Source organism: Vipera berus (genome assembly GCF_964194415.1).
Source record: "Vipera berus genome assembly, chromosome: 2".
Classification (NCBI taxonomy): domain Eukaryota; kingdom Metazoa; phylum Chordata; class Lepidosauria; order Squamata; family Viperidae; genus Vipera; species Vipera berus.
In genome coordinates, this window is record NC_138203.1 from 252,961,492 (window position 1) to 253,538,207 (window position 576,716).

The 576,716-nt window shown below is 39.1% G+C and overlaps 1 protein-coding gene across 1 annotated transcript; it reads right to left on the minus strand.

Moving 5' to 3' along the window:
* Positions 1–51,028: 51,028 nt before the first annotated feature.
* Positions 51,029–473,112, minus strand: TAFA1 (TAFA chemokine like family member 1; the record flags this gene model as incomplete). The annotated part of the gene is made up of 4 exons (XM_081319076.1): positions 51,029–51,058; positions 51,161–51,285; positions 95,088–95,228; positions 472,995–473,112. The coding sequence occupies 4 exons, from the start codon at positions 473,110–473,112 to the stop codon at positions 51,029–51,031; spliced, it is 414 nt and encodes a 137-aa protein (XP_081175202.1).
* Between the last annotated feature and the right edge of the window lie 103,604 nt (positions 473,113–576,716).

Sequence of the window (576,716 nt, forward strand, 5' to 3'; positions counted from 1 at the left end):
CGAATCCCGGGCATATCTGTGTAGCAGTATGAAGTTCTTGAGCTCCGGGAAGAATATAAAACAGTTGTTTATTGTTAAAATAGTAAAAACAATAAAACAACCATTTACAAACGTAAAATAACCTAGCTTTTGCTGGTCCACTGCCAGCGTCATCAGCGTAAATGCTAAGGGGTGGGGAGTTTGTTTATAAACCTTGTTGACTCTGTGCCCTGCCCATTGATCATGTAATAGGGCCGCCCGTCCTAACTAACCATAAATATCCTAGCTGTCCCACATGACAACTCCATCATTATCCTACCAGCTGACAAGGGCAGGGCCACGGTCGTTATGAGCAAGACCCAGTACAACCACAAGGCCCAATCCCTACTCAGTGATGCCAGTGCATACAAGGTATTAACAAAAGACCCAACAATGTCCATAAAGAACCAGCTCAACAAAGTTATAGATAGACTCAAAAGACAGGGGAGAATTAGCAAAGAGGGCCTGAGGGCCATACGGCCAAAAGACCTGGCACTGGCGAGGTTCTACGGCCTGCTGAAAATACATAAAGAAGGGGTCCCATTAAGACCCATTGTGGCATTCAGCGGCATGCCGATGTTTGGCTTGGCCAGATGGCTAAGCCAACAGATGCAATATTTGGTGGAGGGAATTACGACCATTGTGAAATCGTCATAAGAGTTCTTACAAAGACTTAAGTCGGTAAAAATGCAGGATGATGAAACCATGATATCATTCAATGTGACATCGTTGTTTACATCCATCCCACAAGAGCTAGCTATTTCAACAATAAAAGATCTATTATTGCTAGAGGGACTATGGAACCAGGGCTCACTCAGGATAGAAGATGTCATCCAACTACTGTGCCTATGTCTCAGAATGCATTTTGTATTCCAGGGCACAATTTATGAACAAATCAAGGGCACGCCAAAGGGGTTCCCCATTTCTGGGGTCATTGCAGAGGCGGTCCTACAGTGCCTGGAATCCAAGGTGATGTCCGACTACCACCCCACGTTTTGGGCTAGGTATGTTGATGACATGTTCGCCATCATCAAACGAATGGATAAGGCTGTCTTTATTGTTTTAATGTATTTTAACTTACTGTTGTAAGCTTTTGGGCACCCTGTTTAATCTCTTTTAATTTTTGTATTCTTGTACTTTTATATGTTTGCCCTGTTCACCGCCCTGAGTCCTTCGGGAGAAGGGCGGTATACAAATAAAATTATTATTATTATTATTATTATTATTATTATTATTATTATTATTATTATTATTATTATTATTATTATTATTATTATTATTATTATTATTATTTATTATTATTATTACATGATCAATGGGCAGGGCACTGAGTCAACAAGGTTTATAAACAAACTCCCCACCCCCTAGCATTTTCCCTGATGGCACTGGCAGTGGACCAGCGAAAGCTAGGTTGTTTTAGGTTTGTAAATAGTTGTTTTTATTGTTTTTACTATTTTAATAATATATCTATATCTATATCTATATCATCTATCTTTATATCTTTATATCTCTATCTATCTATCTATCTATCTATCTATCTATCTATCTATCTATCTATCGAGATATAGAGATAGAGATATAGAGATAGAGATGATAGATAGATAGATAGATAGATAGATAGATAGATAGATAGATAGATAGATAGATAGATAGATAGATAGATAGATAGATAGATAGATAACCTTTATTGTCATTTTTTACTGTGGGCACAACAGCACACATTAAAAATGAAATTTAGTTGCTTGCTCTCAAAGTATACACATACATAACACACATTGTTAAATATTTAAAATGTAGCCTCTGAGCTAAAAATGGTTGTTTGCCATTTTTGTTTTGCCCTATTTGAAGGTATGAAATAAAGGCCTTCAAAATGATGCTCGGATGTCAGGATATGTCTATTCAGACAGAGACCCCAATCACACAGACAATGTTTTTCAAAGGGATACTTTATGGATGCAAAAGTTGGACTTTGAAGAAGCAAGATAAGAAGTGTATTGATGCTTTTGAACTTTGGTGCCAGAGAGAATTCTACAGCATGTCAGGAATATCCAAGACAATAACCAAATTGATCATACAACAAATCAATCCAGAGTTCTTCCTTGAGGGACAAGTGACCAGGCTCAAAATATCATATTTTGAACATATTTTGCAAAGACTTAGCTTTGTTGAGAAGCTGAGAGGGGTGAATGAAAAGAGAAGATGATGACAAGCACCAAGATGGATTACTTGATTGATTTGATTATTCCACTACAGGGAGAGAGAAAGGTCCAGGAACTCTATAAATATGAAAGAGTTGAAACCAGCTTGATAACACAAACAAGCAGCCAATGTATTTTAGGAGTCTTGAGTCCTTACCATGAAGTTACAATTGACAGACTGGACAGGACAACATGCCACCTGATCATAGTAAAGCGAGATTAAACATAAAAGGTAAAAGTAAAGGTTCCCCCGCACATGCGTGCTAGTTGTTCCCAACTCTAGGGGCCGGTGCTCATCTCTGTTTCAAAGCCGAAGAGCCAGCGCTTGTCCGAGGACATCTCCGTGGTCATGTGGCCGGCATGACTAGACACCAAAGGCGCACGGAACGCTGTTACCTTCCCACCGTAGTGGTCCCTATTTTTCTACTTGCATTTTTACGTGCTTTCTCACTGCTAGGTTGGCAGAAGCTGGGAGGAGTAACAGGCGCTCACTCTGTTATGCGGCACTCGGGATTCGACCCGCCAAACTGCTGACCTTCTGATTGACAAGCTCAGCATCCTAACCCACTGAGCCACCATGTCCCTTATGAGATTCAACGTACTTCTATTGAAATGGTAAGAAATAAATCTAAAAGTCCATCTAGACATATAAATTAGCTTTGTTGTTTGGGTTTCTGGCTCTGGGGATTTATTTCCTCTTTTCTTAACCCCCCCCCCACATCTGTGACTACTTTAACTTGGTGATGAGCTATATCATACCATGTTAGACTACAGTGCCACAGACCCAGAGGAAATCGCTGACACTTGTTTTGCAATCCCAGAAATTGTGAAGTTAAACAGTGAAATACATTTGATTGTTAAAGGAAGCTTTCTTCTGGACCTCCCAAATTGTGGCATCCATTCTTTCCCCCCCCTAGCTCTTTAATGCATATGTGGAGAAAGCAAATTATAGTGCTGAGAAAAGATGCTTTCCTACCTATTCACTCTATTGTATGAAAGAGTGAGCCAGAGTAGCACAAATCCTAAATAATTTATAAAGAGCTGCTGTGGGATGATAGTTAAGGGGTCGTCAGCATTTTCACAACTCCTAGATTTGCAAGGTACTTTACCATTTCAGGAACTACAAAATGTAATATGAGAAATGACATTTTGTTATACAGTATATTTTTAAAGTATTACATACTTACACATATTGTTTTCCACAAAGACTCGAGGTTTTCTCCAGTTTAATTCTCACAGCCAAGCTGAGAAATACAGACCTAAAAGGATCAGGTGACTGTAAGATACAATAAGGATTTGAATGCATGTTCATATACAACTATAAGTCCAAACTATTTTGACTGCTTCCATAGCAGGAAGATAGAATCGTAGCATCACTACAATTAAAAGAGAAGTTTTTCCATGGACCGGAGATGCTGCCTGCATCTTGTGGATGGGGCTTTGCTTGTTTGTGCAGACCGGTTGCTGGCATGCCGCGGCCCGGTACTGGTCCACGGACTGAGGGTTGGGGACCCCTGGACTAGAGTGTTGTTTTTTTTAAGCATTGTCAGGACGACTTGTGAGGTTTACAGTGATAACCGTCCCACAACTAGCATTCAGTGGGGCAAGTAGTATTTACAACATTTACCACAACAACAACTGGGTGATTTGGGGCCAGTGATCCGCTCTCAGCCCAATGCATCTCACAAGGTTGTTGATGTTTGGAAAATAGGAGGAGGAAGGAGTATAATGTAAGTTCATTGCCCTGAGTTGCTTATAAAGTAATAAAGGTGAGTTCAAAAATATATAACCTAAATAATAACAAACATTTTGCAATGTGAACTATTTTCCCTTTAGTTTACAGCAACTCAGTTGAATTTCTCCTTTAAAATAACCTCCCGATGCTTAGGCCTTTCCGCACTTGCATTTACCTGTGGCATAAACTTGCACCGGCAATGCATGTTGGGGGCCATGACCTCACAAGACTGCCTTTCTCTCATTTCTTAAGCCCTCCATGAATCAGTTTAAAAATCATCTTGAGCTTTTCCAGTGCTAAAGTAGCAATTTCCCTTGGAAGCAGATTGCAGTTTTGCTATTTCTGCAATCTGTTATGATTAATTGACTATTTGATCAGTGATGCAGTCTGGTGACCCTGCAGAGAGTGAAATCAGCCTGGCATTTATTGGCCACTTTAGGCTGCTCTTGGCATCCCTGTGGTCTTTTAGCACAATCTGTTTCTTTAAAACTGAATTTCCCCCCAGTGCCCACCAAGTTTCTGGCTCTGAGTTTGGATCAGCCTGAACAGCAGCCGACCAGGAGAATGTATGATGAAGTGGAAGAGAAGGAGCTGGCTCTCTCTCAGTTGATTCCTGATGTCCTTCCCATAATCTCTGCAGCTTCCAGTCCCTGCAGAGAGTCCAAATGGATGCTGTGCTCAACAGACCTGTCTGTGTGTGTGAGAGAGATCTCAGAAGGGCTACTCTCTGCCTATCTGGATCACAACAAAAGTCATCAATCAAGGTGGCCAATGCTGTCCCAGGCCTGAATTTCTAAAGCAGCTGAGAATGACGGTATCTGAATTGGAGGCCTCGGTTTCCTATTAGCTGGCTTGTTAAGAAATTGGTGTTGATTGTCATCGTAACTGACACGTTTAGGGATGTTTGGGGTAAGCAGGAGTTGATAAACGATGAGTTTCCTTACGCTTGACAGCTTTTGGATTTATACTGTTCACAACAGCTGTTTTTACAAGATCTCCTGCCCTTCTGGGTGGTCCGAGAATAAAACAAGCATCCCTAAATTTGGAAGGAGCCTACTTGCCAGATGTATGGTAATAGCAGCTGGGATTCTTCAGGCTTACCTTCACTTATACTTCTGTGCTATTTAGAAATTTGCTTAAAATGTTTTAAACCATTTTTTTCTCCAGGAAAAATTAGGCTTCTTGCTGCTTTCATTAGAATTAAGATTCCAGCCCATTTAGAAACACACTCGGGCAAAAAATAGCTGATAAACAAATGGCTCTCAAGAGCTTTTTCTGAATATCTGCTGGGCTTGATGAACTTCACTTAGGATTGTATTCCAGTGGAGGTATAGAGTATTCTGACTTGGAGCATGTAAGACTAGTGGAGGCTCCTTTGCTGTACTTCTACACTGCAACTCCACCCCACCCCACCCCACCCCTCCCCTTTTTTTTATCCTGAGTGATCTCTCAGCAGCATTCAATAGCATGGATCATGGTACACTTTCAGTCCTCTTTGATGGCTGTGGTGGTCAGATGCACAGTTCTTAAGCAGTGCACTCCTTCATGATCAGGGTTGGTGGGAGAAAAAAAAGCGTATAGGCACTTCAATAAAAAGCATCTCAGAGCTCTGTCCTCTCCCCTTTACTCTTTAATATCTCCATGTCACTTCTGGGAACAGTCCTCTACTGGTTTGGGCTGAGTTACCATCCCGATGTTGATGGTTGCTAATTCTTTCTCTGGGGATGTGGGAGGGGATGTGGTAAATATGTGATGCCTGGAGGCGTGAAGAAATTGAATGGGATCAACCAAATTTAGATTTCATAGAACAGAACAGAACAGAACAGAACAGAACAGAACAGAACAGAACAGAATAGAATAGAATAACAGAGTTGGAAGGGACCTTGGAGGTCTTCTAGTCCAATCCCCTGCTCAGGCAGGAAAACCTATACCATTTCAGACAAATGGTTGTCCAAGAAGAGATTGGACAACCATTTGTCTGAAATGGTATAGGGTTTCCTGCTTGAGCAGGGGGTTGGATTAGAAGATCTCCAAGGTCCCTTCCAACTCTGTTTAAATTTAAACCATACAATTAGTTCAGAGCCTCTTAGTATAAAAACTCTTTAACTAACACACACAGACACAGACACACACACACACACACACACACACACACAGACATGTGAGAAGGGGTGAGGAAGGGAGAGAGCAAGAGCTGGAGAGACAGAAAAGAAAGACACAAGAGAAGCAGATAGAGAAATCTGAAGAGAAATCAGAAAATATATTCAAGCATACACAAAGCAAGTATAAATTTGTGTATATAAAGATAAAAAATCAAATGCACATGCAACCAGGTACAACCATCAACTTTAAAATAAAAAGAAATCTTGCATGCATCCCAATTTTGCTCTAAAGTCTTCTAGAGATACTGTAAATCTTGTCAATCCAAATTCAATGGACGTGTTCTAAATATTGTAAATTTTGGAAAATCCCATTGTCATAAAGTGTGATAATGCAATAGAGCTGTTATTAGTTCTTATAAAGGAATTTTTCACAGAACACAGTGAATCTAATTGCTGATACTTTGTCAACTATCTTATTTTCTGCACAATGAATGTAATGGTTTTCTCAGAATGATGAAATAGGAATTGCAGTGTTGAAATGCTAATTCTATCCTCTATGTCAACCATCCCATTTGGCACATTCAACAAAATAAACTCACAGTTGATAGTTCACGAACTGAGTTCAGTTCTTTTGTTTTGGGAAAAGCAAAACTTGACTTTGGTGGATAATGTCTCACCAGCAACAGAAGGCTCTTGTGCATTCCATAGCCTCCCCCGCCCCTAGGAATTCACCATCCCTCATTCCTCACTGTTTGGCAAACTGCAAGCAAAAGGACATGCAGGCAACTATGGAGTCGAATCAGGTTTGACCCTCTAATTATATGGGTGTGAAGTCACAACACTTGTACAAAAGGGGGGAATGTGTGCATTGTAAGGTCACAGTAGTTATTTATTTTATTTTATTTATTTATTTATTACATTTGTTTGCCACCCACCTTGCTGCAAGATGAGTTGATGTTCCATTTTGTCAATTGTTCCCTTATTCCAGGCATGTCAAACTCGCGACGTCATGTGACGTTGCACAACGTATGGCAACTTTTTTCCCATTGCCAGCAATGGGGTGGGTGCAGTTTTGGCATGAGGCATCCAGCCCACAGGCCGGCAGTTTCACATGCCTGCCTTGTTCCCTTTCCCCTCCTCCACACCTGATGTACCTGATTCTATAACAGATGTTGGGAATATTTTACAATTGAAGACAACTTCATTTTGTCCTCTTTGTGGATATTGATCCTTCTTTTAAGGTCAGACCTTTTCTATCTTGGCTCTGTCGGTATCCAATTTGGTCCTCCTTCCACCAAATCCACTGGATGATTCTTTAGTTGGTGAAATGGGTCAGCCTTTCTATGCCAATTGAGCCTCCTGATCCTATGCACTCCATCAGCTGCCCTCCTTGTGACCTATCTGAAGTGTGATTCCAGAGGTGCTGAATGCTATACGGAGGAAAGGCTCAATCTATAAAATGGGCAACACATAAATTCAAATAAATAAAATAAACAAACAAATAAATACATTCATACATACAGTAAATAAATATATAAAATCCATAACTTACATTACTCCATTCAAAATTACAATGGCACTGAAAAATGTGACTTATGACCATTTTGCAGCATCCCCATGATCATGTACTCAAAATTCAGATGCTTGGCAACTGGCTCATACTTATGACCGTTGCTGTGTCCCAGGCTCATATGACCACCTTTTGTGACCTTCTGACAAGCAAAGTCCAAAGGGTAAACCAGATTCACTTAACAACCAAGTTACTAACTTATTAACTTCAGTGACTCACTTAACAACTGTGGCAAGAAAGGTTGTAAAATGGGGCAAAACTCACTTAGTAAATGTCTCATCTAACAACAGAAATTTTGGGCTCAGTTGTGGTCATAAGCCAAGGATGACCTGTAAGTGGCTTTTGTTTTCTCTCTTTACCTTTCAACCTTTTACTAGTTCTCTCTGCCTTAATATATTGTTCTTTATACTGCCCCTTACTAGGCTAAGCATTTTTTTCTTTGTTTCTCCCCCCAGCTAAGAATTACCTTTAGACTATACTGCTACTTCTCATCTTTTCTATATTTGTCTATCTGCATCTGCCTTGTCAAGAACCTTTCATTCATAAGTCCATGACTTTTTATTCTTTTCCCAAACTCTGAAGTTCATGGGGGCTATGGGGGGTGAACTATTACCCCCCGTAGATAGGGCTCGCAACTTGGGAGTCCTCCTAGATTCACGGCTCACCTTGGAAGACCATATAGGAGCTGTGACTAGGGGGGCCTTCGCCCAGGTTCGCCTGGTGCGCCAGTTGCGGCCCTATCTCAGCCGGGATGATTTGTGCACGGTCACTCATGCGCTCGTGTCCTCTCGTCTGGACTACTGCAACGCTCTCTACATGGGGCTGCCCTTGAGGACCACCCGGAAGCTCCAACTGGTACAGAATGCAGCCGCGAGAGTTGTGTTGGGAGTCTCCCGATACTCCCACGTTACACCTCTGCTCCGTGAGCTGCATTGGTTGCCAGTTGTCTTCCGGGTGAGATTCAAGGTACTGGTAACGGTGTTTAAAGCCCTCCATGGCATGGGGCCGGAGTACCTTAGGGAACATCTGCTGCCGGCATCAAGCTCCCTGCGCCCTGTGCGTTCCCACAGAGAGGGCCTCCTCAGGGTGCCACCGATCAGAGAATGTCGATTGGTGGCCCCCAGGGGGAGATCCTTCTCTGTGGGCGCCCCGGAGCTGTGGAATCAGCTACCGGTAGAGCTCCGGATGGCGCCCGATCTTCGCTCCTTTCGTCGCGATCTCAAGACGTTTCTGTTTGTTCAAGCCGGCCTAGCCTGATGGGGATTGGTGGGTTTTTTTTTTATTTTTGGTGTCTTAATTTTAACTTGGTGTTTAGAATTTTATTCCAATTGTTTTAACTCGGGCAATCATTTAATCTCTTTTTAATGTTTGTATTTAGTATTTTATTCTGCCCTGTGAACCGCCCTGAGTCCTCAGGGAGAAGGGCGGTATACAAATATTATTAAATTAAATTAAATTAAATTAAATTAAATTTCTTCCCTCTTTATCGTTCTCTCCCTCCACCAAGATCCTCAATTTTGAATTTTTTGCAGGCTTCATTCTGTCTGCCAAGGCACTCCTATCTCTTCTCTTGATCTTTACTTTGATTTATTCCATTTACCTTTAACACCACCAGAAATGTATTTCCTCTGCTTTTGAAATTTTCCAGCTACAGACTTGTGTAATTGTAACCTAACGCCCAACTAAGTTGCTTGGGTTAGCAAACCTGTCACTTTATAACAGACTTAGTTATTTTCCATCTCTATTGTAACTTTCAGGTTTATATTTGATTGATTGACATTCTGTATTTTCTCCAGGAGTTCCTAAATTGCTGGAAAAGCAATTCTATGCATTTTGATGTTGCCAAATTTTGATCTGGCAATGTGAGGTCTGCAGTAAAAGAGTCATGAGCCACCTGCAGCTCATGGGTTGTTCACTTCAGCTCAAGATGATATAACTGAAAAAAGTTAATAAATTATGATATTTTGGTTAAGTGAAAGGGCTTGGAGGATATAGTTGGATATACAGCTTTACCGATTTTAAAAAAGAGAAAACAAAATATAAATATAGGAAATTCAGCAAAATCTCTATGATCATTCGATCATTGCTGGGGTTAATTTTTTACTGGGTGTCTTTTCCACAGCCCAAAAACAGATACAAAAGGAAGTTACCTTAATAGATATAGTTTTATACATACATACATACATACATACATACATACATACATACATATTGCTCAAAAAAATAAAGGGAACACTTAAACAACACAATGTACAATGTACTGTATTTAATAGTAGGATGTCTTATTTTCTGTTCCTTTTATTTTTTTGAGCAATATATATATATATGTATATGTATGTGTGTATATATATATATATGTATATGTATGTATGTATGTATGTGTATGTGTGTGTGTATATATATGAATAATTTACATATATATATATATATATATATATATATATATATATATATATATATATATATATATATATAAATTATTCATATATACACACACACATACAGTATATATAAAATCTCTGAACCAATCTCTGTCTCTCTCTGTCTCTCTATCTGTCTGTCTGTCTCTCTATCTGTCTCTGAATCTCTCTCTCTCTCTCTCTCCCTCCCCCCCTCTCTTGTTCTCTCTCTCTTTCCTCCCTTTGGTGAGAGGAAGCTTTGATACTCTATTTCTTTGGAGGAGAAAAAAAGCCCTGATATATTCTTTTCATCATGAGAAAAGGGGTTTTGTTGTTTGTTTTAATCCCTATTGGCATTGTTGGTAATGAGATAGGGAATTTCTTCTGATGGAAAAATGCCTCTTTGATCAAAGGTTTCTGCTTATGACAAAGCCACGCAGATCAAACAAGGTAACATAAATTCATAAAAAAACAAATTTGTTTAGACATTTTGTATGAAGGCAGAGAAGGAATGACAAGATGATGAAATCTAGCTAGTTTAGAACTTGCCTTTTATTTTAACCCTGTTGCTTCTTCTTTGTATTCTTCATGTCACATTTGCAATTTTAAAAAAAACAACAACATACTGATCTACTGGCAGGGTTTGCAAACTAACGAAGAGAGTGAAACTATCTTTTTTTTTGTCCTAACAGATTTTTCTGATTCAAACACACATAAAATATGCAGAGATAATATATGCAAAATAGAAGCTGCGATTGCCAGTTGATTTCATTCATGAATATCTCATCACTAAGTGAACAAAAAAATCATGGCTAGCCACTCACTGGTGACCAAACAGTGGGTACAGCTGCTATTATTACAGCTTATTGATATTTTGTAGGGTTTAAAGCTTGAACATTTAAAGATTTTTCTCTAAAAGATGCTTGCTAAATTATCATTAAGGAAAACAAATCACAGGATAGGTCAGAAAAAGAGCATAACATAAAACAGTACAAACTCTGAACCCCCAAACAACTGAAAAATACCTCTTCTCCAGGATATGTTCTAGTTGTTCATGCTTATCATCTGCAATCCTGAGATAAAATATTGTGTTGTAAAGTTTAAAAAAAGCTTCAGTTTATGCTTCTGCCTAAACCATCCTGTTTTTTTTAAAAAAAAACTTTCTTCCTTGTCTTAAATATAGAAGTGATTCCCATTTCTGTAGTTTTGGTTAACTTTTTTTTTTCAATGATGCAAGGTTTAGGAGGAATTGCTTATTTGTTGACATAAGAAAGCTTGGAACTGGTGGGGCAGCACATTTAGATTTGCCGTCAATGGTAAGGCTAATGTGAGCTGGGCCATATTGGGTTCAACAAATTTTGAAATCTCTAGCAAATTGGATACCGGTAGTTCTTTATGTCATAGAGCTCTGTTAATTCAATAGGGGTTTTTGACCCAATGACAGTTTCCCCCCATGAGTTGTATTGCTGTTATTTAAAGTACTGGCAATTTTCCATCTACCCTCTTCATTATTACAAGTTTGATTAGGCTGATTGAATACCAGATGGAATGCTTCATACATTTGATAGGGCACCAGCTTCTCTTTTCCAAGTTCTTTCTTTCTTTTTTTTTACAATGACTGGGAAATTTGGATGCAGCATTGGGATAGTTGGGATGAAGCAGAGATTAGTAGGTAATAACACTGCAGAGGAAGAGCAGTGCAGAGAGGGGGTGAGAGAGCTCCATCTGCCTGATCTTCCCTTAACCCAGCACTAAAGAAGAGAATAGCTGGGTGTGCTAGCTAGAACTCACTAAGCTTGTCAAGATGCTTCAGATTCTTCCTCTATTGCTTTTCTGTTTTCAAACTGTAAGTTGCCCAGAGTCATTCTGAAATCAAGTGGCTTCCAAATCCAATTACACACACATACACCCATGCTTTGCAGAAAAAGATATAGGAAAATTGCAGACTTGAAAGGTTTGGTCAGAGGAAGCTTCAAAGAACAGAATAAGGGAGATCCTAGCATAATGTGTGAACCCAGCCAGAGAATGCTGTTGAGACACAGGGAGTTTTTGTATAAATTCAGTTCAGGAATTGCCTTCAGCCTTCAAACAATGAGCAAGGAATGTAAGATTCTTTTAAAAATGTGGGGGATTCTTGACTGCTATTATAAAGCAAAAAATAATTCTGGGGAAGGAGGGACAAATCTGGATAACAAAAGTAAATATATTCATTTGTAACTGAGTATAGAAATATACTACTTCAGTAAAAAAGAATACTTTTTAATCATAATTGTGCAGGACAACATGTTGAGGGTATTATGTTATTTTGAAACATTGTATGCACTGAATTTAAATTACATTTAAAGTCAAAGGGGATAAACCATAAACTGAATGGTTGCAGGAACTGGGTATGTCTAGTCCAAGGGTCTTCAAACTGGGTGCCTGGTTGAGGAATTCTCGGAGTTGAAGTCCACAAGTCATAAAAGGGCCAAGTTTGAAGATCCCTGGTCTAGTCTGATGAAGAGAAGGACTAGGAGTGACTTGATAGCAGTCTTCCAAGGATTTGAGGGGCTGTCACAGAGAAGAGGGGGTCGGCCTATTCTCCAAAGCACCTGAGGGCAGGACCAGAAGTAACAGGTGAAAGATCATTAAAGAGAGAGCCAACCTAGAACTAAGGAGAAATTTCTTGTCAGAAGAAGTAATCAGTGGAATACCTTACCTTTGGTAGTTGTGAGTCATCCATCACTAGAGATTTTCCTGAAGAGACTGGAAAGCCATTTGTCTGGAATGGTATATGGTCTCTTGCTTGAGCAAGGGGTTGAACTAAAAACTTCCAAGGTCCCTTCAAACTCTATTATACTGAAACATTTATTGTATTTAAACAAAATTATTTCAAACCTAGCTTGGGTTCTGGTCCCACCAAACTTTTAGGAGCACGACCTTTGATTGTTTCTGCTGCATCCCACCAGGACCAATAAGGTGAACATTCTCCAAATCCCTTCCATTCAATACAGTAATGGCCTGTTGTGGAACTCAAGAGATGATGCTTTTGAGGCATCTGTCCTTTGGAATATCATATCCTCATAGATCCAGGTGATCTTGTCCCTGGTGTCCTTTCACAATGCATTAAAGATCTGATTATTTCTTTAGGCTCTTGAGGTGGAGGGAGATTTAGGCGAGCTTGGTTGGTTAGATGGATCTATGATGATAGTTGTAATTTCTTTTTTAATTCATTGTATTTTTTTGTTTTCTGGTTTTAACTTATTGACTGCTCAAAGTTGCCCTGGAGAAATGGGAAATCGTTATTTATTGTTTAAGTAAATAAAGTCATTTGAAGCATGTTGTAGTTGCAGTCACCTGTTGAGATGGTGGCTGTGCCCTTTCCCTTTTTCTAGTGCCATTCAGTATCACATTACTCAAGCTTGTGAGCCAGGTCATTTTGTTAATACTTTACTGAAAAATCTTATAAATACCAAACTTATTCTCAAACCAATCAAGCATGTTAGCTCATTAGCAAGCATGATGCTACCTGAAGGTTGCATTTAAGATAACAGGATCTGAGAATAGCTGACAGCCAGACATATATAGCATCTTAGGTCATACTCGCCACCAGGGAGATTTCAGTGACCTCAAGAATTAGAATATTCAGCATTGCAATTTTTTCAATCTGCTCTTTTTAATCATTAGGCTTAATCCTCTGCTCAAAGTAGTCAGAAGCAACTCTAGACTATTTGAGGTTCTCAAGAACTCTGCTGAAGGCAGCTGGCAAACCAGGTGACAATATGATTATCACTGGGGAGGGGTTTTTTTTGGGGGGGGAAGGGAGTCAGGGAACAGAACAGAAGGCTCCAGTTAGAAAACTGAAATCCAGTCACTAACAAATACCATAAAAATTTGTAGTACAAATATAGCAGTGTGATTTGGCCTAGAGAAAAAAGCTATAGTAGCAATAAATCGGGGAGAAATCACAAACAGTAATGGAATTGAAATGCCGAATGGCCAAACCATCAGGATCCGTCAGGATGAAGCCTACAAATATAACTGGACATTTTACAGTTGGCTAACATCAAGAATATAAAATAAAAAATGTGATTACTAAAGAACAAGCCCCAAACAAGCATTTATGCAAGTTAACAATTGGAATTTACTGAATGTACAGGAAACAAAACATGAATATCAAAATAATATAATAAAAGCAAGAACAGAATGCTGGCAATGAAAAGCACTGCATGGCCAATTTTTTACAAAAGGTTGAGGGGAAAGTGGATAAAGATAAAACCTGGCAGTGCCTTACAATTGGAAGATTAAAAAAAATATATTGAAGGTTTGATTTTGGCTGTTCAAGAGCAATGCCAGAACTGAAAAATCATTGAATTATTTGAAGTGTAGATTGTGAAAAGAGGCAGAAGAAACAGTTGATCAAATACTCAGCTCGTGCAAAAAAGTTTGCACAAACTGATTATAAGCAACATCATGTCACTAAAATGATTCACTGGAACATCTGTAAAATTTATCATGTGCTAGTAAAAAAAATGGTGAGAACATATAGTTCAAAAAGTAGTCAAAATTAAAATATTGTGGGATTTCTGAATACAACCTGATAAAAATATTGGCTCACAACATACCAGATTTAACTGCGGTTGAAAGGAAGAAAGTGTGGATAATTAATGTGGCAATAACAAAAGTTAGTAAAATAGAAGACCAAGAACTAGAGAAGATCACAGAGTATCAATATCTGAAAATTGAAGTAGAAAGGTTTGACAGAAACCAGCTAGCTGGTCCCATTGGTTATCAGCACACTGGGTTTCATACAAAAATAATCTTGAATGGCACTTAGAAAATCTGTGCATGGATAAAATTTCCATCACTCAGTTGCAGAAGGCCTGATGGAGCCACACATATATTAGAATTTTGACAGATTTGAACATTGGGTGCTATCTAACAAAATGAAATTCAATGGTAAGGTTCTACATTTAAGCCAGAAAAACCAAATGTACAGATACAGTATAGGTGGTACCTCCTCTATAGTAGTAACTGTGAGAAGGATCTTGGAGTCCTAGCGAATAATCACTTAAATATGAAGTAGCAGTGTGCTGCAGTTGCCAAAAAAGCCAACACAGTGCTAGGCTGCATTAACAGAGGGATAGAATCAAGATCACATGAAGTACTGAATGCAGGACAAGGAGCAACGGATGGAAACTATTGAAAGACAAACTAATTTGTCTGAAATGGTATAGGGTTTCCTGCCTGAGCAGGGGTTGGACTAGAAGACCTCTAAGGTGCCTTCCAATTCTATTCTATTCTATTCTATTCTATTCTATTCTATTCTATTCTATTCTATTCTATTCTATTCTATTCTATTCTATTCTATTCTATTCTATTCTATTCTATTCTATTCTATTCTATTCTATTCTATTCTATTCCTAGCTGATACATTATGAGATCCTACGTTCTTGAGAAGCTCTTGGTGCATACAGTATGAAGACTAACACCAGCTAAAGAACTAGCAGCTGTGATTTCACAATGTAATGTTATGTATGTAGTAATAATAATACTGTAACTTCTAGATAGGACTTGAAAGAGCTAGATTACTTCATCGATCATCTGGTATCTTTCAAACCACAAAGCTCTGTCAATACATGAAAAGAAAAAAGTAAATCCAACCGGGCAATTTGTCTACGTGAGCTTTATTAAAGTAAGCATGGCCATAGATCTTTGTTATCCCTAATAACTTGAGACCAAGGGATGTTTTGTTTTGCTTTGCTTTGAAATGAAAAACATTGCCCCTTCAAACAAGTTCATTGTTTATCTGAACGTTTCCCAACACACTTGAGCTGGCAGGGTCTGTGGATAGCAGCTAGACAGGCATGGCTGAAATCCTTTCATAGCTCAACACAAATCTGGGTATCTTTTTTCAAGTGCTATAAATAAAAAGAAGAGTTAAGGCCCCCAACAAAAATAAATAGAGCAAGTAAATGCTCAGATTGAAAGAAATCTGCCAATTACATTTTTCCAGACATAAAATCATGTTCTGTGGTTTCACTATTATTTTGCCTCTAGATTAATTCTCTGTTGAAACTCCTAGTCCTATTAAACCAAAGTACGAAAAAGAGAAAAAAAATCTGCTGAAATAAACTTCAAAATAATTTTAAAATCTCTATAAGGTTGTATTATCTCTTTACAATTTTAATTTGGCATTACAATTTTGGATTTTTAAGATGTGAACTTTAATAGCGTTAGTGCTTTGGAGATGTATTTGGAAGCAAATCCTATAACTAAAGTATTAAAGTATTCTATCTGTTGTCAGACAGAATCTGAATAGAGGCTATTATAATGGTTTGAAACCAAGTATGCCAATTCTCTAACACAAGGATGAGCAACCTGGGCCCATTAGAGGTTGTGAAACTAAGCCAAATCAATGCTAAAGGACAATGAGAGTTTCAGTTAAACTATTACAAGCAAATCTTTCAGCCCCTGTAGACTTTCAGCTGCTGTTTGATTTCCATTCAGGAGAACTAATTCCTTCTTCTATGATCTTTCCCATGTAAAATTACGGTAAGCAGCCAGCTCCAGTTTGAGGCTTTGTAGAGATTCCCAAGATGACAACATTAATTTTGAGGGAAAATCTCCACTTTTGGATAGTGCAATTTCCCCCCACTTCTTTCTATATAATATTAAAATACTGCTATATTCTGCCTTTCTGGTGCATGTGTGCCATTCAACAACAATGAACAAAATATAGATTTCAGACCTTTCGAAATAAAAAGCAAAACACAATCATAGTGAGGAAATGATCTAATGAAAAAGCAGCAGAACTAGCAAGTAACATCTTTATGGAAAATGTACATGGCCTATGGATTGTAAGCTTTTCTGGACTTATTAGCAAAAATCCACTGATGTAGATACTACCTGGTTCTCAAGGCAGGGAGTTCCATTGCTGGAGACTATGAGAAAATGATTTTTCTTGTTCATACCTCATAAAGTAAGAAAACCAGACCAGCAAAGAACACGGTGGCTGGATCCATCAAAGCTAACACCAACCAGAAGCAATGCAAGATTGGAAGATGTAGAGAGACCTGTCCAAGAGTTGGACATGACTGAATGGTTAACATTGTCATCATCATTATCATCGCTGCATAAAATAGGTACATTAAGAATTTATTTTTAATGCCGCTTCTCAAACATTCAAAGAACAAATGGGCAATATTCAGGAGTAATCCAGTATATGTATATGTACATGTACATGTACATGTACATGTATATGTATATGTATATGTATATGTATATGTATATGTATATGTATATGTATATGTATATGTATATGTATATGTCTAAAAAGCAGAGACATCACCCTGCCAACAAAAGTGCGTATAGTCAAGGCTATGGTCTTCCCAGTTGCAATGTATGGCTGTGAAAGTTGGACCATAAGAAAGGCTGAGTGCCAAAGAATTGAGGCCTTTGAACTATGGTGCTGGAGAAGACTCCCACGAGTCCCTTGGACTTCAAGGCGATCAAACCGGTCAGTCCTAGAGGAGATCAACCCTGACTGCTCTTTAGAAGGCCAGATCCTGAAGTTGAAACTCAAATACTTTGGCCACCTAAGAAGAACCTAATGCTGGGAAAGACTGGGGGCAAGAGAAGAAGGGGACGACAGAGAATAAGGTGGCTGGATGGAGTCACTGAAGCAGTAGGCGTGAGCCTAAATGGACTCCAGAAGATGGTAGAGGACAGGAAGGCCTGGAGGAACATTGTCCATGGGGTCGCAATGGGTTGGACACGACTTCGCAACTAACAACAAAATATGTATATGTATATTCTTAATAATTTTAAAAATATGAATCCCAGGCATATTTACTTAAAGTATAAAATCTTTGAACACCGGGATGGATAAAAAACAGTCGTTTATTTCTAAAGCGAAAGCTTAGATTAGGTAGATACGCTTTAAACGGTTACTTTTTATTGCTTATTATGATCTTTTAGCAATAAACGTCTGGTTTTTTTTATCTATCCCGGTGTTCGAAGATTTTATACTTTAAGTATATGTATATGTATATGTATATGTATATGTGTATGTGTATGTGTATGTGTATGTGTATGTGTATGTGTATGTGTATGTGTATGTGTATGTGTATGTACATGTGTATGTGTATACAAGAACCTTGGTGGAGCAGTGGGCTAATGCCTCCTTAAGTAACACCAGCTGCCTGCAATTAGTGCAGGTTCGCATCCCACCAGGCACAAGGTTGACTCAGCCTTCCATCCTTCCGAGGTAGGTAAAATGAGGACCCAGATTGTTGGGGGCAATTAAGCTGACTTTGTAATAATGCCGCTTGGGGTGTGTGTGAAAGCCCTAATAAGCAGGCATATACATAGAATGAAGGCTACTGCTAAGCTTGTAAGCCGCCCTGAGTCTTCGGAGAAGGGCAGGAAGCAGGATTCCTGAAGATTCTGCTTGGCTTCCAGTGATCATAAGCAAAAGCTATTTTTAGATCAAGGTGGGAAAGTTAGGATTTTAGAGGACAGGACTGCTATATATAGGGATTCCTGTGCTGTGGTTCAATTGGTTTCTGTCTTCTGAAAAGTAAGAAACTATCTTATGAGAGCCAAGTTCCATTTGGAAGTATTCCCACGTAAAATTTGACCTTGGCCATGAGATGGCATTGTCGCACTTATCTTTCCAAGTAGTTAGAAGTTATAATTGATGGTACATTTTTGTATTCAGAGGGGAAAAAAAATTACAGTATCACTCTCAGTCTGTGGCCTTTTAACATTTTCAGCTCGCCAGATGTTCCACCTCTATTTAAATAGTTCTTGATAGTTTCAAAGTAAAATAATGTTAAACCATAAAGAGATTGGGGTCACAGTATGAAGAAATACAGGGAAGTGACGGATGAAAAAATATGCAACTCACACCAACAGCACATAGGATTGTTAATCTGTATGTGTTATGTATACAATTTCATTTTGTAGATGGTTCTGCAAGCCCTCCCACCCCTTCCTGATTGTCCCCTGATAAAATTCCAGAAACACATTGAGTCCTTCACTTTCTGCTTGTAGGAATTCTTGAAAGAGGAAATATTGTCAAAGACAATATTTTGAAGACGGTTGCATCTGCGTAGGAGACTGAAGTCATAGAAACACGGACATAATATAATTGTTGGGAAGGTATATGACAGATCTCATCAGTGACAGAATTCTGACTTGTGTGGTTCAGGAAGAGAAAGTTTTTTATTTATTTATTTATTTATTTATTTATTTATTTATTTATTTATTTATTTATTTATTTATTTATTTATTTTATTTTATTTTTAATCCCATTTATATCCCGCCCTTCTCGGAAGACTCAGGGTGGCTTACAATCTAAAGCACAATGTGCTTAGCAATAGCCTTCATTCTATGTATATACCTGCTTATTAGGGCTTTCGGGGGGCCCCAAGTGGCATTTTTACAAAGTCAGCTTATTGCCCCCAACAATCTTGGTCCTCATTTTACCTACCTCGGAAGGATGGAAGGCTGAGTCAACCTTGAGCCTGGTGGGATGCGAACCTGCACTAATTGCAGGCAGCTGGTGTTACTTAAGGAGGCATTAGCCCACTGCTCCACCAAGGCTCCATCAAGTTGTGTGCTGTTGCCTCCACCCTATGGGATATTCTCCTCCCAGAGGAGAGATGGGACCCTACATTCCTAGCCTTCCAGGAAAGCAAGAAAACATGGCTCTGGAGTCTTGCTTGGGGCCCACAGAGGAGCCTGCAGCCATGGGGACCAGTTAGTGTTGGATGAACTTTTTTTTCTTATTCCAATATATATATATTTAACCTAGGATTCCTCCTCTTTGTTCTGATGGAAAAAATGGGAATTTGAGGGAGTCTGAGAGCTGAATGTTTTAGAAAAGCAGGAGAGATCAACTACTGTATATACTTTCATCTTTTTTCAGACCTTAACTCCCACCTGCACACCTGAGAGGTCAAGCAATGTCTGAAGCCTACAAAACACAATTTTTCTAAACTGGGAATGTGGTTCATGCAGATGAGCAATAATCTTCCGGACAGACAGACAGACAGACAGACAGAGAGACAGCCAGTCAGTCAAACATACACACACGATTAACCAACATTGAGTCAGTCTTTTTCTTCTCTCTTTCCTTCTCCCCTTCCTTTTAAGTAAAATTTCCTATGTACAGAGCCTTGGTGGAGCAGTGGGCTGATGCCTCCTTAAGTAACACCAGCTGCCTGCAATTTGTGCAGGTTCACATCCCACCAGGCTCAAGGTTGACTCAGCCTTCCATCCTTCCGAGGTAGGTAAAATGAGGACCCAGATTGTTGGGGGCAATTAAGCTGACTTTGTAATAATGCCGCTTGGGGTGTGTGTGTGAAAGCGCTAATAAGCAGGCATATACATAGAATGAAGGCTACTGCTAAGCTTGTAAGCCGCCCTGAGTCTTCGGAGAAGGGCGGGATATAAATGGAATTAAAATAAAAAATAAAATAAATATTCCAAGGTCAGCAAAATGGTGATATTTAGTGAGTATTTGACTATTTTCTGGCATTTGAAATATCCTTCTACCTTGCACATGGTCTAAATGTTTCCTTACCAGAGTATAAACTGTGAATTAAATCACAATATGATGGGGAGGGAAATGCAGTTTGTAGCAATTCCAAATATGGGAAATCTTCAGTGGTGCATAAAATTATTCAGTCAGCTGTGGAAAACTTCAGAACAACTCAAGCCTTCAAATTTTTCCTTACCAATCCAACCTCCCCCCACACCCATCCAAAATACCAAAGAAACAAGCAGCCATAGCTAAGCATTTCACCTTGGACATAGGTTTACAGAAATAACAAGACAAGTCAATTAATGTAATACTCTGTTGCTTCAGGATAAAACATGTAAAGGAAAAAACCAACATGATGCTGTTTACTGTATGAAATCAAGCAACCATGAAACCAAGGAAACAAAAGTTGATGGTTTCTCTCACTCCTAAAGAAAGAATAATTTCAGTCTATCTATCCATCTATTTCCCAAAAACATAGCTGCCAACACAGGACTTCATTAAAGTCTTTAAAATACTGTATTGTAGGGCTGTGTAAATCCTTTGAAAAAGGTGCTTTGAAACAGAAAAGACTGCATGCAAAGGATCTTTTTTTTTAAAATTGTTAAAACAGTCATATCTTTTCCTTGGCATGTGCACATATTTCAAATGCTCCTCCTAGAATTGTGTGCGCATGCACATGGGCACATGCACATGCACAACCACTATGTTTTGCTTTTCCCAGCAAAAAAGTTATTGTAAATCGTGATATTACCTTTTGACATTACTTCAGTAAAGTAGGCATCACTTTCCCCCCCTAGACTGTTACACTTTGATCTGTTACTCAGTCTTTTAATGGATGAAACTATGAAGTTTGCTGATTATAGAACGGAGACTTTTGAGACCTTTTTTTTTGCTGACCAATTCTCATATATCATTCACAAACTGCAAGTATCACAGTCATTTGATTATGTGGAAAACCTCTCATAGCCTAATAGAGGAGTCTTTGCATATGGAGGTAGAATTCATCCCAATTCAAAGTATGAGCGTATTCTAAATATTGGTTTTTGTGTTCACATACAGAATCCAGGAATCATTACGATGGGTGAGGGCATCCATTGGATATGATATGATCAAGATCTGTTTCTTGTGTTGCATTGTCTGGCATGAATAACACTTGGAAGAGTAAATATATCAGCCTCCAATGGCCTTTCATTTCCTAGTCATGAATGGATTACTACAATGCTGAGGCTGCTCTTGAAGACCATTCAAAACCTATAAGTCATCCAAAATGCAGCAGTACAGATACAGATAGCAACAAGTACACCCAGGGATGCCTATGTGATGCCACTGCTCCATGAGCTGCACTGATTCCCATTTGGCTTGCCTGTGCAATTCAACAGGCCACCTACTTTCTGCCCATCCTTTATGATTGGGCAGAATAGAAGTGCTCCAAGTCTCTTTATTTTTTTAAAAAATGTTATCTAGCAGGATCTAGGAAGCATTCTGTCTTTGTCACAGTGCCTGCATTCTGGAAGAGTATCCTCTCAAAGGTCTGTATTGCTCCCACCCTGGTGCTCAGCAAATCTCCCAGATGATTAGGAGACTGGAGGCTAAAACATATGAAAAATGGCTGCAGGAATTGGGTTCATCTAATTTAATGAAAAAAAGGGCTGGGGTGACATGATCTCTAAGGATCTGCCACAAAGAAGAGGTCAACCTATTAACTGAAGCACCTAAAAGTAGAACAAAAAGCAATATTTGGAAAGTAATCAAGGAGAGAACCGACTTAGAACTAAGGAGAAAGTTCCTGACAGTTACAACAATTAATCAGTGGAATGACTTGCCTTCAGAAGTTGTGGGTGCTTCCTCACTGGAGGTTTTTAAGAAGAGATTGGACAGCCATTTGTCAGAAATTGCAGAGGGTCTCCTGCTTGAATAGGAGGTTTGGCTAGGAGACTTCCAAGTTCTCTTCTAACTCTGTTATTTTGTTATTCTCTTATTCTCCAAGTCTTTGGGGTAAGATGGATGTGGACCTTGTATTTTCCTCCAGTTTCTATTATCTAAATTCTTTTATTACTCTTTCTTACTTTTAAAGTTGTAAGCCATCCACAATCTTGTGAAATTTAAAGTTACTCTAAAATGTAACGTAAAAGCATTTGTCAATTAGGAGGTATCAGAAGCATGCTGATGGATATATATCAATTTCTTTTCCAAAATATTCTCTGATTGCAAAGACCAGAACTTTTTATGGATTATTTTATTTTCTCAAGTACTGAAGGTCAACATTCTGAGGACTGCCTTCACATGGCTATTAATGTTTTGTTTTGTACAATACATTGAATCATGAACTAATCAAATGGGTTGAGATCAGATAACATGGTAAGCTGCAAGAAACATAGCCACAACACTAACTAAACACGGGAACTCATGCCAACAAACTTACTGGATCTGTATTGGATCAGGCTATGCTTACAATCCTATTCATGCCTAATCCACTGGAATCACCTTTTTCTGAGTTCAAGGGGCTTATTTTCAATTATGAGAATATAGAATTGCAAATGTATTCTGTGCAGAAGAAGAATATTTCAGAAGAAAACAAGGCAGTCACTTCAGTTAAAACTGCTTTTGATTTAGACTCTGTTGAGATTTTGTTACCCTTTGTGGCTTTTAACAGTTCCCAGTTTGAATGCAGCATTACTTCTACAATTGGGAGACATAAGAGGTCCCAATTTGTATAACGTCCAGGCCAACTAAAGGTTTTATCCCACCTAAAATGGATGGAATCAAGTAGACATGTGAATGCTGAAATTTGAAATTTGAAGAGAGATATACTACTTTTAATGAACTATACCAAAGTCTTAGCCTGATAGCCTTAGCCTTATATAAGGCTAATGAATCCTTTAAGGTATTTTTGCTAGTAAAATTTGCACTGAACTTAAAAATGGTATCTATATGAGCTCTGTTCTGGGGGATCTGAACCACTCTGAAAGCCTGATGAGGGCAAGATATAGGGAATAGATTGCTGAACATCAGGTTAAATCAAATAATTGCCTATTCTGCTATTTAAGAGGGAGAGAAAAGGAAAGTGCTTATATGGGTCCAATAGAGCTGAACAACCTGATTCCCTGTAGCTTTGGAAATAACTCTAAAGTTTCTATAAAAATGATCAGATTGTAATTTTTAATGTCCTCTCAAAGGGAGACCATTTAAAACCTGGAGTATAATTAATAAATGCAGTTAATATAATTTTAACATCCATTGGATTTAGTTTTTGTTGTGGTCCAATTAGCTTTGGACTACTTAAGACAGAACACAACTGTCACTTGCCCCAAAGGTTTGTACTTCTGTATTGGATACTAGCAGTTGTTTTGGAGAAACAGACTCCTGTGCAGGGGAAGCCTGCCAGTGGCTTGAAGGCTTATCTGCAGGAAACTTTGATAAAGGAGGCATTTGCTAAAAGTGGGGAAGGGAAGCAGAGGGGTTTTGCAGGAAGGTTCGTATCTCATCTGGCTAGGGCACAAATTTCAATGTGCTCTGAGAAAGGCAGATAGCAGATTCTGAGACCCTTCTTTTGAAACAATATTAACCAAGGGTATGTAAGTAAACAGGCAGGAGATTAGCACAGCACATCCATGAACACCAAACAACAGCCAGGAGACATGATGAAAACTCCTTAATTTCACAATACAACAGATTCAACTACAGTTACAACTGGGAAAAGTTGAGCATCCTTGACCTAAGAACAATACAAAAAATGCCAGAGAAATCCTGGAAGTCTGGCACTTAGATAATTCAGCCATCAACAGGCACATAGAGATAAACAATAGCTACATACCATTCAAAACAGACAATTCAAAAGCCAAAAAACACCTCCTCACCAGCATTCAACACCCAGATGAGCAGAGATTAATGCCAAGATTAACATCAGACTGACATAGCCCAGTCAAGGAACTACCAAGTCAGACAAACAATCAAATATTAAGCAGCAGCCTAATCAACAGTATTGATTAACCACCAAGAACACTCCCACCAACAGTGACAGGGCAAGCCACTAGTATATAAACTGAGAGCAAAACTCACTCCCTTCTAGCACTAATGCTGTTACCTGGTTGGGTAATGAAATGTCTACAAGAAAACAATCAAGTTCAGAGCGTCTATGGAGATTCTCAGTCATACAGGTCATAGTTATCCCAAAGACGCTTTTTCAGGAGGCAAGCTGCCAAACCTGGATTGAACACATACAGAATAACAGAATTGGAAGGGACCTTGGAGGTCTTCTAGTCCAACCCCCTGCTCAGGCAGGAAACCCTATACCATTTCAGACAAATGGCAGTCCAGTGTCTTCTTAAAAACTTAAAAACTTCCAGTGTTGGAGCATTCACCGCTTCTGGAGGCAGGTTGTTCCACTGGTTAATTGTTCTAACAGTGAGGAAGTTTCTCCTTAGTTCTAGGTTGTTTCTCTCCTTGACTAGTTTCCATCCATTGCTTCTTGTCCTGCCTTCAGGCGCTTTGGAGAATAGCTTGACTCCCTCTTCTTTGTGGCAGCCCCTGAGATATTGGAACACTGCTATCATGTCACCCCTCACCCTTCTCTTCATTAAACTACACATACCCAATTCCATCAACCATTCCCTATATGTTTTAGCCTCCAGTCCCCTAATCATCTTTGTTGCTCTTCTCTGTACTCTTTCTAGAGTCTCAATATCTTTTTTACCTTGTGGTGACCAAAACTGGATGCAGTATTCCAAGTGTGGCCTTACCAAGGCATTGTAAAATAGTATTAAAACTTCACACGATCTTGATTCTCTCCCTCTGTTAATGCAGCCTAACACTGTGTTGGTTTTTTTGGCAACTGCAGCACACTGCTGCCTCATATTTAAGTGATTGTCCACCAGGACTCTGAGATCCCTCTCACAATTACTACTATTGAGCAAGTTACCACCTATACTATACCTGTGCATTTGGTTTTTCTTGCCTAAGTGTAGAACCTTACTTTTTTCACCATTGAATTTCATTTTGTTAGATAGCGCCCAGTGTTCAAGTATGTTCAGATCCTCCTTGCCAAAATGCAAACAGACTTCCAGGGGACAGCACAGAGTAAGGTTTCTGCATGAGAGCCAGTCTGATTTAGTGGTTAGATCAAGCTAACCACTAGATCAAACCAGGCTAGAAAATACGAGACCATGAGTTCAAGTCCTGCCTCAGCCATGAAAGCCAGCTGGATGACCTTAAGCCTGACACTCTCAACCAAACTCACCTCACAGAATTGTTGTTTTAGGGAAAATAGGAGGAGGAAGGTGTGTTGGATATGTTCATGCCTTGAGTTATTTGTAAAAATAATAAAGGCAGGAAACAAACAAATATATTAATCTCCTTTTTGCCATCTAGTGGCCATCTGGGGGTTTTGAAATCCAGCTCTGGTAGCCCTTATGCAATATTAACATATTAGAGGAGAATGGAGAACAAGAGTATGGAATGAGTTAGTAAAACTGCTGGTTCAAGCAGCAACCAGAAAAGGATTAATTTGATTCATGGTTTAATAAAGAGATACCTAATTTGGATTTCTGGAAATTATGCATTCAAATATGGGCTTGATAAATCAAAATGTATTCATAAATTTGTATATCGGCGGGGGAAAAATGCACATTAGAGAAAAATGGAGCGGGGATAATGTTAGACTGGGAAAAACAAGGCATGGAGATGCATATATTGTGAAAATGTGCATTGCAATGGTGTGAATTTCTTTTTTAAAAAAAAGTGAACAAAAAGCAACTTAGTCCTGTAAGGGTAAGATGTTGGAGAGAAGATGAACTTTTCAGATTCATTCTCTTTATATCTTGGGTTCTTTGTTGAGATGTTTGTCGTTTTCTCAAGCTCTACTTCTGTCATGCCAATATCAGAAGCTTATAGTCAGCTACTCTCTCTCTCTCTCTCCCATCACAGTCAACTTCCACTATCAAATAATAATAATAATAATAATAATAATAATAATAATAATAATAATAATAATAATAATAATAATAATAATAATAATAATAATAATAATAAAAGTTGGAAGGGACCTTGGAGGTCATCTAGTCCAACCCCCTGCTCAGGCAGGAAACCCTATACCATTTCAGACAAATGGCTGTCCAGTCTTTGGAGCATTCACCACTTCTGGAGGCAGGTTGTTCCACTGGTTAGTTGTTCTAACTGTCAGGAAGTTTCTCCTTAGTTCTAGGTTGCTTCTCTCCTTGACTAGTTTCCATCCGTTGCTTCTTGTCCTGCCTTCAGGTGCTTTGAAAAAAGATTAAAGAAGATTACAAAGCCTCACCCCGCCCTCCCTTTCCCCTTCTCTGTTTTTGCCTGGATGCTCTTTTCCTTGACTGCAAGTGAACAGATATGGGTAGGGAACAACAGGAAATGAAAGCTGGACTCCAAACGTTGAAGACTTCTCTGCTCTAATAGACTTTGGCAGATGAACGGTGATGAATTCCGCCTTGCTCCAGGTGAAAATTTGCTTTGTTTCTTCTCATTTAGCTTCTTTCCATGGGGGAAATATATATATATAGAAAAGAGAGGAAAGAGAAGCTGAGAGAAGGTGGTGTCAGCAGTGGCAGGGATGAAAACAATGATGACAGCAAAACACAAATAGGGAAAATTCTGTTCTGGACTCCACAGGACCAAAACCATTATCTTGAATACACGTGGGATTTTGCAAAGTATTTGTTGATGAAATAAAAACTAAGTAAGACATCCGTATGATGGTGCCCCTGAAAATGTGGAGTAATATATAACAGCAGGATAGCATTGGAAACCATATGTGAAGATGAAACAAGATACGTTCAGAGAAGTAGATACGTATAGCTGTGGGTTTTTAAAAATTGATTGTATTCTAATGATTGACAATAATGTATTTCAATATTTATTTTATTTATTTATTTTAATTCCATTTATATCCCGCCCTTCTCCGAAGACTCAGGGCGGCTTACAAGCTTAGCAGTAGCCTTCATTCTATGTATATGCCTGCTTATTAGCGCTTTCACACCCCCCCCAAGCGGCATATGGTAATAATATGAAGCGGGATCAAATTGGGTGTGTCTAGTCTAGTGAAAAGAAGGACTAGGGGTGACCTCCTCCTCCTCCCCAGCTTTTCACACTATCTCAGTTCTGCTGAAAGAGCTAGCTTTGTCAGTGTAGAAGTTAGAGCACCGGAGTTTCTAACAAGCCCAGTGAACACCAGCTTCAGAAGCCATCAGGGTGTGTGAGGCAACAGAGAGAAAGAACAAATAAATAAATGACATAAAAGCAACTCTCTCTATGGCTCTTTGAGGCACACATGCTTGGGCTGCCAAACTTTTTAGCTCCACTGCGGAGTGGCTTAGTCTTTGAGTGCCTGAAGGCTGAGCTGAATAAAGCATTAAATGAAAAGGAAGCTGCTTGAATGGAGAACTGAAAGGCACCAGGGCTCACATGCTCATCTTAAATGCCTTTGAAGATATTTCCCTCCAAACCCTTTCTGAGAAGAAGCATTGGAAGAATGGTAAAAATGTCTGATTCTAACTGTCCACACACTTCTAGCCTCCCAGAAATTTTTCCACCGAAAAGAGGGGCTGAATTAATTAAGTTCATGTCTTGCATACTCTCCACGCCACCAGTGAAGTTGATGAAGACTCACATAATTTAATAAGAAGCTGAAGGGCACCAAGAAGTGATAGGTGTTCAAATCCAGCTATGTTATTATCCCCCTGCTGGAAGACTTAAGGAGTTCAGTTTGCGTAAATTTTCATTAGGACTGATGACTAGAGACGTCTTTGCCCAGATTTGTCTTTTGTGCCAGTTGCACTCCTTCCTTGCTCATGGTTACCCTTGCTTTATCACTTCCCATTTGGATTATTGCAAACTACTGTGTATGGGGTTGCTTCAAAAATGACTTGGAACTTACAACTGATCCAGAATGCAGCAGTGTGCACAGTGATGGGTACCGTTGAATTCACTCATGTTACACTCCTGTTGCATAAGCTGCACTGGCTCCCAGTTTCCTTCTAGTTGCAATTGAAGATGTTGGTTATAACCTTGAAAACCAATACACATAGCATGGGACAGGTTATATTCAGGGTTGCCATTGCCTAAAGATATCAGCCCATCCTACCAGATAAGGTGGGCATGCTGCTAGTTCCTTCCCTTAAATGATGTTGTTTTATGAGACCTATGAAATATGCCTTTTCTGTGTCAGCCCCTGCCCTATGAATAGAATAGAAAAGAACAGAACAGAACAGAATAGAGCTGAAAGGTACCTTGGAGGTCTTCTAGTCCAGCCCCCTGCTCAAGCAGAGAGCCTATACCATTTCAGACAAGTGACTGTCTAGTCTCTTCTTAAAAACCTCCAGTGATGGAGAGCCCACAATTTCTGAAGGCAAGCTGTTCCACTAGTTAATTGTCCTCACTGTTAGGAAGTTTTTCCTTAATTCCAGGTTGCTTCTCTCTTTGGTCAGTTTCGAACCATTGTTTTTTGTCCTGCCTCTGGTGCTTTGTAGAATATTTTGACCCCCCTCTTCTTTGTGGCAGCCCTTCAAATACTGGAATACTGCTATCATGTCTCCCTATTTCTTCTTTTCTTTAGACTAGCCATACCCAAGTCCTGCAGTTCTTCATATGTTTTAGTCTCCAGGCCTTGGATCATTCTAATTGCTCTTCTCTGAAATTTTTTCCCCCAAAGTCTCAACGTCTTTTTTGTAGAATGGTGACCAAAATTGGTTGCAGTATTCGAGGTGTGGTCTTGCTAGGGTTTTATATAGCGGTACTAATACTTCGTGTGATCTTGATTCTATGCCTCTGTTTATACAACCCAGGATTGTATTAGCTTTTTTGGCTGCTGATGCACACTGCTGGCTCATATTCAAGTGAATCATCCAGTAGGACTCCAAGGTCCCTCTCACAGTTACTGTTTTTGAGCCAGGTCTCGCCCAATCTGTACTTATACCTTTGATTTTTCCTGTCTAAATATAAAACTTTGCTTTTCTCCATATTAAAATTCATTTTGTTGGATAAGGCCCATTGTTCAAGTTTGTTGAGATCTTTTTGGATCCTGAGCTTGTCTTCTGGAGTTTAGTATCACCTGCAAATTTTATGAGTTCCCCTTCTATTTCCTCATCTAAGTCATTTATGAAGTTATTAAAAAGTACTCTGCCTAAGATGGAGCCTTACTGCTACTACTACCCTACTGCTTATTTCTCTCTATGTGGATGTGGTACCATTGAGGACTACTTGCTGAGTATGGTTTGTCAGCAAGCTACAGATCCATCTGGTGGTGATGTTGTCTATTCCACCTTTTTCTAGCTTACCAAGGAGTAGGTTGTGGTCTACTTTGTCAAATGCCTTATTGAAGTCTAAGTATACTATGTCCACATCGATTCACTGGTCTATTAATTTAGTCACTTTATCAAAGAATGAAATAAGATTGGTTTGGTATGACCTGTTTTTAACAAATCCATGGTGGTTGCTAGTTATAACTTTGTTTGTTTCTACTTGTTCGCAGATCTGTTTTTTTATTACCTTTTCCAGGTATTGATGTTAGACTGATTGGTCTGTAGTTTCCTGCGTCTTTTTTTTTTTTGCTTTCTTGAAAATGGGAACCACATCAGCCCTTTTCTAATCCCCAGGTACTTCCCCAGTGCTCCAGGATTTTTGAAAGATTTGGTGCAATGGTTCTAAGATAACATCTGCCGGCTCCTTCAGAACTCTGGGATTAATCTGTTGAATCCCGTTAATTTATATTTGTCAAGGTCGGATAGGTGTTCTCTTACCATTTTCTTGCTTATTTTAATTTTTGTTTCTAGTTTGTCTTTTGCAGTAGATTTTTTGGTATGTTGGGCTATAATTTCTTTTTGTGTGAAGACTGATACAAAGAATGAATTAAGCAGCTCTGCTTTCTCCCTACTGCCTGTTACTTCCTTGCCATCTTCTCTCTTTAGTGGACATACAGTTTCCTTGACTTTTTTCTTGTTATTAATATGTTGAAAGAAACTTTTTTTTATTGTCCTTGATTTCTGTTGCAAGTCTTTGTTCATTCTGAGCCTCTGCTTTCCTGACTTCATCTTTGCATGTTCTGGCTGTCTGCTGTTCTTGAATTTCTTGTTTTTCTTTTTCAGTGGTATTACGCTGGCTGGGCTTTTATGATCATATTTTTCAGAGTTTCCCATGCTTCTTGGGTTGTTTTCCCCTTTAGGATTTTCATCCATGGAATCTTTCCTAGGTTATCTCTGAGTTTGCTAAACTCAGCCCTTTATAAGTCTAAAACACTGGTTGGATTATTTTCTATTGCTTGTGTTTGCATTATATTGAATTCCAGTATGACGCGGTCACTTTCACCCAAGGTTCTGACAACTTCAACTCCCTCTATCACTTCTTTATTAGTAAGAATTAAGTCCAGAATAGCTTTACTTCTAGTTCTCTCCTCCACCATTTGGACGATAACGTTGTTGGCTAGGTTGGTTAAGAATCTGTTTGATTTCCTGCTCATTGCAGAATTTGTCTCCCTGTTGATATCTGGATAGTTGAAGTCTCCCATTATTACCGTGGAATGCTTCCTACATATGTTTGTTAACTGGTTGGCAAAGAGTTCATCTTTTTCTTCTGATTGCTTGGGTGACCTGTAATATACACCTATGACAATGTCACTTTTTTTCCTTTTAAATTGACCCATATACATTCTAGAGGGGTTTTATCTTTGATCACGTGCATTTCTGTAGATATGTAGTGTTCTCTTACATATAGTGCAACTATGGAGCACCCTTTCTCTGAACTTCAGCAGGCTTCCCTCTGTCCTTTTCACCTTCTGAAAAGCTCTAAAGACCTGGCTCCCCAACCACCACCAAAGAAGTGTTGGGATAGGGTAAGATTGATGAGAGACCAAGACAGTGAACCCATGACAACCAGGACAAAAAATAGTTTTGATTTAATTTACTTTTGACAAGTATAATTAAATACAGGTTACAGAAATGATATAGAGTAATATTTCATTGCACCAGATGGCAGTAGCTTGCTGACCTCTTGAAAAAGCTAGCTAGGCTTAGATCTTGGATAGGGTACCATCAACCTGTTAACTAAATTGGAAAATTTAAAGCAAATCTGGGAAGAAGGCAATGACAAGACACTTCAGTATTGCCACCAAGAGGTCAAGATACCTAAAGAGGGACAAGATCTTTAACAAAAACTATAGGCCAATAGCTTTGTTGAATAATAACTACAAGTTGTTCGTAACACTTCTAGCTGATCATTTTGCAAGGATTTGTTTATGAGGATCAATGTGGTGTTTTTTTTAACCTAAAAGACAGTTAAAGGATGCTGTTAAAAATGTGCTGGACATTTTGAAATATTTGAAGCACCATAATGAAAAAATGTAGAAAAGACCTATAACAATTTGTCTTGGGCTTTCTTGTTCACGGTTTTGGAAGATAAGAATTTTGGAGAGAACTTTATAAAATGGGTAAGATTGATTTACACTTCACAGAAAACACAAATGATTGTTAATAGAGATCTAACAAAACCCTGAGAGATACAGAAAAGAACAAGATCCAATGTCTATTGTCTCCTCTGTTACTTAATTTGATTCTTGAAATATTGAATAGAGATATGAGAGGAGATGAGAGAACTGTGGGAGTAAAGATTAACAAGGAAACTTGTACATTAATGGCTTTTGCTGATGACATGGTGCTGGTTCTGGAAGATCCTTTAAAGGGAATTGAAACATTAATGGGCAAATTAAAAATTTTTGGTGTGTTAGTAGGTTTTAAGATTAATAAGCAGAAGACAAAGATGCTGACAAAATATATGAAAATAGAAGATGAAACAGACTTGAATAAAATATTAAAATATTTTAAGATATTTAAGGTAAAATATGTAGTGTCACTGTGAAAAATATAACTGCATGTTATTTCAAAATAACAATATTAAGACATGGAATGAAGTTAAAAAAAGACTTGCTAAGAGAAACTACAACTGTCATCGCTGGAGAGAATTTCCAAGATAAAAATGAATGTCTTGCCTAGAATGATATTTTTGTTTCAGACAATACTGGTTTTGACAACTGATGCACTTTATAAACACTCGAAAAAGGATATATCTAAATTTGTGTGGCGGGGGAAAAAACCCACAAGTTAAACATAAGGTGTTACAAGATGAAAAAGAGAGGGGGATTGGGTTTACCTGCTTTAAAATTGAATTATGCAGCTTGTTGTTTAATCTGGATGGACAGTGGGTGATACTGAGAAATAGAAAGCTCTTGGAGTTTTGAGGACACAACCTGAGGTTTGGGTGGCATGACTTTTTCTGGTATAAGAAAGTTGCGGTTAATGTGGATTTTAAAAATCATTATGTTAGACCAGGTTGTGCCTGAAAACACCTTTGTGACTCTCTGCACGAGACACATTTTATAGATGAGAAAAAAAACAGAAAAACACAAATGGCTAACTTATCTTGAGATACTAGAATTTTGTTAAGGGTAATGCCAAATAAAATCAAAAGAAGAACTAGTGGCAGAAGCATAGAATTGTCAATGGTTCTCTTATTTACAATTACTAGAAAGATTTAAGCTAGCCAAAAGAATTAATCGTTTTGGCCATAGTAAGACTAAGTTTGGAACAGAACTGTATGCAAATAATGAACATATAATTGCTAAAATGTATCAACTTTTATTGAAATTAGAAATGGAAAAAGGACAAAATGGAAAAGAATGCGTGATAAAATGGGCTAAAAATTTGGTTATAATGTACAAATGGAACAATGGGAACGAATGTGATTGAAAGGGATTGAACTTTACATTATGATATAATTTTAAAGCACTTTTTAAATAAAATGATCTACTATTGGTATATGATACCAGAACAATTATTTAAAATGTAAAAAGGCATTTCAAATTTATGTTAGAAATATTGAAGAATGAAGGGACACTTTATCACGTTTGATGGATATGGAAGAAAATTCAAATACACAAATTGCTTCAGAGAATTTTTAAGATTAATATAAAATTGAGGCCTGAGTTTTTTCTTTTGGGATTGATAAGGAGACAGTTGGAAAAAAAAATCTTGGAACTTTGTTTTTGTACACGAAAACTATAGCAAGATTATTGTATGTGCACAGATGGAAAGATTTAGTACTACCCACAATGGAAGATAAAAATGGTTGATAAAAATGATGAAACTTGGTGATGGCTCAACTGGGTTTTTTGATTAGAGAAAAGATAATAGGTTTATTGATGATTGAAAACTCCTTACGGATTTTTTTTGCATAAAACAACAGGACACTTCACTACTGTCACCAAGAAAACAAGATGGTCATAGCCATGTAATCACAAACAGCTGACCTTCGGTTGAGGAAGCTGTTGTGTTGATTTTTTTGTTTTTTCTCCAGAAAGCCACCCCAAGTTGTTTTATATTAGACAACCTGAAGTTTGAATTTTATACTTCTGGGTTAAACAGCAACAACAAAATCATACACGCATGTGCTGGGAGAAAAAGAGATTTAGAACACCTATTTCAATGCCCATCTGGTGTGGCTTTTAAAGGAAATTTAAATCAGTGCTAAAGTGCAGTGATGCATGAAAGAATGACATGACCTTGAAAAGATCTGATTCGTCCCAATTTGCAGTGAATGCACATCCTTCTGAGCCAAGGTGTTCTCATTCCAAATATTCCACAAATACGGAGAGGATGGGCGAGAAGTTGGTTTAAGTGCTTCTTCCAAAAAGATTAATTGACCCAATTCTCTCTTCTGAAGCCTAATAGAGCTGAGAATAGATTTGGAGAGTTCCTTTGGAACTTGAGGAATTGCCTCTCTGAACCCCCTGCTCAAAGCCCCTCTGTGGCTCACAACAGACGTATCCCACACGTGATATAATATGCATGTTCTGATGACATAGGAAAACCCTTGAAGCATGTATGTCAAGCCTTCAAGAAGACATTTTGGTTTTGGAAGAGTCCAGTCTCTTGAAATTATCTCTTCAGTGGTCTTTTGTAGCTGTTCTGACTTTAGTTTGCTGGTCCTTCTCTCAAAGATAAAATAAATCCTTCAGCCTGGCATTTATTTCATTTTGCTTTGAATTAGAGTTGATATTTCTAAGCCAAATGAAGTTGGAGCACAATAGAAGGCTTACCTGCTTTTCCTTGAGCCTTTTACACATTTTATGTGGATAATTATGCTCTGCAACGATTATTGCTATATGCAAATTGGATACACAATGTTTTCAACCATGTATAAATTGCAGACATACAAGTCAGAGAGTCAGGATTTGTGACAAATCCAGATGTTGTGCCTGTCATTAGATTTGTAGCAGTCTGTAATTAAAGAATCAAGTCATTTTTGCTTTGCGATCACGGTCTTCCCTAGAAACAAATCTTCTAAGCCAATGTTTGCCTCTTATATTTAAGACTTCATTGGGCTACTTTTTCTATAATTATTCCAACCTTCTCTTGGATAGGAAGACTGTCTGTGGGTGTTTGTGTGTCTGGGTGTGAAAGAGAGCATAAAGATGGAACAAAAGTGGAGAATGATTAAATTGTAATGTTTGTAAACTCTTCTTATTCCTATAACTCCCAACAGCCCTGTCTAGCATGAATGATAAATGCTGAAATTATAATCAGCATAATCAGCCAGCTGGATAGAGCTAGACAAAACTAAACAGAACCTTTAGCCTTAGAATTTTGAAGCCAACTTAAATCCAAATTTTATTCACAGCTACTGTATTAATGGGCATCCTTAACTCCTTATCTAAGCGTGCAGTATCTTTGTTCAGAATAATCCCTATCAAAATGAAATTCAAGTAGGTTTGCAGGTTTGCCTAATAATACATTAGATATCAATTTAACAATGACTGCACATGATTGCTGATCTTTCTAGAGAGCAAACACAAGGTGGTTGTAAAAGGGAGGTCATTTCCTACCTATCAGACGTCCTCATTCAGTCCAATTTCCATTAGAAAAGAATTAGATTTGCTTGATATGTTGCAAAAACTAAACCATCCGAAGTCAGATTCTTACTGGATAGCATCAGAAGTTTGCTGGTTTGAAATTGTTCATTTTTCTCTTTTTCATACAATTGTTGGGTCAGTGGCAAGACATTGGTTTTCCATTTAATACATTATTGAATAAAAGTTAATATGATAGTTGCCCTTTCAATGTTCATGCTCTCTTTCTAAATTATATCAAATGAAGCTCGGTGTAATGCCTTGTTTTATAACTGAATCCTAGCTGAGTTATAAATTTATGTGCATAGCAGCTCCATGTATGTAGATTGTGGGTAGTATGTGGTATGTGGGTAGTATGTACAGAGTGTTCATAGTATTTAATTGGGTATTCTTCATATGTCACGAAAGAAAATCTACTAAAACAATGACGGACATTTTCCTGGATTCAGAGCATGTTCACCAGTAATAACCTTTTTTCACTTTGCATGCAGGATTGATATTTCAATCTGTCCCCAGTCTTATCTGCTTGACCTTCTGCACATTTAGCATTTACAGAAAGAAATAGTGGAATATTCCCAAAGTCATTTATGTCCTATGAAAGTTAAAGGGGATGGACTGGATTTTTACTTCATATATTCATTTAATTATGGCAATATTGCAGTGCATGCAAAGGGGCACTGTTGTTAAATCTAGAGGAACCCAGCCTAAATTGATGAATGTCTTAGAACAGAATAACTTTGATTTAATTTCACAGAAAGTACAGGTATATTTTAGCATTTTAACAGCTTCTCTTCCTTGCTCCTAGTTTGATCTTTATCTTCAGGAGAAAATCTCATGAATCCCATTTTAAGTGAATTTAAATAGCATGACTTCGAGATGATCCTCGATGTTTATCTCTTCTTCTTTCTTTCTTGTCTGAAAGGTTATATATAGGCTTGCCTGGGTTGGAAGGTTTCTACTCCTGACTTTTGGGAACTGTGCCCAATCAAATTTGATTAAGTTGGGAAATTAATTCAGCCATGTTACTGTTGTTGGTGGAGAAACAGCCTGATTTATCTGAACCCACTTAACATATTTTTTTTGGTCCGATCTTATATGCTCTAAGATCAATTATTGTAAATTTAGGCCATCATTCAAAAGAAATATGGCAGAGGTAAAGGGTTGTAGAAAATATACCAAACAGTCCATCTGCATTTAAAAGACAAAGGCCACTCTTTTGAAGACAACAAAGTTGTTCTGTACCAGCCTGCTACCGGCCTTGCAGAAAAGGCAACCCCTTTACAGACGGCAAGAGGCTGGAATACGTCTGGCAAATTTATTACAAAAACAAACAAAACATGACCAAGATACCGGAGCTTTGAAACACTATCTGAGCGGTTGCTTTCAGCAAACCAGCCCTCCCCACACAAGTCCTTTATAAAGAGTTCAGGGCGTGGCTTCTCTATCCCTCCTTCCGAGAAGCCCCATTGCCTTCCTCTGTTTACTCCTACTTGACTGCCTCCTGCTTCGGGTGTCCTTGAACAGGGCCAGCTGTGGGTCATCTTCATCCACGCTGTCAGGCTCACACAGCTGGGTCTCCACCAGGTGAGAGGGGCCTGGCTGGGGGCTCTGCGGAGCCTCAAAGCCATCATCAGCAAGTTCTTCAACACCCCCCTCCTCCCCCTCATCTGAGTCATCCGACCCAACTGCTGAACCCACAGGCTGACCCTGAATCACAACAAAAGTCCACATTTTGGACAGAGAGGACTGCTGGTTTGAAAGAGGGGTGAAAGAGGCCATTTATGTCAAAGCTGAACAGCCCTTCTCTCAACAGGGGGGAAGGGATACAACATCATCTATCTCCAGCCTACAACACAGTCCTTTCAGCAGTTCTAAGAACTCCACACACATTGGCACTACTCAGGACACAGGACACTACCCCGAGAACACAGATAAACCTCCAGGTGGCCTCAAGGACTCTCTCAAAGAATGCAAATGACCAGCTGTCTGCAAGGAATATAAAGCCTTTCATTCCCCACCATCCAGTCAAGAGCTGAAGAAGCTTCTTGGATGAGAAGCAAAATGTCTTCAAAGAAAAACAAGAAAGTCCAGTTGCCTCCTGAAAAAGCACCTTTGGATTTCTCAATTAAGGCATGACTGTAGGAAATACGAATGCTTCCTCTCATGTAGCCATGTTGTCGTTTTGCAGACTATGCAAGCTCCTCCCCTTCTATTTTGCCCTATGAAAAAATGTTCAAATGTTATATGCATCTTAAAGACTCAGAAGCTGTTTTCATCCAAATGGGACATTTACTTCCAACCTTTTCCTTGAAAAGTCACTTCCCAGCTTCCCAATTTCCATCCAAACATAGTATGGAGATTTGGAATGAGAATTGTTAAAGGGAGAAAACAAGAGTGAAGGCTAGGTACTTTCTCTTCAGACCAGGACCCAAACCTCTCTTCTGAACTATGATTTTAAAAAGCCCTTTGAACTTGATGGGGCCCATCTCCAGTTTTCTAAATCATCCTTTTTGTAATAATTCCTTCTCAACTTAAATTTCTCTGGAGCTAGTTGTACCAGTGGATATGGCAGCGCCAGTTTCCATAAGATTATTCTTTCTACATTATTCATAAGATATAGATAGTCCTTGACTTATGACCACAATTGAGCCCAATGTTTCTGTTGCTAAGCAAGACAGTTGTTAAGTCAATTTTGCCCCATTTATGACCTTTCTAGCCATAGTTGTTAAGTGAATCACTGCAGTTGTTAAGTTAGTAACGTGGTTGTTAAGTGGATCAGGCTTCCCCATTGACTTTGCTTGTCAGAAGGTCAAAAGAAGGTGATCACATGATCCCAGGACCCTGCAACCATCATAAATATGAGTCAGGGGCCAAGCACCTGAATTTGGTCATGTGACCATGGGGAAGCTGCAACAGTTGTGTGTGAAAAACGGTCATAAGTCACTTTTTTCAGTACCATTAGAACTTCACACGGTCACTAAACAAACTTTTGTAGGTCAAAGACTATCTACCGTATATTGAGATTCATCTTAACCATACTAAACCATACTAAAGTATGGTTAAGTATGGTTAACATACTCCATATACTTGGAGTAAGTGTAATGCTATTCAGATTAATAGAAGCAATACCATGGATCTGTTTACGGAAAGTAAGGGAACAATTCCAGCCGTATTTTAAAATCCATTATTACTGTGCATGTAACTTTGCTTTTAACTTTTCAAAAGTGCTGATAATTAAACCCATTGCTTTTCATTCATGTAATATTGAAGTACCGGTAGGGCTTTTCTATTAATGTTTCTATCGTTATGACTGAAAAAGTCAAAGTTCCTTTCGCTACAGGGGTAGCTATATAAATTTGTTTAATAAAATAAAAAAGAAATAAAATAAAACAGTAAGGAGGAACCCATGACAGTGCAAAATCTGCGTTTTTCCTAAAACGCTATAAAATGATTCTCATGAGCAAGCAACAGAAAGCCATAAAAGTTAGCAAACGGTTTTTCTTTTCTTTTTTTTTTTTACTAGGCTTGTCTATATCAACTATACAAAGTCTGTAGACAATTGTCTGTACAGGGCCTTTTTCTTCTTAAATAAATGAACCTGCAGTTTACGAAAAGTTGTCCAATGAGTTTTAGAGTGCAGGTTGGGTGTGTTTAATTACTAAGAGTCTCTTTTCTCTTCTCTCAGGGACGGTTCTTGTCCCTGAAAAGTGTTCTCAGAAGAGGTTAGAACCAGCATTATGTATCAATTAAGTATAAAGTATGGTTAATGTAAGCAAAGTCAGCATGCAAATGTTGCACGAAGAGAGAGAGGGGGGGGAAAGGAAAAAAGACTGCAGAACACAGGAAAACAAAAAACAAAAATGGAATTCCCTTCAACATCCAGCTGACACAATCATCCTTGCAATGAAAAGGAAGCAGCATTCCAATTATTTGGTCAGTGTTCGCCCTTATTCGTGTTGTCTTTTCACCATCTTCCTCCAAAGCTCTGATCTCTTTGCAATTAATTAAAGCAAAAATTAAGCAGTTGCAGCAAAGTTCTGGTTCTGCTCAGCTTCTCAATGAGTTAGGGTTTATTTCAAAATATTTTATATATTTATATATTTGTAAATGATACAAATAGAAATGGTCAATCCACACGTACGAGACCATGGTTCATCTTTCAGAATCACAAAATTTGCTTCTGTTGAACTGCTTGCCAATGTCTTCTCTCTCTCTCTCTCTTTCTTTCTCCCCCTTCTTCTTTTTCTTCTTCTTTTTTTTGCTGTCCGCTCTGGACCATTATTTGTCTAGGGTGTTTTGGCTCTACACAAGCAAAGCCATTGCAGTTTCCTCCGGTACAGAGTTAAAAGTGCAAATGAAAAACAAAAGAAAAAAAAACATTTGGCTTGTAAAAGCTGGAGATGGTTTAAGGTTCAAATATTTCTGCCTTCTATCTGTCAGGGAGTTCCTTTGTAGGCTGCTGCCAGAAGAATTTTCGTTAGGTCCTTGGGTGAATCTGCAATAACAAACCAAAAGAGAAAGGATTATGCTAAGCCCCTTGAAAATCACCTTGATTCTTCATTTTGGTGGATGGAGGCAGACCTTCCCCAAAGCTGCATAGGCAAGGTAAAAGTAGCCAAGACAGTGTGCTCAAAATCAGACCAGAGACAAGTGGAAAATTAGGGGGACAAAAAAAATAAAAATAAAAATACAAGGATTTCTCTCACTATCCCAAGAGAGAAATCCTTGTATTCCTCCCCTGCCCCTAGTCTGATTCACATGGAGAAAAGCTGAGAGGGACTGGTGACCTCTTTGCAGGACCATTCAGCCTTAAGGTGCTGTTCCTCTATGGCAGGGCTTTTCAACTTTTTCACCCATTGTTCCAGTTTTAGGATATGGCAACATCCGAGTACCACCTAGCAAAGTGTCAAAAATGTGACCAAAGAAAAAGAGGAAAAAATGATGAAGTACAGGTAGTCCTCAACTTACAACAGTTCGCTTAGTGAGTGTTCGAAGTTACAATGGCACTGAAAAAAGTGCCCCCCAAGCCACAGCCGACCAAGAGCCCTGCCTTCCTGCCCGGCGTTGCTCTTCCTCCTGTCCGAGGTTTTCATTGTTGTGAGTATTTCTGTTGAGAATTGGCAGCGGGGGTGGGGTGGGGTGGGTATTTGGTTTTATTCCCCCCCCATCTGCTGGGTGGTTGCTCACTTCACATGACCCTGGGACACTGTGACCATCATAAATATGAATCAGTTGCCAAGCATCTGAATGTAAATCACAAGACCCTGGAGATGCTGCAACATTCCAGCTCATCGGCATTTCTTCTGGGCTCAGCAGAAGCGCCGGGATCAGCACTGAGCTCCAGCTGGAGCCTGGCACTGATCCTGGTGCTTCTGCTGAGCCCTGATAACTCCAGCCATCTCTCGCTCAGGCTTGTGCATTGCTGCCACCAGTTTAGCTCATTCCCCTCCCCCCGCTACTTTTCTAGGATGGTCACGTACCACCTGCTAGGTGCTAATGTACCACAGGTGGTACCCGTACCACTGGTTGAAAAGCCCTGCTCTATGGCCATTTCTTTGTTGCCTGCTGGAGATAACACCTGCCAGTCAAAATTTTCTTTGTGGCTGCTGTTGGAATACCAACCTGTAGAAGACATTCTTCCTCTGCCGTCTCCTGCCCTGCCTTTGTTTCTGCACACAGGGACCACCCTTTGAACTTCCTTTGCTTTCAGAACATAAACTATCCATTCAGGTCCCTGAAATTCTGTTTGCATGAATGAGGCAACAACACTCAGCAGCCTTCAACCTTTGTGGCAGATTGGACTAAGATTTGGCCAAGCTAGAAGAGTTCGATTTCAGGGAATACATCATTTTTTTTAGGGTGCCTTTAAAAATAATTCTAGTGAGCCTTTCAGTTTGCAATTTTCTAAAACCACCTCGGGGAAATAATACTCTGAAAATAGCCAGAATGGTTCTTTGTAAGGGAAAAAAAAGAGTTGCACATCATTATATGTGTCAGTACCCACTCTTGCACCTTGTCATGCTGAAATCAACAAAGGTAGTCAGTCATTTAAGAGAGAGAGAGAGAGAGAAAGAAAGCTAACATTTGTACAAAAGGTCAGGAACATTTTTAGAGTAGCAGGAATTCATGAGCTTTGTCAGTGAGGCCTGTTAGCACTTTCACAGAGATTTTAATTGAGTTGAGAAAAATGGCAGCAAATCGTAGACAGGTTAGGCAGCTTCCTCCCTCCCTCTCATATGAGAAGCTGGCAAGTTTCTCAGGGGCTGCCACAGAGAAGAGGGAGTCAAGCTATTCTCCAAAGCACCTGAAGGCAGGACAAGAAGCAATGGATGGAAACTAATCAAGGAGACAAGCAACCTAGAACTAAGGAGAAACTTCCTGACAGTTAGAACAATTAACCAATGGAACAACCTGCTTCCAGAAGCAGTGAATGCTCCAACACTGGAAGTTTTTAAGAAAAGACTGGACAGCCATTTGTCTGAAATGGTATAGGGCCGTGGTGGCAAACCTATTTTTTTTAATTCCATTTATATCCCGCCCTTCTCCGAAGACTCAGGGCGGCTTACAAACTTAGCAGTAGCCTTCATTCTATGTATATGCCTGCTTATTAGGGCTTTCACACACACACCCCAAGCGGCATTATTACAAAGTCAGCTTAATTGCCCCCAACAATCTGGGTCCTCATTTTACCTACCTCGGAAGGATGGAAGGCTGAGTCAACCTTGAGCCTGGTGGGATGCGAACCTGCACTAATTGCAGGCAGCTGGTGTTAGTTAAGGAGGCATCAGCCCACTGCTCCACCAAGGCTGGAGCATGTGTGCCACAGGTGGCACACAGAGCCCTCTCTGTGGGCACACATACCCTCGCTCCAGTCCTGGGACTTCAGCTGGGTTTTATAAAACCATTTCGCTTTAGGCTTCCGCCACCATGTGCAAAAAAAAAAAAGGTTCAATCAATCAATCAGTTTCAACTTCTCACGGGGAAAAAAAAATCTTGCAAAGTTGGAATTGATTGATTGAACTTTTTAGTCCCACCCAGTCTGCTGTTACCACCGCAGCCATGCCCACCCAATGGGTCACATCCATCCAATGGGCCACGCCCACCCAGCACCCAATGATACATAACTGGGTCTTGAGTTGCAATTTGGGCACTTGGTCTCTAAAGGGTTCACCATTACTGGTATAGGGTTTCCTGCCTGAGCAGGGGGTTGGACTAGAAGACCTCCACAGTCCCTTCCAACTGTATTATTATTATTATTATTATTATTATTATTATTATTATTATTATTATTATTATTATTACTACTACTACTACCATTATTATTATTATTATCATTATTTTTATCATCATCATGTCCTATCAGTAAGATTTTGAATGACTGATTGGTCAGTTTATGTATTTATTATCTATTCCTTCTGACTCCCAATGATTCTGCTTTGCTGGATTTTCCCAGAATATCTCAAAAATGTGGCCCTATTGCCAGTTCCTAGCAATATTTTAATTTCATCATTATATATATGCTTTGAAAAAGCATGGATATTGTAGTATTATAATGCAATCATTAACAACATTTTATCATAGCCTGGCAAAAAAATTGCCAGCCACCTGAAAAGATCATAATTCCTTGTTTTGTTTAACTCTGTTTTATGACTTTATGCAAATTTCATCCATTTTTGATGAAAAATGGCAGCCACAAGATGAGTTTACAAAGCAGTTTCAGTTGGTGGTGTTTTGCAGTAAAAAAACCACACCCAAAAATGGCCTTGTGGCATCTGAAGACTAACAATGTAATTATCAGATATGTTTGGTGGATCACAATCCAATTTATCAGAGGCATAGACTATAGTCCTGGGAATGGAACATATATATGCAAAGAGAGAATGCAAACAAGAAAGAGAACGTGAGAGAGAGAAGAGAGAGCCCATAGCTCTTGCTGGAGAGAGGGGAATGGAAAAGGAATGGCAAACAGACAATTGCTTTAGAAGCAATCAAACATAAGCCTGTATTCTGCTGTCATAAAAATTTGTATTGAATATCTTCTTAACTTACATACTCTAATAAGAAATCTTGGATAAATAAGCCTGACTTATTTTTCTTCTGTTAATCAGTGGGACAACGAACGTACATTTCATTTGTCTCAAAGGTGCTTCCCCCCCCTTTTTCTTCAAAAGGCAACTGGACTGTTTTTTTCCTTTGAGGAGGAAGAAGAAAACATTTCACTTCCCATCCAAGAAGCTTCATCGGTTCTGATGGCAGGGAGATGGAAGGATAGTTACTGACAGTTGAGACTGAATGGTAGGGGGATGGGAGGATAGCTTCTGATAGGATGGTGGGGGTGGGTGGGGGTTAGAAGGGTTGCATTTCTTTGCAGTCATCTGGTCATTAGCACTCTCTGGGGTTTGTTGAGGCCACTTGTAGGTTTATCTGTGCCCTCAGGGTCAACTGAATCAGGGCGCAATTGGTTGTGGGGTTTTCTTGGAACAGCTGCAAAGGCTGCATTGTAAAGTGGAGATAGGCGGTGTCTTGTTCCTCCCCCTCTGTTGAGAAAGGGTTTCAGTTCTACAAACACAGATGGATTCTTTTACCCCTCTTTTAAACCAACGGTCCTCTCTATCCAAAATATGGACTCTCCATCCAAAATGTGGACTTTATAAAATGTAGAGTTTACAGCACAACCCTTGCAGCTCTCACAACCAATTGCCCCCTGATTCAGGTGAACCTGAGGGCACAGATGAACCTCCAAGTAACCTCAACAGTTCTCCAAGAATGCTAATAAACAGATGACTGCAAAGAAATACAATTCTTCCATAACCCCACCACCACCACCACCATCCTATCCTGCAAATGATGATGATAACTTTATTGTCACTTTGAATGTACACCAATCGGCATACATCAAAATGAAATTTCGTTGCATACAGCTCTCAAAGGGTCACCACCTCCGATATATACTCCTTGTTCGGGGCCCGCTCAAATTTCACATTGTCCATTTTAGTCTCTAGGGAGTGAACGATGGCAAACAGGACAGATGGAAATGGGGCTCCATGTGGATTAGCCCTCAAGTTAGCTTGTATTCTGACAACCTCGCCTTCTTTCCTTTTTCTGATCCTGACTCTTCCACCCTTTCCTTAAAGAGGCCTTGCTTCTTTTCGCCCCTGGAGCACGCTGCTGCCGCCACCACCAACTCCTCCAAAAGCCTCTCTCTCTTCCTCTGGGCCTGCCGACAGCCTCATCCAGTTCCTTCACCCCATAATCTCCAGGTCCTCTCCTCCTCCGCCTCCTCAAAAAGCTATCCTTCCATCGCCCTACCATTCAGTCTGAACTGTCAGTATCTGTCCTTCCATCGCCCTGCCATCTGAAGTAATGAAGCTTTTTGGATGACAAGTGAAAAAAAATTTTCTTCTTCCTCAAAGAAAAAAACAACAACAACCCAGTCCAGTTGCCTTTTGAATTAAAAAAGCACCTTTGAGACAACTATGGCCTGGATGATTGGGAATCTCCACAGATTACATTTCATTTAATTTCACTTCACCAGCAAAACTCTTTCTCATTCCCCAAATGCATCCATTGCCTCTTTGCCCAGTATCTTTCCCACTATGTTCATGAATCATTTGCTGCTACGCCCAATGTATACGCAGCTACATTTACAGTATTAAATGTGAACTCTAAAGCTTCCTCTTTCCACTATGTATTCTAGATGGACAGTGATTCATATTCATATGTTATTTATCAGCAAAGGTGTAGATTTATACGTATGTTGTCTATAACATGTTTAAATGTGTGTTATGTATGTGTATACTTTTGAGAGCAAGCAGCCAAATTTCATGTGCCCACAGTAAAAAATGACAATAAAAGTTAAAAGATTATTCACGTCAGTCCTGGATATTAAATAAAATTTGGGGGATTGGTCAGGTAGATGGATCTGACAGCATCACCACCACCACTTCAATTCTTATTATGATCTGTAGCAGCATTGATGGCTCCCCAAAGGAGTTTTTTATTCCTCTGAAATGCTCTCTTTTCCCAGGAGGTTCTTTTTTTTTAAATCCCATTTATATCCTGCCCTTCTCTGAAGACTCAGGGCGGCTTACAATCTAAGAAGCACAAATCAATGTGCTTAGCAGTAGCCTTCATTCTACAGTATGTATATGCCTGCTTATTAGGGCTTTCGCCCCCCCCCCAAGCGGCATTATTACAAAGTCAGCTTATTGCCCCCAACAATCTGGGTCCTCATTTTACCTACCTCGGAAGGATGGAAGGCTGAGTCAACCTTGAGCCTGGTGGGACTCGAACCTGCACTAATTGCAGGCAGCTGGTGTTACTTAAGGAGGCATTAGCCCACTGCTCCACCAAGGCTCCAAGGTTCCTTAGAAATACATTCTGTTTGAAGAAGGCACACATCTTGCTGATTTTTGAACAAGTTCAAAGTATAAGGATTTGTCTACCACTTTTCAATGTCAAGTAGGTTCCTATTCTAGGCCAGTCAAGCATTGCCTTCTCTACTGTCTTCATGTGTCCTTCTTGCTAAGTTCCTATCCCATTTACAGTATATAGACTGGGATAAACGGGGGAAGGATGAGGAAGAATACCCTTCCACATTATCCCAATTTTTCTCCCTTCCGTGGTTTTGAGCTGGCTTTTCCCCTTCTCATCCTCTACCCTAAATGTGTTTTTTATTTGTCTTTTAGATTTGTACACTCTGAGTTGAAAGAAGTTTTTATATGGGGCTTTCCTTTCATTTTATTTTCTCAGCCATAACCTATAAATTAGGCTGGACTGAGAGACAGTGGTGCTCCAATAGTCAACCAATAAGCCTCCATGACTGAGAATGAATCTGAGCCTTAGTCTCTCCAGTCTTAGTCCAACACTAGCTGCATGATGGAGAAGCCCACTCTGCACCAAGAAAACAAACACCTTTTCTACCTAAGAGATCAATCCTTTTACTTCACTCATCAGGTGTAGACTGAAATAAGATTTCAACCACTGGCAATAATTTCACAAATCAAGATGAAACAGATCAATGAAGTCAATATTGCTTAACACTCAGCATGCCTTAGCTGTGATTGTTATGTATTGGTGCTTGCTTAATCACCATGCCATTTTTCATTGTGTGCTTAACCGAGTGCCATGTCATTTAATTGTGGACCAATTGTCTCCTGTGTGCAGGTCTTTCTTTTCTTCGTTAATGGTCCTCCTAGAAGTGAAAATGGATTCACTTTGTTTGGTAAGCCAGTTTGGAGACTTGGAAAATATCTGAGGAAAAGTCAGAGGAGGAGAAAACATGGCCATTTTCATTAGAGGGTTTCATGCCTGTCTTGTTTTCTTAAGATAGCCCCTTTCCCAGGCAGCAGATCACTTGCTGTGCAGAGCTATAGAAGAAAACACCACAGATATTGGAGGAGGGGAGATTGATGGTTAAACGGCACATGAACAGAGGCAGAAAAGCATTTTTTTTTCATTTGAGTTTGCTCCTTTTAAGCATAAAAGCCTGAACTTTAACACCAGACTCTTGTAGTACACCTTGTTCTCCTGAAATGCTCAAAGTCACTGAAGGGATGTTTTGTACTCATTCAGCTTTTGATGGCAAAAGTGAGCTCTAAATAGCTCGTCTTTTGTCAGAAGGAAATAAAATAGGTCAACAAGTGACTCAAAGCTGGTGTTGGAATAGGGTTTCTATTGCCCAGAATATTTTCTTTGTTAACTTCTGATTTTTGTTAATTTCAGTAAATGAAATAGAGTGTTTAGCTTGACTCAAGAGGCCCAGGGACATCAAAGAAGATTGCCAAATAGGCTAGCAGCTATTAAAACAATGCTTCATTTTTATTAGGAAATAATTAAGGGTGATTTCAAGGTAGCAGGAGGAAATATTGGAGAAAGGAAAGCATTAAATGTTTCCTTGGGGATATATAGAATGCCAATCCAGTGTAAAGGTATCATTTCAGTTTTCCAATGGGGAGTGTTATGTATGGGGATAATAAAATATAAGCAGCAGTTCATTGTGACCACCAGGTGGTGCTGTGCTGTAACAGGATTGGCTGGTAAGCGCTCGGCGGGAAAACCCAAATAAGGGATTGGCTGCCAGTGCACCTGGCCAGGTATATAAGGGGGTACAGGTAACACCTTTGTTCACTTCAGTACTACCACCAATAAAGAGCTGCCATGCTGAGTCCTTTGTCTGTTGTCTGACCATGCGGCCAAGAACCCACTACACAATAGGGAGGAGGAAAACAGACAGCAGGGGTTTCCTCCTTTTATTCCACTGCCGCAGGAATGAACTTTTTTTAAAGTGAGGGCTGCCGTTGGCCTTGAAGTAGAATGTAGGAGACTTTACTCCCAGGTAACATGCACAGTTTGGGCAAAGAAGTGGCTGGGAGAAGGTCATAAATGATATTTGATTTAATGTTAATGTAATTAAATGAAATTGAAGTAGTATAATCAGCTTCCTGTGTATTCAATAGTTTCTCCCTTCTGTCACATTAAAAAGTGCAATTCAGGAGCAATATTTGGAAGGACTCTAGGGTAAGGATTGCAGTTTGCACTTCCCTGTTTTAAATAAATGGAGGTGCACATATGCCAAGCAGGATGTAGGGGCAATCTGGCGTGGTTTCTCTTTTCTTCTAATGAAAGAACCCCCCAAATTAAAATGGCAACTGCATGCTGTAACAGTGATTACCATGCCCCACTGAGAAATTGTACAGAGGTTGGGAAAATGACGGGAGAGAAGACATAAACAATGAAAAGACTGCAGGTTATCTCAGTGGCAGTTTATCTCTTAAGCGACATCCCAGCCCCGTAGCAAAAAAACAGAAAAACAAAAACAAAAACCACTGGGAAGAAGCATTTCAAATCACTCAAGAGCTTTGCCTGAATGAACTCATGAGGGTTGGAAATTCCTCTTGCCCTTTCTAAGACTAGCATTAAAAAGATCTTCCCGAAGTCAAGGTAGTTCTTGCTTCCTTGATGCTGTCTAATTTTGTGGGGGCTGAATAGCCTCCCCTTTCAGGATGCAGTTTGCCAGGTTTTTAAAAATCACTTTCAAAATAGTCTCTGACCCAAACTGCACGCGGGCAATATACATTTTTTATTTTGCTCTTCTTCCTAAAGAAAGCCTAGAATGGTTGTTCAATAAACCATCTTCAATAAAAGAAGTAAGCAAAGCAAGGTAAAGGGGGCATAATTTCAGGCCCGGGGCTGGTTGTGGCTTCTGCAAGCCTGAATAGAGCTCCTGACCTCCCAAAGGTGAACTGAGTTTGTAAGGTAACTGAAGAGAAATTATTACATGTATGGTTGAAGATTAACTGTAATAGCTATGTTTAACTAGTAAAGGTAAAGGTTCTCCCACACATGCGTGCTAGTTGTTTCCAACTCTAGGGGCCGGTGCTCATCTCCGTTTCAAAGCCGAAGAGCCAGCGCTTGTCCAAGGACATCTCCGTGGTCATGTGGCTGGCATGACTAGATGCCAAAGGCGCACGGAACGCTGTTACCTTCCCACCATAGTGGTCCCTATTTTTCTACTTGCATTTTTACGTGCTTTTGAACTGCTAGGTTGGCAGAAGCTGGGACGAGTAACAGGCGCTCACTCTGTTACATGGCACTCGGGATTCGACCTGCCAAACTGCCGACCTTCTGATCGACAAGCTCAGCATCCTAACCCACTGAGCCACCACGTCCCTTATGTATTTAACTACTTGTACTGAATTAAAATGTAAATGAAATCAGATAAAGTGCTTCACCAATTCCTCTGGTGCTACTCCCTTGTTTTCCCTAGTCTTGCCTATACCAGGAAGTACAATCCCTCACCATAATACTCAGTGCCATCTGAGGCTCCAAGTCATTTCTGAATGTATCCTATAGCATGTCTTTCAAAAGATACATGTTGTGTTGACTCAACCATTATATACCCTGACTGAGAGGCTCCTCCTTAAGTTCACCCATTAAGTTATCCTCACAAAAGCTACACCTTCTGCAATATATTCAAGCAACCAATAAAAACATAGACATGCATAGCTTACTTTAAACAAAGTTATGGAAACAAAGTCCTGCCAAAAAAGATTAAAAAAAAGAAAGATACAGGACATGGTGGGGTAGAAGTGATACTCTATTTTGAAACATTTAGGTAGATATCTCGGGAATTTAATTAAAACAAAATCCAATAATCCATACACAGTAGAATAAGCCATATATTTGAATATTAACAAAGCTTCTGAATGCCTAAAAAAGAAATTGAGATGTTAGGTATTAATCCACAGCTAGTGAGAAGCAGAAAATATGCAAAGAGAATGAAAGGAACCTTATATATAGATTACTATAGGCAACACGGATGGACTGAAAATGTATATATGAAAAATGTCCTTCTGAATTGCTACAATCAGTCCTCTAAAAGCGATATGATTCTTCATGTTTAAATAGTGAGTTGCATTGGAAAGAAGGTGAAGAAAGTCTATGTTATGTGGACATACCATGTCTACTTAAAAAATGGTTTACCAAGTCTAATCTAGATGTTCTAATTCTGAGACTCAAGACCTCTGACATGAGGGAAAGGACCATAATTTTAAGACATAATCAGTCACATTTTTATATTCATACATTTCTCCTTCTATTGAGACACCTATTGTTCAGATTGTTTGCTGAAATTTTCTGAACAAAGCCAAAGCCACACTAGCACAGAACACATAGAAAAATGGTCTTGTTCTCATATCTTGCTTAACTGGGTCAAGAATGGATTAATATGTCAAAAGAATTCTGTAACCATAACTCTTACTCTAGTATCTAACTCGGAGGAGTATACTTTTCATTCCAAACAACATGCTATATTGTGAAAACTGATAATAATTAACTGCCCTTTCCCAGTTCCAAGATAATAATAAAGCCCTAGAGTTGCACTAGGAAAATTGAACTCTTTTTAGGTTTTGCTTTAAAAAATATATGGGTGGGACTGGAAGTGACAGTCTGTCAGTTTCTTTTGCAGTTGTTGAGAGATCTTAGAAATGGCTTCAGCATGTCTGAACCACTGATGATCATGTATAGCTGGCAAACAGGGCAAGTTATGGTCCTGTGAGAGGATGACTCTATAGGTCCTACCATGCAAAAAGAACCAATGAATTATTCTTCTTCTTTAGCAAATAGAGAATAACATGGGTTTTAATTCCATTTCTGAAAGTGTTCCAAATCAGGCCACTTTGGATCTTATCCAACATTATGTTGCACCCAAATTCATGATGGAGTTAAAGCTCCCCAACATGTTTTCACAGTACTGATTTCTATCTCTGACTAAGCATGGTACATTTGACAAAGCCAGAAAGGAAAATGATCTCATATAAAAGCAGGGGAAGAATGAACACACATGGTAGCCGCTTCCATTTTGCACCAATATTATTGCAACCAATTAAACATATTTTGCTAGGAGAGTGGTGTGGTGGCCTCACAATCAGGAGGTTGTGAATTTGATTCTAGGTAGCGGCAGATATTTGTCTCTCTCTCTCTCTGGGCACAAAGAGAAAATATTTGCTGTGAACTCCTTGTAGGCGTCAGGAAGGGCATCCAGCCAGTAAATGTTCAGATCCATTCAGTCACCCCAACTCCACCCTGATGAAAGGGATTTCAGGGTCATTAAAAGAAAAAAAAAGTATTTTGCTATGTGAACCTACAGTGTTGTAACATCCAGTGATAAGGAAAACATCAACTTACTCTGGTGGTCTTGACTTTATTGCCAGTTGCACACATCCATCCTGAATTGTCAGGTAACGTCTTGCATTCCTCACCCTCTAGGCAGGGCTCCATCTCACACCACCATTTCCCAATGACTATTGACGCTGAAAGAGAATGGACAAAGTGTTTGTGAATGAACCTTGCTGCCTCCCATGAGTTCACTTCATCAAGAAGAGGCTTTCCAAATGAACAGAGCTCATTCAGTCCTGCATCAAATCCACATCCTTTAGTGAGGACTGAGTGCCGGCCTGGAATGCTGCAATAGATGATAGGTCATCAGTTCACTAATGGGATAAAAAAGAATGTGTAAATGAGAACCTCATAAGAGCCACAGGGTGGAAAAGGAACATAATCCACTCTGAGTGAAAAAGTAGGGACATGATAGCTCTTCGATCAAGCAGTGCAATTCAGTTCAGAGGACACCATGCATATGGATCACAGGCTTTATAAACAGATTTATGTTTAGTTTGTGTACCCTGCTGCTGTGAGAAACATCCTGTACATTGTGAAAAATATCTCCCCCAGGCTCCCATCAATTCAGGAAATTTTTTTTTATTCAGGTGAACATCCCTTGCAAGCATTCTAAAAGCATCCAAGGAGCTTTTGCAAAGTGGAAAGGTTGTCTGCTGAGGGTGCTATAATTCTTGGTGAAGAGGTAAAATGAACCCATGTGAGATGACCTCATAGCAGGAGATAAACATAGGTGACTCCTTGGATCCTTTGATATCTACCTTGATTGCACAAATAACACCTCCCAAGCTACTGGGTGCTTTGATACACTAACCAGTGTTACAGGAGACATGCATTGTAAGAAAAAAAATGGTTGAAAATTGTATTATTTTATTTCAGTGCTGGCATTCTGGTATTACCATTTGCAATTCTGAGAGCAATCGAAATACGATACTGTGGTATGAAAACTATGATACAATTTACAGCTTCTTTTGGGAACTAGATTCATTCTTTGCCAGTAATTCTTTGCTAGTATATTTTTATCAAATGAAAGGGGATGGTGTTGTATTATTTTACAAGAAATACATCAACAAGAAATTGTTTCAAAATAGTTTGTATAGGGGAAGGTATAGTGGCCTAAATCTATACAAGGGTTATTTAACTCCAGATAAAGAAATCCTGGTTCTTTATGCATTTAGTTGATATACTGATGCCTAATGGATTCTTCTGTAGAGGTTCCTGCATATTCTGCTCCTCCCAATGCAAGGACAACATCCTTCAATGAAGTCTTGATGTCATCTTCAACCTCTGTGTAGCAAACCATGCAAACAGCTTCTACCCTGCACTCCACTTTTTTTCTGGTTCCATGTCAAAAGTACTGTTTTTCAACTTTGGCTGGCAGGAGTGGCGTTGCTCAGACTGTCTGCTATGCAGCAACTCATTAAAGGCAAGGCCTCTGCTTCAGCAGGCTAACATTTATCCACTGACTATACAGATCCTGGTTCTCAATGGCCCTTCCTTTGCAATTAGTGCATCACAGGGCAACAATCTTTGAATCAATGTAGAATAAGCTAATTTACAGAATGCATCCCCAGGCCTCTTACTGACAAATATAAAGGTGATTGGGGGGGAACTACACATTCAACCCCCTTCCTCTTTCCTTTCCCAAAGATCACTCTCCCCCCCCCCAATGCTCTTGAACTGGAACCTGTCCAAGATTCTTGGGCTTCTTGAAGCTTTTTTAAAGGAACATACAAATGGGACTGGGAGATTGTGATTGCATTCAATCTGTCAGACTGTTTAGGATAAAAATGACAAGTACTTGCCAGGATTACTTTTATAATTTAAGAAATAGAAACTGTAAAAACTGGAATGGACTAGTGAAAATCTCATTTTGAATAAGCAACTCTTAGACTGACCATGAAGTTGGATTGGATGACCTCCAAGTTACTTTCCAATTGAATGCTTCTATGATTGCTGGATGCTGTTTGCTCATGAAAAAAGAAAGCAATTGGAACTTGCTTTCCCAAATGGGGGTGGGAAGGATAAAGAAACAGAGAAATCTACTAACTGGAGGTCATGTAACTGCTATCAAGGAAGAGGACCTGGTCAGCATTATTGTCAAATCTTGAAAATCATACAGTTATTCTTTAAACTGGCCTCAGTTCAGCTGATATCAGCATGGAAGACAAGCAGTTTAAAGCTGATTAAAGAATAATTGTTTTTTAAAAAATGATCACCTGTTTTCTACAGAGGTATTAATGTGATTGATTGCCAAGAGAATTAGCCTGCAATAGGTCCAGGTGCATGTGTGTGTGTGTGTGTGTGTGTGTGTGTGTGTGTGTGTGTATGGTCATGTGGCCAGCATGACTAGACGCCAAAGGGCCATGGAACTCTGTTACCTTCCCACCGTAGTGGTCCCTATTTTTCTACTTGCATTTTTACGTGCTTTCGAACTGCTAGGTTGGCAGAAGCTGGGACGAGTAACAGGTGCTCACTCTGTTACGTGGCACTCGGGATTCGACCCGCCAAACTGCCAATATTAGTATATTGTCCCTTAAGCATATATATATGCTTAAGGTCAGCACTTTGGTGGGTCGAATCCTGAGTGCCGTGTAACAGAGTGAGCACCTGTTACTCGTCCCAGCTTCTGCCAACCTAGCAGTTCGAAAACACGTAAAAATGCAAGTAGAAAAATAGGGACCACTACGGTGGGAAGGTAACAGCTGGCCATATGACCACGGAGATGTTCTCGGACAAGTGCTTGTTCTTCGGCTTTGAAATGGAGATGAGCACCAGCCCCTAGAGTTGGAAACATGCGGGGGAACCTTTACCTTTTTATATTGTATATTGATTCAAAAATGGTTATGCACCATTCCAACCAACTGAAGATTAGAAAGTATCAAACAGACATGAGGATAATATTATATATGTATATAATCTAGGACCCGTGGCTCCTGTGGGACTGAAATTTGGCAAAGTTTTGGATGCCTCGGTACCATCACACCTTCCAACTGCATTTCCCAGAAACTCATAGGTTACATATCTCTTTCTCACCTCCCTCTGGCCTCTGGGCCTAAGTGGCTGGTAGCAAAGCCTCACAGTTGAGCAACTATTGGAATCTGAAATCTCTTAATGGTGGTACCCAGTGAGGAAAGAACAAAGGAGCAACTTGGATGCCTGTTGTCAAGGTAGAAGTGGCTGGGCGGTTGCCAGCGGTTGATAGGTTAGCCCCCTTTTTCCCTGGAGGGAAGGGCTCCTTGAGGGCAGACTGGAATAGGGAGAGGGATGCAGTTTGCCTCATCTGTGATATCTTTGTTACCCTTCCCTTCCCCCAAACCAAGCATCAGCATCAGTTCCATGGGTCAGCTGAGGCGGAAGCTTCACCAGGATCTCCTGAGGGACATGAGGGGAAAGGAAATGGTGGAAGTCTGTATTATATGTGGAAAGAAATCAGGCTCCCACAGAAATAGTGAGAACCCCTAGTTTTATTGTACTTGCCATGTTTTATTTTTTTAATGTTTTATTGATTTTTATTGTAATTTCTTTGTTGGATTGTTGTGAGCCAGCAGGAGTCATTGAGAGTCAGGTGATATCATTATTGAATTACTGTTAAGTTGTTTACAATGATTTTGGCTGAGGGGATTGAAAATAACTTTGCAAAAATTTATTAATGAAGATCAATGTGAGTTTCACCTAAAAGACAGTTAAGGGATAATATTAAAATGTGGTGGACATTTTGCAATATTTGGAACAACATAATGAAAAGCAAGCTGCATTGATTTTCTTGGACACAGAGAAGGCCTTTGACAATTTCATCTGAGCTTTCCTGTTCAAGATCTTGGAAGGATTTTGGGGATAATGTTATAAAATGGGTAAGATTGAATTACACACTTTCTGATTTACAGAAAGCACAAATAATTGTTAATTAAGAAGTAACAAAAACTATCAGCATTTGGTGCTGGTTTTGGATGCTCCATTAATGGGAACAGAATAGAAAATTCTATTCTATATTAATAGAAATATTAAAAGAATTTTATATGGTAGCAGATTTTAAAATTAATAATCAGAACATGAAGATGTTAACAAAATATGAAAATAGATGTTCAAATAGAAGTGATGGAGAAAACTGGTTTTAAAAGTGAGAAGAAATGATATTTGGGGTATTGCTGTGACAAATATGAATTGTGCACTATTTCAAAGAATTTCTGTTAAGATATGAAATGAAATTAAAAATTAAAAATAAAATGGGAGACACTACAATGGTCATTGCTGGGGAGAATTTCTGGGATAAAGATGAATGTTCTCCTTCGTATGATCTTTTTGTTGCACACAATACCTGTTTTAATAACAAATGCACCATTTAAACACTGGCTAAAAGTTAATATTTAATTATGGCAAGGGAGCCAGAAGTTAAATATACAATGTAACAGAATACAAAGCAAAGAAAAAGAATGGGTTTACCTGATCGGACATTATATTTTGCAGCTTGACTTGGATGAAACAATGGGTATTGCTAAGAAATAAAAGACTTTTAGAATTACGAAGACATAACCTGAGACTTAAGTGGAATGGATATGTATTGTATGATAAACTCAAGGTTAATATACAGTAATTTTCAGAAATCTTTATGTTAGATGTGCCATAGTGAGAATATGGAATTGATATAAACCCAGGCTGTGCTCAAAAACACTTCTATGGTTGTCAGCAAAAGAGATATTTTATACATAGAAATAATAGGAAAAGATAAGTGGTTTACGTATCATGAGATATTAAAAGTTGTTCAAGGAGAATTTAAAATAAAATGAAGAAAACAACTGATGACAGAGGACACACTCCTGCTTCATCTTTCTTGAATGAGACAGAACTATGGATGGCTAAAGTCTGTACAATATTTTCTTCATGTTCACTGTATGCTTATAAGGGAAGGTAAATAAATAGCTTTATTTTTTATCATTTAAATGGATTCAGTGGACAACTCCACTGTATTGTTTGCTCTACATTCCAAACCCTCATGCCCTGCTTCTCTCCTACACACATGCACAAAACCACTTGCTTCCTCTTGATAATTGGAAAGAAGTTACACAGGGAGATCACTCAAAAACAACTGACTGAATAGGAAATCATCTCCCACTGGTGAATCATGAAATGTCCATCCTGGATTATTAAGGAGCAATGGAATATTCAGATGCTGTAACAACATTTTACTAAACCACATCACATGTAATATACTAATCGGAAAAGAATATGTTTAATGGAAATGGTGGAGAATTGTGTCTCTTCAAATCAGCTCCAAGCATGATGATGGAAGTTGAGGTCCAACTTTAACACATTTGAATACTGGCTGGCTCGGCCCAGAAATGCATGTATGACTGTGTGCGCAGCACCTCTTAAGAATGTTCACAAATAATATAACTTCAAAAGGAAGAAAAAAGAAAATCCTCTGCAGAGTTTTCTTGTTATTTATGATAGCTGTACCTGAATGGAACCAAATCCTATTATAGGTGAACTTGATTAAAACAGCAAACAAATGGTCAGGCATCTCATAAAACCTGCAGCTGGCACCTCACCTTTAACATAAACATCCCCTTGTGACAAGCAAAGGATACATTATAAATGCAGGCACATCAGCCCAGAAGACATCTTTAATAGAAATCTGAACAGGGCTACAGGTTATTCCTACAAATTAGATGGATAGGATAAATGTCAATTATACCGACAGAAGAAAAAAACCAAAACAAACTTGTGGATGACAATGCCTGCAGGCTTGCAGTCTAATCCAATTTTTCAGCATCGAGGATGCCTGAGGTCGGATATCTTCTGCATCGCAGGAACAGGGCTTATAGCTTTGCTAGGCAGAGGAAACTTGAGAAGATGTTTTCCAAGAAAATACAGGGGCATTGTGATTAGATTTGCAACTGTTTTGAAGTAAACAGCTGGTTTCTAGAAATAATGCCATATCTGAAAGTAGCTTCAAAAAGAAAGTGCCTCTAACAGAAGGATTTCGGATAAGTCCTTGTTATCAACGGTTTGTTCAAACAGGCTTGAAAAACTGACAGTCTTTAAATAAAAAAGAAAGTCAGACTTTTTCGAAACTGGTTATTTGTACCAATGTCTTAGTGTTAACTCTACAATGAGCCTGGCTGCAGCCATTTCCCCACCCCCTCATTCTAGGTTGCCACATAGAACGGAGGGAGGGGGGATTATTTCGTTAGTCAAAATAAATGTCTGTCCCATGGGAACCAAGGTCATCTACTGCTCCAGCAAGCAGGGACTGGGTGTTGTATAAGAAAGCCCACCAAATGAATATATTGGGGAACATAATTGATTGCATAGTTTTGAGGGTGGGACATTATACTTTGTAACTGGGTAATTTTTAATTGGAAATTCAGATTTGGTTTCACTTTTAACCATGCTGATACTTTGTAACCAATGAACATGTTCTTTGAGGAATTTCCAAGCCTTGGAGTTCTGTTTTATTTGTCTCTGTCAGTTGGAACCATGACACTTAGGACACATGTTACTTCTCCACCAAAAATACTGACTTGAGAACTAGTAACTGAATAATAATAATAATAATAATAATAATAATAATAATAATAATAATAATAATAATAATAATAATAATAATAATAATAATAAGTTGGAAGGGACCTTGGAGGTCATCTAGTCCAACCCCCTGCTCAGGCAGGAAACCCTATACCATTTCAGGCAAATGGCTGTCCAGTCTCTTCTTAAAAACTTCCAGTGTTGGAGCATTCACAGCTTCTGGAGGCAGGTTGTTCCACTGGTTAATTGTTCTAACTGTCAGGAAGTTGCTCCTTAGTTCTAGGTTGCTTCTCTCCTTGACTAGTTTCCATCCCTTGCTTCTTGTCCTGCTTTCACATGCCTTGGAGAATAGCTTGACTCCCTCTTCTTTGTGGCAGCCCCTGAGATATTGGAACACTGCTATCATGTCACCCCTCACTCTTCTCTTCATTAAACTAGACATACCCAATTCCAGCAACCGTTCCCTATATGTTTTAGCCTCCAGTCCCCTAATCATCTTTGTTACTCTTCTTTGTACCCTTTCTAGAGTCTCGACATCTTTTTTACATCGTGGTGACCAAAACTGGATGCAGTATTCCAGGTGTGGCCTTACCAAAGCATTGTAAAGTGGTATTAGTACTTCACTTGATCCTGATTCTATCCCTCTTTTATTGCAGCCTAGCACTGTGTTGACTTTTTTGGCAGCTGCAGCACACTGCTGTCTCATATTGAAGTGATTGTCTACTAGGACTCAGAGATCCCTCTCACAGTTACTAATATTGAGCAAGGTACCACCTATACTGATATCGATATCCTATTAAGCACCTGGTGTCTAGACAATATTTCAGACTTAGATTGATATTTGGGTGTGGATTTATCTTCATGTGGATCCATAGACTTCATCCTGTTGGATATGGAGTGAGTAAAATATTTCACAGCTTTATTTTCCCCAGAATCTTACCATGCATCCTAAAAGTTCATTCTATAGGATAGGAGAAATATGAACAATGCATGTGGAACTTTCAGAAAGAATAAATATGAGAAAATGATTTCTCCCAGTCTTCTCCCATTTATGGTAGGGCAACTCTTATGTCCAATCCATTCATAACAGAATATTTGAAATAAAATACCTGAGTCATATTGCCATTTATCATGAATATACTGATCTGAGCTTTCATCAACAAATATTTCATCCCCTAAAACTGGTGTGATCTTCAGCTTACTTCCCATTCATAACACTGCTTTCAGTCCAGATTTTAAAATGATATGCAGGGCAGCTGATTCGGTGAGAATTCCTCCTACATATATGCCAATTATATGCAATGATACAGATTATTCAAGTAAGATAACCTATTAATTTTATTTTTTAAATTGAAAATAGAGGACACAGAGAATTTGAAAGACAGGAGATCAATAGGTTTTTTTTTTTCCTGCCAATGAAGGATAGGTGAAAATCCACCTAAAATTTTAAACTACCAGATTTTGACTGCAAAAATCCAGAATGGGTAGTGGTGGAAAAAAACACAACTTTTTTATATTACTTGTTACCATCTAGTAGTAATCCAGGCTTATGCAGTCCATCAGAGATACTAATAGCGCCTTCAATCCTTCTCCATGGTCTTTCATTCCAATCCATCTCACTCACATTTATTATTTCTAAAGGATTTATGCCACTCAAGTTTAGTAGATGGTAGCATCTGTTTGACTAATATTTGGATGAGGAAGGACCTGGGAATTCTAGGATTTTAGACTAGACCGGGAAGATAAAATGCTTCCTAGAAAAAGGCAAGTTCCATAAAACTGCCAAGAAAACTGCATTTATGCAGTAATTAGGAGTTGACATGTGGGTATCTTTACATATAATTCCCCCATGGCATTACCTCTTCAAAATTGTGTTACATTTGACATTTTTCTAAAATCTTTAAAGTAGCTTGTTAATATTAAAAGGTCATCGTAATCTAATTTTTATTTACCTAATTGGGAATTGCTATAACCTCTGAAAGTTATTTTTTCATGAGGCAACTAGACATTCTTGTTTGTCTTTGAAGACGTTTCACTTCTCATCCAAGAAGCTTCTTCAGCTCTGACTGTATGGTGGAGAATTGAAAGATTTATACTCGTTACAGATAGCTGGTCATCATAACCTCCTTTTCTATTGCTATTTTTTCCTTTTTACTAAGAATTTATTTGTCTAGAAATTTAAAAAAATGGCTTAACTATCAATTATCCTTCAAGGAACTGTGTGAAGGCGACCTCTATGGAATGAAACCTTATGCTGGATTCTTTAACCATTTTCAAAAACTGTACATTGTAGCAATAGCAGTAGCACAATAGTTTTGGTCACCACAAGGTAAAAAAGATGTTGAGACTCTAGAAAGAATGCAGAGAAGAGCAACAAAAATGATCAGGGGACTGGAGGCTAAACCATATAATTGCTGGAATCGGGTATGTCTAGTTTAATGAAAAGAAGGACCAAGGGTGACATGATAGCAGTGGTCCAATATCTCAGGGGCTCCCACAAAGAAGAGGGAGTCAAGCTGTTCCCCAAAGCACCTGAAGGCAGGACAAAAAGCAACAGATGGAAAGAGAGAAGCAACTTAGAATTAAGGAGAAACTTCCTGACAGTTAGAACAATTAACCAGTGGAACAACCTGCCTCCAGACGTTGTGAATGCTCCAACACTGGAAGTTTTTAAGAAGAGACTGGACAGCCATTGGTCTGAAATGGTGTAGGGTTTCCTGCCTGAGCAGGGGGTTGGACTAGATGACTTCCAAGGTCCCTTCCGACTTTATTCTTATTATTTAGATTTATATATCAGTTCATAGTTCTCTACATCCCTCTTTGTGGTTCACAGAGTCAACATATTGCCCCCCCCCAACAATCTGGGTCCTCATTTTACTAATCATAGAAAGTGGAAGGCTGAGTAAACATTGAGCCAGTCAGGATTGAACTCCAGGCTGTGGGCAGAGTTAGCCTGCAATACTGCCTTTTAACCACTGCACCACAACTGCTCCAGAGCCATAGTGAGACTGTGCAAAAATTTCTAAAACAGTTCCAGAATGTACTGTTTAAAATAGTATTTTTGCTCTTCTTATTTAAGATGTCCTGTTACATCATTCTGTGTAACAATATACAAAGCATTACTGCTGGTCTCCTATTTCTAGCCATTAAAAAAAAAGGGAGGCTAGTAGATGAACCGCTTGAAATATTAGTACAGAAAAAATTGCAAACCAGTTGTAGTATTTGGTGCAGTGCATTCCATTTTAATCTAATCCCCACTACCGAAGGGCAAAATAAATGCCATTTCAAGAGAGAACACATTTTAGCTGCTAAAAATGAGAAAGGAGTTTGTTAGCCTAATGAAAAGCTATCCATTTTGTCTTCTTCATTCAATAAATTGTGAGTTATTTTCTAAATGGATTAGATTAAAGAAAAATCTAAACTCCCTGGGACTGATTTTCGTCACTGATGGAGACTTTATATGAGGAAAATAATAATAATAAAAAAGCATAGGAATGGGTAAAGCTTTTTGGAAGGCAGATTCTGGTCTATAAAAATTGGATGTTTAGAACGTTTATAACCCAGTCACTTATTTCTTTACTCTCCTCTCTAAATTTAATCAAAATTGAATAAGGGCATATAATGTGTTCTTATGACATACAGGTATACCTTCCTTGTTTTATAACAATGTCATGGTGGGCAGAGTACTGGGAACTTGGAGATTCATGAAGAAAGTATAAATAGTATAATATAGCAACTGAAATACTATGCATTTCGCAGACAGAAATAATTTGCTCTGGGAGTTGTAAAGTTGGAATCTGACAGCCTAGAAAAAAAAAGGAAAATAAAAGATTTGGTGGAGAAAAAAGCTGCATTAAAGAAACTGTAGATAATTCGCACATATAGAACAGAAAAATTGGAAGTTGGAAGGGACCTTGGAGGTCTTCTAGTACAACCCCCTGCTCAACCAGGAGACTGTATACCATTTCAGATAAATGGTCATCCAGTCTCTTTTTGAAATCATCCAGTGATGGAACATCCACAGCTTCTGGAGGCAAGCTGTTCCATTGGTTGCTCTCACCATTAGGAAATATCTCCTTAGTTCTAGGTTGCTTCTCTCCTTTAGTTTCCATCCATTTCCATCCATTGTATATGCAGCTTCATCTTATGGCTTTAACACCAACTCCTGATGATGATGCTTGGACAAAGCATGTTAGGTTTGCATCCAGAAAGGAAATACATACCTCAGAGGGAAGTTATAGGACATGTTCTCTGAAGCAAACATGGAGTGCAAATGAAGGCTGGTTTAGATTGACTCTCAGGATTAAATCTGAGCCCTCCATAATTAGAATGATATGCCAATATGTGACTTGAGCAAAGGCGTATTTTTAGCAGATGTCGGTATTGGACATCATTGTGACAATCCTCAGTTTTCCCAGGGGTGCTGCAAGAACCTTTCTTTTCAGATGAATTGTAACAATCTATAATAGCCGTTTACAGCTGTCCTTTGCACCCTTGAGCAGACTTTAAACAAATCTTTGCCATCTCTTTTATTTTCATGGTTACTGCATCTTTTCTGAGGTCATTTTTCCTTGGGACTTGATTTCTTTAAATTGTTTTATACTTCTTCAGGTCTGTGTGTCTATTTTCCTTAAATAGTTATGTTTTTTCTTTGTTGAACTTATAATTTGAAATTCTACTCTTTCATACCACCACCTGTTTAATTATCCATTTATATCATTAACCCTTATACTAGTCTACTTATTAAAGTATGAAACAAATTTACAGTAAAATTGCAACCATTGTAGAGTTACATCAGAACAGAGCAGATGTTTTTATAATAGGCTGACTATTAGAAAGAGGGGAAAACCTGTGAAGCTACGTTTATAGAAAGGGATATAAAGTATTGGTAAACTTTGGGGCATTTTCATTTCAAATAGTGACCTCATTTTGAGATCTATGATGTTATTGTTGGAGTTAGAATGCTCTAATATGTAATATTTGGAAAAGGAAGAGAAAGTTTTCAGAATGGAATGGGTGATCAGTGGATGAAAAACCACACACCAGTCAAGATTGGTTTTCAATGAAAATATAAGCATTGTAATCTGTTGCTCAAGATACTCCCTTATGTCTACTGACTTTTGATGTTAACAATTATGTATGAGAAATCACCATGCTGAAAAACAGAACAGCAACCACTAGCATCACATTTATTTCCAAAAGTCCCTCTGGGCCACAAAATTCCTATCACCGCCATCATTTTGTGATGTACATACAACTAGAATTAAACTTTCCAAATGTGTCCATAGCCCAAAAGGATTGCTCAAGCTCAACTCCCTAGATTATTATTATTATTATTTTTTAAAAATCTATGCATGTTATAAATGCATTTCCAGCCATGCTGATATGTAGATAAGAAAATAGTGTTCTTGATGTCATCCCAAAGGTGCTTTTTTAGGAGGCAACTGGACTTTGTTTTTCTTTGAAGACATTTTGTTTCTCATCCAAGAAGCTTCTTCTGCTCTGACTGGATGGTGGGGAATGGAAGGATGTATATTCCTTGCAGACAGCTGGCAATTTGCATTCTTTTAGAGAGTCGCTGAGGCCACCTGGAGGTTTATCTGTGTCCTCAGGGTCACCGTAGTAGTGCAAATGGTGGAGGCATTAGTGTGGAGGCTTCTTGGCTGCAGGATGCTTTCTGTGTCCCTTCACTGTTGAAGACAATGGATGGAAACCAACCAAAGAGAGAAGCAACCTAGAACTAAGGAGAAACTTCCTGACAGTTAGAACAACTAACCAGTGGAACAACCTGCCTCCAGAAGCTGTGAATGCTCCAACACAGGAAGTTTTAAAGAAGAGACTGAACAGCCAATTGTCTGAAATGGTTTTCTGCCTGAGAAGGGGGTTGGACTAGAAGACCCCCCAAGGTTCCTTCCAGCTCTGTTCTGATTGATTGATTGATTGAAATGGTTACAGAATATTGAAAGTGTCTAAATGGGTTACTTTCTACTTACTTGTTATAATTAGGGCAATAATGGGATTAGTTGGGAGAGGACAGGAGGGGTAGACAGATGGTGATGGCATAGAGAAAAAGCAATGAAGAGAAGAAGTAGTACAGCTTCAGCTACTTAATTCATGGTCAATCCAGACCTAAAGTACCGTAGATAAAAGTGTAGAATTGGCCAAAACACCATGTTTTTAAATGGCCAAATACTTCTGGGAACCATTTATAGCAGTGGTGTCAAACTGCCGGCCCAGGGGCTGGTTGCATCATAGCGAAACTGCGTCCACCCCATTGCCGGCAATGGCAAAAAAGTCGTGATATGTCGTGACACATCATGTGACATTGCAAGTTTGACACCCCTGATTTATAGTATACATTGGCATTAACACCTTGAAGCATTGATGTAATGAAGATGACCATCTGGATCAGCATTTAGATTCTAAATGCTGATCCAGATGGTCATCTTCATTACATCAATGCTTCTAAATTTTAGAAGAACATTCAATAGAGCTACCAGATCTGGGCTGCAATATACAGATGGCCACTAGATGGCAGCAAATCACTAGAGTTTTCAAAGTCTATTTACTGCCATTTAATGGTTATCCCCAGTTTTACAATCTGCCAGCATTAGAATATTGAAACTGGTTTGTTATTCATTTTTAATACAGACAACTGTTTAATTCAAATGACTGTTTTGTATATAATACTTGATGTGTTTAAAGAAAAGGAGGTAATGCCAGAGGTAACTTTGACTGCCAGACTGACTGTGACCCTAATGGTGCCTCAATACCTGGAAATTATTTCCAAGAATGATAATCTGAGCACAATGAAAGGCATTAAGTCTTGGAGGCTTCTTTAGAAGATGCCCAGAAAGATTCAGTTTCATCCAATGTCAGGATTGTCCCTTTAAAATGCATAAATAACTTTAATTAGTATACAGGAGTAGAGCTAGTGACTTGTATGGAAAATTAAAATCCAGAAAGAAGAGAGGATGCAGCTAGCTGGATAGCAAAGTTACTATGAGGAAAATCAAATCTTTGGCAGTTGTTTATCTGAAAGTCTTAGGAACTTTTACAAAGAACAAGCAAACCACAAACTCTGCATCGTGCCTTACAATGTCCCACTATTTCTACCAGATGCACATCCATAGATGCAAAGTGGTACATTGCATTATGGGAACGCAATGCACAGAGTGGATATCCATCATTCAAAATCACATTCGGATGATGCATGGCACATTTAAACCAGCTGCCTTCGACAAGTAGTGATCTTTTATTTCATTCAGTAATAAAGCACAATTTTAATAGACGTTGGTCTGCCTAGCCCTAGGTAAAGCTGCTAATATTTTTTCCGGTCATCTGTGACTTTAATTAGAAGCTTCCTATGAGAAATTCAGCCTTGTGAATTGCTTATTTTTGAAAATGGGTAGGAAATGGGTGATTAATTTACTCTTGTTCTTTCATGCTTGGGCATCACTAGGGAATTCCACATCTCTGGGAGGAGGAGGAGGAGGAGGAGGAGGAGGAAGAGGAGGAGGAGGAGGAGGAGGAGGAGGAGGAGGAGGAGGAGGAGGAGGAGGAGGAGGGCGTCTCACAAGTTGGCAATGGTAAATCTTTTGTTTAGTGTCATGAATAAAATTGGATAGATGTGCTCATTTAATTGCCTGGGTCTAGCCTGACTCAAGAGGGACCTTATCTTTACTTTATTTCTTAAATAGTCTTTCTTAAAGAATATCCACACTTGTGATTTACAGCATCATCCAATCATCCCTATGGTGATATAAAACCTGCCCAAATTAGTGATCTATTACTACAGGGATGGCTAGATGACAGTATAAATCACTAGCATGGATTAGCCTTTTAATTGGCTGGGTGTCAGATTCTCTTTGAGGAAGGAGGAAAGGCTGTAATTTATTTTTTTCTCTTTATTTTACAGAATTGTGATATACAGTATTCTTATTTACATCACCCAATCTAACTGACAATCATTTTAAAGTAAATGATAAAAATGTGAAGAATGGTTGCAGGAACTGGGAATGTCTAGTCTAACAAAAGAAGGACGAGGGGTGACATGATAACACTCTACCAATATTTGAGGGGCTACCACAGGGAAGGGGAGGTCAACTTTTTTTCCAAACCACCAAAAGCCAAGACAAGAAGTAATGGATGCAAACAGGGATATAACCTCAAACTGGCAAGAGGGAAGTTCAAAAGTAATACTAGAAAGTATTTCTTTGCAGAAGGAACAGTGGAAGCTTGGAACCAACTTCTAGTGGAGTTAGTAGGTCATAATAGTAAAGTTGGAAGGGACCTTGGAGGTTATCCAGTCCAACCCCCTGTTCAGGCAGGAAACCCTATACCATTCCAGACATTTCAGTCTCTTCTTAAAAACTTCCAGTGTTGGAGCATTCACAGCTTCTGGAGGCAGGTTGTTCCACTGGTTAATTGTTCTAACTGTCAGGAAGTTTCTCCTTAGTTCTAGGTTGCTTCTCTCCTTGATTAGTTTCCATCCATTGCTTCTTGTCCTGCCTTTGGGCATTTTGGAGAATAGCTTGACTCCCTCTTCTTTGTGGCAGCCCCTGAGATATAGGAGCACTGCTATCATGTCACCCCTAGTCCTTCTCTTCATTAAACTAGACATACCCAATTCCAGCAGCTGTTCCTTATATGTTTTAGCCTCCAGTCCCTTAATCATCTTTTTTGCTCTTCTCTGTACTCTTTCCAGAGTCTCAACATCTTTTTTATATCGTGGTGACCAAAACTGGATGCAGTATTCCAAGTGTAGCCTTACCAAGGCATTGTAAAGTGGTATTAACACTTCATGTGATCTTGATTCTGTCCCTCTTTTAATGCAGCCTAGAACTGTGTTGGCTTTTTTGGCAGCTGCAGCACACTGCTGGCTCATATTTAAGTGATTGTCCACTAGGACTCCAAGATCCCTCTCAGTCAGTCATCACTAACTGAGTTTGAACATGTTTTGGATAAACACATGTCTGTCATCCAACATAAATTAATTAAATAAATAAAACAATTGATAGTTAAAAATAATAAATAAATCAAAGAGAAAACAAAAGCAAACAAAAAACTCATAGGTCAGACTCGATGGACCTCTGGGTCTTTTTCTGCCATCAGTTTTTCTATGTTTTTAATTTATCACAGAGATATCCAACCTAGCATCAAGGAGATGTTTCCTGACAGTGAGATCAATTAATCAGTGAAACAGCTTGCCTTCAGAAGTTGTGGGTGCTCCCTCACTGGAGGTTTTTAAGAAGAGATTGGACAGCGTAGACAGATGACCTACAATATACCTTCAGTATGTTTGGAGCTAGTCACCAAGCACCAGTCATGTCTGCCAATACCTCAGAAATTTCTGTGGAGAATTTCATAAATGGTAACTGAGTAACTGGAGGAGTTGCTCAGGACCACTGATTGTATTTCTGATTTCAGCATGGACCAGCATGGATAGCTGTTTGACCATATGCCTTTTCCAACCTCATATTCCCTGTCAAAAAGCAGGCTATATGCCAGCCTGTGAGACATCAAGATGAGTTAAGATCACAAACTGCATATCAATCTTCAGCTTTATTAGTTAAAAGGATTGCAAGTATTGTAGAAGGTTGCCTTAAGGGGGCTGGGACTGCCTAGAATAAACAATACCAGGAGTTGGAATAGTGCAGCTCCCCCAAAATAGCCCCTTCCAGAAATAGAAGCCTTAAGCTTCTAGCACCCCTACTAACTCATCATACTGACTGAGATGGTAGGAGTAGCCAGGAATGCTAAGGATAGGCTGAAGTTCTGGATGACAGCAGACTAAATTTACTGGACTCATGATACATCTGCGTCTGTACTACCTATTAACTTTATCTCTTTATATCTCTATGTATTGCTGCCACTGGGGGAGAGGTGGAGTTTTATGGGCTTTTATGCTGTTGATTTTTAAGGTAACCCAGAGTCACCTTTGTGTGAATTGGGTGGGTATATAAATTAGTTTAATCACTATCTCATTTTTTTAAGAGGTTGCCCATTGTATGTTTAATTCATGCTGACATTCTACCTACATTAATTCTTTAATCTCAGAGACCCCAGATTCTGTGGCATTTGTCAAAACTTTGACTGGATGTGATTGGCTTCAAATATGGCCTTTCCCTCCTTATGCTTCCTTTCCTTATGCTGACTACAGCACTTCAGTATTAGTAGCTGTCCATGAACTTTCTTCAGCCTCAGCTCTCTTTTTAGAAAGCAGCCTGCAGTTTATGGCAGAAGCATTTCTGCACTTCATTCTAAATCTGCATTGAATGCAAATTGATGGATGTAGTTATGCGGCCTTGAAAATGACTCAGCTAATGAAGATTTCAACACTGGATGCAACAGTTACTAATACCATGGATGTAAGAATTGATTAGGTTTTTCTCTAAAAAGCAGAGATCAATAGCAGCTGGCTTTTCATATAACTTGATATAGCCAGTGCAACAATTAGGACAATACTCAGGTTAGGAGATTAATTGGCAAAAATCTCATTTATTTCTTTTGGGATCTAATATATTAATAGATCAATTTAAGAAGTTTGGTTTTATAATCTACATGAAATATATAAAATATTTACAATTATATATACCATCCTGAATCTCAAAATATATGGAAATATATTAAATTCTATAGACAAGATGGCTATGGATGTGGGTTAAAGTTCCATTAATGCAGTGGAATAAGAATAACGTTATTAAATGAATATTATTTTTAAACTGATTTATAGAGAGGCGTTCTGATGTTAATTCAAATAGATATTTTATTCAGATCAATAGATTGAGGACATTTGTACGGGAAGGTAGTCTTTCAAAAATATATCTGGACATTAATTTTGTCATCTATATTTTCTATGGGAAAATTGTGGAATTTGATCTTTTTAAAATAAATTCCAGTGAGCATGAGAAATAGCTAATATTATGGCCCAGCCCCAGGTGGTCAAGGCAAGGCAGGTCTGTAGAGAGTTCTTTACTTCTCTTAATAATTGTTCCAGCCAATGGCCCTCCAATAAACTGGTAGGGCTCCAACCCCCATGCTACCTTGAAGGCAGCCACTCTCAGTCCCCCAAATAACAGCCCCTCCAGTACCAAGAAAGCCCACAGAGTAGAGCAGGCTCATAGGGCAAAGTCCAGGGTTCCAAATCCAATCCACCAGGCAGGGTCTAGGCACAAGACAAGGCCCGTCCTAAGGACAACAAACAGGTCTCAGAAAAGAAGCAGTTCCAAAGCCCCAGTGAAGTGAAGGCCAAACATAGGCCACAAGAGAAGGGCGAAGTCCAAAAACAAAACGCAAAGAGCAATCTTCCAAATGAGGCAAGGTGAACAGCAACAGGATGAATAAAAACTGGGGGAGTGTAATCCAAAGCAAACAATTGTTCCTGGCAAAGACTAACTCCCCACGGCTTCTCCTTAAGTTACTCTCCTCCAGATGTTTCTTGTGAGGAGGGGTTGGGTGACCCCCTCCCGAGTAGCCTTGCAAGCCCTTGTCTGGGCTTACCTATGGTCCACTCTCCTTGCCTTCAGATCAGTGGAGTATGCAGCTGTTCGTCATCAGAGGAGATTGGCTGCCTATCAGCACCACTCCTGGTCAGCAGCCAATCGTCCCCTGTGACTGTGCAGGCAGGCAGCTCTCCTTCTGGTCAACCACCTGGCCCAATGCCTGAGGGGCCCAGGACAGCATCGGCCTCAGCCCCAGGTGTGCTTTATCTGTCAGACAGTCCCAGCTCCTCCTCCTCCTCCTCCTCCTCCTCCTCCTCCTCTTTCCTCTTCTTCTTTTTCCTCTTCCTCTTCCTCTTCTTTTTCCTCCTTCTCCTCTTCCTCCTCCTCCTCCTCACTGGCCTCTGAGGGGGCTATGACAGCTAAGATAATTATGCTGAAAGACTAGAAAAGTACTATCTTGAATATGAAGGATTGGATTTGAGAAATGTATATCATTTTTTTAAAGAAAACCCTATTTTCCTGCAAATCAAAATGATGCAGTATGTTTCCTTTGGCATAGATTTCATAATATTTTGCAGGAATGTATAAATTTGTTGAAGGTAATTTGCTGTCTATCTGTTCATCTATTATCTTGAAGGAATCTCAGGAAAATAGAATCTGCTATGCCATATCAGCTATATCCTGGTAAGCAGACACACAGAATGATCTTCTAGTCCAATCCCCTGCTCAAGGCAGGAGCCTTATAACATCCCAGACAAATGGCTGCCCAGTCTATTGTTGAAAACCTCCAGTGATGTAGGACCCATAACCTCAGGAGACAAGCTATTCCATTGATTAATTGTTCTCATAGTCAGAAAATTTCTCCTTACTTCTAGATTGGATCTCTCTTTAATAAACTTCCATCCATTACTTCTTGTCCTGCCCTCTGGTACCTTAGAGAATTAGTCAACCTCCTCTTCTTTGTGACAGCCCCTCAAGCATTGGAAGATAGTTTCCATGTCCCCTCTAATCCTCTCTTTGATTGGCTAGACATGTCTAGCTCCCTCAGCCATCCATCCAACGATTTAGCCTCCACACCCTTTATCATCTTTGTTGCTCTTCTGCATACTTTCCAGAGCCTCAACATCTTTTTTTTGTATTGTGTTGACCAGAACTGGATGCAGTATTCCAAATGTGGTGTCACCAGTGTAGTATAAATCAACACTACCACTTCTCATTGTCTTGACACTATCCCTCTCTTTATGCAGCCTAGTACTGCATTGGCTTTTTTGGCAATGCAAAGCACATGAGGGGGAAGGGCAGTTGTAATTTGCATTTAGACCTTTCTTCTTTAGTTACTGTCTAATAAGAGCAATTATCCCCTCCATCTCATTTAGGGGATACAACTCCATTATTATCTACCAGGAAGTTCTTTTCCCTTTTCTCATTTACTATGTGGGGTTTTCATTCATGTTTTAGCTGTGTACAGCTATGCCTATGAGAATTCCTCTCTCTTTTTCCATTCCATACCAAATAATTAACTTTGAAAAAAAGTGAAGATGTGATTGCCAATCATTTAATTGAGATGCCATAAGATCCTAAATTTTGCTCAGTGTAATGAGGGAAACACTGCTGAAAAAGCAAAGTAACTCAAAGGCCAGACACTCCCACACATTTCTGTCAATAAAATCTGCTCTGCTTTCTTGATCTTGTTACAGAATCTCATAACACTGAGTGACCTCCATGTAGTAGTTCAACGAACCAGTCAGTCCTTAATAACTGTACAGCTTTTCAACCCTTTTAACTCTTACCTAGCTAGTGTAGTAGGAAGCTGACACCATACATCTTAATTTACTCAAGTGTCTGATTACAACAAAAATAAGAAAATGGAGCATAGGAGTAAAAGATCTGATGAGATTTTATTTGGGACTGAACAGAAAACAACTTGTCCCTCTTTTTAAAGCTGATTATTAAATTTGTATTCCTCCTTTACCTCTAACAAAGGTTCAGTGTTTCTGGTCTGGTCTACTTAGGAAGGCTTGACACTGGATGAGTAAATGAGGTAAATATATGGACGTTAGCCATTAAAGGTGGATAATTTGCTGCAATCAGAAAGTAAGGAAAGTAAGAGACTTAGAAGATATTTCCAAGTAAAATGTTAAATTTCTGAATTTGAAATGTCTAATATTAAATAAAGCCTAATATGTATACATATGCACATGTATTTATACATTTCTATGGTGTATAATGATGATAATTTTATTTCCTGTGTCAAGTTGAGAATAGACAGACCTTTCCACCCTTCCAAATGCATCTCACAATGCAAGATAAACCTAAACTTTTGTCATATCAACTTTAACTAATATAAAAGATAGGATGTATTAATTTATGATGACTGCCTTTTGCATGAACCTTTCAATTATTTATATTGTAATTTAAATGATTAATGAAGCCGTTTCTAATAAACAGTTTATATTCATCGAAATACTATAAGCTGCAAGGGGTGTGTGTGAAGAAATATTTGATGCTGGGGATAGCTCTCATGAATAAAATATAAGCTACTGGGGTCAAAGTTTATACGACCTTCTCCCAAGTTATGAGGGATTTTTTTCTCCAGGTAATTGTAATCTGCAGTACACAGTATGTATCAGAAAGAGCTATTTTTGTTTGAAATAGGAAATTTGATAGATAACCAGTGGTGGGATTCAGCTGGTTTGCACCAGTTCGGGAGAACTGGTAGCTAAATTTTGCTGCATTTGGAGAACCGGCTGTCTTCCAAAAGTCCAGTCTAGGCCTCAGGTCTGGAGGTGGCTTTCCAAGCCTAGAACAGCCCACCAGAAGTGTGTGATACCACTTCCCGAAATCTGTTCTAGGCCACGGAGGCCCAGGCCTGCATCGAACAAGGGAACCGGTTGTTCAGGTATTTGAATTCCACCACTGTATATAACTCAAAGAATAAGATGGATCTATGTTTTGCCTTCAACCACCACAGCTCAAGCTCTGCTGTTAATTAACTTATAATGGAGCCAATATTTAAAATAAGAGATTGAATCTTTTCCACTACAGATAGTCTTCAACCTACATCCACAACTGATCCCAAAATTTCTGTTGCTAACCAAGACAGTTGTTATGTGAGTTCTGCCCAATTTTATGACCTTTTTTGCCACAGTTGTTAAGTGAACCACTGCAGTTAAGTTAGTAACACGGTTGTTAAGTGAATCTGCCTTCCCATTAACTTTGCTTCTCAGAAGGTCGCAAAAGGGGATCACGTGACTCTGAAACTGTCGTTAATATGAACCAGTTTGCTGAGTGGTCGAATTCTGATCACGTGACCATGGGGATGCTGCAATGGTCATGTGAAAAATGGCCACAAGTTGCTTTTTTCAGTGCTGTTTTAGTGACTTCAGACAGACACTAAATGAATGGTTGTAAGTAAAGGACTATCTGTATTACAATGTACTTCAAAGGATTCTAACCACTGCTAGACCTGTGCACTGGAAACAATACAACTCCATCATAAATGCTAAAATAGCCTTGGTTGTTAGAAGTTGGGTGTCCATTAAGACAATTTTGCACACATCTAATACATTGCAGACACTTGTTTTCAGAACCATGTCTGCCTATGGAATTAGCCTATGTACACACATTTTGATATTACTGCATGTGGCTTTTAATTTAGTTGATTTGGGATAGTGGCATATGTTAATCTCAAAATTGGCTGGTGATTTTTCTTCTCCTCCCTCCTTTCACATTTGAACCATAGCCTCAGGAAACTGGGATTTATGCTAACTGTTGATAATTTCCATTAATATTAATTGGATCATTATAGTTACATTTTCCAAGCAAATTACCATAGTTTGAAATTATAGGTGAAAGTCCATTTCCTTATGTTTCTATTTTATTTTTAAGAGGTAATTGTTTCTGTACTCCCTCCCTGCTACGATTTTAAATTCCCTATCTTTTGTCTCACACTTTTCTTTAAATTGAAAATGCTATAGCATTACATGCAAAAAAGAATCAGTCTCAGAAAGGAAAGAAGAACCAAATATAGATTAAAAAGCTGCCTCTCCAAAAGATTTTGAAATATGAGGAGGCTGGCTCTGCATCTAAGATTAAGGGCAGATATGTGCAGGAGATAAGTTCACATTTTACCACAGGAAAATGGATTTTTTTTTTTACTACATGGGCTGTTCCAAATTCAGAAATATTTTTATTCCCTAAAGCTACAATAAAGATACATATTACCTTCTCATTTTGAAAAAGAGAAAAAATAATGAGGAAGAGAAAGAGTAAGTGCAGTTAGATACTTTTTATGTCAAAAGGCCACCCCACCAAGATCTGTGCCAAACCATGATGAGAACAAAATGATAATATCCATGTGGCGATGCCTCTATATTAATGCCACCATTACATACTTGTGCCGCAATGCATTTGTCTGAAACAAAGGTATAAATCGCAGCACGTTGGCAGTGCAACAGGTTAGTAACCATGACAGAATGTGACGTTGCCTTTATGCCACTTGAGTTCACGGCTTTGTGAGAATAACCAACAAGCAAAAATAAACATAAGGGAGAACATTAAGGGTACTGTTTACTAATTCACATTTTCACCAACATTTTAGTTTATTTATTTATTTTATTTTATTTTAATCCCATTTATATCCCGCCCTTCTCCGAAGACTCAGGGCGGCTTACAATTTAAAGCACAAATCAATGTGCTTAGCAATAGCCTTCATTCTATGTATATGCCTACTTATTAGGGCTTTTGCCCCCCCCCCAAGCGGCATTATTACAAAGTCAGATTATTGCCCCCCAACAATCTGGGTCCTCATTTTACCTACCTCGGAAGGATGGAAGGCTGAGTCAACCTTGAGCCTGGTGGGATGCGAACCTGCACTAATTGCAGGCAGCTGGTGTTACTTAAGGAGGCATTAGCCCACTGCTCCACCAAGGCTCTACCTTTAATATAACTTTATTGATAATGTACCGGTAATTATATTTATTTTCCTGACTTTTGCAGGTGATATTTACAGGCTATTACATTAGAAACTTTTGTCACTTCTAAACTCTAAACCTTTGGATCACACTTGTGGGTTGAGGACATGAAATGAAGAAGGGTAGAAATAATTAATTCATTCCTCTGGCAGATACCATTGTAGTAGTGAATGAACGTAAGTGGATATTGCTCTGAGTTTTAATTGGAAGCTGGCCTTAGATAAATCAAAATAGACAAATGGTTGATAATAAATAGAAATATAATTGTATTGGATCCAGACTTAGCGATGGTTAGACTCAAATAAATGGGCTAAGGTAGCTGATTAAGTTCTGTTGATTTTAATGGATTTACTCTAAACATGATTAAGCCTACTTTCAATTTAAGAACTCCTATAGCATGATAATTAATCTCCATTTATGAAAGGCTATGTCTTAATTTTATATTTAATTTTCAAGGCAGTAATCCTAAAGATAATTAAATAGCAGGAATTAAGGATGGTCATTATATTATATCACCATGTCACCTTTATAAAGATTCTATTAAAATACACCTGCTGCAAATACTTCACTTATTTTTTTCCCTTAGTAGTTTCGCTCTACATTCAAAAGCTGGTAACAATTTCAATAAAAGGCAAACAATTCCAGTGAAATGAAGGAAGGAAAAAAAAAGATACTTGAAGCTGCTCCTCACATTTGATGCTTAAGATTAAGGCTACTCCTGATTTCTTTTTAATTCAAATTATTTAAGCCTTGGTGTACAGAACTTGCTGATAGCATGAAATATTATTACAGAGCACAATTTAACTAGGAAATATTTAGTATAGGACAACTATGCTCATGAATAATTGCCTTTATTTTAAACAGGATGTCTGTAAGAGATGTTTATAATGAAGTGATATCTCAATTTATTTATTTGTTTGTTTGTTTGTTTGTTTAGATTTATATACCGCCCTTTTCCCAAGGGACTCAGGGTGGTTTACAGGGCAAATTAAAACAGTGCAATGTACAAATTAAAATAAAATTAAATTAATAGCCCCCAAAGAGTTTAAAATTTAAAATTTAAAACCTTAAAATCCCTCAGTCCAGGCTGGCTAACTCAAATTCCTTTAAGCTCCTGTGAAAAATCTTTTGCCTGGAACATTCCTCAATAGGAAAATAAATGATTTTAAGTTTAGCTCAGAGGTGATAAAAATATCTCACTATTTACTTTATTAATCAAATTCTATATTTAAAATTAATTTGTATTCCCCACCCCCTGCATTTCATCTTTTCTGATTCTCGGAGACTGTCTGGAAAAATCCCTGCAGTTTCCTTGGGAAGGTTTTTCAGTAGTGGCTTGTCCTGCTTTCTTCCTAGAGTGGAGAGAAAGTGACTGGTTCATGGCCAGGTTGGGATTGAAACTCATGGCTATCCGGTTTCTGGCCTGATGCCAAACTGACCCTCAATTAACATCATTTTACGTTAAAATTATTTGTTAATAGTATGCAATAAACTGCAATGTAATGTAAAATATGGCAAATAAGTATTAATTACAGAATTTGATTAGTGATATAGATAATGAGTTTCCCCAAGAACCAAATAAGCCCTTCACCAACCTACCCAATGAAGCAAATCAAGCCAAACCAACGCTACTACAGTGCCACTTTCAAGCACCACAGTGTACCTCCAGCCTTGGTGAATAGTGCAAAATGTAGCCAACCAAGGAAAATATAGGCTACTCTTCCTAAAATCATGTCTCCTCTGGCAAACCCAGATCCAACAAGCTCCCAGGACACCTGCCTCCACCCACCGACATTCTCTTAGACCAGGGGTCTTCAAACTCAGCCCTTTTATGATTCATGGACTTCAACTCCCAGAATTCGTCAGCCAGCGTACCTTTTAACTGAGATTGATGGTGATATAATTTAAATTATTTGTTAATTAACAATTCACTGGGATTGTTTCCAAAAGAGATTGTGACTGTGTTGTTGTCCTTAATCAACTATATAGTTGTAAGCAGTGGTGGGATTCAGCCAGTTCACACCACTTTGGCAGAACTGGTAGCTAATTTTTTGTTGCCCAGGCCCAGAATAGACTTGCAGAAGTGGTATCCACACAGAGAACCGGTTCTTCACATATTTGAATCCCACCACTGGTTGTAAGTAAGATTCAGACTGAGATAGACAACTTGTGACAGATGTTACTGAAGACTGTTTCCAAACAGTTGCTAGTATGGAAGTCGTATCTGGGGAAAAATGGAATGTATCTGGAGTATTCCAAGTTGCCTAGCCTCCATTCTGCCTTCATTATTGTTAATTCTTCCATCAAAAATTAATAATCTTTAAAGTAATAACTAATCAATGGAAAACATAGTTCTATAACTGTCTACTAGTTTTTAATATTTAATGCTCAGAACCATATCATCTGGAAATCTCAAAATAGATTCCCCCCCAAAAAAAGCTGCCCCAGGAAAGCAAATTGTAGGAAGATGGTATTCATAAGATCAGTCCAGTATTTCTCGAGGTGTAGACTGAACTATTAGCATTTTCCACAAATACGTCTCATGAATCTACAAATTTCCCAACCCTTCCTTCCTACCTGACACATAGGTATGTGTTCTATTTTACAAACCAAAGTCTCCTGTTTGGAAAAGTTAGAAAACATTGTCTAGGAAAGGCTATCTGGTGACAGAGCTCAGTTTTAATGACTCCCCCATTCAAAATCATTTTAAAAATAAAGGATAAACAAACAAACCAACCAGTCAAGGAGAGAAACAACCTAGAACTAAGGAAAAATTTCCTGACAACAAGCACAATTAACCAGTGGAACGGTTGCCTTAAGAAATTGTGGGTCCTCTAACTCTGGAGGTTAGGGTTACGGTTAAGCCACTTTCCACCACTGATTGTACTTACATTTAAATTAGATCCATTATTTTCAAAGTTGCCTTAAGACTAAAAAAAATAAATAGCCCAGTAGATTTCACACAAATCTGCTTTCTTTTATGGTGTCATGTAAGTGGCCACTCCAGTTAGTGGATATACCGGTATGATTGCATCTGAGAAGAGGGGCAGGCACTTCTGCAGTACAAGCTTGATGAGTTTCATTGTTTCTGAGATTATAAGCATAAAAACTAAAAATAAAGACAATAAAAGTTATTCAAGTCCACAAATTACTACATCTCCCCTTTGGCCTCAGGGGGTGAACACCTTTTATGATTAATCAAGATGAGAATCAAAGTGAGCCTTCTGATCAACTGCTTAGGTGGTCATACTTGAGCTGCAAATTATTTGCATGAATTACTGTAGAAGATAAAATAGTATTTTTCTATTTTGCTTCAGAAAGCAGATGCTTGCTAAATAACTTTTTTCTTAAGAACCTATTGATTATAGCCAATAGCAATTAAAAGTAGAAGAGAATTTAATGGTGTTAAGAAAATTTAATGATGTTCGGTTCCTGTTCATTTACTGGATGTCCTAATCAATTCATGTTCTAGGTAACAGTCTATTTCAGTGAGTTTTAGTTTCTCCCAAACTGCTTACTCTGAAAATATAACATCAGTAATAATTATTATGGACTGTGAAATAAATAAAAAAGGATTAAAAACTGAATAGCCCAATGGGGTGACAGACGCAATAGCTTATTGCAAAACATTTTTATTTAGCTTTACACCATGATAGATTTGTGCATTGATGAGACATACTGTCTCATCAGTATCAGTATCATTGGCTACTGTGAGAAGTAAAATATTGGACTTATATATTCATGTTAATTAATCCCATATTGATGTAGATCCAACTTCTTGCACCCTTCCCACTTTTTCCTATTGACTCTAGGACAGTTACATTAGAATTCTGCTGGTAGGGGATGCTTGTTTGCATGCAGATAATCCTGCAGGAATGGGCATGAGAGCTGGTCTGATGTAGTGGTGAAAGTGCTGGCCTAGAAACAGGAGACTGAATCCTAGTCCCACTTTAGGCATGAAATCCAGCTAGGTGACTTTGTGTGAGTGTCATGCTTTCTCAGTCCAGCTTACCAATTGTTGCGGTGGGAAAAGTAGGAGGCAGGAATATGCCACCTTGAGTGGTGGAGAAGCCCTTGCTAATCATCCCAGATCTTGCCAACCTAAACCAAAAAGTGAGAAATCGAGATATTTTATAACAGGTAAACAGTGAGTCTAATGGAGCCAGAAATGGCAGACAGTCTGGATTCAAACAAGGGACGTGGTGGCTCAGTGGGTTAGGACGCTGAGCTTGTCGATCAGAAGGTCGGCAGTTTGGCGGGTCGAATCCCGAGTGCCACATAACAGAGTGAGCGCCTGTTACTCGTCCCAGCTTCTGCCAACCTAGCAGTTCGAAAGCACGTAAAAATGCAAGTAGAAAAATAGGGACCACTACGGTGGGAAGGTAACAGCGTTCCGTGCGCCTTTGGCATCTAGTCATGACCATGGAGAGGTCCTTGGACAAGCACTGACTCTTCGGCTTTGAAACAGAGATGAGCACCAGCCCCTAGAGTTGGAAACGACTAGCACGCATGTGTGGAGGTACCTTTACCTTTACCTGGATTCAAACAACATGTTTAACCATAGAAAAACTCCTGACTATTTTATGGAGCTGTGAAGACTAAGAAAAAGTTGGTGGCATGTAGGTCAACAAGAATCAACTCAGTGTGTTTTGCACTCTTTCAATTGGCCACATTGGCTAAGAATGATGTAAGTGGTAGTTTTAAAGTCTCTGGTAGGTGCCAGTTGGGAAGGCTACAGTCTTTTGCCCTTATTATTTAGTTTTTTTAAAAATGGCTTTTGTGGGCATAAGCATGCTAGCATTTTTTCTTTAAAATTAGGGCTTTTAAAAACAACATTTTATTGACATTAGGTTGGAAAAAGTCATCTAAAGTAATACACTTACAAGTAGTACTTAAACAATATAAATCTAATGCAGTTAAAATGAATGCATACCCTATACTGTATATATATCTCAAGCACAAAAATGATGAACATAAAAGTACCTTGGGCATTTCCTAAACATCACCAAAATTACCAGCTGTACTGTCTTCTGTCCCATCTAATAGCTTTCGGCAATTACAGCAAATGATCAAGATTTGAAAACTCATTAATTCTTTGAAGTGGGCAACATCTCGCTCTTTCCTAATGCATGTACTAAGAACTGCATATATTGCTGCATATTTAAAATCTCAACAATATCTTCTTACTTTTGGATTGGAGTTTTCACTAAGACTCTGGCTTAAACCAAATCCCTTGAGATTGATTTGAAACACTACAGTGGGTTATGCATGTAAATTAGCTGGGAAGAGTTCACTGGCTTATCTGGAAAACCTTAGTAGAATTTAGGAAATTCAGTTCTAACAATCATTAACTTTTCATAAGAGACAAATCAAAGTTGCTTTGTAGATATACCACCTGATCTGGAAACCTTCCCTTATTCTCAGATATAGGGAAATAGAATGTGGTACTTTTTGATTAGACAGAAATCCACTGCAGATATAAGAATCTACTATTTATAGAGGAGGAGGAGGAGGAGGAGGAGGAGGAGGAGGAGGAGGAGGAGGAGGAGGAGGAAGAAGAAGAAGAAGAAGAAGAAGAAGAAGAAGAAGAAGAAGGAGGAGGAGGAGGAGGAGGAGGAGGAGGAGGAGGAGGAGGAGGAGGAGGAGGAGGAAGGAGGAGGAGGAGGAGGAAGAAGAAGAAGAAGAAGAAGAAGAAGAAGAAGAAGAAGAAGAAGAAGAAGAAGAAGAAGAAGAAGAAGAAGAAGAAGAAGAAGAAGAAGTTATTGTGAGCTATTGAGAGAAAATCTGGGACAACTGAAGACCAAAACATTTGAAAATTCTAGCAACAGCAATAGCTTTGCTTAAAAATATATGCTTTTTTAGTTAAATTGTCATGAATCAATGCCATGGTCTTTCATTATAGATCAACTGCACAACCTGCATATTTCTTGGCTTCCTACATTGAAATTAATCTTTAGCCAAACTAGTTCTATTGGACATGTGGTAGACAATGAGGAAGAGTCATGAGTAAAGGAAAGATGTGCTTTGGAAAACAAAACCAGCATTAAAACTCTTGTCGTATCTCTCAAAAGTTAAAGGTCTTAGTGATGGTTTTTAAGTCCTTACATGGCATGGGTCCAGAATACCTCGGGGACCACCTGCTGCCGGCGTCGACTCCCCTCCGCCCCATGCGTTCTCACAGAGAGGGCCTCCTCAGGGTGCCTCCAGTCAGAGAATGTCGACTGGTGGCCCCCAGGGGGAGGGCCTTCTCTGTGGGCGCTCCGGCTTTGTGGAATCAGCTGCCGGTTGAGCTCCGGATGGCACCGGATCTCCACTCCTTCCGGCGCGGGTTAAAGACCCATTTATTTGAACAAGCTGGCCTGGCCTGATGGGGAATTACTTAGGGTTTTAATATTTATATATATATTTTATTGTTTTTATTGTGGGCAATAATTTAATTCTTTTTTAACTTTTGTACTTTTGTAGTTTTAAGATATGCCCTGTTCACCGCCCTGAGTCCTTCGGGAGAAGGGCGGTATAAAAATTTAATTAAATAAAATAAATAAAATAAACTAAGAAATAGCATCACATTTTAGCACAGAATTATTTTAAATACTCATTAGTGGAATAATATTACTTCTTGTTTAAGACCATTTTTTTTACAGCTAATGATTCAGAAATGAAGGCACAGACCCCATTGCATGCTTTTCAACATTTTTTTCAGGCATTCAAACATACTATTCTTATCGTTTTATTTTCAGATTAGTTCCTGCTTATATTATGCTCCCTTTAAAAGGACTTTGCTGCAAAATAAATATGCACATAGCTGGATGGTGTGGTTGCAATCTTATGCATGCTTATTTGGAGTTAGAGTAAGGCCCTGAAGATGAGATTGCACATTGCCACATGTAATTATTTATTATGCTTTCTTTCCTGTTCTTCCAGATGATTCATTGTGGACTATGATATAATTTTGCCTTTTCATAGGAACAGTTCTGTGAAGCATGCTAAAGAGCAGTCAGGAGGAAAAAAAATCAGTGAGGGCCCAGAAGGGGCAGGAAGCATTTCTAGGTGGCTATGCTGTCTCTTAAATTTTTGTAGCAGACAAATAAACTAATTGTTTCATATTTTTTGTAAGAAATTCATGAATGGAGATGGGAAGATGCAACCTTCTTATCTGAAGGGGACAGCTGTTCCTGGTTTCTTTGCTTTGGAGCCCCCGCCCCATTAGCAGCTGATTAGCCAAGAACCATAATTAAAAAGGACTTTTTTATATGTGTATCAGACTGAATTTTGCAAATACTACCCTATCCTTGCCTTAGATCAAAATATGAATCAGCAACATACTATGCTATATAATTGATTCAGTACCCGATCTGTTTTAAGGGGGGGGGGAATATTCACTCTGTTTTTGAAAAAAAATAATAATAAAAGAATTTGAGTTCTCTATTGTACTTTTTCCTTTCTTCCAAATGACGGCGTGTCAGTATAATCCCAGCTCTCCAGTGTTCAGCTGAATATGTTTTTACCAGCTGTGAATTCATCCCAAAGCTTCATGCATTTGCTTGAAATAATTTTGCTTCCAACAGAGCTTTGTTGAGTTGTGTTTGTACCCTGTCAGATCTGAATAAATTTCTGACAATACCGTAGAATGGCATAAAAGTGTGTTTTGTTTAAGTACCAACTATGGTCTCGGAGCTGTGCAGAACAAGCATCTGTGGGATCTCTAAGCAGATGCATAAATGATTAGATTAGGTCTCTACTCTAGAAAACGATACCCTGAAAATTTCTGATTTCATGTCCTTTAAAAGAGCAAATGTGAATCTCATATGACTGCAAAAGACAATATCGAAATTCCCTAGGGTTGTTTGCATCTTGATTAATGCTTAGAGCATGCTGGAGCTCTTGAAAAGTGTTGGAAGTGCAACTTCTAACCTTTTAATACTGTAGGGTCCTTGGTGCTGTCTGAGCTTGGTTGCTTTCTTGCAGATGTTTCTTTATTCAACTAGGAAACATCATTACTGATAATATTACCTAGTTGGGTAATGAAATGTCTGCAAGAAAATAACTAAACTCAGAGAACATCAAGGACCCCACAGTTCAACCTCAGGTACAAATACAGATAGTTCTTGTCTTACAACCATTTTTAGCCACCGTTCAAATTTATAATGACACGGAAAAAAGCGACTTACAACCAGTTCTCAGATTTATGACTGACATATCATCTCCACAATCACATGATCAAAATTTGGGCACTTGACAACTGGTATGTATTTAGTGTCCCTATTTAGTGTATTTAGATATCCCTATTTGCACCCTCCCAGCCAATTTTCAACAAGCAAAGTCAAGGGGAGATACTGGATTACACTTAATGAGGGTCTGATTCACTTAACAACTGCAGTGATTCACTTAACAAACATGGTAAAAAAGATTATAAAATCAGGCACCTAACAACTGCCTTGCTTAGCAATGGAAATTCTGATCTAAATTATGGTCATTGGTCAAGGACTATCAGTATTCCCTTCTATTGGTATTTTAATATTGGCTGAAGAATACCAGGTCTGGCAAAGCTTTTGAGACTACAAGACTATCTGAGAGTCTGGAGGGCACAGAGTATGCTCTCTTTTCTAGTCTGACCTCTACTCTATGAAGAAAATTACTGGGCGATCCTTGCCAGTCACTATCTCACAAGCTAATCTGCCTGACACAGCTGTGTGAAGCATAGCACAAGAATCACTGGAGCAAAAGGAGCCATATTTAAGATTCTTTGAAAGGAGGTGATCTAAACACAGTAATATATTTGATGTATAGTTTGGTTAAAACCATCTGAAGTCAGCGAGCCTATTTATCTATTTACAATCTATTTACAAGTAACAAGTAACACCTTCAGCAATTCAGATCGACCTTTCTTTTCTTTCTCTGTGTAACCCTTCATTTCTTTTCTACCAACCTGCATGTAGCATCATCAATGATAATGGGAAACTCAGGAGAACTGCTGAAGTCATTAGTGATTCTATTGACTCATTCCACACCCTTAAGTAGAGGTTATGTTTTGGATTTTTATACATTGAACCCTGGGCAAACAAGATTATATTCTAATAAGAGTTATGAGAGAGGCATTGTCAGGGGTGAGGCAAGTGATGTTACAGCATCACAACACAAACTTTGGTATGTAACTTCAGGGTGCAAGCAGGGCTTGTCTTGTGATACCAGGACTCACTTTTCTAATTTTGGCTAATTTTGTGTATAGCAAAAAACTTGTGGAGGCAGTCCACTTGCTGAATCGCTCGATGCAGATGACACTGGATAGATACACAAATTTCAGCTGGAGCCGTGAAGTCTCTCATCCTCTATATAGTAGTCTTTTTAAAAATAGTAATATTTTTAACATAACAATTAAAAAGATACAAAAAATAATAGAAAATAAAAGAGAGAAAAGAATACAAAGAAAAAATAGAAAATGCAAGAAAGAAAAAAATATAGGAAGTAAAAGAAAAAAGAAAAAGAATAAGAATATAGTGAAGAAAAAGAATTTTAATAACTTAGCACCTTCTCCTAAAATATGAGAAATTATTTCTTCTTTCTATAGCTCATCTGTTATCTGTAAACAAACCCTTCAAACTTATCATTCCATCTTGATCAGCAAAAGTCCTTTAAGAATTATCAGAGATAATAATATATCAATTTAACCTTGAGAAATAAACCGATTTTATGTTCCTTCTTTTTACTTTTAACAAACTTAATCTTTAACCGAGAAATGTCCTAGGAGTTTCTTTTCATTTTTTTCTTTGTCCCTTCTGACAAAATTCTTAAAAACTATAACAAGCCTCTTTTATAAATTCAGTGTAGGAAAATGATCCTGATCACTATTTTAGTTTGTTACTTGCATATCCCTTTTAAATATTTAAGACATCAGCTGTTTTCATTTGTGAATCCAGTGTAGTATCCTTTTCCATATCATTCTTGGAGCCTGGCATTTTAAAATCCATTTTCTATGTTGCTGGTAAAAATTGTTCCATAATATCTTTTACATACAGACTATCTAGAATGTCAGACACTTGTAAAATTAACTTTGGGTCTGTTATTCACAAATATCCCTTAATATATCCAATGTTAAAGCAGTTTGCTCCATTCTGTATTAGTAAGTCAAATTTAAGTATTCTTCTTTAATTGTAATCTTTAGTTCCTTCAAATTCCCTCTAGTGTCCAAATCCCATTTTATCATGTTTTCCCCCCAAAGAATTCAAACAGAATTTTCCCACAGGGAGCATTCTCATAATTAATTTCAAACTTATTTCAAATTCATTTGGGTGCTTAGTCTGTAACTTTCCAAAATCATAATCTAATTGCTGTTTATTTCATTCCCCCATAAAGACTGCGGTTTGGGTGAAGATGGCATTCCCTCAATTTCCAGAGCACTATACCCACCTCAGACTGGTGTCCTCATGAGAAGCAACTGTCAGGAGCACTTGGGGGCAATCCCAAGTCTCCTCACCCAGATCTTCATTCTGCTGTGGTAGTTAAAGGTAAAGGTTCCCCCGCACATGCGTGCTAGTCGTTTCCAACTCTAGGGGCCGGTGCTCATCTCCGTTTCAAAGCTGAAGAGCCAGCGCTTGTCCGAGGACATCTCCATGGTCATGTGGCCGGCATGACTAGCCGCCAAAGGCGCACGGAACGCTGTTACCTTCCCACCGTAGTGGTCCCTATTTTTCTACTTGCATTTTTACTTGCTTTCGAACTGCTAGGTTGGCAGAAGCTGGGACGAGTAACAGGCGCTCACTCTGCTACCCGGCACTCGGGATTCGACCCACCAAACTGCCGACCTTCTGATCGACAAGCTCAGCGTCCTAACCCACTGAGCCACCGCTTCCCTATTTGTGGTAGTTAACTGTCCTCTTAATGAAGTCATCTTCTGTTCACTATTTATTCCCTGGAAATCTGTATACATTAGTCTATGTGGAGAAAGAACTTGAGGGGACTAAAACTGTTCTTCTTTGACCAGATGTCTAACAATATTATTTTTAGAGCATTGATTCTGTCAAACTGAGTGTAGAAAAAATGTTCAATCTTACTGAAGAGGTAAAAAACCACAATAAAACTCCAAAAAGAAACCTAAACATCTAAATGTGTGATAAGGCTGCATCAATTATGTTAATCCCAAGTATTCCATAACCTCTTAAATTTTAAATTTTACATTCCTGACTTTTGGAAGCTATTTAAGTGAATGAAATTTGGCTAACTCATTAGAATTATAGTTGACTGAACAGTGATAATCTGTAAATCTTTCTCTTTTCCTTTTATCTTTTTATTCATTTGCATTATTGTTATTTTAAGTATTTTTTTACCCAACCCTCCAGCCAAAGAGGTTATGTGAATGGCTTACTAAAATCAGCAATAATATCTCAGACGAACGATAGCTCAAAAATAATAATGAAAAGGATGGGGGAAATAAACAGAACACCCCAAGCCAACTCAAGAATGTTTCTCATTATAATGTTCTTATTGTGATGAACTCTTTTGAAAAGAAAGAATTCCCAAACCACTGGTCTTTCTATAGGTCTAAGAGTCCCCATGTTCTGAAAACTCGTCTATTACCTTCTGTTGCCATTTACACAATTCACAATTATTCAGAGCTCAGATTATGATTGTGTGTGCCTCTTTGTGCACTCCTCACTTGACACTTTGTTTTTCTACTAAGGATATATTTATTGATGAGGAAATATTGTTATTGCATTCTCTCTTCTGGAATGACTTACAGCTAGTTGCCTTTGCAATGTTCAGTGTTTTCATTGAGTGGTTCTAGTAATTTATTGCATTAACTTCAGAGTTGTGTTAAACTTTAACCTCTCTGAGACCTGGCTGGATTTCATTCTCTGGAACTGTTCTCTTAGCACCAAGTCCTTTGGCTCAGACCAATCTTTGACTTTTTCTTTATTACCTTGGATTTCTCTCTGAAAGATTTTCTTGCCATTTGGAATTCTTTCTCTGCCAGCCCTTCAGACCGAAATTTCCAGTGGGGAGAACTTCAGTAGGCATCAGAGATAAGTTAGTGAAATATTTGATGGCACAATATATAGCCAGCTTCATTTGCTTTGATTTTGTATGGCTTTAAAAACTAGTCTGCAGCTGGATCACCAGAATGAATGGAACTGAAGTGCAATACTCACTAGTCATCACAATCCCTTTTTCATCAGAAAGGAAATGGAAAAACAATGGCTTCAAAAAGTCAACTTGATAGGGAGTATCAGGCTAAGGATGAGGTCAAGAAGTTATATAGTGAAAGTCTGGAACTTCCTATTGTGTACTGTAGCTTTGTATTCAAAGGTATCGTGGATTCAGTGTCATCTCTGGCCCATATGTTGGACCAGAAAAATGTAGAAAAGAAGAAACTTTCCCATTTAATCCACTTACTGTGCCATGGATGGTACAAAGATCAGGAAAACACCAAAAGCTGCAGTATAGTTAAATAAGTATTTGCATATGGATGAAAAGCAAGAGTGGGGGCAAGCATGGAGAGATAAGGGAATCCTACTCTCCACCCAGTAAAAACATTTGGGATTTACAGGGAAGGGGGGAAACAACTGAGAAGGGTTGAAGCTGCATTTCAAGGAAGCAAGTTGGTTGTGGGAAAAGACTGCCAGACTAAGGATCATTCTCCGTATGAGATCAGAAACCTTAGTAATGCTGCTCATGGGAGGATTCTCATATGGAAGTTCTTTCCCCTTTTGCTGAATTTGAATTAAGTTCTTTTGATGGGTAGCTTGAACGCTGCTTCATATGGTCCATTGCCCTTTTTTGACCCCTTTTCACATAATTATGAAAGAGCTTCAAAGCAGGTATTTTTAATCACAGAATTTACAAAAGCCAAAAATCTTAGGCCAAAGAATTCTGCCCTTTGAAACTGCTCAATTAAGCTTACTCAGGATGGTCGATAATGAGAGCAACATCTGTAGGTTCACTGATTCTGCAATTCACTCTTGAACCAAGCAAACAATCAGTCCAAATATATTTGAATTTAATGCGCCCTTGGGCAGGATCCAAGCCAAGTACTTACTTTCTTTATAAGCACACCTTTCAGATGCAGCATTTCTCAAATGAAGATAATATGCAAAAATGTCCATGGAAGTTATTTATTTATTTATTTATTTATTTATTTAATAATATTTGTATACCGCCCTTCTCCCTGAGGACTCAGGGCGGTTCACAGGGCAGAATAAAATACTAAATACAAACGTTAAAAAGAGATTAAATAGTTGCCCATATTAAAACAGTTAAAATAGAATTCTAAAACACCAAGTTAAAAACTAAACCACCAAAAATAAAAAACCCCACCAATCCCCATCAGGCTAGGCCGGCTTGTACAAACAGAAAGGTCTTGAGATCGCGACGAAAGGAGCGAAGATCGGGCGCCATCCGGAGCTCTACCGGTAGCTGGTTCCACAGCTCCGGAGCGCCCACAGAGAAGGATCTCCCCCTGGGGGCCACCAATCGACATTCTCTGATCGGTGGCACCCTGAGGAGACCCTCTCTGTGGGAACGCACAGGGCGCAGGGAGCTTGATGCCGGCAGCAGATGTTCCCTAAGGTACTCCGGCCCCATGCCATGGAGTGCTTTGAACACCGTTACCAGTACCTTGAATCTCACCCGGAAGACAACTGGCAACCAATGCAGCTCACGGAGCAGCGGTGTAACGTGGGAGTATCGGGAGACTCCCAACACAACTCTCGCGGCTGCATTCTGTACCAGTTGGAGCTTCCGGGTGGTCCTCAAGGGCAGCCCCATGTAGAGAGCGTTGCAGTAGTCCAGACGAGAGGACACGAGCGCATGAGTGACCGTGCACAAATCATCCCGGCTAAGATAGGGCCGCAACTGGCGCACCAGGCGAACCTGGGCGAAGGCCCCCCTAGTCACAGCTCCTACATGGTCTTCCAAGGTGAGCCGTGAATCTAGGAGGACTCCCAAGTTGCGAGCCCTATCTACGGAGGGTAATAGTTCACCCCCCATAGCCAGAGGTGGAATATCCGAATAAACCCGGGATGAAGGTATGCAAAGCCACTCAGTCTTGTCGGGGTTGAGTTGAAGTCTGTTCCTCCCCATCCAGACCCGAACCGCCTCCAGGCACCGGGACATCACGTTGAGGGCATCACTGGGGTGGTTTGGGGTCGAAAGGAAAAGTTGGGTATCATCAGCGTACTGATGATACCCAACTCCAAAGCCACGAATGATCTCACCCAGCGGTTTCATGTAGATGTTGAACAGGAGAGGCGAGAGGACCGACCCCTGAGGAACTCCACAAATGAGAGACCTCGCGGTCGACCTCTGCCCTCCTGCCAACACCGACTGCGAACGTCCCTGGAGATAGGAGGAGAACCACTGTAAAACTGTGCCTCCCACTCCCAGTCCCCTGAGACGCCGCAGCAAGATACCATGATCGATGGTATCGAAAGCCGCCGAGAGGTCTAATAGGACTAGAACAGAGGAATATCCCCTGTCCCGAGCCCTCCAGAGATCATTCACCAGCGCGACCAATGCCGTCTCCGTGCTGTGCCCGGGCCTGAAACCCGATTGGTATGGGTCTAGATAATCCGCTTCATCCAGGACCAGAGGGAGCTGATGCGCCACCACACTCTCAACAACCTTCGCAAGAAAGCGAAGGTTGGAGACAGGACGAAAGTTGTTTAATACAGCTGGGTCCAAGGCAGGCTTCTTGAGGAGAGGCCTCACCACCGCCTCTTTCAAGACGGCGGGGAAGCTACCCTCACTCAGAGAAGCCGATATAACTGCCTGGAACCAGCTGCGTGTCCTCTCCCGGGCTGCATAGACCAGCCAGGAAGGGCACGGGTCCAATAAGCATGTGGTGGTGCTCAGCCTCCCCATGATCCTGTCCACTTCCTCTGGAGTCACAGAATCAAACTCCTCCCAGGTGATATCGACAAGACCGCCCGTGTCCTGATCGTCAGACTCTGCCCAGTCAGAGTCCAGACCGGTCCGAATCCGAGCGATTTTGTCCGACAGATGTTGGTTAAACTCCTCGGCACGACCCTGCAAGGGATCCTCCCTCACCTCCTGATTTAGGAGGGAGCGAGTCACCCTAAACAGGGCGGCCGGGCGATTATCTGCGGACGCGATAAGGGTGGCGAAGTGGTTAGACCTCGCCTCCCTTATCGCAGCGAGATAAGACCTAATGTGGGCTCTTAGTCGCAATCGGTCGGATTCGGATCGGCTGGACCTCCAACCGCTCTCTAGGCCCCGTCTCCGACGCTTCATCTCCCGGAGCTCCGCAGAGAACCATGGAGCTCGACGAGATCTGCACCGGGTCAGGGGCCACAGGGGTACAACTCGGTCAAGAGCCTCAGTGGCCGTCCTTTCCCAGGCTTCCACTAAGGCGTCTGCCGAGCTGTGAGCAAGGGAGGCAGGTGGGGACCCCAGCGCTGCCTGGAACCTCTGGGGATCCATTAAGCGTCTGGGGCGGTACCATTTAATTGGTTCCACACACCCACGGCGGGGGGTGGCAAAACGGAAGACCAGCCGCAGGAGATGATGATCGGTCCATGACAGGGGCATAATAATTGGAGAGCCCCCACCAAGATCATCTAACCACCGTCCAGATAAGAAAACTAGGTCAAGGGTGTGGCCTCCCTCATGAGTCGGTCCCGAAATTACTTGCGTCAGGTCCATGGCCGTCATGGAAGCCATGAACAGCCGAGCCAACTCAGATGATCCTCCCAGCGATGGTAGATTGAAGTCCCCCAAAACTATAAGTTTGGGGAACTCAACCACCAGCCCAGAGAGGACATCGAGCAGCTCAGGCAGGGCTGCTGCTGCGTGACTAGGCGAAAGGTACACCAGCAGCAAGCCCAACTGCGCACCAGGGCCGCATCTCAGAAAGAGAGACTCACACCCGACTATCTGAGGAACGGTGGCCTCCCGCGGACACAAGGTCTCCCTCATAACAACAGCCACACCCCCACCCCTACCCTGAGCCCGAGGCCGGTGCAGCACCCGGAAACCTGGTGGGCAAAGGTCGACCAGAGGAATCCCGCCCTCTGGGCCCAACCAAGTCTCCGTGATGCAAGCCAGGTCCGCCTGCTCACCCTCGACCAGGTCACGAACGAGAGGAGCCTTATTAGAGACAGACCTGGCATTCAAATACACCAGCCGGAGCTCAGGGGGCTGCACACCCTCACTCCCGGGACCTTGGGGTAGAGGCAGAGGGTCGGAGTGCCTCACCGCTTGTAAGCAGCGGAGAGGCCTTCCCTGAGATTGATACGGCCCTCTGCTCCTACATCTGCTGCCATTCCCTGATGTCGTGGGAATAGGTAGCCCCACGACCAGCCCTGGAGCCCCGGAGGTGACCGACCCCCGCTCCTCCCCTCTGCGATCTACATCGGCCCTAGCCAGAACAGCGGTAGTTGGATAGCCCCCCTTATCCAAACAACCAAAAGAACCCTCCCGCCTCCCTAACCCCCTAAAAAATTTTGACAGAAAAATAATCAGGGGCCTCTTATTAGGTCTACGTCGAAGGCCCCTACCCGTGCCCAGCCAACTCTCAGGGTCCCAATAAATGGGCCCTTCCTCGAAGTTATAATCGGCTGGCAAGGCGGGTCACACCCAGGAGGGGGGAGCACCCCTGAGGGCGCACAAGTCCGTGGAAGAATATTTAAAGGAAGTTATACGTGATCAAATACATAATACCAAGAATTCTGAGCAAATAGACAGATGTTGAATATTGCTGTATGAGTACACTCATTTTCCTTCTGCATCTCCCTGTCTGAAGGTATTAAATAGATCTGAGTGTGGAATGATGCACTTTGTGTCTCTTCTTGCACCTCTCTGAACAAATGAAATCATCAGAATTCCTTGAAACAGTGAAAAAAGAAGGCACAAAATCTCCTGTCCAGTTTCCAGAGATGTATTAGAAAGAAAGGCTCTATTTTTTTTCCTGGAGTGAAAAAATAATTTACACAGCCAGCTCGTTATTTCTACAGATACTGCATTAACAACAAGGAACCCTGAGATTTCTCCTTAGGTAGGCTGGAACACACCTAGAGGGAGGAGAAGCTGACTCATTAGATTTAAAATAACATTTTCCTTTCTTTCTGTAGAAATAAGAATTGATTGAAAGTACTTTTAAGGGGTTGAGAGAGAACTGCTCTCTGATAGCATCTAAGGTACATATTAGATAAATAGAAAACTATTGGCTTTTTGATTGTGAGCAATTTCCCTTAGATTCAAATGCTGATATTGAGGAGTTATGTATATAATACAAATTATTTATCAAGGACTGGCTCAGAGGCTACCAGAACCAAGTGCATGTCCTTTCATTAACTCTAAATTTCGCATTATTGAACTCTAGATAGGATATATTTAGGTGAAATTCTTCTGTTTCTTGTATTAAAGGTAAAGGTAAAGGTTCCCCCGCACATGCGTGCTAGTCGTTTCCGACTCTAGGGGCCGGTGCTCATCTCCGTTTCAAAGCCGAAGAGCCAGCGCTTGTCCAAGGACGTCTCCGTGGTCATGTGGCCGGCATGACTAGACTCCAAAGGCGCACAGAACGCTGTTACCTTCCCACCGTAGTGGTCCCTATTTTTCTACTTGCATTTTTACGTGCTTTCGAACTACTAGGTTGGCAGAAGCTGGGACGAGTAACAGGCGCTCACTCTGCTACGCGGCACTCGGGATTCGACCCGCCAAACTGCTGACCTTCTGGTCGACAAGCTCAGCATCCTAACCATAACAACCAGTTTATTTGGAGATGGGGGCCAAGTACACACCATTGGAACCGTTTTGATACCTTAATCTTCTGAGAAAGGATTCAGTTGCTTCACCCCATTTAGCTCTTCCAACTGTCTTCTAAAACCAGGGAAGAAAGGCTTCTACATGGCATTCTGCATACAGTACATGTTACATGTTGTGCTTACCGGGAGGGTTGGATTACAGAGGTTGCATTTGGGGAAAATGATGGTCTAGAAAATCTTCACGCTATTGGTTTGCTTCATATCAGTATTCCTTTACATGCTGAGAATTCCATGAAATTCAAAAACTAGGCAAGATTTCCACATTAAACTGGTTTGTGATCAATTGACCACTGAGCAAATGTATTATGCATATATCTAATATAATAAATTGGATATTTAAGAACTACAGCAACTAGAATATCTTCCAGTTAACAATAATTGTTTATATGGTGACCTCCCTGAAAATATTTCATCTCTCTCTTTCTCTCTCTTATCTATCTTTGGCTTAAATCTTATATGAGACCACCATCTCATCTCAGAAAATGTCAGCAACCTTACATTTAATGTCTTGTGAAAGAACAGTGAAGTCTTGACATTGGTGATCTGATCTCGAGACCATTTTTAATTCTACATAATTTGCATGGCACCTAAGAATGACAGAAATGATGCATTACTGATCCTTAGTATACTCTCATAAAAAGACCTGGAAATCCTTTTCTTTTATTTTCTGTATGCTATTAATTTAATTATTAATCTACTAGTATATCTGTTTTAGGGACGCGGTGGCTCAGTGGGTTAGGACGCTGAGCTTGTCGATCAGAAGGTCGGCAGTTTGGCGGGTCAAATCCCGAGTGCCGCGTAACAGAATGAGTGCCTGTTACTCGTCCCAGCTTCTGCCAACCTAGCAGTTCGAAAGCACGTAAAAATGCAAGTAGAAAAATAGGGACCACTACGGTGGGAAGGTAACAGCGTTCCGTGCACCTTTGGCGTCTAGTCATGCCGGCCACATGACCACGGAGACGTCCTCGGACAAGCGCTGGCTCTTCGGCTTTGAAACGGAGATGAGCACCGGCCCCTAGAATCGGAAACAACTAGCATGCATATGCGGGGGAACCTTTACCTTTTTACCTTTATATCTGTTTTGGCAATTAGAATGAATCATATAAAAAGGTAGGCACACTTTAAAAACTCAAAATAATTAATTTTCATAATTTTGGAGTCTCTAACAATATTTATCAAGCTGATAAAGGAAATACAGTGTGCATATGTTTGTATGTGTTTAAAAAAAATAAGTCGAGAATCATTGTGGGATAGAGTTCAGCTGTACTGTGAGTTGTAAGATACTTAATTTTGTCAGCTGGAATAAATAATAAAGGTCTCATTCAGTGATTCTGAATTAATATCCAAGTTTTGTACAAAGACACATAATTATTATAAATAGCTATATGATCATGGTCTTGCTCTGTTATGAATTGACTTTATGTGCAAAAAAGAGATAACAGAAAGACTGAAATTAGAGAAAAGAAAACATAGCATGGTCTACTACTGTTTTTGGAGTATTTATACTATATTATAAGGTCAGATAAAATTTGCTGGTGACTAAAAAGAGATCTCATCCACTGCGGCTATTTCAGGTATTAATCTATCAAGATAAATTAAACAAAGGGCAACATAAAGGGACCTTTTTGAAATTAAAAAGCAATATCCATATGCAAACCACATATCCTGTCTTCAGTTTTTTGCAAGTTGCATCACAATTTAAATCCTATGATTGCTTCTGAGTTGTAGTTAAACCTAAAGTAGGATTAATAAAGGAGAATATTTGTAATTCAGGTCTGAAATGAGGGGTCCTTGGTGCTCTCCGAGCTTAGTTGCTTTCTTGCAGAGCTTTCATTATCCAAATTAGGTAACATCATCAGTCCTAATCGACATTAGCTTACTTAGTTATCTAGTTTGAGTTATGAAACATCTGTAAGAAAATAACCAAGTTCAGAGAGCACCAAGGACCTCTCAAGTGGGACTAATTCTATTAGGCTGAATGAGAAACTCACTCCTGGAAGGGAGCAGCAGTTATTTATTGGACAACAGAACTCTATGTCTTTTATAACTTGTTTTTCTACTCATGATAATGTTGCACTTTTACAGCACTCTAGATGTTCCCTACTTAGACCTTCTCAAACACTGAAAAAGGTCTGGGCATTTCAGTTTCCTTAATACTAAAAGCTGACATCATGCCAGACAAATCCTTTTGCATTCTTTGACAAAGTGACAAAATTAGAGGATCAGTGAAATGCCGTGGACATAGTTTACTTGAACTTCAATAGGGCATTTGATAAAGTAGATCACAAGTACCTACAGCCTACTGCCTGATAAAATAGAAAAATGTGGGTTAGACAGATGGATTCATAACTGGCTGAGCAACCACATGGTCCTTAATGGAACTACATCTACATGGAGGGAAGTATGCAGTGGGGTACCCCAAAGCTCTGTCTTATATTCTTTAATGTCTTCAATGATTTAGATGAGGGGATAGAAGGGAAAATCTTTTTCATTTTACTAATATTTCAATTGGAGTAACTATCCCCTCTGCAAGAATAAGAAAGAATTGTAAAAAGTGGTACCTCTTTAGGTAAAAACAGCCTGAGTTTCATACACTATAATAATCTCTCTGTGCACATGATATGCAAGTTTACACAATCTATTTTATACTGTGGTCTGTACCAAAACTTAAATATATAAGTGTAATGTGCAAAGATAAGGAGAAAGGACTATTGCAGTAAAATGCTATGCAGAGAAGTAGATTGTGCTATGGTAGCCAGAAAAAAAAGGAATATAATGGCTTTTTGAACAGTAATGAACAGGCTAATGCAAATTTTATGGCATTCCTGTCTTTGACTCATACAGTTTTTAGATCTCTTAGAAAAAAGGGGTGGTTTTTTTTGTTCCCCTTGATTGCTTTTAAAATTAAATCTTACAGTGAAAGAAATGGCAGTGTTTTGAATCTGTCTGATTTCTATTTGCAAAGTTCTTTTATTTCTTCTCCATAGCAACTTCATATTTTCAGAAATCTTTGTATTTTGTATTTGCTGTTAAGTTTTAAAATTCAGACTGTTTGACAGTTTTAACTAAATTCATTTTGTTCATTTCCAATTCTGCATGGAAGCCTTAAGTAACAGCAATATTAAAATGCCGATACAGGTCTCTTGATTTCAAACTTCTTTGCATTTATAAAATTTTACCCATATTCATATGACATTCAGTACAAGCTACTTGCCGTCAACACATGATGGTCTGTTCCGTGTTGTCCCAGCCACTTTCCCTGGTAGACAGGAACACTTTACCGTCTGTGATCTCTCCTCAATTCGATTCTTATTACAACATCTGTGTGCTGCTATAACTTCACATGTTCCTCCTTCTGAAAACAAAGGAAAAACAAAATTGCTATGATTGCTCTGGGTAGCAAAGCAATTATTTAAATATTTTGTATTTGGGTGGAGTTAAAAGACAGGATTTCAAAAATGTAACCTGTGCATACAGCAATGGCAATAGCACTTAGACTTATATACTGCTTCACAGTGCTTTACAACGATTTCATTTTACCGATCTTGGAAGGATAGAAGGATGAATCAAATGTGAGCTGGTGAGATTCAAATTGCTGGCAGTCAGCAGAATTAGCCTGCAATACTGCATTCTAACCACTGCAGCACCACAGCTCATATTATACAATACAGTGCAATAAACTCAAACTTTTATGTGTTTAATCAAAAAATCTGGAAAGAGATGCAAAGAGAGTGAAAAAAAATAATAATTTTACTTCTTCCTCCAATCTTTGAAGTAACTCTGCAGTGGTAAATATACAGGTGATTTCTATATTTGCAACCTAGATATGCGCTGACTCTTCATTTAATATCCAGGAAGATCACTGTTTTATTTTTTTTAAATATAAACCCGGGGTTTCTGCCCATTCCAAAGGCAAATTGTGGTCATATATCATATGATCCTAACCCTTTCCAAAAGGAGAGGAACCTGAATTTGAGATACATCCCCACCACTGCAAAAGAAGTGAAGGTAAGAAAAAACATACATACTTCTGTGCCATTCCCAAAACTCTCCACCTTGTCAATTTGAGTTGCCGTGACATCAGAAACAAGTCCAAGAGTGTCCCCCCCACCATATGAATATGTAGATATGTAAATAAATCTACCAGAAGTTACATTGCAAAAAAATTACCAGATGAAAGCAAATTCTGTTATCTGAAGACATAAATACTAGTTGAAAATAATTGCCAGTAAATTAATTAATGGAGTGGCCCTGAATATCAGCAACATATTTTCTGAGATCCTGCTCCTGAAGAACTGGAGATGAATGGGAAATTGGGTCATAGAGTCCAGCTGATAATCTAGCTGGTATTCTGGCTCTCCTGCTGCTCATTGAAATTTCTTACAGTCTCCTGGTTTTGATTTTTGGACAGCTGGTAGAGCTCCCTACAACGTTTTGGTGGTAAGGAATTTCACTCTCTATTTCTTGAGGTCTGGGTCTTGTAAGGCCCTGGAGTTCATTGCCTACAGACAACCATGACCTAATCTCAGATAATCTGCAGCCCAAAACATATAGGTGGTCTTATGTTAGATCTTGGCTATGTCTCAAAGATGTTACATGGATTTCTAGCACCTCCTTGCTGTAGTCATATCCAATTTAAGATAACATGGACTACTGCCTTGGGGACTTCATGGAGTGAATGAATCCATTCAGATGATCTGCCTTAAGCCTCTAATGGGGCTGGGATGATTTCTGGGGAGTGTTTGAGGCCATAATTTTAATGCAGTCAATCTTTAATATTTCATAGGTAATAAGAATTCTTGTCTGAAATCCTGGACATACAATGGCCATCAGTGTAGATAGGATTGAATTACATGAACTAGACGGACAGCTTTGATATTATAGCATTTTCACATTCCTTAGGTTTACAAATCAAGGCAAAGCCTTGCCATATCATAGGTTAGATCAGGGATCTCCAGCTTTCTCAACTATACCATTTGTGGACTTCAACTCCCAGAATTCCTCAGCCAGCCATGTGGTTGAGTAATTCTAGGAATTGAAGTCCACAAGTCATAAAGTTGCCAGGGTTGGGGATCCCTGGGTTAGATGTACAGGTAGTCCTCAACATATGACCTCAATTCAGCCCAAAATTTCTGTTGCTGAGGGAGACATTTGTTAAGTGAGTTTTGTCCCATTTTACAACCTTTCTTGCCACAGTTGCTAAGCGAATCATTGCATTTGTCAAGTAACACAGTTGTTAAGTGAATCAGGCTTCCCCATTGACTTTGATTGTCAGAAGGTCAAAAAAGGGAATCATGTGATGCCAGGACACTGCAACCGTCATAAATGTGAGTCAGTTCCCAAGCATCTGAGTTTAGATCACTTGACTGTAGGCATGCTGCAACAGTCATAAGTGTGAAAAATGGTCATAAGTCACTTTTTTCAGAGCCACTGTAACTTTGAACAGTCAGTAAATGAACTGTTGTTAAGTCAAGGACTATCTGTGCTCAAACATGGCAGGAGACTGACAGATGTGGTATGGCTAGGTTACAATCTGTATTGCAGATGAGAATGAAACTACATACCACAGTATACAAAAGTTTTATACTTCCAGTGTTTTAGGCAAATACCCTTCCTCCATAATTAATGATTAGCTTGTCTGCACTTGGTGCCTTAAAACTGTGAGATTGTTGCTTGTTTACATAATGGTCATCTCCAGCCTGAGAACCACAATTCCCACCTTACCCCCTTGCAAGTATGCAGAACTACAGTACAAGAAAAACTGGCATGAATTGGTTATTCAAGCAGCCATCAGGTAAAGAAAACGCTTGGTCAAAATGTCCTATCTGCTGACAGAAACCCAAGACTTTGAGCACTAAGTGCTGAAGTCCAAAACGCACATGTAATACTTAAATGCACAGCTTTAAAAGCAAATCCTGTAACCTGATGCCAAAATGAGCTGTACAAACATAATGTTGCAAAATGAAAAACTGAGCAAAATTGATGGATCTACCAATTCCTTCCTGTACTGGATATATTTCAAACTATGCAGATGATCAATATCTCTTTGGAAATATCATAGCAATTAAGCGATATCAGAATCTCTCTTGCAACTCCTTAATGTCACCTGCGTCACAATGACCTTATTAGTGATGGGGGTTGGTTTCCATTTTGATGTATTGTTCTTGTGATAAGCTGGCCTTTGAAAAAGAAGGTGGAACAAGCCCAGCCACTTTAAATGTCACATCCTAGAACTGCTTGCTAAGAGTCAACCCTTAATGTTTGCAGAAAGCTTGATGTAATTTTAAATATTCAAACCTTCAGCTTTCAGGGCTGAGTCGATCAAAGCTGGTTAATGTCTGTTAAGGTAAAAGACTTTAGGTCATGCTCTCAGGGGGTTCAATATTGATGAGTTTGCAAACTGAAAACAAGATAGACCATGAGGTTAATATTTAATTCTTCTCATCAAGAACAGTTTCCTATATGGCACAGAAACAGCTTTAGTTGTCTCTGACCCAAGTCTTTCTGGGAGCTTTATCAAAGCCCATGGCATTCTACTCCACTTAAATCTCTCATAGCAGAAATGCAATGTGAAAGAATTAACATCTCCTAAATTCCCAAGCTTTGAATTTTACAGAAAAATTGTACATAAGGCCTATTCATCCATTCCCATCCATTAACATTAAAAGAGAGTTAATTGTTATTGTTAGTATCAGACCCTTCAAGGTATCAAGCACCATAATCTTCTCTAAGATCATCTGCAATTAGACCTCTTCACTGTTGTTTTGCTGTTGCTCTCTTTTTGATGATATGCAGATAGGGAAAAGGGGGTGCAATGGCTCCGTGGTTTAGAGGCTGAGCTTGTCAGTTGGAAAACTGACAGCCTGGGTTTGAAATTCGAGCACTGTGCAATGGGGGGAGTTCCTGTTACTCACCCCAGCTCCTGCCAACCTAGCAGTTCTAAAGCATGCAAATGTGAGTATATAAATAGGTACCACTTTGGCAGGAAGGTTACTGCATTCCATATTTTCATGCTGGTCACATAATGATGGAAATGTCTCTCAGACAACAGAGGCTCCCTTGGCTGAGAACTGCAGATTAGCACCATCCCCATGAGTTAGGGTGGTCAGGGGAAACCTGGACAAGGGAAACTTTAAACTTTTAAATAGGGATAACTTGTTGTTGTTCAGTTGCTGAGTCATGTCTGCCTCTTCATGACCCCGTGGACCACAGCACATGAGGCCTTCCTGTCAGTGGTGGGATTCAAATATGTGAACAACCAGTTGTCTGTGTGGATGCCGCTTCCGCAAGTCCATTCTGGGCCTGGGCAACAAAAAATTAGCTACTGGTTCTGCTGAACTGGTGCAAACTGGCTGAATCCCACCACTGCCTCCTGTTCTCCACAGTCTCCCAGTGTTTTCCCAAATTCATGCTCATTGCATCAATGACACTATCTAACCATCTTATCCTCTGCAGTCCCCTTCTCCTTTTCCATTCAACCCTTCCAAACATCAGGGTCTTTTCCAATAAGTCCTCTCTTCTCATTTGGTGGCCAAAGTATTTGAGCTTCAGCTTCAGTATCTGTCCTTCCAAAGAACAGTCAGGGTTGATTTCCTTTCGGATTGACTGCGCTGATCTCCTTGCAGTCCAAGGGACTCCCAAGAGAATTCTCCAACATCACAATTTGAAAGCATCAATTCTTTGGCGCTCCACCTTCCTTAAGGTCCAATTCTCACAGCCATACATTACTATTGGAAAAACCATAGCTTTAACAATACAGACCTTTGCTGGCAAAATGATGTCTCTGCTTTTTAATATGGTGTCTAGATTTGCCATTGCTTTCCTCCCAAGGAGTAAACATCTTAATTTCATGGCTGCAGTTGTCATCTGCAGCAATCTTGGTGCTTAAGAAAAATAAAATCTGTCACTGCTTTCGTTTTTCCCCCTTCTGTTTGCGAGGAGCCCTTCAAAGCTGGAAGGCAAAACTAAGGAAACCAAATATTTTCATTCAACTTTGTTTCTAGGAATTTTTATATGCCTTAACAGGTGCTGTTTTTCTATACATGTTGTACAATATGTACACTTATTCGTATTTTAGTTATTTCATAGTTTCATTGTCAAATGTTTGAAATGTTGTCATTTGTTTGCAAATTGTTAACTATAACACACTTTAGGAGCTTCTGGGAAGCAGGACGTGAAATATCATTCAGAATGGTTATATAAATACATAAAGAAAAATCAACAGTCCAGCTCTACTATTTGCTAATTAGAGCTCTTGGAATAGAAAAATGCCCTAGCAGAGCAGATATTCTTTTCTCTCAACCTTGGCAGCCTATGAAACTATTCCGGCCTTCTGGTGACTTATTTACATAAAAGATATGCATAGTACTCATATTGGTATAATTACAACATTCCTGATTGTGTATTAGGAGTCTTTTGGATCTTACTGCTGATGCTGCATCCTGTTAACTTGGGATGGTCATGTCAAATCTTTTCCCTTTCCCCTTGATCATCTAATTTTTATTTTTATTTTAAATCAATTTTTATTTTTATTTGTAAGCTGAGTGCCTAGCTTGCTTTCTGACAGATGTTTTGTTGAGACAATTTGTGAAACCTGAGATAACTTCATGGCTTTCCTCTCCTAGTAAAATATTCTGTGCTCTATAATAGAATCCTGTGTCATCTTTACATGCCGGAATCAAGTGCCCAAGGCTGAGATCTTTAGAAAGCCTGGCTAATAGATTCTGGAACACTTGTGTGACCTGTTTTACAGAGAATAACTCTATATTTGAAGTGATGTCTAATCCAGTTAACAAAAAAGGAACCTAAGAAGAGAACTGGATCATAAAATTGCTTCTTTTAATAGAATAACAGAATAATAGAGTTGGAAGGGACTTTGGAGGCCTTCTAGTCCAACCCCTACTCAAGCAGGTGACCCTGTACCATTTCAGACAAATGGCTGTCCAATCTCTTCTTTAAAAACTCCAGTGATGGAGCACCTACAATTACTGAAGGCAAGCCATTCCACTGATTAATTGTTCTAACTGTGATGAAATTTCTCCTTATTTCTAGGTTGCTTCTCTCCTTGATTAGTTTCCATCCATTGCTTTTTCTCCTGCCTTCAGGTGCTTTGGAGAATAGGTAGACCTCCTCTCCTTTGTGGCAGCCACTTAGATACTGGAATACTGCTATCATATTGTTTCATTAATCCAGGCATAAACAGTTTTTTAAAATTGCTGTATTATACAAAATGAATGGGAAATATAAGATACGTGTTAAATATATAAACATATGTGTGTGTATAAACTTACACACTATGCACACATATTTTCTGCTTCAGAGTGTGTATATACATAGATGTATAAAAACATATATAAACTTTAAATATATACAAAGACACATACCCACACAGAGAGAGCTTTTAACCATCTCATTAACACTTGACCATATGGAATAATACTGATCAGTCTTTTCACTTCAGCAATAAACAAGCCAGTTTGTAAGTGGATTGTAATCAATTCGAGGTTGTAAATCCAGAATTGTGTGGATCATAACAAACTCTGGCAAGTCCTTAAAGAGATGGGCATACCAGACCATCTTATTTGTCTCTTGAGAAATCTATATGCGGGCCAAGAAGCAACAGTGAGAACTGGACACGGAACCACTGATTGGTTCAAAATTGGGAAAGGAGTCCGGCAAGGCTGTATACTGTCGCCTTGCCTATTTAACTTATATGCAGAGCACATCATGAGAAAGGCAGGGCTAGATGAATCAAAAGTTGGAATTAAGATTGCCGGAAGAAACATCAACAACCTAAGATATGCAGATGATACCACTCTAATGGCAGAAAGTGAAGAAGAACTAAAGAGCCTCTTGTTGCGGGTGAAGAAGGAGAGTGCAAAACTTGGGTTGAAACTAAACATTAAGAAAACCAAGATCATGGCATCCGGCCCTCTCAATTCCTGGCAAATAGATGGGGAAGAAATGGAGGTAGTGACAGATTTTATTTTCCTGGGCTCCAAGATCACTGCAGATGGGGACTGTAGCCAAGAAATTAAAAGACGCTTGCTCCTGGGGAGGAAAGCCATGGTAAATCTAGACAGCACACTAAAAAGCAGAGACACCACCCTGTCAACAAAAGTGCGTATAGTCAAGGCTATGGTCTTCCCAGTTGCAATGTATGGCAGTGAAAGCTGGACCATAAGAAAGGCTGAGCGCCAAAGAATTGAAGCCTTTGAACTATGGTGCTGGAGAAGACTCCTGCGAGTTCCTTGGACTGCAAGGCGATCAAACCGGTCAGTCCTAGAGGAGATCAACCCTGACTGCTCTTTAGAAGGCCAGATCCTGAAGCTAAAACTCAAATACTTTGGCCACCTAATGAGAAGGAAGGACTCACTGGAGAAGAGCCTAATGCTGGGAAAGATTGAGGGCAAGAGAAGAAGGGGACGACAGAGAATGAGGTGGCTGGATGGAGTCATTGAAGCAGTAGGCGTGAGCTTAGATGGACTCCAGAAGATGGTAGAGGACAGGAAGGCCTGGAGGAACATTGTCCATAGGGTCGCGATGGGTCGGACACGACTTCGCAACTAACAACAACAACAACAAATCCAGAATGGCATCATTTTTCTATCATAGAAGAATAATATTTTTTTCTGTGCCCCATGTCTGGTTAATCCATAGTCCTTTGTGTGGTGATAAATTCTAATTGTTTGGCAAACAATTCACACTCACATCCACATCTTTGCAATATATTACTCTTCTCAAAACTATTAAGGACAGTTAATACAAATAGGACAATGGGAAGTCTTTATCAAATGAGCATAATTTTCCCCAGAACAATAAAATTTGGAGCAAAAATTAAAATAAAACATTTTGTATACAGATCTATATTTGAAGTGCTGTCTGATTCAGTTAAAAAACCAAGAAACACAAATGAAAATGTGAGAAATGTTGAATTAGCCTCAGGTATAGTAAAGTTGTTACATAATCTTTATTTATTTATGTATTTGTTAAAGAGAATTTATAACTCTGAGCCACTAATATAGTCCTTCAAATGTCCATCTTAATTCTCTGCTTTAATTGCCTATAAAAATACTGTGGGTTTTCAATAGTCCAAGTCATATTTCAACACCAATAGTAATTTAAGAGTTTTTAATACTGCTAATGCATCTAGACCAAATCTAAAATGAAAAATTCTTTTAATCCAATATATATCTATATCTTTATCTTTATCTTTATCTTTATCTTTATCTTTATCTATATCTATATCTATATCTATATCTATATCTATATCTATATCTATATCTATAACTATATCTATATCTATATCTATATCTATATCTATCTATATCTAATCTATATCTAATCTATATCTATATCTATATCTATATCTATATCTATATCTATATCTATATCTATATCTATATCTATATCTATATCTATATCTATATCTATATCTATATCTATATCTATATCTATCTATATCTATATCTATATCTATATCATCTATATCTATATCTATATCTATATCTATATCATCTATATCTATATCTATGTATCTATATCTATCTATCTATCTATCTATCTATCTATCTATCTATCTATCTATCTATCTATCTATCTATCTACTGTATCTATCTATCTATCTATAACCATCATTCTACAATTTTAGACAATCAAGATTCTTCTTGCAAAAGTTCAATTGGTTTAAAGTACAATTAGTAATAAAGCTCAATGTTATAATTCTATCCCAACGTCATGTAGGTGTGCCATGTGGTCTTTAATGTTGGGCATACAATTGATATTTATTACCTACTTGTAGTATTTATAAACCAACTTGACAAGGACTCTAGGAGGCTTATTATTTTAAACATAAAATCCATAAAACTATCTATAACTATACACATGAAGAAACAGCATAAATTCTGGTATCCTTTTAAAAAAACATACCATAATTGACTAACATTAATAAAAATAATTAAAATCTGTGGGAAAAAGCTCCGTGCTGACCACCTTCTTGAATGTCGTAGAGAATTGTGCAGTCTGGTTCTCCAGAGATGTGCCGGATAAAGTAAAAAGGATCATGCTGCTCCCATGGGATTGTTTATTTATTTATTTATTTTTGAAATTTCTAGGCTGCTTCAAACTGTCATGAATTTGGACAGCTCACAAAACAATACAACAGAAATGCACAAAGCCTAAAAAATGACCCAAGTCTGGAAAATCAACAACCACTCCAAAATACTCATCCAAAGGGTCCATCATCCAGTCTAATCTATGCCTGGGGAATGAGTTTAATGGGTCCTTTATGTAGGGACAGAGGTGCAGGAACATGGGATTTTGGATCCTAAAATCATCTCTGTATAAAAATAGATTGCGTTTACCTCCAGGTTCTGTAATGCCCAAATTGCTCTTAAATATCTTATATGATGGCTCAGGGGTTCCAATATTAGACTAAATATAAGAGATAGATGACATCCTTGACACATCTTGAAAAATGAGGCCATAATTCCATCTCTTGTCCCAAAGGTGATTTTTCAAAAGGCAACTGAACTTTGTCTTAGAAGCAAAATATCTTCAAGGAAAAACAAAATCCACTTGCCTTTTGAAAAAGCACCTTTGGGACAACCATGACTTGGATGACGGAGAATCTCCATAGACAATTCCCTCCTCTTTCCCTGACTGAGGTTTCAGTGCTTGAAACACTGAATTTTAATACAAAAGAAGTTAGCTACATCTTGTTCCAAAGGTTTCTTCTGGGACTAGTGAGACACCCCCCCCCCCAATTTCAGGATACTGAATTTAGAAATTGACAGTTGTATAATATTATCCAGGGTTTGTTGCCCTTTCATAAAACCAGATTGCACAGGAGACATAAAATGTCTTCCAGTGTTAAATTTTGGTGTCAACATTTAACAATGAATCTTTAACATCTTTTAAAAATCAGTAATATAAAATTCCTTGTAGGAAGTTGGAAAAATTTGTTCAAAAGAGCAGTAGGTTTATAATCAATATACAGTATTTATTATATCACTCAATAGGATGACCACTGGGACTTGAAGCTTTCCCTATTCTCATAGATTTAATAGAATCTATTATTTCCTGGAAAAATTACATGCAGCTACAGTAACAAACATAGTCTTGGGTAGTCCTTGGAAAAGTAACATTACTTTTAAAATGATTCTGAGTGATCTTTCTGAGTGATCTTTGACTCATTATCATGAGTTTAAAATAAAAAATTGAAAAGTGCTGATTAGATCATAAAGGAGAATAATTGTTTATGAAATAATAATAATTTATGAAATGAGGGGTCTTTGTTGCTCTCTGAACTTGGTAGTTTTCTTGCAGATGTTTCATTACCCAAACTAGGAATCATCATCAGTGTACAAATATCTGCAAGAAAACAACCAAACTCAGAAAGCATCAAGGGCCCCTCAGATCACAATCTGTCTGTCTGTCTCTACTGAACATATTTGAATTATCTTTTAAAAAATGATTCTTTCTCCTAGCTCTGGGTTAGACTGACATCATTTGCGTGCATTGTTCTGTTCCTCTCTGTTATGTTCAGTTTTATACTATGTTTTTTCTTGGTTTGTCAATGTCACATTAGTTTTAATTGTATGTTCCCCAGAATCTTAGGCCGAGTGAGTCAACATTTATAAACCTAAATTTCAAATAATAAATAAATAAATAAATAAATAATCCTGGGCATCTTTGGTAGTAGACTTTGTTGCTGCTATTTCAGGTGATATAGGCTTATAACTGACCTAATATCCACTTTCCCCCAAATCTTTGCTGGAGAGAGAACAAGATTATTTCCATCCATTTTGTTTGTTTTGCTAATAGGCTTTACTGAATGGTTTGCACTTCTTAACTATTTGTGAAAACAAATCTGGGAACACTATTTTCTTCAATACATTCTGTTCTGGCCATTCTCCTTGCTATAATTAATGCAGGACATTATCCCTATTCTACATTTTAAAATCTTACAGCAATAAGGTTGAGTTTCTATAGTGAATGGAAACAAACCCATGTGATAAACAGTTTCAATTTCCAACTTGTATTTGAGCCGCAGTTTAAGAAATGAAATAAAAATCTCACATTTAAATTTCTCTGTAAAGACTGATATAATAGATCCTGCCCAGCACGGTAAAGAATATTGAAATGATATTGTTTAAATAGATCACTCCATCTTCAAAAAGGATTTTTTTCTTTTTTCTTTTATTCTTACCCTGTACACCGCCCTGAGTCCTCCGGGAGAAGGGCGGTATAGAAATATTAATAAATTAAATTAAAATTAAAACTGTTCCAGTATTGGTAACATATTGTCCTTTAGAATTTTCAAGCCAGGTAATTCTGTGTCATGTGAATTAATCTCTAAGCTTCTAAATTCCATTGTTGATTTCTCTGTTCCACTAGAAAATCAAGTCTTTGCTTCACAACCCTTCTGCCCATCACATAATATTTCTTCCACTATAGTTTTTATCTGTATGAATTCAGCTGTTCTATGATTCTGTAAAAATGAGGAAGAGCGATCTACATAACTTTATTTTGCTGTAACTTTCACTGTAACTTTCTCTTGTGGATTAAAAAGAATAGTGTTCAGCTTTTCTTTGGCTCCCAGAAGCTTTGATGAGGACAGGGATATCGCTTCTCCATGTTTTCTGCCTTCAGACCCTCATACCATAATTTATCATCCCAGAGCAGTAATTTAAATGAAGAAGGACAAAGGGAGCTTTTTGCATATAAATTGAGCAATGGGACTATCAAAAGATGAGAAAATTGCCCCTTAACTTGCTAAAGTATTGAGTTTGTATGTTCAGCATCTTGCTAAATTAATGATAAATTAATTTTAAGCAGAAGGTCAACAGAATGAATTGGACATCAAGTCATGTACACCCTGGATACATTTTCATTAGTATATACTGTACAAATCAGTGTATGCTCATTTTGTCTGCTGTTCTTGTGATGGATTTTTTGGAACAAGGCATATTTCTCAGGCTGAAGACAATAGCAAATCCAGAAATTAATACTGGAAGGAGCAGAAGTCAAATTTATTTTTCTAATCACCAGGTGATTCTCGGTTGTATAAACAGAGGCATAGAGTCAAGATCACGAGAAGTATTAGTACTGCTTTATAAAACCCTAGTGAGACCACACCTGGAATACTGCAACCAATTTTGGTCACCATAATACAAAAAAGATGTTGAGACTTTGGAAAAAGTTCAGAAGAGAACAACTAAGATGATCAAAGGCCCGGAGACTAAAACATATGAAAAATGGCTGCAGGACTTGGGTTTGGCTAGTCTAAAGAAAAGAAGTAATGGGGGCGACGTGACAGCAGTGTTCCAGTATTTGAGGGGCTGTCACAAAGAAGAGGGGGTCAAATTATTCTCCAAAGCACCAGTGGGCAGGACAAGAAACAATGGTTGGAAACTGATGAAAGAGAAAAGCAACCTGAAATTAAGGAGAAACTTCCTGGCAGTGAGGACAATTAACCAGTGGAACAGCTTGCCTCCAGAAATCGTGGGTGCTCCATCACTGGAGGTTTTTAAGAAGAGACTAGACAGTCTCTTGTCTGAGATGGTATAGCTTCCCTGCTTGAGCAGTGGACTGGAGAAGATCTCTAAGGTCCCTTCCAGTTCTCCTATTCTGTTCTGTTCTATTAATGCAGCTGTTATTATTTTGAGAAATAGAAAATGATAGGTTTGGGCAGTGCTTTTTTTCTAAAAAAAAAGGTGCCGGAACTCTCATCTTGTTAATCTTTTATCTCTCATCTGGCAATTTTTTGAGATTTGAGCCAAGTTTAATTCATAATTGCCTTTAGTTTTTTCAACTGTTTTTGGCTTAGATAAAGTATTCCATCTTTCAGGCATTCACCAAATAAACTAGAATTTGTTGTGAGCATCTCCTTAAATACAAACAGCTCATAAGCTGGACCTACCTATATTAGCAACCACATTATTGATGGCTTGTACATACCATTTTAAAGATATGATCACATTGGTTCATGTGAATGAGATCCTCCCATAACCCAAAATGCATGCTATTAATTCATCCCTGCCAAAATAGTTATTTTCATCAGACTTAGTTCATAATGAACTTAGAACACTAAGTTCTGTTTTATCCAATTTATCATAAAGACAGCATAGGGGTGAAAAATTGTGGGATAGCTCCCCCATGTTTATATACTGCAGGTGGGTATGGTAAAGATGGAATATTTTTTTTGTCTACTCAGTAAATGATGTGTTGCACTTTAATAGAGGAGACAACTTTTGCATATATAGTATGACATATATTGAGTTCCTTTTGGAAGGACTAGCAGTGGGAGATAATACAAGTGCATATGCTTCAACATATATGTGTTTAATTGATGGAGTCATGTTACTGACAAGTTAATGAATTGCAAAGAAATTGTTATTAATACATAAGTTAAACATTTTGTTTCTATTTCTTTACAACTGCTGATCAAGATGGCCTGGCTATGTTCAAATTATACACACAAGAGAACAGGCTTAGGGGAGGGGGATAGTGTTACAATTCAATCTATTTATGAATATGTCCATAATTGTCCAGTGTATTTTAACAATGATTCTTGGGGAATTAATGACAGAAAGAAAATGGATTGAAAAAAATAGATGCAAAAGTAACATTAGATAAATATGAGAAAATATCTGACGACGAGGCAGGTGCGCACATGTTTTCTGTGCTTTGGTGTCAAGCTCTCCATGCTGCAGCACAGTATGAAGAGCGTGGCTGACACAGGTGAGCACAAGGCAGGAGTGCACACGGACTCCGCTTTTACGGCTGCTCCCCACCTCCCACTCCTGGTCCCCTCTTACTTACAACTAGGAGATGGTGTAGTTGGGCAGCAGGGAGGGGTGCAAAGTTCCTGCCAACTCGCCTTCATTGCAGACAACTTGAATGTGCAATGGTTGCTGGCCGGGTCTTTTGGCGCACTCAGCAGCAATTCCAATTGGCTTTTGAAAGCCAATAGAGGGAGTAGCACAGCTTGTGCAAAAGTTGAAAAAATCCATCAAAAAAAGGTGCCGGAACTCCGTTCTGAGCGTTCTATGAGAAAAAAAGGCCTGGGTTTGGGTGAAATGGAAGATTTTGGCATTCAACTTTATTTCAAGTGGCTGTAAGTTATTATGTCAGTAATCAACTGCTCAGCTTCAAGCCAGTAAGTATGAAGAAAATGTCAGTCAAAAGGAGGCAGAAATCTGTTTTGGCCTGGATGTATAAAGTCAGTCAAAAATCTTTTTAGTCTCTCAGCTATTATTGAAGTGAAGATTTTGTAGTCCACATTTAATAGTGATATCAGTCTATAGTTTTTTTATCTGGGTCAAATCGGAGTCCTCTTTTGGTATCAAATTACATGTATTTGGGAGTTTTGCCTTCAATAAAAGTTTGTTACATACATCTTTCAATGGTAAACTTAATGTATCGTGTAAGCATTTATAAAACTCTCCTGGGAGTCCATCATTTTTTTGTCTTTTTATTGCCTGTGTCAGTTCCATTATTGTTATTTTTTCATTTAACATTTAAATTCATTTAATTTCTGGAACTTTTGGCAAATTATTTTCTTCCATATATTGAGTCATTTTCTCCCATGTAATTTCTTTCTTAACATACAGTTTCTCATAGTATTCTTTAATTATCTTCTTTATTGCTTTATTTTTAAATTGTAAACAGCCTTTTTCATCTACCAAATTTTTTATCAGTTTTTTTCTCTTTCTGTTTTTTTAAGTTTATAGGCTAACCATCTTCCTGGTTTATTTGCATTTTCAAAAAAGTTTTGCTCTGCCCTTTTAATTTGCTATGCCAATTTTTCTGATTCTATTAAATTTAATTTATGTTTTATTATTTCCATTTGTCTTTTCAATATTTTCTTTTGTGGGTTTATTTGTAATTCAAATTCTAATTTTTAAAATTCTTCTCTTAACAACTGACATTGTTGTCTCTTTTCTTTGTTTCTTTTCACCATGTATATTATCCCTACGCCTTGAAAATATGCTTTGGCTGTATCCCATACATTTTGTAATGTTGTATCTTCTTTTTTATTTTCTTTTGTTGGTAATTCTATACATTCTCACCATGTTGAGTTGCAGAGAGAGATCTGCCAGGTTTGAACCTAATAAAGTAAACAGTGTTTGAACCAAGTTTGAACTTAGTAAAGACAACAGTATGTAGTCTGGCAAACTCAGCTTTGGTTAAGCGTTGTGTATGAGTGGGCTGTATTTAATTGGATAATTGCCCCTTCAGCAGCCTGTGGCTTCATTTCAGTTCAATCCCACATAAATTCTGATGATTTTTTCCTCTTGAAGCAGAAAACAAAGCCAGGTAGAAAGATTGCACTGATTATAATCCAAATAAATTCTAAAGGAGCTCTAGTGGTCCTCGGGAATGTATTTTAACAGCATTTTTCACAGAGGAGGGAAATGCTCAGGAATTTGAAACAAAGTTTGGCTTTCCAATAAGTAGAAGGCCAAATATTTATGGTGATGTATGTAATTATAAACTGCTAGGTTGTTGGACATGTTTGGGTTCTTTTTAATTCATTTTCAGTGCCACCAGACTTAATATGTTCATATTTTTTTCCTTTTAAACAGTGAAGGAATATGGGGCTTTTTAATAAAAAAAGAATAGTCACAATGGCTCAGATGAAAGGCAAAATTGAAGAGTTATAAATGTATATTCTAGTTTGTAGACTTCTAAAAATGGATTATTGATTCAAGTGTTTTGCAACTTCTACAAAAACATTATTGTCCCTGTCATAATGCCTATTAAGGGACTTGTATAAAATGTGCATTATTAACCTCATACATTGTAACCACACCAAAAATTTGAACTCTTGTTAAGAAAGATGGTAGGTTATCACTAAGCATTTTATAGTCTGTAAAACAATTCAGCTCCTGGCTGTGTATATCTTGAAAATTCTCCCTTGGCATGGAGAATAGGGGATGCTAGCGCTTAGTAAAAGCTATTTTTGAAAAGTGGGGGATCCCCTCGTTCAACACATGGGAATTTTAGGTACTTATAACATCTCTGATTGCTGCAACTACTGCATTTTACAACATTGAAATGTGTTTAAATATTAGTAGCTCAAGTTGATAGTTGGGCTGTCGGTTTGATCTCCGAGTATGGCGATTTGCTTGGCGATGGATATGGCCCAGCAACAATAACTAGCCAATCAAACAGCCTGAAACTGGACCATGACTCAGCAACATCTGGAGAAACAACATCCTAACCAATTTACACCACACATAAATGTATTTAAAGGCCAGTGGTCTGACAGATGAGCACAATTCAAAGCGCACTGAAGATGTCCCCTCGAATGGAGATGAAACATTTGCAACCAAATTTCCAAGTTCAGAGAACAAACCAACAGCCCAGTTTTACAGTATGGCGAGAATATTTATCTGGATAGGTGAAAAATCTGCCAGAAGGTTTAGATTTAGATTTAGAAGCTAGCATCTAGATAAGGTGGAAAACAGATGGCCTGTTTTAAAGTAGTCAGCCAAAGCTATGTGCTAACAACGGAGGGGTACAATTCCTGATCAAATATTTCAGTGTAAGACATTCAGGACCAAGTATTATATTGAGAAGCTAATTGCTATTTTCGTACTATTATTCGGGATAAAATCATCATGAATCCAGAGGAGAAAAATGCAGCATCTTAAAAGTATGTGTGTGGGGGTGGGTGGGTGGGTTGCAAGCACCCTCTTTCTTGCCCATTATCAATGCAGTGCTTTTCTAATGAAGGATGTGGGCTGCCCCAAAGGAGGCAGGAGACTTTATTTCCCCACAGTGTCTGCAAAGGCAACAGATGTCTTTAGCATCCATTAGGTTACAATTCTCCCACAGAGGAAGATAATAAGATAATCTGGGAACAATCACCTGCCACCTAGTCCTAATTTATATTAATACATTTATGACTTAGGTTGAAATTTTATGGTCCCTAAGGCAGCATTTTAGAGACAAGACGCCAGCCTGGAAGAGGAAAGTTATCCCACATTGGCATCTGCAGCTAACAATAAGAAAGTGGCAGCATGCCCATGATGGCATCATCATGCAGCTACCACAATCATACTTGCATTCTGACCTCTGACACAACACACATTTTCTCTGTGGATGACCTTTGAAGGAAGATAAATGGAGACATCGCTGGAGTTGGACAAATGATGAAGATTTCAGTCTCCCAACGTTCATGGACAAGCAGACAAGGCTTGTCTTCTCACATATTCCCCCCATTCCCAAATAACTGAATGCCTATTCTTTGAATTATACCATCTTTCCTCCAAATCACATTTCTTAAAATGTTAACAGAATAAAACACTCTAAGGTTTTCATACTCATGAATGTAACACTGTAGGAAGAAATATTTCTTGAAAATTTAACTGAGAGTTGGAACACTTGAAAATAACATTTATATCCCTATTGTAAAGCCATTTTACCAAGCCATGACACAAATAGAAATATTTCTTGGAAGAAATCAGCAGGGGTTTATTAAGAATTAAGCCACAGTAAAGCAAGCTAATCTCCTCTTGGATTGAATAATAAATTTAGTTTTTCTTTTTGCAGACACTGACAAACATGTCTAAAGAAGAGCAACCAAGATGCCAGGCTGATAAGGGGACTTGAAATATAAACCTATGAAGAACAGTTGGAAGTGTTGGTTTTATAGTAGTATAGGTGGCATAGTCATCTATTCCCAGCTTGATGATATGGCCAAAATAATATAATAATGCATTTTGCTGTTCAATCTCTACCTTAAGCTCTATCTCTGAATTGTGCCACTGCAGGAGAGTACACAAGGGATAGAATTTGCATCCTGACTTACGTTTCATCAGTTGTCCTTCTTGTCCCTCTTGTCTATGATTGGGTAAGATAACAACAACAGCAACAGCAACAACAACAACAACAGCAACAACAATAATGTTGGAAGGGACCTTGGAGGTCATCTAGTCATACATTTCAGACAAATGGATGTCCAGTCTCTTTTTAAAAACTTCCAGTGTTGGAGCATTCACAGCTTCTGGAGGCAGGTTATTCCACTGATTAATTGTTCTAATGGTCAGGAAGTTTCTCCTTAGTTCTAGGTTGCTTCTCTCTTTGGTTAGTTTCCATTTGTTGCTTCTTGTCCTACCTTCAGGTGTTTTGGAGAACAGCTTGACTCCCTCTTCTATGTGGCAGGCCCTTAGATATTGGAACACTGCTATCATGTCCCCCCTCATCCTTCTCTTCATTAAAATAGACATACCTAATTCCAGAAACTGTTCCTTATATGTTTTAGCCTCCAGTCCCCTTATCCTGGAGAAGATAGGAGACATGATGGCTGCCTTCAAGTATCCAAATGGTTGTCTTCTGGAAGATGGAGCAGAATTGTCCAGTGTTGTCCCAGAAGACAAGACAAGAAACAATGGGTTTAAATGACAACATGGTAGAGTTTGGCTGAACCTCAGGAAAAAATAATTGTTTCAATTGTTTCCGAAGGAGTTGGAGAGTCATGCTAGATGGATTTAGATGATCTATTTAGGGTTCTATTCAAGCCTTATATTCTATTATTGTAGGTGAAATATTTTATTCCCAATTGGAACTTTCTATGTGTAGCAATAACATAAAGCAGAGGTCTTCAAACTTGGTCCTTTTATGACTTGTGAACTTCAACTCCCAGAATTCCTCAGCCAATGTCATTGAAAGTTTGTCTTCACATGCCTAGGGGAAGCCAAAAGCTACTTCGTTATCACATCCATCTCTCTCTAACTGGTTTGGAAGTAATAATAGTATAATAGTAGAGTATATTTTATAGTTCAGAATTATAATATCCAGAACCAAATGTTAACAGTAAGCAAATGCTGTTACATTTTATTTTAAAGACCTGATTTGATGACATGCTGTGGAAATCATTAACTATGACTAAGGTAGGTAAAACTACAGTCTTTTTTTTAAAGCAATTTAATCGTATTTGATTCTGCTGTGTTACACAGAGCTTCCTGCGGCAATCAGAGAAGTTGTTTATCAAAATGATGAACAAGTTTTCATTTTGCTTCCCTGAATGCATGAATATGATCTGAAGTCTAAGGCCATCAAGAATTCACTTATTCTGGCCACCAGGCACACATTAAGCTATTCAGGGCCATCTGTGCTTGTAAAAAAAAATCAGCTTAATCGACCTTCCTAGAGTATGCTGGCCATAAAAAATGCACGTATGTGAATGAGCATATCCGTTGTAGCTGAACATTGTGGATGTTTCTTAGGTGCATAAATAAAAGCTGGCAAATGTTATATGTGGCTATGTATGTGTGTATGCATATATCTATATAGATCTTGTATACCAATGCTGATTTTGTGTGCTTTAGTTCAGAAACTGGAGAATTACCTGTACATAGACATCATTTAACAAAAGGGAACTTTCCCTCCACTTAGTAGTCCTATGATTTTGGAGGAGAAAAAAAAAACCTGAGCTCAGCTCAGAAAAAACAAAACAAAACAGGCTGTTGGCAAAGATGAAACTAATTGCTTTCTGATGGGCAAAATTCTTTCTGTTGGTTGCTGGATTTTTTTTTGCGAGCAATCTTATGGACTATATAGTTCTCCTTGGATGTGAAAGAAATGAGCAAACCATTTTTGAATTCCTATAATGAAGTCAATGACTAGGAAGGGATATTTGGTAAGAGTGGTTGGCTCAATGAAGTCTTCAACCGATATTGGAATCCAAGTGGCAAATAAGGAAAAAAGGACAGAGTAACATTGTGCTGTTCCTCATTGTCTGGCCTCCCATTCCTCTCAACATTATGGACCTCTATGAAAATATCTCTTAGGAAGGGAATTTAGCATTACTATTTATTGGGATTTAAGAGTGATTGAGGGCCAGAGGAGACATGATTCAGCACAATCACAGTCCAACTCAGCTCTAGCCATTTTGGTGGCCTAATCTAAGAAACCACACAAAACAGATTGATTTTGGAGGCCAGTCAAGAGGCAAGTAGGGGGGAAACCATGGTTATTTGCTCATTTTTAACAATCTAGTCTTGTTTCTTAAATGGTTTAAATATGAAGCCTATAAACAAGAGTGGACAGGCTACACCTGAAAGTGTATATTTCATAAGCACTTCCTAAAATGTCAATGAAGAAAATTCTACATTATTCTGAGGATATAATCCACACTGGGGATATGTTTGTGGGGTCCTTGGTGCTCTCTGAGCTTGATTGTTTTCTTGCAGATATTTCAGTAGCAAACTAGGCAACATCATTAGTGTTAGTAGGGAGTGATGTTTGCTCTCATTTTATATACTGGCGGCCTACCTTGTCAGTGTTAGGGTATGTTTGCTGATAGGTGAATTATCTTTCTGTAATACTGTCTGTGCTTTGAGATCTCCACCATCTCAAATCAATGCCTTCTATTTTTTCCCTTTCCAATGTGAAGAATGGACTTTGGAGGGAGGCAATCACTGCCTTCTAATCACTTTCTATATAGCTATCTTTTAAGAACACAGAATTACTCTGTAAGTTAGATTTTTACTACTTGTTTGTAGAGGACAGCTGGGCAGAGATTCTCCTACATCAGGGGTCCCCAATCCCTGGTCCGTGGACCAGTACCAGGCTGCGGCAGGCCAGCAACCAGTCTGCACAAACGAGGAAAGCCCCATCCACAGGATGCAGCAGCACACAAAACCACACCCCCTCCAGTCACTGGTGCCCCAAAAGTTGGGGACCTCTATTCTACATGCAACCTGAATGCCATCTATTTCTCACTAATATAGGAACTTCAGAAATCCGGGAATCATTCGGAGAGAAAAGAATTGACCTGCCTTTATAAAATTAATCTTGGCTGTTCACTGCTGCTCTAGCCAAGTTGAACTGTGGACTAATCTAAAAATCACAAGCAAAGGCATTTAAAATCTGGCTTATTTTTTTTTTAAAGGAAGAGTCCAACTTCATTGAATCAGCCACAGGGGGAATGCAAGCTTTTAATAATTTCTTTGGCTGCCAATTTCCTACTGCAACTCTCCTCCCCTCACCTCCAAAAACAGCTGTTCTCTCCATCTGTTTCATGGATACATAATGCTTAAAAACATATCTGGTTAGAAAGCTTCAGGTGGAATAGGTGATGAGCAAGAGATGCAGTTGAAACTAATGTGCCAATATGGTGTAGTGGTTAGGGTGATGGATTAAGGCTTGGGAGATTCAGAAGAAGATCCAAGTCCTTTTCACACGAAATACTGCCAAACTAGGTGTCTTCAATGCTGTATCTGAGCAGTTCATTTATCCCACTAAACACTTTTCTTATTAAATTCCATCCTAGGCATTTCTCATCACTCTTCTAGCTTGTCTAGATATCTTTCTACTTTCTTTTTCTCCAAAACATTTTTCTCCAAAACATTTATCATTTGCAAACTGATAAAGAATCCCCAAATCCCTATCCAATTCATTGATAAAAATGTTGGGGGGAATGGAAGGAAGGGAAGATGGAAAAGAGAAGAGAAATAGAAACCAAAGGTTTGTAATGATTAAATATCTTAAAAATCCTAAATGCAAAGAAGCCGTGTCTCTCTCTGTCTCTGTCCAATGCCATTTCACACATCAGCATTACCACAAAAATAATACATAAATAAATATACAACCCTCGTATACACAAAGTATAGTGCATGATTGAATGTAAAGTACAGGTGTATTTCTTAGAAAATAGCTGAGATAAAAGTGGTGCCAGGCAAATTTGATAGACATGTAGGCAGGCAGGCAGGCAGGCAGACAGACAGACAGAAAAATAGGTAAAGCTATGGCGGTCTTTCCAAATAAGATCATATTCTTCTGATCCATGGTCTGCCAGTATTTTAATTCTATCTGGTTTCTGCACCAGGCTGTAGAATGAACTAATTATACAGTAAATTGCACATTAAATTAGGGTGAAATCATACCCTAAATTGATTTGTACACTACATTAAAAATTCTATAACTTCACTATTACCAAGTTTTTCATACTATGAGGAATCTTAGATTCTTTTCTATCATTCCTTTGAGCTGGTAGGGAAATCTGGCTTTAACTCTGGAATAGTCATCCATCCTGTTAGGTGGAAAGATGATATACTGACTGGACAAGAAGCTTATTATTAGCTCCTTAGACATTTTTAGCAGTTTATGAGACATCGCCATTGTCTCTACAAAATATTAGTGATCTGAAGTCAATGATCAAACATGAGAATAATAGACAATGCTTTATCCTGTCAGAGATATATTCTTGTATTTGTTTGCATTACTGATATTCACTGATCTTGTGTCCTTTTATGAACATGATAGAACAACACTGGAGACATGAACAAAATGGTTAAAGCAGGGCAGAAACATCCAATCATCAGATGGCAAAATAGCGAGACTGCTGTTCATCTAATTGCCTGAGGAAGCTTGCTAGCTTGCTAGCTTGATAGACAGATAGATGATAGATAGATAGATGATAGATAGATAGATAGATAGATGATAGATAGATAGATAGATAGATAGATAGATAGATAGATAGATAGAGACAGAGATATGACATAATAAGATATGTCTATTTCTTTGTGATGCATTTCTAATTTCTTTATTCATTCTCGTAATATGACCAAAGCACCTCATCATATTGTTTTTGTATTGGTTACTAATTTTAATATTCATTCTGTATTCATTCAGCATCCTTTTATTCTTGAATCTATTTCAACTTGTTTCTGCCACATACATTTCAGACGTTTATTATTTATTTATTTTGAAAATTTATAATGCCTCTTACTCGCTCACAGGCGGCTCAAGTTGGCTTACAGGAAATTAAAAACACAATATAACAGAAATAAAAATAAAAAATAATAAAAATAAAAAATAACAACCCCCCACTCCCCAGTGGTAGGTTATTCCAACTGCATTCAGCTTAGTTTTACCTTTATCCTGAGATATTCATCTTTTACTTCCGTACAATAAAATGAACAGAAGCAAGCTCTTATACCCAGTCAGTTTTATGTTTTTGGCAAGCATTCACTCCTGCAACAGATTAAGTACTACCCTTTATCACTCTATCAACATTTTCATATTACATTTCTCCATCTATTTCTACATTTTTAGGAAATATTCTACCAGGGGATATACTTTCATCTAATTCTTCTAGTTTTCTACCATTTATGTATCACTTGGAATTCTTATTCATGCCATTTTTCTTGTCAAATACAACTCCCTTGGTCTTAAGGTACATTAGTTTCAGACTCATCTCCTTCTTGCATCTATTGATCCAGCATTTGCTGAAAATCATTTGCCAGCAACACAATATTGTTTGCATGCAACAGGAGCCACATGTTTAGATCCCCAACCAATATTCCTCCATTACCAAGTCCCTGATGTACTTTTCTTTTGATGGCAGAGAAGAATGCAATCTGTAACAGATTTCCATGTTCTGATGTCTTACTTCTAGTCCTCGTGGTATTGCACTTCACCATGCTGGCTTGCTTCTGCTGACTAAAAAAAATTGACAGCAGTTCACAACTGTAACATAAACTATTTATTCCTGAAAGTTGGGGACGTGGGGTGTGTGTGTGCAGAGGCTTAACGATGCTGGATGTGCTGAACAATTGCCAGCACTTGGGTGGTTCAAGTCCAGGTCCGCAGAACGGGATGAGCTCCAGTCTCTTGGCTCTAGCTCCTGCCCACCTAGCAGTTCAGAAGCATTGTTTGCGAGTAGATAGATAGGTACCACCATATTGGTGATGGAAAAATGTTGACTGCATTCTGTACAGGGAGCTGGAACTGGTGCTGGATTTGCTCAGATGTGATTGGCAGAGGATCGTTGGAGGAAAGCCCTGGATGAGCTGAGTTCCTCTGAGAATGCTGTAGGCCAGCTGGTGTGAGGCTAGTTTGCCTCCTTGAGGTGCATGGGTGAAATAAATGAACTAGTGACTGTCACCTGCCAGGGCTTCTACTGTGTGCACAACATTTCAGCCTCTCTGACCTTGTATGCCATACACCAATAAATAAATAAATCTAAAAGTCATTAAGGTGATACATAAATGCCCTGCCTTAATGCCACTCCATTAAAACCATTGCTCAAGGGTACTTCCCAAGTTGGCCCAAGAGGAGCCAGAGGCAATGAGGCAAGTCAGTGGTCATTTGAAGTCCCTACCAAAAGAGGCTCAACTAGACACTAGGCCTTGCCCAGTGATGATGAAGTCTTTCTTAGGAGAGGTCAGTTTTGCTATGCCAGTCCTCTCAGCTTCCTCCACAATTCAGTGGCCAAAGGCCTGACCTTCTGGCTTTTGTGCTTAAGGCAGGATTAGAACTCATGGTCTTCTGGTTTCTAGGCCCATGCCTTTAACCACTACATCACACTGGTGCTCGGTGGAAGAATAAGGGCTTCGTTTTTATAATTTCTGAAAGTTTTTATTCTAAAGTTGGTGGGGGATGCATTCAGCATTGGTTCAATAGATACAATATAAGGTCTTTGGGTGGACATTTGGGGCTATGTTGCCCCCCCCCATCCATACAATATTCATCTTGGAATAGCTGCACCTGTTTTTACGTTTTCCCATTAGAGTCTATTGTAAAAATTGAATTTATGAATCAAATCTCAACTTTTGAAGCAGCTCAGATCACATTTTGTTTTGCCCTTGAAATTCAAAGCACCAACTCCAGTCAAATTAAGCTTTCTTTGTATGTTGACGTTTCAGTTCAAATAAAATTCAAGACTAATTTACACCAACCTAGAAAAAGATTTTCTGTTTTCCTACCATCAGATAACACTGCACTTTATAGAAAAAGTGGTTTGCTCTGTAATCTGGAATGGCTTTTGTGTGTGGTTATTACAGCAATACATATTTATTTTGTTATTAGCAAAATTGTGTGCAGTTGTTGGATGAACAAAGGATGAGATATTTCATCTTTCAAGAAATTCTGCATAATGCTGCTGCTTAGATGTCTTTTTCTAAGGATCATTAACTTTGCCAATGGAAAATTATTTTCTCAGTCATAACGTGGAATGATTGGTATGGTCTTTTCTATAATGATAAAACTATTTCACTACAGTAGGTATTCTGAGAAAAAAAATCAGTGTACCGTGGGGATATAAATGGAAACACAGAAAACATATATAAAAAACAAACTTTGGCAAGGAATGTTCACAGGAATCTCATATATGTACATACAAACTAACAATTTGCTCCTGGCAAGAAATGGAGGGTGCTACAAATGAGAGCTATAAGAACAACATAATCATCTGTGGAATTGGTTCTCCTGGTTTAAATGTGAAACTAGAGTATGTTCCATTTTATTCAGCTTAACTGTTCTTTGCTGATTTGGGCTACAGGAGATACGTGTAATATTTTTCCAGCCAGGAGCTATATTCGAAAATAATAACATAAGGAAGAGGCCAAAAATATTACCAAGATGGAAATGTTTTTGTTCTCTGTTCTACGGAAGTGTGTTAAGACTGTGGATTTATATTTGAGGGGTCCTTGGTACTCTCTGAGTTTGGTTGTTTTCTTGCAGATGTTTCATTAACAAAACTAGATAACATCATCAGTGCTAGTGAGCACTGCACCAGCACTGATGATGTTACCTAGTTTGGGTAATGAAACGTTTCCAAGAAAACAAGCAAGCTCAGAGAATACCAAGGATCCTTCATGTCAACCCTGAGCTACAAATATTCTCCATGATTAGGACTTATATTTACTTGTTATTTAAAATCAAACAGGTCACTGGATTTATTGGATATCATTTTACAAATATCTGAAGGGGTGTCAGAGGTAAGAAGACCACATTCAGAGGCTTCCATAGGAGGTCAAGCCAGATAGCCTGATGAAAACAGTTGATGTATTACTCCAATGCAGGGGTCTTCAAACTTGGCCCTTTTATAACTTGTGGACTTCAACCCCCAAAATTCCTCAGCCTGTCTGCCTGATCACTGCAGATGGGGACTTTAGCCAAGAAATTAAAAGACGCTTGCTCCTGGGGAGGAAAGCCATGGCAAATCTAGACAGCACACTAAAAAGCAGAGACATCACCCTGTCAACAAAAGTGCATATAGTCAAGGCTATGGTCTTCCCAGCTGCAATGTATGGCAGTGAAAGTTGGACCATATAAAAGGCTGAGTGCCAAAGAATTGAGGCCTTTGAACTCTGGTGCTGGAGAAGACTCCTGCGAGTCCCTTGGACTGCAAGGCGATCAAACCGGTCAGTCCTAGAGGAGATCAACCCTGACTGCTCTTTAGAAGGCCAGATCCTGAAGCTAAAACTCAAATACTTTGGCCACCTAATGAGAAGGAAGGACTCACTGGAGAAGAGCCTAATGCTGGGAAAGATTGAGGGCAAGAGAAGAAGGGGACGACAAAGAATGAGGTAGCTGGATAGAGTCACTGAAGCAGTAGGCGTGAGCTTAAATGGACTCCAGAAGATGGTAGAGGACAGGGAGACCTGGAGGAATGTTGTCTATAGGGTCGCAATGGGTCGGACATGACTTTGCAGCTAACAACAACAAATGCCTGACTGAGGAATTCTCCAATGCAAGCCCTAACTCAGAGGTCCCCAACCTTGTCCACTTTATGACTTGTGGACTTCAACTCCCAGAATTCCTCAGTCAGCCATTCCCTGCCTCTTTTGTATATCCATTATGGCATTGCATACTTGTCCAAAACAGGTAGAGATTCTGGTGTAATGGTATGACCCTGCTCATTTTGATCAAGGAACCAGAATTGCAGACATTCATGGGCATATCTTCTTTTTTTTGCCCTTGATGGCAAGAGCATTTCTGTCAAGAATAGTTCAAGTTGGAACCAATTTCTAAGAAAGATGTTGAGCTCCTCTTCACTAAATATATTTAAATCGAGGCTAGACGACCATCTGTCAAATGTGCTTCATTTAGGATTAAATTTAAATTTACGGTAAATTAACGTTGAACTACAGGGTGGATTAAACATCATATGATCTATTCTGATCCTCTCCCACTTCCATCTTTTCTATCCTATTGTGTCCATCCTGGGACAAAGAATTATTCAGGGTCAGCATAGCATAGGGTATAGGCAGCTCATTCAAAATTAAAGGTAAAAGGTAAAGGTTCCCCCGCACACAAGTGCTAGTCGTTTCCAACTCTAGGGGCCGGTGCTCATCTCCGTTTCAAAGCTGAAGAGCCAGCGCTTGTCCGAGGACGTCTCCGTGGTCATGTGGCCGGCATGACTAGATGCCAAAGGCACACGGAACGCTGTTACCTTCCCACCATAGTAGGTAGAATCCCGAATGCCGCATAACAGAGTGAGCGCCTGTTACTCGTCCCAGCTTCTGCCAACCTAGCAGTTCGAAAGCACGTAAAAATGCAAGTAGAAAAATAGGGACCACTACGGTGGGAAGGTAACAGGTAACATTCAAAATTAGCTTCTCCCAAATAATTGTCTTTCTCTGTTTGAATTAGGGAATTTGAATTATAACTCCCCTCAAGCTCTGGAGAACATTTCATCATCATATTGTCTGTTCACATTGTAGACTATCATATCAGACACAGTATCTGGGGAAAGATTAGAGTCTTGACAGTTAGAACAATTAATCAGTGGAACAACCTGCCTCCAGAAGTTGTGAATGGTCCAACACTGGAAGTTTTTAAGAAGAGATTGGACAACCATTTGTCTGAAATAATATGGGGTTTACTGCCTGAGCAGGGGGTTGGACTAGAAGACCTTCCAACTCTGTTATTCTGTACAGATAGTCCTCGACTTACAACAGTTTGTTTAGTGGCCATTCGAAGTCACAGTGGCACTGAAAAACATGACTTCTGAGCAGGGGGTTGGACTAGAAGACCTCAAAGGTACCTTCCAATATTTATTATTATTATCTTGGATATCTGTATTATATTACTTTGCTACTCATTGTGAATGCTTATTTCTTAACTTTTTAATGCCTTGACCTGTTTTAATAGTCACATTTTTTTACAGAATAGAAGAACATCCATAAAGAGAGTTGAGGCTGTTTTATGGCCCCCAATATCCCTACAAATGCTGGCCATCTCCAACAAGGCCTAAAGCTCTTTGTGTTGCAAGACAAGGCCTAGAGGGAGCCTCTGCTCATATTCACTGTTTAAAAGTGCTCTATATTTAGAAACTCTAAAAAGGCAAAGGCAATAGACATATGATGGTGTCTAGTTCTTTTATATCCTTATACAGTCAATAAAAACTCATATATAGGCAATGAGTTGGAGCTACTAGAGGATGGATGATCCAGCTTCTCTGGATGCTTTCTGATGCCCACTACCAGGGATGCTGGAGCTCTGCCAATTTTATGAGTAAAAATAACTAATGAAAAGTAGTAACATTTCTGAACTTGTTAATAGAGGTACGTTACTTTATCTTTTTGGATCAAGAGTTATGGATGGTCTCTGAATGGCATGCTTGATGGCTGCCCTTGAAAAAGTAGATGGAATGAGATAAAGAAATGGGTGAAGGAATGGGTGGTAGGACAACAATGGGTTTGATCTGATTTAGTTTAAGATATGGAGAGCAAGGGGGAGAGAAAAAAAGAGAAAGAATAAAGCCATCAGATATAAACAATAAAAACAACCTAGTCCATAAATAATGTACAATGATAGTGAGGCTCCTGTATTAGCGATACTGAAGACAGCCTAATATATGAAGTTACTTACAGCACCACAGTTAACATTAATCTTCAAGAGAATGTTATTAAATAGAAATAAGAAAAAGTGGATTCAGAGTTGGCACTGAATGTCCTCGGCAAATGCATCAAAGACAAATGAGAGGATAGAATCAATAGGGTACCTTGATAAGCACAATATGATGGGTCAGTAATTTTGCTTTGTGGCTTAATGACATATGGAACTGGTTAACAGATTTTAAATGAAGGCATTTATAACAGGTTACAAGGTAAGCAAATATAAAACATAAATAGATATGCACAAAACAGCATGGAAATAAGTATATAACTTCTTTTTTTGCTAGAGTTATAGAAGCACAAAAAGTGGAAATTGCTATTTCAAGTCCATATCCAAGTTGCAATATCTATGTATATTCTGCTCCATAATTACACTTCATTTCGGTATTTATCTAGATGTTGTTGATTTCAGCCCAGCAAAATCCCTAAGCAAAATGAGAGGTCCTAAATGCTTATTTATAAAGTAGCCTATTAAAATAAAAATGCTTATATGGGTCTTACAGAAATGGCATCTAGATTAATGAATACTTAGCTTTGGGAAAAGAAAACATGAGAAGTCATTTATATGGGTTTGCTGGATTTTACTGGAGCATCCAACACTGGAGGTTTTTAAGAAGAGACTGGACAGCCATTTGCCTGAAATGGTATAAGGTTTCCTGCCTGAGCAGGGGGTTGGACTAGATGACCTCCAAGGTCCCTTCCAACTTTCTTCTTCTTCTTCTTCTTCTTCTTCTTCTTCTTCTTCTTCTTCTTCTTCTTCTTCTTCTTCTTCTTCTTCTTCTTCTTCTTCTTCTTCTTCTTCTTCTTCTTCTTCTTCTTCTTCTCCTTTTGCTTGTCCTTCTTTCTGAGAAAAATAGTCAATGCAACATAAAAGGAAGGAAGGAAGGAAGGAGGAAAGAAGGAAGGAAGGAAGGAAGGAAGGAAGGAAGGAAGGAAGGAAGGAAGGAAGGAAGGAAGGAAGGGAGCCAAGCTATTCTCCAAAGCACCTGAAAGCAGGACAAGAAGCAACGGATGGAAACTAGTCAAGGAGAGAAGCAACCTAGAACTAAGGAGAAACTTCCTGACAGTTAGAACAATTAACCAGTGGAACAACCTGCCTCCAGAAGCTGTGAATGCTCCAACACTGGAAGTTTTCAAGGAGACACTAGACAGCCGTTTGTCTGAAATGGTGTAGGGTTTCCTGCCTGAGCAGGGTTTTGGACTAGATGACCTCCAAGGTCCCTTCCAACTTCTTCTTCTTCTTCTTCTTCTTCTTCTTCTTCTTCTTCTTCTTCTTCTTCTTCTTCTTCTTCTTCTTCTTCTTCTTCTTCTTCTTCTTCTTCTTCTTCTTCTTCTTCTTCTTCTTATTATTATTATTATTATTATTATTATTATTATTATTATTATTATTATGGAAGGAAGGAGGGAGGGAGGGAGGGAGGGAGGGAGGGAGGAAGGAAGGAAGGAAGGAAGAAAGGAAGGAAGAAAGGAAGGAAGAAAGGTAGGAATGATGAAAGCAGGCAGGCAGGCAGGCAGGCAGGAAGGAAGGAAGGAGTGAGTAAGTAAGTAAGTCTGGCAGTGTTGAAGCTTGCTAAATGAATCATCCAGCAGACACTTTTGAGGAGACATACAGACTGAAGACAACACTCTAGTCTAGTAGTTACTTTAATTTTTCCTCACTAACATATAATTTACAATTTTTCACTCTATTTTCCCTTGCAAATGCATCAGCTCTGGTTACTGATGCATTAATTCTATTTTTTTTTCTATAGCTGCACATCTCAACTGGGCAGAGTCATAAAAACACAATGCAATCAAAATGTTTTAAATAGTACAAATTAAGATATATATGCTCTCCAGGTAAGCTATTGCCATAGACCCATAACACGTTCCACTTGCCGGACAGAACTGTATGGGGAGAAATGACTGGGGGAGAAAATAGAACTGGTAACCTCTAGTGGACCAGTCCCAAAGCCTATAAAAATGACATCCACCACCATGAAATGCACCCAGAAGCACACTGACAGCCAACACAGCTCACACAGCTGGATTAGGCATAGGGTTAATGTTACCTCTTAAAGCTTCCAATTGCTCTTCAAGACCAGCCCCACGCAGAGCTTGTAATACTCCAGACTAGAGAACTCAGATTGTGCATTGGATCCATCTGATGCTGTGCCACCTCAACTAGGGCCAATGGTGGAAAAACATCCCCAGAAGGTCCAAATACTCTAAACCATTCTGTCTTACTTGGGTTGAGTAGAAGATCACTGCACCCCATTATAGCCTAAAGTCATTGGACTGGCCATCCACGATATCACTCACGCGGCTCAAGGTGGAGACGTAAACCTGAATTTCATCAGCATACTGGTAATCCTTAATGTAAGATTATAATGGAGCCTGCCCATTATGGTCAGAAGCCATGACAAATGTAAAACAGGTCCCCCACATGACAATCTCATTTTATGTCTTTTTTTGCATGGTCATTAAGTGAATTCCATGGTCATAAAGCAATTGATATGGTTGTTAAGTGGTTACCACAGTCATTAAATGAACACATTGTTTGCTATGAGGCAGTTTTTTGTGAAAGCTGGAAGTAAATGCCAGTTTTCTGCAAAGCACACTCATGTGCCTGTGGGATGCTGGGAATGTAGTTTGGTTGGTGAACACCAGAAATGTGGTCACATGACCACAAGGAGAGACAACTGTTGGAACCAGGTTGTAACTACCTTTTTTTGGGGGGGGGGGGCTCTGTTGTAAGTTGAGCACTTTCTCACCCCAGACCTCACCCAGTGGTCTTGTATAGAGGTTAAACAGGAGAGAAGAGAGATTCAGTGCCTTGGGCATGACACAAAGTAGGGATTGTGGGCTTGTTCTTGCTCTTCCTATCAACACTGTCTGTAACCAAACCTGGCAGAAGGACAAGAACCAATGCGACACAGTTGCCACCCATCCCCAACTCCCAACACCAGTCCACATGTTTAATGAAGTCAAGGGTAACTGAAAGGTCAAGAACAGCAAGGATACTTGCGCTACCTCATCTCACATAATGAGATGAAAAATAGGCCAGTTGCTGAATGCCAAAAACATGGGGGTGTGACTATGAGGACAGGGGGGCAGCTGTTGAACTCCAGAAAAGATCCTAAGTATCTTTTGGGAGATTGTTTGCAATTTTGAATGGTTGCTAAGTGACCGATTGTAAGTTGTGAACTACCTATAAATAATTCAAGGTGGTGAACCTACCTAATACTCCTTCCTTCTCTTGTTTTCCTGACAACAACAACTCTGTGTGGTGGTTTAGGAGGAGAGAGAATGACTGGCCTCAGGTCACCCAGCTAGCTTTCATACCTAAGGTTGAACCAGAACCCACAGCCTCTTGGTTTGTAGCCTGGCGCTTTCACTAATAGACCAAACTCTACTGGAGACTCCTTACTTAGCTGCCTTCACTCATTTCCAATACACACACACACACACACACACACACACACAGAGCTGGCTTTATAAGCAGACTTTCGAACCCTCTGGTTTTTTTTTTTTACTCTGCTGACATTGGCAGGGGACCGATGAAAACTTAGCAAATAAACAGTTGTTTTTTACATTTATCCTGAAGGCCGATAATTTTTCTATTGCCAATATGAATATACCCGGGATTCATATTCCTCAGCCAGGCATGCTGGCTGAGGAATTCTGGGAGTTGAAGTCCACAAGTCATAAAAGGGCCTAGTTTGAAGACCCCTGGTGTACACAGTATATACTATTTTTTGTACACCCTCAGTTTTTGCAGCAGTCGTTCTAATATGTTCATTTTTCCCCCTCATCCCCCCCCCCCTTGGTATCCCTCCCCAGCCTCCAGCTCTTTCTGCCACTGGTGTTGTTCCTTCTTTGTTCTATTTTGTGAAAAGGAAGTCTTTAAAATAAACCTGTGCTGGACATTGTAGATGTTTTAAATATGGGGAACTGCTCATCTTTGTGAAATGCAGCTGTTTTCAATGGTTGCTCCTCTCCTGTGGAGTAGCTTGTTCTCTTATATTCAGACCACCATCTATCTCTCTGATGAGTTTCTGCAAAACTGTGAAAACCTCTCTAAGAGACAGGCATTTGGAGACTGTTAAATTTGGATCTATTCCTGGTAGTTGGCACCATGATGATTTGTACTGAGAGGGTTTTTTTTGTCTTGCTGTTTTTAATCTTTTAAAAGTTGTGTGCCACTCAGAGCATAGAAATGGTAGAAACAAACACATTTTTATGCTTTGATGTTTGAGTACATGCAAAACATAGTCATTTATTTTTTCCTTTGATGTTCCATATGATAGTGCCTTATTTCAATATTATTTGTGCTTATTCGAACATCTAAGTTACAGGAGCTGCTGAGGGAAGCATAACTCAAAATATATTCATTGGTTTCCTAGCTGTTTTGTCCCATCTGAGCTGAGGATGTGTTTTTCCCAACTGCCTGCAAGTTTTCTTAAAGAACCTAGCCTTGAATTCCATTCTTTTCAGACAGATTAGATGATAACTTTAGAGAAGCACACCAGGCTTTCAAAAATGTTTAATGGCAATTGCTAAAGAGATACTCATCTTTGCACTTTGTAGGAACCTATTTACTCTGACCCTGAAAATTTGATCCAACCACTTTGGCAGTTATAGGCAGGCATTTGTATGCACATTTGTTTGCTTTTCTGTTTAATTTGTGTTTATGGTCTTATTAGAAAGCATAACAGAAGCACTATATATATAGTCCCTAGAAAATGCAACTGGAATTGTTTGCATTTGAATTAATTTGCTGCCCTGCCTCAGAGCTATATCTACCGAGTGAACACTTAATGTTGAACATTAATTATTCAAACAAAATAAATGGTGCAAAGCCTGTTGTTTTCATTAGTTTGTTCTCCCTAGATTAAGTCTTGTTTGCGTTGGTGGTTTTCCATAGGAAATAAATTACTAAAGAGGCTATTTGGTAAAAGTGATGCTTAAGATGACGTAAAGTGTTCAGGGATCAATGCCATGAGCAAACCAACTCCCAGCTGCTATTGTTCACACTATCCCATGCTATAAATATTGCTCTAATTGCAGCTCTGAGTTATTTCAGATGTTCTGAGTATTGCCATGATAGAGCAATAATCATAGCTTTCTAAGACTTCCTGTCTAGGAATCTAGCACATCGATGCCATCTTATCTACTGAGTCCTTTATAATGTTTCTTTATTGTAGAATTGACTAGCAAATTAATTGGCACCAGCAACAGCACTTAGCAATAGCACTTAAACTTATATATGGCTCCAGAGTGCTTTACAGCAGGGATCCCCAATCGGGAACCAGGAACTAGCCCCATGCATGCATGCATAAGATCCATGCAGAATGTGAAACCACACACCCCTAGTCCATGAAAAAACTGCCATCCACAGAACTGTTCCCTGATGCTGAAAAGGCATTCATTCAGCGGTGGGATTCAGCCAGTTTGCACCACTTTGGCAGAACCGGTAGCTAATTTTTTGTTGCCCAGGCCCAGAATGGACTTCCAGGAGCAGCATCCCCACAGAGAACTGGTTGTTCACATATTTGAATCCCACCACTGCATTCATTGGTGTTCGATCCTGGTGGGGCTCAAAGTTGATTCAGCCTTCTTTCCTTTCGAGGTCGGTAAAATAAGGACACAGATTGTTGGGTGCAATATGCAAATAATGCTTTCATTGTAAATCAGCCAAAGAGTGTTACAAAGGCTTATGGGATGGCATATAAGTCTTAATGTTAAATGCTATTGCTAAATGCTTCTAGTTTCATTCAGCAACACTGAGCCTGTGTCAACATTTGCTGCAGTAGCTCTTTTGAAAACTTTATTATATTACTGCTGCTTGGAAGATTTACAAATAGAATCTTTGCCCCAGCAATAGTTCAAAAAGACTTGCTGTTCAGAGCCATTGTCAGAAGATCGTGCATTATATTGGAAGTGGCAGAGTGTGAATAGTTGACATGGGGCTTTCTGTGGAGGAAGCTTTATACACAGCACGCCTTTTTTGCTGAATACCATCTATGCCTATAAGGCATTGTATGCCAGTAAGGGATATGTCAATGCCTTTTGCAACACCGCTTGAGTTCCGATGCCAATCATTGAAGGGAAAATGGAAAAAAGCTAAAATGTTTTTTCCCTGTCAAGGCCTCCCTACTCCCTCCGCATCAAGCTAGGACATGCCAAATGTCAATCTTTTACATGCAATAATGTAGGTGGAAAATATATGGATGCTTGCATAGGTATTCGACCCTTTCTCAAACATTTTCCTCCTGAGTCCAATTATTTAACTAAAACAGCTATGTCTGGATGGACAGTGTAGTATTTATGCCAGAGAAGGACAGGATGGAATAAATTCTTCAGATTTTGGCCCATAGCATAGCAGATTTCAGAACTGGAAATGAATGCAGTCAGCAGGATAGAGAAAGGGGTCTCTGGGTGGACTGCAGAGTGAATAGGTGTGTGGGTGGAGGCAACAATCACAAATGCTATCCAACTCCAGGAGTGAATAAGTGGGCAGGGGAGGGGTAATGGACGTATCATGAAATCTATAAGCTCTATCTATTTCTTCAAAATTTCTCCCAGGAACAGCCAAATTAGCCAATTTGGTCCAAACTAGAAAGCAGGAGACCATGAACTCAAGCCATGAACTCAAGAGAGGCAAGGCTTAGCCATGAAAACCAGATGGGTGACTGTTATCTATTAAGTACTATTATTAATGTGTTATGAAACTAACGTACCTCCAACTGTTTTGGAGGGAAACTTCAAGAATTCAGGTTTGGGTAGGAGCAAGCTAACATTGCGATTGGTTGATGCCCTGGAGGCGGAAAGTATAAATTGCAGGCATTTGCCGTTCTTTTCTCAGTTCTGTTCTGACTTAATAAACACTGTTGTACCATGCCGGTATGGTCACTGCCTACAAAACCCACTACACAATAGGTGACTTTGGACCAGTCACTCTCTCTCAGTCCAACCTTCCTCACAGGATTGTTGTTGTGGGAAAATAGGAGGAGGAAAGTGCATTGGTTATGTTTGCCGCCTTGAGTTTGTACAAATAATAAAGTTGGGATACAAATGAAATAAATAATAAATTATGCTGTCTGACCTTCTAATGGTCCTGGGTAATGGAGCTATCACATAAGCTTAAGGAGCTCATTATTTCTAGCCCTTAGCTGTTCTAACTCTGTGTGCTCTTTAGGCTGTGAATTCTTCACTCCCAAACTTAACATTTGACGTACAAGCTCCTTTCCTGTTAAAAATACACACACAAGAAAACTTACAGTTTAAAGAACATAACCACCAATCCAACTTCAAAAATATTAAATGTGCAGGGGGAAATAAGGAAATTAAAACTTGAAAAACTTGAGTTTGGGGTTTCCTCCCTGCCTCCGGGAAGTTTAAGTTGCTATAGGAACAGTACTTTCAGTGGAAGATAGTTACTGTCTCAAGAATCCTAATTTACTCGCATAGTTACACAAAGTGTTGAATATCATTGTCCAAGGTTCTGTCTGCTCTGTTGACCATGAAACCCTACTGGTCTTCCTCTTCTCTCTAAAACTATGGGTGGATTGAATTTTTTTTCTACATTAATTTCACCCTCCATAAATTCATTGAGTACCAGTGGGAGTTATTACACAAAAAAGACCATTTATAATAGCATATTAACAATAGCAAAAAAAATCCCTAACACAATTTATAATGCTAAGATTAAAAAAAAATCTTCACATTTCCCCCCCAAAATTATAGGGCCATTCTTTGGTAAAGATGACTAGCTCATAACTCAATGCAGGAAAGATCTTCTTGTGTAAAACAGAAATTCTGCACTCAATGCACAAAACAGAGGTTCTTAATTGTCAGACTATCCTCCACTTTACTAATCCACCCACCCTAGAGGGAATGACAGTAGGTCTAATCCCATTTGAAGACAAGGACAACAGCTTTACTTTCTTGGAGCAAACTTTTCTCTCTGCTTTCTTCTGATACCTGAGAATGAAAATTCTGATGGGTTCAGCATTTTGTTGCCTATGATAACAATTCTTTGGGAATTCACTTTTTGTCGGGAACAAGACAGTATCTCATATCTTAGTAATAGCCTTTCAAGTGTAAAAAAATAATGAAAGAATTCATCTGCAGATAAACACTTTCAAAAAGATAACTCTTTTCCATGCCTATGTGAAATTCTTACAACACTTAATAAAACCAGAGTGAAAATCCTCATTCTTGTATCTTATAATGGACAAAAAGATTAAACAGAGAACACTTACTCTCCCTCCCAATTTTGGAAGACACTGAGACAGCAATATCAACAGCAATAGCACTTAGACTTATATACCATTTCACGGTACTTTTACAGCCCTCTCTAAGAGGTTTACAGAGTCAGGATATTGCCCCCATCAGTCTGGGTCCTCATTTTGCCAACTTTGGAAGGATGGAAGCCTGAGTCAACCTGGAGCTGGTCAGAATTGAACTGTTGGCAGTGAGCAGAGTTAGCCTGTAATACAGTAACTACTGTGCCACCATGGCTCTTATAATGATGCATAGTGCATATAGAAACTTAAAACAAATGTTCTGCATTCAGTTTCAAGAAAGGAAACACAAGAAACTGCACAAATCATCAACTTCAATGGAGGAGTTTCAAATATGCAGCCATGCTAACCAAGATTCAGACTGCAGTAATTCAGTGTTGAAGTTGGCCAACATAGTCCATGTGAAGGAATAGGCAGTCTGAAATATTTATGTGCTGTTTATGTGATGTTGCTGGTTCTAACCTTATTGCTTACTACATCAGGGTTTGAAAATGAAACATGACATTATTTGTTGGCAAAAGTCTCATTGTTCCTTACATTGGATAAAGTGGCCAAGTCCTATGGAATTGGAAAATAGTAATAATAATAAAGGACCCCTAGTCTTCAACGTAGTCCAAAACCAGCAGAGACACTTCAATTTTCTAGAACACTTTCTTTCTCATATCAAAATGTCCATCATAAAGCAGAGGAAGGACAGACTCATTATGCTGTGAAGTCAGAGCTGGAATGTATCTCTATAAACTTGCCATCAGTGCAAGAATATTTGTACCATATTATACAGTTACCATCTGAATGGTAAGCCTGTCCTCTTTCAGAGACCAACAAGAATCATCAGGAGATGAAGCATAATTACTCTGCCATGAACTCTTCTATGGACTTTTCAAAACAATTATGCCAATTTATATCCAGATATAAATCCCCAGCATTTCTGAACATGTACATTGCCTAGGTTTGACATATCATTCACAGAGCAATTACAAGGATATCTTTTATATTACTCTAGTGGTGTGCACTTGGTATGCCAATTAATCTGAGCTGGAAGATTTTAAAGTCAAGTTTTGCATTAAAGGGAGTCTAATATATTATATTATATATTATATATTATATTATATATTATAATATATATTAGGGACGCGGTGGCTCAGTGGGTTAGGATGCTGAGCTTGTCAATCAGATGGTCGGCAGTTTGGCGGGTCGAATCCCGAGTGCCGCATAACAGAGTGAGCGCCTGTTACTCGTCCCAGCTTCTGCCAACCTAGCAGTTCGAAAGCATGTAAAAATGCAAGTAGAAAAATAGAGACCACTATGGTGGGAAGGTAATAGTGTTCCGTGCACCTTTGGCATCTAGTCATGCTGGCCACATGACGACGGAGACATCCTTGGACAAGCGTTGGCTCTTCAGCTTTGAAACAGAGATGAGCACTGGCCCCTAGAGTTGGAAACGACTAGTACGCATGTGCGGGGGAACCTTTACATTTACATTTACCTAATATATTATGTCTACTGAGTGTACTTTCCATGTTTGTAAACTAATGTCTCTTAATTTAGTGGTTTCCAGATATTTTAGTGGTAGCACAAATCCGTGGCCATTAGCCATGCTGAATGTGGCTTACAGAAATTCTACTTCAAAACATTGGAGAGCTCAGAACTAAGAAGGGTGCAGTGAAGAAATAAATGATTTTAAAAGAAACCTGTTAGTTCTTTTTCTTGTGGTCTCCACCTCTGTTCTGCTTCTGCCTTGACCACCATAGATTGCTCATAGGGGAATATTATGGAGAATGACCATGTGGTTCAGAGCCATATGCTCTGAATCAAGGTGTTTGAGGATTTTAGATAATCCGTACTGCAGAGTGAGACCATCTTCCAGACTGATGAATGGGTTAGAGCATGGGTGTCAAACTTGCCGCATTACGTGACGTGTTGTGATGTATCACATTTTTTTTTCCACATTGCTGGAGCTGGGATGGGTGCGGCCTCTGCATGATGCAACCACTTTGACACCCCTGGGTTAGACCTACAGTAATTTCTCTTCTTATTTCACACATTCCTAAATATAACCATCCGGCTCTCAATTCAGATTAATATGTATGTGTATCTTCCAGTCAGGTTTGACCTCTGGCAGCTACATGGGACAAGACCATCTAGTTTTCCTGGCAATGGTTTCCAAAGTGGTTTTCCAGAGCCTCCTTACTAGTTCTCAGAGAAATCAACTGATTCTTACTTAAAAAATTGGGAGGGTGGCATTTGACAAAGGCTACTTTAAGCCCCTTCTACAATTCACAGCATTGCGTCATTCACCAGTTGCCAGTCCTTCTACATTAGTGTCAATCAGCCTAGCTACTATCTTTACAGATGACAGACTTTTACTCCTTATTGGCAAAATGATGAAATGGATGCTATTACGCATGTTAAAAAAACAACAGCAACCCAAAGGATGGCATTATATTGCTATTTCTCATGCATGTCGAATTTCTTAATTTAAAAGCGCTAGAGTATATTGCAGAAAGTCCTACAAACAGTAACCATGGTTAATAAATAGCTGTTTTCATTAGAACATAATAAAACTTTCTTTCCTCTGCCCTTGCACATTGTTGTCAACATGCTAATGTACTGCAGAATACAATAATTTCCTATTCAGCATCAAAATGTTGGAATTTCCATATAAATCAAGCTCTTTTAACATCTTTGTGTCTTAGCATGATGCCAAGCTGTGAATTTAAATAGTGGCATGTCTCATATTTATTTGTATAGACTGTATTTAAGTGACTAACTACACAATATTAACAATATAAATTTGACAATTTTCAGCCTACCAAGTGAGCTGTTGTGATAAATATTGTATTAAGTGACAACCCTGCTGAGCAGCTAATGAGTTCATTGTGCCCTTTTCTTTTCTATCCATAGACCCTGCTTTGACTATCAGTATTTATAGGGTGATAGCTGAAGCTGTTGACAGAAGTGTGTGCTGGCAGTGACAGGACAAAGACTAATGGCTGGGATGTGTCACTGATTACATTAAGAACAAAGTGACAAAAACTAAAGTCAGCTCCTGCAGCTGAGATGCCATTTTCTGCCATCTGAGGGGCATCCTTCCAGCTTTTATGGAGGGCATTTATAAGAGTGCCTAACCACAATTCAGATACTCTAACTCTTACCTAGCCAAATGTATGTCAGGCAAGGCAAAATATGGGCAAGGAACTCTATATATTTTGTATGGCTGCTTCTCATGTATTTAATAATCTCTTCCCTTCTTGCATATTAAAAATTAGAATTAGGCAGTATACCTTACTCAGAACTTTGGAGATCTCATTGGTGCTTCATATTCTTCAGTCACGGTGTAAGTGAATAAAAATTAAAAGAAAACTTCACTGCTGACACTTGCATCTTGTATGTGTGAATGTATGCAAAATATGCTAGTAATGCAAATTGTATGGGCTGGCACACACAGGCTTAGAAAGGGTAGACCTCTCTAAATTTATAATTTTCTGTTCTGTGCTTTTCTGTTTATGGCTTGATCTAAATATCTAGCAAAATAAGAACGTAGAAGTAAAATGGAATTGTCTTACATGAAATTGGATTGGAAAATTATCTTGTCTCTGTGTTACTAGCTTTCTAAGTTTCCAAATGGAAATCTTTCCCTCCTTGGAGATGCCAGAAATTGAATCTAGAACATTTTTTCGCATGATTCACGATCTCCACTTCATAAGCCTTATCATTTGTCCTAATATTTACTATACATTACCTTTCTTATAACTGTACAGCTGAGTCACCTCCTCAGATCAGACTTAGAAAAGAATCTTTGTAGAGATCTTAATTGACTGAAATTGAGATGGCAGAACAGGCAGCTTAGCTGATGAGGATGAAGAATATATTTTAAAATTATTAGCTGCATTAAAAATTCACTATATTAACAACAACAAAGCATAGAAGGACAAGCACTCAAATGTCCTGTATTGTCCAATCATTAAAAAAGTGAGGCTCCTGTCTGTAGCCTGGTGTTACTATTATGTTATTCAGAATATAAGGATCGCACATGATAAATAAAATTTACAACCTTAATTTTAGTTTCTAGTTTTTAGAGGTCATCTGATTTTCTCCTGGGCTGTTTTTTTTTAAATCCCACCTGTCATCTTGCTGAATAGTTCTTGCTAAGGATAGACCTGTTCTTGACAATGTTACAGCTCCCAGCATCTATCTCTCCTGCTGTTGCCTTCAGTAAATTTCCTCTAAACAAGCCATTGTTTGTCTGGCTGAAGACAGTTTTCTGCTTGGATGGCTTAACAGGGCAGCCAAGCATTGATTTATGGTGTGTAAAGGAGGCTCTGTTCACATCTGAGAAGGCTAGAGAATACTTTTTACTGTCTCTTGGAAAGCCAGAATTAGAGAAAGGACAAATCCTAAATCTTGGCTGTTCGTGATCCTTTCATGCCATCATCTTTCTCCCTATTGCATTTGGGAACTATGAAGCTAGGTTTTCAGTTTGGATAAATTAAGGCTGATGGGATAAATAGAGACAAATGGGCCTTTACATTCCCTGGCACCTGATCTCACATGCTTAGCAGACTCAGACATCTGATTAGGTTCATCAGCCAAGAGTTTGAAGATGTATCACAAAGGTACTACAAAGGAGCTGAGCCCCAATGCAGGAAACCACAGTGATTCATCTATGTCTCCTGTTTCTTTAGCCTCAGGATACACTTGAAGACTCCTTTAATTCTTCCCCTAGTAACTGTAATGACACATTTCCTTGCCAGAAGTATGGAAATTATTTGCTATTGCTTTCTTAAAGATTTTTTTTCAACTTTCCAGGCTGGTGAGCACCCTGGGATATCCCAATGGATTCCCATCAAATGACTAACCAGTTTTGGGGATCAGCCAGTGTCAGCTAGTGTACAGGTACAGTATTATAATGATGATGATGATGTTGGAAGGTACCTTGGAGGTCATCTAGTCCAACCCCCTGCTCAGGAAACACTACCATTTCAGACAAATGGCTGTCCAATCTCTTCTTAAAAACCTCTAGTGTTGGAGCATTCAGTATAGGTGGTACCTGGCTCAATAGTAGCAAATGTGAGAGGGATCTTGGAGTCCTAGTGGACAATCACTTAAATATGAGCCAGCAGTGTGCTGCAGCTGCCAAAAAAGCCAACAGAGTGCTAGGCTGCATTAACAGAGGGATAGAATCAAGATCACGTGAAGTGTTAATACCAGTTTACAATGCCTTGATAAGGCCATACTTGGAATGCTGCATCCAGTTTTGGTCACCACAAGGTAAAAAAGATATTGAGACTCTAGAAAGAGTACAGAGAAGAGCAACAAAGATGATTAGGGGACTGGAAGCTAAAACATATAAAGAACTGTTGCTGGAATTGGGTATGTCTCATTTAATGAATAGAAGGTCTAGGGGTGACATGGTAGCAGTGTTCCAATATCTCAGGGGCTGCCACAAAGAAGAGGTAGTCAAGCTATTCTCCAAAGCACCTGAAGGCAGGACAAGAAGCAATGGATGGAAACTAATCAAAGAGAGAAGCAACCTAGAACTAAGGAGAAATTTCCTGACAGTTAGAACAATTTATTAGTGGAACAACCTGCCTCCAGAGGTTGTGAATGCTCCAACACTGGAGGTTTTTAAGAAGAGACTGGAAAACCATTTTTCTGAAATGATATAGGGTTTCCTGCCTGAACAGGGGTTTGGACTAGAAGACCTCCGAGGTCCCTTCCAACTCTTCCAAGGTCATCTCTTCCTCCTCTTCCTCTTCCTCCTCCTCCTCCTCCTCCTTTTCTTCTTTATCATCATCATCATCATTATTGATCATCACACAGTCAGCCAGATGTCCAGACTGGATTTGGCATTTTTTGTCTACCTATCGAGTCCTTACCAAGGACCTGGGATAGGCAGATGTGGATGTTTGATGGTATTATAGATATCATCGCAGGATGGAAGCAGTTCCTAGTAAGGCCACCTTTTGCAATTGACTAATGGCGAATTTGTCAATGCCAATGGTGTTCAAGTTATTTTGGGATTGCACCCAAGGCGCCTATTACTATTGGTACTACCCTTGCTTGCCTTTGCCACAGTCTTTCTATTTCTGTTTGTAGGTCTTTGTATTTTATTATCTTCTCCAGTTCTTTCTCATCTATTCTGCTGTCTCCAGGCACTGCCACCTCCACTATCCAAACTTTTTTGTCTTTCTTATTGACAATTGTTAAGTCCGGGGTGTTATGTTGCAGGTGCTTGTCTGTTTGAATTCTGAAGTCCCAGAGCAGTTTAACTTTATCATTTTCTATGATTTTTTCTATTTTATGATCCCACCAGTTCTTGCTTACAGGCAAATGATATTTCTTGCAGAACCTCCGATGCACCATTGTTGCTACTTTGTCATGCTGCTGCTTGTAGTCAGTCTGTGCGATCTTCTTGCAGCAGCTTACCAGGTAGTCCACTGTTTCTTCAGCTTCTTTGCATAGGCGGCACTTACTGTCTGTTGCTGTCTTCTCAATTTTGACTATTATTATTATTATTATTATTATTATTATTATTATTATTATTATTATTATTATTATTATTATTATTATTATTATTATTATTATTATTATTATTCACTTTGTAGTGCTGCAATATAAAAAGAGTCCAGCTCTCTGTTTCTCATAGTGGGAAGCCAGATACTTAGAGTTCCCTGAGAGCAGAAAAAGCAGATGCAGCGGAGACTCTGAAACCATTATTAAGAACATTTTCTTCAGAGATGGCTTCTAATGAGCCCACCACCTATAGAATCATAGAATTGGAGAGTTGGAGAAGACTAGAAGATTTATCCAACTGCAAAGTGCAAAGTAAACTAATTAAACCACCCTGAGAGGTGACTGTCCAGGTTCTTCTTTAAAATTTCCAGAGATGGAAAACCCCCAACCTCCACAGGTTGACTGTTCCATGTGACTACTGTTCCTATTGCAAAGAAAAAAGTAAAAAAATAATTGTTGTGTTGTGGTGAAATCTGCCTTGCAATTTCTTAAAGTTTTATTTGCCTAATAGGAAGACTTTCTACTGTGGGTGTTATTTTCTGTTATAGATCTTTCTCTTTCTGAACCTTTGCTGGCTGTACAGAGCACCCAGTCTGAAAAGGTCAGATGGGTGAAGTTCTCACCTCATATTTCCTGTTTCCTGCCCTGGGCAGGGGATTGGACTAGTAGACCTCCAAGATCCCTTTTAGCTCTGTAGATTTTGACTTCTCTGATTCTATGCCTTAAAATTTAGTTGAAGCTTAGGTAGCCAGCAAGGTGGAAGACTGCGGACAGGTAACCAAATTGGGGAGGTGGATTCACAGATATTTTTTGGACACTTTGTCATTAAATCAGTGCAAGAACATGCTTCACCAATGAGAATTTCATAGCAATTGTCTTTTCCTACGAACTTTCAAAAATACAGTAAGTTCCTCTTCATCAAATGTAGGAAATGTTATCTTCAGTTAATGGGTCTGAATACATTTAAAGGATAACAGGAGGAAAAAAACTAAAAACAACTGGTGAGGTCAGCCTGAAGTACAAAAGATATAGCCAGTGATAATTGCTTGAAGGCTTAAACAGCTGTAAAATAATTACGCTGACAGCTCATAAAACAATGTTGATGACAACACAAACAACTTGGCATTAGTAAGTTAATTAACACTTTTGTAATCAGACAAAATCCCATTATCTCAATTCAAGCTATTTATGGCAGAATTACCTCCTTCAGAATCACTCCTCTATTGAAATACATGTGTATTCCTTTAGTTCTTATATTAACACAATGCATCTTCCAGCAGTCAACACCCAGAAAAGCAGGGATTAACCCCAGACAAACAATCAATCAGAAAACAATATCCTAATCAAGGAACTATCAAGGGGAAAATCATATCCCCATCAACACTGGCATGTCAAACTGCTTTTTAGAAACAAGTAGCAAACTCCACACTCTCTAGCACTGATGTTATTACCTAGTCAGGTAATTAAATGCCTGCATGCAAACAACCAAGCACCAAGGACTCCACAGTTTTATCTATAATTATATTTATTTAGAAAGTTAACAGGTCTATTTGGGAAGATAATATCAACAGACATGATTCGCCTCTCATATACCAGAAACCCTATGATTAGAATGTACACCTTCCTTTGAATACTTGGTATGGCAGATGTCCTGTTGCTTTTAAAATATAATTGGATTTATTATATGGAACATCTGGCTGTTCTTTCTCTAGTTATAATAATGAACTCTATGACTATATCTTTAAAGTAACCTAAATGATTTAAAAGCTAAGTAGCTGGTGCAATTAAGCACGTGGAACATTAGCACAAAAGAGAATATGAAAAACCCTACTAAATCACTCCAACATTCTGAACCAAAATGGTGGCTGATATTCCAGAAGTACATGAAAGCTATAGCCTTCTTTCCCTTTCCCTTGACATCTGTGTGTAGAAAATGCTGCTTTGGACTCTTGGGATATATCAAGACTAGTCACCCAATTCCATATGAATGTATTTATTACAACATTAAAACCATAAGGACTGATAGCTATCGCTGACATAATTCAACTCTTCCTTGTCTCAGTCTGAACCAATCTGCATTTAGTTTTAATGGGTGACCCTAAAATTGTAATGCTATGGTAGAGCGTGAAAATAAAGATTTTTAATACTATGTACAATTTTGTGCTGTATCAATTGTGTCTTTTATCCCAACTACTGTATGCCTTTCCTCATCAGAGAGCTGTTCAAGTTTCATAATCACTTATGGAGAGCATTTCCATACTTTCCCCAATTCTACTACATCTTTTTTGAGGTTTGATGATTATATGATATCCCAAATGTGGCCTCACCACACACACACTAATTTGTTTAATTTTTATCCCACCTTTATTATAAGTAACGATATAGTCTCACAAGTACTGTAACTTGATATTGTGACCACATCACCAATGAAGAGGTACTATGAAAATCAGATTTAGAACTCCTATTGAGAACTGTGAATGAATGTTGAATGCAGTTTGTTGGCCATATCTTACGTATGCCTAAAGACTGGCATCCAAAAATTACACTACATTGGATACCTCCTGGAAGAAAGAGGAAAGAAGCCATTTTTGGAAAACTTGGCTCCCAACACTTAAAGGAAGATCTTAAATTTAGTGATATCTCTTGGGACAACATAAAAAATGCATTGAATTACCAAAACTGCTGGAAATCACTTGCTCCATGTGCTCTGATGATGATGAATTTGAGGCAGCAAACATAAATAATACTCTTTCCTCCTCCTATTTTGTAAATATTTTTACATAAACTTTGGAGTTTTGTGTGAATAAACTATCTGATCAAGCTTGACTGGAATCAGGTCAATTCACAAGAAGAACTTACAAAAATGCACTGAATTACCAAAACTGCTGGAAATCACTTGCTCCATGTGCTCTGATGATGATGAATTTGAGGCAGCAAACATAAATAATACTCTTTCCTCCTCCTATTTTGTAAATATTTTTGCATAAACTTTGGAGTTTTGTGTGAATAAACTATCTGATCAAGCTTGACTGGAATCAGGTCAATTCACAAGAAGAACTTACAAAAAGTAAAAACTTTTGAAGGAAGTTGGGTTATGATAAACAATTTTCAGCAATAGCTGTGGTTCAAGCGCAAATACTTTATATAGGAGAATTGTTCAAATCTGCTTTTTCTCTTCTTTCTGCCATGGACAAACTAGCTGCTCTCCTCTTTTAAGAAGAGTAAAGGACTTATAGCCTGATATTTTTCATACATTTTGTATTACAGTTCTCTAGCCATTGTCATTATGACTTGGACTGATAACAACTCCAACCCAAAATTTCTGGTAGGTCCTAGATTGTCTAGGAACATCTTCAGCTCCTGACAAACAATTTGAGAATAACATTGATATTCTGTCTGAATTCACTCTGACTTTTCTAAGAGCAACTTTCAGTTCACAGGCAAATGAATCTTTGAGAATGTTTTCCCTCCTTCCTTTCATTAAATTCACCTAATATAATAGATTCTTTAACTTTCAGAAGAATTATCTTTCATATTTGATGATCTTTATGCCATATGAGATATTATTATTGTTGTTATTTGATAAAATTCTCAGCAGATTACACAGCATGCCCTGTGCTCAGTGTGAAGTGCAGGCTAGACTTTTTGATGCTCTAAATCACCAAACACAGGGGAAAGTGGATGTTGCTGCTTGAAGGATATTTGCCTACAGCATAATTCCAATAATGGCAGTAATATCAGATCGCATAGAGTTGAGGCTTTCACTCTACAGAGCTGAAAAATTACGATAGGACTGCAATGAGAATTTTCCCTTCATTTTAAATATTTGAGACATGGATGTCTCAGACAATCATAATCCTTTGGAAATTATCTTGCTATCAGAAGAAGTGAAAGATGAAAGATATTATAATTAAGATGTGAAAATCTTATTTTCAGAAAGATTTTAAACAAAGGAAAGAAAAGCAATCCAGGGCTTATATTTCAGTTAAGTTATTCTACATTCAGCTCATTTTATTTATTTATTTATTTATTTATTTATTATATTTTTATACCGCCCTTCTCCCGAAGGACTCAGGGCGGTGTACAGGGCAATAAATACAAAAACAAGATACAAAAGTTAAAAGCGATTAAATAAATGCCCAAGGTTAAAACAATAATTAAGATGTATTTAAAACCCCAACCCTAACCCATCAGACCAGGTCAGACTGCTCAAATAGATGCATTTTTAGATCACGCTGGAAGGAGCGAAGGTCGGGGGCCGTCCGGAGCTCAACCGGCAAGCGGTTCCATAGGTCTGGCGCGCCCACAGAGAATGCTCTCCCCCTGGGGGCCACCAATCGACATTCTTTGATCGGAGGCACCCTGAGGAGGCCCTCTCTGTGGGAGCGCACTGGACGGAGGGAAGTTGACGCCGGCCGCAGGTGTTGCCGTAGGTAATCCTGACCCATGCCATGTAGGGCTTTGTAAGTCATCACTAACACCTTGAACCTCACCCAGAGGGCAACCGGCAGCCAATGCAGCTCGCGGAGCAGGTGTAACATGGGAGTATCGGGAAACCCCCAGCACAACTCGCGCGGCTGCATTCTGAATCCTGAAAATTCAAAAAAAAGTTTGGTGATAGCAAATGTTTCATTTACTCATGTATTTCTGTCCCTATCTCTGCTTTAAATGCATAGATTCTCTTTGCTCATTCCAGTTCATTTGCTGTAACATTAGGGTCAGGTAAATTATTTAGTACTAACTGTAATGTGACTTATATTTGCCTCACTGAGGCATTTTGAAGCATTCTACAGCTTCAAGTAGAACTTGCAAGTAGCCACTGGGTACATGAAGTGTATATGCAGAAACCTTTTCCAACAATTGTCCATCTTAGGTGTTGTGTACTGGGTTCATTGCGCAGGAATGAAGATGAGGCAAGTGAGTTCAGCAAAGATCATGGTTTACTGCTTGCAGGATCTGAACTAGAGAACAGGGCTGCAGATGCAGCAATTTATACCCTGGCCCCTAGGCGGTGACCAATAGGTTTGAAGCAACCTATTGCCACCTAGGGGCAACCAATAGCAGCACTGGAGACGGGCTGTCTGAGATGCTGGGAGCCATCCTTCTGGCTTCTTTATGTCAAATTCTCACATCCTTCCGACCTTGGGCATTCTGCTGGTCTTTGCTGCTGGATCTCCACGTCTTTGAATCCTGCCTCTCCGTTGCCCAGGGAGGGGTCCTCTGAGCGCGTGGTCGCTAGTGTGGCTTAGCTAGCTGACTGTAGGGGGGGGGGAATTTGCTTTTCCCGCCAGCCATGCACTGCCTCTCCCCTAGTGACTTTCAGCATTGATGGAGAAGCAGGATCCCACCTTCTTCGCCAGTGTTGTGTACTGGGTTCGTTGTGCAGGAATGAAGACGAGGTGAATGAGTTCAGCAAAGATCATGGTTTATTGCTTGCAGGATCTGAACTACAGAACAGGGCTGCAGATGCAGCAATTTATACCCTGGCCCCTAGGCAGCGGCCAATAGGTTTGAAGCAACCTATTGCCGCCTAGGGGCAACCAATAGCAGCGCTGGAGACGGGCTGTCTGAGATGCTGGGAGCCATTATCTAGCTCCCTATTCCAGCAGCCTGCCAGCCATTACCATGTGGTGTTAACAAGCAAGCCCAATACATTACATTAGGAAACAAACAAACCAACCAGAAGCAAAGCAATAGCAGCCGCTGTGGTCTTAGAAGTATCAGATTATCTTGCTTTTCAAAGGAAGTTTAAGAGGGTACTTTGCTCAAACATCATCACAATGCTAATTTCAACTGTGATTGTCTCCAAGCAATGGTCTGCAGTTGGGAGGGAATTTCTAGTGATAGCTTTAGTTCTCCCAAATGGTCCAGCAATCCACTGTGTCAGTGTACCAAGAAATAAAATACATGGGGAAAAAAGCATATAATTATATTTTTCAGATGATGTGAAGACCAGCTTCGTATATATGAACTTTGATCAATTTCAACTTTGACGTTTCTGGATTTTTTCATTTTTTAGATTTTATTAGAGCTACATAAACTAGGTGCCCAATAGTTAAGGAAGATTTTAAGATTACTAACATCCCTTGGGACTATGCCGAAGATGCTGCAAATGATTGAAACTGCTGGCCAGTGTTCTCTACATGGGATATGATGATGATGATGATGATGATGATGATGATGATGATGATGATGATGATGATGATACATAAAATGGGGAAATGCCTGGATTTCAAATACTTAAAAATGAAAAGGTCTGGCATGGTTGCCTGCATAGTTATGTTAGCAGCATAATTTCTAAGAATCAATTGTTGGCAACCTTTAAGTGAGAATTCTTGTTGAAAGCCATACTGAATGCAACTGACTTTGCCATGAAAGAAAACTAATCTATTAAAATGTCAACCAGAGAACAGACATGTTGACAGATATTACATGTAGTATGGACCATGACCACCATAATCCATAATCACTTATGCAGTTGTGGTATCTCCAGATTTCCTGCAGGCTTTTATAATCCTGGAAAGGTAATTTAACGCAAAAGACAACACAAGAAAACACCACTTCAACAACTTGAGGGTCAAGTGAGATAAATTCATGTACAACATCAAAAAGCCATTAAAAAGAATTGCAGAAAGAATTCAATCTGGATTACAAATTGGCAACACAGGAATTATAACCAAAGTCTTCTGGATGAGTTAGAATAAAAAACTAAATTTATTAAAAGAATAGTTCAAAAAGAATAATTTTCTGGGGATTGTAATTTTTACTGCTCTGGTGTTTACTCCAGCAAGAAGCCTTCTTTCTATTAGCAACTTGGTACACTAGATCTTATTTTAAGGTTCAGGTAGGTATTTATGGGAAAAAGTGATCTTCCAGGTAATCTCTCGGCTTTCATTGATTCAATGAATTGGGCTCAGAAACATGCCTCTGTAGACCTTGATATCATTGCTCTATAGCAGGGGTCTTCAAACTTGGCCCTTCTATGACTTGTGGACTTCAACTCCCAGAATTCCTCAGCCAGCGTGCCTGGCTGAGGATTTCTGGGAGTTGAAGTCTACAAGTCATGAAAGGGGCCTAGTATGAAGACCCGTGCTATCTAGCAAAAGGGGGAAAATGTGGCTCAACCACGGTGGACTTTTCTCCCTTTATTTGCATTTGGTGGGATTGGGGAACAAATTTAATAGACTTTGAAATCACTTGTACATGGTAAGGTAGCTGACTCTTGAGATTTTCCATGAGCCTATCGAGGACTCCAATGCTGCTGCTGCCTGACCTTTTTCACATGCATATCTAAGACAAATGAGTAGTAAAGATCCTTAGCTAAGAAAAAGTTGAACATCCATCCCAAACATCTCCAGGGATCCCCTGCCTCTCCCTATTCCTATGAAGTAACACCCACTTGATTAACTGGGCTTACAAAGAGGAGTGCAGGTCTCTAATGTAAAGAATACTGATCTGCTAAGGGGTGATATTTGGGGCCATAAAACCCTTAAGGAAAATGCAATAGAAGGAAAAATTTTGTCTAAGAAAAAGCAGCAGCTACAATCCTGAAACATACTAAGACTCAAATAAAGGTTAATTTAGTTTGACAGAAAAAAAATTAAGTGATTAGAAAGCTAACTAACTGGACATTTAGGTCTAATGGTCTTCGGAAAGGGCCTGAAGGGCAAATACAGGTTTTCATTTTCATTTTGTCCTTAATTAGAGGTTCAAATTGAACAGGTCTAACAGAATAGGACAATAAAAATATTTATTTATTGAGTTTTTAAGGTCATTCCATTCCATTTACCTTTTGGTACTGTCCAATGCTGGGAAAGATTGAGGGCAATAGAAGAAGGGGACGACAGAGAATGAGGTGGCTGGATGGAGTCACTGAAGCAGTAGGCGTGAGCTTAAATGGACTCCAGAAGATGGTAGAGGACAGGAAGGCCTGGAGGAACGTTGTCCATAGGGTCGCGATGGGTCGGACACGACTTCGCAACTAACAACAACAACATTCCATTTACATGTGACTCTGGGTGGCATACACAAATAATCATGGGACAAGTGAAATTTTCCTTAAATGAATGAATGAATTTAAGTGTGTGTGTGTGTGTGTGTGTGTGTGTGTGTGTAGCCGCATGTGCATGCCTAAAAGTCAGTCTTGATTCTTGGTAACTGTCTGGACTAACTTGCTTTCTTCTTTTTGGGACATAGAGACAATGACTGATCCAAAGTCGCCCAGTTGGCTTTGTGGCTAAGGTGGGACAAGCACTCATAGTCTCCCAGTTTCTAGCCTGGTGCTTTGAGTATTATATGAGACTAATTCCCTTTAAGCTTTCTAGTTCAGGTTGGGGAAAAAAGTAAGAAAAAGAACACAATCAAAAGATGTATAATTATGCATGGAATAGATAAATGAGGAAGGAGAACTTGGGAAGGGTTGTTTCTAACTGTTGATGAATCTGATTATCTTCTATGAGAACAAAGATTGAAACAGAAAGAGCTTGGTCTGGACTTCTGGTTTGCTGACAGCCGTAAATGGACACCTGGAGGATGGCTCCCGTCTTCCACGTCCAGATTTGCATCACTGGGGGGTCCTAAAAGGACCAAAGAGTTGCCCTGGAGGGGTGTCCAGACAGAAGGGGCTTTTGCAGAAATGTGGGGGGGGGGCAGCAACCCCCTCGTTAGTGCCTGCATTTCCTTTGTACCGGCAGATGAAAGACTGACCATAGGAATATGGCCAGCTCCTAGGCTGCAGACAGCCGAAGTCAAATCTACCATCAGGCAATATTAAAGCAGTGTGGAAGAGATGAGGGTAAGATTCCTCTCTTGTACCTTAATCATCTTCTTTTCACCTAATTAAGCTGTTAAGTACTTTCCCCCTGTGGAGAAGGAGGGGGAATTTAACTCTCCCTTTGGAAGGCAGCTCAGGGGTGTTTTTTGGAAACAAAAGAACATTTAAGAAAGAAATAACAAAAGAAAAGAACTCTTAAAGTACTTGGGGGACACTCAGTGGCTAAATTTGAAATTGCAATTCTGACTTTCTCTTAAAAAAAAGACCAAGAAGATATTTAAGAAAACAAGATAAAGAGTAACCTTGAACATCAGATGTGAAAGCTTACAATGGAAGAGTTTCAAAAACAAATTCATGCTCTGTGGGAAATATCTTGCCAAACTTATCAGCTCCTTTCTACAGCTGGCGATGAAATAAGAGCTTTTGGAAAAGAATTAGAAAGTATCTCGATGAAACAAACTCAAATTCAAACTGTGACTACAACTAATATTTTACTGGGACAGAACTCAACAGAAGAAATTGAACAATTAAATACACCGGCAGAAGAATTAAATAGTCAACAAATACAGGTTTTTGAAGATGGTGATGGAGAAAATATGGAAGGAAGTTTATTTGGACCAGGACAATTGTACCAAGAGGTGAAAATAATAAGATTTGGTGCTGTTGACAGATTCTTTAATTCTTCAAAGGTGGAGACTGGGGGTCCACTTCAATATGATATAGTAATACAAGAATGCTTTGATGACCCTGAGGCAAAGAAGCATAAAATGACATGGCAAAGGAGGAAAGCAAGAATAAGATTGAAGAAATATGAACATTTTTAAGAGGCCAAATAGATAATATTAAAATAGACAGGATGGTACTGGGATTACAAGAATGTTTTGATGAGTAGATAAAAATATTGATTAACTAATAAAAAATAAAAAAAAATAAAAAACAAAATACAAATGTATGAATATTAACATTGAAATATTGAGTTTTTCTAAATGATATGGGTTAAGATGTATATATGCTAAAAATGATAGAATGTAACTAATATATTTGGATGCAGAGACATGAAGGATGTATTGAATGTTAAAATGGAATAAATTTTGGTTAATTTTTAATATGTTGAAACTATAAATGAGAAACAAGAATATTTTATTGTCCTCTTCTTTTTCTTTTTCTTTTTTCTTTCTTTTCTTTCTTTTTTTCTTTTCCCTTTTTTCGTTTTTTTTTCTCCTCTTTGTGATTTGCATCTTAATGACTACTATTTTAAATATTGTATAATTGATATAGATATGGAAATGAGATAAATGGGAACTGGACTACATTACTAGGTATTGAAGAGAATTGTATAAAGGAAAAAGAGGTTTTTTAGTAATATGAAATTGAGAAATCTTAAACGTTTTAATTTTAATACCAATGTTAAATTAAAGCTAGAAAAATAGATAAGATGTTTGATGTTTTAAAGATGGAATGTTAAAATATGAAATATACTAAAAGATTGATGGATATATATTCAATAAAATAAAATAAAATAAACTATTAAATGATTGATGGATAGCAATAAGAAATATGTTAATTTAGATAAGAGATAGTATATATCGAAGAAAAAAGAGAGGAAGTATTGGTTATAATAATGTGGAGATTTGTAATAATATGTATTTGTTTGAAATGGAACTATTGTAACTCGGATACCATGTTGCTTTTTAAAGATATTATTGTAAATACTGGAAAACTAATAAAATATTATATATATAAAAAAGAAAGAGCTTTAGTCTGAGCCAACATTGACCCCCCCATCCCATGCTACATCTCTACAAACTATGTGTCAAGCTACAAAACCTACTGCCTTTAGTACTGCTGTAATGTTTCTTGCTTGCCTACAGTATGAGGGTGGGAAATGGAGAGCTGTTGTGATTCAGCGTCAGCCTGTGGTTTCGGCAGCTGAATCGGACAATTCTGAGGAGGAGGAGGAGGAGGAGGAGGGGTTTGGAGAGCCTTTGGTTGCAGATGCATCGCAGAGCTCTCAGCCAGGCCCCTCCTGTCTTGTTCCTCCTCAGACCCAGCTGTGTGAGCCTGAAAGATTAGACGAAGATGATCCACAGCTGGCTTTGTTCAAGGACGCTCGAAGTAGGAGGCAGACAAGCAGAAGTGAACAAAGAAAACCAATGAGGCACCTCAGGAGGAGGCAAAGAGAAGCCACACCCTGAGACTGTTGTTTAAAAGGGGAATGTGTGGGAGGTGCTGGTTGCTGAAGGCAACCGTTTGAAGAGCTTCTGATATAGTCTCGGTCTGTATTTGTTTTACTCTGTTTTGAACTGTTTTGTTTAGTTTTTGCAAATAAATTTGGTTGGCTTAATTCCAGCCTATTGAATATAACAAAGGGGTTGTCCCTGACATTTCTGCAGGGCCAGTTGTAGGCTGAAACAGAACAAGAGCCTTTGTGATCCATAGGTATTCCTTAACAACGTGAGAGCCGAAGCCACTGAAGAATTGTTTTAGTGAACTGAAGTTTCTTCTCACAACAATTACTGGAAGATATAATGGACAATGTGATCTGAAATGTCAGAGAGGGGAGGGAAAGTTTCACTCTTTTAATTATCTGCTTCCCGCCATTTTATCAGAGCTAGCTTTCTTTCTATCTTACTGGCTTGCTAATGCCTAATAAAGTTTACATTAGAGCAGGGCTTTTCAACCAGTGGTATGGGTACCACCTGTGGTACATTGGCACCTGGCAGGTGGTACGTGACCATCTTAGAAAAGTGGTAGCGGGTGAGGGGAATGAGCTGAACTGGTGGCAGCACCGCACAAGCCTGAGTGAGAGATGGCTGGAGCTGCTGGGCTGTCAGGGCTCAGCAGAAGTGCCAGGATCAGTACCAGGCTCCAGCTGGAGCTCAGCGCTGATCCTGGTGCTTCTGCTGAGCCCAGAAGAAGCGCTGATCAGCTGGAATGTTGCAGCATCTCCAGGGTCTTGTGATTTACATTCAGATGCTTGGCAACTGATTCATATTTATGACGGTCACAGTGTCCCAGGGTCATGTGAAGTGACCAAAACCTGCTGCAACCACCCAGCAGATGGGGGGAATAAAAACCAAACACCTCCCACCCCTGGTGCCAATCCTCATCAGAAATGCTCCCAACAATGAAAATCTCAGACAGGAGGAAGAGCCCTGCCGGGCAGGCAGGCAGGTGTCTTGCTTGGCTGTGGCTTGGGGGCACTTTTTTCAGTGCCATTGTAACTTCAAACAGTCACTAAGCGAACTGTTGTAAGTCGAGGACTACCTGTACTTCATCACTTTTTCCCTTTTTTTTTGGTCATCAAGGTTTTGTCACCTTGCTAGGTGACTGGTGGTACTCAGATGTTGCCATATCCTAAAAGTGGTACAATGGGTGAAAAGGTTGAAAAGCCCTGCATTAGAGAATGCAATTTCTCTGGTGTTTTGTTTTGTTTTTCAGCCGGAACATGACACTATCTCCAGATTTAGAAATTGTACATTTTAAGAAGGTTGAGATTTATTATTTTTCTTTTCAATAGAAAGCTGCAAGCATGTTTTTTTTCATGACATGATTCAACCCTCATCTTCCACCCTTCCACCCATCTCCCTATCAGATCTTTGTTTTTAGTTCTTCATCTTTGTCCTCTCATCAGCTTAGTTTTTAGGATGGTCATGCGATACTTTCCTTTCCTTTTCCTTTTTGAAAGCTTCCTTTAAAGGACTGTTTGATGACCACATCTATGGTATTAGACGGGAGATCAGGGGAATTAAAGTTCCCTTCACATATCAGGACTCACTCCTCTAGAACCCAAGAGTCAATTTGATGGCACATTAAAGTGTTGGACTAGCCACCAAATTCAGGTTCCACCTCAGCCACAGAAATCCAACAGGCCACCTTTGGCCACTCATATACTCTTCCAGCCCAATCATGGGGCAAATACAGTGAGGATGAGGAGAATGGGAAGAAAGAGCAGTATGCATGTAGTGTTTTGCTTCTGAATGAAACGTGAAGTACAAGTTACATGAATGAATACATAAACGAACGAATGAAGCCATTGGTATGGCAATATGTTCATAATGAAGAACATAAGTTTAAATAGTTATTGTATAAATAAATTAAAAGCCATCCATTTCAGTCAAGCCACATTGGGTATTTCTTTTTCGAATGCAGTGATTCCTTGTTGCGTATGTGTCGTATGTGTCAATGTACATTTAGGGATAATAAGATGCACGTCTATTTAAGCAGCCAATGAAGTTCATAGCATGCTGTCAGTGTGACACCAGCTGAAAACAGCTGAAATCTTTCATTATTCATCCTTTGGCTTTTGAAGAACCTGCCTTTCTTTTCTAGTATGGTGCCATCATAAAAAACGCAGCAGTATGAACAGCCTCACAATAAGTATATGGGTTGTTGGACTGGGAAGAAGGATAGGAATACTAAAGTGAGGAGCAGAAGAAAGGGGTTTTAATGGGCAAGGAAGGAATTTTCATGGAAATGGTGGGACTGGGACGAGGATGGATTTTGAATCAGATTAAAATAAACATGTTATTTTTTATGTTTGAGAAAGGAAAGACATAATGGAGTTTATTCTAAATTAGTCTAAACTGAGCTATTTGTCTGTTCGCCCATGATTCAGGTCCAGGTATATCATCCTTCTTTGATTTAATCTGGTGATTCAATTTATGAATCCATTATCTGCATTTAGAACTAATGTAGTAACTCCTACACAGATATTAGAATATGTGAGAAAAATACATTTTAGGGGGCTGATCCCAAATTTCAGCAGCTGTATCAAATAAGAGTTCTACAATTCTCAGTAACCATGGCAACACGGAATCACTGCATTTGAAAGAGAAATACTAAATGTGACTTGACTGAAATGGATGACTTTTAATGTATTATCAGTTTAGACAATAACTTTTTAAAACTTACGTTCATTATGAATATATTGTCATATGGCTTGCTGCCTGAATCAACTATTTTTTTAAAGTTGGCAAGTGTATAATTTTTAGATCTATTTTGTTTATTTATTTATTTTGCTTGCATGTCTCGAATATTCCATGAGGATGGAAAGTACATGCTAATGGGAGTGGGAACAGACTAAGAAAATACAGTTATTTCCCCCCCCAAAATTCCAAATCTTTTTCAGTCTATTCTATTTTATTAATATGCAAAAGGGTGGACTACATCTATTTTAAATGTATTAAATACTGGAATACAGATAGTCCTCATTTAGTGACCACAACTGGGTCCAGCAACTTGGTCATTAAGGGAAGTGATCACTAAATGAAACTGAGATTGTGCTTATGATTCTACTTCAGCTTTCCATTGCTTTTTAAGCCTGCAAAGGTAATAAATATGAATTTTCTCAAAGGTGCTTTTTCAGAAGGCAGCTGGACTGTTTTTCCCTTGAGGAAGAAGACATTTTGCTTCTCATCCAAGAAGCTTCATAATAATTCTTCTTCTTTCTCATAGAAAAAACAGTCTAGTTGCCTTTTGAAAAAGCATCTTTGAGACAATTATGGGCAGGAAAATCTCCAAACATGTGAATTTTATTTATAATTTTTATTGCTTAGTCCCCATTTGCACCCCCTCCCCAAAAGGTACTTATGATCCACTTTCAAAGTTATGATGGATAGGTCCCTCCCTCCCACGATCATGTGACTGAATTTTGGGTGCTCAGCAACTGGCAGCATCTCATGGTCATGTGATTGTGATTTATGATGTTTTTGCTGAAAACTGGCATTTTCAAAGGAAAGAAGCAACCTAGAACTAAGGAGAAATTTCCAACTTAACCAATGGAATGGCTTTCGTTCAGAAGTTGTGGGTGCTCCATCACTGGAGCCTTTCAAAAAGAGAATGGAGGACCATTTATCTGAAATGGTATAGGACAGTGATGGTGAACCTTTTAGAGACAGAGTGTCCCAAAACTGCCCCTGCCTGCTCCACCCCCACCCCACCCCCGCCTGCCCACAGGGCCACCCACTGCCTCCACGGCCTGCTACAGATCACCCAGGTGGCCCAGCAGTACCATGGCAGCCACGCCCTCCACTCACGCCCCACAGCATCAACTGTGTGCTATGGGGCATGAGGGTGGAGTCTTGCCCCCACTGCCCGGCTGCTATGTCCTTGGCTGTGCTACTCCCTCTGGGGGGTTACTGGTGAGGAGGGGGCTGCAGGAGAAGGCAGGGGTGGGGCGACAGCGCACATACCCACAGAGAGGGCTCTGAGTGCCGCCTCTGGCATGCATGCCATAGGTCCGCCACCACTGGTATAAATCTCCTGCTCAAGCAGAAGGTTGGACTAGAAGACCTCCAAGGTCCCTTCCAGCTCTTTTATTCTATGTTCTTTGGTTTTCAACAAAAACTTCCCATACTAATGGGTTCGCTTAACTACTGCACATTCACTTAACTATCATGGTTAGTTGCTTAAGGTTGTAAAATCAGGTTGGTCACATAATGAACATTATGTGCAGACTCTAATATGATCATAAATCAAGGTGTACCTAATCCACATTCCAGAAATAATCCATAATTCCAGATAACAATTCAGATCCAAGAGTTTTTTGTAACTATGGTACAAAAATGGAAGGTGTGCATTTTCAGACTTACATGAGGTCCTTCTGAAATGAGGACCTCTAGTCTTGTTGACTACAATGAGCCACTGCAATCATACAGAATTGTATGGAATAATCCATAATAATCACAGGTCTGAGAAATTTTGTTATGACTATGTCATGTATCAGAGGCATGTATCCTTGTGATTTGACAGAAACAATTCTGTCCATAGGAGGAACCATACCAATTGTATTGATTATTTCTGACAATATCATTTTATTCATTTATTCATCTAATTTAGATAGCCACCCATATCATACCTTCTATTATTGGTATGCTGTTATGATATTACTTTGTTGTTTGTTGTTTGCATGTATACTGAGATTGTATGCACTGGAGACAAATTCCTTGTGTGTCCAATCACACAAGAGCCAATAATGAATATTACATTGTACTATATCCCCAAACATGACTTTGATTAGTGTATAACAAAGCTTTTGAACTAAATCATGGTACAAAAAGTGGCAAAAATGAAGATCTGAGGGATGTGACCTTATGGATTTTTATGAATCTATATCAAACCACCACAAATACATAAACTATGCCTGCCACTGCCTGCATGAAATCTTGCTATATGAAAGTAATCTCAAGATCTTGGTTGGGGTGTCTATATATTTCCTCTCAACTGTTTTGAATGCATATGGACTATTTAAAAAGAAAATAATTCACTCTGCATTTATTGCATTCACCATAAACCCAATTGTAAAAGGAAAAACTAAATCTATACAAAAGCAAGCCATATATCACTGCAGGTTGAAGAGGAAAATTCAGATCAACAAAGCACAGCAGGAACTACACACACCCTCCCGGTCTAGTTGTATGTAAATATACGTTTCTTCTCAATCCTGTCAAGCTTTGAAAGTATGCATGACTGTATTTTAAAGTGAACCAGAGGGAGTAAAAAACCATCACTGTTATTTCTTTTTTTTTTTTTTGCATGTATGAAAAATTGGTGATTCTTATTACCTAGCTGAGAGAATCTTTGCAATTGTCAGATATGATAATGTAAATTTACTCCTGCTGTCAAAGATTTTAACCCTGCTAAATACAAGGATTCTTATAAAAACAGGTTACTATAGTTACTACAGTCTGGTTACCTTTTTTTTGAAAAAATGTAAATGTTTTAGGGTGACAGTGCTATATAAAGAGCTGAACTGCATATTTTTTTTAACTTTAATCCAAGGCACCAAGGCTTTGATTCTAAAACTGCTGATCAAGCTCGAGACATTAAACGTAGAAGACTTTAAGAAAACCAGCGCAATTCTTCAAGGCAGAAATGGAAACTAACAAGGGTATTACTGTCTTTTGAAAGCTTAAAAAAGATTAACATTTTTTTCTTGTAATTTTCTATTGAACATCAGCATAATTGTTGATGTGGGGAATGTTCTGTATAAGCTGCTATAATAGAAATGTAATCTTTGAAAGGTGTCTAAATGTGTAGGATGTACATTCAGACCTCCTCCCTCATTTGTCCCCCCCCCACTCCTGTTTTGGAAATTGAGGGGTTAAGCCTCTATAAGACAAAAATGTATTCCCGTCTTTCAAGCTCTAAAGTCCTCCAAAATATAAAAATGGGCCAAGTAGTTTCATCTTCACCCATAGTAATATCATCTCATAATCAGATACACTCCTTGAGGATGTTCTACCCATGTTACTCTCTTCTTGAACAGAACACAGCTGTTTTAATGAGATTCTCCTCTACCTCTCTTACATGTTAATTAGTGAGCCGCTCTCACTGTCTTCGATAAAATCAGATTCAAAACTCAGCTTTCTCTATACTTTGTGAAAGAAATAGGAGAGTTAGCTGAAAATTAGTACTGGAAATTCCTTCATTCTCAATCCAATGTCTTATTAAAGTTCAAAGCATATGCCAGACATATTACTTATGGACAATTGCTTCCCATTCACTGCAAAATAATGGTTTTGATCACTGTTTTCTTCATTGATAGTTCTTTATTCTTTCAGAGTATTGTTCCGGATCAAAAACTCTTGAAGATGTCACTATTCTTTAGGGATAGCTTCTTTAAATGATTTAGTAACCAGAATTCTCTGAGCAAATGACAATGCATATTTAAAAATCTAAAGCAGTAAAAAGTCACAAAAATGATGCAACTGTAAAAATAGTACAATCCATTCATTATGAACAACTTAATTAAATATTACTTAATAATAGTTAAACAACAAATAAAAGAATAAGAAAATTAAATATATAAAGAAAAAGAGTGGGAGAGAATATAAGAGCCTTGGTGGAGCAGTGGGCTAATGCCTCCTTAAGTAACACCAGCTGCCTGCAATTAGTGCAGGTTCGAGTCCCACCAGGCTCAAGGTTGACTCAGCCTTCCATCCTTCCGAGGTAGGTAAAATGAGGACCCAGATTGTTGGGGGCAATTAAGCTGACTTTGTAATAATGCCGCTTGGGGTGTGTGTGAAAGCCCTAATAAGCAGGCATATACATAGAATGAAGGCTACTGCTAAGCTTGTAAGCCGCCCTGAGTCTTTGGAGAAGGGCGGGACATAAATGGAATTAAAATAATAAAAAAAATAAATAATTACCAGACTTACTATAGATCCACACCTGTATGTATAATAGAGCTGTATCTTTTTCCTTCCTTCCTTCCTTCCTTCCTTCCTTCCTTCCTTCCTTCCTTCCTTCCTTCCTTCCTTCCTTCCTCCCTCCCTCCCTCCCTCCCTCCCTCCCTCCCTCCCTCCAGCTTGACTCCTGATAACTGCCTGTATTAGTTTCTGTGGTTTTCTTGGCAAGATTTCAGAAGTGGTTTGCCATTACCTTCTTCCAAGGGCTGAGAGTGACTAGCCCAAGAGCACCTACCTGGTTTGTGGCCATGGATGGGACTGGAACTCACAGTTTTCCAGTTTCTAGCTTGATGCTTTAACCACTGTACCAAATTCCCTCTTGGGTCTCATCACCTATAGATTATTTATCAACATTTTTACAGCTGCCCATCTCAACAAAAGTGATTCTGGATAGCACACAAAAAACAGATAAAATATCAAATAAAAATCCATATTAATAAATACCATAAAGTGGAAAATAAATAATCATATGAGAGGGAGGTGAAAAATGACCAGTTGAACAATGGAGCCCTCTGAGCATGTATCCGTTCGACAGAAGATGACACAGCTGGGTCTTGAGGACTTTTTGTAACAGCAAAAGGGGAACATCACAATTCCTGGTGAAAAGTTGATCCTTAATGTCAAAAGTGAAAGAGTTGTATCTTAGCCTGACGTTAAAACGATATTTAAGAGGCAATGGGAAGTGGGCATCCCCCAGGTTGGCAATTCAGTACTGAGAAGTTCTTTTCTCTTGTAGCTTGATTATAGTTAGATGATTAGAAACCCATCCATTTCTAAGAAAACTACAGAAAAATGGGAAATGAATAGTTCTAAGGTTTGTCAGGTAGAAACTTCAGAAACAAGTCATGCATACATTTTTACCACCGTAATAGGTGCTGTGTGTGTGTAAGTGTATGTGTGTGTGTGTGTATAGCCTTGTGTATTGTATATTTGTAACATTATTAATGGTTTAATTTTATTTTTCTTATGTTGGTCTAGGTTCGTAATAATGAGTTTGCTTTGATGTGTACATACATAAAGAAATGTTTAAGGTTAAAATGTTGTGCTTTGTCTACTGCTAGTATTTAAACTGCAACAAATCCAGACAGTCAGACATTTCTTGCCTAGCTTTCATGAATGCACATCACCATTATCAGTTTTAGGTATCCCCAGGAAAAGATTTGGAGACAATTTTTTCCCCCCACGTTGTATTGAGGTCAAGCTAGTTTGCCATTGTGAGCTGATATTTTCAGACAAAGCATTCACAGTTCATCCAAAACTATCTGTAATACCTTTTCAGAGCAGAGTGGAGTTTTTAATATGTCCGGGGGTTTTAATATGCGACATCAAACCCCATGAGGATTTCTTATCTGGTTGAAGTTTCATGTTAACTTTTTTTTAATCTTGCTTTTTGTTGTTCTTTACCTCTAGTATGGAAATGAGATGTTGTGTTTATTACGTTCATTATTTTTAATTATTCATTTTGTTGTTATTGGGGCAAATGAGAAAGAGCGGGAGCTTAGCTTGCTTCGATTACAGTCTGTCTCTGAGCCAGCCCTGTTCACCCACCCAACTCAGGTGGTGATATGAGAGAGCCACAAAATCAGTAAGCAATCCACAACTCTTTGCCACTTGCCTTCTCTAAAAAAACAGAAGGAAGAGAGACTGTTCCAGCTGATAATAGTATGGCTTGCATTAGTGCACACAAATGTAATAAAGAACATTTGTCAAGCATCTATGAAAAGTTATGTCCAACTCTGTCTAAATTCATACAAAAAACAAATTAATGTATTCTTGCTTTTTTTCTCTAATCTGTGATGAAAAAAATGATAATCCAATTTACTAAGAACAAATTCTAAATCTTGGTTTATGGTCTCTTTCAGCAGAATAATTAAAATTCATCTGCCTTTTCTTTCATCTGTGAGCTTGAAGGTTGCTACGTGCTACAATTGACTGGCTAAATTATATGAATCAGCTTCCATTCTATTGAACAGAAATCATGGGTATGTCGATAACAATCTAGAACAACCCATTAATGAAACACTATTAATGATAAGTTGACAATCTTATCCAGGCAGAACCAAGAGGGAAAACAGTAAAAATGTGGCAAGCGGAGTAGGCCAGAAACTAGATTTAAAAGAATCAAAAGTTAATAACTTTGATATTAAACAAACAAACAAATAATAATCAATTCGGCATCAGGTGTCACACAACAAGACCAATCAGGATGAAACTGACCTACAGCAAGAGCTTTTCTATAAAAGCAAGTTTTCGAATTGCAATTCTAATGAAGGGAAAGGACCAGGATTGCCCTTTACTGTTTAGCTTAATGTTGGCATCAGGGTCCAATGCAACTTTAATTTTTCACCAGGGGCTCCTTTTACCTTCTCTATGAAGTTGACTAGTTATCATGGGAGGTGATCATCTCAAATTATATTATTATAAATACTCATTGCATGTAGGGAGTGTAATCTTGTCTTTCCAGATGTCTTGTAAATCAGATCTCACCATCCCAAATCATATCTGAAACAATGTGAGGAAGGCCAGCGGGCCTAAAATTAAAACATTTTGACATGAAAATATAGAATTCAATGTGATGTCTATAGTTCTCATAGACTTTATGGAAATTTGAACCTTGTATCTTAATTGCTAGTCATGCTTGCAAGCATCATTTCAAGAATCCCCTTCTTTTTACAAAGGCAATTATATTTTGTTCAGCCTTCAGTGTGGGAGATGAAAAATGATTTACAAAGACCTCCAACATTCCTTTTTTCCCCTAGAAACCAATTAGGGTCTCTAATTGTCAACCATGCTGCCCAAGGCAATATCATTTGTCATAGTCCAAGCACTAAAAAGTTAGGAATGAATAATTAAGGTTATCATGCATCTTTCACCAAATCAATGAAATTAAACAATAACAACAGATTAGTTAATGTTAAGCAAAGAAACAGTGTCTTAATCATGGAATTAATGACTCCCTTTGTTCTTGAAGGATATTATTCTACAAGCTCAAATAAAGTGTGCAAATATTTGCCAGTGATACATGACACATTTCTTCCATATGTACCCCTCAACATCAGAGGACTTTAAATGTTCTACAATAGGTTGCACTTCTGTTTATCATTCATTTTTGTATTAGATTTAAGGTGAATTACATTTTGAAGATTATTGTGTTTCTATAAATCTTAAAAAGAAGAAAAATCTACTCAAAAACCAGGGGATGAGTAACTTGTGGTTCTAGAAGCTACTATACCCACATTTCTGTATGTTTGTATATATGTAAGAATGTAGGAATGTATTTGTTTATTTAATTTGTTTGCTGCCCGTCTCACTGCAAGGCGACTCTAGGCAGTTTACAACATCAATATATATCTACACACACACACACAAATTTTTGGGATCTTAACCATCAACATTTTCTGACAAATATAGGCATTTCAAATAGTTGCTTTTTAAAAACAAAACAAAAAAAAATAGCAATAGTATTTTCTACAGTCTCCTTCCAAGTCCCTAAATATTGTTTTAAAGTTGAATCCAAGATTCAGTCTTCCCCAACTCAGTGATGTAATTGAACCTGCGATATTCCATGTGTTGTTTCTTAAGATTTAATTTAAAACTCATTATGGAAAAAACATATTGATCTCCATATAAGAAAAGTTGTTTATGCCAATTCTATTATTTAATTAATTAATTTAAATCCATGAAACAGGACTAAGATGATTTAGAGTTTTCGAACAACTAAATATTGTGGGTAATGTGTTGTTTGTGTTGTTATATATTTGTGTTGTTATATATTTGTTACCACAGCTTATTAGGTTGTCCTCAAGTATCCATTAAAGTAATTACAAAGTAGTTGCCATTACACCAATGAAGCATCCTATTCTGAATGGTCTAGCTGACATACATATTTATCACAACACTTAAGAACAATCTGTGCAAAGCAATTAGTTAACTGGAGCTAATAAAAATAAAGACTTTTTTGTGAAGATAGTTTCTGTGTAGTTTAAGGAAAATGAAAATACAGCAAGTCTGGTCTTCCAGTTTTATGCAGTAGTGCAGCAGCTGAGGGATCGCAGGGCTCCGCCACCCTATGGCCATTTTTTTTCCTGTTACGGAGGGACCCTAAATGGACCTAAGGTCGTCCCGGAGAGGCAACAAAGAAGGAAGAGAGCTCTGCCAACTGCAGAGAGATGGTGGTCGATCTGGTCATTCAGAGAAAGCTGTCCATAAACCAGAAGAAGAAAGGCTAGCTTCACTCCAGAGTCTACCTCAAGCTACAGGGCAACTGAAGCCAAAAAGCACTAATTCAAGCTTGATCATAAACAACGTGCTTGGAACTGGGTAAAAATATTGTTTCTGTCTCTTCTACTTGATAATTAATTTCCTGAAAAAAACCCCAAGAAGCAAAAATCCTCCAAAAGTGAGAAGGAGGGAGACTCTTGCTCCACCCTCCCACGGAAGGAAGCGGTGAATTAAACTTTTATGGGGGTCAGAAATATATTGAAATGAAATAAATATAAGACTTAAATCTGGATAAGTTTGAAATTGGTGGAATTTGTTAAGATTTTCTTTTGAAAAGATTATTGATGAAAATAGAAGAAAGTAAATGTTTGTTTTGAAAACAGAAAAAATGAACTGGTGCTGACATCTAGTGGTGGATGAAAATATATAACTATAGTTGCTCTAATACAGGATTTGGCAGAAAGCCCAGAAAAAAGATACCTGCTTTTGTGACCTTCAGTGTCTTAACTAAACAGAGAACAGCTGTAACAAAGAAAAGAAAATATTTTGGGCTACCTACAAGGTGAGAACTATAAACCTTAAAAATTGACTTCCTGGATTATGAATACTTATTGAACTGTGACTCTAAAGCTGTTTTCAGAAAAAGAAAAACTTTGAGTTTTGGCTATCACGGAATATCAGAGATCTGCAGGAAAAACATATTAAGAAAAAACAAATACTTTCCAAGAGGAAATGTATGCTATGTTGCAACTGATTCAAATGACAATGATTTCAAACCATGAGGAAATTAAAAACAACTTTGAAAATATAAATGAACAGATCTTCAATTTAACCTTACAACAAAACCTCTCAGAAAATAAAAATAGAGAATGATCAGATAAAGCAGACAATGGAAGATAAACCACAGGAAAGAGATTTAAAGATGGAACCCAACAATGGAAGGAATTATGACTTAACCCAGGCAGAGAAAAACTTGCAGGAAATATCGAACATGGAAAAGATAATTTATACTTCAAGATTGCAAAATAAGTCTGAGGACAAGAAAAGAGATGTGACAAAGTGGATTATAGAGCTGTCAGGAGAACTATGAGAACTTGAGAGACAAAAATTGATAAGAGAAATTAAGAGAGAAAGAAAGAAAAAGATTTTCAATGAATATGATGGGGTGAAACCCTCCCACAAAAACATCTTACTGGATTTGTCTCCTGTACCTACAATAATATCTACAAGACTATGGGAAGACTTTTTGGTCCAGCAAAGCATTCTGATTAGGAAAGATGTTTGGCCGAAAAAAAGAGGCTAAAGTTACAATTAAGAAATTAGATGATGGGATTTATCAGATGGAATATCTAAAAATTAAACACTTGTTTGAATATCATTAAAAATAGAAATTTTTTGGATATAAATGTATTTTACTTTAAGAGGGATGGTCCTCTGAAGTAGCATAGTTTATTTTTTTCTTTTTTTATGATATGAGAACTATAAAGATGTTGGAATGGCTTATATGAGGGAAATGCTTTAGATACTTAAGTGTAATTGATCTTGAGAAAATCTCAATTGATAAAAATGTTCTGAATACATTCAAAAGATTAGATGATTGGATTTATTAGATGGAATATTTAAAGATTAAACATTTGTTTGAATACGGTAAAAAGAATAGAAAATGTTTGGATATAAGTGTATATTAGCTTAAGAAGGACATGTTTCTCAAACAGTATACTATTTTCTCCCTTTTTTTCTTCTCTTCTTTTTTTTAAGATATGAGAAATATAAAATTGTTGGGATGGCTTGTATGAGGAAAAAGACTTAAATATTTAAGGGTAATTAACTCTGAGAAAATCTTAACTGGTAAGCATGTTTTGAACATTGCAGAGAAAACAAATCTAAATAAATAACTGAAAACAGGATCTATGATGAGGTAATTAAGATGACTAATTAGAAAAGAAGCTTTATATTGATGGGGTTATTAAATATTAGAAAAATGTTTATATTCAATTATCTATCAAAATACTAAAAAAATGTACTAATTTAAAGTTGTTAAAAGACAATATTATTGGAGGAAGGGAAACTCAAAGCTACTGTGTGGATTGTGGAATTATAGAAATTAACTGCTATTGATTGTTTTTAAATATAAACAGACAATACGCTATTTACCAAATATTAAGGTGACTATGTAAAAAAAACATATATTTTAAAAAAGAAAATACAGGAAGTCTGGCAAGTCCTCTAAAGCAGGGGTGTCAAACTCAATTTCATTGAGGACCGCATCAGCATTGCGGTTGCCCTCAGGGGGGCAGGTGGTTATGGCCAGGGTGGGCGTGGCCTACTGGGTGGGCGTGTCTAGAGTGCATATGGCCTACTGGGTGGGCATGGCCAGCTCTATATTGTTCACATCAAGGGTGCCTATGGGGGCCTGGGCAGGAGTGGGACAGATCTGAGGGTCTCTGGCAGAAGGAGGGTCTCTGGGCCAGGGCCAAGGCAGTGGGGGCTGTTCCCTCACTGTTTCCAGGATGGCTTCACGGGCCACATGAAACCACTTCACAGGCTGGATCCGGCCCCCAGTCTTGTGTTTGACATGTCTGCTCTAAAGCATCTTTTAAAGCTGGAGCAGGGTACTTTGCTGAGATTAGGGACTTATTACTATTATAAACTATCAAGGCTGCAAAGAGACAGGATTAGGAGCAAGGCTGAAATTGGGCCTAGCTTTTGGATGTTGAGAGAATGTTTTAGGACAATATGTTTAAGCTAGTAGAAGATTAAAACACCTATCTTAGCCAATATTTTTGTCTCATTATTATTTATTTCTTAATATTAATTTTACTTGTTAATATTTATGAATATACTAATTGGGGTGGAGAACTATATGGCACTCATGGATCACAAGTTACGCTATAGAATATTCTATAAAGGGAAAGCTTTTTCAACCATGTTCCTTCAAGGTCTCAAATTGAGAAAAAAATGTAATTGATCCTCTACTATAGATTTTAGTGCAAAATTACACTTGGGAGTGTTTGTTGAACTATGGAACATCTTAATGATAGATCCAGAAAAAAACTGGAAGAGATCAAGCCCCGGCATTCACAATGTGGCATGTCTTCAAGATTTCTGTGACATATTTCAGGCCAGCCATGAAGAAAGAAATGCTAAATAAGCTGCTAGGTGTCATGCAGTATGGTTGCACTTTTCCCTCAGAGTTTGCCCGCCACTCAAAGAAAAGTGTCATTTTGTGCTGTAGTTACTGTGATGTTCTATGTTAATGAATTTGCCAGGACCTTGTTCTATTTATCCAGTCATTTAGCTTTCTTTCATGCAAAGTCCTAGTCTCTAAAGGGCACTGCCAATTTAAAAGAACTCACGTTAAAATATGCACATTAGTGCTGTTTTAGGAATAAAATTCTTTTAATTCTGCCCTCAATTATAGTATCTTGAATTTCATTACAGCAGGAAAGGTTAGAAACTTTTATCAAGCAGTCATTCATGGGGATTTATCTGAGTCTAAAATATAATTAATCATCTTTTGTCATGTCTATATTATTCTCCAGTAGTCTCTGGAGCCAATCACCTTTATTTCTTCTTCATTTGTATACTTCTGACCTTCCTTTTGTCTTTGATACCAGAGACCTCAGGTAAATTCCAGTTGATTGCTCCAGAAGAACTGGATATTGTTAAACCATTTGTCAACCACATTATCAGCTCACAAACACACAATCTCTCTGCAAATGTTTAGCATTTCCCTCATACAGCACAATACTGCAAGGATTACCCATGGATGGCATCTGCCAATGTTGACAAAAATGAAATTTTTGACACTATTGTAAATAATAAAGCAGTCCTAGAAAGATTATTTCTCTGGAGCCTAAACTACCCACAAATACGATTTGCATTTTGTGCCTACAGCTGTTTCAACATGACTTGTTTGCTGTGCTTCATTTAAATGATTTGATTTGTCATATTTCAGGAGTGCTACAAGTTCTCCAATGGAACATCACAGGTATCCAAGCCGGGGTACATCAGATGTTCACAACTGTGTATATGGATACTCACAAGATCTGAGCAAAATCTGAAAGATCATTAGGGATACACTTAACAGCAAGAGCATGTGTTAGAGTATGAAAAATATATGAATTTAAAAGACTTCTCAATTTTTAAAGATCAACAGAACAGAAACCCTCTTATTTAGAAATGCCATCTTGCAGATTCTTTTCCTTGTTTATGGCAATTACAAAAGCTTGAGAATCCTGTTACCATCAATCTGAAACTAATTTAAGTGAATGAAGATTTAATAGCTATGCTTTTTTTTTTTTAAAAATGTTCACTTAGAAAGAAGTATTTTCAACAGAGAGGATAAATATTCAGGCAGACTATGGAGTCAAACTTTTCCAAGTTCTTTTTACACCAGTCTTTTAGGAAGATCATACTTATTGATTCTGACTTCTGGATGCTGGAGTCTGTCTTCTCAGCACACCAGGAAACCTTCAAACTGAACAAGTGTGATGTAACCTATACCTCAGTTTATTTATTAAATATTTACATGCTGGATTTTAAGTCAATTAATTCCCCAAAGCAAGTTTACAATTAATCTACTATAAAATTTTCCAGATAATTGTGGATTTTAGACATATAATCCAAAACATGACTATTTAAATTGATCTTCCAGAAGTAAAAAGGTAAAGGTAAAGGTTCCCCTGCACATGTGTGCTAGTCGTTTCTGACTCTAGGGGCCGGTGCTCATTTCTGTTTCAAAGCCGAAGAGCCAGCGCTTGTTCGAGGACGTCTCCGTGGTCATGTGGCTGGCATGACTAGATGCCAAAGGGGCACGGAACGCTGTTACCTTCCCACCATAGTGGTCCCTATTTTTCTACTTGCATTTTTACGTGCTTTCGAACTGCTAGGTTGGCAGAAGCTGGGACGAGTAACAGGCGCTCACTCTGTTACTTCTAAAAGTATCCCAAGCCTATAGATGGTTTTTAAATGGTCATATTGACTCATTTAATTAGATACATAAAATACTCAAAAAATTACAGCAGATACATCTTGGCGAAGATTTATGTACAGTAAGTAGCTACTAAGAGTTGATACTGACTTGATGGCACATAGTCATCATCATAATCTACCATTCTTTGGTAGATGATCTCTGAAAAGTTTGCTTATTAGTTCTTAGAATAGTTATTAGAATAGTTATTAGTTCATGGCATATTACAACAGGCAAGTCACCCTGCAATGTAACTAACATTTATCTATTTGATTTGTTCCTCTTGTCATCTTTATCTCTTTACCTCTTTCATAGTTGTATTCAACTTTCAGCTCTGCCTCACCACTGTGTCTTCTGGTATTAAGCAGGGCAGATTAAGGGTGGATGACCCCATGCATTCTTTCAATAGTCTTCCAGTGGTCTTCATTTTAGATAGTAAATTTGTTTGTTAAGAGTTTTGGTGGCACAGTGGTTAGAATACATCATTGCAGGCTAACTCTGCCCATGGCCTAGATTCTAGAATTTTATCCTGATGGAGCTTAAGGACTTCCATACTTCCAAGGTTGGTAAAATGAGGAGCCGGATTATTGGGGGCAATATGCTAACACTGTAAACTGCCGAGAGATGCTGTAAAGCACTATGGGGGCAGAATATAAGTCTAAGTGCTATTGCTAATGGTATTAAGACCAATAATTTTTTTCTATGAAAGCGTCATGTTTTCTATGAAAGCATCCTTTACAAGATGAAAAATAATGTTAGTTGAGACACTTTGATATGATCAAAAGAAACAGTCAATATTTCAGGTTCTTTCAAATCACTTATTAAGTTCTGATTATAATTACTAAGTCTTGTCTTCTAAGTTCCAGAAAAGGTTATCAGAAAAAGAAACCCCATTTATCTTTAAATCAAAGTAGAAATGTTGAAAGAAGAAAAGAAGGTCCTAAGGCCTGATAAATCATGACTCATATTGGATTGTATTTCTATATCAGGCTTCTCTGATCTACAAGATATGTTTAAATACCCCCCTTCTACACCCCCAAAAACCCTTAAGGCTCCTATTGGAAGAAAGCTTGTTATACTCTTACTTGAATATATATATATATATATATATATATATATATATATATATATATATATATATATATATATATATATATATATATATATACATACATACATATATATATATATAGTTTTTTTTTTAGTTTTTATTTGATTTGTATACCGCCCTTCTCCCTATATTTTCTGAGGTTTATATATAAAGCTGATATATATATATATATATATATATTCTTTCAAAGAATAACTGTCCCAGAATTTATAACGCCTTTCTGCTTTAGTCTGCTGTGTGTAAAATAGCACTAAGCTGAATTTTACAAAAATTTCACCTCTAGAATTGGCTTCCTTAAAGTTGGAGCTTCTCTTTTTTCCTTAGTATTGAGGGAGATCACAGAAAATTCCTCCTGCAACTCTATATCTAAGAAACCATATAAAACCTGCCACAAGGTAATATAAGAAATATTTGCAGTGTTATAACTAATAAATCCATTAAAATGTGAACTTTATGTTTTCAAAAATTCGGTTTTGCAGACTTTAAAATACTTTTAAAAAATAAAGTAAAAAATGGTTTGTATAGTTGGCTATTCCAGAGAAAAATCTATACAAATGGTCACAACAAAATCAGTAAAGAATAACAGCCCAAACAAGGTAAAGGTATTTCCACATTACAGGCTGCAAATTATGCAGCATTTGTTGGTATTTATTAACACTAAGAAGCTACATTTCTTGATGTAATCTCAAATTCTATTACAAATCAGCTTAGAAAGAGTGCATAAATTGGTCTGCAATGGTTAGCACAATCTTGCTGCTCTTATCTGCTAAATTGCTTTGAAGCAAAGTTTCTCTGAGCCCTTGATCGCATTTGAAAAGTATTTGTCTGCAGCTTCCAAACAAGATGACCATTGACTTTGTAGCTTCCAAATATCTTAAGGTACAATTTTCTTTTAATAGTCACCTTCTTTCCTTGTTTCCATTTTGCAGGCTGCTGATGGATGGTGGAATTAGGAAACTAGAGCAACATTCATTTGTCAAATGGATCCATCCACAAAGAATTAAACCATATAATGGGAGCAATACACACACACACACACACACACACACACAGACACACACACACACACACTTACATACCAGGTGGTAGGCTTTAATAGAAGGCTTAATGGTGAAAATTAAAAGGTTGCTGTTTGATAGCATCACACTGCATTCAGAGATCCTTTCTTGAGGGAATGTATGACAGGAATGAAAGAGGAATTGTTACCTTAGCATTAAAATTAGTTCAGTTCAGTGGTGGGATTCAGCCAGTAGCTAATTTTTTGTTGTCCAGGCCCAGAATGGACTTCCAGAAGTGGCATCCCCACAGAGAACCGGTTGTTCACATATTTGAATCCCACCACTGGTTTAGTTGCTAAGTTGTGTTTGACTCTTCATGACCCCATGGACCATAGCATGCCAGGCCACCCTATTCTCCATTCTCTCTCGGAGTTTGCTCAAATTCATGTTCATTGTGTCAATGACACTCAAGCATTAAAAGTTAGAGTGGCTATACTGGTCACAAGGGACCCCCCCATATTTAGAAGAAATAGCTTTATTAAGCTAGCAGAGAGATCAGAAAACAATTGTCAGAAGAGAATATTGCTGGGAGAAGGGGAGAAATGAAGAATACATTTGTAACAGGTAACTTTTTTTATTTCTTCCCATTTTAGGGATTTTAACTGTTCTGCCTCAAAAGCAGTGTTTTTGGAAAATAAAAAGCATGCACTGACATTAAGAAGATGTAAAAGCGAGACACCTCAACCTTGCAGAATTTTCCAAAGTATATAAATTCTTACTCTGTTCTGCTTGAAAGTTTGAAATATTAACCATGCTGCACCTCGAACAGAATGCTTCATTGTTTGATTTATTTGTTGATATGTTACACTGATATTCCTTGGGAATTCAAGGTGCTGTTGGTACTCAGTTCTCCATTCTTCCTTTTATCCTCATAACAGCCTGTACAATAAGTTACTAAGATGGAGATTGTGTGGCCTATCACTTGTGAGTTTCTACCTGGGTTTTCTGTTCTGACAACCACACTACAATGGCTCCCTTTCAGTGTTATTTTATTTGTTTGTTTGTTTGTTTGTTAAATTGTTTCCTCTTTAACAACCTTGATTATTCCTTAGAAATATCAGCCAAAGGAAACATTATTAACTACCTTGATATCCATGTCAACTGTAAAGGCCTAAGGCTGCAGTCATGCATCTAAATCTAGGTTGTATTGCATGGTAAATTTAGGAATGTGTATATGAAGTAGCTAATCAATGAGAAGATATAAATATTCTACATATTAAATGGCATGAGATTTCTGCATTTCTTCTTTAATATCAACAAGAGCTATAACTTTTTTTTACTTCATCAATCTAAGCTGAGGGGGCTCTAAAATCTTGAAAGCCACAACATGCTCTGGATGGTTCCCCCCCGCACTTCCTTGTGCATCCCCAAAACATTATTCCATATTTTTGTGACTGCTCTCCTTCAATTGGATAGAAAATAATTTCTTTTTTTATTGTTGAGGTTGTTCAGAAGATGAACATGGATGAAGTGGAATGGAAATCTTAATGCCCTGCCTTTAGTTGCATATTCGTTTTACAGATAAAATTTTCCAGCTTTCAATCTTTCAATCATATTCTAGGGAAAAACATCATATTGCTAACTCTTCCCATGTGCCTTATTTGGGTTGGGGAAAATAGATATAGGATTAATAAATATTACCTGCCTTCTTTTATTGAGATATAGCATTTGTATATTTTTTCCCCCTGTTTCTAATTGTACACTGTCCAGAGCCGTTCTAAGAATGAGATAGTCTCTAAATTTGATAAATAAATAATAGCCAACTTAATACGAAACATGTGCATCTGTGAATGAACATTCCCCTCCTCCATAAAAGTCTTATAATCATAAGTTAAGCTTAGTACAACCACTACCAATGTTTTTCTTGCCTGTGAGTCTGTAACAAGACGACATTTCATCTACTTCCAAGGGAAGTCATATGAGCAGTGCATAACATAAGTTGCCTAAGATAGGAAATCAATGAATTTTATAAGCCCCCATTGTTCTGACTTGCCCCCTTCCTAAATTTTGTGATGAATAAGCAGGTTAACATGCAGTAGCTTCTCTAATAAATCACAGTTAGGCCTCATTGGAAGAAGAGTCAGGCAGTAGAGAACTTTGCAAATGAAACTCTCAGTATGGACTGAAAATGTTACAGTTTTGTTTAGATGGTAAGTAATGAGCCAGATGGTTCATCTTCAGGACAAATATATAATTGGCTTAATATACTTGGTTGGGCCATGGCAAGAAGCAGCAAATGAGGCCTGGCAGTCATGGAGAAGTTTGTAGAATCATAGGTGAAAGACCTGAATGGGAGACAGCAAGCAGGAAAAAAAATAGGGCTGTGCTAACTTACAGTAACTTATTTTCCTTTGAAGAAGAGCTAAGCTCACCTCAGAGGGTTCCACATGGGGAGAGCAATGACACAGTTTTAGAGTACAATTCACTTTTTATTAATCCTTCCAAACTAAAAAGCTCAAACCAGGCAACTCTTGATTCATTACAGGCTTTGATAGAAAAAAATAAATCAGAAATACAGTATGAAACTAAAAAAAAGGCACAAAATAGGAACAAGCAGTTGATAGACAAGCATTTTCTGAATTGTCTCCTGAGAAGAAGACACTTAATTTTTCTGGCAACTAACCATCACTTGAGCTGCAGAGTTTTCAAGCCAATATCAGAAGAACAGGCCTAAGAAGCATGGTCAAGGAGCATGGACAAAACAGAAGCAGACAATGAATGAGTTCCCTGTTAGGGTTAAGACCCTGATAGCCCTACAAGGGACAAGCCAACAAAGGGTCACAACTGACCTTTGCAAAATAGAAATGGCTACTAGGTAGGGCTCATACAAAAGTCATTTGTTTAATTTCTTTGATGGATCTTTGTATGTCTGATATCCACTATTGTAACTCTAGACATGTACAGTATTTCATGTCCATTGTTTTTACATTACAGATTCTATATAATTAACATTTTTCCTCTAAAAACCTAAAGTCATATTTGATTTACACTGTTGCCAGATAATGAGATTAAAAACTAGAATGCCCACAGGTTTTGTAGGTTTTGCACCAAGTGTTAGGTTAGCTAATCTAGCAATTAAGCACATTTTTAATGATCTATGAGCGAGTTGAAAGAAAACAAACCCAAAGTGCAAAGTTGATTGTAAGTTGGGAAATTCAAGCACCACAGGTCATTAATTACCAAAGACATCACGGTTATGCTTCCTGCATTATTATAGGGACTACTTTCTCAATGGAGCTGCATGAGCAAGCTGTTGAATAATAGGATGTGAAACACCCTTCACAGGAGACTCAGATTACAGTCTTTGAGAGATTTCTACATGTCCTTCTGTTCCTTTGATGGTCCACCTGCCATGTATTAGAGGTTCCATCCATTTTTGGCAGCCTTATCTGCAAGGGTGAGTAGAACCAGGCACTCAGAATGGAGGGGCATGACCCAATTCATTTAGATTCTGCCTTTAAGCCTGGGAAGTTGGAAGATTAAGTATGCACATTGAGGATTCAGTGTTTACAATCATGCTAATGAGGGGAAATTGTCAACCGTGCTTTCTTGGCCAAAGCATTTATTTTTAACATTTATACCCTGACTTTCTGTTAACATACTCCATCAAGTTGCTTACAGCAATAAAAAAATAAAACAAAATTAAACAAATGTATTATTATTAACCCTTCATGGATTACTGCCTTGTGGTGGCGAAGGGGCTTGCGTAATTCAATGAAGCTATGAGCTATGCCGTGCAGGGCCACCCAAGACGGACAGGTCATAGCAGAGAGTTCTGACAAAACGTGATCCACTGGAGAAGGAAATGGCAACCCACTCCAGTATCTTTGCCATGAAAACCCTATGGACAGTAAGTTGGGTTGAAACTAAACATTAAGAAAACCAAGATCATGGCATCCGGCCCTCTCAATTCCTGGCAAATAGATGGGGAAGAAATGGAGGTAGTGACAGATTTTATTTTCCTGGGCTCCAAGATCACTGCAGATGGGGACTGTAGCCAAGAAATTAAAAGACGCTTGCTCCTCGGGAGGAAAGCCATGGCAAATCTAGACAGCACACTAAAAAGCAGAGACATCACCCTGTCAACAAAAGTGTGTATAGTCAAGGCTATGGTCTTTCCAGTTGCAATGTATGGCAGTGAAAGTTGGACCATAAGAAAGGCTGAGCGCCAAAGAATTGAGGCCTTTGAACTCTGGTGCTGGAGAAGACTCCTGCGAGTCCCTTGGACTTCAAGGCGATCAAACCGGTCAGTCCTAGAGGAGATCAACCCTGACTGCTCTTTAGAAGGCCAGATCCTGAAGCTAAAACTCAAATACTTTGGCCACCTAATGAGAAGGAAGGACTCACTGGAGAAGAGCCTAATGCTGGGAAAGATTGAGGGAAATAGAAGAAGGGGACGACAGAGAATGAGGTGGCTGGATGGAGTTACTGAAGCAGTAGGCATGAGCTTAAATGGACTCCAGAAGATGGTAGAGGACAGGAAAGCCTGGAGGAACGTTGTCCATAGGGTCGCAATGGGTCGGACATGACTTCACAACTAACAACAACAACAACAATTATTATTAAACAAAATTTAATACATTTTAAAACAAAACAGTTAAAACAAAGAGGGCAAATTGGAATCAATATCATTAAAATAAAATAAATTCATCTGGAAATTCATATATTCAAAGCAATGAAAGCAATGATCTGAGAATGGCTTTTGTTAATGATAATGGTCAATTTGATACCTAGCAATGATCATAATTATCCCATAAGACTGGGAACATCATCAAGTCTAACTCCATGAGGCCATTTCTGCTCTTGCCACACTAAAAGGATTGTTATACTTACATTTTACATAAGCAGAACTATCTATAGCTCTATCTCTATTTTAATGGACACCCTAATCACTTTACCTCCTTGACGTCTTCAAAGATATATATCCATCAAGTTTAAAAAATGGGAAAATGGGAAAAGGAACTAAGAATAAAAAAAATCAGTCATCTGAATTTTTGCTGAATTGTGCATTTGACCAGCTGAATGTTCTATCTGGTGTTGCTGCCTATAGACTTGGCAGAAAAAAATATCATAAATAATTATACAAATCTTATCTTATCTTAATATCTTATTGTGCACTTTTATGTATTTTGTAAGCAACTTTTCCTTAGGAAAATGCAGTTAACATAACTTTTTCTCTTGTGTCCATATTTCTTGCCAATGTTCCCTTGGTCTTTCTTTCTTTCTTTCTTTCTTTCTTTCTTTCTTTCTTTCTTTCTTTCTTTCTTTCTTTCTTTCTTTCTTTCTTTCTTATCATTCTTTCTTATCTTTCTAAACATTTATATATTTGTCCAACTTTCAAACAACTTTGGGTGGCTCCCAATCAAAATTAAAAGATAAAATTAAATATAAAAAACATTTTAAATATTATAAAAACTCAGCCAAATAAACATAAAGCATTAAAAACAACAAAAACCTACTTATGTTAGCAAATACTAATTCTACTCAGAAAATAATAATTCTAAGTGCACGATATGCATATGTCATCTGGGTTTCTCTACATATTTGGCAAGTCAAAACATGAGAAAATTCTGATGGATGATATATTTTTTTTCTATCTAGAAAAGGTAGAGGGAAAAAGAGGTAATTAAAAAGAACACTTCAGCGTACTAGTTTCTCCCTGCAGTTAATCTACAAGATTCTGCACTAAATTTTATCCATGTAAAAGCTCATAATTTAAATTAGACTCACATATACTTCAAGGAAAGAGAATCAGAAATGTACCAAAGAATGCTTTATTTTATTTTGTGTTAATATTATTGACATACAGAATACCTTGGATCATCTGATATTCTCTTCAAAGTGCTTTGACAGCAACTTTATTCTGCTGTGTGCTACAGTATCACACTTCACACTGAAGTAACTCAAAAATCATGATTCATCCCATTTGTAAGCCTACAAATTATCACTTATTTCATTCACCCACTATAGAATTGTTTGTCTTTGTTAACTTTTTTAGCCTTAGGCTAGAGAGTGTATCTAATAAGATCAAAAGGTAGTTATACAAAGAAGTTTTCTTTAATTTGTGCAGGTTATCTCATTAAATATACACAGAGATAAAAGCTTGTAACTGCTTCTATCTAGCTTTTTTCAAAAGGTTTGCTTAAACAGTTCTCAAGAAATTCTGGACAAGTGGAAATTCCATTGTCAGGAAGTCTTGTCTGGGAAGCATCCAAAACAGGATTGTTGGGCTCTATTTTTTTAAGGTCAACACTCAATCAAGGTGCTGGAACTATATTTCTGTCCATAATAATCTCCTGGACTTGCATCCTTCCACACACATATACACATAGAGAGAAAAATGTGCAGCTTATGACTGCACTGTTACCCACATGTCTCTGGTGTCTGAATAGAGAGTGGGAAATAGAGTGCCTGGGAAACAGATGTGATTAGAATACAGGCCCAAGAGCCTTAGGACCCTTAGGAGGTAAGGTTCATCCAAAGGCAGAGCAAAATTGAAGAGACGCCCAGCATGATTCAAGAAGTCCTGATCTGAGCAAAGTCATGTAGACATTTAACCCTCTTTCCCTCTTACCAGCATGAAAGATAGACTAGTCATTACAAGTAGTCCTTGACCATTCATTTAGTGACCACTTGAATTTACAACAGTACTGAAAAAAACGACTTATGATCAGTTTTCACACAGCTTTTGCAGCATCCCCATGATTGCATGATCAAAATTGGGGTCATATGACAACTGCACTGTCCTGGGGTTTTGTGATCACCATTTGTAAGCTCCCCAGCTGGCTTCAAACAAGCAAAGTCAATGAGGGAAACACGATTCTCTTAACGACAGCATGATTCCCTTAAGAACCACAGTATTCACTTAACAACTGTTATAAAATGGGGCAAAGCACACTTAACAAGCAAGCAACACAAAGTTTGGGCTCAATTGTGGTCATAAGTCAAAGAGTGCTTGTATAGTCCATCGTACTCCTAAGGGTATCCATAGAAGAAGGACAAGGTAAAATTAAGAGGCCAGGTGTGACAATGTGATGGGTGTCCTTCCTCTTTCTACAGGCATGTGACACATATCAAAAAGAGGTGGGGCTTCGATTGCGCAGTCATACCCTCTATCTTTATTTTTTTGACCCCACTCCCCATGGATGCCCCTTGTGTTTATCAGACACCAGTAATTGGTTTTCTGCTTGAAATATTTTTAGTGCCTCCTGTATCCCACAGTTCTAGAATATGGAATTTCATCCCAGGCTTCTCAGATGAAAAAACCCTAACACTGGAGTATGCCTAACTCTTTTTTTCATAATTCCACCTTACTGCTGGTTTTTAGTCCTGAAATAATGTCTCTGCTGACTGAATAAAGAGGGTGCTAACTCGGGAATGGATGTGATCAGGCAATTAGGTTCAAGAAACTTACCCAGGGCCACAGTCAGAATCCAAAGGCTTCCTATCTGTAGTAAAGAGTAACCATATAGTAGGATGAATTATTCAAAGTTCTGAAGCACATAGAGCAGTATTCTACAATACTTTGATGGATACTTGGAAGTGCCAAAATGAGATAAATAAAGCAGGTGTCATCCCAAATTTTAAATGCAACTCCATGATTTCCCTTTTTCTCTCCCTTTCTCATCCTGCTGCTTACTTACTCAATGAGACTTTGATCTTACACATCACTTTCTTTCCTCTCCTCGTCTATATAACTCTTTTTGTTATGGGTAATATGTTCCTCCTCCATGGTGATGCCTTCGGTTGAATGTAGCCTTTCTGAAATAAGCTACATACAATTCTTTTTGTAAATTGGATTGCAATTCCTCTACCTTGCAACTAGAGCAAATAATGGGTTGTATTTTATTAAACCATGTGAACTCCTTATTTTTTGTTTAAAGCATTCCATAAACAATTTACAAAGCAGAGCTGCTTATCTCAATATCTCCATGAGCTGAAGGAGATATTGTGAGTCTCATTCTGCCTTGGCTAAGGGAACCTGCTTGTTTGCAAATACCTAATGGCAGAACACCTCTGCTATGCAAAACAATAGTAAGAGGCTGCTATGGAAGCCTAAATGGATTTCCTTCCCTGAAATCATAATATAATCCCATTATGACTCCCTTAAAGAGGTAGATATTGTGTCAACACAATGCAACAAATGTTGCTAAACTATAAAAGCTCTAAAGGAATATGTAACACAGGACATAATTACCGAGGAAATTATAGTCTGCAAATGCAGTTAGAAAAGATGGTTTACAAAAACATGCATAAAGGAAATATTGATTGTACTTCTTAAGTTTCTTTTGAGGGGAAGTTCTATGGAATAACAGCCTATGCAGTAAGATGCTGCCTCTCATATTAAACAAGCAAGAAGACTGCAAAGAAGGAACCCCACATGCAATTCCCAGAAGGATTTGCAAATTGCAGAATATTCTTCAGGAAAGCAACAGTTCATGGCTTGGCAGAAACACCAGTCCAATGTATTATTTTTTTCTACAAGAGACATGCACACAAACATAAAAATATATCCCTGGAACTATACCATTGAGAAACAGCCCTGAGTTACTCTCAAGGATATGGGATTTCCTATGTAGCATAAACTGAACTCAGCAGGAAGAAAATTGCCTGCTGTGTAGTCACTGCAGTGTTATGCCTTGCTACACCTTGATATTGTAAAACATCTCAAACAATAAATAGAGAGGCACTATGGGAAGGAGACTGGGGTGGGGGCCTGCTACAATCTGATCAGCTATAAGACTTCTTTACAATTCAGAATCTGAACAAACCTGGCCTCCAAATGGTGCCTTTCAAGAGAATGAGAAGCTGAATATTCATTTTCAATGCATTCTTGTACTGCACACTTGCATCTGTTGTTCTTAATATTTTATTTATTTGTTTTACTAATCTTTTGCGCTGCCAAATCAGAGAACACTCATATCTTATTCTGAGCATCTTATACACAGGAATGACCAACCCCTGCCTGCCTTTCTGCTGCTTTAAATGAAAGAGCTACTCCTCATGAGGAGTTCACAGAAATTTAGTTTCTTGTGTCAATTGTGAGTCAAGCAGGTTGAGAGCCAAAGGATTTACAATGTGCCCTTAACTGCTGTGCAGCCTTGATGGACATTTGAACAGCAAATATCTTACCTTCTTAAACACTTTACAATTTAATTATCTTACAAACTAAGAGAGATATTCCAAATGGCGGTGGAGATCAAAGATCAAAGATCACAGATCATTTCTTTTTAAAATTAAGAAGCTATTCTAAAGGATTTCAATTTAAAAGCAAAAGTTAACAAGACTGTGATCTAAGAAAGTTTCAAACAGACATTTTAAAAACAGAAGAAATATATTTTTTTCTGACGAAACTGCCTTTGAAAATAGTAAAAATAATTAGATTAACAGATCAGATCTTTTTAGAAATATTAACTTTATTTTTAAGAACAGGTGTAATTCATAGATTATATATAAAAAAAGATAAGGATGATACGAGCTAATTTTTGAGTGTGTAACTATGGGGAATTAATTGGAACTAAAGTGTTTAAGATAGAGATATACAAAACATAAAAATAAAATACCTTTTACTACCTTTTACTTTCACCATTGTAACTGATATATTTCTCACCATGGCAACCAACCACAAGGAAAAGTGACAAAATTAGAAAAAGGACCCAGGGGTTCACTAGAACAAATTACAGATAAAAGCATTTCACCAGATTATTTCAGGAAATGTTTGAAGAATTTGGCAAAAAGATGACACCAACAGTTAAAAATGAAATGGAAGATAGATTTGTGGTGATAACAAAAGACCTGAAAATTAAGAATATTAAAGAAAACAGGGCAACTGACTGTAGACCTAAAAACAATATTGGCAAAGTAGAAGTTTGGAAACTAAGACAAAAGTTATAAATAGAAAGAGGGAGAAATATTTGGACAATTTGGCATTTTTGGAACTGAGAGAAAAATAATTTTGCTTAAGGTTTAGATCGTTCCAGAAAAACATGGAGAGGATATTAGAGATAAGATTACATCTGGTTTCCTGGATTGGGAGGACAATGACATTAATACTGTGCTTGATAAGGATCAATTGCAAAATTAAGAAATGTTCCAAGGGATGTCCTTGTGCATTTTGTCACAAAGAAGACAAGAGATTAAATTCTACAGCAGTTTTTAATACTATTGGTTTGGATAGTGAGATGAGCGATATATAAGTCCAATAAATAATGGTAGAATGAGTATTAGATGATATAAACATAATTCTACTTCAGGAAATTCCTATCAGAATATACTATGCAAGAGAAAAGTTAAGTTTTCTTCTCACAAAGTTAAACAGAAGGAAATTGGACCACTTGGAAGGAGGGATTTTTATTTTTAAACAACAAAGATTTAGGTTGAACACTATGAAGAAAGTAAAAGATTTTTTTTAAAAAAAGAACTGATGATGACACAAAGGGAAGTAACAATGATAGATAAGACTAAACAAATGCCACAACAGATATAAGACAGATATAAGAAGATTCCATGTTGGGTACTACAAGTGTTGACTTTTCCAAAAACGTGGCCAGATTATAGATTATAGCTGTTTAACATGGAATATAAATAAATATAAATGGCAAATGACCCATGAAAGCGAAAATAAAGGTTTCATTATTTGAAAAAAATAAAATAAAAAAAGAACTCACAAAAATCTGGAATTTATTTCAACAGGATTTAAAACTCAATGGAGCTGTTTTGTATATAAAGCCCCAACTATATCCAAAACTTATATTGAGTAGTAATTATGACAGATGTGTTGGGATGAAAGTTAATCTACAGGGGGCTAAGACTTTGATATTGGGAATTTATGCCTGAAATAAAGATTAAAACAGCATTTTAGAAACGACTAATAGATATATCTATGCTTCTGACTGCTGTAGAAATGTAAAGACAGACTAAAACATGCTTTAGGGAGAGTAGAATTTTTATAATTAGTGTATATGTTCACAGAATGGACATAAATGAATCAATGAATTAGCTGGGAGAATAGATATAACTTTTTCTTGTCAATAATAATTCATATAATATATTTGAATTAGATACCTAAGGGATATTAGATTTTTTGGAGGCTATCTAGTTCAGCTTTCCCCAACCTTGGACACTTACAGATGTCCATCCTTCAACTTTGAGAATTTTTAATAGAAGTCATGCTAATTTGAATCTGGGACAAAGACTTGAAAGAATGATGCTAAACATGGAACTGATAAGGAAGAATTGGCTTGCTTAAACACCTCCAGAGGTAGCTTATTTCATTGCTCTTCAATTCTCAACCCTCGGAAGTCTCCAGATAATGGGCGTAAATTAATAAGAGAATAAGATGGGAGTGTTATATATAACACCTTTTTCTTTTTAAATTTTCCTTCACAGCAGCAATATAAATATCAATTACTGAAGCAAATTAGTTATACCTTTTGACTTATGTGCAAAGGAGAACTTTGCTACTTTATTTTTTTTAAAAAAAGGTTCCTTATTAAGGTGGTTGTCTAGTAATTAGAGAACTGTCAAAGCTTGTTATATTATCTCCTAGCGTTTGCTGTGCAGTATCCTTCTTGCCATCATTGATTCAGCTGGTTTGCTATTAATATGCAGCTTTAGTCTAGAAGAAGTTCAAAGGGTAGAATTTAATTATGAGACCAAATTCATAATTTTCAATTATTGTGGCACTAGGGAGCTGCCCTTGAGAAAGGGCAGATAAAAAACAGCTTTGCAGTCTTCATAAATGTATGAATAAGTAGCGAAAGCTGATAGAAATATTTATAGAGTAAGTTGGTTAAACCAGGAACATTTGTACCTTCTTTGAGAAGTAATCCCCTATGCTCACTTCTGCTGTAAAGCAGTTCACTTATGCAATGTTTGCACCAGCTTGTCTCAAACCATAACTCATCCTTTTTGCTTTCTTCCCCTGTTGACTAGCGAAAATTCAGAATCCTCCCATCCCATCCAAAAAATACTTTCCTCTTATTAAGTCAGGCCAAGCACCAAGCAATGTCTGCCTTTCACTGTTGCTTGTAGCCCCTTAATCTTCTGAGAACATGCAGGCAAACTCCAAACAATGGGAAGATGACTTCCCAATTATTTTCAGTGGAAGACAACCTGTTCCAAAAGTTATGTTCTAGTCCTGCTAGTTCTAGAGACCTCTATGACAGCCCCCAATCATGCCAAAATGACAACATGCATGTGATGATGTACAAAATGACATCCAGAAACATTATTATGTCACTGTTTTGCCAACAGTTTCTGGCTGACCTTTTATTCCTCTTTTTAATATGACCTCAGTTGCTGAATACATTTGGGAAATACACCTCTGTACCTTTTTAGGAAAGACACTGGTTTTCTATAATTTTATGCTCCAGAAAAGCTTTCATTTTATAAGCCACCCGGGGTCACCTATGTGTGAGTTAGGCAGCTATGTAAACACATAGCCTAGCCTAGCCTGACCTGACCTGACATAACATTACAACAGTACCACTTTATAATGCCTTGGTAAGATCGCATTTGGAATATTGGATCCAGTTTTGTTGAGCAAATATGTTGGGACTTTAGATTCATAGAAGAGAAATAAAGATGAAAAAGGGTCTGGAAATAAAAATATATGAAGAATGGTTGCAGGAACTGAGTGTGTCTAGTCTAGGGATCTTCAAACCTGGCCCTTTTATGACTTGTGGACTTTCCTCAGGCATGCTGGCTGAGGAATTCTGGGAGTTGAAGTCCACAAGTCATAAAAGGGCCAAGTTTGAAGACCCCTGGTTTAGTCCAACAAAAAGAAGGACTAGGGGTGACATGATAGCAGTCTTCCAATATCTGAAGAGTTGTCATAATGAAGAGGGGGTCAACCTATTCTCTAAAACACCTCAGGGCAGGACAAGTTACTTATTGTCCTGTCCTTAGGTGTTTTAGAGAATAGGTTGAAAACCTATGAAGGAGAGATCCAACCTAGAACCAAGGAAGACATTTCCTGACAATTAGAACAAATAATCAGTGAAATGGCTTTGCCTTCAGAAGTTGTGGGTGCTTCATCACTGGAGGTTTTTAAGAAAAGACTGGATGTCATTTGTCCAGAATGGTATAGGATTTTCTGTTTGGACTAGGGTGTTGGACTAGAAGATCTCCAAGGTCAATTCCAACATAACATATCATAACAAACACAGCATCAGTGGCTGCTTATCATAGAGGACTACAAAATAGAGGATTACAAAATTCACAGCGAAGGATTGGCAGCTACAGAATACACCTCCTAAACTTGATTTGGCTGCTGTACCACTGTTATAAAATGTATTAGAAAAGCTTACTGGGAAATTGTTCCTTCTTTTTTTGTTTTTTAACATTCATTTTGCCACTTCAAACAAGTGGGAAAGCACTAAGAATGAACAGACCTTCCAAAGAATCGAAGACTGGAGTGCTCAGAAGAAATAAATCTGCCAGTCTTGTTTGATTTATGCTGTAGTCATAATCTCACAAGAAGGCCAGATGCGAGGGCTAAAACTGCCATTGCCAAAACAAGGAGCCTAAGATCAGACAGCAGCATGATCAAAACATTGTGTTTTAACTTCAAATAATTTATCTCAGAAGCCAAAGAGCCAATGGAGCAGTGCCCGGGAAAATCCTTCTCAGCATCATCAGTCAAGTCTGTTCACAATTCCACCTTGGCACTTGTAATTCTTACGATATAAAGGAAAACCACGGTTCTTGCGATTCTTTTTATAATTCAGCATTCATGCTTTTCAGAATTTTGCAATATAAATACTAAATGTTATTTTTTAAAAACAAACAAACAAACAAAATCTCAGTGAATTTTAAATCCTATTAGTGAAAATGCTTTGCAATGCCTGCACTGGATACATATAGATTTTATACAAACATCACAACAATTCTACCAAAAATGTGTGGAAATGGGATGACATGAACTTAGGATTAGAAAGCTGAGAATCTATGAAACATTGAAATGAGGGGATGTCCTCATCCCTATATTTTGGAAGAGATAACCATGGCATACCTTTGTCTTCCCCCCCTCCCCCTATGATCAGATGCATTGATTTCTGCTCCTACCTACTTGGTGATACCTGCTTTCAATTGTTGCAGAAAATATTATTGTTTAGTGGAACACAAAAGGAGAGATTGCTATGAATCATTGGAGAATTCTATAACTTCTGTCTGTGAGCTGAGCTACCTTTTTAAAAAAAAAACAAGAAAATTGTTTGCTGCTCTGGCCACTTCTATTTTCGATTACTTCAACCTTCTCTTTTTAAGTGTCCAATTGCATTACTCCCATTCAACGTTCTGCTATTCAAATAAACTCTATCCCATTAAATTCTCTCATCCTACACCCTGACTCTTCCCTCTCCACAGTCTTTGATCCTCCACCTCTATCATCTGGTTCCTCTCTCCTTTACCCACAGACCTTCTTCGTACATGATGCATGATGCACACAAGATGCTATTTCTATTCTTCTCATCACATTAAAAAAATATAACAGAACTGGAAAAATGTGGAAGAGGACAACCAAATTGATCAGAGTTTTTCCTATGAGCAAATGCTAGAAAATCAGGGCTGCCTCAGATTGGGAAAACAGTGATGCAATCAAGGTGTGACAACTTGAGCACAAACAGGAAGGGGTTGTTTTTTTGCCCTCTCTTAATATTAGATTTAAAGCTGATCTCAAGGAGGATTAGAAAATGCTTTTTTACACTGCCTGCACATAATCTAATTGGTGTAATTCATTACTAATGATGGTCGCTGACATGGATGACTTTAGGAGGTGAATGGTTATATTTACGGAAAACAACTCTATTTTGGCAGATTCTTCTCACCTATCATTTGACAAACAGGGACTTCTTCTCTGAATCAACAACTCCTATTTATTATTGCAGAAAACCCCAGTGCATTTTAGCCATCTCTCTTTCTTTAACAAATTAATCAAATTCCTCCACCCCTCAGCCTAACTTCTAAAATTTAACGGTTGGTATATTTGTATTGCTTATGTACATTTTGTCAATGCTGCTAACATCAGATGTTCTTGCTTTGACAACGTATGGAGATGCAGCCATTTTCCTTCTTATGTTTTACTCTGAGAATTAGAGTTAGAATTAGATGATACTCAGGGGGAGGAGGAGGAATGTGCATGGGATTTACTTAGACATAACAGTATTGGAACAGTGTGAGAATCAAGGTTTTTTGAAATAAGAGATGATAAGAAATGGCAGGTTGGAGAACTGGAGGGGAAGCCTGCATTTCAAACTAATTGGAGAATGTGATTTATGACTGTTGAATTAGAGGAGGGAATTGTGCTTGATACTATGTGCTCAGGGGAGGGGAATTCAGATTTTGGTTTTGCCTATGTACGTGCCAATTCTATGCTACTCGAATAAAGATTCTTTAAGGTAAACAATACCTCGAAGTTCTTTGAAGAGTTTCATCTGTCAGAAACATAACACATTTACTTTGATAAAGAAAAATCAAAGGATTACTCTGTAACTAAACAGATAACGTTCTGATTTTGGACAGACATTAACAGTTTAATACACAAGAGACATAGAAATAAGCCATTCAAAAGAAACAACAAAATACTAAGAAGGAAACAAAAAGACCAGAACACATCCTCTTCAAACACATCCCATTCAGCAGCCAACACACAGATAAACAAAGATTGACACCAGACAAACAATCAAGCAAAAAACAATACCATAATCAAAGAACTACCAAGGAGAAAACCACACCCTTACCAACACTGACATAGCAAGCCACTGTATATAAACAGAAAGCAAACCTCACTTTCTTCAAGATAGATGGATGGATGGATGGATAGATAGATAGATAGATAGATAGATAGATAGATAGATAGATAGATAGATAGATAGATAGATAGATAGATAGATAGATAGATAGATAACCTTTATTGTCATTTTTTACTGTGGACACACTGGCACACATTAAAAATGAAATTCTGTTGCCTGCTCTCAAAAGTGTACACATACATAACACACATACAAACATGCTATATACAACATATGTATATACCTACACCCTTACATATAAATACATATAAATATTAATCATTGTCCATCTTGAATACATAGTGGATGGAGGAAGCTTCAGAGTTCACAAGGTTAACACTATATGGAACAAAACTGTGACAGAATCTGGATGTTCTGCTTCAGATCCCACAAAGCCTCCTCCCAGAAGGTAACAAGGAAAACAGGTCGTGAAGAGGATGTGTAGTGTCCCAGACAATCTTGCGGACCCTGCTCAAGCAATGCTTCTGTGCTATATCCTGGATGGAAGGGAGGGAACTGCCAATAATCTTTTCTGCTATCCTCACTACTCTCTGCACTGCCTTTCTGTCTGAAGTAGTGATGCTTCTAAACCAGCCTGTGATGCTGTATGACAGGATGCTCTCGATCGTCCCCCTGTAGAAAGTGATAAGGACAGGGGAAGGAAGATGTGCTTTGCTCATGTGACACAAAAAATGCAGATGCTGCTGTACCTGGTTCTAGCACCAATGATGTTACCTAATTGGGTAATGAAACATCAGCAAGGAAACAACCAAACTCAGAGAGCACCAAGAACTCCATAGGTTACTATATTTATTAGGACTGTTGATGCTAGGTGGTAGCAGTTCAGTCACCAAAACTCAAATGCATGCAGCCTTAACCATTGAAATAAAGCTCTGCTTACCAATATATACATATTCCATTGAAATTAAGTCCCTTCCTTCTACATTATTTTATACAGACCACTTGCACAGGTCTTCAGTATTATTTTGGTTTCGTTAAAAAATGGTCATATTTCTATCCCCTTTTATAAATTTCCAATCATTGGACAAAAAGTGTAAAAAAGAGAAAGGCGAAAGGTGTTTTTAGGCCCTCTTGAAGTCAAGGGTGCAAGGGACAAATCAACTTAAAGAGCAGTTGAAGAGGAGGCATTGAGGTCTTGAATTTCAGATAAAAATGCAACCTAGTGGGATAATCATTTTCTGGAACGCTTTACATTTCAGGTTGTTGTTTCAAACTTTTGCTTACACAAAGTGTGTTATTAAAAGGAAGTGGCTGATGTCTAGGACTATTATTTATTACTCTTCAAATGAGGAAGGAACATATTGTAAGTCTATATCTGTATAGGTTTTAGAGTAGGGGTTTTAAAACTTGGCCCTATTATGACTTGTGGACTTCAAATCCTAGAATTCCTCAGCCAGACATGCTGGCTGAGGAATTCTGGGAGTTGAAGTCCACAAGTCATAAAAGGGCCAAGTTTGAAAACCCCCGTTTTAGAGCATTGAGCCTGTAATTGCAATCCAAAGCATGACTCTAATGACAAAGCTTCTGAGATACTTATTCAGAAAGTTAAAAGAATGGCAGAAAACTGTTTATAGAACAGAGCAGTAAAGTTACAGGTGAGACCTTCCAAATGTTGCACCCTGAGATTTAAACCACTTACCAATGTCTGGAACTCTCTTCTATAATCAGATAGCAATTTGTTCTTCTACTCAGTTTTTTGATTTAAACATTGGTGCAAGGACTAGATGAAAACATTAACTAAGATCTATAGACAGTGCACAAATCTGACTCTAAATCAACTACGAAAACTCAAGGATTTTCATAAGGTACCAAAAATATATCTGAACAATTTAACAAGTTGTTTATTTGGAGAAAAATAACTCAGCCGGTAGAAAGGTCTAAGACTACTGAATGAAGGAAGTAAGGTAAAGCCCTTTTTGGAGGGGATGGGATTCTCACACCAGAAAGATTTTAGTAGAACAGGGTTCTAGAGCTAATGGTGTATTTTCCAGGAAACGCTGTTTAGGAAACACTTAAGGAAGATCTGTCTCACCCACCAACACTAACACAGAATTGGGAAACTATGCCCCTTTTATGACTTGTGGACTTCAGGTCCCAGAATTCCAGCATGTCTGGCTGAGGAATTCTGGGATTTGAAGTCCATAAGTCATAAAAGGGTCATAGTTCCTCACCCCTGCACTAACATTTCACTATTGCAGTACACCTCCCTAATCCAGCTAAAGACAAATCAGATTAGTCCTTTTAATCCTACCCTTTTCAAAAGAGGTTATGTGGATTTTCATGATGCAGTGCTATATAAAATATACTACTAGGATGGCATATAAATGACCCCACAAAAAAGGTGCCAGACTTTGAACTACCACGTCAGCAACGGACAAACCTGAATAGGATTCGCACCACACATGGCGCCTGCTGGGACTCTGCATAAATGGGGCAGAGTATCCTCCCCTCAGTGGGACTGCAGGGCCCTACGTCAAACTGTAGATCACATTATGACCAGATGTAAGTTGAGGACATATACTGATCCAGTACAGTATCTGATTTTTAAAAATATAAATGATACTGTGCTTCATTGGTTAGATGGCCTAGATCAGGGTAGGCAACCTTGGCTCTTTCATGACTTGTGGACTTCAACTGGAATTTTGGGAATTGAAGTGCACAAGTCATAAAAGAGCCAAGGTTGCCTACCCCTGGCCTAGACATTGGTATTTGAACATAGATCATTTTAACATTTATATTTTATTGTGTTTACTAAACTAGGTAAAATGTTTATCTTGCTAGTCCATATATGATATGAATGGAATAGAATAAACCTGGAAGGGACTTTGGAAGTCTTCTAGTCCAGCCCCCAGCTCAAGCAGGAGAACCTAAACCATCTCAGATAAATGACTGTCTAGTCTCTTCTTAAAAACTTCCAGTGATGGAGGGCCCACAATTTCTGGAGGCAAGCTGTTCCACTGGTTAATTGTCCTCACTGTTAGGAACGTTCTCCTTAATACCAGGCTGCTTCTCTCTTTGATTAGTTTCCCACTATTGTTTCTTGTCCTGCCCTCTGGTGCTTTGGAGAATGAGTTGACCCCCTGTTCTTTGTGGCAGCCCCTCAACTACTGGAATACTGCTATCATGTCACCCCTATTTCTTCTTTTCTTTAGACAAGCCAAATCCAAGCCCTGCAGCCCTTCTTCATATGTTTTAGTCTCCAGGCCTTTGATCATCTTAGTTGCTCTTCTCTGATTTTTTTTCCAAACTCTCAACATCTTTTTTGTGACATGGTGATCAAAATTGGCTGCAGTATTCAAGGTGTGGTCTTAATAGGGTTTTATAAAGTGGTACTAATACTTCGTGTGATCTTGATTCTATGCCTCTGTTTATACAACCCAGGATTGTATTAGTTTTTTTGGTTGCTTCTGCAAACTGCTGGCTCATAGTCAAGTGATCATCTACTAGGACTCCAAGGTCCCTCTCACAGCTGCTAGTTTTGAGCCAGTTCTTGCCCAATCTATACTTGTACCTTTGATTTTTCCTGCCTAAATGTAAAACTTTGCTTTTCTCCACCTTGAAACTCATTTTGTTGGAGAGGGACCATCTACCATACGCTAAATAAATAAATAAATAATATACTGCTCTATAAAGTTATACAGCTAGCCATCAACTTACAACAGTTCATTTAGTGACTGTTCGAAGTTACAACAAAACTGAAAAAAGTGACTTATGACCATTTTCTCACACTTATGACCTTTGCAGCATCCCCATGGTCATGTGAGTTACATTCAGACACTTGACAACTGACTCATATTTATGATGGTTGCCGTGTCCCGGGATCATGTGATCCCCTTTTGCAATCTTCTGACAAGCCAAGACAATGGGGAAGCCAGGTTCACTTAACAACCGTGTGACTAACTTAACAACTGCAGAGTTGAAATTGAACAATCAAATACATTGGCAGAAGAATTAAATATTCAACAAATACAGGCTCTTAAAGATTATAATGGAGAACAGATGGAAAAAAATTGTTTAGACCAGGACAATTATATCAAGAGGTGAAAATAATGAGATTTGGTGCTGTTAACAGACTCTTCAAACCTTCAAAAGTGGAGACTGGAGGGCCACTTCAATATGATATAGCAACACAAGAATGCTTTGATGACCCTGAGGCAAAGAAGTGAAAAATGACATGGCAAAGGAAGAAAGCAAGGATAAGATTGAAGAAATATAAACATTTTAAAGAGGCCTGAAATAGATAATACCAAAATAGACAGGATTGTATTGGGATTATGAGAGATTGTTTTGATGAGTAGACAAAAATACTGACTGACTAAAAAAATGAAAATAAAATAAAATACAGATGTATGAATACTAACATTGAAATATTGAGTTTTTCTAAATGATATGGGTTAAGATGTATATATGCCAAAAATGATGGAATGTAACTAATATACTTAGATGTAGAGACATGAGAGGATGCATTAAATGTTTGAAATGGAAGAAATTTTGGTTAATTTTTAATATGTGGAAACTATAAATGAGAAACAAGAATATTCTATTGTCCTCCTCCTCTTTCTCCTCCTTGCAATTGGTATTTTAATGACTACTATTCTAAAGGGCGGTATATAAATCTAATAAAATCTAAAAAAAATCTAAATATTGTAATACTGATATGGATATGGAAATGAGATAAAAAAGAACTGGATTACATTACTAGTTATTGGAGAAAATTGTGTAAAGGGAAAGGAGTTTATTTAGTATGAAAATGAGAAATCTTAAACGTTTAATTTCAATATCAATGTAAAATTAAAACTAGAAAAATATATAAGGTGTTTGATATTTTAAAGATGGAATGTTAAAATATAAAATATACTAAAATATTATAAATATTAAAAAAAAACTATTTAATGACTGATGGATAGCAATGAGAAGTATGTTAATTTAGATAAGAGATAGTATGTATTAAAGGAAAAAAGAGAGAGGAAGTATTGGTTACAATAATTTAGAGATTTGAAATAATATGTATTTGTCTGAAATGGAACTATTGTAACCCGGACACTACATTGCTTTTTATAGATACTTTTGTAATATTGGAAAACTAATAAAAAAATTAAATAAAAAAAAATAACAACTGCAGCGATTCACTTAACAACTGTGGCAAGAAAAGTCGTAAAATTGGGGCAAAACTCACTTAACAAATTTCTCACTTAGCAACATAAATTTTGGGCGCAGTTGTGGTCGTAAGTCGAGGACTCCCTGTTTGCTTTGGGACTTCCTCTGGAATAAGCAAATGCGGCTCTGTCCTGTAACCTTCATTCAATATAGTCAGTTTACTGAGTCAAGACTCTTAAAACTCACCGAGAACTTGTTTTCATCCTGAAAACTTTCTCATTCCCAAATCTTACCTTACAGACACCCTGGTGTACATTTTTATAAGTAGGTATCAGCTTGTGAAACTGATGATGATGATGATAACCATTATTACTGCCAAATCGCTAGAATAAGGTATGAATTTTTAACCATTTTTTTTGCAGGATTGAAGACGAAAGGTGTCTTTTACACAAGCTGGGTAAAGAACTGTCTCTGGGGAGCTCAGTGGGAAAAAGGATAAATAGCCCTTGCGGAACTCTTATCTGGTGAGAATCTGTATGCTATGAAAGAGAAGTATTAAGGCATATTTTTGGATGTAGTTTTAAAACATTTAAAATGTATATAAAACCAGCAGGGAACACCTTTAAAAGTTATTTAGCATGAAAGTCCAATAAAACCTCCTTAGGTTTGAGCAGTGTGAAGTGATCTCTTTCACAGTAGGTATTGTTAGCCAATTCTTATATTCAGAAGTATTCGGAACAAAGGCCCTGTATTTAATGATCTATGTCAAATCAAAGAAAGGTGGAGTAGGGAAGGATTGATTTTGCCACTCAGTGGGATTTACATGTAGTGCAAATTCAACCTGAAAATGAGGCTTATTTGTCCAAGGCTGCTTAAGAAGAATGTAAAAAAAATAAAGCAAGGAGTTAAGGAAAAAAAAAAGGACAGAAAAGGTCATGGGCAAACCCACACACTTTAAAATACAAAGCTTCTTGATTAGGCATTCTTTGCTGTTGGGAGATGGCTGGAGTACTTTTGGAGTAAGTGCTTCCTGTTGGGGGAACATAATGGGAGCAGTCAGGTTTCATCAATCATTGGATCCCTTCTCGGGTGAAGCCACTCCCACCAAAATCAAGGGGATCCACTTCACATAAAGGACCGAAGATTGGAGCACTGGAGTTCTCCAAGCACTTCTTTTTCATGCAGTTTACAAGAGGGATACATGGCGGGGAATGCAACACACTGGCAGAAAACTTATTCAAGTTAGTTTCCACTTCAAAGAAACCACTCTTGTGTAGGCGACAGTGAATTCTTTGATTGGATCTTGTTTCAAGTTGCTAAAAAACTGTTTGTGTGGGATTGTATTGCTGCACAGAACACCCCTCTGTGGTAATCTGGATTTACTTTTGTTGTTATATTTAATTCCCTTATTTTCCATTTTGGATAGCAAATCAGCACTAGTAGGTTCCTTAGCAATCCCCCAACAAGAACTGTCTACCTCTAAATATATTCAGTTTTTGTCACATTGATTCAACATGAATGTTAGTGTCACAAATTCAGTATGGACCATATGGAGCATTAGACTTGAAATAACTCATCCCAGCACATAGGTATAAATGCTCCAAGAAAGGGAAATTGAGTAATGAATGTACAGTCAGGTTTTACAGATGGTTAACAAGTGTAGAGAGGTCTAAATACAATATAGATGTGTAGAGATGAATGCATTTATGTAAATGACATCAAGGAAGACTTAGTGGAGAGGAGCACTTGAAGGACTTGTAAATGGCAACATTAATAGTGTGCATATAACAGAAACTCAGTGGAATGCACAATTTGTTAAATGTTGTTGAGACTCTAGAAAAAGTACAGAGAAGAGCAATAAAAATGATCAGGGGACTGGAGACTGGAATTGGGTATGTCTAGTTTAATGAAGAGAAGGGCGAGGGGTGACATGATAGCTGTGTTCCAATATCTTATGGGCTGCCATAAAGAAGAGTCAAGCTATTCTCCAAAGCACCTGAAGGCAGGACAAGAAGCAATGGATGGAAACTAGTCAAGGAGAGAAGCAACCTAGAACTAAGGAGAAATTTCCTGACAGAACAATTAATCAGTGAAAGAACCTGCCTCCAGAAGCTGTGAATGCTCCAACACTGGAAGTTTTTAAAAATAGACTGGACAGCCATTTGCCTGAAATGTATAGGGTTACCTGCCTGAGCAAGGGTTTGGACTAGATGACCTCCAAGGTCCCTTCCATTATTATTATTATTATTATTATTATTATTATTATTATTATTATTATTATTATTATTATTATTATTATTATTATTATTATTATATAAATTTCCCTAATCACCCCAGTTATTTGTATTCAATGGACCAACATTTGTCACAAAAGTTTTAATTTGGATCCTTTACTGAATACAGGATTGGACTCAAAAGTCCAAATCATCCCTATAATTTTAGGAAAGATAGGAAATCTGTGACCCATTGGCTCATCATTTCAGCGATATTGCCTTACCTAAACAGAGAAACAGAATGACCATGGGTGGGCAAAAAAGCAGTGGGAGCAGGAGTGGCTTCTGATTTTCTGTTGGCTTCCCTATTGACTTTCCTTATGTGAAACTGGCAGGGAGCATTGGGGATTTTCCTTCCCTCCTTCCTTCCTTCCTTCCTTCCTTCCTTCCTTCCTTCCTTCCTTCCTTCCTTCCTTCCTTCCTCCCTCCCTCCCTCCCTCCCTCCTTCCCTTCTTCCCTGTCATTCTTTCATTATCCCTCCCTCCCTGCCCCTTTCCCACCATTCTCCTCCCTTCCCCAAAGCAGGTAAGATCTAGTGGTGATATGGAGGCTGCTAGATGGCTATATTGATTGTACTACATGGATTTTGCTCTATTGCAGATTATGTTTTATGATTGATTGGTTTTATTTGATTTGGTTATTTATTTATATTTGTATTTTTGGTGTTATTTTTAACATGTGAGTCAACCAAAGACCTATATGTGAGGTGGGCAGCTATATGGATGGATGGATGATTGAAAAGACTTATTCCTGGCCACATAAATCTCCTTTTGATTTATCAACTTTGGCGTTTATTTTGTATGTCTCAGATTCCTTCCCCCCCCCCTTTCCATTGTTTTTGTTTTTAACACAAAACACTATGTAAAAAAATATGAGTCTTAGTAAAGTATAATAATGATCATCTAAAATGTGAAAGACAATTATAGCCGCCAGCACCATTGTGTAAAGGCTTTTAAATGGTCACTGGGGATATTTCTTTGCCCACCTAACAAGCTGATGAAAGTTTTTGGATCAAATGATTTCCCCCCCCCCCCTGAATAAGTGCTGGAGTTTAGAGACTGCTTCAAATTATAAAAGGTACAGTGTATCCCCTGGTCATTCAAGGCTGTTCTTCCCCCACACTAAGGAGCAGAAGTTACTTACGCTTGAGTTAACTGTGAACAGCTTTCACAAAGACAGAAAGTGAAGTTAAAGAACCAAATAATTTCAGAATGGTTGTTTTATCAAGCCACTGATACCAGTTTTCTGAAAATCCCACTCCAAATTCAATGTAGTTTTATCCAGAAAAAAAAAGAAAGGGCAAACCATTTTGACTTGTGTTGCTAAACATATTATTACTCCTACAATCCTCTCACAGCACTAGAGTGATAATTTCTGCAAAGGGAAACAGAGTCTACTCTTGTAGAGCTAAGCTTCTTACATAGTTTACAGCTTTGCTTTCCTGGGATTTAACTCTCCCCTCCCATGTATTGTAGACTTCTTAGATGTGCATGAATGACCCCTAATGTGATTGTAATCAAGTGGGGAATTTGAATTGACTAGAGTCACAGCATAGATGATCCTTCAGCCTGCATAGGCTGCTGGCATTTAGTTATATCATCAACCTGCATACTTATACATATAAGACAGTCTTCCTGTACTGAATTCCACAATACGATGCTAAGAAAAATATTGCTTGGACCAAAATATTGCTGATTGGTTTTGCTGGGACTACAAACCCCTAACTTTCCACCCAATATGATCAGAATAGTTTAGAAAAAAATTACTGCAACCTTACAGGCTCTTATCAAAATAATATATGCACACACAACACAAAGGAACATTCTACACTATTTTGACAAGGTCTCTTGAAATCTTATAGCAGAGCACCTACACCTGGGAAGGCTGCCAAAATGTGATGAGATTTCATTGCAACCTTAAGATGTTTTGGAATTTTCAGATAAGATCTGAAGGTATTTTGATATTCTCATGAGACTTGAAAGTTTTGTGAACTTTTGGGGGGAGGGGGAGGCCCTGGTGTGCTCCAAGTGGTGATAGTAATATCCACTTCACCATCACATTACTGACCACTCCTTTAGGTGTGGGATACTTACCATATAAGGAGTGTCTTTGTGGTTTAAATTTCATTTTGAACTTTGCTCCTGATTTATTCTTTTTTTGACTCTCTTTCAAGAATGCAATAGAAAAAGTGTCACTCTGGAGCCCTAAGATAAAACAGTAGTTCTTAGAAAAATGAATGCTGAGAGCAATTTCACACTTGAACTTTTCTCACTGGTGTGGTTTTCTGTCCCCATTGTGTATATTGGTTGCCCAATATTTGCAGCAGAAGAGAAATGAATTATGACCTATCCTTGTGTTCCCTAAATTAGACAAAGCTATCAAGAAAAGTAATTCCTGAAATAGCAATTGCATCAGCAGCACACAAATACAGGAAGTCTTCGACTGACAACCACAATTGAGCCCAAAATATGTGTTGCTAAGCAAAACATTTCTTAAATGAATTTTGCTCTATTTTATGGCCTTTCTTGCCACAGTTGTTTAGTGAATCACTGCAGTTGTTATGTTAGTAACATGGTTATTAAGTGAATCTGTTTTCTCCATTGACTTTGATTGACATAAGGTCAGAAGATCACATGACCCTTGGACACTGCAATGTCATAAATTTGAGTCAGTTGCCAAGCATCTGAATTTTGATCACGTGACCATGGGGATGCTGCAATGGTTGTAAGCATGAAAATTGGTCATAAGTCACTTTTTTCAGTGCCATTGTAACTTTGAACAGTTACAAGTGAAATGTTGTAACTCAAGAACTACCTGTACCTTATTAAAAGCAGCCCATGAAATGGTTTAGAGAAAGACTATATGTTGCATATTGTTCTCCAAATGTCTGTTACATTGCAGCTCTACACTGTGTTTGTGATCTTTTATTCTCTGAACTATACTGAGTTGTGACATGCCAGAAGTATGTATGTTTCTCTTTTCCCAGTCCTTCTCAGCTTTCCTGCAAATACTTTGTTTTCTCAAATGACTTTCTACCATACTGACATGAAACTACTTCTGAAAACTGGGGTCTAGAAAGTCTTCTCCATGATTCATGACAAGGGCCAATTATAGCTGAACACAGGCCATGCAAATCTTGACTTATATTAAATCAACCTAATGCAAAATAAACAAAATGTCAATTATCATTATATATAGGGAAATAGGATTACTATGGATATTTCTGATTATATCTTCCCTTTCTGAAGCTTTTTTGGGATATCTAACATAAAGCTGATTATGATGTTTAAAAATTCATTAGCTCTACATATGTCCACTATGAAGTCCCACTTAATGAACCGAAAAATCACTGTCTTTTTATACAATTTCATGTTGTATAGCAGAGGTCCCCAAACTTTTGAGCACCAGGGACCAGTTACATGAAGAGAGATTTTTCCATGGACCAGAGGGGGCATGGTTTTGTGTGCTGTCTGCATCCTGTGGATGTGGCTTTCCTTGTTTGTGCAGACCAGTTGCTGGCATGCCATGGCCTGGTACTGGTCCATGGGCCGGGAGTTGGTGCCCTTGCTGATTTTATGAATACTCAGAAACATCCAGTGGAAATCTTTGTTCTAAAATGAAACCAAGATGCAATCCATACTTTATTTATTGTTAGGCCTTCTCTTTGCTATCATCCTATCCCATATTTACAGTAGTGGCCAAAATTATGGAAACCTTTTGGGAAAAGTATATTCTTGCGGTTTGATGGCTAATAACACCACCTTTTTTGGAGTAGTACCATAAAATTATATATTAATGGAAAGATAATTTAATCAAGAATGTAATGCAATAAAGTTTGTTCAATTATCTGTACTGTATTCTATGAAAAGAAGCCAAGTAACCAGCACAACTTGCTTAGGTTGATATCAGGTAGCTTTCCTTCATATGATTGCAGCCAATGAGCATGAGTGTTTAGAGAGCCAATCAGGTGTCATCTTGTTTTGGCAATGAGCCAGTCAGATCACAGTAGGATTCAGTTATTGATGTCATGTATTGAAGCTGAGAGGAGGACATTTGTCAGTGTGTTATGTGATCGCTATCAAGTTGGTTGGGTTTTTTTGTGTTCTTTCATTTAGTGAGCTTGTAAAATGTAATAAAATTAAAGTAATGGTGCAAAGAGTTGACTGGTTGCCCAGAAAGTGATGTAAAATAGTATTATTAAGTGAACAAGGTTACAGTTATAAAGAAATTAGAAGAAAATTGGTGGAAACTTAACCAAAGGTGGCATTTCTACCGTATAGTTTTCCCAAAAGGTTTCCACAATTTTGGCCACTACTGGGGCCTCATTTTCTATGCTTATTGGCTAGTTTAGAAAAATCCTGGATTTTGACCAGCTTTTATTAATTACATTAATATATTTTTTGTGTTCTTTTCTTCTGCTTTATCAATTCTAGTTTTCTGCCAACTTGGTTATTTAGGTAGATACAGTTTTAAATGGTGGAATATGTATAAATCACCAAGACAGATGAGGAAGACACAGTTCAAATAATATTCAAGTACAATTCTATAAACTTTTCGTAAGTTCATTTGAAAATAGGAGAATAGCTAAGAATTGGTGAGAAGAATAGGTTTATACAGTTAAATTATTTTTCTAGGATGAGATGGTTATAGGGTTGTTGTTGTTGTTCTTTGTCAGAAGTTACTCCTGGTGACTGCCTGGATGAGTCCTTGCAGTTTTCTTGCAAGAATATTGGAACTGGTTTGCCATTACCTTCTTCTTCCTAAGGCTGAGAGAATGTGACTGGCCCAAGGTCATCTGGTTGGCTTTGTGCTTAAGGTGGTACTAGAAATCCCAGCCTCCCAGTTTCTAGCCTGATGACTTAATTACTACACTAAGCATGCTCTCAAGAGGAATTTAGAAAACAAGAAAGCTAGAGATAGACATTTCAGCACGTTGGACAGCTCACTGAAAGTTAATAACTGCTTGGTGCTAGATTGAGTTTCAGATTAACATAAAACTGTCATATACTCCCTCCATTCTTAGCACCAAAGTGGGGGAGGAGACAAGGAAGAAATAAGGAGAAAAATTGGTGGAGAAATATTATGGCTATGGGGTTGGCATTTCTCAGCTCAGAAGTCTTACATTTTAGCAACCAAAGACAGCAGCAAGGACATTTTTTTGGTAAACCTCTCTACTTCCCTTAAATTGTCTGTACTGCATGTATGTTGGAGGGGGTGAAACTAATACTTTAAGTGGTAGTAATATCTCAGTTCTGGAGCTTCTTTTGCCCTAAGTAATGCAGTCCAGCATCTTATCTATCATGCCATGCTGAGTCTTTCCCTTTGTGAAGCAGGGTCACTGAGAAAATGAAGGAAACACTTGATAAGCAGTCTTATGTAGCAATCTCCAAAGGCAGACTGCCCTACCCATGCTCTGTCCTTTGGCCAGAAAGAGAGAGCATCTTAAGTGATCAAATCTATTTTGGAGATTTTCACCCATTTTTGTACCTGTTATTCTGTATTGTGTATTCTAATCTCTATTTGGCCAACTCCTCCCCCAAATCAGCCAAGTTAAGATTACTTTCTCATTAAAAAACTAATGTCTATGGAGATTCTCAGTCATCCAGGTTATGATTGTCCCAAAGGTGCTTTTTCAAAAGGCAACTGGACTTTATTTTTTCCTTGAAGCCATTTTGCTTCTCATCCAAAAAGCTTCTCCATTTCTGAAGAAATGAAATGAAGAAAGATTTTGGACGAGAAGCAAAATGGCTTCCAAAAAAAAACAACGAAGTCCAGTTGCCTTTTGAAAAAGCACATTTGGCTTAAAAAACTAATATTTCTCACTCTTTGCTTGGAACTTTCTCTTAAAACACACATGTGAAGTCACCAGCATATTCCTATAAAATTCTCCTTTTTGTGTGAAGCCTTGAAACAACTTTCTAGTGCAGATATGCTGGTAGAAGCTAAGACAAAATATATGTACCTGATATAGCAATACACTAGTCACCTGTTTGCTCATTTCTCTATTCCCTACTCCTTATTGGGAGTCCCCTGTGTTTTCTCTTATTTGGAAAGTTAAGGACTTGTCATACTCATTCTATATAAAGCATGATGCACCCAGATGGTACAGTAAAAATAGAGTCTCTTGAGTTGTAGAACAGGAAGCAAGGTATTGTGGGAAGAAGGGAGGAATATAGGCCATAGTTGATTGCCCCTATATTTCTATAATACACCACTGTTGTTTTCTTAGCCAATTAACAGCTAAATCTCACTGGTCCACTGATAATAATTATATCTGCTCCTCATTTGCTGTTTTATATGTAACCAAGAGTGCAGAGGGAATGCATGTATGTTTTTCTCCACAAACATCTTTGAACTGTAAAGTAAAAAATAATGAAGATATCATAGCTGTGGCAACAATCATTAACAGAACCATTTAATTTTTCCACTATATCTTCAGTTCCATAGGACGATTCCTCAATGTTTTTGCTCAGTGTGGTACAAATAAGTATAAAAAGTCATCATATCAAAACATGCCTAAAAACCACAGGTTTGTTTTCTGCTATGCAGTCAATACACTTCAGCTCTACCAATCTTTGGATCATGTGAAAAAGCAAAAATGAATTTTCCTCTTTTTTTAAAAAAACCCCCTCAAAGGATCATATTTTTAACAGAGGAAGATGAGACAGAAATCAGAAAGTGAAGCTCATCATTGCAACCAAGAAGGGTTTCACCTTGTTATATTCTGTTAGTGAACCAATTAGTCAAGAAAATGTTCTCAATCAATTTTATTTAATCAAGAAAAGCTGAGTGAAAATGAGATGTACCTTTTTTGGAAAACTTTCACAAGATTTCATCCATTGCAGTAAATGGGAAATGACCATTCTCTATCCAACCAATACACAACATTGCCCTCACATTTAATTGGCTGTGCAATGTTGTAACATTGTTTTTATAGTATTTATGAATCCTGGTTTCTAATGAATCCTTATTAGTTGGAATCCCTCTTTTTAATTTGAAAACATTGATTTAAAAAAGTCCATTTGGGGGAATGAGATCATTTAAATTCCTTTAAATGTTTTTCTCTTTTTTTTAAAAAGGCAAACTTTTCTTATAGTTGTACCAATCATATTGTCCATGATGATAGAAGATATAGATATTAAAGAAAAAGAAATATGATTCTAATTGAAAAAGGAATCTCAAGATATTTTTCCTGCCTGCTTAAAGGAAGATCTATTTTTCTAAAAATCTCTTGTGACTTTCATAAAATTTGCAGCCTGAAAGGGGATAGTTAGTTGAGATACAGCTACATTATGCCTCTTGAGGTAGAGCTATCAGTTTCAAACTCAACATTTAAATGGACTAGATCAGGGGTAGGCAACCTTGGCTCTTTTATGACTCATGGATTTCAACTCCCAGAATTCCTGAGCCAGCATGGCTGGCTTAAGAATTCTGGGAGTTGAAGTCCACAAGTCATAAAAGGGCCAAGGTTGCCTACCTCTGGACTAGATCAATCCTGACATCATAGTTAACATTTAACAGTGATGCTAGTTCTGACAAAGAATCTGCCATGCAACAAATAATTCAGATCCATTTCTTGACCATAAATGCACATAAGTAAACATCACTGCTCTCCGTTCAAAATGAGGGCATAATCAGACAGCTTTAATTGTGGAACTGGCTAGAAAAAGTGATGAAATAACTGATCCTTGAAGAACTCTTGAGTCAATACTTTGCAAATAAAAATAAGTAGTGGTGTACTAAAGGGTGGTAAATCTTAAAAGCTTAATCACTTTCAACATACTGTAAGTCTGATCATTATTAGTCTTGTGAGTGTGCTAGGAAGATTAACATGTTCTTCAAGCTATGAATAGAGCTAATATATGCAATTATGCTGCTATGTTTCTATGTTGTAAGTTCAAAACAGAGCTCTGCTAGTATGCTTCTTGTTTGCCTGAGTAGAAGAGAAGACAAACGCAAAGAGAATAACCAGTTTACTTTGCTTATGTTTCATGCAAGGTTTGGGTGCCCAATTCTGCCTTAATCAACATGAAAACTAAGGATATTTTTGAATATTCTCATTCCCTGTTATATACATCATTGTTCTGGAAGGCTCCAAAGGTACTATAAGAATGGGCCTCTGGGTCTATTCACTATGAATAGTAAGATGAGAGGGTAAGCTGGAAAATTAAGTTGCTATAATTTTATTCAAGTCCAAACTGTGATGAATGCCTCATTGTAGGAGGAGGTGCTGCAGCATGCCTTAAAGAAGGGAATGGTTTGACTTCTTAACAGATGAGTCTTGGATCTAACCATGTTGGACAACTTTTATCCAGTCTCCAAAATTTCCTTTTCAGGAAAGGAACTCTGGATGGTAGGTGATCATTTTAAGGAAGCTCTGGGAGAAGGAGATTATCTATTCTGTTCAGGATTCAGGATGGGTTATAACACTGAGACAGCATTGGTAGTATTTATGGATCATCTCTGGGAAACTCAAAATGAAATTTGTGTACCTATTCTATCCCTCCTTGGTGACAATAGATTGTCAATACCATTGACGAACTATTCTCTAGAATGACTTTAGGGCTTGGGAATGGGGAATACTATTCTGGGGTGGTTCTCTTCTTTCCTCTGTGGCCACTTCCAGTGGCTGTTGGGGTGAGGATGGGGAGAGGTCAATCCCCAGGCCTTTGCAATGTGAGATATCTATGGACTAGATCTCTTTCTACTTTTTCTTCTTTTTTAACATCTATATGGGATAGATGTGTATGAGATAATGGAGGAGGTCGTCTGAAGGCAGAGGGTGCAATATCATCAGTTTGCATCACCCCTGGCCAGTCAGGCAGTGCTATTCAGGTGTTGGCCCAGGCCCTGGCTGTGAGGATCTAGATGGGCCAGAATTGACCCAACAAGATACAATGGCTCTGGGTTTGTTCCCCGGTATCTGGTGACATCTTATTTTGACTCTTATCTGAGTAGCATTCCACTGGACAAAGCTGGTGCATAATTTGTGGGGGGTCCTCCTGTCTCACAATCCTGCTTGAGAGACAAATGGCAATCATGGCCAAGAGACGCTTTGCACAGATTCTTCTTGGGCATCAATTGCACCCATTTCTGGACTAGGATACCTTGCTTAAAATCACTCATATCCTGATTGCTTCCTGGCCAGATTACTGCAATATGATCTAGAAGGGGGATGCTCTTGAAAACCAGTCAGTACATAAAATTGGTCCAGAATGCAGTAGTGAATAAAGTTTGTCCAGATAATATTGGAACTGCATTGGCATATAACCAAAGGTGCTAGTTATCATCTTCAAAGCCCAGAATGGCACAGGAGCAGGTTATTTGTGGTATTGGCTTTTCCTGAGGGTATCCACCCATCCCACCAGGTTGAATAGGGAAAGTGCACTCCAGTCTTTTCCTTTAAATGTACAGGACTGTAATATTAGTCGTAAAAAAATCAGATATCTTAAATAACATAAGAAGCAATATAGCAATATTTCAGCCAATAATAGTATACTGGATTGATAGTATACTGGATTTTTGTAATGGTATTTGGAGTGATACATAGGCAGAATCTTGATGTAACTGAAATCCTTGAAAATAAGACTGAGGCCAAAACAAATGAATGAGAAGCATAATTGAACCAAAAGCCAAAAATAAGACCCTTTAGGGGGTGTCTAAACAAATCCAAAACAAATTCTAGTGGTGCAGGAGATTGTGGAGTTCTTGGATTAATCTATAAACCATCTTCTACCTTAGGCATCTTCTATGACTTTCAAACATTAAGAACCTGCAGATGATTCCAAATATTATTGAGATAACTTTAACCTGAGCTCTTCTTTTAAACGCTAGTAGATATTCTGACAAAATATGGCAAGTAGCTTTCATTAAAAAAGGAAAAGTTTAAGAAACAAACACTCTTAGAACATTAATGCTACTTGTTAAATTGGCAGTGCAATCAATACGGTTCTAGCTGTGAATGTCAGTTTCTAAAGAAAAACAGCAGACATTTCTGTGGAGTGTACCAATGAGATCTAATGGAGTATTGAAATTAAGACTAGCACGTTCAAGCATGACAGCTCAAGGTAATGAGTAAGTGTCAACTTTTTTGAAAGTTTACATCTATTTCAATTGCAGTCATTACCCAGCTGAGTGTGTTTCTTCTATTGTTATGCCTATAGGTGCCAAGGGAAGAAAAGTAGAACAGGACAGTCTCCTTGAAAGCAGATCATATAATATATATCTAAGTGTATGCAAAATAACTATTTTATATTTCTTGGAAAAAAGACCCTAATGTTGGGAAATATTGAAGGCAAAAGGAGAAGGGGATGGCAGAGGATGAGATGGTTAGATAGTGTCATCAACATGATGAATGTACATTTGGGGAAATTCCAAGAGGCAATGAAGGACAAGGGGATCTAGTGTGCTGTGGTCCTTGGGGTCATGAAGAGTCAGGCATGACTTAGCAACTGAACAACAACATAATGTTTCAGTGCAGCTGCTATAACCCCCATGTTATTTTTCTGTCTTCCTATGTTTGTTCAATTCCCACATAGTTAAACAAAACAATGACACTATATGAATGTATGACTACTCCACTGCTTTTTAAGAGCAGTTGCTCATGGTTCAGCTAGTCTTTTATGGATCTGTTGCTAAATCTTGGCCTCTTGAAAAAAAATATTTAGAATGTTTCAGAGTGCACATTTCTTTCTTCTGGAACCCATCAGCAGAGGGTCATGCCCTAGAATGTACTTGACATTTAAGTATTGCTGGAGAATATCAGAATGAATGGATAAAGCCACAAGGTTGCAATTAGGGTATGCTAATTATGCACTGAACAATTTTGTTCAGATTTATACTTTGTGTCATTCTACTGGATTGCCTACATTTGAGCTGGTAGTGGAGAAACCTCACCATCACCAATGCTTGTCTTATCCATCTAGAGAGTCCTAGGATTGTTTGAGTCTTCTGAGATTTTTTTTTCTCTCAAATAAACATCCAAATATGTCATGTTGTAAGATTTATTTATTAAATTTACATGCCACCCATTCCAGTGACTCTGAGAGGTTTACAAAATGGTCAAACATATTAAGAATGGGCTATTCATGGACAGCTGACTATTTATGGCCTCCAATAAATAGTTTGCACTCCCTCACACCAAGATTCAGTTGCAATTTTCAAATTTTTTGCTTGAGAGGTTTTAAAGAGGAGGCTGGGAATGCAAGGCCTCCCGTTTCTACCTTTAAAGCATTTCATTCCTCCAAATCAATGACAAAACAGCAGCAGCAGCAGCAGCAGCAACAAAATGAGCATAGTAACATGTCTTTCAAGGCAGGGAATAATGGTTTTTTGGCAAGTTAATGGATATTGTGGCCCTTGGTTGATCTTCTGAGAAATGGACAAAGAATTATTTCTGTGTACTTCTATGCACTCTCAGTGAAGACATCAACAACCTATCATAATCAAGACATTGACTACACTCCTTATTCATAGGGTATATAATGGAAAATCATGTGGCTGTTCTCCCTTTTCTCCATGATATATAAGTATATAAGAAGAGACAGAAACCTTCCATTTCCATTTTTGATCTAAATTTCTTCCATTTAGATCCCAGAAGTGCAGTCTGATCTAAATGTTAGTTAAAAATAAGAGTGAGAGTTGATCTTCTACAGTATGTATCTGTAGCAGTTTCTAGTTTGGGCCCAACTGGCCAGGAAAGGCTGCAGCTGTGTCTCCTGGTTTTCAATTTGCAGCGATGTCTGCATATTTAGGGAGGAAATATAGCAAGCAGGATCTCAGAAAGAACAAGGTGGTTCAACCATACATGCTGTGCAAGAGTAATAATAATAATAATAATAATAATAATAATAATAATAATAATAATAATAATAATAATAATAATAATAATAATAATAATAATAAAGTTGGAAGGTACCTTGGAGGTCATCTAGTCCAACCCCCTGCTCAGGCAGGAAACCTTATACCATTTCAGGCAAATGGCTGTCCAGTCTCTTCTTAAAAACCTCCAGTGTTGGAGCATTCACCACCTCTGGAGGCAGGTTGTTCCACTGGTTAATTGTTCTAACTGTCAGGAAGTTTCTCCTTAGTTCTAGGTTGCTTCTCTCCTAGAACTAATTCTTGAAAAATGCCCCAAACCTTCCCTTCACTGATTAGCTTCAGAACATTAAGCTTCAAAATCAGCCACTGATGCATAAGAGGTTTATCAAAAGCTTGAACTAATTTAGAAGTTGCTTTCTGAATGACTCTTAAGGGAACCCAACATTTGAGGTCATTTTTAATATCTTAAGTAATAGTTTAATATCTACCTGACATAAGCAGTAGTCTATAAACTGCAATACTTTGTCCTAGCAAAGGTCTAAAACTGCCATTCTTTTGCTCTTTAGAAATCCCTCCTGGCATTTAATAAATGTATTTTTATGAACAGGGAAAGTGCAGTATATGGTGTTTTCGAATAAAATGGCACCTGTGCCCATAGGGAAGGGACATCCATTTCCCTTTCTAAAAAATTGTAAAGCTGCAAATCAGATTTATTTCAGTCTTTTTTTTAGGGGAACTTTCTTAAACACCCCAACTCTTAAATGGAGATAAGTGGAGTATTCTTTCTCTCTTAAATTCTGATTTAAATACTTAAGTGGATTACTATCTTTTATTATGATTTAGAGTGACATATCTATGGATACATTCATTGTTTCTGAGTTTATTGGCATTATTGCATTGCCTACTATGAACTTTCTGGGGGTAATATGGCTTCTGACAAATAATCCCAATAGATTTAACATGATTAATTTGCACTGACAGTCACTGGGATTTCAAAAGCACAAACTGATTTTAACTACACCAGTGTTTACCTAAGGCTAAGATAAACTAGATAAATTGCATTTCACTTATTCAGATAATAACTATTGAACTTTTCATAGAACTGTCAATAATACACCGTATGTATAGTTTTTCAGATTCACAAAAGTTAAATGGAATCTTGCAACTAGGAGAAAGCCTAGTATATAATAGATATGTGGGACACCTTTGACTAAGCTAAATATATGTTTTTGGCACACTTACGCAGTTTGTATTAAGATCAGGGCATTAAACTAAGACCAACTCTTTATGATGAGCCCGGAATGCAACTATTAAGATCAATAGATCTTTCAGTCTAAGAGTGATGTGATGCATAGTACGATGTATCCCAACTCATATTGGAAGGACCTTTTCAAAATTATTGGATACAGTACTTTCAGTTGGGAATGTTAAGGTTCCATGCCACAGAAAGTAATATCAGAGCAGCTAGAGATGATGTTCTTAGGTTGTGGCCCATATCTTATGGAACAGCCTTCCCCCAGAGGAGACAAAGGTGACAACTCTGGCATTATTCCAGAATATTGACATGTCCAATTTCTTGACAGCAGTGCTTGTTTTGTAAAAGAAAAAGGTGCCGGAACTCACACATGTCATACAACCCGCTTTGCCTACCCTACAAGGTTCCATCCAAAAAAGGTGCTGGAACTCCGTTCTGAGCGTTCTATGAGAAAAAAAGCCCTGCTTGACAGCCTTGCCAATACGTGCCTTGGTGACTGCCTGGATTAGGCCCTATTGTTTCTTAGGAATGGTAATGACAATGAAAGTGGATCTTCTAGTTAGGATAGCTGACTTTTACAATTTTAGTTCTCTTTCAGGCCTTTTTCTGGGCTACTCCCTGAAGTTTTTGGTGCAAAATTTCAGAAATGTTTTGCCATTGCCTATTTCCTAGGGCTGGGAGAGAAGGACTGGCCCAAGGTTATGTGTTTTTGAAGCAAGAGTATCCTGGTTCAGATAGGGCCATAATTTGCATACCAACTGGGCAAAAACTGCCCTGCCACTTCTTGAGTGGCAGCCAAGAGTACAGGAGGACTGTATGTTGCAATCACATCCTTTGTGGGATAGTGGGGCCCTACTCTGAGTAAATATCTGGACTATATCTGGCAATGGATTGGGTGACTAGCAATTCCATTTTGATACAAGTTAATCTGAGATTGCTTTGTTCCATCCAGGTTTTCACATCTCCAGACTTCAAGACTTCCAGCATTTCCCCAGGTTATGAGTGTTATTAACATACTATGACATCTTACATTGAACTGACAAAGTAGGTTTCATTTCACTGTTGAACTGTAGGGGAAGTCACCAAATGTGGTGATGCCCCCGTTGAAGCAGTGGAGTCTTGACTGGAACTTCTCAGATATATAAGAGCAAATGGTGCTCCAGCTGCCAACCCTTTTAGTGGCAGACAAGGATACACAGTTGATGACATCAAAGGTCTCTGTATAATAGGACAAAGGGGGCACATCCCCACACATGATCCAACAAAAGTCATCCACAAGGGTGATTAGTTTTGTTTCTTTCCCATGACCAGGACTGAGTCCCACTGAATTCAGCCACTTGTACTTTTAATGACATAAACCACATTATGTTATAAAGATTTCACTGAACTGTTGATCATGGTCATAAAAATCACTCTGCTATGCTGGGCTTGTCTTCCATAAGTTATGAAGACATGGCCAAAGCAAATGTGTCACTACTGCATCTTCTGTTCAAATCTTTCGTCTCTATCACTAATGAGAATACTGGCAAAACACACACACACACACACACACACACACACACACACACACACACACTCCTGAGAGTTTCCAGAATCTTTTACTGATGTTTACAAAAAGGGCTGTATATTTTCTGTTTGGTGTAAGCTGTTTTCATTCATTCATTCATTTATTCATTGTTGAAGACATGCATAAATGGCCCAAGGCCCTTACAAAATCAGGACAGTCTACAAAGGACATGACTTAAACCAATTGTAGGGGCATAAAGTACAACAAAACAATAAATATAAGTTTATTTTTCTATTTATTTGATTTATGCCTGCCTTTTCCACACCATCCCCAGAAAAAATAAATGGTTCTCAAGAGGGCTAAGAAAATGGAATATAAAATAAAGATAGAACTGAAAATCAAATCAAAATTAAGACAATATAAAAATTACACACATAGACTGTAGGAGAATGAAACAGATACAATGACAGTTTTTATTAAAACAGCTAAAGAAGATGAGTAGAAAATATATTTCTTTCGATTTTCTACACCTTAATAATATTCCCCCGTTACTTTTTCAAGCTAGAGAATTTTACTATCTTTTTTAAGCAAAACAAAAAGAAAAAAAGCACGATGCCCTGCACAGAGGCATTAATCACAATCCTATTTTTTTAACTTAACTAGTCATAAAAGGTAAAATTTGAATGGATCCATGGTAGATATTAAAGGAATCCAGAAGAACTGGAAAAAACCCCATATGCCAAGTTAGATAAAGTTTTATGTCCAGATCGACACTGATCCAAGTAAATGTGCAAAGAATTAAACAAATTAGTGGTGTCTCACATTGACAGGGGATTGGATTAGACAATTTCCAAAATCTCCTTCAAATGTTACATTCTACACATCTCTGATTTATGAATGATTGTTCAAGTTCTTTCCCTTCTGGTGAAAAAGAGATCCACAAAATTCAAAAAATTGTACTAATAGAAGAGAATATTCAAAGGTCAGGGTTTAACTGTGGTGTCCTTGATGTTCTCTGAGCTTGGTTGTTTTCTTGCAGACATTTCATTACTCAATTAGGTAACACCAGAAATGATGATGTTAGTTAGTTAACAAAACATCTGCAAGAAAACATCCAAGCTCTGAGAGCACCAAGGACACCAGAGAAAACTTTGCCCATGCAGGAACAATGTTGACAAAATAAATGTTTTCATCACTGTCCTCATTTCTGTGAAATGTCTCCAAATGTACAGTTGTTCATGTTACCTCTGATTTATCCTGAATTATTTCTAGTAACATTTAATCTTTTATTTTGCTATTTTGCTATGCTGAAGCAAGGATTATTTTTAAAGTAGGGGTTTACCAAGAGTTGATTCAGGTGTAGTAAGGAAGAGGACATTTAGAAACAAGGACTACCTCTAATTGTATTGCTTTTGTCTTCGAATTTAAAAATTAATAACTAAATTAAAATACATTTCATTCAAGGAATCATTCAGGCAAGGCAGAAAACTGGATCAGAGTGGCAGCCAGCTGAACATCTGCCCTCAACTGATTTGTCCACAACAACAAAATCACACACATCGCTTCTACTTTTGGACAAACAATTTAATGCAAATAGAGTAGAGAGCATGGGACCTATTACTAACTGGAAGAGGTCAGTAGTTGCCAGGTTAGATGTGACTAAGCAATCTCAGTATGACAGTGGCAATCTTTCAGAGTTCATTAGGCAGTACAAATTGAAGCATGTACTTAAAATGAGAAGACTGCTTGATCATAAAGTTCTCTAGCAAGATAGAATTACAGACTACGGCTATTCCACATTCCTGCCCTAGAAGATAATATTTTGGAGAAGAGTCACAGAAAGCATCCCCCAGCTGTTTCTCTGATGCTTTTGAAACCATTCAAATAAGAATCAGATTCCTTAGATTAAATTACATCTTTGTATTAAAAAACAGAACCCTGGAGTGTGAGTTTGATGCACAGGTTAAGGCACCAGGCTAGAAATTAAGAAACTGGCCTTAGGCACAAAGCTAGTTGGGTAACCTTGGGCCAGTTCTTCTCTCTCGGCCCTGAGAAGGAATCAAGGGCAAACCACTTCTGAAATTTTGTCAAGAAAACTTCAGGGACTAGTCCAGGCAATTGCAAAACTGGAAGGTGTCACTGTCATTATCATTTCCTTACTTAAACTGCAAAGGATAGAAGAACTGGTATATGTCCATCTTTTTCTACAACAGCCAGACTGGATCTCTATTTCCAATTGAATGCTCCAACACTGGAGGTTTTTAAGAAGAGACTGGACAGCCATTTCCTGAAATGGTATAAGGTTTCCTGCCTGAGCAGGGGGTTGGACTAGATGACCTCCAAGGTCCCTTCCAACTTTTTTATTATTATTATTATTATTATTATTATTATTATTATTATTATTATTATTATTATTATTATTATTATTATTATTATTATTATTTCAAATCTCTTCACCCAAGATGGGCCTACTAAAACTGCAAAGCACTGTTTCCAGTGTGCCCTTCCCCCCTCAAAGACAGCCTTTTGAGGCATGCAAAAGAATTTACCCTCTCCTAAAGGGCATCTTAAAGGGGTACTCATTTTGGTGTGGAGTCCTAAGTGGCAACTACATCAGCAACAAAGCCTCCAGCAATGAGGTTGAGTGATAGATTCATATTGTACCTCTATCCTTGGGCTTGTCTACAAACAAGAACTCAGTGACCAGCAAGGCCATTTGGAAAAGACTTTTTCATCAGAAAAATACCTCATGAGCAGGCAAACAGCAGAAGCCCCGTTTCTCTGGGAAAGTGAAAGTTCTCTGCCCCTTTCCCTGTCCACCAGTGCCGTTGCAAGATACTATTTCATATTGCTTTTGCCTCCCATTTTATTAAGCTATCTATTCTTTCTGCTCCTTTATTAACTAGACAATTGTTTGGTTCCACCTCTGGAGGTTGGTTCCACCTCCATCCTCTGGTGCAAACTAATTTATCCAATTCGTATACTGTCAACTAAGATGAATGGATTTGGACTGCACAAAACTAATCACAGCACCAGATAAAAGCAAATGATAATACTTTTCTCATTCCTTGTGGTTGTTTTGATTTTAGCAGCCTGATTGTGATAGACCAGGTGTCAAACTGTTAGCCCATGGGCTGGATGCATCATGCTGAAACCGTGCTCACCCCATTGCCAGCAATGGAGAAAAAGTCATGATACATTGTGACACGTCATGGGACATTGCGAGTTTGACACCCCTGTGATAGACCAAATCTGAGCTAAACCTGCAGATCAGAAAACAGTGATCATTCAGTTTTCACACTGTTCCCATTTTTTTTAAAAAAAGAATTTCATAATGTGTACTTTTGGTGGCAGTGCTGAGGGACATTAACCTTGCACCTTTCTATGCTTTGAAATCATAGACTGATGTGGAAATTTGATACAAGAGACAGGAATAGATACATGCTGGGAAGTGGACAGAGAAGGAAGAGATTGATCTACCCATTTCTAATGGACAATTATTTCTCAGTCAGGATATTTGGACCACAAGAAAAGCTCAAAATAGATATGGCTTATCATCTAATGTGCCTTCTGACTTCTTCCCTGAACAATGTGGGTTTCCTGTCTATCTTTTGTTCCAAGATTCATGCCATCTCTAAAGCACTGTATTCACTTAAAATGACAACAACATTAAATTTAAGAGGAAATTCCAAAGGAAGAGTAGATAGAGAGAGAGAGAGAAAAAATAAGAGAGACAAGAATCACACATGATACTATATTTCTTCACCTTGTCAATTTAGGTTTTAGGGTAGTGGAGATTCCTCTTCAATACGTGTGTTTTTGTGTGTCCAGAAACTTAACTGACAAACCATACTGGCATTTAGAAGTTGGAATTTAAATACTTCCACAAACTAGATAGAAGGAGAGGAAATAGCGCTGGAAGATTGGTTGGGGAGTGGCAGGAACAATAAAAAAAATACAGATTTTAATGCAATCACTTGCACTAAGTTGTTTTTCGTACTGTTGTATATGGGGTTAACATGGGCTGAATATTAAAAGATGTGTTCTGTACCCATAGTGCCTGAAATATAATTCACAATTCTTTTATTAAAAAAAAGCTATAACTGCATTTAGCTTGGGCTACAATTCAGTAAATAATAAATGAAGACAATTTATTTTGAGGGGAAAAAAACCTCTTAGGTAAAAAATAGTTTAGTTTTCCATAGTAACCAAACTATCTCCAGTTTTTGGAGTAAATTAACAACAGCATGTTAATTTGAAGTACAGAACACTGCCAAGGAATCAAGAGTATCTATCTATCTTCTCTCTTTTTCACTCTTATTTATTTAATGCAACCTAATCCATCCAAAGTGGAGAGGAAAAACTGTTCTAGTTCAGGCTAGAGTATTTCTTCCAGCTCTGGGAAGAAGTAATCTCCAATTGGATGATTTAACGGTACCAAGAAACTTTATCAGTAGCACGGAAATCTTCTCTCATCTTCTCTCCAATTTGCAGAAGTTTGATCAAAGGTCTCCAGGGAGAAGCACATACGAAACAGCACTGCTTTAAATGAGAATAAATGTCAAGCACTCAAAACTGCCTGCACAGAGGAAGAGTGTACAGGCTTTATTAATATTATAAAATATAACAGAGAGAGAACCAAATGGACAGCTTTGCAAATACGTCAACTAATAAGCACATTGCCCATCTCTCTGCTTTTTTTCCCCCCTTTCCTTTTCATTTCCTTATGGTCCCATCAAATCATCAAAACATTTTCTGGAAAAAAAAAGACAAAGCCTATCTAGAAATGTGAAAAAGCCAAATACAGGTCTATGAAGGAAAATTAGAATCTCAAATGTTAATCCTGAGTTTCTTCTCTCTGAGTTCAAGGTATCCAGTCTTAGACTGGAAACTAAAACCTTACAAGATCCTTTCTCTTCACCTCCCACTATCAATTTCTAAAACATTTACTTTGTCCTTGATTCTTGTACTGCAACAAAGGTTGTCCTTTTATAATTTTGCCATCATTCAGCACTGACTCAGTCCTCAGATATGCTTTACAAAAATTCAGTCTTAGCAAGAATTCTCTGGACTGAGGTTAATTGAACAGTTACTCTCAAGGATAGAGATTCTATCAATTATAGTGAATCAACAACTAAGGAACATTTTAGGCTTTACCAATTTTACCCATTCCTGTAGAAATAAGGCTCTCAAGTATTTGAAACTGGCAGGTTATATTTTTAGCCAAAAATATTTCCTTTAATTATATCAGCATTACCTATACATTATGGTTTGCTGTTCAGTTCATACTTGGCTGGCATAGTTAGCAATGGGCAAATGTACATGAGCAATGATTGGGGATGATGGGAGCTGTGATCCACAATACTTAAGAGTTACACTGGCTCTCCCTCCTTGCCCTGAAAAATCTAAGTAAATGATCTCATTTTAGCCAGAAGGCAGTTTATTTATTTTATTTATTTTTATTTATTTATTTATTATTTATTTATTATTATATTTGTATACCGCCCTTCTCCCGAAGGACTCAGGGCAGTGAACAGGGCACATAAAAATACAGAATACAAAAATTAAAACAAGAATTAAATAAGAGCCCGAGCTAAAAACAGTAGAGTAATAAAAATCCCCAATAAAAACCCCAGCACATCCCCCATCAGGCCAGGCCGGCTTGCTCAAATAGGTAGGTCTTCAGGCCACGTCGGAAGGAGCGAAGGTCAGGTGCCATCCGGAGCTCAACCGGCAGCTGATTCCATAAAGCCGGGGTGCCCACAGAGAAGGCCCTCCCCCTGGGGGCCACCAGCCGACATTCTCTGACCGGTGGCACCCTGAGGAGGCCCTCTCTGTGGGAACGCACAGGGCGGAGGGAAGTTGACGCCGGCAGCAGGTGATCCCCGAGGTACTCCGGACCCATGCCATGTAGGGCCTTGAAAACCATTACCAAAACCTTGAACCTCACCCGGAAGACAACTGGTAGCCAATGCAGCTCGCGGAGCAAAGGTGTAACATGGGAGTACCGGGAAACTCCCAAGACAACTCTCGCGGCTGCATTCTGTACCAGCTGGAGCCTCCGAGTGGTCTTCAAGGGAAGCCCCATGTAGAGAGCGTTGCAGTAGTCCAGACGAGAGGTCACGAGCGCGTGAGTGACCGTGCACAGGGCATCCCGGTCTAGATAGGGCCACAACTGGTGCACCAGGCGAACCTGGGCGAAAGCCCCCCTAGTCACAGCCACTATATGATCTTCCAAAGTAAGCCGAGAATCTAGGAGGACTCCCAAGTTGCAAGCCCTATCTACGGGGGGTAAAAACTCACCCCCCAATGGAAAGAGATGGAATAGTCTTGTCGGGGTTGAGTTGAAGTCTGTTCCTCCCCATCCAGACCTGAACCGCCTCCAGGCAACGGGACATCACGTCGAGGGCATCACTGGGGTGGTTTGGGGTCGAAATGAAAAGCTGGGTATCATCAGCATACTGATGATACCCAACTCCAAAACCACGAATGATCTCACCCAGCAGTTTCATATAGATGTTGAACAGGAGAGGCGAGAGGACCGACCCCTGAGGAACTCCACAAACGAGAGACCTCGGGGTCGACCTCTGCCCCCCTGCCAACACCGACTGCGAACGTCCCAGGAGATAGGAGGAGAACCACTGAAGAACTGTGCCTCCCACTCCCAATCCCCTGAGACGCCGCAGCAGGATACCATGGTCGATGGTATCGAAAGCCGCTGAGAGGTCTAATAGGACTAGGACAGAGGAATATCCCCTGTCCCGGGCCCTCCAGAGATCAGTTTATACTGATAAGATGTAATATGCATTGAAATCCTACTGCAAAATCTGTGCAGACAATTGGAGCTAGTGCTATAGGATCTAAAACTGTTGTGTTCCATATTATTGCACATGAGACATATATTAAATTCTCTCTCTCTCTCTCTCTCTCTCTCTCTCTCTCTCTCTCTCTCTCTCCTATGAATTATTAAATATATTAGTAAAAGAGTAGCAATAAGACGCTGTTCTCATACACATCTTAGTGTTTGGTAACTAATGCTACACTGCATTAAAGAGGAAAGTATAATAACATGATCATATTTGACTTATAGCATGCAGTCAGAGTTAGACTATGTCTACCGTGCTGGGAATAATAAAGAACTAGAATGAGGTTGTGCAGAATAATTTTTCAGCCTTAAGGAATAACTGCAGGAAAGATCGATATGTCATGGATTAGGACTCCATTCTTTAAAATTAGCCTTTTAATCAGCAGGATATTATTTAATTCTTAGGCTTACATCCCTCCTTCCCTTCAAGAATTCAGAGTAGTGTACAAGTTTGAAAGAGCCATTCAGGTCATTAGGTTTAATTAACTGCCCACTGTCAATCCAAATTAAAGCCTAAAGGAGAGATAGATCTTCAACCCTCTGTTTGAACATAACCAGCAAAATGAAGTCTATTAGTATCCCAACTTTTGTCAAATTACTCTTACCATTAGGCAGTTTTTTCTCCTAGCATTCAACTGCAATCTCCTTTCTTATTACTCTAGACTATTATTATGTGCTCACCAGTCTGGAGTGACAGATAATAGGTTATAGACTCTTCTGTATGAAGTTATGAAGAATGCGGTCATATTTTCTTGGTTTTCCCTTTTTGAAATTAAGTCTAGTTCCTTCAGTTACAATTTATGGTCTTTTTCTATTCCTTAACCTCAGCAAGGGGCTACACCTAGCCAATTTTGGTTGCATTCAGAAAGCTCTGTGGGATAAGACTTAGTTATAATGTTGATTACCAAGAAAAACCAGTTCTTGGAATAAAATGGGAATGTTGTCACTGTCATTTACTTACAACTTCCCAGTGATCATGTCAGGCTATCAGTTGCAAAAATCAGCTGGTCAATTAAACATGAATTTTAAATGAAACATGGACTTGGATCATATGTAAAGGGATCTAGTTCCTTTCTCAGGCAGAACAGGACACATCTTGGTGAGAAGGTTCACGCCTAATCGATAAATAGGGTGAGTACCAATTTTGAGATAGAAGAATCTGACAAAATCCCATTGTTCACTTATAAGGTTTTGCCTTGGTCTCTTTTCCCAAAAACAAATTCATACTCAAAATATGCCTTTTATATGCCTTTCCACTCTTGATTCCATCTATTACATTTTACTTGAATATGATGCCAGTAATTAAAAACAATGTAAATGTATAAATCTTGTTTGTTTTAATTAAGACACATTTGGTTTACAAAAATAAAACATTAAGATTCTCTACTGTTCCAAGCATCCCAAATGCAGAAATGCAAATATTTAGATGATAAAAACAATAAAATTGGATTATATTTTCCCTTTGGACTGCCTAATTCACCATGATAAGATTTACAGGTGGATGGGATGAGACTGATATACATAGCACATTCCCTCCCAATATTGCTATTTATGAATGCCAGAATAGTATTATAATATATTAATGGAACACGTTCCAGGAAGAGAGGAAGTCACTGCAGAAATTCTGATGTAACTACAGACTCTAACTTTGCATTATTCTTCCTTATTTGAGACAATAAAGAAGAAATGGGGGGAAGGTGTAATCAGTAGTAGAACAAAAGTCATTAGTATTGCAGCAAATGTATTTATATTTTAATAGCATACAATAGATAATTGAATAATGGAGCACTAAAATAGCAATAGCAATATGCTGATGTAATGGGAAAGAATTGCATGCATAAATCAACTCTTTGGCCTCTTGAGGCCTTATCTTTGAGCAAAATATTAGCATGGGCATAACATATCTTCCTCTTTTCCCTTGGTCTGTGTCCTGAGAGTGCAGATGAACCTTTCTTCCATTCAAGCAGAGCTCAATCAAATGATCAGTCAGTATTTCTGATGGTATGAGATGGTCTACTGGAGCCTCAACACCAATGGAATGGTGGTTAGAATGCAGTATTGCAAACTAACTTTGCCCATAGCCAGGAGTTTGATCCTGACTGGCTCAAAGTATGCTCAGACTTCCATCCTTCCAAGGTCAGAAAATGAATCAGATTGTTGGGAGCAATATGCAAACTGCTTGGAGAGTCCAGATAGTCTTATTAAAGTGGTATTAAAATTGTGACTTTGAAGTTAAATTGACATTTAAGCATGAAAACCAGTAACTAATTACTACTTTATTGCATTAGAAAAGTGCTTCATTGCACATATTGTGTGATGCTGCACAGTTTTTAATATGGCCTGTTCTAGAAAAAAAAATGAAAAATACTTTTTCAGTATCTAGAACAGGGGTATCAAACTGCCGGCCCGCGGGCCAGATGTGTCATGGTGAAACCACGCCCAGCCCATTCCTGGCAAGGGGGAGAAAGTCACTATATATCGCGACATATGACATTGTGAGTTTGACACCCCTGATCTAGAAGTAGCCAAAAAGAATGCACGAAAGATTCACAAATTCTCTGTTCATCTGCTCAAGTTTGGAACAAAAGGAGCTTTATATGCTGAGAATTTTAATTTTAATTTTAATTGGGGGCTTTTACTTTTTCAGGGACTGTTGTAATTTTTTTAATCGTTTTTAACTTTTGTATTTCTTGTTTTAATTACCCTGTAAACCGCCCTGAGTCCTTCGGGAAAGGGCGGTATACAAATCTAAATAAATAAATAAATAAATATGCAAATGTAAAAGGTTATCTAGCATTTAGAAAATACTCAAAAGCATTTATCAAGAAGTCAAAAAATTATTTACTAAAATGCACATCTAAACTTAGAAACATTTTCTGCAGATGCTTGCAAGAAATGTTAGAAATGTACTCTATAATACTCTATGTATTAGGAATATTTTTCATTTACATATCAGACAATTATATATTTGGGGATAAAACATTCAAATTTCAATCTAATTATACAAGAAGAATGGCATTTACATATATATTAAAAAGGTCAAACCAAATACTTTACAATCAAGAAGATAAGTAGAATATAGTGCTGCTAATGACTGAACAATTAGAGATCATATTATCCTTGTTATGAGTACTAGCTATATGTCTTAAATACGGGAATGTAGTCTTTAGATAATTAACAAATAATATTCTGCAGTACCACCATTCCATCAGCAATGAAATTCTAATGGACCCTTAAAGTCTTATATTTCTGGTCAAATAAAAAATAAATCTTCTCTTTTATAATATTTAATTGGGTATATTTTTCCTTCCCATTTTTCTCCCTTTGTATTGAGACCTTTAATTTTAATCCTCAAGGCTAAGGGGTTGTAAGACTGTTTAAAGTTAAATGAACATTGCTTATTAACACCAGTCACTTTCTCTGATATATTGTTTCCCTTTTAGCAAAGCTGTTAAGACTTAAGCCAGAGTTTTTATCTTCAGCTGTAAAACCAAATTTATTTTGAGCAAGAGCAATTCATTATAAAATCCTTTTTTTAAAAAAAGTGCTGTTTTCCTGCTTGTGCTCTTTCTTAAACTAGTCCTGGGACATTGTTCTGTCCAAACTATCACATCCACTTCTTTATTTCTTAGTCCATGCAGTTTTGAATTTGCTTTGGCCAGCTCCCGGCTGAATTAATTTGACATCCAGGATGTCACCTTGCTATCTTTGTTTTCCTTGTCACCATAGTCCACTGTTGACAAGGGTAAGGAATGAATATCTAATAGGTCACCTTGAATGAGTTGTAGTTATTTAATTTTACAATAGAATGTAATGTAGGTTTTGATAGCCATGTGAATGTCACACAGTAAAACATGAAGCAGAATTTGTGCCACTTGCTCTGATTTTGGGGTGATTATGATAAGCAAAAGTACTTAAACAGTAGAAAAATATACAAAAACTCTTCTTCTGTTAAGGACATGTTAACTCCAGTGGTGGGATTCTGCCAGTTTTCCCCCCTCTTCGGCAGAACCGGCAGCTAATTTTTTGTTGCCCAGGCCCAAAACGGACTTCCGGAAGCGGCATCCACACAGAGAACCGGTTGTTCACATATTTGAATCCCACCACTGGTTAACTCTACATCATCCCATATTTGTTCATATAGTTCTTGCAAGTTTTGACGTTTTTGTAAACATATTTTAAATGAATAGACCAGTTGCTCACCAGACTAAGGGGTACACATTAAGGAAAGTTCACTGGACTAAAAGTAATTCCACTCTTTTGGTTTATGTGAATTTAAAAATAATTATTTGGTATCTCAGGAACTGCAATTTGATTATTTTTGGGGTTGTCAGAGCCTGGAAAATCAAAAGTAAATCTGTGGAAGAACATGAACAGCCTCAAGGAAGAGAAAGATAACTACCCAAGAAAATTCTTCATTTCTTCATTGTTTGGGATATTTATAGTAAGTTTGTAATATTGCAAACATATGGTGTCATTTAACAAAAGTCTGGGTGCAATATTATTATGTTCCAATTCAAATCTGGATAAGATAAAATAGGATGGGGTGTGATGGGATGGGATAGGGAGCTAGTTCACTGAGAGATTTGTATTCAGGCAATATTTCTTAACCTTGATTACTAAAGATGTGTGGCTGGGGAATTCTGGGATTTGAATTCCACACATTTAAAAGGGCCAAGGTTGAAAAATAGTGATATTTGGGAATGATATTTGATACTATTCCTCTATTTGCCCATTATCTAATTCTCTTCTCTTTTCCCATATCTTGTGGCTTTATTCATATAGTGAGTAACTAGACCGGTGCAAGATCTAGCAAATGTATGAAGACAGCACCCTAAACTTGGTAAGTGCTAAGCTTGATTTGCTTTTGATCAGCATGTTGTGAGAACATAGTTCCAATTGATCTACCTATGGTTCAATATATTTTGAGCATTGAAAAAAATGAATTCAATAAACAGATTTAGTGTTCTGTACTACAAAGCACACAAAGACAAACACAATTGCATGTGCAGTTACAGATAGATATATTATTCTTAATTCTTTTTCCCCCACATTCTTTTTACCCCCCTTTCACACTAGCTGATGGCTCCTGAGGAACATTGTTATAAGCCAGACATGTCAAACTCACAATGTCACATGAGGTTGTGCAACATATCGGGACGGTTTTGCCATTGCTGGCAATGGGGTGGGCGTGGCTTCTGGATGACGCATCCAGCCCGCAGGCTGGCAGTTTGACACCCTTGTTATAAGCCAAGGGTCTTCAAACTTGGCCCTTTTATGACTTGTGGACTTCAACTCCCAGAATTCCTCAGCCAGGCATGCTAACTAAGGAATTCTGGGAGTTGAAGTCCATAAGTCTTAAAAGGGCCAAGTTTGAAGACCCCTGTTATAAGCAGTGATTAAAACAGTGAGAACAATTTATATTGTGAAAATTTGCTTCTTGGGATAGCAATCACTTGTACTTTCCACAGATAACAATGCAGCATCAGAAAGGAATATTGGAAAAAGCATTGATCCTCATATGAAAAGTTACTCGTGCTTCAAATCCCACAAGGGTTGAAGTGACAAAAGCATTGATGAGAGTGAAAGGTGTCTCTACTTCTGCGTTTCTGACTAATTTGGGAAAACACTTTTCCGTAACTGTTCTACCTTATTCTAAATTATTTGCTCAATAATCAAATCAAAAGAGAAATATCCATTTGTTCTAATACAAATGTGAAGGATTTAGTCAAGGAAATTATATGCCTTCACCTGCCCCGAAGTGATTGGCTATACCTTGTTGGGATCCCCTTATCTATATTTGTACGGCTTTTGTCACACAACACAAAAGTAAAACCTGATTGCTTTCTGATTTTCCAAGATGATTGGGTTTTACTAAAAAGCATCGACCATATTTTAGCAGGAGAGAACTTTACTGTGCTTCCATAATTACTCAGCCTGTCCAGAAGGAGCTATGGGAGGAGGAAGTTTATATCAAAAGTCTAAGTACTTCACAAACATTTGAAAATTGCAAATAAAATGGTGGGATCTTATAAGTAAACAATCATCTAGAAATGAAAAAAACCCACCTCTCCTGTAAAAATAAACTGAATAGAATTGGATTAGTTTTCCTTAGACTGTCAAACCTCAAAATATGAGTTCTACAGTCCCAAACTGAGATTGATTTATTTAGATTTTTGGACTTGTCTGACTCCAGAGCAACTTTGGGTAGTTTACAGTATAACAAACAGAATGTATCAAATAAATAAAAAAAATAATAAGGGAAATAAACAAACTAGCAACTTATATCCCTACTTATCCCTACTTATCTATCAAATACTTCTACCAAAGAGGGTTTCATCTACCTTTCTCCAAGCATATAAACTATATGTGTAATATATAGTTTTAGACATAGAGTAGAAATTCTGACTGTTTTACTGGCCATGCTATCATCCATATGTTGGGTATACACAATGGAAGAGGATCCTTTACAGATTTACTCAGGAGTTTCCTGATTAACTGTTGTTGTTGTTGTTGTTAGCTGCGAAGTCGTGTCCGACCCATCGCGACCCTATGGACAACATTCCTCCAGGCCTTCCTGTCCTCTACCATCATCTGGAGTCCATTTAACTATCTGGTTAACTATCTGATTAACTTGTTGTTGTTAGCTGCGAAGTCGTGTCCGACCCATCGCGACCCTATGGACAACATTCCTCCAGGCCTTCCTGTCCTCTACCATCTTCTGGAGTCCATTTAAGCTCACGCCTACTGCTTCAGTGACTCCATCCAGCCACCTCATTCTCTGTTGTCCCCTTCTTCTCTTGCCCTCAATCTTTCCCAGCATTAGGCTCTTCTCCAGTGAGTCCTTCCTTCTCATTAGGTGGCCAAAGTATTTGAGTTTTAGCTTCAGGATCTGGCCTTCTAAAGAGCAGTCAGGATTGATCTCCTCTAGGACTGACCGGTTTGATCGCCTTGCAGTCCAAGGGACTCGCAGGAGTCTTCTCCAGCACCATAGTTCAAAGGCCTCAATTCTTTGGTGCTCAGCCTTTCTTATGGTCCAACTTTCACTGCCATACATTGCAACTGGGAAGACCATAGCCTTGACTATACGCACTTTTGTTGACAGGGTGATGTCTCTGCTTTTTAGTGTGCTGTCTAGATTTGCCATGGCTTTCCTCCCCAGGAGCAAGCGTCTTTTAATTTCTTGGCTACAGTCCCCATCTGCAGTGATCTTGGAGCCCAGGAAAATAAAATCTGTCACTACCTCCATTTCTTCCCCATCTATTTGCCAGGAATTGAGAGGGCCAGATGCCATGATCTTGGTTTTCTTAATGTTAAGTTTCAACCCAACTTTTGCACTCTCCTTCTTCACCCGCAACAAGAGGCTCTTTAGTTCTTCTTCACTTTCTGCCATTAGAGTGGTATCATCTGCGTATCTTAGGTTGTTGATATTTCTTCCGGAAATCTTAATTCCAACTTTTGATTCATCTAGCCCTGCCTTTCTCATGATGTGCTCTGCATATAAGTTAAATAGGCAGGGCGACAGTATACAGCCTTGCCGGACTCCTTTCCCAATTTTGAACCAATCAGTGGTTCCATGTCCAGTTCTCACTGTTGCTTCTTGACCCGCATATAGGTTTCTCAAGAGACAAATAAGATGGTCTGGTACTCCCATCTCTTTAAGAACTTGCCACAGTTTGTTATGATCCACACAATCAAAGGCTTTAGCATAGTCAATGAAGCAGAAGTAGATGTTTTTCTGGAACTCCCTAGCTTTCTCCATGATCCAGCGTATGTTGGCAATTTGATCTCTAGTTCCTCTGCCTCTTCGAAATCCTGCCTGTACTTCTGGTAGTTCTCGATCCACATACTGCTGAAGTCTAGCTTGTAGGATTTTAAGCATGACTTTACTAGCATGAGAAATGAGTGCAATGGTGCGATAGTTTGAACATTCTTTGGCACTGCCTTTCTTTGGAATTGGAATGTAAACTGATCTTTTCCAATCCTGTGGCCACTGTTGAGTTTTCCAAATTTGCTGGCAAATTGAGTGTAGCACTTTTACTGCACTGTCTTTTAAGATTTTGAATAGCTCAGCTGGAATACTGTCACCTCCACTAGCTTTGTTGTTGCTCAGCTTTTCTAAGGCCCACTTCACTTCACATTCTAGGATGTCTGGCTCGAGGTCAGTGACCACCTCATTGTGATTATCAGGGACATTAAGCTCATTCTTGTATAGTTCTTCTGTGTAATTTTGCCACCTCTTCTTAATCTCTTCTGCCTCTGTTAGGTCCCTGCCATTTTGGTCCTTTATCATGCCCATTTTTGCATTAAACGTTCCCTTCATCTGTCCAATTTTCTTGAAAAGATCTCTGGTCCTCCCTATTCTATTGTTTTCTTCTATTTCTTTGCACTGTTCATTTAAGAAGGCATTCTTATCTCTTCTAGCTATTCTCTGGAATTCTGCATTCAATTGGGCATATGTATGTTTTTCTCCCTTGCCTTTCGCTTCCCTCCTTTCTTTAGCTATTTGCAAAGCTTCCTCAGACAGCCATTTTGCTTTCTTGAGATATGTTGATCTTAAAATGGCTCATGGTGATTCAAGATCTGAAATGGCGTAGGGTCTCCTGTTTGAGCAGGGGGTTGGATTAGAACACCTCCAAAGTCCCTCCCAGTTCTGTTAGTCCATGTTCTATGTTCTAACTCATTTTCTTTTCTTCTTTCTGTAGTAGGCAACTATGGGGCATGCTATGGGTAGAATCCCCATATTTCCATCCTTTATGTTTAGATACCAAGCATTATTTTGACTTAACCCCTTCCTCCAAGATGCATCCCAGATAACATTACATCACATACATAACATTAAAAAAACATTCCTGAGAGAGCTGGTAGAATGTCATGGTTCTGGCTGAAAAGCCCAATGAAATAAATCCACCAGAGACATTGCAATCTCTAATGTAAAACTCTTTATTAGGCACAGCATACCGGCACAGTAGAAGGAATAGCAGCTCTGGCAATATGGTGGGAAAAAGATAATTTAAAGAGTAAAACCTTACATTCCCTCCCCTCTCTGACAGTTCAGTTCACATTGTCCAATTATTCTTCGAAAGTTTGTTATGAGAAGACAGTTTTTGTTCGCCAAAACATTTCTTCAGTGACCTTGACTCTCACATGGAAAGAAACTACCTGTGTGTTCCAAACCATTTTCCTCCCCTCCTTGTAACTGTAGGCAAGCTAGAAGCATTATGGCAGTTCTAATGCAAGGGGTATTCATAGCTTGACAATGACATTATTTTTTCATCCTGTTTGAATTTATGCCACAGCCAACATCAGGGCCCACAAACATTTCCCTCCTTTTTTTTCCTTTTAACGCAAGCAAAACATTCACTCCGAAGACTTTTTGCTGGTTGTAATGGCATTTTGCTGTCGATGTTGTAAAAAACAAAACAAAAACAAAAAACCATGAGTGAACCAACACAGCTGCAAACATTTTACAAACTGAGTGATTCGTTTTAAAACTAGTTTTATCTGGCTTTTTCATTGCAAAATTATGAATTATCTCCCTAAGGTCAATTTATCTTTCAAACTATTTTGTCTATTTTTATAGACAAAACACTTAGTGGATGGCATTAGCATTCTTTGCCTGTTAGAGGATGTCTAGTATTGCTGATGAGCATTAGCTTGCTGGAATATCTACCCTGATCATTGGCAGTGTGCAAAAATCCATACGGCCATATCTACACTTCAGTGATATTTAATTGCAGTTTATTTTTAAAAAAAATATTTTGGAAATATTAGTTCATAAAGCACATAGGAATAGTTAATAAATCTGAAGACTCCCCCTGCCCTTCCTTGGCATGTATATTTCACAAAGGAAATTATTTAAGATACAGTAGGCAATTACTTCCATACACACTAGGCTTGCATTTCCTGCAATCAGCTACTGCTCCAGCTGTCCATTATTATTGTTTCTTCATCTCTATCCCAGCTACAACTCTTTCCTGCTTATTCTCAAAGAATTTAATTGGTCCATAACTCAGTGGCCCATATCTTGGCACTATAGCCAAAGACTACAGCACAAATAGCCATGATAGCAAAGTGGTTAGAATGCAGTATTGCAGGCAAACTCTGCTTATAGCCAGGAGTTCAATCCTGACTGTCTCGAAGTTGATTCAGCCTTCCATCCTTCTGAGGTCAGTAAAATGAGGACCCAGAGTGTTGGTGGCATTATGCCAACTTTGTAAACTGCTTAGAGAGGACTGTAAAGCACCATGAAGCAGTATATAAGTCTAAGTGCTATTGCTATTACTATTACACCTTTGAATTATTGACAAACTATTTTTGCATCATTGTAATTGAAAGTATTAGTTTTAATCTATCAAGATCGACATGGTTTGGCTCCAGATATCTGCAGGATTACCTTCACTACTACTACTGCTGCTGCTGCTACTACTACTACTACTACTACTACTACTACTACTACTACTACTACTACTAATAATAATAATAATAATAATAATAATAATAATAATAATAGGAAGTGACCTTGGAGGTCTTCTAGTCCAACTCCCTGCTCAGGCAGTAAACCCTATACAATTTCAGACAAATGGCTGTCCAGTCTCTTCTTAAAAACTTCCAGTGTTGGAGCATTCACCACTTCTGGAGGCAGGTTGTTCCACTGATTAATTGTTCTAACTGTCAGGAAATTTCTCCTTAGTTCTAGTATGATTCTCTCTTTGATTAGTTTCCATACATTGCTTCTTGTCCTACCTTCAGGTGCTTTGGAGAATAGCTTGATTCCTTCTTCTCTGTGGCAACCCCTGAGATATTGGAACACTGCAATCATGACACCCCTAGTCCTTCTCTTCATTAAACTAGACATACCAGATTCCAGCAACTGTTCTTTATATGTTTTAGCCTCCAGTCTCCTAATCATTTTTATTGCTCTTCTCTGTACTGTTTCTAGAGTCTCAACATCTTTTTTACATCATGGTGACCAAAACTGGATACAGTATTCCAAGTGTGGCCTTACCAAGGCATTGTAAAGTGGTATTAACACTTCACACGATCTTAATTCTATCCCTCTGTTAATGCAGCCTAGCACTGTGTTGGCTTTTTTGGCAGCTGCAGCACACTTCTGGCTCATATTTAAGTGATTATCCACTAGAACTCTGAGATCCCTTTCACAGTTACAATAATTAAGCAAAGTATCACCTATACTGTACCTGTGCATTAGTTTTTCTTGCCATAATGTAGAACCTTACTTTTTCACTACTGAATTGCATTTTTTTAGATAGTGCCCAGTGTTCGAGTCTGTCAAGATCTGCCTTTATCTTATAAATAACCTATTCAGTACATGTCCTCATAAAACATGTTAGAGGTTCCCCATTATGAGAGGAAAAATAGCAGGACCTATAGAACCATGTTTCTCAGTTGCAGCATCAATGAAAATAGAAAAGCCTCTTTTTTTACAAATTTTATTGATTTTCTAATATTACATTCACATATTTGAAAAGCAATGTGGTGGCTGAGTAGTAGTAACTCAATTACATACAGATATCATTAGTACAGATTTCAGATTGCTACCATAAACATTTCCTCTCTTTTTCCCTTCATATATACTATTAGTAAATTTAAAGACAGGTTTTATCCTATCAATTACATAGAAAATAGCTTTCTTACATATATCCATAGTTTTTAGTTCACACATCTTCTAGTTGTTTTAACATGCAATCTTTTAGACAATCAATGACCTAATAGACTTTTCAGTTTTAATTTCCACTAACATTTAGATTTAATGTTTGATATTTATCATTCCCAAGGTTTTTAATATACTCCCAATTCATCTATCACCATTCCTCACAAAGTCTAATATTCAAAATACACATCCTGTCTAGTTAACGTCTCACCCTCTATGTCAACAAATGAAGGATACAATATGATATCCTTCCTTTTTGCTAGTTTTCAGTTTTTTTTAAGTAGTAATCAAAATTTCTTTTTATTTCAGTATTTAATACTTCCTCTCTCTTCCTCTTTGTATCTGCTATCTCTTGCTTAAACTAATAATTTTCATTTTTAACATTCCATATAGACCTATTTCTTACTTTCAACAATAGGTTTTTAGCTTATCTACATTATTAACCTTTACATGACCTTTATGCACAAATCAATATTCAAATTAGCTATTAGTATTTATACTGCTGAAGGGACATGGTGGCTCAGTGGGTTAGGACACTGAGCTTGTCGATCAGATGGTCGGCAATTTGGCGGGTCGAATCCCGAGTGCCGCATAACAGAGTGAGCACCTGTTACTCGTCCCAGCTTCTGCCAACCTAGCAGTTCGAAAGCACGTCAAAATGCAAGTAGAAAAATAGGGACCACTACAGTGGGAAGGTAACAGTGTTCCATGCGCCTTTGGTGTCTAGTCATGCCGGCCACGTGACCACAGAGACGTCCTCAGACAAGCGCTGGCTCTTTGGCTTTGAAATGGAGTTGAGCACCGGCCCCTAGAGTTGGAAACGACTAGCACGCATGTGTGGGAAAACCTTTACCTTTACCTTATTTATACTGCTAAATTTTAATGACCAAATTTTTTCTTTATCTCAGTTCATAACAATGTCTTGTGTTCAACATGCACATCTTATCTATTTAAGTACATTCTGTTTTAGATTTCAATAAGATGGTCAAAACTCCATTCTTCTTGAGTCTTATTCTGGCTTTTTTCCTTTGCCAAATCATCTTCTATGTCCTTGTTTTTGGGTCATTGAACCAATCTCCTTGTAATATTATGTATATTAATTGATACTGGCAAAACTATCCGGTCACCATTTTTTGAGAGGACTTGTAGATCTAGTGGGTCATCTCATTATTCTTCCATATAGACCTGGTTGTTCTGAATTGTTTATCTTCTCATCCAACTGTTCTTTTTCTAGATCTCTAGTTCCTTCTCAGTTGTATAGGAAACCTTTTCCTTTTTCCAAGTTGTCGATATCTTTTCTGGATTTTCAAATGTCAATATTTGTTGAATAGTAGATTCTTCTGTCATAGTATTTAAATGTTTCATTTTTTCTATTGTATTTTGTATAGATGGTTCTTTAGTTGTGGTCAAAGTTTGGGCTGTCTGCTTGTTCCTTCCCATAGCCTCTTAGTATTTCATTGGTTGTGGTAAGAGTTTGAATTAGTGTTTTCAAAATAGAGAGAATTTGTTGATCTTCATCTATAAGGAAATTTTGTTCCTGTCTTCTTCCATATTGGTATTTTAGACTAAAGGCTTTACACTTAGAAAATCAGAGAGAGAGAGAGAGAGAGAGAGAGAGAGAGAGAGACTGTGCCCACCCCAGCTCCAGCAATGATGTTGTGAGTTTGACATCCCTGTTTTAGATAGTGTCCATACTGATGGCCTTCTGGAAGATGAGAAAAGCTGATATGCCAGAAGACACTTGGAGAATGTTGAGTGGACATCATCTGCCCTTTGCATTGTGGAATGATTGTAATGTCTGATTTCTAATCTGTTTTTACTACTTCATTGTTGTAAACAAGAGGGAGTCCATGTCTGCTGATATATAATTAGTTTAGGATTTGATGGAGCTTAAAAGAATATATTGCAGAAAGAAGCACCAAAACTCTCAAATTATAAATCCTAGAAACTGTCTCTGTTCTAGGTCCAGACTATTCATTGGTCAGAGCACATTCTATTCCATTCCAGCAAATTTAGCAATACCTCCACAATTAGGAGGATACAGGGAAGTCTGTTTCCAAACATTTCCACAGGAATAATCTAGCTTAAATAACCCATTACTGCAATTAATTAAAGTAAAAGATTTAGTCAACCTTTAACTGATCTTGAAAATGCAACACTAATGCTAATTTCATGGGAGACTAGAACTAGAAATTGAAGTAATATCCTTTTAAAAAGGCAAAAATAAGCTACTTTCATATTGTAGCCATGAAAAATACATGGAGATCTCCAGGAAACCACCAAAAGTTGAGTTCAGCATAAAAATGACTTTGGATATATTCCAGTAAAGTTTTGAACATATAACATATATACAAACTACCATAAGGCAGCCATCTATGCCTGATATGTTCCAACAAGAATAATAATAATAATAATAATAATAATAATAATAATAATAATAATAATAATAATAATAATAATAATAATAATGATGATGATGATGATGATGATGATGATGATAATGATGATGATGGTGGTGGTGGTGGTGGTGGTGGTGGTGGTGGTGGTGATGATGATGATGTTGGAAGTGACCTTGGAGGTCATCTAGTCCAAGGGTTGGCAACCTTAAACACTCAAAGAGCCATTTGGACCTGTTTCCCACCGAAAAGAAAACACTGGGAACCACAAAACCCTTCTGCTTCCCCTCTTCACAGAATGCCCCGCTGCTGCTTCCCCCAGTGGTGAAGGTGGAGTTTAGGAGGCAGTGGCAGGGTGTAGCCCAGGCATAGCCCAGCAGCAGCAGCAAAGCTCATCCTCCCCACTCAAGAGGCCATCAGTGGCTCCTTGGCCCCATCTGAGTTGAAGAAAGGGGAGGCGCAGCAGCAGGATTGCTCTCAATAAGGTAGGTGTACACGAGCAAGCAGCACACCGGCTCATTGTTTGAGAGCAATCCCACTGCTGCGCCTCTGTTTTCTTCAGCTTGGCTCCATCCAAGGCACCCAAGCCACTGATGGCCGCTTGAGTGGGGAGGACAAGGGGGAGGAGAAGAGAGGTGAGGCTTTGTGCCAACTGGCCAGCCAGGCAAGGAGTAGGTCGGGCGATGGTGGCTGGCTGGCTGGGGAGGGGGGATCATGGCCATTAGGGGAGAATCTGCCAAGCCTCATGGCAGTGGCATTGGCAGCTCCCCCACCCGGGCTGTTGCCCCAGCTCCGTACAAGATGCTTAGCAGAAACAACCCCCCTTCCCGCCCCTGATCAGACCCATGAGGCACCTTCTTTTCAGCTCTGACGCGGTCCTCTGTCATTTCCTCTGCTGCTGTGTGCAGTCCACAAACAAAAGAAGTTTGTGGGACTAAAAAATAAAATCAATCAGTTCCAACTTTGCAAGATCTTTTTTTTTCCACGAGAAGTTGGAATTAATTGATTGAACTTTTTTTTAGTCTTTTCTTTGTGGGACTGCACATGATGGCAGAGGACAGGGAGCTGCAGCAGAGGGATGAGAAAGCCTCATGCAGTTCCAGAGCCATGGGTTGCTGACCCCTGATCTAGTCCAACCCCCTTCTCGGGCAGGAAACCCTATACCATTTCAGACAAATGGCTGTCCAGTCTCTTCTTAAAAACTTCCAGTGTTGGAGCATTCACCCCTTCTGGAGGCAGGTTGTTCCACTGATTTAGTTTAACCTAGAACTAAAGAGAAATTTCCTGACAGTAGAACAATCAATCAGTGGAACAGCTTACTTCCAGATGTTGTGGGTTGCTCCATCACTGGAGGCTTTTTAGAAGAGATTGGACAACCAATTATCTCAAATGGTATAGGGTCCCCTGCTTGAGCAGGCGGTTGGACTAGAAGATCTCCAAGGTCCTTTGCAACTCTGTTATTCTGTATATGTTAATTTATTTTAACTTTGTATACTAATCTTAGGTTAATAACTGCCCTATTTAGCAACTGTTCAACGTTTTGACAGTGTTGAAAAAGTAACTTCGTCTGAGTTTTCACTTAATGACCACCTTGCCTAGTGACTGAGTTGTTGTGGTCATTAATTGAGGATTATATTATGTGTATGTATAGATATGTGTTCCTAAATTTTGTATACTTATATTACATGAATATATAATAGTATTTATGGCTGTAAGATTGACCCATAGAATTGAAAGTAATTGGCAATTATTTTTCTAGAAGAGAAAGCTGGGAGGACAAGGCAACAGATGGGCAACTCTTAGAATTAAGCTAGCAACCACACAGAACAGGAACAGGTTAGGACTGCAGTATTGATACATTAATATTTAGTAAGTTATAACAATCTAAGGTCTGCCCCATGGATACCTAAGAAAGAGGTATTATTTGAATTTGGCAGGTGCATGATGAATGTGACATTTCATTTTAGCTGATTTTACTCTTTAACAAGTGGGAATCTTACTTCTAAGATGGCAGTTTTTCTGAAACCAGTGTGCCCTGTATTCTGAATTGACAGAATAAAAATGAACAATTATGCCTTGGTGGTCACTTCATGGATAGATTAATGCAGTGCATTCCATACAGGGCCACCAGTGAAAACTATTCAGAACTGCCGGTGGTGTAGAATGCAATACCACAAGCAGTGACGGGTAGATGACACCAACGCTCATGCTCCATGAGTTGCGCTGGCTAGAAGTTGGTTTCAATGTTCAATGAAGTTTAATGTATTGATTGTCTCTAGGGCCTAGTTATCTGAGGAACCACCTGTTTGTCATGGTTTCTTTGGAACTGGCAAAGTTGGCTCATTAGTGGTCCATCAATTACGCAATGTCATCTGATGGGACCCAGGAGGTGAGTCTTTGTCACAGCAGCTATTTTCTGGAACAGTATATATCTTGAAATTTCCATGCCCCTTCCCCCTTGCTAGCCACTAAAGAAGCATTTTAAAGCATTTTGTTGTGAGAAAGGCAGTTATATAAATAAGATAAACAATAAATAAAAAAACATAGCTCTTTCCCCAGGCCTTGGATTAAGGTGTTTTGGGGGTTTGTCTCTGCTTTGATTTCTGTGGACAGGGAATAGACTTGGTTGTTGCTATCTTTTGGACTCTATTTCATTTTTTTGGTGTGTTTCTATATTACAGTCATTGGAGTTCATTGAAATGCAAATAAATAAACAAACTTGGCTTTCATATTACAGAGGCAAGAAAAAAGTCCATAATGCCCTAATGAACATTTCACTTTTAGGCTGTAGGCACAGCAAAAGGAATGGAGCCAAAAGTAATAAACCTGGAAACCTTGAAATCCGTAAAGTACTAGAACTATCTCTGTCCATAAAATCCCCCTCCCCTGTTGACTTTTCATAAAATCACTTAATAACATTATTCTCTGTGTGTGTGTGTGTGTGTGTGTGTGTGTGTGCGCGCGTGTTGAAAATACTAGTTCTGATTTAAATTATTTGCTGAGCCTGTGATTAATAATTAAAGAGGATGTATCACAATGGAAGACCTTCCAAGATGTGACAGAGGCTGCAGATTTATTCAGTCCATCATCTCTACTAATTATATGCCTTTCATCTGTTGCAAATGTTTTTTTTTTTAAAAAAATATGGGGGAAATGGGGAGAAACGACCACTGAAATCATTAAGATATCTTTACAAGAGCCTCCGTATCATTTTGACTACCAGGCAAGCATAGTTATTTGCTAAGAGATTTAGAATGAGTTCTAAATAAACACATCAAACTCCTTTGTTTCAGTGAAAACTAGTCAATAAACATCTGAAAAGAATTCAAGCCTTCGTGCTTGTCAAATATCGTTAAAGGAACAACGACAACAAAAAAAAGGAACACAAATTATTAGAAACGAGATTATAAAAGACTGGGCCTTAGGTCCCTTTTACTTGGTAAGTGGCACTTGGCTCCCCGATGCCCCTTCGCAATGGCAGGCACAATTCTTACCTTGTCCCTTCAATATCTCTATACTGATGGCTTCTACTTAGGTTTCTACTGTGCCAAAGTTGCACCAACTTGTACCTCAGGGTGTAGGATTAGTATTCAGCCCCTTTTCCTATTGATTACACCAGGGCTTTTCAAACTTTTCACCCACTGTACCACTTTTAGGATATGGCAACATCTGAGTACCACCAGTCGCCTAGCAAGGTGTCAAAAACTTGATGACCAAACAAAAAGGGGGGGGGAAGTGATGAAGTACAGGTAGTCCACAACTTACAACAGTTCACTTAGTGACTGTTTGAAGTTACAATGGCACTGAAAAAAGTGCCCCCCAAGCCACAGCCGAGCAAGACACCTGCCTGCCTGGCGGCACTCTTCCTCCTGTCCGAGTATTTTTTATTATTGTGAGCATTTCTGTTGAGGATTGGCAGCAGGTGTGTGTGTGTGTGTGTGTGTGTGTGTGTTTGGTTTTTATTCCCCCTGTCTGCTGTGTAGTTGCAGCAGGTTTTGGTCACTTCACATGACCCTGCGACACTGTGACCGTCATAAATATGTTGCCAAGACCCTGGAGATGCTGCGACATTCCAGCTGATTGGTGCTTCTTCTGGGCTCAGCAGAAGCACCATGATCACCGCCAAGCTCCAGCTGGAGCCTGGCACTGATCCTGGCACTTCCACTGAGCCCTGAGAGCCCCGAAGAAGTGCTGATCCTAGCGCTTTCACTGAGCTCTGACAGCCCTGCAGCTCCAGCCATCTCTTGCTCAGGCTTGTATGGTGGTGCCACTGGTTCAACTCATTCCCCTCCCCCGCTACCACTTTTCTAGGATAGTTGTGTACTACCTGCCAGGTGCCAATGTACCACAGGAGGTACCCGTACCACTGGTTGAAAAGCCCTGGATTACACAGATCAACCTTCAGATCAACTCTTAATAATGTCTTATGATTGTGTTACAAGCAGAATTGATCTATTTTTCTATAGGTCTGCCCAACAGGAGTCAGCAGGCATGGAGAACTGTAAAAAAATTAAGTAGTTTAGGCAAAGAGACTTTGGCATATGTTAAGTTCTGGTTTTTGCTTCTTGTCCATTTGTTACTCTTGTGGCTGTTTGAATCGTAATCACTACCTCAGTGACTGAGGCAGCATACAAGTTGATAAAGAAATAAATAAAATGTACATGAACAAAGAGCTGAATGATATAATTCTTTGAGTATTATTTTGTTAAGGATGAGAACAATCCCGATCATCTATATCATACTTTCACATGGTCAATGCACTTCACATGCATTATTCTACTAAAAGGGAGCTGGTGTGATGTGTAATTAAGGTGTTGGGCTAGGATTCAAGAGATCCAGGTTCAAAATCCACCCTCAGACATGGTCCTCACTCAATGACCTTGAGTTTGTCATTGTCACTTAGCCCAATCTACCACTCCTGCGGGAAAAAAAAACGAGGAAGAAATGCAATGTATGCTTCTTTGAGCCCTTGAAGAGATGGTATAATATGCAGTTAGCAAATGAATAATTAACTTTTGAATTTGCAATGACTGCTTCAAAGCTACTTGATGATTCCCCCAAGGGAGCTGCTTGCAACTCCTAGTAAGCAAAACCAGTTTCATTCATGCAGGCGTTTAATATTTATTGTGTCTGATGAAATAGGCATTTTGTAGACAAGCGGGTACTACTCATATTGTAATTGATTCCTTTTTAGCCACACTAAAGAATTCTCTATAGGGGAAGAAATGGAATAAATATTTAATATCATTAAGGTAAGGTACATTAGTACCATTGCAGATAGGATTAAAGGCAGATAGGATTCCGAGAAAGTATCCAATGAATACATGGCAAGATGAAATTCAGTTTTGGACTATAGTTTAGTGCAATGATATGTTTGAGAACCAGTTTGGTGTAGTGGTTAAGTAATCAGGGTTGAAACAAAGAGATTGTGTCCCCTCTTAGGCACAAAGCCATTAGGTAACCTTGAGCTAGTCATTCTCTCCCAGCCCTAGCAAGAAGCAGACAATGGCAAAGCACTTCCAAAAACTTCCCAAGAAAACTGCAGGGGCTGTGCAGGCAGTCACCAAGGGTCAATACATACACACATACAAATGTTTACAGCCTAACAGATACTCGTATAATAACATTAATCATCTGTATATATTTTTTTCTTTATCATTTTTTTCTCTACCCTTCGCACAGACACTCATACCCCTGTCATCCCCCCATTGGATTACTGCAGTTTGCTGTACCTCGAGCTACCCTTGAAGAGTGCTTGGAAGCTACAACTGGTACAGAAGGCAGTGGCACATACAGTTCTGTGCCATTTGGTGGCACATATGGCACCGCTGTTAGGTGAACTTCATTGGCTGCCTGTTTGGTTCTAAGTCTAATTCAAGGTATTGGTTATCACCTTTAAAGCCCTTTAAGGCCTGCGTCCAGAGTATCTGAGGAAATGCCTTACCTTTTGGGACTAACCCACCCGACTCGTTCCAGTGGAAAAGGCCTACTTTGGATCCATTGGCCAAAAAAATTTCAGCTGGCAGGGTTCAGGAGAAGAGCCTTTTCTGCTGTGGCCCCCACTCTCTGGAATATTCTCCCATCAGAGGTGAGATCCTTCCACTTGCTCCTGACCTTCGGGAAGAACCTTAAAAACTTGCTTTGCTTCTTGACCTGGGGCCCTGATACAATGGGGTTGGTTGACAGGGTAGAGACGATTCTCCCCTCCAGGCTGCCTATTAATTTTATTTTTTTATTCTAATTTTAATTGTTTTTAGCACTTTTTACCCTTTTGTTAAATTGTAAGTTTCCCAGAGAAACTGTATTAGTGGGGTGGGTGGCATAGAAATTAAACAAACAAACAAACAAACAAACAAAGAAATAAATAAATAAAACAGCCTCCACCCACCTGGAAGATAAATAGGATTCTAAAAGGAATAGTCCAGTTGCCAACATTTCAGTCACCTTATCTTATTATCTTTCAATAAATCTTGTTAAAGAAACTCTGAAAGAAATTTGCTTCTATAAAAGTAGGGAACCTAAGAACTTGATACTTAAATTTTAAGTCATGGTTACTCTGCCAGGAAGTTATTAAATGGTTGCACTTTGGCTATAATGCTCTTCAATCATACCAGAAGGCATAGAAGACTGCTCATATCCAAAGATTTAAACCTTTTAGTCCCTTTTACTACAGGCCCCTGGGGCTATAGACCTTTCCACCTGACCTCTTTGTGAGTCAACCACAGTAGTTCACATCTCAACATAGTATTATTCTGTTAGGTCACAACCTGTTTATACACCACACTGTCACTAAAAATGATTAGGATCATATTGGTGAAGTGTCACAATGTGTAATTTTTGGTTCAATAGTAAGCTGCAGACACATGGTATTTTAATTACTCAAAGCACAACAAAAGAAAAGTTTGGGTTGCTAAATTACAATGCTTGGTAAATTTTCGAAAACATGGTTGGCTGTGCTGATTCGTAAATTGCTTTGTAATTTTCAGCTGGCATTTATGCTTTTCGGAAAAATTCTAGAAGCCATATGTTTACACCATTTGGGATGCTCACATCAACACTTAACACACATTTGTTCTGCCTTGACAATTTCAAAACATGTTTTTATTTGTAAAATTAAATGTGGGCTAAAAGTGGGGAAGATTGTTTAGTCTTTCCCTAATTTTTCTTAACTATATTAAGTGACCAAATTTAATTATTTTGTTGAAATCCTGAACCTTACTATTGAAGGATAGGATGAAGAATTTGTCAGTGTAAGTTGACATTAGCTGGCAGAATCATTCATATCCCCTCCAAGTTGGAAACATCCAGGAACATCATCAAGGATGAATTTCTCTTCATTTCTACCAGAGGGAAACCAAGAGGATGGTCTGCAAAGACACATGTACAAAAGTGATGGGATTTTGATTGTGATGCTGGATCTGCCATCTTTCATGGAACCTTTTCATTTCCACCCCAGGATTCTACCTCTTATCGATAAGTTGATCGAGTAGGGAATAAGGAGAACATTTAGTTTAGTCTCTGGAAGATAAAAGTTTTATAATCTCCATCAGAGCTATTTAGCATGCTCTCGAAATAGAAAATGTGGAGCATTTGCAACAGGCAATTTTTTAGGGCTGAATCCATGTCTGCTTGTTTTGATTTTGAGGCTGAAAATTGAAGCTAGCAGTAAGAAGGCCTGAAATATCTCCACTCAATGTTTTGATGTAACTGACACCTTTGCTTTAAAATACATCTTTCCTATTAACATGCACTGAGGGAAAAAGAGTGAAAGAGAGCAAAAGAGGCCAAAATGCTTAAATTGTATTTTAAATATAAACATTCCAGTGTGGATGTTTGTGTAGATATATATTTTTAATTGGAGGCTAAGGCAAAAGAGAAATGGAAAAGATTTATAGGTGAAAGCATGTAAAAGTGAAATGGATCAGAAATAACCTAATTTAGATGCATTAGATGAATCGACAAGAAAACAGGAACAGCTCAAATCCCTTGAAAGTCCCTGCAATGTTTTATTCAATTTCACTTTTAGAAAGGATTTGATAGAAAGAAGTGCTACACTGCTTGGTAGAATAAAAAGAAAAAAAAATAAGAAAAAAACAAGTATAACAACTTTAAGGCACTGTTTTCCTAGGAGATCTTCTAGGATGAAAGGTAAATAGCTGCTGGTATGCCTTACAGAAAAAGTAACTTTTAAAATATTTTCTTTAGACCTCAAGTTATTATCTAGGCTCCCTACAAATTCCTTTGCCAGGCTAAGGTCTAACAATAGGCATATCTGCTCAGTCCCCACTTTGGAGAGATGACTAAGGACCACAGGTAAGTCACACAACAAGATGCTTCAGGGGGAAAACTTAAAGTGTATCCTGAAGGCCTTTGCTTTTACTTGCTGCAATATGTGGGATTCATGTCCATACAGAAAGAAAATCATACATAAAGTTCATTATTTATTTTATTTTATTTTTATTCCATTTATATCCCGCCCTTCTCCGAAGACTCAGGGCGGCTTACAAGCTTAGCATTAGAAACCAGAAAGAATTTTACTTCTTTTTGAGAAAGAGCTTGACAAAAAGCATCATAAGTACTTCAAGAATGCAAAGTAATTAGTAGACTTTCATACAACATACCCTTTTCTAAATTCTAATCTAAACCATAACATTTCAGTTTAATCTACTATAATCCCATCCCAATATATGCACACTCTTACCAACTTTAGAACAGGGTTCCCCACCAGAATCCTGTGCCTCATTCATGCATGCGCAAGATCCAGGCAGCATGAAAACCATGCCCCCACCCTGATCTGCAGAAAAACCACCCTCCGCTGAATTGGTGTCTCCCTGGCAATAAAACGGTTGGGGGCTGTTGTTTTAGAGAACAGCTGTGGACTGAGAAGACATTACATTCTCTCAGTGATCACTTCTTCTTTTTAAAGTTTTATTATTTATTTATTACCTTCTTTTTCGAACAAGCTGGCCTGGTCTGACGGGATGGGGTTGGGTTTTTATAAATAGATCTAATTTTAATATGTATTAATTATTATGGGCACAATGGTTTAATTGCTTTTTAATTTTTGTATTCTATCTTTTATTATGTATTGCCCTGTTCACCAGTATACAAATTAAATTATTATTATTATTATTATTATTATTATTATTATTATTATTATTATTATTATTATTATTATTATTATTATTATTATTATTATTATTTGTTTTAACAGAGTTCAATAATAATTATTAAACAAAAATGTGTTGTCTGAGTATCTTATTCACTAATAAAATTAAATCTTTTCTCTGACCATTGATAAAATAGGTCCCAAGTTTGAAAATATCCTGTTTCTTCTTTTTCTTTCAACCTTAAAGTAAGTCTGTCCATTTCTGCACAGTCTAATATTTTTTTGATTATTTCTTCTTCTGGTGGTATTTCTTCGGTCTTCCAATATTGTGCAAATATAATTCTTGCCGCTCTTATCACATGTAGAATCAAATATGTGCTACGCTTATCAAGTTTTTCTGGCATTATACCTAGTAAAAAAATAATAATACAGGTTTATAGTCTATGTGTTTCTCTAACATTTTTTCTAACCAAGTGTGGATTATTGTCCAATATCTCCTTGCTTTAACACATGTCCACCACATATGATAAGTACCTGGTTTGTGTTTACATTTCCAACATTTCTCTGACATGTTTTTAAACATTTTTGCTAATCTTGTTGGTGGCAAATGCCATCTATAAAACATTTTATATGTTTTCTTTGTATGAAGCTGACATTGTCAATTTATAGTTTCTTTCCCACAAACTTTGCCACTTTTCTAAGTCTATATTATATCCAGAATTCTTTGCCCATACTATCATTGTCTCTTTTACTTGTTCATCTTCCATTTTGAAATTTAATAAAAATTGTACATTTTTTAATTTAGATTTTCATCAAAAGTTAATAATGTCTGATCAAACATAGTCTGTTCTTTGTAAAATCCACACTGTTTAATATCTTTATCATATCTGACTTGCATTTGTAAATGTAACCACCATGTTAAATTGATGCCCTGATTTTCCATCTCTTGCCTGGATTCTCTGAAATTGGTTGCTTTCCTGCAGACATTTAATTACCCAAACTATGTAACGTCATTAGTGCACTCATTATGTTACCTAGTTTGGTAATGAAACGTCTGCAAAAAAACAACCAAGCTCAGAGAGCACCAAGGATCTATCATTTCAACCCTGAGATACAAATATTCTCCTCTATAGGATTAAGTGTATCAGAAAATATATAGTGGGTACTTTGTCAAGCATAAAAGCATCTCCTCTAAACTCTACTGTCACTGGCCGCTGACATTTTTAATTCTTATGATGGTGTCTGGTTGACTGCTTCAATTTTTCTTTCTCATGTCACCTACTTCTTCCAAGCAGTAGAGTTGGCTTTTGTAGTCATATTTTGAAAAATGGGTTATTCTTATTTTGATTGACAGTGCCAAGAGCCACACCATCCTGACAGGCAGGATGACCTTTGTGAGCAACAATAACAAAACAATAACAAAACAATAACAAAATTTTCATCAACATTTCTTCATTCTCCCAAATACATTTTGATGATGCAGTTAATGTCATGTTTTGTTTTTTGGTTTCATAACAGCCTGAAAAACTGAAGGCTTAGTCCAAATCCGAAGCTCCACTACAGCTTTTCCTCCACAGATTTCATTTAGGTTACATTATTATGACAGTGCCAAGGGCAGGGAACAATAAATTGTAAAGACATCAGTCATGCTAGATATGGAAGCAAAGACATGTGGCTCTATTAAAATAAAAGACACGGCATCATGGGAATCTTAACATGGCCATGCAGATGTCCAGTGGGTGGTGCTGGCTTCATTCATACATGGTCTTGAGGGGCCCTGTGACTAATCAGTGGTGTAACAATAACAAACAGTTCTAACAGGAGCTTCTGGTTTGTGCATATGATAACTCTGGTCAATTTGCTGCTTATTAAAAATGCTCCACAAGATGTTTGTTATCTGTAAACAGTAAATGAAAATCTTCCTTTCAAACTTGTTATCACCAACAGTTGGGAAAGGTCACTGTGCCTGTCCCATATACCTTGAGCTTTGCATAGAAATGAGCTGGATAATTATCCCGCATTTTAATTCCAAAGACTTTTGATAGTTAGTAGCTTGTTTTGCAGTTATGAAAGTGTTGCATTGCAGGGTTTTCTGTGAACAATGGCTGCTCTGTGCCATTTCAAAGCAGAATTTGAATTACTGACTTTAAAATTAAATTTGTTTCCAGGATCTATCTGAGTATCTTCCCTTGGAAGTCGTACCACCATTAGGTGTGTACAAATATAAAGTTTAATTAAGATTTTGGTTCATTTAGTCCAGTCTTTTTCAAACTTGAGAATGTTAAGAGATGCGGACTTCAATTCCACACAGATCCCAATCAACACAGTTACCAAATTTGAATAACACTGTTTTACTCCAAAGTTATCATCAGTGGCAACAACTATCTGAGATCTCAAAGAGAGATTTTTCAGCCCAACCTGGAGATGTGAAGAATTAAAACTAGGACTTTCCGTACTTCATGCAAAGTAGGACCTCTACCAATGAGCAATGGAGAAGAAAGGGAGAGTGAGAGACAAGAAACATCAGTGCTGTTTTCAATACCAGAAGAATTTTGAAACTATATTTTCCAAATTTGAAATGTCTATTTAAACCCTGTTTCAACATTTGTTCTGAATACATATATCAATTTACTTTGTTCATTATTGATTTCAGTTTCATATAGCAAACATCTTTGAAAAGTTTTGTATTGATTATTTCAAGCCAATAAATATATGCCAAAGGCATCATTTCTGAAATTCTGAAATCAGACAAACTTACTAGGACTACTGCAAAAGTTTGACAATGGCAGACATTTTTTTCTGAAGAGGCCTGTATTGATAGGACCAGATTTAAAAAATAGCAGATATGTAATAAGACAAATTATAAAAGTTATTGCCCAATATCACTATTTCCACTTGAATTATTAAGAACAAAATAAGAATTGATGAAATAAATGAGAATTTTAGATTATACTGAATAGGTTATACAAGGATCTTCAAACTTGGCCCTTTTATGACTTGTGGACTTCAACTCCTAGACTTCCTCAGCCAGGCATGCTGGCTGAAGAATTCTGGGAGTTGAAGTCCACAAATCATAAAAGGACCAAGTTGGAATACCCCTGGGTTATAGGGTAGTATATCTGGTTAATTCACCTCTGTGAAATAAATGGGAGGGAATACTCAAATAAAGCTTCCATGATAGAGAGAAGAAGGTTTTATGGTTGTTTTGGAGGCTTTGACTCTGTTTTGTAAGCTCCTCAGGGATATGGCACATAAGATAGGTAGTTATACTTCTTCCTTCCTTCCTTTCCATTAGTGCTATAGCTTTACTTTTTTTTTTACGAGTTTTGAATTCGAATATTTGGTGGTTATGCTTCTAACTCACTGTTTGGACTCCACAGGATTCCAAATAGTGTTGAGTCTAATCTTAATATAAAGTAATGTGGGAAATTGAAATAGCAAAAGGACTGATATGGAGCAAGTCTGATATGCAGTGAGGCAATTGGTGCCAGAAAGTAGCTATGTTACGTTGCGATTAGAACTTGAATATTTGGCATGGGCCATGCTCACTTAAGCATAGATTTTTCTCTAACTCATTAATTCACAGTTTTGCAAGAATACAATAATGCTTTCAAAGGAGCCAGGAGAGGTATTTGTTAGCATCAGGGGAACTCTGCAATTTTGTTTCTTATAGTTAAAGCTTCAATAAAATTACTATCCCTTTATTTCCTCTCTTATTTACAGGATTAAGTGGCAAGGCAGATGGCTAAGTTTCACAGATACAAAGAGGGGTGTTTTTAATTGGCATTTTTTTTCTTAAAAGGATTGTTTTCTAGTTTTGTTCCCACATATTTGGCCTAGCATGGAGATTTAGAGTTGTGTTAGGAAACACAGTCTATGGCTTAAGCCTTCAAATACTTGCTTGGCTTCTCTGGGTTGTGCAAATGGGGAAATTATTTTACAAATGTGCATAAATGCCACAATATCTTGTTAATACTAATAACCAATTTCAGGAACTTGTCCTCCCAAAGGTTGTTTAATTAAATTTCACCATAGATTGACCTACCTTCCTTCCTTCCTTCCTTCCTTCCTTCCTTCCTTCCTTCCTTCCTTCCTTCCTTCCTTCCTTCCTTCCTTCCTTCCTTCCTTCCTCCCTCCCTCCCTCCCTCCCTCCCTCCTTCCCTCCCTCTCAACACCTAACACAGCATGAAGGTTATATAACCTAATAAAGACAGTCCAGATAATTCTAAACCATATGGAGGTGCTCCATTCTTTAAAGTAAAGCGACATGTAGGTCCTTTTTGTCACAAGATTAATGTAATATAAAGTAAATTAATGTAAAGTAAATCAAATAATGTATAATTATTGTCTGAATAAACTATGCTTTTCACTTCTACACACAAGCAGACCAAGTATAATAAAAAATAGCTTGTTGTTCAATTTTTCCTGAACGTGCTGGGGAAAAATGAAAACTTTTTTTATCGAAAGGATAAAAAGTGATGATGATTATTGCAATCAAATCAAAAGATAAAATTCTGGAAATAATAATAGAAAAAATAGTTAGCTATTGCCCTCTGAACAGCTGGAAAAGTATCTTTATGCTAATACACAAAATCTTTGAATAGCTTATGGTTGAGAAATGCCTCAAAGCCTGAGAGATCACTCTTTTCTTGGACCTATAAGGAGTCTGCATCAATCAATGGCATAAAATCATTTAATCTGAGCAGTAACCTGCCCTCTTGTTTTGAACTGTGTCAGATCTGAAAACTCTGTAGGACAATGGGACAAGATTGCTCTCTAGAGACAGATAGATCACACTTCAGTCAAGCAGGCTTTCTTGCTTCAGTGAGTTGAGCATTCTTTGAATTAGAATCTCTGTAATATATCTGTCCAAAGGGGAAGATATAGCATATTTTTCAATATTCCAACATTGCATGGTTCTAGATCTGAATCAAATTATTTGTAAGAGAATTTAGGAATAGAAACATCAGAACCCTATGCATAATCAATTTAAAAGTCTTTTAACCTATAGTCCTGTATATCGTTGTCTGGGACAGAGTTTTGTTCAATGGACTTATGACTGAAGAAAGCATGGGCAATATATGACTGAAATTTAATTGCCCAAAACCTTAAGCAACATGCCTCATAAGGAAGGATATTTGTATTTCAGCAACATCTTGATGACCATAGGTTACTTTTGTTTTAAAAAATACTTTTGCTTTTGAACTAGTTCCTCTACATGTCTCACAGATTTTGTTTCTCTGTGTCCATTATTTTAATACTCTAATCCACCTGAAGAACAGGATTCTAAATTACAGTATATTTGTATTATTATTTTAAATAAAACTTCAATTGCACCAGGACTTTAATGTCCTAAGTCTTCTTGTGTGTTGTTTCTGTGCCAGCCAATGTAAGAAGAGATTTTGGGGAAAATATATATTGGGATCCCTTATAATTCTGAATTGAATGCATTGCAATTCCAAATTTGACAAGGAAACTGGATTCCTTTTATTAACAATTTTATTGGGCACTATAAGCTTGTAAGCCGCCCTGAGTCTTCGGAGAAGGGCGGGATATAAATGGAATTAAAACAAATATATAACAAATATAAAACAAATATAAAACAAAATGAAATTCAATGGTGAAAAAAGTAAGGCTCTAGATTTAGGCAAGAAAAACCAAATGCACAGATACAGTATAGGTGGTAACTGTGAGAGGGATCTCAGAGTCCAAGTGGACAATCATTTAAATATGAGCCAGCCGTGTGCTGCAGCTGCCAAAAGAGCCAACACAGTGCTAGGCTGCATTAACAGAGGGATAGAATCAAAATCACATAATGTGTTAATACCACTTTACAATGCTTTGGTAAGGCCACACTTGGAATACTGCATTCAGTTTTGGTCACCAAGATGTAAAAAAGATGTTAAGACTCTAGAAAGAGTACAGAGAATAGCAACAAAGATGATTGGGGGACTGGAGGCTAAAACATATAGGGAACGGTTGCTGGAATTGGGTATGTGTAGTTTAACAAAGAGAAGAGTGAGGGGTGACATGATAGCAGTGTTCCAATATCTCCGGGGCTGCCACAAAGAAGAGGGAGTCAAATTATTCTCCAAAGCACCTGAAGGCAGGACAAGAAGCAATGGATGGAAACTAATCAAAGAGAGAACTAAGGAAAATTTTTCTGACAGTTAGAACAATTAATCAGAGTTGGAAGGGACCTTGGAGGTCTTCTAGTCCAACCCCCTACTCAAGCAGGGGACCCTACACCATTTGAGATAATTGGTTGTCCAATCTCTTCTAAAAAGCCTCCAGTGATGGAGCAACCCACAACATCTGGAAGCAAGCTATTCCACTGATTGATTGTTCTACTGTCAGGAAAATTCTCTTTAGTTCTAGGTTAAACTAAATCAGTGGAACAACCTGCCTCCAGAAGTGGTGAATGCTCCAACACAGAAGTTTTTAAGAAGAGACTGGACAGCCATTTTTCTGAAAAGGTATAGGGTTTCCTGCCTGAGCAGGGGGTTGGACTAGATGACCTCCAAGGTGACTTCCAACTTTATTATTATTATTATTATTATTATTATTATTATTATTATTATTATTATTATTATTATTATTATTATTATTATTATTATTATTGTTGTTGTTGTTGTTGTTGTTGTTGTTGTTGTTGTTGTTATTTAATTATTATTGTGTTCTTGAATGTAAGTGGCAAATAATCACAGTCAACACTTTTAATACATTAAAATGTACATATAGGCAGGCACAACCACAAGCTTTGAAACAAATGTTCCTTTCCTTCACTTCCCAGCATTTTCTCACTAAGACCTCCTGCTATATTTACTTTGTTGCTTAGGAGTTATAAAGACATGCTTAACAAGCAAGATGTCTCCGATGTGAAATTATGAAGGTGTTTTTCTGACAGGTCCACTGGTGCACCATTTCATGATTTTCCCCCAGCCATTTATGGTAGAATGGTTTCCTATCCAGTGCCTATATAGCAAATGAGGCTGCAGATTTATCACTGGCTCAATCTGGAGCAGGAAAACATTAGAGATAAGTAAACAAACATAATGTCCATTTTTGCCTCTCAAGAGTGTTGGTGGCTTATATTCACCACTGAGCAACCTGGCATTAGAGATATGAGGAATGGTTGCTGGAATTGGGTATGTCTAGTTTAATGAAGAGAAGGGCGAGGGGTGACATGATAGCAGTGTTCCTATATCTCAGGGGCTGCCACAAAGAAGAGGGAGTCAAGCTATTCTCCAAAGCACCTGGAAGCAGGACAAGAAGCAATGGATGGAAACTAAACAAAGAGAGAAGCAACCTAGAACTAAGGAGAAATTTCCTGACAGTGAGAACAATTAACCTCTGGAACAACCTGCCTCCAGAAGTGGTGAATGCTCCAACACTGGAAGTTTTTAAGAAGAGTCTGGACAACCATTTGTCTGAAATGGTATAGGGTTTCCTACCCAAGCAGAGGGTTGGACTAGAAGACCTCAAAGGTCCCTTCTAACTTTACTACTGGGAGCAGTGGGGCCTGCTCTATATGGCGGGGCTGCGCGGTGTGGGCGGCGGAGGCAGTGCGGGCCAGGCGATGCAGACCCCCCCTGCTTTTATGTTTTAATCTTATGATTTTAAAAATATTGTAAGTTGCCCCAAACCTCGCCATGTGGTTTTGCTACAAATATTATATAATCGGTAAATAAAGGTAGAACATATGTTAAATATATATCAAATGATAATATGCTTCCCTACAAAGTCAATTCTTGCTCAATGACAGACCAAGGAGTTAACTCGGAAAGGCAAGAGGAAAATCTAGAAGAGGTCTGTGCAACTTGGAGAAGGGAAAGGCCCACACTGATAAATTAAAAATCTTTGTGGTCTGCAAAGGAATGCTGATGGGCTAATCAATGATTTGGTGACTAGAGGAGCATCTACAGTGTTGGAGTTCGTGGTCATGGTAAGCCATGGAGGCACTAGGCAACATGACTTTCAGGGCAGTGGTGGTGATTTTATTACTTTTTTTTTTTAAAAAAAAGGTCTGTGCTCTGTCCAAGGGTGCTTGGTATGCTGCGTGTACAGGCCTGGTCTAGAATTTATTTTGGAGCATTCAACTATCTAGAGCAGGCATGTCAAACTCATTTTGTTTGAGGCAACTTCTTATAAAAGAATTGCCATTAATTTGTTTTAATAAAATAATTTAAATCAATTTTTCACTTGATTTCAAATTAAATGAATTATATTGGTTGACAATGAGATTTTTTTTAGTACAATTGCCAAATGCAATAAACTGGTTTTAGGTATGTGTGCACTATTTATTTTAACACCAATACATTTTAACAACATATTCTATTTGTAAATGAATGCAAATGCAAATTATACAATTTTTTGTGCAAAAATAAAACAAAATAACAGATTTAAATGCTGTTATCATTAGTTATCCTTAGATAAAAAATAATTCCATCATCCAAAACTTTGTTATACTGTTGCAGAGATGTTAACATAGGAAATAGATTATTTTGTTATCTAATTTTACCTTCCAAAAGACAGAAGCAGATGAAAAATGTGAGGTTCTTTCCAGTTGGCTTTTTTGAATTAGCTGTTTTACATTCTAAAAGTTTAGTTCCTACAGAAGTAATCCTGTAAATAATTTTAATGTCCTCTTCTAGTGCAGGCTCTTTTATGACTCAAGGACTTCAACTCCCAGAATTCCTGAGCCAGCATGGCTCAGCTTGGAAACCTCTCCCTTTCCCCTCAGCATGGCTGGCTCAGGATTTCTGGGAGTTGAAGTCCACGAGTCATAAAAAAGAGCCACGATTGCCTATCAATAGGCTTTCAGAGAGAGTTTTTTTTTTTTTTCAAAAAAAGGTGCCGGAATGCCGTTCTGAGCGTTCTATGAGAAAAAAGCCCTGGTAATAGAACAGAAGCCAAAAGCTCTAGACATATATTGGCTGGAAGCAGGATAGGTTCAAATAATTTTTAAATTTATGAACAACAATTTTGGAGATACTTCTTTCTTTAATAGGCAACTCTAATGGCAGAGAAATTAATTTTGAAGGCTGGTGCTTGACTTGGTTAGTAACTAAGATTTGTTAATCTTGAATATTATTTGGGAAAGTAACATCCTAGTGTTTTTGGGTAAAAGTTACCGTGATTTTGGGGATAAGGGTTACTATTATAGATATAGTTATTCTATTCTATTATTATTTATTAAATTTATATGCTGCCCATTTCATGGTTCAATGCAACTCTCACAATTTTCATATAATAATAAGACAGCTACCTCATGGCTTTCATGCCTATAGGAACCTAGAAACAGTAGAAGCCAAACAGGTTTTCTAAAGGACATACTGTATTTCTGATTCCACAATGTGTCCCAATTTCAGTCCACCTGGCTGAACATAGAACTTTACAAATAGGACAGATTTACTATGGTGCTTGCTTAATAATACCCTAAATAAGTATATTACAGGTTTTGTTCCCAGAAAGATAAACTAGGTTAGAAGATTAAGTAGTATGTATTTGAGTGTGTTTATGTATATGTATAAATACACCCCTCTACACACATAGATACCTGTACCTATACCAATATCTAAGCTTCTCTCTCTCTCTCTCTCTCCTTCGCCCTCCCCACCTCTGCCTATCACACACACACACACACACACACACATACACACACACACACAGAGAGAGAGAGAGAGAGAGAGAGAGAGAGAGAGAGAGAGAGAGAGAGAGAGAGAGAGAGAGAGAGAGAGACTGATGCAAAGAGATCAACCAAGTCAAAGGGAGACAGAGCTTACAAAGTATATCCTTTGCCTCAAGTTTATAGTATATCTGGCTGTATCATATCCAGCTTTGTACGATTTCTATGATGTTTTGCATAAAATGAGAAGAAACTCAAATAAAAACAATTTATGAAAACTTCAATACCCCTACATCTGTATCCCTTTTAATTTGTGCAGAAATCTTACCTGTGAATACTTCTGCACACTAGGCATTTTTTTTCTTCAAAATACCTATCGTCGACAAATTGAAAAAAACACACACACACATGAAAGGTGTTTAACTTCAACAACCACAAAATTCCTTCATGTATTTCACAAAGAAGTTTATACGCTAGAATATTTCTTTGAATACTGCCAAATGATATACATTGCGTAATATGAAAGATGGTGTTTTGGGGGAAATGAGGAAAAAGGATGCATAGGAATTGGATTTTAAAGATTTAAGAAGGTCTATTTAGGCTTTTTTCTCTTCAATAAGGGAAATGCTTACAGTAAATTTACTGAGTTGCAATCAATTTGGGTTGTGTATATGTGCAAAAATATCGTGCTTCAGAAGATGCATCTGATCACTTGCTTGTAAAAAAATGTTTTCCCCTTGCATAGGGTATTTTGGCTGTGAAAATGTATTAGGTAGTGAACATATCCAATATTCCTTCTTTCTCCTATTTCTCCAACAACAACAACCCTGTGGGGTGAGTTGGGCTCAGACTGACTGGCTCAAGGTTACCCAGCTGGTTTTCATGACCAAGGCGGGAGTAGAAGTCATGATGCCTTAACCTCTAGGCCTGAAGTCTAAAATATCTCCCTTTCATAGCCTTTTTTTCCCATTCAGTTGTCATCTACTGTGACATTCCAGAGCTCATACCGAAATAATAAACTCTCTTAAGCTTTTAAGGTGAATTAAAATTATTAAATGTAATAAAATAAAATAAATAAATAAAGTTGGAATTAAGATTGCCGGAAGAAACATCAACAACCTAAGATACGCAGATGATACCACTCTAATGGCAGAAAGTGAAGAAGAACTAAAGAGCCGCCTGTTGCGGGTAAAGAAGGAGAGTGCAAAACTTGGCTTGAAACTTAACATTAAGAAAACCAAGATCATGGCATCCGGCCGTCTCAATTCCTGGCAAATAGATGGGGAAGAAATGGAGGTAGTGACAGATTTTATTTTCCTGGGCTCCAAGATCACTGCAAATGGGGACTGCAACCAAGAAATTAAAAGACGCTTGCTCCTCAGGAGGAAAGCAATGGCAAATCTAGACAGCACACTAAAGAGCAGAGACATCACCCTGTCAACAAAAGTGCGTATAATCAAGGCTATGGTCTTCCCAGTTGCAGTGTATGGCAGTGAAAGCTGGACCATAAAAAAGGCTGAGCGCCAAAGAATTAAGGCCTTTAAACTATGGTGCTGGAGAAGACTGCTGCGAGTCCCTTGGACTGCAAGGCGATCAAACCGGTCAGTCCTAGAGGAGATCAACCCTGACTGCTCTTTAGAAGGCCAGATCCTGAAGCTAAAACTCAAATACTTTGGCCACCTAATGAGAAGGAAGGACTCACTGGAGAAGAGCCTAATGCTGGGAAAGATTGAGGGCGATAGAAGAAGGGGACAACAGAGAATGAGGTGGCTGGATGGAGTCACTGAAGCAGTAGGCGTGAGCTTAAATGGACTCCAGAAGATGGTAGAGGACAGGAAGGCCTGGAGGAACATTGTCCATAGGGTCGCATTGAGTCGGATACGACTTCGCAGCTAACAACAACAATGCTGCGACAGTTTCTATTTTGACAGATCATAATAATTTATCTGAAAAGTAATCTATGGGATAGATTTCTTTTATATCCCAGTTTTAAGATGTTTGGAGTATTTGAAGTTGTTTTAAATAAAGCTAGTTAATGAGTGATTTGCGATCCTCCATTTGTATCAGGAGGAGAATGGAAAGCTAAACTGAAATGAATATAAAATAAGCAAACATGAATATGAACATTAACTTAAATGAATTTGAAGGACAGTCAAGTAAAGATGACTTTAAAGATGAGGAAGTATTATTCTGATCATTGCTGCCATTCTTCCATGATAAATCACATAGAATCCCTCAGTTCAAACATTTGGCATGAATGTGAGCAAATAGCAATTGTGTTCCCTCACTCTGTCCCCATGATTTCACCACTCATTCTAAAGGCTGAAAGGGTGAGATCACAAGGGTTGTTAAAGCACTATTCTTCCCACACAGTACATTTTGCACAAAGAGCAAAGCATTAGATATTCTTCCTTTTTAGTATGATTGTTATGGTGCCAATCTTTCTAGTATAATGGAATTTTCAGGTTCTGAAGTGGGACAGAGAAAGTGGGAGAGGTTATTCCATCACAGCTTAGATTAAGCATCTTGAATTGTAGCATTGGGAGTCATATCCTTCTTGCAAGGTTTTTAAAGTTCTCTATGAAAGTTGAGATACTGGACTAATGGATCTTTGAGTGGATTGATCAAAACACTTTTTTATTACTAGCCAACTCTTATTGTTATTGTTGTTTTTAAAAAAAAAACACATACCAGAGAACAAAAAGTCCATGTAGCAATTGCAATAACTTACCATATATTATCACTCCATAGTGCTTTACAGCACTCTTTGAGCAGTTTACAGTGTCAGTATATTATGCCCAGCAATCTGGGTCCTCATTTTACTGACCTCAGAAAGATGAGCCAACTTTGAGCCAGGGAGGATCAAACTCCTGGCAGTGGTCAGAATTAGCCATTCTAACTGTGCCACCATGACTTTATGTAGACACTTTGTTTGGCTTAGCTCAAGAATCAATCCAACAAACAGACCAATAGATTTTAACAAGGACAACATGAGCTCATATACATATTCAGATAAATTTAGACAAGCAAGACCAAGATTTTGTAAACATAAAAGTTTATTTTAAAAGATATTATATAAAGAGACTTTATATTTAAAGAGGTTCTGTCTGCCCCATTTGGTGCAATCAAATAATAGGATAGCTGAAAAAATATTTTTTTCTTGTTTAAAGTGAAATATTAATCTGAATAATTCCTGCCCGTTGCTCTTTCTTTTAGTCTAACACAATCTGTGTATATTAAATACCACCAAATGATATTTACAACTTGGTGTGTCTCCTACAGACCAGGTGTTATGTTTCTGTTTAAAGCAGAGACCTAAATAAGATGCCAGTGACAAATTCACACTTACCACTCAGGAACAGGCATCCAATACTTATTAGGCATTAAAAATTACTCCAAATTAAGATGTGTGATACAGATGGATCCAGGCAAGCGAGGTGTCTGCCAAATGGTTTTAAAGATCAGAGATTTTGCTCTCATATTGTAGGCTTGCCTAGGTCTCCACTGCCACACTCCTATCTATTTTCCATCTCATGTGGCAATCCCACAGCTGTTGAACCTCATTTCCTTTTGCTTCAGTAACATAGCCATCTGGAAGAATCTTACTGTGTACTTCCACTTAAATAGCTCTTCATCTATTTTCAAATCTCCGCAAGCATCTTCCATCTCACCTACCACCTCTGATTTCTTTCCCCATCTGGCTTTGTGTTTTTCAATGCAAGAGTGGAAATGATTAAAATGAAATACAGTCATGAAATTTCATTAAGCTGGCTTCCCTGGCTGTAGCCTCTCAACCCTCTTGCAATCATTCAGCTTGACTGTATGAGAACGTGAAGTATGTAGGGTTGCCTGAACCAACAACACACCAGTGCCCTCCAGAGGCTGACTCCATCTTCACTCTCCTACGTTTCCTACATTCTGATCCAAAGGAGAATGTTAGGACATTCACATGAATATGCCTGAAAGGCTCCTCATAATAGCACAGGTTTAGTCATAATGGCAACACAGATGGACAGAGCTTCCTTAACTTTTCCACTCAAATCTTATTTCTGACAATGGATGAAATTAAGGCACCAAGCTAAGAACCAGTAGACTGTGAGATCTAGTCCAGGGGTCCCCAACCTTGGCAACTTTAAGACCTGTGGACTTCAACTCCCAGAATTCCCCAGCCAGCCATTCTGGCTGGGGAATTCTGAGAGATGAAGTCCACGGGTCTTAAAGTTCACAAGGTTGGGGACCCCGATCTAGTCCCACCTCAGCCATGGTGACTTTGAGCCAGTCACGCTCCCTCTCAGCCGAACCCACCTTACAGAAAAACTAGGAGGAGGAAAGTGTGTTGGATATGTTTCCTGCCTTGAGTTATTTGTAAAAATAATGAAGAAAATAAATAAGTAAATTGATAAGAACTTATTGGATCAAACCAAATGCTCACCCATTCCAACCTTCTGTCTCCACTTAAACAAATCTGAGGTGTTTGGGAAGCAAGACACAGCATGCATCTTGTAGCATTGTTCTGCTTGTGTTCTCTACTGATTCATATCAGAGGGAAAGTTGTTTCCAACAATAAAAGTAACAGGTGATCATGGCTACCTGTAGGTACTAGGAGATTTATTGTCAATCCATATTTTCTAGTGTTCCTTTAACACTGTCCAAACTGATGGTTATTACAATTGTCACCATTTGACTGCATGTTGGGGGACAACACTTCTTTTTGTAGATCATGAATTTCACAACTCAGGTGCAATAGATATTCCTAGTTTTTAGTATTATATTAGAGCAGGAACATTTCTCCCTTTCAACCTACACTTTCTTCATAGTATTACCATATATCCTGCCGACTTCCCTTATGCCTCCAACTCATTGTTCTTTTTCTTAACTTGAAAAACTTTAAGGATTTTGTTGTTTTAGTTTCCTTTTCCTATCTGCAATCCCATTAGTGTTGGCATTTATATTCCTTACTTTCAATTCTGGGTTGCATATGACTTAATGCCCTTCCTTTCTGTGTCCTTGTCCTGTTAGAATAGGCAACAAGGCCCTTCTCTACTCTGTGACAACACAAAATCTTTGGATTTAGGACCAGTGTCTTTACAGAGACAAATATCTATGCTGGAACGTGCTGGATTATGACAATTTATTTCATTTATTTCATTTCATTTCATTTATTATATTTGTATACCGCCCTTATCCCGAAGGACTCAGGGTGGTGAACAGGGCACATAAAAAATACAGAATACAAAAATTAAAAAAGAATTAAATAAGAGCCCAAGCTAAAAACGGTAGAATAGTATAAAAATCCCCAATAAAAACCCCAGCACATCCCCCATAGTTATAGTTATAGTTATAGTTTATTTGATTTATATACCGCCCTTCTCCTTGGTGGGACTCAGGGCGGTTCACAGGGCATACATAAGAAACACTATACAAAAATTAAAAAGAATTAAATCCATGCCCAATTAAAACAGAAGTACAGATTAAAAACAATTAAAAGCCCATAATCCCCCATCAGGCCAGACCAGCTAATTCGAACATCAGGCCGGCTTGCTCAAATAGGTAGGTCTTCAGACCGTGTCGGAAGGAGCGAAAGTCAGGTGCCATCCGGAGCTCAACTGGCAGCTGATTCCATAAAGGCGGGGCGCCCACAGAGAAGGTCCTCCCCCTGGGGGCCACCAGCTGACATTCTCTGACCGGTGGCACCCTGAGGAGGCCCTCTCTGTGGGAACACACAGGGCGGAGGGAAGTTGACACCGGCAGCAGGTGATCCCCGAGGTACTCCGGACCCATGCCATGTAGGGCCTTAAAAACCATTACCAAAACCTTGAACCTCACCCGGAAGACAACTGGTAGCCAATGCAGCTCGCGGAGCAAAGGTGTAACATGGGAGTACCGGGAAACTCCCAAGACAACTCTCGCGGCTGCATTCTGTACCAGCTGGAGCCTCTGAGTGGTCTTTCCCCTTTTCTTGTGTGAGAAGAAGATATGCTATCTAATTATATGCTTTCAGACTATATTCATAGGCCAAAGTGTGGTTTTGCTTAGTAATATATCTCATTCAATCGGGTAGAATGGTACAAAATTGTTGCTCGAAATAGGCTGCCTGAAATATTTACTTCTCACGATTTGCAATTCAGATTTTAGGAAATGAAATAGATATAAAAATTATGTATGATAATGTATAATTAAAGCAGGCATTGTCTTAGTATTTTCCATCATTTCTTTCATTCTTTCCTTTACCTATTAAATATTATTTTAGTAGAAAGAACCTTTTGAAGAGTGAAGAGAAGTACTTGAAAGATGTCTGTACAATGTTTCACAAAGGGAAAAAAAGAGCCAGTGAAATATTTTGCTTTCCTTCCTTGGCATGAAACAGATAAGCTAAATACTTTCTAGCACAACATTTTTAATAATCTATTCTCAGTTAAGATCTCATGGACCTGCCCACTTCGTTCAACTCAATTTGGAAAGAGAAGATATTATTTCATTAATCAAAACCCAATCCTAAATCCTAATGCATTAATTTTTGAAGATCAGAATGCATTTCATTAGGTTGTTATTATATATACACCCACACTCAGTCATATATACAGAAAAAGAGAATAAAAGAGTTGGAAGGGATTTTGGAGGTCTTCTAGTCTAATCCCCCTGCTCAGGCAGGAAATCTTGTACCATTTCAGACAAATGGTTGCCCAATCTCTTCTTTAAAAACTCCAGTGCTGGAGTACCCACAACTTCTGGAGGCAAGTAGTTCCACTGATTAATTTTTCTCACTATTAGGAAATTTCTCTTTAGTTCTGGATTGCTTCTCTCCTTGATTAGCTTCCATCCATTACTTCTTGTCCTGTCTTCAGGTGCTTTGGAGAATAGGTTGACTCAGTGCTTTTTTGTAAAAGAAAAAGGTGCTGGAACTCACACGTCATACAACCCGCCTTGCCTACTCTACAAGGTTCCATCCAAAAAAAGGTGCCGGAACTCCGTTCTGAGCGTTCTATGACAAAAAAAGCCCTGGGTTGACTCCCTCTTCTTTGTGGCAGCTCCTTAGATTTTGGAACACTGGTATCTTGTCACCATTAGTCCTTCTTTTCATTAAACTAGACATACCCAATTCCTGCAACCATTTGTCATATGTTTCAGACTCCAGTCTTTGTTCTTTGTTCTGTTTTCTGCACTCTTTCTAGAGCAGGGGTGTCAAACTGCTGGCCCGCGGGCCGGAGCATCATGGAGAAACCGTGCCCACCCCATTTTCGGCAATGGGAAAAAGTTCCGATACATCGCACGATGTCACGTGACGTCGCGAGTTTGACATGCCTGTTCTAGAGTCTCAGCATCTTTTTTATATCATGGCGACCAAAATTGGATGCAATATTCCAAGTGTGGTCTTAGCAAGGCCCTATGAAATGGTGCTAACACTTCATGTGATCTTGATTCTATACAAACAGATGTTACATGTCATGTTATCTTTTTCAGCACAATGTTGATTAAGACCCTACCCCAAATCAGGAGGCTACTCATAAAAATGTCTGAATTTTTTTTTTGAGGAACAAGGTAGAACAAAAAGTATTTGAGGAACAAGGTAGAACAAGGTCTGCTGTAGAGTACAGACTAATTGTGATAAAATATTATTTCAGTTATAGCTAGGAGGGGATATACTATAAAACAGTTCTGATTAATCAAATTGGAACCAAGAGATAGAATATAAAAATAGGAAAGGCATATGTACTTGTTGCATGAGTAAGTTGAATCACAGGACAATTAAAAACTAAGTTAAGAGTTGTTTCTTGACTCCCCCCCATCCATTCTTAGTTTCTATGTACTGTACAAGAAGTAGGTTTTAGGCTTATGTCAGTCAATCTTCCCTTCTCATATTTTCTAGCCATCCTTCCCATCATCTTTGTACAGTTAAAGAAGCGCTGGATCCTATGTACATATTTATGAATAGACATTGAACTTTTTTTACAGAAAGGTTAATACATTTCTTCATTGAAAGAAGGTCTTCATAGTTACCCCCTCGTGTATTTAGCACTCTTTGTTTTAGGCAACCAGTTGTATCTAGTCAGGAAATTCTGCAAATTCTAAAAGCTGATACAACTTCTCTTTTAACATGTTTCTGAAACCCAGTTCTAGAAATGATCTTCTAAACAGGCTGAAGTAGAAATTAAAAAAGGTTACCATTTTTTCATTAAGTAATTTCTTATGAATTTGCCTTATGTGATTTTTTTTTAACCACTGTTTGAACTTGGTGAACATCTTTTCAGCTTTGTATGTCAAAGTAGCTTCTAGTTTTAAATGGATTTATATGCTTTCTTGTTCTCTAACCAGAGTTGATAGCAGTAACCTTTCCTATTTTGGACCTATAGTATTTGTGGACTTGACTCTCAGATTTGAGAGAAGAAATGAAGAAGAGGGGAGTTAGGGAAATGGGTGAGGAAAAATATTGGACTCTACAATCTCACTCAGTAGCACTAAACCTTGTTTTCCTACCTATAATTGTGGACAGACTGAAACATGTAACAAAAGATGTTTGATGCCAAATGAATCAACTATAGTTTTCTCAACCTTAATGATTCTTTGATGTGAAGCCAGCTTTCCAGCTCATAAATTAATATGCTTAGTCAAATTACAACTAGATACAAATCATTCTTTGTTGAACCTTGGCCTTTCTGAAGATTTGATTTTTGTACATATGTCTGACTTGGACTCTGAATCTGTGTGTGAGATGAAAGAAAGAAATTTTGGCAGTTGGAATTTTATAGTAAATTGACTGCCAGCATCCAGAAATAGCAATAGCAATAGCACTTATACTTAGACTTATATATTGCTTTATAGTGCTTTACAGCCCTGTCTAAGCAGTTTAGAGAATCAGCATATTGTCCCCAATAATATGGCTCCTCATTTTACCAACCTAAGAAGGATGGAAGGCTGAGTCAACTTTGAGCCTGTCAGGATCAAATTCATGGCAGTGAGCAGAGTCAGCCTGCAATACTGCATTCTAACCACTGTGCCACCACAGCTCTTCATGGTGAGAAACTTGGAGAAAAGGATAGTCGGTGGACTTCAGATAGTGCCACCCATCCAGAACCAGAGCTACTTAGTTCTGTTTGTTGAGCTGAAGCCATTCAGGCCCCCACAGCCTCCCTCTGTAGTGAGACTGAACCTCCACATTATCATTCAGATGGCCTGGGGTGGAGGTAGAAAGCTGAATATCATCAAGCTGCTGCTGATACTTAATCTCAAACTGTCAGATGACACCAAACCCTGAGGCAATCCATATAGGAGGGCCTGATTCCTCCCTCTTCCCCCCCCCCGTCAACACTAACTGGAACCAAACCCAAAGGAGGAAGTACTAGACAACACCTAGTACCAGACAACACAAATCCTAGAGGTTGTCTAGAAGAATACCATGATTGATGGTCCTGACAGCTGCTGACAGTAAAGATGGATGAACCACCCCCATCCAGCTCCTTCCAGAGGTCATCTAAGAGTACAATCAGTGCTGCTTAGTCTCATACCCAGGCCTTAACACTGACTGAAAGGGGACCAGATAATCTGCTTTTTCCAAAATCATCTGAAGCTGCAGGCAACCACCTTTTCTACAACTTTCAGGGAAGGATGGAAACTGGGCAAAAATTATCCAGACTGGTGGCATCTAGTGATGGCCTCTTGAAGAGGGGGTGAATGACATGGATCAATGACAGGGTTTCATTCCATTCTCTCTTGCTTAAGAGCGAAAGGAGACAGGACAGCCTAGCACAGCTTACATAGTTGTGCATAACTTTACAGGAGACTGTACTGAAAATGGAACTAGATACTAGATGTTAAATAAAGGAAAGAAGTCTGAAGTGGTATTTAGCCCTGAGTTTTCTACCAAAGAGATGCGGTGGCTCAGTGGGTTAGGACGCTGAGCTTGTCGATCAGAAGGTCGGCAGTTTGGGAGGTCGAATCCCAAGTGTGGCGTAGCAGAGTGAGCTCCTGTTACTCATCCCAGCTTCTGAAAACCTATCAGTTCGAAAGCATGTAAAAATGCAAGTAGAAAAATAGGGACCACTGTGGTGGGAAGGTAACAGCATTTCGTGTGCCTTTGGCGTCTAGTCATGCTGGCCACATGACCACGGAGACATCCTCAGACAAACGCTGGCTCTTCGGCTTTGAAACGGAGATGAGCACCAGCCCCTAGACTTGGAAATGACTAGCACACATGTGCAGGGGTACCTTTACCTTTACCTTTTACCTTTCTACCAAATCCTGAGAATTTCCAGTAGGTATGGGCATATCTATCTGTATTTCTTCTATCTTTTTACTGACAAGGACAGTTGACAGAAAGGAGACAAATAAATAAAGACGTTGAATTATTTAACATTATAAATAATTAAATTGTTTTACCCAGTTACAAATATTTTATTAACAAACACTTTGCAAGAGGGACAAATGAACAAAAGAAGACTAAGTAAAAACTAGGCAATTGGGAAATGACTACCCTTACCCAGCCCCAGCCCCCCCAAAGTTTAATATATGCATCCTCTAGAAGGATGGGGGAAAAGAAGGAAAAGAGAAGGTGAGGAATGTGAATGAATGTCAGGGAAATATAAATAAATGAAAGAGACTCAGTGGAGGAAGGGAATGAAAATGTTCAAAAATTATCAGTTGTTCAGAACTGTAATTTAATCAGAAAGGGAAAGTCAAGTCACATAAACTCATTTAAGTTGATAGCTTGTGTGACACCATTGATCCTTCATTCTCCCTTTTCCATCAGTATTAGTGTGTTTGGGTATCTGATGGTGGTTTAATTGTAAGACTAATTTTGTTCTGAAGATTGATCTATTAATTCTAAATCCATTTATTCTCCTTCTCTCTCTCTTCTTTCAGATTACTGTTTTTGTAAAAGCTTTCAATTTTTCCCCTCTGATTTTAAATGGAGGCCATAGAATGGAAGTTTCTAAACCAAGACAAATGGAAATAACTCAGAATGTAGATAAATTAATATGTTAAGTTATGAAACTCAGGTTATCACACCACAATGTAATTTCCCCCCCTTTTGTACTTGGGTCACCATGTTGTGCATAAATATATAAGAAGCAGAGTTTGTGTTGCAATGTGATGCTGTACATTTCATCCCTTGCCCCTGCATTGTCCATATTAATCAATAATATTACAATAATATTTGACAATATTCAACTGAATGCATAGCTGTGTGTGATGCCATCTGTGCTGTCCTGCTCACTCACACAGGTAACTGTAGTTTACTGAGTTTATTAATATTCCCCAGCAATTCCCTTCACCAAAAATCCAGAACTGTTCCAATTAAGTCCAGCCCAAAGCAGACCCATGCTAGTCCACAGAGCAATAGCCAAAGAGTCCACAAGGCACTTGAAAGTTTCTCAATCAAAATAAATCCACCAGGCATACTTAAATCCACAACACAAGAGAGTTCATGAGGCAAGGAAAGTCCAGAGTTTCCAAGGCATGATCCAAGTCAAGAATGGTTTAATCCAAAGCGAGACAGGAATTACAATGACCAGAAATACACAGGTAGGAAACAAACATGTTGTTCCCAGCATTGCCTCCATCTGTCTGCTGTGCTAAATAGCCAGCTTCTGGTGCAGCCCATCAAGAAGGGCAAAGCTTTTTCCTCACAAGTAATCTGGCTGACCTTCTCTGCTCCTGCCTTTTCTCTGTCCTATGTGTTTTTGGATCAGGTGCAGAAGGCAGTTCCTCTTCCTCATCACTTACTGGATGGAGCTGCATGCTTTCCCCATCTGGATTCTCAGGACTGTTCTACTGCATCTGCACTTTAGGCTTCTCCCTTACAGACAGCTGCTTGGCACCCTCAATCAACCCAGCTCTTGATGTGCCAGGAACCAGTCCATCCTTCCCTGAGCTGACATCTAGAGAGGTATCTGGGGAAGTGTCCGGGGAGTCATCACACCATCCAATTCAAAGGCAGTTAAAAATTGGGAAGCCTGGATTTTTCCAAACTATTAATTTTGCTGAAATTCTTAATTGTTTCCTGACAAATTTGGCAAACTTTAGCATGAAACTAAGGAAAACTGATTTTTGAGTATATATTTAGAGTGGCCAGGACCTCATGAGATTGCCAAATTTTGAGAGATTTAATGTTTCCTCCCAAATGTTACAGAATTTGAGAATGTTGTCTGGCAGCTTAGACTACTATATATTTATTAGTTTATGTATCAGTCCAGGAGATGAAGACTATTGATTCTGATATAACTGTTAAAGATTGGAAGTTTGGGATCTCATGTGACATCGTGTGACGTATCGGAGCTTTTTTCCCATTGCTGGCAATGGGGTGGGTGCGGTTTCCTCGTGACATGTCCGGCCCGTGTGCCGGCAGTTTGATACCCCTGCTAGAGTAATGAAATCCTCAAAGGAACCCCAGAAATACAAACAAAGGTTTCTATTAACCTTTGCAAGCTTTATTAATGACAACTGGTTAAGCATTACACACACACACACACACACACACACACACACAGCACCTTACTTTCCTACAACCTAGCCAGGTGCTGCATGGGGACTGGGGAAGACAGCAGCACACTGTAAATGCAATCAGACACTGTCCAGCCTTCTTTTTTATCCTGTGCCTGCCTTATTCCATTATGTATCACCTCAGTTGTCCTTCTGTTGACAGGTTGTGGGTCACTTGTGATTTATTGCATGGCAGTTAACTCTCTTGTTATTGCTTGCTATTCTCAGGTCCTTGCCTACTTTTAGAGTTGATTTCCTTTCCTTTTGGCTTGCTTGCACTTGCATTCTTCTCTAGGGTCAAATGTTTATCAAAATGATGAAAGGTTGATCATTTTGCTGCATGACATTTAAGTACCTGAAATACATTTATCATATACTTTCCTATTTAGGTAAGGACCATATAGCACTATTTTCCTTTTTGTATATTAATAAAACAAAACATAGTCGGAAGCACCATTACTACAATCCTGTGCTTTCCCAATTAGACGTTGTGTCTCCAGGCCTTCAGAAAAATAATGAGTTTTCTTAAATCAAGGCTTCATTCTGATTTATTAGTGAAATGAAAATCCAGGTTATTTGTTTCTTTATTAAAATGTATACCAGAATAAAAACTAGTCTATTGGACCTAGTGCCTGTATTTGCAAACTACATAAAGCTTGATTGCATTGGTGATTTATGTTTGGTTATTTTAATATTTTGCTCTTCTTCTTATATCATTTGCTGTGAGTACCCAACCAATTTGATTTATGATTCAAAGTATGCACCAAAATGAGTGACTAGAGTAAATAATTGTGTTGTACAAACAGCCAATGAATAACACTCCCTATTTTGTACCTTCTTTTTTATTTTTATGGAGGTTTTTCTCTATTTGCTTGGTTAAGACCCTGTAGTATAGAATGCTGCAAGGTGTTTCCATGAATGAAGTTTGGGCTGACTTCCCAGTCCTAAGGCATTTCAATGAATCCTGCTTCACATAATATCCTTTCTGCTCCAGAATGATCTGTTTTCTTGATATTCAATCTGTGTTCCAGAAGAAAGCAACAATCCTAGGGAAAAAGAAAATCTGGCAGCCTACTATCATCCCCTACTCCATTCAAGAATCCAGAATTCCATTATTGTGTCAAAGTCATCTCCTACATTGTCATCGCTGCCATCTTTGCTTCACTCTGCTAAGCTTGCTGGCATCCTGCCATAAGTGCAGGGAGGGTGCAGGGGAAGGGAGGGGAATTGTCAGAAACCAGATGTGTGAAAACTGGACTAATCCAGTTGCCCAAGGATGCCTGGCCTGGGAAAGAATGCAAAGCCATTTCAAGACGTGCCTGACATCAAAGCAGTTCCCAAAACATTGCACTGGGATGCCATTAGGCACTGATGATCTGGTCGAAGGGGCAGGTGGAGGGGGGGAACACTGAGGGGAAAAACTTGTTGTTTTGCATGGAAATACTCAGTTACTGCCTCCTTTTGCTGCAACCATTAATCCTTAGTAAAAGAACTTGTCATTTCAACCAGTTGGAGTTGAGGGTCTTCTTTCCCCATGGGACTTAGCTAGGGCAAGCCTGACATTGATTCCTATTCTGCTTCCACTGCCTTTGTTCCCAACATCTGTTAGTTCCCCAACTTTCAACTGAAGCAGTGAATGACAAAGCCTAATAGATTTTACTTCCTTGAGGCCAGCTTTGGGTGATGTTGAAATAAGAGCTAAACACTACTTAAACAATTCTATAGCTAAGGGTGACTTGAGGTTATTTGACATATGGTTGTTTCCAGACTAATTGAAGGCAACCTCATAGGGACTTGGCAGAAAAAAGAGGTTGCCAGGGGATGCTTCTGCCATGGTTGAATTTAATGGAAAATGACTCTATTTTTGTTAATGATAAAAAATACTCTTTGTTAGTAGGTTTGATGACAAATAACTACAGAAAACTATGTGCACAAAAATGCTAACATACACTTAGTATATTAGTATATCAAATATACTTTGATTGATTGGGCTATCAAATAGCAAACTATACAGAGAACATAGCAATAAATAAAGAAAATAAGTAGATAATGTAACTATGTTGCAAATTAATAGCAAACTCATAGACATTTATCCTGGGGGACACTTTGTTTTATTCCATTTCACATATTAAAAATTGAAACAGTTCACTAAAATATCTCCTACCTTACAAGAAAGACTCTCTGTGGTGGCAGAACTGATATAAATGTGTTGCCTGCTTGGCTGATAGACTACTCTGAAGATTTATTTTTTAAAGATATAATAGCCAAAGCCATATTTCCCTAGTGATAAAAAAATCCTTTTCATAATCCCTGTGAAATCCTGCAGGGCTAAAAAGCAATGAAGAAGATTTCTAATGGTAAGTTATAAATCCTTTTAGAAAACATCTTACTTTAAAATAATTCAAGGAGAATTGGGGAGAAAACTGAGTATCAAAGAATGAAGTGGCATTATTTAGAAATCCTTCAGCAAGAGCAAAGGGACTCCTTAGGATCAGCCAATTCAAAATTGGGAAATTGAAACCAAAGGAGGGATGATGGAAGAGAAGAAACATTTCAACATATAATACTGGATTTAGGAACCATGGCACATGGATTGCATTCATGTATACTTGCCAAGACTTCCATCAGTTTAGCAAGTCCATTGCTGATCTCCGGTTCTGTTCTTCATCTCCTACTTTTATTGTCTCTTCTCCTGCCTTCTTTGAACGTGCAGATAGGAAAAACTGGAGCAAACACCAAATCCAATGGAATATTTCTCTCTCTCTAGCTGGACAGAGAAAGCAAATGAAGGACATATCCCCCCCAAAAAAAGGAAAGAAGGGAGAAAGTCCCACTGAGCAGCCATTCTCAGCTACCGTTGTGTCCATGTCTACCAGTACAATAAAGTCCACTATGTTTTCAACTTCAGGTTTTGCTACTAGAACTACTGCTGATTCCATTACTGCTAGGAATGGAAAGCTCAATCCATTTCTGCTTTGTGTGAATCTTAAAAATGTGTGAATAGAAGAACTAGGTACTTTCAGATGAGAGAGAGAAAAAAGCAGAAGCTATCTAAATTCTTTAGAGATGCTCACAGGTGGGACATGAACACAATAATGCAATGCCGTTCGTGAACACTAAATATTGGTATCAAGCATCCAAATTTTCTGATGCAAAAGGTAACTGAGATACATCTTTATCTCATGCTCCATTGTTATATAAATCCTTTTTAAATTGTCAATGATGCTGGCTATTGCCTATTTGTATTTATTCTGTACATTTTCTATATTAATCTGCTCACTATTTTTTTTAACTTGCACAATGCTGAAACTATTAAAATAATTTCTCAATGTGCCATGTAAAATACTCTGCTTATCTAGGTATTATTTTCTCTGATTGCGTGTTTTTCTATCCTTTTTTTCTAAGCTGAAAATTGCATTTGGAAGTGCCCAAGTCTGAGGAAAACAAAGTTTCCAATCCATATAAATAGTTTAGGAAGTGTTTGGATCTATATCCGAATGTGTAACACTAATTTTCTCAATCAGCTTTCATTGTTTTCTTTCCACCATTGTAACTGCTGTCATGCACTAACAAATAGACCAACAGGTAAAAAATAATAGAAACCATTGATGTTGCTAAGCACAACATAGAAAGACATTGATTACTTCCATTACTTCATTTAGTAATGCAATTATGTCTTCAAATCTCAGTAATTCTTCAATCTACTTTGTTTATTATATTACATAGTTAGGAAGTCAGAAGGCAAGCAACTGTATCTATTTTTTTGTAATTAGAATTGTTTGATATTTATAATTGAACCGAATGTGTTGTGTTGTTTTTATGTCAATTTTTCGCAAAAGAATGGATGACAAGCCTGATCTTTACCACAGTTATGTCATTATTATTTCTAGTTTTCTCTCTTTGACTATTATTTTTGCCATGTAATATATAGCTTATAGCTTTGGTCAATTGGGAAATCTCTGCAAATTCCCATGGAAAGAAGCAAAACACTACATTAGACCCACACATGCATTTGTTATCCTGTACTTCTAAAGCACATTCTTCAATTAATAGTTGAATGCTTGGAAGATGAAGCGACCTATATGTTTTATGAAAAATGTTTTGTAACATAAATCAATAAGCATGACTTTATATCCACAGGGACTACACATGACAGCGAGATGATAGTCAAAGGAAAAAGAAATGAGAGTAACAATAAAGGATTTAAATGATCTGTATGCAGAACATGAATAACCCAAGGCTTAACTTTTGGAATATTATTGTCTGTTGTAGGAGTCAGTGTGGTGTATTGGTTAAAAAGTTGAACTAGAGCAGGAAGAACTCCTCCAGAAGCCCACTTTTAGTTATGGATACTCACTAGGTGACTTTCCCAGTCCCTATTTGTTTATTCAGCCTATCTCACCAGTTTATTGTTATGGGGTAAAAGTTAAATGAATAATTGACTAATATTTGAACATACTAAAAGGGATTAAAAATAGAGTACCCCAAACATTACCAGCCATCTTTACAATCACACTGGTTGACTGCTTCTTAAGTTGTGTTTTTTGTTTTAGGAGTCCAGTCTCTGGTAATAATTGTGGACTTCAACCTTGCTTTTATGAGGCAGTTAGGAAGAAAATTCTGAAATTAGGATATTAGGGATTCCTGAAGAAGTCATTATAATTCAGTTCATACCACAAAACTTCAGAATCTGTTATAGTTTTGCAGAGCATGTTGTGACCTGAATCTTTATATCTGTTTTTTTTTTATTTTGTCTTTCTTTCAGCCTGCCACACTGTGGTGAGGTGAGGATTAGGCTGCCAGTGCTTCAGACCATTAGTCTACAAGCTCTGTAACTCCACCAGTTGAACTGCTCTGATTCAGCTGTTAAAGACAATGATTGAACAGAGAAGGTAAAGCACGATCTTAGAGTTGTGCTATCTGCAGAACTCAGCTAGCTAGGAGGGGATTTGAAGATTCTGAAATCTGGGAAAAGAGTCCTATCTATCATAAACTTCTGGACCATGCAAAAACTGACTCATCTAAATCTCCAAGGCAAATGCCTGAGTACAAAATATGCAGAAAGAAAAGACTTGCTTTTGTCTCTAATACTGGTCCCTCCTCACATTCTGTTGACTCCAATTTATAGTTTGAAAATTGTCTTCTTTCTGTCCATTTTTAGAAACTGACTTGATGTATGCCAAAACCTCTTACCCCAAAAAATTGTTTACAGGCTGGACTTTAAGGGACGAGGAGGAGGAGGAGGAGGAGGAGGAGGAGGAGGAGGAGGAGGAGGAGGAGGAAGAGGAGGAGGACATCATTAGCCTCTTCAACAGGCTAATGATACACATGTATCATGAACTGCTTCCTTAACTTCCTTTATCTAGGTTGCTCTTTCTTTATAGACTTTATACTGTCTATAACTTAGTTTTAGTTTGCTAAGCTGTAATATGGAAAAATGACTCAAATCTTGAGAGAATGGCCAAGAAGGCACTTTATACTAACGCCACACCTCCATTTCAAGTGGAAACTCAATGTACTTAGACTGTTAGCTTGATTCATAAGTTTATTGCAAGGCACCATGGAAGAGTTATTATTTATTTATTTATTTATTTATTTATTTATTTATTTATTTATTTATTTATTTATTTATTTATTTATTTATTATTGGGACTTATATGCCGCCCTATCTCCCGAAGGACTCAGGGCGGCTAACAACAATAACATACAATAAATACAGAAGTTAAGATAAAATTAAAATTAAAGGCCTCTGTACAATAAACTAAAATTAAAATAAATTAAAAATTAGAGTTAAAAAATTAAAAACATAATTAAAATCCCTGTCAGTTCAGGTCAGCCAGGTGGAAAAGGAGTGTTTTGAGGCTGCGGCGAAAGGACTGGAGATCTGGGGCCATCCGAAGCTCATGGGGGAGCTGGTTCCACAGGGCTGGCGCTCCCACAGAGAAGGCCTTCCCCCTGGGGGTCGCCAGCTGACATTGTTTAGCCGACGGTACCCTGAGGAGGCCTTCTCTGTGTGAGCGTACTGGGCGATGGGAATTCGTTAGCTGGACTGGATGCTTTTTTAGTTAATGCAATAATCATATAGTGCATATTAAAAGCATTTCAGAAATGAATGGGTTTCTCAGTATACAGTATCTGATATTTTATAAGACCACTAATGAGGTATTTCCAGAAAAAAGAAACAAAGTTTAATGTGAGAAGGCAAAGAAGTTCTAATAATACAGTTGTACTGTTGCATTATCACAATGAATGGGTGAAGGTATGCCTAAAGCGATGTCTAAAATAACAGTTTACCATAGGGTATAATATCAAGAATGGGATTGGGAAATGTTGATAAAGCTAGTATCATAATAAATGACATTTTATTTTTAGCAAAGAATCTTATTATATGGCAGCTTCCTTAACATTTCTCAATCTGTGAAGAAAAAGGAAGCTATTGGCTAGGTACCACATACAGTGCCTGCTTTGATATCGGGAAGAAGCTAATCTGATGTCAGCTAATTGCATAATTTTATTGGCCTTGGCACACAGTCAAATTCAAAGCAGTTCTTTTTTTTCTCCCCTTTTTCCTGCCTTTCGCTTTTCTCAGAAAGAAAGAAATCTGGAGAAAAATACAGAGCCTTTACAGTTAAAATTGTACAGTTGCCTATTTTAACAGTTTGCAGCATTCTTCAATCTGAGATGCCATATGATAATCTCAGTAAAAATAATAAATTGGATAACTGTGAAAGGATTATCTTAGACACATGATACTTATTAAGCATTTGATAATGGAAAAAAAATATTGCCTGCACGTTCAATTATGTCATAACAAGTGCCAAATCAGACAGAGAATATTTGCATTTTTTACATCCTGTTGTTTTTTTTGGCCGAGCTGGTTCATCAGCTGCCAATCATCAAGGCTTCAATTATAGACACGTGAGGTCTATATTACCTGACAACTGCAGCTCCAACCTTTCTGTGTGACTGACAATGCCATGCTAATAAAATTTTACATTATTCCAGTATAATGCTTTCCAGGATAATTAATTCATACATTCAGTTATTACTCTCAAAATGCATAGAAATTAAGTGATGTAGATGCATACATGACTCAACTTCAGTGTTGAGTGAATAATGACAAGAAACTAAGAGATGTGTGTACTTATAAGAATTGAGTCAGTCTAAGCAAAAATAAATACCATAGAACAAGGGCAGGCAACCTTGGCTCTTTTATGACTCATGGACTTCAACTGCCAGAATTCCTGATCCAGCTGGCTCAGGAATTCTGGGAGCTGAAGTCCACAAGTCATAAAAGAGCCAAGATTGCCTACCGCTGCCATAGAGCAGTAAATGTTACCTGAGGAACCCTCTTTGTCCCATTGCATCAGCCGGCCCCACCCAGTCAGGCAGGGAAAGTGCATTGCAGACACAGTCAACCAAAGCATGACAACTGGTGCTTGCCTTCTCTGCTGTTGCCCTCACTCTGTGAAAATTCCACCCGGAGATAGGCAGGTTTCCTGTCTCCTGGCCTTCTAGAAAGATATGAAAACATAATTCTGCAGCCTTGCTTGGGCCATACAAAGGAGCACACAACCATGGTACAGATTAGCACCCTGGAAGTTGACTCCCCACCTTTGAATTAATATTTAACATTGCTTGCCTCTTTTTAAATTTATACATGGTTGTTTATGTTTTTATTATGTTATTACTATCCTGCCCAGGGTCTCTTTGTGAGGGAATGTGGTGTGATGTTAAAATTAGATAATAGGTACGGTAGGTAGGTAGATAGATGGATTGATGGATAGATAGATAGATAGATAGATAAATGTACTCCTAACAGAGAATTTAAGACCATTAATACTCTTATTATATGGATTAAGTAAGACTAAGACTAAGTGTTCTGAACCAGCCCTCTTCTGGCCTTGTAATAAGGCAAACCCCTATTCAGATAGAAGAGACTGGAGAGCGTCCAAGGCTAAAAGGCGTCTGCCAAGTTTTATTACTCAATTAACAAAAACACTAGAGCTTGTCTCCTCAAGCGGAAGAGTTGCTTTCAGCAACCAGCCCCTCCCCAAACACTCCTTTTATTGAGAGCTCAGGGCGTGGTCTCCCTGTGCCTCCTCCCGAGGAGTCCCACAGCCTTTCTTTGTTTGTTCCTGCTCGACTGCCTCCTGCGTCGGGCGTCCTTGAACAGGGCCAGCTGTGGGTCATCATCCTCCGCACTATCGGGCTCACGCAGCTGAGAAGAGGTCCCCGGCTGAGGGCTCTGCAAAGCCTCCAAACCATCATCAGCCGGTTCGTCTCCCTCCTCCCCCTCATCTGAGTCATCCGATACATCGGAGCCGGCTGTCGGACCCACAGGCTGGCCCTGAGTCACAACACTAAGTACAATTTTGTTTCTTAAACTGTGAGTGCTTTGTCATATTTAATTTTGGTTTTATTAGTGCGTTCTCTGTCTTTTTGTATTAATCTTAACTTCGAATCAGAGAAATGGTTCTCTGTATTCTTTGCTTTTCAGTTTGTTCTTAAGTTTAAGGAATTCCTGTAGTGGAGCAGTGTATAAGACATGAGCTTAAAAGATGCACAAAAAACCCCTGAATCTTGCTTTGTAATCATGATGCTGAAAGTTAGTTTTCAGTTTGTTTTTTCATATACTGGCACTGATAGAAGTAACACTAATATCATAAGTATCATGATATCATACAAATGATACAGAATATGTAATTTGCATCAGCGACCCAATGAAGCCATGATGTAATTTTCACTGTTTGCTTCATTCAGTAATTATGTTGCAGTGTTCATGGCATCCATTGTCTCCCTTGGTGACTCCAGCCATTACCCATGCTTTCTGAGCAGATAAATTCAAAGTAACCCGTGTTTGTGTTCTTAATTGGTGGTTGCCCAGGCTTTTGCAGCCCAGATATGGCAGTGTGACCTCAATACCTTGGAATGAATTCACAGACATGAGATATTCTAATTTCACCTATTATGATCTGTTAGCTCTGCCTAATTTACTCTGCTTACTTTTAACAACTCTGCTCCCTGCTCCATCAGCTCTAATTCTGTATATAGTGGAATTATCTTTTGTCAACTATTTGAATATTAGTAGGATTCCAAGAAACTAACTAATCCTAACTTGTGAATGAAGTGAATATTTATTCAGTGTTAACTGAAGGAGAACACTAATGCCAAAATGCTACACATCTTAGAGAGAAGGATGCCCTCATTGAAATTATAATTATCTTTCAGAAAAATGTTTTTACCTTTTGTTACTATATGCTCCATATACTTTGAGACATAGAAAACTCAGAGCTTTAACTGCAGCAGTGATTCATTATGGGAGTTGTTAAAACTGTCTTAATAGAGCAATTTCAGATTCCCTCTACTGTATCCTTAGCAGGCTTTCCTTTGACAAATAGCCTATTTTTAAATACAAAGATACATTTTAATAGGGAAAATATTTGTAGTTTTATACAAGCATTCTGAAGCCAGGGTTACCTCATCTACCTGAAACTATGAGTTTGTACTTTGTAGTTTTAGATTTTCTAAGTGGATCCTGCGAGTCCCTTGGACTGCAAGGTGATCAAACCTGTCATTCCTAGGGGAGATCAACCCTGACTGCTCTTTAGAAGGCCAGATCCTGAAGTTGAAACTCAAATACTTTGGCCACCTAATGAGAAGGAAGGACTCATAATCATAATCATAATAGTAAAGTTGGAAGGGACCTTGGAGGTCATCTACTGTAGTCCAACCCCCTGGTCAGGCAGGAAACCCTATACCATTTCAGACAAATGGCTGTCCAGTCTCTTCTTAAAAAACTTCCAGTGTTGGAGCATTCACAGCTTCTGGAGGCAGGTTATTCCAATGGTTAATTGTTCTAACTGTCAGGAAGTTTCTCCTTAGTTCTAGGTTGCTTCTCTCCTTGATTAGTTTCCACCCATTGCTTCTTGTCTTGCCTTCGGGTGCTTTGGAGAATAGCTTGATTCCCTCTTCTTTGTGGCAGCCCCTGAGATATTGGAACACTGCTATCATGTCACCCCTCACCCTTCTCTTCGTTAAACTAGATATACCCAATTCCAGCAGCCATTCCTTATATGTTTTAGCCTCCAGTCCCCTAATCATCTTTGTTGCTCTTCTCTGTACTCTTTCCAGAGTTTCAACATCTTTTTTACATCGTGGTGACCAAAACTGGATGCAGTATTCCAAGTGTGGGCTTACCAAGGCATTGTAAAGTGGTATTAATACTTCAAGTGATCTTGATTCTATCCCTCTGTTAATGCAGCCTAACACTGTTTTGGCTTTTTTGGCAGCTGCAGCACACTGCTGGCTCATATTTATTGTCCACTACAACTCTGAGATCCCTCTCACAGTTACTACTATTGAGCAAGGTACTCCCTATACTATACCTATGTATTTGGTTTTTCTTGCCTAAATGTAGAACCTTACTTTTTTCACCATTGAATTTCATTTTGTTAGATAGCGCCCAGTGTTCAAGTCTGTCCAGATCCTCCTGTATCTTAAGCCTGTCTTCTGGAGCGTTGGCTATTCCTGCCAGCTTGGTGTCGTCTGCAAATTTGATGAGTTCCCCATCTATCCCCTCATCCAAATTGTTAATGAAGATATTGAAGAGCACTGGGCCCAGAACAGAGCCCTGGGGCACCCCACTACACACTTCCTTCCATGTAGATGCAGTTCCATTGAGGACCACACACTGAGTATGGCCTGTCAGCCAGCTACGAATCCATCTGGTGGTGATGTTATCTAACCCACATTTTTCTATCTTATCAAGTAGTAGGTTCTGATCTACTTTATCAAATGCCTTACTGAAATCCAAGTAAATTATATCCCCAGCATTCCTCTGGTCTACTAATTTTGTTACTTGGTCAAAGAATGCAGTAAGATTTGTCTGGCATGATCCGTTTTTGACAAACCTATGTTGGCTTTTAGTAATGATTTTGTTTGCCTCTAGATGCTCACTGATTTGTTGTTTGATTATCTTTTCCAGAATCTTCCCAGGTATTGAGGTCAGGCTGATAGGTCTGTAATTTCCTGGATCCACTTTTTTCCCTTTTTTGAAGATGGGAACTACATCAGCTCTTTTCCAGTCCTCTGGTAGTTCCCCAGTGCTCCAGGATCTTTGAAAAATATAGTTCAGTGGTTCTGAGATCATGTCCGCCAGTTCCTTGAGAACCTTGGGGTGTAATCCATCTGGGCCTGGTGATTTGAACTCATCTAGGCTGGACAGGTGCTCACTTACCATTTTCTTGCCTATCTTAACTTGTGTTTTTATTCTGTCTTTTATGGCACTGGTTCTGATAGGTTGCTTTGTTTTTTCCCTTTGTGTAAAGACAGATGCAAAAAAAGAGTTAAAAAAGAGTTTCTCTCTCTTGCTTGTCACCTTCTTGCCACTTTCACCCACTAATGGACCAATCATTTCCTTCACTTTTTTCTTGGTTTTTACATGTTGAAAGAAGCTTTTTTTGTTATTTTTGACTTTGGTCACAAGCGTTAGTTCATTTTGAGCTTTAAGCTTTCCTCACTTCATCTTTGCAGGCTCGGGCTATTTGCTGATATTCTGACTTAGTTATGTGCCCCTCTTTCCACTTTCTATACTTGCCCTTTTTATCTTTCAATTTATCAGAGAGTTCTTTATGCAGCCATGCCGGTTTCTTTTCAGAACTGTTATTTTTCCTCTTTGTTGGTATTGTGCGAGACTGGGCTTTTATTATCTCACTTTTCAAAATTTCCCAAGCTTCTTGAGTTGTTTTCCCTTTGAGGATTCTCATCCATGGAATCCTTCCCAAGCTCTCTCTAAGTTTATTGAAATTAGCTCTCTTAAAGTCCAAGACTCTAGTTTGACTGTATTCTATTGCTTGTGCTTCAATAATGCTGAATTCCAATATCGCATGATCACTTCCTCCCAAGGTTCCTGTGGCTTCAACACCTTCTATCATTTCATCTCAATACCTTCTATCATTTCATCTATCATTTCATTCACTGGTGAAGAGCCTAATGCTGGGAAAGGTTGAGAGAAAGAAAAGAAGGGGACGACAGAGAATGAGGTGGCTGGATGATGTCACTGAAGCAGTAGGCGTGAGCTTAAATGGACTCCAGAAGATGGTAGAGGACAGGTCGGACACGACTTTGCAACTAACAACAACAAGAAGTGGATCCTACACAAAGGTGGGATTCAGCCAGGTTGCAGCAGTTCGGCAGAACCGGTAGCTAATTTTTTGTTGCCCAGGCCCAGAATGGACTTCCGCAAGTGGTATTCAGAAAGAGAACCGGTTGTTCACATATTTGAATCCCACCACTGGTCCTACACTTGTGACAAGTGTCATCACTATTGTTTCTAACTGCCCCTTTGGTTCTGCTAGACTGTTATGGAGATGGGATGTATGTATGTTATGTATATATGTACTGTATGTATTAAATGTTTACACACACTGATTGTGCCTGGGCAATTACAACAACCATTCATTCATTCATACTGTATAATTATTTACTGTATTTATAAGGCTACTCAATTCAAATAAAGAGACTCTGGGCATCCTTAAAAGATGTGCCAAAGGTCCAAAAGCATGGCACACCCCACATGTTCCCTTTCAGAACACATTAATATCACCAGAATGCTGGATCAGTGTGGATTCTTCTCTTGTTGTCTTTCTCTCTTTTTACAAACTTCTTAATTCTTTCAGCATTTCAATTCATCCATTAAGGCAGCATCTCCCAACCTTTTCTATACCCTACACCCATAGAACGCTTCTGATATATTCTTGCACCCGTTACAAAAGTTCAAAATAACAAACTATGCATATACACTATAATTTTGAAACTTCTAAACCCAAGTTTTTGCACCCCCTGGAATATCGTCTCACACACCCAGGGGGTGCGAGCACTTCTGGTTGGGAACCCCTGCTGACAAATACGAAAATAACATGTTAGAAGATTAATAATACTTTCCCATGAGTACTGGTGCTGGGCAGAAAAATTATCTGGCATTATCGTTCTCACTTCTTATTCAATTTGGTGAAAAAAGAATGTCACGGACCATTTGGATGTTATATAACAGTGTTTTTCATTGTACAGTTATCTCTTCAGTGATCTGCAGAGTAGCTCCATTAAACCCTGAAGGAGGATATTTGAAGGATAACCTTTTGCTTTGGGGGTTTTAGTTTCACTGTCATGGCAAACTTCTTGGAGAAGGACTCTTTTCCTGGGAGAAATTCAAAGAAATTCTCTATCAAATTTCTCTGACTACAAATTATATGGAGCATTTCAAAAGATCATTTGTCTTTGGTGCCAATCAATACACAATGTGCTATGTATTAGATGCCTGAAAACATGTATAAAAGTGCTATTTATCAGTTTCAAAGTTCACATCAAATGGATGAAACTATATTCATGTTTACAATTTTTTGGTTAAAAATACATTTTTGAACTAATTTCTCCTGTCTTTTTCTTATATGTGCATTTTTATTCAGTTTCTGGGTCAAGAACAGTGTGGCCAAATAAGGAAGCACCAGAATATAATAACAAAAGTAAGCTTCTAATTCACTGGGGTTTAGGAGATGACCAGACTGAACCCGAGGGAGGGTCAAACACATCATAAGCCTCGAGTCCCTTCGTGATCACAAGAGATCTAAATCCAGCCCACCTTGAATTCCATTAACTCTTATCTACTGCCAATTTGCTTTGACCATTAGTAGTTCAGATTCTTGTAGAGAGCATGAGCAATAAACCTTTATATTCATTTTAAACAGCCTGGACTTTTTGAATTTCCTGTGCTTGGCAGGGAAATGTGGACACAGTTATAGTTATTGTAGTCCACTACAAAAAATATGACTCAAACAAAATTGTATGATATCTCTAGCATTTATGCTTTTTCTTTTGTATTCTCTCTCTCTCTCTAGTACTCATTGCCCATGTGGGTTACACAATCATGTTCAGCTGGTCAGAAATTTGGAAAAGATAGGGATTGTAAAAAGTATGGGAAAAGGAAAGCTGAAAATCATTCCATATCTTAATGTGTCTTCTGAGTGCAAGGATGACTGCAACTGATTCCAGTTTGATGAATATAAGATATAAAATGCAGTCGTACCCCAGATGCTTAAGAATCCTTTCCAGTTTGAAGTAATCTATCATGTTTTGAAGCTCAAAACTTAGCTCAAATTCATAGTAATTATTTGTAATCACTTGAATCTTAGTAGGACTGTTGCAATGGTTTGCTCTTTGTTCTAGTTTATGAAATTTTATTCACTTTCATGAGATTGTGGTGATTAAGGCACTTGACTAGGAACTTGACTATTTCTCTCTTAGATAAAGATGTTGGCTAGGTCAATGACTTTCTCTCAGTGAAATAAAAAGAAAACCTATCTACTCACCTGCACTAGATCAACATAGTACTCTAAAATCCATAACCTTCAGTAAAGATACTACTTTCATTCTGCAGTGGATTGATTCAGACTAATGATGATGATATATTTAGAAAACAAATATATTAACGTACTATAGATATGCAACCCGCTATTGTTTTTCAGTGCCAGCATTATGTAAACCATAAAAAGGGATTAAGAATTAGCAAGTCAAAGAAATTAAGGAAATGATATATTTTTAAAGGAAATACTTGCTCAATGAGTGTAGATTTTTATAGCTACCATGTATTGCTAATATTAGATTCTGGTAGTACCAACATGAGACACATTTCTTTTAAATTCTAGCCACTCCACAGTGGATTCTTTGTTCAACCCCCTTTGTCCACTTCCAAAATCAACTTTTTATTTTCATCAAACTTGCTTTGCTATTCCTCTTTCACTTTTAATCTTATGTGTTTCTCCCTCTCTGGGCTACATTCAAGGCAACTATCACCTTCTCTAGGCAAAGTATACAACATCTCTCATCCTCATTTTTTGCAGCACTCATTATTTTACATGCAGGGGCTCTTAAACTATTGGTCATGACCCTTCAGAGGAGTGATAACATATTCCTTTGCAACCTGATCAAAGTTGCCTTGGCTAAGTTGGGTCCCTGTCAAAGATGGCTTCAGGTTTGATCCTCCCTTTGGCTTGCAATACAGGGCTTTGGTACTACAAAGTTCCCACAACTCAGTGATATCGGTTTTTTAAAAAAACACCCCACCATCAGAATAAATGAGAAAAGAGAAGCAATCAAAGAAGCATGTGAAAGGGAGGAAGCAAAGAGATGGGATGCTGATTTCCAAAGAGCAGCAAAGAAGACAATGAAGTTTACTGGGACTGGAAAGCAAGCAGCTAGAAGGGGGCTGCATGAGGGGCCACACCAGGAATGCATTTGCGTAAGTCAAAAGGATTCAACACCATTTACTGCACATAAAAGCATCATCAAAAATAAGCAAAGGGGAAAAAAAACCTGTCTGACCAACAAAATCTCAAAAACAGATGGTGAGAATACACAGATGAGCTATATGCCAGCAACAAAGATGCCCAACCTCCCAAGGATGATGGGGGAAAGGAAGCAGAAATAGAACAACCATCCTTCAGGAAGAAGTCACATGGGCAATGAGCCAACTGCCAAGCAACAACACCCCAGTGGTGGATACCATCTCTGCAGAATTGCTGAAGCCTAGACAGTCTACAACTACCACAGTCTTGTGCCAGAAAATTTGTGAAACAAACACATGGCTATAGGATTGGAAACTATCAATGTTTTTCACCAAAGCACCAGAAGGAAGGATGAGAAATAATGGATGGAAACTGATCAAAGAGAGAAGCAACCTGGAATTAAGGAGAAACTTCCTGACAGTGAGGACAATTAACCAGTGGAACAGCTTGCCTCCAGAAATCATGAGCGCTCCATCACTGGAGGTTTTTAAGAAGAGGCTAGACAGTCACCTGTCTGAGACAGTATAGGTTCTCCTGCTTGAGCAGGGGCTGGACTAGAAGACCTCCAAGGTCCCTTCCAGCTCTATTCTATTCAATGTTCATTCCATTGTCCAAAAAAGGCAACTATAGGGATTGCTCCAATTATTGCATAATTGCTCTCTTCCTCAGGCTAGTAAGATTCTCCTTTAGATCATACAGCAATGTCTATTAAAAGGGAATGAGCAGATATGCAAGTTAGTTTCAGAAGGGGTCGTGGCACTCATGACCATATTGCAAATCTACACTGGATCATTGTGAAATCTCAATAATATCAAAACAATATCTGCTTTATTGATGAAAAAATCCTTCAATTGTGTTGATCATAACAAGTTGTGGAGAGTCCTAGAAGACCTGGGGGTGCTACACATCTGATCAAGTTGGTGTAATTGTTGTACACAAATCACAAAGCCACTATGCAAAGACCATATGGAGACACTGATTGCTCCAAGATGGAAAACAGAGTGCAGCTAAGTTATAGTCTCTCACCTTTCTTATTCAACTTGTATGCTGAAGTAATCATGAAGAAACTGGAACTTAAAGAATAAAAAATCAAAGTAAAGAGAAGAACATCAACAATGTTAAGTATGCTGACAACACAACTCTCAGAAACCAAAGAAACATCTGATCAAAAGGATTAAAGAAGAAAGGGAAAAATTTGGTCTCTTCATGAACATCAAATAGAGCGAGCTCATGACCAATGTGAGGAACGGCAATGTCAAAATTACAATTGACAGTGAAGATATTGAATGCTTTCCTTGAATTGCAGATTGATCAAAGCAGTGTATGCAATCCAGAAATAAAGCCTTGAATCACACAGGGTTACACAGCTTGGTGAACATGAATTGAGTATGGAAAAGCAAGGTCATCAGCCTGGAAACTAAATGCAGATTAATCTACATTATCATGTTTCCCATAGCTACTTATACCTCTGAAAGTTGGACCACACACACACACACACAAAATCTTGACAGAAAGAAAATCAACTTGTTCAAGCTGTGGTGTTGCAGAAGGCTCCTGTGCATTTCTTGGACAGCAAAGGGGACAAACAAGCAAGTACTGGAGCGCAAAAAACAAGATATATATCACTGGGAGGCAAAAATCACAAAACTCTGCCTTACTTATTTCAGCCACAGCATGCAAACCAATTGGAAAAGGCAGTTATGCTTAAAATGGTCAGCCATAAAAGGAAACAGGTCATCCCAAAACACAGTGGCCAGTCACCCTCAAATATGACACCAGCCAGAACATAAAACAACTGAAAAACAAGATTGGAATGTAGAGAGAGCTAATCCATAAAATTATTAAGGATCAGACACAATTGAACAGATAGCATTGCATTATTAAAAATAATGCAATTCTTGCCAACTCCAAATTCAATTTTTATATTACACACACACACACACACACTCATCTACATATACACATCCATCAATGGGGACCAGATTGTCCTGATTCCTGTACTATTTTAAGGTATACAGGTAGCACAAAGTTTAAGAACTCTGTCTTACATGTATTTTTCTCAATTGCTGTGTCTTTCACTTCATATTCTACCAAGTATGTTTTTTGATACTCCCCACTAGAGTCAGCCCACATTTATTTTAACAGTGTTCCTAGCAGTTTCACAGCCTCTTTTCATCCTTTGCCTTTAGTTCAACTTTCAGTCCAGTTTCTTTTACATCTTTGTTTAATGTCCATGATCCACACTTGACATGGCCAAAAAAATTGTTCTGTTCTATATTCACAACCTCATCACTTTTTATCCTTCACTAATTAATTCAATAATTTTCCACAGACAGCATCTTTAGACTGATATTCATTTCCTCATGCTGTGTATAAATGAATAGACTATCATCAAATAAGTGCGTACTCATCAGTTGCTATTGTCAATCATTCTTGGGTCCACTCCACAAGATCACACCACTTTTTTCTCAAATATATCATCTTCCTCTTTCTCTTAGCTACAGTGGTGTTAAGGTGTTAGACCAGCACTTAGGATATCCAAATCCTCAACTACTTTAGCCATAGATTCTCACTAGTTGACTTTGGGTCAATCACTCTGGCTCAGCCCAATTAAACCTACAGAGTTGCTGCTGTGGAGAAATATAGAAGAGTATAAGGAGTATTGCTTTATACTCCTTAATATGCTGTGAAATACAAAACAAACATACAAAATAATCCATCTTTCCTCCCTCCCTCCCTTTTATATTCCAAGTCCCAATCTTCTATATGCCATGGTTGCCACCATTAATGGTGGCCTCTTATCATGGTTTAGTAACTTTAAGTTTTCACATCATGTTTTTTAGTGATGCAGGAAGATACTCTTCTATGCAAGCAATGAGCTTTACTCCAGAGATTATCTTGCAAGTCAAAATATTGTTGCCTGAATCCTGCCAACCTGAAGGTGCATACATCACATCAGTGTGCACCCAGAATGCACCAGACTTTAAATTTATCTGAACGCAATCTTATTAGCAGAGGAAAGATCAATTGTTCCATTTGTAAATGTGAAATGGAATGCATCATATAATTCCTATGGTATTATGTTTGTTATATTACTTAATATCAGCTACTACTGGCTGCTTTGAGAAAAAAAATGTTTTCTCCATCTGTTTGGGGAGCACATTTCAGAGGGAGATAATTTTGAGCAGTGCTTGTCAAATAAAGTTAGATTTAGTGCAACAACACTGCTAGTCATAAAGGGAAAACACAGATATTTCCTTCTTTATAATTAGATGTTTCCATTGATATATTCAGCAAAGCTACGTTACAATGGGAAACACATTTCTTGCCTGGAAGGGGCATTGCAATTCCTGAAATTTGTCTTGCCCTTCTGGGGGTAGGGAATGCACCAGAGAGCTCTGTACCACTGATTGAACTGTCATAAATCTATCAACTAAAAATGTGAGAGAATGTTTATATATCCCCTGTTGCTTCTGCTTATATTTTCACACTTCACATTGGAAAAGGAACTGTAAAAAGTGATGCTCTGGAAAGGAAGGTACTTTCAAATTAGTTGAGAACAAAACTCTTACTCAGTACGTGTGGTCATCCAGTAAGGAGACCCTGCTGAGATAAGCATGCTAACTCTGCCTTCCTTCTGCCTCCATCCCAATCTTTGCCACCTTCCATATATTTAGAAAGATTTAGATTGATATAAAGAACCCTCCTTGTCCATAGCATCTCCTCCCAGGAAGTAAAACCCTATAAGTGCACACAAGCCTCCCCCACCCCACCCCTGCAAAGGATATCTGTATATGATTGGGTGGACTTCTTCAACCTTCCAAGTCCCACTTCCAGGACCATTAATTGCACACCGTATCCTGCCCATTATCAGAGATTGCTGCTAAGTCCCACTACTAACCATGAAGTACATAGAGGAATCTTTCTGCTCTGCTTTGTCGTTCTTTGACTCAGAAGATTTTTGCTTCTTTGGCTAAAGGCAGGTATCTATTTGAGATGGATAGATCACCTACAGTGCCCCTTTTAAAAATGTTGTTCAAAGACATTTGGATTTTCCAGATATGTTCTTCTTGAGCATGTGGATCTCTACTTGGTCATATTTTGCCTTGAATCGCATCACTTGGGCGATGCTTATCCATTCAGGTTTGCTATTAAAAAAAATTGTCCTATTCCTATACTCCTTGGTATGCATAGTTCATGAGACAAATGAAATAATAAATTGTTACTATTGCTCAAATAAACCTCAAAGGTTCAGGTACACAACTGAGTTGGAAGGAATCTTGGAGTTCTTCTAGTCCAACCCCCCTCAAGCAGGAGACCTTATACCATTCTGGACAAATGGCTGTCCAGTCTTTCCTTAAACACCTCCAGTGATGGAGCATCCACAACTTCTGAAAGGCAAGCCTTTCCACTGGTTGATTGTTCTCACTGTTAAGAAGTTTTTTCTTAATTCTAGGTTGCTTCTCTCTTATCCAACAAGTTAAAACAACTGATACTCGCTGTAAGAAGTTCTGTAAAAGCAATCAGTGTTAGCGATTGGGGTATCAATAAGAGCTTTGGGGAAGCATCAAAAATGTCTTTCTTTTCAAAACGCTCTTGAAAAGAGGAATATCTAAAACTCACCAAATAAAAGTTCAGGTTCTGTGACCCCCCCGCCCGAACATGCACATGTTCTCAGTGCCACAATCAAATACTGTAACCTCATCTGATTGGCTATATGCATTATGAGGTCATTATTAATTGTTTAGGATTATAGATGAGTAAACAAAGAAAAAAGAGTAGCATTTTTAAAGAAAACAAAATTGTTTTAAAGAGAAAAAATAATGTAACTGAATAGTTTTTAAGAGGATGGTGATGGTAATAATGTTGATGATAATTGGTTTTTCTTTTCATTTAAAATAATAATAAAAAATCCCTCCAGACCTATATTTGAAGATGTATACTCAACTATGCATTTTGATTGGTCAGCTGTATCCTCAATAAAAGGTATTTTTAAAATGTCTACAGTGAGATTTCTACAAGTATTTTTTGTTAGCTAATCCAGTTTAGATTTGACACTGATGAGAAAATAATATCTGACATTCTCCTATGAAACTCAGGCCTCCATTTTGATTCCAGTCCTGCCCAGAAGGCCTATTTGGAGCAACAACTTCATTGTGTACTCTACCTATACGTGAGGAGCAAAGTCTGTGACTGGAAACGTCTTTTACGAATCACATTATTAATCATTCTGGCAGGGCTCCCTGTATGGTGCTAATTTAAGAGAAGTGACAATACAAGAGAGGCACTTATTGTAATTACTGGCAATTACAGACTGCAGTTGATCTGGCCAGTTTCACAGTCACTGGCGCTGCATACATTGGGATTGTAATTGAAGAGAAGTTCTAATTGCTTTTCCAACTCAGTGGTCGGTTGGCCTTATTTTGGAGGGGTTTATAACAGAGAGGGGTACCCAAACAAGCACAACTCATTGGTGCAAATCTTTGGCTCTAAACTACATAGCGAGGGCAACATAGTGAGGAGGTGTAATATATAATTTAACGCAGCAAGGAGATGTAATACAGGAGGAGGTATACAATCCTCAATTGTATAAACAGAGGCATAAAATCAAAATCACATGAAGTATTAGTATCCCTTTATAAAACCTTAGACCACACCTGGACTACTGCATCCCGTTTTTGTCACCACATTACAAAAAGATGTTGAGACTTTGGAGAAGAATGGTTGCAGGAACTGGGTATGGCTATTCTAGAAAAAAAGAAGGACTAGGGATGACATGATAGCAGTATTCCAGTACTTGAGGGGCTGCCACAAAGAAGGGGTCAGCGTATTTTCCAAAGTACCAAAAGGCAAGACAAGAAACAATGGATGGAAACTAATCAAAGAGGGAAGGAACCTGGAATTAAGAAGAAACTTCCTAACAGTGAGAAGAAATAACCAGTGGAACTGCTTGCCTTCATCACTGGAGGTCTTTAAGAAGAGACTGGACAGCACCTGTCTGAAATGGTATAGGGTCTCCAGCTTTCAGCTCTATTCCGGCTGAACTTGATTGAAATCTCTACCTCATCTTTAAAAGAAGCAATTAAGATATTCTCAAGTCATCTTTAACTCTTACAACTCTGTGTCCTCTGTATAACAATAAATAAACCCAACTATAAGAAGATCAATATTTTGGTCCTGTTGGCATTTTGAAGATTCCATGGCTATCCATAATGAGGCTTGATGTGTAGCTGAATATAAGGTGGGTTTTGTGGTCTGCAAAATTAATCATTTACTAGGGGGAAAAAGAGTGCATATCAGAGACAAATTCACAGAAACCTACTGTAAAAATCTACTTTAATTGGCATTCCTATGTGGCAGTTTCAAAAACTGGTGCACATCTATATTTTGACCCAAGAAACAAAAGTGCAGAGCTTTTGAATTAAAGATTCAGTGCTTGGGATTAAGTGGTGTTTTTGACCAGACAGAAGGATATTAGCTATCTGCATACATCTATCTTGTTGTCAGGGTTAAATTCAAGACAGGAAAGAGATGTTCTCCATGTCCAGCTGTAAAAGGCATGGGCTGGATTGCCAATGAATCTATTGCCAATGAATCTTGTTTTCCAGAATGGTTTCCAAATTTCTAAAGTGTGAAAATGTTAGATCCGTACTGGCTCTCCTCATTAACTTGGGAAAGATCCAATGGCAGGAGACCAATTTCTTGCAGTCTTGCTTTCTGCCTGCATTATATTGGAAGAGGTTCTTGAATCAGTGCTGCCTCAGCAGGAATCACTCTTTGTAATGATATAGCACCCTCACTGTGCTTGAGGAACAGCCAGTACTATGACTGTATGAGAAGAAAAGGGCTCTAAGCCTATGGCATTGTTTGGAAAGTCAAATGACTAACCTCTTTCAGCCCTGCCTCCCTGGCCTGTCAATTAACGCTGAAACAATGATGAACTGTAAAATGCAGGAAGATGCTTGCCTAATATATCTACATTTAAAGATACCCCCAATCCTGATGTGCTTCAGCATGTTGTTATTGTTGCTTTCATTATCTCTGAATTTGGTGATTTTTAACTTTTAAAACCTGTATTATGTTTTCCCAAGCTGTTGGGTATGATCTGATGGATCCATTTGGTTATAACTGCATCATCATTATTATAAATAGCCCTTCATGTACACCCGATCACCTAATGCAGGCATGTCAAACTGCCGGCCCACGGGCTGGATGCGTCATGCCGAAACTGCACCCACCCTATTGCCAGCAATGGGGAAAAAGTCTCAATACGTCGCGCAACGTCCTGTGACATCACGAGTTTGCCATGCCTGACCTAATGAATGTTAAAAGCTACAAGGAACTTGTAAAAGGTTACTTACAATCTGTCCTCCAAGTTATGACTGCCACATTATCCTCATGGTCGCATAATCATATTTTGGGTGCTTAGTAATCAGCTCACATTTATGACCCATTGCAGCAGCATCACATTTGACAAGATATTTTTTGCCATTTTCCAGCAAAAAAAAAGTTCTTTCCATACATTGGATTTAGAATGATGACCACCTGATGGCATGAATCATTATGATGACCCACTTAATGACCTTTGTAAAAACAATCATAAAATCAAGTCCAACCATGTGGTGACTTGAATTACGACCACATTGTATTGAGAAGAAATGTTGTTCTATATGGCATTTAATGAATGATCAATTAGTAAGGTAAAGGTAAAGGTAAAGGTTCCCCCGCACATGCGTGCTAGTCGTTTCCGACTCTAGGGGCCGGTGCTCATCTCCGTTTCAAAGCTGAAGAGCCAGCGCTTGTCCGAGGACGTCTCCGTGGTCATGTGGCCGGCATGACTAGACACCAAAGGCGCACGGAACGCTGTTACCTTCCCACCGTAGTGGTCCCTATTTTTCTACTTGCATTTTTACGTGCTTTCGAACTGCTAGGTTGGCAGAAGCTGGGACGAGTAACAGGCGCTCACTCTGTTACGCGGCACTCAGGATTCGACCCGCCAAACTGCCGACCTTCTGATCGACAAGCTCAGCGTCCTAACCCACTGAGCCACCGCGTCCCTTTGATCAATTAGTACAATATTGCAATTATCAATGCAGGTAATCTATCAGGATTAAAGCACTTCTAATGCATAAACAGATAAATATGAGCAAAGGATTAAGCATCCTGTCCCTCTTGAGAAATCACTGGCTCACCCCAGCTTTCTTTAATGTCTTTCTTCAATTTTTGTAGTGTTGATCATCATCACCATTTCCCAGCAGCTTTTCTGTATCCTACTTTGGATGTAATTCTCATTGGGCACTGGGTCTGGAGTATTTATCCCTGTCCAGAAAAATTTTCTTTTTCTTTTTCTCTTTCTTTCTTTCTCTCTTTCTTTCTTTTTTTCTTTCTTTCTTTCTTTCTTTCTTTCTTTCTTTCTTTCTTTCTTTCTTTCTCTTTTTCTTTCTCTCTCTCTTCTTTCTCTTTCTTTCTTTCTTTCTTTCTTTCTTTCTTTCTTTCTTTCTTTCTTTCTTTCTTTCTTTCTTTCTTTCTTTCTTTTTCTTTTCTAGAAATGCCTAACATACCAGCTATTTGGCTGCCCATGTGCTGCTTTTCAATATACACATTGTATATAGTTTTATATATTTGGTAGCAAAAGTGTCATGAAAAAAGACATTTTAAGAGAGAGCAAATGCAAATTTGTAATGCTAGGCTGGAAAAGCAATTTGGCCTCATTCTTTCCAGGGATGGCAAAGCTTTTTAATCTTAGCTGAGTAGACACTCTTTTTAAAAAAGAAAAAGAAAAAAAGAAAAAGAAAAACTTGACTATTACATTTGACATTTGAAGGCATGCAAGATGTTTTGGCTATTATTCTAGTTTCTTTTCCAATGATCAAATGGCCAGAAGGTAGAGAGCAAAACTGGTTATTTTGAAACCACATTTCAATGGAATAAAAAGTTTAGAAACTAATTTTCTGCCTGCTTCTACTTTTTATATGTGGTGCTTTCCGAAACGTTTAGCAAAAACGCACTATTGTATACTTGGACTTGAATTCTAATATTTTATTTTTATCTCTATTTCATCTATATACAGTAAAGAGGCTAATCTGAATTCACATTAGCAGTGCTGATTTTCTATATTTTTCTCACTGCTTGATATTCTTCTCACCAAAAAAGGACTAGATGCTTTAACCAAATCACAATCAACATCATTATCAACTCAGAAATGAATGATCATATTTACTTTAGCGTTTTCATTCTTTTATAGTTATAATCCTTTGAAAAAGATACAACAGTGATTACCACAGCTGATCAATCCATTGCGTATCTTTCAACAGTGGCAACTGTAAAAGTGGATTTCTATTTTAAACTGTGCCCCATGTGTCCTGGCTCACCATTGCAAATCACAGCCCCCAAACCATTTTGTGTGAATAGTTTCCCACACGGTTTGACCTTTTTTTGCCACATGATTTGAGAGTGCAAATACAGAAAGTTTGCAACAGAATGGCAGGGCCAAAGCTTCACAGGAAGCCCATTGAGCTGAACAGATTGTTCTCCAAAGCAGTCTGCATGTGTCGTTGTTTCTAAGCAGCATACTGTAAAGCTACTAATGTTGATAGCATGTGTGAATCACACAGAAGGAAGACTATTTGTAATGTGTATATGCGTACATATATACACACAGCGTACTACAGACTTTATTCCAAGGAGTGCAAGTCACTGACAATATACCTCTTTTCTCCATCTCATCTCATGATAGCAATAGCACTTAGACTTATATACCACTTCACGGTGCTTTGCAGCCTTCTCTAAGTGGTTTACAGAATCAGCCTGTTGTCCCCAACAATCTGGCTCCTCATTTTACTGACCTTGGAAGGTTGGCAGGCCGAGTCGGTGAGATTTGAACTGCCAAACAGCTGGGAGTTAGCAGAAGTAGCCTGCAGTACTGCATTCTAACCACTGCACCATAAGTGGGTAGACCCTGAGGAGATTAAATTGACTCAATAGATTTTATAGCTAAGGAGCTTGTTCCTTTAGAGCAGGGGTGTCAAACTGCTAGCCTGTGGGCCGGTTGCATCCTATGGAGGCTCCACCCACCCCAGCTCCGGCAATTAAAAAAAAAGTGCTACATTGTGACATGTCATGTGACATGGTGAGTTCGACACCCGTGCTTTAGAGGAACAGGAAAAGAATAATTGATGGGACAATATTGTTTAGATATTGCTGAATGAAAACCTCCTACTAGTCATGTTGGTTAGACTGCTGGGAACTAAAGTTCAGCAGGATCTGGAAAGCTGCAAGGGAAGATCAAAATGCTCTTGAGTCAAGCTTGACTCCTGTGATTTAATTTTAATATAAGTCTCTTCAACTTAGTCAGTTATTGCTAACTATGTTGAAGGGACTTGTGCATGATAACCTCTTACTATTAAAATACTATTTTAATCATATTAAAATTATTTACTATTACTTACTACTTGAAAAACAACATAGCAATTACTACAATAGAGATAAACTGTTTCTTCTTTATTAACTTTTCCTTGCCATTTAACCTAGAAGATACTAGAGATGTTATAGTCTATTCAAGATTACTTCATTTTTATCTTCTGCATGAGCAGCTCTAAACCGCAACATTTCTTTGGGCTATTTCATTACCATGATTTTTTTTCAGAACTGCTTCTCAACATTGGAGCAAAACTGGAAATAATTTTATAGAATAATGTTAGAATTTCACTGCCAAAATCATAATCCTTAAGCTACAAACCAGGACAGGTTTATCCAGGAATTAGTCTCAACAGACTGAATAAGACAAACTTCCAAAATTATATCAAATCTTTTTTATTTTAGAATTGGCTGGCTGGGGTTAGCCACATTGCTTAGTCCCCAAATGCTGGGTGAAATATGAAATCTAAAACATCTAAAAGTCTAGTCTATAACTGGCCAGTGGCTGTTTTGCTTGTAAATGCACCCATTTGTCCAGAAAAAGGAAAAGGAAGTAATAGAATACGGTCCCTTTACAAAAACCAACTTCTAGATGAGCATATATAGGATTGTATTTTAATAATGGACAACAAAATTCAAACATTAGTCTGTGAAAGTATTTTCAATTTTTATTTGCATGCTGAAACTCAGTTCTGGAGGCAAAGACAAGAAATGACATAGCCAAGATAAGTGTCATGACTGTGGGGACCTCAGTGCTCTCTGAGCTTGGTGTTGTTGCTTTTTTTTTTGCAGATGTTTCATTAACAAACTAGGTAACATCATCAGTGTACTCATAAGTGTTATGATTAAATGGGTGCTTTTGGACTAGCCAACGTACTTTTGTAGCTATTTTGTGAATATGGAAGCTCTACCTTTGTGAATGTCCCATGACATGTTCTCAACATGCCAAAGGAAGCAATTGTCCCCCAAATATTTCCCTATGTCAAGATCCCAGTGCTGTTTGGACTAGCACTGGAATAACATACATATGAGATGGGGAAAATATAAACAAAAAAAACAGCATTGCGTATATTGCTTCCTCACTGAATGAAGAATGCAACGTCCGTCTGTGATAGCTGTATCAGCATCTCTCCTTTAAATGATGACTGCGGCTGCATGAAACTTCTAATGAGAGTTTTCCTTTGACAAACTTCAAACAAAGCACCCCCTCCCCTCCCAACTGGCTTGCAAAGCTACATGCTCTCCTCATTTTTAAGAGTGAAACAAAGTGGCCCTGTTGTTTACTGATGATCTGCTTTTAGGCTTCTTCCACAAAGCTTACACCAGGGCTTTTCAACCTTTTCACCCATTGTACCACTTTTAGGATATGGCAACATCTGAGTACCACCTAGCAAAGTGTCAAAAACTTGACCCCAAAAAAAGGAAAAAAGTGATGAAGTACAGGTAGTCCTCAACTTACAACAGTTCGCTTAGTGAATGTTCGAAGTTACAATGGCACTGAAAAAAGTGCCCCCCAAGCCACAGCCGAGCAAGATACCTTCCTGCCCACCTGGTGGCACTCTTCCTCCTGTCTGAGGTTTTCATTGTTGTGAGCATTTCTGTTGAGGATTGCAAGCGGGGGTGGTGCGGGGGTGTTTGGTTTTTATTCTCCCCCCCCATCTGCTGGGTGGTTGCAGCAGGTTTTGGTCACTTCACATGACCCTGGGACACTGTGACTGTCATAAATATGAATCAGTTGCCAAGCATCTGAATGTAAATCACAAGACCCTGGAAATGCTGCAACATTCCAGCTCATCGGCACTTCTTCTGGGCTCATCAGAAGCTCCGGGATCAGCACTGAGCTCCAACTGGATCCTGGCGCTGATCCTGGTGCTTCCACTGAACCCTGACAGCCCTGCAGCTCCAGCCATCTTTCGTGCAGGCTTATGCAGTGCTGCCACTGGTTCAGCTCATTCCCCTCCCCTGCTACTTTTATAGGATGGTCGCGTACCGCCTGCTAGGTCCTAATGTACCACAGGTGGTACCCGTACCAATGGTTGGAAAGCCCTGGCTTACACTGCTGGAGGAAATGGAAGACAATTTCTTCGATCAATGCTCTAAGGAGAAGCTGAGATGAGAAGCTGAGAAGCCCTAGTCAAAAGAATCCCAGTCTGGGCAGCTTCATCATATACTGAAGGATTGCCCAGGGCACATGCTAAGGCAGGGTTCTTCAAACTTGTCCCTTTTATGACTTGTGGACTTCCGCTCCCAGAATTCCTCAGCCAGGCATGATGGCTGAGGAATTCTGGGAGCGGAAGTCCACAAGTCATAAAAGGGACAAGTTTGAAGAACCCTGTGTTAAGGGCAACAGCCCTGCCCGAGCTGCTCGATATCCTCTCGGGTTTGGTGGTTGAGTTTCCCAAACTTATAGTTTTGGGAGACTTCAATCTACCATCCCTGGGAGGTTCATCTGAGCTAGCTCGGGAGTTCATGGCTTCCATGGCGGCCATGGACCTGACGCAAGTAATTTCAGAGCCAACTCATGAGGGAGGCCACACCCTTGACCTGATTTTTTTATCTAGACGGTGGTTGGATGATCTAGGTGGGGGCTCTCCATTTATTATGCCCCTGTCATGGACCGATCATCATCTCCTGCGGCTGGTCTTCCACTTTGCCACCCCCCGCCGTGGGGGTACGGAGCCAATTAGATGGTACCGCCCCAGACGCTTAATGGATCCTGATAGATTCCAAGCGGCGCTGGGGTCCCCACCTGCCTCCACTGCTCACAGCTCGGCTGATGCCTTAGTGGAAGCCTGGGGAAGGGCAGCCACTGAGGCACTTGACCGGGTTGTACCCTTGCGGCCCCTGACCCGGCGCAGATCCCAGCGAGCTCCATGGTTTTCCGCGGAGCTCCGGGAGATGAAGCGCCGGAAACGGGGCCTAGAGAGCTGCTGGAGGTCTAGCCGATCCAAACCCGACCGGTTGCGGTTAAGAACCTATATTAGGTCTTATCTCGCAGCGATGAGGGTGGCGAGGTGTAATTACTTTTCCACCCTCATCGCGTCCGCAGATAATCGCCCGGCCGCCTTGTTTAGGGTGACTCGCTCACTTCTCAATCAGGAGGTGAGGGAGGATCCCTTGCAAGGTCGTGCCGAGGAATTTAGTCATCATCTGTCGGATAAAATCGCTCGGATTCGGACCGGTTTGGACTCCAGCTGGGCAGAGTCAGGCGATCAGGACACGGGCGGTCTTGTCAATGTTATCTGGGAAGAGTTTGATTCTGTGACCCCTGATGAAGTGGACAGGATTATGGGGAGGCTGAGCTCCACCACATGTTTATTGGACCCGTGCCCTTCCTGGCTGGTTTATGCAGCTAGGGAGAGGACACGAGGCTGGCTCCAGGCGGTTATATCTGCTTCTTTGAGTGAGGGTTATTTCCCCACCGTCTTGAAGGAGGCGGTGGTGAGACCTCTCCTCAAGAAGCCTGCCCTGGACCCAGCCGTTTTGAACAACTTTCGTCCAGTCTCCAACCTTCGCTTTCTTGCGAAGGTTGTTGAGAGTGTGGTGGCGCATCAGCTCCCTCTGGTCCTGGATGAAGCGGATTATCTGGACCCCTACCAATCGGGTTTCAGGCCCGGGTACAGCACGGAGACGGCATTGGTCGCTCTGGTGAATGATCTCTGGAGGGCGCGGGATAGGGGACATTCCTCTGTCCTAGTCCTATTAGACCTCTCAGCGGCTTTCGATACCATCGACCATGGTATCTTGCTGCGGCGTCTCAGGGGATTGGGAGTGGGAGGCACAGTTCTTCAGTGGTTCTCCTCCTATCTCCTGGGACGCTCGGAGTCGGTGTTGGCAGGGGGGCAGAGATCGGCCCCTAGGTCTCTCGTTTGTGGAGTTCCTCAGGGGTCGGTTCTCTCGCCTCTCCTGTTCAACATCTATATGAAACCGCTGGGTGAGATCATTCGTGGTTTTGGAGTTGGGTATCATCAGTATGCCGATGATACCCAACTTTTCTTTTCGACCCCAAACCACCCCAGTGATGCCCTCGCCGTGATGTCCCGTTGCCTGGAGGCGGTTCGGGTCTGGATGGGGAGGAACAGACTTCAGCTCAACCCTGACAAGACTGAGTGGCTGTGCATTCCGGCATCCCGGGACATTCCAAATGTTCCATCTCTTTCTATGGGGGGTGAGCTCTTACCCCCCGTGGATAGGGCTCGCAACTTGGGAGTCCTTCTAGATTCACGGCTTACTTTGGAAGAGCATATAGTGGCCGTGACTAGGGGGGCTTTCGCCCAGGTTCGCCTGGTGCGCCAGTTGCGGCCCTATCTGAACCGGGATGCCCTGTGTACAGTCACTCATGCGCTCGTGACCTCTCGCCTTGACTACTGTAATGCTCTCTACATGGGGCTTCCCTTGAAGACCACTCGGAAGCTCCAACTGGTACAGAATGCGGCCGCGAGAGTTGTCTTGGGAGTTTCCCGGTACTCCCATGTTACACCTTTGCTCCGCGAGCTGCATTGGTTACCAGTTGTCTTTCGGGTGAGGTTCAAGGTGTTGGTCACGATCTTTAAGGCCCTACATGGCATGGGTCCGGGTTACCTCAGGGACCACCTGCTGCCGGCATCGACTCCCCTCCGCCCTGTGCGTTCCCACAGAGAGGGCCTCCTCAGGGTGCCGCCAGTCAGGGAATGTCGACTGGTGGCCCCCAGGGGGAGGGCCTTCTCTGTGGGGGCTCCGGCTTTATGGAATCAATTGCCGGTGGAGCTCCGGATGGCACCAGACCTTCGAACTTTCCGTCGGGGCCTGAAGACCCATCTGTTCGAATTAGCTGGTCTGGCCTGATGGGGGATTATGGGCTTTTAATTGTTTTTAATCTGTACTTCTGTTTTAATTGGGCATGGATTTAATTCTTTTTAATTTTTGTATAGTGTTTCTTATGTATGCCCTGTGAACCGCCCTGAGTCCCACCAAGGAGAAGGGCGGTATATAAATCAAATAAACTATAACTATAACTATAACTAGTAGTCTCTCCAAGTTAAGAAGCTCTGGTGTATAGAGGTAGTCCCTGACTTTAAACCATATTTTTAGTGACTGTTCAAACTTACAATGGTGTTGTCAAGCACGGGAAATCAGGAACCAAACCTGTATTCATTTGAATACAGGTTTATTGCATGCTAACTCTCTCTATTAGAATCTGAACTACTAATAGTCAAAGCAAGTCGGTGGTAGATAAGAGTCAGTGGAATTCAAGGTGGGCTGGACTTAGATCTCTTATTGGTATGCAGGAACTCAATACTAATGATGTGCTTGACACCTCCATTGGACTCAGCATGGTCATCTCCTACAGGCATTGAAAAAAATTGACTTATGACCAGTCCTTACACTTATGATCATTGCAATATCTCCACAGACATGTCATCAAAATTTGATTGCTTGACAACCAGCATTTATTTATGAAGCACACTGGGATTATGTGATTACCATTTGCCACCTTCCCAGCTGGCTTCCAACAAGCCAAGTCAATGGGGGAACTTTGATTTGCTTGTTAACTCTGTGCTTCATTTAACAAGTGCAGTGATTTGCTTAACAATCTTTGGAAAAAAAAGATTGCAAAATGGTGTACAACTCACTTAACAACCACCTTGCTTAGCAATGGAAATTCTGCTCCTGGTTGTGGTTCTAAGTCAAGGACTACCTTTATCAGAGGCAATCTTGTAGTAAGCAACTGTGCTTCCCAGCCTGGAGTCTCCTTTGGTCTGGTATCAAAGATTTTGGTTAGTGCTTCCCAGGAGAAAAGCAGCAGATCTTTAGACCTTGCTAGAGGATCAGGTGTAACCTTTCAATGAGTACTATGGGAAAAATATTCCAAGCTGAGCACATGAGACCAAAGCACTTGATGGCATATATCCTCTCCTACAAATCTTTCTGACTATCAAGTAATGCTTCAATTATTGTCTTTTTTTTCCTTAAGAAAGAGAAGACTTTTGGCATAGTAGCACCCCAATTTTGGAATAATGTTATCTTTAAAGCGCCGTGCAAAAATGCAAAATGGAAACAAAACAAAAATCTCACAATCTTTGGAATTTACTTCTTTCAGTGTGTTTCACTTATATTTTCATCTTTTTGTACTGGCTTTTTAAAAAATAAATATCATTAAACCAGCCAGAAATCCCTGGTTATACAACTTGATATACAGTATTAGCAAAGCAATAGCACTTATATACCACTTCACAATGCTTTGCAGCCCTCCCTAAGCAGTTTACAGAGTCAACCTATTGCCCCCAACAATCTCATTTTACTGACCTTGGAAGGATGGAAGGCTGAGTCAACTTTGAGCTGGTCAGGATCAAAGGAAGGAATTGAACTCCTGGCAATGTTAGCAGAGTTAGCCTGCAATACTGCACTCTGTACCACCATAGCACATTATCTTTCTATTTCAGGGTTAAATCTCAGCCTCTAAATGTTTTAAAAGTTCAGCCATAGCTAACATGCCTCACTGCTGCTAGCCTTTATTTAGAAAAGAGTTAACTGCTGAACTTTCTTTTCTTGTGAGAAAATCCAATTACTCATGAGAAGCCATTTAATGTGCACTTGAAGAAGCTACTTCTGAATACTGCATTCAGATTCCATTCCATTAATATGCGACACAATACATTACACTTGAGACAGTACACAGAGCCACAACAAGTCCTGAAGTGTGCCGGTGGATGAGAGCGCATGACTTCTACTTCATTACTGCCTGATGTTTTGACTCTGCAGCTCTATAGTCAGGCTTAATTAGGGGGCTGCATTATCTCCTAATGAAGGCCAATTAAGAATAATTAACCTTTGTCCTACTTCCCAGCCATGATGGACAGTGAGCAGTCCTGGGAAAATGGATTTGAAAAGGTGAATTTGAACTAGTACCATGAATGGCTGCTGCTGTTTTGAAGGTGTTAAAGAAGTCATTCCTGACTATAGTTTTAATTCCATCCAGTGCAGCAGGGCATCTTGACATATTGATTGATAAATGAGAACAATATATAAGCTGTCATGCAGGCTAAACATTTATAGCAATTTATGCTGAAACATGTGCTTTTCTGCATTTGCAGCTATTGTTCTTTGTTATCAATATAGCATATTGATGTAAACCATTACAGTCCTAATAAAATATTCATTAGCCATGCATTATATCCCCCTTATTTGTAGTTTGGTCATAGATACACAGACATGCCTGTACATTCCAGTAAAGAAAGAAAATAAAAAATCAAAATACAGACATCATCATCATCAATGTCGTCATCGTCATTATCAGAACTGATGGATAGATATTCAGCTTCCTAAGTCTAGGATGTAGACATCCAACCTTCAGGCAAACTTCAAATATGAATAAAGCATCAGAATAGCTAAAGAACAGAGCATGCCCATAGTAAGCTGATGTCCTCAAAGCATGTTTGCACAGTTCTTTCTCTGTGTTTAAGTAAAGGTAAAGGTAAAGTTTTCCCTGTCTAGTCATGTCCTACTATGGGGGCAGTGCTCACCTCCGTTTTTTAGCTGAGGGAGCCAGTGTTATCCAAAAGACATTTTCATGATCATGTGGCCAGCATGATTATGCACTGAGGTGTATGGATGGCTATTACCTTCCCACCAAAGTGGTAACTATTTGTCTGCTTGCCTTTGCATGCTTTCAAACTGCTAGTTGGGAAGGAGTTGGGAAGGAGTTGGGCAGGAACGGGAGCTCACCCCATCACATAGTGCTTCAGTCTCAAACCCAGGCTGTGAGCTTTCCAGCTGATGAATTCAGCATCTTTAATCACTGAGCCATCGTGCCCCCTCATATTTAAGTATCATATGCATATTTTGCTTCTAACAAATGGGGAAAGTACGTTTAACAAGTTTTGCAATATATAAAACGATGCCCTTGCCTATTTACATTTAGCACAGAGGGACTTGTCAGATTTTGAATTAGCCAGAGGCCCAAGCCTAAAATGCCCTTTCTGTCTCTTCTCTACCTTTGATTTCTTAGCAGCAGGTATAACTTCAAACAGCTCCAATCATACAGAAAAACAAAACCCACAAAAATGTACAACTACATGGAACTAACTACTCAAGGTGTGTATACCTGTTAACAGAAGAGAAGGATATCAGTTTCAGCCTAGTTCAATAAAGAAACAAAACAAAACTCTGTAAGTACACTTTTGAATGATTGATAGATGAGAATATTTGTAGCTCAGGTTTGAACCGTGGGATCCTTGGTGCTTTCTGAGCTTGGCTGTTTTCTTGCACATGTTTCATTACCATGAAATGGTAACATCATCAGTGCAAGGAAACCGTCCTAGAAAACAACCAAAAGCACACTAAAGACTGTACTTTTGAATTAATTTAATTTAATTTAATTTAATTATTATATTTGTATACCGCCCTTCTCCCGAAGGACTCAGGGCGGTGAACAGGGCACATATAAAAATACAGAGTACAAAAATTAAAAAAAGAATTAAATAGGAGCCCGAGCTAAAACAATAGATAGTAATATAAAAATACACAATAAAAACCCCAACACATCCCCCATCAGGCCAGGCCGGCTTGTTCAAATAGATAGGTCTTCAGACCGCGTCAGAAGAAGCGAAGGTCAGGTGCCATCCGGAGCTCAACCGGCAGCTGATTCCATAAAGCCGGGGCGCCCACACAGAAGGGGGCCACCAGCCGACATTCTCTGACCGGTGGCACCCTGAGGAGGCCCTCTCTGTGGGAACGCGCAGGGCGGAGGGAAGTTGATGCCGGCATGAGGATGGAATAATCTGAAGTCACAGGCGTTAGCTTTTGTTGCCTTAGTTTCCCTTCACCAGCTGTTTTTCGTAAAAGAAAGAAAAAATCCTGTCCTATTCTATGTCCCGACTGGCAGCAACTGCCAATTTTCTACAAGTAGTATCCAGGGGGGTTGGGGGCAGTCTGGATCTAGTAGGAAAAATGGTGGTGTAATTGTGGGTATGTAATTTCTCCAATAGTAGAATAAAAAAAAATGAAATGGTACTGCCTTTCACTAAGAATGATTTCGTATTTGTTGAAATCTTTGTTGTGTCATGCTTCAGGATATTTTGAAAGCCTAATAATTCTCCATTGAAGTGTTAGTACATTTTACTCAAATTTACATAAAATATAAAAACACAGAAATAAGTTAGGGCAGTTTGTGATGGGGTTCCCGTATACTACAGAGATATTACTTAAAATGGCTGTGCCAAATGTTGTGGCTGAAGGGACTACACTTATGAAAAGTGCAAGTGTCTGGGAGATTTTCATTTTTTATTTCTGTACCCTTGAATTTTCCTATTCATTCTTGGCAGGGGACTTTATATGGGGAGGGTTCTTTCTCATCAGGAATTTTTGGAATGCCTGCGAGATCACACACAATTGCATGGTCATTCCAGAAACCATTGTTGAAGCAAACTCCTTTCTAGTTGAGAACAGAATATATTTTAAAGTAAGAAAAACTAACAGAGTAGGTATTCCCATCTACCCTTAGATTCTTTCTGGAATTCCAATAATAGTACAATTAACTTTTTGTTTTGCCATTCTACCCAAAATGTTTAATCAGCCTAGGATTCCTTTCATATCCAACTAAGTAAATTAATCAGTCAGTCAGTCAGTAAAAATCCTTATGAATAATTGGCTGCAGTGTGGATAGAACTCTCTGATATGTACCTCATTATATCTTAGAAAGATAGGAAGTCAATACAGGTGAAGGCTGTGTCATGAACCCAGCTTTCAATTGTTTGAGATAAAGGGTGACCTGTAATATCAATTTCTTTCATTAAAAACCAGCAGCTTTTATTTCTATGATGTTAATTATTTCTTGCAGATCATCAAAATGAATTATTTTAGTATGTGCAGATTAAAGGCACTCACTTGTGCCCCAATAATAAAGACTCTGGATTCTGCCTCTCAATTCATGGCAAATAGATGGGGAAGAAATGGAGGTAGTGACAGATTTTATTTTCCTGGGCTCCAAGATCACTGTAGATGGGGACTGTAGCCAAGAAATTAAAAGACGCTTGCTCCTGGGGAGGAAAGCTATGGCAAATCTAGAGAGCACACTAAAAAGCAGAGACATCACCCTGTCAACAAAAGTGTGTATAGTCAAGGCTATGGTCTTCCCAGTTGCAATGTATGGCTGTGAAAGTTGGACCATAAGAAAGGCTGAGCACCAAAGAATTGAGGCCTTTGAACTATGGTGCTGGAGAAGACTCCTGCGAGTCCCTTGGACTGCCAGGTGATCAAACCGGTCAGTCCTAGAGGAGATCAACCCTGACTGCTCTTTAGAAGGCCAGATCCTGAATTTGAAACTCAAATACTTTGGTCACGTAATGAGAAGGAAGGACTCACTGGAGAAGAGCCTAATGCTGGGAAAGATTGAAGAAGGGGACGACAGAGGGCAATAGAAGGCAATAGAAGAAGGGGACGACAGAGAATGAGGTGGCTGGATGGAGTCACTGAAGCAGTAGGCATGAGCTTAAATGGACTCCAGAAGATGGTAGAGGACAGGAAGGCCTGGAGGAACGTTGTCCATGGGGTCGTGATGAGTCGAACACGACTTCGCAGCTTACAACAACAAAGTGAAAAACCTGGGATTTTTGTACACTTATTTAAAACCTTAGACTCTCAATACATTGATTTTTTTTTAAAAAAAAAACCTTTACATTTAATGCATCTTTTTAATGAGATCCAAAGTACCAGAACAGAAGTAAAATTTGATCTTCAGTAAATTCAAACACACCAAAGTACTTACAAACATACTTAACTGTAGAAATCAATGCTTTAATCCTATAGAAAGAGAAGAAATGAGTAGAAGACTGAAGAGTTTTGCCACATTCTCAAACAGTGACTCTATATGATACACAGTTTTTAGATTTAGTTCCAGGTATCTTCAGAGAAAAGGATTTTAAATACAGGTCGTGCAATAAGAGAATAACAGAGTTGGAAGGGACCTTGGAAGTCTTCTAGTCTGTCCAACCCCTTATACCTTTTCAGTCAAATGGTTGTCCAGTCTCTTCTTAAAAGACTCCAGTGAATTTTGATCAAATCCAACAAGACTCTTCATTATGATATAAGGAGCTGTGATATCCTATCTTAACTTTGCTGGCTTCTTGGTAAGGAATCCAGTGATGGAGTACTCACAACTTCTGAAGGTAAGCAGGTTAATTGTTCTCACTGTTAGGAAATTTCTTGTTCTAAGTTGCTTTTCTCCTTGATTAATTTCAATCCATTGCTGGAAAGTAATCAAGGAGAGAAGCAACCTAGAACTAAGGAGAAATTCCCTAACAGTGAGAACAATTAAGCAGTGGAATGGCTTGCCTTCAGAAGTTGTAGGTGCTCCATCATTGGATTCCTTGCCAAGAAGCCAGTAAAGTTAAGAGTATATCACAGTTCCTTATATCATAATAAAAAGAGTCTTGTTGGATTCGATCAAAATCCAGGTCAAAAGTCTAGCTAATTTTGCATTCTCTTCTCACAAGGACCAGACAGATCCCAGTGGGAAACACCGAAGCAAGATAGAATTGCAACAATCATTCCTATTTACATTTCCCTGAAACTGTTATTGAGAATCATATTTAATTTAATTTTAATTTAATAACATTTATATACCGCCCTTCTCCCTGAGGACTCAGGGCGGTTCACAGGGCAGAATAAAATAGCGAATACAAACATTAAAATAAGATTAAACAAATTGCCCTAGTTAAAAACAATATAAATACAACACTAAAAACCCCCAGAAAAGTTAAAAAACGAAAAATAAAATAACCCCAACACTCCCCCTCAGGCTAGGCCGGCTTGTACAAACAGAAATGTCTTGAGATCGCGACGAAAGGAGCGAAGATCGGGCGCCATCCGGAGCTCAACCGGTAGCTGATTCCACAGCTCCGGAGCGCCCACAGAGAAGGATCTCCCCCTGGGGGCCACCAATCGGCATTCTCTGATCGGTGGCACCCTGAGGAGGCCCTCTCTGTGGGAACGCACAGGGCGCAGGGAGCTTGATGCCGGCAGCAGATGTTCCCTGAGGTACTCCGGCCCCATGCCATGGAGTGCTTTAAATACCGTTACCAGTACCTTGAATCTCACCCGGAAGACAACTGGCAACCAATGCAGCTCACGGAGCAGAGGCGTAACGTGGGAGTATCGGGAGGCTCCCAACACCACTCTCGCGGCTGCATTCTGTACCAGTTGGAGCTTCCGAGTAGTCCTCAAGGGCAGCCCCATGTAGAGAGCGTTGCAGTAGTCCAGACGAGAGGACACGAGCGCATGAGTGACCGTGCATAAATCGTCCCGGCTAAGATAGGGCCGCAACTGACGCACCAGGCGAACCTGTGCGAAGGCCCCCCTAGTCACGGCTCCTATATGGTCTTCCAAAGTGAGCCGTGAATCTAGGAGGACCCCCAAGTTGCGAGCCCTATCTACGGGGGGTAATAGTTCACCCCCCATAACTAGAGGTGGAATGTCCGAATAAACCCGGGACGAAGGTATGCAAAGCCACTCAGTCTTGTCGGGGTTGAGTTGGAGTCTGTTCCTCCCCATCCAGACCCGAACCGCCTCCAGGCAACGGGACATCACGTTGAGGGCATCACTGGGGTGGTTTGGGGTCGAAAAGAAAAGTTGGGTATCATCAGCGTACTGATGATACCCAACTCCAAAGCCACGAATGATCTCACCCAGCGGCTTCATGTAGATGTTGAACAGGAGAGGCGAGAGGACCGACCCCTGAGGAACTCCACAAATGAGAGACCTCGCGGTCGACCTCTGCCCCCCTGCCAACACCGACTGCGAACGTCCCAAGAGATAGGAGGAGAACCACTGTAAAACTGTGCCTCCCACTCCCAATCCCCTGAGACGCCGCAGCAAGATACCATGGTCGATGGTATCGAAAGCCGCCGAGAGGTCTAATAGGACTAGGACAGAGGAATGCCCCCTGTCCCGAGCCCTCCAGAGATCATTCACCAGCGCGACCAATGCCGTCTCCGTGCTGTACCCGGGCCTGAAACCCGATTGGTACGGGTCTAGATAATCCGCTTCATCCAGGACCAAAGGGAGCTGATGCGCCACCACACTCTCAACAACCTTCGCAAGAAAGCGAAGGTTGGAGACAGGACGAAAGTTGTTCAATACAGCCGGGTCCAGGACAGGCTTCTTGAGGAGAGGCCTCACCACCGCCTCCTTCAAGACGGCGGGGAAGATACCCTCACTCAAAGAGGCCGATATAACTGCCTGGAACCAGCTGCGTGTCCTCTCCCGGGCTGCATAAACCAGCCAGGAAGGGCACGGGTCCAGTAAACATGTGGTGGCGCTCAGCCTCCCCATGATCCTGTCCACTTCCTCCGGAGTTACAGAATCAAACTCCTCCCAGATGGTATCGACAAGACCACCCGTGTCCTGATCGTCAGACTCTGCCCAGTCAGAGTCCAAACCGGTCCGAATCCGAGCGATTTTGTCCGACAGATGTTGGTTAAACTCCTCGGCACGTCCCTGCAAGGGATCCTCCCTCACCTCCTGATTTAGGAGGGAGCGAGTCACCCTAAACAGGGCGGCCGGGCGATTATCTGCGGACGCAATAAGGGTGGCGAAGTGGTTAGACCTCGCCTCCCTAATTGCAGCGAGATAAGACCTAATATAGGCTCTTAGTCGCAATCGGTCGGGTTCAGATCGGGTGGACCTCCAACCGCTCTCTAGGCCCCGTCTCCGACGCTTCATCTCCCGGAGCTCCGCAGAAAACCATGGAGCCCGACGGGATCTGCACCGGGTCAGGGGCCGCAAGGGTACAACTCGGTCAAGGGCCTCAGTGGCCGTCCTTTCCCAGGCCTCCACTAGGGTCTCGGCCGAGCTGTGAGTGAGGGAGGCAGGTGGGGACCCCAGCGCCGCCTGGAACCTTTGGGGATCCATTAAGCGTCTGGGGCGGTACCATTTGAGTGGATCCAAACACCCACGGCGGGGGGTGGCAAAACGGAAGACCAGCCGCAGGAGATGATGATCGGTCCATGACAGGGGCATAATAATTGGAGAGCCCCCACCAAGATCATCTAACCACCGTCCAGACAAGAAAACAAGGTCAAGGGTGTGGCCTCCTTCATGAGTCGGTCCCGTAATTACTTGCGTCAGGTCCATGGCCGCCATGGAAGCCATGAACTCCCGAGCTAACTCAGATGATCCTCCCAGCGATGGTAGGTTGAAGTCCCCCAAAACTATAAGTTTCGGGAACTCAACCACCAGCCCCGAGAGGACATCAAGCAGCTCAGGCAGGGCTGCTGCTGCGTGACTAGGCGAAAGGTACACCAGCAGCAAGCCCAACTGCGCACCAGGGCCGCATCTCAAAAAGAGAGACTCACACCCGACTGTCTGGGGAACGGTGGCCTCCCGCGGACACAAGGTCTCCCTCACAACAACAGCCACTCCCCCACCCCTACCCTGAGCCCGAGGCCGGTGCAGCACCCGGAAACCTGGTGGGCAAAGATCAACCAGAGGAACACCGCCCTCTGGGCCCAACCAGGTCTCCGAGATGCAAGCCAGGTCAGCCTGCTCACCCTCGACCAAGTCTCGAACGAGAGGAGCCTTATTAACGACCGACCTGGCATTCAAATACACCAGCCGGAGCTCAGGAGGCTGCACATCCTCACTCCCGGGACCTCGGGGCGGAACCAGAGGGTCGGAGTGCCTCACCGCTTGTAAGCAGCGGAGAGGCCTTCCCTGAGACCGATACGGCCCTCTGTTCCTACACCTGCTGCCATTCCCTATCGTCGTGGGAATAGGCAATCCCACGACTGGCCCTGGAGCCCCAGAAGCAGCCAACCCCCGCTCCTCCCCATCGCGATCAGCCTCAGCACTAGCCTGAACAACGGTAGATGGACTGCCCCCCTCGTCCAAACAACCAAGAAAAGAACCCTCCCTCCTCCCTAACCCCCAAAAAAATTTTGACAAAAAACAAATCAAAGACCTCCTGTTGGGTCTACGTCGGAGGTCCGTAACCGTGCCCGGCCATCTCTCAGGATCCCAATAAATGGGACCTTCCTCGAGATTATACTCGGCCGGAAAGGCGGGCCGCCTCCAGGAGGGGGGAGCACCCCTGAGGGCGAGCAAGTCTGTAGAGGAGTACCTCAAACAAGGCATAAAGCAGTCCAGATATAGGCAGTCCATAATCAATTGATTTAAGGAGGAACCAAACAGAGAGCAAGTAGATGTCCCGAGCCTCCACCCAGCCACTGCCACTCAGCTGGGTGTCCCCCAAGATAGGCCAACCACCGCCCTCTCACGACAGTTGGAAAGCCTATACCAGGGGGGAATAGTCCGAAATATCCATCCTGGGTACAGCATGTCCCCTAGAGCTCTCACCTCTAGGGGCAGCAGATGTAAGTTCAGGCCACCCTCTCACTGTGGCCAGTACCCAGGGAACTCTGAATCCTTTGGGGCCGATATGTGAATGGCAATAGAGAACAGTCCAAGGCAGGGATAAAATAATATAGTACATCATCAAAGTCTGAACTACTAGGTGGCCAAATCCTCCGCTGCTCTGTCCTTCGAAAAAGTTTATCATGGCCAATTCTGCAGTCATTGGGGTCTTCCAAGTTATCTAATTCTTTTAGGTCCACAAATCCAATGGCACCAACCAGAGTCACAACTGGTGTCACGGGAAACATAAATCTTTCAAGGGACCACTGGGCTCCACTGGGATCCACCGGCATTAACCGGCTAGCCCAGGAACCCTCGGGGCCACCAACAGCAGTAAGAGTACCAGGCCATCCAGAAGGAACAAAGCAAGCAGAGGAAACAATAAGTTGATTACAGCGTCGCCGCTGAGCCGCCAGGGCGACCGCCACCACCGGAGCATTGCTGCAGACGCCACCGCCATTGCTGCCGCCGCCAGGACGCTGATGGAGCCGAGAGTAAACATTCGATGGAAAGGGAGGCCTAAAGCGGCCCCGGCACAACGCCGCCGCCGCCGCCATCCCCGTCGCCATCCAAGCGAGCCAGGAACGCCGCCGCCGCCACAGCCGAGGGAGACCAGGCCGACCACAGAAGCGGCCCGAACGGCCCGAAACGCCTCCACCGAAGCCGCCAGAAGCGAGGGACCATCCGAAGGCCGGCTCCGCAACCGCCGAGGACACCCAGCAAATGGCCGATGGAAAGGCGGGCCCAGAACGGCCCCGGAGAACGCCGCCGCCGCCGACGCCGTCCCCGTCGTCCCCGGAACGAACCAGCAACGCCGCCGCCGCCACAGCCGAGGGAGAGCCGCGAAAGACCAATCCGGCCACAGAAGCGGCCCGGAACGGCCCGAAACGCCTCCGCCAAGGCCACCAAGGCCGCCAGCAGCCAGGGACCTCCCGTGAACGCCGGGTCCGCCATCGCCGAGGACGCCGCCGCCGAAGCCGCCGGCCGCCGCAACCACCAGGCCCGCGAAAACGGCCCGAAAAACGCCCGAGGGAGCAGGTAGGCGCCCCCAACATCCAGTTGAAAAAAGGGTAGGGCTGGCAGCTAACGGAGTCCAAAACCTTCATCCTTCAGCTGCCTAAACTATTGCGCTCACTATCCCCCCAACCCAGAGGGTGTAAACACCCCTGGGGGGCTCCTAGGACACCTATTTTTCTAAGACTTGCAGAGCTCACTCGAACAGATCCGCCCGCACGTCCGCCATCTTCCTCATCATCTAGAAATAATCTAGAAATTTTTAAAACAACTTAATGTGTTCCAATAGTTACAGAGGGAAAGCTTTTGCTTTTGATACTTGATGCTTGTTGACACTAAACTGCATTAGCCATTTGTTTTTGCAATATATTTGGAGTGCACCATTGTCTCTTTTTGTTGTAGCCTCTCCATATAATTTGGTGTCATTACGAAAATTGGCCCTCTCTACTGCTCACTTGTTACTTTAATTCATTTAGGAGGAAATATAAATTCAGTACTCCCAATATTGATATTCCTTTGCTGACAAAACTGTCTACTGAACCCTACTGTCTGTTTTTGCCAATTGTTTATAAATTCTTATTTTCTGAGAGTCTTTGAAGGTCACTGGAAGATCGTGCTGTCAATTTTCATCAATAAGAGACTGAAAATTGGTGATGGGATTTCCTATCAAAGTTTAGCAGGAAACAATGGAAAATAAGTGTTTTAGACCTACAAAACTGACTTAGTTTAATAAGAATAGCCCCCAAACCACATATGGAAGAGATGAGACCAACATCCTATTCCATTATTTCATTTCATCATTTGTGATTCTTTACTGTCCCAAAACTAATGTTAAAAGTTGTCCCATGCTGGCTAAAAAGCATATTACTGAAGCTAAAGAGATTTGGATCTGTCAATGCCCATATGACAGGCCTTTTGAGAAATCTAAGAAAAATGCAATTACATTCTGTTTTGTGAGGTCCTTGGTGCTCTCAGAGCGTAATTGTTTTCTTGAAGATGTTTCATTATCCAAACTAGGTAACATCATCAGTGATACTGTTGTTCTGCAAATTCTGGTGTGTTTTTTTAATGTTCTTGATACCTCATAGCTACTTGCATTTGTCTCTGCTTGCTGGAGGGCACCTATATTTGCAGTGCCTGCCCTCGAGCCAAAATTATGGCACTAAAATTCAATGGTATATTTTTAGACATTTAGAAATGTAAGGGTGAGGAAATGAATCAAGAGCTCCTGGAATCAAACACTATTTCCAACCTTACATTTCTCCCAAACCCTGAAAAGTACATGAATTAAAATAACCTTTAATAAAGATAGATATCACACAAATTAATAACATCTGATGATTGGTGTAAGATTAATTTGATGGTAATTATTTGATCTGTCAATTAAAATAAAAGCCATTAAACCCTTTTGCAATGCTATTTTCTTTTTCATTCTCTTTTCGCATGTCCAGATTTTGGTTTAGGGATTCATGGTATGAATGAGGCTCAGTAGTAAAGTTCTTTGTAAACTTGTGAGATTTGTTTGTGAGATACAAACTGAATTCTCATAAATGCAGCATGCCAGCAATATAACCTTCATCTGAAAATTTTATCTATGTACCTTTTCCTTCCAAGAACATCTCCAACAGTCCAGGTACCATTTCTACATAGTCCTTTCCCATGTGGACATCCTATTTCTAAATAGGATTCTAACTTGAGGTCAAAAGCCAATTCTGCAACTGTTTCTCTCTTTACGATCTATAAGAATTATTTACAACCATCTAAAGATCTCTCCCATCTTCAGCTTTTTACCTTTGCGAGCCCTTTCCTGTATAATTTGCAGCATTTGAGATCTGCTGATCCTACCAGCAGATCTCAAATGCTTTCTGCATAGGGTTGTCTGCATTGCCTAGGAAAGTTTCAGATTTGGTTTACCTCCCCCACCCCACCCTCCAATGCTCATAATTCATTAGTTTGGCCTAGTAAAGAGATGAGTGATGATATTTTTTGCAAGTTATAAACTCCCTAGGGAATGCAGGACACAAAAAAGCAACGAAGAAGATTAGGGGGCTGGAGGCTAAAACATGATAAACTATTGCAGGAATTGGATATGTCTAGTCTAACAAAGAGAAGGACTGGGGTGACATGTTAGCAGTCTTTCAATATTTAAGGGCTGTCATAGAGAAAAGGAGGCCAACCCATTCTTCAAAGCACCTGAGGGAAGGACAAGAAATAGCAGATAAAAACTTATCAAAGAGAAATTCAACCTAGAACAATTAATCAGTGGAACAGCTTGCCTTCAGAAGGTGTGGGTGTTCCATCACTGGAGGATTTTAAGAAGAGATTGAAGGGCCATTTGTCTGGAATGGTATAGGGTCTCCTGCCTGAGCAGGGGGTTGGACTAGCAGATCTCCATGGTCCCTTATAACTCTGTATTGAAAAGGTAAAGGTAAAGGTTCCCCTGCCCATGCGTGCTAGTCGTTTCCAACTCTAGGGGCCGGTGCTCATCTCCGTTTCAAAGCCGAAGAGCCAGCGCTTGTCTGAGGACGTCTCCGTGGTCATGTGGCTGGCATGATTAGACGCCAAAGGCGCATGGAATGCTGTTACCTTCCCACCGTAGTGGTCCCTATTTTTCTACTTGCATTTTTACATGCTTTTGAACTGCTAGGTTGGCAGAAGCTGGGACGAGTAACGCGCTCACTCTGCTATGCAGCACTTGGGATTCAACCCGCCAAACTGCCAATCTTCTGATCGACAAGCACAGCGTCCTAACCCACTGAGCCACTGCGTCCCTAACTCTGTAATATGAAAGGATTTAAGATCTGCCTATAGATTGGTACAAGCTCAGTATTCACTATTTTTATTTAAAGCTCTCTGGTGGCTGAATATAGGCAGTCCTGACTTACAAAACCATTCTGCTCTGACCCACTATATGTCAGCCCGCTTTTCCATAAATTGTATCACCATGTACACTATACACATATGCCACTTTACACCTGCATAAAAAGCCAGCTATTATTTTTCACCCTCTGTGTGCCCTATAAAAAAATCCATAAAGTCAAGTATATGTATGTCAGGACATATACTGCACACAGAGCTTCCCATGAATTCATTTGTGAATTAACAGCCTTTCATCATCCTTTTATTAAAAAAATGATGCAAATAAGTTTTAATGTTCTCTCCATATGCATTTTAGTTTGTATGTGCTTTTGAATATTTTTATTTATTTATTTATTTATTTAGTTATATTTATATACCGCCCTTTCCCTGAGGACTCAGGGCGGTTTACAGGGAATTAAAAATCCAACATACAAAAGTTAAAACCGAATTAAAAATATTAAATTGTCCCTGTACACAATTAAAACCCCAATTAAAAATTAAAAATTTCTCCTCAGCCTGGGCCCGAGAGCTCAAAGAGCCAGGTCTTCAGGCCCCGGCGGAATGATCGGAGGTCGGGGGCGGTCCTCAGCTCCACCGGCAGCTGGTTCCAGAGGGCAGGCGCTCCCACTGAGAAGGCCCTATCCCTGGGTGTCAACCGCCGGCAATCTCTCACCAGCGGAACCCTGAGCAGACCCTCCCTGTGGGAGCGCACTGGGCGAAGGGCATTTGATTTTTGGGTGGGTTGCAAAACATTCCTCCTGACAGACTGCTCTAGAAGTTATTGAGAGGGACAATTAATTTTTAAAACTATTAACAAATGCATTGAGAAACTTCTGAATCATTCAGTTCACCATGGTGTCAGAAATGCATGGTAGACCAAAGCCTATGGAAACAGCCAGCTAGTAAACCTTTTTAGTGTAATGTAAGCATAAATTCTGTAGTGAGGAAAAGATAATGAAAGGAAAGATCACAGCAGCTCCTTTCTAAATTTCACTAAATGAAAGTTAGCCAAGTACTTGGAGGTAAAATTTTAGGAGGTAGTCCCTCAAGGGTGAATAAAATGGTTAAAAGCAAGGGACACACAGGCCTCTGAAAAAAGAGAAAAAGCAGACAAACTTTCCAATAGTGATTGGGAACCAAAGCTGAGGAAAATTTACCTCACGATCATAAAAACTGTGTGATTGACAGGGACATGCACTTCTTTTGAAGAGCTTCTAACTATGCAGTTAATTTCTCTTCATAGGAGAAGACAAGAAAATACACCCAATCAGATTACTGAAGACGTACCACTAATAATATATTTTTCTATTCATATTTTGACTTGGCATGTGATATGGGGATATGGTGGCTCAGTGGTTAGAATGCTGAGTCTAAACCGTCAAAGGTCTATAGCTCGGCAGTTCGAGATACGAGTGACGCAAGATGAAGTGAGCTCCTGCCAACCTAGCAGTTAAAAAGCATGTGAATGTAAGCAGATGAATAAGTACCACATATAAGTATGCAGGAAGGAAATAGTGTTTCATGTTTCACTGTATGCTTTGTGCTGCGGCATGATGTCATGCTGGCCACATGAGTGCAGAAACATCTTCACACAATGCTGGGTTAAGAAATGAAGATAAACACTGTACCCTAAAATGACTAGCAGGGTTAAAACCCACAGGGACACCTTTACCTTATGTGATACTCTGCAGGTTAATCAGTTTTCAATCAGAAAACTCAATCAGGGTTAAGTCTTGATGTGATGGAACACCGAACACATTGATGAATGTAGAGCCTTTTCCCACAAGCATCCAATTAGTGGTCTTGATATAGAGTTGGAACACACCAGCAGGCATGTTCCAGTTACCCCTGCACACCCTCAGGGCCCACGTGAAAGATTTAAACAAGTACCCCTAACGTATGAACTCATCACCATCTATATTTATACTGATGAAAACAACCAATTGTTTTACGTCTTCATCATCAACAGCTCTTCTCATTCTCACTATTTTATTTCTTTCATCTAAACTGAAGCTGTTCTACTGGAAACAAAAACACAATAGTTTAATCCTCATTTCTCTCTGGATGAACATAAATCATCTGTGTTCTCCATTTCTTTGACACAAATGCTGAAATTGTGTTAGGAGATAATATAATGCAGTTTATTGAGTCAGAGGGTAAGAGTTCCAGAATTTAGTTTGCTGTAAGTTATTTCAGCAAATGCCCAATTTGATAGACCTCTTCAACTACTCCCTGCAAATGGTCAATATGGAGCATCATAAATCTCCTCAAGACATACGTCTCCTTTTACAGTGAATAAGAAAACATCAAAGGTCAAACAAAAGTATGAAATGTTTCCCCTTCATTGTTTTTTTTAAATAATAGACTTGCTCAGCATATGAAAGCTAATACTAAGTCTATATAAAACAGTAAGTGCATATAGGGGAGGAGGGTGACCCTACTATTTAGAAGTAATAGTTCCAAGCAAAGCATGTTCCCTTTCACTCTGAATTTTTCAGTTTAGCTTTAAAAAGATTGGATTATTTGAAAATCTGAAGTAATCAATATTCCAGCAGTCCATTGAAGATGCACTAAGAAGAGAATGCCACTGGCTATGTTACAGTGGTCACAAATAATTGGCTAGGGAAAAAAAATCATTCTCCGTAAACCATTTCCAAAAACAGGCCCATTAAAAGTGAGTGATGGAAAAAAGTGGGTGTTACTGTATATGGATCAGCAGGCTGAGGAGGGGTTAACAGAGTGCTATTTTCAGTTGTAATTGCTGTTTTAATCTCCTCTTCCTCCTCCTTCAGTACAAAAATATCTATACCATTTCACAATCTGGACTAATTTATATTTTGGGCCTCCCTAATCCTATCCAGATCTACTGTATTTTGCAAAACTGGAGTAAAGAGTGTAATGCATGGATGAAAATGTCCATGCACCAATGCAACACAAAAAGTTCAACCCTTGGCTTTTCTTTTTCTTCATGATTACTGTTTGATGTTTGTTTTTCTTTTTCTCTATTTTGTATTTTATCCTTGTTGAAAAATGAAAATAAGTATGTAAAAAAAAGTTTAACCCTTGCATTATACTCTTCCCCTGTACTGTTTTTGTTTAAGAGAACATGTCCACTTTACTAATCTTAAAAAAAAATATTGGTTTGTATAGCAGTTATTGGCATTATGGCACAACTTCAAAGTTAATCATTAAGATAACTTAAAGAGGGAAAAATACATTTTACATATTTTTAATATATAAACATATTTTTGTTGCATAGAATGGAGGTTCCTTCTCAGGATACATTTATAAAATAATGAACATATATATTTATGGATTTGATGTGTCCCATTGCCCTGTATTATAAAATATATTTGAACAATAGTGAGCAGCATTATAGTTCCCAGTATAATTGTACAAGATGATGATGCCTGGTTCTGTTAAATACTCATTACCTTTTTTTGAAAAGTTATAGACCCATTTGCAGGTGGAGGGATCTAAATCACAAGCTATTGTGGTTTCAAAAGCTATTGTGAAAATATAGGGGACAAATTCACTCATCTTTTCCATAAACTAGGTCATGAACCACAACTCATTAAAAAAAACCCAACAGCATCTGAGTTGGGAAAGTCTACAATGAATGTCTTCAGGTACACCAAGATACTGTGATTTGGATAACCAATGATGGCAGCACAATAATAAGGTATTTCTTATTTAAAAATATACCTGTCAATAATTGAATCTAGTTGTTCTCTACTCTATTTTAATCACATTGTGGAATCTTATATATGAGAAATAGGACTTATTTCCTTTCTTCCCTCCTTCCTTCCTTCCTTCCTTCCCTCTTTCCTTCCTTCCTTCCTTCCTTCCTTCCTTCCTTCCTTCCTTCCTTCCCTCCCTCCCTTCCTTCCTCCCTCCCTCCCATGATACCAGTTTGCTTCAAGAAGATATCCATTTCTAATAGAAAATGGTTAAACTGTATAACAAAGGATTTTGTTTTGGATTTCAGTTTCTATTTGATACATGTGATCAAGGCTAAGGAGCTAAGGCTCCTAAGTTCTCAGTGAAAATTAAGTAATTGTGTTGAATATCAGTCTTTTACTCACAATTTCAAGCTTGTCCATGTGTTCTGTAGAATCTTTCTGTATTAATAATGTTAAAATTTCTCCAATAGTTTCATTCAAAGTTCATAAAAATCTCCATTCAATGCTATTAAAATCTCTATAGTAGATCAGCACTATCTTCTGGTTTGTTCTGATCATTATATTTTATTTAACATTTACCTTCTTACTTCACCTAACATTGAATGTTTCCATTTTCGTTAAGTAAATATAAAGAAAGGGTTATATCAGCTATATTTTATTTTTTTCCAACTACAACTTGCTTTTTTTTACCTTATGAGATTGATTTAATTCCAAAGGAAATCCTGAAACCTCTAGGCACATATTTTTATGCTACATGGCCAGGGGGTTACACTCTCAAAGTTATTTCTTTTTCTTTTTCTTTTGTATTTTTATCTTTTAATTGCAAAAAACACTGCTAGGGTTCCGACAATCTCTTAGGGGGAAGACAACAAATGAGGCATCCTGCAGATGGTTGACAATAACAGTATCTACTACTGAGCTGTTATTGCTGAAGCAAGATTTTCAGATTTCCAATCTTCCACTTTATGTGCTGATAAAATGCTATAGCATTTTATATGTTTCCTTAATATGGGGATTTTGAGTACTTTGAATTTGAATTTTACTGCAAAAGACTGAAAAGGGTTAACTGTTATGTAGGAAAGCGTGCTGGACATTTTTGTACTGAGGTTTGAACTGCACAGATTCTTCTAATAATTAATATAATGGTTCATGCTCAAAAAGTTGTATTTCTTACTGTGCTTTCACTGTCCCCTTCTTGGGGACATTAGTTGTGGAATATAATATGGAAAGTTGTATAAGATTATTGAACTTCATATACTTATAGTGTGCAATATCTGTCAATGCTGCTAACATCGGATGTTTTTGCATTGACAACAGATGGAAATGTAGCCATCTTTTTCCTTTCACTTTTAGAGTTAGATGATGCTGGGGGGGGGAATGTGAATGAGAATCCAGATAGACTAACAACACTAAATGTAGCATGAGAATCAAGGTGATTGAGCCCAGAGCTGATAAAAAATTGGTGGGCTGGATAGCTGGAGAGGAAGCCCACGCTTTAAGCTAATTGGGGAATGTGATTTATGACTGTTAATTGGAGGAGGGAATTGTGCTTTGATACTATGTGCCCAGGGGAGGGTAATTCAGTTTTTGGCTTAAACTATCTAGTGCTGATATTGTGCTACTCGAATAAAAGATCCTTTAAGGTAAACAATGCCTCAAAGTTCTTTTGAAGAGTTTCATCAGTCGGAACCATGACATTTTCAGAGTTAGAAGGACCCTCAATCCTTCTCCCTGCTCAATACAAATTATAAAACCTTTAACAATTATAGAAAGCCTACAATCTCAATAGCTAACTGCTTCCACCGTTCAGCTGCTCTGATTCTAGGAATCTGCAATTTGCTTTCCTATAATTTAACTAATTATTCTAAGTCCTGCAGACTAGGAAATTAGATAAATCATGGCTTTCTTCTGGGGGAATGCCTGTTTGGGTACATGATCACAACACCTTTCATTTTTTTTCAAAGCTAAATATACACATATAATATCCTTACCTATCATAGTCCCAGTTATTATAAGTGGATTTTCAGGTCAAATCATTAGTGTTCCTTTCCTCTTAACATCTTCCATTTTGCTAAATCATTCTTAACATGTGAATCTGAAATTGGCACAGTGGGTCTAACCTTACCTCTTGTGGCTTAAGAACTGATCCTAAGTCAATTGCTGATATGTTACATAAATAGGGGACAAAGCCTAAATTTACCAAAATCAATAGCAGTCATTTTTAAAATGTGTATAATATATATACTGTATATGTATAATAAATTACATTTGTTATGCTTTCATTTATTTTATCTTATGGTGGAGATGTTGGGATCACAGAGAACATTATCTGCAATTTACTACCTGCTGAAGAGCATGAACAAGGCTATTTAGAATAAAAAGGCCACCAAAACGTACCCATGATAACTCAGTGAGAGAAGAAGAATTTGGTTGTTACATTTTTGTAACAGGGGAATAAAAATTCCAGAGAATAGCTATGGAGAATTTGGATTAAAAGGAAGAAGCTGCTTGGTGCTTTGCAAAAATCATTATAGTATCCTTTAAAATACATGCTGTTCAGTTTCATTTATTTTATCCATCACAGAAGATGTCAATCAATTCTCCAAGTGTGCATTAAAATCTTAGCTATGCCTCTTTCCAAAAGCAATAATACAAATGAGAAACTTTATTTTTCTCTTTTTAATGGACCCCTTAGGAGCTCTTGTTACTTGGATTCCATGATTTTTTGTCTAATTTAATGAACTGTTATAAGTTAAGAAAGAAGCAAGTAATTGAAAATGTCAGGAAAGACATACAGAGAGCTTCAGTGCTGTGCTGTGTAACTTATTTTTGAGGCAATGGGTCTGAGTTCTGAATGCCTTAATCTGACTTTATATACATGTTTCATTCTTTCCCCCATCAATTCTTCCATGACAACTATTATAAGAATACTCTTTTCAGGAAGGTGCAGCTTTGAGTAATGAATGGGATATAAGCCGTTGCTTTATATTGCTCATTCGTGAAGGGAATACATAGCTTATCTTCTTGTTAGCTGCAATTGAACAGCCTTAATGGGCTCTGGGTGTGTTAGATATGTTTGGCCCTGTTTCCACTTGGAAAGTAAACTCTATCCTAATCCATGATTCATCCACAGAGGATTCATAAGTAGATACTTTCATTTTTTGCTTAACAGAAAAAATGTTTAACTTTCCCATCTCTAAAAATGTTTAACTCTCTCATCTCTAAATTTATCTTCTCTTTTTGGGGAGTTTTCCACTTCTCTGTGTATTCCTGGGTTTGGTGAGATTACAGCAATGCAGACATCATTATTCTGAAATTCCAGTCAACGTTTATGGAGATTCTCACTCATCCAGGTCATGGTTGTCCCAAAGGTGCTTTTTCAAAAGGCAACTGGACTTTGCTTTTCCTTGAAGATGTTTCGCTTCTCATTCAAGAAGCTTCTTCAGTTCTTCAGTTAGAATTGATGAAACTTCTTGAATGAGAAGCAAAACGTCTTCAAGGAAAAACAAACTCCAGTTGGCTTTTGAAAAAGCACCTTTGGGCCAGTCAATGTCTGAAATAAAATACCCTCAAATGTGTTAGTGACCTTCCATTCTTATCTTATCCCAAATGCCAACATGCTTCCTGGCTGCCTTGAGATTAAGCAAGCCATTGACTACCTGAAGTGATGTCTTTTGCCAGCCTAATGATATAGACCAGGGGTAGGCAACCTTGGCTCTTTTATGACTCATAGACTTCAACTCCCAGAATTCCTGAGAAGTCCACGAGTCATAAAAGAGCCTAGGATGCCTACCTCTGATATAGTCAGTCCCATCTGCCTTTGCATTCCACACTAAAGAATGGAAGCAACTAAAATTTCATGTTTAATGGTGAAAAAACCCAGCTACAGTTGTATTTGGAGAGAGGCCAGAGAAGCACACTGCCTTAGATAGCTGTTTCTGTCTTTTACTGTGATGAAATAATATATCAGGGCTATAAATATCTTCCTAATGCTGCAATAATGATACCTACTTGGAACATCACAATAACACCACTTTCTTGGTCATGGGAATATCAATGAGGGCATAAATAGTTGTTATGATTTCTCCTGTCTATCTTCAGCTCAACCTGCCTAACCTAATAGATGGGCTGCAATTGCCAATCTATACAGCTCAAATATAAATATATCTATTCAGGTCCAATCATTTCACTGCATTAGTCCCTAATTCTTGTCTGTAAAATTCAGGATTGGACTGTTATTGTCAAGGTTATTATTTTCCAAGTGCAGAAAAGGCCAACAATCTCAAACATACCATGTTTTGGTGTATTTTTATAAACATTTGCAATCTAATATGTGATGCAGCTTATTAGCCAATTTTATAAGAGGTAGAATCAGCCATCAAAAAAATCTCACTGAATAATTGATCAAAAAATATGTGGAGGAGTCAGAAATATCCCACTTTTGATCAAATATGTTACCATTCAGGTCTAATTAGAAATATTCACTTGCAAGCTTTTCCTTATTTATAGTAATTAGAAACGTTCTAATTCAGAGTTCTCTGGTGGTCAAGCCTATTAAAGTATCACTTACCCAATAGGTATAGCATATCCTGTGCAACATACAGGTTGTCCTTGACTTACAACCACAATTGAGCCCAAAATTTCTGTTGCTGAGTGAAACATTTGTTAAGTCAAATGTTTGCACCATTTTATGACTCTTCTTGCCACAGTTGTTAAGGGAATCACTGTAGTTTCAAGTTAGTGACACAGCTATTAAGTGAATTTGGCTTTCCCCACTGACTTTGCTTGTCAGAAAGAAGCAAAAGGGGATCCCATGATCCCGGGACACTGCAACTGTTGCCAAGTGTCTGAATTTTGATCGGGTGACCATGGGGAAGCTGCAACAGTTGTAAGCATTAAAAATGGTCATAAGTCACTTTTTTCAATACCGTTGTAATTTTGAATGGTCACTAAACAAACTGTTGCAAGTCGAGAACTACCTGAACAATCAAAAGTCAGAGAAATGTTTGTTCCCCATATCTGACTACCAACCACATCTTCTTTGAAGCTAGTTTGGGAACATAATATACATTGCTACATCTATTTCTTTAGGATGCAAATTTTACTTAATTATAACATCTAACACATCTGCACTGTTTTATATATATATATATATATATTTATATATATATATATATATATATATATATATATATATATATATATATATATATAATATTTAGTTAGGTAACTAAAACAATACGTTGTATTGGGGAAAATGGTTGTACATAGTATATAGAACATGATTTTTTTTATTTCTGCTACTATTACTTGAATTTAAGAGAGTGAAATATTTGAGGTGTAGAAAAGCACACTGATACAATTGGATTTGTAGTAAGGAAAAGAAATGATTTTGTCAATTTCTCATAAGACACAATAGTTATTCTTGCCACAGCTTTGCAGAAACGACACTTGAAAGCTACTCACTTTCTTAAAGGCACTTGCACAAAGCCACTGAGGGAGTCCATAGCTTATCAGGAATTTGAAGCTGCTTTTCTTGAGCCTTAACCCAAAAGCTCATCAGCTGGACTCACTTGAAAATCACATGCCAATAGTTTATCTGCTAAGTTTCTTACCCTTAGCTCTAAGATCGAAAATCATTACAAAATTGTAAATCCTCAGGAGACATGTGATAAAGATTTAAACAAGGCAGTGATGAAAAATGCTCTCAATCTGACACGTTTAGCAGATTAAAGTATTATATGGATTATGCCTGTAATCTTGTTGCAATTATGTGTTGTCATCGAATTTAGCAAGATCCCCTACCTCAAAACTTGAGAAAATTAGTTGAAGCCAAGTGGGCAACTTAATATATAGACATTTCTCCTTTTTGTACTGTACATACAAAATATGGGCACAGAACAACCATTAAAAGTACTCTTCAGATGTTATAACCTGTGTGCTAGTAGCCTGTCTAGCCTGGGGTCTAAAATCATGCTAAGATCCTATCCGATCCATGCATATTTAATTGGACACTGTGTTTAACATGTTTGTTGTTTTACCTTCTGTTTTTTTGTTTTTACTTCTATATTTCAGCAGAATATAACAGTGTGACTAGATGGTAACCCTTAGCTGAGCATGGTTGACCTTGAAAAGTTGAATAGGGTCAGATGAGATTAGATTTTTAATAGTAGGCTAATAGAAAATCTCAGGGTTTATAGGCCAAACTGGATTTTTTAAGATGCACAACTTTTCTGAGAGAAGAAAGTTTTTATAGCAATTTCGTTTCACACAAAAGTTCTCAAGAAAATGTACCACTCTTGTTCACCAGCACTAGATTTAGCAGCTGGGGGACTTCAGGAACTAGAGTGAAAAACGTTTGGTCTATAGACCTTCCCTACTTTAAACCAATAGGGACACGGTGGCTCAGTGGGTTAGGACGCTGAGCTTGTCGATCAGAAGGTCGGCAGTTTGGCGGGTCAAATCCCGAGTGCTGCGTAACAGAGTGAGAGCCTGTAACTCGTCCCAGCTTCTGCCAACCTAGCAGTTCGAAAGCATGTAAAAATGCAAGTAGAAACATAGGGACCACTACGGTGGGAAGGTAACAGCGTTCCGTGCGCCTTTGGCGTCTAGTCATGCCGGCCACATGACCACGGAGACGTCCTCGGACAAGCGCTGGCTCTTCGGCTTTGAAACGGAGATGAGCACCGGCCCCTAGAATCAGAAACGACTAGCACGCACGTGCGGGGGAACCTTTACCTTTACTTTAAACCAAGATGCTCTGATGATGCTTGCAATGGTAACAATGTTATATTCAGTTATAATATCTAGGTAACTTTTAAGCAATACAAATTCTGAATACTCTGACCTTCTTCCCCATCATGTTAGCTTCTGAGTCTTGCAGAATACATTAAGCTTGAGAATCGGTTGCAGAAATATTTTGTACACTTCATTGGTAGCTGCAATTTGCTGAAACAGTCACAGATCAAATAATCTTTCAGAAGTAGACCTTCCCCCTAATTATTTCCTTGTGGCCTTACTTTCTTTCTAACAAAAAGTGTTTTGCTATTTGTCCCCAATCTTATTGACACATCATATACACATTTACTTATCATAGAGCTTTTATAGTATGTTGTGTTATAACCAACTACAAACTGATATTTATATACCCAAAGATGTCCCCAGTGTCTTCAACCCTCACTAACTGATCTGATATAGAGGTGAAGGGCATAACCTTCTTGTTTAAAAATCAATATTGCTTCCCAGTGCTGTTAAATAACTCTGTCTCAAGTTATAATATCTAGTATATTACCCTGTGTCACAGCCTACCCTTTAAATCACCAGAGCTTCAAATTTACTAGCTAACAAAAGTGGGGAAAATGCTGTGTCAGTAATAAAAGTGATTGTTTGCAGCTTAAATTATGAGATTGTGGCTGCAGGATGGACAGGGTTTTCTTGATTCTCCTCTACAAATTGTTTTTCTTGGGTCTGCTATTTTTCCTGTCTTCTTCAGATAGACAGTATCTACAGTTGGCAATGGAGAAACCTTATTTACTCTCCTGTTTATTTATTAAAAAGGTAAAGGTAAAGGTTCCCCCGCACATGCGTGCTAGTCGTCATCTCATCTCCATTTCAAAGCCGAAGAGCCAGCGCTTGTCCAAGGACATCTCCATGGTCATGTGGCCGGCATGACTAGACGCCAGAGGCACATGGAACGCTGTTACCTTCCCACCGCAGTGGTCCCTATTTTTCTACTTGCATTTTTACGTGCTTAAACTGCTAGGTTGGCAGAAGCTGGGACGAGTAACAGGCGCTCACTCTGTTATGCGGCACTCGGGATTCGACCCACCAAACTGCCGACCTTCTGATCGACAAGCTCAGTGTCCTAACCCACTGATTACAGCCATAACCTGCCTTTTTAAGCAGTGTATAACCCAAAGTTTTCACTTGAGGCACAAATAACTAGGCTTAAATTATCCTACTTCAGGCACATTATGTGAACACTTAGCTCTCTGGAAAAGCCTCTAATTCTGGGAAAGGTGGAAGGAAAGAGAAGAGGATGACCTACAGCAAATTGAATGGACTCAGTTACAGTGGCAATGAGTGCTCCATTGGGAGACCTGAAAGAACAAGTTAGAGATATGTTGTCACAGAGAAACTCTATCTCTGTGGTTGCTGGGAGCTGAAAATGACTTGATGGCACATAATCAATCAATCAATCAATCAGTCACAATTTCTTAACTATTTTACGTTGATAAAAGTAGACTGTAAAGTAGACTCTTGATTTGTAAAATAGATGACATGCAGGATAGATGGGGGAGACATTACACCTTTGCTTTTTGCAGTGCCGACAATCTGAATCAGTTTCAATATCCCCTCCAACCCGATGCTTGCAATACACAACGAAAAAAGCTTTCACGAACCATTTGTTCATTAAAAAGTATGTATACGTACTAACATTTTCCCCATTCAGTGATTCTGAATGCCACAACATTTCTAGTCTATTAGATCAGGGTTTTCCAAATTGGTAAGCATGTCTCTCTGGAGGAAGGGTATGACAAAATTCTGGGTTTGTGAGTAGGCAAAGATTTTGTTTTTTACAGAAAACATCTCACAGCAAAAATGCAGTAATTTCTAAGTAAAGACCTAATAGATTAAGCAGATCAGTGTAGTGGGTGGGCTGCTGAAAAAGAAGGAAACACAATAGATTGGTGTGAGAAGTTCAGCAGCAGATTACTGTAAACAAAAGAGATATGTGTGTAAAAATACACAATATCCTTTTGCACACACAAAATGGGGAACAGATAAAAGAGACATCTGGGTAAGGAGATGTAAGAGTTAAAAAACAAAAAGTGGGGTCAAGATACCAAAGTGTTTAAAACCCCTGCTTTAGATAATGAAAAGATGCTGGCTTGTAATTTCAAATATTGCTCCATAGCTCATGATACATCCCGATGCTAGGAATTTATTCAACTGAAACAGTAGGGAATTTTCTGTAACATCATACAAGCCTTAAAAACAACTGACTCCTAAGTATGTATTTTCTTGGCCCTGCTACAGAAGGGGTTTCCTATTGCCTTCTTGTTGAATTTTTCTTTTTAACTTTCCAGAATAGTATTCACCCCTGAATTTTCTTAGTGGTCCCCAATTCAAGTACTAACTTTCACTGCTTTTTCAAGTGGGATGCTTTTTAGTATGCATTATCTGTGTTTAAATCATATGACTGCCTCAGTTTAGTTTTTAAAACTCAATAATGGATGGCAAAAGAGTCCAATCTTACTATGGTACTCATTTAATTGTTGATCTTTAAGATGTGATCCAGTTTTGGTCACCACATTACAATAAAGTTTTTGAGACCCTAGAAAGGGTGCAGAGAAGAGCCACAAAGATGATTAGGGGGCTGGGGGCTAAAACAGAACAGTTGCAGGAATTGGTTATGTCTAGTCTCAGTGGGTTAGGACGCTGAGCTTGTCGATCAGAAGGTTGGCAGTTTGGCGGGTCAAATCCTGAGTGCCGCGTAACAGAGTGAGCGCCTGTTACTCGTCCCAGCTTCTGCCAACCTAGCAGTTCGAAAGCACGTAAAAATGCAAGTAGAAAAATAGGGACCACTACGGTGGGAAGGTAAACAGCATTCCGTGTGCCTTTGGCGTCTAGTCATGCCGGCCACATGACCACGGAGACGTCCTCGGACAACCGCTGGCTCTTCGGCTTTGAAACGGAGATGAGCACCGGCTCCTAGAGTCGGAAACGACTAGCACGCATGTGCGGGGGAACCTTTACCTTTACCTTTTTAGTCTAATGAAGAGATGGATTGGTGACATGATAGCAATCTTCCAATATTTGAGGGGCTGTCACAAAGAAGAGGGGATCAACCTATTCTCCAAAACAACCTTAGGGGAGGACAAGAAGCTTATCAAGAACTAAGGAGAAATTTCCTTACAGTGGGGACAATTAATCAGTGAAATGGCTTGCCTCCAGAAGTGGAGGGTGCTCCTTTATTAGAAATTTTTAAGAAGAGATTGGACAGCTATTTGTCCCGAAAGACATAGTGGGGGGTGGGGGAGGGTGGATTAGAAGATTTCCAAGGTGCCTTCCAATTCTGTTGTTTTGCATTCTATGCTGTGTTCTAACATTATTTGGGATAGTGGTAATTATAAGAATGAGTCATCCTTAACCTATTGGTTAAAGCTGTATGTTCTCAGGCTAGAAACATTCCACGGCTTCTTTGGTTCATTATATGTCTTCTGGACAAAATAGGCCAATTCACTACGATGTACTTCTTCGGAATGTTTGCACATTACATTTACATTCTGCCTGAATTTCGCTCAGATAACTTTGGAATCTAATCCTGCTCTCTCTTCTAGCTTTTATCATTAGCTGACAAGAGCTCAATTATTTAAGTATTGAATGAGCAACATTCATGGTAACCGACTTATGTGTGTTCTTGCTTCTTTTTCTTTCTTCTCAATCCAGCTGAGCCATGTGTCTTTTGGCTGCATTGGCACTTATCTTTAGCCCTCAAGGATGCTCCAAGCCCCAGATGCCTCACAGAAAGATGTTGCGCTGGGCAATCATCTGGGACTCAAAACAGTTGGAAACGCAGCTTATGCTTGCCTTCCATTCATTAAGCATTAATATTATGTAGTAACAAGGATATCCTAAAAGTTTTTGCTTCAGGGAAGCAAGGCAGGGCAAAAAAAAATTGCTCTTCTTAATGTGACTGAAACTGAGATAAAGAAACAGGTGGAAACTGGTCTTTATAAGAAAAGGCCAGCTGAATTTGCAGTTATGTAAACTTTTCTGTTCATTTGGTTATTAAGCTAGTAGATTGGGATTCCTCTTGTTGCTTTTAAAAACATTGTGCTTCTTTCCTTTTCCTTAGTCCCATTCCTCCAATTCAAGGTTTGTAAGCAATCAGGAATGACACGCTCCATGATTTTTAGCATATGAGTTTAATTATCACCTTATTATTTTTGCATGTTTTCGTTGTGCATGGGGTTCAGAACTGTATATACTAAGATTTTTGAAAATGAATGCTACCTTCTTGGTAATGCTGCAAACTAGGTTCAAGTAAGAGATGGCACCCCAAAATATCTTTGGGAAAGGAACGTGATAAAAGCTTATGTTACAGATCAGTTTCTCACAAAATAGTGCCCTTCTGCTATGATGAAATGCTATTTCTAAAATTCCCAATCCCCAGGGCCAAAAATCTAGAAGGCATTAGTGGAGAAAGCTGTATTACAAGCAGAATATCCCAAGTTTGATTTCCTAAACTGAAAAATGTCAGTTTTCCTGAATGTGCTAGTCAGTTCATTTCTCAGGAGTGTGAATGAAAAAGGAAAACATATACCAAAATGTGTCAGGCCGAATAATAAAAAAAACTATAGGCATTTGGCATTATTCCATCTCTTTTTCCCCCCTTCTAGTTTAGCAAAACCTATTGGCTTTCAGTTGCTTTGGTACATTACTTTGGTACATCACTTTGGTATATCATTTGCAATGCTGCATCATTTGGTTTGAATATTTATGATAATGACCTTATACCTGCTTGTTCTTGTCTGCCTGTTGTATTTTTTTTTCTGAATGGAATTATAATTTTATGAAAGATCCCGAGGTCTTCAGAACAATTTTATGGTTTCTCAAGTGAATTATTACTTTCATAACTTTTGCCATATTTGTAGAAGAGCATGGCTCTTTTTGAATTTTCAAGGATGCCTTGGTTTATTTTGACTCCTACCCATAGAGTATACTCTATCCCACTGCTGTCTTCTGACGAGGATTGGGAACATTGTTGGCTGAGCAATTCAAATGCATGGCTGTCAGATATCATGTTCCTTTTTAACACTTCATAACCAATGAGATACAGTGGTGAAGGTACTGATTGCACCAAGACTGGAAACTATAGAAATTCGCTTGGTCAGTGTTTCTCAAACTTGACCACTTTAAGATGGGTGGACTTCATCTCCTAGAATCCCCCAGCCAGCATGGTGATTTTAATTGTTCAGATCAATCTCCTCATAAATTCTATTCTGGGAATAAAATGAAGGAGACACCTCATGGAAGCTACTATGAAATCTTAGAGGAAAAGCAGCTTGTAAATCCAAAATATAAATTAATAAATAAAACTCCAGCTCTCTATATCTTATTTTCTCCATTAATGTCCCAGCTAAATGCAAATTAATAAGTATTGTCTTGTTAAATGAAGCACCTATACTTTCTAGTCATAATCCAACTAGGGTTACAGAAAAAATATGCATCAAAAGAAAACATAGATTTTACAATAACATTTGTTAAAATAATGTTTATTTATATTTATGAGAAAGATGATTTTTTTTACAAGGGCCATAAAAGACCTTAAAAGAGCTATTTACCAAAACTGAATATGATTTCTCAAGGTAGATTGAAAGTTAGTTTTAAAAACAAATCTCAAAAGTAAATTATGTATTGTTTCCTGATGTAGCAGGGATAAATACTGTGGTTAGATAAAGTAAGCCTAATTTAATAAAATGAAGTTTCCTTTCCATATTTCTACATTATAAGAAACTCTCCACACAAACACACACAATTTAGAGTACATGGATTGTTTGCAAACTCTGTTAAGATGTTACATTAAATCTTTAAATCCCCAAATAACGTAGGATATGCTTACATTATTTTTGTTGTTATGCAGATGCTTAGTCACCAAGAGTGACTTTAAAGATTTTCCCTCTAAAGATTTTCCATTCTTTCAGAAAAAGGTATTTACTTTGGTATTTTCTTTGTCTTAATAAAAAGAGTTAAGAACAAATCTTTTCAACCCTACTTTTGAACTACCTTTTAAAAGACAATTTAATTTTTAATCTATCAATTTTGGGGTTTTTGTAATGAGAATTTTGGGATACTATCTGTTACTCACCAGGGATGCCTCTCTGATCCCTCTCTGACTTTGTTGCTATCAAGTTAACAGGACTTTTTTTATTATTCTCAGTAGTTCATTATATATTGTGCCATGACTAATAGCACTTCTTAATATGCTTTTTGTTTCTAATTGTGTAAGAAGTCTTCTTTTCCTTTCATAAGGAGAAGGAGGAAGAAGAGGTGAATACAGTTAGTCCTCAATTTACAACAGTTCCTTTAGTGATCATTCAAAGTTACAATGGCACTGAAAAAACTGACTTATCACTGTTTTTCACACTTACGACCATTGCATCATCCCCATGGTCATGTGATCAAAATTTTTGATAACTTGACACTTGAAAACTAATTCATATTTATGATGGTTGCAGTTTCCTGGGTTCATGTGATCCCTTTTGCGACCTTCTGATGAGCAAAGTCAACGGGGAAGCCAGATTCACTTAACCATGTCACTAACTGAACAACTGCAGTGATTCACTTAACAACTGTCGCAAGAAAGGTTGTAAAATGGGGCAAAACTCACTTAATAAATGTTTCATTTAACAACATAAATTTTGGGCTCAATTGTGGTTGTACGTTGAGGGCTATCTGTGTATAGCTTTCATGCTATGTAATTCACACACACACACACACACACACACACACACACACACACACACATATGGTGCTGATTTGTTGGAAGCTGAAAAAGACTTATATCACACATGACAAAAGTCCCATAAAAATATACCCACTGTCAACACTTGATAGAACAAGGCAAAATAAGTGCCCATTCTTGAGGACCCACCACACTTCTCATTCGTTTTGATTTATTCGTTTTTACTAAAATAGTAAGTCAACTACTGAGTTTTCTTTTTTTCCTAAAATACAGTGTCCAGCAGGATTCATTAAAACAGAATATGGCAGAGGTACCTCAAGCCGGTGCTTGCTTTCATAGTACAACTGTTGTTTTTAAGTCTCTTAAGGCATCTTTGACTGACTGATGGATCTCATTTCGCTATAACTCTATCAGTAAATACTGCTTTGAGATCCTTCAAGCTGTCATCAGTGAAAGGATCTAACCACTTGTTTGCTGTTGGTCTGCCTTAATTGCCTTTCACTTTGTCAGGCACCAAGCCAAATCTTCTCCATTGTCTCCTGCCTTTGTATTACATGCCCAAAGTATTTAAACTTCAGTCTTATTATGGGTGCCATTTGTTTTTATTCCACTTAGTATTAAATAATGCTTTCTTCTTATGACCCAAGATATTCTCAACAATTTTATAAACATTTTAAAAGCATCTCTTTTAATTTGTTCAGTCTTTTGATGTCCCAGCTCTCATAGCCACACACTACAACTTTAAAACTAAGTTGGACAATGCCAAATATCCACTCTCATGGATACGGAAGGAAGAGGGAACAGGATTCCCTCTCTGTGTCCTGCTAAACATATAGAAGAAATAAGAGGAAGAGGTAGAATAACAGAGTAACAGAGTTGGAAGGGACTTTAAAGATCTTCTAGTCCAGGGGTAGGCAACGTTGGCTCTTTTATGACTCGTGGACTTCAACTCCCAGAATTCCTGAGCCAGCCATGCTGAGAGGAAAGGCTCAGGAATTCTGGGAGTTGAAGTCCACAAGTCATAAAAGAGCCAAGGTTGCCTATCCCTGTTCTAGTCCAAACCCCTGCTTAAGCAGGAGACCAGACAAGTGGCTGTCCAGTCTCCTCTTAAAACCCCCCAATGATGGTGCATCCACAACATCTGAAGATCTCAGTGGGATTCTTCAGCAAGGTCTGACAGCAGATTTACATACAGAAGAATCTATCCTAGCAAAGTGTACAAAAGTGAAGGTAACATTTATCTCGTGTTTCGAGAACAAGATTTTTCTCTAAAGGAGATAATTTTTTCCCTCAGATAATCATGCAAAAGGAAAATACTTCCTGACCAAAGCAATTTATTAATTTATACAATAATAGGAGTAACTTTATTTTACAACATTTTGAGCAATTGTCACTGATATGTACAGCAGGATACTGACTCTGAATTATCAGTGGCTTATTTTCAACTCTCCTTAATTTTAGTGGAAAAACAATTCTGTACCTCTGAAGAATGTATAAGAAAGTCTAATCAGCGAAAAGAAATAGCGCTGATTTGGACAAAGGAAGGGCTGTGCTGCAGAAAAGTGGTAGAATATATATATGTGTGTGTAGATACTATGGTTTTAAAGCAAAGCTCAAGAGCGTGAAAGTGTGAGTTCTCTTTGATGATAACATTGTGCCATTACTCAACGTTGCAGCTCTTCTAATAAAAAACAGAGAGCTCTTTTGTGTGACAAGAGTTAATTTATAAACAGAAAGATGTATTAATAATGCCTTCTGAACAAAAGGAAGCATGGGAGAGTCTGACCTCCCCTATGTTACCTATATTTTGCAAGATACCCTTTTATTGAACTTATCCAATTTCGTATTCAGAAATGGTGTGCCTGTCACACAGCAGATCATGAAGACCTGGCCTCTGAAGATGGGTAGATGGTACTGAATACTGAATATTGGCTTCCTACTTGCTTTAATGTTTCCATAGTAAGTTAACACTTTCTGAATGAATTTCTGCATCACTCCCTCTGATAAATAGTAAACTCAGATGAAGGGGACCCACATGGGGAAACACAATGGGAGTTTCCCTATGGTTTAGGCAGACCAAAGTAAACAAGGAAACAACAACAACAATAAAAAAACCAAATGGCTAAGGAAGCAACCCTCTATCCACTTAGCAAAAACAACTCTCTGGTGAAGACTGAGCGAGTCATTTTTACAAACCACCACTTCATAGATATGCCTCAGAGACCCTTTTTCCTCCACACTTGATGAAAACACTTCCATTTCATGCCCGACCCATGAATGAGGCAGCTTTAAGTGTTAAAGCAGGGTTTTTCATCCTATTTCAATACTCTCCAAAGGCAGTTTCATGGGATATAAAAACTTTTAAGCTTCGTCATGGAAGGAAGTTGAGTGAGCACAACAACTGGCAATAGAGAAACAGGAAAGGGATTGGCAATGGGATAACAAACTGCAGACTTGCAATAGTGGTGAATATCTGTAGCTCAGGTATAGGATGAGGGCAAAGGTTTGTTCTCCAAGCTTATGGGTTGGTTTCTGAAAGTTTCATTACCAGGCTAGGTAACATCTTCAGCAGTCTGTGTCAGTGCTCTTTGGTTTATAAGGGCTTCAGGTGTGGCTGTGTCAAGTGAAGGTCTTGTGATAGGTCAGGTGTGAGCCATCAGAGAGAGAGAGACTTAAAAATCAGGATCCAGAACACTTGTTAGCAGTCAAATGCCATGATCCTAAATCCCAAATCCCTACCCACTCTGACACCAAACAACACCAGTTCAATTGGAGCAACACTAAAATCATTAGCCACGCTACCACTTGCCATGCTCGTGAGTTCATGGAACCTTGGCACTCCACAAGCAATTCCATCAATAGACACATTGATCTACAACCAGCCTACAAACCCCTCAGAATCCAAATCAATTGCACAGCCAACTGGAGACAGCACCAACCCTCAACTAACCCACACAAGCCCCTCTCCCCCCCCAGAAGTTCACCTTCCAATGACACTGACCTGATGTAATCTCCCCATCTCAAGACCCATCACCAGCCTCTCTCTGATGACTCACACCTGACCCATCAGAAGACCTTCATTTGACACACCCACACCTGAAGCCCTTATAAACAGAAGATCACTGACACAGACATCCCCTAAACATTGCTGGAGATGTTATCTAGCCTGGTAACGAAATGTTTGGAAAACCAACCCACAAGCTCAGAGAACAAACCTTTGCCCACAAACTTCAGACTGACAGAGCTGCCTGCTGGTTGAAGAGCACTTCAGCTCAGCACTGGGAAAAGGCCGTAAGATTAGTAAGAACTAGTTGGGAGAAATGGGAAAGGGGGTGGGTGGGGCAGGTTAAATATTCTGCTTGGAAGAAATAGCTGGCTAAAATCTTAAACAAGAGAATAGGAAGCTTTAGCATTTTCTTACAGTCTCCCTTTATTTACTTCCCAATGGTTGTATCTGCCCAGGCAGATTAGATTAGATTAGATTATCTATCTATGATTAGAAAACACTAACCAATGCATATTGCCAACTCATATTTTTGAACATATCATCAGCTGGGTTTAGAGTTTAGATTTTATTTATTTATTTTATTTTATTAAATTTATATACTGCCCTATTCCCGTAGGACTTGTGTTGTAGTAAGAAACAGGAGGAGGAAGGTGTGTTGAATATGTTTGCTGCCTTGAGTTATTTATAAATAATAAAGGGATACAAATTAAATAAAATAACTGTATGTAACCCAATCACCCAGCTGGTAGCTTGCCATTAGACTGTTCATCTAAAGACATAATAATAATAATAATAATAATAATAATAATAATAATAATAATAAGAAGAAGAAGAAGAAGAAGAAGAAGAAGAAGAAGAAGAAGAAGAAGAAGAAGAAGAAGTTGGAAGGGACCTTGGAGGTCATCTAGTCCAACCCCCTGCTCAGGCAGGAAACCCTATACCATTTCAGGCAAATGGCTGTCCAGTCTCTTCTTAAAAACTTCCAGTGTTGGAGCATTCACCACTTCTGGAGGCAGGTTGTTCCACTGGTTAGTTGTTCTAACTGTCAGGAAGTTTCTCCTTAGTTCTAGGTTGCTTCTCTCCTTGACTAGTTTCCATCTGTTGCTTCTTGTCCTGCTTTCAGGTGCTTTGGAGAATAGCTTGACTCCCTCTTCTTTGTGGCAGCCCCTGAGATATTGGAACACTGCTATCATGTCACCCCTCACCCTTCTATTCGTTAAACATATTATTATCAAGGAATTTATACCTGGAATCAGAGCCCAGGAGAACTGTAACTAGCTCAGTACTTTTACAATTGGTAGGTATACTCTTCAGGTAACCTCATCTAACATCAATAGTCATGGAGCTGGTGGCTATAAGAAAGTCAATTTGGTACAGTGGCTAAAACATTCATTTAGGACTAGGGAAACCTAGGTTTAAGTCTGTCCCCAACCTCAGAGATTTATGCATCGAGTCAGTATAAATATGTAGTAATGCTTTTGAAAGAGCACTATTGAAATATGTTTTTTAAGCAAAGTAGAGAATCAATACTGTATGTGCCAAATTATTCATCCAACTAGCCCTACAAAATCTGGGAATATTAAGCTTTTCTCACAATTTAGAGGCAGACATTTTCTACAAATATCATGGGCTCAAAATGGGTTCTGTCTGGCAACATTCCTCAGAGTTAAACATAAAAGATAGATCACAGGAAACATATAAAAGTGGTAAGCAACCAGTGTTGACAGCAGCACATCCAAAGATTAAACTAGTTTTAGAGAAATAAAAACTAAACATTTACATAATCACTTTATCTTTTTGCATTTTAATTTATTTGACTGAATAAACAATTATCATCTTTTAATGGTACTTTATAATTTTCCGTGCTTTCTTTTTCTTTATCCCTGTTTCTTTCTCTCCTCCCTCTTCTCTTGCCATCTTCAATTTCCTTTCAAATGGGTCAATATTTAAGTGAACAAAATAATTTCAAACTGTCCCTTTAAAATTGCTATCATTTTTCTTCCTCAGTTATTCTTTAATATCTTACTCTGTGGGTAGGTTAGCTCATGAATTAGATTACTACTTTGAAAGAACATAAAATTAAAGAAGTAGTATATATGACAGGAATGGACCCTAAATGTTATTTCATATTCTAGCTCTGGATATGAAATGTTGAGCTGATTTTCTTTCCAGAATGATATACTTTCCATTCTAGCCCACTGTTCTTATGTTTACAGAAATATCTCTCTCCAGTAGGCCCTTTCCCCACATTTCATATGTTGATGGGAGCTCCCAATGTGGCTTGGCCATCTGAAGTCTCTTTGAGCATCCCACTTCCCCAGCCTTTTCTTAGCTTTCTCTTTCAACACCCTGCCTACTCCACTTTCCTCTGGGCCTCAGGCTGCCAATAGCACCCACCTAGTTCTTCCACTCTCCCCCAAATTTTATTCTCTTCCTCCTCATTCTGCTTCTTACCATCTATCTTCAAGTCAACAGCCATACTGTAAAGGCAGAGTGGTAACTCAGGTGGCTAAGCATCAAGAACTGTAGATGCCTTAGAATACCATTTTAAACTGTTTCCCCAACTCAGCCATCATTTGAAGCAATCAGGCGCTGCCTTTTGCAATGGCCAGGTTCTTCCCATCCTATAGCATCTCATCTGACATCCACATTTTTAGATGGATATTTAACAGGGAAGCTGGCATACCTATATTGGCTGATGCAGGAGAAATCATATATGCAGTGTCAGTCTGATCAGGATTACAGCCAAAGGCAATAAACTGGCTGCCAGTTCACTGTGTTACCCTTCAACATTTACAAATGAGAATCGGGACATGCTGGTAATTCCTCAATTTCATACTGTGGCTTATGTCTGTGCCCTTTGCCCCACACTTACATATTGCTGAGGGCTCTGCTTTGCCTTCATATACTGTATTTGTTGACTCGGCAATTGGTGTTCCCCTACCTATTTGAAAGTAGACCATTTTTAAAATAATAATAATAATAATAATAATAATAATAATAATAATAATAATAATAATAATAATAATAATAATAATAATAATAAGACTTGCTCTTTCAGCCAGAGATCAGTATTGAAAAATGCATCTCCGACAAAGTCTTATCTACACTTCATAATATATCCCAATCATTGAAATTCAGTAAAGAGCAGATGTGGATTAAATGACAGCATAGCATTCAGGGTACCTGGGCAGACAATAGACAAGGGGGAATCTGGTCCCCACTGTAGCCCAATAATAAGTAAAAGTTTTCTCCTGTGCAGTCATGTCCAACTCTAGGTAGCAATGCTCATTTCCGTTTCCTAGCTGAAGGAGCCAACATTGTCTGAAGACATTTCCATGTCATGTGGCCAGCATGACTATATGCTGAGGCACACAGAATACTGTTAGTTTCCCATCAAAATGGTACCTATTTATCTACTTGCATTTTCATGCTTTCAAACTGCTAGTTGGGCAGGAGCTGGGGCTAGAATAGGAGCTCATCTTATCATACAGACATGGGTCTCAAGCTGCCAACCTTCTGGGCAACAAGCCCAACATATTAACCACTAAGCCACTAAGCTCTAAGTCTGATGCCAATAGCAATAGCACTTAGACTTATATACCGCTTATTTTACCGACCTCAGAAGGAATCAAGGCTGAGTCAACCTTGAGCCAGTGAGACTTGAACTGCGAAACTGCTGGCAGTCAGCAGAATTAGCCTGCAATAATGCATTCTAACCACTCTGCCACCACGGCTCTTATAAGATAGCTTCCTTATTAGGACTCAGTGATAGAAGCAGTGATAGACAATCCTGGCAAAGCTATATTGATGGAGTCACAGAGTAGAAAGGAATTGAGCAATAACAACAGAATCAATTCTAGCATTGACCTCTTAAGTAAAAGGGTAAAACCTCTTGTCCTGTCACTCTACTGATCACCTGATGATGAAAGAGAAGGCAGAGGAAACTTTTGATTGAACCATTAATGAAATTAGTTCCTAATTTTTATGGTGCTTTATAGTGCTGCTGAATCATGTCTTATGAGACAATAATGAGGAATAGACACAGAAAAAAGGGGACATACTAAATGTAAAAATGAAAAGTAAAGCAGATGTTATGTTTGTTTCTGATATATTAAGTTATTTCTCTTTAGATTATTAACATTGTTTGAGAGCCTTGGTGGAGCAGTGGGCTAATGCCTCCTTAAGTAACACCAGCTGCCTGCAATTAGTGCAGGTTCAAGTCCCACCAGGCTCAAGGTTGACTCAGCCTTCCATCCTTCCGAGGTAGGTAAAATGAGGACCCAGATTGTTGGGGGCAATAAGCTGACTTTGTAAATATGCCGCTTGGGGGGGGTGAAAGCCCTAATAAGCAGGCATATACATAGAATGAAGGCTATTGCTAAGCACACTGATTTGTGCTTCTTAGATTGTAAGCTGCCCTGAGTCTTCGGAGAAGGGCGGGATATAAATGGGATTAAAAAAAAACATTGTTTGAGAGGAAGTGTGGGCCATGTCATTGGGTTGTCTTCCCTGCTGAATCCCCATCAGGCTTAGTATTGGCAAAACTATCCATGCGCTAGGAATGCTACAGCTACAGAAAAGACCCTGTTGTACGTACATCTATCTCACCATTTTCTCACTTATAGGATGTGGTAGAGCCACTGGAGTGGGGAGAGGGCCATCAGGCAGAGATGAGAAGAGGAATGTCACTTGGGTCTTCCCAGATTGGATGAACTGAAGCACTGACTCACTATCAAGCTTGGGATGGAGAATCATTTCTCCACTGAGCCCACATTTCTTCTTAGAAGAAACAGGCGGAAGCAAACCATAGTGTTTTCTGACAACCCCAACTCCCTCTCTACTTTTCAAATAGATAGGGGAGAGTAGTTCATCTTACACTGACCCCTTGCAGAGGGATCTTCAAATAAGGCTAAGGATTTGTTCAAAGGTTGCCATTCACTGCTGATTCCTATTCTAAATGCAAGCCTCACATTCTAACCTCCGAAGCTGGATTTCTCCACTTGAGATCAGCATATGATAGGAATTGAGGCAATTAAAAATGCACATATTCAGAACACGTTTTTCAGTGCCATGAGTTTCAGGTTGAGTCCTGCCAGGGTATTCTGTGCCATGTTTGCTGATGACCAGGGAGGAGTAGGCAGGGGATTTTATTACTATTATGTCAGCCCTGGAAAATGAAGCCAAGAATTCATCTGTTCGTCTTTTTCTGAACTGGTCTAACTATTCATCTCAGACATCATAACATTTCCTATGTCCTTTACATAGCAAAGCAATAATTTAAATTAATGATTTAGCAGGCATCTACAGGCATCTTAAATGGAAGCTTTTAGGATGGCAGAATCTGGATGGAATTATTTTTTTTCTTTTCTTCCTTCCTTGCTTGCTAACCACCAAGACAGACACTCACAATTTTTGATTAAACGCTAACCCTTGTGAGAATCATCAATATAAAGGATGAAAAATGCAAGCCAGCTTTGTAGAAATTCATTAAGCACTGTACCATAGATGATTGCAGGTGCACGTTAATGAATTACATGACTATCGAAATGCAATTAAATGCAGCTGCATATGTTTACAAAACTACAGAACCAAATTACAGGTATCGCTGGCATCCATAATTCATCCATAATTGACAATTTTCATATTACCGGAATAAGGAATCAAGTCATGCAGATGATTACTGTATCTGCCTTTCAGCACTGGAGACTTGGAGGCTCATTTCTTATGCAGCACCATAAATGAAATAAATTGCAGGCTTCCAGGTTAGGATTGATGGCAAAGTAAATGTGCCACTGAAAGTCAGATTCAGCATCCTTTCACCACCCTCAGCCCAGTATGGGTATGGGTAAAATGTGCTCATCCCTAAATGCTTTTGAGCAACATAGTGGGACAAAGCTAACATACGACTGATGATCTTTGCTGGTATGGCAAGTTTTTAGCTGTTTTGGAACTGTTGGCGAGACCATTAAAAGTCATTTGTGCTGTTTGAAATTGTTCTGCTGGCAGCAAGATCTGACTGCTGGCACAGCGACGGATTCTATTGTAAGTCAGGGCTGTTTCCAATGGAGGCAGAGGAGGAGAGGTCCTGGAACTTATGGAGCAAAGGAACTGGATGAGGCTGTCGGCAGGCTCAGAGAAGGGAGAGAGGCTTTTGGAGGAGCTGGAGGTGGTGGCAGTGTGCTCCAGGGGCAAAAAAGGAACAAGGCCCCTTTAAGGAAAAGGTGGAAGAGACAGGATCAAAAAAAAAGAAAAGGAGGTGAGGTTTTCTTGCAGGAATACAAGCTAATTTGAGGGCTAATCCACATGGAGCTCCATTTCCATCTGTCCTGTTTGCCATCATTCACTCCCTAGAGACTAAAATGGGTGATCTGAAACTTGAGCTGGCCATGAACAAGGAGTGTATATCAGAGGTGGTGACCCTTTGAGAGCTCTATCCAACGAAATTTCATTTTGATGTAAGCCAATTGGTGTAGATTCAAAGTGACAATAAAGTTATTATTTTATTTTATTTTTTCAATCACATCTGTTGTGTAGTGAGTTCTTCGGAAGCAGTAAGTGAGATGAGAGGTTGCAAACAGGAACATTGTTTTATTGAGACAAGCAGGAACAGAACTGAAACAGAGGCTTCTGCGCAGCTACTTATACAGTTGGCCACTAGGCGGTGGCCAATAGGTTTAAAGGAACCCATTCCCACCCCAAATCCTCCAATGATCTTCTTGGAGACAACTAGTCTGGCAAGTCAGTGACCGTTACACAGACACACCAATTGAGCAACCTTAAGCAGCATTCAAAAGACACGTAAAAGCAGTTCAAGTAAATCCGAATATTACAACATCCATACCACTTCTTGCATAACGGTTAGAATTCAGGCCCTCCAGTCATATTTGCAAACCATTCTTGGGAAACAGTATACCCAACTCTCTTCTCTTTCACTTTTTCTTTACCAACTGCACGTTGAAAACATTTTCAGCAGCTCACTACAGGTAGTCCTTGACTTAAGACTGGTTACTTGGCAACCATTCAAAGTTATGAGAGATCCTCCCAAAGCTACTTGTGATCCTGTTTTGAAGTTACAGCTGCTGCACCACCCCTGTGGTTATTTGCCCTTATGTCCAACTGCAGGGACACTGGTCTCCCATCATCCCATCGCACCAGGTCTCTGCAGGCCTTGGGTCTATTTCTCCCCCACCCACTGAGACACTACAAGCCTTGGCCTTCCCTTTGTCCCCCCCATTACCCATTCCTAAGATTCCATAGCAACTGGAGTTAGAACAAGCCAGCCAAGACTTCCTGTGTTTTCACTGTGTGTGTGTTTGTGTGTGTGTGTGTGTGTGTGTGTGTGTGTGTGTGTGTATTTGACAGCAGATAGGTGATATTCTCTCCCCATGCTAAGGCTCACTAACCACTGAACAGAATAGGACATGAACTGCATTTGTTCAATCCAGCATCTGTTCCAAGGGCAATCAGGTGAACGCAGGCCTTCCCTGTCTAGCCTAGCTTTGGATGAGAGGAAATATTTGAACGTTTCCATCTTTTGCCCATGTGGATTCACTTCATCCTCCAAAATATAAGTAGGGCTTCCTTATTTTGTGTGTTTGTTTCCCAAAGATGGCCTTGCCTTTCCATTCAAGAAAGAGTGTTAAATGAAAGCAGGATGGGTGAAACACTGAATGCTACGTTTGGGGCTGCTGTGGTCCAACCAGCATAACCATGGATGGAGAAATTGAATGATCAGCATACTCCTCTGATTCCTCCTTCTCTTAGTGCAATTCCATTGCTACCACCAACGTGATGTGTTTCCCCCCACCATTCTTTTATATTTCAAATGGAGCCAAAAGCCTTGAAAATCAAACAAGATTCAATTCCCTACACGGTGCAGGATTAAGCTGCTCTCAGAACACAGCGGGATCGATGAAGAGTTTAGCTTCGTTTTTATTTTTGTCCTCAGGATTCCTTCCTATTTCATTTTTTTTCTGGGAAGAAACAAAGACTTGGGGTTGCGCTTAGCAATTCTGTTGGACGCTGATAGAACACAGCCAGCCCTCACCTTCAACTGCCGCGGGAAAAAGAAAATAAATTGCCGCCTTTAATTAAGGTTCCTACATCCTGGAAGTAGGACGTTTTACCAACTCGACTGAGTTTCTAAATGACAGAATACAAATCTGTTTGGTGCAGATGGTTTTGGCTGATCGCAGTCTATCTGTGACACTGAGGAAAGCAGACATGCCTTTTGCCCCAGTGTATAAAGAAAAAAAGAAAACTTCTCAGGCCATATTTCACCACTGACAGGCCCTTCTCTCTCTCTCTCTCTCTCTCTCTCTCTCTCTCTCTCTCTCTCTCTCTCTCTCTCTCTCTCTCTCTCTCTCTCTCTCTCTCTCTCTCTCTCTCTCTCTCTCTCTCTCTCTCTCTCTCTCTCTCTCTCTCTCTCTCTCTCTCTCTCTCTCTCTCTCTCTCTCTGACAAATAAGCTCAGCATCTTTAACTGCTGTGCCATCACGCTCCTTACCCATACCCAGCATCGGGTACGACTTATAAATCTAAAATTTATAGAGTCTAGTTTTTTATTTCCATGCAAGACTTTTTTTCTTGAAGCCCCAAAGTGTAGAATCTCTCTCTCCTCTCTCTCTCTCCCTCTCTCCCTCTCTCCCTCTCTCTCTCTCTCTCTCTTTTTTTAAAAGGAAACACTCATCTATCCTAATATTCTAGCCCTAGCAAATAATAAAAAATCAATCTTTATATTTCTGCGAAGATCATCCATATTATTGCCCCACACCTATAGAGATAATTTGCATTTTCTTTCCATTTCCATTAACATCATTAATAGCTGGTCGTTCAACCTGCTTGTAAACAGCTCCGTTTGGTGCAGATGTTTTTCCGAGGCTTCTTTGTCTTCATTAATGTGCATAAGTGAAAGAAGTCAGAGGTTGTCGATGCTGCCATTTTTTCAAGGCTGAGTACATACATGTGTACCTTGTGCTGTGAATTCAAGTGAGCATGCACATACAACTGCACATGTACAGATGCACATTGCAGGGCTCTAGCTTTTTTGCAGTTTATTTCTTTCCTTATAGTCTTGTCATTGATCAAAAGGGAAATTGTAATAGTTCAGTGTGTTATGTCTGAGGATATTTACTCATGCAGTATGAGGTGTATTACTATTGAGCTTCTCATCTTTTCTACTACCTTCTCTTATTGGTATCATTATTATGATTATTATTACTTTGTTGTTTTGTATGTACACTGAGAGCTTGTGCACCGGAGACAAATTTCTTGTGCATCTAATCACACTTGGCCAAATAAATCTATTCTATTCTATTCTATTCTATTCTATTCTATTCTATTCTATTCTATTCTATTCTATTCTATTCTATTCTATTCTATTCTATTCTATTCTACAGTATTCTATTCTATTCTATTCTATTCTATTCTATTCTATTCTATTCTATTCTATTCTATTCTATTCTATTCTATTCTATTCTATTCTATTCTACAGTATTCTATTCTATTCTATTCTATTCTATTCTATTCTATTCTATTCTATTCTATTCTATTCTATTCTATTCTATTCTATTCTATTCTATTCTACAGTATTCTATTCTATTCTATTCTATTCTATTCTATTCTATTCTATTCTATTCTATTCTATTCTATTCTATTCTATTCTATTCTATTCTATTCTATTCTACAGTATTCTATTCTATTCTATTCTATTCTATTCTATTCTATTCTATTCTATTCTATTCTATTCTACAGTATTCTATTCTATTCTATTCTATTCTATTCTATTCTATTCTATTCCATTCACTTTCTATATTTCTATTCTATTCTATTCTATTCTATTCTATTCTATTCTATTCTATTCTATTCTATTCTATTCTATTCTATTCTATTCTATTCTATTCTATTCCATTCACTTTCTATATTTCTATTCTATTCTATTCTATTCTATTCTATTCTATTCTATTCTATTCTATTCTATTCTATTCTATTCTATTCTATTCTATTCTATTCTATTCTATTCTATTCTATTCTATTCTATTCTATTCTATTCTATTCCATTCCTCTTGTCGATATCTACAAACACTAGGAGAAGGGAAAGGAAGAAGACAATATTTCAACAAATTCTAGAATGAAAGCATATCAATTTTCCTGCAGGTATTCCTGCTCTATAGACAAACAGCTACTGAGAATGCAGACGGAGAGGGTATTGTTGTGGAGGGAATTTGTCTGTACCCACTCCCCCCCTCAAATTTTTAGCTCTCTCACTGACTTCCCACGTATGGTGTATTTCATTATACCATGCCTCTTAAATGAACTTCCTCCACTGAAAAAAGTGGTACATCTGAAACAATGAATACGGTAGATCTACCTGTAATTAATTGCTCTACCTCCCCCTTTTGCTTGATGTTTGATGTACATTGCTTGATGTTTTCTCTAAAGCAGGAAAGTTATTATTATTTTTTTCAAGCTAAGGGCACTCTGGTGCTTTGAATAATGCACCAGGCACCAGACTCTAAAAAACAGCAGGACCAAACAAAAACAACATTCGATTCCACTTTAATTAAAATGGATGAATCACAGTTAATACCATATTTACCCAAAAGGAAGATTGAACATAAGATAACACCTCCCCGTTCCTGAAAGAGGATTAGAGGGGAAAAAAGAATCTTATTTTGTAATATATTCTTAGTAAAACTGGCAATCCCTCTTCCCACCCATTTTAAGAGAAATAATTTGTGGGAGGGAAAAAAAGGTTTAAATCTTCATTTCAGTAACTACAGTGTCATTGCTTCCCACATATATTTAAATTATGTCCCCTTTCTTGACAGATTTAAAAAATAAAAATGGATTAAAAGAATTTGTGGGGGCTCCCCAGGCATTCTGAAAATGCACAGAACAGTATTTGTCAAACCTGACAATTTTGAGATTTATGGATTTCAACTCCCAGAATCCCCCAGCCAGCTATGGGAATTCTGGGAGTTAAAGTCCATACAGCCTAAAGATTCCAAGGTTGAGAAACACTGACATAGAGGATAACTTCTGAGGCTGGGGTCTCATACCCTCATACCAACTATAGACTACACTGCTCTGAAGATCCACCAATCGTTCATGCAATTCTGCCTGCAAGCTGTGTAATAGAAAAGAGATTGGGGCATTCAGGCGGTTAATAGCAACAGGGAAGAAGTAATCTGGAGAGGTTTAAGGCCTTCCCTTTCCCAGTAGAAGATTCCTCTTTCTCTGCTAATAATAATATGGCAGTGGGGAAGGAGAAGAAATAGTATTTGTCAGAATTATGTTCCCTCTTTTCCCCCAAATCCCTTTCCCTCGACCAATAAAACATGGTAATTGTTTATTTGGTTAAATAAATAAATAAATATAATAATAATAATAATAATAATAATAATAATAATAATAATAATAATAATAATAATAATAATAATAATAATAATAATAATAATGCGGTCTGATAAAGTGTTTAAATAGATTTCTCTAAACACTGTCCTAGGTGGATATATATATAAATACTTAAAGTATAAAATCTTCGAACACCGGGATGGATAAAAAACAGTCGTTTATTGCTAAAAGATCATAATAAGCAATAAAAAGATAAGGGCAGGGCCACTGTAGTCATGGATAAATCTGAATACAATTATAAGGCTCAATCCTTACTCAAAGACATTAATGCATACAAAGTGGTCACAAAGGACCCAATGATATCAATCAGAAATCAGCTTAATAAAATACTAGAAAGACTTAGAAGACAAGACAAAATCAGTGAGGAAGATTTAAGGGCTTTGCGACCAAAGGATAAGGCGATGGCGAGATTCTATGGGCTACCAAAGATACATAAGAAAGGGGTCCCATTAAGACCTATTGTAGCATTTAGAAATACTCCAACATTTGGCCTAGCAAAGTGGTTGAGCAGACAGTTAAAATACCTGTTGGAAGAAAACACAACCACAGTAAAGTCAGCACATGAATTCCTACAAAAACTGAAATCAACGAAGATAGAGGATGATGAAATAATGATATCGTTCAATGTAACATCCTTATTCACATCCATACCACAAGACCTAGCCATTTTGACAATAAAAGAACGATTACAGCAGGAGGAGTCACTACATCGTGACTCACTTAAGATAGAAGACATCATCCTCTTATTACGTTTGTGTCTTAAAACACACTTTAAATTCGAGGGAGTGATATGTGAACAAATCAATGGCACACCAATGGGGTCCCCCATTTCATGAATCATCACAGAAGCAGTCTTACAAAAACTTGAATCCAAAGTAATGGCCAGCTATCAACCAAATTTTGGGCAAGATATGTTGATGACACATTCATCATCATCAAACGTAAGGATAAGATTGATTTCATGAGACAACTAAATTCAATATTTCCGGATATCCAGTTTACAGCAGAGGAGGAAGCCAATGGCACCTTAGCTTTCCTCGATGTGTCAATCAGTTGCCAAACAAATGGCACCCTCCACACATCCGTTTATAGAAAAGGGACACACAGAGATAGGATGCTTAATTATAAAAGTAATCATCCCACATCCCACAAGATCTCCTGCATCCGCACATTATTCAAACATTTAGACACACACTGTAACACAAAAAGAGCCAAGGACAAGGAACACGATCACCTATATTGGGTATGCAGACGTAACAGCTACCCAACAAATTTTATTTGGCGTTACAGTAGGCACCAAGAACCATGTTTGACACAAAATGGCTTGGCAAATACAACTTGTATGACAATTCCATACATAAATGGGGTTTCAGAGGCAACGGCAAGAATATTGGCACCACATAACATTAATGTGGCACACCGGCCAAACTAGACACTCCGTACCAAGTTGATGCGCCCAAAAGAACAACTATCTGCAAAAGAAAAATCATCAATAATCTATAGGGTGAGATGCAATGACTGCCAATGTAGCTATATTGGAGAAACATCCAAACAACTAAAGACAAGAATCCATGAACATAAGCTTGCAATAAAAAGACATGAGCAATATTCACAAATATGGATGCATATGGTCGATAATAACCACTCCTTCAACTTTGCAGGGGCACAGACCATTGCCCAAGTCACCTCCAAAGGAGGCAGATTACTTAAGGAAGCCTGGTTCTCAGATAAATTTACAATTAATGGCCACATAGAATTGCCACCTGCCTACCAGGCATTAAAGGCACATCAACAGCAACAGAAAGGTCTACCCACAATAAAAAGGAGAGAAACCAAAAGAAATCAAAGTTGGGCAACCAGGACACCGGAAGAGATATCTAAAACATAACAAGATCTGGCCTTCTAAAGACCAGTCAGGGTTGATCTCCTCTAGGACTGACTGGTTTGATCGCCTTGCAGTCCAAGGGGCCCGCAGGAGTCTTCTCCAGCACCACAGTTCAAAGGTCTCAATTCTTTGGTGCTCAGCCTTTTTCATGGTCCAACTTTCACTGCCATACATTGCAAATCCTTAGGTGTACTGCTACCAATATTGCTCGCTCTCCACTTACTCTATTGGTAAAGTTTTCTTGCAGATGCTTCATTGCCCAAATTAGGTACTGTAACATTATCGGTGCTCTGATGATGTTACCTAATTTGGGTAATAAAACATCTGTAAGAAAACAACCAAGCTCAAAGAGCACCAAGGACCTGTAACTTCCTTGCCTTCTTTCCCTTCTTGCACACACTCTTTTACAACTTCAAATATCCATCTTGTGCACCAATTATGGCTTCTCCTGGCTCAAAAGGCCTTGCTCACTCTTACTCATACTTTAGTCACTTCACATTTGGATTACTGCAATGTGCCAAATGTGGAATTGCCCTTGAACAGGGTCAGTCAATTTATCCATATAACAACTCTGCTTCAAGAGTTATGCTGGCTACAATATGTGTTTCTTCATACAACTCAGAGAATATTATCTTCTTCAAAGCCCCTCATGTTTTAGAATCTGCCTACTTTTAACCATTTTAACATGAAACCATTAACAGTTTCTAACACGAAACCATCTAACATGAAACTATAAGTTACTGAAAGAGACTTATGGAGTGTCATCTGCTGCACTGTGGTGGCACAGTGGTTAGAATCCAGTACTGCAGGCTACTTCTGCCGACTGCCTGCAGTTCGGCCATTTGATTTTCACTGACTCAAGGTTGACTCAGCCTTCCCTCCTTCTGAGGTCAGTAAAATGAGGACCCAGATTGTTGGGGGCAATATGCTGACTCTGTAAACCTCTTAGAGAGGGCTGTAAAGCACTATGAAGCAGTATATAAGTCTAAGCACTAGTGCTTTCACTATCTAGAATTCAGAATTGATTTGCTCCTTCCCCCATGTTTTTTTCTGGCATCAGCTTTCCCTAGCCTTTTGCAAAGCTGCTAAGACCTGACCTTTTCAGGGGGGCTTTCAGCTCTTAGGGGTGAGCTTGCTTAGTTTCTTCCTGAGAGTGAATGCTGCATGCTGCAAAATGGGAAGAATGAATGAATGAATGAATGAATGAATGAATGAATGAATGAATGTGTAAAGCTTAGCTCTCAGTGTGACGGATGTTGTTATTGGGAATCCAGATTGTTAGGAACATTATGAGAGTGTTTTAATGTTGTAGTTGGTGATATATATTGTTAAGTATTGGGATCGGTGAGACATTGACGAGGCGATGGTGAAAACAACAATACGTTTATTAGGTTAACACAGAAGCAGAACTAACTGCCACTTAACTTCTATTTATACGGACCACTGATAGGCAGCGGCCAATGGAATTAAAGCAGTATTTCCCGCCCAAAACACAAGCTAACAATTCTGCAGACAAGCAGTCTGGAGTTTAAACAGACACAGCAGTTATAACGATTTCCAAGTAATTTACATCAGGACATAACATATATGTAAGCCATTTATGGTTAGGTCTAATTGAAGTGGCATAACATAAATAAGATGAACCAACCTCATCCAGTTTCTTTCTAATCCTTTTCCCTTCTAAAACATGATCTATCCTCTTCTTTTTTGCATCATAGTTATCTTATAAAGGCCACTCTCCTCCAAATATCCCTAAAAGCAGAAATAGCTTTCATCAGCTAAAATTACCTGAGTGCCAGAGACACAGAGGTACATATTCAGATCAGTTATTAGTATACAATACAGAATTTGCTACATGAAGATTTGTAGAGGGAACATCTGGGGTTTTTTTTATACTAGTTGCAGTGAACAAGAGGAAAGATGTGCTTAAGAGATTATATTAAAATCTACCAAATAACAAAAGAAAGCGATGCCCTGCAGTTCATGGATGCCCTTGTGCTGTTTTTGTTGTTGTTGTTGTTGTTTTAGTTTTTTTTTGGCAAAAGTACAAAATGTTTTGCCTTTGCCTTCTTCTGGAATGTATAGCACTACATGAATGACAAAAATATGTATTATTACAATTAAAAGAGCTGTCTTCTGGAAATTGACTATTAAAACATAGAATCCATTAGCCTCTGTAAGGACAGGTACAAGCAATCCTGTTTCAGCCCCAGCAAAGCTCTTTCTCCCTCTGGAGACTATTCATTGCACATAAATAGGCAAGTATTTAATCTTAAGGGTGGTGGGGGGAAGGACTGGCACATGGTAAGCTTAAACAGCAGGCTAATTCACACGCCTTGGTGCAAGTACCTGAGAGGTACATACAAAGCCCTGTCATGCTCTGATTGGAGGGGAAGCCCCATTGGGGAGAATTGCTGCCATATACGAGTTTCACACAAATAGAGTGGAATTTGTGCAGCAGCCCCATTCACTGCAAAGTAGGCGAGTTATTTGTGCTATAGAGAAAAATGAAATAATTGCACAAATAGCTAAAAATCTTGACATCATTGAGAAACATCTGTTTAAATAACATGGATGATCTTACAGAAATACAAAGGTAAGAGAGAAGCAACAAGGGAAAGCAAATATTCAGTTGATATATAAAATAATTATGGAGAAGATAAACATACAATACCCATTGTTTTGCTTGAAAAACACCTTAAGTTGACATCAGAAAAAAACATCCCTGAATGTATCAACAAACATTTCCTTTTCATTAACTAAAAGTATAAGGTGTAATAGCAAATTCCAAATAATGTCCATAGATAACAGACTCAGTCATTACAAAGCAAGAGGGTTAAATAAACAAACCTTGCAAGAGAAAAGAGAGGGGAAAAATAGAAAATGAATCTGTTCATATGTTTTACATAACCAGAAATGAAATTTGACAGCAGTAATTGATAAACCCTTCATATTTACTAAGCATTTTCAAAGTTACAGAATATTGACAATTCAAAGCCTTGCTCATAACTTTTTCCCTTCCAATTTTAAGGAGATTTTCATGATATTGATTGATTGATTGATGAGATTTGGAGGCCACTTAACCACAAAATGACTCTGGAAAAAAAATCAGGAAACAATAACAAGGAAGACAATAACTAGAAAATTGTCATGTGTCCATACAGCAGACTTCCTCAAATAGAATATATCACTGATGCCTAAAAAAACAGCCAAGATTGCTTCTTACATTTTATCAAGTGCTCACAATTTGTTAAATTGTCACCACATAAAATATAGTTCAGAGAAAATCAGAAAATTGATGCTATCCATTCAGAAATGTGCTGTATGAGAAATTCTCAAATTTTGTACAGTTAAAGTACAGTTATATTACAGCAATGTTTCTCAACCTCAACAACTTTAAGGCATATGGGGCTTCAACACCCAGAATTCCCCAACCAGCATGGGGCTGGGGAATTCTGGGAGTTGAAGTCCACACAATTTAAAGTTGCTGAGATTGAGAAGCACTGTACTATAGGAATAAGCAGTTTCTGCTGAAATTGAATATGAAAGGGCAAGACCCCTTCTGAATTCTAAGATGAACCTAGAGAGAATATTCAATGAATAGATAGGCACGTGTTTTTCACCCATGCATATATTTGGAATTTTGAGATTTGGACAATTTCTCAAAATGGCTGACATGGTAGAAGTATCTACCAGAAGATAAAGCACTGAATTTTTTCCTATCTGAACCCACTCCAAGCAGCCAATAAAAATTCTACAGCAGTATTCGAGAGGAAAAAAACCCCTGCTTTATTATTTCCTAAGAATGCATAGAGTGTCAATGAAGTCAATGCATTTCTTACCAATTAAAATTATATTGAATACTGTGGCCCTCAAAGCCCTATAGAGTAGATTCCCTTCCCCCTATTTATTTTTTGCAGAGTCTTCCAGTAACCATTTCATAACTTAAAATTCCTGAAAGCAAATATAAAGTGTCTTTCTGGCCCCTGCTCATCATGCTTTCCAAAGTCAGATGCAGCCTTCAAGCTAGCAGAAGTGATGCACTCTTCCCCTTCTGTGTCTTGGCCTCTAATTAAACCTAAAAATACACAAGCAAAAAAAAACACCTCTGTATCTTGCTGCTTTGTTTACTCCTGTTTCCTCCACTCCCTTCCCATCTGCACTTGTTGAATCTTAGATGTTGCACTCTGTAGAGCATGGGTGTCAAACTCGCCGCATCACATGACGTATCATTATGTGTTGCGACTGTTTTTGCATTGCCGGATCTGGGGTGGGCACAGGCTCTGCATGATGCAATCAGCCCACGGGCCGGCAGTTTAACACCCCTGCTGTAGAAGAAACCCATTATTTTTGCTGATATTATATAAATAACAGTAAACAATATGACCAGCACTAGAGATGAAAATTTTTTACTACGGACACAAGCATCCAAGCTACAAGATCTTATGAAATTGCATATGAGGAATCTGGTGACAGTCGAAAATCTGGACTGCCACATTTCTTCTATACTCTTTGAAAAAGCCCTGTTTTGTGTGCTTGATAGCAGCTGAATAGGGCACAACAATGAGCAACTACACTTAAGAGTACTAACTGAGGCAGGACCTTAGAGTCATTTTGTGTAGTCCTTGGTCTTCTCTGAGCTTGGTTGTCTGCTTGCAGATGTTTCATTATACTGGTATCTATAAGCAAACAATCAAGCTCAGAGTCAAGCTATTCTCCAAAACACCTGAAGGCAGGACAAGAAGCAACGATGGAAACTAACCAAAGAGAGAAGCAACCTAGAACTAAGGAGAAATTTCCTGACAGTTAGAACAATTAATCAGTGGAACAACCTGTGAATGCTCCAACACTGGAAGTTTTTAAGAAGAGACTGGACAGACATTTGTCTGAAGTGGTATAGGGTTTCCTGCCTGAACAGGGGGTTAGACTAGATGACCTCCAAGGTACCTTCCAACATCATCATCATCATCATCATCATCATCATATTATTATTATTATTATTATTATTATCATCATCATCATCATCATCATCATCATCATCATCATTATCATTATCATTATCATTATCATTATCATTATCATTATCATTATTCTGCTGGTGGTGATATCCAGAAAGGGTAGTATGAGGTTGTTTTCTTCTTCCTTTGCGAATCTTATTCTTTTGAAGATGATGACTGTTTATTTTGTATGTTTTTTTTCTAGTTGTTCCTTTTTTATTATGATGGTGTCATCTATATACCGGTTCCATACCATAGGTTGTATGAATGGGAGTGCTATAATTTCTAAACACAGTACTATAATCTCCACTATGAGTTCTGAGAGTGATGATCCCATGGGTGTTCCTGTAAGGACCTGCCTCAATTTTTCCAGCAAGAAAGCAGAACTCTTGAAACTTGCATCGTTTCAAAAGGAACTTTTATTGGTAGGTACAGACAGCAGGAAAGCTAGGCAGGATCTGAGGGCTTCCTGCCTGACTCAATAGGTAAAAGCTGAGAATAATAACCCCATCCCAACTGTCCACCTTGTCGTTTCAAACAGGTCAATCCAGAAGGGACATCGAGCTGTGGGAAATGAACCGATAAGGCTCCTCAAGGTTGTTAGGTCTTCACTGTTTCCTCCCCCCCCCCCCCCGCACTGAGATAAGGCAGATGGCCCTGAGGCATTCCTTTCACATACCTGAGAAGGATACATCAAAGGAGATAGAGGAAGCGTTCTACATGCACTACAAAGCCCCTTGGCGTCCCCCCTTCTCCCATAGGAAAATGGCAGAACCTGAACAGTTTAAACACTGAGATTATGAGGAATTAATAATTGAGGGTTCTGACAGTTCCTCTGATTTGTTGGCATATTTGTCCATTAAATGGCTTGTTTGTTCGTTTGCATTTTCTGAACGTGGAGAAATGCTTTTCTCCTAAAATGAAAGAGGAACATGTCTCCCCACTATAAACTCATGATTTATAATTTTATATACATTCATAGTCATTGTATGGATTATGATTGTGGTGCTGGTGATATTTTATTGGTTTTTTCTTTCGTTATAAGCAGAACCAGCAACCACACTGGTTAGCTAACTACTATTTTGCATCTGCCACAATAAGCTGATCCTGGAATGATGTGGTAAATATGGCATGTAGAGGAGGTGAAAATGATGACCACAAAATGATCTTGGTGATGATGGTTTTGATTTGAGTATTATTTGACAAATATGCCAAATAGGTTTTTTTCTCTAAAGGAAGAGGGTTACTTAGCAAAAGAACCATCTCAAATACCTTCTGAGAAATTTTGGCTCAGTTCTTGTTAGTAAAGAGAAAGTAAGTACCTTATTTTTAATTTTGAGTTGTGACAGCTGTATTGAAAAGTAACTAGGATGTCTTTTACTCTATAAATAATAAAAATGCAAAGTGTATATGTTAGGCAGTGACAGGCCTCCTTAATGCTTTATTTAGATGAGCATGCAAATACTTTTTTTTTGCTATTGCATTCCCCTCTTCCACAATGCCAAATTTACTACATAGACTCATTAGCACCAGTGATGAATATTGGATGATCAGCGTTTGTTTTATGCTGTGCATTCAGATTGTAAGCCAACCGCACATGTCCTGAATAATATCCAGATCCCTCCAGATTCAATGACCCTGAAGAATTGTTTCTGTGCAGCAAAAACTCCATCCCAGCTGAATTTGCTCGTAGCAATGCTTCATTTGATAACCACTCAGCAAGAAAAAATGAGACAGGTGTCCTGAGGAAAACATTAGAACCATTTTAAAAATTAGGTTAAAGTGAAACAGTCCTGTGGACAGAATGGGGTGGGGTGGGGTGGGGAAGAGGAGGCATGGAGGAATCTGGCTGCATATTCTCTACATATAGTGAGGAAAAAGGATAACACCTTTGTTAATAATGGAATAACAGAGTTAGAAGGGACCTTGGAGGTCTTCTAGTCAAATTCCCTGCTCAAGCAGGTGCCTTTATACCATGGGTGTCAAATTCGCCACGTCATGTGACGTGTCGCAATGTATCACAACTCTTTGCATTGCCAGAAATGGGGCGGGCACAGCTTCAGTATGATGAAACCGGCCCGTGGGCCGGCAGTTTGACACCCCTGCCTTATACCATTTCAGATAAATGGCTGTCCATTTATCCCTTTTTAAAAACCTCCAACTTCTGAAGGCAAGCCATACCACTGATTCTGTCAGGAAATGTCTCCTTCGTTGTACGTTGGTTCCCTCTTTGATTAGCTTCCATTCATTGCTTCTTGCCTTGCCTTCAGGTGCTTTGAAGAATAGATTGACCCCCTCTGCCTCTTTGTGGCAGCCCCTTAGATATTGGAACACTGGTATGATGTCACCCCTATCCTTTTCCTTGTTAGACAAGACATACCGAATTCCTGCAACCATTCATCATATGTTTTAGCTTCCAGACCCCTAATCATCTTTGTTGCTCTTCTCTGTATTCTTTCTAGAGTCTCAACATCTTTTTAATATTGTGGCAACCAAAACTGAGTGCAGAATTCCATGTGTGATCTTACAAAGGCATTATAACGTGATACTAACACTTCACATGATCTTGGTTCTACCCCTCTGTTAATGCAGCAGGATTTCCAAGAATGTTTCTATTTAGAACATTCTGACCAAATACCCTTCAGCCCTTCAGTGTAGGCCAGGAAAGGAAACAGATTCAATAGGAAATACTGGAAATCTACTTATTGATATATTGATATATTTATTTATTATATTTGTATGACTGCCCATCTCACCAAATGTTTTTAAAACATTTGTATGACTGCCCATCTCACCAAATGTTTTTAAAAATAAAAACAAAATAATGCAAACATTAAAGTACATCGCAGCCAAGAACAAAGCACTCATCATGATGACTAAATTAAAACATTCAATGGGCCCCTCCACACACTCAGGGTTCCAGGTCTGGGTACAGAGCCAGATCTTATGAAAAGTCAGCAGGATGGAGGACATTCTGATCACCAAAGGGAGAATCTTCATAAGGTAAGTGCCATAGCAGCCCCGAGAATCAGCATTCCTTCGGCAATGGGACCTGAGATATGCCTCTCTTGCTGGACTGGATCAGATGGGTAGAGACAACAATGGTTCTTCAAGTAATTCAGGTCCAAGCCATGAAAGGCTTTAAAGGTGACAACCAACACCTTGCATTGCACCTGGAAGCACACTGGGAGCCAATGAATCTCACAGAATAAAGGTATTACATTGTCAGCTGCAGGAAATCAGGAGACCAGGCAGTTCAAATGAATATAAATGTTTATTGAATGCTAAAGCACTCTACAAGAATTTGAACTACTAATGGTCAAAGAGAGCTGGCAGTAAATAAGAGTCAATGGAACTCAAGTTAGGCTGGACTTGAATCTATGACTGATGATGAATTTGACCCCTCCGTCAGTCTCAGCCTGGTCACCTCCTACATCCATGTGTCATATAGCTGGCACCATTTACTACTCATGTTGCCACTTAAACTTTCTGAACTCTCTTCAACAGCAGTCTCATGTACATTACATTGTAGTAGTCCAGACAGAAGGGCATGAATCACAGTGAGCAGGGCCTCCCAGTCCAGGAATATGTGCAACTACTGCCAAGCTGAAGGTGTGCAGAGGACCTTCTTGCCACAGCTGGCACCTCCCATTACAGCAGGATCCATATTGGGTCTGTATGAGGCAGTGCCACCTCATCCAAGATCAAGGACAGAAAAACTCCAGCACCAGAAGGTACAAATAAGCAAAGTCAATCAATATTGCTAGAGTTTTGCTGCATTGTTCCACCCCATCCAGACCCTCACAGCCTCCAGACCCTGGGACAGGATGTCCATGGCATCTTACCTAGTAGAGTATAATAATAAAGTCTTGAAAGCCTGATACTCAGTTCACATTTGGCTAACTGCCCCATTCATTCATTCTCCAGTGTTCTGTATAACACCTTATTAATCTAATTTAATTTAATCCTAAATGAATTATAAACCAATTTGCTCATGTGCTTTCAGGAATGTTATCAGTCACCTTTCAGAAATATTAGAGAAAAGATGATCATCCATACAAAGGAGAAAGAGGAAATATCCATAACTTTAAATGATATAGAATAAAGGAAGATGATAGACTTTGATTAAACAAAGAACTCAACATCTTGATATCAATGCAGCATTTGATAGAAATTATCAGAGACAGAAAAAGAAAGGAAAGTCATGCCAAACTGTGTGGTTGTCCTTTCCTGTTACTACCTTTGCATATTGTAGAGGTATTATGAATGTAATTTATATTGAACTCACACAGTATTTGACAAACTTCCAATGATATTTTGGCTAGAAATAATGTTAAATTGGTGCTAGACAATTAAGTACTAATCAGGGTGTAACTTAGAATACTATCAAACTGGATAACATTTTAAATGTCAACAAAGAGATCTGTAGCATGTAAATATTTCTGGGAAAGGGCTACACGCAGGCCATCACAATTATCAGGATGCAAATTGCTGCCCAGATGTCAGCAATGAACAGAGCCAAAGATGTCAGTTACTCTTGCCTAAAAAAGCTGATGCAGAAGAGTTGCCTTAAAATCAACATGTTTTGGAAAAGTTGACAATGGAGGCAAGGCAATTATCAGTCATGGAAAACAAACACAACACTAAACTGAAATTGACAGATTTGCCTATCCTTAGCCAGCCTAGATTTCATCCCAAACACTGAAAACGTGCAGGAATTCAGACATGGGATTTATTTTGGTATTTATTAAAGATGTTTTAAACTTACTCTGTGGGTCTACATGGGGAGACTCTCTAGAATAACTCTTATCATGTTGCCCAGAGAATAAAACCACCTACATGTAGTCCTTGACTTATGGCCACAATTGAGCCAAAAGATTTCTGCTGCTATGCAAGAGAGTTGAGAGTTTTGCCCCATTTTACAGCCTTTCTTGCCACAGTTGTTAAATGAATCACTGCAGTTGTTCAGTTAGTAACACAGGTGTTAAATGACTTTGCTTGTCAGAAGTTTGCAGAATTTGATCACATGACCCCAGGACACTGCAACCATCATAAGTACACGCCAATTACTAAACTTCAGAGTTTTGATCATGTGACCATGGGGATTTTGCAACCGTCATAAGTGCAAAAACAATCATAACTCACCTTTTTCAATGCTGTTTTGTAGGAGATGACCAGGCTGAGCCTGAGGGCAGAGTCAAACGTATCATTAGTCTGGAGTCCCTACACCCCATAAGGGACTAAAGTCCAGATATTCTTGAAGTCTGTTTGACTTTTATCTGGTGCCAATTTGCCTTGACTCTTAGTAGATCAGACTCTTGCGTATAGGTTGCATGGAATAAACTCACAATGCTTTTGAATTCTATGTTGGCTCATGTGCCTGACATGCTGTAACAAGTTACAGAGTCATGAAACAAAGGGTTGTAAGTTGAACACTAAGTGTGCTTTTTTATTTTTATTCAAAAAGAATAAAAGTATTTTTAAAAAACGAGTGAGTGAATCAACTTTTTGACTAAATGCTCAGGATCAAATGGGTAGATTATTTTCTGCTTGGACTATATTGTATGACTTCCCTACCTAGTGTCGACTGTTTTTTTTTTGTCTGATGCCATATCTCAGTTCTTTATTGGGTCCCTAAGAATCAGGGTGAATGAGAATCTACCCTGCTAACTTCTAGGAATGTGGAATCCATGGCAAATAACTGAGGACACCCCACCAATATTAAGCCATCTGACAAGATGCATTTTTATGATGCACAGCTTGAGAAAGGAGAACAGGACCATCAACCTGACAAATCGTGAATCAAGGCTTCCTTGTTAGCACGAAGTTGATGCTAAAATGCACTCATAAACTGGAAATATTGCATATATTGTAAGTGGTCACGTCTTTCTCATGCAAATTATTTTATTTAATTCCATACTATAACGTATGTTAGGAAGAAAGCAGCCCACCTGAGTAATAACTGAATAATAATATGGCTTTTCCCTCTTTCACGTTTAAAAAATATGTTTTTCTTTAGGTGAAAATGATCAAGGTTAGAGATGGTTAAAGAGAATTCTTCACTTTGCATCTGCCAGGAAGCAGGTGAAACATTGTATTGCCAAGAATTTACTTCCCCCTCCCCTCCTCGGGAACCATGTCACTCAGCATTTGCAAAACCTCTGGCATGGAGATAAAACCCCACATACGGGTGGCACACTGATTGCCACAATCCACACAAATATACTTTGTAACTAATTAATGTTATAGTCCTGGGAGAAAAATGCAGCACCTATTTAACATTAGGGAAACTATTGTTTCTCATCTAATCCTTTAATTCAGGGGCTTTAAAACTTTTTCAGGCTGTGGAGCAGGTTACTTAAAAAAGAGAGCTGGACCCCCTAATCAAGAGGCAAAGTGCTAGTGATAGAAAATTGGCTGTATAAAAGTGAATTATTTTTCTCTTTGCTCTTTCATGAAAACTTATCACATTCCAGTAAAAAAACAAACAACCTTGGGTGTCCTGGAACACAGTTTGAAAAACCCTGGTCTAATTCACAGAGACTTGATTTTTGCATTATTCAGCTGTGGAGAAGATCTGGGTGTGTTATTGTCTAATAAAAATGAGATTTGTTTTGTCATATTATTATATCAGTTTCATGCATCAGCTATGGATCTCATCTTCAGGTCATCTACTATTGAATAGCAGCCCACTTTAGATTGAAGTATGGCAACCGTTTAAAAGGCAGAATATTTATCAAAGGTAATTTTGTATGGAAGCACTGTCCTTTCTTTCAGCCCTTTGATGTAGGCCAGGTCAGGATATAGACCCTACAAACTGCTTGTGAGAACATAATGACTCAAGGTTGCTTCCTCTTTTGACTCCTTCCACAGGTTCTGCCTCTCCTTCTCTTATAGCATATAGGAAATACTGTCTGTGTTATGTATTGAACATATATAAAGTCAGTGCTTTTTTTTAAAAAAAAAAAAAAGGTGCCGGAACTCTCATCTTGGTGGGCACAGGAGGTGGGGGGGTGGGGGGGCGGTGCTGCTGCAGTCACAGGTGTGAAGGGTGTTGGCGGCTGGCTCCCCTCCCTGGGGCCGGAGCCGGCACAGCTGGTGCTGTGGGAGCAGCAGAGCCCACTCTATATGGCGGGGCTGTGCAATGCGGGCAGCGGAGGCGGTGCGGGCCAGGCGATGTTTTAATCTTATGCTTTTAAAAATATATTTTTTCTATTGTAAGTTTCCCCAAACCTCGCCATGTGGATTGCATACAAATATTATATAATTGGTAAATAAAGGTAGAACATATGTTAAATATACATCAAATGAAAATATGCTTCCCTACAAAGTCAATTCTTGCTCAATGACAGACCAAGGAGTTAACTCGGAAAGGCAAGAGGAAAATCTAGAAGAGGTCTGTGCAGCTCTTCAACATCTTCATCAATGATTTGGATGAGGGGATAGATAGGGAACTCATCAAATTTGCAGACAACACCAAGCTGGCAGGAATAGTCAATACTTCAGAAGATAGGCTTAAGATACAAGAGGATCTGGACAGACTCGAACACTGGGCACTATCTAACAAAATGAAATTCAATTGTGAAAAAGTAAGGTTCTGCATTTAGGCAGGAAAAATCAAATGCACAGGTATAGTATAGGTGGTACCTTGCTCAATAGTAGTAACTGTGAGAGAGATCTCGGAGTCCTAGTGTCCAATCACTTAAATATGAGCCAGCAGTGTGCTGCAGCTGCCAAAAAAGCCAACACAGTGCTAGGCTGCATTAACAGAGGGATAGAATCAAGATCACATGAAGTACTAATACCACTTTACAATGCCTTGGTAAGTCCACACCTGGAATATTGCATCCAGTTTTGGTCACCACAATTTAAAAAAGATGTCGAGACTCTAGAAAGAATACAGAGAAGCAACAAAGAGAAGCAACAAAGATGACTGGGGGACTGGAGGCTAAAACATAGGGAATGGTTGCTGGAATTGGGTATGTGTAGTTTAATGAAGAGAAGGGTGAGGGGTGACATGATAGCAGTGTTCCAATATCTCAGGGGCTGCCACAAAGAAGACGGAGTCAAGCTATTCTCCAAATCACCTGAAAGCAGGACAAGAAGCAACAGATGGAAACTAGTCAAGGAGAGAAGCAACCTAGAACTAAGGAGAAATTTCCTGACAGTTAGAACAACTAACCAGTGGAACAACCTGCCTCCAGAAGTGGTGAATTCTCCAACACTGGAAGTTTTTAAGAAAAGACTGGCCAGCCATTTGTCTGAAATGGTATAGGGTTTCCTGCCTGAGCAGGGGGTTGGACTAGATGACCTCCAAGGTCCCTTCCAACAACAACAACTGCTTCTTCTTCTTCTTCTTCTTCTTATTATTATTATTATTATTATTATTATTATTATTATTAGTAGTAGTAGTAGTAGTAGTAGTAGTAGTAGTAGTAGTAGTAGAAAGGAAAGGCCCACACTGATAAATTAAAAATCTTTGTGGTCTGCAAAGGAATGCTGGTGGGCTAATCAATGATTTGGTGACTAGAGGAGCATCTACAGTGTTGGAGCTTGTGGTCATGGTAAGCCATGGAGGCACTAGGTAACTTGACTTTCAGGGCAGTGGTGGTGATTTTATTACTTAAAAAAAAAGTCTGTGCTCTGTCCAAGGGTGCTTGGTAGGCTGCATGTACAGGCCTGGTCTAGAATTTATTTTGGAGCATTCAACTATCTAGAGCAGGCATGTCAAACTCATTTTGTTTGAGGCAACTTCTTATAAAAGAATTGCCATTAATTTGTTTTAATAAAATAATTTAAATCAATTTTTCACTTGATTTCAAAGTAAATGAATGAGATTTTTTTTAGTACAATTGCCAAATGCAATAAACTGGTTTTAGGTATATGTTACTGGAAGGAAAAAACAATCCCTGTTGCGTTACTGATCCCAGAGAAACATTTGCATGTATGCAGGTATCCTTAGGGTGCCATAGTTATGGATGAGAAATATTGGTTGCAAAGTTGGCATTTCTGGATGTAATACAGATATTTTGGACTTATTTTTGTTTCTTTGCATGTTTGATATTTTTTAAAAAGGCATATGCTACTGACTACGCTTATGCACATAGGTAACATGATCACTGCTTGTCCAAAATTTTACTATACAGATAATACCCCCAGAAATTATTTTAGCCTTTTTAATAAATGTTGATATTGATGTTAAGCTCACCAGGGAAAACATCATATATTGTTATGTATATACTAGGTTAATTATTTAAAGACTGAAGTGCAACATAACTAGTTTCTAAATAATCTATTTTTCAAAAGACACAACAGTCCAAGCAGTAAAAGTAAAGTCCAAATTAATAATATTTCATTCTTAAGAATTGTTTAGATTCAAAATAGTTTTCAAGAGTGTACAAAAGATACTATTTTTTTTAGAATCAGCTAAATTAGACATATTACATTGAGAAAAATGTTTCTCATTTCTTTCCTGTTACCTTTGATTTCATTGCAGAGATGTTAATATAAGAAATAGATTATTTTGTTATCTAATTTTACCTTCCAAAAGACAGAAGCAGATGAAAAATGTGAGGTCCTTTCCTGTTGGCTTTTCTGAATTAGCTGTTTTAGATTCTAAAAGTTTAGTTCCTAAAGAAGTAATCCTGTAAATAATTTTAATGTCGTCCTCTAATGCAGGCTCTTTTTATGACTCAAGGACTTCAACTTCCAGAATTCCTGAGCCAGCATGGCTCAGCTTGGAAACCTCTCCCTTTCCCCTCAGCATGGCTGACTCAGGATTTCTGGGAGTTGAAGTCCACGAGTCATAAAAAAAGAGCCAAGATTGCTAGCCCTGCAATAGGCTTAGGAAAACCAATAAGGGAGCTGGGTTGTTTTTGGGTTTTTTTGCAAAAAAAGGTTCCGGAACGCCATTCTGAGCGTTCTATGAGAAAAAAATCCCTGTATAAAGTTGTGTTAATTCTTGCTAATGTGGAACTAACTTAACTCCAACTGCTTGTGAAGCTAAAATGAAACTAACCTTTAGATGACCCTGACTGTTAACTCTGAACATTTGGAGGGAAAATTTGAATATTCATATTTGGGTGGTTTTTTCCAAGTATTGTGATTGGTTAAGCCCCTATGGGCTCAGAGTATAAATTACAGGCAATTGCCTGCAGTTCTCCAGTTCTAGTTTGAGTCAATAAATAATGTTGTAACTATGCTGGTCTGCTCCTTGCCTACTGAAGCCCACTACTCAATAGTCTGTATGCCAAATTCAATGTGGATCCAGTACAGACTGAATTAGAGAACTTTTGCTTGAAAATCAGTCAACAGTTCTTGATAGAGGGCGTATCTATGGGAGTGAGTATGGATATGGTTTCCTACAAGGAATTACTTAGATTGCAAGGGAATGATTGGCAACTTAAATCAGTAGAGGAGTTAAGACAAGAAAATATAAGTTACTCTTGGTTTCAATATACCCAATTGAAAGCTAGGTGGAAGTTAGATCAAAAGGTTGGCATCACAATTACAGATCAAAATTTAGTAAAACAAATTAGAGATTTAAATTGTGCACATATAAAGAGGATATATAATGCTTTAATTGAATTGGATTCGGAAACGGAATTGGTTAAAGACTGTATGATAAAGTGGGCACAAAATATTCAGGAACCAATCTCGTTGGACACCTGGGAGATAATTTGGGTCAGAAATGTTAAATTTACTCAGGCTCAAAACTTAAGAGAAAATTTTTATAAAATGTTTTATAGATGGCATCTGGATCCCAAGAAGTTGTCCAACATGTATCCTAATTTACAGTCTAAATGTTGGAGATGTGGTAGTTCAGAAGCTACCTATTTTCACATGTGGTGGACTTGTAGAAACATAAAAGCTTTTTGGATCAAAATTTGGTGGAACATTCAAAAGATTTTTAAGAGAAAGATAAAGTTTTCTCCGCAATTATTTTTATTGGGTATTGTTGTAGATTGTGATGTTAAAGAAACTAATTTGATGTTGAATATGATAACAGCAGCACGGTTACTGGTGGGACAATATTGGAAGAAGGATAGTTTGCCCACTATAGAAGAATGGGTGTTTAAAGTTTCGAATCTTGCAGAAAGGTCTAAGATTTCTGCTTATTTGAAAGATCATTCACAGGAAAGATATATTTCAGTTTGGAGGAGATGGATAAATTATATTCAGAACAAATATGGGACTAAAAAGTTCCATTTAGCTTATGAGTAGATTTTAGTGGGATATTGTTATTGGTACTTTGTTTGTAGTTATGTTAAAGGGGAGTTAAAGCACATTATGAATTTGGTTAATTGTATATTATGCATAATTTTTATTTAGAATATGATTACTGTAACTATAATCCTGTATTTAGCTCTGGGAAGTGGGGGGGGGAAAGTGGGTGGGTTTGGGGTGGGAGGGATTTGGGGATATATTGTAAAACTTTGTTTTTGTAAAACTCTTTAATAAAAAAAACAGTTCTTGATGCCAGTTGATATTATGGCATCAAACCCAAAATTTTAAGTCACATGATTACATTATAATGGACAATACAAAATCCTACTTCATACTTCATCTCAGTAGAATTCATTCTTTAAAATAATAGGCTGAAGGTCAAATTTATGTAAGCAATCTTGACTTCAAATATTGACACATATGAATTGCATGCTTTTTTTAGTGGAATTAAGGGATCAGGGAAACAAAGAGGCTAAGGTAATTTTAAAAAAATCTTCCTTTGACAAAAATGTACACCTACTAAAAAAAATGACCAGTCTCTACTTGATGAGGACAAAGCCATCTTGTTCCTATAGACTGTATTGAAGGCAAATAGAATGGCTTTAGACTTGCCTCAACCAAGATAAAAATTAGGTAAGAGGGGCTTGAGACCAGTCCAAGAAAATATCTTGAGGAAGCTTCTCAGACAAGTCCCTCCCTAGCTGATACTGAAATAAAGTGAGGGAGGTGGAGGCTGACATTCAGGCATGGAAGATTCTGTTACTAGAGCTGTTCAAATAAAAGTAATCCTGAGCTATATGGTATTCGCTTCTTATTCTGGTCTACCTTGTTAGGCCAACACATTGCCATAGATTTCATTAAGGACTGTTTTTGTAGCAGTCAGTAATCTGAACATTGACAGCTATGCTTCCAAAGCTGGATTCAGATACTATCAATGGTACTGTAGAACTGAAGCTGCCTTGTAAGGAAGATGGGCATTTCTTAAAAAAACCCTCCTCCCTAGCCACTAACTGTTTCTCCAAAGCCTGATCTTTTTGAAGTTTTTAAATTAAATGCCAATTTCCATCTAATAACAGCAACTGAAAGCCAGTAGAATTACAGAATTTAATTAATTAAGCTGAAGGCAACTTATTTAAAAACCTTCCTACAATGAGTTCTGCAGAGAAGTTCAGCCAAGCAGTAAATGTAACCAGAATTCCAGCACCAAGGCCTTCTGTCTACCGATTCTTGACTCTGTCCAAGTAGTTATTAAATGAGATAATAACCACTGAAGTGAAGTAGCAATAGGCCTACATTTACTGACAAAGCTATTGAACATAATCATTTGCACACCAAAGTGGATTTACATTTTTTTTTACAATGAAGTTCAAATTGCATCCATTTAAAAACCTTTCCTTTGGCATGCCGAAGTGAATACATGAAATGGCAGTAGAAAGGTCTGAGCAGTGTCTCACTTTCAAATGAGTTACCAGTTTATGTATTTAATTAGTGCAGACTTAGAAAGAAAGAGTGAGCAAGTAGAACATATAGGATGCTTCAGAGATCTCCAGAAGCATCTCAGCATTAGCCAGGGCTAATTTTTGTATTCCCACAAATGAATTCGATTGCTGACACTGTACTGACATACCCACGTCATTATTTTGACTATGATATAGAAGTTCCTTTATCTTCCCTTTTAGATTTTCCAGTCCAGTTTATATCTCCAGGATTTTTTTTTTGTGGTCTCCCATCCAACCACTGACCAGAGGCAACTCTGATTCATTTTTTTGAGATCAACCAAGGTTGGTGATTATGGAAATAGGTGGATGCTTGTTTAGTCCACCAAATGAAATACTTTCAATACTTTCTGTCTTCAAGGTTTGAGACAAATCTATTGATCTCCAAAGGAATTTTTTTGATCTAGAGATTCTATTTTATCAATGCTCTCCTCTAGTTGAATTCTCAAGTAAAATGCTTTATGTCACAAAGACTGGTTTATTTATTTACCATGTATTAATTCTCACCAATAACCAACATTTTTCCATTGCTCCTGAGAGAAGAAGGCAACTTTAAAGAGAATAGAGAAAATGATGTGGTTATTATAAATGTATCATTTCAACTTTTTATTCTCCCTGCCTAAATGATAGGTGAAATCAATTATTGGTCCTGTTGTCTTCTAATTTACTATGGATTCTGCCTATACATCTTACAGATATTTTAGAAAAGTATGGGCCATAGGAAAATGGCAGGAGTTTATTTTTCTTTACATTACTTCCATAACTTCATAAATATTTTGCAAACAAACTCTAAATGAAACTTTATGTGACAGAATGAGAATTAGAAGTTGCCAGTAACATATTTAAAATAAATAAATAGATAAAGGAGACTGACTATGACTGTTAATTGTAGTTGTGCAAGCCATTTGAAGTCATGTTTTGCCTTGGCAAAAGTTATTGTGAAGCATCCAGATTTGTACCCTTTCACCATGAAGGAGCTGGAGTGTTTCATTTTGTGTGATTTTAATGCCTTGTCTAGTAGTTTCAGTAGCCAGAAGGGGCTGGAATCTTTGAAAGAACTTCTATAATCTATGTTGCAACAATGTTCTTCTAGTTCCAGAAACTTCTGGTTCTGATTGATGACATTGCAGGACCAATGCAAAATGCTTCTAAAGATGAACTGTCACCTCTGTGGTCCAAGGTGCCTCAACAAGGTGAAACAAAGCATTGTCATACAGACTTGGTTTTTACATTACCTAAAATCATAGGTAAATTTTGTCTATGTGGTTGCTAGGAGTTGAAAACAACTTGATGGCACATAATCAATAAATAAATATTGGATATCTATCATATCTATCTATCTATCTATCTATCTATCTATCTATCTATCTATCTATCTATCTATCTATCTATCCATCCATCCATCCATCCATTAATCATTCTACAAAGCTGTATTCTACTAATTGGAAAATAGTTGTTATTGTTGTTAGCTGCGAAGTTGTGTCCGACCCATCACAACCCTATGGACAATGTTCCTCCAGGCCTTCCTGTCCTCTACCATCTTCTGGAGTCCATTTAAGCTCACGCCTACTGCTTCAGTGACTCCATCCAGCCACCTCATTCTCTGTCATCCCCTTCTTCTCTTGACCTCAGTCTTTCCCAGCATTAGGCTCTTCTCCAGTGAGTTCTTCCTTCTCATTAGGTGGCCAAAGTATTTGAGTTTCAACCTCAGGATCTGGCCTTCTAAAGAGCAGTCAGGGTTGATCTCCTCTAGGAGATTGGAAAGATAAATAGGCCAAAATAACTAAATGAACAAATACTTTAAGTAATAGAATAACAGAGTTGGAAGGGACCTTGGAGGTCTTCTAATCCAACCCCTTCTTTGAGCCAGAGACCCTATACCATAATATTATTATATTATAATATTATACAATATTAGATATTGTATAAGGTAGAACTAACTAAATATACAGTATATAGTATATTTAGTTCTACCTTATACAATATATAATCTTTGGTAATAGGTGAAATGTACTAATAGTATGTATCTTGTAGTTCAGACTCTTCTATCAGTTTCTTGAAATTTTGGCTTGGTTTTTTAAAAAAAATCCTTAGTTTAACACAATGGATTATTACAAACTAGCACAAGTCAGAAGATTAGTGTTTAATAAGAACTTAAGTGAATGAGAAACTAATCAGAACAACCGAATTGTCTAAATATTACTGTAAATCCATGAAAAAAATATCTTTAAATTAAAAACAACAATGAACGATGGACTTTGAAATACTTTTTTTAAAAAAAATTAATTCACCCTTTAAAATCTAATTTCATTAATTAGTAGCATCACAAAACCCAAATTGTGCTATTGGATTCCAGCCAAGTTTGAAAATGTACAGTAATCTCTTGCCAAACTAAACAGCCAAGATAAAGTTTCTTAGTGGATGGAGAGAAAAAGAGAATCCAGCCATTAATCAGCACAACTGCAGGAAAACGCTCAGAGGTTCTTTTCCAATTTGCATGGCATTCATAATATATGGACAGATAACAATGGAAACTCACAAACTAATCCCTCACTTCATTTGGGAGTGATATCATAGCTCACTAAAAACAGTACTGGATCAAAACACAGAGTTCAAATTTTCCAAAAGCCCACTTCAGGTCCTGGGATATAAAGTCATGTATGGGACAACTTCAAAGTATTATTCCCTGTTCATAAATTAATCCGTTTTTTCCAAAGTATGTTTGTTTTCCTCTGTGACAAAAGCTTCTTTTTTGTATTTCATACTTTGGGACTTATTTAGAATATCTTTTAATTAAACACAGCAAAAGAAAAAAAAGATAAAAAAAGGAAAAAGTCCCAAACAATAGTAGCAAAAATAATAACAGCAGCCACTCAACTGAAGAGCCAATTTGGCATAGTAGTTAAGGCACCAGGCTAAAATCAGGAGACTGTGAGTTCTAGTATCAGCTTAGACATAAAGCCAGCTGGGTGACCTTGGGCCAGTCACTTTCTTTCAGACCAAGGAAAGCAAAAACAAGCCATTTCAAAAAAAAAAAATATGAAAAAAACTTCAGGGACTTGTCCAGACAGTTGTCAGGAGCCAGTACTGAAATGAAGGCATACCATCACTCAAACCCCCAAAACTCTATTTTATATATATTAACAATGTTAATTATTTTGTTTTCTTTTGGAGATAATTTACTATCGCAAAATAGCAGAGAGTTCTGGGTTTGGTACTTTCCAGTTATACATTTTCTCTATGTAGCTTTCCGAGGATGCCCTTAATATCTGAAATTTCCTCATGATGTCTTCCATAGGGATTTAATTGGAGTGGAAATAATGCACTGTTGCTCAATGAAACAACAGAATTGTCTCACCTACCATTTACTCATTCCACAAAGTAACTTGCACCCCACTTATATGAATTTTAGTAATTATTTTTCTTCCATTGAAAATAATCAACATTGATTTCCTTCCCCTAAAATGAAGGACAAAGAGAATGGGTATGTTTCATGAGGTGATTGGGATAATGTCTTGTGACATTAGGAGTTGATACTGGGCATAGATCAGGGCTTTTCAACCTTTTCAGCCATTGTACCACTTTTAGGATATGGCAACATCCGAGGACCACCAGTCGCCTAGCAAGGTGTCAAAAAATTGATGCCCCCCCAAAAAAAGGGGAAAAATGATGAACTACAGGTAGTCCTCAACTTACAACAGTTTGCTTAATGACTGTTCAAAGTTACAATGGCACTGAAAAAAGTGCGCCCCAAGCCACAGCCGAGCAAGACACCTGCCTGCCTACCCGGCAGTGCTCTTCCTCCTGTCCGAGGTTTTCATTGTTGTGAGCATTTCTGTTGTGGATTAGCAGCGGGGGTGGGGTGGGGGTGGGGGTGCTTGTTTTTTATTCCCCCTGTCTGCTGGGTGGTTTCAGCAGGTTTTGGTCACTTCACATGATTCTGGGACACTCTGACTGTCATAAATATGAATCAGTTGCCAAGCATCTGAATGTAAAACACAAGACCCTGGAGATGCTGCAACATTCCAGTTGATCAGCACTTCTTCTGTGCTCAGAAGCACCAGGATCAGCTCTGAGCTCCAGCTGGAACCTGGCGCTGAGCCTGGCGCTTCCACTGAGCCCTGACAGCCCCGAAGAAGCGCTGATCCTGGCGCTTTCACTGAGCCCTGAACAGCCCTGTAGCTCCAGCCATCTCTTGCTCAGACTTGTGTGGTGCTGCCACCGGTTCAGCCCATTCCCCTCCCCCACTACCACTTTTCTAGGATGGTCACGTACCACCTGCCAGGTGCCAATGTACCACAGGTGGTACCCGTACCACTGGTTGAAAAGCCCTGGCTTAGATGACAGGTTGACCAAGTGGTCACTTCAACATGGAGTACTGCAAATTTCTCTCAGATAAATTATTTGTGGGCTTGGGATGTGAAATGCCACCAGTATGCTGATGGGCATCCTAACCCTACGCAGAATTAAAACTGTGGAAGTCCTAGAGACAGTGAGAGATCAGAATGGAAGGTCAACCTGAAGCTGAACCTTTATAAGATGGGACTGGAATTTGTCCATTTTTCTGTCTATCCACTCCACTCTAACTCCAGACAGGATGAAAATTCCCTGAAGCAGCAGATCTATGACTTGGGGTTCTCCAAGACTCCAAAATTGCTGTTGAAAGGCGTAGGGAGCCTTAGTTCAGGTTTGGCTGGTGTTTTAGTTGCAGTTTTCATGTAATGGGACATCCTGTCAGTAATCATGTCTAGGGGAGATCTTTCTTTGAAAATTACTCAGAAACTACAATTGGTCTAAAATCTAGCTTCCTGTTGGCAAGTGAGAGCTGCAGCAAAATATAGTATCAATCGGAAGGTGTTGCATTAGCTCCCACTGGTTTTCCAAGGAAAATTTAATGCTAGTTTTTATAAAGTCAGTTATGTTTGGCTTGGCTCCCAGGATGGTCCAGCTCTATTAAATAAAATGTCTAGACAAATCATCAAATAAAACATAAATAAAACAAACAAACATCTCAACATGGGATGTTGCATGTTGCCCCGTCAATCACATCACTTTGTGAAAAGGCAATATTTTTCCATCATTCCATCATCTTTCAGAATTTTGGGTGGCATGCTCCCTACTAATATTCAGATGGCAGTTTGGATAGAAAACTTTTAATCTATAATGTAGCAGAGGAGATGGCAAAGCTTGGGGGCAGAATCAAATCAAAAGTGGGATCGGACTACAGTCACTATGTAGCCACCAACAGACTAAGACCAACCCCTCTTGAATTCCATTGACTCTTATCTAGTGCCAAAATAGTGCTAACTCTTAATTAAGTAGGTTACTGTGCATAGGCATGAACAAAAATAATCAGTTTTGTGGCCCTGGTCTTTCATGACTGTCGATAATAACCATTTGCTTGGTTTGCAAATGCTGGCTAAATTGGTTTTCTTATCAATTTTCATCATTTTATGTTTTTCTTTGACAGCTATTTAGATTCTGATGACATTGTAAGCTGTTCCTGAAGTACGGTGGTAAACAAGAACAATTAAATCAATAATTTTATGACTTAAGTTATTTGCATCTTTATATAATGAGATCATTATGTAAATGACACTTATCAACATCAAAATTGGTGATTTAATGGACATTTGGGAATAAAAGACAACCCTCATCCCAAATTGTCCATTAAATTAAAGTTTCATTGAACTGGGTGATTATATGTTGACCTGCCTTATTGAACCTTATTAATTAATATTTTTGAATTAATGAAGGCTTGCCCAGTTTTTAGTTCATAAGACTCGGTCTGCTTATTTCAGAGATACTCATCTCATTTTGCGAGCATATTATCTGATAAATAACGGAATGCACTGAATCTTGTAAGCAAATAGAAACGATAAAAAACACAACCACATCCAAGCACACCAGTTGCTTTTGAAAATAGCAGCCATGGTGAGACAGAAAAGGTGGCAAGGGGGTAAATTCTCACCCTATTTCATCCCTAATCAGAGTCTCAATCTGAGCCCGTTTCTCATACTTGATAATTTTTTTTTTTCAAAGCATCCATATAAACTAGCTATATTGAGTTCGATCTCCCCATTGCGGTTAAAATGAAAGCAAGAGTAATAGCGTTTTTGTATTGAGCCCAACATGAGTAATGAGTAATAAGAATTTGATAATTTATGAATCATCAATTAAGAACTCCTCTTTCTGCTTTATTCAGAGCAAAGCAATGTGTAAGTAATATACTTCGACTTTTTGAACCTATCTAAAAGTTGTTATTCAATAGCAATTTTTAATATGACAATATGGAAAAAATTAAATACAAGGAAGAGCCTTGGTGGAGCAGTGGGCTAATGCCTCCTTAAGTAACACCAGCTGCCTGCAATTAGTGCAGGTTCGAGTCCCACCAGGCTCAAGGTTGACTCAGCCTTCCAGCCTTCTGAGGTAGGTAAAATGAGGACCCAGATTGTTGGGGGCAATAAGCTTTGTAATAATGCCACTTTGGGGGGGGGGGCAAAAGCCCTAATAAGCAGGCATATACATAGAATGAAGGCTATTGCTAAGCACATTGATTTGTGCTTTAGATTGTAAGCCGCCCTGAGTCTTCGGAGAAGGGCGGGATATAAATGGGATTAAAATAATAAAAAAAAATAAAGGAAGAAGGATAATTGTATTAAGTATCTTTGATTGGGTTTAATTGGTTTACATGCCAATGTAATGAAATCACTTCTAGCTTTTGTCTTGGCCCCATCTGCAATAAGACACAACATAAAAGTCACACATATAAAAAAGAGCAAGACTTTGATTTTGGTCATGAATGCTGTCTTAACTTCTTCTTTTTTAACTACCTCACCTTCCTGTTCAATTCAGCTGAGACAATGTTTGTCCTGTCTTATGGGCATTCCTTGGAGACCCTAGTTCAGATTATTTTTAGGAAAACAATGTCATAGTCAATAATTCATGATAGTTTGACTGTGGAACCATTAGAAGTACGATACTTATCTTGAAATATGTATTTTTATGATGGTACATTTTCTAATTATATTTTAAAAACTGAAATAGCATATTGTTCCCCATAATTTTTTTATTAACTTTAGAAATGGAAAGTGAACAAGTTAAAGAAACAATGATAAGATGGGCAACATTTTTTGGTTATAATATAGAATTAGAAAAATGGCAAAATTTATGGGAAAGAAACTATAAATTGACAATGTCAACTTCCTATAAAGAAAACCTATACAAAATGTTTTATAGATGGCACTTGCCACCAGCAAGATTAGCAAAAATGTTTAAAAATATGTCAGATAAATGTTGGAAATGGAAACATAAGTCAGGCACGTATTATCATGTTTGGTGGACATGTGATAAAGTAAAGAATTATTGGACAAAGACACATACTTGGCTAGAACAGATGTTAGGAGAACATGTTGATTTCAAACCTGAACTTTTTCTATTAGGCATAATGCCAGAAAAGACTAATAAACAAAACTTATACTTGACTTTGCATATCACAAGAGTGCAAGAATTATATTTGTGCAACACTGGAAAAAATAAGGAATACCATCAGATGAAGAAATAATTTTAAAAATACTAGAATGCACAGAGATGGACAGATTGACTATGAGACTGAAAGAAAAAGAAAAAATGGACTACTATCAAACCTGGAATTTATTTTACCATTGGCTGGAGGAAAGAAGAAAGGATTAGGAATTAAATATGTGTTAGCATGTAAACTCAGGAAGCACATTGGTTGAAAAATTACTATTCTATGTATGCAAAAAAATGAATAAAAATAAATAAATAAAAAACAGCATACTGTTCCCCAATAATCCTGTTCTGATGCACAACAGCATCATCAATTGCAATGGAGATTACTGTAGCCATTCAAAATAATTCCTTATGCTATGCAGGTACAATAATAATTAAATAGTGTCAAGGTACACAAGACTAGAAACAAGATGATAATTTTAATCATTCCATGGTGGCACAGTGGTTAGAATGCAGTATTGCAGGCTAACTCTGTCCACAGCCTGGAGATTGATCCTGACTGGCACAAGGTTGACTCAGCCTTCCATCCTTCTGAGATTGATAAAATGAAGACCCAGAAGGCTGTGGGCAATATGGGACATTGTAAACCACTCAGAGAGTGATATAAAGCACTATGGAGCTATATATAATATTGTCTAAGTGCCATTGCTAATCTCCCACCCATGGGCATATATTTGTAGAACTATGTTTTAGAATAATGGCATGAAAAAAGCAGGTTGATTGGTCTGACAATTCTGAACAATTTCTCTACTGTATGTCTTTCTCAAGATTTAACCATCTTTCCCTCCCCCACTCTAAAATAGCACTTTGTAAATAGCATTGCCACTGTAATGCTTGAATAAAGGCTACATCTAAAATGTTATTTTCAAATCAGTTCACCAGCAAACAATTATTTACCAGGATAAAGAAAATCCATTCAAAAAAGAATAATCTGCTTTGAAAAAGAGTTAACAATCATTCTCAAGGCATCCTGCAAAATCTAAAAGCTTTGAAAGAAAGCTTTGTGTTACCCATTGTTGAGAATGCAGTACCTCTGGTTGGAAGGCAGATGGTTTAGCATTGTGTTTAGCTATATTCTGAATGAAGGACAACAAACAGCCTTGTGGGAAAGCAAGCTTAGTAGCGATTCTAAAATCACTCCAAGCAATCCCTTGAAAGAGAGATAAGTGTATATAATTTTTAACTAAATTCATACTGCATTTTCAGGAAAGGCTCTAATGTCTCATCTACTTAGTTTGTTCAGCATACTAAACAATGATATTTTAATTATATTTTGACTGAAGGAAAATTGGATTGGTTCACACAAAGCAAACACAAACATTATGACTTTGGCACAATGTCTGGACCCATTCATTCCCACCAGTTTAACAGAATAACAGAGTTGGAAGGGACCTTGGAGGTCTTCTAGTCCAACCCCCTCCTCTGGCCAGAAACCTTATACCACTTCAGACAAATGGTTGTCCAATCTCTTTTTAAAAACTTCCAATATTGGAGAAAACTTCTAGTGTCGGCATTTAATGCTGTAGTCATCTATTTGTTCCCTTTCTTTGGGATATACTATCTCAATCCTGTAGTATTGGGCCTTATCCAAATCCCTTAAAAGTTTCTCCAAATTGTACTCTATGCCCTATGGATGCAGCCAATGATAGAATTATTTGCATGGCTATGAGTCATCATGGGCTAAAAGCTGTGTCCAACTCTAGGGGGTGGTGTTCATCTTTGTTTCTTGGCTGAGGAAACCAGCATTGTCTGGAGACACTTCCACTTCTTGTGGCTGACATGACTATACACTGGCATGACTATACAATGCTTTACTTCCCAGTGAAGTGGTACCTGTTTATCTACTCGAATTCTCATTGTTTCAAACTGCTAGGTGGGCAGGAGCTGGGACAAATAAGCTCAGCATCTTTAACTGCTGTGCCATCACGCTCCTTACCCATACCCAGCATCGGGTACGACTTATAAATCTAAAATTTATAGAGTCTAGTTTTTTATTTCCATGCAAGACTTTTTTTCTTGAAGCCCCAAAGTGTAGAATCTCTCTCTCTCCTCTCTCTCTCTCTCTCTCTCTCTCTCTCTCTCTCTCTCTCTCTCTCTCTCTCTCTCTCTCTCTCTCTCTCTCTCTCTCTCTCTCTCTTTCCCTTTCTCTTTTGCAATGGAGGAGTTCAGTCATTTTTTTAGTCAACATCTAATGGTCTAGCTTCTTCCTAAATAGCATGCAGGAGTTTTTGCAATATCTTCTGATTGCTAGTTGATGTTCATGGGTGAACTCTGCTAGTCTTCTGCCTGTGTCTTACATAGTGTCTCCCTCTGTCACAGCCCTTACATTGTATGTTTTTTCCTCTTGGGCTATTGGCTCTTTAGGTTTACTTAAGATGCTTTGGAGGGTTTTAGTTGATTTGTATGCTACATCAATACCCGTGGTTGTAATAATCTGCTGGCTGTTTCTGACCCAGCTAAATCTAAAAATGCTAGGGAATTCCTGGAAGCTTGGCCTTCAAACAAACAGGCTTTAGGCTCCAAAAACTAAGAAAGACATGTTTCAATTCTTCTAAGCAGATGTTTTTTTTATTGTTCTTCACCTCCATACATTAATCTTGTCTAACTAAAGTAGACTACTTGCACCATAAAACATACTGTGGGAACTATTAAATAAAAGTCATCCTCACTCTTTCTCTCACACAAACTACATTGTCTTTGCTCCCCTGGAATGCACTGCCTGCCTCCTGGGAATCTGCACAACATTCCATCACAGATACGTAGAGATAAACGATATTTACATAACATTGGAAAGAAGCAATGAAAAAGCTAAGAATGAATCAAATAGACCAGAACACCTCCTCTCTAGTCACCAACAACAAGACAAGCAGGTATTAACACCAGAAAAACAATCAAGAGAAAACAGTACCCCAAGCAAAGAACTGCCACCAACATTTGCAAGGCAAGTTACTGTAAAGAAACAAGAAGAAAACCCCACACTCACCAGCACTAATGTTATTTAGTTCACTAATGAAACATATATAATCAATCAATCAAGCTCAGAGAGCAGGGACTCCACAATTCAATACATATATTCTCTTCTATTGGAATTAAATATATAATTTCATTATAAAAGAGGATCCTTATTCTATTCCCCTCTCCTCAGGACATATCAATAAAATGAGTCAGAAAAGTTGTCCTTCCATTAAAAAAAATGTAGTTTATGTTCAGTTAACAACCTTCCCCAATCCTCTCAAGATTTTTTAAATTCAGTTTGAACATTATGTTTTATCTCAGGCCTTTGGCCAAATGGATAGATAACTCTTCTTCTGGGTTCTAAGCAACTCACATTTTATTACCTTTCATGCAGTGAAGGCATTGCTTTGATGAGGAGGAAAAGCTACACTAATTTCCATGATCATGATTCTGCCCAGATTTGAAATTAAGACTTAGAATTATAATAGATATCCTGCCATCCGGCCCAACTAGTGGGGTGAAAATATAAATTATATAAATTACAACTGGTCTTGTAATGAAAATCAGGGACTATGATTCTCCCTCCATTTCTCCATAAACAGTACTATAATTATTATTACTAGAAAACTAGAAAACAAAAGTTGAAAACAGCTTTTTCAATAATTGAAAATAAAAGGTTGACATAATGTTTCCTTAAGTCTTTGCGGATAGTAGTTCTTTTATAACAAGCAGAATTCACATTGCATGGGAAATCAAAGCACAGAAGCATCTCCCAAGATGAACAAAGGATGCAGTTATGAAGAAGGATCAAAGCATGCATGGGATTGGTGATGATGATATATTTGGTAGCTCAATGAAGGAAACTAGGAGCAACACCATGCACAGAAAATGTTCAGTTTTGGAAGCTACCTCTCTCCGTATTACTGCGTTAATTCTCATCCTAAATTTTATAAAGCTCCTTCACTGGATAACTTCACTAATTTCCTGTGCCACCAAAACTTCAGCAATGGATGCCAAGTACTGAACTGGATCTCTACCCATGCAAAACATGAGCTGTGCTACTGAACTGTGTTTTCTCAAATTTTGAGCTATAATTGTTTGAGGTTCAGCCCAGCAAAGGAAACAGATGATAAATAGCAGCAAAGAAATAACAAGGAGATTTAACCATGTGCAAACTATCATACAATATCCTTAATTTCACAGGTTTAGGATTACCCAATGCAGATTAAAGTCCTACATGGAAAAGGAGATGCCAAATATTCAAGCTGGTTTTAGAAAAGGCTGAGGAACATGAGACGTAACTGCTGATGCATGCTGGATAATTGAGAAAGCCAAACAGAATAAAAAAAAAGTCAACATAGGCTTCACTGATTACAGAAAAACCTTCAATTGTGACAGTGATGTCAAGCAGTGGGATGGACTTAGAAAAATGGAAATCCAACAACATTTCATTATTCTCACTAGGAACTTATACAGAGGTCAGGAAGCTTCAGTATGGATAAAACATGGTGGAATACACTGATTCCAAATTGCCAAGTTTCTAGAATCTTCTCTTTATAAATAAACAAACAAACAAACAAACAAACAACCAAACAAATAAATAAATAAATAAATAAATAAATAAATAAATAAATAAATATTAAGGGAAACAATATTACAAAGTTAATATAATTTTAAAACTGGGATAGGAAACATCAATTACCTGAACTACACTGATATTCACAGTAATAAAAGTCAATGAGAACAGTGAAAAGGTGGAACTAAAATTGAATATAAAGAAGACCAAATGAATGAAAATAGGTACAACAATCAGCCTTTGAACTGACCATGAAGATACTGAAGTGTAGGAAGCTTCAACCATCAATGGTAAAGGATCAAACAGTAAAGAAGGTCTTAGAAAAAAATATATTCAGATGACACAATGTATCTACCCTTACAAAGACCATAATAGGGTCAGTGAGGGTATTTTCTGTAACATTCTGTGGGAGCAAAAGTTGGACAATGACGTAAGCAAGATAAAAACAATACTGATGCTCTTGAAATTTGGTATAGGAGAAGACTCCTGGTGAAACCATGGGCACTGAAGAAAATAAATTGATGGATTTAAATTGACTTAAAGTTCCTACTTGAAGCACAAAAGATCATACTCAAACTCTCCTATTTTGATCACTTTATGTGAATACCTAGCTCTCTGGAAAAGGTACTAATACTCCTAAAGGTGAAATGAAAGACAAGAAGAAGATGATCAAGAGGACAGTTACAGTGGCAATAGATACAGTGCCTATAAAAAGTCTACATACCCCTGTTAAAATGCCAGGTTTTTGAGATGTACAAAAATCAAACCAAGATTTTTTATGTTGTGGACTAATGAGACCAAGGTTGAACTTTTGGGCCATAATTCGAATTCCAAAAAAATATGTTTGGTGCAAAAACAACACTGTGCCTCACCAAAAATACACCATATCACAATGAAGCATGGTGGTGGCAACACTATTCTTTGGGGTTGCTTTTCTTCAACTGGATCTGGGGCTTTAGTCAAGGTGGAAGGAATTATGAATGGTTCCAAACATCAGTTAATTTTGGTACAAAAACCTTCAGGCCTCTGCTAAAATGCTGAAGATGAAGAGGGATTTCACCTTTCAGTATGACAATGGCCCAAAGTATACCTCCAAATCAACAAAATATGGCTTCCTCAGAAGATCAAAATTTTGGAATAGCCCAGCCAAAGTCTAGACCTGAATCCAATTGAAAATATGTGGGGTGACCTGAAGAGACTTCTACACAGGAGATGCCCTTGCAAGCTGACAAATTTGGAGTGCTTTTGCAAGGAAGAGTAGGCAAGATGTGTCATGCTGATAGGTTCTTAGCCAAAAGACTGGATGCTGTCATAAAACTGAAAGTTGCTTCAACCAAATATTTTTAAGGGTATACATACTTATGCAACTACATTATTTTTAGTTTTTTAATTGTTATTTTCCCCCTAAAATATTTCATTTGTTTTTCAGTTGAACTGTACAGCTTATATGTTATGTTAAAGATGGGAAAAAATCTGAAGTGATTTATCTTTACATCTCAAAAACCTGGCATTTTAATAGGAGTGTGAGGGCTTTCTATATCCACTGTATACAGTTGGAAGGCAGTTGAGGAAGAGACAACTGGGAGAAGTGCTGGGAGAAGTGGGAGAGAGAAAAGGCCCATGTGACAACATCTTTAAAAAAGAAGGAAAAGGATTCTCCAAGGTAATGAATGGAGTTCGGCTATAAGAGCTGAAAACATGAGGAAATAAGAAGGGTTCATAGAGATAGGAAGTAGTCAAGAGAGGCAAATGTAGAGCTATGACCATAGAGAGAGCCACATACACATAAAAAGAGATCAATAGATAAAGTAAGATAAACATTGATATGAATTTATAGCCGTAGATTAATTTATAGATTCTAGATTAAGATAGGTAATAAAAAGAAATAGACCCAAACATAGAATTACCATTAAGATTAGAAGTAAGGAATAAGACTTTAATTCTTATATTGAAACAACCTTCTAACGGGTCAAAAATGTACTGTTTTTTTGTATAACAAAAATACCTTCAATTCTCTTTTCCTTGTCCCACTTGTACGTCAGTTTTTTTATGGGTTTTTAGAGATAGTAAACTTGATGGCTGAGATTTTATTGCAACTGATTACGTAAGCTGCTCTGTGGGTGTTTTAACATATTAATTTGCTTGCTGAAGTGCAAATTAGAAACTGTTCAAATATATAAATAAAAACTGCCCTTTAACCGCAGAGCCTTGGGTTAGATATTGAAGTCCCTTGCTAATCTTTTTCCGTCCCAAACAATTAAGCACTAAACCTTCGACTTATACCCTCAAGGCTGTGTGTACACTGGTGAGAGCCAGTGCTAATTGCTTTGTGGAATCTAATGGTGAAATCTAAATTTAATTGCCTAGTAGATTTACTGCAACAAACAGTGGTGTGATTAGCTCCAGTCACCAAGACTGAGATATGACCATTAAACCTCTAGAATGCAGTATCTGTTCATAGCTTATCATAAACTACTACAACGTCATAATTATTAACAGTGATATGTGTCTCTTGGAAGCACTAAGAGGATGGGCAGGAAAAGAAAAAAAAATCAATAGGAAATGCTGGGGGTTGAGAAATGTGTTCACCTTTCAATAAAGAAGAAAGGTGAAATACTCATCATCAGTGATCGATGGACTCCCTAGAGATTGCATCAGATTGGCATAGAATAAACTGACTTTCTCCTTCATTCTCAGGGAAATAGCTTCTTCTATTTTGAAGTCAAGTCAAATTCCCTATTAAAATTGGCAGAGACAAAAATTATCCCTTGATTTCCATAGACAGACTTGAAGAAGAGGAAGCCCTGAAAACAAATGCAAACGGAGTGCAAATGGAAACCTATGTCTAAAAGCCCTGCTTCTTACTGAAATAGCCTTCCTCCAAATGGTGCCCTCCACATATGTTAGACTACAACACTCAGCTGTTGGGAGCTGAAGTCAGATATATTGGATAGATACCAGCAGTGGTGGGATTCAAATATGTGAACAACTGGTTCTCCATGGGGATACCGCTTCTGGAAGTCCGTTTTGGGCCTGGGCCAGAACTCAACCAAAAATCAGCTACTGGTTCTGCCAAACTGGTGCGAACCAGCTGAATCCCACCACCAGATACCAGGTCCAAAAAGAGTCCTGAAAAGTTAAAAGTTAAGATTCTTCTGTCATTCCTCTATTCTTTCAAAGAAAACACTTTCTGAATGAGATTTCTCAAAGAGGTTTTTAACGTCCTCATCACCATCCTTCAGAGGATGGATTTTAGTTATGAGATAGTTTATTCATTCCTACTCTTTCCAGCTTGGGGGAAAACTTATTTTCTTTCTTAGGTTCCTCAAGAAGATCCCAAAACAGCTTGATTCATCCCTCCACCTATCAGGCCAAATGGGCTTTCTCTCCCTCCTATGAAGGACCAGGTTCCTCCTCTTCAGAAAGATCAGGGGGCAAATAATAACTGCATCCCAGTACTTGAGGGGCTATCACAAAGAAGTGGGGATTGAGTTATTCTCTAGGGACCAGAGGGCAGGACAAGAAGTAAGGGTGGAAGCTTGTTACAGGGAGATTCAACCTAGAAGAAAGAAGACTTTCTTTCTGACAGTGACAGCAATTAATCAGTGGAATATCTTCCTTCCTGGGGTTGTGGGTGCTCCATCACTGGTGGGTTTTTTAAAAAATAGACTGGACAGCCATTGGACTGGGATGGTGTAAGTGTTCAGTGTTCCCAGTGTTTTTTTTGTAAAAGAAAAAGGTGCCGGAACTCACACATGTCATACAACCCACCTTGCCTACCCTACAAGGTTCCATCCAAAAAAGGTACCGGAACTCCGTTCTGAGAGTTCTGTTAGAAAAAAAGCCCTGAGTGTTCCTTCTCAAAGGGTAGATCTTTATCTTCTTCAAACTTTAGGCAAACCATGCCTGCTCTGATTTTCCATCTTTCTATCCACACTGATTTCTTTCTCCAAACTGTTCTTGCCCTTTCTTCTGTCATTTATAACCATTCGCTAGTCTTATTACTGACTCTACTTTTTCAGAATTCCTAATAGCATCATGTTCTTTTGTAATATATCATAAAATCGTCTTTAACACATTGTGTACCTATGCAGACATTCCTACAGCAAAATCCTTCCCCCCTTTTTTAAAAAAAAAATCATGCTGACCAATAATAGAGGAACTTTTCTGCTTTACAATCCAACATTTATTTTAACCTTTGATTCATTTTCATAATTTGAAAACTGTGTTCTCCATTTATCCAAACAATTTATGATCTGTACAGGGCATAAATAATTGGCTGCCGGTTGCCCTCCGGGTGAGATTCAAGGTGTTGGTAATGACTTACAAAGCCCTACATGGCATGGGTCCGGATTACCTACGGCAACACCTGCGGCCGGCGTCAACTTCCCTCCATCCAGTCCACTCCCACAGAGAGGGCCTCCTCAGGGTGCCTCCGATCAAAGAATGTCGACTGGTGGCCCCTAGGGGGAGGGCGTTCTCTGTGGGCGCGCCAGACCTGTGGAACCGCTTGCCGGTCGAGCTCCGGATGGCCCCCGACCTTCGCTCCTTCCGGCGGGATCTAAAAACTTATTTATTTGAGCAATCCGGCCTGGTTTGATGGGTTTGGGGGTTGGGGTTTTAACATGGTTTTTAATTATTGTATATATCGGGCATAATATTTAATTGTTTTTTAACTTTTGTACTTTGTTTTTTAATATTTATTGCCCTGTACACCGCCCTGAGTCCTTCGAGAGAAGGGCAGTATAAAAATTTAATAAATATAAATATAATATAAAATGCACAATAAATACAGAGGAAATATTTAAATCAATACTTTTATATTTAGTAGTCTGCTTTCCCACTCTGAAACACAATGGCTGCGCATTCTTTTATAGAATACTCAGCTCAGATTTGAGAATGAAGCCGAGATTTGATCATCTGTTTTGATTGCATCTGAAGTACATTTTGAGGATGCAGTTAAAATGTGGCTCATAACAGAAAAGAAATGATTCAGCTGACAAAGAAAATGACACTTTCAAATACTAGTCTGGAGAAGCAGAAACCTGTTGATGAAACTGGGAATAGGGTCATTTCTTTTGTTCATAATAAATGAACTATTTGAAAATAATTCAGGAAAAGTCCTTTGGACTTTGCCCAGATATCAGCTTTTCACTGAAAGAGCTTGACATTTTTCTACTTCCCCAAAGTTGCTGCTGTTTATGGATGTAATGCAACTTAAACTTAATGCAACTCTTCAAAGCAGCTGCCTTTATTTATTTATTTGTCTGTCTGTTTATTTATTTGAAGTCTGAAAAAAGGGGGACAGTTTTAAGAATTAGCTGGGAATTGGTCCACTCTTGTGTTTCACTAAGGCTCAAAGCACTTTCAAACCTTTTGTGAAAAATGCACAGCCCAAATAAATATTTCAAAAGCTCACAAGCTGCAAATACAATCTGCTTCTTTTAAATCGTGGTAGCACTAGATGCTACAATTGAAGAGCCATTGCTATAGCTCAGTGGGAGATCACTTCCTTATTCTGCTGAAGGTCCTAAGTCAGGGGTGTCAAACTCAATTTCATTGAGGGCTGCATCAGCATTGCGGTTGCCCTCTGGGGGCAGGGTGGGTATGGCCAGGGTGGGCGTGGCCTACTGGGTGGGCATGGCTAGAGTGTGTATGGCCTACTTGGTGGGCGTGGCCAGCTCTACATCGTTCTCATCAAGGGTGCCTATGGGGGCCTGGGCAGGAGTGGGACAGATCTGAGGGTCTCTGGCAGAAGAAGGGTCTCTGGGCCAGGGCCAAGGCAGTGGGGGCCATTCTGTCACTGTTTCCAGGATGGCTTCACGGGCCACATGAAACCACTTCGTGGGCCAGATCTGGCCCCTGGGCCTTGTGTTTGACATGTCTGTCCTAAGTGATATTTGTTGACAATCAATAGTAGTGAATTAGATGCATGAATGGTCTGGCTCTTTATGTCCCTGGGAAAGAAAATGCACAAGTAACCATCAACTCTTAATCACAAATGAGTTCCAAATTTCTATTGCTAAACAATACAGTTGTTAAGTGAGCTTTGCCCCATTTTATGATCTTTCTTGTCACAGTTGTTAAGTGAATCACTGCAGTTGTTAAGCTATTAACATGACTGTAAAGTGAATCTTGCTTACCCATTGACTTTGTGTTGTGTTCTGGTTGAACAACAAAGCTAATCATCAGAGATATTGTGATCTCTAATTAACAGAGGGATAGTATCAAGATCACATGAAGTGTTAATACCACTTTACAATGCCTTGGTAAGGCCACACTTGGAATACTGCATCCAGTTTTGGTCACCACGATGTAAAAAAGATGTCGAGACTATAAAGATTACAGAGAAGAGCAACAAAGATGATTAGGGGACTAGAGGCTAAAACATATAAGGAATTGGGTATGTCTAGTTTAATGAAGAGAAGGATAAGGGGTGACATGATAGCAGTGTTCCAATATCTCAGGGGTTGCCACAAAGAAGAGGGAGTCAAGCTATTCTCCAAAGTGCCTGAAGGCAGGAGAAGAAGCAATGGATGAAAACTAACCAAAGAGAGAAGCAACTTAGAACTAAGGAGAAACTTCCTGACAGTTAGAACAATTAACCAGTGGAGCAATCTGCCTCCAGAAGTTGTGAATGCTCCAACACTGGAAGTTTTTAAGAAGAGACTGGCCAGCCATTTGTCTGAAATGGTATAGGGTTTAATGCCTGAGCAGGAGGTTGGACTAGATGACCTCCAGTGCTTTTTTTTCTTAAAAAAAAAGGTGCCGGAACATGCTGTCACTGGGAGCGATGCCGGTGTCTTGCTACGGCGTCGCCACCTGTGCTTTGCACCCCTGCCCCTGCAGCTCAGAGCCACATGTCATGGGGATTCCCCTCCCCACAGTTGCCATGCCGCGGCCCGTGCCGAGCCCCCACCCGGAGCTGCTCCGAACCCCAACCCAGACCTGTGTTCCTTGTGGCAGTGGTCTCTGGCGCCAAACAGCCTCTTTCCAACCACATCCAGAAAAATTTGTAACAAACATTGGAATTCTTGAGGCCATGTTTGGTATTTCCCAGCAATGTGTTACTGGAAGGAAAAAAACAATCCCTGCTGTGTTACTGATCCCAAAGAACCATTTGCATGTATGCAGGTATCCTTAGGGTGCCATACTTATGGATGAAAAATATTGGTTGCAAAGTTGGCATTTCAGATATTTTGGACTTATTTTTGTTTCTTTGCATGTTTGATATTTTTAAAAAGGCATATGCTACTGACTACACTTATGCACATATGTAATATCTTTTGCTAGGATACATGACCACTGCTTGTCCAGAATGTGAAAAGTGAAAGATTGTGACTAAACAAAATTTTAATATACAGATAATACCACCAGAAATTATTTTAGCCTTTTTAATAAAGGTTGTTATTGATGTTAAGCTCACCATGGAAAACATGATATATTGTTATGTATATACTAGGTTAATTATTTAAAGACTGAAATGCAACATAACTAGATTTTAAATAATCTATTTTTCAAAACACACAACAGTCCAAACAGTAAAAGTAAAGTCCAAATTAAGAATATTTCATTCTTAAGAATTGTTTAATTTAAAGTGGTTTAGTTGTAATAGAGTATGTACAAAAGTTACTATTTTTTTCTAGCATCAGCTAAATTAGACATATTACATTGAGAAAAAATGTTTCTCATTTCTTTCCTGTTACCTTTATTGATTTCATTGCAGAGATGTTAACATAGGAAATAGATTATTTTGTTATCTAATTTTACCTTCCAAAAGACAGAAGCAGATGAAAAATGTGAGGTTCTTTCCTGTTGGCTTTTTTGAATTAGCTGTTTTAGATTCTAAAAGTTTAGTTCCTAAAGAAGTAACCTTGTAAATAATTTTAATGTCCTCCTCTAGTGCAGGGTAGGCAACCTTGGCTCTTTTATGACTCCAGGACCTCAACTCCCAGAATTCCTGAGCCAGCATGGCTCAGCTTGGAAACCTCTCTCTGTCCCCTCAGCGTGGCTGGCTCAGGATTTCTGGGAGTTGAAGTCCACGAGTCATTAAAAAAGAGCCAAGATTGCCTACTCCTAAAGCCAATAGAGGGAGCTTTTCTTTTTTTTTTTTGCAAAAAAAAAAAGGTGCCGGAACGCCATTTTGAGCGTTCTATGAGAAAAAAAGCCCTGATGACCTCCAAGGTCCCTTCCAACTTTATTATTATTGTTGTTGTTGTTGTTGTTGTTGTTGTTATTATTATTATTATTGTTGTTGTTGTTGTTGTTGTTGTTGTTGTTGTAAACTTTATTAGGCATAGAGTAAAACTTTCCCTCCCCTCTCTGACAGTTCAAGTCACATTGTCCAATTAATCTTTCAGCAACTGTTATGAGAAGAAACTTCAGTTAGCCAAAACATCTCCTCAGTGGCTTTGGCTCTCACGCTGATAGGGAACACCTGTGAATCCCAAACTCTCCCCTCTCTCCCCTCCCCATAACTATAGGCAAGCTAGAAGCACTGCAGTGGTTCTAATGGCAGCAAATTTCGTAGCTTGACACTTTGCTTGTCAAAAGATCACAAAAAGTGATCATGACTCCAGGACTCTGCAATCCTCATACATACATGCCATTGACAAGCATCTGAATTTTGATCACATGGCCATGGGGATGGTGCAATTATTGTAAGTGTGAAAAACAGTCATAAGTCACTTTTTTCAGTGGTGTTGAATGGTCACTAAATGAAAGGTTGTAAGTAGAGGACTGTATGTGATGGTACGTATTTTAAAACACTTGGCTCACAAATCAGGGAAAACAGAAGGAGAGGCACACACATGGGTGTTTTAAAAGGTGTGAAATAAAGATATCTGAATTTGTCAATGTCTTCTTGACAGTTTTGCTGGCATGTATAATTAATTTCTATTTCTTTATTCTGTATGGCCCTGCTCCCATCCCATGTACAAAATGGCGTACAATGTAAAAATACCAAATAAACAAGGGAAATACCACCAAACTATGTAGGTAAAGGTAAAGGTTCCCCCGCACATGCGTGCTAGTCGTTTCCGACTCTAGGGGCCGGTGCTCATCTCCGTTTCAAAGCCGAAGAGCCAGCGCTTGTCCGAGGACGTCTCCGTGGTCATGTGGCCAGCATGACTAGACGCCAGAGGCGCACAGAACGCTGTTACCTTCCCACCATAGTGGTCCCTATTTTTCTACTTGCATTTTTACGTGCTTTCGAACTGCTAGGTTGGCAGAAGCTGGGACGAGTAACAGGCGCTCACTCTGTTACGCGGCACTCGGGATTCGACCCGCCAAACTGCCGACCTTCTGATCGACAAGCTCAGCGTCCTAACCCACTGAGCCACAAACTATATACATTGTCCTTATTATCATTGTACAAATATTGATGGCGCCCATCCATTGCCATCAGTTTCTGGGTTCCATAAACTGAAGCAAAATGCTAAAATTTTACATTCTTTACTGTTTTCTACTACTATCTCTTTTCTTCTCCTTAAGACCATTGCAGGCTTGTTAGCCTGGATGGATCCTTTTATCCCCTGACAAAGCTGCTGTTGAACCCAAAGCATGAATTTGGTTGCCTGCTGTTTGAGCCTCTTATTAATGTTTGCCAGGAAGAAATCAAATTCTGCTTTTGAGACCCATGGTTTAGGGAACAGTTGGAGAGGAACTAAGATCTTGTAATTATTGGTTGCTTTTCAGAGTATTTTAATAAATTGCTCTGCCTCATGGTGCTAAATAATGACTTAACTTCCACTGAGTAGCCTCATGATGCCTTTGAAACAAATAATTTCCCTGAGCTTTTTTGGACATTTGGGTTCTAGATTGAGCTTGGAGGTGGTGGGTGTCTTTCTCTTCTGTATTTGAAAACTTTGTCTCTTTCTTTATAGTCTCCACTCCCACTTTTCAAAAGCAGTCATCAACTTCTTGCCATGCCTCTAGATCTCACGTTCCCCTCTTATATGCTCCAGTTCCTCCAAATTGAAGGATCTTACTGGGGAGCAACATGGTGGCCTAGAGGTGAAAACGCTTGCCTCCCACTCAGAAGGTTGAGAGTTCAATCCTAGGCAGACAGAAGTTTCTCTATCAAGGCGCAAAGAGAATATACTATCTGCTGCAAGCTTCACATAGGCATCAGGAAGGACATCTGGTCAGTAAACCCTCAGCTCCATTCAGTCTCCCCAATCCCACCCCAATAAAAGGGATTACAGGTGTCCTTAATTACAAAAATCATGAAGAGGTAGTCTTTTACTTACGATTGTAATTGAGCCTGCCAATGAAGGTTGTAAGTCAATGATGATCATAAAGCATGTCACCTGAGTGACCAACCCAATTGTACAACCTTTTTTTTGCAGCAGCAGCAGTCATTAAGCAAACGCTACAGAAATTAAATGAATCCCTTGTTTGTTATGGGGCATTTTTGTTGGAAACCAGAAATGAATGCTAGTTTGGGGCAAAAACATTGAAAATTGTGGTCATGTGAGCATGGGACACTGCAGACAGCCACAGATGGGGCAGTTGCCAAGTGCCTGAAATGTGGTCACATGACCACAGAGGGGAACTTAGCCATTGGAGCTTAGGAAGCAAGTTTTAAGTGTATTTTGGGGAGACGGTCTGTCATAACTTCAAATGGCCATTAAGCCACCAATGGTAAGTCAAGCTGTGCAATGCACAAAGGTTGTAAAACAAGGACTACCACAAACAGTGGCATTTATTGTGCCTGTATGCTGCCTCCCTTTCCCCCAAAGGAAAAACTACCATCTGGTTTCTGTTATCTGTCTCCTCTTTCTCCAGGGTCAATCAAATGGTTTGGTTCTGCCTGCTCTTTTCTCATCCTTATGCCATGGAGAATTCATTACACATGTCCACATTCCCATTCAGGCTTTTCTGTCACAAAGATAAAATAACTAGTATCCTGATTCGCAGGACAAGTGCAAGCATTTTATCTCAACCAGGTTTTTTTCAATTATTATTATTCTACATGCCTTTGGGTATACACAACCAGCTGGTAAGTCTTTTGAACTTGAATGCCTGTCTGACCTAATTCTCCCCCATAGTATAAAAGCATGAATGTTTATCAGACCAACAAATTCTCCTTCTTTAAGAATCAGAATGGCAATTTGGACAAATTATTCCTCAGATTAGAAGTCGGCAGTAGCTGATCCCCATGGTAATGAAAAGAAAGTCTAAAAATTTGCTGTGGTTAGGTAAGGATTCTGAAAAAATCTGCTATATGGCTGTACACACACACACCCCCACACCCCCCCCCACATATATATATATATATATATATATATATATATATATATATATATATATATATATATATATATAGTATGTTAAATGTTTGTTAAGTATTTAGAATGCACTTGCTTAGGTCCCAGACACGGGACAAATCTTATTTCCTGTTTCAGCCTAACCGAAGGCCATCTACAGGCAGTAGCCACAGCAGTGGCAGCTCATATTTGTGTAAATTATTTTTTGACTTGCTAACAAAGAATAAAGGGAGACAGATATGATCATTTCAAACTTATTTGTTCTCATCAGTCAGCCATACCCTTCTGAGATTCGAACCTGGGCCAACTGCGTCTTAAGCAGTTGTTTTAACTCCTAGGCCACAGGCTCTCTCTCTCTCTTTGGTAGCTGAGAAGCAAGGGAGAAGCAAGTGCATTCTAAATACTTAACAAACATTTAACACATATCTCCCTTGCTTCTCAGCTAACAAAAATTTACACACACACACACACACACACACAATAAGTTGGAAGGGACCTTGGAGGTCATCTAGTCCAACCCCCTGCTCAGGCAGGAAACCCTATACCATTTCAGACAAATGGCTGTCCAGTCTCTTCTTAAAAACTTCCAGTGTTGGACCATTCACCACTTCTGGAGGCAGGTTGTTCCACTGGTTAATTGTTCTGTCAGGAAGTTTCTCCTTAGTCCTAGGTTGCTTCTCTCCTTGACTAGTTTCCATCCATTGCTTCTTGTCCTGCTTTCAGGTGCTTTGGAGAATAGCTTGTGGCAGCCCCTGAGATATTGGAACACTGCTATCATGTGTATATGAGTTCGCTTGCAACAGAGGATACCCAAGTACAGTTTCTGAATATAACTTATCTTTCACCATTTTTCAGAAATGGCTGTCTGTGCAGTTTATCTTCATAAGGAATAGTTGTATTGTAAATGATAATGGATAAATATTTAATATCTACTAAGTTTTACTAAAGATCATTTTCAGCCGTGCTAGTAAAATAATACAAATGGAAAGAAGGCTTACCTAGTAGCACACCAGGCATACAATAGGCTTGAAATTATATAAATAAAGTTGCAGATAAAATATGCACCACATTGTTCCCAGATCAATATTATCTGTGATAGATATGATTGATCTCTGTTACATCTCTCTGTCTGTCTCATAAGGCAGCTGTATGCAACAATCAGAAACAATTTTTCAAAGTGATAATTTTAGCAAAAACAAAGAAAAGAAGAAAAAAGAAAAAGCAAGCTAAAAAAGACAGTGAATGCCTGGAAGAATATTGGAAATATTGGAAAGAATATTGTTACAGAATTGGAACATTTGCCTGGAAAGTTTAACAAATTTCTGAGGATTCCTTAGGTATATTCTCAAGTCATTTTAGTAAGGAAATTATCAGCTGATTAGTAAAGTCTCCCATAAGTCTTCTGAAAAGATATAACATTCCTCCCAGGAATGTTCTGTCTCACCTTAGCATCTCTGAACAGGAGAAACACAATAGAATGTAAATGTCGACAAAAAAAAAGACTTTGAATTTGGTAATCTCTGACCATATTCTAGAATGGGGAATTTCTGGCCTCAGAATTTAAACAATATCTTCACTATACCAGCAACTGTGTAAATAAACTGCAAGTATCTGTAAGTTTCACTGTAAGGATCACTTGTCTGTACATGATGTAGAGGACTGGAAACATTATGTCTAATGATATTATATATAAAAAGATACATCAAAAATTGTAATTGATCCATCAGGAAAGGAAACAACACATGGGGAATAATGGATTTCTTGAAACTCTGAATCACAGAGAAGAGTGGACAAGCACTTTAGTTGATGAACTATTTGAAATACTTGTCAAGCCTAGTTTGAGTTTCTCTCTCTCTCTCTCTCTCTCTCTCTCTCTCTCTCTCTCTCTCTCTCTCTCTCTCTCTCTCTCTCTCTCTCTCTCTCTCTCTCTCTCTCTCTCTCTCTCTCTCTCTCTCTCTCTCTCTCTCTCTCTCTCTCTCTCACACACACACACACACACACACAGTTTTGTGTTTAAAAAAAGTGAATGGGAAGGAAAAAGGCTTTCTGGCCATTTTCCAGTCTTATACATTTCCCTGGTTGAACAATTACACTTTGAAGAAGACTTTGAAGAAGATTCTGGAAAAGAGTCAACTTTCATGACATGGGCAGCATACAAATTTAATAAATAATTAATGAAATAAATAAATAAAATAGCAGGGACCCAAATTCTTGCCTGTAATGAAAGACTAATTATATTCCAGAGAAAAATAAAGAGCATCTCATTTAAAGCAGAAGTGGGATACTTTGAAGTCATTTTTTTTAAAAGGTTGGGAGAGCCCACACTTTATAAAAACATATCAGTCCCCAAGCACTAAAAAAACCCAAAAAAAAACAAATTTCAGCAGCTTCATGGAAAGCTGATTTGTCTGACCTCTGTTATGTTGGATGTGTGTGTGCATAAAGTAAACTTGGTATATTTTTAGCAAAAATTTAACATATTTATTCCACTTCTATTTCATTGAAACACATCTATGTATATACAAGATCACAACTGGAGAATTGCCCATGTCATTATGTAGAGCTCTTGGGGAACAAACATAGATTTGGAAATTTCACATGCTCCTTTGGCCCTTGGTTAACACCTTTGTATAAAGGTGTCCTCTCAATAGTTTGAATAAGTCTCCAAGATGTACTTTCTCCACCAAATGCCAATTAAACTTACCCAGTATAGTTTGGAAATTTATCAGACATGAAATTAGTTTTCAACCACACCACAGAAATGCTGGAAATGAAATAATTAGGTAATTCCCTCAAGATGTGTGGTTGGCCTTGAAGCTAATTAACAAGCAGCAAAATTTGTCAACATTTCCTACTGACCTTAGAGGGCTGTTGGCAAGTTGAACTTGGCAAGGCAGCTGCATTTGGCCTCAGAGAGGTGCTTGGTGTCACATTGTTGACATGCTGCAGTGCAGCATGTAGACTGACAACACAATTTGCCATATTGAGAAGCTTCGGGAGCATCTCCTACAGCACATCCAATAACCCAAAGAAGATTCTGCATAAGTGCATATTATTATTATGGGTGGCTAATAACTTCAAGTGTGACATGATAATATTGCATGTTATGATGGCTTCATATGTCATGCAGAGTAATCCTACCAAATATCTAGCTATGTGTGTTCAGAAGCCTGTCTACTGGACTCTTTTAAAAAATGGAACACTGGTAGTTATTTTATTCAATTTTTCATACATTACAATTAACATTTCTTAATAAAGTTGAATGTAAACCCTATTACTATATTACTAACATATAGACTAGATGCTTAGAAAAGAAGAAACTAAACTACTTAAAAGGAAAAATAGAAAGTAGGAAAAAAGAAAATATTGTGTGCAAAGATATTAAACTAAACTAAACTAAACTAAATTTAGTTTAAACTAAACTAAATTTAGCATTCTCTGTGGGCGCGCCAGCCCTTTGGAATCAATTACCAGTTGAGCTCCGGATGGCTCCTGACCTTCGCTCTTTCCGCCGTGATCTGAAAACTTACATATTTGAACATGCCGGCCTGGTCTAATGGGTTTGGGGTATTTTATTTAGTAATTTTAATTATTTATTGTAATGGGCTAGTTCTATTTAATCTTATTTTTAACTTTTGTATATTGTATTTTTATTGTATTTTTATTGCCCTGTACACCGCCCTGAGTCCTTCGGGAGAAGGGCGGTATACAAATTAAATTAATAAAATAAATAAATAAATAAATAAATAAATAATAAATTAAACTGGGTAATGAATTATTAAACTTATCAGATAAGAAAGGAAGAGACAAACATATAACTAATAGAAACCACCCAGATGGTGGCCACAAGTTTTCAATTTTGAATAGAAGCATGATGTAATAATGTTGGGTCTTCAAAAAGCAAGGAGTTCCAAAGTACAACAGCTTCAAGTGAGAAAGTCTACCAACCAGTCCATATTTATGTCACCTCACCCATGTGAAGATTCTAAGCAAGCCTTCTTGCAATGTTCTTTTGGGATGGGCAAATTCAATTTTGGCACAAAAGGTAACCTCATGCCTTATCATTAATGACTTTCTAGCACTTTAAAGTGGACCCAGAAACTCACAGGTAATCAGTGCAATCAATTTAATAGTGTAATGTTACTATACTAAAATTGGGTTGTCCTAGCTGCTAGGTTTTGGATCACCTGCAGCTTCCAAGGGAATTATATTGTGAAACTTTGACTCTCCTTTGATAGAAAGCTAATTCAAACACTGACAGCTGACAAACTTCAATAAGCCAGCATTTAGAGTCTTCCACAAAAGCATTGAGTAGAGTATATAATCCCCTATTTGGCAACAGTCTAAGATCAAGATAGGTTATTCACAGATTGAGAGATTCCAAATTTAAGGGATTATAATGTAATAAAACAGATATTTTTATCCTTAATTTGATTCCTGTAGGTTCACCATTTTATTGTAACAAAATCTAGCAAATTCAGTGTGAATGCCAACTTCTGAAAGCAAACAATATACTTTATATAAAGCAAGCAATAATATTTTATATTCAATTTATTTCTGCCATTTATAGCAGCTTAATCTGATATTAGTTTGGAAGTTGCCAAAATATTTAATTCTGACAAGCAATGTTTCAAAGAGAAGGTGTTATTAAGCCATACACATTAGCAATGAAATTGCAACTTAAAAGAGACATTGTTTTCATTTATAAGCATACTGAAAGGTAAATTGCATTTAACTCTTTGATGTTTTTATTCCAAAAAGAAAATTGTAAGAGAACTCCTACACCACCTTGATGAGTATAAATCACTGGGATCTGACAGATTACATTGCAGAGTTCTGAAAGAGCTGGCAGATGTTATCTCAGAACCGTTGCACCATAAATCCTAGAGCATGGGGGGGGAAATGCTGGAGGATTGGAAAAGGGCTGATGTGGTCCCCATCTTCAAAAAAAGGAAAAAAATGGACCCCCAAAAATGGAAACTACAGACCAATCAGATCCTAGAAAAGATAATAAAAAAACAGATCTGCGAACAAATAGAAGCAAAAAAAGTCATAACTAGTAGCCAGCATGGGTTTATTAAAAACAGTTCATGCCAAACCAATCTTATCTCATCCTTCCACAGTAGACCAGAGAAACACAGTGGATAAACTAGTAGACCAGAGAAACGCAGTGGACGTAGTATACTTAGATTTCAGTAAGGCATTTGACAAAGTAGACCACAACCTACTAATTTACAAGCTAGAAAAAGGTGGAATAGACAGCATCACTACCAGATGGATCTGTAGCTGGCTTACAAACTGCACTCAGTGAGTGGTCCTCAATGGCACTACATGCACATGGAGAAAAGTAAGCAGTGGGGTACCACAAGGTTCCGTCTTAGGCCCAGTACTCTTCAACATCTTCATCAATGACTTAGATGAGGGAATTGAAGGGAAACTCATCAAATTTGCAGATGACACCAAACTATCAGGAATAGCCCACACCCCAGAAGACAAACTCAGGATCCAAAAAGATCTTGACAAACTTGAACAATGGGTCCTAGCCAACAAAATGAATTTCAACGTGGAGAAAAGCAAAGTCCTACACTTAGGCAGGAAAAACCAAAGGCACAAATACAGATTGGACATTAAAAACAGTAACTGTGAGAGGGACCTTGGAGTCCTAGTGGACGATCACTTGACTATGAGCCAGCAGTGTGCAGCAGCAACCAAAAAAGCTAATACAATCCTGGGTTGTATAAATAGAGGAATAGAATCAAGATCACGTGAAGTACTAGAACCGCTTTACAAAGCCCTAGTAAGACCACACCTGGAATACTGCAGCCAGTTTTGTTCACCATATCACAAAAAAGATGTTGAGAGTTTAAAAAAATTCAGAGAAGAGCAAGTAAGATGATCAAAGGCCTGGAGGCTAAAACATACAAAGAACAGCTGAGGGATTTGGGTTTGGCTAGTCTAAAGAAAAGAAGAAATAGGGGAAACATGATATTAGTGTTTCAGTATCTGAGGGGCTGCCACAAGGCAGAAGGGGTCAGGTTGTTCACAAGAACACCAGAGGGAAGGACAAGAAACAATGGTAGAAAACTGATCAAGGAGAGAAGCAACCTGGATTTAAGGAGAAACTTCCTGACAGTGAGGACAATCAACCAGTGGAACAGCTTTTCCCCAGAAATCGTGGGTGCCCCATCACTGGAGATTTTTAAGAAGAGACTAGACAATCACCTGTCTGAGATGGTATAGGTTCTCCTGCTTAAGCGGGGGGCTGGACTAGAAGACCTCCAAGGATCCTTCCAGCTCTATTCTATTCTAAAAATGTGCTAAAGACATCTTACTTATCAACTTAGCACAAAGCTGTTACTCCTTCCAATATTTTTCCTCAAATGAGGTTTTACTTGTCTTATTAAAATCTTGTATCATATGTATTCTTCAGGGATAGCATGAAATTTCATTGGGAAAGAATTCTAACTCTGTGTGTGTTGTGTGTATGTAGTGTATACACATATAGCTTATGCAAATGATATTGGCAACAAAGATTTTGCTGTGAATGGGACAACCATACAAGAAAGTCACATTACTTTAAAAAGAAATGGCCTCTCCAAAGAATTTGGTTCCAAGTTATAAAAACATGGCACATTGAACCACTTGTTGAGCCAACAAAGATATTTTTTGCCTCAGCTTCACATACTGTAAAACTTGGACTGGTGAAAAATTTCATGAAAGTTTTGAACAAGGAAGGTGAAGGTTTTTATTATTTGAGACAGATCTTTCTTTCTTTCTTTCTTTCTTTCTTTCTTTCTTTCTTTCTTTCTTTCTTTCTTTCTTTCTTTCTTTCTCTCTCTCTCTCTCTCTCTCTCTCTCTTTCTTTCTTTCTTTCTTTCTTTCTTTCTTTCTTTCTCTTTCTTTCTTTCTTTCCTTCCTTCCTTCCATCCATTTTTTATATATTTTATATTTCTTAACTGACAATCTCCCCCAGATGTTTCCAAGAATAACTGATACCAAGTTCAAGGAAAACATTTTTGTGGGTCTACTGATCATATATGTCATCAGTAACAGATGGTTTGAGCATCTGTCACCAAAGAAAATCATCTGAAAAGCATGGATGTCATTGAGAATTTTATTGGCTACTACAGACCACCAAACTACATTCAGCTGGTTGACAACCATCTTACAGCATACAAGTCCACATAATGAAACATGTCGCTGAAGATGCATTTTTGGCATTTGCACTGCAATGAGATACACCAGACACTGAGTACAATGAAAATCAATAGCAAAACACCTTTAGCCCTGTTGAATACATGCAGTTTGTTGAAAAATTATGCAATTCAATACATTATAGTCATCAAAAATCAATTTCATATTTCTCAAGATTTCTTCGTGATACAGGCATTCTGAATTTATATTTATGTTCAGTTTGAAGGTGTCTATCATAATCATCCAAAGTTTTTGAAGAAACAAAACTTTTGGTAAATCTGTATCTATACTGTAGTGGTGGTATTGTTTCATACAAACTATAATTAAGCACAGTATAGCTAAATCAAAAGTATATGCAATAGAAACCAATGTCACAATATAATAATCAGTACAAACCACATCTAATACTACATAACAATCAATGTATAATAATATAAACAGATCTTAGTTCTAGCAGAAATTTAGTATTAACTAAACTAGTGATTAATTGGGGAATTTTTCCCCCAGTTTCATAAAGAGCCTAACCTTTGTACACTTCAAAAGATTGAACTCCAGAGATAATTCAAAGGGGAATAAATTCCAAAGTGTAGAAGTTACATGGCAAAATGTCTAAAAAGTGATTTGGCATTTCAACACAAGGAATTGTAATGTGAGGAAAAATAAGTGACCCTGGTTGTATAATTGGTTGTGTGTTGAAATGATTAAAATACTCAAATCTACAAACAAAATTTGGCTGAAGCCATGTTCCCTTCATTTTCGGTTGCCACAGAATTGAGAGAGAGGGGGGATGATTGTTTTTTAGCTTAGCCAAAAGAATAAATTGCTCTGTGGGAACCAAGGTCATTGCTGATTGCATTTTGGCGGGTAAAGCTTCCGTTAGAAAGCCTACATAAGTAGTTAATTGGGGAATGTGATTTATGACACATTACTGGGGTGGGAAGTTCAACTTTATAATATTGTAACCTTTGGGGGAAACTTCAATCTCTGGTTCACTTTTGATCGTGCCGATACTATGTAGCCAAATAAATATGTTTTTTAAGGAAACTTTTTTGACTTGGAGTTTCTTTTACTGATCTCATCTATCGGAACCATGACAGTTGACTGCATAGGAAAACCCAGCTCCTACCCACCTAGCAGTTCAAAAGCATGCAAATGCAAGTACATAAATGAGTACCACTTTGATGGGAAGGTAACAGTGTTCTATGCACCTCACCATGCTATGGTACTATGCACCTTTGTCTGAAATGGTATAGGGTTTCCTGCCTGAGATGACCTCCAAGGTCCCTTCCAACTTTATTATTATTATTATTATTATTATTATTATTATTATTATTATTATTATTATTATTATTATTATTATAAAACCTTTATTCATAAAACATGAAACTCAGTCAACGCCCAGGTTCGCCTGGTGCGCCAGTTGCGGCCCTATCTAAGCCGGGATGATCTATGCACGGTCACTCATGCGCTCGTGACCTCTCGACTAGACTACTGCAACGCTCTCTACATGGGGCTGCCCTTGAGGACCACCCGGAAGCTCCAACTGGTACAGAATGCAGCCGCGAGAGTTGTGTTGGGAGTCTCCCGATACTCCCACGTTACACCTCTGCTCCGTGAGCTGCATTGGTTACCAGTTGCCTTCTGGGTGAGATTCAAGGTACTAGTAATGGTGTTCAAAGCCCTACATGGCAGGGGTCCGGAGTACCTGAGGGAACACCTGCTGCCGGCATCGACTTCCCTCCGCCCTGTGCGCTCCCACAGAGAGGGCCTCCTCAGGGTGCCACCGGTCAGAGAATGTCGACTGGTGGCCCCCAGGGGGAGATCCTTCTCTGTGGGCGCCCCGGAGCTATGGAATCAGCTACCGGTTGAGCTCCGGACGGCGCCCGACCTTCGCTCCTTTCGCCGCGAGCTAAAAAGATACTTTTTTGAACAAGCTGGCCTGGCCTGATGAGGGGATTGGGGGGGGTTGTTATTGTTATTTTATTAGGTTTTAAAGATGTATTTTAGTATGTGGGCATTTATTTAATCTTGTTTTAACTTTTGTAGTCTGTATTTTTATTCTTGCCCTGTTCACCGCCCTGAGTCCTTCGGGAGAAGGGCGGTATAGAAATATTATTAAATTAAATTAAAATTAAAATTAAACTGAATACTCAAATTGACTGGCACTAATGGTTGACACGGGTTGCTGCCAGCATCCTAGGTATCAACCAGGTATCTCCTTAAAATGTAAGATGTTCCGAGTAGTGCAGTTTTTTGTCACAGTTGAAACTGCGCGATTATGGATGAAACGTGTAACAGTGATACCCATTGTCATCAGGGCACTGGGAACTATGTCAAAAAACTTTGCAAAATGCATCAAGAAATTGCAGCTTCCTGCAATAACTCCAGCAAAGCTACAAAAAACTGCACTATTCAGAAGCATTTTAAGGAGATACTTGGTTGATACCTAGGATGCTGGCAGCAACCCGTGTTAACCATTAGTGCCAGTCAATTTGAGTGCTCAGTTGACTGAGTTTCATGTTTTATGAATAAAAGTTTTATAATAATAATAATAATAATAATAATAATAATAATAATAATAATAATAATAATAATAATAATAATAATAATAATAATAATAATAATAAAGTTGGAAGGGACCTTGGAGGTTATTATTATTATTATTATTATTATTATTATTATTATTATTATTATTATTATTGTTGTTGTTGTTGTTGTTGTTGTTGTTGTTGTTGTTGTTGTTGTTCTGCCACATGACCATGGAAGTGTCTTCAGACAACACTGGCTTTCTTGGCTAAGAAATGAAGATGAGCACTGTCCCCTAGAGTTGGACCTGACTGGACAGGGGAAACTTTATCTTTACTTTTGCATAGGAAAAAGTTATATAATCAAGTTATTCAAATAATTGGATGTGTCTGTATAAACACTCTAGGATATCAGACCAGCAATTTAAACCAGTAATGTTCCTAAAGATCCAATAACTGGCAAAAAGAAAAGTTGAACTATACTGGGAGAGATTGAAGACCTCATAATAACTGCTTTTTTCTGGACCTGAAGTAGTGGGGATAGAGCAGAACGAGTAAGACCTACTAAACAAAGTACTGCAATAATCAAGGTGGGACACCACCAAGGTAGGAACTAACTGCTTAGCTGTTTCTAAAATAAGGTATGATTGAATTCTGCAGGTATACAGAAGACAAAAAGTTCAAGTTCCTGAACATTTATTGATGAAAGGATTTAAAGTAAGCTTCTCATCTATAAGAACTCACAAATCAAACATCACTGAAGTTTGCAATAACCAGTTCTGGAAAGCATCCCAACTTTTGAGATGATTTTCATGGGTTAAAAAGTTGTCTTATACGCCGGAAAATACGGTAGTTAAAAGGAAAAAAAATCTAATGACAACGTGTACAAGCTAAACACCCGTGGAATTAAAACTGCATCCTGAAGGAGCTCCACAGGTATGTGAAAAAGCTAAAGCAAAGGGCCTTTGAGTTAACCAGAAATTCGAGAGTCCTCTACGATAAAGGGAATTAAAATAAAACAGAATGATTATAGATTGAGAGCTTTTGCTGATGACTTGGTTGTGACAGTATCCCAACCGTTACAATCGGTTATAGATTTGATGGAAATTATAACTCAGTATGGTAAGGTTTCTGGGTTTAAGGTGAATAGTAATAAGACTAAGATATTATCTAAGAACTTATCTATGAGTGAAAGGGATATGTTATCTAAATTAACAGGTTTTGAAATAGTGAAGAAGGTTAAATATTTAGGAGTATATATTGCAGCCTCAAATGTAAAATTGTATAAGAATAATTATGAAACACTATGGTTGAAGGTACAAAGGGACTTAAATAATTGAAAAAAATTACAATTATCATTACTGGGAAGAATTGCAGTTGTTAAAATGAATGTTCTACCAAAGTTTCTCTTTTTGTTTCAAATGATACCTATATTGAAAAAGGATGCCAGCCTTGATCAATGGCAGAAGGGTATTAACAAATTTATTTGGGCGGGGAAAAAAACCAAGAGTTAAATTTAAGATTTTACAAGATGCTAGGGAAAGAGGGGGACTCAAGGCGCCGAATTTGAAATTGTATTATGATGCAGTTGCCTTGACGTGGGTTAGTGATTGGCTTAATTTAACTAACAAGAGAATACTTCATCTTGAGGGATGGGATTTGGTATATGGATGGCATGCATATTTGCTTTACGATAAGAAGGTGGACAGGGCTTTTAAATCCCATATTCTTAGAAGTGCTTTATTGCATGTCTGGAAAAAGTATTATTATAAGTTAAATTATAAAATACCGATTTGGGGAATTCCTGGACACGCGATAGAGGGCGTATCTATGGGAGTGAGTATGGATACGGTTTCTTATAAGGAACTACTTAGATTGCAAGGGACTGATTGGCAACTTAAATCATTAGAGGAGTTAAGACAAGAAAACATAAGTTACTCTTGGTTTCAATATACCCAATTGAAAGTTAGGTGGAAGTCAGATCAAAAGGTTGGCATCACAATTAGAGATCAAAATTTAGTAAAACAAATTAGAGATTTAAATTGTGCACTTATAAAGAGGATATATAATGCTTTAATTGAATTGGATTTGGAAACGGAACTGGTTAAAGACTGTATGATAAAGTGGTCACAAAATATTCAGGAACCAATTTCGTTGGAAACCTGGGAGATAATTTGGGTTAGAAATGTTAAATTTACTCAGGCTCAAAATTTAAGAGAAAATTTTTATAAAATGTTTTATAGATGGCATCTGCATCCCAAGAAGTTGTCCAACATGTATCCTAATTTACAGTCTAAATGTTGGAGATGTGGTAGTTTAGAAGCTACCTATTTTCACATGTGGTGGACTTGTAGAAATATAAAAGCTTTTTGGATCAAAATTTTGTGGAACATTCAAAAGATTTTTAAGAGAAAGATAAAGTTTTCTCCGCAATTGTTTTTATTGGGTATTGTTGTAGATTGTGATGTTAAAGAAACTAACTTGATGTTGAACATGATAACAGCAGCACGGTTACTGGTGGGACAATATTGGAAGAAGGATAGTTTGCCCACTATAGAAGAATGGGTGTTTAAAGTTTCGAATCTTGCAGAAAGGTCTAAGATTTCTGCTTATTTGAAAGATCATTCACAGGAAAGATATATTTCAGTTTGGAGGAGATGGATAAATTATATTCAGAACAAATATGGGACTAAAAAGTTCCATTTAGCTTATGAGTAGATTTTAGTGGGATATTGTTATTGGTACTTTGTTTGTAGTTATGTTAAAGGGGAGTTAAAGCACATTATGAATTTAGTTAATTGTATATTATGCATAATTTTTATTTAGAATATGATTATTGTAACTATAATCCTTTATTTAGCTCTGGGAAGTGGGGGGGAAGTGGGTGGGTTTGGGGTGGGAGGGATTTGGGGATATATTGTAAAATTTTGTTTTTGTAAAACTCTTTAATAAAAAAGAAAAAGAAATGTTGCTGTTAGCTGCGAAGTTGTGTCCGACCCATCGCAACCCTATGGACAATGTTCCTCCAGGCCTTCCTGTACTCTACCATCTTCTGGAGTCCATTTAAGCTTACGTCTACTGCTTCAGTGACTCCATCCAGCCACCTCATTCTCTGTCGTCCCCTTCTTGTATTGCCCTCAACCTTTCACAGCATTAGGCTCTTCTCCAGTGAGTCCTTCCTTCTTATTAGGTGGCCAAAGTATTTGAGTTTCAACTTCAGTATCTGGCCTTCTAAAGAGCAGTCAAGGATGATCTCCTCTAGGGCTGACCAGTTTGATCACCTTGCAGTCCAAGGGACTCGCAGGAGTCTTCTCCAGCACCATAGTTCAAAGACCTCAATTCTTTGGCGCTCAGCCTTTCTTATGGCCCAACTTTCACTGCCATACATTGCAACTGGGAAGACCATAGCCTTGACTAGACACACTTTTGTTTGCAGGGTGATGTCTCTGCTTTTTAGTGTGCTGTCTAGATTTGCCATGCTTTCCTCCCCAGGAGCAAGCATCTTTTAATTTCTTGGCTACAGTCCCCATCTGCGGTGATCTTGGAGCCCAGGAAAATAAAATCTGGCACTACCTCCATTTCTTCCCTATCTATTTGCCAGTAACCAGAAATATGCAATGTGTAGTTAAGACTGAAAATAATGAGAAACTGTATCATTGATGACTAGCTAAGTTACAGAAGATAGCATTATTTTATGCTCAAGGAAGACAAATGATTCAGGCAAATCTAGCAGTACTACATTGATGATTGTTAATTTGCCCTAGCTACCAACATATAATTGGTAAACCAAGCCCTGGACTGATTGAGTAGAATGATGGACCCAAAGGTTGATTGAAATGAGGCTCCAAAATATTGACTGACCTATAAGGAAGGAACTGGGTAAGAACAATATGTTCAATAATGTTTTTCCTCTTTTTTTTCAAACATGTAAATGTTTTATTGGTGAAGTACAACTAGAAGAAATGAAGAAATATAACCAAAAAATAACATTTCTAATATAATCAGAAAAAAACATACTAATAGTAGTTACATGAGTGTCATTAAAAAAATTAAGGATGTATTCATAAAGTATTAATATAGAACTAGTTCAATCTTTTAACTTAGTAAATCTAGCCTATAAACCATTCATTGCTCCACTTTCTCAGTTTTAATATAAGTTATTCCAATTCAATATTTATATAATTTACTTAAATTCTTAATATTATGTTATTTAGATGTCTTGAGAGTAATCAATATAGGTAAAAGAAAAAAGTGACTATTCTATCCATATGAAATACCATTATTTGACTTTCTACAAAATATAACGTTGGGTAAGAAATGGAAAATAAAGACAGATCATACATCAAGTTATTTGTTTTATAATAAAGATTTGGTCTTAAGCTAACTTACTAGATATTAAAGTCTTCATCGTGCTATTGCTTGGTAGGGTACAGTATATGAATGAATACGTGTGTTTTATACATGACAAAAAAGGAAGAGCAAGTGAACAAAACAAGCTTAGCAAATTTGAAATACAAAAAAAAAACGAACAGAAAAAGTCAGAAAAAAAGTGTTGTTGAGTTTGTCCCCTTTTATGCTTTGGCTAATTTGCAATATTTACAAAGGTTTAGGCCTCATTAAAAACCAAACTGTACTGTAGATGATTATATTTATCATGTTGCATGATGTGTTCTATGTGGGAACCATTCTTGTTTAAATTTAGTTAAACCTCCATTGGGCATATATATTGTTAGTTTTGCCATTGCTGTGTATTCTCCTGTTCACTAATCTTGACTAAAAACTAAAGACAGGATCTCGAGCAGTAAATAGAACACAGTGAAGTAGCTGCAGAATTTTTTTTTCTTCAGAACAGTGTGACCGTAAGCATTTTTTTAAAGAATCTGGAAAAACCCCTGTCATCAAAGAATAGTTAACTAATATAGTCAAGAACATCAGGAAAGAAGGAAGAAGAAAGAAGGTGAATAGAAGAAAGAAAGAAAGAAACTGAGGGACACATTATACAGGGAAGTTCTGAGACTATTTCAGCTATTAATTTTTTAGTAACTGGAGAAAATATGTATATAGAGAGAAAAGGAAACATACTAATGGGAACAGCATAAAAAGCCTGTATATGAAAAGGAGCTGAGAACTTATCAATTTTGACTCAAATATATCTTCTAAGCCAGAGGTGTCAAACTGCAGGCCCACAGGCCGGACACATCATCCAGAAGCCACGCCTAACCCATTGCCGGCAATGGCAAAACTCTCCCAATACGTTGCGCGATGTCACGTGATGTCGTGAGTTTGACATGTCTGTTCTAAGCCTATTAGGTGCAAAAGGAGAACTTTCAGTAGAAATCAATGACAGAGATTGTTGTGATTCAGGGTCAGCCTGTAGGTTCGGCATTTGGGTCGGATGATTCAGAGGAGGAGGAGGGGGGTGTTGGAGAGGTTGCTGAGGGGGTTGGAGAGCTTGCTGATGAGAGCCCTCAGCCAGGCCCCTCCCACCTGGTCACGACGGAGACCCAGCTGTGTGAGCCTGACAGCGTGGATGAAGATGACCCACAGCTGGCCCTGTTCAAGGACGCCCGACGCAGGAGGCAGTCAATCAGGAGTAAACAGAGGAAGGCAATGGGGCACCTCAGAAGGAGGCAGAGAGAAGCCACGCCCTGAACTGTATAAAAGGGGAATGCGTGGGAGGGCTGGTTTGCTGAAGGCAACCGTTTGAATAGTTCCTGTTTCATGGTTCGTGTTTGCTCTCTTTGCTCTCTTTGCTCTGTTTATGTTTTTATGTTAATAAATTTGGCAGGCTTAGTTCCAGCCTCTTGCCTTCTTGTAAAAGGGGTTGTCCCTGCCTTATCTGCAGGGGCGGTAGCAGGCTGGTACAGAACAGAGATAAAAGAAACTGAGATATAGCAAAAATCATTACCATTCATCTTTCCAGACTCTTGCCCTAGTAAAATCAAGGCGAGAAGCAACCTAGAACTAAGGAGAAACATCTAACAGTGGGAATAATGAACTAGTGGAATGGCTTGCCTTCAGAGGTTGTGGGTGCTTCATCACTGGAGACTTTTAAGAAGAAACTGGACAGCCACTTGTCTGAAATGGTATAGGGTTTCCTCAGTGGTGGGATTCAAATATGTGAACAACAGGTTCTCTGTGCGGATGCCGCTTCTGGAAGTCCATTCTGGGCCTGGGCAACAAAAGATTAGCTACCGGTTCTGCTGAAGTGGTGCGAACTGGCTGAATCCCACCACTGGGTTTTCTGCTTGAGTGGTGGGTTGGACTAGAAGACACTAAGGTCCTTTTCAACTCTATTATTCTATATTCTGTAAAATACCTTTAATTAATGCCATTCTTGCCAAAAAGGAACTCTGGGAGATAAAAAGCTTAATTTCTCTCTGTGTCACCTTTGAGAACCTTGGAACAAAATGTATTAAAAAAAATAGAAATCAGAAACGTTCATCTTTTCTTGCCACATGACAAGAAAGATGGGAGAAAAGCATAGTCATTTGAGACCAATCTTTTTTTTTTTCAAATTTTCTGATTTGTATACACATTTTGGACACTTTAGAGTAAAAACAACAACTGGGGGAAGGTTTTGTTTTGTGTCCCTTCAAGTCAGCTTTGACTCCTGCTTGGACTAATCCCTGGAATAATCTCTGAAATTTTCTTGGCAATGATTTTTAAAATAGGTTTGCCCTTGCTTCATTCCCCGGGTTGAAAGAGAGAGGATGTCTGATCCCAAATTCACCCAGCTAGTTCTGCGCCTAAGACGAGACTAGAACTCAGGATCTCCTGGTTTCTAACCTAGTGTTCTTAACCATCGTTTACCAAACTGATGCTCTGATGAAAGTGTTGGGTGTCATCTTTTTTTGTGTGTTGATATAATTCTGTAAGGTTATGTTAAGAATTCTGAACTGGTACTAGCTTTGATGTGGACATGGACTCCAGAAGACCAGATATGAAAGAATAGGTTTTTATATTTCAAGGATCCAGTAACATAAAAGATTAAAATAGCTGGAAAAATAAACTCCAACCACCCAGAGGTGTTTCATGCCATTGTTTTTATTATATTAAAAGTTAAAATCTTGAACTGTTACCCATTACTCATGATTAAAAATGTCTTTACTCTTGTGAGACACAGCCAATTCCTTCTCATGATAAAGACATTTCTATTCATTCATAAGGAAAGAACAAACAAAAGAACAAATTTTGACTTGGTTAATTCTGCAAGGCTACAAACAATAACAAAGTCAAGTTGTTTCAGGAATATCACTGAGAAATATAGAGTTAGACTCTTCAGTGAAAGTTCCCATGAAAATGTACAAAATAGGAAGCAAACACTGCAAATTGCGTAGGTAATATTTGCATATTTGAGGTAAATTTACCTACAAATACACAGCAGCCGATGTCCACAATTCCCTTTGCAAGGTTATTAATACATGTTCCACGATAAAATAATGCATGCGCTTAAAGAGATAATCTTCACTTTATTCCTTCTTGGGGTAAACAACATTGAGCAAAGGAGTAAGAAATAAATTAAAAGAATGAAATAAGGGAAAGGAATGGGGGAAATAGTTAAATCTAATCTATAGCCACATCATTCAGAAACCCTCTTGATGCCTTTCTAGCCTGGCAAAGCAATCTTGTCCCTAGTAAGTCCATACAGTGATTTATACGGTGCCTTTATTCCTTCAGATACCCACTACCTGTTATTTTCAGGATCTCATCAATTTTACCCAACCACAATTTTCTTGGTTTCCCCCTTTTACTCAATGCACTCACTTTTCCTTTATATTTGCATTTTGGGATTTGATCTCATTCGTTTTCTCCATACAGCAAACAACCTCAGTGGGTTCCTTTTGCACTGCTTACTCACTTTTTATATTCAATCCACATTCATTCATCACCCAATCATTCTTGATCTTATCTCCTGTTATTTTATCTCTTCTTATTTTTATTCTTAAAAGCCCTGTTCCGGTTGCATTCAACTTTTATATATCTCCTGACAGAACTAACTCTCACTTCTCTTATAATGAAATGGGGAAAATGTGCTTTTATACGCAGTTTTGCTTCCTCGGCAAATATTCTTTCTTGACTGTAGGCCAAGGGCTACCCAATCCTTTTCTGCTACGATTTGCATGGCTGAAAATATCTTCAATCCTTTCCCCTATCTTTAACAATTTTCTGCCAAGGTACACAAGTTCATCTACTTGATTTCATTTTTACCATGCAATAATTCACTTTTTTTCCGGTCAGTCAAACTACCTTGGACAGTGATGCATTGATTTTCAGATCCTCCTTGCATCGAGCAATCTACTTGACTGCTACAAGTCACCCAGGTTTTTAGCAAACAACAAAACATCCTCTCCACTTTACATTCATGTGTTCTATCAGTGCATCTCTAACATCACTGAAAAGATTCCTTATACAATTATCCATCATTGCATTAAAAAATAATAGGGTAAGAATCACATGTTTTTCTCCTATTCCCTTCCTAATATTGACACATTTGCTAAGCATTTATTTATTCATTTATTCACCCACACGCTTCTCTTCCATTATACACCAGCTCTTTTCATACTCAGCAGCCCACTTTTAACTCTATATTCATTTCTCTAAACAAAGAAATGCGTAATACATGTTCTTTCTCATATTCATGTATTTCTTTAAAATCTGGTCTGCTTGCCTGACAGGAAACCCACAATACCTTCCCTAAATTTTGTTCAGCGTCACCTCTTGCACCTTTATGATCAGAAATCTGCCCAGCATGTTCTCAGCCATACTTAACAAATCCTCCTATAGTTTTTACATCCGCTCTTGCTACATTTCCTTTTACTCAGGGGAACCATCCCAGCATTCTTCCGATCAGGCACAGATGGAGATTGCCCACAGAAGCTAAACAATTTCCATACGCAAACCACATCCATATTTTAACATCTCTCGAGTTGCACAGAGGGTTAGAATACTGTATCTGACAAAAATGGTCAGATCCCCACCCAATGGGATGGCTTTGTGTAACCATCATTCATCTTAACCTAAGAGATGCTGTGTGGATAAGGAAAGGAAACACTGAATTCCTTTAGGGCATGCTGAACAGTTGCCGATTTCTTTGGAGGAAAAAAGAAACATATGTGGTGCTAACATTTATTTATTATTAATTAACTTATTAATTATTAAATCTGTTTGCCACTCATCTCCCTGCAAGGTGACTCTGGAAGCCTCACAACATCAAAATAGAGCCATATTTGTAGGTATAGGTATATATGCATGTATGAATAAAATCATCATAAAAATGCAGGTTATGTCAAAGGCAGGTAAGAAAGAAGCAGACTGTACAGGGGAGGGAGATGGGATCTACTATTGGTCTATCAGACACCTCCAGTGTGATACTCCCCCTTCCGGGGCTGCAAATCAACTGGCAGAGCCAGGTGTTCAGGCTCTTGCAGAAGGTCAGGTGAGAGCCAACCCCACCTCATGGGGCAAGATGTTCCAAAGGGCTGGGGCCACAGAAGGCTCTTCTGGACCCCACTAGGAGGAATTCCTTAACTGACAGGATCTGCAATATGCCTCCTCTGCTGGCATGGGTGAGGCGGGCCTGTCTCATAGGGGTTAGACAGTTCCTCAAGTAACCTGAACCCATGCCATACAGGGCTTTATTGGTAATAATCAATACTCTGAATTGCACTTGGAAGCATTACATATTTAATTACTTAAGCCCAAAGCTCAACCCTGTTTTTAGAGGATATATGGCAGATCTGAGACATCCCCCCTCCGGTTCTTTTTTCCCTCTAAAATCTCAGTTGGATATATTTTTTCCCCTCTTATGCCTGGCTGGCAATGCACAATAGGAGTTTTGAAGGCACATTTGGAAAGCTGATTGTCACCTTTAAAGCACACATGGCTTGGGATCAGGTTAGCTAAGGGACTGCCTTTTCCCAAGAGTCTGTACCAATCCAATTCAACCTAGTAGATTGGGCATGCTACAGATCCTTTCAGCCAAAGAATGTGAGCTGGCAGGGACTAAAAGAAGGGCCCTTTCTGCTCTGTGGGATATCCTCCCATCAGAGATTAGAATGGTCCTGACCCTGTTGGCCTTACATAAAGCTTTAAAAACCTGGCTGTGCTCCCAAGTTGGGGGTGCTGAATGGCTTTACTGTTAAATGCCAATTATATTGGCTATAGATAATGAATGAAGGAAGGAAGGAAGGAAGGAAGGAAGGAAGGAAGGAAGGAAGGGAGGGAGGGAGGGAGGGAGGAAGGAAGGAAGGAAGGAAGGAAGGAAGGAAGGAAGGAAGGAAGGAAGGAATATCCCAACCATTAATCAAAGATCCTGAGGGCATGTAGGCCTCTGGTGTACAGCTTATAAGGGACAAGTCTGGAACACAGAATAGTTTCTTCTTGATCAACTGAGGGTATTGTCCATTCACTGAGGGACCAGGAAGCTGAAGATGCTGAAGAGGAAGAAAAAGGTGGGGGGGAGAAAGAAGACCACGTAGTTGCAAGAAAATTGATGGAGCCTGTGGTTGTGTGATGGTGACATGCAGATTCCCCAATCCCAAAAGTGACAGCAACATCTGAAAGGGGTAAAGATGAGTTGTGCTGAGAAAAGAAGCTATGCAGAAGGAGAATCCTCTCTGGGAGCCACAACAGAATAGAAAGTGGAGGTCCATGTGCCAGTTTTTCAAGAGGTTTAGACAGGAAGTAAAGCTATTTTTGATCTTCTTCCACTTTGTCTTTAAAGTAGTGAGCATAATAGGAAAGAGAAAGTAAGGTCAAATTATTATCAGAGGGGAGTTAATGTCAGAAAGCAAAGCAATCAAGTAATGGGATTAAAATAGCCTAAAGGAAAGTTAAGCAAGTCAGGTACTGCTCTACTTAGTTCTTAGTGGGAGAAAATAGCTGTAAAAATAAGAAGAGAATTAAAAAGTTTTGTAGTTTTAGGATATGATTAGGAATTACCTAGGTAAAGAGAACTTTATTTCTTTATTTTTGAATATGCAAGCATGCATAATTCATCATGTTATTTACTGCAATAATAATAACAATTTAACTGATAGAACATATATTATATCCAGATCTCTTTCTCTTCCTTCCCACCCTTGGACTGGAGGACTATGGCAGCTGAGCTTTTGATTTCCAATGATTTTGAGAAATTTCGCTTCACCTATATTTTATGTCTTTTTGCATACTTATAGCCTGCCTTTTGTATTTTTATAAATAAATCAAGGCAATGAACACACAATGCTCCTTTCTCCTCCTATTTTGTCACAATAACAACTCTGTGGGTGAGTTGGGCTGAGAGAGGGTGATTGGCCCAAAGTCACTCAGCTGGCTTTCATGGCTAAGAAAGGACTAGAACTCATGATCTCCTTTCTAGACTGGTGTCATAACCACTAGACCAAACTTTCTCAGAGAGACAGAGACAGAGAGAGAAAGGACAGATGATAAAAGATAAAAGATAAATGACAGACAGACAGACAGATAATGCAATTGTGCACTTCTATATAAAATATACATGCATGGTGGCTTAATGGTTAAGATGCTGGGCTTGTCAATCCAAAAAGTAGGCAGTTTGAGACCCAAGTACCATGTGATGGGGTGAGTTCCCATTTTTGCCCCTGCTCTTACCAACCCAGCAATTCAAAAGTATTCAAATGCAAGTAGATCAATAGGTATCACTTCAGTGGAAAGGTAAAAGTGTTCTGTACACTTTGGTGTATAGTCATGCTGGTCACATGACCTTGGAAGCATCTTTGGATAATGTTAGCTCCTTCAGCTAGGAAACAGATTAGCACCACCCCCAAGAGTCAGATATGACACGACGGAAACTTTTGCCTTTTTACCTTTTTATGTGTATAAAACAAAAAATACACCTGTATGGTCTTTGACTACCAGTCAGAAGGTTCCAGTCTCAATCAGAGGTCAGCTGATCATGACTAAACTGATTGTTTATCAAGAACATTTGAAAAATCATGAGCCAATCTGACAATACAGTAGCTGCAAATTCTAAAGCGACCTAACTCATTAACTACACACATATTTGTGCACGTAAGATCAGAAGAATTAGAAATCTACAGGTCACAGGTCCTTTAATATGTGCAAAATACAGTATGTATTCTATAATTTGGTTCTGGAGTTACTCGACATTCACTCTTTGTTCCATAGATTTCTAATAGTAACTAAGCAGCAACATTTGAACACATCAATATTTTATGCTGCTCTAAAAGCCACAAATGCCAAACTCTAAAGTGTGTGAAAACATCCAAGGTTTCTATCGCCCAGAATGTAATTGCAGTCTTGGGATTTCTGGGAGGAACCTGCTGGAAAATAAGAAAAGCTCTTTTGTTCTGAACAATAGTGACAACAGCTTCACCAACTTTACAAGTAGAAAAGTGTTCAAACATTTTGTTTTCATCTTGATTGTGCTGATCAGGAAAAACAAACAATCTTCATGCAAGAAGAAATCTTGTTCTTAACTTACACAACGTTTCTTTAGAAAACAATGTGCCCAATGCATTAGAAAATATTTTATCACGTGAAGTGTTAATACCACTTTACAATGCCTTGGTAAGGCCACACCTGGAATACTGTATCCAGTTTTGGTCACCACAATGTAAAAAAGATGTTAAGACTCTAGAAAGAGTGCAGAGAAGAGCAACAAAGATGATTAGGGGACTGGAGGCTAAAACATATAGGGAACGGTTGCTGGAATTGGGTATGTCTAGTTTAATGAAGAGAAGGACAAGGGGTGACATGATAGCAGTATTCCAGTACCTCAGGGGCTGCCATAAAGAAGAGGGAGTCAAGATATTCTCCAAAGCACCTGAAAGCAGGACAAGAAGCAATGGATGGAAACTAATCAAGGAGAGAAGCAACCTAGAACTAAGGAGAAACTTCCTGACAGTTAGAACAATTAACCAATGGAACAACCTGCTTCCAGAAGCAGTGAATGCTCCAACACTGGAAGTTTTTAAGAAGAGACTGGACAGCCAGGAAAAAAAAATGTTCAAAGACATCCTGCTCCCAGATTTGTTTTCTTTTCACAATTTCATCTCATACCCTGTCCTTGGTGCTGAATCAAGCCAAAGTATCATAGATATACAAAGGCAGGTTAAGGGGAAAATCCTAGTAGTTATTGGGAGGTTAATACTGGCTCTTGTTCCCCACTGATATGTCTGAAGTAATTCTTAAAGTACTTAACCTTTTCCCATCCCTTGTTTTGGGATGACCTGCAAAGTCTTACCTGAACAGGTGTATCCAGTCAGTGATGACAATAAAAGACAAATTGGGCCCTTGGGGATTCCAATACTGAGTGTCCCAGGACTTACTTCCTTCTTCAATCCTGTTTGACATCTACATAAGCTACATGGAAAGGTCATTTCAATTCAGGATGAGGTATCATCAGTATCAAAGTCTCCTGTTTGAGCAGGGGGTTGGCCTAAAAGATCTCCAAGATCTCTTCCAACCTTGTTATTCTATTTTTTATATTCTTTATTTGCAATATGCAGATGATACCCATTTATATGCAGTATCTCTAAGCTGGGCTAAATCAGGGATGAAGTAGAAGTACTGTCTTAGTCCCTTAGATATCAGGGATTAAGGAATCTAACCACAATGGAGCAACTGGTGATTCAGAAGCCTACTGACTCGAGGATAATATTAACCTTTGATTTTTGACAGAGATGTGCTTCCTCAGAGAAAGAAGGCTTACAATTTGAGGCATCCTTCTGCATTCACATCTCCTGCTGAAAGACCAAATGGAAGCTTGTGATCTACACAGTTTTGCTAACCTCCAATTGGCTTGTCAGTTATAGTGTTAGTTAGACTTGGATGCATGAAGACAATCACACATGTTCTTGTCATTATTCACTCCAGATGGGGCTGTCCATAAAAGCCAAGTGGGAAGATTAGCCCATCGACAATGCAGCAGTCTTGGCTCTTGTACATACACAATGGCTGTGGGGGATCCGTTGATTACTGGTATTGTTTTGAGTGCAATTTAAGTGTGACTGTTACCTATAAAGTCATATGTGGCTCAGGGCCTATGATCTATATATCATTCTCACACATATTCAGTCTGGGTGTCCAGGGAATACCAGGGTGACTAAGTTTCTTTCTGTTGAGAAATGTGATAAGGGAAGGCATTCTCTGCAGATGCTCCCTTTATCTGGAATAGATTGCCATGAAGTGAGGGTGATTCCTACTCTCATAGCCTTCCATAGGTTTATACAAAGTTGGCTTTTCCAGAAGAACTTTGCAGATTAATCTGTGTGGAGATGCTGCTACCAAAATGATTTAATAAATCTGTAGAAATTTGTTTTATACTGTAATTATATAGGTCACATTATAATGTTTTATTCATTGTGGATATTTTATATTGCCTAAACTCCCAGGTGACTGAGACAACAAATGTATTCCATAAATAAATAAATAAATAAAATGTGTGTATTCATTTATTTTGTGCCAATTTTTTTTAATGCTACTGTTTATTTGGATTATCTTTACGACCACCCAACTTGCAATAATGGCTCTGGGTGGCTTACATGTAGTTACAAGCATAAAACAGAGAAACTAGAAATAGAATCCAAGTATCTAATAAATAAAGATGATCACAGCACCTTTGCATTCAAACTATTTCATTTCTAGATGGATCCGTTCATCATTCTAGTCCAATAACCAATAGGAAAAACAGAAATTCAGGGTGTTATACCAGGCTAATCTGAATCTGAATTTCAGGGGCAATGCTATGCTATAGGCCAAGCACTGTGGTACAGAAGACACATTTCCTAGCTCCCACATTGTCTGAGAGATGGTACCTGAAGTATTCCCATTCTGCCAGATTTCATGGGATATGTGTAGACAATTTGAGGCAATCAGTCCCACAAATAACCCAACATTACAGTATGCCATGAAGGGCTTTAGAGGAAAAAAATTAGCTTCTTAAACTCAAAAGCCTGTAGTTTGCTAGTGAAACTTGCAAAGTAGTGACATTATATGGACATACCATGGCATCCCATAACTTGTCAAGTGCAAACAACCACATATGCACATGAAGGGTTCAAGATAACCACTTTACTGTATTCTACCTATAATACAAGAATCTCCCCAGACTGCTTGCCTTTTCTTGGGAACAAACATTCTGTAAGGTCCTGAAGACCTGGGGCCCCAACAATGGAATATCAGTGTAAGTGGTTGATGAATTAAGAGGCAATCCCACCTCTTCCCCCCCCCATACATCCTGTTCCCTCCTTCCCCCTCTTTTAACTATAATTTTATATTTGATTGTAACTCCATCTTTATCATATTAATAATATTTATCTTTTATAGTTTCAATGCTTTGTTGTTGTTGTCTCAATTAACCTTTTATAGCCCTGGATTTTCCAAATGCTTCTGTTGTTACCCTACTTAGTTTTCTAAATCAGCCAATGTCATTTAGGTGCTACCATTCAACTGGGCCTCATTATTTCTATTATGATTCTGCAATCTAGTGCTTTGTTCAAAAAAACTCAAGTTTAGAAGTTGATAATCCAAGAAGAAGAAGAGCTGAGATGATAGCAGGAACTTAACACTTTAAATAAGTGCCACCATATCTCATTTCTGAACAATATCCAGCATTAAAGGAAATCCCTGTAGGTAAAAAGTAGCGTATCAGAAAGTATGCTAGAAACTTTCATTTTTGACATGACAAGGTTGTGCCTCTTAAATATGAAGGGAACATTTTGTATCAAGGACCAAGACAGTTTCCCACAGGTACATAACTGCCAACCGTAGGTACAGGATGAAGGACCCAAATGGCTTTTAGATCTGATCTGTCATGGCTCTTAGAGGAGGTGCTCTGATGTTATTAAGGACACAATAACATCCACCTTGGTGTTTAATTCTTATGGTCTGTCAGAATGACAAGGGTTATGATAACTATAAAACATGGAGAATCCACCTGTGATTTTAGACTGAATCACAATCTTCTGTTTGGAACAAAAGACACATTGCAACAATGTAACACACAATGTAGCCTCAAACAGTGTTGACTGAAGATTTCAAAGCACCATTTTAAATATAAAGAAAAAGGCCATTATTTTTCAATGAGTACTTTTTAATCAGGGATCCTGATAAAATAACAATATCCTTTTTTGCTGCCTTGCCATTTCCATCTGTTCAAATATAATTAGGTCACTCTGTAGGATGGATGCCCCAAGATTAAATGCTTATTTCGACTGAAATAAAACTAAAGTTGTAAAACAGAAGAGAAAAATCTGGTCGACTAGATACCTGCTGGATTACATTTCATAAGACTATCATATCTGGGTTGTAAAAACTGCTAGATAGCAGCCAAGAGTTTCCTGTATATTTGTTGCAATCTAGTAATCAACCAGAATTTTGCAGCCACATATGACAGACTTTCCAGTATCTTCTACTCTTGCTCTTAATAGCAACCATTAAACATTTCTCGTTCATGTGGCAAAAGGTCATTTTGACTATAATATTAACTGGGGTTCTTGTACTATATTAAACTGCAATTATATTTGTTTGGTTTTCGCATAATGCATTTATGAACTCATATATTGCAGTTAGTAAATTATGAGTAATCTATGCCTACTGCAATCTCATCAACAAAGTATCCTTAAACTGTGAATCCACAGTAATATATCAAGTAGCCCTATGTATGGCTACCATATCTAAATACTGATAGATACTTTTAGTGAAAGCAAGGAGATTTAGAACTCTAAGTGGAATGATGAGCCAGATTTTTTAAGCCCAAATATAATAGCCATAGACCATATGTGCAAATGAACCTGCCCTATATCGCCAGTGAATAGGAACAATTCTGCCTTTGCTGTCAGAATATACAATATTTATAAATTCATTGCCTAAAAAAGATATTAAAGGAAAGATGGAGATAGAGGAAAGAAGAAAGAGCAAGTGCAGGCACCAATTCTTTAAGTTGACAACCCTATCAGCACCTATTAACCTACTCAATGCCCAGAGATACAATAGTTGATGTTGGTTATTCTAAACATGGGGGAGCACAGTGGACTTGTCAACCATAAGGTTGGAAGCTCAAGACCCAACTACTGTGTGACAGGGTGATCTCTCTTTCTTGCCCCAGCTCCTGCCAACCTAGCAGTATGCAAATGCAAGTAGATAAATAGGTACCACTTCAGTGGGAAGATAACAATGTTCTGTACCCCACAGCATATAGTCATGCTGGATCCCTTGGATAAGAAATGGAGATGAGCACTGTCCCCTAGAGTCAGACATGACACAACAGGGCAGGGGAAACCTTTATCTTTGCCTTTATTCTAAACATCTGAAGATCAGCTGTCTATTTTTAAAGTTATACTATTTGACCCTTCTTCACCTCCTCGTATTTTATCACCCAATACAGGTCTCTTTATTACACAGACCCAGCCCTGTATTAGTAAAATGACAATAAAGGATGGGAAACAATATTGGAATATGATAATAACAATTAACTCTAGAGTAACATTTCTGGAAATAACAATAATCATCTCTTGATTAGTTGAATCAAGGTTATTTTTTGACTATGTTTCAGTAGAAGCTAATGTTACTCCTACTATACCATTAAAGTTTAATTAACTCATAACTGCTTACTCTGCTTAACCTGCTTATCCGATTCAAAGGATCTGGCTGCAGAATCTACAGACAAATCAGATGGATAGATCAAGGTAGCCCCTCTTAGCCCTAACCTTAGCCCTAACCTTCTCTGATGAACAGAGTTTACACAGTTCAATACTGAATGTCTCTTCCATTCAACTGAATGAAAGTATAGATATATTTCATGCAAGCTTCATATTTTTCCTGTACAGCTACATCTGTCTGTCTGTCTTTCTATCTAGCTATCTACAACATCTCTATCCACGCAGGGGTGTCAAACTGCCAGCCCGTGGGCTGGATGCATCATGTGGAAGCCACACCCACATCATTGCCGGTAATGGCAAAACTGTCCCGATACATTGTGCAATGTCATGTGATGTCATGAGTTTGACACGTCTACAGCATCTCTCTCTCTCTCTCTTTCTCTCCTTTGATTGTTTCTAGTGTATGAAATAACTGCTCCAAGAACAATATTTATTGAGTAGATTAAAAATATACTAAATCAAAATATTTAAAATCCATTGAAGCACACACAATTTGCCACATACCTTGTTAAACAAACTTTATTTATGTTCTGTACACCTTTCACAAGTATATCCTTTTCATGTAATTTTTATTTTGTGCAAAGGAGAGACATCAATTCTAGTAAACAGATTATGTTTTGGTGTCCCCATTCTTTTTCTTTTACATTTATATTCAGAGATAAGGATTCAGAATCATGGTGGTGATCTATGGCTTATTTATTTGGGACACTAGTAATTTGACAAGCAAAGAGATTGACTTATGCCTTGAAGATAAATATTCTGCATGAAGAAATAAGGCCTGCCAGCATTGAAAACACCAGTATTTAATTTTATTTACATTTAAATAAATATTTTCCTCCTGTTTTAACTGATGTTTTGATGGTTGTCCCCATTGTCCCTAAGGAAATAACTCTTTGGGTAATAGATAACGCTGTTTTTTTCCCCCCAGAGTGATGTATGCAGAAGATGGAAACATCAAATGCTTTGCATCTTAGAAACTTTAGGACATTGTGGATTTGCCTGTCAGTTTTTGACACATGATTACTGGTCACATTTCTTATCTGACAGAAGGAAATTAACAATAGCCTCAATAACTTGAGATGTTCCTCCCCACAAGCAAGCAACGCTGACGATAACTGCTTTGTTGTGGGGGAACAACAACAAATTCAGCTGCATTTTAACAGCTGAACTGAAAATACAGATTTCTGTTCAGGTCAGGAATTCTGTGTTTCTCGGGTCCCATGGTTAGTGATTTAATTATTTATATGTTTATTTGTTGGTTTGGCTCTGTCCCTACTACTGTTTGTTAAGCCATTTCAATGAAGTCTTTCAATGAAGTAGGAAAACATGGACATCAAGAGCTGAGTGGTTTTACAATTTGCAAAGCCTTGCTTAAATGCTAAAGAGTGAGCTCCTTCCACCTAGTAAAGTCTAGCTTCACCAAAGCTCAAGTGCTTATCAGTGCATTGCATTTGAAGCCCCACTGAAACTTTTCTTGTGTTTGCAGTCCATTATTAACTCAGTTCTCACTCTGGATACTAAATTCAACAATGTCATCATGAAACCTGTTGTTTTCAGTTTAGGGACTTCTGCTTTTTTATTACCAGTTTTCATTCAATTTGTTGAAGGACAAATTCCTTCCTTCCTTCCTCCCACCCAGTTTTCTTATCTTTCTTTCTCTCTTTCTCTTTCTTTCTTTCTTTCTTTCTTTCTTTCTTTCTTTCTTTCTTTCTTTCTTTCTTTCTTTCTTTCTTTCTTTCTTTCTTTCTTTTCTTTCTTTCTCTTTCTTTCTTTCTTTCTTTCCAGCTATCACTCAACTGAATGAAAGACAAATTACTCTTCTCCTTTCTTACCAGTTCTTATTCATTTTGATTAAAGACAAATTATTCCCCTGAAGTAATTTTTCATCCTTGCCTTATTGACCTCTATGTGACTTTCAGTATCATTGACAGGGTATCATTTTGAATTAACTCAGATGGTGGTGGGCAGCATAATGTTGTGTTGATTCACTTCGATTCTCAAACTGGTGATGACTGGGGAGGAGATCCACTCTCAGCCCCTATTGTGTGGAGCATTGCAGGGATCAGTGTTCTAACCTATCCTGTTAAACATAGAAGAGAAGAGCAACAAAGATGATCAGGGGACTGGAGGCTAAAACATATAAAGAACTGTTGCTGGAATTGGGTATGTCTAGTTTAACAGCGTTCCGTGCACCTTTGGCATCTACTCATGCCGGCCACATGACCACGGAGGCGTCTTCAGACATGCGCTGGCTCTTCAGCTTTGAAACGGAGATGAGCACCGGCCCCTAGTCTCGGAAACGACTAGCATGCATGTGTGGGGGAACCTTTACCTTTACCTTAGTTTAATGAAGAGAAGGACTAGGGGTGACATGATAGCAGTGTTCCAATATCTCAGGGGCTGCCACAAAGAAGAGGGAGTCAAGCTATTCTCCAAAGCACCTGAAGGCAGGACAAGAAGCAATGGATGGAAACTAATCAAAGAGAAAAGTATATCTCTGCTCCTAGCAATTAAGTGATGCTCTGGATATCTTATCCTGGTGTCTGGAGGCAGTGAGAGTCCGGATAGGGAACAACAGGACTATACTACCTTTGGTGCTGGATGGGATACACTGCCCCAAACAGACCCCTTGTGCAATTTGGGGTTCCTCTACTCACAACTTCTGCTTAATGACTAGGTGGCATTCATGTATATGAAGGCCTTTGCACAACTCCATGTTCACCCTTTGTGTCCATTCCTAGATCTAGTTCCCTTGTGCTCTGCCAAATAAGTTCTGCTGCCTTTTTTCTCACAGAAGTTTCTGATGCATTGTTCTACTTACCGTAATTAACTAATGAACCTTGTTTGATCTTAAAAGGCCAAGCAGGATCATACTTGGTTAGTACTTGGATGGGAGATGACCTGAGCTATGTACAGATTTGTAAATAAATAAACATACCTAGAAAGAAGCAGTGCCAATTTTCTTCCATGTTGTCAAGAAAATTATATGGTTGAGTCTGTTAAGGAATTTGTTGTGCAGAGGTCTCCTTGTGCTACCAAAGAGTTGCACAGATAAGGAAGGGTACTGAGAGCAGTAAGAGTCACACACAGGAGTACACTGAGTTGTAAAAGCAAAAAGTAGTTTACTTGTGAGGTGGTGTAAAAACAAAAATGCACAGTCAAAAATAAACAGTCCAGGTCATAAACAATGGCAACAGTCCAAGGAGTAATCCAAACTACAAAGTCTTCTTACCGGCCCAGAGGTCAATACACAGTTCAGGTTTACAACAGTAGTAAACCAACAGCAGAGCAAAAACAGTAATAGTAGAGAGCAGTGAATTCAGAGAGAGAGAGAAGCTATGTTCCTAGCTTCCTCTTATGGCCATGAGAACACTTACACACCCATTGGCCAATTAACAACTTAAAGACATAGCATTATGGTTAATATATTTTCAACCCAACATTGTAGGCTAACACCATATGCCTAACAGAGTCCAGGAGGCCATCAGTAATTGAGAACATGAAGGAGACTTTGTCTTTAGTAAATTAAAGGTGATTCATGTTCATTCCCCTTGGAATGAGCTTTTGAGATAGATGGTTGAAATAAATATCTTTTTCCACTTTATTCAGAAACCTTATGTCGTGCTGCCAAAAGGTTTGACCAAGCAATTATGAAGTTTGCTTGTTTACTTACAGATATTTGAGAGGAAATGCTAGTTTACTCAGGAAAGACCAGAATGTAAAAGCAGGAAAGCATGATTACCAGGGCTTTTTTTCTCATAGAACGCCCAGAACAGAGTTCCGGCACCTTTTTTGGATGGAACCTTGTAGGGTAGGCAAGACATGTGTGAGTTCCAGCACCTTTTTCTTTTACAAAAAAAGCACTGATCATTACTTTATTATCCACAGGTACTTAACTTTGTCCTAGTGCAAAGTCAATAAAATAAGATGGATGTGAAATAAGTGCTAGTATAATGATCAAGGATTTGGGTTAGGATTAGTAAGGAACACATTCAAATCCTGATCCAGGTGCAGTGAATCAGTCATTCTCTCAGCTCAATTCACTAGTTTTTTTCTTGTTGTTGTTGTTAGCAGTCATATGAATCAATCATTGCTCATATATACACCTCCCTGTGTACTCAAGAAAAAGAACACAATTAAATAACCAATGATTCAATCTGTCAATCAAATAATTACTAACAACACTTTCATGGACAATTTTTTACTATTGATACTCAGGGGGCACGAAGGCTCAGTGGTTAAAGATGCTGAGCTTGACAGCTGGAAAGCTGATAGCCCGGGTACAAGACCTGAATGCTGGGCAATGGGATAAGCTCCTATTCCTACCCCAGCTCCTAACCACGTAGCAGTTTGAAAGCATTAAAATGCAAGTAGATAAATAGGTACCACTTTGGTGGGAGAGTGACAGCATTCCATACACCTTTGGTGAATAGCCATTCTGGACATATGGCCACAGAAATGTCTTTGGACAATGCTGGCTCTCTCGCCTAAGGAATGGAGATGAGCACCACCCTCTAGAGCTGGACATGACTGGACAGGGAAATATTTATCTACGTGGGATTAATTAACGTGGGAATAACTATTGGAGATAGAGAGGTAAATATGGGATTTTTCTAAAACAATGCCTATTTGCTAAGCAAATCAGATTCTGAAGGATTTAAATGGTAGATAGCCCTCAAGCAGAATTCATAAGAGTTTAAGTGATGCGGTAAATAGAGAGGAAAAAGCTAAATACTTGTGAAAAAAATGGACTACATTCCTATTTAAGTACCAAGCTATCTCTCAGTCAACAACTAAAACTGAGCTGAAGTACAAGGAGGTTAATATGGGCCATTATTTTTACAATATGTATCTTAGCGGGGAGCCTTACTCTGCAATTAGGACAGCATAAAAACAAATTTAATAGTTCACAGATTCTTGACCAAGGAACTTCGCTGTTACAACTTATTAATTTGCCAGTGCATTTCCTTCCCTTTCTGCTTAAGGTAACATACATTGGCTATGTTCATAGGGCTAGAAAATGCAGGAATTATATGGTATTTTCCTCAAATTAAATTGAGAAATGAACTAATGTCTTTTGTGTCTTGTTGATATTGTAATACACATCTTTCTAATAGTGGCTTCATGATTTATTTCTAATGACTATTTTGATGCTAATTATCTACAAGCAGCAGTGCCTCAGTGAAGCTGGACAACTTCCTAAGCCACTTATATAGACCATTTCAATTGATGGACATTTATTAATAATACTAGATTGTATCAATTCAATGCCTCTGGCTAAATGACTCCTGTTCCAGCATCTTCTTACCAGATAGCAGTATGGAAAGCCTTTTCACCCTCTTCTTTTCCCTGTCTTCCTTCTCCAAAAACAACTGTATCAGAATAACTGGAACAAAAAAATATTGGAAACATAATATAACTTGAAAGGCTTGGTTGGAAGACTTTCCAACTGCATAATTCTATGGCAGTTGAAGGGGTCAAAAGCACGCAAATCAGATTGATTTTAAAAAGACGAACAAAGGGGCAAGAATTGGGGTGGGGCTTATTCTCACCTCACTATTAATGTTTATGCAAACTTGTTGTTTTTGAGGGGAATGAGCAGGCACCTGGAAGACAGACTAAAACTCAGAGTGAAAGAGTTGCATTTAAAAGATTTTTTTAAAAAAATGTTACCTATTCCTCTCAATATTTTATATGGCAGGATTGGATTTTGTGACATCTAACACCTTCCGTATTTAAGCTATGAACATGTTAAATATCAAATTATGTTTCCAGCAATGCTGAAATGATATATAAATGAAAATGCCAAACACCCAAACTTTTCTGTTATGTCTCTCCAAGGGATAGCTGATGCATGGGCAATTCATCCATCCTTCATTGCTTGGAGTTTTACAGGGTTCTGATATAATCAGCTTCTCTGCTGAATTTGTAGCAATACTTCAAACATCATCAACAGAGAGAAGAGAAAAGAGAAACAGAATAAGAGTGGGGTGGAGTGGAGTGGAGTGGAGTGGAATGAAGTGAAGCAAATCTCCACCCTTCCTCCTGACTGCCATCACAGCAATCATAATAGGGGCTCGTTCAGAAGAAGCCAACAAGTTCTCAATAGGAGTTACATACAAACATTCAGCTACAGTGGCTCCACAAGCAAATTTAAGAAGAATAGGGATTCATTCATTCATTCATTCATTCATTTATTCATCCATCCATTCATTGCTTTAGTTAAAAAATTGTTTGCTTTGGGGAAAAAATATTTGTTTATTTACTTTAATTGACTCTAGGCAGTTGAAAGCATAACAACCACAAAAAATATAATAATAAAAAAGCATGTTACAGTAACAAGAGGGCAAATCCTATCAACAGGCCAAACATATTAAATACCCACAAGGGGGCCAATTTGTTCAATGGTTCACAACAATGCATACTTAAACTGCTAAAATTAAGCCATCTATTAAAAATTGCACATATATAAACAATACTAGCAGCAAGTGTACACTTTTAAAATGCCATAGCACATTGTAAAGAATTAAGTTGTACATACCTTCAAACCTGAGAGGTTAAATGAGCTGTCAACCTCCCTTTGTCATGCATATTTGAAATACATAGACTACCACCCTTTATGGGGTTATAATACTTAATAAACCTTAGCCAGCATAGGTAAGGTTTATATTTACAGTATAGAGAAGGAAAGACTCTTCTGTTTGAGCACTAAGTTATAAGGAAGCAGGGCAAAGGCCTTACCGATATTTTGGATTACAAACTCCATCAGCTCCAGACAGCATGGTCACTGACACAGGTTTATGGGCATTGTAATTCAAGTATCTAAAGGTCACTTAGTTTCCAGTTCCTGGAGGATAGCCATCCTTTGCTGTCAATTCACATATATTCTAATCTGGTAGTGTCTGGTGATATTTTTGCTTTGATATTAGTATATTAAAAGGCTTGGGAAACTAAAAACATCTTTCCCTGGGAATGGAAGAATAACCAAATAGGAACTAGTCATACTTCACTGAAAAAGCCATTCTGAACTCACTGAAAATTCTTGTTTCCAAGGCATTTACTCACCATACTTAAATTGGTTTTTTTTATATGAATTAACTCAATCTGCATTAGTTCTTTAATTCATTCATTATATGTGTGTTCTGACTCCTAAATGATTTGTGAGTTAAAATGTGTTTAGTTCCTCAACTACTATGCCACCAATCACTCAAGTATCAATCCTAAGAAAAACTCATCCAACACTCAGAAGGAATAGAAGATTAAGAGTATCATGGAGCTGAGCATGAATATAGTTTTCCTGGTAATGCAATGGAAGCGATGATCATTGCCTTTAGCAGACTGAAAGATTAATATGAAAAAGTATAAATAGGTGCCCCCACTGCCCAACCATTTTCTTGCAATGGTTTATTTATTTATTTTATTAAATTTATATGCCGCCCTTCTCCCTAAGGACTCAGGGCGGCGCACAACAATAAAAATTAAAAACATAAAATAGAAAATTTTTAAAAAGAATTAAACTATAAATACAATAATTATATGACAATTTAAAAACCAGTAAAAAGCTAATTAAAACCATAGTCAGTCCAGGCCTGCTTGGTAGAACAACCACGTCTTCAGGTCACGGCGGAAGGACCGAAGGTCAGGGGTCGTCTGCAGCTCTGGGGGCAATTCATTCCAGAGGGTCGGCGTGCTCACAGAGAAGGCTCTCCCCCTGGTGGTCACCAGCCGGCATTGCCTGGCTGACGGCACCCTGAGGAGGCCGACTCTGTGGGAGTGAACCGGGCGATGGGAGGATGACAATGGCAGCAAGTGGTCTCACAAGTACCCCGGGCCTAAGCCATGTAGGGCTTTAAAAGTTATAACCAGCACCTTGAATCGCACCCAGAGGGCAACCGGAAGCCAATGCAGCTTGTGCAGGAGTGGTGTAGTTGGCTGTGGGACTCCATTCCTTGTTGCTCAAGGACTTTGAGTCATTATTCAAAGGATCCAGCAAAAACACTCCCACCAACACTGAGAGAGCAAACCACTTGTATATAAATGGAGAACAAATCCAACTGCCTTTTAGCACTGATGATGTTGCCTAGCTGGGTAATGAAATGCCTGCAAGAAAACAACCAAGTTCAGAAAGCACTAAGGACCCCACAGTTCAACCGTGAGCTACAAATATTCTCTTCTATTGGTAGTCATTACTTTGAATACGTCTAGGATTTCAGATGCTAATTAATTAATCATTTATAAGACCTGCAGGGAGAAAGGAGTAAGCCAATCCATTCTGAAACACCTGCAGTTTTCCTTCTCTGTTTCCTTGTCTACATAAATCAGTGAAATAAGTAAATAAATAAATAGTAGTCTTCTACGTAAGCATTTGTGAATATATGTATACATGTGCTTGAGTGTGGAGGAACTTTTAATGACAAAAAATAATCATGTGTGTTGTTTTTCTGCAATAACAGACCATTTTCCAGATAGAAAAAAATATAAGGGTTCTGTGCCACATAAGCAGGCTTTCTTGGTCAAGTTATGCTTCAATGAAATATTAATGCCTTATCATTTGTCATGTGTTAATTAGCAGAATAAGCTGTAGGAAGTCTAGATTGCCATGCAAATGTTAATTAGGTCATAATTTATGTTAAGCATTTCTGAGCAAAGGAGTCCAACATCTCATTTAGTAGCAACTGAACTTTGGAAATTATTTCCATTTGTAAGAGCTTTTTTTTCCTATATAAAACTGACAATTGCTACAGGTTAATAAATACTGGAAGAAATATTGAAATACTTATCCACACATTATGGGCACTTAAGCTTGATTTTGATTTTGTATTCTTTCCTTGTATTCATAAAACGTAGGTGTTAAAGTTTTGTTCTGTGCTACAGCGCTTTTCAAGCTAGAAGCTTGCTTATAAGATGCCTAACTGAACTGTGATCCTATCATAGACACAATTATCACTGACATTATTTTGTTCTGGTGAATGGCATATCGAAGTCCTTCAAACATTATTTCAAATATCCAGTAATCCATTTGAGAATCTATTATCCAAATGAGCAGCAGGCACTCAGAACTACAATTATCTGTTGCCTTGTTTGATACAATACAGCTGAATTCAAAGGGACACACATTGTACTTATAGTATGAATTTTATATGATGGTAAATGCAAGAAATATGGTTATTGTCTATGGTTATGGAAATTCTTTTCTTGCTGGAAGCTTACTATGGTTTGTCACACAATCCGCCAGATGTTCAGACTGGGTTTGGCATTTTTTTATGCCTATTGAATCCTTCCCAAAGATCTGGGATAGGCAGATGTGGATGCTTTATGGGGTTACAAATATCATCCAGAATTTAAGCTGTTCCAAGTAAATGTGTCTTTTGCAATTCATTGAAGATGAATTTGCCAATGCTGATGGTGTTCAAGTGGTGCTCGAAATGTTTTGGAATTGCATCCACTATTACTACTGGTATCATCTTTGCTTTCTTTTGCCACAGTCCTTCTATTTCAAACTATCAAACTGTTAAACTGCCGGCCCACGGGCTGGACACATCATGATGAAACCGTGCCCACACCATTGCCGGCAATGGGGAAAAAGCTCCAATACGCTGCGCAATGTCACATGACATCACGGGTTTGACATGTCTGTTCTATTTCTATTTGCAGGTCTTTGTATTTTGTAACTTTCTCCAGTTCTTTCTTTTCTATTCTGTTGTCTACAGGTCCTGCCACATGCATTATCCAGGTTTTTTTTGTCTTTCTTATCTACCATTTTTAAGCTTGGGGTATTATGGGCCAGATGCCTGTCTGTTGGAGTGTTAAAGTCTCAGAGCGATTTAGCTTCTTCATTTTTTATTATTCTATCTATTTTGTGGTCCCACCAGTTCTTTCTTGGTATTTCTTGCAGATCTTCCAATACACCATTATTGTTACTTTGTCATACTGTTGTTTGCAGATAGTCTGTTTGATGTTCTTGCAGTCCACTGTTGCTTCAGATTCTTTGCAAATGTGGCATTGTTGGTGTCTTTTCAATTTTGGCTTTGTATGCATTTGTTCTTAAGACCTGGTCTTGTGTAGCCTCTCCCTCTTTCTTTAGCTTTTCTGCTCTTAGCCATTGCCAGTTCTTGTTGTTATTTACTTTGCCTGCTTTTTTTTTTAATGTATTGGCCATATAATACTTTGCCTTGCCAAGTCTATTTTTTCCTTCTTCATTCGGTCTTTCTTGTAGGCCAGTTTGGTATCTCCAATACTCAGTAAGCCTTCATGATATAATAGCTTCAGTGAATTTTCTTCACCGTTGTTCGGATATTCTTTCCAATTCCCTCTTTTTTTCTTCAACTATTAATGTACTTGCAATTAATACTCGCTAACCTATTTTCCTTGGTAAGTAAAGTCTGTCAACATTGCTATGTGGATGAAAGTCATGATTCATTTTCATTATTTTTCTGGTCTTCTATTCATGGCTTTTAATTCTGCTTGAGCCCATTCACCATTCTAGCAATGTATCAAATGACTGGAATTGTCCAGTGTTAATTTCCTTGATGGTATTTTCTACACTGAGTTTAGATTTTAAGATCTTCTTCACTATCATTATGTATTCACTCCTAATCTTCTTGACTTCAGTATGATTACATTTAATTATTCTTTGTTAACAGTACAAGAACTAAAAGAATTAGTGTGTCTAATACTTCAGATTTCCCAAAACTTGTATCCTTCTGTTATGCTAGCTTACAATTCTTTTTATTTCTGATTAGTAACTCATCTGGAAGGAATTATGAGACTTGTGGGTGACAAAATTTGCAAATTTGTAGAATATGATTATAGTTCAATATGGATTCCTAGTTCTATTACCACATTCTGAAAAAATGGAGATGGGAAACAGAAGGTTTTAGCTTGTTTGGCCAATCTAACAGTAGATTGAACAGATTCAATCAAAGTTTCAATTGGAAAATGGCCTAAGTATCTTTGAGCAACCTAAACAAACAAACAAACAAACACTAGGGAATTCCTGGAAGTTTGGCATTCAGACAAATCAGCCATCAATAGACATACAGAGGTAAAAAACATTTACACACCATTCAAAAGAGACAATAAAAAGCTGAGATAGAAAAGTTCAGAATACATTATCTCCAGCAGTCAACAACCAAATAATAATGGATTAATCCCAGAGAAACAATCTAGCAGAAACCAATGATAAAGGAAGTACCAAGGAGAAAATCACACCCCACCGAAACTGACAGGGCAAGCTATTGTATAAAAACAGGGAGCTAACCATCACTAGCATTGATGATGCTATCTACTCAGTAATGAAATGTCTGTAGATAAACAACCAAGCTCAGAGAGCATCAAGGATTCTATATTTCAACTCTGAGCTACATATGTTATCTTCTATTTGTCAAGCTTCAAAGAAAGCTCATGATGCTTTGGCCATTTCTGTTTCTTAGATTGCCTACAGATCCAGGGCAGAGGGGGCATGAACGGAATGTGTATTTGCAAGTCTGACCTGTGAAGTCTGGGAATCAAGGTCATTCAGATTGTTTACTAAGTAATGAAAGATTTATCTGATAACAATTGCCTGATGCTTAATTGGGAATGTGACTTGCACTGTTAGGGGGAAGAGGAGTTTCTATAATTTTAATTTACTGTTCTGGTGCCAGTTTAACCAGAGCTGGTTTTCTATTCATCAGTGCTGATATGGTGTGCTCAATAAAGTTTTGCATTAGAGATTGGAATGTCTCAGCTGTGCTTACTTTGTTGGGATCATCAGTCAGAACCTTGACACTATTACTTGCTAAAAGCATCTGGATTATGACGGAAATCAGAGAGTGACTCAAAGATAAATAAGTTGAAGTCTAAGAGATACATATACCAGATGCAATCCTGACATTATTAAAGGTGAAGTCCAGAAAGTAGAAAGCATATCCAGGCACTATTGAAATCTATCAGAATGCAAAGACTAACCAAAAATAGATTCCATCCAAGGTGAAACATTAAATAAAAGCAGAAGCTGAGACAAACAATCCAGAATTCAACAATAACAGTCTAACCTTATGGATAGTCCAGAAGTCAATAGGAAAAGATCTGGTTGAACATACAGGGTTCATGAAATGGGCAGGATCCAAAGCAGGACACATTATCTGATTCTAGCTATCAGAAACAGAGTTCTCAAAACCACACATATTAATCAGTTTTCTGCAAGCATGCTGTGATTTTTTTTACATTTAATTATGATTGAAATTATTATTCACTGTCCTCCTTTAAATTTCACACACTGGGGTAAAACATCAGCTTATCCTGGTATTGATGAATTACAACCCCCAGCACACTCAATCAGCATGATCAGTGGTGAGATATGCTGAAATTTGTAATTTAACAATATCTAGAGAACTACATTTTCCATCCAACATAAATATCAAGTTACCTGTCTCACTGGAGTCAGCAAGTCTCACTTCTCATATTTACTGGATATCACAATGCATCATTAAAATAAAGGAAGTCCATGTTCCAGATTATAATATCAATTTGTAATATGATATGTAATTTGATCCACAGAATTATAAGAAAGCACTTGTAGTCTTCATGATTGTTCCTTTAGGATAAAGATATATCAATATACAAGAAGGAGGAACAGGAACTTTAATGCTAGTAGAATAATTTTTACTGCACTGATATTCCACCACATACCTATTAGCTCCAACTCATTAATTAGAAGTTTAAAAGTGTTTCTCAGGATGTTTTACTTCTTTTTTTGAAGGTCACACTTGAAGGTTTATCTGAAAGGAGACTAAGTGCTAATTAAATTCTAGCTGATTGCTGCTAAAGAATGGAATAGGCCTGCTACAGAAAATTGCAATGTAATGGATTGGAATCTCCATCTATCTCTGTGTCTATCTCTGTCTCTGTCTCGAACTCTAACTATCTCTATCTCATGTCTACCTCTCTAACATCTCTGTCTCTATCTCTGTCTCTGTCTCTGTCTCTGTCTCTGTCTCTAACTCTAACTCTAACTCTAACTCTAACTCTAACTCTAACTCTAACTATCCCTATCCCTATCCCTCCTTTATCCCTATCCCTTTATCCCTCTATCCCTCTATTATCTATCTATCTATCTATCTATCTATCTATCTATCTATCTATCTATCTATCTATCTATCTATCTATCTATCTCTAACTCTAACTCTAACTCTATCCCTATCCCTATCCCTATCCCTATCCCTCTATCATCTATCTATCTATCTATCTATCTATCTATCTATCTATCTATCTATCTATCTATCATCTATCTATCTATCATCTATCTAACTCTAACTCTATCATCTCTAACTCTAAATCTAAAACTAAAACTAAATCTAACTAGCTATATCTATCTATCTGTCTCTATTTCTATCTCTAGTCTCTCTAATGTCTCTCTATATATGTCTGTCTGTCTGTCTGTCTGTCTGTCTGTCTGTCTGTCTATCTATCTATCTATCTATCTATCTATCTATCTATCTATCTATCTATCTATCTATCACTATCATCTCTGTCATCTCTATTTCTAATCTTTGTCTCTATTTCTATCTTTAACCTCTATCTCTATTCTTTGTGTATACATCTCTCTCTGATGTGTGTGTGTTTGTGTGTATCTGTGTCTGTCAGTCTGTCTCTATCTCTCTACCTCTACCTCTATCTCTATAATTTGCATAGTTGCTTATCTCACCAAACGTGTCTGTGGGCAGTGTACAACCACGCTAAAATAGTGAATAAATTCATAAAACCTTTTATCATTATTATTTATAAAAACTTTTTTAATAAACCTATAAAAACAAAACATAGAAATATCAAACATTGTTATTCCTCATAATGGATGTTAATAATAATGGAGCAAACTCAAAAGTTCAATGGTTCCCATGGGGTTCCTAGGCTTGGTGGCATAACCAAGTCTTAAGGGACCACTGGAAGCTCAGAAGTGAAAAGGCCAACCTCACCTCAGAGGGAGAAGATTTCACAACCTAGGCCCCACTGCAGAAAAGGCTTGCCACCTAGGGACTGTCAAATGTAGTTCCCTAGCTCACAACACCCATAGCATACTCTCTCTGCTGGGTCTCATATGATGGGAAGATGAAATCTGAGGCAGTCAAGTAACTCAGTCACGTGCCATGAAGGGCTTCAAAGGCCAACACCAGCCCTGGAGAGACACTGGTAGCCAATGCAGCTCATTAAGCAGAGGTGTAATCTGTCTTCTACCAGAAACATACACAACAGCTTACTCAGCTGCATTTTGAACCAGTTATATTTTCCAGATACTTTTCAAGGAAAGTCTCATGTAGAGTGCATTGCAGTAGTCCAGTCAGGAGATGACCAGGGTATGAGTGACCAAGTATTACAATCAAGAGCCCACACAATGGCTAAAATGACACACTTCTTTATTTATGGTCTTTGATTCTGGTGGTCAGTAGGAAGCAATCATAATATAAATGCTGGTTAGAAAAAGAAGATTGTAACTTCAGAGTTGTTGGGAGTTGGGCATCAATAAATTTAAATAACAACAATATCTAAGGATTACCAGCTGGTACTATCAGATTAATAATCTTATTATTGAAGTAAGACAGAGTGAGTGACAGTTACTGCAACTGGCCTTTATGGATAGTAAAGGTAGCTTCCTTTAAATCTTCATTTCTCTTGTCAAAATGTTCTTTCTGTGGAATTATTTGATGATCATGACTTTGTATTATAAACATTGGAACTGTTAGCACTGTTTTGTTTTTTAAAAAACCCTCAGGATGTTAATTAAACAGGTACATAAATTTATCACAGGAACTGCCAGTTGCTGAGAGCATTTAAGAATAAACAACTTTCAGAATATGTAAAAATCCATCCTATGGAGCTAGCAGAGCATTGAAGAAAGAAATGGGCAAATCACTATATTTTTTTCACCTTCACCTTTAAATGAATTGAACCATAAATCATTTCCATGTTGGCTTCTGCACTGATTTTATTACCATTTTATTATTGTTACTATTTATTATTGACACTATTGTTTTACAATGATATCCTTGAAATATTTCCACAAACTTAAATGGAGGTTGTTAATCATATGTTTTCTGAAAAGCCACAGTTTGTTGTTTTTTAAAATTACTTTATTATATTATCAATTGTAAATTACATTTGGATACATCTGTGGTACCAAAAAGGGACTTCATATATTTTGGAAAGAGAAAACTTTGGAGAAAAGGTATGGGAAGATTAGCAGCTACATATCAGGACTGTCTTATATTAGGTGAAGACTCCTGTGTTCTCTCTCCACAGTGCACTCTCCCCATCAACTCACACGGGTCATGTGAAGAGAGAGAAAAATAGACATGTTACCATACTACTGATAGAAGAAATTCCAAAAACAAGTCATTGAGAGAAGTCTGGTCCTCTAACATACAACATGGGCAAATCAACAAAGAGGATGGTGTCTTAAACAAAGTAAATCATAGAAAACTAAGAGTTGGTTTAGTTCATTTAGGCCATAAGTCCAACCTGATCAATGGAAGAGTCCCCAGTTAAAACATTCCTGGCAGATGGCTTGCCATCCCCTTTCTGAAGAATCTTAGTGAATGGAATTCCCCCCACAATCTTTTGTTCTATTGTCAGCTGTTCTTACTGTTCCCCCTTATTTGGAATCTGCCATTCTGTAACTTAAGACCATCTTGATCTACCTTCTGGATGAGTGACAACCACATTTAATTTACTGCTGTATGACATCTCTTCTGGGATTTGAAAAATGCATCTGTGTGTATATGTGTGTGTGTGTGTGTGTGTGTGTATGTATATGTGTGTTTATATATATATTTGTGTAAATTACTAACAAAGAATTTTAAAGGGAAACTGAGATGCAGTTTAAAATTAAAAAATTTTAAAATTTTAAAATTTTAAATTTTAAAATTCTTTGTTAGTAATTTACACAAATATATGAACTGTCCAGTGTGACTACAGCCTGTTCGATGGCCTTCAAGATAGGCTGAAAACAGGAAATAAAGATTTGCTCCATGTTTGGGGCCTAGCAAGGTAATCTAAAATAGTTAACAGTTGAAATATATATATATATATATATATATATATATATATATATATATATATATATATATATATATATATATATATATATATATATATATATATATATATATATATATATGTTAAGTATTTTAACAAATAAGTGTATGGCTGACTGAGATATATATATATATATATATATATATATATATATATATATATATATATATATATATATATATATATATATATATATGTATGTATACATACAGTGCTGTATGTATATATACATGTGTGTGTGTGTGTACATATGTATGTACACATACACAACAATATTGTTTCATCAACTAGAATAAAATGCAAAAAAGAAGAACATATATCTAACACGAACAACAACAAAAAAAGAAAAAAAGTGTGTACAAAAAAGGGAAAAAACATCCAAATATCAAATAAATGTAATATTAAACATGAAGAATCCACCCTGGCTGGATGCTGAAAAAAAATCCCCCTCCATCAGCAAGGCTAAACCTGTACAGTTCCCTAAGTTTCTTCTAATTATCCAGATCCAGGGTATCTGAAATTCTCTTAAAAAGGTTGTATCTAGAATTGGAAATAGCACCCTCTTTACTCTTGTTTAATGCTCCTTTTATATATAACTAGACAAACTGTGCCCCATTGGGTCACAGAATGGCCAAGAGTGGGCAAAAAAGCAATAGGAGCAGAAGTGACTTCCAATATCCTGTCAGCTTTCGCATTGGCTTTCTTTGTGGGAAGCTGGCAGTAAGTGTTAAAAATCCCCTTCCCTTCCCTTCCCTTCCCTTCCCTTCCCTTCCCTTCCCTTCCCTTCCCTTCCCTTCCCTTCCCTTCCCTTCCCTAACTATTAGCATCAGGCAGATGGTACAGGATAATAAAGACATATAGGCTGAAAAATTGTTTTTATCCCACAGCTGTAACCGTATTAAATACCACAGTATAGTGCGACATTGAAGTGCAATATTCAGGGCAGAACAATGGTGAATAGAATGTGAAGGATGTGTGTATAATGTTTGTTCTTATTTGTGTTTTTTACTTGTGTGTAAGGTGCACTGTGGACAGCACTTAATGTTGTTGTGAGCTACACAATGACAAAGATATTCTATTCTACTATTCTATTCTATTCTATTCTATTCTATTCTATTCTATTCTATTCTATTCTATTCTATTCTATTCTATTCTATTCTATTCTATTCTATTCTATTCTATTCTATTCTATTCTATTCTATTCTATTCTATTCTATTCTATTCTTCCTTTCCTTTCCCACCAGGCTAACTGGCTGCTGCTGAGGGAGGGTGGGAGGAGATGAGCAAGTGGCTAGCCCAGTCTGAGTGCAGAGGGACTGGACCATTTGTCCATTGACTTTCTTCTTGAAAATCTCTCATCAGCAAAGAATTTGCTAGTGGGAAGGTGGCAAGGAGTGTAGGAGCATTGGAAATCATATGAGTTCCTTCTGGGTTCCCCATTGACTTGTGGGAAGCTGTCAGAGAGTGTTGAAAATGAAGATTACGTGACTGTGGCTGACTGCAGCAGCAGCGGCAGGAGCAGCACTGAAGGGCAGCAGCAGAACAGTGCTGAAATGGCAAAAATACTCCAGATTTCATTTCCTCAGGAGTAATGGGACCCGGCATTCTTTAAGCCCATTTGAGGTGCCTTTGTTGACAAAGTTTTGTCCTATGATGCAGCGTGTCACCCAGCTTACAAAGCATCAAATCGACAGAAGGGTTTTAGCACTGCATGGATAATGAGATCAATATATTGGTTTAGAACTGTGAGGATTTCCTAGGAAAAAGCTAAAAGAGCCAGCTAGGAAGCCCTGATTTAAATCTCATATCATGCAGACTCACACAGAGCAATTTCATTTTCTTGGCCTCAGCTCATCCTTCGCAAAATGTATTTATTTAACTGTGTCTGTGTCCTACCAGTAAAGTCGCAGAGGAGACAAATATAACTACTGCAAAGGAAAGGAATAGGTGAGAAATGTACTGAATGTAAGGAACATACTCTTATCCAGGGCTTTTTTTGTCATAGAACGCTCAGAACAGAGTTCCGGCACCTTTTTTGGATTGAACCTTGTAGGGTAGGCAAGGCGGGTTGTATGACATGTGTGAGTTCCAGCACCTTTTTCTTTTACAAAAAAAGCACTGCTCTTATCAATATTTACATGGGTAGTTGTCCTTCTGTATTAACAGGGACAACTCCAGGGTGGAGAGCAATTTCAATGAAATGCCATTTAGTAGCCTTCCTATCATGATTGCTCTCCTATCTGCAAATATTTTGCAAAAGCAAATAAACAGCTGGGAACTTTACATGCTGGAAAATGCCTCCAACAGCATCATGTTTAGCATTCAAGAGCAAAGTGGGAAAGTTAAAAACTTATTTTCCCCAAACTATATATTTAGAGGGAGATTGAAGGCAGCAGCATCCTTGGTGGTACCCACTACTTCCATAATATTATTTCATTAGACACCAGGGATCTGCAAATTATTCAGCAGAAGCGCTTCACAAAGCATGCTAGTGTGAAAACCTTGGTGCTCTCTGAGCTTGCATTGCACTGATGATGTTTCCTAGTTGGGTAATGAAATGTCTGCAAGAAAACAACCAACTCATAGAACACCAAGGATCCTACAGTTCAAGCCTGAGCTACAAATATTCTCCTCTATTGGGATGTTACTCCTCATTGCAGCTATGTCCTCTGGAAGGCTTGAGCAGCTGTGTTGAAGATTCTGCCTGTGCAAGTTGATGTATGGACAGCTGCTTAGTTTCTTTTGATGTCCCAGCAGAAGACTGCCCATGCTTTGCAGAGCCTTATTACCCACAACTGAACAATATCAAATTTTCCTCTGTATTAGAGAAATAAACAATGGAACCAAAATGACTTTCCTATGGAACAATATGAGATACTGTTCTTGAATAACCAAATAACCAATTATTGAAAATTCTCTACAGAACCTTTTTATATATTACTGTAATGTTTTTTTAAATACAATTCCCTCTACAAAATAAATACTACACTGGAGTCTAAGAAATTATAATTGGTATTAATTTAATTGATTGGACATTCAGATAATATGTGCATAAATGAATTCAGTTCCTCTAGGGAAAATAACAAAAGTGTCCAATCAGCGACAGACACCAATTACTTTACACACACAAAAAAAAATAAAGAACCTGCAGATAAGTAATTAATTACCACAGTCAACAAAGAAAAGAGAATCTAGCAAGTTTTTTAAAAAACAAAACAAAAGAAAGCTCAGCAGAGAAAGTTTTGAACCAGTTGCTTCACATGTATTTGAATCAATAGAAAGAAAAGGCTTCTTGGGAATTTGTGTCACATATAGTGTGTTTGTTCTGATTTAGTTTCCTGCATGAACTGTTGTGCAAAATTCCTATGATCCAGGTTGGGATGGTGGTTAAAGGCATCAGGCAAGAAACCAACAGAGCAGGAATTCTAGCCTTAGGCATAAAACCAGCCGGGTGACTTTGGTCCAGGCAAGCCCCAGCAAGAAGTCAAGGGCAATTCACTTCTGAAATTGTTGTGAAGAAAACTGCAAGGACCTATTGAGACAGTTGACAAGTCAGCATCGTAAGGTAGCTGAAATCAGCAGACTTTGGGGACATCCATGTATTTCAATGTGCAACTATTCTTAGTTGGGTAGCTAAATTATCTGACATATTAACAGAACAATAATCAGCTTCAGGGAATATGTTAAAGAGCAGTAAATTAATTGTGCTTAAATCTGTGAAGAGCAGTCACATAAATGCTGTGCAGATTTCAAGGCAGAAAATTTTGATTTCTAGGATGAGCTCTTTCGTGATCCAGCATTGGACCTTTTTTTGGAAGTACATCCTTATGATCCTTTCTCCACTTTGGAAATAAAGGCTGGATGACCACCGGTCAGTAGAACTACAGTTGTGTCTCCTTTGCTGAGAGCGGGCAACTAAATTTCATTTTTGATGTGTGCTGTTGCGCCCACAGTAAAAAAAAAATGCAATAAAGGTTATCTTGTCTTGTCTTGTCTTACCTTACCTTACCTTACCTCACCTTATGATTCATTGATTATTCATCTGAAAATAATCCATAGGATCTTGTAAAAAGTTCTTAATCACCCCAATAAGCCCATGTTATCACCAAACCTAACTCTGAGTGTAACTATGGGTTCAGGAACTGGTGACATCTGCCACATAATTACTGGCATGTCATATGTTCATTAATGCAGATGTGTCTTCTGAAAGGCTTGAGTAGCTGCATTGAAATGCTCCCCTGCAGTTGATGCATGTACTGTATATTCATGGATAACTTCTAGTCCCATTAGACACAGTTTCTATGCTTTGCATAGTCATGAACCAATCATGAACAATATTGAATTCACTGTAGGAGATGACCTGGCTGACCCAGAGGGAGGGATCAAATGCATCATCAGTCATGAGTCCCTTCATGCTCACAGGAGATCTAAGTCCAGCCCACCTTGAATTCCTTCTACTCTTATCTCCTGCTATTTTCCCTTGGCCATTAGTAGTTCAGATTCTTGTAGAGAGCCTAAGCTTGCAATAAATCTTTATACCTATTTGAACTGTCTGGATCTGTTGATCTTCCTGGCGCTTGACACTTACCTGTCTATCAGAGAGATAAAAGAAGGAACCAAGCCTTCTTCTTGTGACATAAGGTACTTTAGATCCACCTGGATCACAAAAACCTAGCTTTAGATCTAACCATGTATTGGGAGGCTAGTAATATCTGCCATGCAATTACTCACATTTTACTTTAAAAACAAAAAACAAAAACCCAAAAATGCAATCCTAGTTGTTGGTACAGGGGAAATGACTTTCACTGATCCTACTAAATGTGCCAGCACTTGATCTGTGTATTTAATTGGGCCAGCCACTGAATCCTATGATAATTAAAGGTTATAGTTTAGTAAGGAACAACTTGTAAGCACAGCTAGGGAGGGGAAATGACAGTTTAACTTGCACTGGAGACCTGTTTTCTCCAGTGCCTTTAATAAATATCTCTTTTTTTAACATGGGATTCTGAAATTCTACTTTCACTAAACATTCAAAAGATAAATGGGGAAATGCCATGTATTCTGTGATACTTTGCATCGGTTAGGATCTTTAAAAGATGCAAGAGAAACTTATATGGTTCACCCTGTAGCATGAAAGCTACAGAGTGAACCATATAAGGCAGCAGAAGGCAAGAGAAGAAGCAATGGATGGAAACCAAACAAGGAGATAAGCAATTAAATTAATCTCAGCTTCCTTGATTCAGAATAGTGTGTCAATAGGAAACATTTAGTGATTTTGACATTTTTCAGTGCAATTCTGTGATTAAAAAATGCAGCTTAGAGGGAACCTATTAGGAAAAACACCTTATTAAATGTATATATTAGGGGAACTCTAATTTAAAAAGTCGTGTGTTAGGGCAAAGTGCCTGCAAAACTGTAGGCATTCTAAACAATTGCACACAAAAATATATACATGCAGTCCTCTGCTTACAACAGTTTGTTTAGTGACTGCTCAAAGTTACAGTGATACTGAAAAAAGGGACTTATGACCATTTTTCATCCTTATGACCATTGCAGTATCCCTATGGTCACATGATCAAAATTCAGCCACTTGGCAACTGGCTCATATTTATGACAGTTTCACTGTCCTGGTGTCATGTGATCCCCTTTTGTGACCTTCTGACAAGCAGAGTCAATGGGGAAGCCAGATTCACTTAACAACTGTGTTATTAACTGAACAACTGCAGTGACTCACTTAACAACTGTAGCAAGAAAGGTTGTAAAATGGAGCAAAAACCACTTAACAAATGCCTCACTTAGCCATATAAATTTTGGGCTCAGTTGTAAAATGAGGATCACGTGTTATAAGATGAAAGCACGCAATCTGCGTGTATGCATATGTATATGTGTATGTGGAGAAGTGTGATGACTCCCCTGCACACTTCCCCAGATACCTCTCAAGATGTCAGCTCAGAGGAGGATGAACCAGTTCCAGGCATGTCTGGAGCGGAGTTGGTCAATGGCTCTGAGCAGCCGTCTGAGAGGAATTTGGCTGAAGATAGCTGCAGCAGCACAGCCCTGAGGCCTCAGGTGGGGAAAGCACACAGGTTCAGCCTGTCAGCAAAGAAGAGGAACTGTCATCTGTACCTGAACCCTAGAACATGTAGGGCAGAGAAAAGGCAGGAGCAGTAGCAGAGGTCAGCCTGATTACTTGCAAGGAGGCAGCCTCATCCTTCTTGATGGGCTGCATCAGAAGCTGCCTATTTAGCACAGCAGACAGATGGAGGTGATGCTGGGAAGAACATATTCATTTCCTAGCTGTTGTTTCCTGGTTGTTGTGATTTCTGCCTTGCTTTGGAATGACACCTTGACTTGGATAGTGCCTTGTGAATTCTAGAGTTTTCTTGCTTCATGAACCCTCTTGTACTGTGGATTTAATTTTGCCTGGTGAGTTTATCTTGTTTGGGAAATTTTCAAGTGCCTTGTGGAGTCATTGGCCATTGCTCTGTGGACTAGCATTGGTCTGCTTTGGGCTGGACTTAATTGGGACAGTTCTGGATTTTTGGTGAAGGGAATTGCTGGGGAATACCAATAAACCCAATAAATCACTTATGTATGTGAGTGATCAGGGCAGCACAGGTGGTGTGGGATAAGAAATATGTAAGCTACTTGACAATTTTAATTTTAACTGGGGTTTTACTTATGCAGGGACGAATATAATTTTTTAATCTGTTTTTAACTTTTGTATTTTTGTTTTTAATCACCCTGTAAACCGCCCTGAGTCCTTCGGGAAAGGGCAGTATATAAATGTAATAAAATAAATAAAATAAATAAATAAATAAATATATAAAAGTGAAAAATAAAGATTGGCCGATCTCTAAATTCTGCCAATGTAAAAACATAATGGCTGGGATTCAAAGAATTACTAAACCATCCCTAAAGAGATAGGCATCAGCAGAGAAATCAGTTATTCATTCTGCATTATAAACTCCTTTTGAAAAAAAAAGCCCCCTTCTTTTCAAAAGTAGTTTCTTTTGCAATATTGGCCATTGCTATTCAGGAAATATAAGCCTGGATCACTTAGGTATGCATAAGTAGTCACATACTTCTTTAAACCCTAGGAATGAAAAACAAATTATCCTAAAACCGATTATAATTAAAAACAGCTGGCTACAAATTTGCAAAATATCATCTGTACCAGCTACTTGTTGACTTATTTGTCAGAATTATTTGTTGGATTAGTTCTTATATTGCATTCAACTGTAACATAATTTGGTTTTGCTAGAAAGATATATGAACCCATTTTTTTTCTTTTTGCAAATTATGGCTGATAGCTCAGAACATAGGACATAGATCTTAGTATAGATCAGTTGTCAAAAGTGGCTGATATATAAGCCATGACTAAAACAAACCAATGGTATCCAAACTATATCCACAAGAAAAATACTGTAATAAAAAAAGAAATATTTTCCTTTTAGTTTTGAATAATTGAAAAAAAACATGTTCAGGGCAACATTTTCAGAAGTTCAGTAAAACATGTTGTACCTATTTCATTTTTTTATTGGGAAGAGACTTAGACTAATCAAGTGTGATTAAACTATTGGATTAGGAGCAAGGAAACCAAAGGTGCTTTTCCCAAAAGGCAACTGGAGTTCCTTGTTTTTTTTTCCCTTTGAAAATGTTTCACTTTTTATCAGAATAGAATAGAATAGAATAGAATAGAATAGAATAGAATAGAATAGAATAGAATAGAATAGAATAGAATAGAATAGAATAGAATAGAATAGAATGGGACCTTGGAGGTCTTCTGGTCCAGTCCTCTGCTCAAGCAGGCAAACTTCTTCAGTTCTGACTAGTGGGGTATGGAAGGATTTATATTCTTTCCTCTCCCTACCCATCAGTTAGAAATGAAGAAGCTTCATGGATGAGAAATAAAATGTTTTCAAAGAAAAAGACCAAGAAAGTCCACTTACCTTTTGGGAAAAGCACCTTTGGGACAATCATGACCTGGATGATTGAGAATCTCTATGTACCTATTTCATCAACCTTCCACCAAGGAAATTCGCTGGATGACTCTGGGCGAATCTCTACCTCTCAGCCCTTGACTTACCTGGCTATTCTGAAGAACAATAGATGGAGGATGCAAAAAAAATGGTGGTATATAAATCTAATAAACATTGTTGGGGCTTTTTCATTAAGCTATATTTCGGTGTTATATAAATTCGTCTTTTCCCACACACTCTTCCATCCCCACTCCCACAAATGTCAAAAATGGGAGGAAATCAAAACCTTTCTCTTCTGCTTTATAATTTAAGTATAGTTTCTCATTGTGTCTGATCTGAAATGATCTGGGATTTATTTAAAGTACAGATGGGATAAATGTGTTTATTGGTAGTGGAAGAAGGTAATGGCTTATTGTATGCTGCATCTTAATGTGTGAGTATAGAGGTTAGATGAATGTATGTTTTAAGGTGCCCTTAGTTAGTCTTGGCTGCTGGTGACTGTCTGCAGTTTTCTTGGCTTTCTTTCCAGGGTGAGAGAGAAGGAATGGCCTAAAGTCACCCAGGTGACTGTGCCTAAGGCAGGACTAACCAATGCTTAATTACCATTCCTAACTGATGCTTCAAATGCATAAAGAAGTATAAGTATTGGCATCAAAACTAGTGCAGCTCTACAGCCACATTTCCAATTTAGCAGGTATCTACATATTGTATAATATTTTTCTGAATGCTATAAATTAAAAATAATAATTGATGCCTTGGTGGAAATTAAAACCAAATCAGAACTAAACTAAGCTAAAGGGCATACGAATTCTCCAATAATTCCATTTAAAATGCAGTTAAGTTTAAAAAAATAGAAACGTAATTTGTAAGAACAAATATCATGCCTGTTACATGTTCTGTACACATTTATTTAACACTTGCCTCCAGTTCATTTCTTTGAAGGAAAGAATTTGATTGTTGAAATTCACTGAAATTCACTGGTGAAAAAAGTAAGGTTCTACATTTAGGCAAGAAAAACCAAAAGCACAGATATAGTATAGGTGGTACCTTGCTCAATAGTAGCAACTGTGAGAGGGATCTCAGAGTCGTAAATATGAGCCAGCAGTGTGCTACAGCTGCCAAAAAAGACAACACAGTGCTAGGCTGCATTTACAGAGGGACAGAATCAAGATCATGTGAAGTGTTAATACCACTTTACAATGCCTTGGTAAGGCTACAGTTGGAATAATGCATCCAGTTTTGGTCACCATGATGTAAAACGATGTTGAGATGCTAAAAAAAAAGTACAGAGAAGAGCAACAAAGATGATTAGGGGACTGGAGGCTAAAAAAATATAAGGAATGGTTGCTGGAATTGGGTATTTCTAATTTAATGAAGAGAAGGACAAGGGGGAGACATGATAGCAGTGTTCCAATATCTCAGGGGCTGCAACAAAGAAGAGGGAGTCTAGCTATTCTGCAAAGCACCTGATGGAAACTAACCAAAGAGAAAAACAACCTAGAACTAAGGAGAAATTTCCTGATAGTTAGAACAATTAATCAGTGAAACAACCTGCCTCCAGAAGCTGTGGATGCTCCAACACTGGAAGTTTTTAAGAAAAGACTGGACAGCCATTTGTCTGAAATGGTATAGGGTTCCCTGCCTGAGCAGGGGGTTGGACTAGATGACCTGCAAGGTACCTTCCACCTTTATTATTATTATTGAATACATATGTAGGTGAAATGACATTGAAGGAAAGAAAAAGTGTATATTTCTCAAAGAAAAACCATTTCATAAATGGGACAGTTGGAAAAATCAACAGCCTAAATACAATACAATACACACATACATCCTGTATTGCTTTAAGTGCACACTAAATAAAATTAATGTTAGTATTGCTGCAGAATACACTAAAATTGTCTAGATGCACTAAATCAAAATATATTATGACTTAGGATAATGCACATATTCAGCTTCTAAGGATGTGGAGGATGTGGATCCATCAAGGAGAACAGAATCCTTTTTCCGGCAGAAAGGAAGTTATGACCTCATTCTGAAAGGGAATGAGTCACCTTTTATCTTCTTTTTCTACCCAGCAGTCTCCCATTGCTAAATATCATTTTTATAAATTCCTTCCATTTGCAAAGCTTTTTTTTCTGTTGACAACAGTTCCTGAAATCCTCAAGGCCTACTGCTGTTTCCCCAGTACTTTCTTTAAGTACTCTGTGGTTATTGTTATCTGAGGTTTTCATTCAAACTGATCATAACACATATTCAAGAAATACACTTATAGTTGCAGTCAATCACACAGGAGAAATGCCTTTGAGAAATAATAGCCGTGTTTTATTTATTTATTTATTTATTTATTTATTTATTTATTAGTTTTTATAAACCGCCCTTCTCCCGAGGGACTCGGGGCGGTGTACAGAGGAAGGAAGGTATACAGACCGAACAATAAAATAATAAGAAACACTAATAACACAAACTGGGACCCCAATTAACGTTATCATGCCAGGCCAGCCTGCTGGAATAGGAAAGTTTTTAAGTCGCGACGGAAGGTACGGAGGTCAGGGGCCATCCGGATTTCGGTTGGTAAGGTGTTCCAGAGGGCTGGCGCACCCACTGAGAATGCTCTCCCCCTGGGGGCCATTAGCCGGCATTCCTTGAGCGGTGGCACCCTGAGGAGGCCCTCTCTGTGGGAGCGCACAGGACGGTGGGGTGCTGACATCGGCAGAAGGTGCTCCCGTAGGTAGTCCGGACCCATGCCATGTAGGGCTTTGAATGTCATTGTTAGCACCTTGAACTTCACACGGAAGGCAACCGGAAGCCAGTGCAGCGCACGGAGGAGAGGTGTGATATGGGAGTATCGGGAGGCTCCCAAGAGTGTCCGTGCCGCCGCACTTTGCACCAGTTGAAGCTTCCGAGTGGATCTCAAGGGCAGCCCCATGTAGAGAGCATTACAATAGTCTAGGCGAGATGTCACAAGGGCATGGGTGACTGTACGTAAGGAATCCAGGTCCAGATAAGGCCGTAGTTGGCGAACTAGCCGAACCCGGGAGAAGGCCCCCTTGGTCACAGCTCCAATGTGGTCTTCCAGGGAGAGCTGCGAGTCTAGGAGGACACCCAGGTTGCGGGCCCTATCAACAGGGGGAAGTAACTTGTCCCCAATGTTAAGCAGTGGGACGTTCTGAATCTCCTGGCTTGCCGGTACGTACAGCCATTCAGTCTTGTCCGGGTTCAGTTGAAGCCTGTTTCTCCCCATCCATTCCCGGACCGCTTTCAGGCAGCGGGACATCACGTCTAGGGCATCACTGATATTGTTAGGAGTTGAGATAAAAAGCTGGGTGTCATCAGCATACTGATGGTACCCTACTCCAAAACTGCGAATGATCTCACCCAGCGGTTTCATGTAGATGCTGAACAGGAGAGGCGAGAGGACCGACCCCTGAGGGACTCCGCAAGCGAGAGGCCTCGGGGTCGACCTCTGTCCCCCTGTCAGCACCGACTGCGAGCGACCCTGGAGAAAGGAGGAGAACCAACGCAGAACCGTGCCTCCCACTCCCAGTCCCCTGAGGCGTCGCAGCAAGATACCATGGTCGATGGTATCGAAAGCCGCTGAGAGGTCTAATAAGACTAGGACAGAGGAATGGCCCCTGTCCCGGGCTCTCCAGAGATCATTCATCAGAGCGACCAATGCCGTCTCCGTGCTGTAGCCCGGCCTGAAACCCGATTGGTACGGGTCTAGATAAACCGCTTCATCCAGGATCTGAGGAAGTTGGTGCGCCACCACGCTCTCAACAACCTTCGCAAGGAAGCGAAGATTGGAGACTGGACGAAAGTTATTCAAAGAGGATGGGTCCAAGGTGGGCTTCTTGAGGAGAGGTCTCACCACCGCCTCCTTCAAGGCGGTGGGGAAGTGACCCTCACTCAGAGAAGCAGAGATGACCGCTAGGAACCAGCCTCGTGTCGCCTCTCGAGCTGCATAGGCCAGCCAGGAAGGGCACGGGTCCAGTAAGCATGTGGAGGAGCTCAACCTTCTCATAATCCTGTCTACTTCCTTAGGAGTTACAGGATCAAATTCTTCCCAGATGACGTCGACAAGACTGTCCAAGTCTTGTTCTTCCATCTCAGCCCAGTTGGAGTCCAGACCAGTTCGGATCCGAGCGATTTTATCCAGCAGATATTGACCAAATTCCTCGGCTCGACCCTGCAAGGGTTCCTCCCTCACCTCTTGGTTTAATAGGGAGCGAGTCACCCTGAACAAGGCAGCCGGGCGATTATCTGCGGACGCGATGAGGGTGGAAAAGTAGTTGGATTTTGCCACCCTTATCGCAGCGAGATAAGACCTGGTGAGGGTTCTTAGTCGCAATCGGTCGGATTCGGATCGACTGGACCTCCAACGGCTCTCTAGGCCCCGTCTCCGACGCTTCATCTCCCGGAGCTCCTCGGTGAACCATGGGGCTCGCTGGGATCTGCGTCGGGTCAGAGGCCGCAAGGGTACAACTCGGTCCAGAGCCTCCGTGGCTGCCTTTTCCCAGGCTTCCACTAAGGCTTCCACCGAGTTGTGAGCAGGGGGTGCATGCGAGTCCCTAAGCGCTGCCTGGAACTTATCAGGGTCCATTAGGCGCCTAGGGCGGTACCATCTGACTGGCACCGTGCACCCACGGTGGGGAGTGGCAAGGGGGAAGTCTAGCCGCAGGAGGTGGTGATCGGTCCATGACAGGGGCGTAATAGTTGTGGCACCCCCACCGACATCATCGCGCCACCGTCCAGACAAGAACACCAAGTCTGGGTTGTGGCCTCTCTCATGAGTCGGCCCAGAAATTATTTGCAACAGGTCCATGGCCGTCATGGAAGCCATGAACTCCCGAGCCAGTTCGGACGATCCTCCCAGGGACGGTAGATTAAAGTCGCCCAAGACCATGAGTCTTGGGAATTCAACCACCAACCCTGAGAGGACATCGAGTAGCTCGGGTAGGGCCGCCGCTGCACGATTAGGTGGTAGGTACGCCAGCAGCAGACCCAACTGCGCCCCTGGGCCGAATCTCAGTAGGAGAGACTCACACCCGACCATCTGAGGGACGGTGGTCTCTCGCGGGCTAAGGGATTCCCTGATGATAACTGCCACTCCCCCGCCCCTCCCATGAGCCCGGGGCTGGTGCAGTACCTGGAAACCTGGCGGGCAGAGGTCAACCAGAGGAACACCCCCCTCTGGGCCCAGCCAGGTTTCCGTGATGCAGGCCAGGTCCGCATGCTCACTCTCCACTAGGTCACGAATGAGGTGAGCTTTGTTAGCTGCGGACCTTGCATTCAGGTAGACCAGCCTTAGCATGGGAGGGTGCGCACCTTTGCTCCCGGGTCCTCCGGGGGAGAACAGAGGGTCGGAGCGTCTCACCGCCTGTACAGGGCGGAGATGACACTCCCGGTGACGATACGGCCCTCTGTCTGTGCACCTTCTGCCATTCCCCACCATCCTAGGGATGGGACGCCACTGGGTGTTATCGGCGACTGGTCCTCGTTGTACGCCGTCGCGGACGGCCGTGGGCCTGGCATGCGTTATGGTGGCTGGAAGGCGTGCCTTTCCCGCGCAACCATAGTCTCCTCCCTCCCCCCTCCCTAACCCCACAAAAAACTTAACTAAAAACTTAATCAGGGGCTTCTTGTTGGGCTTATGCTGGAGGCCCCTGACCCTGCCCGGTTTTAGATATATAAATGTCTAGATAGTGCGGACACATTTCATATTATTGCATGTGAGCATGTAATCTTTCTGATACAATGCAGGTAGATAGATATAAAGGGGACGAACATCATAAAATGCACAAACTTTTCATGACCTCAACGATCTTAATTAAGGAAAAAATTCCTGACAGAACAATTAACTAGTGGAACAGCTTGCATTCAGAAGTTGTGGGTGCTCCAACACCGGAGTTTTAAAAGAAGAGATTGGGACAGCCATTTGTCTGGAATGGGAAGGGGGGGGTTGTATTAGATGACCTCTAAGGTCTCTTCCAGTTCTGTTATTTTGTATTCTGTAATTTACTTATTGGGTATGAGAGATTACTCAAACATATATCAAACACATGTCTAGAAGCAAATATATTTTATTTTATGACTGAAGCAATTCAACTACTAAAGCAGTGCATGAGAGGTGAATTCTTGCACACCCTTTCAATACCCAGGTCTTTGTTAATTTGAAAACTATCCATTGGTTTTGTTTCCTCTAGAGCAGGGGTGTCAACTCACAACATCACATGACATGTTGTGATGTATTGTGACTTTTTTTGCCATTGCTGGCAATGGGGGTGGGCATGGTTTCACTATAATATATCCAGTCAGTGGGCTGGCAGTTTGACACCCCTGATCTAGAGCAGGGCTTTTCAACCAGTGGTACGGGTACCACCTGTGGTACACTGGCATCCTAGAAAAGTTGTAGCAGGGGAGGGGAATGAGCTGAACCGGTGGCACCACCGCACAAGCCTGCGTGAGAGATGGCTGGAGCTGCAGGGCTGTCAGGGCTCAGTGAAAGCACCAGGATCAGCGCCAGGCTCCAGATGGAGCTTGGCGCTGATCCCGGTGCTTCCAAGCCCAGAAGAAGCACCAATCAGCGGGAATTTTGCAGCATCTTCAGGATCTTGTGATTTACATTCAGATGCTTGGCAACTGATTCATATTTATGATGGTCACAGTGTCCCAGGGTCATGTGAAGTGACCAAAACCTGCTGCAATCACCCAGCAGAGGGGAAAAAAATAAAAATCAAACATCCCCAACCCCACCCCTGCTGCCAATCCTCAATAGAAATGAAAACGTTGGACAGGAGGAAGAGTGCTGCCAGGCGGGCAGGCAGGTGTCTGGATTGGGGGGCACTTTTTTCAGTGCCATTGTAACTTCAAACAGTCACCCAAGTGAACTGTTGTAAGTTGAGAACTACCTGTACTTCATCACTTTTTTTCCTTTGGGGGGTGGTCATCAAGTTTTTGACACCTTGCTAGGCCACTGGTGGTACTCGGAATTTGCCATATCCTAAAAGTGGTACAATGGGTGAAAAGGTTGAAAAGCACTGATCTAGAGCATTTGAGACCAGCCACTTTTGGAAACATACTGTATCAACATGATAGATTTAGCATCCAATTATTGATCCTATGTTCACACAGTCATGACCCAAACTTCAATGTGTCAACAAAATATAATCACATGATCAATGTTCTAGAACCATATAGTGCATTTAAAAAAAATTAAAGTCTCTAGTTATCTGTAGCAGTTGATGTTTCAAATCGCAGAATAAATGTCTGAGGCTGCATCTAATTTTAAATATGTTCAAATTCAGTTGCAAGCAAATGGAGAAAAGGACAGCTCCAAACAATTGTGTAAATAATTTAAATTTTATAAGAAATGTGATATGGTGACTATGGTTAATCTGGCTGTTCTGAACACTGAAGCAGGGGTGAAGAAGAGAAGATTAATTTAAATGTGAGGAAAGGAGTTGGCTCCTAACTCAGGCTGCTATGGAAATTTCTAAAACAGAAGCAATCCATATGCAAGGTTTATAAATTTATCTACATAGTTTGCTTATCACAATACACCTCACTTACTATTTGCTGAGGATTTGTCCTGACAATGGATTCCTCCATCTTATAGGCATCTCACCGCTGAACACAAAAGAGACGCAAGTAACTGTCTTCTTAGAGATATAGATATAGATATAGTCCATCTGGTACATGGATGATGATGATGATGATGAGCAACCTAAGTGATGTTGGAGGCAAAATCTAATGAGTTCCAGTTGGCCTAGCTAGTTTGTTGTGGAACTTTCCATTTCAATCAACTTTCTACATTTGGTGCCTATTTGGCAATCCTGTAGTTTGGAGACCAATATTCTGGTTGGAAAGCCAGAATCCCAGCTTCCATAATCATAACTCTCTGTCCCTCTGTCTCAATTTCTTTCTTCAGTAGGTTTAGAGCTAAAAAAAGTGTGTCATCATGATACTGAGTAGTTTCTCCTAAGTAAGGTATGTTATGGGTTTGCTTGTTCCTATAGATTGCCTATATCAGGGGTCTTCAAACTTGGGCCTTTTATGACTGGTGGACTTCAACTCCCAGAATTCCTCAGCCAGCATATTTGGCTGAGGAATTCTGGGAGTTGAAGTCCACGAGTCATAAAAGGGCCAAGTTTGAAGACCCCTGGCCTATATAGATTCCTAGAGGTTAGTCTTCTCAGGGAGGTTCCTGGTTCCTTGCTTCATTTCTGCATGAAATAATCTTGAAAAAGTCCATCCCATCATAAGATGTAACCTGGTACAGAAATGGCATCACCATACAACCACATTTTCCCCCTCTTCTCTGGATGATCAGAACAGTATGTATGTTCAGAACTCAGTAAAGAGATTCCTCAAACTCCAGCTCCACAGCTGTTTTTTTTTCCTAATAGCTGCATCTCAGTGGCAGCAATCTGGACAGCAAGATGGCAGCTAAGAAAGACAAAACCTCTGACTTCTTCGCTTCAGCCTGGTGTGGAACGGATTGACAGGTGAAGAATTGCTTTGGGAAAATGATGTGGATGTATCCAAGAGCAATCTTAGAAATGATTGCATGGAGCAGCTGGACCCTACAAGCACCTCTCTGGCCCACATTCTCTATGGCGATTGGTGGCAGTTTTTTTTTCTGAATTGGGCTAGATGACATTTGATTTTCAGCCAGAGAAAACTGCCAATCACTGGTCTTACAGGGTCACACAGATCAGCGGCATGGACAGAAGCACTGTTCTGTACCAGCCTGCTACCGGCCCTGCAGAAAAGGCAGGGACAACCCCTTTTACAAGAAGGCAAGAGGCTGGAACTAAGCCTGCCAAATTTATGGACACAAAAGCAAACAGAACAAGACACGAACCATGAAACAGGAGCTATTCAAGCAGTTGCCTTCAGCAAACCAGCCCTCCCACGCATTCCCCTTTTATACAGTTCTGGGCGTGGCTTCTGTCTGCCTCCTTCCGAGGTGCCCCATTGCCTTCCTCTGTTTACTCCTGATTGACTGCCTCCTGCATCGGGCGTCCTTGAACAGGGCCAGCTGTGGGTCATCTTCATCCACGCTGTCAGGCTCACACAGCTGGGTCTGCGTCGTGACCAGGTGGGAGGGGCCTGGCTGAGGGCTCTGTGGAGCCTCAATATTATTCTCAGCAAGCTCTTCAACACCCCCCTCCTCCTCCTCTGAGTCGTCCGACCCAACTGCCGAACCCACAGGCTGACCCTGAATCACAACAAGCACAATATGGCCCTCTTCTGGACACACATGCTGAAGAGACAGCACAATTTGTATGTAGATATGATTTCTCCCTAGCTTCAGAAAGGGAGAAAGTTCTAGAAAATGGCAGTATGATTCAGTCTTGTGTCATTATATAATAATTTATCATTTTTTTAAAAAAATCTCTTATCCCAATATCATGCTTCCCATTGGCCATGTTCTATAGCGGTTGTAGAAGGTAAATTCCAAAACGTCTGGGTGGATACTAGGAAAGTTCAGGAAAGGCTGTTCCAGATATATTGTTGTACAATATCTGGCATCCCAGACATTGCAAATATTTCTGTGTTTAAAATTAAAGTCATTCGGCAGAGAAAACCTCTCATGATCTATCACTTTTTACATCCCGTACTTCTCTTTAATTGTTTAGGGTTGCAGAGTATTTATATTAATCTGGAATGTGGTTCTCAATGACTATAGCTTGCATATGTCACAATGAATCCATGCTGCAGCCTGAGCATCATCAGCAAGGATTTTACATCCCTTTAAAGCAATCCTTTGCACAATGAAATAAAATATTGCAGCCAAATAATACCTAATTTTTATTTGAGAATTTTAGAAATATTTTGGAAAGAGTCCCTTCTCCACCCCACACTCACTTTCATTTAATAACTTGTGTCAATTCTAATTTAGCACCTGCTGTTAAACTGTAGGACTAAGTCTCCTAATTAGGAAAAAGTTTATTAGAGGGGGAAAAAATGGAAGAACTAACAGAATGATAATGATAATCTTGCCATTTTTCCTCTGCCTAGACACAATTTCTAAGAATAGAATAGAATAGAATAGAATAGAATAGAATAGAATAGAATAGAATAGAATAGAATAGAATAGAATAGAATAGAATAGAATAGAATAGAATAGAATAGAATAGAATAGAATCTGAAAGGGACCTTGGAGGTTTTCTAGTCCAGCCCCCTGATTAAAAGTATCTCACTAAAAAGTGGAGAATTGTCTACTTCATTTTTATTTCTGCTCAGCGTTACAAATGGGTTTTAACAAGAGAGCTTACAAGAAGAAGACTCAGTTTTAGGTACACAAATAGAACATACCAATGCAATAGTTTTGCACTGAGAGTGAAAATATGTATATTGCAGGGAAGCTGAAATGATAAACAGAGAGCAAATAAAATGAACTGAAAAAATAAGTAAAGACTTATGACAGTGGTCATTCAAAAGACACTTGCATGATGTGTACTACTGCTATTTTTGCATTATGAATATATGGATATATTTTTGCATTATGAATATATGGATATATATATTGAAGGTGTAGGAGCAACGTTTCGACGGAATCCCATCCGTCATCCTCAGGCTGGTGGCTTCAGCTTCCTTCTTCTGGGAGAAGCATGCTTGAGGATGACGGATGAGATTCCGTCGAAACGTTGCTCCTACACCTTCAATTCTACGCGGGGGAAAAACCCGAATGACCAAAGATCCACATACAAACAGTCAGCCATACCCTTCTGAGATTCGAACCTGGGCCGATTGCACCTTAGGCAATTGTTCTAACCTTTAGGCCACTGGCTCTTTCTCACTTTGTTATCTGAGAAGCAAGGGAGATATGTGTTAAGTGTTTGTTAAGTATTTAGAATACCTTGCTAGGCCCCAAACATGAGAACAAATAAGTTTGAAATGATCATATCAGTTTCCCTTTAATTCTTTGTTAGCAATCCAAATATATATATGTATATGTATATGTATATGTATATGTATGTGTATGTGTATGTGTATGTGTATGTGTATGTGTATCTGTATGTGTATGTGTATGTGTGTGTGTCCATATGAAATTTATCTATATAATCCATTCAGACAACTATTTTGAGATAAATAACAATAATCCAGGGTAATTGGAAATGTTCTTGATTTTGGAGTGCTGTCATTTCTGCTGTCAAATTTCTGCTGTTTCTGCTTTTTTAAAGAAATATCCCTCCTGTCTAAAGAAGAGTGGAAACTAGTTGGCAAATTATAAATCATATAATAGAAGATAAATAAATGGAATTATAGCTGAGGCTTGGGGTGACAGAACCCAGCCTTATTATAATGTTATCTGGCACCAGCTTCAGGTTTTGTTGTCTGATATTATTGTTGTTTTTAAATTGTTGTTGAAAGTTTGGCAAGTGTCTGTCCTTTCCCAATCCTTAAGTACCACCAATTTATTTCTCTTCAAGAATTCTGAACTGTTTCAACTCATCCACATAGGAGATAATAAGAGCTGATGCAGAATGGGTGGGGGGCTGTCTATAATTCAGGTAATGTGGAAATAATAAGAACTCATCATACATTTATTTACCATGGTTACACTTTCCACCATCAAATGCTGATTTCTAAGTACTTACAGTAAAGAAGAGAAGTTTGTTTATACAGAAAAGAAAAGCAGCTTTGAATTGCAGGCTATCATCTGCAATGTGATGCACTGAGGTCCATGCTTTTGAGAGATCTGCAGGGGATTATTCCTCTCCCAACATCACCAGTGGCAGCCTGGCAATTTTCTGGACCTAAATCTCTCAGCTGCTGAACACTATTTGCTACTATTCTCACTGCTGCTAATATAAGCAACTCCAACACTCCTAGCCTTGGTGCCACATCTATCTAAAATCTATGTCAGTGACAAGTTTATTATTCATCAGAAATATATCCCACAACAATTGTAAAGGACTCTCAGAAGCTCACATTAGTAAACATGATACAATAATATGAAACATTTTTTTAAATAAAAACAAATATCAAAACAGACCCCCCAAACCCTCTGGAAAGCTTGACTTCCATTTTTTTTCTGGCAGATAATGTTGGAAACAAGCAAATATCCAATGGGGGACCATTCCAGAGGGCATGACCCCTTAATAGACAAATAACACTTCTGGGCTTTGGGCCCCTCATCTCCCCAGAATGAGGAGCAATCAGCTGCTATTCTCAGCCCAGCTGAAATTTGCCTAATTTCTGAAACTGGAAAGAGAATAACAACAGCTTGGGTGGCAGCCAGATTGGATTGTTGAGTTGTGTTTGAATATGAAGACTGGATTTGAATAGAACTGGGGAACTGGGACATGAGAGGGAGAAACAACTAATGTCATCATTTGGGTACAGACATTTGTCATAAATACACCCCCCCAAATAAAATCACAATAGATTCCACACCACAGTTGTTGCTATATATAATAGCAGTTATTTCTACAAAATAATTCTGATGTATAACCACAAATAGTTTAACAAACCCGAGTTGCATCTGCATTACATAGTTCAGTCACTAATTTGAATATTAAGAGACCTAATAAGAAAAAAAAACTTGGTTCAAGCAAAGTCAAACCATGGAGCTGGGTTAGCGCAAAGTGTTTAAGGAATGACAATCACTAGTGATGATCCAAAGTGAACTGGGGATTTGCCTTTTCATGGTGACTGCTATTAATAAAGAATTTAAATGAGTTCTGCTGCAGATTCCTTTAGGAGCAAATGTGCATGTTTCACTCTTAGTTGATCCACAGGAGAATGACTATTAGCAAGAACAAAGACTTGGTAGCATTTACAGAATTGCTTGTCAGTGAAATGGGTGGCATATAAATGTAATTAATAAATAATTGTGAACTTCCCCAGAGAGCAGAAAAATAGCAGGCTAGGGTTGATGGGAATTGCCCTTATTTTAAAATATATGATGCAGCCAATGGGACTTTCCAATTTTTTAGGACGTTTAAAAAGCCTTGTGCAATTATGTGTTGTTGGGCTACCTAAAAAGCATAGACATTGTCCTTGTTGCTTCCTGCAATGGTTAGGTCAACCAAAGTAAGTCCTCCCCCGCCCCCAGGGTTTTTAATTTAGGGGAAATTTTCAGACTAGATATCTGCTCCTAAAAGCAGGCAGATAACATGTTTTAAACCTATGCTCCATTTATCTCTCCTTTTGGTTGCAGAGTAAGAAATAAGTAAAGCAGAGAAAAAGCAGCTTTTTCAGTACTCAGTACTTCTGATATGGGTACATGCCATGTACAAAGCTTGGGGGTATTGCATATTTACAATTAGTGACAATTTCCTGCCAATCTATGGAGTCTCAGTCATGTATTGCTATACTTACTACAGAGACTAGACTGGAAAAGAGTAATTAATCCACAATTTATTCCACTAAATACTATTTTTTTAAAAAGCAATAAATTAGAATGCAAGCTGTTTACACATCACATTTTCATACTCATAAGACCATAAAAACAGCCCTGCTGGATCAGATCATGGCCTAACTTAGTTCATTTTTTTTCTTAAATTGGCCAACCAGATGCTTCTGGGCTTCTTTCAAGCAAGGGGTGATGACATGTGTCCCTTCAGCAGTCTGCCTTCAACCCTGAAGTAACTTTTTTGTGTTCAAGGCCACCAAGCCATGATTTACCTATCTTCATAAATTAATCCAATCTGCTTTTAAAGACAGTCACATTAGTTCCCTCTTGTGATAATGAATTAAATGGATTAATTAGTCCATAAAGTCTGTATGGTTTAAATAAGGTAAATAGGTAGACCTGGATTACTATGAAGTAAAGTAGACAGATTTTCTCTGATTTATGGCTTTATTCTAATCTTCAATAAAGTGGCCAATCTAACTATGATGGTCTTGCTTTTTCAATTGTGAAATCAGGTTTTCTAATAAAGGACAAAACAACTGAAAAACAGAGATTTGCAATGATGCCTGGAGGAAAGTCTGTCACCAAATGTTTGCAAAGATTAATTTAAACTTTTCAGTTTTCATGAGTCTGAAACCTACTATCTGGAAAAAAACAACAACTCACAGTGGATTCTATTCTGTAAACAGTGAGAAAGACAGACTGAAGAGACATTCATTGCATATTCAGATGTATTTGCTAAAATCAATAGCAATCACTGCACTTTTTCTTTTAAAAATTGGCTGTGGCCAGATTGTTTCCTGTTTACATCAAGAAGAGATCCCAAAGGTGCTTTTTCAAGAGGCAACTGGACTTTTTTTCTTTTTCATTGAAGACTTTTCCCTTCTCATCCAAGAAGCTTCTTCAGTTGTGGCTGAATGATGGAGAATGGAAGGATTTATATTCCTTGCAGACACCTGGTTGTTAGCCACTTGGAAGTTTTTCTGTGCTCTTTGCACTATTCAGGAGACCCTGAGGCAATGAAATGTCTTCAAGGAAAAACAAAGAAAGTGCAGTTACCTCATGAAAAAAGCACTTTTGGGACAACCATGACCTGAATGACTGAGAATCCCCACAGACATCTAGAAGAGATATTTGGGAATAGTGCTATGCTATTGAAATATGGCAGAACTTTGTTATTGTGTTATGTCTGGAAGAATTCATTGCTACAGAAATGACCAGCCAAGATGTTCTCTTGAACTCAGCATGAGTTACATCTACGCTAAAATCACTACCTTTGGGGAAAATGCAAAATGCTCTTGTTCAGAGGTCTTCAAACTTGGCTCTTTTATGACTTGTGGACTTCAACTCCCAGAATTCCTCAGCCAGTGTGCCCGGCTGAGGAATTCTGGGAGTTGAAGTCCACAAGTCATAAAAGGGCCAAGTTTGAAGACCCTTGCTCTTAATGAATCAAGTTCAGGTGACTGAACCTTTTAAAATGATCCCATGTTCTGCTCCTCAGAAAATTTGAGATTTGCCCCAACTTCCTCCATTTGTGGTAATTAGCAACACTGCTATTTGCAGTGTTCTATCTGCTGAGACTAAATCCTTTGTTTCCTGTTGAAAATAGCCTAAGATATACCATTTAAAACAGGGAAATAACTACTGTTTTTAATGATTTTCATTTGCCATTTGAAACTGGCTTCAATGCTTCCTGGTTTCAAGTTGGATGTCCTGTTTCATTGTAAATCACCAGGAGACCTCAATGATCTACAGCATAATGAGTTTAATAATTAAACACTCTGAGACTTGGCTGTGTGCATGACTGTGGGAGAGATTCTTTTAGTATATTCTTGCTTAGTGGTCACTTACATTCTTGTTCAGCCCAAAATATTATAGTGCAACCTCTGTGGGATAAAACCAGCCTTTTTTCTCTTATATGGTAGCTATAACTATAAGGAAATGCTGTGGCTGTTTCCTGAAGAATTCCACAAGCATTTATTTCAGGGAGGGGGGTCCAAGATACTACTCTTACTATACAGTTTTTATTGCAATTTTATAGCCATGGCTCATGGCTAACAGATAAAGAAACACAAAGAAATCAATCCTTGATAAACCCTCAGGAAAACTATGCAGCTAATGTCCATTAGGACGTTCTGGAACTGCTTCCAAGATGCCATTGAACTGAGTTATTATAAAACAGCACCTTATCTTCAATGATATTAGTCTCTGTGTCATATTCAATGGAAGCCTCTGTAAGTATGAGAACTCAGTTGTTCTCTGGTGCTGCACAGCATCCTTTATGGCATTTCCATGGTCTTTCTCTCTGACTCTCTCTGTCCCCCTGGGGAAATGATGACTATGTGGCTGTTGAAAGAAAAATCAGGTCCAGTTCCAAGCTGGGAGTAAAATGGAGACTCCGTTTGAAAGAGGGTCTGTTTATTGATGAGCAGAACCAACAACGGCATGTGGTTCTGAGACAGCTGACCAAATAGGTTTGTTGAGTAGATGGATTTTTATACAATTTTCACAGCCTTTCATAATCTAGAGGCTTGTTTTGTGTGTTTTGTTATTTGATTGGTTTTAGCTTGTTTCGCAAAGGCTAGCAATGGGTCTAAAATACTGACTTCCTTGGTCCTAATCTTGTCAAACAAATATAATTAATTTTATCCCCTTATCTTTAGTCTATTACCTCCACTGAGCTCTCTTTGTGAATCAACGGGCCTGATTCAATGTTTCTGCTTTTTGCAATAGTCAGGGTTTTCATGAATGAAACATTGCTTCTGTATTTCTTTTCCTGAGCTTTAATCTTGTAATTTGGAGGGCCTACTAAAAAGGATTGGGGGATGGGTTCTTATCACATGGCATAAAATAGCATAAATAAAATCAGCAACACTGCCACATTGCCTGTGGACCATGATGAGATCATAAGCTTGGAGCACATCCAGAGGTTGGACACTGTTCTTCAGATTTATCTTTCTTTGACATTTCTCCAGCTTCTTCAGATCAATTACTCCCTATGGTGGATTTTCTTCCAAAGCTACATAGAAGGTTTGTGCACTATCTTTGGGAACTGCAACTGCAGAATCAGCATGTGGCCATCTTTTGAGACAGCTCAAGAAAACCCATACTTGAAGCAGAAGGAGCTCCAGCTGGTCTCCTCCACCAGGCCACTCCAACACTCCCCCACCCCCGTGTATCTTTTGTCTGGCTACAACAGCACAGAGACTCCCCTCTGGCTGCTTAGCAGACCTATTGGGAACTGCACTGCTTATTTTATTTTATATTATATTAAATAATTCTGTACATGCCCTTCTAATGCAGATTACAAGCTTCACTCAGAACAATGGTCTAAAACAGTGAAGATCAATGCAACATTTAAGATATTTAAAATTCCTCAAAATAATATTACCCAGAGACAAGCTTAAAAACACTTACAGAAATAAAACATTTGATAAAAATGATAATGTATGCAAAGCCAAAATATAGCAGAGGAGGCACAATGTGTTTTGAAAAAGGTCTTGATCTATTGGCAGAACACCAGCCTTCTCTAACATATAACCCAGACTGATGTAGCTAGAGAAGCAGAAAGTGAAAATCAAGTACAGTTTGAGTAATTCAAATGCAAAACATGAAGATAATGAATGGGGAAAAATAGATTAGAATATTCCAATGACAGAGGAATCCCAGGAGAAGAAGAGGAAGAGCCTGGCAATGGAGTTAAGAGAGTTATCAGTCTGGAGTGATTATGTTGCCACAAGCAATCTAATTCCAGACCCTCTTGAATTCAGTTGACTCTTATCCTGTGCCAATTTATAATGGACTATTAGTAAACTAGATTCTTGTGTATAGATAGGCTTTAACAATAAATTTTCTGAACAGGAACCTAACATTTGATCCTTATTCTTGCACCCAACAGAAACCCTCTCCCTTTGCTGTATTCTCTCTGATTTATTTCTCATTGTCACTTGGGAATTGTGTTTTTCTCCATTAAAACTCACTGAGTTCCAGACCAAAACTTGATTTTTGGATGGAGGCAATTTCCTACTTCACCAAAGGAAAGAACAGTGTAAAATACTAAAACACATATGGAGGCTCAAAATATTCCTGAAATTAAATTACATGCAGATAGGGAAATGGAAGCCAAGATTATTCAGGCATCAGATCCTGTACCTCTTTTACAGAATCTGGAGCAGAAATAAGACTGTTTTACAAATTGACCTTGGTGGAACACAAGGAGGAATCCTTAAGAGCAGCAAAATTCTACATTTCCTTTCCACCAAGCCCAAGTATAATTGACAGCCCTATCTACCCTATTCGCTAAATAACTTTTTTCTTTAATAGATCTCCTTTTTATCCTCCAATAAGGGAAAGTATGAAAATTAAATCAGTTTAAATCAACAATTATTTGCACTGCAGCTATTTAAAAAGAAGCTACAGTGCATATATAAGAAATGTCACATGGAAGTGGCAGGATCCACTGTGTTTTTAATTGGGTCAGATCTGTTTAAAGCAGGGGTGTCCAACCTTTAAGACTTATGCACCTCAGCATGGGTGTCTGGGGAATTCTGGGAGTTGAAGTCCAGAAGTCTTAGGGTTGCCAAGTTTGGACACCCTGGTTTAATGTTTATATGGAAGACAATTAGAGAATGTAGGCTAAAGATTGGACCATTGAGAAAAACTTTTTGGATGTTCATATTGTTGCAAAAAAAATTGACAAGGATCAGGTAAGCTCCTGAAGTCCACCGTGAGGGAGTCTTTATCTTTTTATCTTTACATTATAAAGATTTCCCCAAACTAGTTAAATATTCTGCACAGGGGCCTGTCCTATAATCGCTTGATGACTGGCTAAGTCTCTCTGCAATAAAGCTGGTCCTTCAGTAGTCAATATTTTGCAACTCACAGGAGCTGATAAAGCCTAAAGCATGCAGTGCAGTCAAGAAGAGGAGATTTTAATTGTGTAACTCCCAGGTTGCTTTAGTCAACCAAAGCATGTGCTGTCTGGGCCTTGGAATTTTTGGTTTCAGCAGGCATTGCTTTCTCAAACAGTGTGACTTTGTAGCAGGAAGAACAGATTTACAAGTCTTACACTCACAGAGCAAATGATCAGCAAGGACAATTACTGCAGTAAATATCCCCTCCTTATGATGGTAGTATTTTATTTTGAAAGGCAAAGCATAAATTCTAAAATAAAAGATTATGAATATTTTCTCTCCTTGGGATCTTCCAGCTCTCCCTCAAACATACAGGAGTGCTTCTAAGTATTTGGCCCAAATATTAACTCTTTGGCCTTGCAAATATTTTATTTTCAATCATAGTCTAATTTTTGTGTCAGGTTACAGCTCTAACCGAGTATCTTGTCCTAAGTGTGCCTGTTTGCACTATCAGCAGGAAACAATAGGAAAAGATTAGCTAGTCTACATCGACAGAGGAAAAGATACATACCAAGGATAACAGCTGCCCATATTCAGTAGATAACTCTCCATTGTCTCCTTTTTACTTTTATGGTTTAAGATCAGATGTTACATCTGAACAATGTATAAGACTGCTATTCCTCTTTCTCCAAGATGAACTGAAGAATACAGTAGGTGGCACATTTGGCTGGAAAGTCTGACATCCCCCTCCACACCAAGGAAGCTACCTTTACCTGCTAAGCAGAAGGATCAAAATCTCCTATCCTAAATGTTTATATCACTTGTCAACTCTACTCTTTCTCTCCTGGATTACCTGTGTACTGTACATCACAAGTCTGGAGGGAGTGGGGTTCATGCTGTCAGTTCTTGCCATGTTTCATTAAAAGAAAATGGTGGAATTTTACAATCAATTTAATACATTTAAAAGAAAAGAAAAAGGTCAGAATATGCACCCTCAAATAAGGACAGGCTTCACACGCACAAAACACAGCTGTGACTACTTTGTATAATTTCTCTGCCACTTCCCATTATTACCATACCACCCTGGCTCTCTAATGCCCTAAAACAGAGGTCCCCAATGTTTTGGGCACCAGGCACCGGTCACGTGGAGAGAGGTTTTTCCATGGACCGGAGGTTTTGTGTGCTGCCAGCATCCTGTGGATGGGGCTTTCCTTGCTTGTGTGGACTGTTTGCTGGCATGCCGCAGACCAGTACTGGTCCACAGACTAGGGGTTGGGGACCCCTGCCCTAAAATATTATACAAGTAAAACCCAGTGATAACAGAAAGTTGATGCAAGCTACTAAAGCTTTTCTCCTTGTGTTAATGTTTGCAAGATGCAGAGAAAATAAGAACCTCTGAGTTGTTGAAGTTAATAGAAAATGACAGTAATGATCATTGACTTCTTTCAAGACATCCTGACACTGTAGTTAAGAGGTGACCAGACCCCTAAAGTTCAAAGAATGGGAGTGAAGTTAGTTGGGCAGGAGGAGATAATTTGTGAGGAGGCAGAGAGTTAGCTTAGAAACAAAGCAAATCTCCAGGTTGCCAAAGGGCTGAGGGAGATTAAAAAGAAGAAGAAAGAAGAAGGTGTGGTGGGGAGCAACTCAGTAGCAAGTGTTCCATCGGAAAGACTGCATGAATAAGTAGGAGGTATATTTTTCTCCCTGCAAGACTGTGCGCAGATGGGACATCGCTCTGAGAAGCAAACGAGGGAAGAGGAAAATTTGGGATGTGCAAAAGAATTCAGAGGAATCAGTAGCTTGGCCAACAGAAAGAGGGAGAACATTAATGAGGAACTTAGAATAAGAGTCGGAAGAGATTTTAGAGGTCTTCTAGTCCAACCTCTGGAGCCAGCAGCCAGAAAAGCTATTGCCTGAGACTTCTTGCTGCAAGCAGTTAACAAAGAAGAAAATGAATTGGATTGAGGACGTACTGTGTTCTTAAAATGTTCTGCACCTTTGAGGAGGCTGCTCAGTCTGTTATGTGAGAAGCAGGAAGCACTGCGAGTTCAGAACAAGCCTGCCTGCAGGACATGAGGAGACACTCTTGTGTTCAACAGGTTCATGTTGTTTGTACCAGAGCTAGACTGTCCGTGCATCTAAATGCTGTTTTGATAAAAGTCTACAGGGGACACAGGGGGTGAGGGAGGAGGGTAAGTGATGAAACATATTGCAATCCAAACATGAAACGACAGAGCTTGCATTGTGATGTCACGGTGCCTCTTTTCTCTTGCTGGCATCATTTTAGCGAGAGGTTAGACATGTAGATCAGGTCAGATCAGATAACCTTTATTGTCATATTTTTCCCCTGTGAGCACAACGGCACACATTAAAAATGAAATTTAGTTGCTTGCCCTCAAAGTGTACACATGCATAACACACATTTAAACATACTATATACAGCATATGCATAGACCTACACCCTTACATATAAGTAAAAAGAGCCTTGGTGGAGCAGTGGGCTAATGCCTCCTTAAGTAACACCAGCTGCCTGCAATTAGTGCAGGTTCGCATCCCACCAGGCTCAAGGTTGACTCAGCCTTCCATCCTTCCGAGGTAGGTAAAATGAGGACCCAGATTGTTGGGGGCAATTAAGCTGACTTTGTAATAATGCCGCTTGGGGTTTGTGTGAAAGCCCTAATAAGCAGGCATATACATAGAATGAAGGCTACTGCTAAGCTTGTAAGCCGCCCTGAGTCTTCAGAGAAGGGCGGGATATAAATGGAATTAAAATTTAAAAAAAAATATGTAAATATTAATCCCTGTCCATCTTGAATACATAACGGAAGGAGGAAGCTTTAGAGTTCACAAGGTTAACATTGTGTGGAACAAAGCTGTGACTGAATCTGGATGTTCTGCTTCTGATACCACAAAGCAGAAGATGGATCAAATGTTTTAAGATTGCTAATGAAATTCACACTTGAACCACCAATGCTGAATGCATTCTTTTCCCCCTCTTTTTTAAATTCACAAGGGAAAAAATGTCACTGTGAAGAAATATATTACCAATTTCAACAAGGACCAGAAAAGAATTGATAGAAAATTCAATGCATAATGTACAGTTTTATATTTTTTATGCAATGGTTCAGCTGTTTCATCTTCTGCAGAAGGAAGAGGATAAAACTTTCTCCCAAAGGATAAAACTCTTTCAAAATATTATTGATCTATTTTTTTGGTGCTGAAAATGAATATTTTTTTACATTTGATTTGCTTCTAAATATTCCAAAATCATGGTTTGAAGATTTTGATTTTATTCCATTTGTTGTAATTGTTGGACTGATAATTGTAATCAACTCCATTCTTATCAGATAACAGTAAGCTTTGCAAATGACATTAAGCTAGAAGAATAGCCAACACCCCAGAAAACAAGCTCAGGATCCAAAAAAAGATGTTGACAGACTTGAACAATGAGCCCTATCCAACAACATGAAATTTAATGTGGAAAAAAGCAAAGTTTTACACTTAGGCAGGAAAAACCAAAGGTATAAGTAAATATTAGGTGAAACCTGGCTCAAAAACTATAACTGTGAGAGGGACCTTGGAGTCCTAGTGGACTATTGGTTAAATATGAGCCAGCAGTGTGCAGCAACAGTCAAAAAATACCTAATACAATCCTTAGTTGTATAAACAGTGGCATAAAATCAAAATCACATGACATATTAAAAAAAAAAACCTTAGTAAAACCACACCTGGAATACTGCATTCAGTTTTGGTCATCACATTAAATAAACAATGTTGAAATGTAGAGTAGAGGAACTAGGATGATTAAAGGTCTGGAGACTAAAACATATGAAGAACAGTTGCAGGATCTAAGTATGGCTATTCTAGAAAAAAGGACTAGGGGTAACATGATAGCAGTATTCCAGTATTTGAGGGGCTGACACAAAGACGAGGGGGTCAATTTGTTTTCCAAAGCACAAGAAGGCAAGATAAGAAATAATACTGTAGATGTAAACTAATCAAGAAGAGAAGCAACCTGGAATTAAAGAGAAACTTCCTAACAGTGAGAACAATTAACCAGAAGTTAATTGCCTTCAGAAGCTGTGGGTGCTTCATCACTGGAGGTTTTTAAGAAGAGACTGGACAGTCACTTGTCTGAAATGGTATAGGATCTCCTGCTTGAGCAGAGGGATGGACTAGAAGATCTCCAAGGCCCCTTCCAGTCTATTCTGATTGATGAATTGTTACTACTTATGTATTTTGTGTTCTTTGTATATTTTATGTAACCCAGGAGGAACTTCCTGGCCCCCAGGAAGACTGCTACAAATTGGGAAAATTGGAGAAATCACCAGAAAATCTCAGCCTATACAGAGTACAGCAACTGAGCATGGAGTTAAGTCAAATAAGCTTCTTTCATGCATTTATTTACACTCAGCACATGTATGATGGGTTGTTACATTCTGTGTGCAATGCTGTTCTGACCTGTTTTTACATATAAAATATCAGCTGTTTCCTTACATACCTTAAAAATCTTGATTGTACATGGAAGAAAGTGAGACTGCTAGTTCACCAAGACATAAAATGTTTCTGTCATTGGTCTGTCCAGTTGAATATTACTTATTACTGATTTAATATCAGCTCTCCAAAGTTTCAGTAGGGCTCAGATATCTTATCTATAGAAAGTCAGATGATTAATAGATGGAGCAAAAAGATATAGAATATCTACTAGTATTGTGTATTGATAATCTAGATTTTGCACTGTAGATACAGAGGACCTCCTTAAAACCTTAAATCTGGACCCAGGTTCCAGTTCTGGCATCTCATCCTATAACTTTTGTGATCATTCATGGCCTTGTGGAAGTGGACTGAAAGTCCAATGATAGGCATTCAGGGTTTAAATGTTATCTTCGATAGTTATTTTGCCAAATGTTCATTTATCCATGAATAAACTTCATTTATCCACGAAGAAATGTATTGAGTTACAATCCTCATCTGTCTTCTCAATTATATAATCAGGATTTATTTTTGCCAAGGGGAAAAAGTTATGAAACAATCGTTCAGAGTTTTCTCTGCCAATGTGAAGAGGCTGCCATGGGCAACTAATTTTAGTTACTATTCTAATCTCCACTTCTTTGGGTTAGATCAATGGTGTGTTGGTGCTATGGCATACTGGCTCCCAAGAGCCTGTTGCTAAATTATTGGGGATTTTGTAAGTCACCCAAGAGCAGAGCTGAGCTATGACACCTACTTTGCCAATCAATTTTTCCATGATTAAAAGCATCTGGTGTCCACAAATCAAACAAAGCCAGGTCTTAAACATTACTAAAACAGCATTGGTTAGAATCTAAGTACTTTTGGAACAGAACACTAAAGGGCAGTAAAGCAAATTATCCAATGCAATATAATGAAAGTATAAAAGAACTTTTGTGTATGACTACAAAAAACAACAACAACCTGAATCAGAAGTTTTCCCTTAGCACTCCAGAGAACAACCTGATTTGAGAATGTACAGGTAGTCATTGAATTACAACAATTCATTTAGTAACTGTTCAAAATTACAACGAAAAAAGGGACTTATGACCGTTTTTCACACTTACAACTATTTTAGCATTTCCCTGGTCACATGATTAAAATTCAGATGCTTGACAACTAACTCATATTTATGACAGTTGCAGTGTCCGGGGTCATCTTTTGTGATGTTCTGATGAGCAGAGTCAATGGGGAAGCTAGTTTCACTTAATAACCGTGTTGCTAACTTAACTTCAGGGATTCATTTAACAACCGTGGCAAGAAAGATTGCAAAATGGGGCAAAACTCACTTAACAAGTGTCATGGGAAAAACCCAATGAAAAAAACCAAGTGACAGCAATACAAAGCAATACTTCTTACTTTAAGATCCAGAGGTTTATTTCAGCAATAATTTGGAACACACACATAAACATCACCTACGTTAAAAACCCATTGCAATGAGGTCCAAGGACATAGCAGTTCAAATAAGGATGGCTATAGGCCAGTGGCAAATCAATCAGGTCCAGTCCCAACCTTTTATACCCTTTCTCATCCTAAGACCAGGGCTTTTTTCTCATTGAACACTCAGAACAGAGTTCCGGCACCTTTTTTGGATGGAACCTTGTAGGGTAGGCAAGGCGGGTTGTATGACATGTGTGAGTTCCGGCACCTTTTTCTTTTACAAAAAAAGCACTGCCTAAGACCATAGACAGATGGTCAGCAATCTTACACTTTCTGCTGACCCTTTGCTGAACATAACTTTCCACATACTCGTGTACATTGGAACCTGCATCCATCGGCTACTTTCAGTTCCCTATTTCTTACAATTCCAGTCTTTATGTTCTAAATCTATTTGAAACAAGCAAGCTTAGCAAAATCATATTAAGTAAAGGACAATTGCAAAGTGCAAAGTTAAGCATAGCACAGACTTTGGTTCAATACTTTTTCCATGGGCCTAAACCAGGGGTAGGCAACCTTGGCTCTTTTATGACTCAGGAACTCATGCTGGCTCAGGAATTCTGGGAGTTGAAGCCCACAAGTCATAAAATAGCCAAGGTTGCCTACCCCTGGCCTAAACCTTGCATAGAAGAACAATAGCCAATTTTTCATTTTCCACAGTAGCAATGGCAATTTTGGGCTCAGCTGTGGTTACAAGCAGAGCACTACCTGTATATGTATTCATTATTTCAAGCATATTAAAAGGGGCTTGATTCATTTTTATAGAATGGATTCTGGTCTAAATTGCCTATCAGGTAGCTTTTAAAAATAAGGATCCAATGGGGTAAAAAAAAGATGGCTCACTACATTTGATCAAATATGTAAAGCCAGCCTTTCTAAGCCCTCTTTCTGGACAAATCTTTTGGTTTTGCTATCTTTCCATCTTTGAATCTTGAGTTTTTATTGATGTATTTAAAAAAGGTACTTAGGAATTTGTGGAAGTTCTTTTTACATAACATGAATTGCACTCTTTTCCGTCCCTATGCCAACAGCGCGGCAACATTTGTTATTTCCTTATTCTAACAGACATTGCCATGGATCGATCAGCCAGCAGAATATTTGACAAGAAGAGAAGTCGTGTTGTTTGATTTTTCTCCCTCTTGATTAATAAGGTCACAGTTTGTAACACATGATTGTAAGTGGCTAAAACTGGCCTTAAAGCATATTTAAGATAATAGGATTGGGTTAATGAGATATTTAAGTCAGACACATCATTAAGCTATGCTTTGAGTTATTCAGAAAACCACTGCTGGGCTACAGCCGTCAAAGCATTGGTGGATTTCAGGCATCACTGAATGCAGGAAAGAACTCTTAGAAAAAGAGGAGCTTATTCTGAGAAACTATCATAATTTATTTTTGCCTCAAAAGAAAGCAATCCAGCAAATAAAAGTTATTTGGGTAGGCTTCATGGCCTTCCAAAAGGATTTCCCTAATGAGATTGGATTCACTTCAGTTCTGTATGCTCTCTCATATTATACATCAGAGGGTTTTAAACTGTGGGCCACAATTTGGGGGATGTAAAAGTAAAATAAAAAAAAATCAGGTTTTGGCAGACAAAATGAGCAGTTACTCAAAATTTGTTCTCCTCTGCCTGGGAAAACCAGAAATAAATCCCGAGTTACCTAGCACAAAGTTTAAGCAATGCTGGCTTCATGCTGAGTGGTGTATGTATATCAGTATATCTGAAGTCTCTGGAGTGCATATGAAAGCGTATGTGTTGGTGAGCTTTGGTGTTTTTAATCCATGGTTTACAATTTCTCACCTATCAAAATGAAAAATCTTTTTTGCCGGGTATTAAGAGAAAAGGTAATGATGACCTTTCTACTAACAGTGCTGGTAAAAGTAAATCTAAGTCTAGAAATTGTGAAGTTGAAAGTACCTTATCTTTTGATAAGAGGTACTATACAGTATATTTAAAGGGACGTGGTGGCTCAGTGGGTTAGGATGCTGAGCTTGTCGATCAGAAGGTCGGCAGTTTGGCGGGTCAAATCCCGAGTGCCGTGTAGCAGAGTGAGCACCTGTTACTCGTCCCAGCTTCTGCCAACCTAGCAGTTCAAAAGCACGTAAAAATGCAAGTAGAAAAACAGGGACCACTACGGTGGGAAGGTAACTGCATTCCGTGCACCTTTGGCATCTAGTCATGCCGGCCATATGACCACAAAGACGTCCTCGGACAAGCGCTGGCTCTTCGGCTTTGAAACGGAGATGAGCACTGGCCCCTAGAGTTAGAAACGACTAGCACGCATGTGCGGGGGAACCTTTACCTTTACCTTTACTATAGATTTGAATCTTGCTTATTACTAAACTGGGTGGGAATTAAATAAATGAAGGTACGATAGCAATATAGGGTTATCAAAAGTTTGAGACCTCTCCTAAAAGTATTTATTCAGTTCAATTATCTAATAGAAACTAAAAAAAGACACTTCCTTCATTTGAAATTATTCAGCCTAACATCTGAGTTCCCAGATACATGAAAGGTAAATGACCTGCTACAAATTATTGGTCTAAAACAGGGATCACTAAATGCCCCTTACTAGTTTTCCATATGGGAACAGAGCAGATACCTGGTTACTATCTTTCCCAGTGACAAGATAATTTGCATTTCTATTTAAATTACAATCACTATTTAAAACTTTTCACCTACACAAACAAACCATCATTTGCAAATCTGTATTCCTCTTTATTCATTTTTTTTTGCTAAACTGACTTCTTGGTTGAAACTCTTCAAGGCTCTTTGTGCTAAGAAAAGGGTTCCATCTGATGAAACCAGCATCATCCAATTAAAATGAAAAAGTTTTTTTTTGTTAAAAACATTGGGTTGCGTCTTCACCTTCACACCAAAATGCTAGTTTTTCATAGCCCTCCTTTCTCCCTTGAAGGATTTTTTTTCTCTTTTCTCTTTCTTTCTTACTCTCTTTCTCCTTGCCAATGTACAAGGAGGGTTAACCTATGGATCTAACTGTGATCAATGCATGATTCTAGAGCTTGAAACCTACCTTCCTTCCTGATTGTCTGACTGTGCCAATGACATAAAAGCTCATATAATGATGGAATGGGATAGTTTGCCATAGCCAGCTCATCACAGCCAACTCACCACAGGACAACTCTGCGGGACAATTCAACAATTCAATTATTTTAAATAATTTTTAAAATATTTTAATTATTGTCAATCACATTTGATATTGTGCCTTCTTTTGCATCCTTTCTTTAATGGTTCTATTCCATTATTTCTTCAATATTAGTGTAATTCTTGTCCCACAGTCAGTTGACTGTAGCAAGTTGGCCATGGCGAGTTGGCTGTGGCGAGGTGTCGTAGACCCGATGTAACAAAGCTACCTGTTATCTCCAATTCTGCTCCCACTTTTTCATCTTTCTCTTTGTCTCTGTTGCCCATGAATCCTTTTTAGTTTGAAAAGAAAAAACTTAAGCAGCACCAGCTTTGCCAATAAGAAGGAAAATAGCATTCAGCCACCTAAGAAGTTATGATAGCAAACAAAACCAATAGGACAGAGTAAGACTGAGGGGGTTTAACAAGAAATTGACTAAGACATGATAGTTTGTTAGACCAAATTTATTTCTCCAATCCACCTTCACATTATGTACAGTAGCTTTCCACAACTGGGTGCCTATCACATGTGTTAAGCCATCACAACCATGAATTTTGGGAGTTCTAGTTTCAACTCAGCTGGCATGTACCTTGGTAGATAGTTAGGGATATTTTGACTATAAAACACATGTTATTGGTGAGCAATGGGTCCCTGAGGTGTTGACTTTTCTCCTACATTTTAAAGACAAGCTTAAGGCAGGAAAATGTTACAAGATCTCTTTTTCCCCAGCTTTCTTCCATAGTTACCAAAAGCAATAGCACTTAGACTTATATACCACTTCACAGCTCTCTCTAAGTTGTTTACAGAGTCAGCACATTGCCCCCAAAAATCTGGGTCCTCATTTTACTGACTTTGGAAGGATGGAAAGATGAGTCAACCTTGAGCTGGTAAGGATTGAACTCCTGGCAGTGAGCTGAATTAGGCTGCAATACTGCATTTTAACCACTGCGCCACCATGGCTCCTGTTGAATGGAAATAGAAGCAATACTATAGGCCTGTCCAACTAATGATCAAGAGTTTAGGTACATGGATCTGGGCAAATGTAGTACATGATTTTTTCCCCCCTACACTTTTCAGAATATAAACTGAGAACAAAACCCATTCCTTACTAGCACTGATGGTGTTACCTAATTTGGTAATGAAATGTCTGCAAGAAAACAACCAACTCAGAGAGCACCAAGGATCACTTGCTACACTTTTTCCCCACAGGTGCAAAATATACATTTATCAGGCATATGATGTCCGAATAGTGAGCTTTGTTTGAAGTAATAATAAAATATTATGCAGCAGCACATATTAAAGTAAAATGGTAAGCATTCTTTGCTCAATAAAACACCATTTCTTGAGCCATTTCCATGCATTTGATCTGCAGCAAAGAGAACAAATTGAATTATCTGTGCTCAAGACAAAGACACTTCAGTGAATGGTAATACTGTTGCATTGATACCATTGTAATCTCAGAGCAGGATCAAAGGAAGAGTAGAGCTAAAAGGTTAAACACACACACACACACACACACACACACACACACACACACACACAAAACAGCACTACAGTTTATTCAAGCACAACTGGATAATTGCAAAGGTTAATTCGATAATGGTGAAAGGATAATTGCTTTTGTATATTTTAAAACTTCTCAAATGGCATTTAAACTCCATTTGTTCAGCAATGGGATCATTTGCAATGTTTGGATGGGAAAGGCAGAAAAGAAACTATGTCTAAAATCAGGCTATTGTTTCAAGAGTTTTAAATATTTTTGTAGCAAATGGGTTCTGAAGAAGGCTACCAAAATATTCAAAAATTGATGAACTTAGAGATTGCAATACAGGCCTGGGGAGTGGGGGGAACAGATATATTGGTTTGTTTACCAGATTTATAAGGCCTGCTAACTTAAGCAATGTGACCCTGGAGCCAAACAATAAATCAAAATGAGTATGACATACAAAATATAAAATGATGACCAAGCACCGTAATAAACTACTAGAAGGGGATTCCAGTAAACTGCCCTAAATGCTTGAGGGAAGGAAAGTTTTAATGGCTTTCCTAAAGGTAAGAGAGTAAGGGACTTTTGTATATTGAGAAGAGATTATTCCTGAGAATAGGGGCAGCTACCAAGAAGGCACACTTCCTAGCAATAGAAATAGCACTTAGATTTGTGTACCTCTCCATAGTGCTTTACAGCATTCTTTGGGCAGTGTCAGCATATTTTCCCCAACAACCTTGGTCCTCATTTTATCATTTTATCAACCTCGGAAGAGGATGGAAGTCTGAGTCAACCTGAGCCACATCAGATTGAACTTCAGACTGTGGGCAGAGTCATCCTAAAGAGGGAATCTGGAACACATTCTGTGGGGCTGGCAGATGTCCTTGGGAAAAGGTGGTCCTTCAAGTATTCTGATCCTAAGCTATGGCTTCATAGGTAACAGCCAACATCTAGAACAGGGGTCTTCAAACTTGACCCTTTTATGACTTGTGGACTTCAACTCCCAGAATTCCTCAGCCAGGCACCCTGGCTGAGGAATTCTGGGAGTTGAAGTCCACAAGTCATAAAAGGGCCAAGTTTGAGGACACCTGATCTAGAATCTCACCCAAAGGCCTATCAGCAGCTACTGCAGTTTCTAGAGTACTGTGGTATAACAAGCTGTGCCCATAACTACCCATGCCACTGCATTCTATGCCATTCTGTTCCAACTAGATTGTCTTCAAGGGTAGTCATGTAGCACGCTCTGTGGTTGTCCAATTGGGAAGGGACAAAAGTGTGAATGATCATAAACCCAATGAACCTGAAATATTAAGTAATTCACTCCAATAGGTTGAGGAGAAGAAATTGAATTAGCAAGTGGCTTTCCAAAGTGGTTTATCTTAAGTGCTTTATCTGAAAGATTTTGCTGATTCTTTAAACATACACATCTGGAGAGAAACCTGTCTGGATCCAGCAGGAGATATTGCTAAGCAGACATGAAAATCATTGCATTGAGGATTCTTGGTTTCTTCTCCCCTGAGCCATGAAGGAATAGGAGATCCCCTTAAATCAGGGGTGTCAAACTGCCAGCCCATGGACCGGACACATCATCTGGAAGCCGCACCCACCCCATTGCCAGCAGTGGCAAAACTGTCCCAATACATTACGCAACATCACATGATGTCACGAGTTTGACATGTCTGCCTTAAATCTTTGCATATATTTTTGAATAAAGCATCTTTCATTTGGTCTTTATAGATATTCTCTATTTCCCAAGCATTTCATTGATGCCTATCAATGTCTGTATTTCAGCTTATTTGAAAAAAAAACATTTTAATTAAATAATATAAATTAGGAAGCTGGTATGCTGCAAAATAAAACAGAAGCCTGCAACATCATATTAATTAGCAGCAATGTGCTAGTTTCTGGTAACTGACTCTTTTATGAATGTTCATGGTCATTTTATGGATATGCCTACCATATGGTCTCCACATCTTGAGGTCCAAAAATGTTTACATTATACTCACACACTTATAAATACACAGTACACAGTCAGAGAGAGAGAGAGAGAGATAGAGACATTCAAATATATATTTGCTAATGTCCCCCAAACCCCATAGTCTAGCAAGTCAGATTGAAAGGGGTAACTAAGTAATACATTTTCCTCCTCTTACTGCATTTCTTTTGGGATGGCTACTAAGAAATTATTCATCCCACTTCTATGCTGTTTAATTAGAATGCAGTACAATTAAAGCTTCAGAGAAGGAATCAGCTCAGATTTCTCATCTGAAGCACAAATGACCAAATTCAAATTATTATATTTTGGACATATTAGGCAAAGACTGAGCTCTCTTAAGATGGAAAGATGGAAAGAAAGAAAGAAAAGAGGATGATCAGAAGCCAGGTGAGTAACAGCAGAAAAGGGTGCAACATTAAAAGATCTGAAGAAACCAAACTGAGAAAAAACCATCCTGGGGGAAACCTATGCGGTGACTATGTATCTACACCGAGCTAGTAGCACATAATGAATAATAATTGTAATTAGGACTAGCAGATTTTTTAAAAAATTCCATTTATATCCCACCCTTCTCCAAAGACTCAGGGCGGCTTACAAGCTTAGCAGTAGCCTTCATTCTATGTATATGCCTGCTTATTAGGGCTTTCACACACACCCCAAGCGGCATTATTACAAAGTCAGCTTAATTGCCCCCAACAATCTGGGTCCTCATTTTACCTACCTCGGAAGGATGGAAGGCTGAGTCAACCTTTGGGCTGCACTAATCCAAACCCTTATTAATTGGTATAAAAGAAATACAGGAACTTTCTTATATAGTATAGCAATAGCACTTAGACTTATATACTGCTTCACAATGCTTTACAGCCCTGTCTAAGCAGTTTACAGAGTCAGCCTATTGCCCCCAACAATCTGGCTCCTCATTTTACCATCCTCAGAAGGATGGAAGGATGGAAGGATGTAAGCTGCTGAGAGTCAAACTGCCAAACTGCTGGCAGCCAGCAGTCAGCAGAAGTAGCCTGCAGTACGGCATTCTAATCACTATGCCACCACAGATGTTGAGAAGAGGGGGATCAGCTTATTCTCCAATGCACCTGAAGGCAGAACAAGAAGCAAGGAATGGAAACTAATCAAGGAGAGAACCAACCCAGAAATAAGGAAAAAATTGCTGACAGAACAATTAATCAGTGGAACGGCTTGCCTCGAGAATTTGTAGAGGTTTTTAAGAAGAACAACCATTTGTCTGAAATGTTATAGGGTTTCCTGCTTGAGCAGGAATGAGACTAGAAGACCTCTGAGGTTCTTCCCAACTCTGTTACTCTGTTATTCTTTGTTGCCATTTAATAATTGTCTGAAATTTTGGAACCCCAAACCTGGTAGCTCTACTGTAATGATAGCTCTGAAAATGAGATGGGTAGCCTCTAAAGTTGTCAAATAAATAAATAGCTTCCAGAATATCATGGAGCATTTTACAAGGGGAAGTGTTTGGAATATCTTTAAAAGGCCTCATAATAAGGATTTCTGAGGAAAGCTAAGCTTCAGTCATTCTAATTCCTACAAAAATACTTCACTTCATTTCTGAAACATGTCTGAAACTCTGTAAGATGGCTGAGAAGTAGCTTCTAGTTGGTTCGGCCCAAGACCAACCAAGTCTTTTAATCTGAACATTGGATTCTCGATGAATTCAGAGGAAAGTGTATGCACTTTTTATGAGTATGACAAACTGCTCATCTATGGGAAGGTAGATTGCTTGAATATGGCTTCTTTCTAGTTTGTGCTATTAATCTATCCCCAGCTTCCTGAGATCTTTTTCAATGTCACATAGCTTTAACAATAACCATGTATCTTTTAAAGTCTGTTTCATGATGAAAAATGGGGAGCAGGAGGGAAAACCTCATTGATATCCTTGGAAATATTTCTAGCAGCATTTTGTTACTCATCCAGTCTGTTAGAAATACTGACGGGTATTCTCTGGCATTCTCCCGATTAGTTTTAATTATAAAAGCAAATGTGGTTTAGAAATTATTTCTGAAGGGAAAAGAACTTCAGAGAAACTCTCGTGGATGATAAGTATTCTTGCACTTGTTAGTTATCACATACCTAATATTTGGATATTTTCCCTTTCCTTGTACACCTCACCAATTGTCTGCAGTCTCCCTGATTTACACATTTCAGTTACATATTCAAATAAGGAATCATAATAAAATAGTTAATCTGACTTTTTTCTCCAGTAACTACGCTATAAATACTGATCTTCAGGGGAAAAAAGTATAATTTCTCCCCCATTTAAGCCTATTTTGCACCAAGTTCAAATTGCAATATAAAGGCACAGTTCTATATAGTAATATGCTTTGGATCAAGCAAGGAAAACAAATAAATCTGACATGAAGTTAAATTTTGATTTTTTTTTTATCCAGTGGACATTTTACTGCAGTGAGGTAAAACACGGAAGTAGAACTTTTAATTTATTGTGATAGAACTTGATTAAAAGGACAGGGAAGTATGTTTGTATCGTGTGTGTGTGCGTGTGCGTGTGTTTATTTTTTAAAAGGAATCCATTAATTGCTTTTTGAGAGAGAAACAGATGGTAGCATTCATTAATTTATTTTTATTCCATAAGTATGCCCAGCTCCTTATAAAATGTTGCCCCTATCTCATAAAAACATTGAAATCCACAAGAAATTAATTTTAAGTTTTTATTTGATGCGTAGCTACTTTCTATTCCTCACAGAGTACAGAAGTGATTTGGGGAGAAGAACCAGGAAAGAACCCAGAAACAGAAAGAAGAAAATAAAATCCTAAACAATATTTAGAATTTTTTTAATGGATCATCTTTTGGGATTAATATCTGTTTGGGAAATTTCTTTGAACCAGTAATTACTCTTACTCAAGAAAAGACGACATTCCAACACATGAAGGAAACAAAGCACGTTTTAAAATCCTTTGTCTGAAGTGACTGCAGAGACAATAGGAAAGTGTGAATTGATAGGAATGAGCTGAAAGTCACAGCTCCACCTGGCTGTTCAAAACTTAATTAGAACACATTTTATAGTTGAGGAAGAACTTGGGGATTATCCAAATCATTCAACACATTCTACAGCTCAGAAAGACCAGTTAATAACACAAACACTTTGAAGTGAGAATTATTACCTACACAAACCTAAATGGATGGCATTCAGGATATCTAAAGGACCAGATTTTTCCATATGTTCCTTCCTCAGAAGTAGATGAAGACACACTATCATCAGCAACTAAGACACAGAACACTTCCTGGTGCTAGCCTGATTGATCACCTCACAGTCACTAACCATGATCACCTTCTTCATGCTCAAAAAAAGTTTTATCTTGTCCTGCTGGTAGGAAGGGCAATGAGGAACTTTGAAATGAGAGCTGAATTCTTAGTTCAGGGTGTTAGCACCATTCTCTGAAATTTCCAAAATGCAATGCCTAAGGTGATCTCTACATCAAAGTGAACAGTCATGCAGAACTGTCAAAGCATTCTCAAATAAACAAAATAGCAAAAGCATCTTTTCATTCTTTATTCTTATCCTACAACGTCTGGTTTGGATAAGAAACACACCCTTTTGCTAGCAATCATTAACTAAACAATAGATAATTTGTTATCATTCCCAGAGGTGGTTCACCTAGACAAGTTCTTCAGATCACTCCAGAAGCAGAAATACCATCTTTATACAACCTCAAATCTTTAAATCCAACCTCCTTTATACAACCTTATTTTGAGAAAGATACACCTGATGACATGTCTATGTATGTATTTCTGAAAATCAGAAACAGAGGGAAGACTTCAACTTGGGTATAAGAGGTATCCCATAACATCTTTCTGTCTAAATCAACCACCTATGGATTGAGACCTTATTCTCTTACTCACATCTCAACATTTGAGATTCCTTTCTCCATATACAAAAAGAGAATTATTTATTACATTGATGCAGAAGCAGGAACACTTGTGCTTGATTGTTCTGAGAAATAGTGGACACAGAAAGACAGATTTGAGAGAAGTAATTCTGTGAGAGCAAACAACTGGTTAAAAGGCAGGACTCTGGCTTTTCTATTTCCTATTTCCATATGCTTATTATAACATAAATATTATATGTGTCAACTGTAATCAACAAAAATACATATAGGAAAGCCTCTCTATGGACACAAACACAAAATCGCTTTGTATTAAGTTTTATAATATTATTGCAAGCAACTTAAGAGAAAAGGACAGTACTGCCAAATTCAGTTTCAAATTGTCCCACCAATGGTTTCATCCTCTTTCTTCATTTTCAGGTTTTTTTAAATGTATACTACTTAAAACACATACATGTACTTTTTCTGAATATACATATATTGCAAAGCAATTCCCCCTAATGCAATGCAATTTTATACACAATTTTCCTTAATACATTTTTTCTACTTTTGGAAACGTGCAGATATTAGTATATAAACTGCACTCTGAGTAAGTTATAGTGATAATCCACTATTTGTTGAGGTCATAGTTTCTAGAAAACCTGACCTACAACAAAATAAGATTCATTCTAATGAAACAGGAGAGATAAAAGATAAAGATGAAGCCTGAATAGAATAGGTAGATGAACAAATGCACAAATTTCTCTGTTTACATCAGACAACAGTTTTAAGAGGTGGAATTCAAATGATGCTGACAAATATAAATTCCAAGAATGAAATGTAAGTACAGAAACTATTGTGATTCTGTGTCAGCCTGTGCTCCCAGCAGATGAGTCCAAGGGATCTGAGGAGGAGGAGGAGGCGTTTGGAGAGCCTTTGGTGTCAGAGGGAGGCTCTGATGCATTACAGGGCTCTCAGTCAGAGGAAGACCTGGACCCCTCTAGTCATGTTCGTTATGAGGCTCAGCTGTGTGAGGAGGAGAGTTCAGACTCAGAGGAGTCACAGCTGAATCTGTTTAGAGATGCTAGAAGCAGAAGGGAGTTGAACAGAGCAGAGGAAGTCTATGAAGCAACTCAGCAAAAGGAGGAGAAGGCATTGAGAAGCCACGGCTTAGGGCTGTTAATAAAAGGGGAAGGTGTTGAGTGGTGCTGGTTGCTGAAGGCAACCGTTCATAGAAATCCAAAGAAAATCCTGGTCTGTTCTTGCTAATCTTCCTGTTTGAGTCTTGTTTGAGGTTTGAATCATTTATTTTTGTTAAGGAAAATATTCTGCTGCTTTTTTGTTTGAAGGACTTTATTATTTGGAATTGTAAATAAATTTGGGTTGGGTTTTTCCAGCCTATTGATTTAAAAAGAAAAAAGGGGTTGTCCTTGAAGCAAACTGGGACGGTCGTAGGCTGGAACACAACAGAAACTGAACATGGTCAAAGCCACATGAAACTCACAATAATTAAACAGAAAGTATCTGAGATTCAAGTGATATATTTAATTTGTTCAAGCAAAGAATTTCATTCCAAAGTGTTGGTTTTTCGGTAAAGTTTACATTTGGTATGACAACTAACAGAAAAGAGAAAACTCTTATAAAATCTTGGACTGCAGCAGTAAAAACCTGCTCACACAGTGTAATATAACTCTGGGAGTTGAAGGCAACAAGTCACAAAAGGGGCATTATTCCCCACCTGTGTTCTAAAAGAAAGCCAGGATATGAATCTAAAGAATAATGAATATAGAAATGTCCTAGTTTGATCATTACGAAACTTACAGATGCTGTAGAAACTTGCGAGTCAGCCAGTTGTTTTCTTTAAAAAAACATATTGGAAAAGAAAACATGCACAGTCAATGTCATATTCAAAAAGAATTAACATCGCATTATATTATTTCTGAAAATGAAACAACTTAGATTTTTAGATACACCAGCCAAGAGCATCTTCTATTCTTCCAAGAGAACCTTAAATTTCTGTATCTGTTCTACGATACATTACTTTATTTTACTGTTTTGCCAAGTTTTTAATGTGCATCTTAGCTCTTTCCGTTGCTATAACACTCTAAGCATGATTAATACATTTTATTAACCTGCAGCTATACAGTGACTAATGTATTTTGGAAATAAACAAATAAATAACATCTTGAAATGTGAGCGAAATAAATAACACCTTGAAAAATGTTCTGAAAATGTTTGTTGCTCTTAAAGTGCAAGGGTGGGTGGGAACATTTGCTAACCAACTTAAAATCTTTGGAAGGCTGATGGAGATGAGGTAGATTGGGGCAAATCATACAAATGTGGGTGGAACAATAGTTTGAGGAGAAAGTTTGTAAAGATTGTTCAGTGTTGTCTCCCTTTTAGGCCTTCCTCAAAATAACAATAAAAAATTACTGTCAGGTTTTCCACAATCTATTCTATTCAATATTCTATACAGTCTATTATATACAATATTCTATTGTATCAAAGCAGCCCAGCACTTCCATTTATTTTTGATCAATAGCTTTTAACAACATTTTATTTTTCTGTGGTCCACAAATGTCTTGTTCTCTCTTTCCTCCATCAGAATCCTATTCGTGAATTTCAGATCTGAGAAATTATGACCGATATTCCACATTATGACCGATATTCCACCTATACAATGAGTTATAACAGCAGTACAAACCAAGGGTGACTGAGACTCAAGAAGATGGGGTTATTGTGATTGGAGGAAACTTGTGAAGTCTCAGAAACAAGAAACCACCCTAAATAGAGACATAAATGGAAAAGAAATTCTGCTTAGCAATTTTAGAATACTGAATGGAAGGTAGGAGAGGCAGTAGAATGAAACGAGGAAAGAGCGGAGTAAACTACATGATTCAACAAAGCAAGATTTTGTTGAAAGCACAACAAAATTTGAAAGCATATTCTAATATAGCCTGAAAGAAAATTTTAAATGGGACAAAACTGGGGTATTTACAGCCTGATATATTGATGTGTGCATCATTACAGCAGAAACAATTAGAGCCCATTATAAGTCTCCATGTGGTTCAATAGGCATTTGACAACTGGAGGGATGGTGTGCAAAACAGAGCAAGCTGTCTAATTCCCCGTGCATGCTAGTGATTTGCTTTAGCAACAGAAGATACCTAAAATTGTTTCAAACCTAGTTAAATATGGGTTGTTCCCATACTGTGCTCCCAAACTTCCTGAAGCCTTTGCCCTAGACACCATATCCTTGGGCTGACTCTGATAGCAATAGCAATAGCACTTAGGCATATATTGCTTTGTAGTGCTTTACAGCCCTCTCTAAGTGGTTTACAGCGTCATCCTATTGGCCCCAACAGTCTAGGTCCTCATTTTACTGACCTCGGAAGGATGGAAGGCTGAGTCAACCTCGAGCCAGTCAGTATCAAACTCCTAGCAGTGGGCAGTCAACCTGCAATACTGCATTCTAACCATTGCGCCACCAGGGCTCTTACTGATATTGTGAGTTGAACATGGAGACCTGAAAACTTGTCCCTCTTTTATTCACAATTAACATGTGCAGTTTCTTTTGGGCTCAAGTTGCAAATCAAGAAACCACTTTGCTTTGAAGTATGACTAATACAAATTCAGAAGGAATAAGAGAATTTCACTATATAAGACTGTGCTTTGGATTCTTTGGGAAAGTCAGTCCCCCTCCTTGAGGGATCTCCTAATTGTATCATAGTCTCTTTGGAAGGATGCTAAAGAAATAGCACAATCTTTTGTCTGCTATAATTATAATAACCTTACACACATAAATATTTGAAATGCCAATCCATCACAAGTTCTAAAAGGTATCCCATGTTTAAACACTTAATGTTTCTGTAAATTTACAGCTGTTATCTTCATAGAAAAGATAAGTAATAGTGCATCTGTCTAAAAATAGATAATAGTGTGACCTGTTTGTCTTGTATCAGTATGAAGAAACAGTTTCCTGATTCTAGTTTGATTCAGATTTCCAACAAGCTTTAAAATTACACCGGCCTTGTTAAATTTAAAGGAAAGAATGGGGAGGAAGAGAGAAGTGTATCATCACCAGGTTTATTCTAATAACCCATGATTTATAAGTTTGGGAACTTTGAATCTAATTCGGTTGATGAAATTCCCCTAATATAAAAAGTATTATCTTAATTAAAAGAGTTATTAGGAACATAGCGTACTGATGTTCATAGGACTTCCATGCAAATGTATAAACAAGATTTCATCTTTAACCTTTTAGGAAAGCTATTCCTAAATTCCTGGTCTGGGTGTTCAGTTACATATCCAGACAGACCTTCTTCTCTATTATATGATTCTACAGAAAATGTAATAAAACTGAGTTTACAATTACTGCTGAATTGTTACTGAAAGGCAGAAGCCTCTACAAATTTTCAATTTCCTCTCTTTAGATGCTACAAATAAAGAAAGAAGTGAGGTGGAGATATTACAACAATAGAAGACCAAAAAAGGAGGTCAGTGGCACATGAATGTTTGTTGGTATACACACAGCATTCATTTATAGAGAATGTATGGACATATTTCATTCTTTCTTTTCTTTTAGAAGGAATATTCCAAATCATGCAGCCTACATATTTGTTCATAGCCAACATTCTTCAACAGGACAATATTTATTTCAGAAAATAACATAGCACCTATGTATTCCAACCTGCAATTACCTGCCCAAAACAAACTGGAAGAAGTTTCTCACACTATTATAATTCTTAAATAAAGTTTAGCACTACAGAACAGCTCTGTTTTGAGCCTCCAAAGTTAGTGAAAAATATAAAATCCCAGGAGGAGGCAAAACCTTGCTCTTAGCAAACCTCATTTTTGTGATGGACTAGAAATGAAAATACATTTTTCTTTTTTAAAAAAATCTGTTTGCTACAACAGCAGGAAGAGGAAAGACAAAAATAATATGATAATAAAGGAACCAGCTCATTTATTCTTAAGTGGAAAAGATACCTTTTTCACTCATGGTAAGTCTATACAAGCTAATAATTAAAGGCAAGTATCTGAAACAACCAGAGCAGATCGCGCCTTTGAGGGATGCATTTGCCAGTTTGTAATTTTCCTGAGGCCTGAAGAATCAAAGCAATGCCTTCTTGTAGTAATGACAGCAAATACACAAACAGCTCTGAGTGCTGAAAAGCTCTGGTTGAATTACCCAGGCTTCCAAATTTGCACTTGAAGAAAGCCAAGCCTGATGTGTCAGTGTGGGAGAGGGCCAGAAAATGTATCTAACATTGCAAATGACAAGGGACCAGAAAGAACAGGCTTGGCACTTAAGGCCTTCACCCTTTCAGGGCCGATTTTCATATTCTGTGAATTTTCCGGTCAAGTGCAAACTACCTTGCACACTAATACAGAGGTCCCCAAACCTTTGGGCACCAGGGACCAGTTCCGTGGAGAAAGGTTTTTCCATGGACTGGAGAGTGCATGGTATTATGTGCTGCCTGCATCCCATAGATGGGGCTTTGCTTGTTTGTGCAGACCGGTTGCTGGCATGCCTCAGCCCAGTACCAGTTCACAGACTGGGTGTTGGGAACCCCTACACTGGACAATATGAACAGAGAGCATCAAAAGAAGTAGAATAGAAGTAGTATTCCTATCATGCATTTCCGGTGCAATAGAAATTTCTCCATCACTACATTTTATGGGACAGTGAAGTTTCTAATAGACAACCTAATCCCATCTACTTGTTGCCTCTCCCTGCTCATTAGTTTTGAAACCAAAAGGTTAACAACCTTAAGTAAAAGTCAATCCTCAAACTCTAAAGTAGATTATTATCATTATTCCACTGTTGCTCTTTTATTCTACCAGGGGTTAAAGCGAAAAATTAAGAAGTAATTTATCCTTCTAGCTTGGCCTTCCACAATATATTAGCATCCACGTATACTGAACTACAAATCTTGTTATCTCCTACCAGGTTAGCTATGGATAATGAGAATTATATTTCAGAAGATGTGAAAGCTCTAGCTTGGGGAAGACTGCTCTTGTTTATTAATTCAGTAACTAGTAGATTGATGTTTTCTCTTACATTCCTTCTGCTTGTACTTATAATTTCCTCTATGCTTCTAATGCCTTTGGATGTTTGGATATCTGATTGTGGCTTATTCTATTGTTTTACACATACATTTGTGACGTCATTCTCAAGTCTATTCCCTGTATGTCCTCCTGTATACATTTAAAAGGCTTTTGAATGACCATAGTTGTTCTCCCCTTGTGCAGTTTTGCACCCCTACCTCAAAGCAGGCATTTTATTGCACTTATCAGAGCAAGTGTAGCAGATTCCAGTTGTGCTTGACAAATAAAGACCACAAATCTTGAATCCAAGATTAGCCAAGTGTGTTTTCTGAATGCAGTTTGTATGATTTCTTTGAGCATCAGTATGTTCTGTGTACTCAGAAAATCAAGCAAAATAGGTATATTCCAGGTACTCATGAGTGAATGTACTGTGCAAGCACAGCCTACAATTGCTGAGACTGGTGATTAACTGTCATGTTGTCGTTTTCACATTGGTAACAAAAATGAAAGCAAAGAGATTAATTCCTGCTTTTTTGCAGCAGATGTTGTACATCAAAATTGCATTACAGATATTTGAAGCTAGCATGTGCTAAACAAACCAAGAAAATGATGGCTGTGGTGACCCTTCCCTTTTCTTATTTTTTTTTTTATTTTCTTTAAGTATTTTTGTTTGTTTCCAATTCAGTGGACTCAGATTCCAAGAGAAAGGTTGAATATAACCAACAGAAAGCCAGGTGCTAAAGAGGACAAATAGAACCACTACAGGGGAGCCATGGAATTGAAACAGCATGTGTTTCACCATGAAAATCCCACATCTAAGCTTGTGTTTTGAGAGCAGAAGTAGAAACTATCAAACATGCCCTACATGTCTTTGTGCCAATAAAATTTAATTAAAACAACTGAACATTGTGCTCCAATTTTGCTGTACTAACCATTCAGGGTTTTTCTTTTAAAGTTAATCCATGTTTATAAATCCCATTTACAGTTCAGTTCAAGAACAATAGAAGTTGTTTACATTTTATAATATTTAACATGCTATACACTGATCTTTAAGTTAAAGAGGAAAGGATGCAAGCAGACAAGTTGTCTTCTTCCATTTCATTGCGCTTTGATAATTCTACTCTCAAATTCAATTGTTTAGAAAGACTCTTGTGTCTTAAAAATTAGGGAGCCTGACAATGATTATAAACTAGCAATGAAGTATTGTAGATCATGATCATGGAGGAGGAGATATAGTTGACAATCAATTATGGCTAGTTTTATTCTAGTAAAAACAGAGAAGTGTCATAAAACAACAGTCGTACATTAGAAAAATTATCTATTTATCCAGCTTGTCTGATTTTTAATTCCTTTTTCCCCTTGCTGCAATATTTTAATCTTTCTTAAACAGTGGCTAAGTCAAAGTGGCTAATTGAGAGTAAATGATGAATTCCTAATAATATCTGTCTGGAAAAATATCAACTGCTTGGAGACTAAGCTGAATATGTTAAAAATCTCTGTTCATTTCCATCATTAGCATATTTTCATTCTTTGCTGGGTATATCTCCCACATGCATTATCCAGTCAGATCACTAATGTAGATGTGTTTGTGTGTACAATTTTCACATTATGCCAACAGAACCTTCTCAAAAAACCTTGCAGCTATATCTTTCTAGAGGTTCCTCTGAGCATTGCCCTCTGCCGACTTGTAGCAATGTGAAACCATTGTGAGCATTTCTGTCAAATTCCACTCATCTGTCAGAGTAGTAGATTATTCCTTGAGAGACTGAAATTGGTTGCCTTGGATCAGAACACCATCAATCTTACTCATGTAGGGTGCAGGCTGACTACTTCAAAGTCTCACAAGAGGAACAGCTCTGCTGTTCCTAAGCAGGTGATGAGACAGTTGTAAAATCTTCACTCTATCTATATCACAGCCCCTGCGAAAGACATGTCATATTTCCCATTTCTTCAACATTTTATATGCACTCTATGCCATCCGCTTCTACTTCAATAAAGGAGGCAATTTTTCAAGCTTAGGCAAATACTCCAAGCCATGGAAATATCTATCTCTTATTTTTTCCCCTCTTTTTTCATCATGTTACTTGTTTCACCTGGTTCTGCAAAAAATGAAATCTCCTTTTTGCTTTTCACTATTTTTTTTTAAATTTATGGACTTGCTAATTCATTGTGTCATCATCAATGCCATATAACAGAGAGAAATTTCTACATCTATAGAAGTTTAGTATACTTCTTTTGGTGTTATTCCAGAGGAAAACATCTGAACTAGTTCTGCTTCTAATAATTGTTATTTTAATCATTAGAGGTATAAAGTCATACATGAACAATCAATGTTTAAAGCTTAAACCTGAATACAACAAATGCAATCCATTGAGATTGTCTTCTCTATTAAAATTATGGATGTACTAGTAGTGCTTCAATAGAGAAAAGGGGTGCTCTAATGCAACCTGCCATTCTTGAGTTTATCTAGGAAAATTCTTCAATCAAACATTTTTTTATTGTCCTTATGAATTATTGTTAGTCATTCTTTCTCGGACTATTCCATTCTGGATTGGAGATTCAGTGAATTCTGAAGTTGAATCCTACATTAAATTCTCAGTCCACACTGTATGAACCCATGCTTTCATCCATCCATTCTCATACATTTAAATCTGATCTTTAAGAGAAGATTTTTTTAAAAAATGGTATCATGTCAGCTTGGAACAACAAAGCCCAAAAAAACAAGCCCCACCATGGTCATTTTGTTTTCCTAAACCCTTCTGTTCAAAGCCAAATTTCCAATAGAGTGGTCTTCTATACTTCATAATTGATCACTATGACTGGTCATTTCCTGAATCAAAAGCCATGAAGCAAGTTCCAAACAAACAATCAGTTTTGAAATATTGCATAGCTGATCTCCACTTGAGGAATAGCGCAATGAAATGCCTTAGACTCAATCTTTCCTTGATCAATTTCTATTTCCAACACAAATATCCTTTTCCTTCCTTCAGCCTCCAAGCATCTTTAGAAATAGTGCACATCTTTTCACTGAATGACCATAACTCACCATCTGTGACAAATTCAGGCAATGCTTCACTATTGTTCACACTCCGTGCCATCATTTTGGGAGAACAAATAATTCTACAGCATGGGCATTATAGTAAAGGGTCTCCAAAAGATGACTTATAGCTGCAACTATAGACTCACTTAGCAGAGTGTAAGTCCAAGTGATACAATGATATACAAATAGAACTAAGAATATACATAGAACTCCATAATATAATCATGTATAATATATGCTTATATTTTCTTTGATAGGTCCTCCAAGGTGTTAAAATATACCCAATGGGAAAAAGATATTGCTTTTGCCTTGATTTTTCCTACCTTTCCCAGACCCATAATTTAAGCGCTGGTCCCTTTGTGGATATTTGTTTTTAACACCGGGATGCCTCAGTTGCCCACTCCCCAGCCAACGAAGGCTATACCTTAAACTCTGTAACCTGTGTTTTTTTTTTAAATAAGGTTTATTTTCTTTCTACCACCACCACATATATCACAGAGCATTAAGCAAAGACTGAATTGTCAAAGGTTTGAGTTACCCATAATGAGCTTCCAATGTAAAGTAGGAAAAAGAAGTCTCACACACAGAGAAAGACACAAAAACACAACCTAAATAAGTGTTGTACTTCCCTTCCAGACAAGCAAACATTAAGTTGCCCACATTATGAGATTTTTAAATGTGAGCTGATTGCATATAATCCATATTCTCAGGCCTATTCTGGCATCTCTAGCAGTATCCACTGCAAATAATCTTACCTGGTCTGGGCAGATGCTGCTGCTGAAATGTCTGCTGAAGGGACCCTTGGCAGAGCAGTACAGCACAGGCACTTATCCACAAATACAGGACCCAGGACATTGCAGAGACCATGGCCATCCTCTGAAGAAAAGGCAAGGCAAGAGTTAGTATCCCCACCAAGCAAGATCACTTTCTAGTTCCTTTCAGGTGTATTGGTCTTTCCCATCTTTCGTCTAGGCTGTGGTTTTCCTATATCAAAGAGCATATTCAAGAGACCTTGAGACCTGCTTCTACATCAACTTTAAATAATTCAGGAGCATAAATGAAATTTATTTGTAAAAGAAGCCCAGGGCTAGTGGAAGTCAAGCTGTAGCCGATGAACTTGGCTTGAATTACAAAAGTCACACCGGAGGGTGCATTTGAAGGCAGAAGGTTAGACAACTCATGCCTTGCACTTTATGTTTTTTTTAACCATGCCATTCATTATTTGCAATAGTTTATGCTTCTGAGTTTTCAGTAGTCCGCTATAAGTGATACTAGCATTTCCTTTGGTTTCTGCTGTGGATATGCCTGGCTGACAGGCACCTGTCTGGAAGGATAACTCTCATTTTCAAGAGTTATTTCACAAAGGAACAACAAGAAGCACAAGGGGTACATCTGAGGCTATTTTTGCCTTATCATATTCTGTTGAACAGGAGTATCGCTCCTACAACATTCTTTATGCTATTGAGAATTGCTTATTATAGCACTAACTCTTCCATTTACATACATCAAAGAACAATCTCAAAGCTTCATAAAATACTGGCTGTACGACTGAAAGTTATTGCATATAATCTCCCTGGCCAGTCTGGGAATTCTGATACCTTTCAGGATCATACTTAACTGCCTCATGCTCAACTCTCAAGCCATTAAAATTTTATTATCATCTGGTCTGCCAAGCAAACTAAGGGGTTTCTCAGAAACATATGCTTCCTTCCCCCATTTTAACAAAGCAAAGCAAAGCAACCACTTTTCTCAACCTTGTATTTTATCTAAATTCACCTACACAAAAGCTAATGTCTGTGCCTTTGGCAACTAACAGAAAAGAGCATTAGTCTGAATGAAGACACACTTATCCAAAAAAAGAAAAAAAAAGGGGGGGGGGAAAGGAAGATCTTTCTTTGTCAAGGCCTGGTAGGTGAACCCTTGTTTTCATTCTCTATTGCATCGATTATTGTATTATTCAGATGGCCTGTGTATAAAAGTGTACGTGTGCATGTGAATGCATCCATAAAGTTCACAGCCACTCTGCAATGCTTCTGATGCCTGCCAAGAGTTGGCTATTCCATGCACCGTCCAGTGTTTCAGCAACTCCTTCTGTTGCGCCTTCCCCATTGCCAAATTAATCAAACCACCGGCACACTCCTTACTCAGCCAATGACAAGATGGCATTTTCTTTCTAATAACCTAATCAGCGGAGCCTTTCTTTCTTTCTTTCTTTCTTTCTTTCTTTCTTTCTTTCTTTCTTTCTTTCTTTCTTTCTTTCTTTCTTTCTTTCTTTCTTTCTTTCTTTCTTTCTTTCTTTCTTTCTTTCTTTCTTTCTTTCTTTCTTTCTTTCTTTAAGATGAGGGGAGAAAAGACTTCCAGAGTCCAAGAAACCTCCTTCGATTCTCAGGTTAATTTTGGGGGCAGTTAAAATTAAGGCTGAACGAGAAAGTGTGTGTGTGGGGGGGGGGGGAAGAGAAGGAATCACCCTTCTCTGTTTTGGTTGGGAGGAAAAGAAGCATCCTCTGATCCACCGCAGTCTGTCAGCGTGGAGCAGAGATGTAACTGTGTTTTTGCGATTACTATTTTAACCATCCTTTACAATAGTAACTATAAACGGCTCTTGGCCCCAAAGAGGACGAGAGATGAAGTCGTCCAACTTTTTAAAGGAGACACTTAATACAAATGCACAATGGCAAAAGATGATTGTCTCCCGGCAGCTGCCATTTAATTACCTTATCTGCGTATCCAATATACTTGCCCGAGTAAAGAGCAGTTTACTTTACAGCTGTAAAGCCCTTTCTCCTCATTCCCTCTGCCTGACTTCCACTTCACTCCAAAGGAAAGACCCATCGGCCCCTCTCTCTCCCCCTCTGCTTCTTTCTTTTACGCCCCCCCCCCCCCCAACAAAGCGTAGGCTGTGGTTCCTACAGTCCTCATATCCAAGCCACGCAGAACAGGATCGATTTAGAGAGCGGTCTCCCCCTCCCAGCTTTGCAAGGGAGGGGTTCACTTATGACATCAACAAACATTAAAGGAGGAAAGGGTGAGCCTCAGCTGAGACTTTCATCCTTCAAGTGCTCTAATTCAATCTGAACTTTCCCCCCCCCCACCCCTCCACCACCAGCTAAGCCATGAGCAAAAGAATGGAGGAACAGGAAGAGCTTCTGGACCCATCTCTCATCTGACTGTGATCTTTGAACTGCACTGAGGACATTATTTTATACCCGCTCCCCTTCATCTGCCGCCCCCCCCCCTCCAGTCTCAGCCTCCTAACATCCATCTTGAGGGGAAGAAGGGTGGCTCATCATTTTAAATGAACTTTTATTTCTGGAAATCGCCCCAGTTCTTTGCCTTTCCTGAGGAACGCTTCGCCTTCTCCTCCGCTCCTCCCCAACCTGGCTGGTTCTTGTTTCTCTTGCCCACCCCGAAATCCTCGCAAGCTACCGGCGGAGAAAGCTCTTCCCCGGCTTGCGCTCGGCCGCCTCGCAAAGGCTGTCTTACCTGTGTACTGCAAGCCAAAGCAGAGCGCTCTGGAAGCATACATTGGAAAGATTTAAGACTTTGTCAAATCCATCTGGATGGACCACAATGTTGGGGTGTGCGTGTGTGGTGGGGTGGGTGGCGATAGAAATCCACTTCAAGCCCCCCCACCCCCGGAGCAAGCAAGCAAGCAAAAGAATGGTCTTCTTTCTCGGGATGTCTTCTCCTGAAGACCAAGGCAACCCCAGGCGTCTTGGATGGGCTGGTCGGCGTCTCTCCTCCTCCTCCTTCCCCTGCCTCACACACACCCCACGGTCTCGCTGGCCGGACTCCTCCGTCCAACTATTAGGAAGACATCCAAGCTGGCTCTCTTCTCCGCTCCGGTCTCTCGCAGGCTGTCAAAAAAGTAGCCCAGGATGGTGGGACGGGAAAGCCCGGTCGTTTCACCTTTAAATCCCTCTCTTCACACTCCGTCGCCCTTCTGCTCGACGAGACCTTTGGAGTGGGTCTTGAGATCATTCGTGGCTTCCCGGACACTTCTGCTGGATGAGCGGCGTGGCCGCTGAATGACAGACCAGCTCGCTCGATCGCTCAGTCGCTCGCTCTCCAGGGCACTCCGCGTCGGAGTAAAAAAAACACAAAAAAAACCACACCGATGTACGTAGGCTAAAGCCCAGCCTGGCAATACCCGGTGCCGATTGTCTGTTTGAATATATCCCTGGTTCGGTGAAAGTCTCGCATCTCTTAAAGGGACACGACCCCCGTTCACCAGCAGCCCCGAAATTGCCTCACCTGCTCAACTCTCCGCTTTCCACACCCGCCGCCGAAGCTGCCTTTTAAAGATGGGCAGGATTGAGCATTTCTGCCACTCGGTGTGTTGCCAACCAGCCAGCCAGCCGCCAGGGGGGTTCTCCCTCCCTCCCCGCAGCATCAGAGAAAAAGGGAGGGGAAAATCCCGGGGAAGCAAGCTGAGCATGGGCAGGAAAGCGTCGGCGGTTCAAACTGTGACCAGGAAACCGGGGTGGAGTGGGGTGGGGTAGGGAAGGGACAGAGGGGACGTAACCCAATTAGTCATCAGGGAAAAGAGTGTGCAAGACGGGGTCCTCGGCCTTTTCCTAGAGAGCATGCTTGGCATTTGTGAGTGGCTACCGATTCTCCCCCCCCACACACACACACACCCGGAGAAATACACAAAATAGCTTCCTTAGTATCACCATTGACCCCTGTGCCACCTTGCAGAGAAACTGAAGGAGGATTGTGGTGTTGTTTTCACCCCAAAGAGAGGGGTTTGGGTGCATTGGTGGCCCCCAGGGGGAGAGCGTTCTCTGTGGGCGCGCCAGACCTTTGGAACCGCTTACCGGTTGAGCTCCAGATGGCCCCCGACCTTCGCTCCTTCCGGCGCGATCTCAAAACCTTCTTTTTCGAACAAGCTGGCCTGGTCTGATGGGATGGGGTTGGGTTTTTATAAATAGTTTTAATTTTAATATGTATTAATTATTACGGGCATAATGGTTTAATTGCTTTTTAATTTTTGTATTCTGTTTTTTTTTATTATGTATTGCCCTGTTCACCGCCCTGAGTCCTTCCGGAGAAGGGTGGTATACAAATTAAATTATTAAATTATTATTAAATCTGATCAAAGGAATTTGGCTAAATGAAACCAGTAACTCTCTTAATATATAAGTTGATATAATAACCAGATCAAGAAACCATCCCTCTCTTTCTTCACGCTGGTCACTTTCCACAGGCATTGTCCCCCAAATGTGATTGTGAATGACTAACAACTGACCAGTGTAAGTGTTTACTGTCAGTGCTAGTTTTGTGCATGTATGTCAATAACCAAGCCCTTAGTTATCTAAAAATAAGTACAGCCAACTATCTCTAGGAGATGCCCACGTAATTTTTTCTGAACCATAACTGTTATATATTAAATTGGAGATCCAGGATAATTATTGGCAGTCAAATGATAATGCTCCGAATCTCTCTCTCCTATACATAAACGCACACACCCCTTCCACGCAGATCTGAATGTTCACAATTAAGTTATTAATCACAAACAGGACTGTTGACATTTATGTGCTCCCAAAACTGACTCAATAAATTTTGTCTTTTTATTTCTCCTTTATTGAATTTCTACCCTGTTTCTGTTTTAAGCATCAAGGCTAGGACAGAGACATCCAGCTTGTAAATTAAAACAATTCAAATGAAAAGAAACACAAAATATAAATTGAAACAATATTAACAGCTAATAGCAGATTTAAAATAAAACATAGACAAATCATCCCTGAAAAGGTTGACATAAGATGTTTCACAACCTACAGTAGGAGCCAAGCAACCTTTCCCACATACTACACAGACAAGTTCCTATTAGGTCAATACCAAAATTCTGAACACAACAGAAGTCTTTCCTGATCTTGGAGAAGCTTCTAGTGAGTGCTATGTGAGCAGATGGGTCAATATCAATATTCTGAAGGCCACTAGAAGCTAATTCTGATATTTCAGAAGAGGCATACCATGATCCCCAGAAAGGAGACATGTTTCATCATTTGCAGACTCCAGATATATTTCAAGGGTAGCTCCACTTACAAGATATTGCAATAGTCAAAGTGTTTTGCAGTGGAGGTGTGGATAATGTTTACTAGGTCTGATTACTTTGAAAAGGGTTCTGGAGAGAAACTTGGGAGAGAGAGAGAGAGAGAGAGAGAGAGAGAGAGAGAGAGAGAGAGAGAGAGAGAGAGAGAGAGAGAGAGAGAGAGAGAGAGAGAGAGAGAGAGAGAGAGAGAGAGAGAGAGAGAGAGAGAGAGAGAGAGAGACTTTGTATGTAGTGCTTATGCTAAATACTGAGTTTTACAAAATGAACATAAGCCAACCAAAATCAGCTGTGATTTATTTTCCACTGAATGAAAAAAGTTGCTGAAACTTGTAAACATCTCCTTTACTGGGATCAATGAGAGAAAACAATAATGCAGGACATATTATTGTATTTTAATTTGGAAATAGTGAAATAGTGAAGGACATAGTACATTAAGTGTTTTCCAGTGAAACCAGTCTAACAGGGCAGCCTGATCTACCCCAAATATGGGATGGAGCATACTGCTTCGGCTTTCACCTTTCAGCCCCAATCTAGGAGCCTTCACAGGCAGTTGCTTCTGCGACAGACTATTTGTGTGTTAAATTTAATTTTACCAACAAAGAATTAAAGGGAAACTGGTATAGCTATTTTGAGCTACTTAGCTCTCATCAGCTAGCCATACCCTTCTGAGATTGACTGGCCCAGGTTCAAATCTCAGAAGGGTATGGTTAGCTGATGAGAGCTAAGTAGCTCGAAATAGCTATACTAGTCTCCCTTTAATTCTTTGTCAGCAAAATTAAATTTAATCCAGACGTAGTATATAGAATAATAGGGTTGGAAGGGACCTTGGAGTTCTTTTATTCTAACCTCCTGCTCAAGCAGGAGACACTATACCATTCTGGATCAATGACTGTCCAAACTCTTCTTGAAAACCCTCAGTGAGCACTCACAACTTTCAGAGGTAAGCTGTTCCACTGATTAACTCTTCTCACTGTCAGAAACTTTTTCTTAGTTCTTGATTGGATCTCTCTTCAACGATGTTCTGTCTGTTGCTTCTTATCTTACTCTCAGGCTTTGGAGAATACATCAGCCCCTTCTGTGTGACAAACCCCTCAAGTACTCGAAGACTGCTATCATAATCCTCCCCTTTATTAGACCAGACATACTAGTTCCCTTGATCATTCATCATATGGCTTATTGTCCACAACCCTTATCATCTTTGTTGCTCTTCTCTGCATTCTTTCTATCCACTGAAGATGCTTTCTGTATCATAGTGACCAGAACTAGATGCAGTATTCTAAGTGTGGTCTTACCAGTGCAGTATTTGTGGACATCTTTGGGGGGGGGGGGAAGTGCCTTCTCTTTTCCACTCTGATCATACCCTACCATAAGGGCTTTCTTTGATGAACAATTTTTGCATTGTTACATTTATTTGATGCCAACAATTTAAAAGGTAACTAGCAGAACTATTTCTCCTTTCCTCTCCTCTGTTATATTAATACTGACAATATGGACATTATATTTGCAATTCTGGTGAGCAAGTCTCACTGACCTCAGCTGGACAAATAACAAACCAAACAAGCATACAGAGAATCGGGCTGAAGCATTTGACTTAACAACTTAACTTTAGGAATGCCAGTTCCTTAATGAGATGTAAGTACATCCAGTGAACAGGTATCAGATAAAATAGATTGTTTTCTGCTACATGCAAGGTCTTGGTATAAAGGCATACACTATTTCAGTAGCAATACAACAAGCTACAAAATGAACCAATTCAAATCTATTGTAATCCTCACACTGGCTTTAAGTCACCAACATTTTCATCCCTTGCATCCCTTCTCTGTATCAAGGAATTTCTCTAGAATAGATGATACATGAATGTTAGATTTAGATTTTCACAATTTTCTCTTTTTAATATGCAAATTATCCCACTTGCCAGATCAATTAATAAACAGCTATAATTACTATTGTGACAATAATCTTCCTTGCTAAGTTTCAGAGATATCAATTAGCACTGAGAAATGAAGGAGGTAAGACAGTGGCATGCTAATATCTCCAAAGGGAACACAACTAAAATTTTCATTCCTTTGATCAGAGGGCTATTTTATATACTAGTAGCTCTGCTAAGCTTGTCAAAACCTATCCTATTCTTCATTGTCATTCTTTCCTGCCAAATACCAAAAGGAAATTGCTTTGTTGTAATTGGGTAATTTGGCACCAAATCTCAGTGGTGGGATCTGGGGATGGGAGGGGGGCTTGCAAGAATCATAAAAATGAGCTTGGGGTTACATTGATGGCACTTCCACTAAAATGCACTCAAGGCTGATCTAGATTGTTTTGACTACCTTCCAACTATTTAGGCTGGTATATATACTTGTGAGCTAACAAAGAACTCCTCGTCAACCAGTCCTTTGTGACCAATAACTGAGCACAAAGAACTAAAACCAATCAGTGTTTTCTTGCCAGGAAGGTAATAAGAGCCTCATTCCATCTCTTTAGATCCATGATGAAATGCATATCTCTTCTCTTTTTTCCAAAATAAAAGTGTATCCAATAGAAGAGAATACACACATCTCAGGGTTGAACTATGGAATCCTTGGTGCTCTCTGAGCATGGTTGTTTGCTTGCAAATGTTTTATAACCCAATTAGGGAACATCTGAGTGTGGGGTTTTCTCCATGTTTATAAACATTGGCTTGCCCTGCCAGTTTTAGTAGGTGTGTGGTTTCTTTTCTTGATAATTTCTTGATTAGGATATAATTTTCTCCTTGATTGTTTCTCAGCTGTTAATCCTTGCTTATCTGGGTGTTGGCGGTTGGAGAGAATATGTTCTCATCTTTTTGTTTTCTTCTTAACTTGTTTTAATCATTACTTTTGAATGGCAGATGAATATGGTTCCCTTTCCCTCTCGCAGTGCCTGGAGGCTGTAAGGGGCTGGATGGGGAGTAAAGGGAGTAAAGACCGAGTGGCTCTGGGTTTAGGGTTTGTTGGCGTAATTAGGGGTTCTCCTGAACTCACGACTCCTGCTCAAAGAGCAGATAGCAGTGGTAATAATAATAATAATAATAATAATAATAATAATAATAATAATAATAATAATAATAATAATAATAATAAAAAAGTTGGAAGGGACCTTGCAGGTCATGTAGTCCAACCCCCTGCTCAGGCAGGAAACCTTATACCATTTCAGGCAAATGGCTGTCCAGTCTCTTCTTAAAAACCTCCAGTGTTGGAGCATTCACCACCTCTGGAGGCAGGTTGTTCCACTGGTTAATTGTTCTAACTGTCAGGAAGTTTCTCCTTTGTTCTAGGTTGATTCTCTCCTTGACTAGTTTCCATCCGTTGCTTCTTGTCCTGCTTTCAGGTGCTTTGGAGAATAGCTTGACTCCCTCTTCTTTGTGGCAGCCCCTGAGATATTGGAACACTGCTATCATGTCACCCCTCACTCTTCTCTTTGTTAAACTACACATACCCAATTCCAGCAACCGTTCCCTATATGTTTTAGCCTCCAGCCCCCTAATCATCTTTGTTGCTCTTCTCTGGCCCTTTCTAGAGTCTCGACATCTTTTTTACATCGTGGTGACCAAAACTGGATGCAGTATTCCAGGTGTGGCCTTACCAAAGCATTGTAAAGTGGTATTAGTACTTCACTTGATCTTGATTCTATCCCTCTGTTAATGCAGCCTAGCACTGTGTTGGCTTTTTTGGCAGCTGCAGCACACTGCTGGCTCATATTGAAGTGATTGTCTACTAGGACTCCGAGATCCCTCTCACAGTTACTACTATTGAGCAAGGTACCACCTATACTATACCTGTGCATTTGATTTTTCTTGCCTAAATGTAGAACCTTACTTTTTTCACCATTGAATTTCATTTTGTTAGATAGTGCCCAGTGTTCGAGTCTGTCCAGATCCTCCTGTATCTTAAGCCTATCTTCTGGAGTATTGGCTAATCCTGCCAGCTTGGTGTCGTCTGCAAATTTGATGAGTTCCCCATCTATCCCCTCATCCAAATCATTAATGAAGATATTGAAGAGCACTGGGCCCAGAATAGAGCCCTGGGGCACCCCACTACACACTTCCTTCCATGTAGATGCGGTTCCATTGAGGACCACACGCTGAGTATGGCCTGTCAGCCAGCTATGAATCCATCTGGTGGTAATGCTATCTAACCCACATTTTTCTATCTTATCAAGTAGTAGGTTGTGATCTACTTTATCAAATGCCTTACTGAAGTCCAAGTAAATTATATCTACAGCATTCCTCTGGTCCACTAGTTTTGTCACTTGGTCAAAGAATGTAATAAGATTTGTCTGGCATGATCTGTTTTTGACAAACCCATGTTGACTTTTAGTGATGACTTTGTTTGCATCAAGGTGTTCGCTGATTTGTTGTTTGATTATCTTTTCCAGAATCTTCCCAGGTATTGAGGTCAGGCTGATAGGTCTGTAGTTTCCTGGATCTATTTTTTCCCCTTTTTTGAAGATGGGAACTACATCAGCTCTCTTCCAGTCCTCTGGTAGTTCCCCAGTGCTCCAGGATCTTTGAAAAATATAGTTCAGTGGTTCTGAGATCACGTCTGCCAGTTCCTTGAGAACCTTGGGGTGTAATCCATCTGGTCCTGGTGATTTGACCTCGTCTAGGCTGGACAGGTGCTCACTTACCATTTTCTTGCCTATCTTAACTTGCGTTTCTATTCTGTTTTTTATGGCACTGGTTTGGGTAGGTTGGACTGTTTTTTCCCTTTGTGTAAAGACAGATGCAAAAAACGAATTAAATAGTTCTGCTTTCTCCCTATTGCTTGTCACCTTCTTGCCACTTTCCCCCACTAATGGACCAATCATTTCCTTATCTTTTTTCTTGTTTTTTATATGTTGAAAGAAGCTTTTTTTGTTATTTTTGACTTTGGTCGCAAGCCTTAGTTCATTTTGAGCCTTAGCTTTCCTCACTTCATCTTTGCAGGCACGGGCTTTTTTCTGATATACTGACTTAGTTATGTGCCCCTCTTTCCAATTCTTATACTTGTCCTTTTTATCTTTCAATTTATCAGATAGTTCTTTATGCAACCATGCTGGTTTCTTTTGAGAGCTATTATTTTTCTTCTTTGTTGGTATTGTACTAGACTGGGCCTTTATTATCTCACTTTTCAAAATTTCCCAAGCTTCTTGAGTTGTTTTCCCCTTTAGGATTCTCATCCATGGAATTTTTCCCATGGTCTCTCTAAGTTTATTGAAATTAGCTCTTTTAAAATCCAAGACTCTAGTTTGGCTGTGTTCTATTGCTTGTGCCTCCAGAATGTTGAATTCCAATATTGCATGATCACTTCCCCCCAAGGTTCCTGTGGCTTCGACACCTTCTATCATTTTATCTCTGTTTGTGAGAATTAAATCCAATATGGCTAATCTGCTAGTTCCCTTCTCTACTTTTTGGGAGAGAAAGTTGTCTGCTAGGTTTGTCAGAAATCTGTTTGATCTTCCACTTGGTGCAGAGTTTGTCTCCCAGTTGATATCAGGGTAATTAAAGTCCCCCATTACTATTGTGATGTGCTTCTTACATACCTTAGTTAGCTGACTAGCAAAAAGTTCATCTATTTCCTCTGCTTGGTTGGGCGGCCTATAGTATACACCTATGGCAATGTCATTTTTTCCCCTTTTATATTGACCCAAATGCTTTCAAGTTTACAGTTTTCGTCATTGTTGTGCTCTATTTCTGTAGAGATAAAGTTATTTCTTATATAGAGAGCAACTCCTCCTCTTCTTTTGTTTAGTCTGTTTCTTTTAAATAGTTTAAATCCCTCTAGCTGTGTGTTCCATTTGTAGGTTTCGTCCCACCATGTTTCCGTAATGGCAACAATATCATATCTGCCCTCATTTACCTGAATTTCTAGTTCACCCTGCTTACTGTTCATACTCTGTGCATTGGTGTATAGACATTTGAGTCCTTTATGACTGACCCTGTGTTTACTTGCTGCATAACTTGTGTGGTGCCTGGCTTCCCCTATTTTCTTAGATTGCCGGGGACAGTGATGTTCTGTATCAATTGACTCACTATCCCCATTATTTAGTTTAAATATTCCTCCAAAAAAGCTGTGATTTTATTGCCAAGTAACTCAGTCCCTTTCTTGGATGGATGCAGACCATCTCTTTTATACATTTTTTCATTGGACCAGCTACAGACATCATGACTAATATAACCAAAGCCTTCTCCTTTACACCACTCCTTTAGCCACATATTAAATTCTGCTATACGCTGGCCTTTTCCATTTTGCTCCTTATACACTGGTAAAACCTCTGAAAAAGTAAGCCTACAGCCTATTCTGCTAAGTTCCTGCCCCAAGCTCTGGAAATCATTCTGCACAGAGAGTACATCTTTTTGGGACAGATCATTAGTGCCAAGATGTACAATAGCCTCCACATCACAGTCCTTGCTGGCATTCTTGATTATTTTAGAAATACGCTTCTTGTCCCTACTGGCAGTAGCACCTGGAAGACACCTGACCTCTTTCAAAACCTCTGTGTCCTTTCCTAAATTTACATCCCTTATAATTGAATCACCAACCAGAAGGTGGCTTCTCTTTTGGGATGTCTTTCTGATCTTGCATGACTGGTGTGTAATACCAGATTCACACTTCTCCCTGTCGAAAACAAGTTTTTCATCTTGGACCACGATCCCCTGCTTATTTGAGTTATTATCACAGATACCTTTACCTGTCTCCTTAATGTCCTTATTAGGGTCAGAAAGGGCACTGTATCTGTTGTGCAGGGACACAGCGAAAGCTTTGGGTTTATGGTTCACAGATCTCACCCTGCCAGATCCAACGGTTGTCCACACTGCCCTTCTCTTGCAGGATCTTTGTGGTAGAGGGGGCTGATAGCACGGAGGCTCAATAGGGTAGAAGGGCTGAACTGGACACCTAATTTCTGCCTGAAGAGCACAGATTACAGACCCTAGATAAATAATCTGTCCTTGTAGACTAGTGATTTGTTTACAGATAGGACAGTTTCCAAGTTTGAAAAGGATACTGCGAAAGACAGCTGCAAAACAGGTGTTGCACTGAACTAAGCCAGACATGCTGAGTTACAACGAATCTCAGATGCACTTGCCATGAGGGCCTTTGCGCAACTCTGGATTGGGTGCCAGTTACACCCTTTCCTAGACCAACAATCCCTACTCATGGTCACTCATGCTTTAGTCACCTCCCATCTTCACTATTGCAACACGCTCTACATGGGGCTGCCCCTGAAGAGCTTCTGGAAGCTCCAGTTGATGTGAAATGCAGCAGCACTCATGGTTTTGTGCAGACCTCGGTGTGCACATGTGTCACCTCTGCTGCGGGAGCTGCATTGGTTGCTGATTTGCTTCTGGGTGCAATTTGCTTCTGGGTGCAATTCAAGGTGCTGGTTATCACCTTCATGGCTTGGGACCAGGTTATCTGAGGGATCATCTCTTGCCGGTCACTAGAGTGGGGAGGCAAGGAAAGTTGTGGATCCTGTTCCACAGGAGATACATCTGGTGGGACCCAGAAAAAGGGCCTTTGTTGTGGTGGCTCCCTCTCTCTGGAATATCATTCCCCCAGAGATTAGACTGGCCCCCACTCTAACACTCTTCCAGAAGGTGCTGAAGACTTGGTTCTGCCAGTGGGCCTGGGGAACCCAAAGCGAGCTAGAGCCCATTAAATGGTTAGTTTGAATGCCTGTTGTCACTGGGGTAGGGGTTATTATTTTATTATTTTTTCCTTGTTATTTTTATTTTTTTATAGTTTTTATCTCTGTGTAAGCCGCCTTGAGTCACCATGTGCGAGTAGGCGGCAATATACATTCTCTAAATAAATGAAATAAATAATTTTTAAATGCTTTATTTATGGCATATTAATGTCAAGCTTCCAGGAATTTCCTGGAAGTTTTGGATTTAGCTTGGTCTAGGATGCTCACAGTTTCCCAGTTGGGAATTATGGTTGAGTTTGTCCATGTGTTGTGAGATTAAGGAGTTTTCGTCTTCGGAATGCTGGCTGGTTGTTCATGGAACAGTTGGTATTCAGAGGATTTTAAATATGCTGGACTATTTAGATGGTTAACTGACCTAACTTTTCTTTTCTTTTTTTAATCTCCTTGAGAACAGCAAAATACATTCTTAGCACATATACCATAGTGGTTGCTTTCACACCTGCTTTGAAGTGGTGGTTGCCAATTTTAACTTCCAGGGAAAGCACAAAGCAGAGGAAACTCATCTTCCCAGGATCCCACTAGACATACACATGGCTGTTACTCACAGCTGCAAATTAGCTCAGAGTAGCACTTTGAAGGGTTCGTTTTGCCCACTTGCCTTATACATCAGCACTTTCTGAAAGCAGTAAAGACAAGGTTGTCTTAGCAGATCGAGCCTTTGTGTTATATTCTGAGCTCCAAAAACTGAAAAGAGTTGGAAAAGCATTGGGGGGGAGAGGGAAGGGAGGAGAAAGATCTCTTCAGTGATCATCATTGCAAGCCGAAAAGGAAAATACATCAGATTATTCATGCCACCTTTTGAAAAATAACAATATGAGTTGCAAAATAAGCTCCGTTAAAGAAGACTCGGAAGCCATGCCCAGGGTCAATGAGGTGAGATATAATCAGGCTTCCAAATAAGATAGGGAAGAACGGGTGTTAGTGTCTCTACTGCTTATGGTGTGACTATATGTCTGCATAAAGTGTCAAATGCTCCTTCAGTATCTAAGTGCAGCTGGCTCAATTGCTCTCTGGAGATCTCCCCAGGCTGCTTTTATGCTGGCAGGCATGTCAGGGCACGTTTCTAGTTTCAGATTTCTCCCAGTGCCATTGATTCAGGACAGTATGGAAGAAGTTTGTTCTCATTCGGGTGATTGAAAATATGCCCAGTCAAGGCAACAAAGCTATGATATAGAGACCACGCATTCTAAGAGGCCCATTTCTGCCATGATCTGAACCTTGAAATTCTCAGTGAACCTTTGTAAATGTAACTGTTTCCCATAAGTTCTCCTTTACCCTAAGAATCTGGCACATGCTCTGAAAACGGGGTGTTCCTGCAGGGCTGACCTGTAGACTGGGAGACTAAATGCAGAGTTTGTTCAGTTGTAATGATATCCAGCCACGAATGTTTTTTTCCCCCCAAACATGTATACTCATTTCTCTGTACCCTATTTTGGATATCATTCAGATTGAGGAAACCTCTGAGTTTTTCAAACTCCTACTTGCTGTTTTGCCATATTCTGCTTGGTCCTAATACCGATAGTTTATGTCAATTTATGACACTTGGCACCAGAATTTCTGTTGCTAAACAAGGTGGTTTTTAAATGAGTGTAAGGACCTGCCTCAACTATCTACTCAGGAAAGCATGACTTTTGAAATGAATGTTATTTCAAAAGAAACTTTTACTGGGAGAAAGTGATTGCAAGGAAGGCAGGTGGAATCTGAAGTTCCTCCACAAACCTTTAAGCTAAATTCCCCAATATTCAAACCCTGCCCAATGCCCCAGTCCATCAGGAGCCAATCCTCTGGCATGAAGGTGTTATGAGAACTCCGAATTGAGAAGGTGATAATGATTTGTCTTCCTGGCACTGCAACCTTGGTCACAGGCTGGAATTGGCCTGAAAAGAGTCCATCCAGATGGCCCTGATGATCCATTTCCCCCCTCCCAAATTCACATACAGATGCATCAAAGCAAAGCAACAAATTTTCTACTCCCCAAACTACATCCATCCTCCCCTTGGAATGGCAGCATTCTGACAGTGAATCGACAAGAACTCATGCCCAATTTTATGACTTTCTTTGCTGAAGTTGTTAAGTGAACCATTGCAGTTGCTAAGGGAATCCTGTGCTTAAGTGAATTTGGCTTCACTCATTGACTTTGCTTGTCAGAAGACCCCTGGGAAAGTGGCAAATGGCAATCACATGACCCTGCCTAGGACATTGGAACCATTGTAGATTCACGCTAGTTGCCAAGCACCTGAATTTTGAGCACATGACTATGGGGATGCTGTGAGGGTTAAGTACAAGGACCTGTTGTAAGTCATCTTTTTCACTGTCACTGCCATTTTGGACAGTCACTAAATGAATGATTGTAAGTCAGGACTACTTTTACATGTATGACCCAACTCTTTGACAAGAGCAGAACTAGAGAATTTCTATTGATTTCTTATATCTGAGTTGCTGGCATGACATCACTCACAATCCATTTGGAATGACACATCCAGGAAGTGTCCCATGCCAGGCAGAAACCCCAAAGAAGATCCTCATTCTCTTCTGCATCCTCATCAACATGAAAAAAAAGTCCATGGGACATGACTTCTGAACTGTGGCCAACAGAACTACATTGTGGTGTTCAATGTCAAGTTTAATTCAAGAAAAAAAAGTCGTCTTTATAACTCAAGTAGAATTGCATAGGGCTTTCATGTATGCCATTTCATTTATTTATTTAACTTTTCTCCTGTATTTATCTCGTTCAACTAAAAGCAACGTATATATTTAACAGGCCTGCCTCCTCTTTTGCTCAGAACAACAGTCCTGCTAGGTGGGTTAGGGTGACAGGGAATGAGTGGCCCATAGTCAATCAGCCAACTTTAATGCCGGAGGAGCACTAGACTTCACAGTTTCCCAGTTTTTAGCCTGGCACCTTAGCTGCTACATTAAACCAGTTCTCACATTTCACATAGCTTTTCCCTATCAGCTGAAAAATTGTTTATTCTCAAGTTTCAAAAACATTTAATCCCCCTTGGAAGTTTTTGTTTTCAATATTTACATTTTTGTTCTCTCTTTGTTAACTGATTTTACAAGGTTTATTGTTTTGTGTTATTCTTGTCTTGCAAATTTGCTCCCCAATACACAAACACACCAACTCACCCATGAGATAATTTGCTTTGAAGGCATAGTACCAGCACATTTAACTAGTGAATAAATACATAATCATCTTGATATGTTTTTTGGGGGATGGAAGTAAGGGTATTAGTGTTTCCACATGTTCAGAACTCACAAGTGACATTCTGCCTTGCTCCTTGTGTGTGTGTGTGTGTGTGTGTGTGTGTGTGTGTGTTAAATTTAATTTTGCCACCCAAGACGGACAGGTCATAGCAGAGAGTTCTGACAAAACGTGATCCCACTGGAGAAGGAAATGGCAACCCACTCCTGTATCTTTGCCACGAAAACCCCATGGACAGTACCAAAAGGCAAAAAGATATGATGCTGGAAGATGAGCCCCTCAGGTCAGAAGGCATCCAATATGCTACTGGGGAAGAGCAAAGGGCTAGTACTAGTAGCGCCAGAAAGAATAAAGCAACTGGGCGAAAGCTGAAAGGACGCTCAGCTGTGGATGGTCTGGTGGTGAAAGGAAAGTCCGATGCTGTAAAGATTTTTTCTCCATAGGAACCTGGAATGTAAGATCCATGAATCAAGGAAAGCTGGACGTGGTCAAACAAGAGATGACAAGACTAAACATTGACATCTTAGGTATCAGCGAACTAAAATGGACAGGAATGGGTGAATTTAATTCAGATGACCATCAGGTATACTACTGCGGGCAAGAATCCCTCAGAAGAAATGGAGTAGCCTTCATAGTCAACAAAAGAGTAGAAAAAGCAATACTGGGATACAATCCCCAAAATGACAGAATGATCTCAGTTTGAATCCAAGGCAAACCATTCAATATCACAGTAGTCCAAGTCTATGCCCCAACCACCAGTGCTGAAGAGGATGAAATTGACCGGTACTATGAAACCCTACAGCACCTTATAGAACTAATACCAAAAAATGATGTCCTTATCATCATGGGGATTAGAATGCTAAAGTAGGAAGCCAAAAGATAACCAGAATAACAGGCAAGTTTGGCCTTGGAGTACAAAATGAAGCAGGGCACAGGCTGACAGAATTTTGTTAAGAGAATTCAATGGTCATAACAACAACCCAAGAGACAGCTCTACACATGGACATCACCAGACGGTCAACACAGAAATCAGATTGACTATGTGTTCTGCAGCCAAAGATGGAGAAGCTCTATACAGTCAGTAAAAACAGGACCAGGAGCTGACTGTGGTTCAGACCATGAACTTCTCGTTGCAAAATTTAGGCTTAAACTGAAGAAAGTAGGGAAAAGCACTAGGCCACTCAGGTATGAACTAAATCATGTCCCTGATGAATAAACAATAGAGGTGACAAATAGATTTAAGGAATTAGATCTGATAGAGTGCCTGAAGAACTATGGACAGAGGTTCACAACATTGTACAAGAAGTAGCAACTAAAACCATCCCAAAGAAAAAGAAATGCAAGAAAGCAAAATGGCTGTCTGAGGAAGCTTTGCAAATAGCTGAGGACAGAAGGCAAGTGAAAGGCAAGGGAGAAAAAGAAAGATACGCTCAATTGAATGCAGAGTTCCAGAGAATAGCTAGAAGAGATAAGAATGCCTTCTTAAATGAACAATGCAAAGAAATATAAGAAAACAATAGAATAGGGAGAACCAAAGATCTCTTCAAGAAAATTGGAGAGTTGAAGGGAACATTTCATGCAAAAATGGGCATGATAAAGGACCAAAATGGCAGGGACCTAACAGAGGCAGAAGAGATTAAGAAGATGTGGCAAAACTACACAGAAGAACTATACAAGAATGAGCTTAACGTCCCTGATAACTATGATGAGGTGGTCACTGACCTCGAGCCAGACATCCTAGAATGTGAAGTGAAGTGGGCCTTAGGAAAGCTGAGCAACAACAAAGCTAGTGGAGGTGACAGTATTCCAGGTGAGCTATTCAAAATCTTAAAAGATGATGCAGTAAAAGTGCTACACTCAATTTGCCAGCAAATTTCGAAAACTCAACAGTGGCCACAGGACTGGCAAAGATCAGTTTACATTCCAATTCCAAAGAAAAGCTGTGCCAAAGAATGTTCAAACTATCGCACCATTGCACTCATTTCACATGCTAGTAAAGTTATGCTTAAAATCCTACAAGCTAGACTCCAGCAGTATGTGGATTGAGAACTACCAGAAGTACAGGCAGGATTTCGAAAAGGCAGGGGAACTAGAGATCAAATTGCCAACATATGCTGGATCATGGAGAAAGCTAGGGAGTTCCAGAAAAACATCTACTTCTGCTTCATTGACTATGCTAAAGCCTTTGATTGTGTGGATCACAACAAACTGTGGCAAGTTTTAAACCTACCCACCATCAATGTGAAAATGCCTTAACATCACGGATAACACTGCCTTATATCCACAGTGTATCCTAGGCCACAGCACACATACTAGCCCCTCACAAGGTCGGTGTTGCCCACAGACCTGATCGGACTTTACGAGCTTGTGCCAATAAAGAAAAATGAAGTTTGTGCCAATGAAGAAAAATCCTCGGTCGTATACAAGATGTCATGCCAAAATTGCAATTGCAATTACATTGGGGAGACGGCAAAACAACTGAGGACTAGAGTGCATGAACACAAGCTCGCTATTAGAAGACAAGAACAACATTCACAGGTGTGGGCACACATGGCTACACATAACCATGTCTTTAATCTAACAAGGACCGAGACAATTGCCAGTGACAACACTAAAGGCGGCCGCTTGTTTAAGGAAGCATGGTTTTCAAAACACTCCTCTATCAACCGGCACATACAGTAGACCTCCCCCCTGCATACCAAGCACTAAGGAATTGGGAAGACGAATGACGTGTGCGATATGGAGGCAAACAGTGCAAGCACTTACAGAGCACCTCATTATATCAAAATCAAGATTGCACAAACATACAACCACCCTGCTTTGTAGAACACAGGGAAAAAGAGAAACAAGTATTTAGAACCTCTGGTATAAGAACATGGGCAATGACTAGAGCTATGGCTATAACACATGGAACTGTCAGCAATCCACTTTTGACAACAGACACCCAGAGACAACTACATCCCCCAAAAATGGATGCGTGACAACTCAAAGGAATATGGCCGGCCTCAACAAACAGACCGGTGACACGCTCCATGAGCGGAGTGCAGACACCAACAGTATAAACGCGATCTCCCCACCCCAGCGTTTATATATATATTCCCCTTTTTTATTCAATCCATTCTCATCACTCATAGTTTTCTCAATGTTAGTCATCTAAATATCCAATTTTTTCCATTTAGGTACACCATCCCAATATTTTCATATTTCATGCATTATAAAAATACTGTACTTCTTATCTATCTTATAGCATCTGGGTATAATATCCTTTCTGATCAGCTTATATTTCACTTATATTTATAAAAGTTACATTATCCCAATATTTTTACCTTTCATATATTGTAAAACATACTATATTACTTAAATCTTTTATCCCTAAAAGATAAAAGGGCCCCTTTATGTTCAAAGTTCTCTATTCTGTTAACCATATTCAAACAAGTGTTTGCTCATGCAATACTCCATCTGGTAGGACAAGTCAAGTCTCTTGTCTCTAGCCTTCTTCTTTTGCTGAATACCTTTCCAAGTTGATATATTCCACTTACCTGGAAGTTCCTGTGTTTTTGCAAGTATTGTTGGGAATACAGAAGATAGAATAGGTAGGATATATACTTTCTGTCTCCCAAACTCTGATGATTCTCCTGGGAATTATATAGTCTATTCCATTTTTATTATTCTATCAAAGTCTTGTAGTTTGTGTTAAATTGTAATTCTTTTCATTTGTAACTTCATCAATTTGGTCATGTTCTTCTAATTCGTGTTCTGTTATCTGATTTGTTTGTTCATTCGCCGTCATTTCCTGGGTGTTTTTTGATTTTAGATTTAGATTAGAGATGTGCTTATTTATATCGTCAAAGTTGTTTTGGATTTCCTTGTGGTTTAAATCTATTGTCATTTGTATCTGTTGTGACACTGTGTACATTTCCTCTTGGAAAGTGTTTATCTTGCCTTGAAATATTGCTTCTGGATGTTTTTGATGTTCCAGGCTAAATCCTTCAGGGTTTTTTTGATAAGTATGTGATATCCATGTTGTCTCCCCCCTTTAAATAGTCTTTCATCAATATTTTAGTTCAGGAGTCAACTTTCAATCAGTCAAAATTACAACTCAGTATGTTAAGCCACCTTAAGTCCTTCCTGTAGATTCTCCTCTAAAAGATTAGCCAAGAGCTAAGTTTTTCTTTTTTTATAAACAATTCTTAAATTTAGACAACAGTCTGGGTATTTTTCTTTCGGACACTTTTTAATCATATGGCTGGCCCAGTTCTTCCTTTGTTACCAGCTGTCTTCAAGGTTATTTAAAATTCAAGGGAACAGATTATTCTTTGTTTCTGGGTGTCCTGCCAGTTTCTGAATCATTGGGGTTCTGTGCTCTGTTTCTCCACCAGGTGTCAATAGTTGTTCATTTTTCAGTTTTTTCAGACAAAAAGTTATTATTGTAATATATTTTTATTATAATTTCATCAAAACCCTTTAAGGTGTAATCTTAGCAGGTTTTTTTAGTTTCTAGATTTGTCCAGACTGTAGTATTTTAAATTTAATTTCAGTGTATTTCTTTTCCCCACTTCCGTCTATGAGGGAATGGGTCCATCTATGAGGGAATGGGGATATAGTCCCCTCCCTTCACTTTTGGAGGTTTTCTTGCTTTGGGGGTCTTTTCTGAGATACAATTAAAAGATAGAATAGAGAAGATAGATACTTTCACCAATTTCAAGCACACTGTTCACTGATGTTCTTGTTCGTGCTCTTGGATTTCGGCTGCAGGTAGCTTGGGCTATACGCTGATGTCATGCTAGCCTTTCTCCTGTTGGGTCATAGGGATTCCCCTGGATTGAACAAAATGACCTCCATCATTTTGTGATCAATGGGACTCCCCTCCTTCACGGTCACCTCTTCGGGGCAACTTCAGAACAATTTAGGGTCCTCCTGGCAGGATGAAACTGGCCATGGGGAGTGGAGCTTCACTATCCCTGTGGTCGTGCGCTACAATGCAAAACTGGAAGTCCAGATTTCTATTCATCTGGTTTTAGCATAATCAATGATAATTTTAATAATTTTCATTAAGACTTACAGTATAATGTTATATGTGTTTATGTAGAAATAAACACCATTGATTTTAGTGAGAATTATTAGTTCAATTCCAAAAAGCTAAGTGAAATTGGTCTATTCAGTGTTTGGTTGGGAGACTTTCAGAATTTCACCAGAAAATTTTAGGTCTGTAAACTAGCTGGCAAGAAGAAGAAAGATGTCCCAGAAGAAAGCATCAGCAAACCACTTCCCATTTTTTGCCAAGAAAACTACAAGGATATCTCTAAGAAACCAACATTTATTGACCCAAGTTCACAGAGGTATATAAACTATAGTTGACAAGCTCCAGAAGGATCCCCAAATATATTTTTTTCTGTCTTCCTGGCTTTGTTTGGCAACTCTCCCAAAATTCAGTCACAAAATGAACACTGCAATGTTCTGCCATTTTAATGAGAAAGCTATATAAAATAAGCTCAGACCTCAAAGTGAAGCCAATATATTTGAAGCTATAAGCTAAATTCTCCTACAACTTAAGCAGGTCTCCTGGCATCCCTGTAGTTTTCTCTGTAACAAAGGAGGCAAGATTTTGATATTCAAAAATGTTTGTTTGATTCAACTTCCCATCCTTGTCCACAACCCTCATATTACCTAGAGATTTCCTATTCAAATAACAAGCAGACCTGGCCATACTTAATTTCTCAGCTCAGTTATTTGCTTGCTGAAATACTTAGGCCTCAAAGTTTACAAAATTAGGTCCTCTTGCAAAAGTAAATGAGGATGTGTGATCCTCCACAAGAATAAAATTGATGAGCTCTGCAGGCAAAATGACAAGGCTGTCAAAATGTACTCCAAACTTTGCTTCCTGCTTTGCTGTGCAAGTTTGAGTGGGGGCCAAAAGGAAGTGGGCTTTGAGAGGCTTCCTGCTTTGCCTGCATATGTCTGATCCAAAAGTTGTGTCCTCCCCCTTATGCTCTCCCCTGTTTCCAGTCTAGCAGTTGGATTTAAAATCCCTAAAATAATATTCAAAATGCCCCAAATACTATTAACAACAATTCACAAAATAATATTCTCCTTCAAAGAGGAGGAAGATAATACTGGTGGATCAAAGGGAATGGGAAAAGTCACATGTACCTTTTCAAAAACTCAGGAGTGTGAGGACCAATCTAATATCAAAACATCTGAAGGCAGGATAAGACGCAATGGATGAAAACTAATTAATCAGTGGAGTGACTTGCCTCCGGAACACTGGAGCACTGGAGGTTTTTAAGGTTTTTAAGAAGAGATTAGTCAACCATTTGTCTAAAATTGTATAGGGTTTCCTGCTTGAGCAAGGAGTTGGACTAGAAGACCTCCAACTCTGCTAATATATGATGAACTACTTTTCAAAAGATGTCCAGTAGCCACTGAGAAGATCTTCCTTCATGGATCCTGTAGAGAAGGGGCCAGAAAAGTCTTAACAGGGGGGCAGAAACTATTAGTACAGATAGTAGAATATTTGTAGCTCAGGATAGAGAAAAGGTACTTGTTGTGCTCTCTGAGCTTGGTTGTTTTCTTGCAGACATTTCATTACCCAAATTATAATTCCATCAGTGCACTAATGCTGTTACCTAGTTTGGGTAATGAAACATCTGCAAGAAAACAACCAAGCTCAGAGAGCACCAAGGACTTACTGGGCTAGGTAATCCTGGCAATACTAATTAGGGCTTTAAATGTACAACACAGGTGAAAAATGAGCTTCAGATTGGGACCAAAGCTGAACAAGCAGCCTTAAAAAAAGAGCCACAGGCCCCTTACCACAGGTGCTACCTCTCCCTGAGCACCACACACACCCCATTTATATTATAGACATTATAAGGTAAAGGTAAAGGTTCCCCCGCACACGCGTGCTAGTCGTTTCCAACTCTAGGGGCCGGTGCTCATCTCCGTTTCAAAGCCGAAGAGCCAGCGCTTGTCCGAGGACGTCTCTGTGGTCATGTGGCCGGCATGACTAGACACCAAAGGCGCACGGAACGCTGTTACCTTCCCACCGTAGGGGTCCCTATTTTTCTACTTGCATTTTTACGTGCTTTCGAACTGCTAGGTTGGCAGAAGCTGGGACGAGTAACAGGCACTCACTCTGTTACGCGGCACTCAGGATTCAACCCGCCAAACTGCCGACCTTCTGATCGACAAGCGCAGCGTCCTAACCCACTGAGCCACAACGTCCCTTTTATAGACATTATAGAAAGTACTAATTGTTCAGTCTCAAAGAAATGCATGTTGCCTCTTATTTTTATTCCAGCAAAACCAAGCCAAATGAAAATAGCCAACAAGAGTACAAGTCTCCATCTGTCCAGCTATGACAGAGATGCTACTTTGAAGATACCATTCTTCATATCAGGCCTGTTCTGAGTCTATGGAACACACTCTTTCAGAAGACTCTTCTCCTGGAGTCTGAAAAAAATGTGTCAAAATGCATCTCTTTCCCAAAGCTGTTAAATGATTTGTGGATCTGTTTTGATAGTATTTTAAACTTTTTATGTTCTGTTTTAATATTTTGTTTTAGCCACCTTGAATATTTTCAAAAGTAGAACAGTGAGGTATCAGGCAAATGGATGAATAAATGAGCAAATGTTCTTTGAAACAACTGCTTGTCTGCTGTGCAGATTTTCTGTTTCAGAACGATCATTAAGACTGGGGTCCTTTTAAAATATGATAATCATGTCAATGCTCTGTTCCCTCCTCCCCTCTTTCACTCCATAAGTAAGGAGACAAGAAAAAAAAGCATGGGCTGCACATTATCACTTGGATGACACTCTTCATATTTGAAATTGAAGTGTGTATGTGGGGGATGTTGGTTCATTTTGGGCCAATTTGGTATAAGAGATACACTTTCCAAAATACTGGAAAAGATAGCCGGTTCCCGTAGGAGTCTGGAAGATATCTCAGTGACATTGCATGGAACATGACATCTTCCTACAAATTATGTGCAATATGCAATTCTATAATTACACATGCATCGTGCAATTGATGTGCCTTACACATTTATTTCAGACTGATGATACAATTGCATAATTGCATCCTTTATGGGTTGATGTCATGATACGTGTGACATCATTTTGACGTCATTGTGATTTGTTATAGATACTGCTGTGAGCATCTCTACCAACACATACTTAAGCAAGCGAATGGATTTGTTATGGACACTGCTCTGAACATCTCTACCAATACATACTTATGCAGGAAAATGGAAGGAATGCAGAAAAGCAGATCTTCTTCTCCTTGACCTGTTTAAACCACTTTTTCCCCAAAAAGATACCACTATGACTCATCAAGTCCAGATACAAAAAAACATTGTTCTTTTGTTGAGATGCTGGGGGGGGAGAATGTGCAGCTCCCCCCACACATACACCTTGATTTATTCACCAAGGAAGTTTATATGTAACATTTATTTTTAAACTATAAATGAGTGTACTGCAGAAGCCATCAATAATTTGGAAACAATGATGTACAGCCACGTCGCCCCTCCCCCCCAAAAGCTGGAAAGAATAGCTAAGAAAGGTGACCCATCTCAGGGAGTAAAGAAACCACACCAGAGCCTCTTGAGTTCCTTTGACAGATCGGTTCGCATAGTACAAAAAAACAACAACAATCCTTGACAATCAATATTTCAAAATTATGTTTTCGTATTACATAAAAGCGAATCTGACAGAGCATAAGTTCAAGACCACTTTGTGGCAATGAGAGAGATAAAGTCCCTTCACTTCTTTATCCTTATTGCATTGGTAGGCTATCATCCAGCTGTGGGGGTTTTTTTGTGTGTGTGTTTTTAGCATCGCCAGTTCCCTTCTAGAGAAAGCATAGCCGGCAGCATTCCAAACTGGCTACTGGAACTGTTTTGCACTGACTTTACTTGACAATGTCATTCAGATTTGCAAAAGTGTTCAATCTTCTTGGGATGCTTTGACTAATTCCAGCTGTGGTTCTACAAATCTTTGTGTTGAAGGTGCAGAGTTATTATGAGTAGGGGAGAGCAGAGGAGCACCCTATAATGATTCTCCAGTATTGTGCGGTCCTTGGTGCACTATGAGCTTGGTTGTTTTCTTGCAGATGATTCACTGGTGAAGCAGGAACAGCAGCGCCTGCATTTTCTGCATCGCATGAGAAAAGCACATCTTCCTTCCCCTGTACTTATCACTTTCTACAGAGGGATGATCGAGAGTATCCTGTCATACAGCATCACAATCTGGTTTAGAAGCATCACTACTTCAGACAGGAAGGTAGTGCAGAGAGTGATGAGGATGGCTGAAAAGATCATTGGCAGTTCTCTCCCTTCCATCCAGGACATAGCACAGAAGCGTTGCTTGAACAGGGTCCGCAAGATTGTCTGGGATGCCACACATCCTCTTCATGCCCTGTTTTCCTTATTACCTTCTGGGAGGAGGCTCTGTGGTATCCGTACCAGCCTGCTACCGGCCCTGCAGAAAAGGCAACCCCTTTACAAACGGCAAGAGGCTGGAATAACATCTGCCAAATTTATTACAAAAACAAACAAGACATGAACCAAGATACAGGAGCTTTGAAACACTATCTGAGTGGTTGCTTTCAGCAAACCAGCCCTCCCCACACAAGTCCTTTATAAAGAGTTCAGGGCGTGGCTTCTCTCTCCCTCCTTCCGAGAAGCCCCATTGCCTTCCTCTGTTTACTCCTACTTGACTGCCTCCTGCGTCGGGCGTCCTTGAACAGGGCCAGCTGTGGGTCATCTTCATTCACACTGTCAGTCTCACACAGCTGGGTCTCCATGGTGACCAAGTGGGAGGGGCCTGCCTGAGGGCTATCATCAGCAAGGTCTTCAACACCCCCCTCCTCCTCTGAGTCGTCCGACCCAACTGCCGAACCCACAGGCTGACCCTGAATCACAACAACATCCAGATTCAGTCACAGCTTTGTTCCATACAGTGTTAACCTTGTGAATTCTAAAGTTTCCTCCTGCCATTATGTATTTAAGATGGACAGTGATTAATATTTATATGTTACCTATACGTAAGGGTGTAGGTCTATGCATATGTTGTATATAGCATGTTTATATGTGTGTTATGTATGTGTACACTTTGAGGGCAAGCAACTAAATTTCATTTTTAATGTGTGCCTTTGTGCCCACAGGAAAAAATGACAATAAAAGTTATCTATCTAAAGGTTATCTATCATTACCCAGCTAGGTAACAACATTAGTGCTGGAAGGGAGTAGGGTTTGCTCTCTCTTTATGTATAAATGGCTTGCCCTGTCTACATTGGTGGGAATGTTCTTTGCAGTTCATTGATTGCATTACAGTCTCTGCTATGGATCCTGAAAGTGACTGAAAAAAACCAAGCTCCAAGGAGCCCACATTTCAATCCTCAGCTACACATATTTCCTTCTATTGGAATCTCCAGTAATTTATATTATGAATGTTTAATTTATAAATGTTTGTTTCTCAAATTTCTACACTGACCATCATGCTTGCATTCCTCTGGGTGGATTACAGATAAAACAGTGAAATGATACAAATGCTATGGGTAAAAGCAGATTAAAATCAGATTAAAACAAATTTAAAAGGGACACTTAAGACAGAGGGGAACACCAAGCTCCCCAGGACTTCATAACACTTTTGGATCTTCAGTCCATTTGGCAGAACTAGGTCTTAATGGACTTCTGGAAGGCCCATAGGGCAGGGGAGAAGGGCACTAAGATCTGTGGGGCAGGCAATGAGACTGGCTTGTATCATAGCCCAGGCTCAGGACTCATATTCTGAATTTGAACCAGACACTGAAGAGGAATCTCCAGCTGAACTGTGATATGACAACCTCAGGAGAAATCCCATGAGGCTGGTCAAAGAAAGGCAACATCTGGGAAAGAAGAGGATGATGTAAGATCTTCCAGCCCACACACCCAACTAGTAAGAGAGGAGAACAGAACATCAAAGTTCTATTAGGCTCCTCAACAAGCAAAGAAGTTAATCTTCTGATTAGTGACAAGTGGCTGCAGCTTATATGAGAATCTGCTCTACCTCTGTCCTCTATGCTGGCAACAATGTCTGACCTCTGGCTTGTGCATGTCTCCTGTATGTGAAACTACTCTTGAACTTCTGAACATTTGACTGGCTTGTCCTGCACACTCCTGTTTTAAAACAATCTTTGGAGACAAGCCTTTTGTGTCTTGATATTTCTTGCTTCTTTGTTAATTCTGTTACCTGAAAGTAAGATTAATAACCTCCTGTCAATCTATGTATGTATATTGTATGTTTGATTAAAATCTGAAGCAGCACAGGTTGAGGAACTAAATTGGGTTAGAAGTTTTAGGTGTGTGTTGGGGGGGGGAGTGAAACAGGCTTAGTTGAAGTTAGTGAGAAGAAGAAGTGGGGATAGAAAATCAAGGATAGCCTCTCACTAGTGATAGGGGGTGTTCTTATACTGTGTCCTCTAGATCAGAGTTCCCCCAGAGTTTTGGCTTTGTGGACTGGTGGGGGCAGAGAGGGGATGGTGCATGCTTGCCACCCCTTCCATGGCAGGTGGAGTGCTCAGGCAAATGGGGATACAGGTGTGGGCCACCCTTTCCATGGCCCGGTTATAAATGGTTCAAGGCCTGGTAGTGAGCTGTAGCCCAGGGGCTGGGGACCCCTGCCCTTGATTGACTTAAGAGTAAGGATAAGTAAGGTTATGTTGTGAATGTGGTATGAATGGACTGCCAACATGATTTGTACTGCTGAATCTCAGTTAACCCATTATTGTTGTTCTTTTTGTTTTGTTCAGTCACTAAGTCATGTCTGGTTCTTCGCAACACTATGGACCATAGCATGCCAGGCTTCCTCATCCTCTACTGTCTCCTGGAGTTTGCCCAAATTCATGTTCATTGTGTTGATGACATTATCTAACAATCTTATCCTCTGCCATCCCCTTCTTCTTTGGCCTTCAATCTTTCCCAACATCAGGGATTTTTTTTCCCAATGAGTCCTCTCTTCTCATTTGGTGGCCAAAGTATTTGTGCTTCAGCTTCAGTATTTGTCCTTCCAAAGAACAGCCTGGGTTGATTTTCTTTTAGGATTGACTGACAAACTATTGCTGAAATGTGAATCAGTTAGAGATAGATTCTGTTGGCAAGGAGAATGGCAGGTATAGTCTCATTGCAGTAGGTCAAAGAAGCTGTGTTGGGACAGGGGTTGGCTTCAAAGAGAAAGGTCTCCACTTATGGGATTGATCCCTGCCCTTCCTAAGCCCTGGGAGAGGCATTGTTTTGCAGTGGCTCCCTCCTCAGTGGGAAGGCTTGGGAAGGGGGCAAATGTGCACTTGGGGAATTTATGGGGCTTTTCATAAAGTAGCTGCAGTGGTTGGTATCATTAAATACCTATTTAGCAGAAGGAAAACTACTGCAGTTTCTTTTATCCTCCATTCTAGCTTTCCAGTGTATTCTGCCATCATAACTTACTGTCCTGTGCCTGACCTACATTTTTCAATTAACACCTGGAAGAGAGTCTGCTTCGAACAGCTAATTCTTCCTATTTATTCTTGCAAGTTGGGAGATAACAAACTTTTTGCTCTAACCCTGATCAGATAATTATTTTTCTTTTGTCATAGCAGGCATCCAATGCCTGCTAGATACAGTACTTAATCCTCATTAACATCTAACCTTCCTTTGCTGGTGCCTAAACTGAGCAACTCTGAGGGTGGAGGGGGAAAGAGAGGCTGCAGGGCTATAAAAGGTGCCCAATGAAATCAACCCTTTTGTGAGTCTTATTCCAGAAATCAGCCTTAATGTTTGGAATCATCTGGTAGATTAGGAGGCAATCTGTGAGTATATTTGAGGAAAAACCCTTCATAAACTCTAGGTAAAGTTTGTTGCTATCCTGGATCTCCCTTTGGTGCAATCATTCTTTGGAATCCATCCTGCACATTCTAAATAAAGTGTGGGCACACAAATTAGTAGCAAGACTTACTCTGATTAATCTTATTTAAAGATTAGGAAGATTCTCAGTCATCCAGGTAGAGTTGTCTGGAAGTTGAGTCATGGTAACTGGATTTCTTCCATTGTTGGCTTGAAAAGTTTTGCTACTTGCTTATCCAAGGAGCTTCTTCAGAAGCTTCTTCACAAGAAAAGTTCAGTTGCTATGACTCAACTTTCAAACTCATTCAAAGAAGGCACAGAGCTGAACCAACCAACCAATTTAATTTGGAAAAATACTCTTGAGATCTACATGGGATCCAGATGAATTACTGAAGGGACAGATTATGCCTTCATATTGATACCTAGATAATAGCCTGTGACAGCATTCACTGGTTTACATTTACTCCAAGTGATTCCATACAGTTGTGTAGTTGTGTTGTCTGTAGATAGCTATGTAATTCTCTTCTCAGATGTAATGGATAGCAGCTTCAGCTGCTGGGCTTTTCAGATCTCATGATCTTGTTCCATATTTTAGACATTTAAATTGATTTAATACTTTCAAAATTTGGAAGGTTTTCTTTTGTTTAAAAGTTGGTAGTCTTTATTTAACGGTAACCTACCTTGGATTTTATTAAATTGATGAAAATGCAGGATAGACCTATCAATCCATCTGTCACTTTTCCATGTGACAATTGTGTTCTGAGATGATTACAGGAATTGGAAGAGACTCCTACAACCTCCTTTTTGTTTTGCAAAGATTCTATAGGCCTTCAATAATGAGCCTCCTGACAGGAGACTAGGTCCTAAGAAAACTATACCAATAAATTTATTCTTGCAGCACCGCTATTAAAAGAGAGATGGTGGTGGTCACATAAAAGAGGATGGGCAAAAATCTGCCTGTCAAATTTGAACTTCTGATTTTAAAGGGAGAAGGATGAATAAGACAAAAAATCTTTACCATTCAGGAACTTATAGGAAGATTGTAGTAAGGATTTTAAAATGACTCAAAACTATGATCAAAATCCACCACGTCAACTTTCACTAACCCTTTCTATGTTCTTACACTCAGGGTATTCACTGAAAAACAGTCCCCTTGTGATATTCTTCCTTTAGTTTATCTAATCACTGAATCAAGGACTAAACCTTTATTAAGTACAAAACTATTCTTCCTCCCATTGTATGTATTAATGAGCTAGAGCAACATGTGTGCATGTTTGTGGGTATGCATGTGTTTTCTTTTGCCACTGAAAGGGTTAAATTGTTAAAGATTTCATGCAGCTATTGTGATGGAATGTGCAGCTTAAGAAAAAGTGGAGGGAACCTTAGCAATTGTGTTGTTCTTTCCAGGAAGGTAGCAGCACATTCCAGAGAGAGGCCCAAAACAAGAGACTGCACAGTCCAAAGCTGAATGGGGGAGGGAGGAAAAAGTTCAGGATGGCCAAACCTTAGAAACTCCCAGGGTGTATGTATTAAGTTAGAAGGTTACAGCAAGATTTTATTAGGTGCAAGCAAATAAAGACCTGGACTCAACTAGATTTTACCATGTTGTCTTTGGGCTTATGCCTGACATCTATGTTTCCCTTTCCTTCAGAAATGCATTTGTCTCCTCAACAGAGAGTTCTAAGCATGAGCTCAAGACAAGATTTATCAGCAAGAAAACAATGCATTAGTTAATTTCTTCACAACTCTGCATCAGCAACAAAATAGCTTAGAAGCTGTAGTTGAATCTATAATCTATTATTCTAAACAGCCATATCTGCCATTCATGAGAATAGAATAGAATAGAATAGAATAGAATAGAATAGAATAGAATAGAATAGAATAGAATAGAATAGAATAGAATAGAATAGAATAGAATAGAATAGAATAGAATAGAATAGAATAGAATAGAATAGAATAGAATAGGACCTTGGAGGTCTTCTAGTCCAGCCCCCCACTCGAGCAGGAGAACCTATACTATTTCAGAAAAGTGACTGTCTAGGCTCTTCTTAAAAACCTCCAGTGATGGAGCATCCAAGATTTCTGAAGGCAAGCTGTTCCACTGGTTAATTGTCCTCACTGTTAGGAAGTTTCTCCTTAATTCCAGGTTGCTTCTTTCTTTGGTCAGTTTCCAACCATTGTTTCTTGTCTTGCCTTCTGGTGCTTTGAAGAATAGTTTGACGCCCTCTTCTTTGTGGCAGCCACTCAAATATTGGTATACTACTACCAGGTAGCCCCTGTTTCTTCTTTTCTTTAGATTACTAGCCAAACCCAAGTCCTGCAGACATTTTTCATTTGTTTTAGTCTCCAGGCCTTGGATCAGGGGCTGCCACAAAGAAGAGGGAGTCAAGCTATTCTCCAAAGCACCTGAAAGCAGGACAAGAAGCAACGGATGGAAACTAGTCAAGGAGAGAAGCAACCTAGAACTAAGGAGAAACTTCCTGACAGTTAGAACAATTAACCAGTGGAACAACCTGCCTCCAGAGGTGGTGAATGCTCCAACACTGGAGGTTTTTAAGAAGAGACTGGACAGCCATTTGCCTGAAATGGTATAAGGTTTCCTGCCTGAGCAGGGGGTTGGACTAGATGACCTCCAAGGTCCCTTCCAACTTCTTCTTCTTCTTCTTCTTCTTCTTCTTCTTCTTCTTCTTCTTCTTCTTCTTCTTCTTCTTCTTCTTCTTCTTCTTCTTCTTCTTCTTCTTCTTCTTCTTCTTCTTCTTCTTCTTCTTCTTCTTCTTATTATTATTATTATTATTATTATTATTATTATTATTATTATTATTATTATTATTATTATTATTATTATTATTAATTATCATCATCATTTTAGTTGCTCTTCTCTGAACTTTTCCCAAGGTTTCAACATCTTTTTTGTAATATGGTGACCAAAACTGGTTGCAGTATTCAGGTGTGGTCTTGCTAGGGTTTTATAAAGCAGTACTAATACTTCTTGTGATCTTGATTCTCTACCTCTGTTTATACAACCCAGGATTATATTAGCTTTTTTTGGCTCCTGCTGCACACTGCTGGCTCATAGTCAAGTGATCATCCACTATGACTCCAATGTCCCTCTCACAGTTACTGTTTTTGAGCCAGGTCTCACCCAATCTGTACTTGTACCTTTGATTTTTCCTGCCTAAATATAAAACTTTACATTTCTCTACATTAACATTCATTTTGTTGGATAGGGCCCATTGTTCAAGTTTGTCATGATCTTTTTGAATCCTGAGTTTGTCTTCTGGGATGTTGCTATTCCTGCCAGTTTAGTGTCATCTTCAAATTTGATGAGTTCCCTTTCAGTTCCCTCATCTAAGTCATTAATGAAGATGTTGAAGTCTGCTAGGCCTAAGACAGAGCCTTGTGGTACCCAGCTGATTACTTTTCTCCATGTGGATGTAGTACCATTAAGGACTACTCACTGAGTATAGTTTGTCAGTCAGTTACAGATCCATCTGGCGTTGTTGTCTATCCCACCTTTTTCTAGCTTACTAAGCAGCAGGTTGTGGTCTACTTTGTCAAATGCCTTACTGAAATCTAAGTATACTATGTCCCTAACTATACTATGCTCTGTCAACCTGTAGTGGCATAGAAGTTACTTGCTTGGTTCTCTGGCCAGAAGAAAATCCAACATTTGGATATAATAATTTGTATCTCCTGTGGATCATTTGGGTTGCTCCAGGAGACTGAAAAATAACTGCAGCTGGAATTTCCTTTATTCATGCAGTAACTGATGCTGTGGAATTACTTAGTGATGATTCCTACTGAACTCAATATACTTATACTTGGATAATTGGGCATAGCTTTTTTTGTAGTCCTAACTTGCTCTCCAGTTTCTGTTAGGCTCAGTTCGCTTCCACTAATGCAGGGCTTTTCAACCAGTGGTATGGGTACCACCTGTGGTACATTGGCAACTGGCAGGTGGTACGTGACCATCCTAGAAAAGTGGTAGTGGGGGAGGGGAATGAGCTGAACTGGTGGCAGCACTGCACAAGCCTGAGCAAGAGATGGCTGGAGCTGCAGGGCTGTCAGGGCTGTCAGGCCTCAGCAGAAGCACCAGAATCAGTGCCAGGCTCCAGCTGGAGCTCGCTGCTGATCCTGGTGCTTCTGAGCCCAAAAGAAGCACCGATCAGCTGTAATGTTGCAGCATCTCCAGGGTCTTGTGATTTACATTCAGATGCTTGGCAACTGATTCATATTTATGATGGTCACAGTGTCCCAGGGTCATGTGATGGGAACAAAACCTGCTGCAACCACCCAGCAGAGGGGGGGTCGGGGGAATAAAAACCAAACACAGCCCCACCCCACCCCCGCTGCCAATCCTCAGCAGAAATGCTCACAACAATGAAAACCTCAGACAGGAGGAAGAGCGCTGCCGGGCGGGCAGGTGTCTTGCTCAGCTGTGGCTTGGGGGGCACTTTTTTCAGTGCCATTGTAACTGAAAAGTCACTAAGCGAACTGTTGTAAGTTGAGGACTACCTGTACTTCATCACTTTTTTTTCCTTTTTGGGGGGGTCATCAAGTTTTTGACATCTTGCTAGGTGACTGGTGGTACAGGATATGTTGCCATATCCTAAAAGTGGTACAATGGGTGAAAAGGTTGAAAAGCCTTGCACTAATGCTTCACATTTATTTTCCTTTAAGGCATTGTAAGTAACCTACAGTAAATTCTTGGTCTCCAATTTCTTATTCTAGTCATAGTATTCAGAACATATAATTTAGGAGAGAAAAAAAAAATTAAGCATATACCATAAGTAACATAATGTCTGTGATCTCTTGTTAAAAATATCTAAAGTAGCAATTGGGTGATAACTTTACTGAGACAACTGGCCAAGGAATTGCATCTGGCAGGGTTCAGGAGAAGAGTCTTTTCTGCTGTGGCTCCCTCCCTCTGGAACACTGTACCACTCAAAGTGAGATCCGCACCCACCCTCTTGGCTTTCTGTAAGAGCCTCAAAATCTGACTCAGCTGGTTGGCCTGGGGCCTTGATAGGGCATGCCATTCTGGATTGGTTACTAATACTTCCATGTCAGAATCACTGTGGGGTACTTCTGTGGGGAAAGGATTTGCCGGTGAAATGCCAGTTGGGGGCGCCTTTCACATCCTTGTAAAGTTGCTCACCAAAGTGGCACCCATTTATCCACTTGTAGTTGCCTGCTTTCGAACCATTGGCTCAGCAGGAGCTGGAGTGTGTGATGGGAGCACACACTGCCCCGCGGTAGCAATGGGTTTCAGTCACAAGGCTGTTGCTCACCAGCCCAGTGTTCTAACCTCACAAACCACCATGCTTCTACTTCTGGATCAGGTTACTGGATTAAATAGAAGGTTCCACCTTCACCCCATTGTACCTTGACTAATTCACTATTAATTGTGTTATATTTACTGTTTTAATGTTTCATGATTATTGTTTTTATCAAGATGCAAGCTGCTCATGAGGAAGCGAGATGGGCGGCATATAAATTAAATAAACAAACAAGTAAGTAAATAAATATATAAAACAATGATATGCTATCATTTAAAATACAGTTACACCATCAAAATCAAGCCCTGAGCAAATCTTCATTGGCAAGCACTAAACCAATTTGTTTCTTAGAGACAGATCTGTACTACACGGAATCGGAGAATGCACTTCCCTTAACTGAGATTCTCCTTCTCAAAATTGCTTAAAATAATAACCAAGTATTAAACTAAGTATCTTACAGTGTATAAAAGGCACAGGATTGAAAATGCGAGAAGATGAGCTACATTTTCTTGCAAAAAAGGATGAATGAGTGAACAATAATGTTGATTACCACCCTACATTATACTATACTAGTAATTAGCAGTATAAGCTTGTTAGCTGTTTTGCACAACATATTAACTATGTTCTTCTTTTCTGGGTTGCATGCCACATTTAAGACCCACTAAATTCAAATATCCACAATCAGATGTTTCATAGTTTGCCCCTGTTTTAATTCATCAGTCCCCTAAAATGTGCAGCAGTCTGTTCTTGCCAAGGGCTGTACTGGAATCTGACCATAATGAACTGGATTTGGAGAGTCAATTTGCATTTCATTAGCACATAATTTATATAATCAACATAAAAGTTGCATGATCATGTTGGATGCTAGCCTCAGTTGATGGATAAATTGCTTGTGCACAATTTGTATTATGAGAAGTAACTGTTCAAAGGATGTTTGGAGGGAATGAGCAGACATCAATTGAGATTTCAAGTTGCACTCATCATGGTTCAGCAATAAAAATGTTTGCTCATGAATGGAGGAGCACTGCTGAGAAAAATGAGAGTGGCTAAGAAAGTTTGTGAATAAAAAGCTCGCAATCTAATTTTTCAGTATCCACAGTAGGCTTTTTTATTACCAGTCTGGCACTCTTAATATTGTTATGAGCTGTTGCTAATGGATAACAAAATGATTCAAACAGTTGTTTAATTAAGGTATTGCATTGGGAGAGTGGAAGATGGATTTGTTGGAACTGGGGTTTGCTTTAGTGGATGTGACCACTACCTTTGCAGTTTTGTGGTGTGGAAGGAAAAGACATGCATTTAATATGATATTGAGAAGGTTGTCTACAAACATGAAGTTGAGTGAGCAAAGGATGGTCCATACAGACTCAGAAATACTGGAACAAGACTAGTCATACTGAAGCTTTATGGATTTAGGCAGTGCTTTTTTTCTAAAAATAAAAGGTGCCGGAACTCTCGTCTTGTTAATCTTTTACTTATATAATTATTATTATTATTATTTATTCAATTTCTATACCGCCCTTCTCCCGAAGGACTCAGGGCGGTTAACAGGGCATATATAAATAACAATACAAAAATTAAAAAGAAATTAAACAAATGCCCAATTAAAATACAATAACAATAAAAACAGTAAAAAAACCCATTAAAAACCCTAATGTTCCCCATCAGGCCAGACCAGCTAGTTCAAATAAGTGGGTCTTCAACCCGCGCCGGAAGGAGCGAAGGTCCGATGCCATCCGGAGCTCAACCGGCAGTTGGTTCCATAATGCCGGAGCGCCCACAGAGAAGGCCCTCCCCCTGGGGGCCACCAGTCGACATTCCCTGACCGGAGGCACCCTGAGGAGGCCCTCTCTGTGGGCACGCACAGGGCAGAGGGGAGTTGACGCCGGAAGCAGGTGGTCCTCGAGGTATCCCGGACCCATGCCATGTAAGGACTTAAAGATCATAACCAAAACCTTGAACCTCACCCGGAAGACAACTGGTAACCAATGTAGCTCGCGGAGCAAAGGTGTAACATGGGAGTACCGGGAAACTCCCAAGACAACTCTCGCGGCCGCATTCTGTACCAGTTGGAGCCTCCGAGTGGTCTTCAAGGGAAGCCCCATGTAAAGAGCATTGCAGTAGTCCAGGCGAGAGGTCACGAGCGCATGAGTGACCGTACACAGGGCATCCCGGTCCAGATAGGGCCGCAACTGGCGCATCAGGCGAACCTGGGCGAAAACCCCCCTAGTCACGGCCAATATATGGTCTTCCAGAGTAAGTCGTGAATCTAGGAGGACTCCCAAGTTGCGAGCCCTATCCACGGGGGGTAAGGACTCACCCCCCCATAAGAAGAGATGGAATATTTTGAATGTCCCGGGATGCCGGAATGCACAGCCACTCAGTCTTGTCAGGGTTGAGTTGAAGTCTGTTCCTCCCCATCCAGACCCGAACCGCCTCCAGGCAACGGGACATCACATCGAGGGCATCACTGGGGTGGTTTGGGGTCGAAATGAAAAGTTGGGTATCGTCGGCATATTGATGATACCCAACTCCAAAACCACGAATGATCTCACCCAGCGGTTTCATGTAGATGTTGAACAGGAGAGGCGAGAGGACCGACCCCTGAGGAACTCCACAAGCGAGAGTCCTAGGGGTCGACCTCTGTCCTCCTGCCAACACCGACTGCGAGTGTCCCAGGAGATAGGAGGAGAACCACTGAAGAACTGTGCCTCCCACTCCCAATCCCCTGAGACGCCGCAGCAGGATACCATGGTCGATGGTATCGAAAGCCGCTGAGAGGTCTAATAGGACAAGGACAGAGGAATGTCCTCTGTCCCGAGCCCTCCAGAGATCATTCACCAGAGCGACCAATGCCATCTCCGTGCTGTACCCGGGCCTGAAACCCGATTGGAATGGGTCTAGATAATCCGCTTCATCCAGGACCAGGGGAAGCTGATGCGCCACCACACTCTCAACAACCTTCGCAAGAAAGCGAAGGTTGGAGACCAGACGAAAGTTGTTCAAAACAGCTGGGTCCAGAACAGGCTTCTTGAGGAGAGGTCTCACCACCGCCTCCTTCAAGACGGCGTGGAAATTACCCTCACTCAAGGAAGCAGATATAACTGCCTGGAACCAGCCTCGTGTCCTCTCCCGGGCTGCATAAACCAGCCAAGAAGGGCACGGGTCCAATAAACATGTGGTGGAGCTCAGCCTCCCCATAATCCTGTCCACTTCCTCAGGGGTTACAGAATCAAACTCCTCCCAGATAACATCGACAAGACCGCCCGTGTCCTGATCGTCAGACTCTGCCCAGTTGGAGTCCAGACCGGTCCGAATCCGAGCGATTTTATCCAACAGATGTTGTCCAAACTCCTCGGCATGACCCTGCAAGGGTTCCTCCCTCACCTCCTGATTAAGGAGGGAGCGGGTCACCCTAAACAGGGCGGCCGGGCGATTATCTGCGGACGCGATGAGGGCAGAGAAGTAATTACACCTCGCCGTCCTCATCGCTGCAAGATAAGACCTAATAAAGGTTCTTAGTCGCAACCGGTCGGATTCGGATCGGCTGGACCTCCAACAGCTCTCTAGGCCCCGTTTCCGACGCTTCATCTCCCGGAGCTCCGAGGAGAACCATGGAGCTTGTTGGGATCTGCACCGGGTCAGGGGCCGCAAGGGTACAACTCAGTCAAGTGCCTCAGTGGTCGCCCTTTCCCAGGCTTCCACTAGGGCATCTGCCGAGTTGTGAGCAACGGAGGCAGGTGGGGACCCCAGCGCTGCCTGGAATATATCAGGATCCATTAAGCGTCTGGGGTGGTACCATCTAATTGGCTCCGTACCCCCACGGCGGGGGGTGGCAAAACGGAAGACCAGCCGCAGGAGGTGATGATCGGTCCATGACAGGAGCATAATAAATGGAGAGCCCCCACCAAGATCATCAAACCACCATCCAGATAAGAAAACCAGGTCAAGGGTGTGGCCTCCCTCATGAGTTGGTTCAGAAATTACTTGCGTCAGGTCCATGGCCGTCATGGAAGCCATGAACTCCCGAGCTAGCTCAGATGAGCCTCCCAGGGATGGTAGATTAAAGTCACCCAAATCTATAAGTTTGGGGAACTCAATCACCAACCCTGAGAGGATATCGAGCAGCTCGGGCAGGGCTGCCGCTGCGCGACTAGGCAAAAAGTACACCAGCAGCAAGCCCAACTGCGCCCCCGGACCAAATCTCAAAAAGAGAGACTCACACCCGACTATCTGAGGAACGGTGGTCTCCCGCGGACATAAGGTCTCCCTGATAGCTACCGCCACACCCCCACCCCTACCTTGAGCTCGTGGCCGGTGTAGCACCCAGAAACCTGGTGGGCAGAGGTCAACCAAAGGGACCCCACCCTCTGGGCCCAACCAAGTCTCCGTGATGCAAGCCAGGTCCGCATGCTCACCCTCAACTAAATCCCTAACAAGGGGAGTTTTGTTAACCACGGACCTGACATTCAGGTACACCAGCCAGAGCTTAGGAGGCTGCACATCCTCGCTCCCGGAACCTCGGGGAAGAAATAGAGGGTCAGAGCGCCTCACCGCTTGCAAATAGCGGAGACGGCCCCCCCCGGTAACGATACGGCCCTCTGTTTATGCACCTGCTGCCATTCCCCAACGTCGTGGGAATCGGTAGTCCCACGACCCGCTCCAGAGCCCCGGAGACAACCACACCCTGTTCTCCCCCCATGTGGCCAGACCCAAGCCTGGCCTGAGCCATGTTTGATTGACCACCCCCCATAGCCAAACAACCCCCACCCCCTCCCACCCCTCTCCCTAACCCCATAAAAAATTTTGCTAAAAAATTAACCAGGAGCCTCCTATTAAATTTATGTGGAAGGCCCCTGCCCCTGCCCAACCATCTCTCAGGGTCCCAACAATCGGGCCCTTCATCGAGATTGGAGGTATTTGAAAAGGCAGGTCGCACCCAGGAGAGGGGGGCACCCCTGAGGGCGAACAAGTCTGTCCTGGTGTATCGCCGCATATAGGTCCGGCAAGTCCAGGATAGGCAGTCCCATAATTGGTCATATCCATAGGAGGATCGAGGCACGGGAATAAATATCTGGATCCACACCCAACTTCACTGCCACTCAGTTGGGTGCCCCCGGAGGCAGGCCACCCCGCGCCCTCTCACGACGGGTTGCAACTCTGTTCCTGGGGGTGGTCCAAGATATACTCTGGGTAGGCATACCCCATAGAGCTCCCACCTCTATGGGGCTGCAGATGTAAAGCCAAGCCACTCTCCCACCGTGGCTAGTACCCAGGTCCGTCCAAATCCAAAGGGGAGAGGGGGGGTAGGCAGAGAGTTGGTAGGTGTATATGTTCAAGGCAGAAGGGTAGGCAGGCCAAGGTAGTAAAGGTGGTCTGGAAACGCCGTCACCGCCGCTGAAGCGGTCCAAAGGCAGTGCAGGAACCACATGTCGCCGTTGCTCCATTGAGGTGACCCGCGGTCGTCTTCTCCGCCGCTGAAACGGCCCAAAGACGCCGTCGCCGCCGAAAGCAGCCCGAAGCCAGCATAGAAAAACACCACCACCGCCGAGATGACTCACAGTCTCCGCCTCCAAAACGGCCCGAGGATGACGCCGACGCCGAAAGCGGCCCGAGGCGGCCTGGAGCAACATGGGAACACCGCCGCCGGCGAGAGGGGCCAAAAGCCCAGAAAACGCCGCAGCCAACCGCCGACCACCGCAAACGGCCCGAATAGGCCCGAAAACGCCGGTGCCGCTGAAAGCGGCCCGAAAACAGACCAGATGTCGCCGCTGGTAGCACAGGCCAGAAGGCCCCGGAAACATCACCGCTAGCTGCTGGTCGCTGAAAACGGCCAGAACATGCCGCCGCTGCCGTCGCCATCGCTGCCAAACGTGGGCCGCCGCCGCCGAGCGCGGCCCGAAAGACCGCCGCCGCCAGCGCCGAAGCCGATGCCCATGCCGTCGCCGCCATCGCCACCATCAGAACAGACTCACAGGCGTCCCCCTCGCCGACCGAGAGATTAATTGGACTAACTTTAATTTAAGAGATGCCCTACGTACGGTCACTCACGCACTCGTTACCTCCCGTATAGATTATTGCAATGCTCTCTACATGGGGCTACCCTTGAAGACCACCCGGAGGCTCCAGCTGGTGCAGAATGCGGCCGCGCGGGTAGTGATGGGAGCATTCCGATACTCCCTTATTACACCCCTCCTGCGTGAGCTGCATTGGTTACCGGTTGTCTTCCGGGTGAGATTTAAGGTGCTGGTACCTACCTTTAAAGCCCTACATGGCCTAGGCCCGGGATATTTGCAGGACTGTCTGCTGCCGGGAACGACCTCCCATCGCCCAGTACGCTCACAAAGAGAGGGCCTCGTCAGGGTGCCGTCGGCTAGACAATGTAGGCTGGCAACCCCCAGGGGGAGGGCCTTCTCTGTGGGAGTGCCAGCCCTATGGAACCAACTTCCCCTTGAGCTCCGGATGGCCCCGGATCTCCAGTCCTTTCGCCGCGGCCTTAAAACATTCCTTTTCCATCAGGCTGACCTGGACTGATGACAGGGATTTTAAAATGTTTTTTAATTTTTAATTTTAATTTATTTTATTGGGGCTGTTAATTTAATTCTTTTTAATTTTTGTATTGCTGTATTTTATTGTTGTTAGCCACCCTGAGTCCTTCGGGAGATAGGGCGGCATATAATTCCCAAAAATAAATAAAAATAAATAAATAAATTAAAAAGAGGTGGAAAGAGAAATCGTGTCCGCCTGGCCTTGCCTCCCCATTGGGGCAAGGGTCTCACAGAGGGCAAGGTGGACTTGACAAATACAAGTTATTTGAGGAGGGGGTTTCTTTTCCACTGTGTTTTCTCCTTCTGACTTGTGGTCAGCCTGGCTGACACGAGGTGACCACCAGGCAGGCGCGCACATGTTTTCTGTGCTTCGGTGTCAATCTCTCCATGCTGCAGCACGGCATGAAGAGCCTGGCTGACACAGGTGAGCAGAAGGCAGGAGTGCACATGGACTCTGCTTTTTCGGCTGCTCCCCACGTCCCACTCCTGGTCCTCTCTTACTTACAACTAGGAGATGGTGCAGTTGGGCAGCAGGGAGGGGTGCAAAGTTCCTGCCAACTCACCTTCATTGCAGACAACTTGAATGTGCAATGTTTGCTGGCCGGGTCTTTTGGCGCACTCAGCAGCAATTCCTATTGGCTTTCGAAAGCCAATAGAGGGAGTAGCACAGTTTGTGCAAAAGTTGAAAAAATTCATCAAAAAAAGGTGCCAGAACTCCGTTCTGAGCGTTCTATGAGAAAAAAAGCCATGGTTTTATTTATTTATTTATTTATTTATTTATTTATTTATTTATTTATTTATTTATTTATTTATTTATTTATTTATTTATTTGATTTGTATACCGTCCTTCTCCCTAAGGACTCAGGGCGGTGAACAGTGACATAAATGTCAAAATGCAGAAATACAGAAAATTGAAAATAAATTAAGCCCTATTGCCCAAATGTAGAGGATAAATTAAAACTACAATTAAAATTAAACCCGTCAGACCAGACCGGATTGCTTAAATAGATGTGTTTTTAGATCGCGTTGGAAGGAGCGAAGGTCGGGAGCCATCCGGAGCTCAACCGGTAAATGGTTCCATAGGTCAGGCGCGCCCACAGAGAACGCTCTCCCCCTGGGAGCCACCAAGCGACATTCTCCAAACGGTGGCACCCTTAGGAGGCCCTCTCTGTGGGAGCGTACCGGGCAGAGGGAAGTTGATGCCGGCAGCAGGTGATTCCCAAGGTACTCTGGACCCATGCCATGTAGGGCTTTGAAAACCATTACAAGCACCTTGAATCTCACCCGGAGGATAACTGGGAGCCAATGCAGCTCACGGAGTAGAGGTGTAACATGGGAGTATCGGGAGGCTCCCAATACAACTCTCACAGCTGCATTCTGTACCAGTTGGAGCCTCCGAGTGGTCCTCAAGGGCAGCCCCATGTATAGAGCATTGCAGTAATCTAAACGAGAGGTCACGAGCGCATGAGTGACTGTACGCAGGGCATCCCGGTCCAGATAGGGCCGTAATTGGCGCACCAGGCGAACCTGGGCAAAGGCTCCCCTAGTCACAGCTATTATGTGGTCTTCCAAAGAAAGCTGTGAGTCTAGGAGGACTCCCAAGTTACGGGCCCTATCTACGGGGGGTAATAACTTACCCCCTATAGAAAGAGATGGAATGTTCTGAGTATCTCGAGATGCCGGTACATTTAGGGTAGGTATAAAATAAGAGAACCTTTATTGTCATTTTTTTTTACTGTGGGCACACTGGAACATATTAAAAATGAAATTCTGTTGTCTGCTCTCAAAAGTGTACACATATGTAACAAATATATCAGTATGCTATATACAATATATATATATACCTACACCAGTGGTGGGATTCTAATAAATTAACAACCAGTTCTCTGCCCTAATGACCATTTTAAATATCAAAAAATGATCTACTGAAAGATAGTTTATTATTTCATGCATTTAATACTTAAATAAGAACACTAAAAGAGGTACACAAAACTTGATTATGTTATAAGAAAGAACCAGTGTGAAACTGGCTGAGTCCCACCACTGACCTACACCCTTACATATAAATACATGTGAATATTAATCACTGTCCATCTTGAGTATATAGCAGAAAGAGGAACCTTGAGAGTTCACAAGGTTAATACGGTATAGAACAAAACTGTGACTGGATCTGGATGTCCAGCTTCAGATGCCACGAAGCCTCCTCCCAGAAGGTAACAAGGAAAACAGTTTGTGAAGAGGATGTGTGGTGTTCCAGACAATCTTGCGGACCCTGCTCAAGAACACTTCTGTGCTATGTCCTGGATGGAAGGGAGTGAACTGTCAATGATCTTTTCTGCCATCCTCACCACTCTCTGCATTGCCTTCCTGTTGGAAGCAGTGATGCTTCCAAACCAGGCCGTAATGCCGTATGACAGGATGCTCTCGATTGTCCCTCTGTAGAAAGTGGTAAGGACAATGGAAGGAAGATGTACTTTCCTCCATACAGAAATACTGGAACAAGACTAGTCATACTGAAGGTGATGTTCTGAAGCTTTATGGATAGATTTAGGGGAGGTATGAAGAGATATAAATAGAAGACAATCATAAGAGGTACGTTTTTAAGCTGTTACCCTCCAATTGCACTTGATTATATTTACTACCATTCTCAGCCACCATGGTGAATGGGCCTGTTGACTGAGAAGTAACTGTTGACTGAGAGCAGTCATAGGCTGTAGACATGAATCTATATAGAACAGTTCTGCTCAAGAGATGGAGCTCTGTTTTCAGCTTGAAGCAACTTGTTATTCATACAGCTAGAGACATCCTAGTAGTGGCAAAACACGGCAGATGTATATGTTTTCTTTATGTTAGTTGTCAACGTGTGCACCTCCAAATTACAAAACATATGGCACATGCAAATATGTAAGGAGCACATTTTCTTGCAACATGAGGTCACAACATATATTTTACCATTTTGACAAATCTCAGATGGCTGCACAAACCATGAACTTATCAGGATTGGACAACATTCTTTGTTTCACATGTCATATCTGTTCTTTTGTGAGAAAGAGAAAATACCTATCAAGTAACTCTTCTGCCTTCACCATCTCAGATGGAAAAAGCTACAATATGCTACCAGAGTCAGGGGTGCTGCTTTTCATGCTGGTTTTTTTTCTTCTTCATAGCATAGAATATAAGGGTTGGAAAAGAGATCATCTAGTCCAACCTAGCAACATCAGAATCTTGCATTACAACATCCTGGACAGATTACTGTATAATGCAACCTCTGTTTAAACATCTGCAATGAAGGAGATATTATTACTTCCTGAGTCAATTGTTGGACATCTTTTAATAAAAAAGGATTTTTTTTCCTGCTGTTCAGCCAAAATCTACTTTCTTGACATTTGAACCATAGTTTCCAATCCTGATATTGAAAGTATTCTGCAAAGTTATTTCTTCCACTTTTCATACAATTGGAAAGGAACATACCTCCTTACAGTCTTTTTTCTTCTTCTCTTCCAAGCTAAACATACCCAGTGCTTCCAAACATTCTTCTTATTTTGTTTTTCTTTCCTGGTCCCTCATTATCTTGTCTGCTCATCTCTGGACATATGTCAATTTGTGACTGAAAATGTGGAACCTTGAATGTGGCACCTAGAACTGGGTAGTCTAGAACATGACACCTAGAACTAGTCAGCCTAAAATGTGGTACCTAGTATGAGTCACATTATTTTAGGTACAGTCTGATCTAAGTGGCAAGGTTCTATGATTTCATGACACTGTACTTCTAATCAGTTGTATATGATTTTTATTTTTGCAGTTGTTGTCTCATATTCACACCAACTTGCACCATATTATTGGTAAAGGTAAAGGTAAAGGTTCCCCCGCACATGCGTTCTAGTCGTTTCCAACTCTGGCCGAAGAGCCAGCGCTTGTCCAAGGACGTCTCCGTGATCATGTGGCCAGCATGACTGGACACCAAAGGCACACAGAACGCTGTTACCTTCCCACCGTAGTGGTCCCTATTTTTCTACTTGCATTTTTACATGCTTTCGAACTGCTAGGTTGGCAGAAGCTGGGATGAGTAACAGGCGCTCACTCTGTTACGCGGCACTCGGGATTCGACCCACCAAACTGCCAACCTTCTGATTGACAGGCTCAGTGTCCTAACCCACTGAGCCACCACATCCCTGAGCCACTGCGTCCCTGAGCCACCGCGTCCCTATATTATTGGTATAGATTATTAATTCAAGAATTCTCCTCTGATAATTTTAAGGCACCTGGGATGATCTCACTGCAGTCACACCAGAAGTAGTTAGATGGTTAGCTTCCTTAGATATTGAATTATAACATCTATCTCCTTACAATTCCATGGCTCCATATTATGGTGATTTTATTATGGTTTTACATTAAGCTAAATTTGTGTATCAGTGATTGCCTTACCTTGGTAGATGCCATATACTAAATAAATAAATAGTTCATTAAGACCCCCAAATTCTTTTCATGTGCAGTATTTACCAGCTTGTCCCTCCCTCCCTTCCCCACCACATCCTATACCAGGGATGTCAAACTGGCGGCCTGTGGGCTGGATGCGTCAGGTGAAGGCCACGCCCACCCCGGCTCCACAAAGACAAAAAATGTTATGATACATCACGTGACGTGATCGGGTTTGACATCCATGTCTCATACTCTTACCCTGAATTTTCTTACCCCAGTTGAGGTCATTTCCTTTACCTATGTTGACATTCATCTTTCTGCCAATTTGACTCTCAAAACAGCCTCTGAGGTGTTGGCTATTTCCCCTATCTCTGTGCCATCCTCAGATCAGATAATAATATTTTCCAAGCCCATATCTAGAAAAGTTGCAAATATATTGAATAGAACAGGATCCTGCAACATTCCCATTTACTCTTGCTTTAATGCTCATCGATGGCTACCATTGTTCAACCAGCCCTTCATTCATCTAATGGTACAGTACCACAGTCCAGCCACATTTTATCATCTGGAAGATTTTGCTGAATTTTTTGCTAAAGTCGGGGTGCTTAATATTCACTGCATTCCCACAGTTAAATAAAGGTCACTATTTAAAAAAAAGATCAAGCTGGTTTGGCATAATTAATTCTCAATAAAATAATGCTAGCTCCTGTCATTTTATCTTCCTCTGTGCAATTATTTAGAAACTTGCTGGTAGAGTTCCTTGGTGACTGTAGCTATTTAATTATTTATTTGTTTATCCAACTCAGGAGGCTGTGCACCTATCTCTGGCCAGCAAACAAGATAAAAACAAAGAATTCCATTGAACCCTCTGCCATCAGATAAAATGCCCTGGAGGCACACTAAAACCACAAAATTGCTAAGCAGATACATTTGAGCAGGAATTCCCATGCTAGCATCCTGACCTCAATGCTGGGGGGGGGAGTGCAGATCTTTTATAGCAGGGGTATCAAACTCAATTTCATTGAGGGCTGCATCAGCATTGTGGTGCCCTAGGGGGGCCAGGTGGGTGTGGCTCACTGGGTGGGCATGTCTGATGACCCAGAGCATGGCACAGAGGCAAAACAGTCAACTGGCAGTTCAAACTGCCCTTTATTTGCTCCAATTTTTCCCAAATGCTCCCATGTTTCCGGTAAGCCGCAGAAAAAAATAACACAGACACACTTTCAGCAGCCTCTGGCCGTAAGTAGTTTCACAAGTTTTTAACTCTTCAGGCAGGGAAACTGTGTGTATGGAACAAGCCGTCCTCCTTCAGGTTTTTGACACACACACAGTTAGATTAGAAGAGTAATTTACTCAAGGCTACGTAGATAAAAAGGAAAGAAACTTACATCCAAAATCTAACGAGTCTGTGGAAATACAAACTTGCCTTAGCAGTTTCAGAAGAGAAGCCAAAATTCAAGGTTGACTCAGCCTTCCATCCTTCCGAGGTAGGTAAAATGAGGACCCAGATTGTTGGGGGCAATAAGCTGACTTTGTAATAATGCCGCTTGGGGGGGGGGGCGAAAGCCCTAATAAGCAGGCATATACATAGAATGAAGGCTATTGCTAAGCACATTGGTTTGTGCTTAAAATTGTAAGCCGCCCTGAGTCTTCGGAGAAGGACGGGATATAAATGGGATTAAAAAAAAAATCAGTCTGAGGTCTTTGAACACCAAATCAAGTTTGTCAGGCAGTCCAATGGTCAGAGTTTCTAATACCTCCATTCAGGGCTTCCTAGCTGACCACTTTGCCTCCTTCATGTGGGCCTGCAGCTCTGGGCAGCAGCCTAATGGACCTGCATGAGCAGCTGGCAGCCATGGCTACAGCGGGTACCAAGGTGCGCAAGGGGGATGTGCTCCACCCACAGACCTTGGGCAAGACCCTTGAGGGGGCTGAGGAGATGACCAGTGGCAACCTGCTCTCCAACCAAAAAGAGATGGGATGGAGTAGGTGTGTCCAGGGGTCTGCATGACATGGCACCGCCCCCAACTTAGCATGCAGCCGGTGCCACTGCAGCTCTGCTGCTGGAGGGCTGGCCCAGTATTGACAGTGGACTATGCAGCCCCTGCTCCCATTCGCTGTTGGCCCCTGCACAATCATCACCTCCTGTGAGTGTGCCTTGGAGGCCGCCGAGCTGGCCAGGGCCATGGCAGAGGGAGTCAGTCCCTCACCATCTCTGGAGCATCCCAAGGGGCTGAATATTGGACAATTGCAGGCCAGTTCCGGTCCTCATTCCTTGTGTTTGACATGTCTGTTCTATAGCCTTGCAAAAGATCAATAGAGTAGGGGCAATTTCAATTTTGTGTGCATGTTGCTTTTAATTCTTAGCTCAGATAAAAACTTCCAATGCACCCACAGAGGTATCCTAAGCTTCCCCCCCCCGCCTCACTGTAATACTGTACAATCAAGTGGTGTGGTGGCCTATGGGTGAAGATGCTCAGCTCCCATATGGGAAGTTGAGAGTTCAATCATAAGTAGCATCAGATGTTTCTCTCCTAGGGATATATACAGTATATCTATCTATCTATCTATCTATCTATCTATCTATCTATCTATCTATCTATCTATCTATCTATCTATCTATCTATCTATCTATCTCTATCTCTATCTCTATCTCTATCTCTATCTCTATCTCTATATCTATATCTATATCTATATCTATATCTATATCTATATCTATATCTATATCTATATCTATATCTATATCTATCTATCTATCTATCTATCTATCTATCTATCTATCTATCTATCTATCTATCTATCTATCTACTCTTTCGTGCTTCACTCGCACAAGCACGAAACCGAAGACACCAGCCTGAAGATGATGAGTGGGACCTCGTCGAAACGTTGCCAAGACAACCTCAATCCTACATGAGAAAAGACCCGAATACGCCAAGACCTACATACCTAACCTGTGAAAATCTACGAATACGAAAACACACACACACGTGTGTGTGTGTGTGTGTGTGTGTGTGTGTGTGTGTGTGTGTCTTCTGCGAACTCCATATGGCATCAGGAAGGGCATCTGGCCAGTAAATGCTCAGCTTCATCCAGTCGCCTTGACTCTACCCCAAATTAAGGGATTACAGGGTTGTAAAAAAGGAGTTTTTTATTGTAATACTATACAATCATATTTCCAGTATCTTATTTTGTAACTCTAATTACATGCTCTAGTTTTTCCTTCTGTAATATCCTGAACTTCAGGATGATGTGATCTCTTTCTTGAAACAATCTGCTGCTGCATTTACCTTACCAATTAACTGTTCCCTATTATAGGTAGAGCCAGATGTAGGAGAGCCAATCGATTGTGTGTTCTTCAACTTTCTGGAAATTGAAATAACTTATCAACAAGAGTTTGGGAGACCTTACAGTATTAGCTGAGTCAGTTTTCCAGACTTTTGAAATATCCACATGCCTGGAGGTTGAAGTGTTTTTATGTGAGGGTAAGTGTACCTGGGAGTTGGAGTCCAACCTAAGCAGTGAAAAAGGTTTATTTAAATATCAGAGGGATGACAGGAATAAGTAAAGCTCATCACCTGGCTAATTGCATTCTTCAGGAGAAGAATCAAATGATATGTTCCATGCTTGTGTGCCAGTTAAGAGAATCAGAAGGAAGTGACTTCAGAGTAGCAATCTCTTAGACCAGGGGCCTTCAAACTTGGCCCTTTTATGACTTGTGGACTTTAACTCCCAGAATTCTGGGAGTTGAAATCCACAAGTCATTAAAAGGGCCAAGTTTGGAGACCTCTGTCTTAGACAAAAGAGTGGGGAGAGGGATAGAGAGAAAGAGAATACTTTATCCCTCAATCCATACTCCTACTAGTCTCTTATGGTCAATATATCATGAATTGTGGGACAATAATTGGATTTGGACATCAAATGAAGGTTTCTGTTATTTCTGCACCTTTCCTCAAAATTCCATAAACTATTTCAGAACAGCATTATCCTGATTTTCTGTCTAGCTTGGTGATCTAGAATGCTCCCACAATAACACCCTTGTGGTTTCCTTGCCTTGATATTCTTACTCTGATGTTCTCAACTGGATCCTTGTGTTAAAATTCCAGGATTTCAAGACATGTGAAATTTCTTTGCATCTAACGCTATTCCTCCTCCACTTTTGCCTGTTATGTTCATCTGGATCTACATAAGAATGATAAAAGAAGCATCATTCTGGAAGCTTTGTGTTATTACATGGCATGTGCAATGACACAACACATACGGTATCCAAAACAAGCAAAGCTTGTGTCACAACAGTGCAATGCTACTTTTGTTGCTTTGTCCCCATTGCTCCACTGGCTCTCTTCCTTTTGAACATACTGTAAATGTGAAGGTGTTTGCATCCAAAATGGGCAGGGGTTCTTCATATCTGCTCTAAGCATATGGCACCTTAAAGATGCTATTCCTGGTCTTTTATGGCACCTACATAAAGGAATTAAGCAGAAAATGACATACAATTAATTGCAGCCTCAGTTCATCTCTTTAACATCTCCTGAACCCAGTCACATAACATGTGTACTTATAGCAGATCTGAAACAACTTTCCTGCTCCAGATTTGAATATTGCACATCTTTATTTTGGAGTAAGTTAGTTATACTCTTTAATCCTTGCACACATGTATGAGCACATGGTCTTTGATTCCTCTCCCGATACAGTGCAGATAACCTGGCACTTTGTTTATTTCTGTCATCTCCAAAATTGATTGTGAGTTTAAGCCAATGAGGTTTCACAAAACTCTATCCAGAATTCATGCAATGTTCTTACTGAACATCTGACTTCAGATTAAGAATTCATAGAGCCTTTCCCAACTGGAGCAGTTTTAAAAACATATTCAACTTTTTTTTTTACCATTGCAAATTAATGATAGGCTAACTTTTAAAGGTCTAAATGGGGCAGCACTAGGATATTGAATCTGCCCATTCAGTTGCTTTTAAAGGGACATAGGTGTGAAGGAAACAACAAGCTTTCTCTGAAAAGGTCCCCACTTTATGCAACTCTCACCAGCCTGCAATTCAATAAGCAGACTAAATCTGTTTTATTTCATACTGCCTTTGACCCCATATGATTGATTGTAACCATCTATCTCATGTTTTATTTTGATTCTGTTCTTGATATTTATCTTGCTTTAACTTTCCATTATTGCCTAGGCATTTTTCTTTCTTTTGATATTTTATACCATCCAGAGTTTTTCAGGGGTTATAAATACAAATGAATGAATACCTCAAGGCAAAATAATTTAAAGCTATGGCTTGGGCAAGAATTCTGAAGAATTTCAAGGAAATCTTTTCAGTAAGGATTTTTTTTTTAAAAAAAAAAAGTAGCACAAAGTGCAGGGAGGGAGAGAAGGAGTTATATTCCACAAATGTTTTTCCCCTCCCCCCCAACAATTTCTGCCAAGTATTTAAGAATGTCTAAAGTTGGATCCTAGTGTTTTAAACAGAAATAGATCTGAAAATTAAAAAAAAAATAGACTCGCTTAGTAGCACATTGCCAGGCTTTCTTTTGGATAGCAGTGTGTGAAAGCAGATGGCAGCGTAGAAAGACGACATGTGCTAAAGATAATTGCATTTGAGGAGCAAATATTCTGACATAAATGTTCAAAAGAGCATTGTCTATATAAAAAAAATAGTTTTGCAACTTACAGCTTCCCATTTGCATGTATTTTTTCTTCTTCAAAGAATTGCCAATACTATGTGTGGGTGATGAAACAATATGGATCAATTCTAAAAAAGTAATTTTGACATATGACATAACACAGTGACCCCAATGCAGCCTATTCATTTTCTGCATCTCTTTTCTTTTCTTTTTAGTTTCTAGTCCACAATAGCTTAACATCCTAAACCCCTATTATCTGATCTACCATGGGAAAATATTTAAATCCTTTTATAATTAGTAAAATGTGATTTGATAACGTTTTTGCATAGAAGACATGACAAACATTTTTCGGAGTCCTCTAGGAAAATTGTGATGTTATTAAAGATGACATGGGTGGACCAGACTTTGCATATTTTTTTCACACATTCTACTGTATTTGAACCCTCACAAACATATAGATGTTATCTATCTATCTATCTATCTATCTATCTATCTATCTATCTATCTATCCATCTCTCTCTCTCTCTCTCTCTCTCTCCAAATGCATACATGCATGTGGGGGCATATATACATACTTCAGAGAAAGAAGAACATTTGTAGCTCAGGGTTGAAATGAGGGGGTCCTTGGTGCTCTCTGAGTTTGGTTGTTTTCTTGCAGACATTTCATTACCCAAAATAGTAACATCATCAGTGCCCCACTGATAGTATAGTTTGCCTCACTCCTTACTAGCACTGATGATGTTATTTTTATTTTTATTTTTATTTTAATTCCATTTATATCCCGCCCTTCTCCGAAGACTCAGGGCAGCTTACAAGCTTAGCAGTAGCCTTCATTCTATGTATATGCCTGCTTATTAGGGCTTTCACCCCCCCCAAGCGGCATTATTACAAAGTCAGCTTAATTGCCCCCAACAATCTGGGTCCTCATTTTACCTACCTCGGAAGGATGGAAGGCTGAGTCAACCTTGAGCCTGGTGGGATGCGAACCTGCACTAATTGCAGGCAGCTGCTGTTACTTAAGGAGGCATCAGCCCACTGCTCCACCAAGGCTCTTTTACCTACTTTGGGTAATGAAACATCTGCAAGAAAACAACCAAGCTCAGAGAGCACCAAGGACCCTCACACACTTCACAACTAGACTTGCTTGGTGGTGGTGGTAGTTGTGAGCATGTAAATATTATAATTATTTTACAATAGGGAAATTATTTTTCCTCCCATAGGCATTACTTGGGATGAAGTTTAAACCCTCTCTTCCTTCTCTTTAGTGATCCCGAGGTACTCTGTTTTTCCCTATTTAATAGTAGCATAGACATAGTTATTTTTTCTATAGGACTTATGTAGGGAATGAGATAAAAGCTGCTTTTGCCTCTGCTCACCAATCCTGAACAAGATGCTGATGAAAAATGCCAGAATAAGTAAGGAAGCAAAGGGAATGAATGACACACAAGCCATCTATACTTTCAAATTTCTGGTTTGCTCACATGCACCTTATGTAATTCATCTTCACAGAACTGATTGAGCTTAAGAGCTAACAATGTACAGAAATAAAGACAGTGCACAAAACAGCAGAAGATTTTTATCCGAGTTAAGAATAAATCAGCTGCTCACTAAATGTCTTCAGGAAAAGACTCAAAACAGCATAAGATTTTTGTGTTCTGTTGGAGAAAAATACCCTAAGTTTTGTTCCCATGTTTCTCACCCAAGAATAGGCGAAGGAACATTGAATGCTATATATCACCTGAAGTGCAGAAAATGCAAGCAAGTGCATGATTTTTAAAACATTTTAAAAACATTAAATCCCAGAGAAAGTAGTATGAATACAATTCTGCTCTCACCATACCAAAAATACCAACAGACAACAGACTCCCATTCTTTGACATCGACATAAGGAGCCTAGACAATGGACAACTGGAAATCCATGTCTACCGTAACCCCATGCACCCAGGTCAGATCCTCAGCTTCACAAGCAACCACCCCACCACACACAAAAGAAGCTTTGTCCAGACCCTCTTCAGAAGGGCCAGGACACACTGCAGCACCACAACTTTAAGAAAAATATCACATCAATTAAAAACCAGGATCCACGAACACCAGCTGGCAGTCAAATGCCAGGATCCCAAATCCTTAATCTCTACCCACACTGACACCAAACAGCACCAGTTTGATTGGAGCACCACAAAAATCATCAGCCACGCTACCACCTGCCATACTCATGAGCTCATCAAAGCCTGGCAGTCCACAAGCAATTCCATCAACAGACATATTGACCTAAAACCAGCCTATGAATCCCTCAGAATCCAAATCAACTGCACAGCCAAGCAGAGACCCTCAATCAACCTATGCAAGCCCCCCTCCCACCAGCAGTTCACCTTCCGATGACCCTGGCCTGATGTAACCTCCCCATCACAAGACCCATCACAAGCGTCTGACTGATGACTCACATCTGACCGATCACAAGACCCTCCCATGACACATCCACACCTGACCCATCACAAGACCTGCTGACCACAGGAGGCCCTTATAAACAGAAGAACACTGACACTGACATCCCCTAAATTCCACTGAAGATGTTACCTAGCCTGGTAACGAAACATTCAGAAATTGACTCACAAGCTTGGAGAATGAACCTTCACTCTCATACCAAAAATTGCTATCAAAATAGCTACAGAAAACTCAAAGTCTTTCCCCCCTTTTTCTCAAAGATATATCCTCTGGCTTGATCATGTGACAGGTTTCAGGACAAAGGAAACAACAATTAAGATTCTTTTCAGTTAATATACAGTATATCTCACACAAGGTTTTCTGGCAACTTTTTAAAAGTCTCTTTAGTTTTTGGCACTTTTTTAAAGCTTCCTTTCCACATACAAGCCCTAAAAAAAAGCAGCTGTTTAGTGTAATCCTGATGTTTTTCACTAGCACATAAGGAATAGCTTATGGCTACAATAAGAGAAAAAGAAAGATAACAATCTGTGTAAAATTTCCAAAGAGCACACCAAAATTCAACAAAGCAGACAAGCCAACAGTGATCTTAACAGGTATAGAAACTCAGCATCATTAGCAATACTTATCTATAAATCAGATTAGTGCATACTTTGCATTATAACGTAGAATAATAGGGTTGGGAGGCATCTTGGAAGTATTCTAGCCCAACTCCCTTATCAAGCAGGAGACCCTATACATTTCCACACAAATGGCTGTCCCGTCTCTTCTTAAAAATCTGCAGTGATGAAGCACACACAACCTCCAGAGGTAAGGTGATCCACTGATTAATTCTTCTCATTGTTGGGAAATTTCTCCTTAGTTCTGTCTTTAGTGATGTGTCTTTAATGATCTTCCACTCATTACTTCTTGTCCTGCCTTCAATACTTTGGAGAATAGGTAGACCAGTTCTTCTCTGTGACACTCCCTCAACTACTGGAAGTCTGCTATTATACCACCCCTAGTCCTTCTCTTCATTAAACTAGAGATACATCATTCCCTCAATCTTTCATCATATGGTTTAGCCTCCACACCCCTTAGCACCCCTTAGAGTGCTCTTCCTGGCACTCTTTCTATGGTCTCAACTTCTTTTATGTATCATAGTGACCAGAGTTGGAGGCAGTATTCCAAGTGTGGTCTCACCAGTGTAGTATAAAGAGATGCTTCATGTGCTCTTGAAACTATCTCTTTGTTGATGCAACCTAGGATTGCATTATGGTTTTTTTGGCAGCTGTAACACACTGCTGGCTCATGCTTGAGTGGTGGTCTACTAAGGCCATGTAGATCCTTCTCACAGTGGCTACTATTGAGCCACATACCATATATTCGATATCTGTGCATTTGTTTTTTCTTTACTATGTGTAGGACCTCACTTTTCTCATCAGTGAATTGCATTTTTTTTAATTGGGCCAGTGTTCCTGCAAATTAAAGCACAGTACAGCACTGATGGAATCCACCAATATAAACTCTAACTTCATCACAGCAACATTTGTTTGCTTCTTTATAAACTAAGTAATTTCACTAGGATGCTATTATTCAGTCTTGAGTTACTGTTTTCTTCTGCCTTACCCGGATCTTAACTGCTCCTTTCATCTCTACGCCTGATTCCCACATCACCTGATCAGATCACAATCAATAGCAGCACTGATGATGCCAGTCTATACTTGCTAGAGGGGGAAAGGGATGTAAAAACAGTATAGTCTTAATTCACAAAACAGCTGCTCGTGTTGTCTGAAACTCAAAGTTCTTAAAAAAGTCCAGCAACAATTACAATCCCCAAGCCCCTCTTTGCATATTCAAAAGATGTTTCAAAGTCAGAATGTGTGAAGTATTTTTCCTGCTCCTATTTTGTACAGTAAGTGTATACATGAGGTGAATATACAGTATTATAAAGTTGATAGAACATACATAATAGCTTATGTATGTAGGGCATTTATACATCCCACAGTTCTAATAGAGTTTAAGTTCTTTTTTCAAGACTGAGTAATGTCAACTTCTATTCAAATTATTGTTTTTCTTACTTATGGTGTGCTTTCAAGGCTACATGATGGCGAACAGGCCTGAAGGCCTCCTATGGTTTGCCTAGAGGAAGATGAAGAGTGTTAAACTAGTATCTTTACAGTTAAATTAAAAAAAAATACTTTAATTCTGTGAAAGGCAACAGCAAAATAATGTATTCTTGTAACATTTTGGGCCCTGAAGCAAATGTAAACGGTCTGTGGTGATCAAGCAGAGATTTATGGCCAGTGCTTAACAGAGTGTGGGCTGATTTGTTTGGAATCTGGCTGGATATTTCTGAGAGATTTATGAAATTGTTTACAAAATTTCAGTCACAAAAGTTAATAGCAACTTTGAATGAACAGGATTGGTGGTGCCAAAATATGGCTAATGCAGAGTGGTACAAGTATAAATGTGAAGCCAAATAAAATTATTAAACTGGACTCTAAACATGAACTATTACTACTTTATCCCATTTGTTCAGCTAAAGAATGCACTGAGAGAAAAATGTCAAGTGTAGTAGCAAAAAATCAGAATAAACTTTGCTGAGTTCAACTACCTTAGACAAATATAATTCAAATAATTAATTTTGTAAACACCACACTAAAGTTCACTTCTATATTTGTTTTTTTTCTAGATTTCTTTAGAATGAGGCGTGTCTGACATATTTTAAGAATATATAATTTATCATATGCCCAGATTGACCAGCGTGCACAAATCATCCAAGAGAGGGTGGTATAGCTTGAATGGGATCAGAGGTGTGGTGTAATATGTGGAAAAGAAGATCTGTCCTCATATAATAATTTTTTTTGTGAAACTGTCCACATTTAGTAGTAGTAGTAGTAGTAGTAGTAGTAGTAGTAGTAGTTAATTTTATCCTGGGTGGTAGATTAGAAAGAGTGAAATACAGCAAATTCTGTACATTGTTGTCTTGTTCATCTTAAAACTGATGTGCATTTTATAACAATTGCTTTGAGAAAACATAGTAATGATTTTGAAAGATATTGCTTCATTATGAAGTAATACAGGTAGTCCTCAACTTACACCACAACCAGGCTGGAATTTCCATTTGATAACTGATGCGGTCATAGAGCTAGATGTTACATGACTGAATTGCTTAGTGATTGCAGCCCCAGCACTCCCAGTTGCTGTTGTTAAGTCCAAATGCACAGATCATTAAGCAGAGGGAATTCCAGGTAAGCAATGGGGGAGTGCCACAAGGGGATGGGGAAGACCCTGGGAGGCCCAGAGTAGTCCATGTGCACGTGGGGAGTGCTGCAGCATGGCACTAACTTAGGTCGACCAAGAAAAGAACATACTGTAGCTCAGGGACTTCTGCTTGCCCCACAAAGCCATAGCTGCCCCTGGAAGCCTCAACTGTCCCAACCTGAGAGTAGTGTGAAGCTGAACCCCAGTAGCTCAGCACAGCATGCCCAAGCCCAGTTCCTTTGCATTTGCCAGGCTCTGCCATGACCAGCTGGCCTTCACAGTTTCCCTCACATTGCTGACAAGATATGCCCGACCTGACCCTATCCTGGGGTCTTACAGTCTTTGAGATAATCACTCTCTGTCAATCCAATTGATCTACTTAACCAGATAATTAGGGGTAAAATGATGAAAGATCCCAAGACAGACTCTAGAAAATTTGGGTGGTACTGTAAATGCATCAATGCATCAATGCATCAATCAATCAATCAATCAATCAATCAATCAATACCTACCCATCACTGATGTGAATATGACACTAATGATTATCACTTGGATATGGCCTAGTTTCTCTAATTCCAGCATACAATGTCCATACATGTTAGGGATGGTTTAGTTCTAAAGAATTGGCTTAATAATGTGGAACATTATTTGCAACATCTAGTTAGAAGCATGAGTAACTATAGGCCAACTGAGCTCCCATTCTTCAGAACAATCAACCTTTTTATCACTGCAGCATTGCACTGGGATGGATGTTCTGGCATGCTGGCTCCTTTCCACTCTCTGTTAACATTAGATTATTGGTTTGATGCTAACTGGAAAAGGCTTTCGGCATAGCAGCTGGCTGAATGCATGATAGGAACATGCTGAGAACCAAACCTCACAATAATACCATTTAATTCTGTGAGCAAAGAACATTTGTTTTGTTTCTCCAACAAAGTTATATTGCCTAGCTTCTTGAATTCCAGGAAAGTTCTTTTACATAATGCTTGGACTCTGAGTGGTGGTTCAACTATATGCTGGCTCAAGCACCTGCAAATAAATTGGGATGTTTTTTGTGACTTGGATGCTTTGGAGTGGAGCTCATGCTCAAAGTTTAGTTTTGGCTTCTTGCTGGTGACATAACCCTTTTGTTGGAAAATTGCTGTGGATCTGGTACATTCCCAGTCAATCCCTATATCCAGATTAAAGCAAGCAACACAAGCTTCTCAGTTCAGATAGCAAAGCATATAATTCAATATTTATTTATTAAACATCAGAAAACATCAAAACATTTTATTGGCAAAATAAAACAAAAGGCAGGCAAAGGAGAGGAGAGACGGGGGGGGAGAGAAGAGCAACATGTCTATCAATTTAAACATCTGTTTCATGCAAGAGAGCTCGGAGTGACCATATGTTTCAATAATGTTTCTGTAATTCCCTTAGATGAAGTCAATTTGTCTGATTTAATAGCTGACAAGAGAGACAGTTTGGTCTACTGGTTAAAGCGCTAGTTTAAGAGGCCTAAGACTGGGGAAAGGCACAAAGCCAGCTGTCTAAGTTTGGGCCAGTCACTGTCTCTCAGCCTAGGAAAATGGACAACAGCAAGCCACTTTTGAAAATATTGCCAAGAAAACTGTAGGCATATGATTGATTCAAAGCAAAACACACACACCACAAAAAAATTGACAGGAATGTTCTGCCTGAAGAAAATGTGTTCATAAAAGCTACAGTGACATGCCTACTTTTGCCATATTCTTTAGGTTGAGACAACAGCTAACAAAGAAACAAGCACAATTGCCTGTCACAACCCCAACTCTCTTAACTCCAAAAATATTGATACAGAAGCATTAGCTGAAGATCTGGCATCTAATTTGTCAAATCTTCCAATTTGGAAGAAAGTAGATGACAAAGCTAAGATTAGCAATGTCGGACAATGCAAACTGAAGTACAATAATCACATCCTGGGAAAAGAAATTGCCTCGGCAAGGAAATACATTCAGGAAGCTGTGGATAATAATCCTCTTTATGAAAACAGTCGATATGGTTCTACCTCTCAAGGGACAGGATAATATATAATTTATTTCTATTCAGGCCCAGTGTTGCCAACAATGATCTTGATATAACTCATCCCTTCTAATTTTGCTAAACAAAGTAATGTAGTCAGATTAAACATCCAGTTATTGTGTGCCCTGACCCAATGAATATATCCACTATATGGTGTAAACTGATAGGAACTGTATGAGCAGGAAAGGATCAATTCATCCATGAGCTAAAATCAAGATGATACTACTACCATGTTTCCCTGATAGTAAGACCTACCCCGAAAACTAGCCCTACCTTGATTTTTGGGGTGGGCCTAATATAAGCCCTATCCCAAAAATAAGCCCTAGTTTGGGAGCGAGGCGCATGCCTAAAAATCAAGCTAGGTTAGGGGTGGAGGGGTGGAGCTACCCGGTGCAGCCTGCACCCACTTAATAGGAGTCCCATGAATTGACACCTGCCTTTCCTCGCCGGCCCACTTCTTCTGTGGTGTTCCCCCATCCTGTATTTCGCAGTCAGAGGCCTACCTAATAATGAAACTCCAGCACAAGGGGCAATACCAGGCAACTACAGGCCAATTACCTGCTTACCAACAACTTTAAAATTGCTAACTGGTGTGGTAGCTGATGCAATACAACAGCATCTAGTTGAAAACAATCTCTTTCCATCTGAGCAGAAAGGAAACTGCCCCAATAGCAGAGGAACAAAAGATCAACTTCTAATAGACAAAATGATCTTGGAAAACTGCAAGAAAAGGAAGACCAACCTGAATGTGGCATGGATTGACTACAACAAGGCATTTGACTCTCTGCCACATGACTGGATAATCAAGTGCCTAGAAATAACAGGAGTCAGTAGAAACATCAGAAAATTTGTGCAAAGATTGATGGCACAATGGATGACACTTTGCAGGTAATGGTGAGAGACTGGGAGAGGTCAATATCAAGAGAGGAATATTTCAAGGAGATTCATTATCACCACTACTATTTGTTATTGCACTGTTTCCTCTGTCAACAATACTGAATACGGTAACTCAGGACATGGCTATCAAACATCAAAAACATCTGCCAGACTATCCCACCTCCTTTACATGGATGATCTGAAGCTGTATGGAAAAACATCATTGCTGCTGAACACTGTCCATATATATAGCCAAGATATTGCAATGGAGTTTGGCTTGGACAAATGTGCCACACTTACTTTCAAACAAGGAAAAATAGTGAAAACTGAAGGAATCAAGATGCCCCACAAAAATAACATTAAGAGTCTGGATGAGGAAGATTACCTCAAATACTTGGGTATCCTTCAAGCTGACAATATCAAGCACACTGAAGTCAAGAAAAATATTAGAGGTGAATACATCAAGAGAGTGAAGAAGATCTTAAAGTCCAAACTCAATGGAGGAAATACTGTGAAGGCAATCAACACCTGGGCAATTCCAGTCATTAGATACACAGCTGGAATAGTGGATGGGGCTCAAGCAGAACTAAAAGCAATGGATAGGAAGACCAGAAAAATAATGACAATGAATTATGCCCTTCATCCACGCAGTGACATTGACAGACTCTATCTACCAAGGCAAATAGGTGAGCGTGGAATGCTGCAAGTACATCAGATGGTTGAAGAAATAAAAATGGCTTTGGAAGATATCTGAAGGACAATGATGAAGATGCACTGAAATTAGGAAGGCAAACTGGCCTACAAGAAAGACCAAATGAAGAACAGAATAGAGGCATGGGAAGACAAAGCACTACATGGCCAGTACATAAAAAAAATAGCTGGGAAAGCAGATAATAACAAGACCTGGCAATGGCTAAGAGCAGGAAAATTGAAGAAAGAGACCAAAGGACTAATTCTGGCAGCACAAGACCAAACCTTAAGGACAAATGCATACAAAAACAAAATTGAGAAGACAGCAAGAGACAATAAGTGCTGCCTATGCAAAGAAGCTGAAGAAACAGTGGTCCACCTAGTAAGCTGCTGCAAGAAGATCACACAGACTGACTACAAACAGCAGCATGACAAAGTAGCAACAATGGTGCATTGGAAGATCTGCAAGAAATATCATTTGCCTGTAAGCAAGAACTGGTGGGATCATAAAATAGAGAAAGTCATAGAAAATGATAAAATTAAACTGCTCTGGGACTTCAGAATTCAAATAGACAGGCAACTGCAACATAACACCCTGGACTTAACAATTGTTGATAAGAAACAATTGTTGAGGAATTTTGGGAATTGAAATCCACAAGTCATAAAAGGTCCATGTTTGAAGACTCTGACATAGCACCATGATGTTGGATCATATGTCCTTTTCATGATGTTTTCTCATCTATTTGAGATTTTTTATGTGATTAAAGTTGAGCATTTTGCTGCTCTTCTCTGCTATTTCTTGATTAATTTTGTGTATGATTTCTTGCCAAGATGTAAATATTTACCTTTTCTATCTGTTCATTTATTAGTTTCATTTCATGGTATTGGCAGATTTGGCTCACATATATTGGGTTTTGTCTTTCTTTATTGATCTTTATGTCAACTGTTTTACTTGTCATGTTGAATAAATTTAAGCATGTTTGAACTTCCTCAACTGAAAGTCACAACGTCATCAGTAAATTGGTGTATGAAGGTGTCATCTGTATTAATCCTATGCCATCCAAATTAAGCCATCTAAAAAGTTTTGAGAAGATTTTCTTGCCTTGTTAGCTTATTCAGGTATTAATTGAATGTAAACTGGCATGAATATTGGTTGATCCGCCTTCATTTAGACAGAAGGAATCATTTGTTTTCATTCCCTTGATTTCTTAAGGTCTTTACAATTACATTTGACTTTATGTTGTCAAATGCTTTTTCATTTGACACAATGAAAATTTTTCATAGTAAACAATTGCAAGGGATAGGGACATTGTTCTTGTGCTTTGTTCCATGGCCTAGATCAGGGGTAGGCAACCTTGGCTCTTTTATGACTCACGGACTTCAACTCCCAGAATTCCTAAGCCAAGGTTGTCTACCCCTGGTCCAGATTATTGTATGTAAGTGGTTCATGGTCAAATAAACAAAAGCTAATTTGTAGAAATTAGGCAGAACAAGTGGTAGTTTTTAAATTTTTAGGGGGGTCTCCTTTGGAGATTAAGATTGTTTCTAATTTTTTTCATTGCTGAAGAATAGTTCCTGCATTTAAGTAATCATCAAAATATTTGGTTTTGCTAGTGATTTATAAACCTCTGAGGTGGTTGCATCTGGTCCTGGGGCTTTACTTGACATCTTATTGCATGAAGCTTGTTCATCTGGTTTTGGCACTGTTGAGTATTCTTCCAAAGAGTAACATATTTAGATAGCTAATGTTTAGGAGAAGAAACCAATATAGAAGCTCCAGCGCTCTTTTCCAGTTTCCCTTCAGTTGGTTGTAGGTGTATCATTTTTCTTTAGAAATTTGAAGTCTTTTGTTGTATTTTTTCTGGCCCATGATGATGTTACCTTTTGCATCTGCTGTTCTTAAGAGTTATTGTAATAGATAATAGTCTTCCTTTACTTGTTATTTTGTTTTAGTTCACAGACAGCAATCCTGTCAAGTTATTTCTCCTTTGCTAAAACTTCTTTTTTCAATTTTTTATTTTATTCTGAAGATTAAATTCAGAAGAAAGAGGTTTTACATAGACAAAACAGAACTAGACAAGAACATTAAAAATATGAATTTTTTTAAAAAAGACAAAAACATATATTATCCCTCCTGGTTAAACGCTGAATCTATTGCAACAATAATAGCTTCTCGTCTTGCAAAGCAGATCCAAAATGTATAAGCTTTTTTTTTAAATGGGGAAAATAGATGCAACACAAGAACTTTTAGCAAAGCTTATAAATTCTTTGCTAAAAGTTCTTGTGTTGCATCTATTTTCACCATTACAAAAAAATATATCACTTTCTCATGTCAGTTTTCCAATGGTTGGGACAAGCACTGTGATCCCAATTTATAAAAAGGGATCAAAATGTGACTTTTGTTTTATAAAATAAAGGCCTTTAATCTGACTGGTATTGTGGCTAATGTTTATGCAAGGTATTTAGCCAATAAATTAGATTATTGGGTTATTGACAATATTGGAAAAGAACTCAACATTCTATAACTGATCATTGTTTGTTTTAGGACAATTCAAAAAATAGATATGCAAAACATGCCAAAATGAATGTTTGTTAATTTTCTTGGTTTTCACACATTTTTTTCACTCTGTCAATATAGTCTAGTTGTGGTCCAAATTGGATCAGTTAAATCTTAATAGAAGACAACAGCTATTAATTTAAATGTTAAATAGGAATCTTCAAATAAGTAAGGGATATTTGATTTTAAAGGGGTTAAACAAGGATGTTTGCTAATGCCTGTTATTCAAATGTTTTCAAATTCAAATATTGCTTGTTTCAGAAAATGTCTTCCCGGTAAAACTGAGAGATAGTTTCCAGTATTATCATGTGCATATGTTCTATTACTTATTTCACATTCTCAGACAGACCATAAATTATTATAAACATTGGACAAATATTGTTCTAAAAAATTCTTAGTATTAAATAGACTTAGGTGGTACCGCTTGGTGAACAAATGAAAAGACATAATTGAAGGCTTGGACAACATGCCGTGGATAAAGTCTCCTCTTACCACATATTGGCATTTTAAAAATGTGGATTATTATTATAATAGTTCTGAGTGGTTGGCATTCTCACTGTCAGACCCAACGAATCAAAACTGACCAATTTGGCCAGAATAATAAAAGTTTGGTGCACAAGTAATAAAGGTTAAATTCCCACAATTGTAACTCTTGAGAAGTAAATCATCCCACTATTTACCATGTGATAGGATATGGGAATTTCAACCTTCAGTGATGTGGCTATGGATATAAAAAAAACCATAAATATCTTTTTAGAGCAATCTTAAATATAAGTAAGGACTCATCTGCTTTGTTTTCCATGCAGAATCTAGTATGCATCCAATTAAAGTTACAATAATTGTCAGGTCTTTTAATAATAAAATAATCGTCAGGGCATAAACTCATCTCATTACCTAACTCCTGTCTGGCCAAGCTGTTCCTTCTGGAACAAATGAAATCTGCCATCTTCTTGCTGATCTAGCTGATCTGTATTCCAACCACTTATAGGAATGTCTTTAGCTTTTCACCATAATTCCTTCAGAATTTGAAGAATTTAATTGGTACCCAGCTTTTTAAGAACAGGCTTTTGGATGTTGCTGATCAAATGAATTTTTCTAAAGTCACACAAAATAACACTGCCCCTTGGTTTGCACTTTGCAGAACTAAAGCCAAATGGGTGTATTTAAAATGTATAGCAGAGCTAGCTCTTCAATTTCAATTAATGGTCATCAACTATTAGGGAGGACTGACTCCATGAAACATCATATCATTTGTGCTTTTGTCCATGTTCTAATAATAATTCAAAAGAGCTACCACTTAAAAAAAACTTCACTGCCTTATTACTTTTGTTGTTTTTAAAAGGAAAATCCTTCTGGCTTGATTCATGTAAAATGGAACATCTGATGAATCAAGAAGGAGACACTTATTGTGGTGGTTGGCAACCTTTGCTTGAATGGCCTCTAAACAAAACAAATATTTACTTAATTATCTTGTAATTAGCTGTTGTTTATACAATCATTGTATTAACTTTGCTATTTACGTTTTAATAGCTTTCATGCATTTTTATGCATTTTGTTTATGATTGGCTATCTAGACATTGTATTAATGGTTAATCAATACATGGATTGGTTGATGGATTGATTAACACTCAGTTTTAAAAAGAGACTCTTTCTTTCTAGAAATTGGATGATGTATTTGTGATGACAATAGGAAATTGCAATTCCTGTGAGAACAACTAGTGGAAGTGATTAGGGGAGGACAATATGAGGGGCATCAATTAGACTTTGATTAGTTACAAGTGGGAGATGTTTCACTAAATGAGAGTGAAGCACTTAGGGAAGAAAATAGATGACAATGGAGTGATAATAGAAGCTACACAATGAGATAGGAAATAACTGCTCCCACCTGCAGAACCTGGAGTATGGGAAGAGGCCAAGACTGACCAACTGGAGTAGGTAATGAAGAACATTGGAGCCCGAATGACTGGGAGGCAACAGGTTTGCCTGCATTACTTTGGCTTGCTATGAATGATATCATGCCTCAGCCAAGGATTCTGGGCAGTGAGTATAGCTAGAGATAAGTTGTTTGTCTGAGCCTTGCAAGTCTCACAATCAGGTGCTTGTGGACTCCTCCAGGGAGAATACAGCAGCAATACGAGCACTGTGGACAACATCTGTTGATGAGGAAATGGATGTTGGAGGGGGGGGGGGAGAAAGAGAAATTAAGAAGAGAAAGATTGAGAAGCAAATTGAACAAACAGAGCAGCATTTTCAGTTCTATCCCTCACCAGTCTGGACCTCTTACCATTTCCAAAGGAGGAATGGACAACATTGTCTTCCTCTGATTCCATTCTACTGCAAATGTACTTGTGCCCATGTTTTCCAGTTTCATTTCAAATTGCTGTGTTATGACCTGAAGTAGCTTAAGTCTTTAGACCCCACTCTCCCAGGACCTTGACCTATTCTAGAAACAGCCCCAGCTTTCATTGGTTCTAGTCCTGGAACATCCCCTCCTCTCCAATGGTTAGTCATTTCCCTGTATAGATGTAGGTTATATGTGGGGCTGCTTTTTTCCTTCTGTTTTGCCCATCCTTCCATATCTAATATAGAGGGAATACTCCAGGCTCCTTCTGTTAAATCTTGTTGGACCCTTGAGTGGTAGATATTTGTTCTGGGGAGCAGCATCCGCCTGAAGATTCAGATGGCACTAACCTTGTTAGCATTTTTGCATGACATTGAAGGTCTGGCCTTACTTTGGTTACTAGGGGATGCTATGTTTGGGGGTTTGTTTTGTTTTTAACCTTGTAAGCAGCCCAGAGTCACTTGTGTGTGAAATGTAGCTGTAGAAGCTACAATGTGTGAAGCAACTATATAAATGATACAAACAAACTAATATTTATTTTTGTCTTGGGATTGTGCAATGCTATTTTCTCTGATGGTCAGTAGTTTCTGGTTTGGTTTGGTTTTTTAAAATCTTGGTTGATTTACTGATGGCCCATAAAACCAATGATCTATCCTGGAAGCTTATACTCCACTCAATCTTGGCATCCCCTACTGGGCAACTTTTTGAATTCTGCCCAGGCTGAGTTGCTTCCCATTTCCCCTGTTTTATGGGGCTGCTTCTTTCCCTTTACTTTTGCCTTCCAGTTGCAATATAAAAATGCTGCTACTACTTTGTTTCTATGAAGTTGAATTATCAGTTCTTCATTGCCACAAACTTTCCAGGGATGTAGAGAGGAAGGTAGAAATGAAACAACAATGTGGTCCTATTGGGATGATTATTATAGCATCAGAACTATTATGGGTGGTATAGGGGAGAAGAAGAAAGAAAAAAAACAAGGCAAAATTGTTTTAGTGTCAAAGGAGATCCTGTGGGAAGAAGGACAGAAGAGATGAAGGCATCTCTGTGTGCAAATGTTTGGGGAAAAAAAGAGTAATGGCAGATCCTGGGAAGCTGCTCCACACAGGACACAGCCAGTGACACTTGGGATCTCTGTGTGGATGGGAAGGACATGGAGCCAGGGGATAACCAATTAAGCCATTGAAGACATGCCTTCTCTGTCTCTGTCCCTGCCCTCTGGGTTTGCATCCCCCGCAAAGTCCATATTGTCCCAATCTATTCTCTCTCAGGGAAGCATTAAATATTGTTTTTTCCCAGAAGACACAGCCCTGGGCACAGCAATTTGTGAAGCCACATCTGAGGGTTTGTACTTTAATTCTTTTATAATTCCCCAGCATGGAACCTTGAGCATTTTGAGTTATTATTACTTGTTTCTCATTTGTTTGCTTTTGTAATGTGTTTTCGATTTTTGTACATCCGCTTGAACTGCTATGTTATTGGCAGTTTAGAAATCAAATAAGAAACCATCATCTTTGCATGCTCCCAATAGTATCTATACATTCAGTTGGATTTGGCTGAATGTGCTTGTTTCATATCTCTTCACTCAGAAAATGCCATCTTCAGGAATCACAGAATTCAACCACCTCAATTGTTTCCTGTCTGTGGAATCAGCTTTCCCAAGATCTTCAGCTGGGTACTTCCTTTGTTTTCAGGAAGACCATTAAACATAGCTAATTCCAGCAGTACTTTGGCCTAGAATATTTGATGTTATGGAATTGCTTTGACTTAATGAATCAAGTTGTTTGGCGTTCTACTATTTATTTATTAACTTGTTTGTTTGTTTGTTTCCCACCTTAATTATTGTTTTACAAATAATTCAAAGGTGTGAACATCTCTAGCACACATTCTTTCTCCTATTCTCCCCACAACAACAACCCTGTGAGGTGAGTTAGGCTGAGAGAGTTATGATATGTATAATGTTCATGGGTTTAGATTTTTTTTATCCTGTTATGTTTTAATCAGAATTACTAATCTGACTTATAAATACTGGACTATCTAGTGTCCAAAAGTTCTGTTCTGAACCCACTGTTCACAGCTGGAGAAGCTATTGCCTGTTTCCCAAACCTTTTCCTTTTTTTACCCCCTTCAGACTAGCACTTTCAGATAATTTTCTATATTTGCCTGGCAATTGATGGAATGTCTCCAAATGCCTTTTGAAATTACTGTTTACCTCTGGAATCTGCCATTACAATAAACTTTTGCTGCATCAGTTCACAGTTTTTTCTACTACATGTCAGTTTAATCACAGAAGCTTAGTTATGAACAACAGTTCTTAATTATCATCTGTTACCACTTAACAGTACTTTCCACTGTTCAAGCTGTCTTTATAAACCTACCCACATAGAGTCAGAGGGAAAAGATCTCAGATCAAATAAGCATTTCAGCAACTATTTGAAGAAATGAAATATACTAACAAAGACAATACATATGGAAACATCCTGATTAGACCATCACAACTTCATCTTCATCTTCATCCACACCCACACCCACATATACACATAGAGAGGCAGCATATATCTATACTCCCAGATTAATTTGGAGGGAAAAAATGTACAACAGAAGCAACATTAAGTTCACTAATAGAAGAAACTCTGACCACAGTTGGTAAAGAGATTAGAAAGAGTTCCAGAAGCCAGGTTTGCATGTTTTAATACTGTATATACTAGATGCTTTGAAATATATTTCCATAGTCAATAGTAAAATAATTTGAAGCTCCTTATATATAAATAAAATATCAGCACAAGCTCTTTCAAATTAAAAATGAAAGAGCTCTTTCTATGAATACAGCAATATAATTCAGGAATCAGTTTATATATCTTTGTTGAATAGGAGGAAATCTGTGTTGCCCTAGGGCAATGTTTTTCAAACTTGTCAACTGTAAAATGTGTGGACTTCAACTCCCAGAATTTCCCAACGGTTGAGAAACACATTGCCTATGTTATTCTAAAATTAAGAGGAGCTATCAGCACCTTTTCCACATTTTATTAAAAGCATAAACTTTCCTGAGCTACATAAATAGGGACACTCTTTTCCCACACAACATTTTTACCCTTGTTCTTCATTCTTCCCTTTTGCTATATTCATTGGGTGTTGACACTTTCTGCAATGTACAAAAATCAAAGAGGCAAGTTTAGAAAAAAAGCTTGGACAACTCAGCCATACTTTCTGCTAAAGTTAAAGGAGTTGATTCTCAAGCCCTAAGCCAACATAGTGCCAAACCAAACCAAAATGAAACTGGATATGATCAAGAAGCAGGAATAACACTAATTACTGGCCATATTATACATCTTATTATATAGAAGCTTCCACTCTAAAATGCAAAACACACAGGGTGAGATTGTTTTATTATTCATGTTTTAAAGCAATAACATTTTTCTCATTACATTTGGACTCTTATCATAAAAGGGGGCCAGTTTACAAGTGTCAGTTGTGAGAAGTGAACTGCCTCTGAACAAAAATGTCTTATTTACCATAAGAATGTGAATAACTGTTGATAGATATTCATAATTTTATAGTAATGACTTTGTAAAGTCATAAAATGAACTGAACCAGCAGCACTCTAGTGGACAGTCATAAGCGCCTAATTTTAACCTGTTACGGTGTGGTCTAGTGATTAAGGCACCAGGCTAGAAAACAGAAGAATATGAGTTCAAGTCTCTTCTTATCCCTAAAAGCCAGCTGGGTGACTTTGGGCCAGTCCCTCTCTCTCAACCCAACCCACCTCAAAGGGTTGTTGTGGAGAAAATAGGAGGAGGAAGAGGTGTTGGATATATTTACTGCCTCGAGTTATTTGTAAAAATAAAGACAGGATACAAGTAAATAATGATCAGCTGTGTTTAAAATGAATTGCATAAACACAGTCCCATATACAGTATACCCCTGTAGGTACCCTTGCCTTCAGTGGGACTTATAAGCAGGCAGTTCATAAATCCCATAAATCTCAGGGTTTGATTAAATCCAGGCAAAGATGTCAGCTCATATGTTTCAGTTTATTTTAGTGTTCATGTTCCTTTATATATAAATATTATTATTTTATATTGTATGAAAGGTGTTTTAATTTTGCATGCTGCTTGTGGCTCAACAGTATGGCAGATGGTATACAATTTTTTTTAAAAAAATCAATCAAGTAAATGAAGAAATGAAAAATGCATGTGTTTATTATTCTGTTACATTAGCATATTTCTATTGAAACCAGCAAAAGCAAGAGGAAAATGTAAGCTGAACTCCTGTTGACTTCATGAACACATCCATGCAAATTTCCTAGCAACACAGTGGAAGTGGTTCACTGTAGTTTTCTTCCAATAATCTTTTTCAGCTTTCCTATCTTGCAAATGGTTCTAGGATTTCCTGTTGCTTTCTCATCAAATAACAGCCAGCTGGACCCTGGCTAGCTCCCAAGGTCAGCCACATCATGCCATGCTCCTACATAAGAGGGCAGGTGTGTACAAGCTATTTTAGCAAAATTGCAAAGTTAAACCCCCCCCAAAAAGAAACAAAAGCTGCTGGCAACAATATCCATGGTAAGACATTAGTAGCATTAGATCTATTTAAAACAAAACTTCAGAAGAATGACCAAACAGGAAGAAAAGAATGCAAATCTTTACTCTAAAATATGGCAGCCTCACATTAGGGGGGGGGGGGGCGGAACTGACCAGGAGTGTGCATTCCAGTTATTGCCCTTAATGGTACTGACTCAATTTCTGGAGATGGGTAGGAGGCTGATAGGTGGCAAATGCAGGGGATAAGAAGAGAGATCTTTAAGGAGAACATGGGGTTGTTCTTTAGTTATCACAATGTTAACTGACAGAACCAAGAAAAACCTATAAACAGAGGCATAGAATCAAGTATTAGTACCACTTTACAAAACCCTAGTAAGACCACATCTGGAATACTGCAACCAATTTTGGTCACCGTACTACAAAAAAGATGTTGAGACTTTGGAAAAAGCTCAAAGAAGAGCATTTAAAATGATCCAAGGCCTGGAGACTAAAACATATGAAGAACGGCTGCAGGACTTGGGTTTGGCTGGTCTAAAGAAAAGAAGAAAGAAAGGAGACATGATAGTAGTATTCCAGTGTTCCAGTTTCCAGTATTCCAGTATTCCAAAGAAGAGGGCATCAAACTATTTTCCAAAGCACCAGAGGGCAAGACAAGAAACAATGGTTGGAAACTGACCAAAGAGAGAAGCAACCTGGAATTAAGGAAAAACCTCCTAACAGTGAGGACAATTAACCACCAGAAATCGTGGGCATTCCATCATTTGAAGTTTTTAAGAAAAGACTAGACAGTAACTTGTCTGAAATAGTATAGGTTCTCCTGCTGGAGCAGGGGGCTGGACTAGAAGAGCTCCATCAGGCCTGGCTTGTTTAGAAGGCTCTACTATTGAGAATGGATGTACTCAATCTCTCTCTCATTTGAATTTATATTGAATATAACGATGATGATGTTATCCACTCATTCTGGTCTGACTCGTGGCAATTCTATGGGCTAGGTCTCTCCACATCTTCCAATCTTGCTCTACTTTGAGTTTCTATATATTTTAGCTTTAATTAATGTTTATTTTTAATGTTATTTTTTAAAATATTTTTAAAGGCCTATTTTTATAAATGTATTGTTTTCAACTGCTTACATCACCTTGAGTCATTTTTCACGAGATGGATGACTTTATAAATTTTAATAAAAATAATAATAATAATAATAATAATAATAATAATAATAATAATAATAATAACAATAACAATAATAATAATAATAATAATAATAATAATAATAATAATAATAATAATAATAATAATAATAATAATAATAATAATAATAATAATAATAATAATACCCCAGTGAGACACTATCTTGACAGGATGTGGGGTTTGTGTGCTTTGAGGAAGATGAGAGCTATGCCAGAGGTTCAATCACACTGGACAGGTCTCATCAGAGGAGTCAGACAAAGTGTCTCTCCTATAAAAAATATTTGTTGTTAGTTGCGAAGTCGTGTCCAACCCATCGCGACCCTATGGACAACGTTCCTCCAGGCCTTCCTGTCCTCTACAATCTTCTGGAATCCATTTAAGCTCATGCCTACTGCTTCAGTGACTCCATCCAGCCACCTCATTCTCTGTCGTCCCCTTCTTCTATTGCCCTCAATCTTTCCCAACATTAGGCTCTTCTCCAGTGAGTCCTTCCTTCTCATTAGGTGGCCAAAGTATTTGAGTTTCACCTTCAGGATCTGGCCTTCTAAAGAGCAGTCAGGATTGATCTCTTCTAGGACTGACCGGTTTGATCGCCTTGCAGTCCAAGGGACTCGCAGGAGTCTTCTCCAGCACCATAGTTCAAAGGCCTCAATTCTTTGGTGCTCAGCCTTTCTTATGGTCCAACTTTCACAGCCATACATTGCAACTGGGAAGACCATAGCCTTGACTATACGCACTTTTGTTGGCAGGGTGATGTCTCTGCTTTTTAGTGTGCTGTCTAGATTTGCCATGGCCTTCCTCCCCAAGAGCAAGTGTCTTTTAATTTCTTGGCTGCAGTCCCCGCCTGCGGTGATCTTGGAGCCCAGGAAAATAAAATCTGCCCAGGAAAATAAAATTACAGCATTTACTGCTGTAATTTTGATCTTTAATAAAATTACTATTAAAAATATTGTAATATGCTGGAATGAAGCCTAACTGTACAATAAAATAATCTTGTTAAAAGTTTTTTTTCTCTCTTTCTCTCTCTCTGGTCTGGAATTTAGCATTGCAAGTATGGCCACTGTGTTCCCAAAGAGCGAGAAGTACCTATGACAGACGGGGCTTGGGGTGCATGGAGCCCCTTCGGAGCATGCTCACTGGTTTGTCGGCAGGAAGGACAAGGGAGACGCGTCTTTGTTAACAGGTTTATTTAGTCAGCCCGGACAACGGGAACGGTAAACAGCATGCTTATATAGGTAGCTGTCTAACGGGACAGCAAATCAGCTGGGCGCATTTTTCCCTCCAAGACAGGGGGCCAATCAGTCAGCTGTTAGGGCCGAAATTTCCCCAGCGACAGCGCTTAGCAGGTAACTAGGCAGGGAATCCTGTCAGCTGGTTTTGGCGGGCGGCCGGTGTTTGACAGCTTGTCGCCGCGACTGCGCATGCGCCAACTTTGACAGCTCGCGGCGGCCGCCGGGGGTTGCCGCGAGTTTGACAGATGAGTGGTGAATGCGCATGCGTCAGTATTTGACAGCTCGTGGCTGCCGCTGTGGGATAGCCGCGGTTTTGACAGCTCGCGGCTGTGTGCGCATGCGCGGCATTTGACAGCTGTCAAACGGCCGCGTGTGCTTGCGGGAGCGTCTGCGCATGTGTCAGATTTGACAGCTGTCAGTGCGGCCGCGTAAATGCAGCCTATGACAGCTGTCATTATGGTTTGCAGAACATTGCACCCCTTTCCCCCCCCCTTGAACTGAACAAGGTAATTTAATTTTAACTTTTAACAGTGTTAGAACTTGTTGGCGCATTCCCGGCCCATTCGAAGTCCAGTAAGTATGCTGGCGGCCTTTTCTGTCGCGTGGATCTGCGAGGTGAAGGTTTCTCCATTGTTGCGGGGGCTTCCTCGGGAGGAAGGTCGGCTGGAGCGGGAACATTCTCTGGGTGAACGGTGCTGGGGGGTGCAGGATCTTCCGCCGCTGTTTCTGGCGTGGAGGTGTTGGGGGGTGACCTGGGTCGGAGTTGATCTGCATGTCTCCGTAGTGTGAGTCCCGAGCCAGCATTGATGGTGTATGACAGGGGCCCGGTTTGATCGAGAACCACCCCCTGGGTCCATTTATCCCTTCCCCCATAATTTCGGGCCCAGACATTTTGTCCCTTAGAGAATGTTTTGTGTGGCAAGTTGTTGGTTTTTTCGGCCGCTGGTCTGTCTGGGTGCAGTCTGTCAAGTCGAGTGACCAGTCGGCGACCCCATCTTAGTTCTGCTGGGGATTTACCGGTGGTGGACACGGGAGTGGAGTGGTGAGCGAGGAGGAAGCGGGCGAGTCGACGGTGCCAGTTTCCGACGATCATTCTGCGCAGAGAGTCTTTGGTGGTCTTTACCATGACCTCTGCGAGGCCATTGCTGGACGGGTGGAACGGAGCCGATGTTGCGTGTCTAATACAGTTCCTCCTCGTGAAGATCTGGAAATCACGGGAGGTAAATTGAGGTCCGTTGTCAGTGATTATGACATCTGGTAGACCGTGGGTGGCAAAAACTCCCCTTAAGGCTTGAATAGTGGCCTCTGATGTGGTGCTTGAAACCGGGAGAACCTCCAGCCATTTAGAGTAACTATCTACAATAATTAAAAATGTTTGTCCCTGGAACGGTCCTGCGTAATCGAGGTGGATGCGGGACCAAGGATTGGAAGTGGTTTCCCATTTGTGGACTGGGGCGTGTGGAGGGGAGGGTCTGGTTTGCTGGCAGAGATAGCAGCCGGCTACATGCTGCTCGATGTCCCTGTCTAAGGATGGCCACCAGATGTAGCTGCGTGCCAGAGCCTTCATTTTTGAGATGCCAGGGTGGCCCTCATGTAGTGTTTGGAGAACTTTTGCTCTGTGGCATGAGGGGATTATTACCCTGCAGCCCCAAAGGATGCAGCCTAAATGTGTTGAAAGCTCTTGTCTTTTTGCAAAATAAGGTTGGATGGAGGGTGAGGGGCAGGTTGATTGCCAACCTGATGTGACCCATGAGAGTACCCTGCTGAGGGTGGGGTCCCTGGTTGTGGCAAGTGCGATGTCTTTAGCTGTTACTGGGCATTCAGTGAGTTCTTGTATGGCCAGGACTTGGCCGGCTGGGGCTGGATCAGGGTCTATTTGGGGGAGTGGGAGCCTGCTAAGGCCGTCTGCGTGGGACATTTCCTTCCCAGGTTTGTAGATTAACTGATAGGAGTAGGCAGAGAGGAATGTCGTCCAGCGAAGCATTCGCGGGGATAAAATTTGCGGGGTTTGGCGGTCCCATGTGAATATGCCCAGGAGAGGTTTGTGGTCTGTATAGATTGTAAAAGGTCTGCCGTAGAGGTAATCATGGAATTTTTTAATTCCAGCCACAATAGCCAGGGCTTCTTTATCTATTTGCGCGTAATTGCACTCGGTTTTCGAAAGTGTCCTTGAGTAGTAAGCGATTGGGGCTTGCGTGCCATCGTGAAGGGAGTGGCTGAGGACTGCCCCGATGCCATAAGGTGAAGCATCGCAGGCGATGCATAGAGGTTTGGTTTCGTTGTAGTGCGATATGGTTGTATCGCTGGAAAGTAATTGTTTTAGCTGTTTAAAGCTGTCATTGTGAAGTGGAGTCCACTTCCAGGGGGCCCCTTTGTCCAGGAGCCTATGAAGGGGTTCTGCTATTGTGGCTTTTGCGGGTAGAAATGAATGGTAGAAATTCAGGAGCCCTAGGAATGCCTGGAGCTCCGTTTTATTTTTTGGGGGGGGTGCGGCTTGTATTGCCTGTATTTTTGCGTTGGTGGGGTGAATGCCCTTGCCGTCTATTTTGTACCCCAGGAATTCTGCGGAGGGCACTCCGATTGAGCACTTCTCACGTTTTAATTTTAAACCAGCTGCGCGGAATCTCGAGAGGACTTCGTGCAGCCTGGTTGCTAGGGACTGGGTGGAATCGCCCGCGATGAGGACGTCATCAAAATACGGGCAGACTCCGGGGATGCCTTTGAGGGTGCGCTCCATGACTTCCTGGAATATTCCAGGTGCCACGGAGATGCCAAATTGGAGGCGGTTCACTTTGAACGCCCCTCTGTGCGTCACTATGGTTTGGGCTTCTGCGGTTTCCCTGGTTACAGGGAGTTGCAGGAAGGCATGTGCCAAGTCTAGTTTGGCGAAAATGGAGCCGGACCCTATTTCTGATAGAACATCTCTTACTGACGGAACTGGGTACGCATGCGGGTTGAGTGCGCGGTTGAGGGTCGCTTTATAGTCTGCGCAGATTCTGACGTCACCATTGGGTTTGACAGGTGTCACTATGGGGGTTTCCCAAGTTCCGCTGTCAGTGGGTTCTAGGACTCCTAGTTTGAGCAAGCGGTCTAGTTCTCTGTCTATTTTTGGTTTTAGGGCGAAGGGAACTTTCCTGGCTTTTATTCTAACTGGTCCGACCTCTGGTTTGAACTTGAGGTCGATGGGGGGGCCATTGTATTTGCCCAGTGAGCCGTCAAACACATCCGCAAATTTTTTGCAGATAGTATCTAAAGAGTCGGTTTGGATGCGGTTTGTTCCCTCGAGGCGAATGCCTAATGCCTCAAACCAATCTAGTCCTATTAAACTAGTTCTTGGTTGCTTAGTTATTTGGGCTGTTAAGTGGCCTGAGAATTTTTTAAAATCGACTTTCAGGACGGCTTGTCCCCTTAAGTCTATTTGCGCCCCTTGAAAATCTGCCAGCAAGACTCTGGAGGGTTGGATAGGAATGTGGTGATTTGTTTTGGTGGCTATCTTTTGGAGGGTGTCTCCTGACAGGATTGAAACGGAGGATCCTGAGTCGACCTCCATTTCACAGGGGATTCCCTGTATTTTGACCCACGTCCTAACTTTGGCTCTGGGGATGTTGTTAGCGGGGGTTTTTGTTAAGGAGCATACGGACCCTATGACCCTTGGTTGAGGGCGGGGAGGGACTGTCCTACCTGCGGGGATCTCGTCAAGGTCGTGGAGGGTCTCCCGGTTTAGGCTGCGACATGCTGATCGGATGTGGCCGGTCTTGCCACAGCCGTGGCACTTTGCGTTCCTAAACCTGCAGGTGGCTCGGGCATGGCTTCCGCCGCAACTGGCACACTTTGCTCTGGCGTTGGTCTGCGGCTTCTTCGTGTTGGGGCCCGATTGTCGGTCTTGGTTGCGGCTCCTTTCCCGGCCGGCGGTCATCCGGTTGAAGCGGGAGAGGATCGCATCGACCCCGGATTCGGGCTCCGGCGGCCCCTGGCCGAGCTCCCTGGCCTGATGGACAGAGTTGCCCGGGTTTTCGCCAAACGGCTCGATTTCGTCGCGGTGGCTATCTTCGTATGCCATTATCTCCAGCGTGAGCTCTGCGAGGTCCATTGTGGGCTTCGCCACAAGTTTCCTCTGCAGGCGCGGGTTCTGGAGACCGGCGATAACTTGATCGCGGATCCGGTCCTCCAGGTCGGGGAAATGGCATTTGCGGGCGGCGTGCCTGACGGTCGCGATGAAAGCGGTGGTGGTTTCACCCGGCTGCTGCTTCCGTCGGGCGAACGAGAGCCGCCAATATAGTTCGGACCGCCTTGGCACGAAGTGTTTGCTGAGGCGGTCCGTGAGCTCGGCAAACGGAATGGTAGTGACCGGGTCCGGGCTGCAGAGGCCAACGGCGATATCGTACACCGCTGGCCCGCTCAGGCATAGGAGCGCGGCGGCCTTGTGGCGGTCCTCCGTGATCTTATTTACAAGGAGGTACCCCTCAACCTGGCCCAAATGCGACTCCCAACCTTCAGGGTGCCGGACGTCGAACTCCCTTATGTGTCCTAGGGCTGCCATTCCGGGTCCGCGGTACTTGGGCGCCTGGTAGGTTGGCTTGTCCGGTCAGTGACTTAGCAAGTGACTTCAGCGGTTGACCGGACAGCAACACTCCTGGCCCGTGGCTTCAGCTAGTACCGGGATCCCACCTTCGTCGCCAGGTGGTTTGTCGGCAGGAAGGACAAGGGAGACGCGTCTTCGTTAACAGGTTTATTTAGTCAGCCCGGACAACGGGAACGGTAAACAGCATGCTTATATAGGTAGCTGTCTAACGGGACAGCAAATCAGCTGGGCGCATTTTTCCCTCCAAGACAGGGGGCCAATCAGTCAGCTGTTAGGGCCGAAATTTCCCCAGCGACAGCGCTTAGCAGGTAACTAGGCAGGGAATCCTGTCAGCTGGTTTTGGCGGGCGGCCGGTGTTTGACAGCTTGTCGCCGCGACTGCGCATGCGCCAACTTTGACAGCTCGCGGCGGCCGCCGGGGGTTGCCGCGAGTTTGACAGATGAGTGGTGAATGCGCATGCGTCAGTATTTGACAGCTCGTGGCTGCCGCTGTGGGATAGCCGCGGTTTTGACAGCTCGCGGCTGTGTGCGCATGCGCGGCGTTTGACAGCTGTCAAACGGCCGCGTGTGCTTGCGGGAGCGTCTGCGCATGTGTCAGATTTGACAGCTGTCAGTGCGGCCGCGTAAATGCGGCCTATGACAGCTGTCATTATGGTTTGCAGAACATTGCACTCACGAACATGTGGTGGGGGTATTAAAAATGCCGTTCGAGAATGCAACAGGCCTGAGTAAGTACAAAAGATTAAATATTACAACTGTATTCTCACCACACTTTAAGGCAGGAATCCTGAATGGACAGCAACCTGTGTTTGCAGCACAGCAAGTATGTTTCTTCTTTCTACACGTGTAGAATCTGGAAGTGCTAACTTTATTTAACAACTGCATCCCTATTTGAATCATTGGGAATAAACTAACTTCAAGTCAGGATAAATTGTTGGCTTAAGGGTAATGACTTCTTGGGGTTTGCTGCATATAATATTACATCCAAATATCTCATAAAGTTATCTCTTTCTGACCTGTATTTAGTAGTCATCTGAAAGGGGAATGAACAATAGGCCACATGCATCAGAAAGTTGCTTGTTCGCATGATGGTTTATAACAGGATTCCTGTTATAAACAGAAATGTGGGTGCAGCCTGTTAGATGACAAAAGTAATGAGGGAGCTATAACATATATTGAACACTCTCACCCATTCCTGTCCATTTTAGCTTGCTGATACCTATGATGTCGATGTTCAGTCTTGTCATCTCTTGTTTGAGCACGTCCAGCTTTCCTTGATTCATGGATCTTACATTCCAGGTTCCTATGGAGAAAAAAATCTTTACAGCATCGGACTTTTCTTTCACCACCAGACACATCCACAGCTGAGCGTCCTTTCGGCTTTGGCCCAGTCGCTTCATTCTTTCTGGCGCTACTAGTACTAGCCCTCTGCTCTTCCCCAGTAGCATATTGGACGCCTTCCGACCTGAGGGGCTCATCTTCCAGCGTCATATCGTTTTGCCTTTTGGTACTGTCCATAGGGTTTTCATGGCAAAGATACTGGAGTGGGTTGCCATTTCCTTCTCCAGTGGATCATGTTTTGTCAGAACTCTCTGCTATGACCTTTCCATCTTGGGTGGCCCTGCACGGCATAGCTCATAGCTTCATTGAATTACGCAAGCCCCTTCACCACGACAAGGCAGTAATCCATGAAGGGGATAAAAAATATATATGGTGAGATGTAAATTTCAGAAAGCCATACCAGCTCACATGTCGCCCTGGTTAACAAGGCCGCATTAGATGTTGGAGTTTCTGGATATCTGGTGAAAAATGGGCTACAGGACTCAGGCTGCTCAGGCCTGTTGGCTGAGCAGCCAGGACCAACACCTACAAAACTACTGGAAGAAAAGGTGTTTACCCATCACAAGTATACAGTGATTGAAAACAAAGAAATAATGATCTATTATTAAGATCAAGTCCAACAAGAAGAGGATATTTGAAATGAATGCATCAGTGCTGGAAAGAACAATATCCAGAATCAGAAATAACAGAACAGTGGCTACCAGATCAACGTTGATTTATAATATGAAGTGAAGTATTCACAGAAGAAGAATTGGAAGAACTGCAAAGGTTTACTCAGGGCAAAGAAATCAAAACCTTGCCAGAAGTAACTCAGAATGTAGAGGCAAACCAGGAGGAGTTGGCAGTAAAGTAATCCAGCAAAGATATACAGCTATTTTCATTTGGAAACCAGGCACCCTCTCCTCCACCTCAAGAAGAGCACCCTCTAACTAAAGAAGTAAAAGTACTGAAACAAAGAATAACTAAGCATCTAGAACAGCATGAAAACATCAGAATAAGGCTGCCTGCATTGAAGCTTGTTCCAAAGAAACATCTAGCACAAGCATTAAAAGATGCAAATACTGCAGTATCAAGTATAAGCACCAACTCATTGCGAGAAACAAACCAACTAAGGTACAGCACAGCTGCAGTTATAACTGAATACCTGGGATGCAAAATCAACAAAAAAGAAAAAAAAACAAATAGTGCACCACAAAAATGGAAGATTAGACTGGAAAATAAGATCAGCAAGATAGAGATCAGACTCAAGCAAGCTAGGACAGATGAAAGTAAAGAATCTGAAGAACAAGAAGACCAAAGAATACCTAATCAAGAAATACCACTTAGAAACAAGGAAGATCAAGGAAGCACTGGAAATAATAAAGCAGCAAATAACAGCTATAACCAGGAAAATCAGCAAATACGAAGCTCGAATTGAAAATTATAGGCAGAACCTCCAATTTCAATCCTATCAGAAATGTTTCTACCAATCCACGAATGGAGAAACTGCAGTGAATCATTTAGTACCTGACAAGGAAGAAACAGTGCAGGTCTGTCCACAGATATGGGATAACCCAAAGAAATACAACAAAAACATCTGCTAGACTATCCCACCTCCTTTACATGGATGATCTGAAGCTGCATGGGAAACACCATCTGGAATAGAATTGGTGCTCAACTCTCTCTCTCTCTCTCTCTCTGTGTGTGTGTGTGTGTGTAGCCAAGATGTTGCAATGGAGTTTGCACTCACTATCAAACAATCAACACCTGGGCAATTCCAATCATTAGATACACAGCTGGAATAGTGGACTGGACTCAAGCAGAACTAAAAGCAATGGATAGGAAGACCAGAAAAATAATGACAATGAATTATGCCCTTCATCCACGCAGTGACATTGACAGGCTCTACCTACCAAGGCAAATACAGTAGGTGAGCATGGATTGGGTTACATCAGATGGTTGAAGAAGAAAAAAAGGGCTTTGGAAGAATATATGAAGGACAATGAAGAAGATGCACTGAACTTAGTATATCAGGAAGGCTAACTGACTACCTGAGAGCCCAAACTGGACTACAAGAAAGACCAAATGGAGAATAGAATGGAGGCATGGGGAGACAAAGCACTACATGGCCAGGACATTAAAAAAAAAGTAGCACAGAAAGCAGATAAGAAGACCTGGAAATAGCTAAGAGCAGGAAAGTTGAAGAAAGAGACTGAGGGACTAATTCTGGCTGCACAAGACCAAGTCTTAAGGACAAATACAAAGCCAGAATTGAGAAGACAGGATCAGACAGTAAGTGCTGTCTATGAAAAGATGATGAAGAAACAGTGGGCCACCTGGTAAGCTGCTGCAAGAAGATTACACACACCGACTACAAGCTGTGGCATGACAAAATAGCAACAATGGTGCATTGGAAGATCTGCAAGAAATATCATTTGCCTGCAAGCAAGAACGAGTGAGACCATAAAATAGAGAAAGTCATAAAAAATGAAGAAGTTAAATTGCTCTGGGACTTTGGATTTCAAACAGGCATCTGCCATATAACACCCCAGACTTAACAATTGTCTATAACAAAGGCAAAAAAGACTGGATAGTGGATGTGGAAGTGCCTGGAGAGAGCATGAGAGAAGAGAAGAGAAGAGAAGAGGAGAGGAGAGGAGAGGAGAGGAGAGGAGAGGAGAGGAGAGGAGAGGAGAGGAGAGGAGAGGAGAGGAGAGGAGAGGAGAGGAAGAACTGGAGAAGATAACAACATACAAAGACCTACAAATAGAAATAGAATGAGTGTGGCAAAGGCAAGCAAGGGTAGTACCAATAATAATAGGTGCCTTCGGTGCAATGCCAAAACAACTGGAGCACCACTTAGACACCATTGGCATTGACAAATTTGCCATCAGTCAATTACAAAAGGTGGCCTTATTAGGAACAGCTTCCATCCTGTGACGATACCTGTAATATCATCAATTCAAACATCCACATCTGCCTATCCCAGGTCCTTGGTAAGGACTCAATGGGTAGACAAAAATGCCAAATCCAGCTTGAATATCTGGCTGACTGTGTGAAATCATCATCATCATCATCATCATCATCATCATCATCATCATCATCATCATCATCATCATCATCATGCCACCACCTCAATTATTTGTGCATTACTTTGTGCCCTGCCCACAATGTTTCATTTTTATTGTTTATGTAAAATCTTGTTACTCTTTGAAATAAACAGAATTTAGTGACTTACTAACTTTGAAAATGGAGAGAACTTTTAGGCAGCTCTCTTTCAAACTTAGAAGAGTTTATAAAGGAAAGTTGCTCCCAGATATTGTCATTAAAAAAAAACAACAAACTATTTTTCCCAAGGTTTCTTTTTCCTTGTTTAATGAAAAATTAAAACTCTTGCCAAAATTAATGGTCACTTAAGAACAAAGCCTTCCATATTGAGATTTCTGCTTTGGGAGAAACGTGACATAGTGAAGTAAAAGAATAAGACTAATTAATAAAAATTCAGGTTTTTGCTGCAATGATTTAAGATTTTGCTGAATTTGAAATTTTCTACCGTTGCTCAGTGGGCCAGAGATATAAATAAATTAAGGGCCATAAATCAGCTGCAAGCTGGTTTGCATGTAAAATCTTTTTATTTAATGGGCTCAGCTCTCATTAAAACATTTCCTTTCTTGGGATTACTGTCTACCCGTCTCATTTCTTGCAAAACATGCAGCTTCTCAGCACAGCAAAACTTGAGGCTGACAAAATCCTTGTTTATTTGGATGCTAGCCAGCTGTGGCATCAACCACTCAAACATACGACACAGACTCTCCAAAGAGCTGCCCCAGTTCCCCCCCTCCCCCACTAGCATACGTTTTGTTCTCTCCCAAGAGGTTCAAGCCCCTGATCTGACTGCTGTTGCTGTCAGTCGCATGACATACAGAGAAACAACCAATTCAGGCTAGTTTTGACACGTGCTGTGAACTAAACTCATAACCCTTAGAATGAAAGTGCCGTGACTGATAAGGTCTTCAGGAAACATCTGTGGAAAGATGAGCAAGTTTACTCAAAGCTCCCCAGTGATACCATAGAATAGATACTTTTCCAAATGAACTAGCATACAGTGCCAATCTTGCCAACAGGTGATGCTTGGCATAACTGCATTGTAAATGTGCCTCACCTTCAGTTTTGGAAGAGGGGGAAGGGTTGTGTGCTGCTGACTGAAGGTGATAGCATAATATTGAATAGTAGGAATGCAGATATTACTAAGAATGAGGGGTGTTTGGTGCTCTCTGAGTTTGGTTGTTTTCTTGCAGATGTTTCATTACCCAAACTAGGTAGCATCATCAGTGATAGTGCTAATAACATTACTTAGTTTGAGAAATGAAAAATCTGCAAAAAAAAACAACAACCAAATTCAGAGACCTCCCCCCCAAGACACCTCATTTCAGCCCTGAGCTACAAATACTCTCTTTTATTGATTACTAACATTTCTTCCTAAAGCATTTCCACAGCTATGAGGTTTGAGAAAGAAAACACTCAGTCAACAATAATCTGTTCCTTGTTTATTTGTTAAGCTGAAGAGACAATTTTGGTGGCAATTGTATATGCAGCCCAATTATGTATTTGTATAAAAATATATTCGGAGTAGCAATAACCCAGCAATCAACTCAGCAGAACATCTGCAATATGAGCTTCCCAGTTAGCCTAAAATCAGTTCTGATTGGGGCACTATTTGTACATGGAGCTTTCCACCAACAAATTAAGCTCAATCGCTGTAGACAGCCAAAGAGCAGGAAATACAAATGCTTTGTGTGTGGCCTGAGAGAGAGAGAGAATCTAAGTTATTGTTATAAAATATGAAGCAGATGTAATATCTATTACAGACCTGCAATTTATTTACAGGAAAGATATCAGGAGGATAGGCAAGGTTTAGCACCTAGCTAGCTACATCTTACTAGGAAGAGAGGCCAATAACATTTGTTCTGTACATGGGAAGAAAGACAGAACTAAACTCAGATTACCAATGTCCTAGACCAGAGGTCTCCAAAAATCAATAGCAATACACATTTTCTTTCAACAGACACTTGTTTTGCCATCACTGCCAGTTTTCCTTAAGCAACTTTGTACACATTTGCTCTCATGCTGGCTAGGGAATTCTGGGAGTTGAAGTCCACAAGTCTTAAACTTGCCAAGTTTGGAGACCCCTGTCCAAGACAATAAGCAATCAGACTCATAGACAAGGAGGGGACGCAGAGTAAATTCTTCTACTTCATGTTTGGTCAGTAGGCTATGAGGTGCTAAAGAGTCCCATTAGATTGACACTTCAAACACTTCAAACCCACAGGAAGATTACGGAGGGTACACTGCATTCACATAGGGTGCTCAACAATTTTACTGAGAGCAAACGTGTACAAAGTTGCTTGAGGAAAACCGGCAGTGATGGCAAACAACTGTCTGTTGTAAGAAAATGTGCATTGTTGTTGACCGGGACTAGAATTTTCTGTGCCCCTTTGCTGCTATCTTGTGCTTCTCCTGATTTTTGCAGCCAGATCTGGGAACGCTGCTACTGATATTCTTGCTAAGGAACCCTAACTATCTTCACTGAACTAAGAAATGCTGCCAAGTTGCTTCTACAGTGGGGAGGTTGTGAATGGACAAAGAATAAGATAAAAGGGTAGACAATTCTAAGCAAATATCAACTCAGTGGGCTTCTTTACATACTGAAGTTTGCTTAGGGCTTAATGTGAATCTATCTATTTCTGGATTAGTGCTATATAAGAGTCATTCACAATGATATGGCTATAAAATCCTGGCTTGATGTTGTATATAAAAGCAGCCACTGAGTAGCAACTATAGAAAAAGAAAATTCATAGCAGCTTGTGGGGAAACAAAAATAAGGCAAAGCCTTTTTTAAGTTAAGCTCGACTGCTGAGATTTGTAACTTTCTTGATAACAATATGGGAGCAACTCCTTATGATCTTCTGGAAGCTCTTTATGACTCTTCATTGTAGACCATATTTCATCATAAGATGAACCACGTTTGACCCTGCTTTGTCTTTTCCATGATGCACACAAGCTTACAGTTTAGTTTCCTTTTGAACAATATTATGTGGGTCTCACATCAACTAAAGAAATAAAATCATAGCAATGGAAGGGCTCATAAGAATTCCAACTGAACATCTGGAGGACTACAGATGTACAACTGGACTACAGCAGGAGAAGAAATAGGAGATGGGAAAAGCAGCTATAAAATAACCAAAACTAGATACAATAATTTACACTGCTATTGCTTATTGTGCATATACAGTATGGACAGATTTCCCATTTATAATTTGGTAAGCTGTCTCAGAAGACCTTGACCTCAATAATGTTAGTTTGCAAGTGTTGTTGACAGTTTTAACTTTTGAATGTTTTTTGCTGGTTTTTCCCCTGAAATTTTGGTCTTTGGTGTAGTCAATATATCAGCCATTGCAACTGAAACATGACCTTACTGTATTCTCTTTTACTAGTTAGAACATGATGGAACATAGGACAAAGCAGGCAACTGGAAAGTTAATGGTGTCATTATTAAAAATATTCTGTTGTACTAATTTTCTTCTGTAGAGAAGCAAATTAAAGCCTTGCATTTGAAGTTTAGCTGTGAAGCCCACTTCTCAAACATGTTTGGTGATTAATTTTTAATCCTCTGCTGATAAAATCCTGCACACAATGATATTAAGATCGCACTTCTTTTAAAGCCATTAATCTGAAGCTCTTTTGTTTGTACAAATGGGGTTAAAAAAAAACCCTGCCAAAACTTGGCACAAATATGAAAAGGAGACGACTGAAATGAAGGAAGATTTTTCTGTTTTCATATTTTTTAAGAAATGCATGCCAGCTTTTTTGCTAGGTTATAATAAAGGCACTTTAATATTGCTCTCCAGTTTTAAGGAAGCAAATTCACACTAGCTACTCAAAAAGGCACTTTTGTGGCACTAAAGGAAAACATTTCTTTACTGCTTTGTATCTATTATGAGGTTTTAAAAAGCATAAGTTACTCATGCCTTTTCATACCTCGGATCAGCCAAGAAAATGAAGGGGGGGAAAAGGCAATTTTATTAATAATTTACAATAGGTTGGTATTTATAGCCTGCTTACTGAGCAAGCAAACTGAATGTACATAGCAATAAAGAAATTATTAGAAGCTATGAGATTGAGAAGGTTTTCAATTTACAGTTAATTGTGTGCAAATAATATGTAAGCTATTCAACAGGCACTTTTTAAAAAGAGATGCACATTTTCTACTAAACAGGCTTGGAACATCACAAGTCAATGTTCTGGCTGCATTACTCCTCGCATTCAGATATCTGAGAGTTGACATGAAAACCTTCAATCTGTAACGGTTTGATGAGTCCCTAGAATTGAATTATCAAACTTTTTACGGACAATATTTCTTAAAATATTGGAGATATTCTAATCGTCAAGGTTGGCTGTTAGGTTCCTTGGGCCTTTCTCCACTTGTAACTAACCATAAATCAAATCCTGGAAATCATTCTTTCTGCCTTGTTCCCCTGAGACATTATTTCTGCCTCATCCCCTACCCATAACAGAGGCAGCCTTTAAGTTATTGTTAACAATAACAATAACAGTGGGTTGTTTCTCTCTCTTTTGAACTGAGAACAAGCTGAAACTGTTTCAGCTTGTGCAAATTATGATGTTCTTTGCATTGAAAATACAGCCAGGTGAGAATAAGGGGTAAAATTAGCCCATGCAAAGGTTGCCACATCCAGACACTTTTGTCAAGGGCTATTCTATTTGGAGTAAGTGGAGAATCCAGATCATTCATTCACCTGGAATGTGGCAGATACAACAGAAAAATGTGCTTCTTTTAAAACTGATCCTTCTGAGAGTGCACAGATCACCCCTTTGGTGAACCTGGGAGATGCCAGGTTTGGACAAGTAGTTTCACTAGCAGACTTGACAGTCTTTCAACTTTATGCCTGTGTACTCTTGTCTTACAATTGTAAATTCTGAAGTTAGATTTGGATTGATGTTACAGAGGTGCGCAAAGTTGCTGTCTGTCTGAACAGACATACCATGCTGTTTCATCATTTGTTTGATCTTATGCACAGACTTTGATTTAAAGCTTACATTTTGCTTTCATTTTGTTTTTGGTATAAGTAGCCCAGGTGGGAAAAACTGGACAAATTGCCATAAATAGAAAGCCTTGGGAGTTTTTTTTTTTTCTGCATCGCCAAGCATAATAAATAACTGAATAAATGAGACATGGTTGTATACTTCTGCTGAAGGGGGATTTTCCTAAGCAATACTGAATTATGCTCCAAGCATCTAATTAAAAGCCACTATGTACAATAAACACGCTTAAAAGAATTGTTTTTTGTGTGATGGGTGGCTAGTTAAATTTGATTGATGATAGATAGAAGAAAGAAAGAAAGAAAGAAAGAAAGAAAGAAAGAAAGAAAGAAAGAAAGAAAGAAAGAAAGAAAGAAAAAAAGAAAGAAATGCAGTTCTTTCAATGGGTGAAACGAGAAGCCATTGGCAGAAAAAAGCAACTCACACTTTTAAAGCATCACTGTCAATTTCTAGGTTATCAAGGTTTATGACAGAGGAATAGCTGTAGTGTAGAGCTTTCCCAACAAAGATCTTGCCCTATCTAGATTTATTAAGGTAATCATCAGTGCTTTTTTTGTAAAAGAAAAAGGTGCCGGAACTCACATATGTCATACAACCCACCTTGCCTACCCTACAAGGTTCCATCCAAAAAAGGTGCCGGAACTCCGTTCTGAGCGTTCTATGACAAAAAAAAAGCCCTGGTAATCATATAGCTCCAGGTTTCTATTCATTGTTTAGGATCACATATTAGTTTCTTTAACTTGGTTAATCCTGAGCTCGCCTAGATATCAAGCCTTTGAAGCATTTATCTAGAAGTCTATAATTACTCCTGAGTGCAGATAACCATTGACTTTGCCTTAGATAATTTGTGCCTGTTGCTTTATGGCCAATTCACCTCTTAAGATACTCACCCAATTATGTGGCTGAAGAAATTGCTCTGTGGTTTATTTTGGATCATCCATAATTTTCTTTCTAATCTGGTGCCTAGTTTCCAGTTCTAGAGTTTGGATCAACACATCTTGCCATGACCTCTTTCAACTGTTATGGTGCACAGAGATCTACATCTTTTTAGAATGAGACTCTGAGGAGAGATTCTACCAGCAGTTATAAGAAAAAGGTCATTGACTTCCTGCAATTACTACTGAAGGACGATGCCATTGACAAGCCATAGTACTACCACCTTTACACTAGGAAAGTTACTCCATGCATGTATGGCCTTCCCCAAATCCACAAAGGGTAACTTCACTCAGGCCAATTGTCTGCAGCATCAACTCTGTCATCTACAAAATTGCAAAACGTCTAACCACCTGATTAGCCCCTCTGGTTGGCAACACCACCCATCACATCAACAATTCACAGGGAAAAACAAAGTTCAGTTGCTCTTCGAAAAAGCATCCTTGGGACAATCATGACCTGGATGCCTGAGAATCTCCATAAACATCCATCGTCATCAGAACAGAGCTGGAAGGGACTTTGGAGGTCTTCTAGTCCAGCCCCCTGCTCAAGCAGGAGTCCCTATATCATTTCAGACAAGTGGCTGTCCAGCCTCTTCTTAAAAACCTCTAGTGATGAAGCAGCCAGAAGGCAAGCTGTTCCACTGGTTAATTAATTGTCTCCAGGCTTTTAATCATCTTAGTTGCTTTTCTTTGCACTTTTACCAAAGTCTCAACATCATTTTGTAATATGATGACCAAAACTGGATATAGTATTCCAGGTGTGGCCTTTTAGAATGCTTTATTTCTTGGATAGGTATCCAGTAAGCCCAATTCCTGGTTCCATGTAGAATTTGTTTGGGCTGATAAGTTTCTTTTCAAAATGCTGTTTTATCACCTGATAAGGATTTTCTCTCCGCCCCAATATAGAAATCTGTTTCTATCATCTCTATCTCTTTTTCTGCCCCTATCTTTGTCTCTCTATCTCCTCTACCTCTTTCTCTATCTCTATCTTTCTCTGTGTGTGTGTGTTTGTTTTCATGCATTCTTATGGTTAAATAGGTGGCACATAGCTACTGTAATATACTTTAACATTACTATGACAAGCTTTCTATGGTTACTGCTGGCTTTCAAATATATTTTTTCATCAAAATGTTTTGGACTTTAGTATCTTATAATGGATTAGATCTCTGTTTTGTATCCCTAAAATTCCAATCACACACACAAACAAGAGAATAATACTGTCCTTGGCTTTTTCTACAAAGCAGTTCACAGCACATTTTTTTTGTACTCAGTCTCTCTGAATTTTAGTTTTAATTCAAATTCTAGAAATACGTTTTTTCTTATTTCACTTCAGAAATAAAATGTTATGTATTCTACTTTTTCTGGAACAGGTAATTACTGGATAAGCATCTGTCATTTTAGTTCTTCTTCTTTTTCTTATCTATCAATTTCAGTCTTAATACTCCTTGTTTTCACCAGTAATTGAATTTCCATTTTTCCTCATATCCAATGAAACATTATTTCACTCATACTACCTTTTCATCAGTATATGATAAGTATTGTCTTCCTTCTGTGCCTTTCTATCCTTGGCTTAAGATATCTAGAAATAGTATGCCATCCAGGTGCATAGAATAGCTTCTTAAAAAATTGTCTATAAAAATGAACATTGCTATTTATATGTGTAAATATTGGTAAAATATTATAACATGTCAGATCTCAATTATCCTACACAAGTTGTTTTGCTTTAATTTCTTTGTATTTTGTAAACTTTAATTTACCTCAAATTAATAATGATAATTATATTCCCAAGTAGTAAAAATGGCACTTGAATTTATCCTACTACAGTATAAACAGGACAGAATCAAAATTTATTAAAAATGAGCAGGAAAAAGTATTTCAGAATGCATGAGAGCATAAGCACCTTTTCTTTAAAGCAGCCATACCTTTAAGCTCTAAAAACATCCTTTAAAATGACAAGACTGCTTTAAGGAGTCAATTAAAGCAGCCCTGTCTTTTTCTAGATTAGCAAGGGAATCTCAAAAACAACTGCAGCTACATTAAAAAGGCCATTGTCACCACATTTGCAGAATCCATGACAGTCATAGCATATTATATCCATATAATGGTGGTCCATTTTTAGATTTCAAACTATATTGTTCCAATTCATTTCTGAGATTTAAGCTTCACCTGGAGAGGCTGTGTATGAAAGAGACTCAATATGGTAACCCAAAGTGTTGTCCATTTGAATTCAGCCACGTACATGAATATCCTACCTACTCAAGCTGTATCCTGCAATATCCTACCTACTGAGTTTGTGTACTATTGCAACTTTCATTTCAAGAAGTAGAATGCTGTCCAATTTGAATTTCCTTTGAATAAGAATTAGAGTGAAATTATAATTTACATTAACTTCCCTGCTCTAGCAAAAATATTCAGAGAAAGAAATATTCCTATCCATATTGGAAAAAAGCTCTACAACATCAAGGTATTTTCAGCTAACTTGTAGCTTGGCCACACTAAAAGAGTCTTTCTAGATCAATGAAAAATATAGTGTAGTAACTATTTCCCTGTATCTCCATTCCTGACTATAAAACTGTAAATATAATTAGCAGAGATAGAACACATTTTTCCAAGCTTTGTTGAATATCTCATACACAAACTCCTATAGAGGTTCCAAGCTACGGCATCTCCTGAAAATTTGCTCCCATCAGTCAACCAATCTGGACTATCAATTTACAATCTGCCCAATGAAAATTACTACCCAGTTAGTGTGCTGGAATTGATGTAACTGACAATTCCCAGCTCACCTCCAATAAAAATAATGCCTTATTTAATGCAGTGTTTATGTCTGACATGTGACATCATTCTCACATAATGATAATACTAAAAATCCTGTTCCTGTAAAATATAATCTGTGAAAACTGACACTAATTATAGTGTCTGTCTCTCTGGAATAATCAGTTCCAAAATTTATTCAAAGCTTTAAAGGAAACAAGTCTGAGGAATGAGGGAGGGAGTTCCACCTTTATAAAATCATGTTCAATTTTCAGAAATTACAAAGAAAAGAAAGAATTGTGCAATACAATTGTGACACAACTATATTATTCAAACGTACAGTACATAGTTGAATTAAGCGTTTAAAAGTAGTATACTACTTTTTATTTGTATGACAACATACAAATATTTAATGATGAATGAGGATGAGGATGATGATAAAATTGGTATGCTACCAAATCATTCAGACTCCTGATAGCTTGCAACAACATAAAATGTGCTAATAAAAAAATAATAAAACATGCACAGTTAGGAAAGACAAATAGTTAAATTTATTTTAAAATAATAACATCAGGACTCCCCCACAAAAAACCCTCAAAGAATCAAGCAGTAAGAGTAACACTTTTAAAATATGTAATGATGTTGAACAATCACATCCCAAAAACCTCTGGAAGAGTTCAGCCTTCGCTAACCTTTAAAAAGCCAATGTCAAGGGGGAAGACTTTCAAAGGAAGACTGTTTCAAAGCATAAGTGACATTAAAAAATCCCACACTTTCTGACTTCAGTCCCTCTCATCTTACAACAATGGGATGCAATCAGCAACTTATCCCAGAAGATGTTGATGAAGATTCTCAGTCATCCAGTAAAGTTGTCTGGAAGTTGAATCATGGCAATTGAACTTATTATCTTTTGTTGGTTTAAAATTTACCCAAGAAGCTTCTTCACCCTGAGTAAGTTGATTAAGGGGAATCTAGGTAGATAGAAAGTCATTGGAATGTACCAACTAGTAAAAATTCTTAGGAGTCATTATGTGTAGTCTACCTGGTGAACTCTGGTTTCAAATATTTCAAACCAACAAAAAATAAAATTCCAATTGCCATGATTCAACTTTCAGATATCTCAGGAGGACCTTCTTGGATAGGTAAAGGTAAAGGTTCCCCCGCACATGTGTGCTAGTCGTTTCCGACTCTAGGGGCTGGTGCTCATCTCCGTTTCAAAGCCGAAGAGCCAGCGCTTGTCTGAGGACGTCTCCGTGGTCATGTGGCCAGCATGACTAGATGCCAAAGGCGCACGGAGCACTGTTACCTTCCCACCATAGTGGTCCCTATTTTTCTACTTGCATTTTTACGTGCTTTTGAACTGCTAGGTTGGCAGAAGCTGGGACGAGTAACAGGCGCTCACTCTGTTATGCGGTACTCGGGATTCAACCCACCAAACTGCCAACCTTTTGATCGACAAGCTCAGCACCCTACCCCTCTGAGCCACCGCATCCCTTCACCTTCTTGGATAGCAACCTCCAAACTGTTTATCAAAGAGCCCATAGAATCAATGTAGAAAATGTCCTATACCAATTGTCAAATAGAAACCTTTGGAGTTGTTAACCAACTCTGTGGAGCTAAGCTTTGCTGCCTCTTAATTCCAGGATACCAGGGATATTGCCATAGCTGGTTGGCAAAACTGGTTATTACTGGCCTAAGTTATGTCCCAAGCTGTGTGGACAGACTGGTTAAATTGATCACTTTAGGACAAGGCTCAGAAGAATTACCGACTCATTCCTATTGGACGATACAGTTTTATTGTGTTTTTTGGGGTTTTCCGGGGTTCCAGAGTTGGCATGTTTCTGGAGCTTGATCCCTCCTGGAAAAGAGGGTCTCCCTCATAACTGACAGCAAAAAATAATGTAAAGTGTGGGACTTGTAGGCAATAATCAGTGTTAGTGAGGAAACACAGCAGAAGCAAGATGGACGAATGAGACACAATGCTATCGAGAAAGACAAACCATGGTGAAAGAACAATCAACCATTTACCCTACCCCTCACACCCTTATTTTTAGCCAGTAAAAGTGTGGGTCAGTGCCTTTATGTAGCACATTTAACTTATTGCCAAGAGGCTCAAACATGTTGCATTTGTGCAGGAAATAGTATGGTCAGTCTCGAGTCCACAATCAGAATCCTGAGACCGAACTGAGTTCTCAGTTGGCAGGACAAATAGGGAAGTGTAACATTCCATTAGCACGGGAGAGAGCAAAGTTAGACCTTATGTCTGGCCACATTAAAGAACTTGAAAGCTGAGAAAGTAAATGAAGCCCAAAGCAGTGTGAACCTTGCCATTTCAAAACAGGTCTGGTAGGCAGAGTTTAATGAGGTGCTACATCTCATTGGCCAGCTGTTCATATCAATGTCAGCCAACCCATCATTCTACTAAATCTCTTTTCAGTGTTCTCCATGTAAGAAACTGAAATTACAGAAAAAGCCAAATAAAATTTTAGCTTTGAAAAATTGTATGCCCTGTAGATTGCATCCAATTTATCTTTCCTTCAAAGCAAGTCCATGCTTTGGTTTGTAAATCTGACTTGATGGTGTTGTTTGATTAAAGTTTTGCATGGATGTGATTGTTATCTCTGTCCCTTTGCCAACAAAAGTGTCCATATCAGAACTGGTGGGAGAACTCAGGTTAGGGTTGTTGGGTTTTTTTTCCTTCCCATAGTCCTGATTTAAGTTTATTCTCCTTTCTCCATATTGGTAGCATTGGGAGAAGCAACCATATTGTTTAGGATGACGGACAGATATAATCTTGATGTAGAACAGGGGGGCTGTGTAAGTGTGTGGGTTGTTGTTGGAGAAGGAATGGTAGAATTTAGGGTGGAGTGAAAAGAGGGATTAGCCTTGAATCCCTATGTAGCCACAAGGTACTAAGTCCATCCTCCCCCCCCCCCAAATGCTGATGACAATTATTTAACTCTAAGCAGATGCTGACTGTTAGTTGAGAATATTCTTGTGTGCATAGGCTTTTAGCAATAAATCAGTTTAATTGGACTTTTTGTACCTGACAGATGTCATATGGAGTCATGCATAGGAAATCCTACCACCTCACCAGGTATTAAAAAGCTCTGCAAAAACCAGTATAATCTACATTTCCCATATATTACCATCTTCTATTCTATAAAATGTAGGTTATATTTTCCAGCCAGAAATTTACCTTCAGAATTTTTACATTGCCTTCCTATTTCTCTTGACCATTCATCCGCACCAGCACCAGATTACCAATGGGCAAAATGACATAGATTTTTGCCTGTATCATATTAATTCATTTCATGTTGTTTCAGCTTGCATTTGATAACTCTGAACAAAAGAATCATAGAATCCATATAGAATCAGGTCATGCTCTCAGTGAGGATCTGAAAAAAACAAAGGAGGGTATGTATGCCTCTTCACAAGGCAACCTGTTGTACTGTCTAACAATTCTCACAACAGGTACGTCCTCCTAAGAGTCACCTCATTATATCTCATTGGTCCTGCTCTTGACTCATAAGGTAGCAAAGTCTAGCCTCTTGTCTATGTAACCCTTTAAATATCTGAAGACTGCTATCATTTCATCTCTCAAACTTTTCTTTTGCAGATTATGTTTACTTGGTTTCTCCCAGGGTTCCTAAAACATTTACACTTTTATTTCCATGCTTTCTCCTACAATACACATTTTAAAACAAATTATGAAATATTGGTAGATGTCCAAATTTAGTACGTATTTAAATGATTTTCAAATTAATTCAAGGTGTATGGATCTGGTAAGTTCGTAACTGAATTTAGAAAGAATGAGCTCCTTAGACATTTCTGTTCAAGACTCATTAATTTCAGTATTGTTTCCCAGGTCTGCAGGCCCCGAGGCTCTAGGGCAGAAGAAGCAGAAGAGACCTGAAAGGAACAGGCATGGTCCTGAAGTTCCTCCAGAAGTTGCCCTGGAAAATATTCTGTGGTAGAAGGAGAAAATGGTTAAGTGCATGTAAATAAGGAAAAAAAACAACAGCTGTATTACTTTGCTTAGATATAAATTTGAAAATCAGGCTTGTCAGATGTTATATTTTTTTCTGTCCTGCTCTATGGAGTAGAGAGTTGGTCTCTGACGGAAGGCCACCTGAAGAGGTTAGAAGCATTTGAAATGTGGATTTATAGGCAGCTGCTACGTATAAGCTGGGCTGACAAGATCAGAAATGAGGAGGTGATAAGCCGCCTGGGAAAGCCAAAATCAAAACAATTAAAAAATGAAAGTTAGAATATTTCGGACATGTGATGCAACACCCAGAAAAATACAGCATACTCCATCCTCTAGGGAATGATTGAAGGCAAATGAGGTCCAGGTAGAAGAAGAATATCATGGCTTCAAAATCTAAGGGAATGGTTTGGACAAAACTCAGTGGCACTTTTTTGTGCAGCTGCTGATAAAAACAGGATCACCAACATAATCGCCAACGTCCGATAATGGATATGGCACAAGAAGAAGAAACATAAATTTAATTATTTAAATTAAATAACACGCAGTGTTTATCCTAACTGCCTTTCTGATTCTCCAAAACTCCAAAATTAAACCAATGAACATTTCAATTTGGACAGAGTAATCATCTGTATTATACAGTATGATCTATCAAGATGGATATAAACTTGAGAGGCACATCATTGCATTTGGCTTCCCTGCACTGTCCTGAATCTAGTGGATAATTTGGGAATCTGATTTAGAATCTAGTTTGGACAGAATAATTACTGGCATAAAGCATGTGATGAAAAGCTATTGCCCAATATATATAATTAACACTTTATTTAAGCAAAACAGTTTATGAGCAGATAATGTACTATAATCATTTCTGCCTTGAACTTTGGACTGATTGATTGACTAGTTATGTACTATCAGATGGTTGTCCATGGTGATTATGTGCCATCAAGATTTTCTCAGTGATGATTTGTCCCAACAATAGACAGTTCAAGAGTGGAATAAGATAAACACACCATCATCTCCTAGAGATCTTCCAATATACATAATATTAGACTCTCTATCTGGCTGATGCAGCCCAGTGATGGTAGGGCATAGCTTCTGCATAATTATCTGGAATACTCTTAACGACAGAAGAAACATATAGTAATGTTTCCCCAAATCTAGTTGTTATTGTCTTTCGGTTAAAATACATACATACATACATACATACATACATACATACATACATACATACAGTTCCATGATGGCACAGTGGTTAGAGTGCAGTACTGCAGGCTACTTCTGCTGACTGCCGCCTGCCAGCAGTTTGGCAGTTTGAGTCTCACCAGGCTCAAGGTTAACTCAGCCTTCCATCCTTCTGAGGTTGGTAAAATGAGGATGTGCTGACTCTGTAAACCACTTTATAAAGCACTGTGAAGCAGTATATAAGTCTAAGTGCTACTGCTATTCTAATATCCATCCCACTAACACTCATACCATTGATTGCTCTGGAAACTATCCAGGCAAGACCCAAAACACCTAGGAGGAACTGCCATTCAGTGATCACTGATCCCTACTTTATAATAAAAAGCAAGCCTGAGCAAAAGAAAAGAAGGGATTTTTATACATATCGGGGAACTGTAACACAGGACGTTCTGGGGGATCTGATTTGCTGACAGAGTTTGGAGAAGGTGAACAGTTTTCTTTGGATATAAATGAGCATGTTCTGTTGTAAAGTGAAAGCAAAACTTTTTTGCTTTGATAAGATTGCAAGGGAATCTTTGTGAAGGTGGGAACAATCCTCCCTGGGACTGACTGGGGTTAGTGTCAGCACAAAGGAAATCAGGACATCCAGGCAGTTCAAATGTGTATAAAGATTTATTATAAGCATAAGCTCTCTACAAGAATCTGAACATTAAGAGCAGTTAAGAACAGAAAGGAATCCAAGGTGGACTGGACTTATATCTGTTGTGGGCATGAAGGGACTCATGATTGATGATGCATTTAACATCCCCCTCAGGATCAACCTGGTCATCTTCTACAATTAGGCACAGCCTGGGGTTGGTTCTGTTTCTAATCATGTCTACGGGCCAGGGAGAAGAGGGGGAAAAAGAGTCTGCAATCTCCATTTTATTATTTTATTTTCTCCACCACAGTAATTTCAAAGACTCTCTTGTGAATATGGATTACATACTAGACTTCAGAGCACATACCCAAGGAAGAAATGTTCATTGTTACTTACAGAATCAAATGATTTCCCCCCCCAACACACACTTTTTTTTTGCAGGATACAGGAAAAAAATGGTGTTTTAAATTTGGTGATTAACTCATGAAGACGCTATCAGGACTGGGGAAAAAGAATGGGATTCTTTCCATCCCCCTGGCAACTTCAGATTAAGATTTAGAAATCCCAGAAAAAAGGAAATCTGGCTAAAAAGAAGTAGTGAAACTTTACTGCATACCATCACAAAGTTGGAAGGGATCTTGGAGGTCATCTAGCCCAACATCCAGGCCAATGAAACTTTGACAACTGGCTGACCAATCTTTTCTCAAAAACATCTAGTGATGGAGCACCCACAATTTTAGGAGGCAGGATATTTCTCCTTAGTTTAAGCTTGAGTGTCTCATTGTTCCAGCTTTAATCCATTGGTTATCTTACCCTCAGATCCAGACATTATACCTTGTGACATCCCTTCAAATATTAGAAGACTGTCCTCATGTTTCCCCTCACACTACTTTTTTCATATTTAGAGATTTCTGTGAGAGGAAGTTTCCTATCTAAATTTCAACTTTTCACTGTAGGCTGTTTAATTCCTGACTTTTTTAGCCTTACATATTGGCTTAAGTATTCCACAATATATATTTTTGGTCCCTCTGTAAATAATTTATAAAAGAAATGGAGGGACCTGGGTCCAAGTTGCTCCAATCATTTGGCTGCCAACAAATGCAGACTCTCTTCATTTATCTATCAAGCCATCGTGGTTCCCAGTTAGAAAAGGTGCAGATATTTTCCCCAGATGTAAATGAGGAATTGAATTTAAATAACCCTACGTTGTTTCCATGCTGGTGTTGAACCTCTTTTTTTTTCCTCAGTTCCATCTGAAATTACACCTTTTTTAAAAAATCTCCAATCCCCTCTGCACCTCTTTTCTCTTACCATATTAAATATTCAATATTTGGCTGATTTAGAATTTCATTTCATATTGTGGATTCTTTTTTTAAGAACTCCTTTTAGTCGAAAACAACCGCTACACTGTTTTCTATTCTAGCTCCTTCAGAATTTTTTTTATTAAGGTAGCTTTGCTTGGTATCCAGAATCTGGCAGCTATTTCTATCATAACATTTTTCTTTTGTCTACCATCCCTTCTACTGGCGCCCCCCCCCCCATTGCTAGAGCGTAACTCCTTCTCTGTTGTTTGTTTCTAGCATTTTATGGTCCTTTTAAAACATTTTTCCTCAGTGCTTGAGAGTTTTTTTATTGCAGCCCTGTTTTTCCTTCAGGGTTTTTTTGTTTTGGTCAAATGACCTCTCCTTCCTGGAATTTGTGTCCCACTGTTCTGGCACCATGTCACTGTATATTTCCCAAATTACCTGCTCAAACAAGGAACTGGCAACACAAAAAGCAAAACTGGGTGAAACTTTGCAAAGCTGCCTTCATGTGGGCACGGAATATATCATTTAGCACAGTTAATGGTGATCTCCCATCGTGTTGCAGAGAGGTACAATAAGCATGGACATAATTATTGTAATTGAGTAATTTTATTAATCCTTGCTTTCTTTTTTAAAATACATAAAGATTTTTATTGCAGGTAGATGTAGGCCTCAGAACTGAGTGCTTTAGAAATGTATAGATATCATTAATATACAAATATAGAGCCCATTGCTTTTGGTTACACCCAGTGCTTTTTTTGTAAAAGAAAAAGGTGCCGGAACTCACACATGTCATACAACCCGCCTTGCCTACCCTACAAGGTTCCATCCGAAAAAGGTGCCAGAACTCCGTTCTGAGCGTTCTATGAGGAAAAAAAGCCCTGGTTACACCTATCTTGTCTGAAATATAGCATCTGAGACTGGAATGAACTGAGGAACTTCTTACATTTTATTGTGTGGCATGCATTAAAATATATTCATCTTGCACAAATTGTGTATGTGTGTGTATGTGCAAAACCCATTAATATGCTTGTTTACCTGTTCATCCTGGGATTAATGTACCAGCAAAAGAATCAGGCATTTGAAATTGAATTGAAGAGCACAGAGAATAGTTTCCTTGAAATAAGATTCCATAAACATGTTGGGTTGTAAATCTGGATACTTCTCCTGACAGAATAACTTACAGAGAGATGCTGTAGAATTGTAAACAGGATCCTGAACCAGACATTTCAACATGGAAATACTTTTCTGGGTTATGCTGCCAAAGAAAAGCCATCAAACTCATGAATCAGGTGTCATGGTTCCGTTAAATGAGACCAGTAAAAGCACAACTCCAAAGCAAGAGGTTTCTTTAAAGAACATGTGTATTGGCTACAAAGTATTGGCACAGTCAAAAGTGTAACCAAGTATGGAGTTCCCTCCAAATTGTTACAATATTACGAAGTTTAACTTCCCACCCCAGCACTATGTAATCAACTACATTTCCCGATAGAATACTTTGGCAGGCTTTCTAACGGAAGGCTCAGCCTGCCAAAGGTCAGGCAGCAGTGACCTTGGTTCCCATGGGACAGAATATTGTTTAGTCTAACATTAAAACCACCCATCCCCCCTCCCAGTACTGTGGCAACCGAATAGGAAACAAAAATGGCCAAGATCGTTGCAGTGTTGACCTCAGGAAGAACTTTTTTTATTTAGAGGATTTTTTTAAAAATTTCTAGAAATACGTTACATGACAGTAGCTAAATGGCTACTCTGTTTATATTGTGAAGACAAGCAAACCAATGAGTAGTGACTGTATTAGTATTAGAACCTTTTTTAACAAGACGTTTAAGATTACATTTAAAAGGGGGGGCAGAAAGGTACTGTGTATTTTTATGGTGGGGCAATATTTCAAAAAATATGGCCTACCACAGATGCCGCTAGTATAGCCTTCCCTCAGTGCCTCCTCTGGTAAAATGGTGAACGAAAACAACGGATCTCAATTTGCATCTGCCTTTCAGTCCATCAATAGAAACATTATTAAAACCAGTGAGCCAAAAGCCCATTAGAACCACTCTCACGTAGGAAACAATGCAGAGGTCTGCTTGTTCCCCATTTTTATGCACTGCTACAGGACTATAAATATTCACTGTAATGTAACTGAAAATTATTGAAGTGAGAAAAAGAGAAACAGGGAAGCCATTTGCTTCAATTCATAAACAGCATCTGTTGGGAAGTTATTCATAGATTGCTTCAGGGCCTGCTGAGCAGTAAGCCCATGGAAAAAGGATGCCATTGCAAGCAAATTGGCCCAAACTGCAATGGAGATGCTATTAAACATGATTCACTGACAGCCAGGGAGAAGGATCAGGCAGGGGGTTGTTTTATGTCTTCTTTTATCACTGGGACACAGAAGTAGCCTCTAGCCAAAGCTCACACAGTTCAAATTAGAAGAGCAGCCTTCTAAAGTATAATACGGCCCAAAACCAGCGGTTAGAGAAAGTTGCAGGAAGCGATTTTACAGATGACTGTGGTTGTTTATTTTGTGTCTACCTGAGGCACATGCAAAAAAAATTTCTGTAGAGCTGATCTGACCCTTCTTTGTTGCATTTTCTTCCCTCTGTTAGAAGATGCTAAAATGGTTGCAGTAATCTCCTCCGGAAGAGATGAATAGGAAAGGTAATTAATAAGCTGCTAAATAGGTCTGACACTGAAGCTAAAATTATCATTCTTGATGAAACTGTGCAGAATGAAGAATGGCATGCTAAAAAATAGAATCACAAAAGACTGGCTTGAGCCATACTTCACAGCCTAAATACAAATATTAATTTGGTATCCAATAAGATGCAGTCCAGTGATGAGAAAAATAAGGTCCTGCATTTAGGCAGGAAAGAAAAACATATGCACAGGTACAGAATAGGTGACACCTGGCTCAACAGTAGCAAGTGTGGAAGGAATCTAAATGTAATTACAGACCACAACTTGGTATGAGCCAGCAATGGGCTGCAGCTGCCAAAAAAGCCAATGCAATCCTGGGCTGCATCAACAGGCACATAGCATTAAGATCATGAGGAGCGATAATATAGCTTATATCACACTTGGAATACTACACAATTCTGGTCACTATGATACAAAAAAAAATTGTTGAGACCCTATAAAGTGTGCAGGAAGGGCAACAAAGATGATAAGGGGTCTGGAGGCTAAATCACATGATGAATGGTCGAAGGAGCTAAGTATGTCTAGCCTATTAAAAAGAAGGATTGGGGAAACATGATAACTGTCTTCTAGTACTTGAGGAGCTGTCAGAGAAGAGGGGATTAAATTATTCTCCAAAGCATCAGAGGGCTGGACAAGTAGCTTCAATCTAGAAGTAAAGAGAAAAGAGTAAAAAGAAATTTTCTGACAGTGAGAACAATTAATCAAAGGAACAGCTTGCCTTTTGGAGCTCTGGGTACGCCATCACTGGAGGTTTTGAAAAATAGACTGGACAACCATTTGACCGGGATGGTATAAGGTCTCCTGTCTTCAGCAGAAGACTTCTAAGTCCTATCATGCTATGTTCTAAATTTCTAAGTATCACAAACAAATCTCCAAATGAGGAGAAGGTCAGTTTGGAAAGTCTTGCCCAAGAAACATTGGATTTGGGCCTTGAAGTCCAACTGGCACAGCATCACTGCAACCAACACTGAAAAATCAGGGTCAACAAAGTGATGCATAGGTCTCCCAGTGGTGATCTGATGCACGAGCAAAGGGCTCTAAGCCAGGATAAACTGATCACTGCTCATCATTATGTTAGAAAATCTGTCCTCTTGCCAGTGTTGAAGTGAGGGTTACATTCCAATTTAGTTGGCTTTTGTTCATGGAACAAATTAATGGACCTCACCTCAAGCAGAAAATGTGTTGAGTTGGCCTTCCGGCCCAAAGAACATATCTTCAAAAACTAGGATGTGACACGTATCATTAGAAAATAGTTCCTGTACACAGAACAATTTGAAGATTTTACCAGTGACAAAGCAGTATACTGTTGAGCAAAACACCAATATTAACAGTGAGCCGACAGGATAGTGAGAGATTTGGCCATTCCCCAAAAAGGTCTTTGAGACATGGAATTAAATGTTTGAAGTCTCCTAGAAGTGAAACAGCTTGGACTATTGAGGAGTGCTACAGCTCTTTATTACTATTACTATGATGATGATATTTTTATTTGCATTGACATACAGGAATAAAAACAAACGAAATACAAAAGAAAGAAAAACAGGATCAAAGAACGAGAACAGATCTCACAAAGACTGTAGCCTGGGGTCTTGAGTTACTGTTGCATTGGTGGGAGAAGACAGAAGAATAAAGAAGGTGAGAGAAGAAAAGAAGGTGGCAGCAGACAAGGTAGAAGAACAAAATGGGTTCAAAAAGATGGCAGGATAAATGTGACTATCTCGCTTCAACTTTCCGATGTTTTAAGCATCCTCTATCATGGTATCCTTTTAAGTGGGCTAGATTGGGCTTGATGTAGGCTACTCATACTCAAAATGTGTTTTTAGAATCATCTAAAAAGTTTGTCAATCCAAAACAGGACAGAAAATACCCTGGATCACATAAACATGATATAGTAATCTACAATAGTACATCGATGACACCACTCTAATGGCAGAAAGTGAAGAGGAACTGAAGAGTCTCTTGTTGCGGGTGAAGAAGGAGAGTGCAAAAGTTGGGTTGAAACTAAACATTAAGAAAACCAAGATCATGGCATCCGGCCGTCTCAATTCCTGGCAAATAGATGGGGAAGAAATGGAGGTAGTGACAGATTTTATTTTCCTGGGCTCCAAGATCACTGCAGATGGGGACTGTAGCCAAGAAATTAAAAGATGCTTGCTCCTCGGGAGGAAAGCCATGGCAAATCTAGACAGCACACTAAAAAGCAGAGACATCACCCTGTCAACAAAAGTGCGTATAGTCAAGGCTATGGTCTTCCCAGTTGCAATGTATGGCAGTGAAAGCTGGACCATAAAAAAGGCTAAGCGCCAAAGAATTGAGGCCTTTGAACTATGGTGCTGGAGAAGACTCCTGCAAGTCCCTTGGACTGCAAGGCGATCAAGCCGGTCAGTCCTAGAGGAGATCAACCCTTACTTCTCTTTAGAACGCCAGATCCTGAAGCTAAAACTCAAATACTTTGGCCACCTAATGAGAAGGAAGGACTCACTGGAGAAGAGCCTAATGCTGGGAAAGATTGAGGGCAATAGAAGAAGGGGATGACAGAGAATGAGGTGGCTGGATGGAGTTACTGAAGCAGTAGGCGTGAGCTTAAATGGACTCCAGAAGATGTTAGAGGACAGGAAGGCCTGGAGGAACGCTGTCCATAGGGTCACGATGGGTCGGACACGACTTCGCAACTAACAACAAATAGTACATCAGCGTTGACTTCTAGTCCTATTTTGAAACTATATACAGTGTTTGCTTTTTAAATTATATAGCATTATAAATTTGTTAAATAAATGGGGACTGCAAATAGAGAGATGGCGCCAATCAAATGATTGATTTGATTGTGCTGACGCTGCCATGGCATGGTGGGTGGGTGTGTTATGTGTTTGTGTTGTGGAGTTTTAATATTATAAGCTGCCCAGAGTGTGTGAGCTGGGTAGCCATATAAATTGGTTAAATAAAAAAATAATAAGTAAGTAAATTAAAGCTAGATTATATGGAGTACTGGGTCCTCCAGATATATGAGGGGTCCTTGGAGCTCTCTGAGCTTTCTTGTTTTCTTGCAGAAGTTTCTTTTTTTCATTTTTTTATTAATTTTCTATTATTACATTTGATTAGTGCTTAATAAACATCATGTTGTCTGGGTTAATTTGTTTGCTTAATAATACAAGTTACATTCTTAGTCTTTACCCCTTTTTTCCAACGGTTGATAAAATAAATTCCATGTTTGAAAATATTTGGTATCTTCTTTCTCTTTGATCCTCAATGTAAGTCTGTCCATTTCAGCACCGTCCAATATCTTCTTGATTATCTCTTCGTCTAGTGGTGTTTCTTCATTCTTCCAGTGCTGAGCAAATACAATCCTCGCTGCTGTTAGTACATTCAGTGTTAAATATACACTTTGCTTATCAGATTTTTCTGGCATTATACCTAGTAAGAAAAGTTTAGGTTTAAAATCTACATGTTTTCCTAACATCTTTTCTAACCAAATGTGTATTTTTGTCCAAAATATTTTTGCTTTAACACAGGTTCACCACAAATGATAATATGTGCCAGATTCTTGGTTCCATCTCCAACATTTACTAGACATATTTTTAAACATTTTTGCTAATCTAGCAGGTGATAAGTGCCATCTACAAAACATTTTATATAAATTTTCCTTATAAGAAGTTGCCATCGTCAATTTATAATTTTTTCCCCAAAGATTTTGCCACCGATGATGTTACTTAGGCTAATGAAACGTCTGCAAGAAAACAAGCAAGCTCAGAGAACACTATGGACCCCTCATGTCAACCCTGAGCTACAAATATTCTCCTTCATTGGCTCCAGATATATTCTTGAACACTAAGATCATCTTTTGAAGATCGTCTTCTTCTGTGTATTACATTCAGACTCTTTTCAGTGCTGGACCACCACCAATGAAGCTTTATCCTCTGAGCCATTTTCCTGCAGCTGAAACTATAGACATTTTGTTGCCAGGCAGAATTATTTTTGCTCTCTCAGATTTTTTTAAAAAAATTATTTCAATTTACTACTGTTTTTAAATAACTGTGTTGCACTGCATTTTGTTATACTTGCGGGTTTTGTATTTATTTGTATATCACGTATAATATACAGTACACTACACTAAGCGTAT